The sequence below is a fragment of the Erpetoichthys calabaricus genome, chromosome 10, assembly GCF_900747795.2.
Source record: "Erpetoichthys calabaricus chromosome 10, fErpCal1.3, whole genome shotgun sequence".
NCBI lineage: Eukaryota > Metazoa > Chordata > Cladistia > Polypteriformes > Polypteridae > Erpetoichthys > Erpetoichthys calabaricus.
The window spans coordinates 32,462,953-32,976,512 of NC_041403.2; the positions used below are offsets into that span (position 1 = coordinate 32,462,953).

The 513,560-nt window shown below is 37.6% G+C and overlaps 5 protein-coding genes across 11 annotated transcripts in view; 3 read left to right on the plus strand and 2 right to left on the minus strand.

Annotated features, from left to right (window-relative positions):
• dennd1b (DENN/MADD domain containing 1B) overlaps positions 1–69,421 on the minus strand; it is a 385,932-nt gene extending 316,511 nt beyond the window's left edge. The window contains exons 1-2 of one of the 2 annotated variants that reach the window (XM_028811040.2): positions 69,083–69,421; positions 33,617–33,681 (exon numbers count right to left, since the gene is read on the minus strand). In XM_028811040.2, coding sequence (XP_028666873.1) covers positions 33,617–33,681; positions 69,083–69,099 — 82 coding nt within the window. In that variant the 5' untranslated portion in view covers positions 69,100–69,421. The remainder of the gene's footprint in view (positions 1–33,616; positions 33,682–69,082) is intronic. The other variant, XM_028811041.2, reaches the window with a different exon arrangement.
• Positions 69,422–93,395: 23,974 nt separating this feature from the next.
• c10h1orf53 (chromosome 10 C1orf53 homolog) lies at positions 93,396–111,179 on the plus strand. Its single transcript, XM_028810575.2, has 3 exons — positions 93,396–93,684; positions 109,436–109,537; positions 110,442–111,179. Exons 1-3 carry the CDS (start codon positions 93,451–93,453, stop codon positions 110,511–110,513), a joined length of 408 nt encoding a protein of 135 aa, XP_028666408.1. The 5' UTR covers positions 93,396–93,450; the 3' UTR covers positions 110,514–111,179.
• Positions 111,180–152,134: 40,955 nt separating this feature from the next.
• lhx9 (LIM homeobox 9) lies at positions 152,135–176,811 on the plus strand. 5 transcript variants are annotated; one of them, XM_051932898.1, is made up of 6 exons: positions 152,135–152,385; positions 162,110–162,317; positions 163,878–164,080; positions 165,420–165,775; positions 172,613–172,815; positions 173,454–174,189. In XM_051932898.1, the coding sequence occupies exons 2-6, from the start codon at positions 162,144–162,146 to the stop codon at positions 173,709–173,711; spliced, it is 1,194 nt and encodes a 397-aa protein (XP_051788858.1). In that variant the 5' UTR covers positions 152,135–152,385; positions 162,110–162,143; the 3' UTR covers positions 173,712–174,189. The 5 variants fall into 5 exon arrangements, with proteins under 5 accessions (XP_051788858.1, XP_028666877.1, XP_051788859.1 ...); XM_028811044.2 differs by lacking the exon at positions 152,135–152,385 and adding an exon at positions 156,927–157,028; XM_051932899.1 differs by lacking the exon at positions 152,135–152,385 and having other exon boundaries at positions 161,609–162,317; positions 165,423–165,775; positions 173,454–174,194.
• A 69,329-nt stretch (positions 176,812–246,140) lies between these two features.
• Positions 246,141–485,754, plus strand: nek7 (NIMA-related kinase 7). 2 transcript variants are annotated; one of them, XM_028811046.2, is made up of 10 exons: positions 246,141–246,438; positions 342,228–342,315; positions 359,237–359,377; positions 376,899–376,961; positions 403,640–403,750; positions 408,975–409,083; positions 443,826–443,933; positions 456,522–456,616; positions 479,483–479,596; positions 484,380–485,754. In XM_028811046.2, exons 2-10 carry the CDS (start codon positions 342,259–342,261, stop codon positions 484,488–484,490), a joined length of 909 nt encoding a protein of 302 aa, XP_028666879.1. In that variant the 5' UTR covers positions 246,141–246,438; positions 342,228–342,258; the 3' UTR covers positions 484,491–485,754. The 2 variants fall into 2 exon arrangements, with proteins under 2 accessions (XP_028666879.1, XP_028666880.1); XM_028811047.2 differs by having other exon boundaries at positions 342,231–342,315.
• Positions 439,366–441,606, minus strand: LOC127529424 (E3 SUMO-protein ligase ZBED1-like). The gene is made up of 2 exons (XM_051932901.1): positions 441,206–441,606; positions 439,366–440,001 (listed from the first exon to the last, which is right to left on the minus strand). The coding sequence occupies exons 1-2, from the start codon at positions 441,594–441,596 to the stop codon at positions 439,748–439,750; spliced, it is 645 nt and encodes a 214-aa protein (XP_051788861.1). The 5' UTR covers positions 441,597–441,606; the 3' UTR covers positions 439,366–439,747.
• Positions 485,755–513,560: the final 27,806 nt, after the last annotated feature.

Genomic DNA, 513,560 nt, shown 5'->3' on the forward strand with positions numbered 1-513,560 from the left:
ATCCTAATGAATATAGTAAATGTAAACAATTCTAATCTCAGAAACAGAGCATTTCAAAAATGTGTATCCTCTAATTCAAACACAGGATTTGCCAACTTTACAAATTCTTGTTTTCTAAGCTTTATAAGCATGTTTTGCCATATACAGATGTGGTCAAAAGTATTGGTACACTCCACTATTTCAAAATGAATCATAATTTTCTGTGAAATAACTTGCAACTCACAAAAGTAATTGGTATTTTCCATTTTTGATCCCATACAGCAGACACTTCTCTTTTGATTTAGAACTCTAACAATATTAAATCAAATGAAAATGGCATGGACAAATTTATTGGAATGTCAACTTAATATTTTGTAGTACAACCTTTTTAGTAAATGACTGCTTGCTGTAGCCCTGAATAAATCTTCTACACCACTCAACTGACAATTATTTCCTGTTGTTATTGAGCACACTGCTACAGTTCTCATGGGTTTGATGTTTTTTTGCTGTGAGTTTCAGCTCTCTCCACAGATGTGCAATTGGATTAACATCACAACTCATAACAGGCCACTTCAAAACACAGCAATGCTTTCTTTTCAGCCATGAGCAGGCGCTATTAGATGCATGTTTTGGCTCGTCGTCCTGCTGGAGGACTCATGACTTGCAACTGAGACAGAGCTTCCTGAAAACGGCTAGTATGTTTTGCTCCAGAATGCTTTGATAATTTTCTAATTTCCTTGTACATTACACAGATTCAAGGCTCCCAATGTCAGAAATCAGCACAGTAAACCCATAACATTAATGAGCCTCCTCCATGTTTCATAGTAGAGGTGGTGGGTTTTTTTTGTTTGTAAGCATTGTTTTATCTTCTGTGTCTTACCAAAAAAGCTCTAACTTAGATCCATCTGTGCAAAGGACATTCTTCCAGAAGGAAGGACTGTCTAACTGAAGTCTGATTTCATGGAACCAATTTCAATTCAGACAGTGACGAATGTGTGAAACTAAATTATTGTACCTTGATCTTGGAGCCTGAATGTGTCTTAATGATTTATTTGGTTCTTTCTCCATCTCTTTCTTCTATTCTGACAGACTCAAAACCTGTTTAGTCTCGAGCAAAGGAAACTGCTTGGGGACTTAATCCAGGTATTTATAAACCACAAATGCTTTGATAAAGTAAATCCAGTAACTTTCTTTCAGCTTAAAGGTGAATTGTGTACTCAAGGTCATCTGTGGAAATTAAAGGGAAATTCATTTAAAACTGAAGTCAGGAAGCACTTGTTTATGCAAAGAATTCTGGGACCCTGGAACAAACTACCAAGACATGTAATAGAAGCAGAAATCTTGACAGTCTTTAAGAAGAACCTGGATGAGGTACTAGGACAGCTTGACATACTGGCTTGACGGAGCGAATGGTCTCCTCTTGTTTGTTAAATTTCTTATGTTCTATATATTGCTCTGTTCAATCTGGGGTGAAATTTTCTTTTTGCAATTACATCCAGGTAAGTTGGCTATGGTCTCATGGACCTTAAAATTCTTCATAATATTAGCTACTGTGGTTACAGCAACATGAAACTCTACTCACTTGTAACATTTACCTTGACCATGATTGACTGTTCCTGGTTCCTTTCCTCCTCAGACAACCCTCTGCTTTTCCCTCTCTTGGTCATATTTAATGAGATGAAAACAATGATAAAACACAGCTAACAGAGGACTTTGCTCCATTCGAATAAGCTGAGTGACTAATTATAAGATTGAAGACACCTGTGATACTATTTAGAGTAATTAGTCTGCTTGAGATATCAATACACTCCAATTATGTCTTTTAGGTTTTAAGGGGTCCCAATAATTGTGTGCATGCCCCTTTCAATTGTGTGATTTTTAAAAACATGTTAAGTCCTAAATCAGCCGGAAGAAAAAGAAGTCCTAAATCAAAAGAAAAGTGTTGTTTTATGGAATACTGAATAAAGAATGGTGGACTGTGATTACTTTTGCCAGCTTCAACCTACTTCTGTGAAAAAGACAATTCTTTTTTAAATAGTGAAAGGGTATCAATACTTTTGGACACATCTGTACATCTTAATTAGGGGGGTAGTGAATAAAATAAAGCTTTCCAAATGAATGTAGAATAAATCACTAAATTACGCTTGCGATTGGAAAGGGTCTTCATGGCAGGCCTCCTCACCAAGAGACAACAAACAGGACTAAATGTTAACAAAAATGGTGTCTTTATTGACAAAATAAGATATACACAAGGAATGCCCAAAAAGGAGTCAATCAGAGTAAAAATAAAATTAACACTACAAATGTGCTACCCCTCCGAGTATGCTTAATCAAGAGTTGAACCCCTGTTTACCACAAGAGGTGGCTCATGCACATATTCCCTACAGTACCTTTTCTCATAAACTTCTTCCTAGTGCTGGGCGGTATACCGGTTCATACTAAAAACCTTTTTTTATTTTTGTTATGATATGAATTTTTCTTATACCGGAACACCGGTTTAAATAGCCTAAACAACATTCAGAACGTGGCGCAGCGGGAAACTGTTTAAGGGGGACCTTTTTCACTGGTGCACTGCAAAATACGCATCCAACTGAGCACATGTGTTAGTGGAGGTATTGAGCGGTGAAAATGGACAGGGAACATTCTGAAACTGAAGCTGTAGCAGACGATAAAGTTGAATATGATAACACAGAAGAACTTTTGACGAAAAAAGAAGCTGTATCTGTTATCTGTAGATACTTTGGTTTTAAAAGGTCGGATGTGGAGCATTATGTTCAAATGTATGAATACTGTTTCTATACTACTGGATAATACTGCAAGCCAAGTTGTACTTGTTGTATTTTTTTTCTCAATACTGTGTAATGTATCTGGTTACTGCGTAATACTGTGATGGTGCCGGTCCCCTACAGACTCCCTCTTCCCACATGGGAGTCTATTGAACCAACACCGTCGATAGTTATGACCGAGATGAGCTGAGAAATCTCATTGAAGCCAGGGGATGTTGGAAAGTGCTTTTGTTAAAAATAGTCAAAGTAAAACCAAAAGTGTCCGTTGGACAGTGTTGTGAAAAATACAGTACCCAAATAAATAGCAAATCCATAAAGCCAGTGAAATGTGGGGATAAAATCCATAACATACCGCTTAGAATTAAGGCCAAAAAGTTCTATCTTGGTCTCATCAGACCAGAGAATCTTATTTCTCACCATCTCAGAGTCCTTCAGGTGTGTCTTAGCAAACTCCATGCGGGCTGTCGTGTCTTGCACTGAGGTATGTGTGGAGACAACCAGGCACTGCTCATCACTTGTCCAATACAGTCCCCACAGTGAAGCATAGCGGTGGCAGCATCATGCTGTGGGGGTGTTTTTCAGCTGCAGGGACAGGACGACTGGTTGCAATCGAGGGAAAGATGAATGCGGCCAAGTACGGGGATATCCTGGACAAAAACCTTCTCCAGAGTGCTAAGGACCTCAGACTGGGCCGAAGGTTTACCTTCCAACAAGACAATGACCCTAAGCACACAGCTAAAATAACGAAGGAGTGGCTTCACAACAACTCTGTGACTGTTCTTGAATGGCCCAGCCAGAACCCTGACTTAAACCCAATTGAGCATCTCTGGAGAGACCTAAAAATGGCTGTCCACCAACGTTTACCATCCAACCTGACAGAACTGGAGAGGATCTGCAAGGAGGAATGGCAGAGGATCCCCAAATCCAGGTGTGAAAAACTTGTTGCATCTTTCCCAAGAAGACTCATGGCTGTATTAGCTCAAAAGGGTGCTTCTACTAAATACTGAGCAAAGGGTCTGAATACTTAGGACCATGTGATATTTCAGTTTTTCTTTTTTAATAAATCTGCAACAATTTCAAAAATTCTTTTTTTTGTCTGTCAATATGGGGTGCTGTGTGTACATTAATGAGGAAAAAAATTAATTTAAATGATTTTAGGAAATGGCTGCAATATGACAAAGAGTGAAAAATTGAAGGGGGTCTGAATACTTTCCGTACCCACTGTATATATCTATAATAATAAAAGGCAAAGCCCTCACTGACTGACTGACTCACTCACTCACTCACTGACTGACTCACTCATCACTAATTCTCCAACTTCCCGTGTAGGTGGAAGGCTGAAATTTGGCAGGCTCATTCCTTACAGCTTACTTACAAAAGTTAGGTAGGTTTCATTTCGAAATTCAAAGCGTAATGGTCATAACTGGAACATATTTTTTGTCCATACACTGTAATGGAGGAGGCGGAGTCACGTATCGCGTCATCAAGCCTCCTACGTAATCACGTGAACTAAAAACAAGGAAGACATTTACAGCACGAGTCACACGCGGGAACGAAGGTAAATGACGTTAATTTTTGACTGTCTTTTAATACTGTGTAAGCATACATATTAACACATGTGCAATTAAACGTGTGCATTTACGGGGTGATTTCTCAGGCTTAAAAGCTCACCTTTTATCAAACGCGGGAACAAAGGTAACTGACGTTGTTCACTGTCTTTTAATACTGTGTAACCATACATATTAACACATGTCCAATTAAACGTGTACATTTACGGGGTGATTTCTCAGGCTTAAAAGCTCGCCTTTTACTAAAAAGGTAAATGCAAAACTATTTTCAATCAGTTTATTGAAACGCTCCCGTTAAGGATTGCAATAACATATTCGCGAGATAAAAGAACGAAGTAGGGGGAAATGGAGGAACAGCCGCAAACAGCGAAGAGCAAAAAATTAATTAAACAATTGAGAACGGAGCGAGTTAAGCATACAAGCATGTTCATAAGGGAAACAAAGCACGGTGTAAAACGTAAGTTTAAATTAAGTTTATAGAAACGCTCCCGCTGCGGATTGCAATAACATATTCGCGAGATAAAAGTTTAATGAGAAGACACGAGGTATAAACGAACCACACGCCGTGGCGCAACGTTAGGGGCAACAGTTTCAACCATTCTATGATCTGCTTCTCGCAACTGAAAGACGGCACATGGCGGATGTTAGCCGACTTGCTGACCGCAACGTTAGGGGCTTCAACTATGGCGCTGACGCCACATCTCAGTGCCAACACTTTGCAGACTGTACTTAAAAGACACGCCCTCCTCACTGGACAGTTAAAAACACCAATCAAACTAACGATGATATCAAGTATTACCCAATCAAAACTAGGAAAGGAGGCATCTTCATAAAATGCGTGTGGGATGATTTGCATGAGACGCTGCTTTAAAAAAAAAATGATAAAAAAAATATGGGATAAATCCCGTCCAGTATTGATTCAAAACGGGACGCGCAATTTCATTCTCAAACGCGGCACGATTCCGTATTTTAAAGGACGGGTGGCAACCCTACAGTGCCAGGTAACCACCCATACAATCACATTGTGATTCAGACTAGGAATGCAATGAATGTAATTACCCCCGATCTACATACAAGGCGAAAGTCTTGCAACATTCAAAGATGATGGTTTGGGATAAGTACACCATACAACATAAAAGAGCTTATGAAGCCTTGAACCGAAAAAAAGCAAGATCTCAGAGATCGTAAAAAAAAAAAATAGGAGGTAATGTCGTTTTACTCGCTGTAGATTTTAGTCAAACATTACCAGTTATTCCACGAGGGAGACCAGCACATGAACTCAACGCGTGTTTAAAATCCATGCTTCTCCCACGCTCTGTTATATGTCACGTGTTCTCGGGTAGGTGCACCAAAAAATTTATACATTTAAGCATGTAATGGGCAAACAAAAAATGAGGTATACCCGAAGGCACTGCAGTAGTACTTAATGTAACTTTACTTCTTAAATGTTAATGTTTTACTGTTTAATAATTTATACGCTTCTTATATGTTGTTCAAATTCTTTTATCAAAATACCACAGACAGCGCAATGCACGATAACATGGAGTGAATACACCATACGCATCCACCCACGGCTGCCCTGCTGTGCGCAGATAGGAGTTGATTCTACAATAAAATAAAATAAAGATAAAAACAGTAAAACAATCATCAGCCATAAAGCGTGTGTGTGTGTATATATGTGTATATATATATGTTGATATGTGGATGTGTATATGTATATATATATATATATATATATATATATATATATATATATGTAGATATGTATATATATGTGTATATGTATATGTATATATATATATGTTTATATGTGTGTGTGTGTATTTTATATATATAAAACACAGCAACACTCATAACAATGACAACACAATTACATTGACAATCATGTTACGTTATTTTTAAAATGTTTCCTTTTTTTTTCATAACCTCTTTAACACACTACTTCTCCGCTGCGAAGCGCGGGTATTTTGCTAGTATATATATATATATATATATATATATATATATATATATATATAGCTTAGCTTGAAGCAAGGTCTATATTAATGCAATTTGCCTTAATGACGGTTCAGTTGGTAAAGATGTCATCTCCAAGTTGCACTTGTTTTACTTTAGTTTGGTGAATACTGTGTAATGTACCTGGGCTTGAAGTTTTGATGTAATAGTATTATTACTAGAAGTTGCACTATTATTTATTTTATTGTTATTATTTATTAGTTTATATATTATGCAGTTTAATGATGGTAAAGCTGTTTAAAAAGTCACTTTAACATGTCAGTGGACAGAGATTGTTAACATTAACAAAGTGTAGTTGGTTTACAAAAAATATTTGCCATTTATTCCTTTTCTAAGACATGTTCAGTGCAATGCAACTAAATGCCTCTTTGGATGGTTGACAATTTGTTGTCAAAGTTTTAGTTTAAGCGGTTTGCAAAATTTGTTCAATAAAAAGGTTCTATATTTTGACAGCAACTGTCATGCAGTGTGATTCCTTCTCTTCATTAGTGTCCCCCCACCTTTGAAAACTATGGAGCCATGCAAACCTGTATTAATACTTGTGTGCACATTAAAATGTTTTTTTTGTACAATGTAAAATTCTCATGACAGTGGAATAGGTTATTCTTAGCCAGTCTACTGCAGTAATTGCAGTGGAAAATGTGATTAACTCATGCATGGGAAAAAAATACCGTCGAATACCGTGAAACCGGTACAATCTTGAAAAATACCGTGATATAGAATTTTGGTCATACCGCCCAGCACTACTTCTTCCCTCCTCTGAGCTCAAATTCCAACCTTTCCTGGGTTCACTTTATTTTAGGGACAGTGTGGCCTCTGTTACAACCTTTGTTTCTTTCTTGTCTTACACTTTATATAATGTGAGGGTCAGGCATTATTGAGAGTAATTGGGTCACCTTCCCTTTTGCATGGTGGAAGATCATTAAATATTTGCTACCAGACAGTAATTCTCTCAGTCTCTCGTGCTAGTGCTCCTGCAACATAGATATTTTAAGTGGTCCCTGTGTTTCTACACTAGCATTTACCAAGTCCTCTCTGATTACCAGTATTGCCCACTGTCTTGCCTTGATGCTATCCACAGGACTTACTCCAGCTCTGTCCAATATTAAAGGTACCCTTGCCTCTGCAACCCTTTTCCGGCTAGACACCCCCCACAAGCTATTTCAACTTGTGAAAGAAACAGCCAAAGTCTCCCTTATCTACTCCTGTTCTACAATAAATACACAGATTCAAGGCTCATGTCATGCTGGGTAGAAGGTGTCTTTGCTCTGTCACAACTATACTAAAACTCAAAACTCAGTTCTACTTAGAACTATATTGTGCACTTTAACTCATCACCACACTGTCTTGGAATTTTTTTTTTCTGTACTGTTGAAATATACAATTCAATTAGAAGCTTAAAGGGATCCACTCCCACTAAAGCTCTGAAGACACGTATTCATTCAATATTATGGCTTATAAAGTCAAAAAGAATTAATTTCCCCGTAAAACTGCATGAAACATTCACATCAGTCTCCAACAAGAAGGATTCATATTCCAATTACTATTCATTCTACAGGTCAACTGCAAAGTTAAACACTAACAAATAACTACTGCATGTCCTTCGTAACAGAACTGCACAGGTTTCTAATCACATCCTAAGCTCAGATCAGATTATCTGTCTCTAAATACTTTGGAATATTCAGTCAGATTGTTCTGGTGTTACATATATTATATATAAATATAAATAATATATAGCTATCAGATCAGATGAAAACGCCATCAACAGACACTTGGACATAAATCCAGCATATGCCAACTTAAGGAGGACATGTACACAATAATTAAACTATACAACCCCCCCACCCCCACCCCCCTTGATCATACTGACTTAGTCACCTCCACCCACCCCCCACCACTGAATGTGTTGCTATATATTGCCTTTGATTCTTGTAAGTCTAAGCATTATCCTCTGATGAAGACCCCTGATAGGGGTTGAAAGCTCAGGAATAAAAAACTATTTTATGATACGTGATTCGTTTTTTCTCCCTTCGTGGATCTCCAGCTGCAAATATGCAAACCGTATCACAGACCTTCTCTTCCATATATACTATATATATGGGGCATTTCTTGAATGATGTCACAATGGTTGCAAACCTGTTCCCTTCATGTCACATGTAATTTATCAATAATAGCTCTTGTGCCTATACCAGTCTGCTTTTAAAGCAAACAGATTAATGGAAGACATGATGTCACTACTGTTGGAAGATATAATTGGTCATAGAGGACACAGGTTCACTGGCATCCTGGTCAGGAAGCCATTAAAATTGAAGGATGGAGAGAAACTGCCTCTCAGGACAATATGCCTTCCAAAACAATAGGAGGCAGCATTCCTCTGGAGGATCTCCCATGTGCACACCCAGAGGGCTGCATGGAAACTATAGTCCCAATGGGCAGCCCTGCTGGGTTCCTTGGGTGCCACAAGTGGAAGGATGGTAGCAGAGGACTTCAATTCTGGGGTGTAATGCTGTGGGACCGGATGTACTCACGGGTCTGGCATAAAAGGAATTGGTGAGGAGAGGACAAACACAATGCTCTCCTGGGGAGATCAGAAGGAAGAAAGAAAAGAATTGTGATAGTAGACTTTGGAAGACACCTTTTTAAGGTACATCCTTTAAAATAAACTGTGTTCAACCCTGGGACAGTTATCTAAGTGTTTCAATCTAAGTCTCAATTTTTTGATAATATAATTCTAATGTTTATTATTAAAATGAATTTCTGACCTGTTACGTAGCAGGCCATGAAGCTATTGGACATTTCTATGAATCTCACCCCATGAACAGCTGCCAAACATTGGCATTTGACACAAGGATCTTTCTGAAATGATCAAGTTTGCAGATGCCACCACTCTTAGAGGATGTATCTAGAGTCACAGTTTTTAAAAATCAAATTCAATGCTTTTCATGTCTTTTTAAAAACCCATCATCAACAAAAACAAAATAAATAAATTCATACACTTAATATTTTTAAATAAAGAAAAATATTTCACAGGTAGTGTATACTTGTTAACAATGTTCCATGTTTTGTTAACTAAATCCAAAATAAACAAATAATGTTCTATTACGGTACAAGTCTTTGGCTGTAGGGTTGCCAATGAATTGAGACTCATAATGGTGGCAGTGCACACAGGTAATTGTTTGGTTGGCATCTTATATGGAGGTGTACTTGCTCCTTTTCATTCACTTATTTAAGGTTTCATCAAACATTATGAAGAACAAATTATTTCTTGCTTTCAAAATGAGATATATTTTAAAAGTATTCAGTTTTATCTCTTACTGAGATGAATGACCATGTGTACTCCAAACAAGGGAGCACCTGTTTAAGTGACTGGAGTTGACTTATTGTGGGGAATGCCACAATACTTCAGCCTTGAAGTTGGCATTTGATAGTTTTTCCACTGACAGCAAATGTGGCTGAGCAGTTGTGACAGCACTTTATCTTTAGGCCTAATCTGATGGTAAGCAGTAGACGAAGTGGCAGCTGACAATCCAACACAACTGTCCACTGGTGTTATACTCCTTCAAGAGCTAGAACAATGTTTGAGCTTTTCAGATTTCATGTGGGAATCAAGTGCCCATTGTACCTACTTTGAATGTCTGATCATTCAAACTACCTGCAGCTTTGAATTAAGAGTTGTTGGAACTTTCAATATTACAATCGTCTAGAAAAATTGTTCTTCCCAACTTAAGGGCAAATTGTCACAGGATTAAAGCAGCTAATTCATATATAAATTACCCACTATATTTATTGATATGCTGGTGACAGGGGCATCATCTACTGTAACAATGAAAATAATGTTATCTTAAACTGCATGTGCAAAAAGTTGTTTCCCCAAACATTTCCACTGTTATCACAAAAATTAAGACTTTTTTGATTTAAAGAGCAAAATGCAGCATGCCAGTTAAAAAGTAATTATTCAATTAAACTCATTTCATACTTTACCTTGTACCTAAAATAAAACATTGCTTATAAATGCTGCTGTTTTCATTTAATTATACAAGTAGCATTTTTTTAGGGAAAGTCAATTAGCATACCAGGGAATGCATAACATAACATCCACTCATACATGCATTTCTGAACTCTGTTCTTTTGCATGAAAAATGCCAATGATAAAATTATCTTTCATTATATCATGTATTAGAAGAACTTCACAAGAAAAAGGAATTAAGCTTGCATCATGAAACTAAATGTTTATCAGCTGTTGATAAGATAATTAGAATTACAGACATTACAGTGTGAATGTTGCTATCCTCTGATTGATTTATTTTGCTCTCTTATTTTATTATAGGTTACAAACAGTAAGGGTGTACTCAGATAAGGCATGTTTGTTCTACCCAAGTGCGATTGTTCCCCCTCTCTATTCCCCCGCTGGCCTGCACTTACACTGTGCTAAATGTCCCGGGCACACTTTCATCATTACCATGCAACTTCATGTAAGCCAAAACAAGATCTGAACACGGAGTGACAGCATACATGTCAAAATGATTTTAATTATTTTGTGATTGTTTTGGAGATGTGCAAGGCAGATAGCGCTCTACCCTCTTAGAGATTTACTGACTATGCAGCACAGCATTTTGCTGTTAATCATGCTGCACATACAAGATGATTTTAACGGAGACAAATGATGTTAAGGGAGGAATTTGCAGCTTTTCTTGCAAACTACAAGTCACGTTCATGTGTAAGGTGAGAATAAGAACTTGTTTTTAACTCAAATGGTAATAAATGAAAAGGGAACTGCACCATCTCACTTGTTGCATCATTGACGTCAGGTCTGTTTTCCATGCTCAGGCACGTTTAGTGATCCCACTGTTCCTAAATGCTACTGAACCGTGCTCAGTCTCACCTCTTCCAAGCAGTCCAGGGCATGTTATGGTTGGCCCAGCACAGAGCGATTACACTAGTCAAACGCACTAGGATTTGCGGGGTTATGTGCTCGGGCACAGAACGAATTGCCAGTGTGAATACCCCCTAAGATAACTGTCTTATAGAGCTTATTTGTTGGGCAATCAGTCTATTAGAGAAATATTGACAACATTCCCAAATTGGCCAGATTAATCTACTGACTCTTATTTGTTAACAAGCCCATAAAATTACCAGGTCACACACAAATAAATTTCGTAACAGATTTATGTAATAATAACATTTATGTGAGTGACATAATCATAGGTGACTCAGAAGATAATGTTTAGGCATTTTTGACTCATCTAATAGTACAAATACGTTGAGGAGCTCCCTCGGTAATGCAACAATAGCCTTTTCCAAAATAAAAAAAAACAGGGACACACACTTTTAAAATTTTTACACAACCCTAGTTTTAAAAAAAAAAAAAACGTAGCATATATGAAAATAACAAAGGCCTAGAATGAGCATAGTATACAGTGGTGTGAAAAACTATTTGCCCCCTTCCTGATTTCTTATTCTTTTGCATGTTTGTCACACAAAATGTTTCTGATCATCAAACACATTTAACCATTAGTCAAATACAACACAAGTAAACACAAAATGCAGTTTTTAAATGATGGTGTTTATTATTTAGGGAGAAAAAAAATCCAAACCTACATGGCCCTGTGTGAAAAAGTAATTGCCCCCTTGTTAAAAAATAACCTAACTGTGGTGTATCACACCTGAGTTCAATTTCCGTAGCCACCCCCAGGCCTGATTACTGCCACACCTGTTTCAATCAAGAAATCACTTAAATAGGAGCTGCCTGACACAGAGAAGTAGACCAAAAGCACCTCAAAAGCTAGACATCATGCCAAGATCCAAAGAAATTCAGGAACAAATGAGAACAGAAGTAATTGAGATCTATCAGTCTGGTAAAGGTTATAAAGCCATTTCTAAAGCTTTGGGACTCCAGCGAACCACAGTGAGAGCCATTATCCACAAATGGCAAAAACATGGAACAGTGGTGAACCTTCCCAGGATTGGCCGGCCGACCAAAATTACCCCAAGAGCGCAGAGACGACTCATCCGAGAGGTCACAAAAGACCCAGGACAACGTCTAAAGAACTGCAGGCCTCACTTGCCTCAATTAAGGTCAGTGTTCACGACTCCACCATAAGAAAGAGACTGGGCAAAAACGGCCTGCATGGCAGATTTCCAAGACGCAAACCACTGTTAAGCAAAAAGAACATTAGGGCTCGTCTCAATTTTGCTAAGAAACATCTCAATGATTGCCAAGACTTTTGGAAAATACCTTGTGGACTGATGAGTCAAAAGTTCAACTTTTGGAAGGCAAATGTCCCGTTACATCTGGCGAAAAAGGAACACAGCATTTCAGAAAAAGAACATCATACCAACAGTAAAATATGGTGGTGGTAGTGTGATGGTCTGGGGTTGTTTTGCTGCTTCAGGACCTGGAAGGCTTGCTGTGATAGATGGAACCATGAATTCTACTGTCTACCAAAAAATCCTGAAGGAGAATGTCCGGCCATCTGTTCGTCAACTCAAGCTGAAGCGATCTTGGGTGCTGCAACAGGACAATGACCCAAAACACACCAGCAAATCCACCTCTGAATGGCTGAAGAAAAACAAAATGAAGACTTTGGAGTGGCCTAGTCAAAGTCCTGACCTGAATCCAATTGAGATGCTATGGCATGACCTTAAAAAGGCGGTTCATGCTAGAAAACCCTCAAATAAAGCTGAATTACAACAATTTTGCAAAGATGAGTGGGCCAAAATTCCTCCAGAGCGCTGTAAAAGACTCATTGCAAGTTATCGCAAACGCTTGATTGCAGTTATTGCTGCTAAGGGTGGCCCAACCAGTTATTAGGTTCAGGGGGCAATTACTTTTTCACACAGGGCCGTGTAGGTTTGGATTTTTTTTTCTCCCTAAATAATAAAATCCACCATTTACAAACTGCATTTTGTGTTTACTTGTGTTATATTTGACTAATGGTTAAATGTGTTTGATGATCAGAAACATTTTGTGTGACAAACATGCAAAAGAATAAGAAATCAGGAAGGGGGCAAATAGTTTTTCACACCACTGTATATTAAGAGAAAGGCCTCAAGTTTCTTTAATGTATTTATACAGTTGTGGTATGGACATTTCATCAAATGCTCCATGAAACCCTCCCACCTGTTTTTATCCCTCAGTTTCAGACTTTCATGTATTACAAATACTGACTGACAAATGTAAGGGTCATCCTAAGATGTTTATAAATGCCGTAATGTTCTGTTTTTTTCTGTGTTTATTTGTTCACTGCATTAACACCTAAGCTTGATAAAATGAACTATCGAATTTATGAGTCAAATAAGACCCCACAAATGCAGCAAAGTAAATGATGGAATTTAATAAAAGTAAAAAGGTGAACTCCACTGTGTGCCTCAAATCACCTACTTAAATTCCATTAAAAACCAATGGACATACTACACTGTGTGCACAATTATTAGGCAAATGAGTATTTTGACCTTATCATAATTTTCATGCATACAGTATATTCCATCTCCAAGCTGTATAAACTTGAATGCTTATTTGATTTAAGCATATCAGGTGATATGTATTTGTGTAATGAGGGAGGGTGTGGCCTAAGAAGACCAACACCCTATATCAAGGTGTGCATAATTGTTAGGCAGCTGCTTTTCCCTAGGCAAAATGGGCCAAAAAAGAGATTTAACTGACTCTGAAAAGTCAAAAATTATAAAAAGTCTTTCAGAAGGATGCAGCACTCTCCAAATTGCTAAGATATTGGGGCGTGATCATAGAACCATCAAGTGTTTTGTTGCAAATAGTCAACAGGGTCGCAAGAAACATGTTGAGAGAAAAAAAGACGCAAATTAACTGCCACAGATTTGAGAAGAATCAAACGTGAAGCAACCAGGAACCCGTTATCCTCTAGTACTGTCATATTCCAGAATCACAACCTACCTGTAGTGCCTAGAAGTACAATGTGTTCAGTGCTCAGAGACATGGCCAAGGTAAGGAAAGCTGAAACTCGGCCACCACTGAACAAGACACATAAACTGAAACGTCAAGACTGGGCCAAGGAGTATCTGAGGACAGCTTTTTCAAAGGTTTTATGGACTGATGAGATGAGAGTGACACTTGATGGACCAGATGGATGGCCCCATGTCTGGATCAGTAACGGACACAGAGCTCCACTTCGACTCAGACGCCAGCAAGGTGGAGGTGGTTTGGACTAGTATTATTAAAGATGATCTAGTTGTACCTTTTTGGGTTGAAGATGGACTCAAATTCAACTCCCAAACCTGCTGCCAGTTTTTAGAAGACACTTTCTTCAAGCAGTGGTACAGGAAAAAGTCAGTATCTTTCTTCAGGACAATGCTCCATCACATGCATCAAAGTACTCCACTGCGTGGCTAGCCAGTAAAGGCCTTAAAGATGACAGAATAATGACATGGCCCCCCTCCTCACCTGACCTAAACCCTTTTGAGAACTTGTGGGCCCTTCTTAAACAGGAGATTTACAGGGTAGGAAAACAGTATACCTCTCTGAACAGTGTCTGGGAGGCTGTGGTTGTTGCTGCACAAAAAGTTGATCAGCAACAGATCAAGAAATTAACATGTTCCATGAATGGAAGGCTAATTACTGTTATTGAAAAGAAGGGTGGCTATATTGGTCACTGATTTTTTTTTTCATGCCAGAAATGTTTATTTGGAATTTATGTGTTTTGTTTATTATTCTCACTTTAACAGATGAAAATAAACAAGGGAGATTGGTAAAATGTAAGTTTTTGATTTAGCTGCATAATAATTCTGCACACTAATAGTTTCCTAATAATTGTGCACACACGTGTATTCCCCTGATAATGTTCACACTCACATTTCCTTTCCATAACATTCAGATTTCATGTTTATTAACATTTTGGATTGACTGATGGCACTATATTTGTTTCATATTAAAATTAATCTCAAAAATACAACTTGCCTAATAATTGTGCACACAGTGTAAACTTGTGCTTACTTCCTTATGCCATTCAAATTTAGTGCACAACAGCAAAAATGAAAGCAACAGGAAAAATTTGCAAGCTTCAGAGTTGAAACCCTGATATAGCCATGCATGAAGGCTTAAAGCTTCTTTGGACCCCTTATCCAGTTAACTCCGAAATCTTAAACTAACGTCTTGGAGAGTCACACTTCTTCAAAAGACTTTCTACACATCAGACTGTCTCAAAACTCCTCATTTTCTTTTTGCCAAGAACACCATTAAAACTTTTGTGAAAAAGAACAAATATTTCTCAGATCTTCACTATTTTGTTTTCAAATACTTTAACAAATATTGTATAATGGACAAAAAGACACAAATGGGTTCAAGCTAACCAGTTACCTACTGATTTACAGTGGACCTTATTACTGAAATGAAATCATTAAAAATAATTAAAAATGAAGGCAAAAAAGTATGTTCCAGAAACTGTTTACTAATGAACTCTTTTAGGGTGGATGTCGACTTTTGTCGACAGCTGGGATTGATGGGTAGAGAGCGATAATCAGCTGTAAACGGCAACAAAACTCATGGGTAGACCCACTTTGCTAGAAGGACTGTTAAGATTCATAGACTTAATGTTGAATGTTTGTGTGTACATGAGTAGCGTAGAGTAAACAACATCTAGAATAGCAAGAAAGCAAAGTGAATGTGCAAAGGAAAATACTCTGTGTGCACTATTGATTCATTTTTTTTTTTGTTTTTTGTGTGTTATTGTTATTGTGTGTTATTTGTGATTTATGTGTGAAACCATTGCTTTTTAGAAAACTGAGTTTTTTGGAAAAAATATGCAGCCCTGGGAGAAAGGGAAAAAAGAAAAATAATTATCCCTTAAAGAGTTAAGTGGCTGGAACACAAACGTTCAGAAATTTGACACCTTTCCTAAAAATTCATATTTTTTTGCATAAGTACAGTCCCAATATCAACAACTATATTAAATGTTGTTTAACAGTTTAAAAAAAATTGGGCCTTTATAAAGATGAGCAAGACATAGAAAAATAACAAACACATTTAAATTTTATTAACATAACCAAATTAACAAATGTTCAAGTGGTGCATACTATTTATGCATTTTTCTGCTAACAACATACTTTCATTGGGTAAATAGACAGGATTACTAAGGAAAATGGCATTTTAAAACTAAATATACTATTGAGTGCTAAGATCATTTTAGAGACCCTGAAAATGGTAATTTTTATTTTCTTTTTTTTTTTACACATGGAGTTAAGAAACTGATCAGCTGTGTTAGGCTAAAGGGAAGTTAACAAAAAAAACGCCTTTCATACGTACATATGTATATTAGAAGCTACAAGGAAAGGGCCTCTTAATTGTATCAATTCAGGTCAGGCTAGGGAGCATACACTGGACAAAGCTCAGGATCCTGGTTGACAACCCGCCAGGCAGACACGCAGTTCAGTCCCACCCTCCGCAAATGACTGTTATGCATGATCATATACAGTCTGTTATTATGAAAAATGCGCCAACCATATCTAAGTACCGGGAAACATAATCATGCACAGTCCATTATGCTGGCCTGTCAGGTGCTCTCCTGAATACTTCACCATATCCAGAAGAAAAGGAAAACAATTCTTACTGAAATGAACCCAGGTTCACCTAACTTTTTCCAGTGAGCAGAGTAGCTTTCCGCTGGAATTACAAATCCAGCCATTCTATCCTTATCGGGACCAGGTGCAGGTATAAACTGCCAATGACACCATAAACATACACATGACAACTGTTATTGACAACACTGGCCTCAACTGTAAACTGCAAAATTCAAAGATCAAAAATGTTCATTTTGCTTTGATTATAATTCATATTTGGACAGCATATATAACATAGCAATTGCATGCCACCGCCGCCGCCCCCAACCCCCCCCCAAAAAAATGATGAAAACCATGGGAGAAATGTAGAAGAGAGCAGTCAGATAAATTACCCTGCTAAATTATCGTTGTAAATACTACTGTTTCTGTTAAAATCTGGGATTACCAAAAATTTGTCCTTGAGATTCATACATATATACAACCAGAGTTAGTACCTTACAAATGTTTGCTGTTGACAATGGCAAATACAAACATAAAAAAACAATTTTTATCTTTGCATGTTTTAATTATCTGCCCGATATGAAAACAAATGAGGACAATATGATGTGCAATCCTTCTGAGATTACATGTTTTAAATTACTAATATGTCACTTTACTCAATTTAGAGAATTTTTATAATGGTTATTTTAAGTGCCACAGAAATTCAGGATGCTGTTTGCAACCATCAGCATTTTCTTTAATTTTTGACTGTTCTATTTACAAAGAAGTGATCTGCTGTACTGAACATCTCAAAATCATTTTTACAACAAAAGCAAAAACTGCTGTGAAATCTGCTGACTCTGTTCTAAATTCAAACATAAAATTAAATTTTATAATGTTAAAAGGATGAGAAATATACCTCTGTAAAGAAAAGAAAATAGCGAAACAATGTTATATTTTGGATTGTAAAGTATGATATCATGTTTAAACACTCCGAGCAAAAGAAGAGTACTTAAGAATAAATAAAAAAAAAAAAAAACATAGCGAAATGCAAGACGTAGTTTCCACACATCTGAAAACATCACAAGTGGTTCACATTGTTGGAGATTGACAATGCTTTATCCTTTCACGAGTCTAATGTATTAGTTCGGCATTACTGGTTGGTGAATGATTAATAATTAAGACTTAATTTTCAAAAGGCGCCATTTACTATAAAAAGTGGATCTTAAAAGACATAAAAATCAATGAACGAAAGGTGTTTTTTTTTGGTGTACTGTACTGGTAAAGTGTATGAAGTTTATTTATATGGCTACCTGGAAAGCGTAGTAAGGTAATGGGGAACAAAATAAAATACAGACATGAGAGGACAATGGACCATCATAACAGTCTCTTGGTTTTTATTATAATTACAAATGAAGTACTCATTTCACATTAAAGCAATGATTAAGAAAATGTGAGCCATTTCAAATGTCGACTCATCAACACTGCCAGAAAATATGCTGGTAAATAGTACCACTTTAGACTACAGTGATTCCATCTTTACATGTGAACTGCTGAAACAGTATACATTTCCATGGTACATTCTATACTGACTCACTGCAATAGTAAATAAGCACATGAACTACAGCCTCATGGACTACGCAAATGGAAAGTTAAACATAAAGACTGAAATACCTTGGAAATATTAGGTTTTTAAAAGGGATGTAAACGAATCACCTAGTAATCAACAGTCAGTAATAAATCAAGTAATCAGGCTTCTAAGTGTTTTTGACAATTAATGACAGTTAGCAAACAAACTACAATGCACACCTATCTGTGAAATAATAATATCTTTATGACTCACAGGAGAAACAAATTAGGAAAGCCCCTTGTATGCAGTTATCTAGGCTGTACCATCTGACCTGTTTGGCTACCATATTCCTGTACAGTACATAGACTCATTAACCTATGTGATGAGTATTAACAGGACTATCTGTGTTTGAAGCAGAATTGTAGTCAATAAGGATGATCTATATACATATATACACACACATATATACACATACATATACATATATACACACATACATATTATGTACTGCTCAAAAAAATTAAAGGAACACTTTTTAATCACAGTATAGCATCAAGATTCAAACCGGTAACCTTTTTGCCAGGTGCTTCTGTAAATGACTCTACAAGCTGTAGAACTCCAAGAGATCCAAAACACTCTCAAAACAGTGAATGCTCTCCCTAAATTAAATGATAATGTCAACATTTCCAGAGTGTTAGAAGTGATCAGCATAGACAAATTCAGCAAATAAACACATCCCTTAACATAGTAACAAAAATGAATTTATCATGCAGTATTACTGTGTACATGCAAAATGAAATGACATTTTTCACTCCATATCAGCTCTGCAGAATTTCAGATTTGAGATATTAACAATTACATGATTAAATCACATTAGAGTTTAAGCCAATTAATTAAACCACTTATATGCATGTCTAAAATTTACAAGGGCAAATGCAATTGCCTTGAGACACATTGTTCATTTAGACAGACGAACAGTGGAAGTATTTATGTTACAAGTCCTATTGTTTTACATCTGGAGAAAGGCAAGACTCCTTCAGCAAAAATGATACATGCTTAATTCATCTTGGTTTGGGAGCAAGCATAGTAAAACTATGACATTGTTTTCCAAACTGCTGTTTTGAGGAAGGGTAACACATTTCATCTAGATGCACGGTCACTAGCCACATAGAAAAACATTTTACCAGGAAAGCACAAGAGCCATAAACCCAAGTTACCAAAAGCCATTAAAGCTACCGTTTGAGTGTACTTTCCATTTCATCATGGTCAAGTGGATTTTGAGTCATTGATTTGCTACTTAATCAATACAAAAATCAATTAAGAATTCAATCTAACTTTTTAATGGAAATAAAAAGCAAACTAACAATACAGAGAACACAAAAATGCTTATACAAGTTGACCAGTTTTTTTTTATGATGAGCGATTACTTTTACATGAAATTTCCCAAAGGGATGCTTGTACTTCCTGTCCATCACATTGCACATGAAGACAATAAAAGCTTCCACTCGCAAATGACTTTGACTGCAAAAATCTTCGTATATCACAATAGCATGATAATAACACTAACAGATGAAACTGGTAATTCTATAGGCACAACTTTTCAGCCAGACAAATAAGTGACAGCCTTTTTCTGAGAAGTTAAATGCTTCCATGTAAACATGAAGACTCGCAGGAAAAGTCGTTGTGGATGCTCAAAATAACATGCAAAACACATTGTCCACTAATTCATTTACATCTAGGGCTGTCATGATCATATTTTAATTGACAATTACAGTAATCCCTCGCTATATCGCGCTTCGCCTTTCGCGGCTTCACTCCATTGCGGATTTTATATGTAAGCATATTTAAATATATATCGCGGATTTTTTGCTGGTTCGCGGATTTCTGCGGACAATGGGTCTTTTAATTTCTGGTACATGCTTCCTCAGTTGGTTTGCCCAGTTGATTTCATACAAGGGACGCTATTGGCAGATGGCTGAGAAGCTACCCAACTTACTTTTCTCTCTCTCTCGCGCTGACTTTCTCTGATCCTGACGTAGGGGGATTGAGCAGGGGGGCTGTTCGCACACCTAGATGATACGGACGCTCGTCTAAAAATGCTTAAAGATTATCTTCACGTTGCTACCTTCTGTGCAGCTGCTTCCTGAAGCGACATGCTGCACGGTGCTTCGCATACTTAAAAGCTCGAAGGGCACGTATTGATTTTTGATTGAAAAACAAACTCTGTCTCTCTCTCTCTTTGTCTGCTCCTGACGGAGGGGGGTGTGAGCTGCCGCCTTCAACAGCTTTGTGCCGCGGTGCTTCGCATACTTAAAAGCCAAACAGCCCTATTGATTTGTTTGCTTTTCTCTATCTCTCTGACATGCTCTGCTCCTGACGCGCACTCCTTTGAAGAGGTAGATATGTTTGCATTCTTTTAATTGTGAGACGGAACTGTCATCTCTGTCTTGTCATGGAGCACAGTTTAAACTTTTGAAAAAGAGACAAATGTTTGTTTGCAGTGTTTGAATAACGTTCCTGTCTCTCTACGACCTCCTGTGTTTCTGCGCAAATCTGTGACCCAAGCATGACAATATAAAAATAACCATATAAACATATGGTTTCTACTTCGCGGATTTTCTTATTTCGCGGGTGGCTCTGGAATGCAACTCCCGCGATGGAGGAGGGATTACTGTAATTGTAATACAAATAATTGATTAACAGTTTCTCTTTTTCTGTTCCCTTTATACCACTATTATACTGTAGAGTAAGCCAAATAATTTTTATATAATACACATAGATCTTAAGGCGAAGAATTGCCATTTATTGGCATTGAGTATTAGAACATATAAATAAAAATTACATTTCTGTTTGCCTTTTTGGCTTTGTAAACAAAAATTTTATAAGGCAGACACAACAGAAATAACAATGAATAACCAAGGTACCATAATCAAAATATACAATACTAGCAGACGCCCGTCATAGCATATGGCGGTGTAAGAATAGGAACGGAAAGCGGTGAGAAAGGAATTCAGAAATAAAGAAGAAATAAATACTTATTGAAAGACGCAGTGTGCATATAGAATTTCCGGCCAAGCAGGATTACATGTGAAAGTGATAAATAAATCAGGCTTTCTGAATTTACACGGCCATAGCATCCTGATAGTTTTGTTGTGGACGGTAATATGATCATTTTGCCTACACGAACGTTGTTATTTTCAGCGTTTGCTTGCAGTGTGTCTGATAGTTCGACGCATAGATCTTGTTGATGTAATCTGAGATAGTTGAGACGCGCGCCCTCTGGTTTAACATACGCATCTACGACGTACTGTTGGAATAGTTTGCCGCTGGAGTGCAAAATACTAAATGTATTCCTCATTGCTAATCTGTACACGTAAAATTGGCATTGAGTAAGCCTTATTCGCTTGGCGGTTCTTTTATCGGGAAAATGTTGTAAATCTTTGTGCCAGCCAATGTCTCCGTAAGGGAATAAAAGTGGGTACACCATAGGACTGCAATTCATATTGAGCGTGGAAATCTGTTTACAAGAGTTACCTATGGGATAGATGCAAATGTCCCTTTTGGCAGGCGTTTCGCCATCTTCTCCGACGAAAATCGCTGCAACATCGGTGTGACATGTCGGGGCATTGTATCGTCGTAAATCCTGCCTAGGGGTTTCCTTGAAAACCATTCATACAGATGCTGTTGGATTGGACTGAGCGATTTCATGCATGTGTTTGTATGATTTAGCGAAGGGGTTGATGTTCTGAGCATGGAATCTGCCCATGTATTTTAAAACAGTATGGTCCATGGCCAGGAGGTTGAGTTATCTGTGCACCCATGGAAGCAAACGCTAGAGAAGGGTTGCATTCTCGAATGTGTTCACGATCATTTTTAGCTTCTGATGTTTGCTGTGTAAAGACACAGGTGGCTCCCTCAAGGGTGGTAAAGCTACTTTAACGTTGTTGCAGCACCTCAAGTACTTGTTGGATGTATTACGTTCAGCAGGCCAGTATAGAGCATGACATGGAAGACCACGAATAGGAATCGAGAAATGCCGTGTCAGCTGCGTGTGGGCATGACCGGTTTTGAAGTGGAAGCAGGACGAACCAGAAGAGAAATATATACAAGAGATACAATGGCCAAAACAGTCCATATCTCTGTCATCAATAACCACAGTCGATCATGCTCTTCACTGGCTAGATAGATTCCAGGCAAGGAACACAAACACATTTACCTTATCTGGCTTAAGGCAACATCTCACTAAGGTCACAATATTGCCGGCCATACCTCACATTTTCCCAGGCACCAATGCACATGCATTTTCTTGCTAATTTCGCCATAAAAGAGAACCTTGCTTACTTTTTAAAGTAACGTAATGCAATACTTATTTACTTTTAAGTACAAACATCTGCACTTTTAATGACCTGCTACATCATATTCAGCCCTTTGTTCATCATTCTGACACCCACGTAACCAGTCTCTCCTCAGAATTTACCACTTCAGAAAACCCAGCATGTGAGCAGCAAGGCATTGCTATGTCTGGCATCAGTACTGATTATGAAATCTGGTTAAAATTTGCATCCCTATTGCAGATCATGATTAAAAAAAGAGAACAAAACCTGCAAGACTGAGCTACAGTTCTGTAAATCAACTAATTATTGTTAGCTGGCATCATCAGATATTTCATGGATATCAGATACTGTATTTGTGAGTCATTATAAGAAAGTAGGTCTATAATGACAGTTTCACAGCTCAGATCTTATTTAACAATATCTTAATACATAATGTAGTTTACGATGAAATATAAATTGTCTTTTCATAAAAGTTAAACACCAATTTAAAAAGTTACACATTTCAAAGCCTCAGAATTGTTTTACGTTTTTTTTTTCTTGATATGGTCCCTAGTATTTCTTTAAATGGCTGGCCTCACATAAAGAAGAAAAGCAGTGCCAGCCCCATGAGGACACACTCACCAACACAGAACTCTTAACACCTTCCCTCTTTCCAGTATACCACCACACTTTTTTTCTTGATACCATGCAGCACAATCAACACCTTCACTGAAGATAAAATGTAGAAAAAGGTAAAATTATACAATCAAGTAGAAGTATACCCTTCAAAGTAATTTTCATGTTTTTAGATTTCCATCCAATTAGATTTTTACACTTTAAACTGATTATTTCACATTCAAACATACAATTTAATAATTAAAACATCAAATGCACATTAAAATTTTGTGCCTCAATTTCATTTCTTATTGGGAAAACGATACTGCTAGGTGACCTACTTTTGTTTATTTTTTTCCCAATGTCTGCTTCATAAATTCTCATTTTCTCTTGAAATGGAACTAGATGAGTACAAAGCACACAGTTGGCTACAGGATGCACATAATGCATGATCTGGGAAGTGGGTCAAACTTCACAAAGAGCATCTGAATGGCCAAGTGCTTTTGTTTCTGTAACAAGTTACCTAAGTATTTCATAGAAATAACATAGCAAAAACATGAAGGCTGTTCTATAGAGTAACTAGATAAAATACTTTGCTTTGTAAGTGCAGCAACTTACTATATTTGCTTTCAATATATGTGGCAATTTGCTTAACCACTGTATCCTCATGATCAAGTTCTCTGTTACAGTTAAATGGCATGAGAAATTACAGGTCACCCCTTTAAATTTGCAAGGCAGAGGCAGAAAATTTGCAAATAATACTTGGACCCCCTTAACTGTGATGAGGCATGTCACAGCCAGCTGTTCTTTTGGTTGATTTTTTATTTTTTTTTTAAACTTGCCCATCAAGTTAATCGGGGTCAGCACACACATATACTCGCTTTTAGGAACTGATTGCCATTTAGGAACAAGAGGAATGTGGGTTGGAAACATGGACGTGGTGGTGGTGGGGGGGGGGGGGGGGGGGGGTATGGAATTACCCTAATTGATTAACCTTTCGCATTAATGATTAGAATGTATTAGTACTGGATGAGCTGCTTGTATAGAAAATTTTAATTTATGCATCAACCCATTATAAGTTAAAGCAAAATGTGTTTTATTAGCTAGCTTTATGTTAAAGTTAAATATGAAAAGCTTGTGCCTATTTCTTTCAAGTAGCTAAAAAATTACGTGTGCTTATCAGTTGAAGGCTAATTTTAATTTTACTTGGACAGCATCATTAGGTGATGACAAGCCAAGGATAGCGCATTCTATTACAAAACTAAGCGCCATTGTCTTAGGGATACAGCAGGTTAAGACTTTAGCCTTGGGGGATTCTTGTGCAACAAACAACTATACACTTAAGCCTCTCAGTATTTTATGTGCGGGTCCTCCTCATTCTAATTTAAATGGGGGTAAATCTTTTGATAAATAAGTCTCAGGCAACCGGAACACAGTATGGAGTAATGTTTCGGTCAGATTATGGACATACGGTCAGGTGATGGGCATTATATAATGGTAGAAATAACCAAAAGGAGGAGAGTATTTTGCATAGATGATAAGAAATGTAATATAAGCTGATGCACTTCCTAGTTTAAAACACTTGCTCCATGGTCAAGTCTCCTTGTTACACTGCTATGTAATAAAGATTATGGTATGTGATTTACAGTTACTCCTGCAGGTCAATGGTCAACACTATCACAAGGGGCAAGTAAGAAAGAAGAAAACGAATTTCAGAGAAAGGAAATCGAGAATTGAGTGATTGAGAACGACCTCGAGAAAGATGGCTAGTACGCTACACATAGATTTCCATTAGAAGAGAGGATGAGAGCGAGAGTGATTGCAAGCTTGGGAGGAGATGTCCAGAGCTGCTGAATAACTAAGGAAGCAGTGAAGGCAGAAGGTAGCTGCCACAGATTCCACAGTACTTTTTATGACTAAAAAAACTATTAATATTAATGCTATAGTAAGCACTTACAGTAACAAATATCAAATGATTATTAAATATCATATGATTTTATGGGATACAAATCTTTTTCAGTATTATTTATATATTTTTGGCTTATGCATTATCAGCAAGTTTCTGCATTCTTTTGCCAATTTCCAAAAATATTCCCATTTAATTGTTCACAGCAAACTCACAAATAACAGAAACTGCAAATGTCAAATTTGTAAATTTGGAGGGGCAACTGTACTGGGAATTGGCAACTTTAAATAGACTAAAATTATTTCCCAACAAACCCTTAGCAATTATAAAAAGAATCAAAAACATTAACAGTTACAATTATTTATGACACATTTTGTGACAATGTGATATGCACATGCCACAAAAATTAATATATTATACTTAAAATACAATTTATCTTAATCTGTTTTATTAAGCTTTTCTATTTTTAACTGAATTATTTGAAAACAGTCAAATAAACATTCAACAGACAAAGGTACAACCAATATTGACCTGGAGCTTACTTTTCTTAACAAGATATTAAGTATCCTTAACAACAAACTTTTTTAAGCAAGTATTCTGGTGATTGTGATAGACAGCTACAAGCTGAATATAAACACATCAGGTTGACTGTATCAAGTAGGAATTTGGTGAAACTTGAAATGAACTTTTATTGAATTTAGTGTGTTTAAATCGCTTAATGATGCTGATACAATTGAGCTAAAATGTTTTGCTGCTTATTTTAATTAGTAATCAGCATCTGATGCTTTTCACTTCAGAATTCAACAACATTCAGCCAGCCCTGATGGATTCTGCTTTCCCTGATGCTGCTTTTCCGTCACTGCAATGTATTGGTAAGCTTCCACCATGTTCATTACTGACCTCGTCAAGACTAGCAGGAAAGAAGTCCACGTGTGAATGAAGAAAATGAATCTTTACAATATGTTGCACTTTAATGTTTTATATGCTTGAAGCATATTGTCATCAAACTGGATGTATTCTGATAATTTTTAGTTGCCCAGAAAATTTTCAACACCCACCTTGAATTCCTTCCACGCAATTTCATCTGGCCCCATTAGTAGATCTTCTAACATCTTGTCATTGATGACATTCCTTAATCTTGGCATCAGTAATTCATGTAAATATACTGTTTGCCTCAAATATTGAAATGCTTCACCTTCCTTTTCCATGGCAAAATGTTTAAACAGTCAAAGTCTTATATGAAGACTAGTGATGAGCGAACACCATGGCATTTGCTTCACCTCGAGTTCAGAGAAATCACGGAAGTGCTCACGAATATCGCTGAACTTGGCAAAATGCACTGAAGTCAATAGGGAAGGACTAACTAAACTAGATGTGACTGGATTATATTGGTGCAATCATCAGTAAAGCGGATAGCGCTTTGAGTACTGAGAAAAGCGCTATATAAATGTAATGAATTATTATTATTATTAAAGTGTCCCAGAGGTAGAGGGAATAGTCTGTCGACTATACTGGACAGATTATTGTGGCCAAAAAGGTGACGTGAGCTGTGCGGCAGAAGTGCCATCCACTACACCACCATGCCTCTGTGAGATCAAAGAAGAACTCACTCAGAGACGCACAATCATATATCTTGTCAAAACGAAGCAGAAATGCTGAAATCGTAGTCAAAAATCAGAAAAAATATGTAGTCTTTTAAAGGCGGAAAATTCAAAGTGATATGTCATGATTGAAGCTGCTGGCTTGTTCTGTTTTTGAAGTTGTGCTGAAGGCTCACCAAACTGTCTTTGCTGGTGCTTTGCACTTTTTCTTCTATCAAAAAGAAAGAAACCCCTTGAAAATAGTAATAAATCATTCATTACTATTATTACCCTAAGTTCTTGTCAATAAGCCGCGGCTTATCTAAGGAAAAAAGTTGTGAAAATGAAAAAATAGAATATCGGCTTATACATAAGTCCGGCTTATACATCCATCGCGGGGGTTGCGTTCCAGAGCCACCCGCGAAATAAGAATATCCGCGAAGTAGAAACCATATGTTTATATGGTTATTTTTATATTGTCATGCTTGGGTCACAGATTTGCGCAGAAACACAGGAGGTTGTAGAGAGACAGGAACGTTATTCAAACACTGCAAACAAACATTTGTCTCTTTTTCAAAAGTTTAAACTGTGCTCAATGACAAGACAGAGATGACAGTTCAGTCTCACAATTAAAAGAATGCAAACATATCTTCCTCTTCAAAGGAGTGAAGCAAACAAATCAATATGTCTGTTTGGCTTTTAAGTATGCGAAGCACCGCGGCACAAAGCTGTTGAAGGCGGCAGCTCACACCCCCTCCGTCAGGAGCAGACAAAGAGAGAGAGAGGGAGAGTTTGTTTTTCAGTCAAAAATCAATACGTGCCCTTCGAGCTTTTAAGTATGCGAAGCACTGTGCAGCATGTCTTTTCAGGAATCAGCTTTACAAAAGATAGCAACGTGAAGATAATCTTTCAGCATTTTTAGACGAGCGTCCGTATCGTCTAGGTGTGCAAACAGCTCAATCCCCATACGTCAGGATCACAGATAGTCAGCGCAAGAGAGAGAGAACAGTAAGCCGGGTAGCTTCTCAGCCATCTGCCAATAGCGTCCCTTGTATGAAATCAACTGGGCAAACCAACTGAGGAAGCATGTACCAGAAATTAAAAGACCCATTGTCCGCAGAAATCCGCGATATATATTTAAATATGCTTACATATAAAATCACAATTTAAATGACCGCTACGCGCTCGTGTTGACTCGGCGACGCCCAGAGCAGAAAGAACGCGCTCCGGCCGCTCCAACCGCGCCATGCGGGGAGTGAGAGAGACGGCAATATCTCACACTCTCTCCCCCCTTAAAGAAATTAAATGGGCGCGAGTGAGACCACTGACCTCCCTCCCTTCTATTAGTTATAGGTTATAGTACGTTCGGCTTATCCATGAGTCCGGCTTATCTATGATACGATTTTATTTTAAAAATTCGTATGATTTTTGGTCTCCGGCTAATACATGAGTCCGGCTTATAGACAAGAACTTAGGGTATATAATAGAGCCTCCTGTGTGGGTTGGGCGGTGCATCAGGCTCCTACAAGGTACGTTTTTTATCTCTACGTGACTAATTATGTATGCACACAGCACGTGCCTCCTTCTCCGCATCCTCTTATACTGATGTGGAATCAAGAAAGAAACACAAGTCAGCACTGGGTGAAAAATGTAAATTCCACACTGAATGAATCAAACATTAAAAACACTCAACAGTTTAGCTGAATTTTACAAAAGTATTTGTTTTACCATCTGTGATTTTAAAAGGGATAGCCCAAGTTTCAGCCTATGTGACATGCTGTTTCCTAATATACATAAGTATGAGGATCCACTGGTTTAAGCAAACTTTTTTCTCACCCCTTCTAAATTTTTTTAAATAGTTAGCTAATTTAAAAATGATCACATCAGACAGAGTAGTTCAACTAATATTATGACAATACTGACTACCTCAAATATGATTAAAATGAACTACCCAAATTCAATAAAACACATTCTACTCGAAAATCGACCTGTACATTTGGCAACAAGCACAGATAACTCGTTAGTTAGGCTGCATGTGTTTTCTAAATATAATATTTTGAGAACTTGCTTTATTTCCGTACCTGTTCTGCCACTACTAACTAAGTCCCAAAGAGTCTGTAATGCAAATGATCAGCATTATACACCCAGGGGCCTCACAAAGCATTATGGAATGCTGGGTAAAAAGTTCTCCTAAACCAGCCAAATTATCAGTAAATAATTCAACGAACAAGGGCAAACACAAACGCAGCAAATTCGCTGTGAATAACACTTTGGCGAAATTCACTGATCAACAAATGCAGAAAGAGGTAAAACTATCTTTGTTGGGTCGACAAGTGGGTTATTTATCACAGTTTTCTGCCCTGGAACAAAACTGAGAAGAAGACAGTTTTTTTTAAGAGAGTCTTTGGGAAGGCTGTCCCGTTGACAAATGAAACAATAGCTTTTAGGATATCCGAGCTGCAGTCCTAGTAGCAGTGCCACTACTTTTAGATCACCACAAATGTTCCAGTAGCTGTTATTGTATTTGCTGTACATGTATACTTATGATATGAGAGGAAATTTAATTGTTAATAAGCCAAAATGCATGATACAACCCAAAAGTGCTTAGGAAGCAAAATCTTGGTTATCCAGTGTTACTATCACTGCAGCACATCTCACAGGTTAACATTCAAGGTATAAAAGACAACCAAAAAAGGTTATGGAAGTGACTTTTAACTTAGTATTGGCTTCTCAGTTGTACATTGCTTGATGAATTAAACATTGGATAAAATATGAAGGCAAAAAATAAACGTAATACTAATAACCAAATGTTTAATTCAAGGACAAGTGATATTTACAGCGCATTTCTCTGTCATATTATGCAACAGACCATTTACACAACAAATTCTCTGGAAACTGTCTTACAAAACGTTTTTGAAAATCCTGTTGCAATATATATTTAAAAATATTCACCTTGATTTACACTTCTTTACATCTAGGTGTTAAGCAAAGTAATTCAATTGTGACACCCTGAATCTGCAGCCATGGGCATTACCTTCAATTCTGGGGCATTGATACTCATGAACTGAGGATGGATCATGGAGAGTGAGCAGACAGGAGAGACTTTCATATCAGAAGGATGGCAATCTTTATTTGAAACAGTGCAATAAATAAATCAATAAATAGTTCAAATAAATAAATCATTAAGATAACCGGTGCCTTCAGGGTGTTCCAAAAGTAAAAAAATTTAAAAGGTGAAAAATCCCAAAGTGGAGAGGTAAAACCTTTTCTTGTGCTCCTTTTATTCCTCTTTCTTTGTGGGGACTGGGGACTATAGTAATCTGCAACACTGCAGTCTGCCCGATACTGAGACACCATGCAGATCCAAACTACAGTGCTATAGCTGCAAACTGTCTTACCCATCTACCAGTGCAGTTACATCTTCAGCATTTTTTCTCCAACACAACTCCACTGCTCAGCCAATGAGACCGCAGCCACTTCAAGGAGACTTCACAACACTCAGTCTGGATCTTTAACAAACAGTCTGCCAAGCCAATGCTGCCCTTTATTTCTTCCTACTTTCAATCCCAGTAATCACTCATTCTCCATTTGTCCTTCCAAAACAAAACACAACTTCTCTCCTGTGCTAATCCATTCTCTTTGTATATTCAACTCAACCACTCACTGATTATTGTCACCTTTTGACTGGTAGTTATCTAATTAGACCAGTACACCTTGCAATGGCATAAGACAGGTCGTGCTAAAAATCAATAAAACTATTAAACAATTTAACAATAAATTAATCCATTAAAATACCAGAAACTCATCCAACCTCACCAATAAACCACCCATTTTATCTCACACCAGGATTGTGTAAAATATACCTAAGTAAATTTAATTGTGTATGTATTAATAATGAGAACCAAGAAAGAAACACAAGTCAGCACTGGGTGAAAAATGTAAATTCCACACTGAATGAATCAGACATAAAAAACACTCAATAGTTTAGCTGAATTTTACAAAAGTATTTTTTTTTTTACCATCTGTGATTTTAAAAAGGATACCCCAAGTTTCAGCCTATGTGACATGCTGTTTCCTAATACACATACACATAAGAATCCACTGGTTTAAGCACACTTTATTCTCACCCCTTCTAACATTTTTTTAAATAATTAGCTAATTTAAAAATGATCACATCAGATAGAGTAGTTCAACTAATATTATGACAATACTGACTACCTCAAATATGATTAAAATGAACTACCCAAATTCAATAAAACACATTCTACTGGTTTTTACAAGCTATCCTGTTTCCGTCATGGGAGGATATGGTTTTAAGAGTGAAATTAAATAAATGGAGAAGGATGCTGAAATACAGTAAAATAAAACTAAAAAAAAACTAAAATTCCATATTAGTCACATGCTTATATAAAAATTTTATTTGTAGGATGAGAATAAATCATTAAAGTAAAATCTATGAAAGATATTCAGCACTATGCACCAGCAAATATTCAACTTGTGCAAATTTCAAACATTTTTCTTGCATACAAAAAATGTTTAACTGGGTTTAAAAATGTCATTGTTTGTTGATATTGTATCTCAAAAGCAAAACATTTTTTAGATTTATCTGCACTCATGAATAATAAGGTTAAATATCAATGGGTATATTTTTTACGGGTGCCTTGAATAAAATTAATGTCTAGCTTTTTGTGTAAATTTATTCTTTACAAGTTAGAATGCACATTTTGCCATTTTGCTACTTGAAATAAAACAAAATGAGCTTCTAAGCCTCACCCAAATTAAGCTCATCTGACCATTTTAACTGACTACCATTAGTGTGCAAGATCCACTAATCATGATAACAACTGAAAGAGGAAAACACTTCTGAGCTGTTATCATGCAACACCCACAAACCCACAGCAGCACACAGCTCAAGAGCTATTAAGGAACAGAAAACAAACTACATGAATCATACGTTGCATTTCTCTAAAAGAGAAAATGTTGACATACACAGAAAATTGCTTGACAAAGCTTGTAAACCAGCAAGGAATATATAAATAAAGGCATTTAAAATGTTAAGATAATTTTAAGTTTGTGCTTCTGTGTACTGAGCACAGAAGCTATAACATCTCTTTAATCTATCTACCCGGAGATATACAAGATATATACAGATATATATATATACACATATCCACAAACATACATGATTGTACATACCAATTAGAAAGAGTGTGAGCTACACTGTTAACCGGTGCTGTGTAAGTGCAAACCATTTTCCACAGATTTTTTAAACACAACAGTTAACATATAATAATGGATAATGGAGAGGCAACACTCATTAACATCTCTGAAAGTTCTCATTTCTCAGACCAAACTTCTATTAGTAGTAACCATTCAAGTGCAAACATCTCCAAAATGATTCCTGGATAATCTAAGCCAATGTTATTAAACCCAACATGTCACTTCAATGATTAGCTTACTAAGCATGTACTCCACTTTATCACTAAAGCTTATCAAAACAGTGGTTTGGAATTTGGATATGACTAAGCTCAAGTACAAAGGTGAGCTAGTAAAACTGACAATGATCGAACCTATCATGGAAAGTGTTCACAGATCTGACAACAGCAAAACTGCAGAAAAAATAACAGATGCTACATGAAGTGAAAAATTTTTGCATATACTTTTAAAAAATACATGAAGGAGTATTTAACTTAAACACATAACTTGCATGTATGAGTTTTATTTTTGTAACACAGATACTAATAACATGATATATATATATAAACATATAGTAGTTCTTACATGTTACAGGACTGTGCCATGGTCTATAGTCACATTTATATATTGGCTACATAGTAGTCACCTTAAAATGAGTAACTCACTCATTATTGAACAATAAACTTTCAGCATGTGTGAGTAATGAAATCATAAAACTGGTTGCAGAATAATCAGTTGAGGAATTAGTATTATCTAGCATTTAAAGCTTACTAACTTATGTGTAAGACAAAAACAAACATATGCACCATTTCAGCATAAGTGAAAAGTGTTATGCTTAGCAAAACTCTACACAGAGCAACAACGACGCCTCTGCTGCATAGAATGACTGTGGCACTGTCACAAATAGTGTTAGTCTTCAGTGAACACTTGGGTATTTTTCAGGCCAGAAGAGGAAATGAATAAAACTTGTTGCTCTCTGTAACAAAGTTGAAACTGGTGAAGGTTTTCAGTGTTCACCTTGGCTACGACCTGAATTACAAAGTCAAAGTTACAATGCAGCAGCTGACAAAAGCATGTCCTTAAATAAACTACTCAGAAACACAGCCTGCAATTCGGCCATAGAATGGAGATATGAATGTTGTTCATCAGCTCCCCCAAAGAATACTGAGAAACTGTTATGGGTTTTGTAAATAAAAGTCAAATATCATAACATCTAGAAATGCACGAGTGGCAAAAACATTTACCAAAGGAGTGTCTGGTGTCTTTGCTGTGGAAGCTAGTATTGTGTTAATCGGGTTTAACAATAATCACCTAAAAATAATTTATCTAGTTCATATCAAAGTTATAAAAAATAATTCCAGCAAAATAATAATAAAATTTTTAGGCGAACAATATGAAACAAAGATTCATAATGAATTCAGCTACAATTTGCTGAATACTGAGATGTACCTCAAAGTGTCTGAGAATTTTTTGACAGCAATTTTTTAATCCACAATATAAAGTTTATTATATTAACTGAACTTCTATAACATTACAAAATTGTACTTTATCATTATAGGACTACAGTGAAAGGGAACTTGCCTTCATTTTCAGATGATGGACACCCCACCTGCAGCAGAAGATCAAAGGTTCTTTCTGGATTCTCCCTAATTAACAAGAGAGGTAAATGAGCAGTCTTAAAATATGTTCCACTACCTCTCTCTCTGAGTTACACATCTATATAAAATGAAGTTTTAATTCAACAAGCAAAGGATTATAATGAACAAACAAAAAGTTAGCAGTAATGCAGTACAACATTTGAAGTTAATTAGTAGTTAATATATAAACATGCAGGCCAACACTTAAAATAGTATTCAAGGGTTCTAGTATTTACAAATTAAACTGAAATGTATTCACTACTTGTGTCTTTACATAATCCAAACTATTGAAATTAGATTAAAAAAACAAAATCACTGATAGCTGCCTAGCCACATACTTATGGAATGCAAGCCTTTTTTCAAAACAAATGTAACAGCAAGTAAGTAACTTTCAAGTTCCTCAATACTGCTACCTTTTTGCCAATTTGTCACACATTTTAATATAACAAACCAGCAGAGGCAGAACTAAGAAAATTCTTGCACCCAATGAGAACCATATATACACATATTAAATCAACTTTATGTATCAGAAATAAACAATTTTACAAAATACATCTTGATTCAAGTTAGTTCTCATATAAAGATTTTCAAGGAATGCTCCACCTCAAAAATTATTTTTTATATTATTTGCCCTGTGTTGTTTGCGTTGATGGACAAGAAAAATATGTAATCTCGGGGTGGTTATTGCCTTCAGAATCAAGGTCATGAGAAAAAAGTTGGGAAATGTTCAAATCTTTATTAAGGAATTCACAAAATAATGAATACAATAAGGAGACCATCTTGGTGTACCCAGGTACAATTGAGAGCTAAAAACACACAAAAAAGCAATTGACAGGTAAGAAAGAGCTAATCTGGACAGCAGGGGCCTTATGTATAAACGGTGCGTACACACACAAAATGTTGCGTACGCCCATTTCCACGCTCACATTGCGATGTAAAAAAAACTAAACTTGGTGTAAAGCCACGCACATTCTCACACCAGCCTTAACCTGTGGGTACACAAGTTTTCTGCTTGGTTTTGCACCCAACGTCAAAGCAGTGCTACTGTTCCTGTGTGGTTTCCCTTTATTTTTTAGATTCACATCCTTGACGCGGCTTTATCAAATACACTGAAATTAACTGCATATCATTCATTAGTTTAAGGCAGGCATGCGCAACCTTTCCGCTATTGACGGCCGCACTACAGACTTTTTACTTTAATAACGGCCGCACTACAGACTTTTTACTTTAATAACGGCCGCCAGTAAGTCCAAGTAAACTTAATAATGTTTTATGATTTATGTAAAAATTTACAGATTACACATTAAAACAGAGTATGATATATCTGACAATATTCAATTTACTGGTCTACATATGTAAAAAAATGTCTACGAAACGTCATATAGGACAAAAAACCTTTACAGCAATTGTTTCTCCCAGGAAATGCGGAGTAAGCTCGAGAGTCCCTAGGCCTCGATGAATATATAAAGGGCAACATTTTGGTCAACATACCGACCCGGCTAAGGAAGGTTCTGCAGTGTTTGAGATTCTACACTTGCAGGAGTCTAGAGACCCCAGAGTCCAAATCGGCTTTCAGCGTCACCATACCGACCCGGCCGACAAAGATTCCGCGGCGTTGAGACCCCTTACTCGCTGGAGTCCAGAGACCCTACACCTGCACGGCCGCCATTACGTACACTTTAATATACACGTCCACGGCCGCCAAAGTCCTTGCCCACGGCCGCATGCGGCCGTACGGCCGCAGGTTGCGCACAGCTGGTTTAAGGCATCTGATTGTAATCAACCTGTAACAATATAATGGTGCAGAGAATTGCCAAACTATTCCAAATACTTTAAATGCTTTAGCGTTGTTAATCTCGGTGCACCACTCAGAGTATTGTAACCCACTGTATCGGAGTTTGGAATCACAGCTCTACAGCAGCTGACTGGAAAAAGGATTATCAGGATACAGCACCTAATACACACTGCCTCGGCCATGCGCACAGCCTTTCCTCTTGAGACCCGGCGGTTCAGAAACTGCTTCATCGAGCTCTAAACGCACTCAATCAGCCCATCAAGTGCTCCCGGTAGAACTGTTTGTATTTATAAGTACAATTACCTCACTTGAAACTTGTACTACAGTTGTATTATTGTACAACCTGAGCCACTTATGCTTACATATTGCATATTTTTCATTGTTTTTTTTATCATATTATTATTCTTATTGTTGTTAGTTATTTTATCATTTTATAGGAAAATACGTTTATGGAGGATCTGCATATTGAATCTCATTGTAACATACAATAACAATAAAGGAATTCCATTCAATTCAATAGAAGAGAGTGTGTATTCACAGATGATGACGGCTGGCTTCTAAATCGATTTAGATTTCCAAGCGCTATCTTCTTGGAGCTCTTGATATCATTTTCAAGATGAAATGCAGTGAAGTATGTATATTATATTATACAGATACATTTTTACCTTCATTGCGGTAGCAATGAGCTGGTGCCCCCCGTGCAGGGATTGTTCCTGCCTCGCGCTGTATGCTTGCTAGGACTGGTGCATCCTTGGATGGATAGATGGATGGAATAATTAAACATGTACTATGAAGATATTTCAATGTTCCATACAAGTTTTGAAGAATCAGCGTTCTAAGCTTAGATATGGTTTTACATTTAAAGAACTTACTGTGTGGCGATTGGTTACTTGGAGAAAGAAAAGGAAGGACAGGAACTGGAGGTTAGTACGTTTGACAGTACTGCTGCAAGAAATTATTTAATCGAGGGTCACGCACGTCACTACCACTGTACCACCAGGCACTCATGTTTAATACATACTTTTAATTCCTATCATCCTCAAAATGATATCAAGTACACATCTTAGTATTTACATAAATGATATTACAGCTCCCTGAACAATTTAATGTATTCTGTGTCCTGTTGGCATAAGAGAAAGCCTGTTTAAGAAGCACGTAGTGATTCATACACAGAGTACATAGAAGAACACATACAGTAGAATACGAAGCATTTAACGTGCTATTTTAGTTACAATGGGATTTGAGAAACTAGTAAATTAAACGATTTTAAAATTAGGTTTACAATGTTCTACTTTAATGACAAAATAAACTACCAGATTGAAGTGGACATTTTGACCTTATTTTCCAACTGTGCCCGTTTTATTTTTTTTTTCTTTGCTCTGTACCCTAAAACACTTCCATATGACACTCAAGACGGTAGGCAACGACTCGCCTTTTTACGGCAACTCTGATATCTGACCACTTTTTTATTTTGGGCAGTGTGCGACTTTCTGAACTTGAACTTTCAAGTTTCTCCATCACTCTGTCACTCAAACAACTTCCTTTTGTTGTTTATACCACCACTTAAACCAATAAATAGTATGTTTTTCCTTGCCTCCACTTGGTATTCGCTGAAATTCTTCTATTTTCCCATTGTCTTTTCAAAGAACACTAAGCTTAAAAGGCTATTTATATTGATTTGCATATTAAAATATGCAAAATTATGGGAGGAGTCGGGGTGGGGCGGCAGGCACATGCACGAGCGTTACTTTTCATGCTGACCGGGATTTACTTAGCAGAAGTGTGTGGAAGTTGGCGTACAGATGGTTTTGTGCATCTGAATTTTTTTGTGCGTACTCACATTTCCACTTTTGTCCATTCATCATGTTTTAGTGTGAATTCTATGCACGGCGTTATGCATGAGGCTCCAGGTGTTCTTGAAACACATTGTAAATGAAAAAAAAATGGATGAGGAAGTAATGTTACATGAACACATGCACAACTCAGCATCATCTTCAAAAAGGACACCCAGCTTAGTGATCCCGCGATTTATCCAACTGGTTCAGCTGCATGGTTGAGAAATTGAACAAGATAAATAAGCCTTAAACTTTCTTTAAACAAGAACTTTTCCTTTCTTTCCTTCAATTTTTTCTCTATTTTTTTGTGTGAACTTTTTTGCTTTGAATTTTTAGTAAAACATTTAAAATGAAGATATTTGGTTTGTGGAATTATTGGAACATACAGTACATCACACTATGGCCAGAACTGTCCTATGAAGCGAACTATAAGCTGCGGGTATTTGGTAATTTGTGATAAATGTAGCTACATATAGTATTTTTGTCAGCGGATCTGAGGAAACATGCAAGTAAGAATTTCATTGTATCATATAAACAAGATAATAAATGTGACTTGAGAAAATACATCATAATGCCCACTCGGTACAGTCTCCGCAAACTGTTGCAAAGAAAACAAAGTATGTAAGTCTTTGGAGACCATGATGGGCATTTGCATGATAAATTCTGACCTAGTTTCTTCTACACTCGCATTTGAAGAGAAGGGTTTTCACATTTCTCATGATTGAAATTTCTAATTTAGCAGCTACAGTACAGCTTTCTTTGGTTCCAAAATAGTGACCTAAGTAAAAAGATTAATGGAATCAGCTGGGAACTGTTTGTCAATTATATCCGTCTTAAGCAGTTCATATATCTAATTTTCATGTTGTCAAAGGCAGGGTTTCTTGAAAGTTGTAATCAAATAACATAGCTCCTTTAAACTAGTTGACATTAAGGGAACTGAAAAACTCCTGTTCAGATAGTCCAGGATGATCTATTATATTATATTTCTCAAGACGTCCTTTGTATCCTGAATTATGAGTCAAACCATTTTGCCTTTGGAATTACTTAGAAATATGGACAACATACATCAGTACATCATTAATTAGGAGACAAACTATCATAAAGTTAAACTTTCTGACAGTGTTAAAGGAGAAGTTTGGTAGTTTGGTATTTTTCAAGCTGAAGTTATGTATTCACAAACATGGCAATCATTGTATATATGCATTTGCAAGACAAAATTATGTTCGAAAGTCCTGTAACTAAAATAAAAATCTTGAATTCCCTGGGGCTTTAAAAAGGATGTCTAGCAGCATAGGGCATGACTGGAACACAAAAGCATAAAAAGTTACTGAATATTTCCACTAATATTTCAACTAAGGTTGAAAGTTTTGATTTAAGGCAACATGCCTTTCATATTTTTGAGGCATGTATGTAACAACAAAATAAGATCTTGAAATTATCTTTTAAACAGCATATTCCTGGTACTATTTCTGTTGAGGTAAGCATATGCTTTCTTTTCGCTTAGGGTAGTTGAGTCTAGTAGCAATGGTCTTCATGGCAGGAGCTCTCATGTAAATAGAGAAGTAAATCAACATGATGTCACGCACACAGCAAAAAAAGCTTAGTACGATTCTGTCTTTTGAGAAAAATGTACATTTTCAGGGTGTGAAAATCAAATGACAAACAAAAGCATTTACAGTTCACAATGACTTTCGTTAAGATAATCAAGATATCTTAAAATTATGGCTTGTAGTGCTTAGATTGGCAGGCAGGGTGAGGCATAATGTAACCAACTGTATCTCTAATGTTGCAAGTCATACTGGATAAAGGCATCAGTCAAATAAATACATAAATGAAAACCCAAGCAGAAGACCTACCAAAAGCAGACCTACAAGTTTGTAGTGCTTCTTTTTCCATGGAAGATTTCCTACAGTCAAAGAGGAAAGCAAAAATCTACCTGGTTGTTCATTGGGGAAGCCTCCTGCAGTTCCTTAAGTTTTCCAGGCAAGTAACTACACTGCAGCGGCAAGTGAAGCACAGCAAAAAACTTAAGCCGTAGTGTATTAGCAATAGAAATGTTATTCACTAGCAAGCTAAATACCGAATAGATGAGTAATTCTTATGTTTGGCGGCAGGTAGGCACCATCGCTAGGGTGCTGGGTTTGAATCTCATGCCTGTTTATTGTCCATGGTAAATTTACACATCCTCCCCGATTTAAGAGTTGTGTTTTCTCCCACTTTCACAAAGCCATGTGGCTAAAGTGAAGGAGTGTTCAAGTGTCAATAAGCAGGCTAGAGGAAACCATGCCATGTTCTTGATGTGAAAGGTTCCTGCCATTGAAGACAATCCCTGAGGTAGACAGTCTTCTTTTAAAACAGCAGCATTTCATAATATTTTTTTCAAGTTTGAAAGCAACATGTATAAGCTATTTTACAACATGTGTGTAATTCTAATATGTGGATCAATGCTTTCATGGCTTGCAAAATTCAGTACATTTTTAGGTCTTCAACCAGTCTTGCCCTGTGCCCCTAGATTTTTATTTATAAAGCACTAGGGTAGGGCAAGATATTTTTTAATATATGTTACTTGACTTTAGAACACAACTTTGCATTAAAAATGCATATATACCACGTTTCTGAAGAAATAATTTGAATATTTCCAAACCTATCCTTTAAGAACAGCTTAAGCTTTACCAGTATTGTGAATGTTAGTGGCAGCCATTTGTTCTACCACATCTCTCATGGCATTCAATAATTGGTATACAACATGTCACTACACTTCAAATTGATCACCATCATATTGTATGTGGCATAGTGAGGTTTAGAGCTATTTATTTGTGGTACACTTTTAGCCTCATCACTTATACAAAACGGCAAGTTAGCGAGTTATATACTATATATTCTAATTAGTCCTGGACTAAATAATTCCAAGTTTTAGAACAATTCCTTAACAGCAGCCTGTAATAACAGCAGCTATATCTATACTAACTGCTACTAGTTTAATTACACTTAAGTTTATTCACTAAGTGTTTCACATCTTAAGCAATAGTCTATAGTTATGGTCAAAGGTTTTGAGAATGACGTAAGTATTGGTTTTCACCAACTTTGTTGCTTAAGTGTTTTTAGATCTTTTTGTCAGATGTTTCTATACTATACTGAAGTATAATTACAAGCATTTTGTAAGTTTCAAAGGCTTATATTGACAATTACATTAACTTTATGCAAAGAGTCAGTATTTGCACTGTTGGCCCTAATTTTTCCAAAACCTCTGCAATTCACCCTGGCATGCTGTCAATCAACTTCTGGGCAAAATCCTGAGTGATGGCAGCCCATTCTTGCGTAATCAATGCTTGGAGATGGTCAGAATTCATGGGTTTTTGTTTATCCACCTGCCTCTTGAGGAGTGACCACAAGTTCCAAGTGGGATTTAGGTCTTAGGCGCAATCAAATGGCTGAAAAGCAACCACACACATGAATGGTCTCAGGATGCTTTACTGTTGGCATGACACAGGACTGATGGTAGCGCTCACCATTTCTTCTCTGGATAATGTTTTTTTCTGGATGCCCCAAACAGTCGGAAAGTTTATTCATCAGAGAAAATTACTTTGCCCCAGTCCTCAGCAGTCTAAACTCTGTACCGTTTGCAGAATATCAGTCTGTCCTGACGTTTTTTTTTTTTTTTGGAGAGAAGTGGCTTCTTTGCTGCCCTTCTTGACACCAGACCATCCTCCAAAAATCTTTGCCTCACTGTGCGTGCAGATACACTCACACCTGTCTGCTGCCATTCCTGAGCAAGCTCTGCACTATTGGTGCCCCGATCCCACAGCTGAAATAGTCTTGGCGCTTGCTGGACTTTCTTGGGAGCCCTGTAACCTTCTTCATGACAAGTGAATCTCTCTGTTCTAACTCCAGTCTCGTCCTTGTCAGCACTCTCACCTGTGTTAACGAGAGGATCACTGAAATGATGTCAGCAGGTGCTTTTGTGGCAGGGCTGAAATGCAGTGGAAATGGGTTTTTTGGGATTAAGCTCATTTTCTCATTTCTCAATTAGTTTGTAATTAATTGAAATTCATCTGATCACTCTTCATAACATTCTGGGGTACAGTAATCTCTCGCTGTATCGCACTTCGACTTTCGCGGCTTCACTCTATCGCGGATTTCATATGTAAGCATATCTAAATATGTAACGTGGATTTTTTGCTGCTTCGCAGGTTTCTGCGGACAGTGGGTCTTTTTACTTCTGGTACACGCTTCCTCAGTTGGTTTGCCCAGTTGATTTCATACAAGGGACGCTATTGGGAGATGGCTGAGAAGCTACCCAATCAGAGCACGCAGTTAAGTTCCTGTGTGCTGATTGGCTCAGTGACGGAGTGCCGAATTCGATTCCACTGCGTTAACCAGGAAGTCTCGTCTCGCTCATTCAGCATCAACTTGTTTCGCTGTGTAAAGAGTTAACTTTTGTGCTCTTTTTTGTGCATAGTCAAGCCCTTCGTTACGGCTCCAAAACGATCTGCTCCTGCTACTGCTTCAGGGGCCGTACCCAAGCGCAAACGGAAGATGCTAACGATTGCCGAAAAGATACAAGTTTTGGATATGTTGAAAGCAGGGAACAGCTACACTGCTGTAGGACGCCATTACGGCATCAATGAGTCCACAATTCTTTTTATTTAAAAAGGAGGAAAAGCATATAAGATCTACGGCCACAGTGTCCTTTAACCAGGGCGCAAAACGAGTTGTAAGTGGATGTAATAAGGCGGTAGTCCGGATGGAATCTGCTTTAGGGATTTGGATTGAACACTTCTGGAAGAAGAACAACAGCGGTGCTACACAATCGCCTGAAGAGGCTCCTTTAGAAGAGATGTGACGCTCTCCTTTTTTGTGCAGTAAAATTAATCTCATCGTTATCGGACAAGTCGTCGTGTCATTGTTGGTGAGTAACCATAATTAATTTTCTACGTACAGTACTTATTACATGGACATAGTTTAGTGTCACTATACACACATTTTACTGTATACAATTTTTCTTGCATTGTACGTATTTATTGTTGGTGGCTGGTCTGTTGTAATGGCTGTAACATATGTGATATAGGAGACACTCGATATCTTTAAAATAATATTTAGGTTTTACTGTATATAAACAGTGTGTTTACATATGTACATAATTTCAACGAATCTTACCTAATATCTAAGAGAATACAAAGGGTTTATACTGTATAATTGTGCGGGAAATGTTTCTAATAGTGTGGGAGAGTTTATAAGGGCTTAAAATATATAAAAATAACCATATGACCATATGGTTTTTACTTCACGGATTTTCACCTTTCGCGGGGGGTTCTGGAATGCAACCCTCGCGATCGAGGAGGGATTACTGTAAAAACTAAGGCAGCAAACTTTGTGAAAATTAATATTTGTGTCATTCTCAAAACGTTTGGCCACAACTAGTGCTGGGAGGTATACCGTTATATACTAAAAAACGTTTTTTATTTTTGTTATGATATGAATTTTTCTTATACCGCAACATCAGTTTAAAAAGCCTAAACAACGTTCGGAATGTGGTGCACCTGGAAGCTGTTTAAGGGGGAACCTTTTCACTGCTACACCGCTAAACACGAATGCAATGGAGTACATGCATTAGTGGAGGTACTGAACGGTGAAAATGGACAGAGAACATTCCGAAACTGAAGCTGTAGCAGACGATAAAGTTGAACATGATGACACAGAAGAACTTTTGCCGAAAAAAGGAGCCGTGTCTGTTGTCTGGAGATATTTTGGTTTTAAAAGGTCAGATGTGGACCAAACAACTATTTACTGCAAATGCTGTCGTGCTAAAGTTGTCAACATGAGCAATTTGCTGCACAACCTTAGCCGCAAACATGCTTTGGAGTGCCATGAATATATGGAATAAAGATTGGCACCCTCCATGTCCTCGGATAAAACTGAAAAAGCTAGAGGACCCTCGAGTCAGACATCACTTGTAGACAAGTTTGCTGGAGGTACTGCCTACGAAAAAAAAAGCAAGCGGTGGATCGAGATAACCAACGCCATTACATTCCATATAGCTAACGTGTTAGTAGACAGAGATTGTTAATATCAACAGAAAGTGTAGTTGGTCTACAAAAAATATTTACCATTTATTCCTTTTCTAAGACATGTTTGGTGCAATACAACTTTTGAAAAGCACCTCTGGATATTTTACTAAGTCTAAATGCCTTTTTGGATGGTTGAAAATTGTTGTCAAAATTATAGTTTAAGTTGTTTGCAAAATTTGTTCAATAAAAAGGTTCTATATTTTGACTGCAACTGTCATGCAATGCGATTAGTGCCACCCCCTTGAAAACTATCACTTTATGAGGCCATGCAAACCCTAATACTTGTGTACACATTAAAATGATTTTTTGTACAATGTACAATTCTCATGACAGTGGAATGGGTTATTCTTAGCCAGTCAATTGCAGTGGAAAATGTGGTTAACTCATGCATGGGAAAAAAAATACAGTGAAATCGGTATAATTTTGAAAAATACCATGATATAGAATTTTGGTCATACCGCCCAGCACTAGCCACAACTGTACTCGTCCATCCACAATCTCAAAGCTCCTAAAAAAACCCTTTGGTATAATCAAGATGCTTGTTTTTGCTAATTTCTGTTGAATGTTCAAGTATTAAATTAAAGGCAAATGTTGTCCTTAAACCAATTTTTAACTTCTGTGAGTGTCTTGGCAATGGGTTGGTGAATTTCTGGCAAACCGTTGTCATTCAGAATGTATTCATAGGTTGGTTTATCAATTTTAAGTTGTTTTAAACAAAAATATTATATTTCCTTCAAAAATCTGAGAAATTCAATAAAATTTGAACCTGAAATTTCCTTCTGTGCACAAAACATAGTTTCAAGTAGCCATTAATCTTTTCATCACCTTGTGTGTGAGCAGCTTTAACAGTTGTAGCCCTTGCAATCTTAACCTGTTCTGCTTCTCACTTTCTTTAAAGTGTGGCATTATGTGTGGTAGTATTCAATGCCTAATTAATGTGGATGTTTTAGCACACCAACTGCTAAATCTCAAACTACTAAACATGTTGCAAACTGAAAAACACATTTCTCTATTTCTCATTTCAAGCCATGGATATATACTTAGACAATTTTCTTGAAAGTTATCATCTGCACTTTTTTAATGTTATGCATTTTGTGTCTGCATTATCCTGGTTCTTTTCTACTTTTCAAAATCAAGTGTTTTCTTCTGTACAGGTCTGTCTATTTCTTCATTTGATTTTCATTTCAATCATTGGTCCAATTTTGCGTTCATTTATTTAAAAGTAATAAATTCACCATAAATCTTCCTTAACAAAGCAAATGATTGTGTTAGGTTTTTAAAATATATTTTTCAAATTACTGTATACACAGTGTATGACACTGAAATTATAGAGAAGTGGGACTGGTACTGAGTAGTGACTACTTGAAAGTGTACAAACAGTAAAGCTTAATCCAAGTGTGGCATAGCAGGTCTGCAGCTTCCGAAAAAAAAGGTCGGTTTTTAAATCAGTAGAGCCATGCCGTTCTCCGTGGTCGTGAATGCACGACCGCGGGGAGTTAATGAGGTGATCGCAGCGAGTCGCACCTGCACGTGTGGGTGCAGTCATTCTTGTTTGCCTCATTGGCTTCCTGCGGCGTGTAATTAAGGCGCTGCGCCCACGGAGGCACCCATGGGTGTGTGTATATATATATATATATAGACGGATGTATACGAGAGTGGGGAAGATAAATTGGAGAGAAAAATCATGGAGGATGGAAGGGAAGGAGAAAGGTTGATGGAGAGTGACAAAGCGGATATGGTAAAAGGTCGGAAAACAGCAGTCAGGTGGTGGCGATCCGGCCACCTGGAAGGTGGAGACATCATGAGCTGGGGCCCTGCGTAGGAGCGTTATGCTGATGCGCTCTGGGGGCTAGTTCGCCCCACTGAATGTGTGAGTGGGGTGAATAGGAGAGGTGCCCTCCCGAAGGATCTGAGGAGCGACTGCGGGTGAGCGAAGGATCGAGGGAGGAGAGTTGACCTTGGCGGTCTGGCAGTGACATCCTGATGGAGGCCAAGACAGAGGTTAACTGAAGGAGCTCGTGGTTGTTGGTTCTCCGCCGGCAGAAGGTGCAATGGGAGGAGGGCTGGAGAGTAAGGAGAGACTGCGTTTTAATTACTGCATATACACTGCCTGGCCAAAAAAAAAGTCGCCACCAAAAAAAAAGGTCACACACTCTAATATTTCGTTGGACCGCCTTTAGCTTTGATTACGGCACGCATTCACTGTGGCATTGTTTCGATAAGCTTCTGCAATGTCACAAGATTTAGTTCCATCCAGTGTTGCATTAATTTTTCACCAAGATCTTGCATTGATGATGGTGCACTAGGCATGATGGGTGCATCACTTCATCTGTCTCTCTTCTTACCCTGATGCGTCCATCACTCTGGAACAGGGTAAATCTGGACTCATCAGACCACATGACCTTCTTCCATTGTTCCAGAGTCCAATCTTTATGCTCCCTAGCAAATTGAAGCCTTTTTTTTCCGGTTTACCTCACTGATTAGTGGTTTTCTTACGGCTACACAGCTGTTCAGTCCCAATCCCTTGAGTTTCCTTCGCATTGTGCGTGTGGAAATGCTCTTACTTTCACTATTAAACATAGACCCGAGTTCTACTGTTGTTTTTCTTCAGTTTGATTTCACCAAATGTTTAAATGATCGCCTATCACGATCATTCAGGATTTTTTTCCGGCCACATTTCTTCCTCGAAGACGATGGGTCCCCACTATCCTTCCAGTTTTTAATAATGCATTGGACAGTTCTTAACCCTATTTTAGTAGTTTCTGCAATTTCCTTAGATGTTTTCTCTGCTTGATGCATGCCAATGATTTGACCCTTCTCAAACAGACTAACATCTTTTCCACGACCAAGAGATGTGTCTTTCGACATGGTTGTTTTTAAGAAATGAGAAGCACCAGTTGGGGTTAAATAACTTGTTGCCAGCTGAAAGATAATCGCCCATGCAGTAATTATCCAATAGGAGGCTCGTACCTATTTGCTTAGTTAAATCCAGGTGGCGACTTTTTTTTTGGCCAGGCAGTGTAGTAACCTTGTGTTTTATGGATTTATTTATTGTTGGTTTTTATCCTCACTGCACCCTTGTTTTATGGATTTATTTATGGAACTTTGGACACTGCACTTTTGCACTTTGTTTTGATTGTTTTAATAAAAGCACTTTTTCACCTTTGAATATATCCCCTGGCTTCATGTGAGATTTGTCCCCATTTGTCAGCTCATCTCGGTGACATTAATGACAGTGTTGGGTTCAGGGCTCCCATAAGGATGTTGGGAGCCTGAAGAGAACACGCATCGTCAAACCAAGAAAACTGATCTAACATGCCTTTAAGCAGTCAAAGAACAGCAATTACTGTTTAAGGGAAATTCAGGAAACGGTGTGAAGCCACGTAGCAATTATTGCGCAAAACTAAATATGAATTTACTAATCAGTTCTAATCTGCCTTCCTGAAATGTTATATTTGTGGAAAGGAAATATTTTTGCACTTTATGTAACCTTTCTTTTTAGCAAAAAATAAGACAAGTTCCTAGAGTGGAAGTCGCTGAAAAAACTGACACCTAGCAATTGCAACTGCATTTTACTAAACAGATGATAAAAACGGACTACATCCTTAATGCACAATAAAAACAAAACCGCAATAATGAAAGTATAAAATAATTTCTCAGCAACAAATTACCCACAATTAAAAATTATAGTTCAACAAAGACATTAAATCCACTGAGAACATGATCGAGAGAATAAATTGAAATGTGTGAGAAATTGTCGCATTACAAATACTGGGCTTGCGGGAATAATTTTGGCTGCATTCACATTACCAGAGTGAAGTGACTCAAATCTGATTTTTTGCTCTAATGTGGCACAAATTTGATGTTTTAAGGCTATATGGACACAGAAATATGATCTTTTCAAATCAGACTTGAGTCACTGTCATATGTGGTCCTAGATCAGACACATAGCAGATTTGTGGCCATGCAACATGAATGAGAACAGTCAGATTGGTTTCTTTTTAGCTTATACATGTGGCCTGAGCGCTGTGGTCATCAGCAAGCATCAACAGTGTGGCAAAACAACAATGGAAGGGAGCTACAGCTGTGGCAATAGTCACGATCCCACCACTGCTGGCACCTTTCTTGTACCCACACATCTCTTGGTGCCACAGTGCCAGCAACAACTGCAAAAACAGCAGAAGTTCGCTGTCTGGATTTTTTTTTTTTTTGTTTTTGCCTTCTTGACCTAGTCATGTATGGCTAACAAACTGTTTGCCATCCTCCACAGCAAACTGTGATGCAAACACTAGGTACTAGCGTCTTCATTTTGTCAGTTTTGATATCACAAGTTGTCTCACAAACATGAATTTTGTTGTTGTTGGTTACGCCGATGACTCATGCACATATGCATTCACATTATAGATACATACAGGCCTCTCGTAATTATGAATGTGAACTGTTAAGATAGGCAAATCTGATCGAAGCAAAATATTGGAATTGAGCGATGAGTATTGTAATGTGAACGTATCCTAAAAGTGCATGAGATGCCCTCAATCCCAGGCTGAATTTCAAGCACAGACTTGGTAAGTTAAGAAAGAACACTTTAAAGAGGAACACAGTAAAGTTAGCCCATAATTCCAATTATCAGAATAACTGCAGAATAATGAAAATGAGAAAAGTAAACCACACTGGGGAAAGCACAACAAGAAAGAAATGACTTAAGTACTACCACATGCCCACAATTTCCTGCTCTCTCATTTATACATTACCTGTAACAAAAACAAAACTAATCAAGAGCGGTGTGACTGCCTCAAAAGGAACATGCTCCAGAAAGAGACATGAGACTTTCTTATTGCTCAAGTCCTGGCAAGTCAATTTTATTTATAGAGCACATTTAAAACAACAGAAGTTGACCAAAGTGCTGTACAGTTTCCACAAATACACCAATATATATAAATACACCAAAAATAAATACTCCACACAAGTTGAAAAAGCTAATGCAAAAAACTGGCACTGACCTAATATAAAAAGGAAGACAATTCCAAACCTTAGGGGCAGTTACTGAAAAACCATGGTGACATCTAAGCTTAAGTGTAGAACTTGGCACGGCCAATAACTTCACGTCAGAGGACCTCAGTGACCATGAAGAAGAATAAGGGTGAAAGAGGTTAGTAAGATAACAACTCAAAACAACCCTAAAACTAACATAACCATGAAAAAACATCCCAATATATTCATCAAAAGTCCCAACTGATAATCAATGGCTAAACATCATCGCCTCACAAAGAAGCAATAACTTATACTCTAGCAGTATTAAGAAACACTGTCTATACCATTGTTGTAAAAATAGTCTCTATGCAGGTTATTACTGCCTCAGGTGATTCACATAATAGCCCAAAGTGATTTTTAGCAGAGTAGAGAACAGGAAAAAAAAGTCTGCAATCCAGATGCTTTAGCCTTTTTTGTAATCGGATTTAATGATTTCCACTTCTGAACTATACCTGTACTCAATTCTGTGAAGAACCTTATACTGGACAAATCAAGTGACATATCCATTCAGTAGTAATGTTGCCTTCAGTAAACACTGCTCACTATAAACCTCTAGAAACAAGGTATTAGAGTGCCAAGTCAGGAAGAGACAATGAGAAAATATGATGAGTCTGCATGACTTTAAGCCTTTCAGTAGCGAGCTCAGGAAACCAATTTTGAAAGTCTCACTCCAGGAAGTCGAAAGGATTATCATCTTCTGAACACTCCTTTAAGCCAACTGTTCTAGTGTTACTTTTACTTAAACACTCTTCATCTAAAACCGCATCCTGAACTTTAGCTTAGTTTAATTTTATGTTTGCCACTTCAACATGAAACTCAGTAGCCATTGTATTATAAAGCATTGAAGTGTGATTTATCCATGTAAGCTTTCCATAGTGTCAGTGTCTACCCCAATATTCAGGATATCTGCAGCTATGATTTTGTCAGAGATTCAAATGCCATGGAGTGAATTCTATGTGAAGAAAGCACAACACACTGACCAGTCAAACATAAATACAAGTATGATATAGACTGTGTAGCCAAGAAATGGCTGGAAAGGTAGCATGTTAGCCGATTAACTTTTGAAAGGGAGAAGCACCATTACTACACAGCCATTTTTTTCCAAAGTCTCAATAGAATTATACAAAATTAATTCTCGATTCATTTGTTATAAATAAACCTACTAATAAAAAAGTTCTCTACAGTTGCACTGTATGGTTAAATATATCCTCAAAAATTGGAACTGATTCAACAACAGCAACCAATGTTCTGGACTGTATGCTATTAAATCCAACACTCCTGACCTTTTTCCGGAAAACCCTCTTTAATAATGTGTTAAATTTCCTGTTTGACAGTAAACATGAAGCCAGTATGGCAACACAATTCCACTTACTTCCTCAATATCAGAAGGAGTAATGATTCCAATAATACACATCAGTTTGTCACCTGTGACGTATGGAAATATTTTATTACTACGGTATGGAAATATTTTATTACTACATTTTATCATCCTGCATTAGCTGCGAGAAGATATAAAAGCACCAATGCATACTAGCACTTACACAGGGGTAAATTAGGTTGTATTCTCCTGAACCCAGTTTGTGTCATGAAGTTTTTATTTTTTTAAAGCAGAGGTACAAATATGGACAAGTTCTCTGCTGCAAGGATGCTTATTTAGTCGTTAGGTACTGTCGAAACAGCACAGTGTATCTGCATTGCTGGACAGGGAAAGTAATGTGGCAACAGAATAGCATTTTGTGAAAGATTAGTCTATTTTCTTCAGAATATCCCAGTAATCATGGGTATTTAATGACATATTAAGCTCTGGCTCAAGCAGGTATTGTTCCTCAATATTGATATGATAAGGATTGCATCTGTGCGGTCACGCTGAACTACTTTGTGACAGGCGGATCTGCTAGGAGGCAACCGAATGGAGTCAGATAAACTCTGGAAACTTGAATATTCTTTTTCTTCTTCTTTCAGCTACTCCCGTTTGGGGTTGCCACAGCACATCATCTTCTTCCATATCTTTGTCCTCTGCATCTTGTTCCGTCACACCCATCATCTGCATGTCCTCTCTCACCACATCCATAAACCTTTTAGGCCTATCTCTTTCCTTAGCATCCTTCTCCCAATATACCCAGCATCTCTCCTCTGCACATGTCCAACACAATCTTGCCTCTCTGACTTTGCCTCCCAAACGTCCAACTTGAGCTGACCCTCTAATATACTAATTTCTAATCCTATCCATCCTCGTCACGCCCAGCGCAAATCTTAGCATCTTTAACTCTGCTACCTCCAGCTCTGTCTCCTGCTTTCTGGTCAGTGCCACTGTCTCCAACCCATATAACAAAGCTGGTCTCACTACCATCCTGTAGACCTTCCCTTTCACTCCTGCTGATACCCGTCTGTCACAAATTACTCCTGACACTTTTTCTCCACCCATTCCACACTGCCTGCACTCTCTTTTTCACCTCTCTTCAACAATCCCCATTACTATGTATAACTCTGGAGCCTTGCAGCCATCTACTGACCTAAAGAATACATCGACTATGAACTGCCTAATGTGATGCAACAACATATTCAATTCAGATTCACACAGCAATCCGGTGTGAAAGGGCAACCCATAACAACAGGTAATGAACCTTTGAACAATACACACTACACAATTCAAACACAGCACTCTGAGGGCTGTGCAAAATGCTGCAACAGCCACAGTTTTTCTGAATAGCATGAGATTGACAAACGATTAAAACGTTTCTCCACAAACCTTTTCTTTTTTGCATTATGACTCTCCACAAGGGGCATCATACCAAGTCACCTTCTGGGAAGGGTTGCTCATCTGTGGGCTTGATTTTCATGAAGCATAAAGAGCACACATGACTTTTTCAAATTAAGTGCCTTTAGCCTGAGATGGCAGCACTCCTCAAAAGCAGGTGCACAGCAAAAGGTACTTGGCACAATGTTCTAATCAGCTTGAAACACTCCTGGTTCAACATCTCTTTTCATCAATCAATCAGTAAATAAGTATATATATCAGGGAGTCTCTAATGGACAAAACAGTGTTGGATTTTTATTATCTTGATAATGTATGCACCATATACTCTTAACTGGGAAAGCTCACATCAGATGTATGCAAACATTATCCAAAAAAATGACAGGGCCCAACTTGTTGCAAAGAATAAACTGGAGAGCAGAAACATTCAAGAATGCCATCAGAGTAAAAACACACTTCAAAAAAGAAAATGTACACCTCAGCTGCCCTATCCTGCATTTTAATGAAAGCACCTGGGCAATTCACATGCCTGCCTGCAGGTAGTACATTCTTTTACACTGACTGTGCCTAATTCTGAATGCTCTTTACAGTTTTTGATTGAAAGTACATCTCTACTAGCTTTATAGTTCTAGAACTCAATTTGTAAAAATGTTAAAAAGACCCAAAACCTACTGATTTCACTGATAAAAACTGGTAACTAACGGCAAGAAAAATCAGTTAAAAATTACATTGATTTTCAAATTTTGGGTTGCAATCCTAATGCATACACTAACTAAACTTTTTCACTGCTTTCAAATAATGTCATTTTGATCCTTAATCCACAAAACCCAATTTTCTAACTCTCATTACAGTTTCAAATATTGAGCATGAGGTGCTTAGAGGAAACAGAAAAAAATGCAACTGGTGCCTATGTGGATTTTGCATGTCCTCCTCCCGACATCTGCATGGATTTTCCTCCCAAATCTAAAAGACAGGCAAGTTTTGTTGAATGGCAACTCTAAAACTAGATTGGTACAAGTTTGCATGAGTGTGGATGTGTGTGTGTACCCAGTGATGGTCTTGGGCCTAGCCCAGTTGGTTCCTGATGTGCACCCAGTTCTGTCAGGATAGGCAACAGCTCTCCATCAATCTGAACTGGATAAGATAACATCATGTTTGCATTGTATACATCTAAAATATATAACATATAAAAAATATAATATTTATATAAAATATATAAATTGGAAAGGTGACTCATTCATAAAAAAATACTATTTCTCATTTAATTTAAAAACTGAAATAGCTGTGTTTTTGTATTTGTGAAATGGCGGAGTGGTGGCTCTGAGGCTAGGGATCTGCACTGGCAATCGGAAGGTTGCCGGTTCGAATCCCGTAAATGCCAAAAGGGACTCTGCTCTGTTGGGCCCTTAAGCAAGGCCCTTAACCTGCAATTGCTGAGCGCTTTGAGTAGTGAGAAAAGCGCTATATAAATGCAAAGAATTATTATTATTAAAAAGAATATGTTTAAGTTGAAAAAAGTTGAAAAACATTGTAAATATAGCCTGTGAATTTCACTGCCCTTTATAATAAATCGGTCTAATAACTTTATTGTGTGTATGTGGCTTTCTTTGCTAAAGCCAAATTAATAGAGTGAAAAAGAATTTAAAAAAATTTGAAAGTTGAACATACAAATGATGAAAAATACGAAAACTAATGCTCAAGTGAACAATGTAAACAAATGAAAATCATAAGCATCTAAAAATTATCAATACTACTGTGTTACCGCAACCCCATCCCTCTCCCAACCTCAGAGAACAAACCACTGGAAATAAACTCGCTAACAAATGCCTGAGTGAATGAAGTGAAATCACATCTCGACCTAAGTTTAGTTCAGTTCAGTTACTAGCGTTATGTGACCCTTATGTAGTTTGAATTTCAAGGTTAGATTTGTGGTTTTGGTTTTATTTTGACTTTCCATCATTTTTCATTTTACAGCTTTATTTGGGATTATTTACATTCCTATTGATTGGAATTCTTAGTTCTCACTTTGTGTGAAGTAAACTGTTGTTTCCAGACACGAGGACTACTTGTATATTGCTTTGATCAATTAAAGTGGAATCACTTTGATTGATAATAGACCGATTCCACACATTTAATACTGTATGTGTAAAGGCCAATGGAAGTTGTTCATTTTATTGTCTATCACTGTGTGAACATGGTACTGATTAAGTTTCACAATTCAGCATCAAATTGGGCAATCTGAAGTGATATACTGGGAAGTGTATGAAGCTTTATCATATAACAGAAATTGCACCAATTATGAGGATTTTATAATGTATGTGAACAATAATAATCCTTCAACAAACAGTACTAACAGTGAATTGACAGACGCAGCAGAAATTTTAAAAACTGCATCTAAAACTTTACAGAAACCGTGTGTTATTTGCTAAATAGGAGTGGGGCGGGTTAAAACATTGCCTAGCAAAGGAGCTTTATGCAGAGGTCATTTTGATGTTTACTAACCTATTAGCACTAATGACCTTGCTCAAACTTAAAATTTGTTACACCAAACATCACAATCAACTACACTGTCATCTATAGCTGCTGTGAGAAAATAAACTCAAAATGTTAGTAATAAAACAAAAACAATAGCAAAGTACAAGATATACAGACAATAACAGACAAAATCAATTTTAAAAATCTAGAGATAAATATGTACAAAAAATTCAGAGATCAACAGAGTTGCGGTTACTAAATATTCACCTGGAAAAATTGTTACTTTCAACAAATAAGAGAATAAAACTGAAATCCAGTTATTAAGCTAAATAATTTTCCGAGTTGTTACTTAAAATAGGAGAGGGCCGCATTGCAGAGAATGAACAAAAAAATTGACATTCCAATTAATTAGGGAACAGCGGTAAAATCTGTAGAAGAATTACCCTAAGTTCTTGTCTATAAGCCGGACTCATGTATTAGCCGGAGACCAAAAATCATACGAATTTTTAAAATAAAATCGTATCATAGATAAGCCGGACTCATGGATAAGCCGAACGTACTATAACCTATAACTAATAGAAGGGAGGGAGGTCAGTGGTCTCACTCGCGCCCATTTAATTTCTTTAAGGGGGGAGAGAGTGTGAGATATTGCCGTCTCTCTCACTCCCCGCATGGCGCGGTTGGAGCGGCCGGAGCGCGTTCTTTCTGCTCTGGGCGTCGCCGAGTCAACACGAGCGCGTAGCGGTCATTTAAATTGTGATTTTATATGTAAGCATATTTAAATATATATCGCGGATTTCTGCGGACAATGGGTCTTTTAATTTCTGGTACATGCTTCCTCAGTTGGTTTGCCCAGTTGATTTCATACAAGGGACGCTATTGGCAGATGGCTGAGAAGCTACCCGGCTTACTGTTCTCTCTCTCTTGCGCTGACTATCTGTGATCCTGACGTATGGGGATTGAGCTGTTTGCACACCTAGACGATACGGACGCTCGTCTAAAAATGCTGAAAGATTATCTTCACGTTGCTATCTTTTGTAAAGCTGATTCCTGAAAAGACATGCTGCACAGTGCTTCGCATACTTAAAAGCTCGAAGGGCACGTATTGATTTTTGACTGAAAAACAAACTCTCCCTCTCTCTCTCTTTGTCTGCTCCTGACGGAGGGGGTGTGAGCTGCCGCCTTCAACAGCTTTGTGCCGCGGTGCTTCGCATACTTAAAAGCCAAACAGACATATTGATTTGTTTGCTTCACTCCTTTGAAGAGGAAGATATGTTTGCATTCTTTTAATTGTGAGACTGAACTGTCATCTCTGTCTTGTCATTGAGCACAGTTTAAACTTTTGAAAAAGAGACAAATGTTTGTTTGCAGTGTTTGAATAACGTTCCTGTCTCTCTACAACCTCCTGTGTTTCTGCGCAAATCTGTGACCCAAGCATGACAATATAAAAATAACCATATAAACATATGGTTTCTACTTCGCGGATATTCTTATTTCGCGGGTGGCTCTGGAACGCAACCCCCGCGATGGATGTATAAGCCGGACTTATGTATAAGCCGATATTCTATTTTTTCATTTTCACAACTTTTTTCCTTAGATAAGCCGCGGCTTATTGACAAGAACTTAGGGTAGTACTAAATATCTATATAGATTCTCAATTAAATTAAAACCCACTTTTATGGCTTAGTGAAAGAGCACTGTTAACACCAAAAAAGAAGCAGCTGAATTAAACATATACCTGTTAAAATACTTAAATACTGTACACCACAAGCAGTTTACAAATCGACTAATTCTGTGGTAGACAATGATGAGGCAGGAAATTATCCTGAAAAATATTTGAACACTCGTAGTCCTTCAGCAATGCCTCCTCATCATCTTGTTCTTGAAACCGGGCCTTCTATAATTGTTTAGAGAAATGTAAACCGTCCTAAAGTTTATATAATGCATGAAGCACCTACTGCAATAGCCATGTATGTCTGACTGTCTGTATGCTTGAAACAACTCGGCACCCATAGACCAATTTTTTTGAAATATGGAACATTTATTTTTCAAGAAAATTTGTTGAGAGAGTATAATTATCACCGAGATACAGTATTCTGAACAGATTAAGTTCTACAGAGTTTTAAAATTTCAAAATCTTATATTGAAAAGCAATTAAACCCACAGGTTCCTTTCTTCATCAATGAATGAGTAGGAGGGAGAGATCTTCAATTCAAACACACAGCATTGGGAGGGGGGATGATGTCTTACCAATTTACATTTAAAGTAGGGTTTCAGGAAGTAACTGTCAATAATATTTTAGCAAAAAATACATACAATCTGCAAGTTTCTAATATAAAAATAGATGTAAGACATGTTCAATTAAGCAACAAGAGTTATATTAGAATTATTTTTCTTTTTTCCCCATGGATGTTTTTCACATCATTTGGTACTGCCCAGCACTGGCTACCAAACAACTCATTTAAGTTTGAATATTAAATATCTCCTTGAAAACATGAGATTTAAAGTTTTTTTCTGCCACAGCTACAAACTACATGAGGTAAGTAACACTTAAAAAAATATCATTTTTGGCTGGAGTATTTCATAACTACCAAAAATTCACATTATTCCTACTGATTAATGAATTTCCCCTTGGGATTAATAAAGTATCTATCTATCTATCTATCTATCTGATTAACCATTTCAATTCAAAGGAAAACAGTTTTCTGTAAAATTGTCTTTTGCAATCACCACCAACAAAACTCAACGTCAGCAAACACAGGAAATGAACAACGGCACAAATGTTTTAGTAATTGGTATTTATGTGTAGCATATTCAAGAGGAAGCTGCTGTTGTGACCTAATAATACAAGCCCCCAGTTAAAATAAAAATCACATGCAGATATTGTATACCAAGAAGAACATGGTACAGTACTTCCGATACACTGGATTAATAAACGACACTATAACTGAGGCAAATAACACAACTAGTTATGAAATATTTTTATAAAAGAAATGTTTTCCATTTCTGCTCCTTTTGCTGAATGCACATCTACCAATGTGTGTTTAATGACATTTACTATCATGGCAACCTTATTTTAATTGATTTTTTTGCTTTAATAATGTATTTCTAAAAGCACTCTGCTCATTATAAGTATGTAGTACAGTAGCCGATTTCAACATGTAGGCCACCCCACAAATTCACTAGTAAGAGTATATAATTAACACAATGTGTAAACAAAACCATAAATCAAAATTAAAATAAACTGGACAATTTCTCATTTAAACACATAGCATGATCAATGGAATTACATGTCAAGGAAACCATAAAATGACTGGTTCACATATTTGGATTAAATATCATTAAACAAACAAATATGAAACTTATTTTTGTATTGCACTCTTTAATGAGTGCAGTCAAAGAGTGCTGTGAGCAATTCTCATTTAAAATACAAGTACAGAAGATACTACTTATTAAATACAGATCTGGTACACATATAAATGCAGGTCTGTTAAAACACACAGAGAGCAAGGTAGAAATTAATCACAACAGACCTAAGCATCGACATACCTGCTGCAAGTCAGGAACTAGAAAATAAAGCTTAGATGATATTAAGCCTGATTTCTATCAGATGAAGCACTTCCATGTGAAGATCTGTTTCTTTTTCCATACTAGTAAGAGAAGTAATGCACTGAAGCAAAACCTACTGTTGCAAGAAAAAGCTTCTATTCAACAATATGGAAAGGACACTAAGGCAGCAGTTAAACCAACAAAGCACAGAGCTCATCTGAAGGAAAAGAGGTTTAATGAAACTTTCAGGTATTGCTCACAAATGAATGATATTTGGAACAACTATTTTTCACTTTCTCAAACAACATAATTCTGCTATAGATTTTTGTGATTTGAGTACAAGGATGTGTTCAATAGATTACCTAAAACTTTTTAGCCAAAAAAAAAGACTGAGATTAAGGTTGCATATTTTTGTACAGTTTCCAAGATTCCCTCCCTTGCTTAAGGCTATAATCAATCTACCCTCTCACCTCTCAACAATATTAAGGGGTCATCATGAAACACATCAGTGACTGAATCCCAATAAATATCTGGAATGGTTAACCACATAATCATACTTCACACAAGGATTCCAATGCATTAAGATTGCTAGAATGATAAAGGTATTTTAAAGCATATATAATGAGTCTTTTTTTCATTCATTGTATAGTCGCTTCCAAAAATAATGTTTGAGAAAAGAATCAGGGATTTGATATTTGACATGCTCTGCATATTCATCAAACTGGAAATAAATGACATCCAAGTTAAAATAAAAACATTTTTTTGCACTCTCTACAAGCACTGGCTACAAACCTAGCTAAAGACTGTGGTACAATACTTGACTTCTAGTCAGATGGAATGTCAGTCTTGACAAATGGAGTTGCAGACCTTGTCATCTGAGGATGTCCGATTATATGACTGGAAATCACAGGACATGACAAATAACACAACATCGTGACGATTTTTCGAGATGGTTTCAAATTTCCAAAGTATCGTGAGTTTGCCCCTTTTTCTGACAGCTATTATCTATCTATCTATCTATCTATTAACATGCTGCCTAGCAGAGTCGGTGCTGGAAAAATGCTTTAAAAGTAAGGCCATTTCGGCTACAATCTCTGCAATTTTTGTTTCTTTTTATCACTTTTGTTGTGGTACATTAAAAATTAGACACCAGACAGTTACGCCTCTCTTCTGTTTGTGAGGTTCAAAACACTCACACTCCTTATTCCTTGTAGATGCATTATATAAACTATACTTCCAGGTGAACGCTCTTTGGTTATCAGCTCTCACATGCCTATGAGCCCAACCCTACAATTTAACATAAAATCTTGTTTTCTTTATTGGAGTGAATAACAGATTGATCAGACTGAGTCACTGGGTATGTCAGACCAGACAAATGTGGTCACAATTGCACATTGCAATTGCTTCCAATTATGTAAATGAAATCCACAACTGAAAAGGGCTGTAAAAATCGTGTAACATTATATGTCATTTACACAACAAATAAAACCCAACGCTAAAAAGAAGAATTGGACCCATAAATCATAATTTAGTGCAGTTACAGGACTTTCAAGTTAACAAATTCGCAATAGCTAGTCTTAAAAATAATCACAAGTATGTAAATAGAAAACAGTTGATTGCAGTATCTCTCAGTGTCAGGTTTGGTAAACATATTCACAAAAGTATGTTTTTACTAAGGATGTAATCTTTCTTTAAATCAAGTTACACCAAGTTAAAAAAACTGACATTACTTAAAAAATGAGCTGCTGGAATAAATATCTCAAAACAATGCAGTCATCAAGAATAAGAGAAGAGAAATCCTTTCAGTATTCATTTCCATTGCTCAAGGGCCTAACAGTCTTCTGCTTTTCATTCCAGCTTAACATTGCTAATGGTTTCATTTCATTAAAGTGCACATCTTTCCACTCCCCACACATTTCTGGAAAATTAATTAACTCTGTAATTAAATCATTAAAGAAAGTCTTTTTTTCCAAGTTGATTTTAATAGCTTTATACTGATCTCGTTCTCTGTTTAGGCATTACCTGTTGATTTGAAGGTAAGGAGGTGAACTGATAACAACAAGGTGAGAGCTTAAAAGAGCACTTCTGACTCGCTACATCACCCCTGAGCAACTAATTTAATTAGCTTGTGCTTTACCATACATCAAACTTAATTTGCTGTATTAAACATGTCATGTAAGGCATTTTAGGATATTAATTTCTTATCAATCTCATTACATGTACTAACAAATTAAAGAAGTGTAAAGTGCTATGAGATAGTGCTCTCAGTCAAGGTTGCCATTAATCAACCTATTAGCATTAGCGAAAAGGAACCACAAATCCTGGAAGGGATACCAATATGCTGAAGGGCTCTGAAAGCTGAGTTATGTACAGTTGGGTAACCATTTGGCGTGCCAGTACTCATATACTAAAATCACTATTCAGTGATTTTATTGCATTGCAGGAAGTTGGGAATGAAAAAAAAAATTCAGGTCCGCTAATATTTTGGCACAAAGGACAACATTGGTATTGTGTGCATTTTTGTTCAAAAATGGCATGTATAAGCTATTTTACAATGTATGTAGAATCATAAAATGCTGATCAATACTTGACAACTGTCTTGCCTTGAAAAATTAACATATTTAGTAATATTTTAGGTTTTTCTTTTCTGTCTGTACCCATGGCCTGTTAGTTCCAATGCACAGTGCAACTGCTCTTGATTATGTAAATGAAGTCCACAACTGAAAAGGGCTGTAAACATTGTGTAATGTTACACATCATTTACACAACCCACTAAAACCCAACGCTACAAAGAATTGGACCTATAAATTGGACTCACATGACAAGGCCAAGTGGAATTTCAAACTTCCAGAAGTAAACAGAGTTTAAAACTTCCAAAGCAAATACCCGGCTGGACAGCACGTTTTATAGTGAATTCCAAAGAATTACAGGTACACAGCTATTGCCCAAATTACGGCTGAATCCAGCTTCCACCTAAAGCTGAACAGATAGGCTTTGGCTCACCACAATCCAGAATCAGATTAAGCCTGTTCAAATCTCAGCCCAAGAAATGTCTGTGTGCAGTTTGTTCATTCTTTCCTTGTCTGAGACAGTTATGTTTTGGTTTTCCTCATACATTTCAAATATGAGGAATTTTTGTCCAACTGGTGATTCTAAACTGTTAGGGCCTATTAACACTTCACACTTAGAACATGTATGCACACAAATCATGGCTGCCACGCATTCATTTGACACATCCTTGGAGCACATTCTCAGAAATGAACGCGAGTTGCAGTACCAGTAAAATGTCGGGGGACGCAGTGTGATAAAGTCGGAATGTGATGTCAGAGTCTCTGCTTACTATCTACATGTGACAGAAAGCTGCTTTGCGGATCCTACAGGATCGATGTGATGCTTCAACACTTGATGAATGGTTTGATGTGGTGAAGCAAAATGACGACATACAAATGCATTCGTGGTGCTTTTATATTCAAGCGTCGCATATTCCATATTTGCACATACCATCTTCTGTGCCATCTTTTTTTTTTTTTTTTTTGAACCTTCACAACAGCATCAGAATGTACCTCGGTATATTTGAGTCAAAGAGAAAAAAAGTTAGGGACACAGTGAAAAGGTGTATTTAGTGATTAAAGTGGAAATATTGGCTTAAATCTCGAAACGTCCACCTTGATCTCGTATTGCTATTACAAAGACTGTGCTAGAATGTATTCAACTTCATGATTATTTCACTAGAATCAGCAATAATTTCTTGCAGGTCGTCTAACGTGATTTTTTTTTCTCAGACTTCAATGCACTTCGGAATATACTTTGTTTTTAGTGCTAGATGTTTATCGGACAAATGCTTCAAAACTTCATTCCCAGGCAAACCTAGTGTCTCTGGAGGTAAACAGAGCAGTGGGCTGGGCAGAACACAGAGTTGATGCATGATGATTGGAAGAACTGTCAAAGTGGCTGGACCTCTTTTTGATTATAAGCGTTTTGGCATCAAAGCCTTTCAAGTTGAGTCCCATGTGGATTTTTGAAAAGTGAAGTTGTGAGACAAGCTAATGCTCGTAGTGTGTTATTTGCTAGCAATATAACCCATTATTTTGCTTTGTACATATCCTACTGTAAATAAAAAATAAATATGACATTCTTGAGTTTGCTCCTAGTTTCAGTTTAGTAAAGTTCATTTGTTCAGTACAAACAAAAATAGCGTTTGGGGATTCTGGCGAGCCCACTACCCAGCTGTGCATAATGGCAGACAGTGCTAATATTGTTGACTTGATTTTGGCAAAGCCATTTGATAGTCTTCCTTAGCTAGTCTTTTCAACTCTCTTGGAATAAAAAGGTGAGCTGGCTGACTGAAAGTGCCTTAACAAAGAGAATGCACTTTTGGCCATGCCACTTAATGAAACCATCTCAGGTTGTTTGGTGAAATCCTGGTTTTGGGGATCTGGCTAACTTTAACAGGGCATACAAAAGACAAGAAAAACGCAATGAACATGTGAGTTCATGTGCACGGTTAGTTTGTCTTGGCAGGGCAAGAGCATAACATGCAATTAATGATGATGCTCGCATTCAGGTGGCAAAACACAATGAAACAGGGCCTTTCTTAACCGCCTAACTGATGTCACTTCACTGCTTGGGCGTCAAGAGTTGGCATTCAAAAGACATGATGAGGGTAGTGAATCTGCTAACAAGGGGAATTACCAAGAATTCACTGAAACATCATCTGAATATGATTGTGTCTTGGCCACACACTTCAGTTGTCTTCTGTGTTTTCTGGTATGTCCCATTGCATTCAACATGATTTGATTCCTACTATTGCAACCACTGTTGTTGATGAAATCAGCGGTCAAGTTCAAACTGCTCCCTCTTTTGCATGGCAAGTGGATGAGACAACTAACATTTCATGTCATGAAAAACTGTCACAGATATATCAATACTGCAAGTTAAGTTCAGGAGAAATTTGTTAAATTTTGATTTTTTTGATGTTTCATGGGGTGAGATGCCCAATCTGCCTTTGATATTTTAAATGAAAACACACAGGGCTACAATTACAAAGACAAACTTGTAGCTCAAACCTATGATGGGGCTGCTGTCATAGTTCCCTCTCTGAATGGACTTCAGGATAAAGTTAAAACAATACCTCTCAATGCAATGTTTGTACACTGCTATGCATGCACACAGACTGAACCTGGTGTTGTCTTGGGGGCAAAATGCTTGTCTCAATCCAGGATGTTGTTTTATATCTCTCTACATTTTTTTCTTAATCTACCAAGAGGATGTCTTTCAAGTCTGGAGGGTGTTCAATGTTGTGAAGAAATGCTCCTACTCAGTGGAACTTTACATCACGAATAGTGATGGAGAACAAAGTTGTGGCGAACAACTATGATGGACTCCTGCAGACTTTTGAAAAGATTATCAAGGATGACACCATAGTAGATGAGATCACACTCAATGTTGACATTGTGCAGCAGAGGGCTATGGGTGTTCTTTACGGGAAACAAAGAACTGAGAGTAGTATTGCTTTTGCAAAGGAAAAGAGGTCAAAGGAGGCTTTCAAAGCTGTTTATGCAAATGCGGCAAGTCTCATGTCAGACCCTCAAAATGAGCCTAGGCAAAAGCGTCAGTGTCTGTCACAACTGCTGGAACCCCAGGAGCACTACAGAAATCTGTACATGGCCATCCTAGACAATCTTATGGAGCAGAGTAATAATTTGGAAAGTATGTGATTCCTAGAACTAATCAATCCATGGAAATTTGATGGGATGTGAAAGGTGTTTCCTGAAGAGGCATTACAAAGTGTCCTGAAAAGTTATGGACATTTCTTTGATTTAGGGAGACTGAGATCTGAACTCCAAGTCTTTTATTCAAATCCTGACTTGCAGGACAAGACACAGCCATGGAGTTGGATAGTGGAATGCCTCAGCTCTACAAGCTACTGTCTTTTGTGCCAACAAATGGAGCTACATCAGCAGATGCAGAAATGAACTTCTCCTGCTTAAAAATGAGTAAGTCATACAGCCACAACACATTGGGCCAAAACCATTTAAGCGACCTTGCTCTGCTGGTCATTGAGATGAAACTGGTCAAGCCTTTGGAAAAAACTCCCAGTTTGGAATGACAGGGTCACAGATCATTTTCTAAAAAAACAAAAGGAGGGCAAAATTAAACATATAAATAATATGATGCAATAATTGACTCATTTTATGATGTAGCCCTAAAATATGCTTCCCCTGTTTGAAAGACCATCAGCCGCCACTGCTTTGCTCTCCCCATACTTGCCAGTGCTTTCTTCCTAAAATAAAAACTGAGAGTGACGGGAAGATTTGCTACCATGAAAGAAATCCAGGAAAAAGAATCTAGACTTGGTAACAAAAGATCAATACAGGAAATTTTTCCAGAAATGGGAGACGCACTGGGCCAAGTGTATTACATCTAAAGCATGGCCAGATGTACCATGAGGATGATTTGTGTGTACCTTGGGGCTCTTGTTGCAAAGGGCCTTAGCATTTGCCAGAAAAAAAAGCCTACAATAACAAGACAAATTTCACACCCCACTCTGATACTCACAATTATAAACCTAACAGACTAAAACAAAATAAAAAGCTTTGAAATGAAAAATATGACTTGGTAAGGCATGATCAGAGCAGGTGTTTCAAATGTAACATTTGAGGTATTACTGCGCAGTAGGAGAAAAAGTCACAACGGATGGTCATTCAAAATGAGAGAACAGTGGTGCAATGAAATGAAAATTAAAAAAAGACAGACAATAAAAAGATGCCATTTTACTAAAAACTATACCTGACATTAAAAAAAATACACTAAAATGACAATTTGAACAAGCATACATACTACAGATGAGACCAATGATGCAGACCTAGCAGACAGTCAGGAAAAGGCTAATATCACCATTTCCAGCAACAAGACATGAACAACAATAAAGGACTGATGGAGAAGGTAAAACACACCAAACAATGCCAGGCCCCAACCATTGAGTCCCTATATTGTACAGTCTTTCATTTTATTTGTTGCAAATAAGTCAACACAAACTTCTCAATTACAGATTACAATTTTGCCACAAAGTGACACTGGAATTTAAAAATGTTTAATTGATGTTCCTGAACTGCACTATCAGATGAAAGTTGATTCCCCACAGATGTGATGTTGCATGTATCAATTAGTCTGTTACATTCATTGTAAACCACTAAATAACAAAAAGGTGAAGCAAAACGTACAAGAGTCTGAAGTTTTCATTTTCTACTTTAATGCCCATACTTGATTTATTGTTCACATATCTCATCTTCATAACATAAGAATATGGCAGAGGGGTGTAGTAGGGGGGGTACTTTTTTAGTATCAAAACTCTGGAGCCAGTCATTTATACTGGTCTGTATCTGAAGGAGTATTTTGAAGGTGTTTAAAAAAGTATTATAATAAAGGATGCATTTTAATTTTTGGCCCCTCCCTCATTTGAGACTGAATATACAATGGGAGGTTTTAAACACACAAAGGGAGGTATGAAACTTGAAAGTACACCTTGTGAGAAGGACTGATAGCTTATATACCACGATGTGTTATGCTCAAGCTTTATAACACACTGTTGAGACCTCACCTAGTGTATAAAAACTCCAGAGAATCGACTAGGCCGATTCCAGGACTGCAGAGGATGAGGAAAGATTGAAACAGCCGAGTCTTTTCAGTTTACAGTGAGGAACATAAGTATTTAAACACCCTGCGATTTTGCAAGTTCTCCCACTTAGAAATCATGGAGGGGTCTGAAATTCACATTGTAGGTGCATTCCCACTGTGAGAGAAAGAATGTAAAAAAAAAAAATCAGGAAATCACATTGTATGATTTGTACAGAATTTATTTGTATTGCACTGCTGCACATAAGTATTTGAACACCTGGCAATCAGCAAGAATTCTGGCTCTCAAAGACCTGTTACTCTGCCTTTAAGAAGTCCACCTCTACTCCACTTAGTAATCTTAATTAGTAGCACCTGTCTGAGCTCTTTAAAGACACCTGTCCACCCCACAGTCAGTCAGACTCCAACTACTACCATGGGCAAGACCACAGAGCTGTCAAAAGACACCAGCGACAAAATTGTGGACCTCCACAAGGCTGGAAAGGGCTACGGGGCAATTGCCAAGCAGCTTGGTGAAAATAGATCAACTGTTGGAGCAATTGTCAGAAAATGGAAGAGGCTAAAGACGACTGTCAGTCTCCCTTGGACTGGGGCTCCATGCAAGATCTCACCTCGTGGGGTATCACAGATGATAAGAAAGGTGAGGAATCAGCCCAGAAATACACGGGAGGAGCTGGTCAATGACATGAAGAGAGCTGGGACCACAGTTTCAAAGGTCACTGTCGGTAGAACACTATGCCATCATGGTTTCAAATCACGCATTGCACGGAAGGTTCCCCTGCTCAAGTCATCACATGTCCAGGCCCGTCTGAAATTTGCCAATGACCATCTGAATGATCCAGAGGAGGCATGGGAGAAAGTCATGTGGTCAGATGAGACCAAAATAGAACTTTTTGGTCTAAACTTCACTCGCCGTGTTTAGAGGAAAAAGAAGGAGGAGTTGCATCCCAAGAACACCATCCCTACTGTGAAGCATGGGGGTGGAAACATCATGCTTTGAGGGTGCTTTTCTGCGAAGGGGACAGGACAACTGCACTATATTAAGGAGAGGAAGAATGGGGCCATGTATTGTGAGATTTTGAGCAACAACCTCCTTCCCTCAGTCAGAGCACTGAAGATTGGTCGTGGCTGGGTCTTCCAACATGACAATGACCCGAAGCACACAGCCAGGATAACCAAGAAATGGCTCCGTAAGAAGCATATCAAGTTTCTGGAGTGGCCTAGCCAGTCTCCAGACCTAAATCCAATCGAAAATCTTTGGAGGGAGCTGAAACTCTGTGTTGCTCAGCGCCAGCCCCGGAACCTGACAGATCTAGAGGAGATCTGTGTGGAGGAGTGGGCCAAAATCCCTGTTGCAGTGTGTGCAAACTTGGTCAAGAACTACGGGAAACGTTTGACCTCTGTAATTACAAACAAAGGCTTCTGTACTAAATACAGTATTAACACTGATTTTCTCAGGTGTTCAAATACTTATGTGCAGCTGTGCAATACAAATAAATTCTGTACAAATCATACAATGTGATTTCCTGAATTTTTTTTTTTTACATTCTGTCTCTCACAGTGGGAATGCACCTACAATGTGAATTTCAGACCCCTCCATGATTTCTAAGTGGGAGAACTTGCAAAATCACAGGGTGTTCAAATACTTATGTTCCTCACTGTACTTAAGGAGATTAAGACGTGACATGACTTAAGTGCTTAAAATTATGAAGGGAGTACACTGGGACACAGTCAGAAACTTGTTAAAGGTAAATTCCACACAAACCTTACAAGTTTTTAACATAAACAACCACAGACACATGGAATTAAGTTTCCAAGTATTGTTATAAACAGCGAGGCACGAATGCCTCATAAACGTGGAAGGAATATTTTCTTAACTTGAAATCTCTTGTCATTTCAAAATGGTCATATCTAGTAAGTTTGAAGGCTTTTTCTATCACCTATTAACCTTGGTACCCTAGACCTTCATTGAAAACTGTTAGAACAAACAAGGTATTTTTAAAATGTATAAAAAATGCTTAATATCAGAGCACAGTTTCACGCAGTAAATTAATATATATAGGACTGTGAAAAAGAACCTTCAACTTGAAAAACACAGAAAGTAAAGTATCTATCTATCTATCTATCTATCTTTACATGGATACAGTTACATAGATAGGATTGGTGGGCATTGTTGTGCTAAATGGCCTGTTCTCATCAAACTTCTTCTAATGTTCTATTGCTAGCATGTCCTCATCAAACTTCTTCTAATGTTCTATTGCTAGCATGTCCTGAAATGCAGTGGCTCTTCCTGTGCAGGATTCCTGCGACCATTAACTTGATTAAACAGCTTTGATGGAGATGTGTAAATAATTATAATGGAAGCAGTGACATATTAACTACATGAAATGGATGGGAAATCCCTCAAGTCCCCTAGACTGGGGAGCCCCCTAAGTGCCTGTCTTTTTTTTTGTTGCTGTTTGTTTTTTAAACATTCCCACCGTTTTACAAGCAGCAAGCAAATGTGATCAAGATTGCAACCTGTGATTTGAAAGAGTATGGTTTCAAATTGCTAGACCAATGACAGTTCCTGTTATAAATTTTAACAGCATTTGGCATTGGTCTTATGATTTAAAAACATATTCTTCAAATTGGCAGTCGTAATCCTGCCCTTGAAATTAGGGAGGGTAGCTGGATAAAAGCATATGCAACAGGGCGGTGAGCCGAGAAGCAACAGACTGTGATGTAATACGAAAGTTTGTTTAACCAGTGAGATGCAAGCATTAAGTAGAATATAAAACAACAGTGAATTTCCCTTCCACTGGGGCCAGTTGTATTATTATTGTATTTGTTACCCAACACGTGAAAATGTGTTATGGGGAGTGCTTTCATGGAAGACAAAAGTAGTGTTGGATGGCAGCAATTAATAGTTCTGAACAAAGTGGATCCATGTGTATTGTTGACAGAAGGCAGCAAAGCTCTGATTGAGGTGGATCTATGAGTAAGTACATATGAATGTATTGTTTCTAGTACTTGAAACTGTACATACAAGGTATGATAAATTTATGTTCCTGAAATAGTGATAGCGCTGCTGCTTGGCAGTAAGGAGATGGTGGGTTTGCTTCCTGGGTTCTACCTGCGCAGTCAGTGCTTTGAGTAGTGAGAAAAGCACTATATAAATGTAAAGAATTATCATTATAGTGTATTTACTGTGTCCTCCTCTTGGAGAAAACTTAAATATCTGACTATAAAAACTTACTTCAAAGAAGCTCTGTACTTAAAAAATACCTCCATTTTATTAAACTTTTAAGTTTTTATATTTTTCCTTAAAATACAGTATATGGGGGGGCATCCCTCAATATTTTTCCCACAGGCTCCTGATGTATTAGCTACGCCACTAAATGGAGACTACATTGATGGGAAAGACGTTGTTATGGATAACACAGTTGGGTCAGTGGTACAATTTTATCTTTCAGTCTTATGGTCTCCAGTTCCCAAGCTCGACTGGTAGGTCATCCATCAAGTATTAAAGAGGCGAAACTGATAAAACGTACATAATACAAAATCTCACAGGTCCATGTGAAGCGGACATTAAAAAAAAACTTTTTCAAACTGCACCTGGGCCAGTAAGTTCACACAAACGTATCTATAAAAGTTCACCTACCTGACACGCGTCTAAAGGGTCAACACATGGGCTTCAAAGTGGCTGAAAGCCAGCAGTGACAGCTTCTCGAGGCTCTTCAGCACTGTTTGAAGTTGTCTGCTATTTTAGCTGCCGCGGGCTCTTTCTGCGAGAGAGCTGTAGTTTATTTTTAACCCTTGTTTCTCCGCTCGTTAACCTACTGACTATAGTTTTTGTACGTGCCCCATCTGTTCGCCCACTTTTACTATTTTAAATGAGAGCGGCAGGTGCTTTTGGAATCTGGTTACAAACGACATAATTATTGACGATCTTAATTCATGCTGATACTAAGAAAAGTAAAAGGCACGTAAAGTGCCCGCATGCAGCGCACTGATGCGCGGCTCAGTCGGGTGAATAGGCATCAGCGACAGAGGATGGAGGATATTACTGCACACTCCTTTACTGAGTGAACTGGCTCGGCTCGTGGACAAGGCAGCAACGTGGGCCTGCCGCGGCACAGCGATCGACACCAATGCCAGTCCCTACTTCAGAGGCCACCGTTTCCTTGTGGCAACCTCAAAATTTCATCAGCTGGAGCAAATACAACGAGTTTCCACTGCCTTCGCACTCTTCCCTCACGTTATGACCATCTTGGACCACACTTACTTGATTCTGCTGTCCATGTTTTCGCTGTTTTTTTTTTTTTTTACAACATCTCCCCTCTTCTTCACCGGTTTCGGCTTGGGCTCGTGCTGTCGGAATCCGCAAAGAGCGACTGCAATTGTGTCGCCTGCTTCCGAAAGTGGCTCATTAATTTCAGACTCGCTACTTAGTTGCACATCACATTTTCTTTCCCATACACTTCGTCTACTATTTCCATTTATTCTTCTGGTCAGCACTCTGTGTTTCAGTTCCCCTCCTCACTCGTACACACGGCTCCTCGGAGCAGAGAGAAAAAAACCAGGAAGTGCAGCAGGAGTCGGTGTGACGTCACACCTTTGATCAGCACCTGATAGTCGTCGGCGCGCGCAGCCCACATACAGCAACACGTCTGTCGTTCAGGTAAAGAGGACGGCAAGGGGGTCGCATAGGATTAGGATTGTGATTAAAATTGTAAATCTATACTCATTACGTGAATATGCATTCAGAAAATGGCAGGAGCGGGCCGACGTGAATTCATTTCCTTATACAGCGTCCTCCATTCCTAATGCTCTACAACCTCCTAGTTACTGTGATCAATCGATTCGTATACTGGCCTACGTCTACATCAATATCAGGATCACTTAATGTACATAAATTTATTTTGGTAGCTTTGGAGCTGCTTATAACATGACACAACATCACATACAAATAACATCAATTAACATAAATTATAAACTTTTGCACAATAGTGCAATTATAAAGTAGATGAGCAAGTGAAAGCGTGTGTGTGTACATATACGAGGGGGATTTTCATGAATAAAAAAGTTAAGTTTTTAATCTTTAATAAATTTGCTAACCTTTCTGAAAACATGTTTTCACTGTCATAATGGGTTATTGAGTAGACTGATGGTTAAAAATGGGAAATTTATCCATTTAAAATAAATTTAAAATGCAGTTAAGTTTGCAGAAAGTGAAGGGACTTGAATACTTTCTGAATTCACAGTATCTGAATACCAAAAAATCTACAGTTTAATGGCCTTTCTGCCTGCTTACATATTCTAACTCTCAAAGTGCTTCTCACTCCTCTCTTTTGTGATCTTTATCAGTACTATACATGCTTTACCACTGACTGTAGATGATTTTAAAGTCCACTAGTAGGATCTGAACCCAGTCTGGGCCATCTGTTGAAGAACAAGCCACCACATTGAACATCTATCTGAGTCACACTATCGGTTTCAGCATAACGCTATGCACAGGCAAACCAATTGTCAGTGATGCATGCCCTGGCTTTTAAATATACTTGCACTAAAAACATACTACTTTTTTTTAAATGGCACCTTTCACAATAACACTGGTTGTTGATTTTTTCAGAAGTACAGTTACATGCCAGTCTTGCCATTCAAATGAATGCTGTAACCAATTTATAAGTGAGATTTGAAGCCAAGCTGTGCCAAATCTGTGTAAGAGCAAGAAGCTTGTCTAATTCAACTAAATGAATGTTGCTTTCATTGGAATTGCTGCTAATTCCAAAGACATTGTCAAACAGACAAGTGTTCACACTAACACCACAACCTGAAGAGTCCCCCCATCCCACCTGGATTTATAATACTCTGCTGGTTTGTAATATTCTTTTTGAAATAACTAACAACCTACAGTGTACTGTGTTAATTCTTTGGACCCTATACTGTCTTCTAGTTCATGGCCATCATCAAGAGATGCTGTAAAAGTTACAGGTATGTGTGTCCATCCCTGAATGCTTCACCCATCTGACGAGAGTCCTTCATCTGTACATATAGTACTTCAGTCTTCTCATTAAATGTCTTGGCCTACAGCGTGCCGTCTTCCATCCATGAAGGCCTCTCAATCTCCTGGACAGTGATCTTCATGCATAAGTGCTTTCAGCCCTGCAGGCTGATGTCCTTCATCTCTGAATGCTACAGTCTCCTTGTTACCAGCTTTCATAGCCAGATGTTTTTTAGTCTACATTGTGGCATCCATTCATTCATCCATCCCTAAATGCTCTAACCTCTTAGTTGGCTGTCTTCATTATTAATTACTTTCCTTCCTAATGTATTTTGACAGTACAAAATAAGCAGATTTAAAAGCTCTGAGCTATTTTCAGCTATTTCATGTAAATATTTGTTTATTTTGCCAGAAAGGCAATGAAGTTTGGTGGCTTAGGGGGTGAATTCAATGAAAGCTAAAATGTTTACATTTCCATTCCCACTACTGATTCACCGTGCGGCCCTTTCTGAATCACTTCTGCTGCCAATTCCCCAACTGTAGTTACTCAAAATTTATGAATTATTTAATATAATGTGCCTGTAACATATTTCCAATTGACAACCATTATATAATTTTGCACTATTGGACTTAATGTAGAATTTGAAATGCAAATGGTACAATTAAAGTAGAGGTCTTACTTTTACCACTGTGGAATATTGTAGACACAGTCACCTGAAAGATTCTGGTGAAAAATATTTCAAATTTATTCATCTCATTTTCTAATTCAGGACACACTGCATATACAGTACAACACAAAACAGAGCCTGAATAGGACATCCTTATATTATGGGACACATTCTCAAACATATGTATACACACAGTTTAAAGTTGACAATGGATCTGACATGCACACACCCTTAAAAATAAAGGTTCTTTAATGCCCTTTTATGATTCTTTACTGGGTTATGTGGTTCCTCGTAGAACTATGGCTTGACCAAGCAGCATTTCATTTTTGGAAAGGTTCTTTGCAAATGAAGTTTGTTCTTTGTGCTTTGAAAAACTTTCTAATACATAGGAAAACTTGAAATCTTTATTGTTTGGTAGGCAACCTAGCAGGACACTAACAGATTAAAACCTGCTTGTGTTATTGTATGCAGTGAGAGTCCTTTAAAACTAATGAGCTGTTGGTATTTCCAAATATGTAACCATCTAGTTATGGTTAACTATTGTTTGGAGCTTGTTTTGGATCTAAATAAATAAAGGCTCTTTCTGGAACCTTCACATGAATGGGTCTTTTGGGGACCAAAAATAGTTCCTTTACGGCATTGCTCTGAAGAACTACTTTGGCACTTTTATTTTTAAGAGTACAAGTTTCAAATATGAAAAAGAAAAAAAAAAGGAGAAAAACTCATGCAGACAGGAAGAAAACATATAAACTCCACACAGGATTTGACTAGACTAGGATTCAAGCCTAGAAATGTGAAATGCATCCGAATGTGAGTCTGGGTGTATACTGTACATTAGCATACCCTCAAATAATCTGGCATTGCCATCCAGGGCTGAACCTGACCTTGCACACCCGTTGTAGCCAACATGGGTAACAGTTCCCTGCAGTCTTAAACTGGATATATAATGTGGTGAGTGGCTGGGGGTGGAACCCAGCCAGGACGCCCAGGAGGACAGGAGGAGGGCTTACGCCTCCTCCAGACCACAAGGGGGCGATCACCCTGGTGGCTTTGGGGACCACGGGAATTAAGCTTGGAAGCTCAACCCTATAGGGGCCCGTGGTCACCGCCAGGGGGCACCCCAATGCCTACGGAACCCTGGCCCTCAGCACTTCCACCACACCCGAAAGTGCTGGGGGGAAGAAGTCCAGAGACACCCGGAGTGCTTCCAGGTGCACAGCCGGTACTTCCGCCACACTGGGGAGTGCCGGCGGAAGAGTATCGGGAGGCACCTGGAGCACATCCGGGTGATTATAAAAGGGGCCGCCTCCCTCCATTCGATGGCTGGAGTCAGGTGGAAGTGGACAGAGCTCGGAGGAGAGGGGTGGAGGCGGTCAGAAGACAGAGAAAGTTTTGGGGTTGTGTGCACTTGTAAATATGGAGTTTGTAAATAAACGTGTGTTGGGTGATGAACCATCGCTGTCCTCTGTCAGTAAATTTTAAATGTTTGAGAAAATGTATGCTGTATACATAACAAGTGGAAAAATAAGAGTTTAAGAGTACAATTGATATCACACACATAAAATCTTCACATTTATAAATATAAACAATATATTATAATAAATGTAGTAATGACCACATTCCAAATTATTGAAAATATTCCTTTTTTGTAACCATAATATATATACATGTGTATATATATATATCAAAAGGTTATGAACACCAGAATAAAAAGAGACATCAAGAATATCTGTAAAATAATATCTGTAAAGCTGAAAGAAAATCATTAAGGGCAGGGTACAATGTATTAAGAATTGTGCATTGAAACAACAGAATAACTCAGAAATAGCAAATGCAGTAAAAGCCAATAACTGACATCATCCACATTCGAGAAGACTGTAACTACAGAAGTTATTGCAGTTACAAAATTTGTATCACATACTTAAAAGTATAAAATATCAAAAAGATTTGGTAAACATATATGGGTGGTACTTAAACCACTTCATGCCTGTCATTTTCCCCCTGGAAGCCCATTGTCACTGTACACATGCACCTTCTGTTGGTCGTGTGTCTTCACAACACTCCAGCTGGTTGATTGCCAAATTCCTACAGGCAGACAGAGGGGTAATTAAGTGTCTGTGAGCTGAGGCATGCTGTTGCGAGTTTTTACATGAACCTGGAATGCTTAGTGACAGCCCTTCCTAAATAAAAGATAGTTAAATTTGCCGGCAGTGCTCTTAGTGATGACTATACTGAACGTAAAAATGGCATTATATTACACACATATGCTTAACATTTTTGTATAATTACCTTAGTATCATACTTGTTTAATTTACACTTTCAAATTTCTGTATTTTTTGAAGAAGCTGGTAGGAATGTGGTTTTGAAAGAATAATGTTGTTTGAAGTCTATATAGCCACAGATGTCAAGAGAATTGTCATCATTATCGCTTTATGTCCCGTCACACAAGAAGGATGATTGTAGGCTGACCTGAGCATGGTGCATTCACCCTCCAACCCCATTGTAAGCAAAGGCAGTCATCCTTAGGGAGCCCCCATACTGATCACAACCTCTCCGGCTATCTATTTTGATGCCTCCCTCAACCTCAAGAATAAAACTTCTCTCAGACCTGTTCTTATTCTTCCTGTCCTCCTGTGGCAGGGGAGGGAGGTAGTTAAGTGTGCATATGTGCAGTCATCCATTTTTCCACTGAATGCTTACTTACGTGTGCGTGCTGGTCGAGGCCAGCGAGTGAAACAATATCGCCTCAGGCAAGTCAGATTTTTGCTGCCCTATATATCCTTACTAGGCCGCGACTATGCACTTAATCCATATACAATTCAGTCATACAACTGACAAAATAATAAGTAAAATTAAAAAGAAATAAATATTATTGGGAAAATGTGAAAAAATAAAAGATTAGTTTTAAAACAGTGCAGAAAATTGACATTAAAAAAATGTATGTAAAAGAAACAAAACTGTGCTGTTCTCCTCATCCCACAGGCTTCTCAAAATTCCTTGGCAGCTTTGTTGCAAGTACTCAGCTGACTTAAACTGACTTTACTCAAAATCAGTAGGTTTTAAGGCTTTATGTATTCACTTCTAGTACAAATGAGTTAAATTTCTTGGGTGTCACATTAACAGGTATGATTTACATAATAACGCCATGAATGGATCTCATTGCTTTAATTAGTACCATCATTTAAAGACATCATTTCTGGGTATATTGCCATTACTTAATTAATTTAGGTTGACTTTACTCAGAATGAATATGTTTTTCAGATATTAAAAGTTATTTTTAGAAAAATGTGTCATTATGCAGCTTAGGAGACTGTGTTCCTTTAATGTGGGAATTGACATCCTTCACAACTTCTGTAATGTGATGGCTGGTGAACATGAATGCACTGGGCTATCCAGTGAACCATGGCAATCCATTTGCTCAGAATGGCTGAATAACATGAGGTTACATGAAAAAGTAATGATTATGCAGAATTAAGTTTTACAGTATAGTGAAGGTGTTCTACAAATAATGACAAGTAAGTAGTAAGACATGGGTGAGACAATGATATAATGCCTAGCACTGATGTGTTATGGTTCTAGCATCCTGATTCTGTAGTTGTCTATGTGGAGTCTGTAGGAAGCTTTCCACACACTTGAAAGAAGTTCACCATCAATTTTACAGTAAATTATTGGCAGCAGAGTTGCCAGTAAGCACTATAAACAATACAGTAAGAAATTGTAAAATAAAATAACAGTTATTTTCTGAAATCATGCAACATTACACTAATGTATAGTTCAAGTAAACTACTGTAAACACCAGTACAGGACCAGTAATTTACTGTGAATTAAAACCCTTAAGAATAACACCCAGTGTTAAACAGATTGTAGTAATTTAGCAGCTATAATTCCAGAAAAAAACTAATGCAATAAATATTAAATGCTTATCATTATTAATATTAGATTCATTTGTTATAAACATACAACTATATATATATATATATATATATATATATATATATATATATATATATATATATATATATATATATATATATATATATATATATATCAATGAAAAGTGTTAATATCAAATTAAAAACAAAATACAAACTTGTTTTGTTAACAGGAGCAGAGTACACAGTCTTCTATCATTCAGACAATGAAAAAAATTCCATTGCTGATCTTTTGTTTGCTGACGTGAGGAGACTGAGACTTTTGTGATGTAAGGTGTGCGTCAGGATTTCCAGTTTATTGAAAACAGCCCACGATAAGTCATCTACAACCACAAGGGACCAGGGATGAAAACCATTTACCAACTATCTTTAAGTTTCTTTTCCACTGACCAAAGTAGTGGAGATGACTGGGGTCCATTTGTACCTTTAACCCAAAGGGGACATTTCCATGTAAGTCTTTCATCTTTAGGCAAATGTAGAGTGCTCAGCCAAGAAAAACACACCAAAAATGTAGAAAAAGTCACAAAAAGTGAATAATAATGAATATGGCAATCATGCAAACGTATTTTTCTTCAATGGAAGATTATTCATGCCAGAATTAAATGCAATTTAAAATGTTAACTACATTGCAATACAATGCATAAGCACGTGGCATATTTTATTTTGGCTCAGTTTTATTGTGTCATAATTAAAAACATAATAACCAGCTGATCTGTTGTTTTTCACTATGGCACATAATTTTCATGTCTATTTAAAATGTAATACAAAGACATATTGCTTTTAATTTCAGGTCCATAGATTGTGTTTCATAGCTTAAAGCAAAGCAAACACATTGCATTTGACTTAGTGGCTGCTCCAAATGTACAGCGTTTCAATTCAAGACCACACATTTCATTAATTTTGGCACAATTAATCAAATTACCAATCAGCGTCAAACGATGAGTCAGGGGGCATCAACAGCTGAACAAGGGGCCTGAGTTGCCTTGAAAGCCTGCATGTTGTAATTTTTTAGTTAGCCAATAAAAGGTGTCATTTTTCTTGACTTTTCACCATGTTCTGGCAGCAAGTATACATTTCATCAATGTGGAGTGCTTGACCAAAATGGTGAGAAGTATATTTTAGGTCTCGGTGAAAAAGTTTATTCTTACGTTAAGTTCTGTTATCCTTGCTTTATATCACATTGTTCAAATCCTGTTCCGATGATCCTGACCGATATGTCAAGATGTTTAGCAATGGCTGGTATTGTCATTACCATCTGCAGGTGTTTACAAACCACATTAGGGGAATATGGGATAACAGACACCCCAGATGATGATCTACGTAATCATATCCTGCAGCTCTTGCATGCGTTCTAAGGATGTTACTGTAGTAGTTGGAAATTTTCCTCCTGTGGCTGGTTTTATTATTCTGGCCCTTTCCAACAACCAGCCAACACAAAATAGAATGAAGTCGTCATTTACACCTCTGGCTTCCTCCTGTTCATTGACTTCAGGGATCCCCTGCCTTATCAACTTCCCGTTTGCCATGTTTAAAGCTGAGTTAAAACACTTATGATTAGAACTTCTCTTACCACAACTGTTGACGCCCCTTTTCCTACCTTTTGACACCGATTGAGCATTTGATTACATTCAGTTTTGGCGCTATTAATGAATGTTCTTCAGTCAAAATGCAATACACCTAGAGCAGCCACTAAACAGATCGTAATATGTTTTTCTTTGCTTTTAGTTATGACACATGGACAAAATTTAAAAGGCAGTATGCTTTTGTATTGTATTTTAAACTGACATGAAAATTGTGTGCCGTAGTGAAACAACAATTAATCATTTGATTGATATGTTTTTAATTATGACACAATAAAACCATTTCAGAATTAAATGTGCCATGTGCTTAGTTCACACAGGTTGCATTTAATTCTGTCATGAATAATCTTCCATAAAAAATAATCATTCTGGGGTGAAAAGCTATTCATTTTAAGTTATACCAACATAATACAACTGTGCTTTGGCAAAATAGTCAAACTAAATTTAGTGGTAAAAAAGCAAGAAACGTAAGCCATGTTGTCTTGAGGAGAAGGTAAGCTTGCCTTTGTGGTGTTGATTGTTCAACAGGTTTCATTCTAAAGTTGTTTATTTTCAGAAAAGAGGTAGACTTCCCAGGATGCACTGCATTTTTTGCCCCTATAAGCATGCTTAGTTCTTAGGTTATTTCATAGAATGTGTTGCATTTAACAGTGGCATATTTAATCTAATAAAACAGTACTTTTAATGTGGAAAATGCCTATAAAGTTCCATGAGTTTTTTTTTTTACAGGGCAGGTACTTTGGTTCCCCTTCAGCAAGTTAACTGGTATCTCAAATTAGTCCTGTATGAGGTGTGTGAGTGGGCCTTCCAGTGGACTAGCACCCCCATTCAAGGACTAAATCCTGCTTTGGCCCCCTGAAAATCTCCGGCACATTGAAGAGGTTTGAGAATGTTGTATTCTGTACAGTCTGATACAGTGGGTTTTCAGGCAGTTTAGTAATGGTTGTGACTGCATTGCTGAAGATGATTATTACTCTTACCATTCTGAATGCTTTTCATTCAATGACTGTTTTTTATATTTGACTATAATTCCATGCTATGTAATACTACTTCTTCTGCAGTGTCATTTACAATTCACATGTAAACCTCATATTAAATCTGTTGAAATATTTTCCACATTCTGATTTTCATAATTTGCTACTGTAGTTATGCCACCAACGTATTTTGCAGATCCTTGGCAAGTTTACAGGCTCTTGAGGGTAGAATTTAGTTTCACATTTAGTGAGGAGCTTCACTTAGCAGGCTAATGATATAAACAATTAGCACAGCACTGGGAAGTTTTAGCACAAGGAAAGATTCATCACAGTTTACACTAGAATCACCACTGAGGGTCTGTTCATCAGCTGTAACAAAATTACAATTAAAATTCTGTAAACAGCATAAAGCATTTATATGGTGTTAAAAAGAGTAAATAATGCCATTAGGCTGCTGCTTCTAATAGAAGTAAAGTGTGTAGCATTGAATGAAATGATCCTGAAGTGTTCAAATAATGTAAGGTTAAATACTTTCAATCTGACAGTCTTGCTAAAGGTAAAGTGGGTTTGCTAACAAACTTATCATTGAATGTCCATCTTCAAAGTTTTTCTTGATTCCCAGAAGGATATTCATAACAGAAATATTTCAAAAACAGCCAGTGAATGAAGTTTTAAACCTTTTCTCGAAACTCGTTTAAATGCTACACCATAACACATTTTTCATACTGAACAGTGCAATATCTTTTCATTTTTTCCTCCATCACTATCCTGTCCAGCCTTTGGATGTCTTTTCCCCTAGCCAGGTCACCTAGATGGAGACAAATAGTTAAGGACTTGGCAGTGGACAAGACACTTGCCTATGTTCCGGTTTTCACTGTTGGATGAATTTACGATGGAAGAAGGGAACGTGTCAGAATTGTATGCGGTTTACGCTGTTATTTTGTCCATCCAAAAATGAATAAATATGTCTGCTAAATTTTGAGGGGAGTGTAGCAAGCATTTGTGTTTGTGTGACATTAATTAGTGTTCTTTTTCTTGCATTTAAGATTCTGCTCTTTTTTACAGTATGTCCTGGTCACTTAACCCTTTTATTTTTAATTACAGTAGATCACAAGTGAATTTTCTACTGACGTAGCTGCTTCCTTTAGTATTCAGTGTCATTTGCACCCTTCTCTGCACTGCTCATCATCAATCATCAGTATTTGGGTAGAATTAAGGGAGTGAACGCTGCATAAAAAGGTGAATTAAAAAGAAAAAGGTATAACAAAATTAAAATTTAAAGATATGGCAAATACTGCAAATTTCTAACTTTTTTACAAGTAGATATACTGGCACATATTTCTGAATGCAAAATAAGAGAAGAAAAAAGGCTGATTAAACAATTAGACCATTTAGAAGTAAGACTAAGCCATTTATTTGTGAAATTGTTTGGAATAAAAACCCACAGCTACCATGGTACCCCAGGATTGAACTTGGGGTCCCCTACTCTAATGGAACATATAAAGAGATGGGCTAAACCAAAATGAAGTAGCAGGCTGTTAAAGTTTTACTGAGTGTTTAATTGGCTCTATGGCTGGTACCTGACCTGCACTCACATTATAGTGTAGTGTAGTGGTTCATGCTGCTTTCTACAGATCCAGTATCCTAGTTTCAAATTTTTAATGTCTGTGTGGAGTTTCCATGTTCTCCCCAAATACATGTGGATCTTTCTCATCTCATACTAAGGTTTTTCATGATAAGTTAATTGGAAGTTCTACATTAGCTCAACGAATTGCCTTACGACTGTGCTATCTCAAATGAAGAGGCATTGTGTTTGAAAGTGGAAGACCAGAAAATGAAACATAGTCAGAGATATACACAGCAATCAAAACCAAACATCAAACTGCACTTTCAACAAGCCATCCATCCATTATCCAACCAGCTATATCCTAAATGCAGGGTCACGGGGGTCTGCAGGAGCCAAACCCAGCCAACACAGGACACAAGGCAGGAATCAAACCCCGGGCAGGGCGCCAGCCCACCGCAGGGCGCACACACACACACATACACACACCCACACACTAGGGACAATTTAGAATCGCCAATGCACCTAACCTGCATGTCTTTGGACTGTGGGAGGAAACCAAGCCAAAAAATGAAAATCATTGTCAATGAAACATTGCCAAAAAAGTTATCTGAAATTTCAGATAGAAAATGTCCCCCAGTGTCGACCTTTTAACCCGTCAGTAACTGATGACAGGTCAAAACCTTGGAGACCATTGCCACCAGCTGTTAACTTTAAACATTTATTACTTTTAAAATACAAATTTCTAAGCAAAGTTATTGATGAGAACATTGATTTCTATTACTCTTGAAAATTTCTGCAAGGTTACTTTGCATTACACTGTTTCTAGAACATAGTGATTATTTATTTTGCAGTGCCATGACATTACTTTGTTTTGCATATGGGCGCTGCTATGTTATAATTCCTGTAGTGGGATGATCCCCCTTTTCACAGAAATCATGGTTTCAGATGTCATCGTGTCTTCTGTCAGCTGCCTGATGCCATAATTTCATTCTATGATTTGGATTAAACACAATTTAACGCAGTTGCAAATATCTGTCTTCAGTTTCTGGTTTTTGGTTTCCCATTGACTTTAACCACTTGTTAGCAGTTAGGCATTGGTGCAAAAGTTGAATCTTTTTGATTTTGAAATGTTTCTGGTCCTGTTCCAGCCTTTGAGCGCAGCCCAGGCAACCAGGAAGCCACATTTTGACAATGACCTCACAAATAATTTAACAAAATGGTGTTAGAGTGGCACAAAATGTTTTCAACAATGTAAAATACATTTTTAATGCAAAAAAACAACCAAATATTTAGAATCCTTATAGTCCATACTCTAATAAGGGATGATTAAAGAGCAGAACAGTTTTAGGAGGAGGCTAAAAAAACAAAAAATCATAACAGTGATGAAATGTCATCCCTTCCAGAGTTGGTTTTGGCTTTGCACGCAGTATTGCTGGGTGTAGGCTCTCACAACTCTAAATGTTATATTACTGTACATTTAATAATGTCTCCCCATTTCCAGTTTGTAGCCTTAACCAACACTCATCAATATCTGCAGAAATAGATGCAGGATGAATTGTATTCATTTTATCACCTACATTCCTAAACTCAATTTAATGTTTGAGCAGTTTCTACTTTTTTTAGATATCCCTAAGACAGAAGTACTGTACCTGTGCAGTGGACATCTTCTGGGACACCTGGGCGGTCAGTCCTATGGAGGAAACTAGCTTTGCCACTTGTACATCTTGACACCGTAACTGCCTTTCAACACAGGAATAATGAATGTAGTACAATAAGCTGAAGTATTTTGTGCTAAAGAATAAAACAAGGTCAGGCTGTGTTGGAATGCTGACTTTAAAGGTTCCCTCGTAGCTTTTCTTTTCCCTTCTAAGATTCACTTGGGTGTTTATTTGATAGTATCTTGCCTAGCTATTCATTTCCTGTAATAATGGCTTGATGTAGTACAGCCATGTGAACTTTATTATAGCATTTGTTGTCAGCTGTCGTATGGCAAACACTATTTGATAAAGCTGAAACAAATGCATATGCATACACATGAGTGTGTATGTGTGCATATCTCTTTCTCTCTTTGTGAGTGTATGCATGTTTGCATACCCTGAGAAATCTTTTATGTAGGGGAGAATCAAATATGACTGCTGCCACTGCTGCTCCTGTATATTAGCATTTTCTTTGAGTAGTACCACCATAAAGATACTAAAAGAAATGAGGAAAGTAGAAAATCCTGTTTTCATGTTGGTGGGGAGAGAATGAAAAAAAAATCATTGTGGATTTTTTTTTTGTTATTTGATAGGTACAGAATTACCTTTGGTATTGTTTTTCCCTTAAGTTATTTGTTTTCAGCAAATGGTTTTCTGCCTGCAAGCACCATATTTAGTCAGCTGTTTTCCTAATGTTTTAGTCAGACTTTTCATACTGTAACATTTAAAGGTCAAAACTGTGTTCTGGTAGTACGTTTTGGTATATCGTATATACCAAAAACTGTCAACTTGCATTCATCATTACATGATTAATAAAGATTGCTCTCGGCAATAGTTACCCTTGTTATGGTAGTGACTTTGTAATCTGCTCCTGTTATATTATATGGCAAATGGCAGAAACAGAAACAATGCAAGCTGGTAATTGGTTAAAATAGAAAACAATATGTATATCCAGCAAAATACAATCATTGTTTCAAAGTGTATCTTGTGAAATAAAGCTTAAAAATGCAACCTGTACATTATTTTGTAAGAATTATCAGTCTTCATTGGCCTTTATTTTTTATTAGCAGTCTTCTTATTCTGTTTCTTTTTTAACCTTTAGAGTAGGCATGTTGTGATTAGAAGTCTCAAACATAACAGAAATGGTTCTTAAAAGGACCACAAAGGCAGGGTCATAACTGTCACAATCTGGGCTGAATTTTAGGGTTGTCACATGCGTACACATAAGGGACAGCTAAAGAGCTGTGGGGATTGTAATTCCCAGCTGCTCCAGGGGCTGGTGCTGTGTCCTAATGCCTTTTCTTTTCCTCCCTCTGCAGACTGAAAGATTGATAGCTGTAACACCTCTGACATCACTTCTGATGTATGTCTGCCTGGACCTGTCACTTCTTGCTGGATTGACTTAAGACCAGAAGATCTGCCATCTTGAAACAGTTCAAGTGGGAACTCGTGTCTGGAAAGATGTTTTTGTATTTATTGCATGTTTCTTTTGTGTTTGTTGCACTTCAATTATATGGGATCACCAGGGTGGTGCCCCTGCTCTTTATTGTGGTCTGTCTGTTCTCTTACAGGATCCTATTGACATTTTGCAAACCTGTCATTAGGTTTGCATTGCATTTCTAGGGGTGTGATCTCTGGGGTCGTGACCTTGAGTTCATTGGTATGATAGGATAAAAGGTCAGCATTTGCATCAAGCTTTATCTGATCTGTGGATAAGTCCTTTAAACACACAAAAAACTCTCTTTTTACTAATTGATCTTCATGTATTGCCTGATTGCCTCATTTTTGACTTTGATTCTTGCCACTCTGGGTGCTGGTTGCTACACTTACATTTTATTTGTTTTGTTTTTCATTTTGCACACATCTCCTGGTTTCTCTCAAAAATTAGTTATTTATTTCCTCCTGAGCAAGGACAATAATCTAACTAGCCTGCTCAAGGAGACTCACCCCAAATCCAGCCAGTCACACAACTTCTAAATTTAAGATCACAGCCTACTGCATTAGACTCTTCAACAAGGCAAGCTGTCAAAAAAATTAGAAATGTCCTAAAATATAAGAAACGCTTATAAAGGATGACTGTAAACCTCTGGCTTATGTACAAAATAGCAATTAATAAAAAAATTATTTATTAACAAAAAATAGGAAAATGCAACGAAAAGGCAGAGAAGAGCAAAAATAGTCAAAAGGAGTTGCCTAAAAGGTAATCTGAGTGAAAACAAATCCAAACCACATTCCAGAAGAAGTAATCCTTAAATAGAAAAAAAGAAAGTCACACAAATCAGTAAATACAACAAAAACAGCAATACTTACAAATACTAACGTCCTGAATTACTCAGTTCTGGCCTCAAAGAGAGTGATGTCTGGGCTACCTCATTTGGTCCTATGTTAGTGCTTTACAGGGCTAAAAGCTGAGGCATTGACATCGTTCTCTGTGTTTTTGGCCCACCTTTCACTCTCATTTTTTCAGGTTGTTTTTACTGTACAGTAATCCCTCCTCCATCGCGGGGGTTGCGTTCCAGAGCCACCCGCGAAATAAGAAAATCCGTGAAGTAGAAATCATATGTTTATATGGTTATTTTTATATTGTCATGCTTGGGTCACAGATTTGCGCAGAAACACAGGAGGTTGTAGAGAGACAGGAACGTTATTCAAACACTGCAAACAAACATTTGTCTCTTTTTCAAAAGTTTAAACTGTGCTCCATGACAAGACAGAGATGACAGTTCTGTCTCACAATTAAAAGAATGCAAACATATCTTCCTCTTCAAAGGAGTGCGTGTCAGGAGCACAGAATGTCACATAGATAGAGAAAACAATCTCTAGCAAACAAATCAATAGGGCTGTTTGGCTTAAGTATGCGAAGCACCGCGGCACAAAGCTGTTGAAGGCGGCAGCTCACACCCCCTCTGTCAGGAGCAGGGGGAGAGAGAGAGAGAGAGACAGAGTTTGTTTTTCAGTCAAAAATCAATACGTGCCCTTCGAGCTTTTAAGTATGCGAAGCACTGTGCAGCATGTCGTTTCAGGAAGCAGCTGCACAAAAGATAGCAAAGTGAAGATAATCTTTCAGCATTTTTAGATGAGCGTCCGTATCGTCTAGGTGTGCGAACAGCCCCCCTGCTCAATCCCCATACGTCAGGATCACAGATAGTCAGCGCAAGAGAGAGAGAAAAGTAAGTTGGGTAGCTTCTCAGCCATCTGCCAATAGCGTCCCTTGTATGAAATCAACTGGGCAATGTACCAGAAATTAAAAGACCCATTGTCCGCAGAAATCCGCGAACCAGCAAAAAATCCGCGATATATATTTAATTATGCTTACATATAAAATCCGTGATGGAGTGAAGCCGCGAAAGGCGAAGCGCGATATAGCGAGGGATCACTGTATTTGTATGTTGTATTTTTGTTTTTTTCTGCCTGGCCTTATTTTTTTTTAACTTTTTGCATGCAAGTATTTTTTGCCTTTTGATTTTTGGCCTTAATAGTATAATTGTCAGTTTACATTTGGTTTAGATTTCTGGTGCTCCCAAGGTTCCGCCATTTGTGTCACTGTTTTCATGATGCACTGATGGTTTCTATGGAATGCAGCCCTGGAAGTTACATATTTGGCATCAGCAGCACACTGATTCTTAAAGTGTCAGATACATCACTATCTGGGTTTGTGGATATTCAAAAGCCAAGCAAAATGACACCTTTTATTGGCTAACTAGAAAGATTACAATATGCAAGCTTTCGAGGCAACTCAGGCCCCTTCTTCAGGCAAGATGTAATCAAAGAAAAACAATGTTTGTGTGCGCATTAGATTTAGACTCCCTGGTGCTTGACTATTGCTTTCATCTTCCTTACTACATTTCTTGAGTTTAGATATTCATATTGACAAAAGATAGGACTGAATTTTAACTTTGACTCTTTGCTGTCGCTTCTCTTGGTCATCCTTTTTAAAATCAGTAGTGCGGAATGAAATTCTGAAAAAATGTTAACACACTCTTCAAGCTTAATAACAGTGTATGTCTCTTTACTTCATTAAAGATCCAAGGAGAAAGAGAAACAAGCCACAAATTCAGCCTGACCATATTGCTAATATTACAAAGATGATACCAAAAGTAATGAGTATATTGGAATTGCAAAGAATACCTGACATTGAAATATATGGCACTAAAACGTATGTTGCCTCTCTCTGTTCCTGATTCACAGCTCAATGCAAGAAAATAAAAAATGCTACATATCTCTGGATTACTTGTGAATGTGGGCATCCAGGTGTAGGACAGATTGGAATTACCCATTTTGCTATGTTTTGGCACCCAAGAACTTTGCTAAAAAGCAAACTGCCAGACAGTCTTAATTCCAACAAGAGTGAGTTTTCTCTCCACATGTTGCCTTTGGAATGCAGCCTTTGGACTTTATCTGATAAAAGTGATACCCCTGGGATGTCTTCTTGTGGTCCATTCTGGTCAAATAAACTATAACTCAAAGATTGATGATGGACAATACTCTGCACCAATAATCAGTCAAAAAGGATCTGATTTTATGAACCCAAGGAACAAATGACAAGATGTCTACTCTTTCCTTTATAAGCCAGTGCACACTCCATATCTACAAGTATGCTCTCATTACTAAACTTGCTGCCTGGCCTGGCCTTAAATTTTCCTCTCTATAGAAGGGACCCCATTGCCTATAGGGTGTGGCCATATCAAAGGCTGGAGTGATCTGTTTTACTGTAAAGGGCAACCTGGTAATGAATGGGAAGAGTGGAAGAAATGTCTATTGTCGGAGTAAGATGAGGGGGCCTCAAGTCCAAACTTTGCTAAGGAAGAGCAAGTCCACAAGCAAGAGAAGAACTATTGTAAAAGCCATGTGTTCCTCGTGCTAAAGACAGAAGTTGACTGATCACCAGCTGCCCAAAAGACACAAAACTTCCATCATCCATCCATCCATTGTCTCCCGCTTATCCGAGGTCGGGTCACGGGGGCAGCAGCTTGAGCACAGATGCCCAGACTTCCCTCTCCCCGGCCACTTCTTCTAGCTCTTCCGGGAGAATCCCAAGGCGTTCCCAGGCCAGTCGAGAGACATAGTCCCTCCAGCGTGTCCTGGGTCTTCCCCGGGGCCTCCTCCCGGTTGGACGTGCCTGGAACACCTCACCAGGGAGGCGTCCAGGAGGCATCCTGATCAGATGCCCGAGCCACCTCATCTGACTCCTCTCGATGCGGAGGAGCAGCGGCTCTACTCTGAGCCCCTCCCGGATGACTGAGCTTCTCACCCTATCTTTAAGGGAAAGCCCAGACACCCTGCGGAGGAAACTCATTTCAGCCGCTTGTATTCGCGATCTCGTTCTTTCGGTCACTACCCATAGCTCATGACCGTAGGTGAGGGTAGGAACATAGATCGACTGGTAAATTGAGAGCTTCGCCTTGCGGCTCAGCTCCTTTTTCACCACGACAGACCGATGCAGAGCCCGCATTACTGCGGATGTCGCACCGATCCGCCTGTCGATCTCGCGCTCCATTCTTCCCTCACTCGTGAACAAGACCCCGAGATACTTGAACTCCTCCACTTGGGGCAGGATCTCGCTACCAACCCTGAGAGGGCACTCCACCCTTTTCCGGCTGAGGACCATGGTCTCGGATTTGGAGGTGCTGATTCTCATCCCAGCCGCTTACGCTAGCCAAAAGTGGACACTGTCTGTTAAAATCTTGAAGAGAAAAACTGCAGTATTGCCTGCAACCAGAAGGTGTGGTCAAGGCAAAGAAGGAGGAGAGCTCCTGAACAACAAAAGAAAAGCATGCTGAACATCCTTCCAAATGTGCCATGGAAAGCAGACCCAGCAGGACTGAAACTGCTGAAATCGGCTCCAGCCATCCAGTCATCTGTGACCCTGAATTGCATTAAGCAGATTTCTGAATGTTATGCTATTCTTTCATTATAATAATTCTTTGTGTACACTGCTTTTGCAATGTGATGACTTGTGACAACACTGATCCTATAAACAAGTACTGTAAGCATGACGACAGAGCAGAAAATCCTGTTACTATTTGTTAATTAAACTAGACACCTGTCCCAATCAAATTAGTAAAAAATTCAATTACTGTTCTTGCAGCAGCCATTCATAATATCATTTATACATCTTTATTGACAGGCTTAAGTAAAAATGAACTCAATAACGTTAGGCCAGTTGCTTCCTAAAATCATTCAGAAAACTGTGGTCCAAAAGCATTGTCATTGCCTTCCACACTACAGTCCATTTTCAGAGGTTCAATATGGCTTTGTCTTGAGACTTATTTATCAACAGCACTTTAAATAACTTTAGACAGCAGAAACGTTACACTTATTACAATGTTAGCTTTAAGACTCACGCTACTGATCACAGGGCTGTCAGACTTGGGTCTAACGTGGCTCACATCCTACTGATCCTGGTAGATCAAACTGGTTTTAGTGTATACAGATTCCAGTTCTAAAGTTAAATATGATGTCCTGCAGGACTCGGTATTGGGGCTGTTACTACAGTATTTCCTTTGTATCCACTTGTATGGTTTGAAAATAATCACTTTCACTCCAATGTGAATGAGAGGCAGCTGGACTCACCAATCTAATCTAATGCATACCTGTAAACTGTAGAGTAAAATTCATTGATCTCTTTTTCTATCACAATTAATTTAATTACTGTGGAAATGTATGATATTGAATCGAAGATAGATACAAATATTTAACCATGAAAAAGGAAGCTGTACAGGTGCTTACATATTGTGCAGATATACGCAATATCATCAGAAAGACTGAATATCTACATGTGATATTGCTGTTATCTATAACACTGGCATATATCTAAGCCATCCCATCACTGCACTTTCCTAGGCTGCTCTTTCTAGCTAAGCAATAACAGATGTTTAAGGTTAATTTCTCACTCTGTAGGATACAGAAAAATGTAATTATGTACGGCAAATAGTTTTCACCAATGGAAAGTAACATTCACAGACTGTAAAAAACATATGATTTCTAGAGTGTAGATCAATAAAAACCCTGCAGCAAGAATCAATAGGAGAACTAGAAAATGTAATCATAGACATCCAGCTCTTCAATCCATACATTGGTTTTCTTTTAACTTTAGGGACAGTTTCTAAATTCATCTTCTTGTAGATAAAGTTATAAGTACCTTTGGCTCAATTTACTAATCTTATTAAAGCGTACATTATTCAGTTTTATAATTACTTTTTTAAATTTCAAGAATAAATACAACTTCTAGAGGAGATAAATCTTTCAGTCACACTACCCCCAGATGTGGAAATGATAACATCAGTTCTTATTTTTTGTATAATGTTTTTCACTGAGTGCAGGCACAGAACACTATGAACAATTCTTAGTTAAAATACAAGTGTAGATTATAATAATTATTAAATACAGAAATGGTACACATATAAATGGATTTGTTAAAACACATAGAGAACAAGGTATAGACTGATTAAACATCAATGGAAATCAACAATATCTGTCCATTAATTAATTGTTGAACTATGGCCAGTTGACAATGGAGGAGATTATTAACATTATAAAAGAGAAAGTCAAAAACAAAGTCCCACTCCTGGAAATCTTGGGCAATTGGCCACCTGCCTCCTCCTCAGTTTTCTAGAGTAGATTCTGTGTTTTTATCCAATCTGAATAATCTGTCTGCTAGTTTAATAATAGTAAAATAATTATAATGAATTACATTTATATAAATAGCACTTTTCTAACCTACTCAAAGCACTTTACATAGATAATGGGTAACCACGTCAATGACCAATGTGCAACACAAACCTGGACAATGTAACAGCTGCCATTTTGTGCCAGTACGCACACCATGCATTACCTATATTACGTGGAGAAAGGGTTAGAGAGAACCAAGTAGAAACAATGAATGATTAGGGGGCCAGAATGAACAAGGTCATGGTGGGTAATATACCTGGGACTTCAGGGTGCATCCTACTCTTTTCAAAGGATGCCCAGTAATATTTTATCACCATAGAGGGTCAGGACCTCTGGTTTACATCTCATCTGAAGAATGACTCCATTTTTCAGCATAGTAACCCTGTCACTGCACTGGGGCATTGGGATCCACACACAAGGTAGGTGCCCTGATATAAAGACATCTGTGTATCCTCCTATGACATATATCTATTTATTTAGTAGTACAATCTATTCTTCTAATTTGCCTTGAGAATTGTTGCAGTGCCGTAAGTCTGCACTTGGTGAGGAGCGAAGCACAATAACAAAGTAGTTTGTAATGTTGTATTTCTGAGACATCCATGACAGATTGGCCATCCGGCTCTGTAAAGACAATGACTTGTGTTCTGTTTTGTGTGTTGTATTTACCCCATTTTTTGACACCCATTACACGCCCAACCTAACTGGAAGGGAATCTCTCTTTGAATTGTCCTTCCCAAGATTTTTTCCATATTTTCTGCAAGATTTTACAGATTTTTTTCTTGTCTTCTTAGAGAGTCAAAGTTGTGGGATTCAGGTCACTGGACCATTCTTTGTATGATTTTGCCTATACAAAAATAAATAAACAGTTAAGTACTGTATAGTACACGTATGCATATTGTATTCTAGCACTGCATCGGCGAGTCAATGGATTCTGGCTCTTTACATCACTCTGGTAGCTGGCTGTCTTTAGTAGGACTGCTCACTGTTGCCTTGTTGCCTCACTACTTAGAATTAGGTATGCGATGTTGGGAGGCTAACTGGTCTTCTAACATATTTTGGTACCCATCAAATAATGCTGTACTTCTATTTTCACCGGTTTATTAATGGATAGCACAGCACGTTTATACGCATCTGAATTGTACTTTTTACTTTCGTTTTTAGCTTCAGCAGCACCTTCAGTGAGTCAAATTCGAGAAATTTATATACAGTAGTGTTTGCTGTGCATTTGTTTGAAGATTGCTATTTTGAGTATTTTAAATTTTAACTTATTCAATTTACTGTATTTATTGCATTTTATTTTCCTATGCTTTGCTCCTTTTCATTAGATAGATAGATAGATAGATAGATAGATAGATAGATAGATAGATAGATAGATAGATAGATAGATAGATAGATAGATAGATAGATAGAAACTATAAATTCCAAAATCTATATACAGGTACTCGTCGACATACGACCTATGCAAGTTACGACTGTTCGACTTTACGACGCGTTTGACTGTTTCCCCCGCCAGCTGTTGGCAGCGCCAGTTTCCCGCACTCTCAAGTCTCGCTATGCAGCAGTAAAAATATACGCAGCAGTGTTGCCCCACGTGTGTTTGTGTCTTGTTGTTTTGGCAATTTTCGATAATAATATAACCCTAACATATAACCCTATAATATTAACACTAATAGCAGCTTTCTACTCAAAACGGCAAACTTGAGAAGCTGCCAGCATCAAACCCAGAAGCTCTTGATTGGGCAGTTCTTAGGATTGCACTACGCAAGCAGTCGCATCAACTGCTTACCGCAACCTGCTTTCTTTTTTCTTCTTGAATAAAAGCGCACTTGTTCTGTTATACTTGTACTTGTGAAAGTGTTTATTTGATATTTGGACTTCAGGCTTCACACCAGTCATTCTCAGTCACACACACCACTCACATCCACATCCACAGTTATCCCAGTCTCGTTCGTGCACAAGTTTTATATACAATCATCACATTCAAATGTTAACAGTTCCCACACACAACTGCTGACTCCCAATCAAGAGCTTCTGGGTTCGATGCTAGCAGCTTCTCGAGTTTACCGCTTTGAGTAGAGAGCTGCTGTTATTGTTAATATTATACAATAAAAACATACAGTTGATTTACGTCTGTAACAACCTTATAGTGCTTGTCAAAGTTAGCGTTCACGCTCGCCCCGATCTGACACTGCTCTTTTCAAATAAAGACGCGCTATAACAGAGGTGAACTCAGATCAGAGAAAACAGAAGCCCTCCCCGCAAGAAATGTCGACTCACAGTGTATGAATGGCGTATGGAAGAAGTGTGTTAAGCGTTATGTAAATACTTTTGCTGGATTTAACAGTGAACAAGAACTTGATGAGATTCGTGAAGAAATAGTGAAACTGTCAAAAGACCTTTCATTGGAATGTGAAATGGAAGATGTCGAGGAGTTGCTAGACCGGGAATCAGGTGAACTTATGAATGAAGAGCTGATAGAATTGGAAGAAGAAAGAGTGGCGGAAGAAGAAACAAGAGAATTGGAGTAAGACGAAGAGGAGGAGGTGCCACAAAGAATGTTCACCACAAAGGGATTGTCAGAAGATTTATCTCTACTGAATAAACTCCTCGCTCATTTTGAAAAAATGGACCCCAAATATTAAACGATTTGCGAGGATTGAACGGATGGCACGCAACACATTTCGTACTTATTGCGAAATTTATGGAGAGAAAAAAAAACCAAACAATTCAGACGAAGCTCACTATGTTTATGAAAAGAGCAACTCCTCCCATCACCCCGTCCGCAGCCTCGCCTGATCTGATGAAGGCGATATCGACAACCCGCAGCCAAGCACCAGTGGTGCCAGGAATTAAATGTACAGTACAGTATTTCTTGTTTTGTACGTTTTCCACATATTAAACAAATTGTACTGTAGTATGCTGTGTTTGTCTTAGAAAGTAAGAAAATGTTGATAAAATATTACTTTAAGATGATTACAATATTATTACCCAGTCTAATATTCTTACCTTAAATTAACATAGGCCGACTTACGTCCAGATCAACTTACAACCAGTCAGTCGGAACCAATCGCGGTCGTAAGTCGACAAGTACCTGTATATAAAATTCCTATGTGCGTCCAGGTGTCCGTGTGCGGGTGTCTTCTGGTGAAGTGCGCATGCGCGGGGCACGGTGCGATCCGCGATATTACTGTCAGAGAAAGTTAGAGGCGTTTTACGGAAATACAAACCAGTATTACTGCGAGAGGAAATTAAAGGTACACAATACAGTGACGCATATTACAGCCACATACAAGCCAATATTACTGTCAGAGGAGATTAAAGGCATATTACCGACGCGCACGCCTGTATTACCGCCAGAGAAAATTAAAGGTATATTACAGACGTACAAGCCAGCGGACGTACAAGACAGTATCGTTCAATAAGGGCGCGCACAAAAAGGCGAGCCTCAAAAGGACGACCTCAATTGGGCGCAGCGAATAAAGGCGCGCGTAAATAAAGATCTGCACCTGTTGCTCTTCACATATTCCTGAGCCATTTGAACTAAATTATCTACGCGTCCTTATTGAATAGAGCCATACAAGACAGTATTACTGTCACAGAAAATTAAAGACACACAATACATGGCGGCAGCCCACGAAGAACGGTCAGCTCAGCAAGTAAACATCAACAAAAGAAAGGCTGAAAGAAAGAAAAATACGACCAACAAAAAGAATGAGGTCAAAATCCCTTGCCATTTAATATAGACTGTTCCTACTAACGTTTATGCACTACTGTTCTAGCGCCCGTTATTGTAACGGGCTAAATGACTAATATATTAATAAATGCCCTTTCAGGGAGCGGGTAACTTTAACCTTCTATAATAAAGGGGAGACAAAAAATCGTTCTAAAAAAGAAAAGATGTATTTTATAAAAATCTCTGTAATTCTAAAATGCTCAACAACAGCAACTCGCGCCTCACCCAGTGGCTAAGAAACAGTAGCATAGAGGTTCAACACATGGAACAGTACTTTCTGTTATTCTTTTGTATTTAAAAATCTGTAAGCTAAATGAGAACGTTTAAACAAAACGTAAAACCACTCTTTCCGAGTAAGACATGTTTATCCCAAAATTAAGGAATGCCAGCGTATTCTTTTATTAACGGACCATTTGCCAAGCACATATTTAATTTTCGCGGAGGTTCAGAGCTGGTTCCTCCCTTTTTTCCAGTGCTAGCAGAATTATGTTCAGCACCACACCCGATCCTAAATTTGGATTAAGAAAATGGATAGGTGGATGGTTTATGTAATCATCTTATAAGTAAACGTAATTCAGTATGTTCTATACAAGACTTCAAGTGTTCCGAAGAGTTCGGACGGCTTGTCACACTTTTACCGGCGAGCGCAAAGTGAAGTTTACTCAAGTCTACCTTAATACGCTAATAAAAGCGCAAGTCTGTTTTCAGGCCTGACTTCGAGGCTGCATACCGTACTGCACAGTTGAATTGGACACGCACAACTAAAACTTAACACGTGACAAACGTCAGTCTTTTGCTTCCTGACGTGATGTTTCAGAACTGCACCAATGACGGCTACTGGCAGCAGCGCATTAGCATTTTTAAAGTCTGCACGGCTCGTCATACACGACGCGGGGGCTGCATCCACTTTACCAAAAGGGTCGTGTGGCATTCCAGTGTGGCCGCTGCGACGCCACGCTTGTTGGAGGGGGACGCGAGACAAGCTGGCTGAAGGGGCCGATGAGACGAAGTTATCGCCAACCGATCGCGACATCGCGCGAATCCACCGACTGGCCTGTGAGGTAAGGAGCGCGCCGCGCGGGCACGGCTGCCTGGGCTTGGCATTTTGAAGAACCTGAAGCAGCAAGATATAAAAGACTTTAACAAGCGGACCTGTCTTCTAATTGGGATTGACAAAAACAGTCACCAGATTTTTTCACAATATTTGCCTTAAAACAGACATGATGGGGATATTACAATTTCGTTGTTTTGTCACTCATACAAATTCAAACATGTAGAACTATATAAAGTTAGCGTCCACGTTTAAGTAAACTTTATGTATAGTTGTACGGAATCAGTACAAGGACTCATGGAACAATGTCAAAACACCATCGTATGTCAATTTATTCTCTCATCTCTCACTCTTTATTTTCCAACAAATTAAATTTATAATAGCTAATAGGGTTATAGCGCACTTAAAGTGTCACGTGGGTGTTAAACCTAAAATGATTGGATAAATGGGTTTGCCTAAACTTGACACATGCTTTATTGTTAGACCATGAGGGTGCATTCAAGAAAATTAAAGGATGACTATCTCTTTTTAATTGGGCTTACGTCTGTTAATGGGCTGTCTGAGCTTTTTGATTAATGTATTTCATTTTAAAGCAGGTTAGATGACCAGTTCACTTCGTTCCACTGTCTCACTGCTTCCCCAGACTAATCCATTTTTTGTGCCTGCACTCCTCATGCTTTTATTTTGTACAAAAGGGCAATAATGAAAAAGCAGAAAAAAGGAATGAGTAATTAAGTGGATGGTTGAATGATTGAAAGGAGGTATTTCGGTACTAGTGGAATGATTATATTTGCATTTATGTAAATGAATACCCCATTTTCAAGTTATGCCAGAATCATAAGATGCAACATAAGATCATAGTGTATGTCTTTCAACAAAAATGGTCATAGACGGATCCATTTGGAGTGGAGAGGTTTGTGACACAACCTCCTAGAGCAGGGGTAGGCAACGTCGGTCCTGGAGTGCCACAGTATGTGCAGGTTTTCGTTCCAACCCAGTTCCTTAACGAGAACTCAATTATTGCTGATGAAGCACATATTGCTTAAGTGACATTTTAATGCTTCATTTTAGTGGTCTCGCTTGTTAAGGTTCTCCAACCTTAATTGCTTATTTCAATCTTAAACTGCTGCATTCAGTGTTTTAATTGCTCCTTATTAGCAATAAGATGTAAAAGACAAAGCAGCCAGCAGTTCTCCAGCTAGCTTTTTTCTAATTACATCTCTGTGTGTTCATCATGCACGGTTTGATTTAATAAAACACTTAATAGAAAAATGTGACAGACTGAAAATGATCTGTTTTAGGCTTCAAATCATTTGGATGATATCCTTGAAAAGGAAAAAAATCTACGATATAAGAGCCTTACATTGCACAGACTAACAAGCCATAAAATTAAATAAGGTCTGAGATTGGCAATGATTGGTTTCTAATTAAGCAATTGGGTTGAATGAAAACCTGTAGCCACTGCGGCTCACCAGGACCGACATTGCCTACCCCTGTTTTACATCTTATTGCTAATAAGGAGCAATTAAAACACTGAATGCAGCAGTTTAAGATTGAAATAAGCAATTAAGGTTGGAGAACCTTAACAAGCGAGACCACTAAAATGAAGCATTAAAATGTCACTTAAGCAATATGTGCTTCATCAGCAATAATTGAGTTCTCGTTAAGGAACTGGGTTGGAACAAAAACCTGCACATACTGTGGCACTCCAGGACCGACGTTGCCTACCCCTGTCCTAGAGCCAGCTCAAGCTGTAAGCCAGTGGTCTCAAACTCCAGCCTTGGAGGGCCACAGTGGCTGCAGGTTTTCATTCTAACCCTTAATTACTAATTAACTTCTTTTGCATTCACTTTAATTGCTTTGCTCTTGCAGACTCAGACTCCTCATTTCTTTTTCCTTAATTAGCAGCCAAACAATAATGAGATTCAAAATAAGCCAAAATATGACCAGCAAACTGCATCCATCATACAATATCTGAAAATAAAGAAAGATGAGGATCTCAGGAATGTTGCCGTGCTCAGGTCCCCAAAACATTTTAACAGTGCTCTTAGAAAAGAGAAAATGAACAATTACGGAAATGTCTGCTATTGTACAATCAGAGCAGCAACAAGCCATGGAATTAAAGAACGAGTTTAATTAACAACAAGAATCGGCGCCTAAGTAAGCAACTTGTTGGAGTGAAATTGGTTGGTGTTTGAGGCACTGACTTAGGTGGTCTTCTGCTGGTTCACTCACTTCACATTTCATTTCTGTTTGGGTGCCAATTAAGGAAAGAAACAAAGCAATTCAGAAGAAGAAATCTTAAAAATCAAGTCAAATAAAATGAAAGGAAAAAAGAGTTAAGTAGCAGCAAAAAACAGGTCACTAATTAAGAAAAGGGTTAGAATGAAAACCTACAGCCACTGTGGCCCTCCAGGACTGGAGTTTGAGATCCCTGGCATAAGTGAACTAAGTGGCTACATAGGGTGGCCCCATGCAGCTCAGCCAGTCGCAGAAAATGTGAAAGAAAGGTCTGGAGTGAGTTCAGTTTAAGAAAAGATTCATTGATGCTTACCCTGGGAAAAAAATCAACCAGATTATTGGTTTAGATTAGATAAACTTTATTAATCCCAAGGGGAAATTTACAATTTATTATATAAAGTACTGTATATTATATTAAATTATAATGAGTACAATTAAACATAAATTATATAAGATTAATACAGTGTAACAAATATCAAAAATACAAAATAAATTTAGAAATTCATCATACATGATTTCTGTCTATAAAATATCGAATAATCAATGTTTTGCAACAAAGGAGATTTGGGGAGCAGCAACCACACAAAAAACAATTTCAAAATATACTTTAAGCCTGGCATCCAATGGAAAAGCAACTTTATTTTTTTTATTGATTTTAATTAGAAGCAGATAACATTCCATACAATCAAGTTAAACTTAAAGCAAAGCAAAATTCAACCCCCACCCAAGAGAAAGAAAGGACAGCCAGCAACCAAAGGTACTCTATAAAAGGAACAAGAAAGGAAGTGTATCCTGTTCCCTGAAATGGAAGATTATTCTAAAATGTTATTGATTAGATCCTACCATATTTAAAAAAGGGCAGTACGGTGGCGCAGTGGGTAGCGCTGCTGCCTCGCAGTTAGGAGACCTGGGTTTGCTTCCTGGGTCCTCCCAGTGTGCAGTTTGCATGTTCTCCCCGTGTCTGCGTGGGTTTCCTCCGGGTGCTCCAGTTTCCTCCCACAGTCCAAAGACATGCAGGTTAGGTGCATTGGCGATCCTAAATTGTCCCTAGTGTGTGCTTGGTGTGTGTGTGTGCCCTGTGGTGGGCTGGCACCCTGCCCGGGGTTTGTTTCCTGCCTTGTGCCCTGTGTTGGCTGGGATTGGCTCCAGCAGGTGCCTGTGACCCTGTAGTTAGGATATAGCGGGTAGGACAATGGATGGATGGATGGATATTTTAAAAAAGTTTTGAACAGATCCTCTAAGTGAGAAATTGATTTTTTTTTTTCCAGTTTTAAGTATTATTTAACATCAGTTATCCACTGACTTAAAAGTGGTGGGGTGGGATTTTTCCACTTGAGCAAGATAAGTCTAGTGCTAGTCGTGTAGTAAAGGCAATTACAGTTTGATTGTCCTTCTCCACTTTAAGCATGTCTGGGAGTCCACCAAACACAGCTGTTAATGGGTTTGGAGTGGTTGTGACATCAAGGCTGTCTGATAGGCATGTAAAGATTTTTGTTCAAAATGTTGTTAATGTGGTGCACGCGCAGAAGAAAAGAAGCTCTTTGTAAGGACAACATTTACAGGCTACTTTAACAACACACTTTAGCCTGACAGAAGTATCTCACCACCTAAAAATTCACAATTAAGAGTAAGAAAAATGTGGGAGTTAAACAAAAAAGTGTATACTAATAATTTATTTCTATAAATTAAGACATCTCAGGTAAGCAAAATATTTTTGAAACTAAAGTATCTGGTTAATTTGAATCTTTAGTCCACATAAATGTGTAAGGAAAAATTAAGCCTTCCTAAGCAATGATCTGATTTGCTTTACTCACATGGGTATTGCTGTCACTAAGGGCAGGGAACCTGCGGGTAACTGCACCAGTTTATACAAACTTTGAAATCACGCAGACCTGTCTAGTATCCTGAAAATTTAAAAGACATTGACAAAAAAAAAAAGTTATTATTGCATTGATACAGTGTTTTTTAGGTTGAATCTTTGAACATTTTATGTGTAACAGTTTGGCTAAGGTCTGTTCTAAATTTGCAGTCCTTTATCAGAAGAGGCATTCGTTCAGGTGTGACTTCTAGAGTCCTAGTGACATCTGTTTTAAAGAACTGATCTGTTGTGCAGCATCAGTTTTTAAATTTAGGGCAGTGGCTTTAATATTGACATTATTATCTGAAATGGAAGGTGAAATTTTTTTCAATCAAGAGCATTACAGTAGCCTGCCAAGTTTAGCAGATACATTAATGAGAATCAGCAAAAATCACTTGATTTAATTTCAATTTTAGCACATTGCAGTGACATGAAATTTCAGTCAGCACAAACAGTACAGAATCTGAGAGTCAGATTTTTTGAATTAGCAGCCAGCATCCTGGAGTTGGGTGTAGTGATTTTAAAGCATTGCCAGACCAGAGGAAGAAACATCCTGCAGCAGCAATTTATTTAGCAGCATTGTGGTCACAGAAGGCTTACAGACTCAGTATCTTGTTATTATGATTTTTATGTCTGGCGTCTGGTAAATTCCAAAATAAAAGTCTAATTTGTTTCATGCTTCCGCAGGCCTTGCATTTGTTATGGGTGTCTCCTGCTGACATTACAAACAGTTGTGTACAACAAAATGCCTAGCTAATTTAGAGTTGGTGGGAAAGGTATGAAAAATAGATATTTTCGGATCCCATACACTCTCATTTTTTTTAGATCATTTGGGAATTTCTAATTTGATGCTTGGTCTTTTAATGGGTAAGTGACCAAAATTATCATCAGCACCACTCTAACCACACATTATATTAGCTGTTGTTATGTGGGGGTATAATATGTCATGTCTCGTCTTTGAGACACTAGTTTGGATACAGAATCAACACTCTTTAGCCATCTGTTGATGCTACTGGAGATTCCCTAATTCATTACAGTAATCCCTCACCTATCGCGGGGGTACGTTCCAGAGCCCCCCGCGATAGGTGAAAATCCACGAAGTAGCGACCTATATTTATTTTTATTATTTTATACATATTTTAAGGCTTTATAAACCCTTCCCACACTCTTATAAACCTTTCTCACTCTCTTGTTAACCTTTCCCACGCTCTTATAAACACTTCCTATGCTCTTAAACACTTTCTACATTCTTAAACACCTCAGACCAACACTGCACACTGCACGCAGTGATCAGACGTCAATGTGTCTGCACTCGCTTTGTGAAGGGGGGCAGCTGAACTCACGCTGAGCAGAAATGGACTTTGTGCTGCTTCTGCCAAAATGCCTGCTTGTCGCTCTGCGCGTTCGGAAGGAGGAGGAGGAGTGTGTGTGTGTGGGTGTGTGAGGGCTAAACGCACTTTCGCTCAAACACCCCCTCCCCGGAAGCGCAGTACGTTCCTGCCACTTCGCATTGTCAAGGGGGTGGGGAGCTGAATGAACGCTAAGGAGAAGTGGACTTTGTGCTGGCTTTGTGCTGCTTGTCGCTCTGCGTGTCAATAATTTAAAAGCCTGTACATCACCAATTTTCCTGTCTCACTGTCTTGTCTTGCGTGAAGTTAAAATGTTTTATAATAGTGAGATGTTACTCATATCCTTAGCCCGACATCCACATATCATATGTGTTAACAAAGTGTGTTTTATAAGTTTACATGTGTTTAAAGCATGTGGGATGGGTATTTTAAGGCTTAAACTATAAAAATGTTTATTATATGGTCTTTCTATATCGCGGATTTTCTCCTGTTGCTGATGGGTCTGGAACATAACTTCCGCGATAGGCGGGCAATCACTTGTATTTAAAAACCCGCGAAGTCGTGAATCCGCGAAAAATGAACCGCGAAGTAGCGAGGGATTACTGTATGTCAAAAAACTTAGTTATGAAAACTAAACAGAGCAACTTCAATTATTTTTCGGGTGCCATAGTGTATGAAATTGGAGCATAAATTGACCAAACTACCATTGGTTTTCAGCAGTCAGAGGAATGAAGCAGGAGCATTATTTTAATGTGCATAGAAGCAAAAATAAAATATCACAAATTTATGCTTGCCTCCTGAGTAATGTGGGAAGACATGAAATTATTGTGTATTTTATCATTTTTTTTGTTGTTGTTGTTAATTGAGTGCTATAGGATTGGGCTATATTAGCAACTGATTTCATGTCTAACTCACAAGCTGACATAATGCAATTTTCAATTCGCAAAAGCTGTGATATTAATTATTCTGTGCAATATACATAAGTTCAGCATTCTTTGTTCATTTCATGAAGGCTTACATTCCCCATTCTTCCTCCCAACTCCCAGAAATCTTCTTGTAAGAGAGCAAATGTCTTGTATTGGGAAGTAAAGCCCAATAATGATGAATACATGGACTGTGTACAGATAAGTTCATCTAATAGTGCCGAAAACTCATACCAGTGTATAGTTAAAACACAAGTAGATACTGGTATAATACTTTTGTTTGTATGTTTCAGAAAGAAACATTTTTTAAACAAATACCAAACATATTAATGATTAATTCTACACAATAACTGCACTACACAGACTTAGAAATATAAGTTAACCCTCTTGCTGATGTTCACCCCTGATACAGGACAATAAACATAACCACATTACTAACACACAACTGTTAATGATAAATTAAAAAAAAAGGAATTGTGAAGTTTATCAGTTATTAATATTGTGTGAGCTGCAGAAGATGAGTAATTACCAGGTCCCGTAAGCAGCTGAATTGTTTAGTTGTACCACTGAAATGAATTAAAGTGCTTTCTCACTCATGACATCACTACCAACAATACACAGGACAGATTGCAGCAGTTTGTAATCCTCTGTTGCTGTTTCAGAATGCCAACTTTAACAAGTACAGTTATAGGGACACGCCACCACCCAAGCGCCACTCCAAAATATCAAACCAACATATCACATATAACATGCATTGTGGCGGATTGAGTAGCATTGTCCTTCATCTCAATATGCATCTATACCAATAAAAGGCAAAGCCCTCACTGACTCACTCATCACTAACTCTCCACTTCCCGTGGTAGGTAGAAGGCTGAAATTTGGCAGGCTCATTCCTTACAGCTTACTTACAAAAGTTAAGCAGGTTTCATTTCGAAATTCTACACGTAACCGTCCTAACGGTCAACAACGTCCGCCATGTTAAACTTTCCTATTTATGGCCCCATCTTCACAAAATTTGGTAGGCGGCTTCCCTGCGCTAACCGACACCGATGTACGTACTTATTTCGGTGGTATGACACCACTGTCGGCCGCCATATTGAACTTTCCAACGTCTTTGTTACTTAATGGGCCCATCTTCAAGAAATTTGGTACGCGTGTTCCCAACGCTAAACTGAATCCTACTTACGTACATATATACGTCCATAGCCTGCAGCTCGGTCCACACTCTGAATCCTCCAGCACTCCAGAGTATAATCTCATTTTGAAGGTTGGGGCACAATAGGTGTTACTGAGAAACTTACAGCCACCGAAACTTTGTAACGGCATGAGACTTCAGGTCACATGCCTGCAAACGAACCTAATTGAGGCAACTATTTTTACTGGCGGATCTCATGGGAGAGAGATCCCCGTTATAACCCTCTGATCTCCCATTTCAATTGCAAATGCCTACAATTTCCAGTAAGGCTCTGCTTCGCAATGACAACTTAATAAGTCTCAGAGACAGACCCTACAAAAGGGTTTGGCATTTATTTGAGGCAAGATTGCTTTTCACATGGCCAAGAGTAAGCTCAGAGCACAGCTTGGTCATATTACAACCAGAGGGGCGAACTGACAACATGGTATACAAAGAGATCCTTAACAAATAATTATTGGTACTGTATATTTTCCCTCAGTTTATTATCTATCTATCTATCTATCTATCTATCTATCTATCTATCTATCTATCTATCTATCTATCTATCTATCTATCTATCTATCTATCTATCTATCTATCTATCTATTTAAAATTTTAAAGCAGTACTTCGCCGCTGCGAAGCGCGGATATTTTGCTAGTATTTAATAAATGTCTTAAATAAAAGTTCATGGCCGTACTTGATAATAGTCTCCATAACCTGTAATGTAGCCTGTTGTGTAGTGGTCAACATTGCCATATACTGCTGTCAATGAAGAGCTGTACAGTATAACGTGACTTCCACCAATGTTAATTTTGTTTTTGGCAGCCTCTCCTCAATAATTCAGTTCAGTTTGCAATTATATGGCAAAGCCATTTGGTATTACTTATCTAAACATTACGAATCTTTGTTTTTTTTTCTTCTTTATTTTCGAATATTTTTTGTATGCCTTGCTGAGGCATGGTAACAGTAAGAGGTCTGTGGGCTTAAGGTCTGGTAATTACTCCTTTCAAGGCAAGATTTGTGGTTGCTCTCTAAGTTTTATTGCTCTTTGGTGACAAAAGCTACAGTATAACAGTCTAAAAATAGATTGTCTGAATACATACATGTAGCAGTTGTGTCCTTAAATTTGATTCTTTACATGTAGGAACAGTAGTACTAGGGTGTTGTACCGTGTTAGCCATTGTGAATGTAGAGAAAAGCCAAGCAAAATGACACCTTTTATTGGCTAACTAAAAAGATTACAATATGCAAGCTTTCGAGGCAACTCAGGCCTCTTCTTCAGGCAAGATGTAAAATGTACAGGCAAGATGTAAAATGTACATCTTGCCTGAAGAAGGGGCCTGAGTTGCCTCGAAAGCTTGCATATTGTAATCTTTTTAGTTAGCCAATAAAACGTGTCATTTTGCTTGGCTTTTCTCTACATGTAGGAACAGTTAAGTTACAAATTGAAAGTAATCACAATTTAAATCACAATATTGGTGAAAAATGTCATAATTAGATATTTTTCTGAGATTATGCAGACCTACTATAGCCTGAGGAAGCAAACTAGGGGGGTGGTCTGCAATAAGTGAAATGCAGGTTTAGAAAAGTACCCAGATCTAGGAAATGAAGGCAAAAATTGTAAAATAAAAGACAAACAAAAGTCAAAGCTGAAAAAGAAAAACCCAGAGCCCAAATAATTAACACTAACCAAAAATCAAAGTCAAAATAAATAGGAAAAGAAACCTAGAAGTGTGAACTACTTTATCTGACAATCGTTTGATATTTACCCAGAAAACTAAACAATTTGGATAGTTGTTGTTAATATTAAACTGCTAGCAATATTTAATTGTATTATAAAGTGTCCAATAGCATTTCTCCAGAAAAGATAGGAAATTAAAAAAACATCTTTTTTTACAGTAAAGTGCTTTGGAATCAGAGTGGTGAGATGTGAATGAATGGGAGACATCAACACATCCCCAGAATAGTCCCGTACCTTCATACTTTAAACAACCAGTGCTCAGAAAGATGTACTGTATATAAAAACAGACATAGCACTTGAGCCCCAGAAAAATAATACAGGATTAAAAAGAGTAGTAAATGTGTATCAATACATTATCATATAAAATACATCACCCACTGTATTTTGCCATCCTTGCACTGTGTATATTTTTCTGTTTCCAAATCAAAACAAATCTTAATGAAGCTTTACAGATATTATAACTGTCAATGAGAATGCACACTCTGAATATGAACAAGTCACAGATGTGGATTCTCGAAACTGACTCTAAGGCTCCAGGGAGTTAGGAAAAATGGTTGTTAACTATTAGGGATCTATGCATAACATAATAATCGTAAACCTGCTTAATCCAATTCAGCAAACAGCATAGAAAAATATAATTTATATGATATTCAAAAAGTTTGAATGTATGGCTTAGACCTTGGGGGATGAAAAAAGCACAGTGTATTAAAAGTTCATTCTGAAGCCACAAAGTGGTGTTCAGATAAACCATGAGACATTTCAGAATTGCAAGATATTTTAATATGCAGCAATGGCAAAACAGTTTGAAGCAATGTTGGTGCATAGCTGCTCAGTTAATTCTGTTCTACAAAACTGAGCTAGAGGCAGTCTTTCCTGTCCGGTAGTTGGAAATCTAAGCATCTTGTAACCATACTGTATCTTTTGTACACTGTGCATATTGGGTATTTTTAACAAGCATTTCCCAAGTTAAGGTGAAAAAGGAATTAAAATAAATAAAGAAGTTTAATTTCGAGCGAAACAGGCTTCCAGCCATATTGGCTGTTAGGTCTAACTAAATCTGTTTACAGTAGATCTGATTATCCATTCACTTGATCTTTCCTGTTAGCTGCTGTGTCCAAAATATAAAAAGATGAGCATGTGAAAAACTCTTTCTTTCTCTTGCTTGCTTGTTGGTGAGATACAGTACAAAGAGTGTGACAAATGCTTTCAATAATGTGAGAGAACAGAGAATTATTTCAAACTGACCATCAATTTTCCACTGCAGTGACTAATCTTGTTAGAACCAAATTTCAGTTTTATATCAAGTCTTGTTTAAGATTTCAGAAAAACAGTGTAACACAGTGGGGAAAATGAAACAATACATAGGCAGGAAAGTCTGGATGCCATTCGAAATGACAAGACATGCCACTAAAAAGGCCCAAGGCCATTCTTGCGTTGAATTTTATTCAGGCACCAATAGAAATTGTGTTTTTGAAGCCACCATACTTTACAGTTTATGTGAATACACTTGATCAAGTTCTGACTTGGAATGTGGCTTGCCCTCTAAATGTGTACCATATTAGGTGACAAGAACAACCTCAGAATGCCACATACAAAGTATAAGGATTGTTTCTTTTCCATCTTGGGAGTTTTAACAAAGTGGAGCATAAAGGTTATTTGTGGGGTCAGGAGTTATCCTAATAGGGCCTCTAGCCTTTTGGAAGCTTCAAAATGTATTATAACCATGATCCTCAGATACAGCTCTACCCTGCTGCCCTCAGATACTTATGTTACTCATTGTAGCATGACTTCTGCCAGTTTGAATAATGGTCTGCAACTTCTTTGTGTCCAATAGGGGAACACTGACCATCAGTGCTGCACTAAATCATTATAACAGGGCACAGCCTTAAAGCCATACATTTATAGAATTGTAGTTCACAAACTGAACTTCCCTTAATGCTCTTTGTTGCCATGTATTTGCATTTCTTTGTGAGGGGAATCAGCTTTGCTTGGTGGTGCTGTGTACCTGAGGTCAAGTAGCTGTGTTTTGTTTTTGTTTTTGCATTAACCTAGGATAATCTGTTATTGTTATCCTGTACACAGGGCTATTCGATCTGTGCTCATATGGTGTGCTGTGATGTATCTGTGTACCTGTACATAGGTTATATTCATTCAAATGAACTGCCCATCCATTTTTGTCCCAAAGCCTAACTATTTGCTAATTACCATTAGTGTTCTACCATCTCCCAAAGCACCTTCATGCACATAATGGTTACAATACTGCTAGTCCTATTCACAGTTTAAAGTCAAAATGTTTCCAAGTAAAATTGAAAAAAAAAAGAGAGAAATTGCATTGTAACTGTTAAGCTGTGCCTGGTTTTTGCTTTGATATCAGCTCCAGCAACACATTGCCTATCGCTCACATGTGTGCAGCTGCATAGAGTAGCACTAAATGCCACACAACTTCTTAAAGATAATGTACTATTTACTTTATATTAAAAACTGGCTTCATTAAAATATATTGTATAGTGTGCATGATACTAGAAACCTGCTTTGAATCACACATACGGAAAAAGTTAGAAACTGTTGAACAAACTGATTTTGTGGAGTTAATAGAATCAGTAAAATTTTCTTAAGAGTTTTCCATGTATCATAGAGTAAAGGAAAAGTGGAGAAGGATTATAGACTCCTTTATACATGAGCACTTTTTAAAACAATTTTGTAATAGAAAAAATAATAAAAGGTACAGCATCCTGAAATTGACTACAAAAATTGGCTCAGGATCACAGCATTTGTGTATAAATAAACAAAATGGAAAGTATATTATGTTAATGCTTAACAACAGAAATTAAACCACACACTGAAAACATGGACATAACTAGGGCTTATTGCAATAGTTAAGATGCGCCGCATGAGTGATTCTTTCTCTCTAATTAAGTATTTATTGAATTTAATATTCTTAATTGATAGCAGCAAGCAAAATTCAGTGATCCTGCCTATAAAATAGTTTGTTTCAGTCATTAGGGAATCCTGTCTGTGGAAATTGTTTTTGTTTAGTGATATGGGGAAAATCCAAATCTTTAAAGGACTCTTTGATAATGAGTTCTTCAAATCATTATAGCTATTATTGCATTACAAGACTTTTTATTGAGAATACTGAATCTAAATGGTTCTACTATTCTCACATGTATTTCATCGTTCTGATTGTTTTCATTTTATGTCAAATGTGTGCCTTTAATAACTGTACATAAATGTTCCAGAAGAAAGAAAAAAATACATATCGTTAAGATTGGTCTTGGAAATTGGCATATTGTTTATGGTTTGGTGCCAGTTAGGCTACAAACCACATTAATGATGGAATGGTGGGGACCAACACAAAACATTTTGCATCACTCAAAAATGGCAATGTATTCTTTGACAGAATTTTGTATTTACATTGTTGTTCATGCAATTTAAAACATCATATATTTACAGTGGGGGATCATGACGGTAGGACCAACACCACTAAAACCAGTGCTTACTCCAGAACAGTTGAGTAGATGTTCATGTTCAAGTTTGCATGTATATTAGTTTTAACACAACTTAACATATAAGATTTCCAGAGTTTTAAAAGTTTCACCTTGAATAAGGGTTCAATAGAGGGAAGAACACATAAACCTATAGTTTTGCAAGCTTACATGCAGTGTCAAAATTATTCAACAATCGATCTAGTTTATTAATATGGGATTAAGCATCTACTGCATTTGTAAAATCACAATAAACCAGTAAAATGCATTCATAGTTCCAACCAAGCAATTAGTGACCACAAATAAATGGATTCCAGTCACAAACTAAAATAACAAATTCTTAACTTGAAGAAGTTAAGAGAAGTTGATAGAGAAGTACAGTAATCCCTCGCTACTTCGCGGTTCACTTTTCGCGGATTCACAACTTCGCGGATTTTATATGTAAGCATATCTAAATATATAACGCGGATTTTTCGCTGCTTCGCGGGTTTCTGCGGACAATGGGTCTTTTTACTTCTGGTATTTGCTTCCTCAGTTGGTTTGCCCAGTTCATTTCATACAAGAGGTGCTATTGGCGGATGGCTGAGAAGCTACCCAATCAGAGCACGCAGTTAAGTTCCTGTGTGCTGCTGATTGGCTCAGTGACGGAGTGCTGCATTAACCAGGAAGTCTCATCTCACTTATTCAGCATTAACGTGCTCTTGCTACTGCATTCAGGGGAGTATCACCTTCATCGTCATCATTTTTACTGCACAGCATATTCATCACCATCATCGCTTCATATATAGCTACGTGTACTTCGCTATACAGTAAGTGTAAACTTATCTACCGATTTCATATTGCTTAGCAGTTGTCCCTGTTATTAATAGAGTAAAGGGTGGGTTGTAAACAATACAGGGAGGGTTTAAAAACGTCCAAATACACGTTAAATAATTAAATAAATATGGTGTCCCTACTTCGCGGAAATTCAGTTATTGCGGTCGGCCTTGGAACCTATCTCCCGCGATAAGTGAGGGATTACTGTAGTGTATGTGATAGATGGATCAGCCAACAATGACAAAAGGGTCAGCATTTAAAAATCACATACAAATTTGCTTTCTTACCTTACCCCATTCTACAGATATACCCAGGCAATGCGAGAATTTCAGCTAGTTTAAATAGTAATTTAAATTTTTATGGCTTGCCTAACTGAAACTGAGATGTCAGAGGGTTTAAGGAGCAGGAAAGTGGCATTGGACAGAGGATGATCCTGATAAAGGCTATTCTTAAACTGAAATGAATGCAGATGAGCACAAGTGATCTTTTTCAACTAGACATGGGTTGCCACAGGCTGTCTACTATACCTTCAGCATAGAAGGTGACAAGGAAGTTGATCCCACAAAGGTTCAAGCAAGCAATAGCATACATAGTATAACTCCCGGAGTGATTTTATTAAATGTCAGGAAGTAAACTCTGCCAGTATTATATTGAAAGGGCAGATGGAGAGTTTGCAAGAAAGACATTAAACTATGCATATCTGTATGCTGACACACACAAGGGTTCAAAACATGCCAGCAATTGCATTTTTTGAAATTTGTTTTGGATTTTCTTTACCTTTGTATCATTTTGATTCCTTGTTCTTCTCTGATTAATCATGGTTTTCTTTGTAATTTTTATTATTATTATTTTAACAGGAAACCTCCATTTTGGATACATTTGTTTTAGTAGGCTGTTTATTCTGTTTTAGGTTCGCAAACAGAGGCATCCTACCACTCAATATACACACAAAACAGCATCTTTAAGGAGCATTCTAGAAGCCAATCAATCTGTCTACTCATCAGCAGTACTGCTGTGCAAAAGCAGAAGAAGCCAACTCCTTTGTTTTTCTCACTTCTATTCACTGTTAACAAAAAAGGGAAAAAAATATTTGCATTTGCATAATGTTACATCATTATTCACGTGGAAGACATATAACATAATGCGATATTTAAATATCAGTTTTTATATTGTTAGCAAATTAATGAATAATACTGTGAGTTGCTTATTTGTATTGTCTTTTTATTTATGTTTTGTAATTTATTATTGTAACTCTTTCTATTTGTAAAGCATTTTGAGCTACATTTTTGTATGAAAATGTGCAATATAAATAAATATTTTTATTGTTGTGTAACCTGAAAATCTGTTGTGATCGGAAATTTGAAGATACGATATTATTGTTCTGTCTGTTTCAAGCAAACAAAGGAGGTCCAGTGGCAATTTGTTTTTTTTTTTTTTATAACATCTTTTTCCTCTCCAGATCTGTTTGTAGTAAATCACATCTAAGTAAACATGTCGCCTTTAATGTCACTTTAAGTCCCTGCCAGGTGTACAGAGAGCACTGCAATTCTAAACATTTCTTATTGTTTTCAGTGATGGGTGGGAAAAGCCTGTAATGGTTGACATTGTTGCACATCCCCTTTTTTCATTAGTTTTGTTTGGGCACATAATGGAAATGCACATCCACTACTTTGCCAAGAAATGTATGACTGGGATATGCACTTATGACACTAAAATACTGGGACATCTTACTTTATGTGTTAGCTAACACAATGAGATAGATGAACTGAAATGTCCACATCTCCTTTGTTGAGTTTTTTTTTTTTTAATGGCAAGACATGCTTACAAGCCTATAATAACAGCGAGCTTTTAGAGCTCTGTCTAAAGGTGAATTGATTAATAATGTACATTTTTTACATAATATAAAACCATTTATTCCCTAAGTTGTCAATGACAGCATTACAAACAGTATAGAGAAACTCAGAATATCTATGTGCAGTAATAAATGCTTGAAGTGTGATTTATGGGAAAATGCATTTTCATAAAACAAGATATAGAATATTATATTAAATTCCCTTTTTAAAATAATTTCTGCATATGGCATTGAGTTTTATGTTACAAAGTTATGTTTCACTTTGGCTGCTATAAATGTAAATGAGGTATAAGCTGCTAAAAATATTTATTTTGTTTACAGAATGGACAGCAGACATATAAAGATCCCGTGACTGGATACCTGGTCTTCACCGAGTATGCCCATCTTCAGAGGGGAAGGTGCTGTGGTTCTGCATGCAGACATGTAGGTATCTTTTATGAATTATACAACTATATAAAACAAAGATGTGTTTAACATGTTAACATTGTTTTCTTGACAATAAAGAATTATGGTGTATTAATGTGTCATTTTTTAACCATGCTACTGAGACTTTCCTGACCATGCTCTGAGATGTTGTAGTGTAGCTGTTCTGATCTACAGAATACATTTCTTGTTCTCCTTTCAGTGTTTTTATTATGTTACAGTGTATATTTAAAGCTATGGGAAATTCTAAATGCATCTCAAAACAAAACCTATTTTAAATTTGTATTGAGAGCCTAATTAAAGTCTAGCACTATACACGAAGATGAACTTAAAGGTGAAATACATAATGAATGAAGCAGAAGGCGCATCTGGCCATTTCAATGATCTGATATTTCATAAAACCAATTACAAGCATTCTTATTTTTGTTTCCTGTTTTTGACTTTGTTTTATATTGGAGGATTGAAAAACATTGGTAATTAATACAATTTCCATGATGGATGGGTATATTTCTGCGTATTGCTTATCACAGCAAAGTATTGTTAGTTGTTCTTCACCTGCATAACAAAAATGGGCTTCTGAATATTTTGAGAAGAAAAGTTCACTTTGGTTGTTCTCTGGGCAACCCTGCCAGTTACCTGACTAAGTAAAATCCAATCGGCCAAATCAGCATAAACCAACCTAACTTAATGTAACAAATAGAGAAGGGCAGGACCAAATGGTTTTATGCTAATAAAAAGTTAATTTTTAAAATGACTTAAGTAGACTGAGTTAAGAGAAAAATCTAACAAATATATTTGATTAAAGAAAAATGCAGCATGGCTTAATTCTGGAGGCGGATATATTACACATAAAATGCTTTCTGGTTCTATATCATATTATTTTTCTTATTTAATTTCTTTACAGTGTCCATATGGTCAAGAAAATGTCCAAGACCCTGCGAAAAAGAAAATTTTCAATTCACTTTTTTATACCTAAACATGGACATTTCAGTGGCATTTTATGAAGAAAATAAAAAAGAAATAGGATGATAGCTAGCATCCTGTAACTCACTGAATTATTGTTATGTGCCCTATAGCATGGTCATATTTTGTTATATAGTTTTAATTTATGTCACAAGCATTAAAATATAATATGAAACAATCTAGCAGACTTTAATGGATTCATTGTTAAGGTGTTTTACTTGAATTAAGTATTTATTAAACTGAACAATGTTGAAACTTACATTAGTTTGCAATTGTGCAGTATTTTCTCTCTTTTAAAGAGTAACAGAGGAATTCTGCTATTTTTTGGAAAGAATGTATTTCTGCTCCCAATGATGATGTTATACGAGAAGGATAACTTCTGCAGTAACAAATATTAAGTTGTTGTAGCAGCCACTGATATTTTATTTATTTTAAAGAAGCAGGTATACAAGAATACAGTGGACACTATAAATGCAGAGGTTGTGCCCTGTCAGCATTTTTGGTTTGATGATGTCCTCTCCTAATTATCTTCAGTATCTCCTTTGTGTTATGCCTAAGTGTCAGTAAGTTAACAATTAGTACCTCCATTAATCTGATGTGTGGTTGGAATACAACAAAGTCAACAAAGTCAAGTTGGATTATATTAAAAAAGAATAAATCAGAAAAGAAGTAAAACTGATGAGAATGTCACACTTTGCCTTCTTTGGGGTGTTTAATAACCTGCAGGACTCCAGAGATTAAACATTTGTCAGTTTGACCTTGTTTCTCTTTCTAACCTTGTCTCCTTTAGCGTTACCCAAGAGCTACACATTTTGCAGCCTGTTCTGGATATATTTAGCTATAACATTTTAATGTTCAGGGTAGAATATTGTTTATTTTGAAATCTAACCACCAAATATAAAATAAACTGTAAAAATAGCACAGATGAACAATTTACACCTGAGATATCACTAGAAAATATTTATATGAAAATTATATAAGTATTCATTTTTAATATATTTTATTGATATTAAGGATTGTGTTCATTGAATAAATGTCATGTCACTAAGGTATAGTATGCTATCTTACTAAGAATAGTAATTTACATATTCAGAGACCGGTCAGTTAATCTTTCTTATTCAAAAAAAGCAGAATCATTATAATTTTATTCAAATTATTATTTGGGCAGTGTGATGCTGCATTTGTTAGTACTGCTACCTTGCACCTGGTCATTATGTACGTGGAGTCTGGATGTTCTGCCAGGATTTCCTCTATGTGTTTTGATTTCCTGTGTCCCAAAGATGTTACTGTTTGGATGATTGGTGATTAAAAATTGGCCACTTATGTGTGTATGCATGAGTTGGTTCAGTAATGAACTATCAGTCATCAAGGTGATGATTTGATCATGAATCACACCACATGCTTCTGGGATAGTCTGTGGCTTTCCACCACTCTGAAAGAAAGAGTCTGTTCATTGAATAAATGTACACTTATTTTTTTTTGGACTAACAGTGTAAACAAATCCGATACAGGGTTGCAGCAGTCTTGAGTCTTGAAATAGAATCAGTAGAAGTTTCAAAGTTTACGTAACAAGCAAAAAATCATGACTGGAGAGACAAGAATCAAAAATGTAACATGTAACATGGACATGTAAAGAAAAATACAGCCTGGAAACAGTGAATGGAATTCTAAAGCAATAAATGAACATGTAACCAGAAAATCGTCGTCAGTGTAATGGGGGTAAATTTCATAACCAGAAGAGTCAAAACACAACAAAAGAACAAACTCTAATTGGTTGCGGTGAATCCACAACCTTGGACGACATTCCCTAGCACATAGTGGGTTTAAAGATGGCCATGTTGATGATGTCATATGAGGTGACTTCTGGAACATGCCCCCTAACTACCGGCTTCTGTGTCATGGCAACAGGACCAAGAAATGTTGTTGCTGGAAAAACACAATTCATTTTGTATATAGTCAAAAGCATGTTGAAACAAAATTAATAGGACCAGTAGATAACTTGCTCTTTAAAACTCCAAACACAGTGTCAAAAGAAAATAAGAAGATGAATAAAAAGACAGGAAAAGTTTTAATTGTAAGTCAGATCATGACACTTGTAAGGTGATAAAATAGCTCCCACACTCAGATTTAAAAATTGATGGTTGCCACTTGATAGCCATGATCTGCTCAGATGAATCCATTTGAATTTTTTTGGAAGCAAGAGAGCTGGGAAAGCCTAAGGAGCCAGTATTGAAAAATGTATTCTTAAAATTGGTAATCTCTACGTATTAGAAAAGTATTATAAGCGCATGAGAAAAGTAAAGTACTATATTTTGCTAAGCATTAAGATGCAAGAGTTAAGATTATAAAGACATATGCATACATATTTTTTTTATTATTCTGTATGAGCTAGAAATCAAAAATAGTTCATTAAGCCAAAGGTTAGACGTATAGGAGAGCTGAAGAAAGATGGACCCCTCGCATAGAGAGGGAATGTGAACTCTTTGATTGTAAACAATAATAGCAAGCGCCGAGCTAGTAAGGAGTAAGGATAGGTCTTGTCAAGCAAAAATGATGGACAGAGAGGGGTTTTGACACCCCCTCAGTTAAGAAATATTGGTAGAATTAATTAGAGGCAAGATTAGAACAGTGAAATGATAGGAGTCAGATGAGGATGAATAATGGCTTGTATGATAAGAATTGTAATAAGTGTAAGAGGTGCCTATGGCTCCTACTCATTCCTATCTTAAGTGAGTCTGTATGTGCATTATACAATAAGTTCTGATACTGCTGCCTGTCCTGAGACTCCAAGTGTCTTCTTTGGGGCTGAGGGTGCCTGTGCTGCCTAATCTGCTTCAGTACCAGCAGGCCAAGAGGAATGAGTCTGATTTGTCATGTCTTCACTAAGATGAACTAAAGATTTATTGTAATGTGTGGCCTTTTCTGCCTCAAGAAAATTTTTTTTACGAAATTAACTGACAGTAAAGCTAAGGTACACTTTGTGTTTGTGTTCCGTCCTTCTTTTTCTGCTTTGGGTGAGAGTGAAAAAATTTACTTCTTAGTTTCAAGTTTTGTTACACAGGGAAGATGTACCCCTCTAGAATACAAAGACCTTCAAGTCGTGTCCTTTGAAAGGAAAGGTCATGGAAAAAGCTTTTGTGCTGGGAAAGCTTACTGAGTGTTTTAACTCATGGAAGAGCAACTGTTTACCTGTCTGCAGAGCAGACACTTGTAGAGAGGTCTGACTTTAGAGAAAGGACAAATGAATATGTCAGAAGTAAGCTTATTGAGACCACTGAACGTGAGGACAGACTTCACCCTGGAGACATCAGTACAGATGATATGGCAGTCAGAAGACATCACAGAACGAATTACACATTGGGCTCTGGGTTGGATGAAACAGAAATGTAAGCCTGAATGTCAGGTTTTCGCTATGGCTGCAATCCTGGCTTTAGTTTTGTGACTTTTTTTGTTTTGTTTTTTTCTTTTTCTTTGAATTTCTTTGTGGCTTTGGTCTTCTCACGTCTGAACTACTGCAAGTTTCTGCTGGCAGGAGCACCGCCATGCGTCACCAAGCCACTGCAGATAATAAAATTAAAAATTGCTAAAAAGATTCTAACATCTTTTAAGATTTGAATAGAATCAAGCTGTGCACATCCAATGATCTTGATAGTTGTAACCTTTAAACATAGTAGAAGAAGAAACATCAGACCAACCCAGCAGAATCAAACATTGGACTGGGAAACAAACTACAAAGTAAATCCTAACCTAATACCATCTTAATTTTCCCTTCAAGAAATAACTTAATTTTTTATGCCTAATTTGATCCCTACTGCCACATTCAGTTGTCTGCAGCACCGCATGCTTCATCCTCCTTTGTTTTGGTGTATTATATAAGAAGGACTTTTAAATGAGTTAATGTCTATAAGGCATGTGGTCTGGATGGAATTTCTGGGCTTGTTTTAAAACTCCATAGCACCCAATCACTTGATGCCTTCAGTGACATCTTTAATACTTCACTGAGACAATCTGTGGTCTGCTTCTAAAGGACAACAGTTATCTCTGTGGCTAAGAAACCAAGAGTGGACTGTTTGGATGACCATTGTACTGACTCACAATGAGACATTGATAACCTTTATTGAAGAGGGTCAGGAAAGGAAATGTCACTTAAAAATCAACTTGAAGTCATAACCAGAAGTCCAAACGATCTGTTATCAGGAGTGAAGATGCTAACCAAAAATCAGAAACCTAAATGCAATAAGTAAGTTCATTAACCAGGAAAAAGTTTTATTGCAAGCATCACACACCCACACCATTTGCATCCAATCTCAGACACCAGGAAGTGTATAGAGCTGAACTTTATACCCTTCACCCCCTAATAACACACTCAGCGTAACCCTGGACGTTGTCCATAACAAAGCCATAGCAACTGTTACAACAAAACTGCAAAAAATGGAGTTGAAACAAAATGATAAATATTTTGTACTTTTTCTAAAAAACTGTTTAAAATGTTATTTTTGGATCAATTGATGTTCAGAACACCAAAAATAAATGTATACATTGTGAAAAAGGGATCATAAATGCCACAAAAAATAAAATACCAAATCATCACAACTACAGAAGAGTGACTTTAACACCTATTATGATGAAGTGCTCTGAGAGACTGGTGCCAGGATACATTAAACAAAATATTTCCGATACTCTTGATCTGCTCCAGTTTGCATATTTCCACGGCCAGTCCACAGAGAATACCATATCACTTGCATGTCACACCATCCTGCTAATGCAAACCATTATGCAGAGTTCTGTTTATGGACTACAGCTGAGCATTTAACACTGCTTTACCAGTGAAGGTGACCACCGCACTCCTCAGTTTAGGGCTCAGTGTTACCCCCTGTAACTGGATTTTGGATTTCCTAACCAAAAGACTTCAACATGTAAAGATTGGCAGCACTGTATCCTACACACTGACCATCAACACAGGCACTCCATGGAGCAGTGTGCGCAGCCCGTTTTGTACTCCTTACTCACCTCTGACTGTGTGTTCAGACACAATTCCAATTCCATCTTAGGCCATATCACCTACAATGATGAAACAGGTTACAGAGAAGACTCAATGGTGCCTTGGATACCATGGCTTGGATAATGAAGAAATGATGCTGTCATATATAACAGATTTGTAAGTGGCAGTAAGGTGGTGAGACCTGTCCAGATTTACAGCACACTTACATTAAAGGCATTAACATTTGAATACAGCAGGTCCAGCTAGCTGTGTCCACAAAAGGAGCATGCCATTAGAAGCCTGTTTCATCCAAAGCTGCCTAATTCAAGACACCAGCATCCAGAATGACTCTTCTTTACAGTAGAGTGTCACACAATGGAGTGAATCATTTCTATTGCCAAGTTTCAAAATAAGCGTCAACAGGAAGGGGCAAAACCCTAGTCAGCAACGTGGGTGAACTCAGACTGCATTTCAAAGCCAGTCATCTGTCAGCCATTTTCCAACCCACTATATCCTAACACAGGGTCACAGGGGTCTGCTGGAGCCAATCCCATCCAGCACAGGGCACAACGCAGGAACAAATCCCGGACAGGGCACCAGCCCACCGCAAGATAAACACACACACACCAAGCACAATTTCGGATCGCCAATACACCTAACCTGCATGTCTTTGCACTGTGAGAGGAAACCCACACAGACACGGGGAGAACATGCAAACTCCAGACAGGAGGACCTGGGAAGTGAACCCAGGTTTCCTTACTGCGAGGCAGCTGCGCTACCACTGCGCCACCGTGCCTTCATCACAAATTTCAGTATATCTTATTCACCCAAGTCTTCGGACCCCCCCCCCCCCCCCCCCCCCCCCCCCCGCTTTTTCAATTCCATCAGATCGTATCAGAATTAACTCGTCCAGCTTTAAATAGCATTTAAAATAGGAAGTTTAAGCTGGTTCTTGTAAAATGCCACAATATCTGAACTTGCCATGAGATGTGATGATTCTTTTAACTTTTTGTTTTGAATCATTTTCATCTTTTATCCTTGCTTCAGATCATTGTCCTTGCCATCATCGGACGATTAAGTCACCTCTGTAGCAATCTGTCTGTCTAAGCTGCTTGTTTACGTCATTCAACCCGAAGTATTTAGTTTCAAATTAAATAATATTGAAGTATTATTTAATACTAATACTAATATTATTAATCAAAATACTAAATTAAGACATCTTGATAGCAATGCTAATTTAAACGTGTTATTTGTTACTTTGTGTAACTTTGTATCTTTTATTCACACAGGTTACTGTCTAATGTGATGCTTGTCCGTTTCTAGTTACATCATGGTGTGAACAGATGCTTGGTGTCATAAGGACATGGCAGAATTTCTTATGCTAAATTGACCTGTTGGTAAGATGCATCTGTTACTTAGCACTGTTTTCATAAACATTTTTCTCTTCTTTTTATAAGAGCTGCCTATTGTAATTATTATACAGCATATTTCAAAGACAAGCAGCATGGCTGTACAATGGCTAGTGCTGTTTCCTCTCCAGAGTTCCGGGCTTGAATCCCGGCCTGATGATATTCTGTCTTCGGTTTTGCAGATTCTGTGTCTGTGTGCATTTTTCCTGTACGGTGCTGTATGACCGAATGTGTCCTGTGATGGCATGTTTCCTAATCACAGTCCGTTTCCTTCCTTGTGCCCATGATAACTAGCTCTGTGTCCTACAGTGCAAAGTTTGTATGAGGTGGGCTGAAAAGTGGATGGCATTGTTATTCATACAATTAATAATATACACACCTTGAAGAATGTTACATTTTACATTTTATAGATATTCCAGTACTGCAGGTTTCCCTTGTTATTATACAACACCATGAGCTGTGTACTTAAACTGAAAATGTATAAATAGATTGACTTCTAATACCTGCTTCATTTTTGAACTAACAGGCAGGTTATAAAGTAATAAATAACTGTAATGCCATAATACAGTATATGGCATCACCCACCAACAGCAGGCTCGGCTCACTGACAGGAGATAAATGCATGCCTGGTTGCATCACAAAGCAAGTAGCTGTAGGCTGAAAGCCTTGAGGCACCCAGACACTGAACTGTACTTTCTGAACTGTGACATTTTGCTTCAAAAATTACTCACATTTTAATACAGCCCCTCAAGTGTTTTTATTTTTCCTTTTGAAGCACACTCATTTGATGGATAGAGGGAATAAAACACAAAGAGAATTTACTCGGAATGCATGTCTGGTGTAATAAAGAAGATTTCTGAATGAGTTACTCTGCATCAGATCATTTGGAATGACGGACTCAAAAGAAACACTAAGCTGGTGATCATAAAAACTTAACATTAGTTTAATATGTCCCATAATTAATTTGCTGTCACTAGTATTGTCATTAGTACTCCTCATGTGTCATTTTAGTCATCACTATTGACTTTGCAATTCCGTAACTTTCTCAGCATTGCAGTACATCTGTGTGATGGTTGGCTTTCATTTCACTAGAAGCAGAGAAATAAAAAAAAATGAAACCCTTCTATATATTAGTACTGTGAAATCGAGGACCTCACATTTACCTCTTGCATTTGTCATCATCTCCAGGAGGAGCTAGCAAGTATTATTTTTAACTAACAAATCTCAGTTTATGTAGTCTTTGTCAGGAATTGGTTAGGATCATTTTTGGATCATGTTTGTTAGATGTGTGTTTTTCCCAGTTGATTCTGGGGTTTGTCAGGGGTGTGTTCTGCTCCTACTCTGTTCAATGCTTGTATGGACTGGGTGTTGGGCAAGGTTATGGGGTCCAGCGGCTGTGGGGCATCTGTTGGTGAAGAAAGATTCATGGATCTTGACTTTGCTGACGATGCTGTGATCTCCGCGGAGTCAATGGAGGCTCTGATCGAAGCTGTCGAGAGACTGAGTGAGGAGTCTGTCTGTCTTGGGCACAGCCATCAGCAGTGCGTCTGTCTGCGGAGAGAGTGTCGACATTGTCGAGAGCTTTACTTACCTTGGCAGCGACATTCATGTCTCTGGTGACCCTATGAAGTCAGTAGACGGATTGGGAGAGCATGGGGGGTCATGAGGTTGCTGGAAAGGGATGTGTGGCACTCCCGATATCTATGCCAAAGGACGAAGGTCCAAGTCTTTAGTGTCCTGGTGCTTCCTGTCTTGCTATATGGTTGCAAGACATGGATGCTATCCAGTGACCTGAGATGAAGACTGGACTCCTTTGGTACTGTGTCTCTCCGGAAAATCCTTTGGTACCATTGGTTTGACTTTGTGTTGAATGAGCGGTTGCTCATGGAGTCCTGAATGAGGCACATTACCTGCATTGTGAGGGAGCATCAGTTACGGCACTATGGCCATGTGGCATGTTTCACCGAGGGTGATCCAGCTCGTAAGATCCTCATTGTTGGGGACCCGAGTGGCTGGACCAGGCCAAGAGGTCACCCACGTAACACCTGGCTGTGGCAGATAGAGGGTCATTTCCGGAGGGTGGGACTGGACTGCGTGTCTGCGTGGAGGGTTGCCAACTGGAATCCCGAGTTGTTTTGTCATGTAATGGGTGTGGCAACGCACTGTACCAGTGCATGCTCCCCAAGACTTGACTTGACTTAGATGTGTGACAATGCTGTGCAGAAAAGGTGGGAGCCTAGTGAAGAGCACAGCTGAGGTTACCAGGAAGCCCTCCACTTGCAGTGCTTAGAAACAATCTTCACACAGCCTAGACTAGGAGTTCTCCTTTAGTACACGCTGTAAGAAGCTGCTTCTGAGGGTCAGACATTGCAGATTTGTGGTTGATCACTGGCAGTTCCCACAGTGCAAATGTGTGAACTGGATTGGATCATGGTATAGTTCTATGGCAAATCATGTGTCGCAGTCAGCAGGATTTGTATATTGGAGGAGTGGAGTGTGCTGCGGTATTGTGCAGAAATGATGGGGCTGAGCGGAGAGCTCAGATGATGTCACCAGGAAGTGCTTCGCTGGCAGTGCATAAAAGCAGTCTCTTTCCACCAGTGACTAGGAGTTTTCCTTTAGCTCATGCTGCACTGTGCACTGTGTCTGTGGGCCAGACATTGGAGGTTCATGGCAGTTAGCACAGTGCACAGCAAAACATTAAATAAATTTTTTGAGTCAATTGTATTGTTATTAGTATGTTTTGTTTACTTTAACGGTATTTATGTGAAATCACTGCAAACTTCAGCGCATGCAGCCAGGCTAAAGGGGGGGGGGGGGGGGGGGGGGTGGTTGGTGCTGCTGCACAGGGAAGCCATGTCACAAGTTAAGCAGCCATATTTGCTGTTGGCTGATGGAGGATTTAAAAGAACTGGACACTAGTAGTTGTGCTCTTGCTTACTGTACATCTGCTACTGATGCCATTCTGAATGAGGATTTTTCAAATGTTTTAGCCAGTGGGGTGGAGTCATGGAGCTGCACGGCTCTTCCACACTGCTACGTGGGAGGGGAGTGAGTGGTGTGATAACAGTTGTGCGCCAATTCAGAAGGGAACATAGCGCAGCTTAGAGGAAACTTAGCTGACTACCCATTTCAAGTTAAATTAATTCATGTTCCTGTAAATTTTTGTTTTGCAATGACCATCAACAAAAGCAAAGACACTATAAAAAGCAGGAGTGTTTTACTAATGGAGAATTGTGTGTAGCATGTTCAAGAGTAAGCAGCTACAGTGACTTAATAATATGATTATTATTTAACACACACCTTTATTCTAGGTGACTTGAAGCATATTGAGATACAATTGGTTGCATTTATTTTGTTTTTCTGGTCAGAGCTCAGGCAGGTGAAGTGACTCGCTTATGGTCACTCAATGTCAGTAGCAGGATTTGAACCCACAATCTCAGGCTCTGAAGTCCTAGCTCCAACGGCTTAAGCCACTACATTACACTGTATTCCAATAATTAGACCCCTTTGTATAACTGTTGCCTCATTATCTTATGAAATTTCCCAGACTAGGTCAGGCAACACGCCCAGTAAACCAGTAAATTGCACCACTGTGTGAGTGTAGAGTCATAAGGATATCCGTAAGGGTTAAATACAATGGTTAAATACAACTAGAATTAGGTAAGTATGTACCCATGTGTGGCCCTCAGCCATTTTTGATGCTGGTAAAATGTCTCACTAATGATTGCACAACATGAGCCACACAACATTAAAAAAGGGAGAGAAGACAAAGACAACCACAATGATCCAACTGCATCACTGGTTCTGCTGTCTTTTAATGAAATCCCACTATGGTCAATGAGTCGACTTATATCACATTACTGTTCCTTTTCCAAAGTGCATAATAAACAAGCAAACCTCAAAGTGTTAATCCCCCAATAGTTATAATTTTATAAGGCTTTTGTCAACTCTGCCCTATTCCCAGCCACCTCCCCTTTGCCTCATGCAACCATTTGAGAGCAAAGTCATTCGTCAAGACAGAGGGCTAAGCGGTACTTAAAGGAGTGAAGTGCCGAAGGTCTGACATATCATTATGATTCTTACATGTTGCTGGATTGGGGGCCAGTGGTCACTGACTGAATAAGGTCAGTAGCCAGATCTGAAATAGGAAATACTTGAAGGAGTAGACAAGGGCATAATCAGAAAAAAGAGATGGTCAAACTCTATGACAAAATCCTTAGGCAAAAAGTAGTCAAAAATGAAGTTAACGCCAGAAATGGAAATACAAGAGCATAAACAGAACAAAGTGGAAAGTAGAAGCATTAATGACAAAGCATTGAATATGTGATTGCTCTGTAACTGTTGAGAAGCTTGGCCAAAGTTGTATGTGATGGGCTTAGCTAAAGACAAACTTTAAAAATATAAGAAAAGCATTGGAAATGGCCTTAGTATAAATCATGGCATGATATATAAGGTGCTGGGAAAATTACTGCTTTGGGCATATTTCTCACAATTCCATTTTACATTCCTGAGATATTGAATTGGGTAAGAGGGCCTGAATTTGGATGTAATGCTGGTCAAGTAATATCATGGTTCACTAATGAATAATGTTTTCTTTTCACTATGTAATGGACTGCTAGTTATACTGAAGTAACAGAGAGACTTTCTAGTGACTGCACACCTGCTAATGGTTCCAAACTTTAACACTATCCTCGCACTTAATTACTGATGCTAGGAGCATTCTTCTTCCGTGTTATTTAATGACTTGCTAACTGTGGGGTCACATTTTTCTTCACCTACTGTGGAGGGGGAGTTGCCTAAAGCCAATGTCACTTTACACATCTTCTAGTTGGACTGGATGTCAGACTTGAAGAATGCAGTTGCTATGACTACATGACAACCTTTCCAGCACAGTTTCACGTTTCACGAGTATCATGAGCTCAGCCTTTTTTTAACAGCCAATAAAGTGCTGCTTAACAGAACCAATGCCATTGTGAAGGCTTTACAGGTATGGCAAATTCAGCCACAATCTCTGCCTTCCCCTCCGGCAAAAGTATTTGTGCAGTGAAAGCTAAAACAGCCCATCACTTAAACTGTTTTTTTTCCCATGTGCAGTTATTCTTACTAATCAGGTCTGCGTTTCTACTCAGCATCTACATATACCTGCACACTAGACTGCCTGGACATTTTAGTCCTACTAGCTCTTTATTTTAGCTTTTTATATTTTATCTTCTCATATTTATCTTTTGTATTCTGCATGGTCCTTGTATATTGCACTAACACTGTCAAGATAAATTCCAAGTACACATTAGTGTACCCGGCCAAATAAATGATTTCTGATTCTGATTTTTTCCATTTTGTCGTGTTGTGTGAAACTGGCAACATCAGACAAACGAGTGTCTTTTTTGTTTGTCAGGTTAAGAATGCCCAAATTCATCCTTTTATCAGGACTATGTTACTTACTCATTGGTTGTCAACCCTCACAAGCACACAAGTCCACCTTTACATTTAGGGATATTCACTCAGGATGATTGTTTTCCCTCAGAATTTAAAGGATTACAATCTTATCACCAATCTATATAAAAGCTTCTCTTCTCAATGTGTATTATTTCTTTTTTTATTCAATAATTTAAACTTACATAAAGTATTTTTGTGTGTAAGAAGGAATTAAGTTGACATAATGTATTATTAAGAAGAAGGATGCCTCACGCCTGGACAAACTGGTGAGGAAGGCAGGCTCTATTGTTGGCATAGAGCTGGACGGTCTGACATCCGTAGCAGAGCAACGGGCACTCAGCAGGCTCCTATCAATTATGGAGAATCCACTACATCCATTAAACAGTGTCATCTCCAGACAGAGGAGCAGTTTCAGTGACAGACTGCTGTCACTGTCCTGCTCCACTGACAGACTGAGAAGATCATTCCTCCCCCAAACTATGCGACTCTTCAATTCCACCAGAGGGGGTAAACGTTGAACATTATTCAAGTTATTGTCTGTTTTTTTATCTGCATTTTTTATTACTCTTTAATTTAATATTTTTGCTGCTGGAATATGTGAATTTCCCCCTGGGATTAATAAAGTATCTATCTATCTATCTATCTATCTATCTATCTATCTATCTATCTATCTATCTATCTATCTATCTATCTATCTATCTATCTATCTATCTATCTATTATCATTTAATCATATTCTTTTAAATACAGGATGGTAATGTTAACTAACATCTTCAAACATCAGGTGCAAACTCAAAACTATTGTCAACCTTTTTTCTGTTTTTTTGGTTTTAACTATGCACCCAGTACTGTTCAGATGCATGTGATGACCAAGAAGTTGGTGAAGTTAAATGTTAACAGCAATCTAGCTCTTGAAGAATTGCAGCGTCTTTGCCAGTCAAGCAAAAGGTGAATCCCATTGGCTCAAGTACTGACTCGGGCCTCAGACTTTTTGGGGGTCTCTTTTTTTACAGTTGACTTCTTTCATATTAGCTCTGCTACAGTGGATTCAAAAAGTGTTCAGACCCCTTCATTTTTTTCTGATTTTATTATGTTGTAGCCTTGCGCTAAAAGCATTTAAAGTAATTTTTCCCACATCAAACGATATTCAACAATTCACAACTACAAAGTGAAAACAGGATATCAGAAATTTTTGCAAATTTACTGATAATCAATAACTGAAATACCACAATGACACAAGACATTAGACCCTTTACTATTACACTTCAGTCAGTGCCTTAATGTGGTGGAGTGGTTTGCGTGATCAATGATCCCCTGAGTGATTCCATTGTGAATCATATACTCCTGGTAGGGCCACCCATGGCAGCAAGGTCAGAGGTGAGGTCCTGACTAAGACTGACTCAGCTACCCACACTCCATCCCACCAAGGGTCCATCCATAGTAGTGCAACTTCCTCCTATACCTGGTTGTCTTGCTCATGGCTTGCCAAGTGGACACGCACGTGGATGAAAGGATGTGAAGCTGTGTGATTGAGAATTGCGCACCCTCACTACCACCGATATCAACAACTCCTTTGCGTACGCTCTTCCTTCCATCTATCTTCCTTTCCTTTCTCTTGCATCAAAGTCCTACAGTGATGGGCAACAGACAAAGTGAACTACCATTGGGTGTTGTTGTCTATTCTTAGTATGGAATCTGCACCAATGGCAGCATTGTTGTGATGGCCTTTCAGAGGCACACCCGGGACAAGTGCCATTTGAAATAATGCGATTGGGAAACATGGAACTGGAAATATGAACACCAATGTGCTCCATCTCTTATCATTCTGTGCAGAGCACCAACTATTTATTACCAACACAATATTTCAGCTCCCCAACAAACACAAGACAATATGGATGCATCTTTCATCAAAGAACTGGCACTCCCTGGACTATATAATTGTCCATGATCTCAAGGATGTCTTGATTACACAAGCTATGCAAGGAACAGAATGCTGGACAGACCATAGACTTGTCCAATCTACCTACTAGAAGACAATCCCCCAAGCCATGCCTCAATGTTGCATCCCTTGCAGTCATTGATATTAGAAATGCATTGACAAGTCATCATCATACCCAGCTTGAACACATCCAGATCACAACCACGGATGGTGACATTATAACTACCAATCCTGATGCTGATGAACTGTGGACCTCGCTGCTCACTGCCCTGCAGTCCTCCTCTAAGAAAGCCCTTGGATTGTCCAAGAGGAAGAATCCAGACTGTTTTGAGGAGGCCATTGACAAGATTCTCTCCCTCCTCAAGGCCAACAACGCAGCATTCCAAACTCATCTTGAAAATCCATCATCAGCTCCCCTAGAAAACACTAACACTAGATCAGTTATACAACACAGACTCCGTGAAATCCAGAGCAACTGGTGGGTTAATAAGGCCACTGAAATCCAATTCTACACGGATGAAAACAAGACCTATGGGTTCTACAATGCCGTCACAGGAATTTATGGTCCTTCTCAATGTAATCTAGCTCCAGTCTGGACCACAGATGATGCGACACTGCTCAAAGACAAGCAACAGATCTTGGATCATTGGGCAGAGCACTTTCAAGAACTGTTGATCCAAATGAACCTAGTGAATTCTTTAGTCCTTGACAGAATCCCCACACTCCCCCAGTTCCCCGAAATAGATGAGTGTTCAACTCTCCACAAAGTCCAAACTGCTGTCCAAGTCCTTAAAAACAAGAAGGCTACTGGTGAAGACACTATACCTGCCAATATACATAAATACAGGAGACTTAATGTTCTTGTCAAATTGACTGAGTTCTTCACTCTGTGCTGGAAGCTCATGGAAATATGCCACCATTGTCACCATCTACAAAAAAAAGGGGGATCGATCGGACTGTAGCAACAGTCGTGGTCTCTCACTCTTGGATGTTGCTGGGAAAATCCTTGGCCATGTCATGCTTCTTCAGGTACTTTGTCATGTTGCAGACAGTGTACTTCTGGAATCACAAGCTGGCTTTCATCCCAAACACAGCACAATTGACATGATCTTTGTCATCCACCAACTCCTAGAGAAGGCTCATAAATACCAGCGAGACATCAGCTTTGCCTTCATTGACCTGCAGAAAGCATTTGACACCATTCACCGTGAGATACTTTGGGAAGTACTCCATAAGTTTGGATGTCCCACAAAATTCCTCACTATGGTCCGTCTCTTCCATGATGGAATAAGGGCGAAGGTCTTTGCTGGTGGGAAAACACCTGCTCCCTTTGAAATTACTGTTGGTGTTAAGCAAGACTGTGTTCTGGCTCCGGTGCTTTTTAATATTTACCTTGTCGCTGTCACTTTTTTCTGCAGAAGTGCATTGGACACCACTGATGGAGTGAGGATCTGGTACCAACTGGATGCCAATATGTTCAATCTCTGAAGATTATCAGTGCACTCAAAAACCACCTCAACAATCATTTATGAGCTCCAGTATGCAGACAATGTTGCCAGCTTAGATCTTCACCCAGAAAGCCTTGAGAAGACCAATGAGTCTTTACATACAGCCTATTCTTGGATGGGACAGGAAACCATAACCTTCAAGACACTGACATTTCAGACTGCCTTCCAGCACACAGATTCTCCAATGGACATCAAGATTGGCAACAAGACACTGGGTAATACACAATCCTTCCCCTACCTTGGAAGTATAATATCTAGTGATGACTCTGTAACTGAAGGAATTAGGAACTGCCTCTGAATAACCTCATCTGCATTCATCCACCTATGCAAGCGTGTCTTCTGTAACCAGAATCTCTGCATGGCAACCAAGGTTGTGGTATATCACATGGTATGTACTGTATATCAACACTCCTTTATGGATGCGAATCCTGGACTCCCTACCACAAGCAAATCTGCACACTAGAAGCATTCCACATCCTCTGAAGGATACCGAACTCAAGGTGGACCAAAGAAACGGTGGAAGGACTGCTTGAAACATTCTGTCAAGGCCTGCTCCATTCCATATATGCAGCTTGAGAAATTTGCTGAGGGCCGCACGTTTTGAACACATACAATAAATGAAGGAGTCCATCACTTTGAACAACAAAGGATACATTAACAAGAAGAGAAGAGAATGGCAAGAGATCACCAATGAAACCAACCCAGTGCACCTGAGGGGCAATTCCCTTGCCCATCGTGCCCTCAGTTCTGCCTTTCCCGAATTGGCCTGATCTCCCACCAGTGCACACACATAGGAGGATGAGTGACAGGGATGGACAAATGGATGGAAAGTGTCATTGTTGGATTTTGACTGACTGACTGACACTTAAAATATTTCTTAGGAGCATCCCATTCTTTTGATCATTATTTAGATGTTTCTACACCTTTTTGAAGTCCAGCTGTGGTCAATTCAATAGATCAGACAGGATTAGGAAAGGCACACACCTGTCTATAGAAGGTCCCACAGTTGAACAAAAAACAACCCATGAGGCCAGAGCTTAGTGACAGGATTGTGTTGACGCACTGCTAAAACATTTCTGTAGCATTGACGTTTCCCAAGAGCACAGATGCCTTCATAATTCTTAATTATAGTATAAGGGTGTTGTACTATGTTAGCCATTATGGATGCAGTGAAAAAGTCCAGCAAAATGACATGTTTTATTGGCTAACAAAAAGATTACAATATGCAAGCTTTCGAGGCTTGCATATTGTAATCTTTTCGGTTAGTCAATAAAAGTTGTCATTTTGCTTGACTTCTCACTAATTCTTAATTGAAAGAAGTCTGGAATAACCACGACTTTTTCTAGAGCTGGCCACCTGCCAAAATTGAGCAGTCGTGGATTAAGGGCCTTGGTAAAAGAGGTGATCAAGAACTTGATGGTCTCTCTGACTGAGCCCCAGAGAACTGGTGTGGAAGTGGGAGAAATTTCATGAAGGACAACCACACTCCACTAATCTGGGCTTTATGGTAGAGTGGCCAGTCAGAAGCCTCCTTTCGATAAAAGACAAATAGAAACCCACTTGGAATTTACAAAAAGGCACCTAAAAGACTCTCAAACTGTGAGAAACAAGATTCTCTGGTCTGATGAAACCAATATTAGCGTCATGTCTGAAGAAAACCAGGCACTACTCATCACCTGTGGTAAAGCAGTAGTGAAGCATTGTGGTGACAGCATCATGCTGTGGGGGTGTTTTTCAGTGACAGGTACTGAGAAAGTAGACGGGGTTGAGAGAAAGCTGAATGGAGCAAAGTACAGAGATATCATGAATGGTAACCTACTTCAGAACACTCTGAACCTCAGACTGGACCAAAGGTTTACCCTTCAGCAGGATAATGACCTTAGGCACAAAGCAAAGAAAACACTGGAGTGGCCTGAACAATTCTGAGACTGTCCCTGATTGGTCCAGCCAGAGCCTGAACGTGAACTTAATTGAACATCTCTGGAGAGACCAGAAATTAGCCGTAGACGGATTGTCTTCATCCAGCCCGACACAGCTTGAGAGGATTTGCAGAGAAGAATGGCTGAAAATCCCCAAATCCAGCTGTGTGACATTTGTTGCGTCAAACCCAAGAAGATTCTAGTCTGGAATCATTGCCAGATGTGTTTCTATACAGTACCAAGTAAAGTGTCTAAATAATGTGCCAATGGGATAATGCAGTTTCTTATTTTTAATTAATTTCTAATAATTTCTGCAGTCCTGTTTTTGTTATGTTACTCTGGGATATTGAGTGTTGCATGATGTGGTGAATAATTAATTTAAATGTTTGTAGAATTTTAAAATAAAATCTTACATGCATCTTACATGAATGTAACTTTTGTGGCTTCAGATTTACGTGGCCAGTAGTTCCAAAATTGTTTGGGAGAAATGATAAGCAAAATCATAATTTTTACACTTAAACCTACCAACCTAGTAAGCCTCTCATGCTTTCTTAGTACTCACATGTTCGCTCATCGATAACTTGTGTTTTTTAAACAGTGCAAATGCTTGCATTTCTCTTCTGTGTATGTGAAGTATTATCACAGTTTTCTAATATTCCAAGTTGCATTGATTTGTTTCCACATTAAGTGAAAAGTAGGTGATTTTGTACGTCTTAAAAAGCACCATGACATTTATGGAGACACTGCAACCTTATAATCTGGTGGAGTGTGTGGACCTCTCAGTGTAACTCCTACATTATCGATTTTTTCCTACTTCTTTTTGAAGAATGATAAGCTCAACAACACATGCAGAACCCATGGTGAGTATGAATTTATTAAATCATTTCTTTCTTTTTTAGCATTTTACTTTTTGTAAGAGAGGTGATGTAGGTATGGAGAAAAAGTGTAATGAGTGGAAAAGGACAAGTGTATATTAGTGCCTTTAGGATTTATTTTTAGCTATATGTGAAAGGCATGATACATGATTTTGGCTTCAAACACTTTGTCAATTTCTCAATCGCCTTGAAGACTGTGACTTGCCAGCATTCTGAAATCTTGCAACTGTAGAGTCACATTTTACTAAATGGTGTTCTAATACCTTTCTATAGGTAGAGAAGTTGAAATATGGATGTTTGCAAATTTCAGAAAGATGCAAACAGTAGCCCCACATCCTTCAAATATTTTGGAATCCAGATGGATGATCAATTGAGATTTTCAGCAAGTGCCCTTATTGTGATTAAATTTGAACAGTAGCTGTTTTTCATAAATGGAAATACTTTTAATGTAATAGTGTAATAGTTTTGTAGAGCGTTTTGTTCTTTGGTGTTACCGTGTTTTTAGAAGCATGCTTTCTCAAAATAAAGGTAATCTAAAATGTATTACTTTAGTAGTGACTAGAGATACCGGAATTGGTCAAATATCTCTAAAATTGCCATATCTGAACATAGCCCAAACAAAGCTTCCTTAAATGTTTAATGATCCTATTAATCCTTTCCACTGTAAATTCTGTTTTAGCAGTATGACAGGTGGTATAATCTGGCAATGCAGAATAAAACAATGTTGTACAAGTGATTATTTATAATTTCACAAATAAGACTGTTTACTGACAAAGAATAGCTTATTTATCTAGAGCAGCAATATATAGTACTGTATATTGAATTTAAATGAACATTTTTCTTTTTAATCTTTGTGGGTAGTGACAATCTGTATCTAAATGTGTTTTTGTGCTTTGGACATTTGTTTTCATATCACTTTGTTTAACTGACATGTTTTACGATGTCTCCACAATGTCAGGAACCCAGCACTGAAATGCAACATCATTTACAATTTTTCTTTTTTTTGTTTTAAACACATTCATGAGCATTAGTATCATTTTAGAGTATTATCAACCTTCCTGATTTTGTAGACTGGCAGACACAGTCTTATTTAAATTGTTGTAGTTGTTGCCTTTTGAAAATCTTTTTTGTACATTGATTTCTTAGTATTAATTATTAATTTTTTATGTGTGTTTTCTAATTTCCTTGTTTATTTTGGCACTCTGTAATTTTGAATTACTCTTTAGTAGCTAGTATATTATAAGCACACACCTGCATCTGACTTCATAGCAAGACTGGCTGAAGGAAGTTATTGTGAGTTCTCAGTTCCAAAAAGGTCATGCACAGCACTAGCTTTCTTATTTCTGGTCAGTGCCAGAGACTGACAGAAGTTTGTCATGGTTACTTCTTGTCACTTCTTCTTATCACTTCTTAAGTAAATAGTCTCAGTGACATGTCAGAGCCTACTGCAAATCATTTTGATGCTTAAAAAATCTTGACAATCATACAGAACTGTTCTGACACCATAAGGCAGGTGACATAAAAGTTTAATTTTTCACAAGGTTGGGGAGATTTGAGACTAAGAAAGTTAAAATAACAAAGCAAAGGTCAAAAATCCAGTAAGACAAAAGAATACCAATTGCCAAAGCCCAATACGTACATCTGAAACCAAAGTCAAAAAGAAGCATACAAAAAATCCTGACTCCTTAAAAAGATTTTGAAATAACTAAATCACAACTTTGGTCTAGCATATCCTGAACAGAGCTTCTGATTAACTGTGCGTACTGAATTTCTGTTTGTTAGTCATTTGTACAGAAATGTAAATATAATATTTTTTTATTAAAATTGTGTTTCTTTTCTTGGTATCCAGATATGGGAATTGGTACCACTGCTCTACTGCCAGGCTGCTATCCTGCATATAGAAAAGTCCTCTTGGATTAAGGAGCACTGGACTCATCGAATGGAAAGATGGGTAGGTGGCCAGTAGGCTGTGGCCTCCAGAACTGTGAGTTTGTTATTGACTTTTTCTTTTACAGTTGTAACATTCTCTATTGTCAACTGGCGCTAGTTCATCAGTTAATTAATGGACAGACATTGTTGGTTTACATTTATGTATAATTAGTTCTATCTTGTTATTGTGTGTTTTAACAAATATATATTTATATGTGATTGTGATGTTCTGTATTGTATTGTGTTGTACTAAGGCAAAATATTTGTTTTAGAATATTTATAAACTTGAATACTGTATGCTACATGCTACCATCTTTATGACTGGAATGGAATGACATAATCCCTCACATTACCACCTTGTCAAATGACCAGAAAATGACAAAAAGATTTATTAAATATACTAAATGCTGCATTGTAATGATCTCTAAATATTCCCTCTTAATTTTTATTTTTTATTAGGCAATAACTGTCATTAACACCAAAAATTCTTTTACTAAGTAAAAAACAAATAATACACAGCAAAGTTTTAAAACGGATCACAAGGAGCGTAGCTAATAATTTTAAAAAACAGCTTGTGAAAGGTAGATCAAGCATGCAGAGTAAGATGCTGGTAATCAGAGAATAACATACTGAATTAAACAGAATGGGATTCTTTTCCCCTTTACAAATTCAATAAAAACATAACACATCACCTAATTTTTTATTTCGCCTTTGTATGTGTCAAGTTAGTAGCTTCCAAAGACACGTCTGGATTGAGGTAGCTAAGTATGCATTCCTGACACTGAAAATGTTGTTTAAACTGGCGATTATAAAGCCATTATAATAATAAAAGTAAAATCAGAAATATGCCAGTTATTTCCCATTATGTTATATGAGAAAGGAAACCTGCTTATGTTTTCTACAGTTAATGCACAAAACAAATGCAAAATAAAAATGTATTGCAGCATTGTGTGTCTGGAATAAAACAAAGGTGAAATTAGTGTGAGGTTAAAAAAAACACTGTTCTTTTTCAAACGAATGTCAACATTTGCTTTAGAATGAGAATTGATTTTTTAGATATTGGAATTACATTGTAAAAAATGGGCAAATGAAGGATTTTTATAAATGAAGATCTATTAACAATAGCAAAAGAACAAAGAAAGGCACAAAAGAGGCACAATGGAGTTACGTAAAAGGCAATCTACACCAAACCAGTCTCAATATTATAACCAGAAATCAGAATCCTTAAAGCAAAGCAAGATATAATGAAGAATGTAGAAACTCACCAAGAAACAGTGATTTTTACAGAAATCTTCAACAACGACCATGATTCCCAAGTTCTGTGCCTTCTCAGTTGATTTAAATAGCCAGACAGAGGGATCAGGAGTGCAGGACGTCAGGGTGGCCCCACCTCCTAGTGCTCCACCCACAAAGAACAAGGAACATGTCTACACTTAAAGTGACAATACCCCAATTATAAAATCACATATGAAATCAACAAAAATAACATTTAGACTTGAAAAATAATAACTAAAAATTAACAAAAACCACAAGAAAAGCTAAAATACACTCAAGTTTCAACAGATACATAAAAGGGAAAACCAGAAACGGTGGTGTCTTATCCGAGGCAAGTGGCATGTGTGTGTTTGTGCCCAAGCTCCAAAGCCTCAAAATGGAAAACAAAAACATGACCTAATGCTGCCCAGTGGCGCACTATTAGAGGGAGCCCTGCACCAAACAAAGATGATTTACAACCAACACTTACAGCTTCTCTACAGCAAGAGGGAACTCAGAATTTCTATGATATTGCCAGTGATCCCTAAGAAGAATCTAATGGCTGCCGGCAGTCCATTTAAGAGCATCTCTCATTTCCTTAATCCCGGAAAAAAACTGGAGAGCCCTTCTGGGTCCCTTCTGTTCTTATTTTTTTTTTTGGAGATTCATTTACACTGCTTTTTTTGGTTGAATTACCTATAGGAATAACCTAATGCAATAGAAATGTTTCCAATATTGCAGCCTGTAAAACTGCACCGAAAAGGGCAGTGAAAACCAAGGTCTTCCCATTACATTCCCAAAGGGAAGTTAGTACTCATTTTAAATTTGGCTTGAATTGACCGAATTGTCCTGAAGCTAAAACAACAATCCATCAACACAGTTTACTCCTTGCCATGCCTCCTTAGAAACCTTTTATGTTGAAAAATTATTTTCTACTGCTAGTTGCTCGCGGCTCCTTTCATCTTCCTGCCTCTGCTACCCTTAATACTCTCTTGCAGTTTACTTTCTTCCACAACAAGCCATGTCACTTGTTGATATAATATGTGATTATTTAATATGATTTACTAAAACATGAACATCATTTGGGTCCTAGATTTGATTAATAGCCTTGTGCATGGAACGCATTTGTCATTGGTGGATTTATAAAAAGTTATTTCCATAAAGTCTGAGTCCATAGTCCCAAAACACAATGTTGAATGACATCAATAAACTACCCCATAAGCATTTGAATGTTTCCGTTATGCGATCAACTAATGCTTTGGCACTCTGTGACACATTAAGAAAATATCTTGAAGAAAAAGTATACAGAGCCCAAACCCTTAAATCTGTTTAATTCTTGATATTGTTTAATATAGCAGCTTATATATTGTTGGTTTTCCTATCATAAATGTATGTGTAATTTCAGCAGATAGTGTATACTACAATGTTCCCGTTTCAGTAGATGCCAATGAGCCACTTACCATGCCACTGTTCACCTAGAAATGTAGCACCAACTATATTATCCATTTTCAGGCTAATTATTATTTGAATCAGCTCATTGGCATAATTCAGAAATATATTCTACCTTACAATATATTGATGGCCTATAGAAAAGGTTACTTTTTTATGAACAGCTTTTAGTGAGAGTACAAAATGAACATTTCATCTTTAAAATTTCATAAGAAATTGTTTTGTGATAGCGGGAGGAAAGTTGTTCAGCACATTCCAATATATTTTAACAAATTTTTCTTAAAAATTGGATGCAATTGTGACTTTATTCATTTGAAATTTGATACAGATACGAAATTAATTTTTTGGGATCTAATGCAGAGGTGGGCATGACACTACCTACGCGCTTGCCCAGAATCAGAAGGAAATAAACGTGTTCTGGCCTGGTTAACCATAGAGAGGAAATCCTTTCCTAATCCTTCTCTGTATGCTTTGCTTTGTGCACCAGTTACTCTAAATTTCAAGCAACTAATGCCAGACTCAACCTGCATTATTTTAGCCTCAATTTCCTAGTCACAGAAATATATATTTGAGATTGGAGATAAAAATCTCCAGATCACAGCCAAATGACTGAGTGCGCCTGTCATTGACGCTTATTAAGTATGACGAGTTCAGCAGCTCCTCTGAGCACAGATGTCACAGTTTGAAATTATCAACATAAACAGATTTACAGAAAGTAGGGAGCAATAGCCAATGACAGCATGACAAGAAATGAGGTGGAAACCAGCAACAACTTCAGAATAACGTGGACTGAAGAAATGGAAAAGAAAGATGGTAGAACTTTAGCAAGATCCAGGCTGCACCTCTCCACTCATTCTTGACTCCATAATTCCTGTTTTTTTTCTTTCAGAATAAATGAAAGCATGGATAATTTGTGCTGCAAGCAATTCTTCCAGCTCCATGAAAAGGAACAGTCATGTATTGTTTATATTTTCATAAGATAATGGAGTTTCCTGAATTGGATTCTTTCTGTTGGGAGAAAGATCTTATAATTTGTGAACCTTTGTTCGAGCTAGGTTGTGTAGTGTGTGTATCACATGGACAACAAGATGTCTAATAACAAAAAGTAATGTTTTGTAGTATAAATGGTTCAAAAAGCCATTGAAAATTATTTAGTGTGGGCCCTGCATATTTAAAAATCTACTGGTTCAATTATCACGTGGTATCAGTGCAGAGGACTCTTGAAGGCTGAGATGTCACATTCAACTGCAACCTTACAAGATATGTCCTCCGTCCATAAAAGTGTTGAGACCATTAGAAATTCATATATCAGAGATATATTTGCATGTTTTGAATAACTACACTTCAAATATATTCTTTCATCAAAACATTTTCTTTCCTACTTGCAGTTTGTAGACTTTGTAGACCTAACCAGCTGCACTTTCTGGCTATGATAAAAGGATACTGTAGGTAATATCTCCTATCTACACCAATGCTTACAAAACATTGGCTATCTAGAAAATCTCAAAGATCACTGGCAATGAGGCCTTTTTGTTAGATTTTCAGATAATTAAAGAAAGTCAACCTTTGAGAAAATACACTCATCAATCGGTGTGAAACAGTCTGATCCAACTCATAAATGTACTTGACACACAACTTTGTTGGCTCATACCACCCAAATGTTCATAAGTCAAGGTTCCAATTATGAGTGATGTTGTCAGACACCCAATTCATGGGGTCTTGAGAGTGTCCTCTACAAAGAACGTATTTGAACATGTATTTTTATCAGAAACTCACAATAATCTCTAACTGTCTAACAGCTCTATGTGGAATATGTATGATGAGACATTACTGCTTAGTGAACAACGTATAATGGTAACTTACAATAAGCTGTAACTGCAACATTTGTAATCCACTTACCACACAATTTGAAAAGATATCCATGATTATTTAAATTTAAAAAAATAAATTCACAATACTGTGGTGGGTTGGTACCCTGCCCGGGATTGGTTCCTGCCTTGCACCCTGTGTTGGCTGGGATTGGCTCCAGCAGACCCCCGTGACACTGTAGTTAGGATATAGCAGGTTGGATAATGGATGGATGGATGGAATTCACAATATGTGATTCAAAAAACTCTGTAGCATCCAGTGAGCATGATTTAATGGAATGCTTTATCCAAAAATTATATTTTTGTATCTGTTACTTTTTAATAATCTCATGTCAAAATGTTTTTTAATTTCATGTTTTCATTGAAAATAGAGATGACAAAATTCCTGATACGACTGGATTCAGTGGGGACCAAAATGAAACAACAGCAAACAATATTGAAACATCTTTGGAAAAAAAAGTCAAATTACTCTTGTCGCACAATCCAAATATCAGATGTTCAGTTATATGCTCAAAACATTCCAAACATGTTTTTTTTTTTTACTAAAATATTGTTAAACAAGCAATATGCGGAAAATCCTCTCATTAACAATGGTGTTATGATTTTGTTCTGTTAGTGAACTAGCAGATAAACTTTTGAGCAAAAACCAGGAGATGCATGTAAAAAAAACAAAATACAACAAAAAAATTACATAAAGTGAAACCAAACCCAAACCAGATAGATAGATAGATAGATAGATAGATAGATAGATAGATAGATAGATAGATAGATAGATAGATAGATAGATAGATAGATAGATAGATAGATAGATAGATAGGCAGCACCTTACTGATACAAAAAACAATATTAAATTAAAGATTGATAATAATGCAGGTAAAAAAACAGATAAAATGTTTCTTTCTGAAACATACAAACAAAAGCATTATACCAGTATCTACTTGTGTTTTAACTATACACTGGTATGATTTTTGGGCACTACTAGATGAACTTATCTGTACACAGTCCATGTATTCATCGTTATTGGGCTTTACTTCCCAATACAAGACATTTGCTCTCTTACAAGAAGATTTCTGAGAGTTGGGAGGAAGAATGGGAAATGTAAGCCTTCATGAAATGAACAAAGAATGCTGAACTTATGTATAATGTACAGAATAATTAATATCACAGCTTTTGCGAATTGAAAATTGCATTATGTCAGCTTGTGAGTTAGACATGAAATCAGTTGCTAATATAGCCCAATCCTATAGCACTCAATTAACAACAACAACAAAAAAAATGATAAAATACACAATAATTTCATGTCTTCCCCACATTACTCAGGAGGCCAAGTATAAATTGTGATATTTTATTTTTGCTTCTATGCACATTCTTGTTCTGTTAGTGAACTAGCAGATAAACTTTTGAGCAAAAACCAGGAGATGCATGTAAAAAAAACAAAATACAACAAAAAAATTTTATAAAGTGAAACCAAACCCAAACCAGATAGATAGACAGATAGATAGATAGATAGATAGATAGATAGATAGATAGATAGATAGATAGATAGATAGATAGATAGATAGATAGATAGAATCATGAGAGACGATAATCATGGCGCAGAGTACAAGAGGGTCAAAACCCAAAGTACAAGTGAGAAAAGACCACAAAGAAAAACTTTGAGCACTTTGGTATCCACAGATCAGATAAGCATTTGCTCTCACAGTTGTCCTTTTATTTCGGGGTGTCCATTACGCATGGGTCATAAATATTTATGTTTGTTTTAAATGAATTACTCCTATCTTGGAGCTGGGGTTATTACATTATATATTGGAATTAAAATTTTTGAGGTTGCAAAACTCAAATTTGCCATCGGTTTTTGGATTAGACATCATTTGCTAATTTATTTATTTATTTATCTTCTTCTGACACCACCGTTATTTTCCAGCACATCACCATGTTGTGATGTTTATATATTTTGTTGTTTCTGAGTTATGTGCTTGATTTTTGTGTATTTTCTATTTTGTTTATATTTACATGCTGTCACTTTAAATGTACAGTATTATGTTCCATGTTTTTTTGTAGATGGAACCCTAAAATATGCGCCCACCCTGACATCACCACGTCTGAGCCCTCCTTTTGAAATTTCTAGAAATGTGATGACAATGAAATCAACTAATATCTTACATGTTGTGATTTTTTTATCCTATTGTAATACTAATAATACCATGAAATTATAAGTTTAAAAAATGAAATGTATATGCAAGATTTAATTTAAAAGATCCACTAATGAATCCAAATCTGTCTTATCTTTTAGACACTGCAACAGTCAGCTCACTTCCAGTCCTGAAAGGTACGACAACTACATGTTTTTCCCAGCCACTTGCTACATTTAATGTCAGCTTTTCTGTTAACTGAACCTCTTGTTTGATCATCCATCTTCCTGACTAATGTGACTTTTACTGCTGCTTAGGATTTATAAAGACACTAACAGCCGATGTGATAATAGTGGCCAGGTGTCTCTTCATTCCCTGCCTTTTTTTTCTTTTCTTTTATTTCACTGGCTTATCAAGAATTTGAACCTCTTTGTTTCTTTTCATCATCCAGAAGGCAATTAACTGTGAGTCACAGATATCAAGGGAGAAAACAAGTAATCATTTCCACAGGTGCTCTCCTCATTTGTGTGTGTGTGCTTAATTAAGGAGCTGCTTTTAATAAAATACTTAAAAAAAGAAAAAACTGGGAGGAATATGTCATTTTTCTGCTGAAATTAAAATAAAGTCTGAATTTCTGACACAATGGAATGATTACAGGTACAAGGCACAGAATGTCAAATGTAATGGCAGGTAAAATGAACTAAAGAACTGTTAGCTAATTATGAAATGGACTGCAACCAAAGCCTGTGGTGACTGTGGTCTTCTAGGACTGGAGCTGAACACCCCAGTCTAGACAAAGTTTACAGCAAAGGAAACAGACTATGCTAATACAAAGCAGATTATATTTAATTGCCTAAATTCTTGAAAAACAAATTGGCAAGCAAATGAAAGGTTTACACCAATGGGATTTTAAAATGCTGACACTGTGGCTAAGGGAGAGTAGGTTTGACTCCCAGCCCATTCACTGTTGGTGTGGAGTCTGCAAGTTCTCCTTGTGCCCCTGTGGGTTTTTCTCCACCTTAAGATAGTTGATGACTCTATGACTACGACGGAATGGATGATGGGTGTTATTGCTGTGATGATGCCGGCAGTGTCAAATGTTCTCTGACTTTTCATTAAACATTACTTAAATATTAATTAATAAATGTATTATACATAAGTACTGTAGAATGCCAGGGGAAGCTGTTTGTCCTCGGAATCCCCAAGGATTTATTTTTTCCAACCTCCATGCCGGTTGGAGTTTTGTTTTCCTGTCCTCCCTGGCCATCTGACCATAGCATATGTTATCATTTCAGACATTCGTCTTTTACCATTGGAGACTTTAAAACTCACTGAATTCAATGTACAGCTGAACCCCGAAATTCGCACCCGCGAATTGTGAAAAACCGGAAATTTTTGATGTGGTCAAAAAATGCCTATAAATGCCTATTTTTATAGTTTAAACCCTAAATATGCCCCCAAAACACTTAATTTAATTTCAAACTCAGCTTAATACATTACACTAACAATAAAAATGTAAAGGTAAACCCTTATACTGTGCAGTGCTGTACTGTTTTGTCTCCCACAGTGCTAGAATGTAAAATACCGATGTTACCTCTATATGTACTGTAATTCATGCAAGCACGTTTTCTTTGGTATGCGCAGTCATGTTCTTTAGTATAAGTAGGGTAAATACATTAAAAATTTAATTTAAATTAATTTAATAAAAATTTAATTTAATAAAAATACTATTATTATGGGTACTCACCAGTAGTGAATGATATTGATTGAAGATGATAATGATGATGAATTAGCTATATAGTATGATGAAGGTATGTAATGAAGACAATGACTGCACAACAAAGCAGAGGATTTACAGCTGCTCAGGTGGCGCCTCTTCTTCAGGTGCTTGGGTGGCATCTTAGAGCTTTAAGAAGAACAAAATGAAAAACACGAGAACACTCAGTGAAACACTCGAGATAGCTACATGCGTTAAACTGTTATGATGTGGGAATGCTGGGCTGCATCTGCCAGAGATGCATCACAGGGCAGCAGCCAATCAGCAGCAAGGAGAAATGAATAACGCTCTCAGATTGGCTACTTTCAAACCTCCCGTCTCTGAGTACAGGGGTATTTCACCATCCCAAACCATGTTTTCCTCTACAGTTGCTTTGTATTCTCTCTTCAGTACAGTATTACCATGAAAAAAGCCATAAAAAAATTGCAGAGGATATTTGCGGTTTCCGCAAACAATTATTAGTAAGGTTCTAAGAAAAAATCCACAAACGACTGGGGCTGCGAACTCTGAACCGTGACTTTGCGGGGGTCGACTGTAATTTAATTTACATTCACCTCTGTTAGATATTCTATGTTTTTTATTTCTTTATTTATTATTTGTAATTTTTCTTTTATTGTTTTGCCTGTTGAGTTACAATCTTGTATAGAAGTCTGCCATATAAATAAATGTTGTTGATGAGCGCATGTAAGTGTATATGTGCACACTCATGGGTGCACTGGTGCCTCATCCATGTATGGTTTCTGCTGTCTTGCACACCTGGTGCCAGATGTAGAGGGCAAAATCGCAGATATGCACAAATGTACCTGGTGAACGGTGTACAACCCTAAACCAAAGCCTAACCCTAAGGGGCACAACTAAGGACTGAGCGCTGAGGAACAGCCATTGTCCTCAGCTAAATGTACCCAACCCAAACCTGGACCAAAACCAGACAGCTCAACTATGCAGTGATGTGGATGGAGCTCATGGAAACCCTGACCTTTTCCCTAAATCTAACTTAGCTCTTCAGTTTAGAATTTTTATGGTCTTGTTAAAAGTGTTTTGTGATTTTGCATGTAAACTCATCACAAACCAAATATTTGATCCCAAAAAGTTTAATAAAATCCATGCAACCAAAAAAATGTCATCTCCCTGTTTTTAACCTGCCATTTGTCTAATTTTTTTTTTATTTAAGGGTCACAAATAAACAGAGAGCCAGGCGCAAAGAGAATTTGCCTTGATTGAGACGCAAAGTATATACTCATTTACAGTTTATACCATATATGAGACCAATAAACTATGTTTAATATTCAGAAGGAATCGACCATCAGCATTTTTGTCTGAAATATGACAACTACCAAATTCAAAGCACATCAGGATATGTAAAGAGGCCAACAAAAGCGTACTGCAGGTGAATTCTGAACAAAATGATCTGACAACTTCATTAGCCCACCACCACTTGTAATTAACTACTCTATTTGAAAACTGTAAGTTTACATGTATTAATGGAGGAAACATAAAAGACAATAGAAAATAAAAATAAAATCTTTACAGAATGAATATGATGTTTGCACCTCTAAATAAAGTGTTAAGTTTTGGCCTGTTTACGTTGGATGGTCACTGAGGATGCTTGTCCTTCTTGTGCTGAATGCAAGAGGTGGCAGCAGCTTCTAAGTGGAGATGGAATCAAAAAAAAAAACCAAACCAAAATAGTAAGCAAAGGGTCAAACCAGCAAGGTCTGAGCAAACTGGCTCAGGATGTGAACATAAGAACTAGGAACAGAAGAAATTTGATGAACGAGAGGAGACCATTGAGTCCAATAAAGCTTGTTTGCACCTGTACCAATATCTCATCCTGATACTTCTTAAAGGTTGCCAAGTATTCTGCTTCAACTGTAACTTATCTGCATGTAAAACAAGAATTGTAGTCAGAAAATAGTGCAGGACCTCGAAAAATTGATGAAAAGCCAAATCATTTAAAAGCCAGGGATTGGGAAACAAAAATGAATGCAAGTAAAGGCCTTTGGAAGAATCCAATCATGGACAAACGGGCAGTGTACAACTCTGGCCTTCATAGCTATGACAGCATAATGTCATGAAGCACACACCTTTGCTTGACCCTGCATAGAAATGGCTTTCAACCAACCAACAAAAATGCTTAAAATTGCAGCACCACTGTGAAAAACAAAGTGGCATTGTGTTAATCATTTTCAACATCCCGAAAAACACATCAGGCACATAAATGACCATAAGGTTCCTTGACCTTCAAACTCCTTACAAGAAGTCTTGCTAGTCAAGTAAAAAAGATAAAAAATAAGAAACACAATAATAATCATGACACTTTTCCTAAATTATTTCTCAGCGGAACGTTGCCATTTATTTGTGGTAGGAAGATGTAGGAGGTGATGCAGAAACTGATTAAGGTGCTACTGTCTCTTTTCAGCATATTTCTTCTTGGTGCATCTGAATCCTTAATACACTCCGTCTGTTTGGTGGTAAGTAGCAGACCCTTTTGTTCCTTGGGTAGCCATCATTGTTTATACTGAATGAACTTGGGCAGATCTGTCTTAATCACATATATTCTGCCTGTCTGTATTCTTTATTTAGCATCAGGATGGACCCTAAACCAGTGAACTGATATGCATCATTTCTAGTACCATGATTGTTTATATCATATGTCTTAATTTACTGCTTAGCATTATTGTCTGGATCTAGTTTAGGTTAAAGAAGTATAATAGAATGCTTTCTTACCAGCTAACTGTGGAGACATTTTACAAGGTCCACTTCATGACATATTTAGGCACTGGAGATAATACACAATACATTTTGGTTTTCCTCTTACATCACAAAGATGTGCAGGTCTGTTTAATTGGTAACTTTAAAGTGGGCCCATACAAGTGGTCGTGCCTTGCAATAGACTGGTGCTGCTGGGTTAGGCTCCAGCCTGCCTGACTCTGAAAGCAATTAAATGAATTTGGTCACAAAGGGCCCACTTACTGTTTGTATGAATATGAGACTTTCTTTGAGTTTTAAAATGTTTCTTTGCTTTTCCAATTACTGTAGATACTTGCCTATTTTACAATAACTTCACCCCATTGCTCACTTCCTACTCAGCCAGGGACTGTTTGATGATATCCTACTTGTTTATCCAAATTCCATGTGTTTGCTGTAGTTGAGTGAAGCAGGTCATCCACATCATTGAGCAAATTTCTTGTTCTAGTGGACTCCAGGAAACTTTTACCGATCCATCCTGCCCATATCAACTCAGGAATGAACCTTGATGTGCCTTTCTGAGAAAGAACTGGAACCATCACCAATTGGAAGTCAAAAACAGACAAGCAATTAGAAAACCAACACCGTGACTGTACAGCTAATTTATGAATACCAAGTATAGAATCAAGCTGCACTCCTGGGCCAAGCCCTAGACTGAAGAATTTATCTTCTTGGTTGTTAATTCGTAGACCACACTAGTTTGAAAATAGTAATGAAATGATATACAGTTTATACCCCATGCTGATAATAGTATATAATATACTTTCATGACAAACTGATATTCCGGCTTGTAGGAAGCGAAAAGAGGCTGTAGACATATTTCGCTTGAGAATCAGACCTTCTGTAGTTGCTTGGACTGGCGTCCCATCCAAGGTTGCTTCCTGCCTTAGAATATGCTTCAGGCACAAAACTCTGAATTTGATTTAACAGGTGTAGAAGATCAGCCTTGGCACAGACAGACAGACACCGTTGGTTCGAACACCACACACGTTTTATTTACACTATTTACGATTGGTATTGTCCCGCACACAACCCAGCGTCTCAACACCAAACACCCTCAAGTCCGGGCCTCTTAAAAGTCCTGCCTTCACCGCCTCCACTCCTCTCCTCCGAGCTTCGTCCTCTTCCACCCGACTCCGGCTGATGACTGGAGGGAGGTGGCCCCTTTTATTCCCACCCGGATGTACTCCAGGTGCCTCCTGATGAGCTTCCTGTGGCACTTCCTGGTGTGGTGGAAGTGCCGCATGAGCACCCGGAAGCACTCCAGGTGTCCCTGGTAATACTTCCGCCGGCACCTCTGGGTGTGGTGGAAGTGCTGACGTCCAGGGCACCTCAGTTATCTGGGCACCTCCTGGCGGTGGCCACGGGCCTCTATAGGGTTGAGCTTCTATGCTCCATTCCCATGGCCCCCATGCCAACCAGGGCGTCTGCCCTCTTGTGGTCCGGGGGAGGAATAGTCCCTCACTCTGTCCTTCTCAGCTTCCCGGCTGGGCACAACCCCCAGCCGCCCGCCACACAGGTTTCATGAGAGATGAATGGCAATCTGACTCGTACATGCATACTGTAAGAGTACTACACCTCACACTTTACCCTACTGCCTGATCTGCATCATGTATGCGTGAATAATTTATGACCTGCTTTAAAAAAAAGAAAAAACCTTGCAGTTTTTTTCATTAGAGGAGTACATAAACAAACCATAATGAGAATATTCTGAAAATATAGTACTTTGTTGTTCAGCATGATTCAATGTATGTTGTGTGTCTTCACTGCAAGGATTAAGCACGTTAATGCTCCTCGCTGTGAAGCACAGATCAGGTAGTGACAGTAACAACCATCCGAGTTTATAACGCAGATCCAGAGTGGTGGCTGTCAGGCTAGGAATCTGCGCAGGCAATTGGAATGCTGGAGGTTCAAATCCCGTAAACGCCAGAAGTGACTCTACTCTTTTGGGCCCTTGAGCAACGCCCTTAACCTGCAATTGACTCATCCTGGGCATGACGTTAATCTGCATCCAGTCATGCAAGCAGTTCCTCCAACTTACAGGGAAAACTTGGGAGTTGATGGCAGGATTGGCAGTCCATCCACTGTAAAAAATCTCAAACTGTTCAAGTGTGGTGCGGAGGTGTCACCCACTGCACTCGTCTCCCAATCCAGGTGGTTCATTGTGTGGTGGGTGCGGTAACACGCTATCAGCGCATGCTGCCAACCTATCTCTCTGCATGACAGGCTCTGTGACCATTAGTCGTAGTGATAGGAGCTCAGGAGATGAACAGAGAGACAGAAGTTCAAGAGTACAATTTAATCTCATCGCACTGCTCATTCATGCCTCAGGTAATATTATTGGCCATGATAATCCATCCAGTATAGTTAGCAGATGCTTCCCTAGCCATCAGACACACTAAAAAGACTGTTGTATCATTATAATCTGCTCAAAATTAGTTCAGTTTCTTCTTACCCATCAACTTTAATGCATTTCACTGAGCAATTCCTGAACACTTTTGAATTTTTGACAAACTTGAGGCAAAATGAATGAAATGGGATTTGCTCAGAACTACTCCTGACACAAAAGGGAAGGCCAAACATGTTTTTAGCTTCTACTCACACACTGTCTTGAATCTCAACTTCCTAAGTCACACTCTTATTCAGTCTGTATTAGAAGTTCACCACCCTGACGTAAGCTCGTCCTGTCCTTGCTCATCTTATGTCCTGTTCATTTTAATTTTGTATTGCTTACTACGAGGGACGTTCAAAAGTTTCCACACTTTTTTAAACTCTATTTATTAAGAATTTCAAAAACAAATGACATCACTTTCTACATAGTCACCTTCATTTGTGATGCAATGTTCCCAGTGTCGTACCAACTTTTTAATGCCCGATTACTACTCTTCCCACCTTCACCATTTCCAACGAAAATATAAAAGTGCGGAAGCCTTTTGAACATCCCTGGTACTTTAGTATCTGTTGTGTAGTATTAACCTGTATTTCCATTTAGATAGATAGATAGATAGATAGATAGATAGATAGATAGATAGATAGATAGATAGATACTTTATTAATCCCCAAGGGGAAATTCACATACTCCAGCAGCAGCATACTGATAAAAAACAATATTAAATTAAAGAGTAATAAAAATGCAGGTAAAAACAGACAATAACTTTGTATAATGTTAACATTTAAAGGTAGAATTGAAGAGTTGCACAGTTTGGGGGAGGAACGATCTCCTCAGTCTGTCAGTGGAGCAGGACAGTGACAGCAGTCTGTTGCTGAAGCTGCTCTTCTGTCTGGAGATGACACTGTTTAGTGAATGCAGTGGATTCTCCATGATTGACAGGAGCCTGCTGAGCGCCCGTCGCTCTGCCACAAATGTCAAACTGTCCAGCTCCATGCCTACAATAGAGCCTGCCTTCCTCACCAGTTTGTCCAGGTGTGAGGCGTCCTTCTTCTTAATGCTGCCTCCCCAGCACACCACTGCGTAGAAGAGGGCGCTCACCACAACCGTCTGATAGAACATCTGCAGCATCTTATTGCAGATGTTGAAGGACGCCAGCCTTCTAAGGAAGTATAGCCGGCTCTGTCCTCTCTTGCACAGAGCATCAATATTGACAGTCATTTACTGCATTGTTTGCCATTCATAATGGCTGAGATGATTAACCATTGAGCAAAATAAACACATGCTAAGGGCATTAAGGGAAGTCGGCACCACAAAAATTTTCCATTTCTGGATTTACGATGGACCATATGGTGCAAAACTGCAAATGGTGCAGCTGAACCAGGATCCACAAAAAGGGGCTCCCATTTTAAATGAAAAAATTACATACATATATATACAGTAATAAAAATAATAATAAAATAGTAATAATAGAAGTTAATGGTATATATTACTCTAGGGAATACAACAAAATTAGAATGTGATAACTGCCATACGGTTCACCGAGGCTCACGTGATCATTCTTCTCTTGGTCTTGTCAGCTGTCTTGTTCAGTCATCCACTAAGCGTGAGTGCAGCTCACATATATGGGGACATTCAAAAAACTTTGAAGTGTTTAGGGCCTCTAAAGGTCTTGATCTGGCCGTGCATATAGTATATTAATATTGAACACAGATAGTGGCAAATGTGTTGCATGCTGATTAGCATATGCAGGTAAGAATTTCACTGCACTCTGTGCACCTGACAGTACTGATCCTATGAACCTCATTGTGCCCACCTTGATTTGCATTACATGAAATAAAGAGATGCTTGTTTGATTTGTGACATAAAGTACTAATTGGGTAAGGCATTGCCTTTGTGGCATTGGTGATTACCAAATTACTTATCTGTCAAAAAGGTATGCTAATATGGGAGGTAATATCTGAAATATAAAAGTAATGATCATGTGATTCTCATTTTTCTAACTGCTCCTTCATTAGAGCGTCATAGCAGTAACAGACTTGGCAGGGTAGCTCGTATTTCTCTGACCCCGGCTCCTTCCTAGAAATTCCTTTGTACTATTAGTCAAGGTGTTTTTAAAATCCCTTCAGCATTCCTGGGTCCAGTTCTGAAACTCTTTAAACTGGGCTATGCCCAATAGAAATCCTAACCAAAAAGCCTAACCATTTCAACTGCCTCCTCTCCATTCAGAGCTCTAAACAGAGAGGGGACCCTGCAGGCCTACAGAGAAACCGCACTCCAGCTGCTTGTATCTATGGTCTCATTCTTTCAGTGACTCACAGGAAAATATGAGGAAGGAAAACTCTTGATATAATTATTTCAGATGTGTGGCTGAACTAGGACTACTGGAATCTGGACCTTATAAATATATGAATGAAAACACATAAGAGAAGTAAAAAAGGGTTTGGCACCCCGGAAGGTGAGCACTGTTAATTGATTGTTGAGCTGGTTAAAGGACACCACTGGCATTGCCACTGTGCATGTTGGATGAGGATCAAGGTCTCTCTTCCAGATGGTCATAAAACACATCTGCCGATCGCAATGATGATGAGTTTAAAAAGCCCCTAGGTGGTAGTAGCTACCCGGGAAGTGAGTTTGGCTGGTGCAAAGTCAAAAGGCTTCATCCAAGTTTGCTTGTGTACTGCTGAAACGAAAACATAAGGACTCCTGGCCTCTCCACCATTTTCAACAACCCTTACCTGTAGTCCAGTTCAGCCAGTCTTGTTGGATTCAGCCAGGTACTCAAGCTCATGACATTATGCATATATAGATATAGACATAGATACAGATATACAGTAGATATAGATATAAATGTGTGTCTTTCAGCTAAATTTAATTTGTAAATGCTGTGTAGCACATCAGTACTCTTTACTGGAAATCAAAATGAAAAACTGGCCTAAAATAAAACATTAGACCGTAACCAAAACATTTGACTATTCAGTCCTCACCTGTAGCCCACCGAGTGAACCCTAGCAAGTCATCTCAAAAAATACAAACAATCAGTCTTTAGCTTTGCACTTCTATCTATCTATCTATCTATCTATCTATCTATCTATCTATCTATCTATCTATCTATCTATCTATCTATCTATCTATCTATCTATCTGTAAAGCATCTTGACATCACTTTTACCACAAAATAAAGGCCTTTAAGCGACATCTGTCTCTTCTGTCCATCTCAGTTTTTGCAGCTTCAAGAGCGTGTGACTTTATTGCTAAACTGTAGGGTGGTCTGCCTGCTACTATAAGAGATGCCCCTTCGGTCTCAGCTTTCAGATCCCGGCTGAAGACTCCCTACTTCAGTTTAGCATATCCTGACTAGAGCTGCTGATTAACTGTACAGACTGCATCTCTGTTGTTAGTCATTAGCACTAAAACATAAGTAATATGATAGTTAGAATTGGATACTAACCCTCACCTATTCTGTTTCTCTTCTCGGTACTCAAATGTGGCACTTGGTGCCACGACCCACCTGCCAAGTTGTTTTGCCTGCCTAAGGTAAAGTCATCCCTGATGGAGGATCGCAGGAATCATGGAGTAGAGGGGTCCTTTCATCGGATTGGCTGACCAAGTCCTGTCTCTGTGGAATGGCCAAATAGGGTAGGCAGCTTGATGGCTGAGGTCTCCAGGACTCTGAACAAATCCAAATCGTATTATGTGATATCATCTACCGTTAAATTCTGCTCTGTACTTATAATATTTCTATTGTATTAAGGATTACTTCTGTTCTGTTCTGTGTATTGTATTGTATTGACCCCCTTATTTTTGACACATATTGCATGCCCAACCTACCAGGAAAGAGGTCTCTCTTTGAACTACCTTTCCCAAGGTTTCTTCCATTTTTTCCCTATTGGAGTTTTTCCTTGTCTTCTTAGAGAGTCAAGGCTGAGGGGGCTGTCAAAAGGCAGGGCCTGTTAAAGCCCACTGCAGCACTTCTTGTGTGATTTTGGGCTATACAAAAATAAATTGTATTGTATTGTATTGATGAAAGCAGCCCTCCACAATGTATGCATTCATCAGTCTTCTTTTTGGCCTAAAACTCTTGAATGTATCTTTTCTTTTGAGCATTGTCTTCTGTCTTTCCAGTCCAGCTGTCGACCACATCACAACATTTTTATCTAAATTGTAAATGATCTCCTCTCTTTATGATGACAACGGTTATCCCTGCTGGGTTTGATGCTGTTGACGATGGCTTTTCAAACTACCTCTTTAGCTACCTGCTGTCTGTTGCTTTTCATGGTAACCAGGCGTGAATGTCCTGTACTGTAGTTCACTTATGTTGCACAGCTTTGCAGCCTCACACCATTTCTTAACTTCATCTTCCATTTTTATGCTCATGGCCTCCACCTCATCTGTCTGCCTCAGCGATTGTGTTGCCTCAATGTCTGCCAAACTTCCTCCAACTCTATTCACACAGCACTGGATAACTTCGGGTAGGTTCTCTTGGACAAATCAAGAAACTCGGCTCATCTAATTAAACTCTGATTCTTAAAAACTTTTCACATCTTCCTGTACGAGCGGTATGTGACAGAAGCCTGGCCTTAAAATCTCACAGAACTACTTAATTGAAAACGCCATTTTATTTGCTATGAAACATCACCAGAGTCCTTTTATCCCTCTTAGTTGGACTACAAGTCTTGTGCTTTTCATTATCTTCCCATAGTGTGTGAAGTATGGTTGATTGAAGTGTTAAAAATTATGAAGGGAATTAGTCCAGTGGATCGAGACTGTGACTTTAAAATGAGTTCATCAAGAACACGGGGACACGGTTGGAAACTTGTGAAGGGGAAATTTCACACAAACATTAGGAAGTTTTTCTTTACACAAAGAACGATAGACACTTGGAATAAGTTACCAAGTAGTGTGGTAGACAGTAAGAAGTTAGGGACTTTCAAAACTCGACTTGATGTTTTTTTGGAAGAAGTAAGTGGATAGGACTGGCGAGCTTTGTTGGGCTGAATGGCCTGTTCTCGTCTACAGTGTTCTAATGTTCTAAAGTATCAGCGTGTTTCAAGAGGTTCAAAAAGAAGATGCCTGAATCTTCACTTCGACAAATCTGTGACTTCACCTAGCAGGCCTTTCTACAATGGCTTCCTGTTTGACACTGAATCATCTTGAACAATCTGTTACTCACTTATAAGCCCTTATAATTAGTGAGGACATCCCCTGCATACATTTGTTAGACATTGCTGATCTTCCAATGCTGGTGTTCTTAACTGTTCCAAACTGTAAAACTTGCTCCGTTAGCTTTGTAGCTCCTGCTTTCTAGGCCTGGATTTGTGTTCTTGATGTTCGCACTCACAGAGAAGGCCCAGCTGTTCTCTTTGACTTTTTAATCGCCGCCCCTTCATTTATGAGTTTCACCAACCCCTCCTGTTCACTTTGGTAATAATGACACAGAGGTAATTAAACGCTTTGAAAGCCAAACCCAAGATACATCAGTCGATCCTGCACTATAACTTAGTCTCACAGTTCATACCATGAACCCCCTGTGTGGCTACGCAGTGAACCTACTATATATGTGGATAGAAAATAAAGAAGAAGAAAACATCCATCCATCCATTTTCCAACCCGCTGAATCCGAACACAGGGTCACGGGGGTCTGCTGGAGCCAATCCCAGCCAACACAGCGCACAAGGCAGGAAACAATCCAGGGCAGGGTGCCAACCCACCGCAGGACACACACAAACACACCCACACACCAAGCACACACTAGGGCCAATTTAGAATCGCCAATCCACCTAACCTGCATGTCTTTGGACTGTGGGAGGAAACCAGAGCGCCCCGAGGAAACCCACGCAGACACGGGGAGAACATGCAAACTCCACGCAGGGAGGACCCAGGAAGCGAACCCGGGTCCCCAGATCTCCCAACTGTGAGGCAGCAGCGCTACCCACTGTGCCACCGTGCCGCCCAGAAGAAAACATTTTAGTGGTAATTATTAAAACTGGAAAAGTATACTCCATAGTCCCTCATGTTATCGCTATATGTGCATTTAAAAAAAAAAAGATACAGTTTTGTAATTTTGTTTATTCAGTCATGATTATTTGCATGTTATTTTGTGTGTTATATGAAGTTAAGATTTATTGATTAAGTGATTGACTCATTGATTCATTCATTGATGCAAGGGTGTGGAGACTATAAACCTTCAGCAGTTCACATCCTTATAGAAATTAAAACTTTAAAACTTTGATCATCCTAAACTGACTTCCAGAAAGTACAAGCTGTCAATAAATCAGTTTTCTTCATCACCATAAGCCTAATAATAATAATAATAATAATAATAATAATAATGACTACACTCTAAAATATAAAGGAGCCAAAGGCGATTCTTCAGAATGATGCCGTAGGAGAAGTGTATTTGGTTCCAAAAAGAACCTTTGCTGATTTGTAACCTTAACAGATTGCATAAATGACTATGAACTGCTGATAACAGATTTGTGAAACACCAATGGGTTCCTAATTTTAAAAGGAGTCCGGCTGCATAAAATCACACAGGCTAAGTTTGGGTTTCTTGATCCATTTCTATACTGTTTGGTACCCTCCTATGCACTAAAGATTTCTGTCTTGTCCACATATAAATAACCTTTTTAAAGCCTAAGTGACTGATTTCATATGCCGAGAGACCTTCCCAGAATAAAATGGTTAATTGTCAAGCAGTGTGTGAACTGGGAACCACACATCCCAGTAAAATGCCATTAGAGTACCACTCTTTTTAAGGATGTACTGTTATTAGTACCACTAATACTACTACTACTAGGATAATTTAGTATTATTATTATTATTATTATTATTATTATTGTTATTATTAGTAGCTGTAAGAAAGTTTAATGAGGTCACGCCCTCGACCAGAAGTGGTTGCCTGTTCACGACAGACTTTTCTTTCCGCCATATTGGTTTATCTACAGCATGTTTGTTTGTTTATTGTTTCAGTTATTTTTTTAACGTTAAATAAATATAAAATACTGGAATTGAACAGTCTCATATCGCCTGTCATCTGACCGTGACTCCTGCGCTCGGCTTTCTGGTAGTTAAACCCCGCGAATTAGCGCATTTCCAGAGGTCCCTGACAGCCCCCTTTTACAGTAGTTGTAATATTTGTACTAGTAATATTATTAGTTGCAGCTATTAGTTTAGACAGCTGGTTATAATCAATAGAGTTAAATAATGTGATAACTTGCACAAAGTTACAAAATTAAACTTGTAGACAGTAAGGTTCACTTCCAAGTCCTCCTGTGGCAAATTCATCTCCTATAAGTATGCCAGTTATACGAAGTGTATACGTTTAATTCGATAATTTGTTCGTTTTCTTAACATGCATCCTGTCCATTAACAATCTACATAATTCATTGTTAAACGTACTGTATATTATAACTTTAATCCGGTTTATATAAAACGATTACATACAATTACTCGACTACTCGGTTTGCAACCCACAATGAAAATATATCATAAATATATGTAAAAAAGGCAGAGTGAGACAAATCCCTTTCAAAAGTTAATATTTATGAGTATTTGAAAATGTAAAGAAAAAGGCTTCACTTGAAAAAAGAGGAGAATGTCATCACCTCGCGAAACTAAAAATCCTGTAGCTTACGGGACCGAAGCGTCACTTGTGGACTGACACCAGTCAGTCGGTAGCGGTGTGCTCCGTGTGCGGCCGCTGCTGTCTCACAAGGCATCATGCGCGAGGCGGAATGAAAGATGAAACATATACTCGAACATCTCGAAATTAATAATATGAACACGTTGTATTTATATAGCGCCTTCCCCATACTCAAGATTAAACTGTCTGTGGAGTTACAGCAAGGAAGAATTTCACTGTGCCCTGTACACGTGACAGTAATTACCCTATAAAGCTATATGGACGGACACCCCAGTATACGTTATGGGATGTTCAGCACATATTAAGAATTGGCTTCCATTTATACATCAATTTTGTGAATCCGAAAGCCTTATTTTTTTTTTGTTGCAAGTGAATGCGTGTTGATGCCATCTGCCCTTGCAATCTATTTACTGTATGTATGTATTTATTTCGAGCAGTCAGTCTCGGGTAAGAATAGAAGCAAAGCAACAAGTCAGCAGCTAAAATAAAAACTCTGAAGGAACACCGGCGCCTCTTCCAGAAAGCGCTTTGACACCCAAAATCTCGGGACTCCGCCAGGAAATCCTCAGCGCCGCACCGCTCACCTCGACTCCCAGTTCAGCTTCAGGCATCGCTAAAGAAAACCCGTAAGTTCGAGGCAATTATATCATCAGTGTTTAAATGTCAGATATTTGCTGTCTGAGACGACTTTGACAGGCGTTAGCTTTTAAAATACCGTCCTTTGTTTTTTCATTTTTAACCCATTTTATTGATACAAAGCGTAATGCCTGTAGATCTGATGTTGCTCTGGAATACAAAACTTGCGCACTAAGGCATAAATGAAAAAAAAAAGTATGCGACTCCCGACTATTGCTTTCAATATCACTCAACATTATTAAAGATGCATCTGCTAATTGTATTTTATAGGTATGCGGAGCGAAAATGTTTTATTAAGGCCAGGAAACGCTGACCTTTCCCTCTAAATTTCCTTAAAACTCGTACAGAAAGGTGCTAATAAAACATGCGCCACTTATAACTGTGATTTATACGTAACATAAAAAGAATTAAACGAATTACGTACGTAATTTAAGCAATAAAAATAGACAGGCCACTTTAAAAATACTGTACGTGGAATTTGGGGTTGCATATCAGGTAGTGGGATTATCAGCACCGATTACAAATATGAACAAGCGCTCATTTGTGATAAGTCTGTCCCACTAACGGAGCCTACACGGGCGCTGTGTGCGTCAATGGCGCCCAGTCCGGGCTTTGGCTCTTGTCTGTAATCTCGCCCACGACGATACGACCCTCACCATTTTTAACGAGATTAAGCCTTTTGGAAAAATGACCGGATTTCTAAATACCACTAATAATGTATTCCTATAGCTCTGCGGCCCTAGTAAATAGGACTGACCTTCCATTAAATAACAGCACCTGAGCTGTCTACAAAAGAGAAGTCCTCAGTCTAAGAAATATGGAGACATGTAGATGTAGACACTGAAAGGTTTAGATGACTGCGATGAAAAGTTTAAGCAAAAATGACGCAGACTATGTCACTCCTCAAATGAAATATATAGTCTGTAGTGAACTATGTTAAGGAACGAATAGAGATATTATGTATAGTATAGAAAGAAAGAATGAAAGAATATAACTGGAATAATCATAGTATACAACAGCATATAATTCACAGAAAATAAAATAAATATAAGGTATGTTTTGAGGTACTGTAATATAAATCAAAGCAAAAAAGAAAAATGAAAAGTTGCATAAATAAATAAATAATCGATTTTTCACATAAGCAAAACTGTCAAATGGCCAAACAGTTGTGTAGCCCAGCACTTAAAAATGAAGATGCCAGGGTGCTTCTCCGGGGCGATGACATAGGGAACCATTGTTGGCTCTCAACCGAGCCATCCACATTAATGCTCCAGAAACTGCATTTATTTATGTATTTATTTATTTATTTGTTTGTTTGTTATTCGTAACAGCTTCCATAAACAGATTAAAACAAATTTGTGAAACACCAATGCGTCCCTGATTTTATAAGGAATCCTGCTGTATACAATAACACGGAATAAGGCTGATCTTATAATATACATTAAAGGTCTGTACACATAAGAATCTTTTTAAAACCCAATTTTTATATGCAAAGAACTCTTCACGTAATAAAATGACATTTAGTCAAGCAATGGTTCTACAAGAAATCGCACAACTCAATAAAGCGCCATTAAAGAATTCAACATTTTTGTGAGTGGACACACAAAAAGAATGGAATTAAAATTATGTTTCTAATGGTCACCACATCATTCAATCATCGGTTAAAATCGTGCCACTTTATTACAAATCCACTTTCATAAGGGGATCGGCGCCTACACCAGCAGCATCGGGCGCAAGGCAGGATTCGGCCCTGGACTGAGCGCCACTGCAATTTAAAAACATTAAAAGTTGGCCGGTAAGGAACCTGACTACAACAGTCGATTAACCAGATTTATTTATTTAACCCGAAATGACACATTGCGGTAACACGTATAAAAATCAAACTCTTGACATTTGAATCCTTCTTCTTCTTGAGGTGGATGACTCGTTCATCTGCTAAACGAATTACCGTTCCAGTAGAGTCTAACCCGAAAGCACTGGTGGCAAAGCAGAGTCGAGTCCCGGCCGGGACGCCAGTGCACCCCTGATGCCCGTCCATACTCGCCGCTCCTTGGTCGGCCTTGTCTCTCCACCAGGTCAGTGCGCAGTCACCGTGAAGTGCCATCAGATAAAATACAAACACACTTCTTGGCTAACACAGAATAGATAAATCACGTTTAATGTTTCATAGACTGTGTTATTTGATTGGTTGAAGACTGAATTTGGGTTGTGTTACCGAAACATTTGTTACATTATTTTCAAGCAGTATGAAATTGAAAGCGTATTTGAATAACAGCACAACAGAAAATGCCAATTAGAATGCATGTTACACGTATACGATACTGCAGTGTAATCTCACTTTACACTTTAGTGTACCTTGGCTTTCATGTGCTGTACCACTTAAAAACCAGACAAGCACAAATTCAGTACAATAAAGCATTAATCTGAAATGACACATTAGAACGCCTACATACAGGTACAGAATTTCAACCTTTCACACATATTTGTCCAGCATTTAGGTTCCTTAGAATGATATGTCGGAGTCCCTAGGAGTGTTATGTTTCTTTTGGAAAATCTCACTCTTTCTAATACATGCATACACCTTATTGACGGGTTTATGTAAAGTAAAAATGAGTTTTGCACCCGATAGCTTTGTTGTCAGTCCATTGAATGGACGTTTTTTTTTTACGTACATCAGTCCCATAGGGAAAGGCCGGTAAATCCTTAATGAGCCCACTGGAAGGTCTGGGAGGTTTGGTATGCGATTTAATGAATGATAAGAGCGCGGCAGCACATTAACATCAAGGCCGTCGATAGTCCTGAGGTCCACGCGCTGGAGATGTCCATTCAGAGCACAAATGAATGGCACTGATACAACAATCAAAGAGACATGGCCAAACCACGCTTTTATATACTAGCCGCGTCTACAAAAAGAACTTATTTTCGGCCCTGCGTTTGCGTTACTCCATAAAATCATATATATTTAATTACGAGTTACATTCCAAGCGCAATGTTGAAAAGCGTTGCGCTGTATACTGTCATTTTTTATTTAATTCGATCAACTTGTATTCCATAGTGCTGTTCTTTACGTTTATTTGACATTTGTAACACTGGCAGATTAAGCGATTTGCTTTGGATCACCGGCTAGGGTCGAACACGAGTCGTTATCGTTTAAGGTTTTGAAAACTTTACTATACAAATACACTTTTCTTAAATATTCGCATTTCAAATGAAAAAAAGGGTAGGGTTAGACTTTACGTAAAGGTATCCTTTTCCACAATGCGCCTCATTCTTGCAATAAGCAAACTTAATAGCGCTCTGTAGTACACTTCCGTAAATACTTAATTGCTCTTAATGCGCATGAGCATTTTTTTTTTCAATCATTAAGTCGCTGATAATGACCCTCCTAAATCTTCTAGTAGCCTCAGTGGTGAACGGTGCCGCGCTCCTTTGGGACTGGTAAGGACTGATAACGAACCCATCGGAGGCAGCTTGGCGCAATTATTATCTTCAATTCATTCCAAACTCTTATCTATCTATCTATCTATCTATCTATCTATCTATCTATCTATCTATCTATCTATCTATCTATCTATCTATCTATCTATCTATAGTGCCGTTTTATCTATCTATCTATCTATCTATCTATCTATCTATCTATCTATCTATAGTGCCGTTTTATCTATCTATCTATCTATCTATCTATCTATCTATCTATCTATCTATAGTGCCGTTTTATCTATCTATCTATCTATCTATCTATCTATCTATCTATCTATCTATCTATCTATCTATCTATCTATCTATCTATCTATCCTTCTCATCGACAGACAGCTGCCTGGTATATCAATACATCCTTTGACTTCGTGTTTTCCTGTTTTCTAAACTAACAGAAATTCAAATAGAAAAATGCCATCGTCTAATTCCCTACCCCCGCCTCTCCCTTCCCCAAACCAAGCATGGCGTTTGTTTTAGGAATGTACCGAAAGACTTCATTCCTTTTTGCCAATATATATATATATATATATATATATATATATATATATATATATATATATATATATATATATATATATATATATATATATATATACTTTTTATTCATAAAATTGTTTCCGATCGAGGTCATTTTTTTTCTTTGTGTTCATTCAAAACCAATGCTCCACTAATCGTATTTGGGGGGCATACAAAAAAAAATAGACATTAATGAAGTTTCATTTGCTCTTACGAACACTATATATTAAACAATTATTTCTTCTTAAAGCATTACTTTTAGAAGAGAGGGGAGGGAGAAGATGGGAAAGAAATATTTTGCGTTTCGAATTTGTGCGTTATTTTGAGGGATATGATTACAATTGAAATTCACACCTCGGTATGTGGTGATAAAACGGCGAAAGCCAGGTAAAAGCTGTCTTAGAAAGCAGGTCTGGAGGTCAGGCCTTTAAGTCTGTTGTGTAGCGGATGATGTGGAGTCTGAAGGAAAGCCTCTCTTCACTAAGCAGCTGGTCTGTTTTAATTAACACGGGTTTCTCTATAAGAAACAAGGAACAGCCCCCATCTACTGGCAGGATCGCTGCCATCTCCAGTCCATCACATCCTTCTCCTCAGTCACTTGGACTCATTTTCACATTGGCAAGCTTCTGAAAACCTGAAGGTAAGATAGCATTACGCATTTTGCTTATATCAACGGACTTAGAATGATAGTTATGACGAATAAAACAGTATAGCTCTCTGTTGAGGCGTTCCATATCGATCAAATACACTTAGCACTTTAAAAATCATTATCGCCATACCATTTGCAGACTCTTGTGATACGAATCTGATTAATGGCAGGTAGAGAAGCAAACGGCAGCGGTGCAATTCACCTGTCCCAGAACATTACGTCTCCTCTATTGTGCCAGCATCGTTGCGATCTGGGTCTTCATCTTTAAATGGGCAGTGAAGAAATACGCGATACGGATTTTTATTCGAAGTTGGATGTTTGAGGTTTCTGATCGAATAATATTATATTGGGCGATTATAGTATTTACTTAATGCAACAGCGATATTTTAGATTTTTAATGTGTTGAATAATGGTGCATGCACCGTAATATATGTAGCTAAAGGCCCTGATGTTCTCCGCCAAGATAATAAAAAGTAAAAGATACGCAAAACGCATACATTTATCACAGATCAAGAGCTCATGAAATTCAAACATTCGTTTAATATTACAGTACTAACATGACTGCAAATCATTACATCATTCGATTTTAGACACATATACGAGGCTATGTAAATTAATTACGGAATCTATCAAGAATAAATCGATTCTCGCCTGTAGGCAGACTGGTGCTGCTCCGCATTTCAGGCAGTTCGTGGCTTCTCAGTATGTCAGTCACAGGTTTTTAAATAGAAAGCCAAGACGTGTCATCTAAAGTGTGGGGCATGTGTTAATATGGACATTTCTGTAGTATTTCAGCCCAACTGAAAAGTATAAAGATGTTAAAAACTCGTTTTGGGTAAATCTGTACTCACGTCTCGCGAAAAGCAATCGTGCAGAATTATTTGCTTTATTATTCTGCGCATTGTCACGTTACACTTGAGTGATATTTCCTGTAAGTCGAATAAAATGCGCATAGACTAGCTGAGCTCTCCAAGGGTCGTTCAGATTGCACCCGGAAACCTTAATTACAGGTTTGTATCTCACGCAGTGTTCAATAATGATGTTAAGTCATCGGAGCCCAAGTTGTTTCTATTGTTGAGTAAGTCAAATGGTTTTTAGTTAAACAAAACTGCCTGACTGGCGTAATTCTGTGTTTTTCTTACGCTTTAGAAAGTGAAACCTCTTCTCAGCGGGACAGAAGACAAGTCGACTCAAGAGGAATCCTATTAATTAAATACGAAAATCATTCACGGTTTAATAGTCCCCTGCATTTTAAGAGCTTAGTCAATAATTATTAGGTCAATACCAGGAGAACGTCATCCGGACAATGCGCTTAAATCAGTCTAACCAAAAAGGAACATATTAGCAAAAGCTCACGACTGTCATTTTTTGTCTGTCATGGTCAGATTACTGTGGATGTGTATCTGACATCACAATCCAAAGTATCCCCGTTTAAAGAACGCATCGTGTCAGAATAATGGTCCATTGTATTGGCAAAAGTAATTGGTTTAATTGGTAAGCAAGAATGTTCGTTTCTGCCTGCTTTGTCTTAAATATTACGTGCTTGAAATCTAATTGGAGTACGAAGCAGACTCATTTTATTTGAGAGTCGGCGCTATAAACACAAGGCATGACCATGTTTCAGGTTGAATTTGTATCAATTACTTTACAGTAAAAATGATTATTTTGATCTCCGAAAAATAATCAAAGTGACGAATGCTGTCATATGGAAAAAAAAAAAGTATTTACTTAAAAGCGCATTTACGAGATGGAGATACTCAGAAAAGGCCACCGCCAAGTGTATCCGTATATTGGAAGCCAAACGTTTCACCGTTGAGCTCGTCTCACTACGCTGGTATCAATCCGAGTTCATCAAGAAGCATACGTGAAGCAATCACAATGGGCTTTACAAGGGAACGGACATTGGGACGGTTGGTTGTTTTGCAGTTCTGTCTTTTGGAGCTGCCCAACTACATCTAATAGAGAGGCCGTGATGCTGAGATGGAAATGTAAGAATTGTTCAGATGATCGGTCTCAACAGGAATTAACAATTCACCTGCACCTTCGGAGCGAGCGGGATGAAGGTCCTGACTAGTCAAAGAGTGCAGAAAGGAAAGCACTTGGATATTAAACATGCAGTGAAATAAAATAAATAAATAACTAAAAAAAATGATTCGATTCATTGGGCTGTGACAGTAAGACATATCTGAACACGTATTAACACAAACGCAAAACTAAAATAAAATATCAACACGAACATTTCTGAACCCGATATCAAGTCGGCCATGTCAACGACTGATGCCTGAAAAGTAAAACCAGAGCTCACTGTTTTCCTAATAAACGCACTTTAAGGTCACGACGTAAGTCACGTAAAGGCATCCAAAATACAGAAAGTGTAGAATGTGTCACGCAGTTGGGGGACTTTATTGTCACCCACTCGACTTAACCCCACGTAGAGGGTGTAGCTCTGTCGGCGAAATCGCAAAAAAACAACACGCCGGCCACTTTTTAAATGTGTTTTATCACAGAGGAGGTGAACAATTAAAAACTGGCATATTCCGAAGCGTTTAATGCTGGCGAAAATGTAATTTTTTTTTTTTGTAAACGACGCTGTGACATCATAATAGCGTCACGAACCTCGCTAAATGTCTCAAAATGCCATTTCAGTTTGAAATGTAGCCTATAGTGTGATAAGTTTTGAAATGCAGGGCCTTAAGGTAGAAAAAAGACAACATCTTATTCGGCTGGGATCATTTGAGCTGCCGATTCTAATCGTTACAGAGCTAGAATTAGCCATTAAGCACTGAACACGCCACGTATTACTGGTTGCTTTGATGAAAACCATGTTGTTGTTTACATCAGAGCCACTAATTACATTACTTACATGAAGTAGCAGCCCTCCTGTCAGACGCATAAACCTGATTAGGATAATTACACATGAAAACTGTATCCTATACAGAAAGGGTGCTGCCTTGTTGTTAACGTGTTAAGCATTTTCCAAATTTTGAGGACAAAATAGTTTACTTTTATGAAAAATAAAGCCGGGCAAAATCACGTGATGACGGATGTCTTTTACTTTAATCTCTGATGATGCTGTAAATGACATTTTATGAACACGTACACGTACAGATTAACTGGTTGTTTTAACACGCAATTTTTGGGGGATCGTAGGGGGCGGGGTGTGGAGAGATCCCAAAGGAGAAGTGGAGAGATGTCTCACATTCAGGAAGTTCTTAGAGAAAAGGGCTGATCCGTAATCCACCCTGCAGTTAGCAGGCGCAGTTGTCGAAAGGAAGATGACACGCTGGTGCCCAGACAAAGGCTTTGCCTTTCTCGGTCAAATTGGCTTCCTGATGGAGAAGAAATTTTGAGAATGGTTGACTGAACATATGTTATATTTACACAGGCCACATTATTTCTTCGTTGAAACTGAAACGGAAAAAAACGCATACAGTCATTGTATCATCCGTAGAAGTTTGTGTGCCTCACCTGCGTGTACAAGCATAATTAAAGCAATAACGATTGACAAAAACACAATGCTAATGAATATTAGACATATGTTCTTAGTTAAAATTTAGATTGCAGGTGATTTGTTATGAAAATCTGCCTAAGCATTTCGTTACAATTCTAACTACATAAATAGATGCTTAAAAAATAGTAAGTTTTGGCCGCGGTAAGTGAGCCACGCTCTTGATGGCATGCAAGTGTGCATTGTGTACCACCTAAGAGAATATATATATTATATATATTATATATATCTATATATATATATATATATATATATATATATATAGAGAGAGAGAGAGAGAGAGAGAGAGAGAGAGAGAGAGAGAGAGAGAGAGAGAGAGAGAGAGAGAGAGAGAGAGAGTTTTACGTATAAAAGATATGCGCCCACCAGACTGTAAATTCTGAAATACCTCCCATATAAAGGCATCTGTTAGTTTGGGAGTTCCAGTAAAATAATCAGAAAAGAGTCAAAAATCAAGAAATAAGTAATGACCTCTCCCTTAATAAATCCTGTACAAATTACGTTTAAAGAAGTGCTCTGTACATTTAAGATTTGAAAGCAATCAGAAAACTTGAGAAGTATATGGGATATACAATATGGAGACATCCACACAAATACCCACCAAAACACACACAAATATATATATATATATATATATATATATATATATATATATATATATATATATATATATATATATATATATATAAATCATTATATATATAATGCTTTAAAATTAAATAAAAATATTTTCTTCATTTAAATGTTCGGTCATCATATCACAAATTTTACGCCAACGTGTCTCATTTTGTCTATTTTTATCGTTTGATCTAGTCTTTGTCAGCTTTGTCTTTGTTTTGCTTTTGTTTGTTCTCCTAAAAGAGGACTTACATTTTCAGTCTAATAAAGTTGAATGAGCACATACAATAACATTATAATATTACCAAAGGCGTTGCTCTCTCTCTCTCTTTCACACATTCCCTCTCTCTCTCTCTCTCTCTCTCTCTCTCTCTCTCTCTCTCTCTCTCTCTCTCTCTCTCTCTCTCTCTCATGCCAGCGCTACCCATCACCGACTGTTTGAGGAGAATCTGACAGGTCTTTGTTGCTGAACTGAAATTCAGGGAAGCCGAACTCCTCCTACCAAATTATCGAAACTGGGCAGGCTTTTGCTCCGTTCTCAAATAGGACACAGCTCCGAAATCCAGGCAGTCCCAATCTGACCTTCAAGCATTTGGAACCCCTGAAGGAAACCAGGGACCGGACACATAAAAGAAAAAGAATAAAAAAGAAAGACAACAAAGAAAGAAAAAGACCAAATAACCAAATAAGTTAAAAAATGCTTAAGATAGAAAGCCAATTAACTATCATTAGCGCATGATCCACAGTTAGTTTGGCAGCATTATTATTTGGACTATACTTCGGCTCTACTTGCTAAACAAGAGTGGGCTGCAGCTCAGCGGCGCGTCTCATTTTCTACATTTGTTTTCAGAACACCTTTCAGAGAAAGAGAATCGGCGACACATCGTATGAGTACTTTTTACGTTCGAAAGGCAGTAAATCTTTCAATTCGTGTGTCTTTCTGTAGATATTTTGGATGAACTAAGACTGTGGGCTCGTATATGGAAGTTGTAGGGTGCAGGGCAGAAGAGAACGCTTGCACATTCCGTCCATCAGCCATGCTTTTCCACGGCATCTCCGGGGATCACATCCATGGAATCATGGAGGAGATGGAGCGGAGGTCTAAATCGGAGTCTCGACTGGCCAAAAGCGTGCAGATGAACGGACGAGAAACGGTAAGTGTGCAGTTCTTAAGGAATTAAAGAAATTAAATATGGGAAAAGGTGATCGTTTTATTCGCGGAAAAGTTTCTGGTGAGCTTGTATAATGTGCGTTACTTTATTCAACGAATTCATCAGTAATCCTCCCCAAGTTTCTGAAGCTTTTTCTGCTAGTACTGCTAGTTCTGCAGTAACTTTTATAACGTTGGCAACATTTTCCAAGTTCTATGTGGTTTAAAACACATCGTGAATCATTAAAAAATAACTGAAAATTTTGGGTGAAACAAAATAATTAACTTTTGTTGTTGTTATTATTATTATTATTATTATTATTATTAACAATCACATTGTTTCTACTTAGTTAAGTAATACGATGAAAACAAAACTACAATTGCTGATATTTACCAAATTCTGCAGTTTCTGATTTCAGGCCCTATGGAACTTTTTAATTTAGTAAACATTACCATTGCCTTCGTCATTACGTACTTAATGATCTACATGTATATTTCTTGTATTATGGGAATTTAAACAAGTGTGTTACTTCTACAATGACAAAAAAAAATGTAAACAATACTGCAGTCTGTGAAATAATTTTAACGCTACACGTGACCGTACATTTACCAATAAAAAGATACTATCTATAATTTATTTGTATCCCGAATTTCTGAGGTAAGATGTTATTAAATATTAATTCATCGCCCTTTATAACAATTTCTCCCTAAACATTTTTTTTGGTTAAATCATAAAATAACAGGCTAAAAATATACCGTGCAAGTACATATTTCGTATTTAACTATTATTTGTTTTCAAAACTATGCACGTTCATTTTCATTTTCTCTGTTATAAGTACGCGCCTGAGATTAAACTGCCATTTTTCTTACAGATCGTTGAAATAAAAATCTGGCTGGTCGTTTAGCCTGCACAGTATTTGCCTCCAAGTATGAATGAATTTTACAGGGAAACGAAATGCTCTAAATTCGTTATGCCCCGGAACACAGCAAAATACGTTAGTGATAAATAAATTAGACGAGTATTGACAAAAGGGACGAAAAAAACGGAACGGTCCAATTTAACACAACTGCGACTCGCACGATCTAAGGAAGAAGAAAATAAAAAAACTTTAATTTAAAAATAAATAAGAGCCTGGGGTTTAAAAAATCTTGTTGTTAATGAGTTATACTCGGGAGTAAAGAGGAGACATGCTAGATGTTTAGCGTTTACAGTTTTAATATGTTTACTGTATTTGGGTATAGGCCTGTTACAGAGAGACGATAGATAGATAGATAGATAGATAGATAGATAGATAGATAGATAGATAGATAGATAGATAGATAGATAGATATGATTTGACATGATCTGATCTGATACATAAAAGTTACATTAATTTAAAAGTTTCCTTCCAGTATTTTCTTCCACTTGCTTGAGTTATTTTAATTCCTTTTAAATGTGTTTTACTATCAGGAAACCCTCAAATCTGTACAGTGTATATCCGTATACTTTATCATACAGAGAGTTTCGCTGGTGGGCTTTAACCTCGAATGTTAACTGCCTTTTCCTGACGACGCTTGTTTACAGACTATGCCCTCGATGAGCCCGGAGAAGCCGGCCCTATGCGCTGGCTGTGGTGGTAAAATCTCGGACAGATATTATTTACTGGCTGTGGATAAGCAGTGGCACCTCAGGTGTCTCAAGTGCTGTGAATGTAAACTCGCCCTCGAATCAGAACTCACATGTTTCGCAAAGGATGGTAGCATTTACTGCAAAGAGGATTACTACAGGTAAGAGTCTCTTTGACAAACTTAACCTCGAAACATAGATAAATATATTTTTTACTTCTAAACCATGCAGATTTTGTTCTCATTTTGTGCTTTATTTTGTATGATGTAAAACTAAGGACGTTCATAAATAAAAAGGGCCTGTTTTCCGAGCTGAAACTTGTTATGCCCAAATCATAATTAAGTTGTTATTTTCTAATGAGCGCAAGTCTAGCTTGTCCCAAAGAAATGCTTTCTTCCTTTAAAGCAGCGCAGTTGCGTAGTCAGTTAATTCCATGGATTACTAGGCTCCTGTCAAACTAATTTACTCTTCTCAGTGTAGGCCCGGCCTGTGTAGAAACCCCTAATGCTTCGCTTACAAAGCAATTTGGAAGTACTTCATGCAGCTTGCTTTAAAATACCAGTAGCTGGCACAAAAACAAATACCTGGTGCGCAAAGAGTTACGTTTGCCTTCTTTTTTATAAAGATGCATTGGATGGAGAACGGAATAAATAAATCAATCAATCAATTAATAAAGGTTTCAATGTATAAAATTACATTGCAGAATGAAGTAAATGTATGTAATCGCACGTCCAGATGAACTTCTTCTTTAAATTCTGAGGCCTATTGTGGACGTAGTTAAGTACACAATTATAAAGATAAACAAGTAATAGATCAAAAATCTAAATGAAATACTTACACTTATGTAAAAACAAAAGAGCAAATCTTTGTAACGTGAAGGTATTTCAGCTTTTCCAACCAATTCTGCACTGGTGCTGTGTACTGATATTTCCTGGGATGATTCACAATGTATGCCACATATATTATATAACGATAGTAATGTTACTCTTTCATTTACTAAATATGCCCAATAATGTGTTGCAACAGGCGTGTTTTCTGTTTTTTTTATAGTTACTGTTTGATATATCAATCCATTGGAAGAACAAACCATTCCGTAGGTGTCATCTTCAAAATATTCGTCAGAACGCTTTCATGGTGACGTCTCATTCCATAGACTTTCTAGATGTTCGCCTAAAATGTTTTAAGTGTTGCGACACAATTAATTAAGAGCATGTAACTTACAAACTAGCTGGTTATTGATGATTAATATTTCTCTTTGTTCTGAGACCCTGAGAGTGAAGGCTTCACTCTTTCAGACCGTTGCCGTAGTCCATAACTGGAGTGATCGCACTCTGATTATTTTACTAAATTCATTTTTCGATAGTTGCCTAGAAAGTTTAATAGCAGCACAGGGTAATTATTATTATTATTATTATATAGCATCACAGATGTCATTTGGTGATTGTTAGTAACAGCCATCTTCCAAATGGCCCATGACGTGACTTGTGTTTGTTGTTTCAGAAGGTTCTCAGTGCAGAGATGTGCCCGCTGCCACCTTGGGATTTCAGCCTCGGAAATGGTAATGCGCGCCAGGGACTTGGTTTACCACTTGAGCTGCTTTACTTGCACCACTTGCAACAAGACACTGACCACGGGAGATCACTTTGGCATGAAAGACAACCTGGTTTATTGCAGGGCCCACTTCGAGACGTTATTACAGGGAGAATACCATCCCCAACTAAACTACTCTGAAATCGCTGCCAAAGGAGGTGGGTTGGCACTGCCTTACTTCAATGGCACCGGTGCAGTCCAGAAAGGGAGGCCAAGGAAGAGAAAAAGTCCGGCGATGGGAGTGGACATAAACAGTTACAATTCAGGTGGGCATCACTGGTTTTTAATTGCTATCCATGATAGAATTGTTAAGGAGAGGCACAAAAATTCACTACAATACTGAAAGCATGACATTGTTCTCCCGCTGTAATATAAGGGAGAATTTCACTCCAAGCAAAACCACCAATTAAATTAAATTGGCTTACAGTGTTAAATGAATCCTTTAAAATGTATCTATGCAAAGACAGGACCAATGCATACACTTATAGTGTCAAGTTAACACTAGTGATTTTACTGAGATTCTGTGCACGTGACCATAATATACAGTATATACTGAGTCAGCAACAAATAATTCACTTACAGGACACAAGAGACGGAGGTTCGAGGGAGAGCAGCAATCGATGTCGGCAAGTGGCGCTGCACACGTTCTTGTCAAATCCTTATAATAGTTTACAAAACAATGACGCAATTATGCGTATGATAACAAGAGAAAAACACAAGAATGATAGAAGTGTTTACTGACAAAACACGTAACGGTGTAATTTGTGTCAGTCCTCAGGTAAAGCTATCAGAAGTGACAGTTAAAGGGAAAGCGTTATAAAATGCCCAGGGGGATGTAATACGATTGAGACTCGGAGACCTAATTATTACTAAGCGAACTGTGGTGTGTTGTCGGATATCTCTTTAAAAGGGCTAACTGAAATGTATAAAGGTGAATCAGGAAACAGAATACATTTCTACGTACATTTTTAAGAAAAACACGGAAATTATTAGTCCAGTTGTCATTTCATCTAAATTACAAACATGCTAGTAAAGAACCTGCATATTTACGAAAAGGCCGCTCGTGGTTAAATGCAGTCAGTCCACACCAAGGAGAGACGGGTTTGTTTTGAGATAATAATAATAATAATAATAATAATAATAATAATAATAATAATAATAATAATACATTTCATGTATAAAGCATCTTTCACGTGTTTAAAGCGATTAATACGACAACATGAATCTAAAGTGAAGCGTGCGCTATAGGCCAACGGTTTGAAAATCCTAGAAGTTTACAGCTAGAATATATTAATATTAATTAAAACATTGCATGATATTTCAGAAAATGTTACATGTTTGATGGTGTATAAGGTAACAAGATAAACAAGTCGACGAGGATTCCCAACTTTCCCATTACATAAATTGCAGAAACATCACCTAAATGGAAAGCTACAAATGAGAAATTTCATTGTGATGTCACTTACACTGAAGAGCTCTCCCATTAAACAAGAGAATAATAAATAAATGCAATAATTCAATATATGTCCGAACAGTTAGCAAAACGGACAACTTCAACGTTTTAACATACTTCTAACATTTTTTAACACAATTTGTTTAATGTCAAAATATTTTACTAGTCTTTAATTTAAGATTTTGACACATTAATACATTAAGAAACGTGGTACAGTATATGTAAAGAAACGTCAATTTATTAAAATCTATCTATTATATAGTGCCTTTCACTATCTATCTATCTATCTATCTATCTATCTATCTATCTATCTATCTATCTATCTATTGTATTATATAGTACTATTTTATCTATCTATTATATAATGCCTTTCACTATCTATCTATCTATCTATTTACTGTATTATATAGTACCATTTTATCTATCTATTATATAATGCCTTTCACTATCTATCTATCTATCTATCTATCTATCTATCTATCTATCTATCTATCTATCTATCTATCTATCTATCTATCTACTGTATTATATAGTACTATTTTATCTATCTATTATATAATGCCTTCCCGCCTATCTATCAATTTATCTAAACAGAGCCCAAACTTATAACGCAGCATACATAAATTAACAAACGAACTTTTTAAGCTTATACAAAAAAAGTACAAGTAAAAAGTGTTTACCCCAAGGAAGAACTTGATCCATATACACCACTCGTGCTACGCAGAATAAACTATCGTCTTTTATATTTAGAATTGCGGCACAATTTCGACAGTAAAAGTTGAATGCGATGTATTAGCTTAACAAATCATTTAAGCACACATAGTAACATCAATAGAGTTAAATTAATATTGTAAAAGGTCCATATTTTTACTTTTTCCATATACTTTTAATGTTGTTTTTTGCACTTTGTTTGACGCCCACTGCACGCCCACCCTTCCTTTAAAGGGGTCTCTCTGCCTTTCCCAAGGCTTCTCCCATTTTTTTCCCGTCAAGTTTTTTTTGGGAGTTTTTCCTTCTCTTCTTAGAGAGTCGATGCTGGTGGGTCGTCAAAAGGCAGGGTCTGTTAACTCCTTGTGTGATTTTGGGCTATGCAAAAATAAATTGAATTGTACTGTATATGAATTCGTTCAATATTGGCAATTTTACTGAGTAGCAGACCGCAGAATGACAAATCCTTAACTGTTCACATGTGATATCAGACGTCGTTCGCATAACTCATATTTGAAACAGTTTAATATATAGCTTTTTGTTCTAAGTTTAATATATAATAGAATTGCAAATTTCTATCAAGTGGGCCGTTTAAAAGATAAACAAATCACGTTATCCCGGCTGTGCGCACTCTCAACACAGCAATTAAAAGTAAACGTTGTAGTAATGAAGAGATCTTCCACCCCTCTGTCCTCAAGAGCACACATTTCTCGTATCCGACATTTTAAACTTTTCTTTTTAACTCCTCGACTCTGTGTTAATCCAGCGCCTTCCTTTGTCTTCACTTTTGTGGTGCCTGCCAGGTTTCTGCCGTTCCTCTTGAATGGAGTAATCTCCGTGTTTATTGTTTTGAATTAATTGAAGCTGACGCTGGGATCCCGGGATTCCAACGAGTTCCAAATCGTCCTGCGAAGCCCGCAGTTGCTGACAAGAATAACTTTATACTTTCAGTCCTGAAATAGCACGTGGGAAAAAGAATTCTGCAAGGCTGGCGCGCGGTCTTTTGGACCCATCGCCAGAAAGACATACAGACAGACATGTTTGGCTTTATTTTTTAAAGCAGTTTGCTGTATTTACTTTAAATTGGTATTCTGTTCCAGTCACCTGCACTTTGTACCAGAATAACATGCCTCTCTTAATAATATAATGAAATAGGCAGGTTTTGAGAATGTTATGTACTAAACTATTTTTTATTACTTTAAAATCCGCATTATAAAATATATATTACGAAAATAAATATATCATTTAGAGTCTTCTTATCCAAAGCGAGGAAAAATACTGGAAGATGCAGAAAATACGTTTAGGATTTATAAGAATGCGTGAAGTTGTAATTGTTTTCCGGAGAAGACATTCAACATTTTACAGCTAGAACATATTACATTCATTATACACCATTACATGATGTTCGCCTTATATTCGTCAAGATACTATTAAAATATTATTTTCGAAGATATTCTTCTTATTTATGCTGTATTATGATGGATGCACAAGAAGATGTTCTAATTTTCATTCGGAGATTTGACAGTTTTCAAACGTTCACTCAAACCAAAAGACTGTGAAATCCGACAAATGTCCTATTAAACAGTTTCTTATTAAAATCGGTTACATTCATTTGTTCAAATTTTATTTTGCTAAGGACCCAAGAAATAATACCTGTGAAGCGCGTGCTTCAGGAAGTCCCGAGTCCGTGTACTAAACGCGCTCTCGCTTAACGCCAGATAAACAATTTAAAAAATGGTAGATTACCGACACCTGGTGGTCACTGACTGGAATTAAACGGAAACTTCACAAAACGCCAACGACTCGATTCATTTAAAGCAGCTGCGTCTGCGTGTACTTGGGCCCAGCAGGAAATAACGAATGCAAGAGGGATTCGTGAAATTATTTCGTTTTAATTTAAACAACTAAATTATTGTAAAATTCTGAAACACGACGTGACTCAATAATGATCTTCATTAAACTGAAATCTGCATACGTGCTAATGGAAAAATTAACTACTTCCTAAAGTAAATTAGTTAGTATATATAATCGAAACACACGCAGCAACTAATTAACACTTTGTCTGGCACTCGCAAGCTATATTGAAGTAAACATCAAATTATTCGTAAAGTTTTGTTTCTTTGCACTAAGTAGCTAGAGATTTAAAATGCATATGCATATTTGTCATGTGGTTATATACAGTATTTACGTATTGATTCAATGCCGACCAAGTCTGTAGTTAAAAAATATGAGTGACACAGCTATTTATTTTTAATGAAACTGGAAATTAAAGGTAAACATATTTTAGAACAATAAAGTAATGTTAACTTTAAGCTGCCGACTCAGAAACAAGTTAAACAAGTTGATATATTTTGAAGTATTTGCTTGATAGATTGTATCTTGCATGGTACTTTACAGATTATGATTTGTCAGTTATACTCCGATTGTAACATATTATTTTTAGGAGTATATTTTACACAAGCAAAATATCTAACGTTATTTATAGTCATCAGTTAGTCAGTCATTTTCCAACCTAATATATCCTAAGTACAGGGTCACGGGGTCTGCTGGAGCCAATCCCAGACAACACAGGGCACAAGGCAGGAACAAATCCCGGGCAGGGCACCAGCCCACCGCAGTCACTGTTCATATATATATATATATATATATATATATATATGTATATATATATATTCACAGCCAGAACTTTCCTGACAAGACTTGTAACGTCTTCTTATGGCAATTATTTTCTAAACAAAAACTGATGGCATCCATCCATTTACCTAACCCACTTCAGGGTTGTAGGTCCTGGAGCCAATTCTAGCAGCACTGGGGTCAAAGGCGCAATCAGTCACATGCAGGGTCACTCATGTGGGGCCAAATCAGAGTCCAAAATAAACAGAATGCAAACATCTGTGAGGTGTGGGAGGAGAACAACCACTAGGGGAACATGAACTTTGAAGGAGCCAGAACTTAAAGGCAGGACTCTGGAGTTCTGAGCCTTCGTGACTGATTCATGATACCACCCAACTGAAAAGATAAAGAAGCTGAACAATTTAAGTATAAATGCAAATCTCCAATTATAACACTGGATTCCTAGTATTTTAAAACTTCAGAATTCACCCTAAATGTCTTCCAGAATATTTCATGATTTAGTTAATTTAGAGTTAATATCGGTCAATGAAATGAAATGAAACAAATGGGTTCAGGAAATGGATGGCTGAGTGTAATAATCAATAATAGTCAGTAATAGTCAGCAAACTAACTAGAATTTTTTTGAATCAATAGAATTATGCAGTAGATATATTCTCACCAAGACAATCACCAGGATAAGTGGTTTCGGAAGATGAGATGAGATATTTTCTTCTTCTTCTTCTTCTTCTTCTTCTTCTTCTTCTTCTTCTTCTTCTTCTTCTTCTTCTTCTTCTTTCAGCTGCTCCTGTTAGGGGTCACCACAGTGGATCATCTCCTTCCATATCTTTCTGTCCTCTGCATCTTGCTCTGTCACACTCATCACCTGCCTGTCCTCTCTCACCACATCCATAAACCTCCTCTTAGGCCTTCCAAGATGAGATGAGATATATTCTGTTAAAAAAACATGGAAATGAACGACAATTTTAGACATTAATAATTTCCTGCAGATGCAACCGTCTGCTAAAGAAGTACATTTTAATGGCCTTGCAATACAGATGGACAATTCTCAGTGCATATATTAATTACCACAGTTTTAATATGAAATTTTGTAAAGGGCAGTGCAATACCTGATTTACCAAATTTTTGGACAACTGTTGATAAATTTAAGAAATTGAAATGGAAATAAAGAAAAGAAGCGAAGCTGGCATAAACATTTGAAGTTAACTTGTAATTAAGTGGTGCAAATCCACTAGTGTTAAATTAAGTTGCATAGCGTTAAACTAAACCTTTAAAGCGCGGATTTATGTATGTATGTATGTATATATAGAGAGAGAGACAGACTAACACACACACACGTACATATGTATATATTGAGCAAGTGTTTCCAGATATATACTTCAAGTGTGAATGTAACCCTGGCAATTGTGCAGCGAGTGTCGTGAAATCAGAAAGCTCATGAAAATCCTCGTGGCTGATAAAACACTTGAGCTGCTCAGTCAGAGTAATGTAGTTAAGAAGGGAGTCATCTCTGTTTGAAACCAAAACATTTTTAAACACTGTCACTGACCAAAATGTGTTTTCTTTCTTTCTTTCTTTCTTTCTTTCTTTCTTTCTTTCTTTCTTTCTTTCTTTCTTTCTTTCTTTCTTTGATGTGACAGGAGGTAAAGCCTTACATTTTGTAAACCGCACTATGAAACATATCACTTAATAGGTACCTTTTACCAAGTATTTTCCTGACAGTTTGTCTCCTATCATTTAAAGTATATAAATTATTTTCTCAGTATTTAATAGGGAACATTTCCAAAGCTACGTTTGGTAGGGACCAAGAATAAAATCCATGTAGTCTTTAGTGTTAAGCTTCTCAGTTGTATCTTTATATATTTTAGATGTCATATTTAATGATTTTGTCTACTACATCCTTCTAACTGTTTTTGCCTGAACTGAGCACCAGCTCTTTAGGTCAGTAAATGATTGTTAAGACCACTAGCGGGGCGTCTCACTGATGTGTTTCAAACCACCTGAGCAGCACATTTCCCAAATGAAGGTCAGGACTGAAGATCGGTCCAACTCATTTTGTATGCTTCCTGAACAAATCTGCACTGCAGACGTGAGCCACTGGAACAAGTGGAAAAATACCTTATAAGAAACCCACCCCATTGTTACTTTCAAATTCTATATTATCAATTTAGACAAATCTTTTTCTCAGCACCCAAAGATGGTATGAAAGAAAAAATAATATCTGTGTATATATGTATATGAATATATGGCATATTGCTAGTGCATTATTATTTTTTTTTTACACTGTGTGCCCCTTTTTTACTTTGACTAGGTTGTAATGAAAATGAGGCTGACCACCTGGACCGTGACCAGCAGCCATATCCTCCCTCCCAGAAAACAAAGCGTATGCGCACCTCTTTCAAGCACCACCAGCTCCGCACCATGAAGTCATACTTTGCCATTAACCACAATCCCGATGCTAAAGATTTAAAACAACTGGCCCAGAAAACAGGGCTAACCAAAAGAGTTCTTCAGGTAAGCCTCTCTTCAGCTATGTCTATTAATGTTGTCCTTTAGGAGTGTGTGTACCTTCTAACTGCTTCATTTGCCCACCATTGTATGTGCCAGGTCTTATCTCAATGGTTGCTAGGTTACAGTTTAAAAAAAAAAAGAGAGAGAAAGACCGTAAAGGTCCTTGTATTTCTAGATCTTTCATTTACTGATTGTCTCTTAACAGTGTCAGTAGCTGAATAGAAACAATTCAACTGAAAGGCTGTGACCATCTGAAAAAGTAATAACTGCAGAACCATAAAGGCACACATTTGTCCTGGAAATCTGTTAAGTTAAAATGAAATATTTGAAAATGGCTAAGTCTGTACAGTTGAAAATGTGCTCTAAGTTGTACCTGTTTGGTGTAAGTAGCATTATCTCTTGCCGTGTCAGTCTCTAGGTGGTCCTGACCTAGGTATCATAAAGGCAGCACCCCAGTTCTGTATCTAGCAAACAGTACATGTCATCTAGTCTTGTAACTGTAGTGTAACTTGTAGCAGTGAAACTGTGATGTTAATTACATGCAAATCATTTTGGAAATGATTCTAATACAAGTACAATAAAAAAAAAAAAAAAAAGGAAATGAAATCAAAGTAAAGAAATCAATTGGGATTGGTTTGCAGGTTTGGTTCCAAAACGCAAGAGCCAAATTCAGAAGAAACGTTTTGCGACAGGAGAATGGGGGTGTTGATAAAGCAGATGGCACCACACTCCCGCCTGCCCCCTCGTCAGACAGCGGCGCTTTAACTCCACCCAGCACTGCGACCACTTTAACAGACCTGACCAATCCCACTATCACTGTAGTGACTTCAGTGACCTCTAGTTTGGACAGCCACGAATCTGGGAGTCCCTCACAAACTACCTTAACAAATCTTTTCTAACAGTTTATCACAAGATATTTTAATGACCAGAGACAGATCTTGGGAAATCGAACAAGCAAACGAATGAACAAATCAACAAACGAACAAACTTAACAGAATCAAACTTGGTGTGTAGCATTCGCAACCACTTGGCAGCTGAGTTTTGAACTAATCTCTTTTTTTTTTTTTTTTTTTTTTTTTAATTTTACAGCTCTTCTTTAACAATAACTATGTAATGGAATAACGGATTCGTTATTTTGATTTTTCTCTTTTCAAAGAAAACACCCATTGCAGCTCAGTATAGGAGTTTTGCATAGCCTTTAAATACGGAGGTGATATCCAGGTTTTGCACAAAATATTTTTAATGATAAAGCATAGTTTGCAATTTGGATATGTACAATTGTTCTTTTTTGAAATTTTGTTCATAGTTATATAATAATTATTATTATTATTTTTTTTTTTTTGCATTTTATTATTTTTTTAAGCTAGGATGTCCATAAAGAAAAAAAAAATACTCTTTGTAATGTTTAAATAATTCCATTAAGGTAAAAAACATTCAATATTTATTTGTGAAATGTATGGTAAAGATTTTTTTTATTTATTTATTTCCTTTCTTTCTTTCTTTTTTTCTTTCTGCTTCATTTAAAAAAAAATTTTATTGGATTGTAAGAAACCATTTGCCTATCAACAGCAAAGGACCTTTACATTTGTTGTATGAAAATTCCTTACTAAATATTTATGTACAATAATACATTTTTTTGTAAAGGGTAGCAATAGAACATTTGTGGTCAGATACAGTATTCTTATTTCCTTAAATATGCATTACACAAAGAAATCAAAATTCTAATTAAGTTGTTTCTGTACTCGAATGCCAGGTGGATGCTAAGCCTAACAAATGGTTTGTTTTGGTCAGCTGAATTTTACTGTAGCATGAAGCCAACGGGACTATAGAGATCTGTACAGTGGTAATTGTTCATTTAATATGTTGATTAAGATGTGTCCAAATTAGTACAAACATTGTAATTGGATTGAAATCTATTTTTCTAAAACTGAGTGAGTAGGCCTAAACCTCACTGTACACGCTGTTAATTATCCAGATGCTAGTGTTCAAACAAAATGATAATGTAGAACGACAGAAACACACACACAGGCTTCGGCGAACAATAATCCCAGTCCTGAAACGCAAAGAAAGTGCATTATTATTGAACATTGCTCAGGGTGTTAGACATATATATATATAAATATATATATATATATATCCTAGATAAAATAGACTGAGTCGAGGAATGATATCGATGTAACGCCACGGCCATGCCCGTCAGTTAAACTTTTGAGGCATTCAGTTCTCATCCCATTATGGACTTTTGCCACTGAACAGACCCAGATATTCAAGTTTCTTCAGGCTGAAGGTTAAGAAAATCTCTTGTTGGCTTTTCAGAACATTTCATTGTAAGTGTCAACATTTGTTCTTTGACAGAACACAAATGGTACTCTAGATCTGCTTTCCAAAGTAGACATCTAACTCAGTTTTACAAATGTGCCTTACACTATAACTTGGAAGAAAGTTTGTGAAATTCAGGCTAAATGTGTTGTTTGTTAACTGATTCACATCCTTTTGACACCTCACTAGTTTTGTACTGTTTTACATCAAATTTCTGAAGATCTTTTTATGGTGTATCCTGCTCAAAGGGGACAGACATGGCGTGTCATAGAAAGCAGCTGTGCACTCTTTCAGATATAGTTGATAAATCTTATATATTGATCTTCGTGTTTATAGTACAGTAAGTGGTCTGACAAGATTGTCCATGTTTCTTTGTTTCTTGATAAAAGATGGTGTATAGAAACTATTTCCCCTTAAATATTTATGGACCAAACGGTTGTGATATATCTTATTAAATTTGTGTGAATAAAATACTTTGCTTTTAATGAGTTTTATTTTATTATATTTTAATTAAAAACAAAAACTTGTGTTTGTGCATTTCATTCATAAAAGGTGTGCTATTTCTTTACGGTGTTTCGTTTTTTCAGTGACATCAGCAGACTAAATATCATTCAGTGTTGAGTGCTCAATGCAAATCTTTTTGTTTTTTTATTTTTTTTGTTTGCTTTTTTGTTTTATTTATTTCTTTCTTACCAAGTAATGCCCCACTGATTTGCCAATTAAACCCTGTAAGCAAACCAATTCAAACAAATAATTCTGGTAATTGTTAATGCATGACAAGCTGCTACAAGTAATCAGTGAAATCCATCAATGCCGGAAAGCCTATTTTTTTTTTTTTTACAGTGAATAACATTTTAGAAGTAAAATAAATGCAGACCCCTAAAACCCAGGTTGCTCTGTAGTTAATAAATTCTTACTATGATTTCTTTCAGGGAGAACAAATCTTGGGGCATTACAGCCACAGTTCCCGACGTTTGAAAATTCCCTAAAGTATAAAAAGAAGGGGAAAACTTTGATCGGAATTCTTCAGCATTGAAGACAAAGACAATATTAGGTTACAATAATTGCATATTTAAATTCTTTGAGCCAAAAATGTAAAAGAGACTTTAAAATACAATTTCCTGAATGTTTGATCTCATGAAGGCAAACTAAAAAAAAAAAAAACCAACAACCACCACCACTGTACTTTGAGCTGTTCTTACTGTAAAAAAACATAATATCATCTATTCTTTGTAATGGAATAAACTTCATAACATAGACAAAGTTGTATATAAAAGAAACAGAGCAACCTGGTAATAACCAGCTGGGGGGTAACTGCCCTTTTTGAATTTAGCACATGTCCACTGAAAATAGAGCCATCATCTGACACAAGTACTTGTACAAATTCATAAGCATTTATTCCATCAGCTTGCTAAAAAGTATTTGTCATGGATGTCATCTTTGTAATGCATAGCCTCCGTAAAACCAAGTGACAGAATGTCCTTCAAATAAAAGCCGGTCAAGATGACTGCAGTGATACAGTTGCTCATTATTGACTGACTGCATTGAAAGGCAAACCTAAAATGAATAGCGATTCATAATCTGCATGCACTTTTACATCTTGTTAACATTTCCTGAGATGTGTACATTTCTTGTATGATGCATTCTTTTTTGATGTCAGTTGTTCAAATAAATATTCATCTGAAACTGCTAGCTTCCTTACTGCCGCAGAGACATCACCTGTACAATGGTTTTGGCCAAAGAGGTATCCACCATTGACTGATTGGTTTCATTTTTTAATTGTGAGCTCATTATTAACAAAGTGCACACTGCCTTCACAAGACAGGCAGACCATGTTAAGATGGATGGATGTTCTGGGGATGTTCTTGCATTATAATTGTATATTTGGCTGATGCCTTTGACTCACAAGATCGTGATATGTTACAACTGTGTACATGTATTCTTATACAGACAGGGTAAGCAACTTGGTTTGGGTCACGGAATGAGGCACAGGCCGAAAAAAAAGAAAGAAATGGCAGCCCTATGGTGTAAGAGTTCCATGTTTTAACATACTGATGGGGCTTCAACATGCTAGAAAGCCATAGATCAGCTGAAATGGAAGCAAGAGTTATAACTAAACAGGAACCTGAACAGCATCTTTACAAGTTCAGTTTTGTAAGGTTCATCCTCAAACATAAAATGTCGCTGGAGGTCTTTGTGCTCAACATTCATTCACACTGCCGTTCTGAAGTAAACTTAAAACTTAAATTCAGTTGCATACCTGAGTGCCATATTAAATAAAAGATAACAGAACGGGGGTGTGGGGGGGGGGTATATAAATATAACAAACCATGGAGAATCTATGAAAGGAACCGTAACAGATGTTCCAAATGATGCACTATTGATGACTCTATAGGTGAAAACCAGTTTTGAGGGAAAGCTGAAAGATTTGGTGCTGAAGTAACACAGAGATTTCAAATAATGGCCACTTTAACTATAGGGTGGTCCAGATCTTATTACGCAATTTTCATTACGCTATAACTTATTAAGTTTATTACATAGGGAATTCACAGCACCTGCCCTGCACATAGAGATTTCACTTAAAATTCTTTTTGTTGCCCATAGATGGCAGCACCTGCCCTGCATTCCAAAATGGCGGGGAGACGGTTGTCAGTCGAACAGTTGCATAATTAGATAAGACTGGATGCTGATTGGTAATAAGCATATCTAGATTTACATTTTAAAGGCCTGATGAGTAGTCTCTAAGGGTGTTAAAAATCAATTAGCTTTGTCATAAGAAGTATGGTTTGGCCTACCAGTATGCTAAATAACTGCTGTACTGGAAATGCAGATGTTCCAAATGATGCACTATTGATGACTCTATAGGTGAAAACCAGTTTTGAGGGAAAGCTGACAGGCAGTCAAGACCTGAAGTGATACGAGTTTACTGGATGGTGCGTTTCCTTACTTTTTTTCCTTGAGTAAATTAAAGGCATGATGGCGCAAGGGTAGCACTGCTGTCTCGCAGTTAGGAGACCCGGGTTCGCTTCCCGGGTCCTCCCTGCGTGGAGTTTGCATGTTCTCACCGTGTCTGCGTGGGTTTTCACCCACAGTCCACAGACATGCAGGTTAGGTGCATTGGCGATCCTAAATTGTCCCGTGTTGGCTGGGATTGGCTCCAGCAGACCCCCGTGACCCTGTGTTAGGATATAGCGGGTTGGAGAATGACTGACTGACTGCTAGCACACATAGAATGCCTTAATATACACATGCAGTATTAACACAGAGACATAGTGTACACGTTACTTTTTAATTTTGAAATCAAAACTGATCCACGGTTTTAAAACTGCATGTAATATTATATTATGAGATATGCATTCTTTCACATGAAACTGCACACAGTAAAGGCTAACCTGACTCCGCAGGACAGAGTCGCGACACCGACTGTACAGTACATCCTGGCTTGGTGATCCTTAGTGGTGTCAGGGCAGATTCTTGTTCTCTGTAACGCTGTAATGGAAGAAGCAGGTTCAAAAACAGATGAACGCATATACAGTACGTGTGTGTGTGTGTGTTTGGGAGCTTCTTGTATATGCATACATTGTACACAGCATTTATTATAGTATAATGTACACCCACACTTGAAAGCATAAAATTGGTGTGGAATGTGGAGCAGAGTGTAATGATCACCTTTTAAACTATCTGTTAAATATATCATCTGGGCAAACAGGTAAAACAAGGTAATTATTGAGGTGAAAATGTGGATTCACTTCTTAACTGGAGGTGATCAAAGAATATTTTGAACCTAAAGAATGAATTCAATATGGAGTGCCTTGAATACAGAGGATGAGATGATGATTACATAATTTCCTACACTATGTAACGCATTCATTTAAAGAAATCTGAAAAGGCTGTTTTAAAATAGTAATATGATTATTGATAGTGTATACATTGTTCAACTTTCCTGGGGCAATGGCCTGCCAAATACATAAGCATATTTATAGGTGGCATGGTAGAGCAGCGGTTAGTGCTGCTAACCTGACGCCAGTTGCTGTCTGTGTGGAGTCTGCATGCTCTTCACGTGTCTGCACGGGGGTTTCTTCTGAATGATATCCCCCATGTGAAACTGGCCATATGTGAGTGCCCTAATGGACTAGCGCCCTGTCCAGAGTTGTTTCCTGCAATGTTCCTAATGCTCCAGGACCTTGAAAATGATCAAAACGGTTGGAAAATGCTATGTAATATCATTAAATAGAAAGTTGAAGAATGCTAGTATGAACATTTTGTTTAATGTAGACAATTACCAGTGTATTATTGAAATAAAATGCATGGCAGATATTTGATACCTTTGAAACAATCTGCTACCTTAAATCAAACATTCCTATAAAGGAAGCATTGGCAGGAGATTTTCTACAACTGAGGATTTCCATTATGAATAAATCTCCCTTCGATGGTACTGTCCCACTCGAGCACATTTTTACTGATTGTGTGCCAGTGCCTGTCAGTGCTGTCTGTTCTTTCTTCCTTATTTGTCACAATACCCTCCAGATGGTTTTATAGGATGGGCGTGCGATATATTGGTAGAGTTGGCCCCAGATGTTCCTCGAAGTGCTTGAGATGTTGTCTGTCTGCCAGCCATGCTTAATAAGCCAAGTGTCAGCAAAAGGTGCAGATAGAAAGCGGTGAGAACCTAAAATCTTTGCCAGTGGAGACAGAGCAGTACTGAATTGCAGAAAACATTTGATGGTGTTAAACCTCACCAGCTGTTATACGGCACCTTCCTCTGAGTTTAGCTGTCGAGCTTTGACACTGTATTGTCCATTCTTAAACTAAGCATTTGAAACTTGGTGCTGCTTATCAATATAAAGGTAATTCACATCTTATGTACAAATTTGATTTCTGTTGTCTTTCATGAAAAAAAAATTTGCAGGATGCAATGGGTGATGCACTTAACATTTCAGAATTGTAAATCTTTAACAACTGCGGTGGGCTGGCGCCCTGCCCTGGTTTGTTTCTGCCTTGCGCCCTGTACTGGCTGGGATTGGCTCTAGCAGACCCCCGAGACCCTGTGTTAGGATATAGCGGGTTGGACACTGACTGACTGATTCTTTAACAACATTAATATTTTTAACGTATTGTTGTCAACATTTTTGCAAGGACGTGCTGATAATCCTGATGTAAAATAATGCAACAGCGATATTAATAATATTAATGATTACATTGCGGACAGTAAAATGATGAACGAGAAGACGAAAATGAAAAATACACAAATTGTATAGGCTAATAAAAATCATAATATTACACTGCCTGGCCAAAAAAAAAGTCGCCACCAAAAAAAAAGGTCACACACTCTAATATTTCGTTGGACCGCCTTTAGCTTTGATTACGGGACACATTCGCTGTGGCATTGTTTCGATAAGCTTCTGCAATGTCACAAGATTTAGTTCCATCCAGTGTTGCATTAATTTTTCACCAAGATCTTGCATTGATGATGGTAGAGTCTGACCGCTGCGCAAAGCCTTCTCCAGCACATTCCAAAGATTCTCAATGGAGTTAAGGTCTGGACTCTGTGGTGACCAATCCATGACCTTCTTCCATTGCTCCAGAGTCCAATCTTTATGCTCCCTAGCAAATTGAAGCCTTTTTTTCCGGTTTGCCTCACTGATTAGTGGTTTTCTTACGGCTACACAGCTGTTCAGTCCCAATCCCTTGAGTTTCCTTCGCATTGTGCGTGCGGAAATGCTCTTACTTTCACTATTAAACATAGACCTGAGTTCTACTGTTGTTTTTCTTCAATTTGATTTCACCAAACGTTTAAGTGATCGCCGATCACGATCATTCATGATTTTTTTCTGGCCACATTTCTTCCTCGAAGACGATGGGTCCCCACTATCCTTCCAGTTTTTAATAATGCGTTGGACAGTTCTTAACCCAATTTTAGTAGTTACTGCAATCTCCTTAGATGTTTTCTCTGCTTGATGCATGCCAATGATTTGACCCTTCTCAAACAGACTAACATCTTTTCCACGACCACAAGATGTGTCTTTCGACATGGTTGTTTAAGAAATGAGAAGCAACTCATTGCACCAGTTGGGGTTAAATAACTTGTTGCCAGCTGAAAGATAATCGCCCATGTAGTAATTATCCAATAGGAGGCTCGTACATATTTGCTTAATTAAATCCAGGTGGCGAGTTTTTTTTTTGTCCAGGCAGTGTAATAAGGCACAGATAAAACATTAAAGACTACCTCTAGTAATGACAGACACTCATTACAAACACCTCACGTGTTAGAAGACAGTTGCACTTGTCTGACGGCTAATTCAAGTTGTCCAGTGACATTGACTATCAGTGCTGTCTCACGACTCAGCAGTCCAGGGTTTGAATCAGGCATTTCCTCTCTTACCTTTGTGGGTTTGGGTTTCCCCCAAAAAGAGACGCATCTTATGTTATTTGTCGTCTCTCTGTATGAGTTAATGCAGTTGTGGACTGGTGATGGACTGGTCCTACCTTCTGTCATTACTCCATACCCCGCAGCCATAGGTTGGAGTAAGTGCCTTAAAAATGGATGGAAGGATGACAGCAGGTACTGTGGATGCATTTTGGTTTTCATTTGGTACAGCATGGCAGTCTCAGTACAGGTAAACATGTAAAATAAAACTGACGGCAATAAAGAAAGTTACAGGACTTTGAAGGCAAAAATATAAGAAACAAAGCATTAAAGCAAAATGAAAAGAACTTTCCTACCTCCCCCTGTCTATACCGTCTACCTTTCTCCCTTCTGGCACCTCTCTTCTCCTTCCTCCTGCCAAGCAAACTCCCATTCATCCTCCACCCAATGCAGCGTTCAGCAGAGTAATCTCCATCGCCTTTTTATGCCAAATCCCTGGACTACTTCTGAGGCTGCTTCTGGTCTCCTCTGAAATACATCTGGGTCAGGCACAGGCCTAACAAACCTCAGGGGTAGTCTGCCTAGAGCCTCACCTGGTAGCCTTAGATATCTCTGCCAGACAGCTAGATGATATTTAACCAAAGGGCCAGAAAACTCTGCCAGGCCCTCCTGCTGGCATCAATAACAGGGTTGAGGAATGGGCAGTCTGTTCTTGTGCATTCCCCACTGTCCTTCCGTTATGTGTGCATTCCTTGGATAATTCAAGGATTTCTTTCTCCCGTATCTCTATCTGGCCTCCCTTCTGGAGCAGGGTCACGATTGGCCTCCAGTGTGGGATGTTTTCCAGCACCTGTTGGGCCCTCGCCCCAATCATCTTTACAATATATTTATACAAATGAATAATATATGCACCACATTTGATGTCCAAATTGAAATAAATTTTAAAAAGACATAAATCTGAAAAAAATAATTCCTCACAAAGGTTCCTTTCTATCCATTAGTGTATATAAATTAACAAACTGATTCTTTGAGCTGCAAGCTAGCACAGGTAGTCTTACACCGAACATCAACATATTAATTAAAGAAAAAGAATGCTAATCTGCTATGAGTTGTGCCCAGAGAGAATTGAAGAGTGCAATTTTTTCACAGTTTAAGAGGTAGCATTAGCTGTGTACCAGCTGTCTTTACGGCACTGAAACTGAACTTACCTAATTTTGTCTTATGGTTTCATATTGATAATGTTAAATTAGCCCGAGTCTGTGTGTGTGTGTGTGTTTCTTTGTGTTCACCCCGTGATGAACTGGCACCCTGCCCAAGAACCGTTCCTGCCTTGCACCCTACACTTGCTGGGCTAGGCTCCAGCTTCCCTAAGGATAAAGTGGGTTTACAAAATGGATGGATAGTTTCATATTGAGCTTACCTGTTGATTACATTTTCTTTTCATTTTAGCTACCTGCTCCAGAAGCACAGACCTTCACAAAATTAACACATTTATGTTGTATAAAGGTGACTTAAAATTCAACTCTGAGGTCCCCTGTCTGATGAAATAATACACCATTTTGGGGACTAGGCCTCCAGACCAGTTAATTTACATGGTGTGCAATTTTAGTAAATTGATTAACATGGCATTCATAAATATTTCAAAATTATAGTCATTTATCAGAAATACGTTTGTATTATGTGTGGAAAATCTTCACATGAATGGATTGTAAAACTGAGTTACTAGAATCAGAAACGTATTAAGAAAAGAGATGTAATATTATATCTTTCGGCATTTTTAACTAAATTAAATTAATATTAATTTTACTTAATTTCTTGCCAGTGGCAGGTCAGTGTGCTAAAATCAGACACGAAAACTGGGTTACAGCATTCACAGTTAAAGAAAAACATTCATAAGCATTCTATGTGAATATGTGCAAAGTAACTGCTACAAAAGAGCAATCTGATCATGAATAGGCATTCCCTACAGCACAAATATACCTTTAAATTATTTTTAACGTTTCACTTTCAATTTTGGAATTTTATTTCTGTCATTTTTATTTTTATTGCAAGTCATCTTGTTTTAACCTATAATATGTTATGCATGACAACATTGTTGTGCAGCAGTTAATGGTGCCACCTCATGGATCCAGTTCCCTGGGTACAAATCCAGTACTCGGTTATTGCTTATGTGGTGTTTGCATGTTCTGCCCATGTCTGCAGGGTTTCACCTCAGGTACTCAGAGTTTTCTTTTACATCACCAAATATGGATTAACAGGTAACTGTAAACTGTCCCTTTATGGGTGCATGCATGAGTGGGTCATATGATGGACCTAATATCAGGGTCCTCAAGACCCCTAGTCGGATTAAGTGGACTCGGCAGTAAATGCTTGTTTTTCTTTAAAGCAAATTCACATTTGCAAAATATAAACTCACGTTTGAACTGCAATATAATGGCAGATGTAGTCCATGTAAATCTATAAAAATGATATTAAACCCCAGCATGACAGGGCCTGTTTGAATATTTACAGCAATATTAATTTGTTACTTACATTGAAATAGTAACTAAATTAAGAAGAATTCTAATTGATGTTTAACTAATTTTAACGTCTTACAGAAAATGGTTATGGTGGCATAATAACTGCTTCACAGCTCCAGAATCCAAGGTTTGATTTTTGGCTTGGACATTGCCTGGGGGAAGTTTGCATGTTCTATGCATGTCTTTCTGGGTTTCTCATATTCAAGTTCAACTTCAAGTTTATTGTCAGGAATAGAGCTCTGGGTACTCCTTCCATATCCACAAGTCCTGTGTGATAGATTACTTGCCAACTCTAAACCTCCCCAGTGCAACACACAATGAAGCGTACCCTTCACTGAACTCATGCTACGTTTAGGGAGGGTTCCTGTCTTTCATCCATTGCTGACAGGACAGGAATCAGCTCACCAAGGCCTCAGTCAATAGGTTAGAAAATGTAAAGATGGATAGAATTGTTAGTTTTAAGGTGCTGAACATTAAACCAAAAAGTTGTCGTTTGAATGACCACAATTGAGTAAGAGTGTGATCTTTCTGTGCTTATCCAGGGCCACTTTTTAACACCATTCCCTGGGTTTACTATCTTACTATCTCAAGACTGTTGAAGGTTATATTTTATGCTTATATTATTTGAACTGTATTGGCAATAGATATCTCAATATTATCCCTCATATGCCACTGCTGAGGGGCTTGTTTTGTTTTGGATGTGCTCTGTCTCCAGGTATGTCAGAGGACTGGGACTTTGTGAAGTTTGGTCCAGCCTCACGTGGGGAGGCAAAATGGGGGAGCCGGGGGACTAAGGGGGGAGAGAACGAGAGCAAGCTATCTCTAATCTATCCTGTTAGTCCTTATAATAATAAGTGCCAATGTAACAATAGGCTTCATGGCAATAACTCCTGGGAAAATTGGAAATTAAGGTCAAAGCTGTCTTATTTTCAGTTAAGACTACAAAATGGCAACAAAAGTTCAGAAACAATGTCTCCAAGTCCAGACAGTTAACTTTGTGAGCTGGAATGTTAAAGGCCGGAATCACAAATTAAAGAGAAAGAAAATATTCTCTCACCTAACAGGTCTAAACACTAAAATAAAATTTTTACAGGAGACCCACTTAATAAGCAAGGATCAGTTTTGGCTGCACAAAGACTGGACTGGCCAAATGTTCCATTCCAGCTTTACAAAGAATACTAGAGGTGTGGGAATTCTAATACATAGAACAGTCTCATTTGTAGTATCAGATGTAGTAGATATGTGATTGTCATGTGTAATTTATTTAATTGTAAAGTGATTCTGATAAATATTTATGCACCCAATGTCGATGATAGGGACTTCATCAAAAATGTATTTACATCCATTCCCAATGTGAACATTCATAATATTATAATGGCTGGGGACTTTAATTGTGTTTCAAATCCAGACCTAGATAGGTCCCCTGCCACAGGGGCGATGACATCCAACACCGCAAAGACAATTACACAGTTTGTAACTGATCACAACTGGACCCTTGGAGATTTCTAAACCCAAACTCAAGAGCATATTCCTTCTACTCACCAGTACATCATTGCTACTAAAGAATTGATTATTTCTTTGTAAATAACAACTTCTTGCCTATGATTAAATCTTGTAAGTATGACGCTATTGTTATTTCTGACCACACTCCTCTGATCATGGTGCTAAAATCATTATGCCCCACATACTCATCTCACAGATGGCATCTTAATCCACTTTTATTAGCAGATGAGAACTGTACAGAATTTATATCCAAACAAATCAAATTTTTTTTAGAGACAAATACATCCTCAGAGGTTTCTGCAGGAATACTCTGGAAAACCCTGAAGGCCTTCTTAAGAGGACAGACTATTTCATATCTTTCCCACAGAAATAAACTGGAAACCAAGAAGGTATCAGAACTAATCAGCAAAATTACTAGAATAGATCGAGAACATGCCAGGTGTCCAAGTGAGGCACTTCATAGGAAAAGGCAGGCTCTGCATTCAGAGCTCAACCTCTTAACAACTAAAGAAACTGAACAACTCACTTTTAAATCAAGACGTCATTACTAAGAACACAAAGAGAAAGCTAATAATAGCTCAACAAATCCACAAGCAAGAAGTTCGCAATGCAATTCCAGCAATCACCAACACAAACGGAGACAAAATCATTGACCATACAAATATAATGCACACATTTAGAGACTACTGTAAATCCTTATAGTCTACTGAGTTTAAAGAAGACAACACACAATCTAATGCATTTCTGGATGCATTAAAGATACCACAAATAGATACTCTCAGTGCAGAGGAATTAGATAAGCCTTTGGCACTATCAGAATTACTAGATGCTATAAACTCACTTCAGAGTTGGAAAGCAGCAGGCTCTAATGGCTACCCTGTCAAATTTTGTAAGAAATTCTCAATTTAGCTAGCTCATCTTTTATTAGCATCATTTACAGAAGCTAGAGACAATAAAATTCTACCTCAAACTTTTCGTCAATCATTAATTACCATCTTTCCTAAACAAAATAAGGACTTATTACAATGTGTATCATACAGACCAGTTTCACTTCTGAACAATGATGTTAAGATACTCTCCAAAGTCCTAGCTAGAAGGATGGATAAAGTGCTGCCTTCAGTAATATCACGAGGCCAAACTGGATTTATTAAAGGCAGACACTTAGCTTCCAGTCTTCAGCGCCTGTTTAATGTAATATACTCACCTGCAAAGTCAAACACCCCAGAGATATTATTATTGTTGGATACAGAAAAAGCATTTGATATGATTGAATGGAACTACCTTTTCACTACATAGGAGAAATTTGGATTTGGCCCAAATATTTATGCATGGATCAAACTACTGTATACCAATCCTGAAGCTTCAGTTTGTATTAACAACATTTGTTCAAACTACTTTAAACTAGAACGTGATACCAGACAAGGATGCCCCTTGCCACCACTGCTTTTTGCAATCGCCATTGAGCCACTGGCAGTTCACTATCGAAATGCTTATGAGATAAAGGGGATTGTCAGAGAAGGACTGGAACAGAAATTTTCTCTATATGCAGATGATATGGTACTGTATATATCAGACCCACAAAATACTGTGCCTGCAGTCCTAACAGCACTTACAGAATTTCAAAAGATTTCTGATCTCAGAATTAATTTGAATAAAAGTGTGCTCTTCCTAGTGAATTCTCAAGCACACAATATTAGATTGGACACCTTCCCTTTTATCATTGCAGATCAGTTTAAATACCTAGGGGTAAACATCACAAGTAAAGATCTTTATCAACAAAATTCTGCTGTCTGTATGGAAAAAATTAAGCAAGACTTGCATAGATGGTCTACACTTCATCTCACTTTAGCTAGAAGAGTCAACATTGTTAGCATGAATATCCTTTTTAAGCTTCTGTTTAATTTCAAAACATTCCAATATACATCAATAACTCATTTTTTAAGAAATTAGATTCAACCATAACGTCATTTATTTGAAATTCAAAACATCCATGTATCCAAAGGGCGACCCTAAAAGACCTAAAGCGGAAGGCGGCATGGCTCTACTTAACTTTCAATTTTATTACTGGGCAGCAAATATACAAACTATAAAAACCTGGCCATGGACACAAATAGATGAACATACACAGGCTTGGTCCGCAATAGAAATACAATCCTGCAGTACTTCTTTATATTCCTTGCTTTGTACCCCAATAAATACAAGTTATCGCCAATATACTAACAACCCAATTGTGCTTCACTCACTCAGAATATGGAACCAATGTAGGAAGCATTTTAAGATGGAGAAACTTTTATCTGTGGCACCTCTGCACAAGAACCACCTTTTTCCATCCTCTCAAATGTACGCAGGTTTCAATGTCCGGAAAACATTCAGGATTAAATCATTTAGAGATCTGTACATAGACAACGTCTTTGCATCCTATGAATAATTACACTACAAAATTATCTTTTCAGCAACACATTTCTTTCACTACCTTCAAATTACAAACTTTGTTAAACAGAACCTGCCCGATTTTCCTCACCTCCCACCTACCTCTATGCTGGAAAAAATATTGATCAGTCTTGAGGACTCGGACAGCATTTCCGTAATACATAAAACCATTTTACAGACCCTCCCTTTCAAAGATCCAAGAGTACAGTGGGAAAAGGATCTCTTACTCAATATTTCAGAAAAGGAGTAGAAAGTTGCAATGCACAGAATTCACTCGAGCTCCATATGTGCAAAGCATACAATTATTCAATTCAAAATTATATATATCGAGTGCATCTGTCTCATTTAAAATTGTCCAAAATGTTTCCAGGGCAAGATCCAACCTGCAAACGCTGCAATCAAGTTCCAGCCTCACTGGGTCACATGTTTTGGGCCTGTACCAAACTAACATCATTCTGGACCAAAATCTTTAAATGCCCTTCAGACAACCTTGGTGTCCCAATCCCTCCTAATCCACTAACAGCTGTGTTTGGTGTTCTTCCAGATGGGCTTAAAGTGGAGAAGGACAAACAAACTGTGATTGCCTTCACTACACTATTGGCACACAGACTTATCTTGCTCAACTGGAAGAATCCTAACTCTCCTCTTTTAAGTCAGTGGGTAACTGATGTTTTATACTATTTGAAACTGGAAAAAATCAAATTCGCATTTAGAGGATCTGTACAAAACCTTTTCAAAACCTGGCAGGATCTGATCAATAACATTTTAGAATAAGCATTTAAATTGAGGAAGCTGGTTCTCTCCCCCTTTTTACTCCATTTATCTTTATTCATTTATTAATTTATCTATTTACTTATTTCTACTAGCTTAAAGTTTTACTCTGCTGGCCTAGCTCTCTTTCTCAGGGATGGGGGTTGATTCGTTTCGAACCTGTGTTTGTAAAACTTCACTTATTTGTATGGAATGTTATTTGATTTTAATAAAATCAATAAAATAAAAAATCTTAGGCAAGTTAATTACTATGTTATGGAACCAATAAAACATAAACAAATGAATGTAAAATGTGACATAATGCTATATAAAATTTTAAACACCTTGTAAAGAGGCATTCCATGAAAGGCAACATATAAAATACAGATTGGATATTTACACCTAATGCATTACAAACATGGATCATCATGATGGCTGGGACGGTATATATAATCTGTAAATAAAACGTTAATGTATAGCATTTTTCATAAATGATGAAACATGTTACTTTGTCAGCAAACTAGTTTGTCATTAATATGTGTTTAATTAAATTCATAATCTTATGTTGATCATTCAAACCCTTTAAGTTGTTCTGCATGCATTTTTTGAACTGAGTTTCCAACATTTGGGAAATAGTTGATAGAAATGAGCTTAAACATCTGTGCCCCCCTGAACCTGCCATTAGCATACATTTTACATGTGAATTCTATCTAGAAATAATTTTGCCCAATTTCATGTATGCCTGCTACAGATCTAATGTCACACCCCCAGCATAAACTTCCAATCAGTTCTATTTACATGGTTGCTTTATGCCAATGAAAGACTGGAAGTTGTGTCAAATGTGGTCATTAACCATCTCTGATTACCTCCAAATATCATCTGAGTGGCCCAATCAAAAGTTCTTTTACAACTGGTTTTTAAGGGAAAAGACCTTGTATTGCATTGGGTGAATGAGACAATGGAAGAGTATCAGCATCAAGAACCTGTGAACTTTGATACTGCTCTTTTAGCAAAAATGTTTATTTTTCCTAATCAGTTCTCTTTAGTTTCTGTTGGCATCCCCAAGTATTTGTTTCACTGTTAAACTGACTGAAGTCTTTGTCAAAACTTCTGAGAACCCAACTGCAAAAGTATTTTTCTTTTTTTTTCACATTATGAACATGAGAGTGGTAGAGGGGGAGGTACTGTAGGTGGGTATTGTAAAGAGATATTTGCTGGCTCTACCTGAGGACCTCCAGCATTTCTGAATGTTCTTGACTGTTTACCCTATTAAATGAAGGTATGAATATGTATTCAGTATTCTCCCTGGAATCTTTTAGCAAGGTGCTCTGTCTAGCTGGTTTTATAAGCCACCTTGCTGCTATGGCAGGTGACAGCTCCGCATTTTCATTCACCTCGGACTAAGAAGAAATAATGGGCGGCTCTGGCATATCTTTCTCCATGATCCCCTCCTCCTGACGACTCTGTTAGGCTTCACTTTCCATGGGGATTTTATCCAGAAGGAACTGGGAGATGTACCATGTGTAACGTCATCGGAGGAACCATTTATTTAATTATTGAAGTTCTGAATATTTAGAGTGATCAGTGTGTTATTTCTGCTGCTATTTTTCTGGTGGAAAAATTGATTTTGGGATTGTCTTTACAATTCATTTAAAAGATCATTTTGACTTCCTGGTTACAAATTTGCCATTTTTTTAACAATGTCTTTTATTCTGGTTGTTATCATTAAAATTCCTTCTGTCACCTGCAGACAGAACTAATGTGTGGAATATAAGTCAAGGGAGGTTATCCTTATCTTATATATAAATGTCTATGCGTGGAAGTGTGTCTGTCTGTCCAGCCCAGAAGTGAGAGGTATAGTCGGTGTAAGGGCTCCACCTCCGAGGATACACAAGTGAGGCGAGCACATCAGCAAAATGAAACATCCGAAGAAAGAGTCACTCACTTAACTGCTAATACAGAAGCAAGGGGAGCAAATCAGCAAAATGGTATCCCTTTTACTTTTCCTCTCGCCGCTAATACACAAGCGAGGCGAACACGCCGGCAAAAGGAAAGCTTGAAAGAAAGACAGTCGCTTAGCCGCTAATACACAAGCAAGGGGAGCACATCGGCAACACGAAACCTCCTTGGAGAGAAACATCCAGAGTAGTTCCATTCAATTACCTGACATCTCTACATTTCAATTTTTTTTCTGACAATTTCAATAGTTGCTAGGACCCCGGGCTTTTTACACCACGGGCTTACACAGCTAGTGTTATATAATGAATTAGTGAGACCTACACATTTTTAGGAAGGAAAGACAGAACAGAAAAGGAGGTGGGGTTGCTGCTTATGTCAAACAATTTAAATGTAAGTCCTCTTCAGTTGGATGATGAGACCCATCTTAGTGAGGACATCTGGCTTAATCTGGAAAGTATTAGGGAAAGAGGCCTTATTTTAAGAGTGTGTTATAGACTACCCAATGCAGACAATAATGTCAATGGACATCTTTTTGGTAATATTAAAAATGGAAGTTTACAGGGGGATATTACATTCATGGGGGACTTTAACTACTTGAATAATAACTGAGATAACCTTGCAAATAACGGGGCAAAACAGCAGGACTTTTTAGACATAATCCATGACTATTTTTTCACACTGTATATTAAGGCACCAGTGCAGTGGGGAAACCTGTCTAGATTTAGTATCTTATATATAAACGTCTACATGTGGAAATGTGTGTGTCCGTCCGGCCCGGAAGTGAGAGGTGGAGTCGGGGTAAGGGCTCTGCCTCGGAGGAAACAGAAACATGCTTAAGGAAATACACAAGCGAGGTCAGCATGTCGGAAAAACAAAACCTTGGAAGGATCAGACACTTGCTTAGCCACTTAATACAGAAGCGAGGTGAGCACATCGGCAAAATGGTATCCCTTTTACTTTTCCTCCAACCGCTAATACACAAGTGAGACGTGAACGTCTGCAAAACAAAATCTCCTTGGAGAGAGGCGCCCAGAGTAGTTCCTTTCAATTACCTGACATCTCTACATTTCAATTTTTTTTCTGACAATTTCAATAGTTTCTAGGACCCCGGGCTTTTTACACCACGGGCTTACACAGCTAGTGTTATATAATGAACTAGTGAGGCCTCATCTGGAGTACTGTGTTCAGTCTGGTCTTCATGTTACAAAAAAGACAGCAGTGCTAGAAAATGTCCAGAGAACAGCAACTAGGCTGACTCCAGCAATAAATTAGGATTAGAGATTAAAAGAACTGAAACTTTCAATTTAAGCAAACAGAGATTAAGAGGGTACATAAATGAAGTGTTAAAAAATCTGAAAGGAACTAGTAGAGTAGATCCCAGTTGAAATTTCAAAATGAATTCTGCACCAGGAACACAGGAAAATGGTTCAAACCTTGTTAAAGGCAAATTTTGAAAAACTGTTTGAAAGTTTTTCTTCACACAAAGAATCATAGACACACTGAATAAATTACCAAGTAATGTGATGGAGAATAGGACTTAAGGGACCTTCAGATCTCAACTTTATGTTATATTGGATAATCCAGCTGAAAAGGATGGCCGAGCTGAATTGTCTGTTCTAATCACATTTTTTGTAATGTTCGAATGTTCTAACTCTTGTAACATCCTATTGGAGTTGCTCCATCAATCTAAACAATTTCAAGCACATTTAGTGCATTTGTTTGGCCACTTACTTTGTGACTCTAAGGGGTGTGCATATTATGTTTTGTTCTGTATTTCCATATGGAAGTTCCATTTCATTTAGAGATTGCTTATTGGTTTATTTAATAATGAAAGTAGAATATATTGTATCTTACAAATATTTTCAAGATGAATACAGAGGACTCAGAGAAAGCAGAAAGATAAAGCAAGGGTGGATGATAGTAGTCTGCCAGCTAAACATCCAGTTAAAGCTCATCAAAAAGGCTTGGGAATCAAATTCTGTCTTTAGAAGATGGCTGAGACATGTTTCTGGGTGTGAGACACAAGGAGCATGCTGCAAATCAGAAATGACTCTACTCAAGAATGGTGATTATAAGGTGATTATAATTACAGAGAAGCTAATATTCCTGCCTCCAACTCAAAAGCTCTTATTGGACTGTATAATAATTCTTTGTATTTATATAGAGCTTTTCTCACTACTCAAGGCGCTTAGCAATTGCAGGTTAAGGGCCTTGCTCAAGGGCCCAACAGAGCACAGTCCCTTTTGGCATCTTACAGGATTCGAACCAGCAACCTTCCGATTGCTAGTGCAGATCCCTAGCCTCAGAGCCACCACTCTGCCTTGTTACCCTGTATGCAGGTAACTCCTACAAAGGAAACATTTACAGTATTTATGAAGGTAAGCTAATATTTTTTCACTCATTAAATGAAATGTTACTTGTGTCTTGTCCATTTGGGGCAGACACTGGCCCTGACCTGGTTTTAAAAAGTTACAAAAAGAATAGACGTAGCATCTCATTGGGCATGCTGTGTGTTGAAAGGTTTTTATTTTTTAATTTTGTTGTTTTTAGCATTTTCAAAACTATCATCTATCTTCCAGTGAATTTCAATTAGGCCATATAGCAGCCTACTGGCAATGCCAGTCAGCTATAGTTGAGGCAGAGTAGATAAAGAATGACATCTAGTTATAAGTACTTGAGCAACACCAAGTTATAAGGAAGAGGTCACAAGATGAGTCCAGGGGGGAGAGTGGGGTGTTTAAGCATTTACGACTCTACAAGTTAAAAATGTAAAGAGTATAGAGAGATTTGTATTCAAGATCTAAGATAATTACAGTATACCATATTACAGGTTTTATGTTTTCAAGTTCAGATTGACTATTAATGGTGTTGCATGTGTGAATACTTCAAATAAAATTTAAAAGGTATACTTGGGGAAAAAACATATTATTTGATAGTATGATTTATATAATTTTGAAGTGTAAGATTTATGGAATTTTATAAGATGCATCCTTGTAGATCCTGGTCTCGCAGGGCCAGACATGATTCTTGAAATGAGAAGATACATCTACAGACAACTTGCTAAACTGTTGCTAGTAAATAGCAGTGAAATCCACTGCCAAAAAGGCTACGCCTACAGGCTGTCTTTCTAAAAACCTGCTCCTGATTTCCTCCATTCTGTGCATTTCAAACGTTCATATGTATTAAGGCAGATCTAATGATTACATTCCAAAATAGACCTGCTGTCAGACATGGGATGCTATGTAGCCTCGTTCATTCATAAGTTGTTTTGCTGGAGTGGTATCAGTGTCGTTAAGTTAATCCTTTTGCACTCCAGCACGCTCTTTAAATCAAGTTAAATTTCTTCAGTGATATGGATCTACCCAAACTACATAGAATTATTTCTCAACTGAAACCCTCCACTTGTATCCTTGACCCAGTACCAGCATGCTTTTTAAAGAAGTCTCAGATGTCCTAATGGATAGTGTACTTGACATAATGAACTCATCATTAGATAAGGAGTCTTCTCTGACTGTCTAAAGACCTCTCTGGCACTGTCTTAAATTGGTTTCAGTCTTACTTAACAAATAGAAAATTCTTTGCTAGTTGTAGCGATTGATTTTGGATATCCATGATATTCTATATTATGTTCCACAAGGATCTAGTCTGCATCCTCTACTTTTTTCAATCTGCATGCTTCCATTAAGTCAGATTATCTCAAAACACAGGGTGAGTTACCACAGCTATGCAGATGCCACACAGCTGTATTTATCTATAGCTCCTGATGACCCTGATAATAATAATAATAATATAATAATCCATTACATTTTTATAGCACTTTTCTCAGTACTCAAAGCGCTATCCACACAGGGAGGAACCGGGAAGTGAACCCACACTCTTCCACAGTCTCCTTACTGCAAAGAAGCAGGACTAACTCTGTGCCACCTGATCCAATGTCTTAGCAGTATATCTGAATGGATGACTTGTAAATTTCTCAAAACAAAACCCAGAAATCTCAGTGATTGGCAAATATAGAAATAGTGAGGGTGTTAGAAATAAACTCGATCCCTTAGGTTTAAAAGTTAAGGCAGAGGTAAATAATTTAAGGGTAATCATTGACTCTGACTTAAACTTTAAATCTCATACCAGATTACTAGGACTGCATTTTTTCACTTGACAAATACAGCAAGAGTTAGACCACTTATAACATTACAAGACACTGAAAAATTAGTTTACGCTTTTGTTGTCAGTTTACTCAATAACTCTAATGCACCCCTAACAGGACTACCTAAGAAAGACACCAATCGATTGCAATTAGTGCAGAATACAGCAGCCAAATCTTAATTAGAAAAAGAAAATCTGAGTACATCTCACCACTTTTAGCATCATAACATTGGTTACCTGTGTCATTCAGAATTGGCTTTAAAATATCATTCATGTTTTATAAAGTCTTGAATAATTTTTCTCCATCCGCTATTTTGGAATGGCTCTCAGCCTACACTCCAAATCATAACCTTAGATCTTCGAATGTTTAAAAGAAGTGGTGAGGTGGCCTTTTGCTGTCAAGCACCTAAAATCTGGAATACTTTACCAATAGAAATTCAGCAGGTTACGACTGTGGAACATTTTGAAAAACTGCTACAAACCCATTATTTTAATTTGACTGTTTTGTAGCTACATTTTAATTGTACTCCTAATAGGCTATAATGCTATAAAATGATCTTATTCTTTAGATATCCGCAATCTTTACTAATCTCTACTATTCTCTGCTGTCTTTTCCGGTTCTTCTGTGGTGGCGATCTGTGCCACCACCACCTGATCAAGGCGCCCTGCAGCCACCTGTGATGACGGAATTAAGCCGGTGCCCCAGCTGTCCACAAGACCCAACTCATCGAATCTTCTCATATGAAGCATGGAAACAAAGATGAGTGATATAAGAACATTTATGTTAGGTAGAATGCCCAGTGAGGGCTGGATGGTCTTTTTGCCTTAGAACTCTTGCAAATTTTGTTTTTTCTTCAGCCTAACTGGAGTTTTTTTTTGTTTTTTCTGTCCTCTGGCCATCTAACCTTGCCTTTTTTGTTATTTAGTCTCTAATATTATTGCCTAATCTTAATTGTTTATTTTTTCTTGTGTCTTTTTCTTTGACGTATTGTAAAAGCACTTTGAGCTACATTGTTGTATGAAAATGTGCTATAGAAATAAATGCTGTTGTTGTTGAAGTGCATCAGAAATAGTAAAGGAGAATTCAAAAATAGCAGAGGCTCAAAACTTGCATTTTTCTGAGGCCTTCACATGTGATGAAATGGATAACCTCCCACAGATAAAAGGGCACTACTATGGGGGTATTGAGTGATTTGGAAATTGTAGAGGGAGAAATACTGCTCAGATTAAATAAACTGAAATTAAACAAATCCCCAGGAGCAGATAATATTTTCTCTTGAGTTCTTAAAGTGGTTAGCTAGTACATATGTAAACCTTTGACGCATATTTTTAGGAAGTCACTGCACACTTTGGAAATTCCGAAGGAATGGACAATGGCAAATATTATCCCATTATATAAAAAGTGTGGCAGTTCCAAGCAATTATAGTCAAGTAAGCTTAACATGCATCACAGGTTAATTAATGGAAAGAATTATTAAGGATAAGATTGAGGAACACATGGCAAGAAGAGGAGTTTTAATGACCAGTCAACATGGATTCAGAAGAGGGAGGTCATGTTTTACCAACATGCTGGAATTCTATGATCAAAGTGGAGCAGATGATATTATTTATCTGGACTTACAGAAAAGCATTTGATAAGGTGCCACATGAGAGGTTGGGCATCAAACTAAAAAAGTGGGAGTTCTGGGTCTGGTTTGACTGATGTTAAGAGTGGTGTCCATCCGGGGTCAATGTGAGGGCTGCTGATATTTTTAATATATATACAGTAAATGATTTGGATAGGAATATAAGTAACAAGATGGTCAAATTTGCAGATGATACCAAGCTAGGTGGACTGGCAGATAATCCATTGAATCATTACAGAGGAACTTGGACAGCAGGCTTGGGCAGAACTTTAATGTCAGAAAATGTAAAGTATTACATGTAGGAAATAAAAATGTTAGGTTTGAATACACAATGAGAAGGCTGAAAATCAAAAGTACATTTTATGAGACATAGGAGTCAGAGTGAACTCTACACTATCAACTGCCAGACAGTGTTCAGAAGCCATTAAGAAGGCTAACAATGTGAGGTTATATAGCGCCTTGATGTGTGGAGTACAAGTCCAAGGAGGTTCTGCTCAACCTTTATAACACACTGGTGAGGCCTCATGTGGAGTACTGTGTGCAGTTTTGGTCTCCAGGCTACAAAAAGGACACAGCAGCACTAGAAAAGGTCCAGAGAAGAGCAACGAGGCTGATTCCAGGGCTACAAGGGATGAGTTATGAGGAAAGATTAAAAGAGCTGATCCTTTACAGCTTAAACAAAAGAAGATTAAGAGGAGGCATGATTGTAGTGCTTGCAGTTGTGAAGGAATTAGTCAAGTGGATCGAGACTGTGACTTTAAAATGAGTTCAGTAATAACACAGGGACACAGTTGGAAACTTGTTAAGGGTAAATTTTGCACAAACATTAGGAAGTTTTTCTTCACACACGGAGAACCATTGACACTTGGAATAAGTTACCAAGTAGTGTGGTAGACAGTAGGACTTTAAGGACTTTCATAACTCGACTTGATGTTATTTTAGAAGATTTAAGAGGATAGGAGCTTTGTTGAGCTGAATGCCCTTTTCTTGTTTAGAATGTTCTAATGTTCTAAAGCTATAATAAAAAAAAGAGTTTAAATTAAATGAATGGCAGTGATGCTGATGCACTACTCAGTGAAGCACTAGACTGAAGAGAATGTTGTTCATAGCAAGGGTTCAAAGACACTATGAACAGATATCTTACACTCCAGCACGCAAATTAACACCAACAGAATAGAACCAGAGCCAAATCAGAGTTGACAAAAAACGAGATTAAATACAAGGCACCAAAACAAAAAAGAAACCAGCTAAAACACAGTAAAGGATTTGAGCATCATGATGGATGTGACAGATCAAATATTGTATAAATTAAATTAAAATGTATGTTCATTAAGCAATATAAATGTCCCAATGGGTGTAGAACACAGACATACACAGCAATACAATGGGAAAGAGGTGGACAAACTAATTCACAATTAATAATAATTCAGTAAAGCTGAATAAACCATTGCTTTTTTGAGTTAAAGGATAAGTGTTATACTTCTTCACAAAAATGGTACATATGCATTTACCACACAAAACTGTGTTCTAAAGTCAAGCGTTTCCTATAAATTAAAAAAAAATAAACAATGACCTGTACAATGGAGGCCATTGGGTATGGGGCACCATTGGAAAAAAAAGCCTAAAACTGTTCCAAATATTTCCACTTCAAGGGGGCAAAAGTTCTGATATAATTCAACATGCCTTCCATTTTTTGACAACAAAAGGCATCTGAAAATTATCGTTTTATCATATACTAGTCATTTAGCCCGTTACAATAACGGGTGCTAGAACAGTAGTGCATAAACATTAGTAGGAACAGTCTATATTAAATGGCAAGGGACTTTAACCTCATTCTTTTTGTCGGTCGTATTTTTCTTTCTTGCAGCCTTTCTTTTGTTGATGTTTATTTGCTGAGCAGACCGTTCTTCGTGGGCTGCCGCCGTGTATCGTGTGTCTTTAATTTCCTGTGACAGTAATACTGTCTTGTATGGCTCTATTCAATAAGGGCACGCACAAAAAGGAGAGCTTCAAAAGTGTGACCTCAATTGAGCGTGGCGAATAAAGGCGTTCGTAGATAATTTAGTTCAAATGGCTCTGGAATATGTGAAGAGCAACAGGTGCAGATCTTTATTTACGCACGCCTTTATTTGCTGCGCCCAATTGAGGTCGCCATTTTGAGGCTCGCCTTTTTGTGCGCGCCCTTATTGAAGGATACCGTCTTGTACGTCCGCTGGCTTGTACGTCCATAATATACCTTTAATTTTCTCTGGCAGTAATACAGGCGTGCGCGTCGGTAATATGCCTTTAATCTCCTCTGACAGTAATACTGGCTTGTATGTGGCTGTAATATAAGTCACTGTATTGTGTACCTTTTAATTTCCTCTCGCAGTAATACTGGTTTGTATTTCCGTAAAACGTCTCTAACTTTCTCTGACAGTAATATCGCGCATCGCACCGTGCCCCGCGCATGCGCACTTCATCAGAAGACACCCACACACGGACACCTGGACGCACATAGGGATTTTATATATATAGATTCTCAGTACTATTTTTCTTGATGTAAGGATATGTTTTGTATTTGCTTGTGTGATTACAATGGCATTTGTGGGAGGAATTCTCACATAAATACAGAAGTAATTCAACACGATGCCAGGCATGTGGCAGGAACAGCTTAGTGTGAGTTCATCTTTCATGATTAAACCAAGCCCATGGAACCGAAAAGGTTGCTGCAGAGAAAAACAAGCACTGAGGTAGCATGCACAGCTGATCTTCTATTAAAATGGCCAATTCCAATAATACTGGTGATTTGTGATTGAAAATAACATGTATAAACTATTTTACAATGCATGTGTAACCTCAAGATGCTGAATAATGCTCAATAAGTTTGTTGGCTTTTTAAGCCTTTGTTTTCTGGTGCTGCTCCATGTCCGAAGATTTCTGTTTTAGATTTCTAAAATGCCAGGGCAAGCTATGTATTTTTTTAAACATCTATAGAAAATGGATTACTTTAGAAGACAATTTTGTGTGGCAATTGCATATATACCATGTTAGTGAAGAAATAACTTTGACTTAACAATATCAAACATATCCTTTAAATCTTATCATCAAAACATCCTTCAATAACGTCTTGCCACAGATTAGCTGCATTCTGCCACCGCCAGTGGGGATTTCCTCCACTGCAATATCACACTGACGGTCATTTTCTAATATCCATATTGTAATGTTTTCTAAAATGATGCTGTCTGATTCCGTTCACTGTTAATCAGCAATCGATAGAGACTTAGAGAGTCAAGGCTGGGGGGCCGTCAAGAGGCAGGGCCTGTTAAAGCCCATTGTGGCACTTCTTGTATGATTTTGGGCTATACAAAAATAAATTGTATTGTATTGTATTGTAATCGATAGTACAGCTTTCAGACATATTCACAAGCTCCATCCTTGGTAATGTTGAGTTACTGGCAGTGCTGATCACCCAATCTGGGTGTAAAATGCTATCATACTTTCTGGAGGGGCACCAGACAATCAAAATAATCATCCATATAATTCCTTGCGCATTTATGTACAAGTATATAATTTTTTTGTATCACTCATTAGTTATGTGCAATAAGATGCTGCAGATGTTCTATCAGACAGTTGTGGCGAGCACCCTCTTCTACGTGGTGGTGTGCTGGGGAGGCAGCATTAAGAAGGAAGACGCCTCACGCCTGGACAAACTGGTGAGGAAGGCAGGCTCTATTGTTGACATGGAGCTGGACAGTTTAACATCTGAGGCAGAGCGAAGGGCACACAGCAGGCTCCTATCAATTATGGAGAATCCACTGCATCCACTGAACAGGATCATCTCCAGACAGAGGATCAGCTTCAGCGACAGACTGCTGTCACTGTCCTGCTCCACTGACAGACTGAGGAGATCGTTCCTCCCTCACACTATGTGACTCTTCAATTCCACCCGGGGGGGGTAAACATTAACATTATACAAAGATATTGTCTGTTTTTACCTGCATTATTATCAATCTTTTATTTAATATTGTTTTTTGTATCAGTATGCTGCTGCTGGAGTATGTGAATTTCCCCTTGGGATTAATAAAATATCTATCTATCTATCTATCTATCTATCTATCTATCTATCTATCTATCTATCTATCTATCTATCTATCTATCTATCTATCTATCTATCTATCTATCTATCTATCTATCTATCTATCTATCTATCTAGTAAGTTATTAATGACTTGGCCTAGCAGTCTGCACTACCAAGTTCAAGACTGCAATTTATGAAACATACATAGTCACAATTACTGTATTATACACCTCGATGTTAGATTTCCTGATAAGCAAATGATTTCCTGCTTTTGAAGACTTTTCTATGCAGAAAGCCAAGATCAAAGTGAGACTGGTGAGACTCTTTTTGATTATTACATTAAAAATGTCAGTCCTGCAGTTTTAAACTAAGAGTGTACTAAACAGGAATTGGCAGTTATGTCAGAAATTATTAAAGGACAGTTATACAAAAATCTAGATTCTAAACAAATACTGTTAAAATTAGCAATAACATCTGAGAGAAACATCTAGTTGCTGCTGGACTGGTAATGCTTGTGAGCCAGGCAATGTGAAAGAGGATTTTTCTGCATTAAAATTAATTTAAAAACCTGCTCTAGGAGTCACATAAATCAGAACATGAAATAACCTGAAGCTGATTTCTGTGGAGTTCCATGTAACGTTGAACATGTAAAAGCTGCAGAGTAGACAACTGGGCTTAGAAGAAGAACAAGAAGACAGCAGTGTGTATATAAAACACAAAGCTTTGTAATCACTATGAGTACTGCAAGATGTTAATTAATTAATGATTTTGTAATACCCTCCAGTTTTTGTTTTTTCACTACCTGGCTACCCTTTCACCTCACCTGGCTAAAAATCAATTTCTGGAGAGAGCACAGTGCTTTCAGTTGTGTCAATGTCACATTCCAGGTTATTCATTTTTAATAAATTTGAAAAAAAATAATCCTGTTTTCACTTTTGTATTTCATGAGTATTGAGTGTTGTTTGATAAATGATTTTAGCCCAAGGCTGTAACATAACAAAATGTGTAAAAGGGATCTGAATACTTTCTGAAGGCAATGCAAGTTCATCATCCGAAGCACACAATCCCTTTATGCTGACAAACTGAAAACAACAGCTTAAACCAGCCTGAGAGTACTAGCAGTCTGCTGTCTTCCCATTTGAAGATATTGAACCCAGTAATTAATCGCTTGTGTGCTTCCAGTGATTTTTAAATTTTAAACTTACACGTAATGTATACACCGAGTCTGAAAATGAGGTAGGTAATGATGTCAATGTAGGTGACCGGAGTTAGTTTGTCGGGGTGCTTTGTCCACTACTTCGCTGGCACCACGAAAGAATGTGCATTGTTAAGTAAGCTCAACTTGTTTAAATAGCGCTGTTTGCACTCCAATTCCAGTTTCCCAAGTAAAATTGTTTCTCCTTCTCCTTACTCTTGTCCATTTGCTTCTGCTTTTGGAAAATCGTTGCAGTTCCTCAAGGTACATAACTACTACTTACTCCTCATTGTATAAAGATCTAGTATAATCCTCTATAGATGTCACCCATGCCCCACACATACTGTATCTCTCATTCCCATTACATACATGGCCTTCTCATAACTTCACTTTAATTTAATCCTGATACTCTGTACAGTAATCCCTCCTCCATCGCGGGGGTTGCGTTCCAGAGCTACCCGCGAAATAAGAAAATCCGCGAAGTAGAAACCATATGTTTATATGGTTATTTTTATATTGTCATGCTTGGGTCACAGATTTGCTCAGAAACACAGGAGGTTGTAGAGAGACAGGAACGTTATTCAAACACTGCAAACAAACATTTGTCTCTTTTTCAAAAGTTTAAACTGTGCTCCATGACAAGACAGAGATGACAGTTCTGTCTCACAATTAAAAGAATGCGAACATATCTTCCTCTTCAAAGGAAACAGAGAGTAAAGCAAACAAATCAATAGGGCTGTTTGGCTTTTAAGTATGCGAAGCACCGCCGGTACAAAGCTGTTGAAGGAGGCAGCTCACACCCCCTCCGTCAGGAGCAGGAAGAGAGAGAGAGAGAGAGAGAGACAGAGAAAAATCAATACGTGCCCTTTGAGCTTTTAAGTATGCGAAGCACCGTGCAGCATACTTAAAAGCTGCACACAGAAGGTAGCAACGTGAAGATAATCTTTCAGCATTTTTAGACGAGCGTCCGTATCGTCTAGGTGTGCGAACAGCCCCCCTGCTCACACCCCCTAAGTCAGGATCAGAGAAAGTGCAAAAGAGAGAAAGAGAAAAGTAAGTTGGGTAGCTTCTCAGCCATCTGCCAATAGCGTCCCTTGTATGAAATCAACTGTGCAAACCAACTGAGGAAGCATGTACCAGAAATTAAAAGACCCATTGTCCTCAGAAATCCGCGAACCAGCAAAAAATCTGCGATATATATTTAAATATGCTTACATATAAAATCCGCGATAGAGTGAAGCCGCGAAAGGCGAAGCGCGATATAGCGAGGGATCACTGTATATCCAATTCATTATAATAACTATTCATGGTGACTCTAAAATCCGTACTAACCCCTACTCTCTCTTCTGTTTCCTTTTCCGGTTTCTTTGTGGTGGCGACCTGCGCCACCACCATCTACTCAAAGCACCTTGATGTTCCAACAGTGATGGATTAAAAGCCAGAAGTCTGCATAACCACCATCATCAAGTCCTTCCGTGAGAACCCTAAATACAAAGAGGACTATTTAATTTATGTTAGGTAGAATGCCCAGAGGGGACTGGGTGGTCTCATAGTCTGGAACCCCTGCAGATTTAATTTTTTTCTCCAGCCGTCTGGAGTTTTTTTTTTGTTTTTTCTGTCCCCCCTGGCCATCGGACCTTACTCTTTTCTATGTTAATTAATGTTGTCTTATTTTAATTTCTTATTTTGTCTTTTATTTTTCTTTTCTTCATTATGTAAAGCACTTTGAGCTACTTTTTTGTATGAAAATGTGCTATATAAATAAATGCTGTTGTTGTTGTTGTTTAGAACAGGAGGAGCTGTTTGAATGGGTCATCCAAAACCAGCACAGGGACGTGATGGAAACAGCATTATTTGGCTGAATACGGAATGTGACACGTTTTGCAATTTTTCGTCAAATATTAGCAATGGCCAAAAATATGATGCATCGATACTCAGCATGGTTACTGAGAAGAGTACTTTTTGATACCATTTGGATATTACAATAACAGCAGGCTATGTTTGCCTTGGATCCAGGCTTTGGCCATAACTTGAGGGCAGGATTTGATTCTCAGATTTTCTAAGAAGCTTTTACTAAATGTTTTGCAAGTGGCTATCCAACCTTTCCCTTTCTCTCTTTTGAGAGTTTCCACTTTTTCTTGGTTCCTTTATATTCATCGTCATTGTCATAGCTCATTAAAATGCATGTCCTTGATTTTCACAAGTTAGCTCCTTGCCTCCCAAATATGTTTTTTCCATTCCATCTTGGCATCCTTTGTGGTGAAACTCATTCTTTTATATCATCTGAAAACACCTCCAATTTCATCTTCTTCAGCCTCAACCTCACCATCTTGGTACACCTCTCCTTTTCACCCAGTCTTTCTCTCCACCTGTCCAAACCACATTAACCTCTTCGTCCTCAGGACAAACCTATTGCCTACACACCAGCTCTTTTGGCTCTTTCTCTTTATTCAAAATTCGTGTTCCTCTCAATTCATGACACTCCACACACCCCACTGCTCATTCTCAGTTCTTTCCAGCTTTGTTTCATGTTTCATCTCACTTCCATGGAGCGTGCCACTCCTCACAGTTTTTAGAAACCTATCTCTTAAATGCGAGTAGCTCAGAATGTGCTACTGTTTCCCGAATTTCTTCTATGCCCCTCTCACTTATGATATCCCTGCCGTGCCCACATCTCCATTTGCACTACACATGACCTAAATGGCAAAACTTCACTACAATCTTCAAAACTGCCAATATTTACTGTACATTTACACTTTCTGCATTAGCATTCTGCACCCCTGTCACACACTTTCCACAAAGAAATGTCACATTTGTCATCTTCAGACTACTCTTCACCCCTCTGCATATTGTAAACAGACACATCCTAATAACTGTGCATTGAATGAGTTCCTTCCATCTCTTTTACTACACACAATACACGGCGATGTAGCTCATAACAGCACCTCATACTGCTCCCACACCTGAAACCAACCAATTAGTCTTCCTACATTTACTTTTAGGCCTTTTGCTTTGAAAGTAGCTTTCTTTTTCAGTATCTTCTGAATGTATGGTTCGGTATGGTTCTCTTTCTGCCATTAATATAAGTTCATTGGAATATCGGAGCTCCCAGCTCCAATCCTTCACGTGCATCCCTGGTCACCACCTCCACCCCTACTATATAAAGCAATGGATTTGGAATGAATCTCTGGAATGGCTCACCTCTAAACTTTCACTGTCCTAACCACTGCTCGTGTTTTCTTATAAATTCAAATTCACTGTGGGCACTAACCATTGTACCACACCTAAATTTCACAATGCTTATCTCACCACCTTTTCAAATGCCTTCTCCAACTACAAATGCGTAATGTAGCAACTTTATCTTTGCATGATGCTTTTCCTGTGTTGGCCTACCAATAAGGAATGCATCTGCTGTTCCCTTTCCAGGCCTGAAACCAAACTGCATTTTAACTTCCACCTGATCCAGGAGTCTTGTTTCTAGCGTTATCTCAACCACCTTCATTACCTGCTCCAAAAGCTTGATATGACTCACACTCCAATGGATCACCCTTTGTTTATGAAAGAACAAATGTCTTTTCCAGTCTTCAGGAATCCTCTCTTCACACACAATCACATTGCACAACTCTGTCAACTATTCAATTCTTGGAACTATTGCTACCTTAAACATTTCTAGTAGGGACTGCTGCTTTACCTTTCTCAGCTATTTTCAGTGCTTTAGTGACCTCCTCTTTCAAAAACCTTCAGCTCTCTCACAATAAACATAATTATTCTATTTGTTATTCTCCTTTTACTATCAATCACAATGTTCCTTTCAGCAGTTTTCAAACAATTCACATCTAATACATCTGACTTTCTTTTTTGTCTACTTTGCTATCCTGAAAACATTTCTCTATCCTTCCTAATTCTGCAATTCACTTACAGACTTCCATCTCTGGGCAGCACGGTGGCGCAGTGGTAGCGCTGCTGCCTCACAGTAAGGAGACCTGAGTTTGCTTCCCGGGTCCTCCCTGCGTGGAGTTTGCATGTTCTCCCCGTGTCTGCGTGGGTTTCCTCCGGGTGCTCCAGTTTTCCCCCACAGTCCACAGACATGCAGGTTAGGTGCATTGGCGATCCTAAATTGTCCCTAGTGTGTGCTTGGTGTGTGTGCCTTGCGGTGGGCTGGTGCCCTGACCGAGGATTCTTCCTGCCTTGCACCCTGCGCTGGCTGGGATTGGCTCCAGCAGACCCCTGTGACCCTGTGTTAGGATATAGCGGGTTGGAAAATGACTGACTGATGACTTCCATTTCTTGGCATTTTGCAGGTCCTCTGTAATCATTTTGAAAACATTGTAACGGCCAAGGTGTGAGACCAGGAGAAAGGATTCAATGCCACACTAGTGATAGGTGGCCCATGTAGGGAATGTTGTCTCTTCCATGGCTAAAACTACCATCTCCTCCTCTGCCACAGCATTATATGACTAAATCCTTGTGGCTTTCATCTACCTTATGCCACTGGCTCCACCTTACACCACTCACTTAGAGTCACCATCTGTCTCATATTCACCAATTTTAAGAACCGACCAAAGCCAGGATACTTCCTAAGACTCACTAGAAGCCACCCACCCAGACCAATAAAGTAAGTAATGGAAAAATGCCTGCAGGTAAGTGCCCTCTATCCAGGTACCACCAAATAATACAGGATAGGAACTGTAAACCTGCAGGAAAAAGCACCTGGTTAACAAAGTGGACAAAAACAGAAAGATGTGTTACAGCAATCATGAATGTTTTTGATGATACAACAGGTTAACTGAAATATTTATCATTTATTATGATCTCCCCTGGGAGATCAAGAAAAAGAGAAAGCACAAGGAAGTACAGGTATAATATGATACAGCAGAGGTGTGCTGAGAAAACATTGAGAGGACATAGCCGTAGTTCTCACTTTCTTTACACTCCATTGTGTAACACAATAAAAAATAGTTCTGATATACTGTAGTCTCCCAACATTTCTTCCATTAGAATATGAAATATGAAGTGATTGTTGGCATGGCAGATAAAATTAAAATCGTGTTGGTTATAAATAAGTCTCAGTTGGATTATCTTATATTAATGATTGATGGTAGCTTCTAGATTGGCTACTGTAATGACTTACTGGGCTTCTGAAGTCAGTACTAAATAAACCACATTAGGGGCAAATTCTGCTGCTTTACTTTTGACTCACAAGAAGTCTTGGGAACACATTACACCTGTGCGGAAAGAACTGTACTGGTACTCGTTCCTAAAAATACACCTTCTGACTTATCTGGCCTTGCATGATCAAGCTCCCTCCTAATCTCTCTGATCTACTGCAGTAATATATTCCTGCCTGTAGAATTTGCTCTTCTGATGATGTTCTTCAATTTTTAATATGTCTAAGATGTTTGCTGTTTTTTACAAGGCCTTCCCATTCTATACTCCAAACACAAGGAATACTGTATCTGCCATAAAACGAAATCATAACTGTGGCTGCAGGAGGTTTAGATTGACCCTGGATGACGTTCTTGTAATGGCTTTTAAATTGACCACTAGAAAGAATATTCTGTAAATGAGCTTTGCTCTCTGCCAGGAAAGGTCATATCTCACCTTTCATTTTCTGTCATATGTATAGTATGATGAGATTCCTAAGTTGCATTCAGCGACCCGATCTGACATTCTACAATCATCCAGCAGAGCTTTTATAGATGGACTGACAGTAAAGAAGTATCAGTGGCAGGTGGCAGAAAGATGCTGCAGGGACTCTAAAAGTCTATAACTTAGGCCCAGATGTGTTTTAACTAAGCAAAAGTCCATGAGGGAATAAAAACCCAAAAATGTGATACATAACTAATTATTTATTTAATACATTACACAGTATTGCCTGTACAAATCTATTGCCCCCTTATACATAGTTACAACTGCTTAAAGTTATGAATTGGTCTCTTCTCTTATAATTATGATTTAGGTGTAATAGGACGGTTTGTTTTCCTCTGTGATCCTTAGAGCTACAATATGTTGCCTGACCATATGGACCTCCAATACGGTTATCCATCCCAAACTGGACTATGGAGAGGACCACAGATAGAACAATCCATATATACTGTAACTCTCATGACACTTCCTGTCAAACACAAGGATGTTTTCACCCAATACTCGGCCTGCTTTTTGGGAGTAGTGTAGGATCCCTGTTTCTCGATCCAGCTGGGATATCAAAACTATGAAGACACCTGTTTAATTTATGAACGGAGTTGGCAAAAGTCTACACAAAACATCTTTCACTTTCTCTGCTTGTGGTTTGGATTTAGCCAAATATGTTTCAACAAATAGCTCAAACAATCTTGCTTTAATAAAAAAAAAAGGTTTAATTATAACACAGGAATAATAGAAGGTGGATATACTGTATGTAAGTATATTCAAATAAAAAACAACAACAAACAACACAAAACAAAAATCTATCATGGCTTGGCTTGATTTTTTTTTCTCTTCTATAGAAGAAGGTATAAAATGTGTGAATTCTATTTCCTTAATTCTTATATAAAGGTTCAGGATTAGGTTTTAAATGTTCATGTAGGAGTTCTGGTCTTTTCAGTCCATTAGCTGGATAAGTCTTTATCATTAGATATTTTTCAAGCACCTGCACTGTCATTTTCTTTACAAGTCACCTGCGTTCGCTTACTCCTTCTTCAGACACCTCCTTCATGAGGATATGCGAGCCACACACTGTTTGTAAGTGCTGTGCTACTTGGGCTGCTCAGAGTTAGGTAAGGTTACTTTAGTTTTCATACTGAATTTACAAGGAGATGCTTATAACGGCTGAAGACCTGTCCTTAACAAAGATCATTACTTTCAGCTAAGTCAACACCAATGACTACAAATATATACAGTAGGTTTATATATTCACTAGCTTTACCCCAACTATAAAGTTATAAACAATATTCTATAAATCAAAGCATAAAGTGTACTCATTCAATTCCTGTTGTTTCTCAGTGAAAAAGATGTTTTGTCACAATTCCTATCGAGTCAGCTTTCTCTGGTCGATACAGAAGGCCATGAATTGCCCTTTTGTCTTACTTTGTTTGCTTTTCTCTCCATTTGCTTTGGTTATACTTGGTGGTTACAGGCTTTATTCCAATTAGTCTGAACTTTAACACACACGGTGCTCCTCTTTTGCTAGCATAAAAATTGCATTTGCTAGGCAGCTAGCGATTAGCCAGCTCCCTTCTTCAGTATGACGAAGGTCTTGCTTTACATCGTTTCGTTTGCTTGGGAACCTTACTGTCTTTTAGCAAGGCCAGACTCGATTCTGCATGTCTGTAATATATTTTTGTGCTATTTAATTTTGTTTTACCTAAATAATCTTATTTTAATGTTGATTTTGCATTTTGATGAAACTATCAAAGTTGTATTTTATTATTGTCTTGATGTTTATTATTTACACAATGTTCTCTTGTAGTGATCACCATCACAATTGTGATGTTATGGGACATGGAATCATTTCTGCTTTCAAGTTGTCCCTCTGTAGGTGAATAAACTCTTTCTCCTTAGTGCCAGGTAGCTTAATTTTTACCACGCTTCTTATTATTACCACGCTTCTTTTAATTTTACCTGTTTGATGTCCGGTACAAATCTTGTAATTGATATTTAACCCTCTTCCTATTGTTCAAATGACTTGAAATTTTGCACACTTACTCACTTCCGATGACAATACATGAATCAATAATCAGTTTCACTAATTGTTAATTAAGAAATTAAATTTTCATATGAAGAATACAGTAATCTCTCCTCCATCGCGGGGGTTGCGTTCCAGAGCCACCCGCGAAATAAGAAAATCCGCGAAGTAGAAACCATATGTTTATATGGTTATTTTTATATTGTCATGCTTGGGTCACAGATTTGCGCAGAAACACAGGAGGTTGTAGAGAGACAGGAACGTTATTCAAACACTGCAAACAAACATTTGCCTCTTTTTCAAAAGTTTAAACTGTGCTCCATGACAAGACAGAGATGACAGTTCTGTCTCACAATTAAAAGAATGCAAACATATCTTCCTCTTCAAAGGAGTGCACGTCAGGAGAGAGAGAGAGAGAGAGAACAAAGCAAGCAGTCAAAAATCAATAGGGCTGTTTGGCTTTTAAGTATGCAAAGCACCGCCGGTACAAAGCTGTTGAAGGCGGCAGCTCACACCCCCTCCGTCAGGAGCAGGGAGAGAGAGAGAGAGAGAGAGAGAGAGAGAGAGAGAGAGAGAGAGAGAGAGAGAGAGAGAGAGAGAGAGAGAGAGACAGAGAAAAACAAACTGAAAAATCAATACGTGCCCTTTGAGCTTTTAAGTATGCGAAGCACCGTGCAGCATGTCGCTTCACGAAGCAGCTGCACACAGAAGGTAGCAACGTGAAGATAATCTTTCAGCATTTTTAGACGAGCGTCCGTATCGTCTAGGTGTGCGAACAGCCCCCCTGCTCACACCCCCTACGTCAGGATCAGAGAAAGTCAGCGCAAGAGAGAGAGAAAAGTAAGTTGGGTAGCTTCTCAGCCATCTGCCAATAGCGTCCCTTGTATGAAATCAACTGGGCAAACCAACTAAGGAAGCATGTACCAGAAATTAAAAGACCCATTGTCCGCAGAAATCCGCGAACCAGCAAAAAATCCGCGATATATATTTAAATATGCTTACATATAAAATCCGCGATAGAGTGAAGCCGCGAAAGGCGAAGCGCGATATAGCGAGGGATCACTGTAGTTCAAAATTTCACCAATAGATGGTGCTAGTAATGGATAGAAATATTAAAGGAAGTGTTAAAATATTGATTACAAATTATACTAAAACAAACCCAAGACTAAAAAGTTGAAAATAATATACTTTATATATAAAAAAATACTTTTTTAAAACCACGCTTATGTTAGGTAAAAAAGTAAAAAATAAGTCTCTTATACATCACTTGTAAAACAAAAGCGTGGGCACTTTTGCTAAGATTTTATTGATTGATGAAAAGCGCCCACGCTTTTGTTTTACAAGTGATGTATAAGAGACTTATTTTTTACTTTTTAGTACACTTTTTAACTTAATATAAGCGTGGTTTTTAAAAAGTATTTTATTATATATCTATTATTAAGTAGGCCATAGTGCTTTAACCTCTTTTCAGTATTTCTGACTTCATCTTTGTTTAGCCCTTTTTTAATACTATTTTGACTTCCTGGTATTTTGAGCTTCACTAGCCTTTTGACTATAATTTTTCACATCCTAAACATTTCCTGGTCATAACAACGTCCAGCTCTATTACAACGGGTCTTCTAGCACTCTCTTACTTAAAGGAGTAGAAGGATTGCTTTAAGCCTTTGTGGAATCTGCATCCTAGACAGAAGGTGTCCTGCTACAGAGCCGGTGTTAAGGCCAGGCAAAATGTGAGCAGAGAGCTGGGATCTAGTGCTTGCAATGGTTTGTAAATAAAGGAGTGGACATTGTGTCATTTATTTCAAAGATGCACATGAGCTCAACCTTTTGCTTAATAAATGGTGCAAAGTTTTGTTCATCGAGGGTCATAATGGATGAGTTTACTGACCAGTTGGAGTACACAGTACCTTTCTGAGACATCTCTGGATGTCAGATGTCCGTGATGGATTTGTCTTATCAGACCTAGACACGTTATTCCTAATAGATGCCCTTTGTGGACAACTTAAACTTTAGCAGAAAGAGTTTCCTGCAGCTGAATCTTAAATAGAAGACTTGTGTGCAAAAGCAAAGCAAAGCAAAGTAGTCCCAGTCTTCTAAACAGTGGTGTTTACCAGTGAACATTTGGCGGTCAGATGACTCACAAACCCTAGTTGAACTAATAAAAAAATACTATATGGAGTCACTGTCAAGGCTCACCTCCCAGAAGATGAAGGATAATCAATAGGTGCAATTCTGATTAAGTGACAGAGAAAAATTTGATGGATCCATACTTGAAACATCTATGGCAGAAGCAGCTGCAAGAAACTGTACCCAAAAGACTGGTGGAACCTGGCATGGCATATATAGAGGCTGTCCATTTAATGAAAACAGAAGCTTCTGCAGATGTCACCCACCCATCAGATGCTGCACCTTCAAAAAATGTACTTCTTATCCCCTCTGATGTGGCAAGACATCGCCTCCATCTTTTATGGTGTAATTAACCCTATTTTCTTCTCTATTTTTTCTCCCCGATTCTCTTAAAAGCTGACCTATCTTATTGCTCCATTGGCTTCTTCCTTAATTGTTCATATCTTCTGGTCTGTTTCTATATTTGATGCATCTGACCTTCTCTCTTGTTCCAGATCTTCAACCTTTTCTTTAGATCTTCCACCCATTGTCTAAAGTCATGTACGTCTGACATTCCTCCATTTATCATACATTTCATCAGCCTGTTGTTTCAGCTTGGATCTGCCCTTGTTTCACGGAAGCTTGCAAAGGTTCTTTTGCTCTGAAGATACTAACTTAACTCTTCGAATTTAGCCAACTTCTTTCCAAATTCTAAAATTCCATAACTCTCTAAATCCATCCATCCATCCATTTTCCAACCCGCTGAATCCGAACACAGGGTCACGGGGGTCTGCTGGAGTCAATCCCAGCCAACACAGGGCACAAGGCAGGAACCAATCCCAGGCAGGGTGCCAACCCACCGCAGAACTCTCTAAATCCTCTGGATGTAATGTCTACACTCATGTTAGAAATTTTCAGAAATCATTTATTTATATGTTTCCAGTTAGGTTTTTGATCTTCCATAGCACTGAAAGAGCTTTGATATGTATTGTTGTGATCTTTAATCTTTATAAATTTGTGTATTCTTTTCTGATTAAATGTTGTCATGATGTAAATATTTACATGTAAACTGGAGTTTCATGAGCAAGGATTTCGAATATTTGGTCAGTAACGGTAAGAAGTTTATCATTTGTTTACATTTTGCTGCATCGCTATTTCAGAGCCGTTTGCATTTACTGTTTCCTTGGTAACGGTCCTCAGATTTTGCTGCAATCCACTCATTTGAGATGTAATCAGAGCGATGGTGTCTAGGGGTATCCGATTTTGATGGATAAACCCTCAATTCGGTGTGAAAACAAAAATAACATTTTTGCTCTTCTTTGTCACTGATTCTCTGCTCTTGTTTTTTCACTCCAATTTTTGGTTTTTGTTACAGTTTTGACACTCAATCGTTTTAACTTCTGGTTTTGACATTTTGTCTGTTCACCAACTAAAATCGTTTGTTTATTTCTGATGCTGAATCTCACTGTTGATCATCTTATTCTACTCTAGTGCCTATCCTAAACACACTTGGACATGCAACTCTTGTGTGTTCTCCCATCTCTCTGAACACATGAAGAATGCCAAGTTTGGCAATAAAACAAGCTCTGCAGCATCTCTCTGCTTCATTTTTCAATGTTCAGTGCACTTCATTTCAATATCGGTATGTTGCCTCTCTACTACCTAATTCACCAGCACAACCTCATATTTTACTTCTATGCCCAATATACATCTCTAATTATGAACATCTCCTCTGGATACACAAAACACTTAGACAAGCTCACTGCCTGCTGAAACGAAATGTATGCAAGGATGTCCAGTAACTTTTAATACCTGAAAACAAGCAAAAAGGAAATGCTTCTTTTAGGATTTCCATCTCAACATAAAATGCTTGATAACTTCGCATTCGAATTCAGCTCCTGAAAACGCCTGCCTACAGCCTCAATCACTTGTCTTGAAGTACTTCTTGACAGCTCTCCAAGTTTTGAAAAACACATCAATGCCGTCATCAAGACATCCTTTTACCATTTTCATAAGACTAAGCCAGACACTTCCTCTACTCCACTAAGGCAGAAATGGACTTTTCATGCCTTCATCACGTTTCAGTTGAACCACCACAGTTCTCTTTTTAATGGACTTTCTGCTTGAAGCATCATCTGACAGCTACAAGTTCAAAATACCAGAGTTTTGATGTGGATGAGATGCAACAACCACATCTTGTCTCAACTGGCTCAACTACACTGGCTGCCTGTATACATTGGATTTTGTACAAAACTCCCCTTCTGATTTATAAAGATGTTAAATTCAACACCACAGATTACTTGCCACAGCTTCTTCTATCTTACCAGCTTGCCAGATATCTGAAGTTGCCTGATGCCAGCTTTTTGAAAAATCCAAAAACTCTTTTTTAGAACTTTTTGTCGAGTGCTCATGCAGCTTTGTGGCTCCTACACTATGGAGCTCTCTGCTTTGGTCTGTTATTGAAACTCCACTAGTGTGTTCTTTCAGATTTTGCTTAGAAATCCACCTCTTGTGTCTTGCATTTCAATCATTTACACTGTAAATATATTCTTATTTCATTCATCTGTGACAACTTTCCTAACCCTGATTCTACCATACTGTCTCACAGACTTTTCACCTACTCCAACAAATCAAAAGGACCAGATAACATTTATCCTCGAGTGCTTTAGGAGATTAGGGAGTACATATATAAACCTTTGATGCTTATGTTTAGGAAGAAACTGCACAGTGGGAAAATTCCTAAGGACTGGAAAATGGCAAATTTTATCCTCTTAAATAAAAGGGTGATCGGGCAGATCCAAGTAACTATACCACAGTGGGCTTAACATGCATCACAGGTAAATTAATGGAAGAAATTAGTAAGGAGAAGTCTGAGCGACACATGGCAAGAACAGGAGTTTTAGTGAACAGTCAGCATTGATTCGGAAGAGAGAAGTCGTGTTTTACTAACATGCTTAAATTCTATGAGGGAGCAACAAAAGAAGTATTGCATATGATATTATTTGTTGACTTTCAGAAGGCATTTGACAAGGTGCCACACATGAGCTTGGGCATCAAACTAAAAGAAGTGGGGGTCCAGGATGTGGTGTGTAGATAGGTGTAGAATTGGCTAAAGCACCTTATCAGAATTGGCTGATATTAAGAGTGGTGTCCCTCTTGGATCACTGATAAGGCAGCTGCTTTTTTTATTATATACAGTACTAGCCATCCCCTGCGCATATACCCGCGTATTAGTGAAACAGGACAGTGAGGACGTCACTCTTCCCCCCTCCCCTCGGCCTGCAGCCTCTGTCTCGGATTAGTGCAAATATATCGCTCCTGCAAGCGAACTATGATTCTTAGCGTGATGAGAAAAGTCGTAAAATCAACCAGAATGTTCAAGCAAATTATAGAAAAAAAAGATATAAATCCGTTAAGTCAGTGGTTCCCAAACTTGTTCCTGGGGACCCACTGTGGCTGCAGGTTTTTGTTCCAACCAGATTCATAATCGGTGATAACAATCAATAACAACTGATCTAATTTAATTAGCTGGTCTTTTTTCTCTTCTTTTATTCTGCATTCAGTAAAACAACAGTATGGTTTTTACATTTATAAGGCATTTAGAAATATTTCTATTTTTTTCTAAAGCTATAAATGCTTAACTCTCTTTTGTTGTTTTCCTATTATTTTCTCCTTTTCCTGTGTATTTGTTCCCTTCATTTAACCCTAATAGTGACAATTAACAACCAGCATAGCAGATGCCTGGGATGATGAAAGCAGCAACGACTTCAGTGTCAAACCCACTAATTAGTGAATAATCAATTAAATAACTAGAACACCTGGAAAAGCAGAATGAAAATTAGGTTGAAAATAATGTTAACGACTTAAAAAAATGACAGTCCCCATATAACTGCTTATTAAATTTTCATAAAAATCTACCAAACTTAGTTTGTAATTTCTATATTGACATAATAATATTGAAATAATGATTCTCTTAATTAGACTAAGAGTCCAATGAAAAACAGAGGTTGGTTGGAACAAAAACCTGCAGCCACAGTGGGTCCCCAGGAACGAGTTTGGGAACCACTGCGTTAAGTAGTTCTTTCGTTTGCTAACTAAACGGAGTTAAGGTTACGCCCCGAAGCAGATGCATGAGTGAGGAGGAACCGCCCCATTCCCGCAGCCCGATGAGTCCCTCTCGGATTCGCGCTAATAAATTGGTGAATATGATATTTAGCACGATGAGAAAGTCACAAAATCAATGTTCAAGCAAATTATAGAAAAAAACTGTTAAGTAGTTCTCTCATGAAAAGTGGACAGACATACAAACGGGTCAAAAAACTATAAGAAGTTTTGCGCTTGGACCACAAAATTTTTAAAACTGTTTCTCAGCGAGCACCTATGGGCCAAGGGTAACCTACATTCCAAATTTCAAGTCTCAAGTGATGAGTGAATCAGTGGCTTTTATATATATAGATAAATGACTTGGGTAGGAGTAAAAACAACAGGCTGGTTAAGTTTACAGATGATACCAAGCTAGGTAGACTGTCAGATCTGGAGTAAACTGAACCATTACAGAGGGGCTTGAACAGCATACTAGCAGATTTGTGGTAGATGAAATTTAATTTAAGTAAAAGTAAAGCATCAGATGTGGGAAGTAAAAATGTTAGATTTTAAAACACAATGGGATGTCGGAAAATTGAAATTATGAGAAGGATTTTTGAGTCATAGTGAACTCGTCACTATCAATTTCCAGACAGTGTTCAGAACCCATTAAAGGCTGATTCCATTACTATTGTTTTTATTTATTTGTGAATCAGTTTGTGATAGTGTATTATCCTATGAATATTTGCATTTGAATGCTTTGCTCATTAAATATAAAGTGACCTATTAACAATTGTGATGGGCGGCCACAGCCATTACCTGGCCGAGATACCAACTGCTTGGAAGGACCTGGGGGAGAGAGCATTGGCAGGGCATTACCTTCCCTACCTTCACTAGAGGGCAGCTCTCCTGGGCACCTTGGATTCGCACAGGGTATGCTGGAGGTTGGGGTTTGGCACAGCCCTGTTGGGTTCCATGGGGGCCGCCAGGGGGAGCTGCAGAGACCTACATTGGGCTCTCACCACACCTGGGAGTGATTCCAGGTCCGATTAATGAGTCACCTAAAACACTACCAGGGCCAGATTCAGGAGGAGGTGGACAAAGCTTGCTGGAAGAGGAGTGGAGGCAAAGAGAAAGGAAGAAAAACTAAAGTGTGTTTTGTATTTGTGACTGTGCTGTATACGTGGGAAACTGGGGAAGGCGTTTCCCACGAGAAAAAGAAGAAAATAAAAAGCGTGTGTGCTGAACTTGTGTCCAGCGTCTGTCTGTGTCGGTGTTGGGGCAGCTGGTCTGCCCCCTGGTGGTCCACACAGTCTAATGTGCCAGTTGTCACAATAAAACCAAGATAAAAGTTATACATTAGTCAAGAATAATTTAACTGAAATTCAAAACCAGCTCTAGAGAAAAGGTCCTTGTAAAAATATAATTAATTCAAAAATACAAAAATAGATCCCAGTAAGATTATAACAAGTCAATTCAAATGACATGAAATTGTGATATACTGCTTTAACTAACAATAAAAATTGGAAAAACACCATGCTGAACACAACAACAAAAAAGAATAGATACAATATACATTGAGATATACACTGATGTGTTATCCAGCTGTCAAATGGATACTTACCAGGGAGATAAAGAAGGCACAGGTTTAAAGAGAGAGAATAAAAAACTTCGCTGACAATCAGTTATGCCAGTGTCACATGAAGGGTACTGCTACGGTGCACTAAAAGCAACATATTGACACAAGAAAGAAAGAAAGAAAGAAAGAAAGAAAGAAAGAAAGAAAGAAAGAAAGAAAGAAAGAAAGAAAGAAAGAAAGAAAGAAAGAAAGAAAGAAAGATTGATTGTTGGACAAATTATCATTTGATGTTACAGAGCCAACCTTTTATGTTTTTTATTTGTGCTTCATGTTATCCCTTAGAGGACCATGTTGTGTTTGTTTCTTGTTTTCCCGGTGCGTGAGTACGAGATATTATGAGAAGAGCCCAGCCAGTCATTGAGAAGCACAAGGATAGGGTTGTTGGGACCAATGTACTGCATGCAGGTGTAAATTACATTCTTTGTCGACAGTCTGGGGTTCTGAAGACAGACTTAGCATACCTAATTCAAGCCACGAAGGAGAGGACTGCGGCTGTGAGGATCAGCATTTCAGGTCATTTGCTTTTGGTTAGAAGGCCAGATGAAGCCTACAGTTGACTGCTGGCCTTGAACATTTGGATCAGAGGTTCTTGCAAGACACAAAACATTGGTTTCATGGACGACTGGATTCTTTGTTTTCTGAAAATATTGCTAAGGTAATTAATTAATTATGTTAGTCGTAAACGCGTATTAAGATATGACCGGTAATGGCACACTGCACGATAACATTGCAGTGAATACACTTGACTTGAGCATTCATAGTTTTCATCCTCTTTCTCTGTACATTTAGCATTTGTTTGCTCAGAGGTTGACGTGCTTGCTGCTTCGTGAGCAGCTCTTCTTTTCTCCATCCTAAAGGGCCTCTTCTTCTCTTCTTTTGTCCGCATCTTTTTGTGTTAAAACTGATTAAGTCAGTGTTTGTGTTACAATTACTTAGTATGTTTTCCTTCATTTTTCACTTAAGCTTGCACTTAAGTTCTCAATCTTCCTCAAGAATGATTTAAGATATGAAGAGGTAGGGGAAGTGACGGCAAAGATGGTAGGGATGAGAACGGCGCCCATACACATGCGCCGCACAGCTGCCCTGCTGGCTGCTGCCGAGTGGTGATTCTACAATAAAATAAAATAAAAATAAAAAGAGTAATAATCTTGGAGGTCAATCATCGCCCCGAAAGCGGATAGTAGACATCACATAGTATATGTAAACTAAATTTCAGGTCAATAGGTCAAATGGTTTGCATCCTAAAGGTGATTTAAAATCCTGGACAGACAAATGAACAGTCACGGTAGTGTATTATATATAAAGATTATGTTGCAGTGGGTTTACATGTGGATGTGTAATATGTTAGCACTATAGTTACTGACCGTAATTTAGAAAAAAGATCAGGACAAACTGGTATAAATATGGATAACTTAATTGCTCTCTCAAACTGCACCAAAACTTCGATGCAGCTGTGCTCTTCTGAGACCCTCAGTATAACACTGCTTAATGGGACAGCATTAACAAACAAAACAGTCTACATTAACGATCTTATTAGTGATAGGAATATAGACTTTCTAATATATAGTGAAATTACTGCTAATGGTCTATAAAGCTCTGAATAATCTTGCTCCCTCGTATATTTTGGAGTGCCTGTCTCCTTACATTCTCAGTTGTAGCCTCAGATCGTCTAACACTGGTTTGCTTATTATACTGAGAGCTAAGCTAAGCATAAAAGAAGTGGCGAGGCGGCCTTTTCCTGTTATACACCAAACATTTGGAATACTTTATCGATAGAGATACACCAGGCTAAATGATCAATTTAAAAAACTATTAAAAACAAAGTTTTCATTTCAGCCTTTTCTTAATTCATTTCTCTTCTGCTCCTTAAAGATTATATTTACATTGTTATATAATGTATAACATTCATGGATTATTAATCCCCACTTTTCTCTTTTTTCTTTTCTGGTTCCACTGTGATGGCATTTTACCACCACCACCTGATCACAGTACTATGCAGCCATATGTGATGATGGAATGAATGTAGATACTCTGTCTACAAGACCATCTGCATCAAATGGACTAATATAAAGAATTAAAAAAATAATAAGATTAACTTTACCATAGAATACAATGCAATTTATTTTTGTATAGCCCAAAATCACACAAGGAGTGCCACAAAAGTCTTTAACAGGCCCCCAGCCTTGACTCTCTAAGAAGACAAGGAAAAACTGCCCAAAAAAAACCATAGTAGGGAAAAAATGGAAAAAACCTTGGGAAGTGCAATTTAAAGAGAGACCCCTTTCCAGGTAGGTTGGGCATGCAATGGGTGTCAAAAAAGGGGGGTACATACAATACAATATACAGAACAGAACAAAAGTAATCCTCAACACAATATAATAATGCATTAGAAATATTACAAATACAGAGCAGAATTCAACAGTCGGTGATCTCACATAATACGATTTTAATTTGTTTAGAGTCCTGGAGACCTTGGCCATCAATCTGTCTCCCCCCATTGGCCATTCCACAGCTGAGACAGCACTGGGCCAGCCAATCCGATGAAAGGACCCCTCTACCCCACGATTCCTGCGCTCCTCCATCAGAGATGACATTTCCTTAGGCAGGCAAGACAACTTGGCAGTGGCACCAAGTGCCACATTTGAGTACCAAGAGGAGAAACAGAACAGGTGAGGGTTAGTAACAAATTAGAACAATCATATCATTTATGTTTTAGTGTTAATGACTAACAACAGAGATGTGGTATGTACAATTAATCAGCAACTTTAGCACCTTTATGTTACGTAGAATGCCTAGTGGGGGCTGGGGGTCTTTTGGCCTGGAACCCTTGCAGATTTTGTTTTTTTTTTCTCCAGTATCTTTTCTGTCCTCTCTGACCATCTGACCATACTGTACTGTAGATCAGATTAATCTTAATACACTTATCTTCAAATTAGGATTTTACTGCTAGTATATATGTGTTATTTATGTACATATTGATTCTCTTTATATATTATTTATACAGTTATATATAATTACCTATTTTTAACTTGTTTTTTTTGTTTTGTAATTCTTCTTTTATATTTTGTAAAGCACTTTCGGCTACATTCCTTGTATGAAAATATGCTATAGAAATAAATGTTGTTTTTTTGTTGTTGAATACTGAGCTAAATATAAACTTACCAGTAACGGCGTACCACACGATAACGTGCACTGAATACACTTGACTTGATCATTCCTAGTTTTCATCCTCTTTCTCTGTCTCTGTTAAGCATTTGTTTGCTCAGAGGTTGACGCGCTTGCTGCTTCCTGGGCAGCTCTTCTTTTCTCCACCCTAGCGGCCTGCTGCTTCTCTTCTTTTGTCGGCATCTTTTCGCGTTAAAACTGATTAAGTTAGTTTTTGTATTGCAATTACTTAGTATGTTTTTCTTAATTTTTCACTTAAGCTGGCACTTAAGTGTTCAATCTGCTTCAAGAATGATTAAAGATATGAGGAGGTAGTGACCGTGAAGGTGGTAGGGAATGAGAATGATGCACGTACGCATGCACTGCACAGCCGCCCTGCTGCGTGCTGCCGAGAGTTGATTCTACAATAAAATAAAATAAAAATAAAAGAGTAATAAAAATCATCACCCCAAAAGCAGATAGAGGACATCACGTAGTATATGTGTACCGAATTTCAGGTCAATCGGTCAAACGGTTTGTGAGCTACAGGCGATTTAAAATCCTGGACAGACAAACGAACAGCCACGGTACCGCATTATATATAAAGATAGTATATATTGGGTTTTACTGCCTGCAACCAATTACATTATTAAACATTGTTTACAGGATACATATTACTTCTCAGTGAAAAATGTAACAGACATAAGCAAGTATATGTTTCCTCCCACTGCCCAAAGACATGCAGGTTAAGTAAAATGGCAATACTAAATTGGCCCAGTGTGTGTTTGCCCTCTGATGCATGGGCGCCCTGTCAAAGGTTTGTTCCTGCCTTGCACCCTGTGCTAGCTGGGATAAGCTCAAGGCCTCCCAGTGACCCTTGTCTGGATTAAACAGGTTAGAAAATTAGATGACATGACAAGCAAACTTAATCATGTTGTTAATGAAAATATTTATTTATGAAAATAACACAAAAAAGTTGTGGCAAAAATAATTTGTTGCATTACAAGGAAAGGATGCAGTGAAAGACAGGCAAGGGGGTAAACCGGAAGACAACTAGGACCTAGGCAAAACTTAAAGTTTTAACTTAAGTGTAAGTTGATTTCCTGAAATTCTTTTTTGTGAAAATAAAAGAAAGAATAATTCTGCTTTACATTGAAAAATTTCCCTGAAATTAGTTAGTTAAGAACTTCAAACATCTCTTTTCCTTACTGTATATAAGAATGATCTGTCTGATATCACATAGAGGCTGGACAATGGCAGACAGTTAGAAACAGCCAGAAAAAAACTCACAGGTGCTAACTGCAAGGAAGGTAAAGATTAATTGGAAAAATATAAGCGAAAAAGAATAAAATACATTTCTTAGAAACAAATGAGCAAAATGCATTAAAATTATAAGAAAGTAACGCTAAAGGCATCTACAGTAGAAGCTGACAAAGCTAATTTGTAAAATGATGATCGAAAAATTGTTTTACAGACATTCTTCCTAAAATGGACCAAATATGAAGTTAGGAATGTAAAAAAAATCAGTAATGTGTGTATTCTGTCAAATAATCCATGATTAACATTTCTTCCCACACATAGTATGAGCAAATCTCTTTGTGCTTTCAGGCGTTATACATCTATATACAGTATGTGCATATATGCCTGTGTTAACAAATTGATAGTTGAAATTTGATAAGCATGATAATAGTTATTTTTATTTGATAGGAAGGTTTAGTATAATCAAATAATAAATAGCATACCAAAATTTAATTAACAGCATACTCCTGATTCACTCTTTTCTTGTCATCACATTTTTATTTATCCTTAATAAAAAAACAACAATCATAAAGAAGGATCGAGAGTTATTGATACCTACGTAGACTAGTTAGAGAGGCCTGGCAAACACATCAAGCCCAAAAGCACAGAGAAGAATCGGAAAGGGGAAGAATTAGGGATTAAGGCTCAACAAAATAATTAATGGGTAGATATTGCTCGGCTCAATTTATATTAACCAGTTTCAAATTACTCTGTTTTTCTGTTTGTTTAAAGTAGTACTAGGGTGTTGTACCGTGTTAGCCATTATGAATGTAGAGAAAAGCCCAGCAAAATGACACCTTTTATTGGCTAACTAGAAAGATTACAATATGCAAGCTTTCGAGGCAACTCAGGCCCCTTCTTCAGGCAAGAAGATGTAATCAATGTTTGTTTAAACAAATCTGTGTTTTATGTGTACTTGTTATGTAATTAGTAATTTGTGAAGTTTGTGTCTGTGTCTGTGTCTACCTTTTATCTAGACAGAGTGCTCAGCGCTCGCACTCAGTGAAAAGTGCTATGCAAAACAAATTAAATTGAAACTAAAACTGAAGGTTAGTAGTACAATGCAGACCAATGGCCAAGCAGCTCTCCACGTAATGCACAGCAGCTTACCACTTCTCTATACTGGAGCCAGATGATCCTTTAATCTGCACTGTCAGAAAATTCAAGCAATACTAGACTAAAGAGAGAGGATTTCCAGAAGTTTACAGAAAGAGAGACAGGAAATTTCCCCACGAGAGGCTAAGATTAATTTTGCAGTGATGGAACCCAGACAGACTAACCTCTGGATAAAACTCCTGCGCCACGCTGATAAAGTCATTATGGCTGAACAGTTGTAGTGAAAAAGGCCAACAAGTAGGAAACACAGCTGGAAATACCAAACATCATTTTAAAATACAAAAATTTGCAACAAATAAACTGCGCTAAAACAAGTAAGAAACCTGAGGAAAGCTAGTTATACTCCATACTTAGAACAATCATGACCCTGTGAACATCTCCCTGTACTATCTCTTCTTTTGCTTATATGGAATTATTTGACTACCAGACTCAGTTCAGTTCTGAGCTAACAGAAAATCAATAAACTCCTTTGTGTGTCAGATTTCTATATTTCACATATGCAATACACACAAGTCACTGTTAAATTTAAATAATGTGCACTTTATCTTGATGCTTGTTCAGGTCTACCTTGAAATGTGAATAAGTACAATGGTGACTGCTTACTGTACTGAGCTAAAGAGCACAGATATACAGTGACTTTTTAAACATTACTGTAATTTTTCATCTAATGACATGCATATTGTGCAGTTTATTCTTATCTATACAACCCTACTTGCAGTTGTACAGTAGTATTCGGATTCTGATTGTGCTTAATTACTATTATGTATTTCAGTGCTCAGTCGCTGAGTCTTTCGCATCCCTATTTTGTATGAAAAGTGGTATGTTGGCACCGTGGTTCTTCCTCTAGGGCTTTCAGCTTCAGTACACATCACTCATTGTCTTTTTGCAGTTTGCACATTTCTTTGTAAGAGTATCGGGATCTGTTTTTTCTTTCCCAACTCAAAGAAAAATTATTAATTCATTAATGATGAACAAAATGATTATTTTTTGTATTTATAGGTTGGTCTTTGCTTACTGTCCACCAGTTATGTGACCACATTTGTTGTTTATTTTTATATTTAACTGTTTTATGTAGTTATGTTGATGGTAGTTTCTGAAGATATTACTGTGAAAATTGCCATGTTGAAGGATTCTGCATGCCTGTGAAAAGCAGAGCCAATGGCATTGTGTGCCCATGGACATGTGAATGTCACAGTGACCTGTTTATAATCTGTTTTGCTTCATTGTTGTTAGCTGTAGGATTCTTTTGTCAGTTTAATTTGTGTACTGTTGTTTTGTACCTTTGAACATGGGTTTTTGTACTTTGCAAAACTGCTTTTTTTTCAGCACTGTGGTGTTCTTGTAAAAGTCATGAACTCCTCAAGGACTTGGCTTTGTTTCCTTGCCTAGCCACTGTGTTAGTGTAGTATGCAGCGTCCCGATATCAGGCAGTTCCAAAGAGTTTAAGATGTCAGTTATAACAAAATATAGCCTGCTGTCTATTAATGACAGGGTCAGTGGACTTCTGTGTTGTTACATTTCCAGGCAGCCGATTCTGTATTTGATGACTAATATTACCAACAATCTCATTTTATGTACCAGTATTACTTGTTTGCAAAGCCATTCATAGTTTCTTAAGTTGTTCCAAATGTTTGGAAAAACTTTCTTCATAATTCTAGAACACACCAACCCAAGAAAGAAATTAAATCAGGTAGTTTGTAGCAGCCAAAGGAAGTTAGGCTTCTAAGACGTGTAATGTGCATCATCTACTTGTCTTTGTCTCTCTCTGTCTCTCTCTCCTGGTTCAATAGCTATTTACTGTATATACTGTACTGTATTTGTATCAGACAAACAAATCAATATATAAGGCGTGGATGTCTTATCCTTAGTAAAGCATACTTACCTTCTAATTTCAGCAAATACCTAACAGATTAATGTGCTTAATGTATGCCACTTAAAAATAAAGAGGCCTCTGTCACTTCCTGGCAATCCACTACACTGTATGTCAAAATCTCTGTATATGTGTTAAATGGTTTCGGGTTTCAATTGTTGTATAACTTGTACAGTTATAGTAAGTAAATTTGCTAAGGTTGGCCCCAGCAGTTCATATATTTATATATATATATATATATACAGCTCAAAAAAATGGAACACTCAATCATCATAGTCTTAACACCAAGTCGATTAAGCTTCTGGGATATCAGTCTGTCCAGTTAAGAAGCATAGGTGATGGTGAATGAACTTCACCTACTTGGGTGCAAATGAAAGTAACAACTGGAGAGGCAACAGCAAGACAACCCCTAAAAAGGGAATGGTTTTGCAGGTTTTGCATTTTGCTAATGTCCTTAGGCCTCACGTATAAACGGTGCATACACACAAAAATGTTGTGTACGGCCGTTTCCACGCACACTTCGAGATATATAAAAACTAAATTTTGCGTAAAGCCATGCACATTTTCACGGCAGGCTCACATCGTGCATACACACTTTTCTGCTTGGTTTTGCAAACTGGTGGCACCCAGTTTCAATGCTGACGGCATTCAGTTGCTCTGCTCCCCAGCTTTGGAACTCACTACCATCTGAGCTTAGAAATATTGAATCGTTCTCACTTTTCAAATCTAAACTTAAACACTCATTTGTTTATGACTGCTTTTTCTCTTTGATTACAATTGCTCTGTCTGATTTTAACTTTTGAATTTTACTTTGTTTATAATCTGTGTTATTTCTATTGTTTGGTGTCTCTGAGTGTTTAGAAAGGCGCCTACAAATAAATAAAATGAATTATTATTATTATTATTATTATTATTATTATTATTATAAAGGTGGCTTGCATACACGATCCTGCTCATTTGGTTAATATAGATAGTCAGTGTGTATGTATACTATCAGTATAGTAAAGTATAGTATATGTAGCAATATGACAGTAAGTAAGCTTGATGCTATAGATGTTTTGGTGTTGGGCGATATGTCTCGTCAATGTCGTAACAGCCGCGATTCATTCTGCTATATCTGTGACGAATATACACTTGCGCCTCAGAGACGTTGGATGACTGCTCTTGTGTAGAAAGCTTATCGTCTGTATTTCGGCTGCAAAATTGGTGATCAAGACAAGGAATGGACGCCTCACATTTGCTGTGCGACATGTGCTGTCAGTCTGAGAGCCTGGCTCAGAGGCACTCAAAAGACGATGCCGTTTGCTGCTCTGATGATATGGCGAGAACAGAAAGACCATGTGAGTAACATGACTGTTACTTCTGTTTGACTAATGTGTCTGGTTTCTCCGCCAAAAACAAGAAGTCAATTGAACATGATGACAGTCTTCCAATTCCGAAACCACCAGAGGATTGGACCTTAGATGAACCAGATGAAGAAACTGCAATGCAGGGTACTGACAGTGACATTGACCTGCATTTTGAACCGTGCTCATCAGGCGATCTACATCTGATAACACAGTCCGAATTTGGACAGAGATTTGGGTCTGTCAAAAGCAAAAGCCGAGCTGCTGGGTTCGAGACTGCAGGAATGGTGTTTGCTATCACCAGGTACGAAAATTTCTGTGTTTTGAGGCCGACATCATAATATAACCAATTTTTTTGCACAAGTCGACAGTCTCTGTTTCTGTCGTGACATTGAAGGATTGTTCTCGGCCTTGGGTTGTGATCACAACCCGAGTGTGGCGTCTCTTCATTGATTCGTTAATGTTAAGCCTGAAAACTGTTCTGCTACACAATGGCAAGGTTTATCCTTCAGTACCTGTTGGCTATGCAGCACACATGAAAGAAACGTATGAGAATATGGAACTGCTGCTGAAGCACGTCCAGTATAGCAGGTACAAATGGAATATTTGTGGCGATCTTAAAGTCGTTGCTTTGTTACTAGGACTGCAGCTCGGCTATGCAAAGTACTGTTGTTTCATCTGTAAATGGGACAGCTGTGCCAAAGAGTCGCACTATTCTTGACAGAACTGGCCACTCTGTAAAAAGTTAGTTCCAGGACAGAAAAATGTGGCACATGAATCGCTTGTTGACCCGGCAAAGATATTTTTGCCTCCTCTTCACATAAAACTGGGACTCATGAAGAATTTTGTGAAAGCACTGAACAAGGAAGGCAAAGGTTTTCATTATTTAAGACAGATGTTCCCAAGAATAACTGACGCCAAGATCAAAGAGGGCATTTTTGTTGGCCCCCAGATCAGACATGTTATGAGTGACAAGCAGTTTGAAGATCTGTTAGTTGGGCTGGAAAAAATTGCCTGGAAAGCCTTCAAAGACGTTGTTGACAATTTTCTGGGCAATTACAGATCACCAAACTACATTCAGCTGGTAGACAAACTCCTCAAAGCATACAAGACAATGAAGTGCAACATGTCACTCAAGATTCATTTCCTCCACTCACACTTGGACTTCTTCCCCGCAAATCTCGGTCAGTGACGAAAAGGTTTCACCAGGACATTGCTACGATGGAGAAATGATACCAGGGCAACTGGAATCCGTCAATGCTTCCTGACTACTGGTGGACACTGCAATGTGATGCACCAGACATTGAATACAAAAGAAAATCAGGAGCAAAACACTTTTAATTCTGTTGAATTTAATAGCTTATGCGAAACATAAACGTGACTAAATACGTTATTGTCAGTAAACATATAAATGTCAGTTTCTCAGAGTTCCTACGTGATGCAGTAAAACCAAAACTATATTTATGCATACCCAGTAGGTACCTATCACAATCAGCAAAAACTTTTCAGGAAGCAAGACTTTTCAAAAAAATTGTTATGTAGTGGTGAGGAATTCACGTGATGACTGAGGAAAATTTGCTATCATTATTAACTGAAAAATAGCATAGACAAAAACCTCAAAGTAGGTGCACAGGTAAAATGAAACAGAACTTAGCATCTGAAAAAGTTATTTTTATTTTTTTAATTGCAATTTACTTTCATATATTTTTGTATTACTTTACTATTCCATTATGTCTGATATCAGCCTAACACACCTGTTCAACATTAAAAGCAAGAATCAAGTTATCTGTGAAAAGCAACACAGCATCTTACACTTAAAGCCATCCAGTAATACCTTGCGTTTTCACTCTGAATTATACATAAAAACTAAATGACTATCCAAGAGAAAGAAAAAGATTAATTTGGTAGATTATTATAAAAAGGCCTGTGTTCGGATATAGTGGGTTGGATAATGGATGGATGGATGTATGTGTGTGCATGTGTGTAGAGGATAAGAAAGCTTAAAGATCAAATAGAACAAAGCAGTCATGGAAGATAGTACTAATCACATATGAACAGCAAAAGTACATGGGAATGACTAAATTTGGCTAAGCTCTCAACTCTGTACCAGCTTCCTGCCAAAGCGCTGTTGTTATTTTCTGGGACTCCATCGTACAACACCTGGACTCTGCACCTTCTAGCCAAAGACTTTTGTGTCCTGCTTTCTTGAATTGCATTTTCAGGACATTGTTAAAAAAGCTCTGTAAGTCTCTGAGAAGCAAAAAGATGTCAGACTATGGTTTTCCACGTGGGAACTAATGATATTTGTAGTCACCAGTCAGATGTGCTGCAGGAGGACCGAGAATTAAGTTGTGCAGATTGTCATCTCTGGACTACTCCAGGTGATTTGATTTGATGTTCAGATGAAGCCTTTAACTGGTTGTTTTTCCTCAACGACTGGTTGAAGACCTTCTGCGCTGAGCATGGCCTTGCCTTCGTTGACAATTTTGATTTGTTATTAGAGAAACAGCAGCTATTTAGAAGAGATTAGCTACTTCAAAACAGGAAAGGAGTCCAAATCCTCTCAGATAACATAAATAAGGTAATCAAACAGCTTTGACTAGTGAAAATCAGTCTCAATACTAATGTACATTGTATTTCGAAAATTGGCAAGCTGGTAGCCGAATTGTCTAAAAATGCATGTTACAGTATATTAAGCTGCATATAACCAGTAAAAAACAAATTAACAGCAGTATACCTTGAGGGATTAATGTCCGCAGTTCAATTGACATCCCAGTTATTAATTGCTTGCTGAAATCATGCCAACCCGTAACTTGTAAAATTAGCTTACGTAGCACCAGTGCTTTAACTAGCTAATCATTTTATGTAAAAAATCTAGATAATAGTGATGCAGATCTAAACCATTTACATAGTTTTGATCTTGTTAACTATAAACCTGCACTAGGATATGATCATTTTTGTAGTGGCTTCACCGATAGATGTGCACTATATCAGCATTATAGTAACGGACAATTGTCTTTCTAAAAGGTCCAGACAAAGCGGGGTAAACTCAAATAACTTAATGGTAATTGAAAATGCCCCAACATTAAAATACAGTTGTGCTCTTCCTAGAAATTAAATATGGCTTTGCTAAATATCAGAGCATTAACCAGTAAGACTTTTTACATCAACAGTCTTTATACTGATAGAAAAATAGACTTTCTTGCATCGAGTGAAATGTGGCCCGGTTTTGATGGTACGGCAGTGTTAACTGAAGCATCACCTCTCAATTACAACTGTGTTCATTTGTTTCGCCAAGGTAAAAAAGACAATGGTTTAGCAAGTATTTTCTCAAGCCAATTCAACTTCAAAGATACCAGTTTTGGTACTTTCACATCTTTTATGTACCTTGCTATAGGAGTGTTGCAAACTCTCATATTGACTGTTTATAGACCCCCTAAATATAATGAATTTCTCAGATTTAGTATCCATAATAATAATTAACTACAACAGGTTCCTAATTGTAGGAGATTTCAGTTTTCAAGTGGATATTCAGTGTGACCTTAAAGCAAGAGAATATATTAACTTGTTGCACTCCTTTGATCTTAGCCAGCATATCAGTCAGCCTACACATAAGCGGAAACACACTGGATTTAGATCATTTTACAGGGATTACCCGGGTCCTCCCTGCGTGGAGTTTGTATGATCTCCCCGTGTCTGTGTGGGTTTCCTCCGGGTGCTCTGGTTTCCTCCCATAGTCCAAAGACATGCAGGTTAGGTGCATTGGCAATCCAAAATTGTCCCTAGTGTGTGGGGGTGTGTGCCCTGCCTGGGATTTATTCCTGCCTTGTGCCCTATGCTGGCTGGGATTGGCTCCGGAAGACCCCCGTGCACCCTGTGTTAGGATATAGCGGGTCGGACGATAACTGACTGACTGACTAACTAAAAGTTAACATGAGACAGGGCATTGATATTGCTATATGTGACCATTTTTGAATTGTATTTTACACAGAAATGCCAGTGACTAGAATTAAAGAGCAGCTTATTGTTAAAAAAAACATGCTATTTTGATCCACTGGGTCTAGATTGGCTAATATTCCCAGTAAACAATCCCAGTGTAGTGCCCATTTTAGTAAAGTCAATAATGTAACTAGAAAGGTGGAATATCTATTTTCAAAGGTGAAAGCTACAGAGTTGACACAGTGGCCCCTGAAAAATTGTTAAGAAATCCTCCAGCACTAAACTCAAGAGTGTCAGATCTTAAGAAAAAATATCATAGGGCTGAGTGTAAATAGAGAAAAACTGAAGTAACAATCCAATAAGAAATATTAAAGGCACATATAGCTGAATACAATAGAGTAGTCCATCGTGAGGGGCAGTCCTGTCCTTCAAAAATTAAAAATGACCATGCAGGAAACCCAAGAGTTTTATTTTCTACTATTGATCATCTTCTAAACTCAGGTCAGCCAATGAAATGTCTCCTGAATACTTTGAAACGTCTGAGGCTTTTGCAACATTTTTTAAAAACAAAATAAATGAATTTAGAAGTAACAAAAGATAGCCCTCCAATGGAATTCTGTTGAACCTCAGTATTCTCTTTTTAGAGAATTAAATTCATTTCATGGAATAGGTTTGCCTGAACTCCATTGATGAATTTCTCAATGTACACCTTCTACTTTTGTCCTTGACCCAGTCCCAACAGTGTTTTTAAAGAAGTCTCAAATGTGCTTATTGATAGTGTACTTAACATAGGTAACTCGTCAAAAAATACCAGGGTCTTCCCAAATTGTCTAAAGACTTAGTCAAACCCTTGCTGAAGAAAAATAAATTTGACTCCTCTGTGCTTGACAGCTTTAGGCTTGACTGTCTTTTTTGAGTAAAATTCTACCAAAAGTAGTTTTTCAACAGTTAATGACTATTTAAACAAAGAGTGACATGTTTCAGTCAGATTTTATAACAAATTATAGTAGAAATGCTATCCTAGTTAAAGTAGCAAATGACTTATGGGTTAATGCTGACAGCGGCCATGTGTCTGTTGATGTTCTATTAGACCATAGTGGAGAGAATATGACACCACAGATCACAGTATTCTTATAGATTGTCTTAGCCAATGGGCAGGCCTCACTGGCAGTGTTTTAAATTTGTTTCAGTCTTATTTAACAGGTAGAAAATCTTTGTTGGTTGTAGTGATTGTAGTTCAGGGATCCATGACATTGTTTACGCCATACCACAAGTATCTATTCTGGGCCTGCTGTTATTTTCAACCTATACTGTCCCATTAGGCCAGATTACCTCAAAACACAGGTGAACTACCACAGCTACGCAGATATCACACAACTTTATTTATGTATAGCATCTGATGACTCTGATGCTCTGGTCTCTCTGATCCAATGTCTAACTTGTATTGCGGAATAGATGAGTAGTAATTTCCTCAAGCCAAATAATGAAAAAAGTAAAATTTAAGATGTTAAAAAAATGGAAATAGTGAGTGTATTAAAAATAAACTTGACCCCTTTGCATTAAAAGTCATGGTGGAAATAAATAATTTTAGATATATCACACATTAACCATATTATTAACTTGGCATTTTTCTATTTAAGGAATATTACAAAATTTAGACCTCTTGTAAAACTGCAAAGTGACGAGAAATTAATTCATGCTTTTGTTTTTAGTTGGCTAGATTACTGTAATGCACTCTGTGGAAGTATAAACCCCCCCACCCCACCCCGAGGGAGACAGGACAAGTTTAACCAATTAAATAGTTATTCAGTCACAGATGAGTACGTGGATTCTACATTGCAAGGCAGAAGAGCAGTTACATTTTCTTCTATTGGCTTTTGATAATTTCTTCTTCCTCCCCCTTCCCCTTATTATTCGAAAATAAACATAATATCGTTTACTTAAGCATTTTGTTTTAGTACACTAATGGGTGATCTGTTCTTATTTTTTCACTGATCAGATAGACCCTAAAGAAGGAAAGGTTAGCTCTCTTGTGTCAAATAGATGTGTTTCGAAGAAATTGTCTTTGGTCAGCTTACTGCACCTTGTCTTATGACAGACACCTGTGTGAATAACCTGCCGTTATAGCAAAACGGCTTTGTCAGCTATCAACCGTTAGTAGCTTGCAAGCAGTTCATTTTTCTTTCACATCTCCTAACTGGTCTAAGAAAGACATCAATCAGTTGCAGTTAGTTCAGAATGTAGTAGCAAGAATCATAACCTAATGAGGACATCTCATTAGGTTTGGCATTGTTAGCTATCCTTTATAATTTACCGTATATACTAATGTATAAGTCGGGTATTGAAACCCAAAAAATCGATCATAAAATCAGACCCTGACTTATGTGACATTTAATTTTTTTTTTTTACATCTACACATTACAGTTTTTCAGATGCATAGAATTTTGTTGCAGCAGCGGTTACCAATTTCTTTCGCTACTTCAACGATGTTTAATTTAAAACCAGCTTCATATTTTCTTCTGATTGAATGCTCCATTGTAGATAAGGGATGCTCTTACGATAAAGGTGTATGAGGGTGTGAGATACAAAAAACACAAATCAGTGCAAATGTTGCTTCGGAATAGTTTGGGTATTACCGTGTGGTCACGTAGGCACAATACATAGAAGAAAAAGGCAGTGTGCTCCGTGGTTGCTCTCTCAGGTGGGCGTTAGCATATCATAATCTCTTGGATCAATAGCGTGAGTTTTCCCCATTCAACTTATACGACTGACATTATAAAATACCAGAAATTACACAGTAAAATCAAGTCCTGACTTATCCACGGGAGAACTTATATGGTATTTTAAAATACTACTAATATTGTATAAAGCCTTAAGTAATCTTGCCCCTTTCTATATCTTGGAATGCCTGTTCCTCTACCTTCCAAGTTGTAACATTTGATCTTCTAATAAAAGTTTACAAAAGCAGTGAGGCAGCCTTTTGCTGTTATGCAGGAAAAATCTGGAATACTTTACCAACACTGTAGAACTTTTAAAGAAATTTCTAAAATCACACTTTTTTGATTTTGCTTTGTCATAGCTTCAACTCTTAATATCTTAGACATGCACATAATTATCATTCTAGTCAATGAATCTGCAATCATTATTACTCTTTACTTTTCTCTGTATTCTTTTCCAGGTCTTCCACCACCTGATCAAAGTCCTGTACGGCTGCCTGTGATGTATGAATGAATGCGGTACCCCAATTTGTCACAAGACCCACTACCTCAAATCCTGTAAGACAAAGCCTAAAAAACAAAAATGAAGTAATTAAGAACTTTTATGTTTGGCAGAATGCCTGGTGGGGGCTGGGTGGTCTTTTGGCCTGGAACTCTTGCAGATTTTGTTTTTTTCTCTCCACCCTAGCCATCTGACCTTATCATTGGAGTGTCGTTTAGAAACTCTCTTTTAAGGACTCAGTTTCTCTTAACTAAATATCTTTCTTGTGTAAGTGTAAATTATTCATTTATCTTTTGTACACAATTCATTACTATTTTTATCTAAATTTAATTGGTTTTTCTTTAGCATGTAACTACTACTAACATCTTGTAAAGCACTTTGAGCTACCTCCTTTGTATGCAAATGGGCTAAAGAAATAAATGTTGTTGTTGTATTAATAGCAAATTGTTTCCCTGAACTGAAGAGTTCTAAGAATTTGGAAACGTTCTCCAGACCAATTGGTTGGAAAGAGTTCACAAAGTGGCAAGGGTGAAAAATGAAGGTTTAGGCTGAAACAGTGAATTGGCATATCTGTGTCAGGCAGAAAGAACGGACACAAGTAAGTTATAGTTCAAGCAGAGAGATCATGATTGTGTTTAAGATGCCAAGTTGGGAAGGTTGGAGAAGAAACTGGTTATATGGCAGAAATGACAAAACATGTTCATTGTAACAAAACTGGATTTGAAGTAGGGAAGGACAATGTGTTAATTTTTATTTAGGTATTGATGACTTATTTAACTACTGACTAAAACTTTATATAATAAAAAATTAAATAATCTATAGGGATTTGAATTAAGAACTAGAATTATACTGTAAGATATTGCTTATGTACTGTATATAGTATGTGAATTGTTCACGTAAAGATTATTAAGTAGATCTGAAATAAAATATTGTTGGGTAGCATAATGTATGTGTTTGTCAAGTATAAGATTCACAGAACTGTGAAGGCTGCCTTTATTTCTCTCCTCATGCAGAGGCAGACAGTTGCTACTTTTTTATAGCATTCAACCTTCAATGTTTACTACTGTATCTTCATGGGATATGTTTCTCCATCCATCCATCCATTATCCAACGCGCTATATCCTAACTACAGGGTCACGGGGGTCTGCTGGAGCCAATCCCAGCCAACACAGGGCGCAAGGCGGGAAACAAACCCTGGGCAGGACGCCAGCCCACCGCAATGTTTCTCTACATTTATATTATTATTTTCAATTAGGCAGAAATCCACTGTTGTTTATTCTGATAATTTGTCACTTTCTCTTTTCTTAATAATAAATGTGTGCAGCTTTTGGGCAGTTCTTAAATCATCAGATTAGTCCATTTGATGGAATTAACATTTTATTGTTGCAATTACATGTTGGATGTAGTTCGTGAAAATGAAACCTGCTCAGGACTCAACTGCTAAGATAAACAACAGGACTCTGTAACAATGTAATGCTTTACATTGGTTCAGAAAAAAAGATGGATTCATGAACCAGATAGATATAACATCAATGTAAATTAAGCAATAAACTTAATTAGATAGTAAGATTAAATGTAAATACTACAAACAAATAGAGATAGCCTGCTTAACAAGTTCAATGTAAATGAGTGCCCATTCCTATCCTGGAAGTATTGTGCGCAGTGTGGGAACCAACCCCATTTAGTGTGATGTTTCCAGTTGGGGCACAAGTAAGTTAAGTGATTTTCTTAGGTTTAAATCAGAAAGGAAGAACTAATGTCTGAACGCACAACCTACCTATTTAAAGTCCAGTGTCCAAACCACTTTGCTACAAGGCCTTCATTATCCATCCATCCATCCATTTTCCAACCCGCTGAATCCGAACACAGGGTCACGGGGGGTCTGCTGGAGCCAATCCCAGCCAACACAGGGCACAAGGCAGGAACCAATCCCGGGCAGGGTGCCAACCCACCGCAGGACACACACAAACACACCCACACAACAAGCACACACTAGGGCCAATTTAGAAACGCCAATCCACCTAACCTGCATGTCTTTGGACTGTGGGAGGAAACCGGAGCGCCCGGAGGAAACCCACGCAGAGGCCTTCATTATACACAATCTAAAACATAAATTAAGCAATGAAGATATAAATATTTAAAAACATGGCAACTTTTTAAACATCATGACAAAAATACTCTTTGTATAATGAAATTCAAAGACAAAATGAGTGTATTTACTATTTAAATAAGCAGTACAACAATCCTGGTATGAGCATGTATAGGTAAATTGATTCTTACAATTAAATAAATAACATATTAATAATCTAACTTGGACTGAACCAAAAGTGTATTAGTCAATAAAACTGATAAAAATATTCAATGAAAAACATTGAAAAGAAAGTTAAGAGACACAACCTTTAAGCATAATGTTTTTTCAGGTTGAGATCAGTAACAATACGTTATAATAAAATTTGCCAATAAGCTAACATTGTGCAAATATATAATTTGACTGGTGCTCAAACATTCAACAACAGGCACTTTTTAAAATTTATAGGAAATGCTGCACTTAATGCTGGTGTATTAATGAAAAATACAGAACTTATCTTTCATGGGGCTGGGGTGATTTTAAATATGAGACAATCTGAAAGATATGGAAACATTTTAAACCAAAACTAACTGAGTGTAGGACACTCTAAAAATATGAACTAGTGAAGTGAGCGTCTGCACATTTAAGACAATTTGTGCACATTATCCTGGCTTCTGTCTCCACCCAACATCTGTGTATGTATGTTTGCAGGCCAGTAATGGAATAGAAAGCTTGGTAGTGCCATGTCACTTTTTTCTTTAGATCTCTCTACAGTAGTCTTTTAAAGGTTCAGTTATTTTTTTACAAATGAGTCTAACTTTAGAAAACAACAGATTTGTTTACAGATATTCTTTGCATGAAGAAATACTTCTAATGTTTGTGCGAAATCTACTCTTATGAAGTTTCTGTCTTTTTATTCTTGTTGATGAATTTGTTTTAAAATAAAACCTGAAATCCACTGTTATAATTTTAAATAATTTATTCTGTCATCTGTTAATCTCTGATTGCATAAACTAAAAAGGTTCAGCATCCTCAATCTTTCCTCACAGCCAGGGCCTTTTCCTTGTAGAAGTGGGCTAAGTGTCACTTAGAGCCCCATGACCAGTAGAGGTGGCCCCCCTCTCATACCAACCAGAGGGGAAAAAAGAGTAAAGGTCTCAAAATAGGTATATCTGCTGAGGGCCCCAAAGAGGGTAGAAATGGTCCTGCTTATAACTTTTATCTTGCAGAGCTAGAATCAGTTTATGCTAAGTTTTATGTGAACATTAAGAACAATCTCAGGAATATGTCTCTCCATCCAGAGCTAATTATGAGTGAAATATGAGAATTCCCAGAAAGAAGACAGATTCCTTTAGGTTGACCACAAACTTTTATTTTCAGGTTAAATATCAACTAAGAGTGACATTATGGTTAGTGTATGACATTTAAACTACCATAGTGTTTAAACTTTATAAACTCAAAAGGGTGGATTTTTTTCCATGTTTTATATTCTGAATGCACAGTATACTGACTTAACTTGCTAATGGTTAACTTGCATTGAAACATAAATACAAAGCAGAACCTCATGGATAATATAACATTACTTATATGCTGAACAGTTTAGAAAGGTAATGAATTTTCTAAGAATCAGTTTTCTAAATATGAAACAGAATTGCTTTAAAAGTGATACCATTAAAAGAATGACCCTAAAAATTTCCAGGAGTATGTCTGAAGAATACCTTAAATTACCTGTGACAATGTCTTTTGGGATGCCTGTTTATACACAGCCTGGCAAATGTGATGACAATCAGTCAAAACTGAAAAAAAATGTGGCAAGCTTCTTAAAGGCTAATAATCACTTGTCAGAAAGAGCATATACTGTTGGCACTTGCAATACTTGGCAAAATCTGAGTACAAAAGCAATTAAGGAAAATGTGGAATACATTCTGATAATATGATATCAAAAGCAGAAATTTTTAGCTTTCTATGTCAGTTTGGGTCCTCAGCATTTTCTACAAAACAGTGAGACTTGAACAAGATAATCCCCTCAGGCATTCTCAATTCACCTTTGGGAAGCTTGCAAGAGTATTCCTGCCTTAGGCTTGTGACAATGTAATTTTGCAAATGTAAAACAATAATTTAATATTTTTGTTTCCCCATGCTTATATTAATGCTTGTAAACTGAAATAATTTTAAAATTAGATTTTAATTTATTTGCCTAATAAAGCATTCAAGTACTGTATACTTTAAATCAATAAATAAATTTAATAGAAGTGATGATTTTGGCTTTACTCTGAAAGTAAACACCCAAATCAAAGGTTTTACTTTCTAACTCAGAAACTACTGCATACAATTAAAAAACATATCTTCCTTGATAGTAATATTACTTTTGTGTTTGGCATATTAAAAATACACACCTTTCAGAGTGTAAGACATACTTCTATAAATTAAACTTGACAAACATGTTTGAAAGTTCTCTTGCAAATCTGTAAAATATAACAGGTAACTCACATAAATACACTGAAAATGTGTACCAATTTGATTATAAATACTTAGTCAATAATATGCAGAATTGTGGTTGGGATTGTGACCTTTGTTGGGCAGGACTTGTTGGGGTGGAAACTTCACAAAAGAGATAAATGTTACAGTAATTGCATAGGAAACAACACTCTTCTACTGCCCTTTATTACACAAGGGACACTGCTGAAATGAAGGCAATGCAAAATTGAAAAACAAACTTTACAGCCCTTCTGGCTTTTATTAAACCCAGTCTGAAATCAGTATTAACACTGTGAAAAGCACTTACTGCAGTTGCCATGTCTGTCTGTCTGAAACAACTAAACTCCCACGGAACCCATTTTATTGAAATTTGGCACACTTACTCTTTAAGAACATTAACCTGGAAAGTTCAGCTTTTGTTTTGAAATTTTAAAATCTCTCACTGAACAGCTTTGGTGAATTTTCAATTCTGAAGATTCTATCTTTCTACCTTTAAGAGAGAAACATTCCATGCAAATTCAATTATGGATTAGTTTACCATTTTAATTTTACTTTGAGAGCAGTCACTTCAACTTAAATATTTTGAATATTTTTCTCTTTACCTCAGCCAACAACTGTTCTTAATAACTACACAGATCCCCAATACAAGTTAGTCAAACACCAGAAGAGGCGCATGTGCATAAGTGGCTTGTATACCAGCTCTGTTCCCCTGCTGATTTAGGTAAGATAATCAAAAAAAATGAAAAAAGAAGGAAAGAAAAAAATCACTTATCTAGAAATGAATGTGAGAGGAAAGGAATTATGTTAGGTGTTCCTTTGTAAGTACAGAGTGAACAAATATGTTGCCTGTATTCACCTTACACTAAAAACAACCTCAAGGCTGTATTACCTGCACATTCTGATGAATCACCGTTTAACATAATCATTCATCAACAAAGCGCCACAATGATTGCAATACATCATGATCCACTGCAGCCAAAAACTTTAGCTTGAGACTTCAGAGATTTTTACCTTCATTGGGTAATTCTTTCAAAACTGTTATGTTTAAAAAATCTGAGGTATTATTAGCTACAGACCCTCTACAACCAACAACTAACAACAGGACTTCCATAAATGCCATTTCTACATCACGTCTATTGCAATCTGTTGTCTGTGTAAGCAATTGAGAAAAAAGGCCTATTTGGGCTGTATATTTCACTAAATGATATTGCAAAGTGCTGTTAAAAAGCATTTAATATAGTTTACTAACACATGTAATTACAGTACATTCTGTCATCACTTATTTTTGTATATGGCTCACTGTTACAACAATATTTAATAAAGAATAATGTTGTAGCTAACACTTTGATAAAGAAATTTTAAAAATGACCAATCTTTCAAATCAGTTAACTAAGTCCCAAAAACTACCTAAATGTTACACCATGTGTACATTTTGGAATTTGTTTAGTCTTGTTTTTTGCCATTTCAGAGTCACACAGGTTTTGTTTGATGCTGGGGATATACTGTAGCTTCCTTTGGAAGTGGAGCTCATTGTAATACTGCAGGTTTCACATAATTATCAATGAAATATTGAAGTAGAAAATAATCTTAAAACTAACAAAAGGTAAGCTAGTTACAAACATTACAAACAAACAAATCCTAGAAAAGTGTCAAAGAAACTTGATCTATGAGAGGGGAAAAAAAATGAACTTACTGTCAAAGGATTAATGAAGTATGCTATTAACCACAGAGAGACCATTAGGGTCCATATTAGGACACACAGGAGCTGTATTATTTTATTTCTAACATTACAAAATAACTACACAGTATTTCTGTACTCATAGTGGACAGTTCTAGAACAAAGATATAATTGGATAAAAAAAAAATACAAAAAAACTCCCAAACCTTATGTGAACAAAAGTTGACAAAACTTTTAGATAGATAGATAGATAGATAGATAGATAGATAGATAGATAGATAGATAGATACTTTATTTAATCGAATTATCTTAATTTTTTGGTGTCACGGTCTTTATTAATAAAGTGCAAGAACTTTATCATACTGAGGTCAGGTTTTAAAGACGAAAAGACCTTATGTACAAGGAACCAAAGTTTAACATATGCCTTAATTGTCAAAATAACAATACAACAGACCTAATTAATATCCTCTGTGAATTGCTGTACTTGTTTCTGATAGATGATAAGCTCATAATGAACTACTTAGAGTGGATGCATGTAACATAAACTTCTCATTTCCTTCTGGGGATACCAATAGGTTCTGGCCAAGTGACCCCTGTTCTTTGACCCTGTCTTATTTCTAAAGTTAATGACAATCCTACTTTCCTTACTTGCAGTGTTTAAACATGAGAAAGACTGTTTATCTTAGAAACTTAAAACAGATATGATTAATATCAGCAGGTGCTCTTAAAGTATGGGGTTGCTAGATAAGTCAATTTTAAAATGGTTTACTGAAAATCACAAACTTTCTTTACTTTTCATTTGTCATTAAATATTACTTTTGTCTGCAGTCTGCACTAACTACTAGTACTGGTTACCCTTTTATCTCTTCACTGGGGTTAATCTGAGAGTGGTTATAATTTCTTAATGTAACTTTTCTCTGAATACTCACTTTCTGCTATTTAAAGGATTAACTAATGTATGATCAGAAACAGTGACCTCAACTTGATAAATAAAACAAAGAGAGAAATTTGTAAGATAATGTCAGGGCAAAGCTCAGTTCAAAAACAGAGAAGAAAGTTACAAAAGTAAAGGTAACTACTAAAAAACTCAGACAAATTTATATTTTATTTATGATTCTGCTCTGTTTATTAACAGTTTATATATAAAAAAAGCAGGCAACCAATACTGCAGCATGACAGTTTTTGTAGGAAGTCGTATCTCACTTGAATAAAAATATTTACAATAATAAAAGACTAAACAAGTGAAATTAACACGTTTGTGACCTGTGAAGAGGATTTTTAGGACCATAATTATCTCAATTGACCAAATACTGGACAAGGCCATAAAATCAGATGAAAAATAAAACGTTTTTAACTTCTTATGTATTCTTTTCATTATTTAAAAATAAATGTGAGAAACTAGTGTGACAAACATTACACTTGTTGGGCACACTCTATAAAAAGAGAAATGAAATAGTGCAAGCCTTAACAATCAGTTCTTATTCCATAGGATCCAGTAAATTTATGAGCATACTAACTAGAAAGTAATTTTAAATCCACGTTTTTCATAAATAAACAGTTTTTCTGATAATTCTGATAAACAAAATTGCAAAAGATGTCACAAACATTTTTAGTAATAAAATGGTGCATCACAAACATTAACTTTCCTTTATGAATCCAATATAAAATGACATATAACAAGAGACACGTGAATTGCATGGCACACTGTAAATGCTGATGCTGAGGTCTACGTGGATTACTTAGATTTCAACCTGTCTTAGAAGGGTAGAACAGATAGTTCATTAAATAATTTGGTAAGGATCTCACTTTATTTTTCTTTCCTTTCTCTGTAGGAGAATTTGCAATTGCTCCGTCCTGGGTATGATGTTAATCTGCATCCAGTCCTGCATGTAGGTCCTCCAACCTGCAGGGAAAAACTTGGAGGTTGGTGGCAGAATTGGCACTCCAGCCACCATAAAAAAACTCACACTGTTCCACTACATCTGAACTAGTGTGGTGCTGAGGTGTCACCCATTGAATGGCTGCACTCAGGTCCTAATCTGGATCCTGAATTGGTTTGTCGTGTGGTGGTTGCGGCATGTGCTGTATCAGTGCGTGCTCCTAACCTCTCTCTCACTTTCTCTGTAGGAGGGAGTCTCTGGCCATTATATAACTTGATAACTGAAGCAGACTCATTTTAAGAAACAGAATAATATATTTAATTGATAAACACTGTAGCAGTTGATGCTCGTGTCCACCTCTCGAACCCTTAGGTACCACTCTGATGACCAGGTGAATATATAATAATATTTCTTTTTATTACTATAAGGTGCACCAAGCACTCCTTCCACCACACTCATATACAATACACAATACTCTTCTCTATAATACTCCTCCTCTCCCAGACACGTCGCCACCCTACCTCCCAGCTCAGTTCAAATGTCTGGGCTCACCCAGAGTCCTTTTAAAGCCCCTGACCCGGAAGTGGCTCCAAGCCAAACCCACAAGTCCGTTTTCCTTCCGGGTCAGGGCAAAGTCCTTTTCTTCATCCCGGGAGCACATCACTTCTTCCAGTCACGTGACTGGGATGCACTCCCGGGTTATAGGGCATAAAAGAGTCCATGAGGCCCTTCGCAGCGACTCCTGGCGGCCCCCAAGGTATCCAGCAGGGCTGTGTATAAAAACTACAGAGTCCATGAGGCCCTGCTGGAACTCGGGGCACCCATATGCTGTCCGGAGGGCTCCTCCTAGCGGCCTGGGGGTGAGGGCTGGACTGGAAAGCCGGCAATCCTCCAAACACAAGGATTTAAGAAACTTAATAACTGTACATATACTGACACATATGACAGGATGCAAGACATTTGAAACAGAAAAACATATAACACAGAACAGCCTGACTGTTTATTAGTTATTTAGAGTTTTAATTGGCAGTGTAAAATAGTTTTACAATACCATGTTTTTGCTCAAAACATGCAAAACAAACACATTTTGTTCCTAAATTATTTTTACCCAGTGCACAGCATACACAAGAAACTAAAGCCTCATGGAATTCACTTTCTGAACTTAAGACAGGTCTCCTGACCACTGAATGAGGGGAAGAGGCAAGTCTTCAATTCACAAAGTCAAAACCATCAAGGTATGCATTTAACAATATTTTATCAAAAAACATGCTCCTGCATGTTTTGTCAATACAACGGGATAACTGATGTGTGAAATATGCAACACAAATAACATGAGGTTTTTTTTTTCCCCTTGGATGTTTTTCATATCATTTGCTGTTATACAACATTGCCCACTATTGGCTTGTGGTAAAGTATATCATAAACTTTTCCCCTGTATTCTGCAAGGAAACATGAGATTGAAAGGTTTTCTCAGTCATCACTACAATGAACGTGGGGCAGGTAACATAAAAAATATCATTAAAGCTGATACATGTGCAAAAGTTTTAGGCAGGTGTGAAAAAATGCTGTAAACAAAGAATGCTTTCAAAAATGGAAGTGTTAATCATTTATTTTCATCAATCAACAAAATGCAGTGAATGAACAAAAGAGAAATCTAGATCAAATCAATATTTGGTGTGACCACCCATTGCCTTCAAAACAGCATCAATTCTTCTAGGTACACTTGCACACAGTTTTGAAGGAACTCGGCTGGTAGGTTGTTCCAAACATCTTGGAGAACTAACCACAGATCTTCTGTGGATGTAGGCTTCCTCACACCCTTCTGTCTCTTCATGTAATCCCAGACACACTCGATGATGTTGAGATCAGGGCTCTGTGGGGGCCATACCATCACTTCCAGGACTTCTTGTTCTTCTTTACGTTGAAGATAGTTCTTAATGACTTTGGCTGTATGTTTGGGGTCGTTGTCCTGCTGCAGAATAAATTTGGGGCCAATCATACGCCTCCCTGATGGTATTGCATGATGGATAAGTATCTGCCTGTATTTCTCAGCATTGAGAACACCATTAATCCTGACCAAATCTCCAACTCCATTTGCAGAAATGCAGCCCCAAAATTTTCAAGGAACCTCCACCATGCTTCACTGTTGCCTGCAGACACTCATTATTGTACAGCTCTCCTGCCCTTCGACAAACAAACTGCCTTCTGCTACAGCCAAATATTTCAAATTTTGACTCATAAGTCCAGAGCACCTGCTGCCATTTTTCTGCACCCCAGTTCCTATGTTTTTGTGCATACTTGAGTCGCTTGGCCTTGTTTCCACGTCAGAGGTATGGCTTTTTGGCTGCAACTCTTTCATGAAGACCAGTTCTGGCCAGACTTCTCCGGACAGTAGATGGGTGTACCTGGGTCCCACTGGTTTCTACCAGTTCTGAGCTGATGGCACTGCTGGACATCTTCTGATTTCGAAGGGTAATAAGCTTGATGTGTCTTTCATCTGCTGCACTAAGTTTCCTTGGCCGACCACTGCGTCTACGATCCTCAACGTTGCCCGTTTCTTTGTGCTTCTACAAAAGAGCTTGAACAGCACATCTTGAAACCCCAGTCTGCTTTGAAATCTTTGTCTGGGAGAGACCTTGCTGATGCAGTATAACTACCTTGTGTCTTGTTGCTGTGCTCAATCTTGCCATGACATGAAACTGTCTTCCACGACCTCACCTTGGTAGCAGAGTTTGGCTGTTCCTCACCCAGTTTTAAGCCTCCTACACAGCTGTTTCTGTTCAGTTAATGACTGTGTTTCAACCTACATGTGACATTGATGATCATTAGCACCTGTTTGGTATAATTGGTTGATCATACACCTGACTATAATCCTACAAAATCCCTGACTTTGTGCAAGTGTACCTATAAGAATTGATGCTGGTTTGAAGGCAAAAGGTAGTAACACCAAATATTGATTTGATTTAGATTTTTCTTTTGTTTGCTCACTTTGCATTTTGTAAATTGATAACACTAAACAATCATTATTTATATTTCTGAAAGCATTCTTTGTTTACAGCATCTTTTCACATCTGCCTAAAGCTTTTGCACAGTACTGTATATAAACATATATATGCACACACACACATATATACTGTAAATATATATATCCTGAAATAATCCTCATTCTGCAGATACAAAACAATAGACTGACATGTTTTTTGAGAAAGCTGCTTCATTTTGGCCATTTTTGAACCATTAACTGGGCGTTAGGAATGCCAAAATCTTGCAACCCAAGTGAACAGGACAATAGATTTCAGTGTTGCTAATGCAGTTAGAAAGATTTCTCCAATAATCAAATAGAATGTAAATATGACTAATTAAGGATAAGCTAAGAGAGTTTGCCATTAGGACACTGATGGATTACTGTTGAAAAAGGGGCTTTGCAGCCATATATGAATATATAATAAAATAAAAATCTGTCATTTGAAGCAGTAATAGTCATTATGCACATTAGTAATGTCTTGGATATATTTTAAACCATTTAATTGTATTTGAATAAAAAGGGGTCAATCTGCAGTGATGCCATTGTTGCTTTTTCACATTATTTATTAAAGTTACAAAAGTTGAGTTACATTAAACAAAAGACAAACTTACAAAATTAAAAAACTGGTTATATTTTTATCAAAAGGCTAGAAGAAAAAAGATTATTTGAATCAGTGTATGTGAAACTGGAAATTTTAACACATTACATTTTTTAACCCTAAATTACATTTAGTTGGACTCTGACTCTAGTAATCCAATAACTGCTTCGGACGAGTCCACAGCCCTGGATCAGGTGGAAAGCCCTTCAAGTTAGGACAGTCAACACCTGGAGCTCCCCCTGGCATCATCCATTGAACCCAGCAGGGCTGTCCAATGGGATTCCATTGCCCAGTATGCCCAGAGGTTGTAAATATGGGTGCACTGGTCTAGGAAAACTGCCATCTAGCATAATCGGGATCATACAGTCTTGAACGGCTATCTCCCTTGGTCCATCCATTATATTTGTTTCCTGGCCAGGAAAGAGTCTTCTATCCAACCCTGCCACAATGTCAGTCAATCTATTTCTTCTAGCTGAGACAGGGAATGCCCTTTTTCTGACCACCCACTACGTTGGCCACCTGGCATTCATCACTATATAATATATATTGTAAAGTAAAACACAGTAAAATATGCAAGTTACAAAAAATAATATTGCATCTGACAATGCTGTACCAGACAATATACACATTTTAATTAAAAGCCGAGACTGAAGGTGCATTGATCACTTTTGCTGGCTGACTGCTTAGTGTGATAAATTTGTTGCAGAGAAAACTTTGAAATCAAGGTAGTTTCTATATACTCAGTCACCTTTCTCGTCTTTCTCCAATGATCATTATTTTCAATTTATGAAATGAATATTTGCATCAAGCTGCCAAAAGTAATACGTGCCCCTCCAAAAATAAAAAGAAATGTCTTAAATGACGAAAACAATATGGTGTGCTGAAGTGGAATAATCAAATCCACATTTAAATTATTAAGTACAAACCTAACAGTTAATAATTCAGTACATATATATTAATAAAAGAATAGGTCTTTAAATGAACCCTTGTACAATTTCAACAGTGCTATCAGCATTTTTTATATACATTAAAGTATATGTTCATACATAGGCTACACACAAATTACAATAAAAAACGCTTGAAAATATAAAAGAAGTTGGCCCAAGTCAAATCGGAGTTCAATGGTAACTTTGACTTGTTCAATTACTCTTCTCTGTACTATGACTTGAAAGGATAAAATATCTCTGCTGTCACGACCTTTTTTGTCTTTACCTCTGAGTCCTAGTTTGCTGATCCTGCTCCCCAGTTGAGCCCGAGTCTCAGAGTCTCGCACGCTGCGCCGTATTGAGCCCCGCCCCTTTCCTCCGGGAATGCTGGGATGTTTACACTACTGGCACTGAGTCGGAATGGAGAGCTGCTGAAGTGTAGAGTTGCACTGATCAACCTTAAAAGTTTCCTACTAACTTTTTTGAACCTCGAACGGTAACGGCGGTTTAAAACTTGTTTTCCGGCGTCCTTTGTGCTTGTTTTTTCGAGGTCAGGAAGAGAGGGGTTGAGAGAATTCGCATGAGAGCCTGCCAACCAGAGTCGGCCCACGAACTGGGCAGCACTGTGAAAAAGTGAGAGACTGCGAGCCGCCATCAGTGAAAACACTAGACACTTCCTGGTAAGACATCGTCAAGATTGTCAAGACCCTGAGAGTTTAAAGAAACTCATTAAAAACTGTCAATACAGAGTGGTTTATTGCATTGCCTGCACGATTTGTTTTATATTTGTTTGTTTGATTACGTTAAAATGCTAAGGTTTTAAAGTTTGATGTCATGCTTTCCGGACTGTATCCATGCGATACATGGCAACACAGGTAGCGACAGCGTTGCGGACTAAATAAGTAAGGCAAAAATGGAGTTTCGCCTGCAGGTCGGTTGAGTGTAATGTTTAGCTGTTTTTGGTTGTGTAGATCTGTAATTTTTATCGGTCAATCGTTTTGTGGGCCTTGACATGAATGCTGTCATCATAGTGTTTGCCCCTTTATGTTTGGTCACTTGGGTTTTGCTAACTTTTCAATATTGTTTTCAATATAACTAGAGTATAGTGAAGCCAGACTTTTCCATTTGGTAGTTGCACGCTTGATATTATAAAGTGTTTAAGGGTTCTGGATAGCTACTTGTTAATAATAACAAATAAATCATCAGTTCTCTTTTTTTGTAGCAAATATACAATTTCTCTTATAGGTTTAAATTGCTTTTTTAAATTTTTGATTAATCTTCACCAAACATAGTTCCAGAAACTTGATGATAGACCCCAACGAGACGCTAGGTGGACAAAGCGAACTTTAATAATAGAATAACTTCTTATCTTTCTAATGCTTGTATGCATTATGTGTATTTATCTTAAAGGAATACAGTACCCAAAAATCAGATATTTTTTATATTGTACGTACCCTCATGTAGGCTGTAGTGGCTTCCAAATTTTTATGCAGAACTAGAGAAAACATTTGATGAAGTAATGGAACGTAATGGTAACCCGTTCTGTCCAAAGGGAAATGATGTAAAAAACGTCCATTCTCCTGTAACGCGATTTGCATAAACAACGTGTCCGTGGCCCACATGTATTCTTAAAACGTGCCAAATGAGTGTATTTGTTTGGAAAATATTAACTAGCCATTTTATTGTTAAAAGACAGGTAATATAATACATTTTAAATTATTTGCTATCTCTTGTCCTATGTGAACCTTCCGCGCCTCTCTTCAATATGCCTGTGCGTCTCTTGACCGGCGCTCCCCTTCTGGAGGGTATCATTTCTAGGTACTGTACCTTGCTTGCCTCCAGTTCGCTTTTATACTTTCTGTCTTTGAAGGCGACTCTCAGTCTGGCTCCTAAGCCTGTGCTTTTAGTTGTTTTGAAAGATTTTTTTTCTCAGTTTAAAACAGGCATTTTTTTAAGACTTTTGAAACAAAACTTTGGGATTCAGTCAAGCTGTATGGCAGAATTTCAGATTCAGTGACTTTCTCACCTTAGTTGCAAAAAAGAATTTCACTCAATTCTGTACATGTCCTTGGAAAAACTAGTTTTGATTATGGTCAGGTGGTGTTACATTTCCTCAACTCTCCTCTGCCACAATTAAATAATGAAGTAAGCTGTTCCCTGCATTTGTAATGTTGCAGTTTACATCCATCCATTATCCAACCCGCTATATCCTAACTACAGGGTCACGGGGGTCTGCTGGAGCCAATCCCAGCCAACACAGGGCGCAAGGATTTCCCAAATTATTATAATGTATAGTTTCACATAGAAGACTTTTCTTAAATGTACAGCATGTTTCAATTTCTCTTAATCCACAGACCGTGTTAAAGCTAAGTATATGAATAGAAAGTTTTCTATTACATATTCTCAAGTTATTTCTAAATGCAAGTTTTAGTCATTTCACAGGTAATTTAATATTTCAAAATAAATGCCATCATAAAAAAAAATTATAAAAAATTACATTTCATTTTCACATCTTGCTTTTGACATGTGAAGTTATAAGTGACTTAGCAACTTCTTACCATGCAGAACTTGTTTTTTTATTGTGTGCAGTGTTTTCGTGGTGTTCTCATGATGCAGGCTTACCTTAAAGTCTAATTGAACAAGTGTAGGAAGCAAAACGTTTAGTTCTAGGTCCAATGAAACTTGTGAATGACCAAGTAGTATTAGAGATTTCTTTAATTTTATAGTAACATAATTTATGCGCTTTTCCAATTACTTTTTAAATGATGGTAATTGATCAGAATGATTTCCTCTGGAACTCTTCAGTTGGAGTCATTAATTTGCAGTTATGTACTATGGTGTTAATGCGTTGTCATCAATGATGGATCCAATGAAAGAGCTTTGTGTTATTCTGCTCAATTTGTCATTTTTTTAAATAAAAAGAATTTTATTTTTTGTTAAATGTTTTTGTTTTATAATGCTAATATGTTGTGTTGAGCAGAAAAGTATAAGCGTGCTTTTTAAAGATAAGTTGAGATGGTATCTTTGTAAGACATATATATATGCAGCTACACTGAGCATCATTTAGGCAAGCAGTTACAAAGACAGATCAAATAATTTCAGACTAATCTAATTCTTATTCAGAAAGCCTCAGAAGCAGGCAGAGTCAGTTTATGCATGAACTTTTTCAATATATCACATTATTCAAACAATCATAATTTAAGCAATGAATATCTACGCAAAACAAAAATGGAACAGCAAGCCATACAACCCTTGACAAACACACACCAATCCTCAGCCAAAACCTGGAAAGTAACTTGATGAATGTCAGTAAAAGGTTGCCTTAGCCCACAGATGAGGCGGTAATGGATGAATAAATTGGCAGTGACAGTCACATGTAATTTTGCTTGGAAAATTTACCCCTCCCCCCACCATAAACCAAATTTTAGCAATTACACAACTTGTGACTTGAAATACTACTCCAGTTTCACTGGAGTCATGTCAGCTTGTGTTCACCACCTTTTGTTTGTCCTTCACACCTGTCCTCCTCCAAACATTATACTGGTCACTTTGTCCCCAAAGGAATACAGCAGATCCAGATGGTCTTGTTTCTCTCCACTTTTTCTAATGTTCAGCTTCAATCAGCCACAACTCATTCTCATGCATCATGTATCTTATTACACTGTACAGTTAAACATTTCCTGTTATTGTTGGATCTTCTTCCTTTAGAAATCAGAATGGTATTCATCACATGGAACTTTTTCTGGGGACATTCCGCTGTTGCCCTCAATTACCAAGTTTGCACCTTCATCTGCCTTTAGCATGTTTTAAATCAGCTAGATTTTTTCACTCCTTTTGAAACAATTATTTTACTTGTTAATGTTCTTCTCCCAGGTCTGGTTTTACATGCTCCCCCAGATTTACAATATAAAAATGGCAGAAACGTTCAAAACCACACAACATAAATACACAACAGAAGTTTTACTTTACTTTTACTTTAACACCCATAATGTAAAAAGATGAATTTGTAGGATGCAGATTAAAACATAACATGGTTGTGTACATTTTAGCACAAATTTAACAGATTAAAAAGTAAGATGAATGAATAAATATGCAATAATTTGTACACCCTGTCAAACAGTAGTTGGTAGTAACAGCTTTGTCAGAACGTAGTTTCCAGAAAGTTTTTGTAAACAACTATAGTTTTGTCTTCTTGCTTCTGTAATTTTGCTGAGTTAAAATACAATTAAATGGTCAGTGCATTTCCATTCACACACATAATCAGGTTAAGGTGAATAATAAGGCAGAAACCTGTACTTAAAAATTCACGTTCACCTGTGCGAGAAATCTTCTGGAGTTCTCCTTCATCAAAAATCTATGACATTATTAAACTGTGAATTGTGATAAGCTGCCCGGACACAGACAGATGGACACCGTATTATAGTCCACCACACGTTTATTATACATTATAAATCCAATAAGTGCACAAAACCCAGTGCACAAAGCACCAATCACCCCTTCAAGTCCTGGTCACAATATAAAGCCTTTCACAGTCTCTGGTCCGCCTCCACTCCTCTCCAACACGCTTCGTCTTCTTCCTCCCGACTCTCGCTCCTGACTGGAGTGAGGCGGCCCCTTTTATGTGCCCCGGATGGGCTCCAGGTGCATCCTCAGGACCTCCGTAGCCACACCCCTGTGTGGCGGAAGCTCCCAAGGTGAAGCCGGAAGTCCACCGGGTGCCCTCAAGTCTCTTCCCCCCTGTACTTCCCGGTGTGGCGGAAGTACTGAGGGCCAATGCTCCCAAGGCATCGGGGCGCCCCCTGGCGGTGACCACGGGCCCCTACAGGGTTGAGCTTCCAAGCTCCGTACCCGTGGTCCCCAAAACCACCAGGGAGGACGCCCCCTCGTGTCCTGGAGGAGGCACAAGCCCTCCTCCACTCCTCCTAGGCGTCCCGGCCGGGTATGGGTGCCCGCCGGGCACCACAGAATCTAAAAATAAGTATGATGTTTATGATAATTCTCTTGTTTTTAATAAATACATTTATTTAAATTGATGCTTTATTTATAGGTTTCTGCTACCAGATTGCACACAGGCCCCTCATGGACCCCATGCTTCTTGGCTGTGCAGTTGAGCATTACAAAGTACTCGAATATGTGTGCTTCTTGCCTTACATCCAGTGCTACTGGAATAATAATAACACAGGGGTTTTTACTTCAGTAAGATGAGATGAATATTATGTTTGGCTTCTCTGTACTTTAAAGACAGCCATACTCACTTATACTGGGCTGATTTAAAGTTGACACTCGACTTCACATGAATGTGTTTTGTGATGTGGGAGGACAACCACAATTTTGTTATACGTGCATACAAAATCATCATATACTGTAAAACACACTTAATACCCTATCCAGAAAATTAATTTTATTTCTGACACATGACAACTCTTTTAACAAGCCATAGAGATTTGTGAATCTGGCTGTTTTATATAATAGGTCAAACAATTACCGCAGACCTATGTATTTCTTTGTTTTTCTTTCTTGATATGTAAATGCATTATAAAGCAATCTGTTTGTAATTTGTTTTTATCTCCATTCAGAAATAACTTTATTTCAAGGTGGTTTAAAAACCAAACAATTTCATAATTACAAATGGTCCTCAACTTATGATGGTTCGACTTATGATTTTTCGAAGTTACAATGGCAGTATGAGAATTTATCTAAAATTGTGTAAAATATAAATTTTCCAGATGGCAAAGCAAGTGAACGTTTCTGTGGGTCAAGCGGTGTAGTACGATATGTTGAGACCTTGCCAGGATGCTGGGAACTCAGCCTTGAGAGATGCATCAGTCTCGCTAGCGATCAATAGAGATCAGTGGTCTTGTTGTTACAGTGTGCATTTATTTTCTGTAATTTTTTTTCAAAGCCCATTGAACAGTGTTGAAATATGTTTTCCAAATGCTCAAGTGCCTCACCTGCTGGTAATGAAACGAAGAAGAGGAAAGCCATTAGTTTGGAAGAGAAATTAAAGATAATAAGCCAGTCATGGCCATTGCACGTGATCTTCAGCTATCCCAATCAATGATATCTGTGATCATCAAAGACAAGAAAAGGATAATAGAGGCTAACAAGGCATCTGCTTCGGTGCATTTAACGATTATCATTAAGACGAGAGCAGGACCTTTAGAGGATATGGAATGACTATTCGTAACATGGATGGAAGATCAGGTACAAAAGTGTATACCGCTTAGCCTGCTCACGATGCAGGATAAGGCGCGTACACCTTTTGATACGTTTAAGGAATGCTATGACATCCCTACCTACACTCAAACTTTTATAGCAAGTCATGGATGGCTTGAGCATTTCAAGAATCGTCATAGTTTTCATAATGTGAAAATTAGCTGTGAAGCACCAAGCGCCGATACTGAAGCAACTGAAAAATTCAAGGAAGAAGTTCATAAGATTATTGTTGACAAGAAATACTTGCCTGAACAAATCTTCAGTGTTGATGAAACTGGATTGTATTGGAAGCGAATGCTTGAGCAAACGTACAATATGATAGTATGCCTAGCCTTCGATGTCTTTGCATTGCATGTACTAGATAGTATTATTTAGTGTATTATTTATAACTTACCACCAATTAACATTAGCCAAGTGTGTATTTTACAATGAACTTGACTCCATTGGTAACTACAGTGCAAAAGGATGCCCTTTTACAGTGCATGTAGGCAAAGAATTTGCTTTTTTAACTTTGTAATAATTAATAAAACATCCTTGGTTTAGTAATTATTGTAAATTGCTGTAGACTACATTGTGTTTTGTTAAAATATTACCAATTTTATCAACAAATTAGTGCATTTTTGATATGTTTCCATGGAATTTGGGTAGGCTAGGCTTAGGTTAAGTAGGCTATGAGAACAGTACCTTAGGCTAGGTTATGCAACTTACGATCGATTTGACTTGTGATCTGATTTTTGGAACATAACCCCATCGTAAGTAGAGGACTACCTGTGTAGTAAAATGGAATATATGTATTATAAATTAAGAAACTGTTAATAAAGTTAGATGTCTAAGAAGTAAATGAGGGTTTAGAAAATTGTTAGATAAATGTAATGGTAAAAAATGATAAACTGTATTTATTTAACTTATTGAAGTATATTAGAAATTTGAATGTGTATGGTAAACCTATTAAAGTGTCAGAGTATAATTTTTATTGTTTTAATTTGAACATTTTTACAGCTCTAGACCATTTTTCATTCCACGCATATACTGAGGTCTGTGTGTAAGATAGTCCACGATCAATGCCAACCGGTATGAATCTACTCCCATCTCTGTCAGCTTGTCCCTAAGGAGCATAGGTTGGATGGTGTTGAAGGCGCTAGAGAAGTCCAGAAACATAATTCTTACAGCACCACTGCCTCTATCCAAGTGGGAGAGGAATCGGTGTAGCACGTAGATGATGGCATCCTCCGCTCCCACCTTCTCCTGGTATGCTAACTGCAAAGGGTTGAGGGCATGGCGGACCTGTGGCCTTAGGTGGCGAAGCAGCAGCCGCTCCATGGTCTTCATCACATGTGACGTCAGAGCAACGAGCCGGAAGTTGTTCAGCTCACTAGGACGTGATATCTTTGGGACGGGGGTGATGCAAGATGTTTTCCAAAGCCTCGGGACTCTCCCCTGTTCCAGGCTCAGGTTGAAGATGCGCTGTAGATGACTCGCCAGCTCCAGCGCACAGGCCTTCTGCAGTTGTGGCGATACTCCAACTGGACCCACTGCTTTGTCTGGACCCACTGCTTTTCTGGCACAAAGTCTCCTCAGCTCTCTGCTCACCTGCACTGCTGTAATTGTGGGTGGGGGGAAACTCTGTCCTATGCTGGAATCAGCAGAAGGATGGTTGGAGGGTGCAGTACTCTGAGGTGAGAGTGGGTTAGGGTGGTCAAACCTGTTAAAAAAGTTGTTCATCTGGTTTGCTCTCTGCAAAGCTCTCTTCAGCTTTCCCTTAACTCAGATTAGACTTCCAGTCACTGGCGCTGAAAATCCACCTGACCGTGTGATGTTGCCATTGCCATCACTTTTGGAATGATATTGCACAGGTTATGAGTGGTGCCTGATTTCCTCCAGATATGATTATTTTGCTTTCATCAGACCAGAGAACCTTGTTCCTCACAGTCTGATAGTCGTCTAGGTGCATTTTTACAAACTTCTAACTGGCTTCCATGTGTCCTTTACTGAGGAAATGTTTCTGTCTGGCCACTCTGCCGTAAAGCCCAGAGTGTAGATTGAAGGAGTGTTCCAGTGATGGTTGTCCTTCTGGAAGTTTCTCCCTTCTTCACACATGTTCTGTGGGGCTCAGCAATAGCGGCCATGTTGTTTTTGGTCAAGTTTTTCACTGTGGCCTATCTTCTGTGAATACTCAGTTTAGCTGGATGGCCAGCTGTATGTGGTTGTGGTTGTTCCACATTTCCATTTCAGAATATGGAGGCCACTGTACTCTTGAGAACCTTCAGTTCTGTAAGAATTTTTTATTAGATTTCCCCACATCTGTGCCTCAACACAATCCTGTCTATAAGCTCTGAAGGCAGTTCCTATGACCTCATGGCTTGGTTTTTGCCTTATGCACATTGCCAACTGTTGGAACTTCTGTACACAGTAATGAACCTTTCCTAATTTTGTCCAATCAATTGAAATGATCACAGGTGCACTCCATTCAAAGTGTATAAACATCAGAGTGATAATCAATAGAATGAACTATAAAAAGGGTCTGAATACCGTGTGCCATTTCATTTATTTATTTTTTTGAATTTGCAAAAAATTCTGAAATCCTGTTTTCCCTTTGTCATTCTGGGGTATTGAATATGGCATGATGTGGGAAGAAAATCAATTTAAATTACTTTAACACAAGGCTGCGTCATAGCAAAATGTGAGGAAGAGGTAGGGTCTTAATACTTCCTGAATCTAAAGTAAATATATACATTTAATATTTCAGTCCTCATGTCTGAACACCAGAGTATGTGTATTACTTGCATTTTTGCTCCTTAGTTTTAGAAGAAAATTTATTACTTTTCATTGATCATTGCTGTCCTTCATTCTTTATATACCAGGTACTCGGTGCTAAAAGCTCATTAGACCTTTTAAGTTCAGCTCTTTTTAAAGCAAACACGCACACTCACACACACATTATGCTTCTGAAGCCAAAGAAACATGGTTTATTTTGAATCTTGGAGCAGTTTACTGTGAAGGTCTCAGGAGAAATGAATTTCACAGCATATCACTGTACTGCCTAAATTGACACAAATTGATGCTATGGTCTACTCTTGTTTGAGGAAGCTTACGGTGGGTAGTAAAGCTGAACAGATTGATGGCTGAGGAGTGAGTCTGGGATGAAACAATTTGGCAGGAGAGTTTGTAGTTATGTTTTTGGACTCTTGGCCTTTTTAACTTATTTTTTTGGCCTACATGTCTCTATCCATGAAATGACTTTCACCTTCGAAGGCTTTTGAAACAGGTTCTCTAACGTTGGGTTTTTGTTGTTTATGTAAATTTTTGGGTAGTGTTTTAAAATTAGTTATGAACTTCTGATTCAGTTTTATGCAAAATAATATAAAAAGTAATGTACTTTTGATTATTTCTACTCAATACATTTTCAACTTCTTTGGTGTACAAGATTTTTAAAATTAGATGTCCTTGTCGATTTTCCACATAACATCACATATTTATAGAATTACTTGCCATGTACAGTCTTTAGGTACCGTACTTATGACTTCCCAGGTACTTCCATGTTTCATAAGAGATAAAACCCCTACATCGATATATTTTTTTTTTTTGATAATATTCCTGGATATTCTTCAAGACAGCCAGGCCTGGCACACCACCTGTGTAATGTCCCCCAACCCAAATCCCTATGACTAGGAAATCCCATACAGTGCATAGTCAAACTAATACCAATCACTGTACATACACTACCCAGTTACAAGGCTTTCCCAGTCAAGAGCAGGATGCAAATTTGTGTTCTGTATTTTACATGGAGACCAGATTACCACTGCCAAAACACACTTTTCACACTTACTTTTTTCTTCCAGATGGTATAGTGAAGGGGTAGGCATTCTTTGGTTTTCCAAAACCATGGCAGATTAGAGGTACAAGAACTTCAATAATCTCCGTCTCTACTAAAATCATAACCAGAAACTACCTTACCCAAATTACCTCGGCACCCCTATTGATGAAACACGGAAGAAAAAATTGATCCATGCCTTCAAAAAAAAAAAAAGAGAAACCAATTTTCTTATGTGTCATGTCAGCTTGTATATTTGTAGCTGGCACTTTGTACATGAAGTATACATAATGTCTTAAGATTAATGCTTTTTAAGCCTTTTAAGCTGGAACAATTTTGGTGTTATACCAAAATGGGAATCGGCTTTTGAAAGAGCAAAGTTGTTATGTAATCGTTTTAGAGTTAATGTGTAAGTGTCTGCACTGATCGAAAATAGAACAGCAGGTTCATTCTCGGTGAAACACAAGTATGCGAGGTCACCTGCTCCTGGTTAGTATACTAATCTTAACATAACTCAAAAGTGATTAAATGATATTTTTTTCTGGCTGTCCATATATACTGTAAGATTGAAACCAGATTTTGTTCTGTATTTTGAGATGTTTCATGACAGGATCCCAATAATTCATGTACAATACACATGAATTTTTTTTTTAAAACAATAGAGATAACATGTCACTAAGTAAATATAGATCAAATACAGCCATATTTATATGATTGCAGAGACAGTAATTTGTCTTATTTCAAAATACTGAAAAACGTCAAAATCCCTTTTTCTGTTCAACAAAGGGCTTATCTCCACTACTGAATACAATTTTTAGAAGTGAAAGGAGAGACATTGAATATACATGATCCATTTGTGACGGAGCATGGGATAGGTGCTATATAAATTAAATTATTATTTGATATTTTTAACATTTGCTATTGTAAGATTTATATTTGCATCATTATTTGGTTAAAACTAGCATACAAGTAATATTTAATGGATTAAAATTAATTTATTTTCACATTTCACAAACTCCTGGTGCATTAATTTTCCATATCTGACCCTCCTTTTCACATTTGTTCAAAGTTTAAGGCATATTGAGTGAAATCAGTCTTGTCAGTTTTACATTAATCCATTATTTCAAAGCTCTTGTAAACACACTTTTGTTAGGTTGTTTTCAGAGTGTCATATATGAGTAATCAGACTGTGTTATTGCTTAGCCTATGTACAAGTCTAGAATTTGAAAATTAACTGGAATGACATTAGTAATAGTGAATTTTAACAATTCAGATATGGGTCCCGTGTGCTTTTATTACCTTTGTCACTTTTAATGGGTTATACTCATAAACATTAGTCTGCCTAAAAAAACAAAAGAGTGACACAAATTTAGATTTTGCATATTCATATTCAGCAATGAAATATACTGTTTTGTCTTCTCAGTACTACTGTGATTGTAACCTCCTTCAGTTTTCACTTGCTACAGCTGTTGCTGGTACTGCCAGAGTGCACTTTGATCACACATCACACAGTACTATATGCGTAATTGTGGATGCATAGTAGGCTTCCCCATGAACCAGAACTGTATGTGCTACTTAGAAAATGAATGGATACTTGGACTGCCATCTGTAGAGGTGCTTATTGCAATCAGAGAATGAATGCGAAGTCTCAGTTCCTTTGTTGGGACTGTGTAGGACACTGTGTTAGACAGCAATAATCTTGCCATCATTTCATCTCCTCTTAACCAGTTTGTGACACTACAAGTTAAATAGTTACATCTCACATCTGATCAGTCACATTGCATGAGTCTATTTCTGAACTAACTCCATAATGAGATAAAGTGGCAGTATCAAAAGCCTGTGTGTAGCTGTGTTTTGGCATTTTGTTTAAACAGTTCTCATATTTGCAATTTTCCTGCCTCAAACACAAAAGGATTTCCAGACATGACTTCTTTTTGACTTGTGGTAATGTGTTGCTGTATCACAACTACTTTGAGCCAATTTTGTGTGTAGTATTTACTCATACATTATTGTGCCTTCAAAGGTAATCTGTCTATTTCCATTCGCACACAAGTGCAGTAATGACTTTTATTCAGTACTACGGATATTGTAAAAAAACACTAGTACCATTAGGTTTTTGGAATTGTGATATTGACTGTTTACCAAAGTATTGTTTCTTGTGTAATCCCTAGAAGTAATTAAGACCTCTATTAGGATATTGTGTTACATTAGAGTTTTTTTATTTGTGTACAGACATGGACAAATTAGCTGGTACCCTTATAGCTCATTTAAAAAGATCTGTATGTCTCCTGAAACATTCTTAAATGAAAAGCAGTTGTCCCATATAAAACTTCATATCATTGAGTAAAGCAAAGCTAGTATGAAAAGAGATAAAAGTATTCCTTATGCTTCAGAGATTCTAAAATGGCCTGGATACATTTGTTGGTTTTCCTAGAAAAAATCCTAAATAATTGGATTATTGTTTTTTCAAACTAGCTCTTTTCTTTAATTCGTATCACGCATGTCTCTAACTGGCAATCAGTCACTTAGCCTATTTAAATGGAGAAAAAGTAGTCACTCTGCTGTTTGGTATCATTGTGTGTCACACACTAAACATGGACCAGAGATTGCAAAGGAAAGAGTTGTCTGAGGAGATTAGAAAGAAAATTATAGACAAGCATGTTAAAGGCAAAGGCTACAAGTCCATCTCCAAGCAGCTTGACGTTCCTGTGACAAACGTTGATTATTATTAAGACATTTAAGCCCAAATTACTGTAGCCAACCTTCCAGGGTGCAACTGCAAGAGGAAAACCAACCCCAGAATGGGCAGGAGGATGGTGAGAATAGTTGACAAAAAGCCAAGTACAACTTCCAAAGAGAACTCCAAGGTAAAAGTTCATCATTGTCTGATTGCACAATCGGTTGCTTTTTTGGTGATAGTGGGCTGCTTCTTTGGAAGAAAGAAAAACCTAAAAATGCCAGACTGCTATTTTCTAAAATGCATATTCACAAGCTATAATGCCTCCTGGGAGAATGACCTTTGGACAGATGAGAGAAAACTGGAGCTCATTGCAAGTCACGTCAACTGTATGTCCAGAGATGGAAAAATTAAGCTTTCGAAGAAAAGAACACCATATCTACTATGAAACATTGAGAAGGCTCTGTTATGTTTGGGGCTGTTTTGCTGCATCAGACACAGGGTATGAAGGGTCTATGCAGAGAAAAATAAGATCTCAAGAATATCAAGATGTTCTGGATCAAAACATAGAATGCTCAGAAAACTTGTCAAATGAATGCTGGAAGTACAACAAAACAAGTCTTTATTGTTAAGTGTTTGTATTTTTCTGTTTATGATTAGTCATTCAGTCTTGTACAATTAACTGATGGACGGACATTGTTATTTTTCATTTAGTTTCTACTTTGGTTTTGATGTTTTTGAACAAATCTGTATCCTTATATATGACAGATATGTATTTAGTGAGTGGTATACAGTAATCCCTCGCTATATCGCGCTTCGCCTTTCGCGGCTTCACTCCATCGCGGATTTTATATGTAAGCATATTTAAATATATATCGCGGATTTTTTGCTGGTTCGCGGATTTCTTGCGGACAATGGGTCTTTTAATTTCTGGTACATGCTTCCTCAGTTGGTTTGCCCAGTTGATTTCATACAAGGGACGCTATTGGCGGATGGCTGAGAAGCTACCCAACTTACTTTTCTCTCTCTCTCTTGCGCTGACTCTCTCTGATCCTGACGTGGGGGGTGTGAGCAGGGGGGCTGTTCGCACACCTAGACTATACGGACGCTCGTCTAAAAATGCTGAAAGATTATCTTCACGTTGCTACCTTCTGTGTGCAGCTGCTTCGTGAAGCGACATGCTGCAAGGTGCTTCGCATACTTAAAAGCTCAAAGGGCACGTATTGATTTTTTTATCTGTCTCTCTCTCTCTCTCTCTCTCTCTCTCTCTGCTCTGCTCCTGATGGAGGGGGTGTGAGCTGCCGCCTTCAACAGCTTTGTGCCGCGGTGCTTCGCATACTTAAAAGCCAAACAGCCCTATTGATTTGTTTGCTTCACTACTTTGAAGAGGAAGATATGTTCGCATTCTTTTAATTGTGAGACGGAACTGTCATCTCTGTCTTGTCATGGAGCACAGTTTAAACTTTTGAAAAAGAGACAAATGTTTGTTTGCAGTGTTTGAATAACGTTCCTGTCTCTCTACAACCTCCTGTGTTTCTGTGCAAATCTGTGACCCAAGCATGACAATATAAAAATAACCATATAAACATATGGTTTCTACTTCGCGGATTTTCTTATTTCGCGGGTGGCTCTGGAACGCAACCCCCGCGATGGAGGAGGGATTACTGTAATCTATTGTTCTGTTTTGCCTTGAGAATTGTCATGGTACCCTACTTCTGCACTTGGTGAGGAACGCTGTGCAAGAACAAACTATTTTGCACTGTTGTATTTCTGAGGTGGCAATGATAGGCCGTATAGCTCTTTGTAGAGAATTACTTGTATTCTGTTGTGTGTATTATGTTTACCCCATTTTTTAAACCCACTGCATGCCCAATTTACCTGGTAGGAGGTCCCTATCTGAATTGCCTTTCCCAAGATTTCCTCCATTTTTTTCACTACAAAGGTTTATTTATTTTTTTTTTTCTTGTCTTCTCGGGGAGTCAAAGCTGGGAGAGGCTGCAAAAAACAGCGCCTGTTAAAGCCTGTTGAGACATTCTTTGCATGATTTTGGGCTATACAGGTAGTCCCCAGGTTACAGACATCCGACCTACGACTTATCTTCAGCCTGAGGATGCTGCAAGCGGTGGCTGGAGGGGGGCAATTTTGCTGCTTACGCAATGTAGTGACCCTCGGGTGGCTCCCGGCAGCAAATGGTGACCCGTGGTCCATAGTCACCGGAGCCACAGCTATCGCTTGTGTTCAGGACGATGGTTCGCTGCCCGCCCACTATGCCGCTACTGCTCCTGCCTGGACGCAGGCTGGATGGACCGGAGGGGGCGTTTCACTGCCCGCCCAGCACACACGGCTGGTAATGCTGCAAACGCTGACCTGGTTGTGGCTGAACGGAGGCCATTGAGGGTGAACGGGGCGGCGAGGGTAGCATCGTAGTGTGCCTCGGATGGCTGCCTGTTGAATTGGGGTTGGGCGATTCATTACCCACCTGTGGCTGCACCGTGTTCGTTCTCGGTGGGCGGACACTGCAGGCAGCATACTGTAGTGCAGGTGACTGTGTGGTGGGCGAGTGATGAACCCCCCTCGCCGCCCCAAGTCATTCTCAATAGCAAGCCTACTTGTACTGTTATGCACATAGCAGGAAATTGTCTCTTGTCAGTACATCAGACGTGTTGATGGGTGCCTTCCTGCTATGATAGCGTGGACAGTGCTGTGCAGAAGAGCTCATCTTAACCTTTTGTCTTCACCCTTCAACAATGTCTCTGAAACACAAATCTGATGCAAGTGCTGGTGATACAGTAAAGAAGAGAAAAACCATCACCATTGAAAATAAAGTAGAAATAATAAAAAGGTCAGAGAGGGGTGAAACTCCATCATTCATTGGCAGAGCACTTGGCTGCAGTCGGTCAACAATAGCATTTATTAAAATAATGTACCTGTTCCGACTTACATACAAATTCAACTTAAGTACAAACCTACAGTCCCTATCTCGTATGTAACCCAGGGAATGCCTGTACAATAATTAAATTCTTCTTGTTGTTCAATGCATCTAATAAACAAAACATTGTAGTGGCGAGGGCATTGTCAAATATTGCTTTGAAAAATTACTTTAAGATTCAAATAGTAATTTTGCCTGACTTTAGTTTTTATTACTGGTATATCATATTTATACATACAAGTCCTAATCATTGTTTTATTTTTCTGTACTTAAGGTGTTAAGAAAAACAATTTTTAGCGTATTTGTTTCCTTCCGACTGCTAATTTCATTATCTTTTTTTCATTTCCTTATTTTAACAGTCCTCAATGAACTTACCCATACATCTCTTCAGTGTAAGGTTACCTGTCTGGTTCAAAGTTAACCTATCCCAGTAGTAAAGCTTCCATTTGTCCCAAAATAATCCCCAGCATTTCATAAATCTTTGTCCTTTAGATCAGGGGTCCCCAACCCCCGGTCCACGGCCCACTACCGGGCCGCAGCCGTCTGACAGCCGGGCCGCGAGAGAACTGCCAGCAACGGAGACTCACTCAGACTTTTCAGAACGCTTGGTGGACGGGGCTTTGCAGCGGCACAGAGAGAGGAGAGAGACTGAGGTGAGAGAGTATTACAACAAAGTATTTTTATGGTCCCGACAGTTTCCCCATATGACATGAGTCTATAGAAATTGTGTTACTACGAAGTACATTCAGCAGATGCTTTCATTACAACGAAGTGACCTTGAAATGCTTGAATGAATCATCCACAGAGCAGTTAGATCTGTGGTCGCAGCTCAGTTGTGCGCATTTGCACAACGACCCCCAAACAGAAACATTGTAAAAAAATCTCTTTCTTCGAACTTTCCTCGTACTGTTTTTGTTTTCTGTGGTTTTCGGTGATACCTTTTACTTATTGCTTGTCAACATTTGAAAAACATCCATTGGAATTTAACTCATTGTCACCCTCCTATAGAACAGCAGACACGAAAAAAAGATAGCAGTGTTAATGTTTGTGATGTGCAATCTGTTGGAATGGCAAATGCAAAGCATATGTCTTTGTTATATGCAAAAAAAGAAGAAAAATCTCGGGTTGCAAACGTATGCGAACTGCTTAATAACTGAAAAATAATAGAAATGTTATGTAAATTGTGTATAAAACTGACCCCCAACCCCCCCATGACCGCCCCTCCCCCCTGACCGGTCCATGGAAAAATTTGCATCTAATAAAGTGGTCCTTGCTGTCAAAAAGGTTGGGACCACTGCTTTAGACCAACATCAACAAATGAGACTTGTGATCTCCTCAGTCATACTTGGACAGAAAGGAGTGGTACAATTAGAGCAGGGTTAAGCGTGTCATGATACAAACAGTCAGGTGCACATTTGTAATTGGTTTTTAAGCAACAGTCCAAAGTTTTATAACATTATTACCTTATCACTAAATATAAAAACTATTGATTATTCCAGCATGTGTTGCCAGTTAGAGGTATTTTTCTTTGCCTTCAGCTCATTATAACGCTAACAGATGTGACAAATGGTGAAACTCGCAGAAACAGACATTTCTGAGTCCAACTAGAATAAATTAACTTTTTTAGGGGCAAAATCCAAAAAGCACAAATGGACCTGAAAAAAGTAGATGATTGGGGAAATACAGAAAAGAAATGAAATTATAAACTGAAATGTATGGGTGTTGCCTAGTATACACCGCGTTCCAAATTATTATGCAAATTGTATTTAAGTGTCATAAAGATTAAATATTTTGTTTTCAATTAAACTCGTGGATGGTATTGTGTCTCAGGGCTCTTTTGATCACTGAAATCAATATCTGACTCCTGTGATAATTAGTTTGCCAGGTGAGCCCAATTAAAGGAAAAACTACTAAAGAAGGATGTTCCACATTATTAAGCAGACCACCATTTTCAAGCAATATGGGAAAGAAAGTATCTCTTTGCTGCCAAAAAGCGTGAAATAGTTGAATGCCTTGGTCAAGGTATGAAAACCTTATATACTGTATTTCACAAAAACTTAAGCGTGATCATCGTACTGTTAAAAGATTTGTGGCTGACTCAGAGCACACACAGGTTTATGCAGATAAAGGCTAAAAAAGGGGAAGGTTTCTGCCAGACAAATACATGAGATTAAGAGAGCAGCTGCTAAAATGCCATTACAAAGCAGCAAACAGGTATTTGAAGCTGCTGGTGCCTCTGGAGTCCCGCGAACATCAAGGAGCAGGATCCTCCAGAGGATTGCAGTTATGCATAAACCTTCTATTCGGCCACCCCTAACCAGTGCTCACAAGCAGAAACGGCTGCAGTGGGCCCAGAACTACATGAAGACTAATTTTCAAACAGTCTTGTTTACAGATGAGTGCCGTGCAATCCTGGATGGTCCAGATGGATGGAGTGGTGGATGGTTGGTGGATGGCCACCATGTCCCAACAAGGCTGCGATGTCAGCAAGGAGGTGGTGGAGTCATGTTTTGGGCCGGAATCATGGGGAGAGAGCTGGTCAGCTCCTTTAGGGTCCCTGAAGGTGTGAAAATTACCTCTGAAAAGTATGTGGAGTTTCTGACTGACCACTTTCTTCCATGGTACAAAAAGAAGAACCGTGCTTTCCGTAACAAAATCATCTTCATGCATGACAATGCACCATCTAATTCTGCAAGGAATACCTCTGCATCATTGGCTGCTATTGGCATAAAAGGAGAGAAACTCATGATGTGGCCCCCATCCTCCCCTGACCTCAATCCTATTGAGAACCTTTGGAGCATCCTCAAGCAAAAGATCTATGAGAGTGGGAGGCAGTTTACATCCAAACAGCAGCTCTGGGAAGCTATTCTGACATCCTGCAAAGAAATTCAATCAGAAACTCTCCAAAAACTCACAAGTTCAATGGATGCAAGAATTGTGAAGCTGCTATCAAATAAGGGGGTCCTATGTTAATATGTAACTTGACCTGTTAAGATGTTTTTGATTGAAATAGCTTTTGATTTCAGTAAATATGACCTCCTAATGCTGCAAATTCAACAAATGACCATTTTCAGTTCTTTACAACCTATAAAATGTTTTAAACTCTGTTGTGCGTAATAATTTGGAACAGTGCATTTTAAGTTTTTTATTTTTGAAAAACATACCGTTATCATTAGGAGGTTTGTTCAGTAACATTCGAATATTACTCTAATGGTTGATGACTCAAAAATTATGCTGACTGCCACTTGCATCGACTATTTAGGAAAATCAGAGAAAAATATTATTTGCATAATTTGGAACGCGGTATACTTTTTTACTTTTAAATTATAGTAGTTTTTTTTTCAATTTTGTTAGAGCTGCATGTTAGGGCTAAGTATTTTGATATATGTTATGATAAATTTGTCTTAGTGAAATACAGTTGCATCTCAATAAATTAGAATATCACTGAAAAGTTAATTTATTTCAGTAATTCAATTCAAAAAGTAAAACTCATATACAGTCATCCCTCACCTATCGCGGGGGTTACGTTCCAGAGCCCCCCCCGCGATATGTGAAAATCCGCGAAGTAGCGACCTTATATTTATTTTATTATTTGTATATATTTTAAGGCTTTATAAACCCTTCCCACACTCTTATAAACCTTACCGCCTTATTACGTCCACTTACAACTCGTTTTGTGCCCAGGTTAAAAGACACTGCGGCCGTAGATCTTATATTCTTTTCCTCCTTTATAAATAAAACATATCCAAACCTTTTACCTTTTCGGCAATTGTTAGCATCTTCCGTTGGCGCTTGGGCATGGCCCCTGAAGCAGTAGCAGGAGCAGATCATTTTGGAGCCATAACAAAAGGCTTGACTATGCACAAAGATAAACACAAAAGAGCACAAAAGTTAACTCTTTACACAGCGAAACACCATGATGCTTAATGAGCGAGACAAGACTTCCTGGTTAACGCAGCGGAATTGAATTCGGCGCACCATCACTGAGCCAATCTGCACACAGGAACTTAACTGCGTGCTCTGATTGGGCAGCTTCTCAGCCATCTGCCAATAGCGTCCCTTGTATGAAATCAACTGGGCAAGCCAACTGAGGAATCATGTACCAGAAGTAAAAAGACCTATTGTCCGCAGAAACCCGCATTATATATTTAGATATGCTTACATATAAAATCTGCGATAGAGTGAAGCCGCGAAAGTCGAAGCGCGATATAGCGTGGGATCACTGTATTATATACATTCATTAGACACAGGGTGATATATTTCAAGCATATATTTCTTTTCATTTTGCTGACTTGTCCAATACAGTCCCCACAGTGAAGCATGGCGGTGTCAGCATCATGCTGTGGGGGTGTTTTTCAGCTGCAGGGACAGGATGACTGGTTGCAATCGAGGAAAAGATGAATGCGGTCAAGTACAGGGATATCCTGGACAAAAACCTTCTCCAGAGTGCTAAGGACCTCAGACTGGACCGAAGGTTTACCTTCCAACAAGACAGTGACCCTAAGCACACAGCTGAAATAACGAAGGAGTGGCTTCACAACAACTCTGTGACTGTTCTTGAATGGCCCAGCCAGAGCCCTGACTTAAACCCAATTGAGCATCTCTGGAGAAACCTAAAAATGGCTGTCCACCAATGTTTACCATCCAACCTGACAGAACTGGAGAGGATCTGCAAGGAGGAATGGCATAGGATCCCCAAATCCAGGTGTGAAAAACTTGTTGCATCTTTCCCAAGAAGACTCATGGCTGTATTAGCTCAAAAGGGTGCTTCTACTAAATACTGAGCAAAGGGTCTGAATACTTAGGACCATGTGATATTTCAGTTTTTCTTTTTTAATAAATCTGCAACAATTTCAAAAATTCTTTTTTTTGTCTGTCAATATGGGGTGCTGTGTGTACATTAATGAGGGAAAAAAATAATTTAAATGATTTTAGCAAATGGCTGCAATATGACAGAGCGAAAAATTGAAGGGGGTCTGAATACTTTCCATCTATCTATCTATCTATCTATCTATCTATCTATCTATCTATCTATCTATCCATCCATCCATCCATCCATCCATCCATCCATCCATCCATCCATCCATCCATCCATCCATCCATCCATCCATCCATCCATCCATCCATCCATCCATCCATCCATCCATCCATCCATCCATCCATCCATCCATCCCTCACTGTATTGCGCTTCAACTTTCGTGGCTTCACTCTATCGTGGACTTTATATGTAAGCATATTTAAATATATATCGTAGATTTTTCGCTGGTTTGTAGGTTTCATTGGCAATAGGTCTTTTAATTTCTGGTACATGGTTCCTCAGTTGGTTTGCCCAGTTGATTTCATACAAGGGACGCTATTGGCAGATGGCTGAAAAGCTACCCAATCAGAGCACGTATTATGTATTAAATAAAACTCCTCAAATATATTGTGAACAAGGGGGCTGTTTACACACCTAGAGGATACGGAGGCTCATACTTAAAAGCCCAAACAGCACCTATTGATTTTTGATTGTTTGCTTCTCTCTCTCTCTCTCTCGCTCTGACATTCTCTGCTCCTGAAGATATGTTTGCATTCTTTGAATTGTGAGATGGAAATGTCATCTCTGTCTTGTCATGGAGCAAGTTTAAACTTTTGAAAAAGAGACAAATGTTTGTTTGCAGTGTTTGAATAAAGTTCCTGTCTTTCTACAACCTCCTGTGTTTCTGTGCAAATCTGTGACCCAAGTGTGACAATATAAAAATAACCATATAAACATATGGTTTTTACTTTGCGGAATTTCACTTATCGCGGTGGGCTCTGGAACATAACCCTTGGGATAGGTGAGGGATGACTGTACTAGTATTTTAAAGCTGCTGTTTCTACTGTGGTAGTGTGGCATAGTTTTTGGCAAGTATTGTGGTATAGTGGATAAGGTTTTGGAATTCAATCCCTGAAGTTGGGGGCTTAAATCTTGCTGCTCATGCTGTTTGACCACAAGCATGTCACTTTACCTGTCTTTGCTCCAATTGGAAAAGCAAAAGAAATGAATCCAGTTGTAACTCAAATTGATCACTGCGTCAGTCAAACAAATAAATGTCTTAGTGTTTATATATTTTATGTTATTACAGAAAGGCAAATATTATTTATTTTAATAATGGAGGTACTTTAAATATAAAAGCAGTTGAATGGGATTTCTGTTTTTGCTGTGGTATTGATAAATATTAAGTATCATGAAATTTCATTGGTATTGGTATCAAATAGTAAAATCCTGGTATCGTGACAACCCAAGTTATAAATGTGTTTAGTCATCAGGTTCTTCTCTCATCTGGAGTAACATTTGAATTATGTTTCTTAAAGGTTTATGAATAATGTCTTTCATTTCTTTGCGTAGAAGAGGTTGAATTACATCAGGTCAAGGAGTTTTGTTAGTCCTTAACATATTTAAGAGGCAGAGAACAGTCATCCCATTGGTTTCTTCTTTTTTCAAATATTTGGGTAAAATATTAATTTGTTCATTTGTTATTTTCTTCTCATTTCCAACTCTTTCTTCATGTGGTCCCTGAGGTTTCTTAAACTCTCATTTAGTTTTTTTCCTTTTGTAGTAGTATTCAAAAAAAATTTGTTTCTCTTTTGACTTGGTATAGTACCTGCATTTCAGGATTTTCCCTGTCAGAAGTAAACGTTAGTGTTCCCTGGGTTAATGTTATTGCAGTTGTGTAAAACTGTCCCATTTTGTAGACTTCACAAAACAAAAGTGCAGACTTTGACGCGATAGGGATGAGGTCTGGAGCTATCCATCATCTTTGAAGCCTTGCATGCAACACATTTTAGCCACAAACATTATAAAAGTTTATATTCAACAGTTATATATTGTTAGATTTTTGGGTTCATAGCAATTACTTGTAATAGTTTTATATTTATGGATAAGAATAAATCCAGCCATTTTCAACCACCTACTTAGGATTGTATGATGAAAAAGTGATGCTTCATATCAAGTTAGATAATAGATAGATAGATAGATAATAAATATGTTAAAAATTGAATGTTATAGACATACAGGTTCAAACTTGAAAAGTATAAATAGATCCATTAGTTCATTTTTTGATGATATCATCTAAGTTAAAGGTGATAAAGCTCAGGCTTGAATGTAGCCATGACCTGTAATTAGAATTAAGGAAAGTACGGTAAAATCATGTGTATAATGTACATGATGATTTAGCCCAAAAGTTTCACGTTAAAAAACAAATTTTTATTTAAATTAGATAAATAGGTATATTAAATTTTTTAACAATACTTGCAACAAGTAAATAAGTACCTATTAGGGTTTAATATGCAAGATTTTATTTTAAATGGCATACATTTTTTTTACAAAATATACCTAGGTAATAACAGTTATTACCCAATCAAAATTTTATAACTAAATATAGGTATACCTAACTAGAAGAACAGTCGTCATCGCTGTTACTACTAAGAAGCTCATCTAGTGCTGTCAAGTCAATGCTATTGTCAGTGATACCATCGTAATAAATATCGCCATCATAATCTTCATCTGATGATGCTTGTTTATCCACCCACAAAACTTCGTTCTCGCTACTATCAATATTATTAGAAATAGAAAGGTAAACTCTCTTTGCTTGCGGGAATGTGAGACTTGTTGATGTCTAATCCCTGCATGTGCATGAGTAGCGATGAGCAAACAACTGCAAAATGCCATCGACTTCCGGCTAGAGAGCAAAGTGAATGCACAAAGCAAATTACTTGGTAGACAATGTTTTGTGTATATTTTATTGTTTTTAATTGGATTGTAACTTATCTGGAATCTGATTTTGGTGCAAATGGTCTGGACATCGAGATATAAAATCAGCTGATATGCATTTCAGTAGCTGATGCACCTATGGCAACATTCACCTTGGAGGACCACCACATACGATGACAAGAGGTGCAAACCAGATTGCTTTGCACGGAAACCACCACCCCCTCACAGCTGCTGCCGCATCCACCAGAGACAACAGTGGCCACAGAACCAGCAACAGATTGTTTATGTTGATTTATGGGTTTCATTGCTTTGTGTACTTTTCAGAGAACAGCCTGGCAGCCGCTCGTTGCCACAGCAGCCAGAGATGACTAACATGTGCACTGCACGCAGCAGACATTTTATGTTGATTTATGTGAGAAACTATTGCTTTGTGTGCTTTTCAGAAAACTCAGTGTTTTGGAAAAAATATTCAACCCTGGGAGAAAAGGAAAAAAAAGTCGACCCTAAAAGTGTTAGAATTATTACCACCTGAAGGAACACAACGACCACCTACCTACTACTATCAAGTCCGCTGACGTCTGAAGTGAGAGGGGATAACTTTAACACAGTTCTAACTTACAGCAAAGCAGTACAGCAGATGGAACCAAGTGCTTTATACTCATAATGAATTTGAGAACCTTCATTACTACCATGCAGGCTTATTGAAAATACCTAATTAAAATAATGTCTTGTGTATAATGTGGACCCCAATTTTTAGCAAACTAAAATGACTGAAAATTAAATGCATTATACGTGAGATTTTATTGTACATAGAACCCTAACTTGCATCAAGCTCTTCTTTAAACAAGACGTGTATGGTCTAAATTTCCTTTTATAATGTGCTTAACATGGTTTGCAAATAATTAAGAAAATTTTAAAGACTCAGCTTAAATAGTAAGTCAAAAAACATTTTTTTTTATAAACACAGGGTATTCTTGTTAGTTTTTATTGTGTCACTGTTTATTTTATTTTAATGCGTTCACTGACAAATAAACACTAATTAGAAATGTAGTTTAGTTTAACTTTATCTGCAGGTAGTGCAAATCTAACCTAACAGGTGTAACACTTGAAGATTTCATTTAACAAAAAAAATATATCCTGAATAACAAAGACTTGTGTGAATGTGTTTTTAATATATAATATAGTCTGTTTTGTAGGCATTTGTATTTCTTGTGTTTATATTTCACTTTCTTATAATGACCTGGAGGAGTTTTTGCCCACGCATAATTGCTTCAATTGTGTTATATTTGAGAGCTTTTTTACATGTACATGTAACAGAAGTCCCCTATGGCAATCCAGTTAAATTTAGGGTTGGCCTTTGATTCCACTATTCTAAAATTATTTTTCCTCCTTCTTCAGTGTCATTGTAAAAGATTTGCGTAAGAGTTTTGAATTGCTGAACTTTTGGCAAGATCCATTTTCCTTTTAGCTGTAGTTTTTGTCAGAATGCTTTGTGTTCTTCCTGTTTTCTCTGTAGTACTAGGGTGTTGTACCGTGTTAGCCATTATGAATGTAGAGAAAAGCCAAGCAAAATGACACCTTTTATTGGCTAACTAGAAAGATTACAATATGCAAGCTTTCGAGGCAACTCAGGCCCCTTCTTCAGGCAAGATGTAATCAAAAACCTCGAAAGCTTGCATATTGTAATCTTTCTAGTTAGCCAATAAAAGGTGTCATTTTGCTTGGCTCTGTTTTCTCTGGTAAGACTTGAAACTAGTGACAGGAAGGCTAAAGAGGAGAAAGGCAGACTTAAAACATAATACTCTATCATTTTATATCTGTCATTGCTAGAGATGCTTCGATCAGGTTTTTTAAGGCCAATACAGATGTCCGATTTTCATGTTACTTGATTGGCCAGGTCTGAAACTGATTCCATTTTTTTTCTTTGTCCCTTTAAAAAAAATTTTTTTACACTAGGCAAAATAAGATGCATAAAAGTACTATATCCTATATTAAAGCAGGTATTACCTGTTCTTTTTTAGTAACAAAATTAAATTCCGTAGGCTTATGGCTCAGTGACCACAGCAATACTAAAATTGATAAAATTTCCTTGCAATACATACTTTTAACTAACAAATGTACAAAAATATTTACACATGATATATGTGGTATAAAAGAAAATAAAATGCTTCTTATAATTACAGGATGTTGTATTGTTTTAATTTTTCTGTAAATATAAATATACATGCACTTCTAGATTTTAATCATTTTAAATTATTAATTGCACTTACAGTAATCCCTCCTCCATCGCGGGGGTTGCGTTCCAGAGCCACCCGCGAAATAAGAAAATCCGCGAAGTAGAAACCATATGTTTATATGGTTATTTTTATATTGTCATGCTTGGGTCACAGATTTGCGCAGAAACACAGGAGGTTGTAGAGAGACAGGAACGTTATTCAAACACTGCAAACAAACATTTGTCTCTTTTTCAAAAGTTTAAACTGTGCTCCATGACAAGACAGAGATGACAGTTCCGTCTCACAATTAAAAGAATGCAAACATATCTTCCTCTTCAAAGGAGTCAGGAGCAGAGACTGTCATAAAGGCAGAGGAAAATCAATAGGGCTGTTTGGCTTTTAAGTATGTGAAGCACCGCGGCACAAAGCTGTTGAAGGCGGCAGCTCACACCCCCTCCGTCAAGAGCATAGAAAGAGAGAGAGAGACAGAGAAAAACAAGCAAGCAAAAATCAATACGTGCCCTTCGAGCTTTTAAGTATGCGAAGCACCGTGCAGCATGTCGTTTCAGGAAGCAGCTGCACAAAAGATAGCAACGTGAAGATAATCTTTCAGCATTTTTAGACTAGCGTCCGTATCGTCTAGGTGTGCGAACAGCCCCCCTGCTCAATCCCCCTACATCAGAGAAAGTCAGCGCAAGAGAAAGAGAAATGTAAGCTGGGTAGCTTCTCAGCCATCTGCCAATAGCGTCCCTTGTATGAAATCAACTGGGCAAACCAACTGAGGAAGCATGTACCAGAAATTAAAAGACCCATTGTCCGCAGAAACCCGCGAAGCAGCGAAAAATCCGCGATATATATTTAAATATGCTTACATATAAAATCCGTGATGGAGTGAAACCGCGAAAGGCGAAGTGCGATATAGCGAGGGATTACTGTACTGTTTTTTGCTGTTAAAATATGCATTTAGTACATGTATTAAAGTCAGTATTTTTTTTTCAGTGCATCAGCTAGACATTCATAATTCTTTGTGTAATTATAAATATTGGTTACCATTTTAATTATGTAGTGCTTGTTTCTTACCGAAGGTTATGCTGTATGACATACAGCAACAAATAATACTGAACATATCTTTAAAATGCCTATTACTGTATTTACTAAGCAGCAATCTCGAATTTGTCAGTGTTAAAAATGTGAGCTGTTGGACTTAAAACAAGCTTGCTGTCCACACTCGAACAATGTGTATTTTAATTTAAAGGACAAACTAAAAGGGTCTGAATTAATTAAAATAGCTTCTCCTGCTGTTAGTCTAATTGCATGTGATGACTTATCTGATTTCTTTTTCTCAGTTTATTACTCCAATTTCTTTAATGTAAAGTTTAATATTCCTCCACTCGCTGCTCTTTGTTTACACTGCAGGCAGTATGCTGCAGAAACTACTGGAATACCTTGTGAAAAGGAGCACTACAACTAAATTAATGTAAAGCTTAGAAAAGCAGGGACTGAAAATATTGTATTTTGTGATCTGCCAATTTACCGATCACAGATCAAATCTTTTTTTAATTGAAATCGGCTGATTTAGATAGGCAGCTGACCAAGTAACTCTAAGTCTTGCACAAAGCACGTTTTTCTTACAAAAAGTCTTGTAAGACTTGTAATACATTTATTTACTTTTGTTTTGAACAAAGGTTTCTTCCTTTTTGACCTTGCAGCTAGATTAGCTATCAATCAATTGACACATCTTGACATTGGTTGTTTCAAGGAGTGGATCTAAATTATTTTGATATTAACCTGGTGTGTAGATAGCCTGCTTGTGGTAGTTGCCACTTATCTTAAAAAAATATTAATTTGAGGTTAATCTAACATATAAAGCACAGTCGATGTATGTTTATTTGTCCACCATACAAATCTGCACCAGGCATCCGATCCCCACCAAACTGGGGATGGGGCTCCTTTGTGATCAGGAGGAGGTCATGGGGTATGTTTATTTGGGAAAAATGTTCGTGGTGAAGCGCAGAGCACCTTTTCACCGACATAACGTTCGGCACACGTCCCCGTACTTATCGACATAATGGCTGCACGTTGCAACAGATGTTAATGCCGGCGCCATCTAGCTGCACGTTTGGTCCCTGTGCATCGCTCTTTACCAAAGTTTCTTTAAATTGGCAGCACATGGTGGACGTGTCCAAGTTATGAGAAGGCCGACTGCTTTCATCGGGTGAGGGGGAACTGCCATATGGATGTAAAACGTGAACGACCCAGTGCGCCTGACTAGCTTTCCGTATTTGTGGTCCTATTTGATCGCTTTCCGACTCAAAGTACGATTTCAGTCTTGGTCTTTCTGACTGACTGGTGCTATTTGTTCGCTTTCAGACGTAAATAACGTACATTCATCTCACTGTGGTGCTTATTCCATACTTAATACCATGTAACACATTATAATTGTCCTGCTTTTCGCGAAAATACCCATGCCACCGAAAAAAAGACGTAGAATTAGAAAGTCCACTTCCAATGCCAGAAAAAAGTCTATTTCAAGGGCGTCTGTATTATTTCCGTAAGACGTGAAGATGTTTTAATACCAAGAATTCCACTGATTCTGAATGATTTACCCTTTGATTTCAAACGGCTACAATTTCATGTTTGTTTGCCTTTTCCTATGCCAATTAATAAGGCTCAAGGACAATCACTGCAAGTTAAACGCATCAATTTAGAAAATCCATGCTTTTCACACGGACAACTCTAAGTAGCATGTTCTACAGTGGGCAATCCTCACAATTTGTTCATTTTTGCACCACAAGGCAAAACAAAAAATATAGTGTATCCAAAGGTTCTGGAATGACCACTTATATTACCTATTACAATAAAATGTCAATCAGAAAACTGTTTGTTCTATTTCTATGTACAGTGATCCCTCGCTATATCGCGCTTCACCTTTCGCGGCCTCACTCTATCGCGTATTTTATATGTAAGGATATTTAAATATATATCGCGTATTTTTTGCTGGTTCGCGGATTTCTGAGGACAATGGGTTTTTTAATTTCTTGTACATGCTTCCTCAGTTGGTTTGCCCAGTTGATTTCATACAAGGGACGCTATTGGCAGATGGCTGAGAAGCTACCCAACTTACTTTTCTCTCTCTCTTGCGCTGACTTTCTCTGATCCTGACTTAGGGGGTGTGAGCAGGGGGGCTGTTCGCACACCTAGATGATACGGACGCTCGTCTAAAAATGCTGAAAGATTATCTTCACGTTGCTACCTTCTGTGCAGCTGCTTCGTGAAGCGACATGCTTCACGGTGCTTCGCATACTTAAAAGCTCGAAGGGCACGTATTGATTTTTGACTGTTTGTTTTTCTCTGTCTCTCTCTCCCTGCTCCTGACGGAGGGGGTGTGAGCTGCCGCCTTCAACAGCTTTGTACCGGCGGTGCTTCGCATACTTAAAAGCCAAACAGCCCTATTGATTTGTTTGCTTTCCTCTCTCTTTCTGACAGTCTGTGCTCCTGACGCGCACTCCTTTGAAGAGGAAGATATGTTTGCATTCTTTTAATTGTGAGACGGAACTGTCATCTCTGTCTTGTCATGGAGCACAGTTTAAACTTTTGAAAAAGAGACAAATGTTTGTTTGCAGTGTTTGAATAATGTTCCTGTCTCTCTACAACCTCCTGTGTTTCTGCGCAAATCTGTGACCCAAGCATGACAATATAAAAATAACCATATAAACATATGGTTTCTACTTTGCGGATTTTCTTATTTCGCGGGTGGCTCTGGAACGCAACCCCCGCGATGGAGGAGGGATTACTGTACTGTTTCTTTCATTTAGGAAATTCACCGGTTATAGATTCCCGGGCAATGCCGGGTACTCCTGCTAGTTTATTATATTGTCAAATTGCAATGACCATGTATACCTCTCCACAGTTTTTGTTTTGAGAATTTTATTGAATTAATTTTTTTAGAACAATTGTGATGAGCACAGGTCAATCAGCCTAAGAATCTCCTATTTACCTTGATTCTACAAAATCAAATTGAGTTAAGATTGAAGGTCATTATACTTTCTATCACACTATCTGGTAATAATCCCAGTGTCAATGGCTCTGTTTAAAATAAATAAATAAATTAAAATTCAAACCTTTGTGTGAAATTTGCCGTTAGCAGATTTCCTACTGTATGCCCATGTTCTTGTTGAAGAATTTATTTTATAGTAACAGTTGGAATCCACTGTTCTAATTCAATGTATACTAATCCATCCCATCCATCCATTGTCAAACCCGCTGAATCCGAACAAAGGGTCACAGGGGTCTGCTGGAGCCAATCCCAGCCAACACAGGGCACAAGACAGGAACCAATCCCAGGCAGGGTGCCAACCCACCGCAGATGTATACTAATTCAATGTATAATTTTAAACATTTAAATTATGTCACCTTTTAGCCTGCTTAGATTTATTTCTTCTCATATCACATATGTTTACATCCTAGAATCACCCTAGTTACTCATCTCTGGATTTTTTTATCACTTTTTTTATTTATTAAAAGTAATAGGAGGACCAAAACTTTACACTGTATTCCAGGTAAAACTGCTCTAGTATGTACTGTATTTTAAGCATAACATCCCTTTGTTTCTACTCTGCACATTCTGATATATAACATCCAATTAGTGTTCTTGTTTCTGTACACTGCCTTGATCTAGTCCTTGATGAGTGTTTTGGCTCCTACGTCCTAATCTTAAGGTGTACTTTCGTGTTTCAAACCTCCCATTGTTTATTCAAATCTAACGTTTCTACTTACTACGTGTAGTAGGTTATACTGTTTAATCTGCCACAAATCTGCCCAAGTTGACATGCTGTCTAGATCAATTTTAGCTGATACAACATTATCTGCCCTTCTGTCTAGTTTAGTATTATCTGTAGACTTCACCCATTTGTTGATTATATTGTTATATCCAGATTGTTTACCAGAAAGAGCAGCATCCTTAGCACTGATCCCTGAGTATCACCAATTTTAACATCACCTAAATCAGAAAGAAGAAAAAAAAAAAAAAAGTTGCTAACAGTTACTCTTTACTCCTTTTGTTTGAAGTAATTTTGTGCCCACCTACACACTATGCCCTGAATTACCACTTCTTTTAGTTTGATCATTAAGATAGGACTCAATATGTTCTTTGTGTCCCTGGAAACTATATTTGTATTAATTTTGTTCATTGATGAGCTGCAGGATATGGTATGTTAGTGTTTATTTTATGTCATATAATATTAATACCATTGAAATAATGCTTACATTTCCATATGATTGTATTTTTGTGTCACTCTGCTATTTATTTACTTTTTTGCAAAACTCTATTTTCAGGTAAAATAAAGCAAGTGTTTAATGAATAGTATGTTAATGTAATCTGGGTTTCACTTATTTTTTACTGCACTAAATAAAGTACATTTGTGAAATTTGGCTGCCTGTAGTAGAGGTAAATGTTTTAATATCAGCAAAACATACTTTTTTTAAAAGAACCCATAAGGTGTAACTGATTCATGATTTTTTTTTTATATGTGTAAAACATTTTTGAATTCTGTCTTAGTGTACATTGTAAAAATGCTTGAATGTGATGCCTTAAACTTTCTGCTGTAGGGTTCACCTTTTGGAATTCATTAGGACTGGTTGCATTTTAAGCATAAAGTACACAAAGCATTGCCTTTTTGGTTTTTAAAACCCAAACAAGTGAATAGTTTGTCAGTTATTAATGCACAATATGATATAATAAATGTTAAATTATTTTCATACTTTTGTAAGTATACCAAAAATCCAGTAGTTCAGAACTTGGTGTTCTGATTTGTTATATTTAAAGGCAACAGCAAATCATGTGTTTCTCCGACTTAGGTATTCAGCCTTTGGTGTGAATATGCAATCGAAACCCATAAGAAATTACGCTAAGAGAAAGAGAAAAAAAAAGCCCTGTAGGCATCACAAAACTGAGGTTCAGGTTGGAGAATCACCAGAGTGTGGTAAGAAATTATATAAATGAGTATCGTTTTGTTTGAAGAGCAATAGTGGGTAGCATATCTGGCATATTTCACTGATGTGCTCACCAAACTGAATGAAGTAAGTTAATCACTACAAGGTAAAGATCCACAAAACATTAGCATGTATTAAAAGCTTGCTGGAAGTAATGTTGTACTTAGGTTGAATAAGTGTGAGCTGTGCTTGGTATCTATAGTATCTTACTACTCCTGACACAGACAGAGCTCTTGAAGTGTAAAGGGTGCAAGCATTTCCAGTCTCAACAGTGAGCTGAATTGATACTTTACTGACTTTGAAACCAGGTCTGATATACTGGGCATGGTGTAAAATTATTTCATTGTGACTGAGAACAGCACCAAAAAGCCTACTTGTCAGACTGCAGGAAGAGAGAATGGAAGATGAAACATACAGAAAAGACACTGGCTTAGTTCTGGTGTGGAAAAGGAATACTCTGATCCGAGCAAATGTGCACATAAACTTTACAGTTCAGATCTACCTGCCTATGTAAAGTGACTTTCTCAGCTTTCGCCTAAATCAAAACCAAGCAAAGAAAGAGACTCATTGTGACAATAACATTGCAGCAAGGGGAAAGTGAGTTCACTTCCTGGGTCCTCCATGCTTGGAGAGCACTTTGAGTAGTGAGAAAAGCGCTATTTAAATGTAAAGAATTATTATACAGTAATCCCTCCTCCATCGTGGGGGTTGCGTTCCAGAGCCACCCGCGAAATAAGAAAATCCGCGAAGTAGAAACCATATGTTTATATGGTTATTTTTATATTGTCATGCTTGGGTCACAGATTTGCGCAGAAACACGGGAGGTTGTAGAGAGACAGGAACGTTATTCAAACACTGCAAACAAACATTTGTCTCTTTTTCAAAAGTTTAAACTGTGCTCCATGACAAGACAGAGATGACAGTTCTGTCTAACAATTAAAAGAATGCAAACATATCTTCCTCTTCAAAGGAAACAGAGAGGAAAGCAAACAAATCAATAGGGCTGTTTGTTTTTAAGTATGCGAAGCACCGCAGGTACAAAGCTGTTGAAGGCGGCAGCTCACACCCCCTCCGTCAGGAGCAGGGAGAGAGAGAGAGAGAGAGAGACAGAGAAAAACAAACTGAAAAATCAATACGTGCCCTTTGAGCTTTTAAGTATGCGAAGCACCGTGCAGCATGGCGCTTCAGGAAGCAGCTGCACACAGAAGGTAGCAACGTGAAGATAATCTTTCAGCATTTTTAGACGAGCGTCCGTATAGTCTAGGTCTGCGAACAGCCCCCCTGCTCACAACCCCTACGTCAGGATCACAGAAAGTCAGCGCAAGAGAGAGAAGAAAAGTAAGTTGGGTAGCTTCTCAGCCATCTGCCAATAGCGTCCCTTGTATGAAATCAACTGGGCAAACCAACTGAGGAAGCATGTACCAGAAATTAAAAGACCCATTGTCCTCAGAAATCCGCGAACCAGCAAAAAATCTGCGATATATATTTAAATATGCTTACATATAAAATTCGCGATAGAGTGAAGCCGCGAAAGGTGAAGCGCGATATAGCGAGGGATCACTGTATTATTAATAGCCTTATTACCATTGTGGTGACATTGCTCCCAGAACTATCAAAACTTGTCAAAAGCAAACAAACTCAAGTATCTCTTTAAAGGGAGCTGTATTGGCTTGGTGAGTTTTTTTCACCCACAGTTAATAATCCACTTTTGGTTGATATGAAACTTTACATTATTATAATAATTGACTAATATTGTTCATTTTTAATAAAAGTGATTTAAAAATGAGTTTAAAGGAACAAATTTAAAATCATGCTAATTGATGTGAATGAAGGGGGTTCTTGAGACTTATTGAAGGGTGAAAAGAATTGTGAATCACAGCTCTATAGAAGGCATATATCACGAAGAACCAGGGTCACCAGGTCTTTATTAGATACATAAATGACCATCACTCATTCTAATGCAGAATCTGCTTCCATCACTCAAAGTAACAGACAACTGTTCCTACTTTCAGTTAGTCCATTCAAACTGCTAGGCATGTGTGTTAGTGACAAGTAAATGATAGTCATCCCAGGGGAATGTGTTACGACAGTCCTGCTTCAAGAAGGCTTTTGAATATGTTTTGAGTGCATGCTATCATAACCATTTAGTCTGCCACAGCCTCTCTTTTGATGCCCTGATCTTATTGTGTAAGTGTTTGCCTCAGCTGTCCAGGCCCACACCTTTGACTATTAGTACTCTCATCTTCCTTTTGTCACCAACAATACAGGCATCCTCCTATCCAGTTCATTATGCAGTATAAAGAAAAGAACATCCTGCTTCATACAGATCCTGCTTCAATTCTGTTAATTGCGTGAGTAGTGCATGGTAGTCTTTGTTCATGCAGTCATCTGCTGTTGTTGTTTACTATATTAACGGTTCACGAACGTCTCGGTACACGTACAAATCGGTTTACGACCAAAAAGTTTGCCAAACTTTTGCCTCGGTTCATGACCACACACTCGGTATACGAACAAGCCAGTTTCCCTTTCGGTTTGTGCACGCCAATGATTTCCGCACATGTTGCATTGTTCTCGGTCAGATGTGCGTGCTTTCGCTGTGAACTCTGCTCCATTTCATTTCCCTCACGCTGATTACTGTATTTAAGCACGTGTTCAGCCTCTCCCTGTTCATTGTTCTCAGTCAGACATGTGTGCTTTACCTGTGAACTCTTTGTGCCCTACAGTATTTCGTGTGCTTTTGCAGTTAACCATGGCTTCTAAGCAAGTGAAGAGTGGTGAGACGAAAGTTTTGCAGAAAATTGAAATCGAAGTAAAGAAAGAAATTATTGAAAAGTATGAGTGTGGCGTTTGTGTTACTGATCTTGCCGCCGAGTACAAGAAGTCAAAATCTACGATTTCGACTATTCTAAAGCAGAAAGAATCTATTAAAGCAGCTGATGTTGCAAAAGGAGTTAAAGCTTTAACCAGGCAGAGGCCTCAAGTGCTGGAAGAGGTGGAAAAACTGTTGCTAGTGTGGCTGAACAATAAGCAACTTGCAGGGGATAGCGTAAGTGAGGCGATGTTATGCGAGAAAGCCAGGAAGATTCATGGCGATTTGCTGCAAAACTATCCTTCTACGAGTGGCTAAAGTGAGGAATTTAAAGCCAGTAGAGGATGGTTTGAAAAGTTTCGCAAGAGAAGTGGCATTCATAGTGTGGTAAGGCATGGAGAGGCTGCTAGTTCCGATGCTAAAGCTGTGAAAGAATTCGTGAAAAATTTCACAAAATTACTGAAGGACGAAGGCTACATCCTGCAACAAGTCTTCAACTGTGACGAGACCGGATTGTTCTCCACCCAGTTCCTCCTCACTTCATGCCAGAACTCGACTCATGCAAGGTTAGTTTTCTTGGTTGTTTATGGTTAGTTTTTGTATTACGGATTTTTCAAATGTTCATTTTTCAGTTCGTAGCGTGAATTGTTGCAATATTACTTTTCTCTTTTTTCAAATGTTTATTTTTTTTCCCTGTGCTTAAAACTCGTTAAAAAAAAGTGTTTACAACGAGTGGTTCGTAGCGTGATTTGTTGCAATGTTACTTTTCGTGGTGGTTTATTAAATTAAAGATTTTTCAAATGTTCATTTTTTTCCCTGTGCTTAAAACTCATTAAAAAAAGTTTACACAGCGATCGGGTTGTAAGGCTATTAGCGTGAACTCCTGCAATGTTACTTTCTTGGTTGCTTATGGTGGGCTTTTAAATAAAGTTCGGATTTGTTCAAATGTTCCTTTTTTTCCCTGTGCTAAAAAAAAAAAAAAAAAAAAAAGTGTTTACAGCGATCGGGTCATAAGGCCTTCAGTGTAGCGCGAACTCTTGCATTGTTAGTTTTCTCTGTTGTTCAAGGTTTTCTCAGTGTTATTCAATGTTTTTACATTTAGTTTACTATTACGCTGTGCATTCTATGGTTTAATTAACTATATTTGTGCTTAAAAACTTAAAAAAAATATATTTACATACAGTTCGTATGGTCTGGAACGGATTAATTGTATTTACATACAATCCTATGGGGGAAATTGCTTCGGTTCACGACCAAATCGGTTTACGACTTGAGTTTTGGAGCGAATTATGGTTGTGAACTGAGGTTCCACTGTATTACATTATTACAATCAGGGTTAGTTGTGGATGTTCTTTGTAACTTTTCACTAGTGTATATGTAGGGGACAGTTTCGTGCCACTAGTTCTGTGAGTGATGCACCTTGCCACAGAGTTAACACTGATTGTCTTTTACAATTTTTATCTTTGTTGAACTTGCAGCTGTCACTTTCATATATACTTGGAGTCAATTTAAATCCATTACCAAGAAGAGTTTGTGCCATCAAATGTTTATGCTCCAAATTTATTTACAAAACTTCAAATTGCCCAAAATTTAATGCTTCCTCCTGACTTATAAAAAAAATTGAATAAATATTTCTTAGAAAAGTTTCTGCTTGTTAACATTCTTCAGTTTTAGAGAAAGCTGACATTGGTAGTGGAGAATTATTTGAAGTAATTTTCTTCCTCGGTAGATGTTGCAGTTACTGAAATTAAACCATTCTGTGTTGTCTCTGATGCCCTTAAAACACATTCAGCTATTGCTTATGTGTGTTATACATTTCCTCATAGCCTGCTGGAAGTTCTCCCAGCTTCTGATAATTGTCCTGATTGACAGAGACTTCCAGCATTCTTTCAAAATATTAAATCTTGCTCACCAAAAGACATGATTGTTATCCCCAAACTTTGCATTTACTTTGTGTAGCTATTTGTTGCCTTAATCCTTTATCAGGCATATCACATAATTGAAGCAAGGTTTTTCTTTTAAGCTTTGAGTCATTCACTTGCAGTTGAAGAGGCGTTTTTTCTCTCATTTTGTCATTTGAAGATTGTCCAATTTTTATATCATTAAATTCCAACCTTTCTCACATCCTGGCCATCACAGGAAGAAAGTACCACCAGTAGTATAACTAATTAGTCACGTTACCACTTTTTAATAATTCTGGTATCATCCATCATGAAAACCTCTCAGCTTCTCCTCATTTTACATAATTTTGATGGCTGAGGTCTTCTTTATTGTTTAATGTAATTTTTAAATGTTGATCCAGCATATCAAAAAAAGTTTTTTTTAATCTCTATATCATTTGGATATTATTTCACATAACTTGCCAGATTAAAGTAGTGTGTTAAAATCAAGTATGTTGGTGAGAAGCTAGCCATTCTTCCCCCTGCTTAAAAATACTCAATTTGTTATTTGTTATATGTTTTAAATGAAGTGAATTCTACAACATTTCTAGACTGAAACTGGAGGGATAAAAAGAAACCAAAATGAAATGTTTTTAAAAATGTTTCTAATACCATTTGGGAAATGCTTTATGAAATGCTGCTCTTATGATATGTATTGTCATAAGAGTTTAGTTGATGCAAGCTAGATTTTATGCATGTTAATTGTACTTTCATAGTTATGACTGATTGGAGATGCCTTTTCAAAAACAAAGATTCAAATGTCCAACATATCAGCAAGTGTGCTTAAAGGAGCAGTTGGGGAAATTTTTCTCTCTTCATGTCCTTCCTTAAATCCCTGTATTGTGACAATGGTAGGTGTTAATCATTTAAACAACTAGGGGGCTTCGCTCGCCAACCCCTGTATTTGGTTTTCCGGATACATACTTTTAAGAATTTTTTTTCTTTGAATTTCTATTTCATTAGTTTCACTTTTATTTCAGAACTTCTGTAAAAACAATATTAGTAATGTTGCGAGTCCCAGTATGCTGAATCTTTTTAATGAGGTCAGGATAGGTTTCTCTGTTTGGAATTTCAGCATAGACAAAACGATCAACATCATCAGCAGTTAATAATTTTTTTTATACAAAGTAAAAAAGTAAGTAGAGTTCTGCATTGGACTCCTGTCTGTAAAGTCATGCTATTTTCCTCTCACAGTTCCAAAAGTACATGGGGTTAACAAGGTGATACCCCAGCTTTTGTCTAGGTTTTTGTACAAGGGCTAGACAGAACGTTTTTGACTCCTGTGGTAAATTTAGGTTTTTAAATAAGCAGACATAAATATATATACATTAACAAAGTAACCAATAAATGCATGTGCGGTAAACTCCGTTTTTGAAATTCTCAAGATTCTTTATTTGTCGCATGCATAGTTATACAGGACAACACGCAGTGAAATGCATCCTGATCCGCTTATCAAAATCTGTGCAAAGTTAGAAGAATATCAGTTAGATTAACAAAAAGTCATAGATTAAAAGATAACAGTATAGTAGAACATAATAAATAACTAAAAGTATGTGAATAAAGTAGAATTAAGTGTTAAGGTGCAATAGTGTAGTAATTATTGTGCAAAACCAGTTAGACTGGTGCATAGTTAAATGAGGCAGTTTGTTTGTTTGCGCCACTGCGATCTTTACTTTTTTATATTTTGTAATTTTCCTGTATACTGTATATCTAATTTTCCATATCCTTTAACTTTCTCCACATGTGTGTAGCGCCAAGGTTTTTTTTTTTTTGAGCCTTTCTAATTTCACTGGTTTCACAGTCTCTAACCTGCTCTGCATGTGTTTAGCGCCAACGTTTGTAAACGTCTTTATGAAGTTCTACTTTGTCTTTTACTCTTTGTCATTTAATTCTGAGCAGGATTGGACATGCTTTTTTTTTTCAATTCCACTTGTTCCGGGCTGATAATTACTTTCCTTATTTTCTGAATTTGCACCTCGATTATTCTTTTTTGCTCTTTTTTCTGTCCAATGCATTTGAGTGTCTTTTCTCTGTGCTGCTTTCTTTTTCGCTTAGATGTTGACATTTAATTTATAACATACTGTCCTTATACGCTTTATATGCGCTGAGAGCCCTGGATCTGTGTGTGCTCAAATCCTTCACAAGACTGAATGTTTTGCTGCCTATTGTCCTATTTGATAGATTGTAAGTAGGGTGTGTCTTTGGTCTCGCGGGTCTTTAAAATGTCTCCCGAGAAGATCACGTATCGTAGACTTGCTTTTTGCTTTCCAGGACAGGATTTCCTTTTATAATAGATAGATAATTTTTAGAAGTCGATTCATTGTTACTCTCTGCATTCAATAAGTTAACAAACCAAGCTTCTTCCTTAAATGTTTTTTTTTGCATGCCCATTCATTGGATAGTATAATATTTAGTTTAGTTTCAAGGATATTATAATTTTTCATTTAATTTTTTTTTATTTTTTCCCCTTATTTAAATGCTGTACTCACCATAATTCCTCACATTCAATAACAGTTGGCACAATGCAAAATATGTGTACAAATGAATTATACATAGTCAGTAAAGTCTACTGGCTTTATTGTTTGCAAAAAACAGAGCCTTGAGTTTTTTTGTTAAAAAAATAACGTTAACCTTACGTGTTGAAATGTATTGTCATGTTCACTTTAAAGTAGAGGTACAAAAACACTTTTGTGAGGAGTGACATTCCAAAGAGAAGTATCTTTATTAGGAAATATATAAATCATTTTGATGGTAAACTAATTTGCTATTATGGCTGAAAACTATTGGAGTGATTATTAAAATAATAACAAGTAACTGCTCCAGGGCACAAAAGAGAGTCAGAAAGTAATTAAGAAATGTTCCTACAAAAGCGATAAATGACTTGAAGATGTGTGCAGAGGGCAGATAAGAATTAAGGGAAGTCTCTGTTTATTGTTTTAATTTCTTTGGTTTCTAAACAAATAATAAACATAACAAAACAGTATATGAATTCATTTTTTTCATATCTCATTTACATGATTATGTCTTATTTATTCATTTTATTCTGTATTCAGCAGCCTGCTTTGTGTCAACGGTCCAGGCTGGTGATGGTGGGTAATGGTGTGGGGGATATTTTCTTCACACACTTTGGGCCCCTTAGTACCAACTGAGTATTTAAATACCACAGCCTACTTCAGTATTGTTGCTGACAATGTCCATCCCTTTATGATCGCAGTGTAGCCATCTTCTGATGGCTACTTCCAGCAGGATAATGCACCATGTCACAAAGTTCGAATCGAAACTTGAAACGAGTGTGAGTGTATGTATATATATATATATATATATATATATATATATATATATATATATATATATATATATATATATATATATATATATATATATATATATATAAACACAGTGGGGCAAAAAAGTTTAAAATTCTTTAAAATCAGACAATGTGATTTTCTGGATTTTTTTTTTCTCATTTTATCTCTCATAGTTGAGGTATACCTATGATGAAAATTATAGGCCTCTCTCATCTTTTTAAGTGGGAGAACTTGCACAAGACCAGACTAGACTAGACAAAGAGCCCGTTTCGACAACGTAAGATGAAACGGGCATGAGTTTGTGTCAGCAGTATATGAAGAACAAATGATAAGTAATGAAGAAGTTGTTTTGTAATGATTGTAGTCTGCTTTACTCATTACTGTACAGGCTTGTACTGTTAGTTGATGAATTTTCCAGGCCTATAGTATAATATTGAATGATGAATGTTCCAGTACAATATGGAATAGTAATAAGTATAAGCACCACAAACCTGATATAGGTGTATTGAATGAATGCGTAATTGAATCAGAATGCGTAATTAGGCCTCGAGCTGTGGTCGAAATTGCCTTTTAGGCCTCTAGAGCTTTAATCGAAGTCGCCTTTCTGGTTGAATTTTTGCGGCCATAAATCCGCCACCTGCCGCGATGTTGGGGTTGGATGTCGGTCCTGTAAGGTTTTTCAGGCAGCTGCGCAGAAGGCGACTGCGCATTCGGCTTCGGACGTGCGCAGAAAGCGACTGCGCATTCGGCTTCGGACAGACGTGAGTGAGGACGCAGGCGAATTATGTATTAAGATATATATGTATGTATACAGTAATCCCTCCTCCATCGCGGGGGTTGCGTTCCAGAGCCACCCGCGAAATAAGAAAATCCGCGAAGTAGAAACCATATGTTTATATGGTTATTTTTATATTGTCATGCTTGGGTCACAGATTTGCGCAGAAACACAGGAGGTTGTAGAGAGACAGGAACGTTATTCAAATACTGCAAACAAACATTTGTCTCTTTTTCAAAAGTTTAAACTGTGCTCCATGACAAGACAGAGATGACAGTTCTGTCTCACAATTAAAAGAATGCAAACATATCTTCCTCTTCAAAGGAGTGCGCCTCAGGAGCACAGGCTGTCAGAAACAGAGAGGAAAGCAAACAAATCAATAGGGCTGTTTGGCTTTTAAGTATGCGAAGCACACGGTACAAAGCTGTTGAAGGCGGCAGCTCACACCCCCTCCGTCAGGAGCAGGGTGAGAGAGAGAGAGAGAGAGAGACAGAGAAAAACAAAACAGTGAAAAATCAATAGGTGCCCTTTGAGCTTTTAAGTATGTGAAGCACCGTGCGGCATGTCGCTTCATGAAGTAGCTGCACACAGAAGGTAGCAACGTGAAGATAATCTTTCAGCATTTTTAGACGAGCGTCCGTATCATCTAGGTGTGCGAACAGCCCCCCTGCTCACACCCCCTACGTCAGGATCAGAGAAAGTCAGCGCAAGAGAGACAGAGAAAAGTAAGTTGGGTAGCTTCTCAGCCATCTGCCAATAGCGTCCCTTGTATGAAATCAGCTGGGCAAACCAACTGAGGAAGCATGTACCAGAAATTAAAAGACCCATTGTCCTCAGAATATATATATATATATATATATATATATATATATATATATATATATATAGTACTGTGCAAAAGTTTTAGGCAGGTGTGAAAAAATGCTGTAAACAAAGAATGCTTTCAAAAATGGAAGTGTTAATCATTTATTTTCATCAATCAACAAAATGCAGTGAATGAACAAAAGAGAAATCTAAATCAAATCAATATTTGGTGTGACCACCCTTTGCCTTCAAAACAGCATCAGTTCTTCTAGGTGCACTTGCACACAGTTTTTGAAGGAACTCGGCTGGTAGGTTGTTCCAAACATCTTGGAGAACTAACCACAGATCTTCTGTGGATGTAGGCTTCCTCACATCCTTCTGTCTCTTCATGTAATCCCAGACACACTCGATGATGTTGAGATCAGGGCTCTGTGGGGGCCATACCATCACTTCCAGGACTTCTTGTTCTTCTTTACGGTGAAGATAGTTCTTAATGACTTTGGCTGTATGTTTGGGGTCGTTGTCCTGCTGCTTAATAAATTTGGGGCCAATTATATGTCTCCCTGATGGTATTGGATGATGGATAAGTATCTGCCTGTATTTCTCAGCATTGAGAACACATTAATCCTGACCAAATCTCCAACTCCAGTTGCAGAAATGCAGCCCCAAACGTTCAAGGAACCTCCACCATGCTTCACTGTTGCCTGCAGACACTCATTATTGTACCGCTCTCCAGCCCTTCGACGAACAAACTGCCTTCTGCTACAGCCAAATGTTTCAAATTTTGACTCATCAGTCCAGAGCACCTGCTGCCTTTTTTCTGCACCCCAGTTCCTATGTTTTCGTGCATACTTGAGTCGTTTGGCCTTGTTTCCACGTCGGAGGTATGGCTTTTTGGCTGCAACTCACTCTTCCATGAAGACCACTTCAGGCCAGACTTCTCCGGACAGTAGATGGGTGTACCTGGGTCCCACTGGTTTCTGCCAGTTCTGAGCTGATGGCACTGCTGGACATCTTCCGATTTCGAAGGGTAATAAGCTTGATGTGTCTTTCATCTGCTGCACTAAGTTTCCTTGGCCGACCACTGCGTCTACGATCCTCAGTGTTGCCCGTTTCTTTGTGCTTCTTCAAAAGAGCTTGAACAGCACATCTTGAGACCCCAGTCTGCTTTGAAATCTTTGTCTGGGAGAGACCTTGCTGATGCAGTATAACTACCTTGTGTCTTGTTGCTGTGCTCAATCTTGCCATGACATGAAACTGTCTTCCACAACCTCACCCTGGTAGCAGAGTTTGGCTGTTCCTCACCTAGTTTTAAGCTTCCTACATAGGCTGTTTCTATTTCAACCTACATGTGACATTGATGATCATTAGCACCTGTTTGGTATAATTGGTTGATCATACACCTGACTATAATCCTACAAAATCCCTGACTTTGTGCAAGTGTACCTATAAGAATTGATGCTGGTTTGAAGGCAAAAGGTAGTAACACCAAATATTGATTTGATTTAGATTTTTCTTTTGTTCGCTCATCTTTGCATTTTGCAAATTGATAACCATAAACAATCATCATTATTTATATTTCTGAAAGCATTCTTTGTTTACAGCTTTTTTTCCACACCTGCCTAAAGCTTTTGCACAGTACTGTATATATGTGTATATATGTGTGTATATATATGTATATATGTGTGTGTGTGTGTGTGTATATATTTTATATATATATATATATATATATATATATATATATATATATATATATATATATATATATATACATATATATATATATATATATATATATATATACATATATATATATACATATATACAGTGGAACCTCTAGATACGAGTTTAATTCGTTCCAGCACTGAGCTTGTATAGCGAATTTCTCGTATCTAGAACAAACTTCCCCATTGAAAATAATGGAAATCCAGTTAATCCGTTCCGCACCCCATATATATTAACATAAAAATCCATTTTCCTAACAAATAACACTGATAAATTATATATACTGTAGTCTACCTTTAATAAATAACACTGGTAAATAATAACTGATTATTAAAAGAATCAAAACAGGTGTCCAAAGTGCAGTAGAGCATTCAATAAATCTTTAAATAAATAATCCTTAAAACAGTTGTGAAGTGGAGGTTTAAAATACACAAGAATAACAATCCTTTAACACGAGGTTAAAACGTGAAAAGGATGCAGTCTTTAAAAAACAGATGACAATCCCCGGTGCTTCTTCTCTGTTAGCGTCTCACCTGCGGGCTCTGCAACAGGCGAGACACTCTTAATGCAGCTGACCTTCTCTACACCGTCCTGCTTCAGCTGTTTGGCTCGCCTGTTCAGCTACACGCGAGCCTGCGCCGGCTCGCTCTCCCGCACCGACTTCCTGCCTGCCTGCCCGCCCGCCCTCTCTCTCTCTCTCTCTCTCTCTCTCCCTCCCTCCTTTTACTTCTTCTCCCCCTTAACCGGCTCGCGCTTCTCTATACAGTGGTGTGAAAAACTATTTGCCCCCTTCCTGATTTCTTATTCTTTTGCATGTTTGTCACACAAAATGTTTCTGATCATCAAACACATTTAACCATTAGTCAAATATAACACAAGTAAACACAAAATGCAGTTTGTAAATGGTGGTTTTTATTATTTAGGGAGAAAAAAAAATCCAAACCTACATGGCCCTGTGTGAAAAAGTAATTGCCCCCTGAACCTAATAACTGGTTGGGCCACCCTTAGCAGCAATAACTGCAATCAAGCGTTTGCGATAACTTGCAATGAGTCTATTACAGCGCTCTGGAGGAATTTTGGCCCACTCATCTTTGCAAAATTGTTGTAATTCAGCTTTATTTGAGGGTTTTCTAGCATGAACCGCCTTTTTAAGGTCATGCCATAGCATCTCAATTGGATTCAGGTCAGGACTTTGACTAGGCCACTCCAAAGTCTTCATTTTGTTTTTCTTCAGCCATTCAGAGGTGGATTTGCTGGTGTGTTTTGGGTCATTGTCCTGTTGCAGCACCCAAGATCGCTTCAGCTTGAGTTGACGAACAGATGGCCGGACATTCTCCTTCAGGATTTTTTGGTAGACAGTAGAATTCATGGTTCCATCTATCACAGCAAGCCTTCCAGGTCCTGAAGCAGCAAAACAACCCCAGACCATCACACTACCACCACCATATTTTACTGTTGGTATGATGTTCTTTTTCTGAAATGCTGTGTTCCTTTTACGCCAGATGTAACGGGACATTTGCCTTCCAAAAAGTTCAACTTTTGTCTCATCAGTCCACAAGGTATTTTCCCAAAAGTCTTGGCAATCATTGAGATGTTTCTTAGCAAAATTGAGACGAGCCCTAATGTTCTTTTTGCTTAACAGTGGTTTGCGTCTTGGAAATCTGCCATGCAGGCCGTTTTTGCCCAGTCTCTTTCTTATGGTGGAGTCGTGAACACTGACCTTAATTGAGGCAAGTGAGGCCTGCAGTTCTTTAGACGTTGTCCTGGGGTCTTTTGTGACTTCTCGGATGAGTCGTCTCTGCGCTCTTGGGGTAATTTTGGTCGGCCGGCCACTCCTGGGAAGGTTCACCACTGTTCCATGTTTTTGCCATTTGTGGATAATGGCTCTCACTGTGGTTCGCTGGAGTCCCAAAGCTTTAGAAATGGCTTTATAACCTTTACCAGACTGATAGATCTCAATTACTTCTGTTCTCATTTGTTCCTGAATTTCTTTGGATCTTGGCATGATGTCTAGCTTTTGAGGTGCTTTTGGTCTACTTCTCTGTGTCAGGCAGCTGCTATTTAAGTGATTTCTTGATTGAAACAGGTGTGGCAGTAATCAGGCCTGGGGGTGGCTACGGAAATTGAACTCAGGTGTGATACACCACAGTTAGGTTATTTTTTAACAAGGGGGCAATTACTTTTTCACACAGGGCCATGTAGGTTTGGATTTTTTTTCTCCCTAAATAATAAAAACCATCATTTAAAAACTGCATTTTCTGTTTACTTGTGTTATATTTGACTAATGGTTAAATGTGTTTGATGATCAGAAACATTTTGTGTGACAAACATGCAAAAGAATAAGAAATCAGGAAGGGGGCAAATAGTTTTTCACACCACTGTATATGCGGGGAGGACATGGCAGCTGCAGCCCATCAGCCACAGGAACAATCATGGATGTGGGCAGTTTCCCACCTGTGCACTTAAGTGAGAAACGCAGACACCGCAGATTGCGGCTCGCAACTGCTACCACGCCCCCTCGCTAAGCCGCGAGCTATACCCACAGCCTGGCTCGTGGCTCGTTACGCGAGCCAATGCTCGCATTTAGATCTGAATTTTTTGCTCATACTTTCCTCGTATTTTGAATTTCTCGTATACAGAGGTGATCGTATCTCGAGGTTCCACTGTATATATATACACACACACACACACGTGTGTTTGTATATATGTATATGGAACCAAAGGTCTATGATATAGTTTGCATATCAGTAAACCCCCGATTCTCTAACGAATCGCAAATAAACGTATGGCAATCACTCTGTGTGTCATATAATCGTTGGAGGGATGACAGATGATGGAAGGTGGGAGTGTTGTGGGAGGCTATGGATGTAATTAAATACATATATATGTATGTATATGAAGGCACGGCAATCAGTCTGTGTTTCATACAATCGTTGGAGGGATGACATACGATGGAGGGTGGGATCGTTTTGGGAGGTTATGGATTTAATGAAATACATATATATGTACGTACATTAATAAATATATTGTAATCACAATAGAAGTGTAATTGTTATTAATGTTGTTGAGTTGTCGCACATATATGTATGAAATATATTTCAGTGTAGAAGCGTGTTGTAGGCGCCTGCGTTCATTGTGTCTATCCATGCGGGATCGTGCGTGTATTTTCGTTAGTTCAGCTGTTTCTTTTTGGAGCCGTGACTCCGTTAGCTATACGTCGTTTACTGTTATGAATTATAATGGCACTTACGTTTAATGCGGAGCGTTCGTTTATTGTGTTTATCCATCTGCTCTTGTCTTGGTGTTTTCTGTGGCTTATTATTACTGTATAGGCGCTTGCGTTGTAGGTGCCAGCGTACATATGCTGTGTAGTGTGGACGTCTGGGGTTTCCGTACTGTAATACTGGAATGCGATTGAAATATGCGTTGAATATTGTCGTTTCTGTTGTTAGTTCGAGCCGCGCGCGTTGTCACAGCATGGACCTTTGGGGATTCCGTACATCCGGTGAGCCCCGTGCCCCACGGTTTGAGACGTGAATCATTTCGTTTTTGAGCCATGACTCCTTTTGCAAGCGTGTTGTAGGCACACGCGTTGTTACAGCATGGACCTTTGGTTTGAGCCCGTGAATCCTTTCGTTTTTGAGCCATGACTCTTGGTTTGTCACAGCATGGACCTTTGGGGATTCTGTACATCCGGGGATGCCGTACATCCGGTGAGCCATGTGATTGAAATATGCGCTGAATATTGTTGTTTCTGTTGTTAGTTGGTGAGCCCCACGGTTTGAGACGTGAATCCTTTCGTTTTTGAGACGTGACTCCTTTCGCAAACGCGTTGTAAGCGCGCGCGTTGTCACAGCATGGACCTATGCGGTGGTGTGGGCGGTCGCGTCCGGGCGGCCGTACAACCTGGCGTGCACGCTTTACCTTAGGTGTAGTTCACGGGTCGTAGTCTCATTTCTGTGTTTTCTTTGGTTTGAGCCGCGACTCCTTTCGCAAGTGCGTTGTCGCATCATGGACCTTTGGGGTTTCCGTACATCCGGTGAGCCCTGCACCCATCCGGTTTACAACCTTCGGTTAGTAATATGGATTTATAGCTAGAGATCCAAAAAGGGAGAAAATGCATCACATATCTTAAAACAGATTTTTTATTCCTAATCTTTCGATAACCTACCTTGTGTCATCATTGGAGGAAAATGATTAAACATGCAGGAATCAAGGGCAATATACAGCAGGTGAAGGGTGGGGGTGGAGGCAGAGGTTGTAAGGGGGTGATGAATTAATAAGGTGGGGTTCGGGAGGTGTTGGTCATAAAAGCTTTTTATTATTTGGATGTTCTTTTTAAGCCTGCATATGTGGGGTTCAAGTTCAAGTGTCTGTTAATGCCGTTTTCATTAGAGAGGCATGGTCCAGCCAGCTCTCTGGCACTCTTAGTATTGGCCCTGAATTTTACTTTCACAGTGTCCCAGTTAAACGTGTGTCTGGTGAAACTTGTATGTGTGTAAATCAGAGACTGTTGGTCTTTCCTTCTGACAGCATTGTGATGTTCCTGTATATGTGTTGGAAGTCTTTTAGATGTTTGTCCCACTTATACTGCTGGGCACACATTGCATGGAATGCTGTAAACTGCATTTCTTGTTTCTGTGGTCACTGTTTTGCTGTTGGCATTGAAAAAGACAGTATGTGAAGTATTTGCTGGTTTGTGTGATCTCTTGATCCCAGATCTGGGCATGATGTGTGCTGTACTTTTTGACATGCCACAATGATAAGGGAGGGTGTGATAAGTGCGGTGAGGGACCATTTGGAGTTGACTGTTTGCTGAGGTCTGGGGAGTCTCCTATGTAAGCATAGTTACAGGAACATTGCAACACCGCAATGCTATCAGAAGGGGAAACCCACAGTCTGATTTTCACATATACAAGTTCCACTCGACACATGTCCAACCGCAAGAGGGTGAAAGCACTGAGTGAAATAAAAAGGCAGGTAAGCAGCAGAGAGGTCAAAGGCAAATTTGTTTATTATTTTGATGGAGTCCATTGGGTAGCTGCAGGGTAACATTTATATCATGGCATTCAGAATAAAGTTAGGTCCATAAATATTTGTACAGTGACATGATTTTCTTACTTTTAGCTGTATATGCCACTACAGTGGATTTGCAATGAAGAAATAATTACATGATTGAAGTGTAGGCTTTCAGCATTAATTAATTTGACTGACAGGCTGTTCCATAGCCAGGTATGAGCAGGTCCGTCAATTATTTTATTAACTATTAAGCAGGTAGAATGTCTTTAATTGATTCCAGGTGTGGAATTTGCATTTGGAAGCTGTCACTGTTAATTCTAACTCTCAGTATGAGGTCCAAAGAGCTGTCCGTGTAAGTATAAATAGTCCATCATTAGGCAGAGAACACAAAACAAACCCATCTGAGAGATAGCAGAAACACCAGGGGCCTCATGTATAAACGGTGCGTGCGCACAGAAGTGTTGCATAAGAACGTTTCCACATTCAAATCGCGATGTATAAAACCTAAACTTGGCGTAAAGCCATGCACATTTCCACGGTAGCTCATACCCTGTCGTACGCAAGTTCTGTGCTTGGTTTTGCAGACTAGCGGCACCCAGTGTCAAAGCAGTGCTACTGTTCCTGTGTGGTTTCCCTTTCTTTTTCAGATCCACATCCCTGACGCGGCTTTATAAATACACTGAAATTAACCGCATATTGTTTATTAGTTTAAGGCATCTGATTATAATTAACCTGTAACAATATAATGGTCCACAGAATTGTCAAACTATTCTAAATACAATAGCTGCTTTAGCGTTGTTACTCTCACTGCACTTTCTTCTTCTTTCAGCTGCTCCCGTTAGGGGTTGCCACATCGGATCATCTTTTTCCATATTCCTCTCACTGCACCACTTGGGAGTATTTATATCACTGTATCAGACTTTGACTTGTGACAACTTCTTTTTTTATTTTGGGCACTGTGCAACTTTGTGAACTTGAGCTTTTGTGTTTCTCTGACACTATGTCACTCGATCAACTTCCTTTTGTTGTTTATACCACTGTTTAAACCAACAAATAGTACGTTTTTCTTTGCCTCCACTTGGTATTGGCTGTAATTCTTCTATTTTTCCTTGTACTTTTGCCATTGCCTTTTCACAGAACACTTTGCTTAAGGGCTATTTATATTGATTTGCATATTCAAAGAGGTGTAATTCTGGGAGGAGTTGGGGTGGGGCAGCAGGCGTGTGCACGTGCGTTACTTTTAACGCTGACCAGGATTTATGTAGCGGAAGAACGTGGATGTTGGCGAACACACAGATTTATGCATCTGGATTTTTTTGTGCGTAAATACATTTTTGCTTTTGACATTGTCATGTTATAGTGCAAATTCTACGCACGGCGTTATGCATGAGGCCCCAGGAGTGGTCATATCAACCATTTGGTACATTCTTAAAAGGAACGAGTGCAATGGTGAGATCAGGAACACAAGAAGGTCTTGACAACCATGGAAAAAACAACTGTGCTGGCTGTATGAACGCAGAGTTCTTTACTTGGTGGGAAAAAAAAGCAATTCATGACATTTAGCCAAACCAAGGACACTCTTTGGAATGTAGTCATATCATTGCCAAAGTCTAAGACTTCATCAAAGTAAATTCAGATGGTTTACCACAAGGTGCAAAAGCACTGGTAATCCTTAAGCATAGGAAGGACAGATTAGACTTTCACAGAAAATATTTTTAAAAAACCAGTCCAGTTGTGGAACAGTTTTCTTTGGACAAATAATTTTAAGATCAGTATGTACCAGAATGATGGACAGAGAAGACTATTAAGAAGAGTAGGAATGGCTTATGATCTGTAGCATACCACATCATCTTTGAAATATGGCAGAGGCAGTGTTATGGCAGGTGCATCTGTGACTGCCTGTGGAAGTGGGTCAATGGTGGTTATTGATGATATGATTGCTGAAAAAATTTTGCAGGATGATTTCTGAAATGTATAGGGCTATACTGTCTACTCCGATGCTGACAAATGCTGCAAAACTGATAGGACTTTGCTACATAGTACATATGGACAATGAGCCAAAACATTCTGTGACAACAAACCAAGTGATTTTCTAGGGAAGGAATTGGAGAATATTTTTCAATGACCAAGTCAAACAACTGACCTTAACCCAATTGATAGATAGATAATTGGACATGCATTTCACTTGCTGATGACAAAACTGAAGGCAAAAATTCCAGTGAGCAAGCAGCACCTGAAGACAACTGCACTAAAAGCCTGGGAAAGCATCATTAGGGTGGTAACATGGCATCTGGAGAAGACCATGGGTTCCAGACTTCAGGCAGTCATTGACTGCAAAGGATTTTTAACTAAGCATTGAAAATTATAGTTATATTCATGATTATGTTAGTTTGTCCGAATACTTTTTAGCCCCTGAAAACGGGGAGGCCGTGTATAGAATTGGCCTACTTTTCTAAAAGACTTGTGCATTGTTCCTGTTAAAAACTCTTTAAGCCTGCACTTAACTCACATTTTGATTGCTTATTTTCAGATCTATTGTGGTGATGCATATAGACAAAATTATGAAAATTTTATCACTGTCCAAATATGGACGAAACTGTAAATAGCCTGTCTGTACCTGTGGACTTGCTTGGAAAATTGGCTCCTTTGTGGGCTAAATATTTTTAAATACACCTTATTATTTTAGACATTCAAATCGGCAGACATTTTAAGATGAAACCTTATGGTAGGAGATGAAAGGTAAATTTGATGGGATTGATTGTGGCATGAGCCATTCTATGGACTGAAGAGGCTATTGGCTTGGAAACTGCAGTGCAATTCTGAACTTTCTTGATCAAGCTGAATGCAGCACTTAGCCAGCATTCTTCAGAGAATGGAAACACTTGAGTTTGAAATAAACATCTCTAATATTATTTCTTGTCCAAACTCAGGAAAAAGACACTTGGCAAAAGGCACAACTAAAAGGTTAGGTGCTCCAACATCTTATGTCGCACTTTAAAGTAATGTTACATTTTATATGAATAATTTCAAGTATTTTCATTCAGACAAGTGATTACAGTGTCATCTAGGCACCACATGTTTTTTTGAAAAAAATAATATTCATCAAACAGTGAAATGAAAAATGCTAAATATTTAATATGTAGCTATAAAAAAACACACACAAAGTGAATATATTCCAGTTTCTTGTTGAAATTAAAAATCTGCAGTTTTAATCAATGTTCTTACAAGTAATATATATGAAGTAAGCAAGCTTTTGGATAATCCCTAAATATTTTTATTAATATGAAATTAATAAAAATCAGTAAGTCTTTTTTGCCATATGCTGTAATTTGCTGAGAAATCTGCAGTAAGGTCATTAATTAAATTCTAACCTGCTGTTGTAAGGAATAAAATTCTAGGGTTCATTCACTTGTGCTGGGTATAGAGAGAGGAGAGAGAGAGGTTAGGAGCACACACTGATACAGCGCATTGCCGCACCCACCACATGACAAACCAACTCAGGATCCAGATTAGGAACTGAGTGTGCAGGGTATAGTTTGAAAAAAAAATTAATATGAACATTTCATATTTTTTTACCATCTCTGTCATCTGGGATGTTTCCTGTATGATATATAAATTAAGGATTAACTTTGCATAGAAGACTTATTAAACTGATCTCTATGCTGACATTTGTGTATTTGAATAGTCCATCAATGTGAGTCAGAATGTAATCAGTCTTTTTCACTTGTAAGAATCAGTCATCTATGGGAGGCTCCACCATATGTAGAAAAAGCTGGAAGCGATTTGCTTAGTGAAAACCTTAAAAGTTGTAGATGAAATAAAAGTTTAAGAAAATCACCCTTAATGAACCCCATAAAGAATTATTCTGTGTCAAGCTAAAGCTTCATCAGAATCGCCTCAGCATAGGTAAGAAATAGTGATTGTGATTACTGTAGTATTTTATTCCCTTTGGATTCATATCTTGTTTACATTAAGGGTGTCTGTTTAAAATGTGCTCAATATAAAGGTTTTGTTGGTCTTAGTGCAATTTTTTTGTGTAAGGCACTGTTTGATCTCTGTAATACTTTGACTGGTAGTTTTAATGTTTTTGTGTTATTTTACTTCAGTTTTAAGTAAGTAAATAAGAACTGTTTCCTTAACTGATGTTTTCATTTATCTCAGTAAGCTACAATGAATATCCTATTAACAAGACCAAGCTAGATCAATAAGACCTTTACAAACATGTTTTTAAAGGAAGCAGAATACTGTCTTAATTATCATTATTGTCCAAGTCCCAGAAAATATTGAGATAAACTTTTTTGCTTATATCGCACACCCCTACCTAAACTTCTAATATTTAAAAATATAAATACCAGGTATGCAACGATAGCAGTACTGGTATTGAGGTTTAGTTTGATACAGTGCTCACGTACTTGTACTCATACTTGTAAAGATGCACCAGTGCCTATAACTGATACTTAATAACATGCACAAGTGACTGTGTGTACATTAAGGAGCAAAAAAAAAAAAAAAGTTGAACACAAAATGTCTGCGGTGTGCAAGTTCTTTAAAATTAACAATGACAACCAAAGCCTAGTGGACTATAAACTGTGCTCTTCTCAAGTATCAAGGAGTGGTATGAAAACAAGCTAATGGACACAAGTAACCTAATTAAATATCTCAAAAGTAAACATAAGAATGAGCACCGCATAATTGCCTCTGGTGGTGTGCAGCATCAACTAACTTTGAGGCAGACCCTAGCAAGGAGTGTTGAATGGTAACTTGCAGGCAGGTAAAATAATAGAAGTTTTTCCCCAGTATATTGTTCTTGATGATCGATCAGTATTGGTTGTTGACAACTTGGGGTTTCGGTGCCTCCTGAATGTGTTGGAACTCAAGTACAACATTCCAAGTCATATGAAGATGCACAAGAAGCATGTTGGCAGCTTATTGCATGACATAACACCTGTCAGCATGACACTGATATTTGGAGCAGAGATGTTTGTCCACTGTCTATCATCAGCTTAACTGCACAATGGATAGATGAGAATTTCGCTCTCCCATGCAGGCCAACCAATAGCAGGTGCATTTCAGGAAATGCTTGGCACTTGGCTCATTCCGAAAAGTTATGTGTATGTTGTGGTCCGTGACAGTCCCAAAATTATAACAATCATTGATGATGTTGAAATCCCATGTTTTTCCTGTGTTGCTCATACACTCTGATTGGCAGTAGCAAAGGGTGTTTTTACACAGCTAAGAGATGCAGTTGCTGTGACAGTCAAGTGTAAAATAGTTGGGCATTTTAAGCAAAAGCAGCATATGTGGACGTGCCACTGTTTGCATTTACTTCGTCAAATACTCTGTTTTTAATGGGGAAATGAAATGGTATGTGCTAAGGTGACTTGCTTAAAAATCATAAATAAAAATTACTTTTTTTTAAACTATACTACATCTTTTTCATGCATTTTATTAACTTGGAAATGTTTTGTTATCTTCTAAGCTTTCTGTAATTGAAAAGTTTGCTTCAGACACAATAAATGCCTGGTTGTCACTTTGTGTTTTAATCAGTGAAACGAAATGCTAAAGGGTCACTTAATATACAGTACATACTAATTTTGGCGTAGATCATATTACCAGTGGTGGCTAATACAAAACATTATCGAGGGAATGCAGTTTTTGGGGGGACAAACTGAAGCAGCACTTATAATAGTACCTTTTTACATTTATCTGTGTGTTAGTGCCTTTCACATCTATTTATTATATAGTTCCTTTCATATCTTTCTATCATATAGTGCCCTATTTGTCTGTCTGTCTAGTCATTTCATATCCTCTCATGGTCCTCATCATAGTGTCAATGCACATCATAGCTTGTTCATTACCAGACCCATAGGACAAATCCAGGCTAAAATGTATTACACCCTTTCCATATTCCACATGCTGCCCAGTTTGATGCCAACATTCCCATTTCTACTGTGCTGCAAAACTTGAGTTTGTGACAGCTGCAGTCCCCTTGTTCTTTCCATAACTTGTCCTATAGTGTGGAAAGGAACAGGTGCACTTGCCACCCAAATTTTATACTACACTTGTCCTTAAATTGCTCAGTCTTCCACTAACTTGCCTAGTTTCTCATTCTGCCAATCTTTTTTTTTCTTTCTTTCTAAAATGCTTTATTCGCGCTGCAAAAACCGTACTAAAAGTGTTAATCAGGAGTGTTACTCTGGCGACTGCACAGATGCGTCTTGCATAAGCGTTAGAACCGAGAATCATTCGTGCTGTAAAAGTGCTGTCAGCTCAAGTCCTGACCATTATTCTGGCAACGTTATAGGTCAAGCATCACACGGGCAAAGGTGTCAGTGTGGCTTCTCCTCTCATGTGTAAGTGTGATCAGTAACCACCTCTGTAATAATGGTGTCTTGTAAGAAACGTTTTTCAGCAGCCCAGGTGTTGCACGCACTTGCTAGTGATACAAGCAATGATGAGGACGTGAATCTGTCCTCAGGTGGTGAACGTGATTCTGATGAATCCAAAAGTGACCCTCATGTCTGGCTGACTGTTGACCATGCTTCAAATTAACCAGCACCACCTAATTTTGATTTTGTGGGGCAGCCATCATGGATGATGACGTTATTGACAGAATTGTTGTTGAGACGAATCATTATTCTGAACAATGTCAGGCAAATAACCATACACCAAAGCAGCTTTCCTGGGAACTAGTAACTGCTAATGATATCTGGGCCTTTTTAGGCTTACTGATATTGCAAGGACTTGCAGTAAAACCTGAGCAGCGATTGTATTGGTCCAAGATGAGTATAGGTTTTCACTATTTATGAAATATCTGCACTTTACTAAAAATTAAGACTTTGATGAGAATACCCATCCAGCTCCCAAACTGAAGAAAATTTGGGGAGTTATACCAGGCCATTGCAGCAAAATTTCTGAATGTCTATATTACGGACTGTAAGGGCTTATAAGGGAAGACTCTCATGGATACTGTACACTGCATCAAAAAGAGTAAGATTTGACAAAGTTTTACGAGCTTTGTGAATCTAAAATGGGAAACATTTGGAATTCAGTTCTGTACACAGGGAAAGGGAAAATGTTTGACCCAAAATACAATCAGCACAGCGTTGCTATGTCATCAATGATGACTTTGATGCTCTGCTGGATCAAGGTTACTGTGTAACCATGGACAATTTATATACTTCACCAGAGCTATTTGACATCTTGCTGCAAAGAAAGACTGACGCATATGGAACAGTACATCCCAACCCTTGTGGCATGCCTGAAGACTTTGGCAGAGCTAAATTATAGTGAGCTGCGCTAGTAGCTTGGCAAAAGGGTAAAGTGCTTGTGCTGAAATGGAGACAAGAAAGATGTTTGTCTTCTTAGCAGTGTGCATAATGCAACTACAGTCACTGACTACAATAGAATGATGTAGATTGTGCGGATCAAGAATTGAAATTCTGTCCTGTTATGCAGAGACGACATAAAAAATACTACAAAAAGATATTTGGTCATCTGTACATTTGGAATTAATTCATCTTATGAAAACAAAAATCTGGCTAAACTGTATCTCATGCAGACTTTACATGCAAGCTTGTAGAACAAATCATTGCCACATATCTACTGTCCACACTATCTTTAAAGAGACATGGTCGAACCAGCACATCATGGATCAATCCAGAGCGTCTTTCTTGTAGACATTTTATTGATTATATATATCCAACAGAAAAAAACAGAATCCAACTCGTACCTGTACAGTGTGCTGCTCAAAAACTGATAAATCTGGAAAGAAAATACGAAAAGAAACACACCATGCTTATATTGAGATTATATACTGTTTTGGCATCATTAATAGTATTGTTATTACTGTTATTATTATTATTTTTGTTATTATTTCATATTATGTTTATTCATCATAACTATTATTATTTGTATCATTATATTTTGAGATTTAATAAAAATGTAGTTTTTCATGCCAAAAAAGAAATGCTGCGCTTTTTACATTTTTTTGGAATAAATAATATTTACTGTGAATATTGCAAGTCCCTAAATGAAAAACCAGTTCAAATTTTTAGAACACTTCAGTTTTTATGGAAATGCATGCAGTTTAATGTCTTAAATTTTTCATGAATTCAAGGCATGCAACAAATAAATAAGCAATGGCAAATTAAAAAGTAAGAAAAAGTATCATTAAGTGTACCAGATTTTATTCAAATTATTGATTTATCAAAGTAGCCATCTTTTGCTGATACAACAGCCAAACTGTGGTAACCTTTTTAATTCAGAATGCTCCAGCAAAAGAACTCCAGACTATCACACTTCCTCCTCCTTGTTTGATAGGTGGTGTCACACATTGAGGAACTATCCTTTCACCAACTCAGTGCTATACAGACACCCTGTGTGATGAACCCAAGATTTCAAATTTTGATTCATATGTCCATAAGACTTTCTTCCAGTCTGCAGTAGTCCACAGTTGGTATTTTAAGGCCCTCTTTTGTCCTTTAAGGAACAGCTTTATTTCTGCCACACACCCTGTCATTTCTGTAGCACAAGTCTTCTCTTCACAGTTTTCTACCACTATCAAGCTATGCTTGAAGCTTTTGTGCTGTGAGGCACCTATCACACAAGTTGTTTGACCTTCAGAAACTTTTGATTGGGTTGTGACTTTGGGTCCTGCCAGATCTCTTCCTATCAGAGTTTCTTCTGGTTACCAGTTGTCTTTGGATTGTGTAGGACACTGTTCTCATTGACACTTTAATTTTCTTTGCAATTTCTCTCAATGAAAGGCCTACACTCATAGAGTGTTTAATTTTATTTGTTAACTGATATTTTCATTGGAATTTTACAAGTTTCTATAGTGTAATATTATCCAGGTAGTATCTTCAGAGGATGTAGTAACACAGTCTGTTCCAACTCTGCTTTAAGACAGAGAGTTGGGACACTTGTGCAAATTGTTTGCTTCAATTTGCAAGTCTACAACATCAGTAGGTTGTAACCTATTAGTTGTTCCCTGAAGAAGGCCCATTTGTAATATTCTGAAAGTTTTTTTCAGTTTTTGTCAACCTAAACTTTATATTTAAACCTAAGGCAGTATACTGCTTACCTTTTCACCATTTTAGGTCATTCAGTGCATTTCAGCTAATTAAATTTGATGAAAAAGTGGGAAAACTGTGGTGTTCTAAAACTTTTGTCCAGTAGTGTATATACACAATAATTTGGTAGTCTTCCTAAATAAAAGTGCAGACAGGAAGATGCTACATAAGACGAAAGTCCTTTCAATTTTTCAATCCACAAAAAAATATTTACAAAGATAAAATCAGTGTATATACAAAAAGACAAAGTGTACCACAAACCCAAATCATATAAATACCTCCACCAAAACTATACTATAACTAAGAGATATATACAAAAAAGAATACAGTGTATCCGGAAAGTATTCACAGCGCTTAACTTTTTCCACATTTTGTTATGTTACAGCCTTATTCCAAAATGGATTAAATTCATTTTTTTTCTCAGAATTCTACACACAACACCACATAATGACAATGTGAAAAAAGTTTACTTGAGGTTTTTGCAAATTTATTAAAAATAAAAAAACTGAGAAATCACATGTACATAAGTATTCATAGCTTTTGGTCAATACTTTGTCGATGCACCTTTGGCAGCAATTACAGCCTGAAGTCTTTTTGAATATGATGCCACAAGCTTGGCAAACCTGTCCTTGGCCAGTTTCACCCATTCCTCTTTGCAGCACCTCTCAAGCTCCATCAGGTTGGATGGGAAGCGTCGGTGCACAGCCATTTTAAGATCTCTCCAGAGATGTTCAATCGGATTCAAGTCTGGGCTCTGGCTGGGCCACTCAAGGACATTCACAGAGTTGTCCTGAAGCCACTCCTTTGATATCTTGGCTGTGTGCTTAGGGTCGTTGTCCTGCTGAAAGATGAACCGTCGCCCCAGTCTGAGGTCAAGAGCGCTGTGGAGCAGGTTTTCATCCAGGATGTCTGTGTACATTGCTGCAGTCATCTTTCCCTTTATCCTGACTAGTCTCCCAGTTCCTGCCGCTGAAAAACATCCCCACAGCATGATGCTGCCACCACCATGCTTCACTGTAGGGATGGTATTGGCCTGGTGATGAGCAGTGCCTGGTTTCCTCCAAACATGACGCCTGGCATTCACACCAAAGAGTTCACTCTTTGTCTCATCACACCAGAGAATTTTCTTTCTCATGGTCTGAGAGTCCTTCAGGTGCCTTTTGGCAAACTCTAGGCGGGCTGCCATGTGCCTTTTACTAAGGAGTTGCTTCCGTCTGGCCACTCTACCACACAGGCCTGATTGGTGCATTGCTGCAGAGATGGTTGTCCTTCTGGAAGGTTTTCCTCTCTCCACAGAGGACCTCTGGAGCTCTGACAGAGTGACCATTGGGTTCTTGGTCACCTCCCTGACTAAGGCCCTTCTCCCCCGATCGCTCAGTTTAGGTGGCCGGCCAGCTCTAGGAAGAGTCCTGGTAGTTTTTGAACTTCATCCACTTACTGATGATGGCGGCCACTGTGCTCATTGGGACCTTCAAAGCAGCAGAAATTTTTCTGTAACCTTCCCCAGATTTGTGCCTCGAGACAATCCTGTCTCGGAAGTCTACAGACAATTCTTTTGACTTCATGCTTGGTTTGTGCTCTGACATGAACTGTCAACTGTGGGACCTTATACAGACAGGTGTGTGCCTTTCCAAATCCTGTCCAATCAACTGAATTTACCACAGGTGGACTCCAATTAAGCTGCAGAAACATCTCAAGGATGATCAGGGGAAACAGGATGCACCTGAGCTCAATTTTGAGCTTCATGGCAAATGCTGTGAATACTTATGTACATGTAATTTCTCAGTTTTTTTATTTTTAATAAATTTGCAAAAACCTCAAGTAAACTTTTTTCACGTTGTCATTATGGGGTGTTGTGTGTAGAATTCTGAGAAAAAGAATGAATTTAATCCATTTTGGAATAAGGCTGTAACATAACAAAATGTGGAAAAAGTGATGCGCTGTGAATATTTTCCAGATGCACTGTATGTGTGTGTGTGTGTGTGTATATATATATATATATATATATATATATATATATATATATATATATACAGTAATCCCTCCTCCATCGCGGGGGTTGCGTTCCAGAGCCACCCGCGAAGTAGAAACCATATGTTTATATGGTTATTTTTATATTGTCATGCTTGGGTCACAGATTTGCACAGAAACACAGGAGGTTGTAGAGAGACAGGAACGTTATTCAAACACTGCAAACAAACATTTGTCTCTTTTTCAAAAGTTTAAACTGTGCTCCATGACAAGACAGAGATGACAGTTCTGTCTCACAATTAAAAGAATGCAAACATATCTTCCTCTTCAAAGGAGTGCGCGTCAGGAGCACTGAATGTCAGAAAGTGAGAGAAAACCAAACAAATCAATAGGGCTGTTTGGCTTTTAAGTATGCGAAGCACCGCCGGTACAAAGGCGGCAGGCAGCTCACACCCCCTCCGTCAGGAGCAGGGAGAGAGAGAGAGAGAGACAGAGGAAAACAAACAGTGAAAAATCAATACGTGCCCTTTGAGCTTTTAAGTATGCGAAGCACCATGCAGCATGTCGCTTCACGAAGCAGCTGCACACAGAAGGTAGCAACGTGAAGATAATCTTTCAGCACTTTTAGACGAGCGTCCGTGTGGTCTAGGTGTGCGAACAGCCCCCCTGCTCACACCCCCTACGTCAGGATCAGAGAAAGTCAGCGCAAGAGAGAGAGAGAGAAACAAAAGTAAGTTGGGTAGCTTCTCAGCCATCTGCCAATAGCGTCCCTTGTATGAAATCAACTGGGCAAACCAACTGAGGAAGCATGTACCAGAAATTAAAAGACCCATTGCCCTCAGAAATCCGCGAACCAGCAAAAAATCCGCGATATATATTTAAATATGCTTACATATAAAATCCGCGATAGAGTGAAGCCGCGAAAGGCGAAGCGCGATATAGCGAGGGATCACTGTATGTATGTATATATATATATATATATATATATATATATATATATATATATATATATATATATATATATATATATATATATATATATATATATACATACATACATACATACATACATACATACAAAGTAAGGCACAAGCTACTATGCTTGATGTACTTACAGGTGCTGGTCATAAAATTAGAATATCATGACAAAGTTGATTTATTTCAGTAATTCCATTCAAAAAGTGAAACTTGTATATTAGATTCATTCATTACACACACACTGATGTATTTCAGATATTTATTTCTTTTAATGTTGATGATTATAACTGACAACTAATGAAAGTCCCAAATTCAGTATCTCAGAAAATTAGAATATTGTGAAAAGGTTCAATATTGAAGACACCTGGTGCCACACTCTAATCAGCTAATTAACTCAAAACACTTGCAAAAGCCTTTAAATGGTCTCTCAGTCTAGTTCTGTAGGCTGCACAATCATGGGGAAGACTGCTGACTTGACAGTTGTCCAAAAGACGACCTTGAGACCTTGCACAAGGAGGGCAAGACACAAAAGGTCATTGCTAAAGAGGATGGCTGTTCACAGAGCTCTGTGTCCAAGCACATTAATAGAGAGGCGAAGGGAAGGACAAGATGTGGTAGAAAAAAGTGTACAAGCAATAGGGATAACCGCACCCTGGAGAGGATTGTGAAACAAAACCCATTCAAAAATGTGGGGGAGATTCACAAAGAGTGGACTGCAGCTGGAGTCAGTGCTTCAAGAACCACCACGCACAGACAAATGCAAGACATGGGTTTCAGCAGTCGCATTCTTTGTGTCAAGCCACTCTTGAACAAGAGACAGCGTCAGAAGTGTCTTGCCTGGGCTAAAGACAAGAAGGACTGGACTGCTGCTGAGTGGTCCAAAGTTATGTTCTCTGATGAAAGTAAATTTTGCATTTCCTTTGGAAATCAAGGTCCCCCCAGAGTCTGGAGGAAGAGAGGAGAGGCACAGAATCCACATTGCGTGAGGTCCAGTGTAAAGTTTCCACAGTCAGTGATGGTTTGGGGTGCCATGTCATCTGCTGGTGTTGGTCCATTGTGTTTTCTGAGGTCCAAGGTCAACGCAGCCGTCTACCAGGAAGTTTTAGAGCACTTCATGCTTCCTGCTGCTGACGAAATTTATGGAGATGCAGATTTCATTTTCCAACAGGACCTGGCACCTGCACACAGTGCCAAAGCTAACAGTACCTGGTTTAAGGACCATGATATCCCTGTTCTTGATTGGCCAGCAAACTCGCCTGACCTTAACCCCATAGAAAATCTATGGGGTATTGTGAAGAGGAAGATGCAATACGCCAGACCCAACAATTCAGAAGAGCTGAAGGCCACTATCAGAGCAACATGGGCTCTCATAACACCTGAGCAGTGCCACAGACTGATCGACTCCATGCCACGCCGCATTGCTGCAGTAATCCAGGCCAAAGGAGCCCCAACTAAATATTGAGTGCTGTACATGCTCATACTTTTCATGTTCATACCTTTCAGTTGGCCAACAGTTCTAAAAATCCATTTTTTGCATTGGTCTTAATTGATATTCTAATTTTCCGAGATACTGAATTTGGGACTTTCATTAGTTGTCAGTTATAATCATCAACATTAAAAGAAATAAACATTTGAAATACATCAGTCTGTGTGTAATGAATGAATCTAGTATATACAAGTTTCACTTTTTGAATGGAATTACTGAAATAAATCAACTTTGTCATGATATTCTAATTTTATCACCAGCACCTGTATAAGGAATAAACTACACCAAACTCTTACCACCAAGACTGAGTCAAAAGACGACCCCTACAAGCAGGAAGTGCCTTTTACACTGGGGAGTGTAACTTCAGCCAATCCTGCGTCTTGCTGCTCATTTCCTTCAGTTACTGCTGACGCAGGTGCATTCCAATTTAATATTACGCTGTTCCTTTACAAGACCTGTATTAAACTGCATGGCATTCTCACGTGCACAAGTGCACCCATGATGTGTTTCAGGTGGTCAAGCCAATCTATTCTCTGGACTTATTATGGAAAGTTATGATAAGCTGTTTTTTTTTTTCTTTGTAACTTTATCTCCGGATCCCCTTCGTTGAAATAAATGCATGCATGCATGAAACTAATGCTCCACGCTGCTTATTCCGCAACGACAAGTGGTTATGCCCTACCGTCAACTTCACACAACGCTGTCCTACTGGAGCAAAATTGAAATGTTCACTGAAGCGCACATTCACACGTCAACTGTTTAAAAAGGCAAGTCCCTTTATTTTACTAAGTGTAAATTGTTTTACACTATTCTAAAAAAAAATTTTTTTCTTTAAACTGGTTAGGTGGATTGGCGATTCTAAATTGGGCCTAGTGTGTGCTTGGTGTTCCTGCCTTGTGCCCTGTGTTGGCTGGGATTGGCTCCAGCAGACCCCCGTGACCCTGTGTTCGGATTCAGCGGGTTGGAAAATGGATGGATGGATGGTAATGTGTATCAGGCACATTACTCCTTGTACATATTTTCAAAGATTGTGTCTTTTTAATGGTTTATGCAATATGCAGATGCATGCAAAAGTTTTAGCACCCTTGCTTAAAATGTTTTTTACTGTGAATAATTAAGTGAGCAGAGTATGAACGGATCACCAAAAGGTATAAAGTTAAGGATGACAGATTTCTTTAATATTTTAATTACATTTTTATTTCCATCATTCACAGGTAAAAAATTCCAAATAAATAAAAAGGTCCTGAAGCAAATGTTTAGGCATCTGACAAAGTCAATACTTGGAAACACCGCCTTTGGCAAGTATCACAGCTTGTAAACTTTTTTGTAGCCAGACTAGAGTCCTGCAGTTCTTATTTAGGGTGTTTTCACCCATACTTTTGTGAAATTCCCCTTGGGGATTAATAAAGCATCTATCTATCAATCTTACAATCTTTCAGTGCCCTGTCTGTCTTTCTAAGATTTCTAATTCTGCAAGATTCTTGGGCCTTCTTGTATTCACTTCCTTTTGAGATCTATGTTTAGGTTGCGAGACTGTGAGGTTCATGGCAAAGCTGTTAGCTTTACACCCCTTGAGGTATTCCATTGTAGATTTTGAGGTTTGTTTTAGATCACTATCTTATTGTAGGACCCATCCTCTTTTTAACTTCAACTTTTTTTTTTTTTTTTTTAGCAGAAGATGTGATTTTTGCTTCCAGTATTTGCTGGTATTTATTTGAATCAATTCTTCCTTCTACCAATGACATGTTCCCTGTGCCAATGGTTGCAACACAAGCCCAAAGCATGATCAATCTTCCCCCATGCTTAGTAGTTATAGAGGTGTTCTTTTCCTGGAATTCAGAACCGTTTTTTTCTCCAAGCGTACCTTTGCACACTATTGCCAGAAAGTTGTATTTTGACTTTATCTGTCCACAGAACTTGTTTCCAAAATGCATCAAGCCTGTTTGATATTCAGTTGCAAACTTCGGGCGCTGAATTTTGTGGCTAGGTTGCAGGAATTTTTCTTCTTCTGACTCTACCATAAAGGTCATATTTGTTCATGTGTCACTTCACAGTAGAACAGTACACCATCACTCCCGACTCTGCTAAAACTTCCTGAAGGTCTTTTGTTGTCAAATGGGTTTTTATTTGCCTGTCTAGCAATCCAATGAAGCAGTTCTTTCAGCAAGTTTTTTTCGCCTTCCAGACCTCAACTTTACCACCACTATTCCTGTTAACTGCCATTTATTAATAACATTATGAATGGAGGATACAGCTACCTGAGATTGTTTTGATTTCTTCTTGTAGCATTCTCCTGCATTTTGAGCTTCAGTTATTTTATTTTTCAGAGTGCTAGGAAGCTGCTTAGAGAGGAGTCCATGGCTGCTGATTGTTGGGGAAAGGTTTGAGGAGTCAGATAAATTATACAGCTTTGCAATTTGCATCACCTGGGATTTTCTAGTGATGACTTTGAACAAGCTAATGAAGGTCTGAGACCTTGGTAAAAGTTATTTGTACGATTGTATTGTATGATGTGTACAATAGTACAAAACAAAAACAATATACTAATCTTGCATAAAATGCTGAAAAGAAATGTCATCTTTAACATTATACCTTTTGGTGATCAGTTCATCTTCTGCTCTCTTAACTATTCACAGTACAGATATTTAAAGCAAGGGAGTCCAAACTTTTGCATGCCACTGTATGTTTCTTTATTCTTAAGTTCATATTTATGATTTTACACAACAAAGATATTTTGAATATTGCTTAATTAAATCAGCTGACTCAAATCATTCTTTTAAAAACAATTTAAAACAAATACTCTTTGACCCTTTGTTTCAGTTTTTCACTCTGTTTAGGTGCCCTGGGTGATTTGCATTTGTATCACAAATTGTTATTTGTTTAGGGTTTTCTTTTAGTATTTGTACTTTTGTATTTTATTGTGTTTTATTGTCTGTCATTGTAATTCAAAAATGTGTTTCCTTTATTTTTATTTAGTGTTTTATGCTGATATTTTGTATGCAGTGTTGTTATATTTGATCTTCTTTCTGCTTTTTTCCTGTTGTGCATGCTGAAATTCTGTGAAGCACCTTGAGTATGAGAAAGGTGCTATATAAATAAAATTTATTAATATCATTACTTTGGTTGTTTAGAATGGTCCATATTTAAAGAAACATCATAGTAAAACTACCAACTGTTAACCTATAAAATCTGAATTCAGTTTGAAAACAATATGCACATAGATTATACCATGATATGTAATCGTGGTAATTTTTAATTATATCATGATATAAGTTTTTCACCATTATGTATTTTAAGGCCGAAGAAATTTTCAGTGTTATAATCATTGCTTAAAATACTATTTTAGCATTGCTTTATTGATTCAAATTTCCCATATGACATATGTATAGAGTATTACCTAGTTCAGTGGTTCCCAAACTTTTCAAGGCTTGTTACCCATTTTCAGCTCTGCAGACTCTCGGCATACTGCCTTAAGTGTGCTTTGTTTATACCGTTGCCAATTATTGGTATTCAGATTTTGCTGAATATTTTTTAAATATTTGTCTGTTACATTCATTTCTACTTTAAACACTTCAGAGAAGTTTGCTCAGTCTCTGACTCTTTTATAACCTACCTGAGTTGGACGCAAGCACCTTTTCATAAGGTGTACTTTTATAATGAATCATGTGCTTGAGCTTTACAACTGCCTGCCATGGTCACTCACTTGACGAGGGATAGGTTTCCTATTTTCCTTTTTATAATTTTTTTTTTTCTTTTGAACTTTTCATGGAAGATCTCTTTGTTGTGCAGAGTGTGCTCTGTGTAATTTGAGACCACATGGCTATACAGCAACACCACACTTTTTGGTAATTTTTGCATAATTCAATTGAAGCTTGGTTAGTTTTGGAGTCTGCCAAGGATAATTAAGCTCTTATTATTTTAAGACCTTCCTGTAATCTGTCATTCTTTTTTTGTAACTGAGATTTTTCATTAATCACAATTGTTAACTTGTCTTTCAAGCATGTTAGATTATGGTTAATCGTATCTTGGTCCTTTGTATTTATGTATTTACTTTTAAACTCTTGTTCTGTCTCTCTAGAATACTAAACTTTTCTTTTTCCAACAGCTGCTTTTCTGCTGTTGATCTGTGCAAGTTATTTTCAAGCTGGTTTTTGCTATCTATTGTAGTGATCGGTTCAGATTTTAAATCATCCAAAATTTCACGATTTACCCTAATTGTCAATCTTGCCAATGCCAGTAATTAAGTAAATAATTTGTTAAGGCTTCTACTTTATTTACCTTACATTTTTCTGCAGTAGCAGACTTAGCTGTTAGACTTACTGTACATCAGGGCAACTGAATCACACTCATTTTAAAACAGTGATACAATCCATATTACTAACCGAGAATGGTAAACCGGATATGGACGCAGGTACATGCCCATGGACGCAGGAGACGTAGTGCGCAGGTGCCACAAAAAAATGAGGAATCAGCCCCCCGCCCCAGTGTGAAACGGGAGAGACTACGAACGACACAGCCACACAAACAAGAGGAGTCAGCCCCCCGCCCCAGAGTGAAACGGGACAGACTATGGAGTCCACAAAGGTTCACAAATCAAACCCGAGATACTGTAGTATGGAAAGCGGTAACTACACAGCCACACAAAAAAGAGGATACAGCCCCCCGCCCCAGAGTAAAACGGGACAGACTATAGAGTCCACAAAAGTCCACAACACACAGCATAATCAAACCCGAGATGGTACGGAAAGCACAGGCGCCTACATCGCGCTATACACCGCCAACAACGAAAGAGCTCAACTAACAGAAATAAGAAATAAAGCAAAAAGCCCAGAGAATACGGAACCCTAAACGTCCACACCACACAGCAGAGGCAAACCCGACATAGTACGGAAGGTGCAGGCGCCTACATCGCGTGTCGGAAGGCGCGGGAAAGTACGAAAGGCAAAGGCGCCTACACAGCATAGTGAAACTCAACATAGTACAGAAGGCGCAGGCGTCACCGCCATATTGTGAGTGGCACTACTGTGGAGTGAAGGCGCAGGCGTCACCGCCATATTGTGAGTGGCACTACTGCGGAGTGAAGTTAGGAATAATGTGCTGCTTGGGATTGTACAAACCGCTGAACGTTTTACGCCAAATTCAAACACAATACAGCTCAACGATACAAACACGAGCCCATCTGGATAAGATCAATGAACGCAGGCGCCTACAACGCGCGTCTGAAACTGCAGAAGCAAAGCAGGCACGGCTCCAAAACGAACGAGCTCGACTAATGTATTTCAGGATACCCAACGCCGGGGGTAGGCGAGCGAAGCGAGCAGGGGGCAGAGCCCCCTTGTTTATTGATAAACGTACCTATTATAGAAGTATAACTGCATATATATTTGTGTATGTATTATAAGTTGCTTGTTCATCATTAGAAACATTCATGGAACTAAACCTGCTTCTTTATTTTATTTAATTAGGCTTACGACATTGGTATACTTTAAATTGATCCAGGTTACAGATTAATTTCTTACAATTAACATGTTCCTATATTGTAACTCTTGAATGAGAAATTCTAATAGAGCTATGACAGTCTATTTCAGATAGCAATGAATTGTCTTTGTGACGCTTGTCAGGTTGCCAGGAACCTTCAGATTTGCCAAGACACATTGAACTGATGAAGTCTAAGAGAGCCTCAGGTTCCTGTTGAAAGAGCTTGTAAGCTGATTATTAACAGATTAAGAGATTCTGCCAGACAGTTTTTAATAGGATAGTAGACTGGGGATGATGAAAATATTTTGAAGCATTCTCAGCTAGTGTCTTGCTAGATTGCATCAGTTAGCCCTTTAAGTAGTTTTCTTTTGTTGCTATTAAAATAAGTTTCATTTGGAAAAATAGAACATTACAAACAACTTTAACCAACTGCAATGTTGATTGTGAATAACTGAATATACAATTTATAAAATAATTAAATAATTATGCATTCAATAAATATTTAAAGCTAATTTCTAATTTCTACACTCCTGGACAACTACAATTTCTTCACATTTTATCTTGTTTGAATTTAACAAGTGAATTTCAGCTACCCCTGCAGTGTGTACTTTGAACAATCCCCTAGCTCAAAATAAACTGAAAATAATTTGTGTGAGCTGACTGGTGAATCTAAATGTGTTTTCACACATAGTTCATTTGGAGCTGTTGATTCAAACTCTTGACAGATTTTCCTTTATAGTTAGGTTTGGTTTGGTAAATGTGAACATGCTATTTGAACTGGAAAAACAACCATCCTGAGATCCTTTAGAAACCAGTAAACCCCCGATTCTCTAAAGAATCGTAAATGCAAGAATGGCAATCAGTTTCTATTCCCTCCTATCTGTGGAGGAATGAAAAATGATGGAGGGTGGGAGCGTCCTGGTAAAGTTTTCATTTAATTAAATAAACATATTTGTACTAAAGGGGTTTCTGTTTGGAGCTGTGACTCATCTGGTTCTGGTGTTTCAGAAGCGCGTTGTAGGCGCCTTCGTTTATTGTTTTTATCCATGCAGTCTCACTTTTGGCAACGGTGGTAGTGTGTACGGCTTGCCTGTTGCCTCTGGCATCGATGCATATATACTGTACAACCTGGCGTGCACGCTTTACCTCAGATTTAGTTTACAGGTCGTAGCCATACGGGCTCGTTTTTGTATTTCTAATCTTTGAGCTCTTTCTTTTTGGAGCCGTGACTCCTTTGCCTGTGCTGTTTCAGAAGCGCGTTGTGGGTGCCTTCGTTCATTGTTTTTATCCATACGGGCTCGTTTTTGTATTTCCGTTAGTTGAGCTCTTTCATTTTGGAGCCATGACGTCTTTGCTTCTGGTGTTGCTGAAGCGCGTTTATTGTTTTTATCTATGCAGTCTCGTTTTTGTTTTTCTGTGGCTGTGTCGTTAGGTAGACGTCGTTTCCTGTTAGGAATCATAATTCAATGTACTTTTAATACTGAATTACCGTTATGTGATTCAAATATGCCACACTGACTGCTGGCACAGTGGATTAGAGCAAGTTTAGTTTATAGGTTGTGTTGTTTGGGCGCCACCTACTGACTCTGGGAAGCCGCTGGGTTTGACTCGGGGCGCTGAGGCGCTGTGCGCATGCACCTCGGTGTGTCCGGCGTCTGTGCATATAATTATACAACTGTCGTTTAGTAATATAGATGGTGGTCTTGGCGTGGTACCAAGCAAACCCTGCAGCGTTTTACATGAGCTGTGAATGTGATCTGACACCTAACAAATCTAACAACAGGAAATACTATGCATTGTGGTTAAATTTTGTAGATATGTGGTAGTCATGCTGCATCATTGTTTCCAATAACTAGGCAGTTTTAGCATAAAAATAAAGACATGTATACAAATCTAACACAATGCACATTAAACCAGGTATGCTACTAATGATTATTTTAATAATCGATTAATCTGGCAATTATTTTGTTGATTTATTGATTTGTTAAATTGTTAAAAAAAAAAAAAAAAAAAAGGTAGTTGGTCTCGTCCATTGTGAGAGATGGACGTCTAGGACGTAGCTCCGCTAGCAGCTTTATTTTACTTTTTTTTACTCTCATTCTGAGGTAGCCAGTATTTAGTTGACTCGAGAGGATTACAAGTATATTGTGGAACGAGCCCCGGACACGGACAGGTAGACATGTTTTTAAACACCACCACGCGTTTATTTTACAAGTTCTATTTACAATAAAGTGCCACACAACCCACAGACTACCCCAAAGTCCAGGCCTCTCTCTCTCTGCCTCACTCTTTTTAGGCTGCCTCCACTCCTCTCCTTCAAGCTCTGTCCTTCTCCTCACCCGACTCCAGCCTTGAATGAAGGGAAGTGGCCCCTTTTATAATCACCCGGATGTGCTCCAGGTGCTTCCTGGCAATCTTCCAACGGCACTCCCCAGTGTGGCAGAAGTGCCGGCTGCGTACCCGGAGGAACTCCGGGTATCCCCAATCCTCTTCCCCCCAGCACTTCCGGGTGTGGCAGAAGTGCTGAGGTCCAGGTCTCCAAAGGCATTGGGGCGAAGTACCGGCTGCATACCCGGAAGCACTCCGAAGTGCTGAGGTCCAGGGCTCCAAAGGCATTGGGGCGAAGTGCCGGCTGCGTACCTGGAAGCACTCCAGGTGTCCCCGATCCTCTTCCCCCCCACCACTTCCGGGTGTGGCGGAAGTGCTGAGGTCCAGGGCTCCAAAGGCATTGGGGCGAAGTGCCGGCTGCGTACCCGGAAGCACTCCGGGTGTCCCCGATCCTCTTCCCCCCCCAGCACTTCCGGGTGTGGCGGAAGTGCTGAGGTCCAGGGCTTCAAAGGCATTGGGATGCCCCCTGACGGTGACCACGGGCCCCAACAGGGTTGAGCTTCACAGCTCTGTACCCGTGGTCCCCAAAGCAACCAGGGCGGTCGCCCCCTCGTGGTCTGGAGGAGGTGCAAGCCCTCCTCCGGTCCTCTTGGGCGTCCCGGCTGGGTACCACCCCCAGCCGCATGCCACAATATACAAGTATATTTAAAGCATGAGCTACAGACCAAGGGTCCAGAAAGAGAATTAAAAGGCAGCTAAAGCTTCATCAAAGTATGAATGTTCTCAAGTTCACAATATGGCCTGCCAGCCACCGACTTGGAAGAGACAGATGAAGGAATGGATCTGTGGGGACCTCACGCTGCAGCACCGGCTGCAGTCGAGAGCATAAGTGGGAGCAAAATTGTGAGTGAGGCAGACAAATTATTGGAATGAAGCATGACCTTTCTATCCCTGCTGTCAACTACTACCAATACCACCAGTATCAATTGCCAGTACCCCCAGTGAGTCAACAATATCAACTCCTATCTGCACTTGCATTTCCGCTTCCACACAGAGAAGATGGAAACGATGCACTTTTTTTTTTGGCCTAAGGGGACTGTTTAACATCATACCCTACGTTTATTGCATCTGGACTGTAATATCATAAGTTATATCAATGTCCAAGGGGAATACTTAACATTATACCCTAGGTTTATTGCATCTGGATTGTATTATCATAAAATATTTCAATTTTAATCTTTACTACACAGCTCCTGGGGATTTGTTTTGTTTTGGACCTGCTCTGTCAGTTGGCATGTCAGAGGACTGTGACTTTGCAAAGTGTGGTCTAGCCTCACTTGAGGAGCCAAAATGGGGGAGGGCTGGGGGTTAGAAAGAGAGCAAGTTATTTCTTATTTAGCCTTTCTTACCTGACATCTGTAAGAGCCAGCATGATAAGTTCCGTAGCCACAATACTCTGCAACAATATGAAATCAAGGTTAAACCAAATGTATGAAACAATGTACTACTTTTTCTTACGTTTACAAAATGTCCTCAAAAATTCAGAAGCAGTGTATCTCTGACCAAACAGTGAAGTTTCTGAGCTGGAATGTCAAAGGTCTCAATCACAATCTAAAGAGAAAAAATGTATTTTCTCACCTAACAGATCTAAATGCTAATATAGTATTTTTACAGGAGACTTACTTAATATGTAAGGACTAGTTTTAGTTGCAAAGACATTGGATTGTCCAAATCATTCACTTCAGTTATATAAAATAAAACTAGAGGTGTGGGCATCTTAATTCACAAAACAATCTCATTTATAGTATCAGACATAGTATCTGATTCTGAAAGGTGATATGTCATGGTAATACAATGGAACCTCGGTTCACGACCATAATTTGTTCCAAAACTCTGGTCATAACCAGATTTGGTCATGACCCGAAGTAATTTCGCCCATAGGATTGTATGTAAACACAATTAATCCGTTCCAGACTGTACGACCTGTATGTAAATATATTTTCTTTAAAGATTTTTAAGCACAAAAATAGTTAATTATACCATAGAATGCACAGTGTAATAGTAAACTAATGTAAAAACATTGAATAACACTGAGACAAACACCCAGGCTCCCTGCTCAGCTGCAGGCGCAGTCTCTCTCTCTCTCTCTCTGCAGCACGTGAGCCTGCACTGTCTGTCTCTCAGCTGCACACGAGCCTGCACCTACTTTATTTATTTAGTTATTTATTAAAACTGGCCTTTTTGATGGGAGCTGCGGACCTGCTATACCATAGGAGGAAGCTGGGTTGAGAGGAGGTTACAGTTTTGAGGGAGAGTCCCTCTGTGTGATGCACCGAGAACAGTGTACAGTACAGGGAGAGACTGAACACGTGTGGAAATCATTGGTGCACACAAACCGAAAGGGAAACTGGTTTGTTTGTATACCGAGTGTGTGGCCATGAACAGATGCAAAAGTTTGGCGAACTTTTTGGTTGTAACCCGATTCGAACGTGTTCCGAGACGTTCGTGAACCGAGGTTCCACTGTACATACAAGTCTAGTTTAACAAAACTGGTTTGAAACAAACTCAAACGCATACCTTCTTGCAGTTGAACAGCATCAGATCGGGTGTAAATTTATGGAACTTGTAATCTTTTTTTTCCAGTTTTTTTCTCTCAGTCACATTCAGTTTGCATATGCAAATCAAATGTAATATTAACAATAAGAGCAGCTCACTACTCAAAATGGGAAATTTGGGATGCAGCCAGGATTGAGTCGGCGACCTCTTGATTACAGTTCAGCAGTTCTTACTGCTGCACCACAGAAGCTGTCGTATTAAAATTGTACCTTTTTGTGAAAGTGTTTATTTGATATTTGGACTTAAGGCTTCACACATTATACAGTACATGTCCACATTTTGTCATTTATTGCGAAAAAATTAAAAACGTTTGTTTTAATGATGTGTTTACATAGATTGTTGTAGACATGGAATATTATTATTATTATTTATTTACCCTCTACAACTCCAGGCAATTCACTCCAAGATGAACACGTAGCACTGAGACCCTTCTTTGTGAACTGAGCTGCGGTGATAGGTGGGGGTAATGGGATATCAGGCTGCTTGCTGCTTGTGTTGTTCGACACATTTACAAAAGACGCAGATGGAGAAGTGTGAAGGGATATAAGGTGGGCTGTGATTATGTGTTTTTTTGTAGGCTTTGGTAATTCTAGTGTTAATCCTGAATGTTTTTGAGACAATAAAAACTGAGTACATTTTGAGAGGGTGGAAAAAGGTGGTTCTCTTGAAGAGGTGCCACAAATAAAAGCTTCTCTATCTTAAAATACTTCCTACATTCGTTCCATATTCTGAGTGAGTGAAGCACTATTGTGTTGTTAGTATATTGGTGATGACTTGTACTTATTTGGGGTACAAAGCAAGGAATATAAAGAAGTGCTGCAGGATTTTATTTCTATTGCGGACCATGCCTGTGCCTGCTCACCTGTTTGTGTCAATGTCCAGGTTTTTATAGCTTGTATATTCACCACCCAGTAATAAAATTGAAAGTTAGGTAAAGCCTAACACTTAGTTAGACTTAATGAGGTTATGGTTGAATCTAAGTTCTTAAAAAATGATTTATTGATGTATATTGGAATTTTTTGAAATAGAAAAGGAAGCTTAGGAAGGATATTCATCTTGACAATGTTAATTCTTCCAGCTAAAGTTAAATGAAAGGTAGACCATCTATGTGAGTCTTGCTTAATTTGTTCCATGCAGAAAGTGAAATTTTGTTAATAGAGAGCTTCATGTTTACTCATGATGTTTACCCCATGGTATTTAAACTGATCTGTGATGATGAAAGGGAAGGTGTCCAGTCTAGTATTGTGTACTTGAGAATTCACTGGAAAGAGCACACTTTTGTTCAAATTAATTCTGAGACCAGAAATCTTTTGAAATTCTGCAAGTGCTGTTAGGACTGTAGGCACAGTGTTTTATGGATCAGATATATACAGTACCATATCATTTGCACGTAGAGAAATTTTCTGTTCAAGTCCTTCTCTGATAATTCCCTTTATCTCATAAGCATTTTGAGAGCAAGCAGCCAGTGGCTCAATGGCGATTGCAAACAGAAGTGGTGACAAGGGACAACCTTGTCTTGTACCCCATTCTAGTTTAAAGTAGTCTGAATTAATGTTGTTAATACAAACTGAAGCTTCTGGACAGGTATACAGTAGTTTGATCCATGCACAGATGTTCGGGCCTAACCCAAATTTCTTCAATATGGTAAAAAGGTAGTTCCATTCAACCATATCAAATGCTTTTTCTGCATCCAACGGTAATAATATCTCCAGGATGTTTGACTTTGGGTGAATATATCACATTAAAAAGGTGTTGAAGATCGGAAGCTAAGTGTCTACCTGTAGTAAATCCAGTTTGGTCTTGTGATATTACCAAAGGAAGCACTTTTCTCAATCCTTCTAGCTAGGACTTTTAAAGTATCTTTACATCGTTATTCAAAAGTGAGATTGGTCTGTACGATGTATATTGTAATAAGTCCTTATTTTGCTTAGGGAAGACAGTAATTAGAACTTGACGAAAAGTTTGAGGTAGAATTTTATTGTCTCTAGCTTCTGTAAATGTTGCTAATAAAAGCTAAATTATGGCAGAGTAACCATCAAGACCTGCTGCTTTCCCACTCTGAAGTGAGTTTATAGCATGTAGTAATTCTGATAGTGCCAGATGTTTATCCAATTCCTCTGCACTGAGAATATCTAGTTGTGGTATCTGCAATGCATTTCAGTTGTGTCTTGTCTTCTTTAAGCACAGTAGAATATAAGGACTTATAGTAGTCTCTGAATGTGTGCATTTATTTTTTGATAATTTTACTGGGACTGCATTGCAAGCTTCCTTCTTGTGGATTTGTTGAACTAAAACCTTATTGGGTTCCTCGCCGTGTTCATAGTAATGATGTCTTTATTTTAAAATGAGTTGTTAAGTGGTTGTGTTCTGAGTGCAGAGCCTGTCTTTTCCTATGAAGTGCTTCATTTGGACACCTGGCATGTTCTTGATCTATTATGGAAATTTCAATGATTATCTTGGTTTCCAATTTATTTTGTGGGTTAAGATAATCTATCCTCTTAAGAAAGCCTTCAGAGTTTCAGAGAGTATTCCTGTAGAAACCTCCGAGGATGTATTTGTCTCTAAAAAAAAAAAAAATTGATTTGCTTGGATATAAATTCTGTAGAGTTCTCGTCTGCTAATGAAAGTGGGTTAAGATGCCAACTGCGAGGTAAGTGTGTGGGGCATAGTGATTTTAGCTCCATTATCAGTGGACCGTTGTCGGAGGTAACAATAGCATCATACTTACAAGATTTAATCAAAGGCAAGAAATTATTATCTTTAAAATATTCAATTCTTGTGTAGAAGTGATGCACTGGTGAGTAGAAGGAATATGCTGTTGAGTTTCGGTTTAAAAATCTCCAGGGCTCTGATAAGTTGTGATCTGTTACAAATCTGCGTAATTGTTTTTGAGGTGTTAGACTCCTCGTCCCTGTGACAGGAAGCCCTATCTAGGTTCTTGATGTAAAACACAACAAAAGTCTTCAGCCATTATAATTCTATGTGTGTTCACATTGGGAATGGATGCAAATAGTTTTGCATGAAGTCCCTATCATCTACATTGGTTGCATAGATATTTATCAAAATCACTTTACAGTTAAATAATTTACCAATGACAATCACATATCTCCCTTCAGGATCAGATACTACATCTGTTAGTACAAATGTCATTGTTCTATGTATAAGAATTCCCACTAGTTTTCTTTGTAAAGCTGGAATGGAATATTTGGCCAATCCAGTCTCTGTGCAGCCAAAACTGATGCTTGCTTAATAAGTGGGCTTCCTTTAAAAATACTATTTTGGTTTAGACCTGTTAGGTGAGAGAATACTTTCTTTCTCTTTAATTCGTGATTCAGCCCTTTAAAAATCTAGCAGCACAAAGTTAACTGTTTGATCATGAAGATCTTGCTTCTGAGCTTTTGTTGTCTTTTTGTAGTCTTAACTTGAAATAAGAGAGCTTTGACCTTACGTAATTTCCAGTTTTCCCAGGAGTTATTGTTATGAAGCCTTATGTTGCATTGGCACTTATAAGGTTTAAAAGAATATATTAGAAATAGCTTGCTCTCTCTCTCCTCCCAGTCCCCCTGCCAGCCCATTTTGCCTCCCATACTTCACAAAGTCCCAGTCCTCTGACATACCTTGGGACAGAGCACGTCCAAAACAAAACAAGCCCCCCAGCAGAGGTGTATAAAGATCAAAATAGATATCTATTATATAAAAAAATCTTGGGACGAGACAAGATGTTTTCAGAGAGACATATCGAGACATTTTCAGAGAGATAATTTCATGTCCCGCGATACGAGACTTTGTGCCAAGAGATGAATTAAAAATCTAACAGGCCAAGAGATGAATTAAAAATCTAACAGGTCCATGCAGGGGCGGAAATAAATGACTAACAGTAGAAGACAAAGTAGAACGTTGTAAAGATGATCAAAAACGTTGGCGCAATACACATGCAGAGCAGGTTAGAGATTATTAAAGTACTAAAATTACAAATTCTCAAAAAACTGATAGTAAAGATCGAATTAGCGCTAACAAACAGAAATTATTACTCGGTGAAACAATGGAACAGCGAAAAGAGATTGAATACAGTATATGGACATAGGTGATATGACAGAAGTATGTAGATACTGGTTGGCTTTCAAGTTTAAGTTGGAGACTTGTGGATCGTCTAATTCGTGTTGCCGAAAAGTAAAAAGTAGTGTTTCTTCCCAATGAAGAGGCATATCTGTGAGAAGTAAAAGATTTGTTATTTGTTCAAAGAGAAATCTGTAAACACTACAGGCAAAATATCCGAATGTACAATAATCTGTTCGAGTTTGCAACGTACAATGTTCAAAAATGTAGATTTACACGATTCAGGACCATACACTATGAGAATCTGTGGTCCTGCAACAATTGAAGCTACTACAAGTTTAATTTCAAAGAAACCACATTTCAGTCAGGTTTATATTTATAATTACGGAGAAGCGATGCAACATAGAATCGAAAGAGTTAAACTATCGGACGTATTGGAAATTCTACACCCAATAATGGATACAAAGCCATATGTCCAAAAGTATCGCACTTTACATGAAATTTATCTGACAAACACGAACAAAGAGGTTTTCTTGGATTTCTATATGAATCCAAAAGATTACGCTTGCATATATAATAAACCAACATGTGACGAATTGTCAATGATAACAGTTTAGAAAGACGGAAATATCAAAGACAGTGTTGATATTCGTGTTAATCCAAAAGCACAGCATGGTTAGTCGCAAGCAGCAGATCCGGGAAATGATTAGCACATAGGGCCTGCACGGGGATTGGTGAGTGAAATGAACAGGTTGCAGAGCCTCCTAGTCTATTGTCAATACAGTCCAAATACTATAAGCATAACATATAATCTTAAACAGTCTTGAGAGAGTAAACCCAGGGAATGATGTTAAACAGTAGTCCTGGATAAATATAGTAAGCCCTAATGGAATAAACCAAGTGTGATGTTAAACAGCCTAAAAACAGTAAAAAAATAAAAAATAAAATAAAAAAAGTACATATTCATACATATACATACATATGTGCCTGTAATTGTAATTAAAACGTAAAACAAAAAGTGACCGAGATGTAAACAGGATGTATACAGTAATCCCTCCTCCATCGCGGGGGTTGCGTTCCAGAGCCACCAGTGAAATAAGAAAATCCGCAAAGTAGAAACCATATGTTTATATGGTTATTTTTATATTGTCATGCTTGGGTCACAGATTTGCGCAGAAACACAGGAGGTTGTAGAGAGACAGGAACGTTATTCAAACACTGCAAACAAACATTTGTCTCTTTTTCAAAAGTTTAAACTGTGCTCCATGACAAGACAGAGATGACAGTTCTGTCTCACAATTAAAAGAATGCAAACATATTTTCCTCTTCAAAGGAGTGCGCGTCAGGAGCAGAGTCTGTCGGAAAGACATAGGAAAGCAAACAAATCAATAGGGCTGTTTGCTTTTAAGTATGCGAAGCACTGCGGCACAAAGCTGTTGAAGGCAGCAGCTCACACCCCCTCCATCAGGAGCAGGGAGAGAGAGAGAGAGCCAGAGAAAAACAAAACAGTGAAAAATCAATGCGTGCCCTTCGAGCTTTTAAGTAGCGCAAAAGATAGCAACGTGAAGATAATCTTTCAGCATTTTTAGACGAGCGTCCGTATTGTCTAGGTGTGCGAACAGCCCCCCTGCTCAATCCCCCTACGTCAGGATCAGAGAAAGTCAGCGCAAGAGAAAGAAAAAAGTAAGCTGGGTAGCTTCTCAGCCATCTGCCAATAGCGTCCCTTGTATGAAATCAACTGGGCAAACCAACTGAGGAAGCATGTACCAGAAATTAAAAGACCCGCGAAGCAGCAAAAAATCTGTGATATATATTTAAATATGCTTACATATAAAATCCGCGATGGAGTGAAGCCGCGAAAGGCGAAGCGCGATATAGCGAGGGATTACTGTAATGTAATTATGGTACCAGTATCTTTGCAGGCGGATCAAACAGCCAGTAAGATCTTTGTCATGCCTGAATAGGATGTAACCAATGATCATATTTAAAAAAAGTGTCGGGATCAGTTTTTTTTTTAGCTCTCTTTCTACTTCCTTCGTAGAATGAAAAATGTATAGCTTGCCTTGAATGTCCTCTTTCAGTTTGGCAGGATACAAGAGGCTGTATCGTGGATCTCGGCTTTCCATAAGTGCTGTTTAATGTTGTAAAATGCGGCACGTTTAGCTGCTGTTGATCGTGAGAAATCCAGGAAAATACGAATATGGTTATTTTCAAATATAATCTCTTGTTTCTATCTGAGAAGTACAATGTAACATTATATGAAGTTTAAATTGTGATTTTTCAAAACGCACGATTTCTAAGTTTAGAAGGATTTGATCCCTGTGATCCCCATATGCGGTAAGCTGCTGCTATCTCGTTGTTTGATTTGAAGTCCTCTCCAATTATTTTAGAGAATAGTTCAGCTACGAATTTCGCTGGGTTTGGACTTACATAATTCTCAGGGAGACCATCGATTCTAATATTATTCCTTTTGCATCCATCTTTCAGTGCAGAAAGTCTGTCTCTGAGTGCTTTGTATTCGAAATTTGCAGCAGTTGCTTTTGTGTCAGCGGTAGATGCCAGTTGTTCAGCTGTTTCAGTACGAGTCATGAGTGTTTGCTTAACACCTTCCAACTGAGTGCCAAGTGCTGTAAGTTTACTCCCAAACTTAGATGAATTTTCCTGTATTTGTTCCTCAATTTTTTCTAGCATACCTTTAAAGGCAACCTCAAAGCGATTGTTTAAATGTTTTTCTTGGTCTTTAATATCCTGAAGCAGTTTTTCATTTGTCTTGTGTATGTCCTTTATTTCTTTCCTTATTTCATTTATTTCTTTCTTTGTATCTTTCTTTAAATCATTCTTGAGCTCTTTTATGTCTTGAGTGGTGGCCATTGCGGTGATCATTACCTTCAGCTTGGACAGCTCATTTCAGTCTTCCCCGTGTGCCGCGGATGAAGTGGTAAGCTCAGTTGAAGTTAATGATTCCGGCTCGTGAGGAGTAGTTGACAACAGTTTCAATTAATCTTCTGCAATCGATGAGCCGTCCTGGCCTGATCTCTTGAACAATCACTGCCACTTTCGCTCACAACTGGAGACGATGCAGTAGCATCTGGTCCCAGGAAATCTGTGCTTTCGCCCATCTGTTACAGGTTAGTTTTTGAAAGGCCGTATATTGACCTTGAATTTGGGCTTGATGCCTGTCTAGTCTTAGATGGAGCTTTAGCTGTCTTTTCTGTATTTTTCTGAACCCTATTTCTGCCGGCCATGTTAATATATCAAAATCAAATAATAATGTATTTATAAAGCACAATTTTAAAACACCATAAGTGTAAACCAATGTGCTGTACAATAAAATCAAAAAATACCAATAATACATCTGTACACAAAGTACAAAAATTACATATATACTAAAACAAATAAGTTAAAAGAACCGATTAGAAGATAAACAATTTACATAAAAGCAATGGATATGAAAAAAATTAATAAATTATTAATAAAATTGATACTAGAATTACTCATATACAGTTAAAAGAAATCGAAAACATGTTTGTTTTAAGTCTAGATTTAAACATTTGAGCTGAAGAAACTAACTTAATTTCAATTGGCAGAGCATTCCATAACTTTGGTGCTAGAACTGCAAAGGCACGATCACCCCTTGTCTTCATCTTAGACTTTGGCATAACCAACAATTGCTGTTGAGAGGAACGTAAAGAGAGGACTGGTGTATATGGAACCAGCAACTCGGCCAGATAGGATGGGGCAACACCATTTAGCGACTTATAAACCAAAAGTAAAATTTTAAAATGAATCCTAAATTCAACTGGGAGCCAATGAAGCAAGGCCAGAATTGGAATAATGGACACAACTTTCTGAGACCCAGTAAGAAAACGAGCAGCATCATTCTGAACCATCTGCAGCCGAGAAATATGAAATTTACTAATTCCGGAATAAAGTGAATTACAATAATCGAGACGCGATATAATAAAAGCATGGCATACCTTCTTCAAATCAGAGTGCCCCAGAAACGGTTTGACTCTAATAAACAGTCTAAGCTGAAAAAAGCAGCTCTTAACAATGGACGAAATCTGTTTATTAAAATAAAGATTGTAATCAAGGATAACCCCAAGATTTTTGACGTGGGGTTTGCAAAACCCAGCTAAATGAGCAGAGCTGATCCCTGACAGCCCCATCAGAAGCCATTGGTCCAAATACAATAACCTCAATCTTACTCTGATTGAGATTCAAAAAAATGCTTGTATATACTGTAATTGAGCCTCCTCGGGTTAAGTAAATACAGGATACCTCAGGATGGAAAAAAAAGAGAAAAAATAACACTGCTGCTAACAAAGTTTTGCTTCAGACGTACAGTAATTTTGATAAATATCTATGCACCTAATGTGAAAGATAGAGATTTTATCCAAATTGTATTTGTATCTATTCATAGTATGAACACTCGTACAATTTTAAAGGCCTGAGAGTTTAGTTGTGTTTTTAATCCAGGCATGGATAGGTCTTCAATTACAGTGGCAGTAACATCTAACACTGCAAAAATAATCACACACTTTGAAATGGATCATAACTTATCAGATCCACGAGCTTCTTAAATCCAAACTCAAGAACATATTCTTTATTCCCACCACTACATCACAGTTACTCAATAATTGAACCATTTCTTTATAGATAGCAATTTTTTGCCCACGATCAAATCTTGCGAGTACAATTATATTGTTATCTCTGATGAAGCCCCCCTGATAATTGAGGTTAAATTACTGTGCTCTACAAACTCCTTTTGTAGCTGACGTCTTAACCCCCCGTCATTAGCTGATGAGAACTGTACAGAATTAATCTTTGAGCAAACTGACTATTTTTTAGAGACACATGCATCCTCAGAGGTCTCTGCATGAGTACTATGTGAAACTCTCAAGACTTTTTAAGAGGACAGATTATTTCATATCTATCTCCAAAAATTAAATTGGAAACCTAGAAGGAACCAATGCTAATCAGTGAAATTACCAGAATATGTCAGGTCTCCAAATGAGGCACTTTACAGTCAGACAGGTTTAGCAATCAGAATTTAACCTGTTGACAACAAAAGAAACATAACATCTCATCTTTAAATTGCAACTTCAATACTATGAACATAGAAAGAAGGCTAGTAAAATCTTAGTTCAATAAATCCACAAGCAGGAAGTTCATAGCGCAATAGCAGAAATTACCAATACAGATGGAGATAAAATCATTGACCATAAAAATATAATTCTTATTTTCCACCCGGATGCTCTTAGTACAGAGGACCTGGGTAAACCTCTGACACTCTCAGAATTACTAGACGTTATAAACTCATTCCAGAGTGGGAAAGTAGCAGGCCATGATGGATACCCAGTGGAATTTTGTTAAATATTTTTAAATAAGTTAGTTCCCTTACTGTTAGCAATGTTAATAGATGCTAGAGAAAACAAAATTCTACCTCAAACTTTTTGCCATGCATTAATTACCATCTTTCCAAAGAAAAATAAGGACTTGTTATAATGTACATCATACATGCCAGTTTCACTTCTGAATAATGATGTTAAGATATTCTCCAAAGTTGTAGCTGGAAGGATCAAGAAAGTGCTTCCCTTTGTAATATCACAAAACCAAACTAGATTTCTAAAAGGCAGACTCTTAGCTTCTAATCTTCAACATTTGTTTAATGTAATAAACACACCCATAAAATCTAATGCACCAGATTATCTTTGGATGCAGAAAAAGCATTTGACATGGTTGAGTATGACTACCCATTTACCACACTGCACAAATTTAGGTTTGGCCCAAACATATGTGCATGGATTAAACTACTCTATACCAATCTAGAAGCCTTTGTTTGTCTTAACAACATTATTGTAAACTACTTCTTCAATTTTATTACTGGGCGGCGGATATACAACATATAAAGACCTGTACATCTACACAAATTAACAAATATACAGAAACCTGCAATTCCTTATATGTGCTACTTTGTGCCCCAGTAAATACAAATTATCATCAATATACTGGTAATCCAATTGTCTATGAATCACTCAGAATATGGAACATGAAAAGCTTTTATCTGTTGCTTCTCTACATAATTCCCTTTTTCCATCCTCTCAAACCTACACAGTATTTAATGTTTGGAGAAATCTGAGATTAAAACACTTAAGAGATGTATATATAGATAATGTCTTTGCAGCTTATGAACAATTATGCTTCAAATTTAACTTCCCATCAGCACAATTTTTCCACTACTTTCAAATCAGAAACTTCACTAAAAGGAACCTGTCCAATTTTCCTCACATCATTTCTTTTCCAGAGGCATTACAGATCAGTCTTGAACACTCAGACAGCATCTCAACAGTATATTAAAACATTGTAAAGTCTCTTTGTTTTAAAGATCCTAGGGTATTTCTAAGAAAGGACCTTTCACTTAGTATCTCCGAAAAGGAGTGGAAGGCACCCATGCATGGAATACACTCCAGCTCCATATGTGCAAAGCATAAGTTTAAGTGTAAATAGGATGAGATCAGATGTAAGCTATCAGTTTTTGAAACAGCCAAAACGTTTGCAGTATACAAACAATCGTATTACCTTGTAACAAGTCAGTAGATGCACCTTCTTCTTTGTGTTAGTCAAACTTTACTATGAAGCATTACTAGGCAGACTAGACTAGTTTGGAGGGCAACCCAGAGATGTGTGAAAATCTGAATTAGTACATACAGTGTGTCTCTTTAATAATGAAAAGAAATATGTTTCAGAATCTTGGGAATTGTGCAATGATTATTACTTTTGAAATAAATGTAATTTGACTAGTTGAGGGGTTTTAAAGATATGATTTAGTATTTGTCAAGGCTCTGGCAGGACAAAAACTCTTAACTCCATAAATCAACATTTTCATGGCCACGATTGCAACTTTTGTTATTTTTTTGTTACAAAGACACAGTTGGACTCCTGCCTTATGAATGTCTTCTCTCCACCCCACTATAACATGGTTAGACAGGTTTTGAGCCGCCAGTCAGCCTTTCTTAAGGATACAAAAGTTATAATACTTTGGGAAGTAATTAAGCTGTGTTCTTGTACTGTGGGTAGTGGTGAGTGGTACAACAGCAGAAACAAGATACAAACAGAAATTGTTAAACCTGTAGAAATTTTTATTTATCACTTTTAACCACGGTTCAGCTCATCTGTTTGTTGCATATGCCAGTGCAACTGTGGAAATGAAAAAGAAAAGAAAAAAACAAAGACACAGCAGCTGAGGCTGTGTTTCATACATACATACATATATACATACACACACACACACACACGCACACACACACACACACATATATATATATATATATATATATATATATATATATATATATATATATATATATATATATATATATATATAATATATGACAAACAAAATGAAGAGCTGATTAAAGAAAAGGTGCTTGCTGTAGCTATATTTAATTATTCACATGCAGTTAATTAAATTAGTGTATCGCCTACATGTTCTAAAACTGATGGTGTTTGTTTCAGGAATTGAATTTGTATTACAGAAAGTACATGCAGTTTAATGATTGTTCATAGTGGTATTAGTGGGTTGCAGGCAGGCGAAACTCCGTGGGTGTTGGGGCAGAACTATATGCACTGAAGGAGCTTAAAAGAAAGGACAGACCCAGAAAGGAAAAAGTTGTCTGGCATTTACATGAGGGCTTTTGAAGACCGCATTCATGCTTGAAGAAGAAGAGTGACTTCTCTTGAGGGTAACAGTGGGAGTTGATCAGGGTCCTTTCTTAAAAGGATGGTAAAAATCCTTACAAAAACTATTAAGCAGGTGCTTGAGTCTGTGGGCTAGTCTTTCCTTTCTTGTACCTACTTAAATTAAAGAGTCGGGTCCATGAGTATTTGGACAGTGACACAATTTTCATAATTTTGGCTCTGTACACCACCACAATGAATTTGATACAAAGCAATCACGATGTGATTGAAGTATGGACTTTCAGCTTTAATTCAAGGGGTTTAACAAAAATATTGTATAAGTTGTTTAGAAAGACAGACATTTTTATACATGGTCCTCCTATTTTCAGGTCCTCAGAAGTATTTGGACAAACTTGCATAATCATAAATATAATGTTCATTTTCAATATTTTGTTGAAAATCCTTTACAGTAAATACCTACCTGAAATCTGGAACCAAGACCATCTCCAAGTGCTAGGTTTCCACTCTAGTGATGGTTTGCCAGTCCTTTACTGTAGCTGTCTTTGGTTGTTACTTGTTCATTGGATCTTTTGCAATCAGTTTTGTCTTCAGCAAATAAAATACATGTCCAATTGAGTAGAGGTCAATTGATTGACTTGATCATTGAAGAATATTTCACTTATTTGCTTTGAAAAGTACTTGATTTGCTTTTACAGTGTGTTTTGGCTCATTGTCCAGCTGTACTGTGAAACCTTGTCCTATCAGTTTTATAGTGTTTGGCTGAATTTGAACAGATAGTATAGCCCTATACACTTCAGAATTCTTCCTGCTACTTCTGCCAGCAGTCATATCATTAGGAAACGTTAATAAATTACTTCCATTCTTAGCCATGCATGATCATGCCATCAAAATGCCTCCACCATGTTTCAGAGATTATGTATTATTCATCAGATCATGAGGCGTTACTTCTCTTTTCCATACTCTTCTCTTTCGAACGTTTTGGTATATATTAATCTTGTCCAAAGGAAATTCTTCCAGAACTGGACAGGCTTTTAAAAATTTTTTTCTGGCAAAATCTAATCTATTCTTGAGGTTTACCAATGGTTTGCACCTTGTGGTAAACCCTCTTTCTTTACTTTCATAAAGTCTTCTCTTGATTGTAAACTTAGGTAATGATAGGTCTACCTGCCGGGGAATGTTCTTGGTTTGGCTAAATGTTGTGAAGCTTTTCTTCTTCACCAAAGACAGAATTTAGCAATCATCCAGCCCCGTTGACCCCTATTGTTATAAAGTGTTTGGGTATGACCTGTCCTCAAACACTTTAAGAGCAACGCCAACTTTTGCAAGTACTATAAATTTACAGCGGCTGTTACAGACACAAATCAAATGTATGTTTTTATTGTATAATATTAACAATAAGAGTAGCTCATTACTCAAAATGGTAAATTTGCGGGGGAGCTGGTTTTGAACTCACGACCTCTGGATTATAAGTCGGCCGTTCTAACCACAACACCACGGAAGCTGTCGTATTTTACTTGCACCTTTTGTGAAAGTGTTTATTTAATATTTGGCCATCAGCCTTCACACATTATACAGTTCATGTTTAAATTTTGTCATTTATTGTCAGCACCTCCAAATCCGAGACCATGGTCCTCAGCCGGAAAAGGGTGGAGTGCCCTCTCAGGGTTGGTAGTGAGATCCTGCCCCAAGTGGAGGAGTTCAAGTATCTCGGGGTCTTGTTCACAAGTGAGGGAAGAATGGAGCATGAGATCGACAGGCGGATCGGTGCGGCATCCGCAGTAATGCGGGCTCTGCATTGGTCTGTCGTGGTCAAAAAGGAGCTGAGCCGCAAGGCGAAGCTCTCAATTTACCAGTCGATCTATGTTCTTACCCTCACCTATGGTCATGAGCTATGGGTATTGACCGAAAGAACGAGATCGCGAATACAAGCAGCTGAAATGAGTTTCCTCCGCAGGGTGTCTGGGCTTTCCCTTAAAGTTAGGGTGAGAAGCTAAGTCATCCGGGAGGAGCTCAGAGTAGAGCCGCTGCTCCTCCGCATTAAGAGAGGAGTCAGATGAGGTGGCTTGGGCATCTGATCAGGATGCCTCCTGGACGCCTCCCTGGTGAGGTGTTCCGGGCACGTCCAACCGGGAGGAGGCCCCGGGGAAGACCCAGGACACGCTGGAGGGACTATGTCTCTCGGCTGGCCTGGGAATGCCTTGGGATTCTCCTGGAAGAGGTAGAAGTGGTGGCCGGGGAGAGGGAAGTCTTGGCATCTCTGCTCAAGCTGCTGCCCCCGCGACCCGACCTCGGATAAGCGGAAGAGGATGGATGGATGGATTACTAAAACATGAAAAATGTTTGTTTTAATGATGTGTTTACATAGATTGTTGTAGACACAAAACACACATCAAAGTATTTCCCCTTACAATTCTGGGTAGGTCACTCCCAGATAATCAATCAAGGCAGGGACTGGGAGAACTTCTTGCCCGTTCTGAGGCGGTGGGGGGGATGGTATAGCAGGCTGCTTGAACTTATCGACATATTTAGAAGACAAAAGACGCTGACAGAGAGGTGCGAAGGGATTTAAGGTGGGCCGGATTTACGAGTTTTTTCGTTGGCTCTGGTAATTCTAGTGTCAAGCAGTGTTTAATTGCCAATATTTAATTGATTGTGTGAGTCTATGTAGGTATGCTTGTATGTAGGTATATATGTATGTATATATTAGAGAAATGGTGAAAACTTCTTTTTCAATTAAACTTTATTTCAGGTAAGTACATTATAGAAGAAATTAAACCACATGACAAATTGTAATTAGAAGCATTTTGTTTTCTTTCATGCTACATGTATTATGTACAGGTCAAATTCCGTTACAACAAAGTGCCAGGGACCTAAAAAATATTTTGTTGTAATAAAAATTTTGTAGTAACGAGATTCTGTATCTGTCGCTATAGTGCTTTCTTTAACTTACGTCCAGGCATTTGCAATCATTTTAATAGGTTGTTTCACGTTAATTTTCATCTCCTCCTGTCTGCAAGTTATGCTGACGAGAATTTTTCTCAGCATTTCCTTTGTGATAATACATTTTCAGGGTGCAAATGATGCCCAAATCCAATGGCTGAAGCACTGTCCTTTAATTGGGTGGGGGGAACTCAACTCGAACATTATCTAAATGTAGAAACATGCTGTGAGCAGCACAGTTGTCAATCAGAAGCAGAAACTTCCTGTTCTTCTTTTTCATATTGTGAGGCTTCCTGAAGTGCGATTGCCATGTCTGTGGGAGATTGCTTGTCACAATGTCGCAATGGAGCGCTGGAGAAGCAAATCCAGGCTGATCGCGGTTGAGCGCCTGTCGTCGACTTGTGATGCAAGGAACATTATAATGCAGGGAACAGTATTACTTGGCCACTAACCTGGCCATGACCCTGCCTGACTGCTGTCTGTGTATAGGAGAGTGGTAGATCCCACTACAATAAATATCCGTGCTGTTCCTGTTTCAAGCTGAATAAAGCTGTTTTTGCTAAAGTACTGAGACTCTGCCTCATGTTTTGGGGTGCAAGACAGTGACTCACGCATCACAATATCCTTGTTAAGTTGTCGCAGCCAGTTTCCCAAAATGTCTTGAGTCATCCAAGCTTGCTGGTTTGGTTTATACTCGTAGGGAAGGAATGTAACACGCTTAAAACAACAAGGACTGGTCGACTTGCCAATGATGAGAGGAATAACTGCTTTTTCGATATCTTCAAATGCAGCAGTTCACTTACATTTGCGCTGAGGCCCAAGGTTTGTATTCTATTTTTGCTTGGTCTTTTAAGAAAGTTGGCAATGATGATGGTGAAATTTAGAATTCACTGGCAACGTCTTTTTTCTTTTTGCTGGAATCGAGAGCTGCAAAAATTTCAAGTTTTTTTTTCTAATGTGAACTGTTTTCATTTTTCCGTGTATGCCATTTCTATAGGAGGGTGACAATGAGTTAAATTCCAATGGATGTTTTTCAAATGCTGACAAGCAATAAGCAAAAGGTATCACTGAATACCACAGAAAACAAACACAGCAAAATACAGTACGAGGAAAGTTTGAAGAAAGAGAAAAATTTGCAATGTTTCTGTTTGAAGATCGTTGTGCACAACTGAGCTGCAACCACAGAACTAACTGCTCTGTGGATGATTTATTCCCTTGACTGCTCTGTGGATGATTCATTCAGGCATTTCAAGGTCTTTTGGGCACTTCGTTGTAATGAACGTATCTGCTGAAATGTATTTTGTAGTAACAAGATTTTTATAGACTCTGTCTTATGGGGAAACTGTTGGGACCGTAAAACAGTTCATTGTAATAAAAATTCTGTTATAAAGATATTCGTTGTAACGGAATTTGACATGTATACATATTTTGTACATTTTTTATTTCTTTTAAAGAGATAAAGGAAAAAAAATCTTTATCGGCCGATCCAGTAACATAGTCAATGCTTGATATTAGCCTTAACAAAAATCTGATCAGCGGATCCTTAGTTAATACACAGGATTGTTTTCGTGGATGGTTGTTTCATTTTGTTTACTTTGTCCACTTATGTTCATTTCAGGTTTAATTTTGAACATGTAAAGAAACAAGACATAGTTACATGTTTGTGAAGTATTAAATACTCTGGTAGTGCATATGTAACCTAAAAAGGTGAATAAGTGATAGTGACAGGACTGTTTCACACTCAGAGTAGCGGTAGTATATAGATAGTTCAAGGGGTGATCAAAATGTTTTCACTTTGACCCATTCAGTAAAAGCAAACAAGTAATTTGTTTACTTTAATATACTTGCTATAATGTTCACAAACATCATGTTATGTTACCCTAATAACACATTTTGTTTTGTTCATGCCAACAGTCTGTTGCAGCTGATTTGATGTCTGCATCATTTGCATAGCACACCTAATAGAGGTTTGGTACTTGGTGATGGTCATAATGGGCCAAGCCTGGAGAATAGGGTAGTTGTGATGTCTCTTTAAATACAGTTTCATAGAGCAGGTCTTCCAGCTCATGTTAGGTGAGCAGGGGCATTGTGTTGAAGCACATAATGTTTGATTTACAATTATTCCCAGTCATTTAATACAATTATGTGGAGTAACAACAGATGGAACAGCATTATGCAATGAAAAATTTGTTGTGATAGTTTAAACTGCAAAGATGAAACAATGACTTTTCGTAGAGTTCTAATGAATTGGGTAGGGATGGGGTGCTGCTCTGTTTGACTAGGCTCATATTTAAACATAAATGTTTGCTAATTGTATAAAATGTTTTACTTGTAATTTGATTTATAAATTAAAAAAAATAAATCTCAATCCTGTTTAACCTGTCTAATCCCATTTAGTCTCTTTGGGGACTAGAGTCTATCCCTGGACCAATGGGCACATGATGGAAACCAGGTCTGGTCAATGGGAAGACCAAGGTACATATGTATTAAAATGTGTTTATATAACAAAACAGAATCTGATCAGTGTTACAAAGCCAAAGTATAATAATAAAGGGTGAGCCTTGAACCTGTTGATATTTGAATATGCACAAAAAAAGCACAATGTGAACATTTGGCTTTGGGGGGAAGGTTTGAGTCCATATGCTAAACATGTGAACTCTTGTGTATCTTATATATAATTTGCCTGTCTCCTCACTCACTCACTCACGTCCGTCCGAAGCCGAATGCGCAGTCGCCTTCTGCGCACGTCGCCTTCTGCGCATGTCTGAAGCCGAATGCGCAATCGCCTTCTGCGCAGCTGCCCGAAAAACCTTACGAGACCGACATCGCGGCAGGCGGCAGATTTATGGCCGCGAAAATTCAAAGAGAAAGGTGACTTCGACCAACATCGCGGCAGGGTCCATCCGAAGCCGAATGCGCAGTCGCCTTCTGCGCAGCTGCCCGAAAAACCTTACGAGACCGACATTGCGGCAGGCGGCGGATTTACGGCCGCGAAAATTCAAAGAGAAAGGCGACTTCGACCATCATTGCGGCAGGCGGCGGATTTACGGCCGCGAAAATGCAAAGAGAAAGGCGACTTCGATTAAAGCTCTAGAGGCCTGAAAGGCGATTTCGACTACAGTTCCAGGCCTAATTACGCATTCATTCAATACACCTATATCAGGTTTGTTGTGCTTATACTTATTACTTACTATTCCACTCGTGCCCGTTTCATTTTACGTTGTCGAAATGGGCTCTTTGTCTAGTTATTTAATAAAATCCTTTGAAACAATGAGTTGGAAAAGTGGCAACTACTATGTCTACAGAAAAGTTCACAGTTACATCTTTCAATAGATACCATCTTGTACTGTTCTTGATGTGAATTAAACATGTCTAGAAAACCTTAAAAAGGAAACTGAAATATATTTCTGCAAACTATAGTATATGCAGTTCAGTTTTAGCTTGTCAGATTTTATTTTATATTTAACTCTTGAATGTGTAGCCCAGTCATTCTAATTTATTTAAAGAATATTTTAAATACTTTAATATGTTAGTCATTTTCATTTTGTCTTTACTTGGAGTAAATGAAAGAAAACAAATTAAATTAAATTCATTATTTATTTGCATAAAAATTTAAATAGCATCTTTCCTTATGTTACATGGGAATAGGTCTTTGAGAATAGCTGTAAAAGAGAATTTTTGATGCAGACTTCACTAAATGAATTCCCCAGTTGTTTTCATGAAAAAAGTTTGAGTGATCCTAGCTAATTTAATTATTATTTATATATTATTACATTTACACACTAGGTGAGATCTGACAAAGAAAAATATACTGTATGTTTTACAAAAAGATAATATTTATTTGCATAATATAAATATCTGAATTTTGAACATATATACAAAGTACTCGATTAGGTCCCAATATTATCACAACTGTGAGCTACATAAATCTTAACACTGTGTACATTTAAAATGCTGCAATTATTGGATTGCTAATAATTTATTGAATTTGATAATAAAGACCATGAGAGTGATAAAATAAGGATTAAAAGCTTTTTCAAATAGAATAGTTGTCAGCTACATATAGATATTTGAAAGTACATCCATGTATCATGTTATGGCTGTCTCAGCTTAGAGCACTCCCACAGATGTAATCGAGCACATAACATCTAAAAAATATTCTTTTCAATAGAGTTTATAATAATTTTTCATCCAGTGACATCCATTTTTAGGTGCATTCTCATATAATGTGCAAAGCACGTATTGTAAATGCCCATGTTTGTCTGTCTGTCAAAATTAAACAACTCAGCCTTCTGTGTACCAGTTTTGTTGAGATGTGGCACACTTATTCTTCAAATACTTTTGTCAAATAGTTCAATCTTTTGTTCAGACATCTCAAACAGGTAGTGTTGTACAAAATACTAAAATTTCAATATCCATCCATCCATTTTCCAACCCGCTGAATCCGAACACTGGGTCACGGGGGTCTGCTGGAGCCAATCCCAGCCAACACAGGGCGCAAGGCAGGGAACCAATCCTAGGCAGGGCGCCAACCCACCGCAGGACACACACACAAACACCAACACACCAAGCACACACTAGGGCCAATTTAGAATCGCCAATCCACCTAACCTGCATGTCTTCAATATCTCCCTTCAAAATGCATTGGTGAATTTGCAAACTCGTCCACCTTCAAATGGAGAAATGTTTACTATTAATTCAACAAGGAATGAGTTTACTGTTTAAATTTTACCTTGAGAGTGGTTGTTTGAACTGGTATATTTTCCTCTTTTACTTGTCCGACAGCAGTGCCCATCTCATGCTTCTTTAGGTAAGTTTACTAACAGAGCAAATAAAAAGTCACTTCACTTTAAATAAATGGAAGAGGAAAGCAATTATGTAAGCACATGTAAGACTAAATTGTTTGAACAATTTTATCTGCAAGTTATTATTGTAAAGAAGTGATGCTATCAGCCTGCAGCTAAATGGTGTTTGAACTAATTAATAACATGGGAAGGGTACAGTGGATCTAAAAAGTCTACTCAACCCTGACAAAATTGCAGATTTTGTGTTATAAAAAATGAAACCAAGAGAAACCCTGTTGCTGTAGGCCTCTTAGTGGTTTCCCTGACCAGTTTTCTTCTTGATCAGTCCTTCATCAGTCTTGAAGGGATGTCCTGATCTTGGCAGTTACTGTTGAGCCATATTTCCCCTACTTGATGATGACTGTCTTCACCTTGCTCCATGGGATGTTTAATGCTTTGGATACGTTTTTGTACTCCTGTCCTGACTGATATCTTTCAATTATGAGATTGTATTTTAAAATCTCTTTGCCGACCATGGCTTTTGAAGTATGTTGCAACCAAGAGGATATCAGAATAATCTGGTAATAATCAGGAGCAGTCAAATTTTATCCTGAGCTCAGTCAGAGCCCCTTAATTGATGTCGGGTGTATACTATTATTAAGGATAAGACTTATTGTGATTGCTTTATTCTGAGCGCAGCCACATCCTTGATTATTAAAGGGTGTGCATACTAATGCAACCAAGTTTTTTTTTTTTCTTTTTATCACTAAACAGTTTGTTGTTTTTTCACCTTCTTTGTCTTCTTCTTTTGGCTGCTCCCGTTAGGGGTTGTCACAGCATATCATCTTGTTCCATATCTTCCTGTCCTTTACATCTTGCTCTGTCACACACATCACCTACATGTCCTCTCTCGCCACATCCATAAACCTTCTCTTAGGCCTTCCTCTTTTCCTCTTGCCTGGCAGCTCTGTCTTTAACATACTTTTCCCAATATACCCAGCATCTTTCCTCTGCACATGTCCAAACAAACGCAATCTTGCCTCTCTGACTTTGTCTCCCAACCGTACAACCTGAGCTGACCCTCTAATGTACTCATTTCTAATCCTGTCCATCCTCATCACACCCAGTGCAAATCTTAGCATCTTTAACTCTGCCACCTCCAGCTCTGCCTCCTGCTTTCTGGTCAGTGCTGCTGTCTCCAACCCATATAACATAGCTGGTCTCAAAACTGACCTGAGATCTTCCTTTCACTCTTGCTGATAACCGTCTGTCACAAATTACTTCTGACACTCTTCTCCACCCATTTCACCCTGTATGCATTCTCTTTTTCACCTCTTTTCCACAATCCCTGTTACTCTGTACTGTTTATCCCAAGTATTTAAACTCATCCACCTTCTCCCAACTCTACTCCCTGCATCCTCGCTATTATCTGACCTCTCTCTCATTCACACATATGTATTCTGTTTTGTTCCTACTGACCTTCATTCCTCTCCTCTCCACATATCTCCACCTCTCCAGGTTCTCCTCAACCTGCTCCCTACTCTTGCTACATTTCTCCACATATCTCCACCTCTCCAGGTTCTCCTCAGCCTGCTCCGTACTCTTGCTACAGATCACAATGTCATCAGCAAACATCATTGTCCACAGGGACTCCTGTCTAATGTCATCTGTCAACCTGTCCATCACCATTGCAAATAAGAACAGGCTCAGAGTCAATCCCTGATGTAATCCCACCTCAACCTTGAATGCATCATCACTCCTAACACAGACCTCACCGATGTTGCACTTACCTCGATCTTGCATACTTCTCTGCCACTCCCGACTTCCACATACATTACGACAGCTCCTCTCGAGGCACCCTGTCATATGCTTTATCCAGGTCCACAAAGACACAATGCAACTCCTCCTTTCACCTTCTTTGTATAGATTGCAATTATGTAATAAAAATGGAATAAGTTCTGACATGATTTATCTTTTCATTTTTAATTATACAAAATCTGTGATTTTAGCTGTGGTTTTAGACTTTTTATATCCACATTATAAACATTGGACAGGTTTAAAAATGGGTGGTGGCATCACAGGGTTGGACGCTGATCTCTGTTGCCCAGCCTCGATCTTTCAGTCCCAGGTATACATGAACAATTACAACAAGTCCCCAATTTTCTTGTCCATATATCATTAATATTCCCATTATACAAAAAATAATTTCCTTTCCAAGTTCTTACTTATTGATATAATTTCATTGAATTACTGTGTTTTAACTAATATTATTAGCTAGATCAGGAACTTGTTTCAGTTCCTTTTCTCCTTTCATAAGGTAATACTGATAATGATTTTAAGCTAGTATTGGTCATTTTGTATTAATATATATTTTTCATTTTCCAATTACAGTGGAACCTCGGTTCACGAATGTCTCGGTACACGTACAACTCGGTTTACGACCAAAAAGTTCGCCAAACTTTTGCCTCGGTTCACGACCACACACTCGGTATACGAACAAGCCAGGTTCCCTTTCGGTTTGTACATGTTCAGTCTCTCCCTGTGCATTTCCTGTGCAGCGAGCGAGAGAGCGTGACACACGCGCGCACACACACACACACACACACAGCGGGAGAGACAGAGGCACACATACAGGCAGCGCGAGACAGACAGAGCCGCGCACACACACAGGGGCATGCGCGAGAGAGGCAGCGCGAGAGACAGAGGCACACACACAGGCAGCGTGAGACAGAGAAAGGCACGCACGCACACACACACACACACACACACAGGAGCGCTCTAGGGAGACACACGCACGCACACACACACAGGCATGGGAGAGAGAGGCGCGCACACACACAGGCGTACACTAGAGAGACACACACACAGGCGCTCCAGGCTTGCAAAAGGGAGACACACACACACACACACACACACACACACACACACAGGAGCACGCTAGAGAGACACACACACAGGCGCTCCAGGCTCGCAAAAGAGAGACGCACGTACACACACACAGGCGCGGGAGAGAGAGGCGCGCACACACACAGGAGCGCTAGAGAGACACACACACAGGTGCTCCAGGCTCGCAAAAGAGAGACGCACGCACACACACACACAGGCGAGAGAGAGCGAGGGACGCATAAGGTAGAGAAGGCTTGTTTTTGTTTTCAGTTCTATTTACAGTGATCGGTTCATAGCCTGCATTGTTGCAATGTTACTTTTCTTGGTGGTTTATTAAATTACGGATTTTTCAAATGTTCATTTTTTCCCCTGTGCTTAAAACTCATTTAAAAAAAAGTGTTTTTAGCGAGCGGTTCCTAGCACTATAGCACGAACTATTGCAGTTTTAGTTTTCTCTGTTGTTCAAGGTTTTCTTAGTGTTATTCAATGTTTTTACATTTAGTTTACCATTACGCTGTGCATTCTATGGTGTAATTAACTATATTTGTGCTTAAAAACTAAAAAATATATATATTTACATACAGTTCGTACGGTCTGGAACGGATTAATTGTATTTACATAAAAAACCTATGGGAGAAATTGCTTCGGTTCACGACCAACTCGGTTTACGACCAGAGTTTTGGAACGAATTGTGGTCGTGAACCGAGGTTCCACTGAATTGGCTATTACTATATTGGGTACACTTTCAAAAATGTTATGTTTAAGAAAATTGAATAAAAATTAGTCACTGAACTCCCCCAAACACAGATCAGTCGATGCCATTTTCACATCCCTTGAATTGCACTGTACTGTGTATGAAAGCTGTTGAGCTAACTCAAGCCTATTTGTGCTCCTTTTTTAACTCCTTTTTAATCTGCTGTTTAAAAGCATGCATTTAATGTAGTCTAACATGTTTAATTGCACTTTATCGCTATTATTTTTGAATTCGAGTCATTGTTACAAAACTATTTAAAAAAACAAAAATGTATCCACTTGCTGTTAGATGATATAAGTAAAAATATGAAATGCTCCAACCTTCATATTAGTTAACTTAGTTGCTGAATGCACCTGAATGTTATGCCATGTGTATATTGTCTAACTTATTTACTTTGAGTAACTGTTTTGGATGCAGCTGAATGCATAGCAGTCATCACTAAAACCAATGTATACTAGTATAGATTGTACTTCATCACAATTTTCAGTCATTTTGTGGTTTTGTTCACATGTGTCACCAAATTAATATAGTGGTGTGTGCATCTGGACAATAAGCTATATCACAGGTAAGCAGCTATGTCATGTCCTGACTGTTTAGCTGAGCAATATAATCTGCTATTAAGTTACCACTGTCCTAAGCACATGTTCCTGTGATCCCATCTCAAGAAATATAGCTGCTGGGATGGAGAAGTGTTTCCTCAGAAGAGACTATACGTCTCACATTCATCAGTGGTGAATTTTTGCGCTATCGGTTATTACTATTATTTTCTGCTCTGTGAGTTAATGGATCATTATCAAAACCAGTAGGTTGTTTAAGTGTAAGGCTGAGTTACAGTACATACCTGTTGTTAAGTTTGGTCCAAATCAGTTTCATATGTGTATTGTGATTCAAAGTACTGTCATACTTCTTTACTCTCTCTTTAATAATAAATATATACCACTTAATGTATGATTTTTACCTTAAACCTATAATCTGCCAACCACCAGTTATGTGGTTTTGGAAGTGAATACATGGATTGACTCTAGTTATTAATAGAAAAATTAAGATTCCTAATTCTTTTTTATTTACAGGAAACTTTCTTCAGTTTTTACTGACAATATATTGCCTTGTTATTAGACCCAAGCATGGTGTATATTAAAATGTACAATATTATTTAAGTAAAGTTAAATAAAACATTTACTGCCTAGTTTAAACAAAGTTATTCAAATCGTATAGTAAGATGTACATTATATTTGTGACTGTTATCTGACCTGTCAGCAGCCTGCTTAGTCACGCATTCTATTATTAGAGTACAAAGCATAAATTAGTAATAATTTATGAAGTACAGTAATATGAACTTCAGAATCCATGATGACATTAAGCTATGAATAAGCTTTATACACTGTACAGTAGTTCTGTATTTACATTTTCTACCATAGTATCGTAGTATTTTTTGATCAATAATATACTCTTCTTATTTTAGCAGAGCTTGAGACGGCCAAGTTTTTGCTATCATGGATGAGCATTCTCAGCAAGGCCAGCATTTACCACATTCCCAGTTTCATTCACAGGTATGATCTCAAACAGTGTTCATGTTCAGTGGCATTTGAAATTACTAATTAACTTGGCAAGCAGAAACACGTTTTATTATTTATTTGTTTGTTTGTCTAATTATTTAAATTTTAACTTACCTTCTGGGGTTATGATTAGTTTGTTAAAAATTAAATGAATAATTCCACAATTTAGAATTTACTTTTTATATTCTCTCTTTTTACAGTTGCAGTAATAAAGTAATGTCTGTCACTAAAATATGTACAATTGCATAATACATGATACCTGTTTACAGAAGATTGCTGCCATAATGTATGTTTTAATTCTTCCTTTATGTCACCATGCATTTGTTTGTTGTAATTCTTACTATTTATCACAAGTAAGCACACAAAACTGCAATCATTCAAAAAATAGAACTGAGTATTCTAGTTACGCAGATAGATATACTGTAGATATTTTATGATCTTAAAACAACATTTTAGTCATTCCATCCTAGCCTTAGTGCTTCAAAGAAGTTTTTCCCTTTATTGTTATAATGATTACCTTAGAATGCAAAGTATATTTACCATGCATCCAAAAGCCCTGTAATTATCTTGACTTGATGGATTGTCCTGGGATTGTTCCTGCATTGCAATTTATGCTTGCTGGTTTAGACTCTAGTCTTCCTAACTCTGTTTAGGATAAAGCATTTTTTCTTTTAAAAATATGCTTCAATAATAGTCACTTTAAGTGCATTATGTTATCTTTATTTTACATCTTTCTAATTTCTAAGAACAGAGTAACCCATTTACATGATAACTTAGTTTAAAGAGTAGTAGTAAAAACAGGAATTAAATAATCTGAATTATATGATAAATTATTAGCAGGATTAAAAACCCCAAACAACTGTGACAATAAGGGCATATTTGGTTCAATATCCACTTGCATATATCTGCTTGCATAGAGCACTGTTGGCCATATAATTGCATTGTAGACTAATAAGATTAATGAAGAAAAATTGTAATATTGTATGACAAACAATAGTATGAAGTTACACATTTTAATTTTAAAGAACATCTATTTTCAAAAAGATTAAAAAAAAAAAGTAAAAGTACTACAACTGAGCCACAGCCCCTAAAGAAAATATATTTGTTTCTCAGATCACATAGCTTTCTATAGACTGGGTATGGAAGATTTACTATATTGAGGTTGATGTGAACTGTAAAAATAGATGGTGTTTTGTATGTATTCTATCATTTTTTGATCAGTGTCTTGTTTCCTGCAACGTGGTTTATACGATTAATAAAATGAAAAGGAAAAACAACAAAGAAAATCAGTAAAGAGAAATTAATGTAAGAAGAAAATTACTTCAGATATATAATTTCTTTAGGAATACAAGAACCCTCACTTAAAGCTAGATACAGAATCACCAATATAAAAAAATATAATATATCACCAATATAATATATCTGAGGAACAGTCTTGTTTGAAAAAAGGGACAGTAATGTGGTTCTGTTACTTATCCATTTAAATTCACTTCTGATATTCCAATTTAGAGAGAATTTCACAGATCTGATCAAGTGATGTTTTTGGACTCTTTTTTTTTTTTTCTTTTTTCCATGCCCCACAAAATTGATATTATTCAGGTGTGAACTCCACAACTAAAAATCCTGTAGTTTTGAGAAAGACATTTAAAAATAAGTTTGAAGAAATTTTACACAATTAAAGCATTATTGTTTTACATCACTGAGCTTTGAAACTGAAAGATCTTAACTCCTTAGTAACCATAAAAGTGAAAAAATCATGTGCTGTTTCCATTATAGAATAATTCACGTTTAGCAATTTGTGCTGATACAGCATATTATGTTTTGGAAGAGGTTATTTCTCCATTCACTTTCTAATGTAATATTTCATTCTGTGTTTTAAGATAAACTCTTAACAACTTGAAGCACGAGAATCCTCTTTGGTAGTGCAGTTAATATACTCTTGTCAATTTTGTTTACTATGAGTTAAACGATTCACTTTTACTTTTTAGCAGTTTTAAGTAAATGCACAGAAGATGATGGTAATCTTTATTTCCATTTTCCTGTTTACATGACAATGTACATTTCTGATTTGAGCAAAAGAAAAGTCACTAAAAATAATTTTGTATAATATATTGTACGGTATGCATCTGTTGAGAATTGGCTTACATAATTCTGACTAACTTTAAAGATTTTAAAAGTATTTCTATACAGTTATGTTATTGTTACTTAGGGAAAAGTGAAATGATTTATTATTCTTACAAATCATGAGGTATTCACAGGAATAAGATATTTCACATGGCTTATGATTAAACTAGAGGGGGCAGATCGCTTTTGTGAGAGTGTGGAGGCGTGTGTGAGAGTGCTTTGTTAAGTACATTGTTATGGTATGTGCTGAGAAAGACCCTAGCTACATAGAACAAAGTTTAACTGATTAATTATGTGCAGGGTTACTGTATGCAATTACAGGTCCTTTCAGTTTAATAAGGAGCAGTGCAAACAGTTGGAGTAAGAAATTAGTTCTGTTAAATTTATTCTTTTACAGTGCTTTCCAGGAGGTGAAGAATGAACAATAAGTGAGAAATTTCCTTTCCTTCATTCTACTGTAGTCCATGCCTTTCTTAGAAACAGTGGTGTTTCTGCTTTTAAGAGTCATTGTGGCACATCTCAACCAGATATTCTGCAAAATAAGTAATAAACTTCCCTCATAAATTTATCTTGGTATATTAAAATGTGTATAGCACCCCACAACTTTTTCTTCTTAAGTGTGTAAGTTTATGTGCAGAAAAATGCTGCTTTTTGTAGTTACTGAAATTGTCTTATTGCTGTTTGATGCAAGCTTGTTTTCTTTTGGTGAGGGCTGGCTCTATTGGCCCTGCTGTGGTCTAGATTATCTAGATTATCCTTTGGGTGTGAGAATATATGTGCAACTGTAACTTCACAGTTTATTAATTTGGCATGAAGGCTGGAGCCCCTTACTCTAGACATTAAAATCACCACTGCTGTTTTCTTTTTTAAAATCTGGCATTCGTACCTCATGTTCAGGCTTTTCCCAGTGAAGATGATGCAGTACATCCCAGCGAGAAGGTACAAAAAAGACCTTTTGCTTCCTTAAACTAGCCATAGTAATTTCAAACAAAAAAAAAAAAAGAAAACAGTTGCATCAATCACAAAACATTCTGTTCATCAGAAATGTGGCTGATGAAGCGACATGTTGATCATCCCCCATCAATGAGGAAGACTATGTAATGGCTGGGCTGAACATTTTGACAGAATATCTAATTGCAATTTTTCGAACAGATACTGAGGTTTGATTTCTGATATAATTTTTCAAAGTCAACCTTCAGTTCAATATAATAATAATAATACATTTTATTTAAGAAGCACCTTTCTTAGCACTCAAGGTCACCTTATAATAAAATTAAACAACATTAGTAAAATGAAAACAAAGAGAATGATAAATCAAAAAGCAATAATTAGCAAACAAAGAAAGATAACAGGCAGTAACAGTGCAAAATTCACAATTGGTATGCCAGTTTGAAAAGATAAGTTTTGATGGCAGTTTTAAAATATGTTATTGAATTGAGCTGATGTATATGAGAGGGAAGAGAATTCCAGAGTTGAGCAGCACTATGAGAGACACTCGAACTCCCATAGAACAAGTAGAGCTGCAGATGAGGATCTGGGTAAGTGAGAGGGAGTGTAAGTCTGTAGGAGATCAGTGAGGTAGGGGGGAGCAAGGTTGTGGAGAGCTTTAAATGTTAAGAGCAGTATTTTATATTGTGTTCTGTAGTTAACAGGGAGCCAGTGAAGATGAGAGAGAATAAGTGTAATATGTTCAGTGGATTTAGAACAGCAGGTTATTATCCTGGCAGCAGAATTTTGAAGAAGTTGTAAGCGATGGATAAGTTTTTGTGAGATGCCAGATAGAATAGCATTACAGTAATCTATACGTGAGGTGACTAGGGCATTAACCAATATTTCAGTACTGTTTTGCGTAAGAACGGGACGAAATCTAGAAATGTTTCGGAGATGGAAGAAGGCACGCAGTCCGAGAAATGTTACTTATATGGGAAGAAAAAGAGAGAGTACTGTCTAGAATGATGCCCAGGCTCTTAATTTGAGAAGATATGTTTTTGTTAATATTGTTAATTTATACAGAAGAATAGTTAACCTTAACAAGTGTAGATTTAGAGCCAATGAGGAGCACCTCAGTTTTATTGCGGTTTAGTTGGAGAAAATTGTGAGACATTCATGTCTTTATGTCTTGGAGACATGCCATAAGAGCATCTGGAGGGAAAACAGAAGTGGATTTATTGGACAGATATAGCTGTGTATCATCAGCGTAACAATGAAATTTAATACTATGGTGCCGGAAGATATTACCTGTTGGGAAGATATAAATGAGAAAAAGAAGCGGCCCCAAAACAGAACCCTGCAGAACTCCCTGAGTAACGACTGCATTCTCAGGGATAAAGCCCTTTATTTGAACAAATTGCTTCCTATCAGTGTGGTAGGAAGAAAACCACTGAAGGACAAGGCCACAGACTCCAAAACTAGCTAGTCGTTTCAAAAGTATCTGATGGGATTTGGTGTCAATTGCGGAGCTGAGGTCAAGAAGCACAAGAATTGATAAAAGTCCCATGTCATTTGCCCGGAGAAGAACATTTGTGATTTTGACCAGGGCAGTTTCTGTGCTGTGTTTAGGACGAAACCCAGATTGAAACTGTTCAAAAGGTTATTTTTTGAAAAATGGGACTGGAGTTGGGAGGCAACTGTCTTTTCGAGAACTTTAGATATGAAAGGAACATTTGAGATAATTGTTAAGGATATTTTGGTCTGAACCAGATTTTTTCAGAATTGGAGTAATTGAGGCTGTTTTTAGTGAGAGGGGGCCAATGCCTGTAGTAAGGGAAGAGTTAACTATAGCAGTTTTCATGGGGGAAATATGTGACATACAGGACTTAACAAAGCTTGTAGGTATTGGATCTAATTGGCATGTGAAAGAATTAGATTTTGTTATAAGCTCCGAGATATTATTTTCAGCTAGTAAACTGAAATCTGCAAATAGGGTGGTTGGTAAGGGAATAAGGGTGATAATGGAGAGTATGTCATTTTCTGCAGAAATAGAGGAAGCAAGTTGTGGTGGATTTTTAAAATTTTTGAGTTGAAGAAATCCAAAAAAGTGCAGCAGTATTTAACAGAGAGGTTATGGTAAGCGACATTTTCCGGTGGTGTAATTAGCCTTTTCATTGTAGAAAAAAGAGCTCTAGTATTTTTCCTCTTGTATTGATAATGTTAGAATAGTATACAGTTTTGGCAGCAGAGGGAGCATTTATGTATTTTAACATATGATTTGAGTACATTTCCTTGTGTACAACAAGAGCCGTCTTTTTAGCCAGGCACTCCAACTGTCGGCCCGTGGCGTTGAGCTGACGGAGTTCAGATGTAAACCAGGGAGCAGTGTGAATAAATGAAATAGTCCGTGTTTTTAAGGGAGCTAGTGTATCAAAGGCAAAAGACAGAGCAGCATTGTAATGGTCTACTAATTCTGATGGTGTGGTAGCAGAAGGAGAAACAGGCTGGGATTGCAATAAATGTACAAGGGTCTCTGGGTTTACATGCTTGACATTACAAAATGAAATTACATGCTGAACCTTTGATTTACTGAGAAGTAAGCTTATATCTAATGTGATCATTTTGTGATCTGAGATAGGTAATTCAGTAGGAATAAGATTGTGAGGTGTGATACCAGAGCAGCAAACAAAGTCTAAAATATGACCCTTGTTATGAGTTGAGAAGTTGACATATTGAATTAAATTAAAACAGTCAAGGATTTCATTTAAATATTCATGATTTAAAACATGATGGAGCATTACCACATGAGATACCATCAAGATAGTAACTGCTTTATATTCTAATGCAAGGATTACGTAGTTATTAATTTTTTTAATTGGCAAAGGGTATAGAACAATTATCACAAAAGCTGTGACTTGTGGCTCAAGAGTAGCTTTCTAAGTATTGCACAATCTGTAATCAATAGGTTGTTATTGACTATCCAGCATTTAGTTTATAAATTGACAAACCATAGAATAATTATCTAAAAAAGTGATTACTAAGTTTAATAACAGAAATAGAATACAATTGGTACATAAAACATCTAAATATTATACATTCAAATAAAACACTTATTTGTAGATAAACAGCATTTAACTTTTTTTCCACAAAGGCCACTATAGGATTTAGTGTAGAACAGATAAAATCCTTGTGATTTTTATAGATTTTTTTTTGTCAAGAAAACCAGCTTGTCAGACTTTGCTGGTTATGGATATGAACACTGACACATTACTACATTGCCCCCAGCACTAAACAAGTCTCTCAGATGGTGAACTTATGGCTGGTATGCACAAGAATTTGCAAGCCAGTTTGCTCAGCATTGTAAAGTTAACATGGTGTACCTTCTACCAGGCCAGGGGATCTTCCTGTCTGTCCATTCATAGTAGGAATCATCAGGTACCTATTCAGCTCAGTTTCTTTGGCATCCTCCAACTAGATAGCAGAGGCCATTTTTCTACACCACCAATTTATTGACGGACGGGTATGTAGTTGATTATTAATCTTCTGATTGGTGAGCATGGCCATCACAGGAGGACGACGGCATGAATTTGTAAAACCATCAAGGTTGATAGTTTAAACTCTTGGTCAGACATGGTGTAAAACATATCCCAAATCACAGCTATTGCAATTTGCTAATTACATTGTTTCAAATCATAATTTCGATTTTTAATCAATTAATTTTTCAACCCCACCTGATGGTTCTATGAAAATGCCTGCATAAATCCCTACCTGTGTTCCATCCATTTCTTGAGAAAGAAGTCAGCAAGTATAATATTCCTTTTTCAAAAAAGTGCAGAGTACTGCTATGGAAATAAAAGATATATATATATATATTTTTAACTGTTTTCTGCAAACACCTGACCTATGTTCAAATCTTGTGTAATCTGTGTGTTCTTTCAGTGTTACTGTGGCTTGTCCTTTTTCACCTCCATGATGCTTGATTCTAAATTTGACATTTACTTGGCTGACACCTTTATCTAAGGTGGCTTATAACATTTGAAATTCAATTTGTTTAATTCCTTTTGTTTTTCCAGTTGGAGCACAGGCAGGTGAAGTGACTTGCTTATGTTCACACAGTGTCAGTAGAAGGATTTGAACCCACAACCTCAGGGTTCGAAGTCTAAAGCCTTAACCACTTTGTCAGACTGCCTACTTATTGCTTCCTATTTAATATTCCCTCAAATGTAAGGTACACCCCTGTTAACTTGAGGTGCCACCAACTACAGCCTTTCTCACTATCACTGAAAAAGGTTTGTGTCTAAACCTATAAGCCTAAACCAAGCTATTGGCCCATGCTTGTGAATCATGAGACCAGATAACAGTCTGCCCGTCACTTTGATAAGAACAAAGATGTTCAGATAAGGACAAACTAAAAAGCTCTTCTGCAAATACACAAAGTGAAAGTTCTGTTTTAATCAAAATTCATTCAAAAGTCTGTGTTTTTTTTTTTTTAAATTTTTTTAACTAGATAATCATGTGACCTTTGAAGTAATAACGATCTTAGTTATTGAATAGAAACTATGAATTTGTGTGGGAAGTTGTGAATTTCCCCTTGGGATTAATAAAGTGTCTGTCTGTCTATCCATCCATCCATCTGTCCATTCATCCATCCATCCATCCAGAAACATCTTGTACACCCCCCTACCCCACTTGAATTCTGCTGAAAGGCCTTGAAAAGGTTACCTTTGATACCAAAATTTCAAAAACTCGACTAGTTTCTTTTTTGTTATTACAATATTGGTAGAACCGCATTTGAAAATCAGTACTGTACTCATGCATCATTGCAACAAGAGTAATTACTTAAGAGTGTTCAGTAATATGTGAGAAAAACCGTATATAAAAATAGCTCACAGTGGCATTAAGACATGTTGAAAGCAAAAACAGCAGAAGTCACGCCTTGAAATGCTTTGCATTTTAGGCAGGAGAATTTCACACTGTGATTTGTGAGATTAGGCTTATTATTAAAAAAAAAATACACAATCCTAGAGGGTGTTGTTATTACCACTTTCATTCCATTATTTAAAAAATTTGGATTTGTGTGTGCTTTAAGAACGCAGTGATGTGAGCTGTAATTGGGGTATGTGATATTGGCAAAACATGATGTTGATATTTTCTAGGACTTTGACGATAATGATAAGTAGACGATATTTTGCATTCTTTAAAAACATGTTTGTGAAAGTCTTATTGATCTAGTATGGTTTTGTTAATGGGATATTCATTTTAGCTTACTAATGAGATTATGGAAACAACGCTTAATAAAAACAGGTTTTATTTATTTACTTATAAACTGAAGTAAAATGGTACAAAAATATTAAAATCACCAGAGATCAAAGAGTGCAAGTATGAATAAACCTTTTCAAAGTGGCCTACAGGATTTACACAAAAGACCAACAAAACTATTAAAATTGAGAGCACTTTAAACAGGCACATTCCCAATGTAAACAAGATATGAGTTCAAAAGGAGTAAAACACTAATCATAATTGAACTACAGGGCCTGAACGTTACAGTTTGGGTAAACATAAACTGCTCTGCTGTAAGGTGAATTCTGCAGCATATAAACAAGAACAAAAATATAACATACTCTACAAAGTGTAAAAATCCAAAGTTCTGTCAAATACTGCAGAGGAGAAAAAAACTAGCATTTGTAACAAGCCTTGTCATATTCCATAAAGATACAAAAAAAACCTATTTTTAAACAAATTACTACCTTCAGATTCTGTCCAACAATGCACACACATGTCAGAAAAAATTAAACAATTGTAAAATTCTACTGAGGAAACACAAGTCTATCCATAGCATCTGGCTACAGAGCAACACAGCTACATGTTCCATCATTTTCTCCAATGCTGAATGCCCTCTCAAGAAGGGCTGCTTGAGGCAGGGATGCACAGGTACTTTCTTCAAGTTTCCCCAATTTAGGGAAGTATACTTCTTGTGTCTTCCACAACTTAAGTGGATTTACATTACTGTCCATCTTAAGTATCATCAAGTAGCTTTTTCAATGGCAGTGAGTAGAGACTTGCTGTCACTGAATTCCTGTGGTTTTTTCTTTTAAATAACTGCGATAAGACTTTTTTTTTCTCCCTCCCTCGTTGCTCATCACCTGTTCCAACTTTTGGAGCCATATAGGCTGGTTGGAGCCTGGTAAGGATGTGGTGATCTGTGTGAGTGTTTTAAATAATGTAAGAAAAAAAAAAATACTTTGGAAACGAGGCTCCCCAACTGAGACAACTTGAGAAATAAAATGTGCCCAATAGGAATATGCATCTTACAGAGATAAAAATAATTTGTTGTAACTGATTTATTTTTTTATTCTTGGCATGTTTGGGCTCTGTACTAGATCAGTTTCACTTGAATTGCATTTTACAGAGGAACCCAAACTACTCATCAATGGCAATATGAAGAATATGTCCAAAACAAGGAAGTCTCTGTACTGCATTGGCAACGTTAGCCCCGCTGTCTATTGTCATGCAAATCATGCGGTTTTCTCTCAGCCTTGTCATGCCAGCTGTTGCTTTTCTTGTTTTTTGAGAATGATTCTGCTAAAGTTTGCTGAGTGTATTTTTATGCTTGTACCTTGGATGATTTAGACCTGTCGTGGACAACTGACTCCTGAAGCGCTTCGTATTCTTCATATTTTGTGTAGTGGTTAGTTGGCAGATGGGGAAACAAGTTAGTTGTTGAGCTGTCTCTAACAGCAACAGATCTCTGATATAGTTTGCAGATTGCTGTCTTTTGACCAACATCAGTCTTTTCAAAGCCAAACCACCTCCATGCAAATGATGATGATCTATGTCTTGCAATTAAATGTACAACTTAGTTTGTGAGGCTGTTTTAACCCCAGCACTGTCTGTTCACTCATTTTTAAGCAGCTATGCACTGACCATGTACACCTATGCGCTCGCTTTGTATACACACAGCAGTCTGTCCCATTAGGTTACATGAGACAGTGAATGCATAAACTCTCAAGGCATGTTTTTGATTGTTTTTTGTAACGTGACCTGAATACTTGATAATTTCAGCTCGAAACATTGTTAACAATTAACATATTAAGATATTATCATAGATGATACATATCACACACTCCTTGTTGTAATAGATTAACTTGTTGTGTCAAGCACTTGAATGATTAATATGAAATCAAAGCAAGATTAATTGCCTCTTAATACAGTGTTGTACACAGTTTCAATTAAGGAACGGGTGCTTTACATTCATTCTCAGATTGTAATGAGTGTATCTACAGATGTCTGTCCAAGCATCTTTTTAACCACCTTACATAGTTCGTGGCATGGCAGAAACCTTCCATGCATTCACAATTATACATATAGGACTAATTCAGTAACATCAGGTCAGATTATCTGCGTGTGTTTGGGATGTGTGAGGAAACACAATGGCAGTGCCAAAAACAGTTGTAGCACATAAAAAATGAGCCAAGTTTCAGATGAAGAGGCTATCTCTGCACCTTTGGCTTGTCTATACCAATGATTAAATTAGTTGCTACTTTTGTTAATATGAAAATAAAATTTGTTTAGTGTTTCAGTGCTTTAACACTAGAATTACCAGACCCTATGAAAAAACTTGTAGATCCGGCCCACCTTAAATCCATTCGCACCTCTCCGTCAGCATCTTTTGTCCTGTAAATGTGCCGATAAAGACAAGCAGCAAGCAGCCTGTTATTCCATCCCCCCACAGCTGCAGAACGTGCACAAGGTTCTCCCAGCTCATGCCTTTTGTGGGGCCAACGCCCACGCTGCTGGATGGCTCGTCTTTCCCCATGATGCTATTCTCGCGTCTTACTATTCATACTTTCATTCTTCTGTCCCATGCAGGCTGCTTTATCTTCTGTTGCCTAATTGGATATGGGTGCAAGGAGCTGCTCGATTTGCGGCATGACTTATCTGCCTGCCTCCGTATGTTTATCAGCCAGTTCCCCAGTTAACTGTGGAGTAAAAAACACTTGCACACACCCACACCCAGTTGGAGCCTGCACCTTCTCTGGACACAATAATTTATTTAAAATTGGCCACAAATTTCTTAGCCGCTGGCCTGTTTTACCACAACCCCTTTGGGTTGGAAGTCACAGGACATTGTTCCGTGGTCATACCAGTGGGTCAGGGACCTTTGAGCCTATTTCATGTGTTGACTTAGTTTGGGACATATATTAAATTGGTCCCATAATTGAGCAGTGTGTTCAAGTGTGTTACGTGGGGAACTGCATTACAATTCCCAGCCTTCCTTGACTACATCTAATAGAAGCCGGGGCTGTTGCTGCTATAGGAGCTCAAAGTGTGAGAATCCCTTGGATTCTTGCAGTACCTCCCAGTAGCCAAAGAGCACCAAGAAGAATGGCTGTACCTAGTCACGTCCGAAAGGCCTCTCCTTGAGGTGGGTGACATGTAGGAGTTTCTAAATACCTTTGCCATAAAGGGGCTCTACTGATCCATAAGAATTCTTTAGTTTTTGCCATGTGAGAAAAGACCCCCAGTAATTCCTTGGCAATGTTTTTAGATGTAGCTAGTCATAAAGGAATGGGTTTGGGATAGTGGTTGGCATAGGCACCCACAACCCTAAAATATTTATACCCTCGGAGAGAGGGTTTGAGAGGCCCAAAAATGTGGTGTTCCATATATTCAAAAGGTACAGTATATCAATAATGAATACTGCACAAACTCAATGCCTTTGGTGACTCTGGTGCAACTGGCACTGTGGACATGATGTGTAAAATCTGGCCACCTCTTCATATATCCCCAGTCAATAGAAATCAGCCATTATCTGTTCTAAGATCTTTGTGGATAACCAGGTGTCCACTCAGGACTGCACTTCATTGCCCCACACACTCAAGGATACACACACTGGATTTGTTTACACTTTCTAAATTTGGTTTAAAATACATGCAGATCAAGGTGTTCCAGTACATAGAGTTCATGGTAATGTTTAAATAGGACAGGTTCCCACTGCATACTCGCCAGCAATGTTCTAATCATTGGCATCTAATCTGGAACACCTGATTCTTATTTTATGAATTTGAATTGGGGATAAATGTAGGGTGTGCTTACATTTTCCACATGATGGATCAGTATCTTTGTTAATTTAAATTATGAGAGAATGAAGAATGAATATGCCATTTCAGTGTTGTGTGTTATTTGTTCAAGTATCCATCCATCCATTATTCAACCAGCTATATTCTAACTACAGGGTCACGGGGATCTGCTGGAGCCAATCCTAGTCAACACAGGGTGCAAGGCAGGAAACAAACCCTGGGCAGGGTGCCAGCCCACCGCAGCTGTTCAAGTATATCACCTTTATCTGTAGGCACTGTTTGCGTTTGCTTGAAGATCTAATGTTTGTCTGTTCAAATATGTTGAAAATGTCAACAATTTCCATGGTACTTACTTTTTCACATGACTGTAGCTGTGAAGTTTGTTGACTGCTTTTGTTGCACAGAAGGAGTAAATATATTTTTTATGTGTGGTTTAATCTCCCTGTAGCCGTACACTGCTCTAGAACTATTTGAAATTTTTTCTGTGTAATAATCACGTAACAGTTCTGTAGAAAAAGTGTTCCTTTCAGTAATATGTAATTAAACTGGATTTATTTAAGGTAGATGACATCTGTTGTTACACCTTTGACAATATTTTGATATAGTTTATACTTCCAGAGATCTTGCTGTCTTTAGATGCAGAAAAAGCTTTCAACAGAGTGGACTTGGGATATCACTTTACTATGCAATTCTTGGTGGATCAAGTTACTGTATTCTAGCCCAAATAAGTCAGCTCATGTAACCAGTATACTGAAAAATTTTAAGTAAATAATAAAGGAGACCTGGGTTCGTTTCCCGGGTCCTCCCTGCATGGAGTTTGCATGTTCTCCCCGTGTCTGCTTGGGTTTCCTCTGTGTGCTCCGGTTTCCTCCCACAGTCCAAAGACATGCAGGTTAGGTGCATTGGTGATCCTAAATTGTCCCTAGTGTGTGCTTGGTGTGTTTGTGTGTGCCCTGCGGTGGGCTGGCTCCCTACCCGGGATTTGTTCCTGCCTTGCACCCTGTGTTGGCGGGGATTGGCTCCAGCAGACCCCTGTGACGCTGTGTTAGGATATAGCAGGTTGGATAATGGATGGATGGACAATATACCGAAAATTTGTATTATTTCATAATGGAACACCAAACCAGACATTCATTATTGCCAATGCTTTTTGCAATTGCTATAAAATGGATATGTTGGGTCATTCCTTTTTAATTCAACAAATGGTCTTTGCATCACCATTTTTTTTCTGATGAAACTTGGTGTTTGAATTACACTGTCCTTATTTTATTTAACATTTTAATAAAAATGATTTTTTAGTTTGATTTTTTTTTAACTTCATTTGTCGGCAAAATATGTGTTTGTGTATATGTATATACACAAACACATAGCTAGGTAAATGGAAGCATTCAAAATATGTTCCTTTAGCATTCTGTGGCTTTTTTCAGTATTGTTGTGTGTCTCAGTCTGTGTTGACCGGTGCTTCCTCTTTCGATTGTGTTCTCATAAAGTCTGCTTCTTATATTCTGTCATTTTGAGACCAATTACATCACTATGAGAGGCTGGAAACACGTACACAGGCATTTATTTTTTTGTTTTGCTGTGTGTATGTGTATATGGTGTACAAATTATGTTAGAGGTTCACTGATAGTGTGTTTTTTTTTTTCGTTTGTGTATTTTTTTTTAATTTGTGATCCTGAGCACTATTTACAAGAAAATCCCACGAATTCTGAATCTGCTTGACAGTTTCAAGATGCTCTGCCCTCTGCAGTGTAATATTGACAGTTTGGATCAATAAATCATTGGTAAAATTTGGTATTGTTTGCAGTAATAACTGCCCTATCCTACAATATCATACTGTAAACAAGAATTTTCTATACATCCATCATCTTACATGTTTTCTCCTGTTCATCAGTGTAGGCAGTATTGCAGTAAGGCAAAAGACCTTTGCAGAAAATCTACATAAACTTTGCATTCAGGACAAATTTTATTTTGTTTAACTTCAGTTTTTTTGCACACACCCAGTATTTGAAACTGCTTTGTCTAATACAAGGTTAAGGTGTTAACTTTGCTGCATTTACCTCCAACTCTGATTGGAAAACTTTGCTGCACTTATATCCAACTCTGATTGGAATCTTGTTTGTGTATTTTCAAATGATGAGCTGAAAGGACTACAGTGGACCACTTCCTTCAACATGGTGGGTGCCAAGTTATATAATCAGTTAAACAGCAGTTAAATTAATAATATTAATACGTATTATTTATATAGTGCCTTTCCCGTGCTTCTGCTATGTAAACAATGTAACTGTATTCTGATATTGTATGACATGATGCTGTTTTGCAGTAAGCAAGCCACTACGAGTGTTACTGCACAAGTTAACCTCATTATCATAAAGCAAGGATTTAAAATAGAGTATTTCCACTTGCATATGTAAGACAAATAGGATGTTTTTTTTTTAAATGGTTTATTAAATGGATTTTGGACTTTGTTAATGTGACTTTTGCATGTTTGGCCCACGAAAGACACTGCAGTGAGCAAAATGAGTTAAGATTGTTTCTCCAAAAGCAAAAAAAAAAATAAGTAAATAATTGGACCAAGCTCAGGTTTTTATATTTCCATATGAGTTAACTTTTATGCTATGTGTGCATCTTCTTAATTCTTTTTTTAAACAAGTATGTGCTTTACATATTTTCAAATATTTCTTGCTGGTGTTCTGTACCCTTTTTTGCTTTTTGCTCAAGTCATAAGTACCTTGCGAATCCTTACCTTTTTATTTTTTTTCCCCCGCATCCTTGTTGTGGTTATTCTTTCCAAAGCATGTCTGTTCTAAATTAAACCTTTTTATTTTTTAACCTATGTGATTCACCGTCATGTTTTAGTCTCAAAGTAACTTTTAAGTTTATGAAATGAAGAAAATGTACTGTGCATTAATTTTCCATGCATCACTTGCTTCACCAGTTAATTTTTATCTTTTTTTTGTTTTTCTTCACCTCTTGTCAAGCAAAACAAACCTTGTGTTTTCCACAAGCTGTAATCTGTACAAATGGTGTTCTTTATTCGACTGACCTAATGGTTGAGATGTGCAGCAATGCTTCTTTTCTTGTCAGCTCTCTACTCTAAATTGTATGACAGGACAAAGAAGAGGATAAGACAGGCTGTCACTCAGCCATGCTGCCCTTTGAAGGGAGGCCATAGGGCGAAAAGGTGCCGCAAATGGGCTGTGAAGTTTACATACACTGCCCACTGTTAAACAGATTACCTCTAATGAAGTGTCTAATGCTCAGGACGCATCAGTCTAATCCTTGCTGGCAGTCCATCCCTCGGCTGCCAAAAAAAAACCACCACCCTCTGGCCTTCTCTCGCCACTGAGGCCGCCAAGCTCAGGGAGGTGCCCAGCGTTAATAAAGCAAGACAGTGTGCGATCTGACATGCAAATGTAGGTCATTGCATATGTAAATGTGTGATTACAAATCTGCATGCCAGAACACATTAGTGAGACTTTGCTCTCAGCATGCGGTTGTCACACTGCTTTAGAGGCTCATGCTAACATTTGTCAACTTACCATGCACTGAGTGAAAGTAATTCCCTGTCCTAATCCTTGGCCCCACATCTATAGTTCCTATACATGTAACCCCCACCTTTTCACTACATTAACTACACATTGTTTCTACTAATTGGGAAGCAACACTTGAATTCATATTTTGCATAAGAAGCCAGCCTTTAAGAAGTAAATTCAAACTGTAGTTCACTTGCATTTTCATCTTCAAGATTGTATTTTATTATTACTACTGTTGAATAATTCTAAGGAAGCTCAAAATGCAGTAATCCAGCAATTGTTTATAATTATGATTACCTGTTTTGTGTTGTTAAAATGATTGTATTGGAAGAAGGCAATTTAAACTATTTATAAATGATGTGCTTCTTTTTAGTTTCTCTGAATAACTTTCAAAATTTAATCACAAATAATTGGTGTTGTATTTGCTTGGATTGTTGAGTTTTCTCATAAAATTGCCCTGCCCTATGGTCTTTCCTTTAGGTATATTTTTAGTGTCACTTGTGACATGTTGGTTTGTGATATATGTCAGTTTTTGTTGCCGCATTTTGTGCAATTAAAGGTTGCACAGAAAACACTAAAGGTCATTAGTAACAAATCAGTAACCAAAAGGCTTATCTCAGTTATTGCTTTGTTAGTAATTGTTGATGGAAACTGTTGGTATTATGCATTTATTTTTGGGAACTGCTGACCAACTGGCAAACTTTAGAAAATAAGGGCTTTGCTAAGAATGCTGCTGATTTTAGTGATATTTGTTTTTGCATAGGTGGGGAACAGTTTTGTTTCCTGGAAGAATCGTAAACAGCTTACTAAATTTCAGTGATAACACAGAGTATTGTATTGCTTATAATTAGAAAACAATTAATTCATGGAACCGGCATCTGCTCAGGAACTTTTTGTGTATGGCAGCTCTTTATCAACATCATCCTCAACCAGTATTCATTAAGATAAACACTGGTTTATTCTGTACGTATAAAATGTTAAGCTTCATTCTTGATTTCCAGCCTTTTCTTTTACTACTATACTTTGTTTTGTGTCAAGAAAAAGAATCTGAATAGGACCCCTTAAATTGTGTAGAAATACTTTGGAACATTGAAGAGCATACTTTATCTGAACTGTAATATATTTTTACAGGATATTATTTTCTGAAACACCATGCATTGGCACAGTCAAATTAATCAAATTAAAGCTGCACATTTGCTTTTAGAGTAAAATGATTCTAATTCCATACTTGTTGCTTATTTTTAGAAACCTTTGAGACCGGATATGGGTTACAACTCTTTAGCAAATTTTCAGATTGAGAAGAAGATTGGAAGAGGACAATTTAGTGAAGTTTATAGAGCTAAATGTTTATTAGATGGAGTTCCAGTAGCTTTGAAAAAAGTTCAGGTAAGTGGGATATCTGTTCTTCATTTTTATGTACTATTTTCATATATGTAGAGTAAACTTTTAGTGCACATCTTGCAGTATGTTGTGTAACTGGTTATCAATCCTGAATTGTCTCTCCTTTCAAGATATATATCATCATATATATCATCAAAAATAATTGTATTTTGTGGAGACTGGCCCGGACACAGACAGGCAGACACCGATGGTTCAAGCACCAACACACGTTTATTATACATAATTACAGTAATCCCTCACCTATCGCGGGGGTTACGTTCCAGAGCCCCCCGCGATAGGTGAAAATCCGCGAAGTAGCGACCTATATTTATTTTATTATTTATACATATTTTAAGGCTTTATAAACCCTTCCCACACTCTTATAAACCTTTCTCACTCTCTTGTTAACCTTTCCCACGCGCTTATAAACACTTCCTATGCTCTTAAACACTTTCTACATTCTTAAACACCTCAGACCAACACTGCACGCAGCGATCAGACGTCAATGTGTCTGCACTCGCTTTGTGAAGGGGGGCAGCTGAACTCACTCTGAGCAGAAATGGACTTTGTGCTGCTTCTGCCAAAATGCCTGGTTGTCGCTCTGCGCCTTCGGAAGGAGGAGTGTGTGCGTGTGGGTGTGGGTGTGTGAGAGCTGAACGCACCTTCGCTCAAACCCCCCCTCCCCGGAAGCGCAGTACGCTCTTGCCACTTCGCATTGTCAAGGGGGTGGGGAGCTGAATGAACGCTAAGGAGAAGTGGACTTTGTGCTGGCTTTGTGCTGCTTGTCGCTCTGCGTGTCAGTAATTTTAAGCCTGTACATCACCAATTTTCCTGTCTCACTGTCTTGTCTTGCGTGAAGTTAAAATGTTTTATAATAGTGAGATGTTACTCATATCCTTAGCCCGACATCCACATATCATATGTGTTAACAAAGTGTGTTTTATAAGTTTACATGTGTTTAAAGCATGTGGGATGGGTATTTTAAGGCTTAAACTATAAAAATGTTTATTTATATGGTCTTTCTATATCGCGGATTTTCTCCTGTTGCTGATGGGTCTGGAACATAACTTCCGCGATAGGCGGGCAATCACTTGTATTTAAAAACCCGCGAAGTCGTGAATCCGCGAAAAGTGAACCGCGAAGTAGCGAGGGATTACTGTATTTACAAAGTGCGCACACACAACCCGGTGCCCCTGCACCAATCACCTGTCAAGTCCTGGCCTCTCAAAATGCCTTTACTCTGTGACTGCCTCCACTCCTCTCCTCCGAGCTCCGTCCTCTTCCACCCGACTCCAGCCGTCGAATGGAGGGAGGCAGCCCCTTTTATATTCACCCGGACATGCTCCAGGTGTCTCCCAGTGAGCTTCTCCAGGCACTCCGTGGTGTGGCGGAAGTTCCGGCTGTGCACCCGGAAACACTCCGGGTGTCCCTGGTCTTCATCCCCCCAGCACTTCCGGGTGTGGCGGAAGTGCTGAGGACCAGGGCTCTCCAGGCATCTGGGCGCCTCCGGGCGGTCACCACGTGCCCCTATAGGGTTGAGCTTCCATGCTTCTTTCCCGTGGTCCCCATAGCCACCAGGGCGGTCACCCCCTCGTGGTCCGGAGGAGGTGTAATCCCTCCTTCGGTCCTTTTGGGCGTCCCGGCTGGGTACCGCCCTCATCCACTCGCCTCAATTGATGCTGATAAATGGAAAATCACAGTTTAAAGAAAAGGGTTTTTATCCGCTTAGAATTACCTGGATTTCTACATTAATTATTTATAACAATATGGTGTGATCTCAGTCAGTCCACAGTTATCACACACAAACAATTGTAGTTCATTGTGTGAATTGGCAATAGATTGTTTAAATATTCACAGTCTTAACTATGGGAATGTCTGTACTGATGTCTTCTCCAAAGGCTAATTGGCATCAGGATTTCCAATGAATGAGAAGTTTACTGGTGTGGATTGGGGTTGCCCTGCCCTTTAAAAATGAGATGCAGATTTTGTTACTGACAGAGTCTGCTTTTCTCAAGACAAATATGTGGATGTCAGACATATAAGTGGACTGAAGAATTGTGGTGATACTTAAATCTAACAAAAGCATTTTTGAAGGTCTGGGTGTTCATTATTCCACAGTAAGACAAAATGTGCACAAATAAAGGCAGTTCACTACTATTGCCAGACTCCACAAGAGAAGGTATCCTGCAAAGCTCACTGCAAGAACACAGTATGTAGTGTTGAAGTAGATGGAAAAAGTACCCTAAGGTAACAACAAAGCATCTGCAGACATCTGTCCAGTATACAAATATACAAACAAGATTAGTATTCATGGAAGAGCACCACTGAGAAAAAGCACCATTCTCTATAAACACTGCTACACATCCTAAGCTTGCAAAAGACCATCTGGCTGTTTCACAGTACTTCCCAAGACAATGCTCTATGAATGGATGAGAAAACAGTTGAATTTTTTGGTAGAAATGAGTAATGCTGTATTTCTAGAACAATAGTACTACACACACCAAAATTTCATTTCAACATAGGTCCATGGAGGGAGCATTACAGTTTGGGCAGCTTTGTGACTTCCTAGCCTGAACAGTGTTGTGAATTGGGACACATTTCTTTGAGTGAAATAACTTTTTCAACTTCTCTGTTTATATAGATCATTTCAGAGTTCTAACCTCAAGGAATGTTTCTACTCGTGTTTTGTTTTAATAATTTAGTTTGAGATAAATATAAATAGTTATGTTTCATTTTTAATGTTTTGTCGCCATTTTGTAACTTTAGCATTTTGTTACTGGAATGCTAGGAACTGCCTTTCAAAAGGCTCTATGACCAATGTCATAATGCTTTGCTTTGTAAAATTACAAAGCACATGGTATAGTGCCTGAGTTTATGGTTTAAAATCTTATAAAGCTACAAAGGAGACACCAGAGAACCCAGCAAGCAATTGACTCGAATCAGACCCCCATCTCACCTGGTACACACCTCCTTATCATCACGGAGTGTCACGGCACCCATCCTGTCCAAGTCAGGTATCAGAATAGCACACAAGCCTTCGAACAATCTGCGCACAGCCCTTTTCAATGCCAAAAACAATAAATCGACAGCAGAAACATGAAACACAGTTTATAGCATTCCATGCAGTTCTTGCCCAGCGGTATACATAGGACAAACATCAAAAAGATTTGCAACACGTATACAGGAACATTGCAACGCCATCAGAAGGAAGGACTCACGATCACTGATCTATACGCATACAAAATCAGCTGGACATACATTCAACTGGGACAATGCACAAGTAAGATTTAAGGCCAGTACTAAAAGTGCCAGAGAGCTGGATGAATCTTGGCTATCAAACGAAAACGCCATTAACAGACATTTGGACATAAACCCAGCATGTACAAACGTAATAAAAACATGTTCATAATAAAAATAAATTTACGACCAATACTCTTCCCAACCCCGACCTCATTATCCCCCCCCCCCCCACCACACTGACCTAAGACCACCACCCCCATATATATATATATATAAAAAATGAAAAGTTGACTCACTCACTCATCAACAAAAACACTATTTCCCATTTAATTAAAAAGCTGAAATTTGGTGGAATGGTACATCTAGGGCACTAGTTGTCGAGTTAATAGGACATTTCGATAAATTACTATTTAAAGGTAAAAATCCCCCTATAATAGAAAAACTAAATGCCCCAAAAATCTCAAAAACTTTGATTGAAATTTTATAACGTAATAGAAAAAAGAAAATTATCCAACACTTTTTATTATTATTATTACTTGATCTATGTCAATAACAATGCTTCAGCGAGTGGGCTATTTTAAGGCATCCCGTCTTTTTACGTCTTATGTAGCATGACCTCTGAAGTAGCTGAAAGGTGCACCAAAGCTGAAGAAAGATGTGGTTACATACTTGATGTGCACTGTACATCTCCAAGTCTAGCTGCCAGGGTGGAGAGAAAAATACAGGGTGAGTTGGATTCCCTGCACCCTAAACAAGCTGTGACCAATGGCCCTATTGCAGCTCAGAAGAGAGAGGGGATGAATACTGTACAAAGTGCACGCATTTAACACCAAGGGAGCCCCATGTTAACCCCAAAACACAACTTAGATTGTGTTATAGAATAAACTGCATACATGGATCCCACATATTCTTGCAAATGAGGAATATTGCTGTTATATCTTCTATGCCTACGCTTACTGTACATGTATTTTGTGATATTATTTATTAGTTCTGTATATTGCCAATTAGCAACTTGTTCCGTGTAGTACATACACCCAATATTGGAAATGCTTGCACTGTGAATTGAAACGAATACACGATCTGTTGTGTTAATAAACTGTTATTCAATTGGAAAAAACTGCACACCCCAGAACATTAAGTAACTTTAGATTAGTCAGTCTCATATCATGAAATCCTTTGAGAAGTTAAACAACTGCTTAACAAAACTGAGGCTCTTCTGGACCCTAACCAATTTGTTTACTGAGCAAAGTGGGGTGTTGAGGATGCCACAGCATCACTTTTGAATTTATTTTATGAGCACCTGGAAGGATCAAAAAACCATGCAAGATTGCTGATTATAGACTTTTCATCAGCTTTTAACTGATCCAGTCAGTTGAGAAACTGAATGATCAAATCTGTTTGCACCCTAACTTGGTGGGGTGGATTCTGGACTTTTTAATAAACAGAACACAAAGAGTGAGTGTTAATGGCTGTTTCTCTGATAGTGTTAAGTACATCTGTGTGCAATCAGCAAGGTGGTTGTTTATGCTGTATACACATGACTGCAGAAGTTTATACAAGGCTTGACATATCCTGAAATCCTGAGAGAACTCTGTCATTGTGAGTCTTCTACAAGATAGGGATGACATCCATGGACCTATTGTTAATGAGTTTGTATAATTGTGTGATCACTTTAACTTATGACTTAATATTTCTTAGATGATGTTGTAGATTTCAGGTGCTCTCCACCATCCACTTTCTTAACCTTAATTGGAGATTGTAGAGCAATACAAAATCTGGAAACAATCATTGATAACAAACTAAACTTTGACCTTAACACAGCACAATTCTGTAAAAAAGGGCAGTCACAACTTTTCTTATATTAAGAAACTCAACTGTTTTAAAGTGGACAAAACCATAAATACACTTTTTTATGAATCTTTTATTGAATCCATTGTTACATTTGCTTTTATCTGTTTGGCAACCTCGGCAATAAATCATCTTAACAACATTATAAAACTTTGCAGTAAAATTATTGGTTCACAGCAAACCTCTATTACTGACGTGTATTACAAACAGGTTAGAAAGAAAGCCAACTCAGTTCTGTTAGACAGTAGCCATCCTCTTTGGTCTAAATTCTAGCTGTTGCCACCAGGCTACAGATTTAGGTTTCCTAAGGTAAAGAGCAACACGTTTAAGAACTCTTTTATTCTTTGAGCTTTATTAAAATTCTGTTACTTGTAGGGATGCTTCTAAATGTTAAATTCTGCCTTGTTATTTTGTGTACTGTTGAAAGTAATTATTGATATTGAGTGTGTGTTTATGCGGTAACATTGGTTGTCAAATGTTGTGTCTTTGCTTATGTAGTGGATCTCTGTAACAGTGTCTTCTGTTTCTATACTTTCCTGCTGCAAACTAATTTCCTTCTGGGATAATAAAGTCTACCTAACCTAAACAGTCAAAGAACTTTATTCACTTTGCTAGTGTTTTTTTCCACAGATCGCAACAATACCTACAATGTATATTGATATATTTTGTCTCATAGACTATATATGAACATTTAGTGACTTCACTGTAACAGACATGTAATGACTAAAAAAAAATCGAGGTGGTTGTGAATTTATGTTTTATGCTGTGAGCTTCCTGCCGAATAGCACCTAGGCATGACTTACATTTTGGTGTAATGATTAACTGAAAATTTCTTGACACATTATTCATCTCATAACACAGAAAAGTCTGTTCATTTGTTGCATTTTTTTGTAATTCTTCCTCAAAACTTTCCTTGACTCCTCGATCTATTCATTGCATGAACTGCCTAAATGTGTAGCCTATAAACATTGTTCAGTGGTAAAACTTTGTCTGGCTATGAAATAAAGTTGTAGTTTGAACATATAACAGACAACAAACATAAAAAGTAATGTTTGAGTGAACAATGTAAAGAAATGAAAATTATTAACATATGTCATGGCTCTCTGTTAATCTGTCGATGATGCTGTCCATCCGTTTGTCCATCTCTGATAGTCCCTATCTTTTGTGTATGCTGGTTGCAGAACAGCCCAATTCAGGAAAGGCAGACCCGGGGTCATAATGGGCAGGGCAATTGCCCTCCAGGCACAGAAAGTTGGAATCGATAGAGATGCTTGCCACTCTCTTCTCCTCTTGATGATGGGTACATTGATGTTAGAAGTGATTGAATCCTTCGATGACAATCCATTTTCAAAGCACACAATCCACAGCAAGTGTCTCATGCTGCCTATCTGGAATGGAGCAGGACTTGAGAGAACGCTTCAAATGGTCCTTCTAGCAATTCTTCAGGCTATCCCAAGGTTGGGTTCCTTTGGTGAGTTGAAACTCAGCCTACCAGAGAAGCCGAGACTCATACATGCGAATAACATGTCCAGTTCTGTAGAAAATACAGCTGAATACCATGGTGTCAATGCTGGTTGATGAGCAGTGTTCCAGAAATTTTGTGTGTGGTATCCTGTCCTACCAAGTGATGCCCAGGATCTTCTGGAGACTGCAGAAGTGTAATGCTTCTAGGATGCAGATTTGTTTATCATAGGGAGTTCAGGACTTGCATTCATAGAGGAGAGCTGTATGCACACCGTGGCCTGATAGAGCACACATTTTTGTGGTGTCTTCAAAATGCAGAGACTTGTTGGAAGAGGTTTAAAAATCTCCACAGTGGCAGAGGCAATACTAGAGATTATGCGTCCAAGTTAGGGAAAGTATTGTGTGTTCCACAGTGTTGTGCTGCTAATCTTGATGTCTGTTAGAGGATCTGTAGTCTCAAGGATCAGCGTCTTGGAGGTGCTGATTTCCTGGTCCTTCCAGGAATAGGCCAAGTGTAAGGACTCCATGCTCCTCAGAAGGCTTTCAGGGTGAAGATCTGAAGATCTATGCCTGTAACATAGCATACTGGAGCTCATAGATGATGGTCAAAGAAGGTTTCAAAGGAGGCTGACAATCTTTGAAGTTTGAAAATATCCACTCTGTACCAAATCCCCACTCCATCAGTGGCATTCAGCGCATTTCTGGAGAGAAGAGTGCCAAATCTCAGAAGATTGTAGACTCTAATTGCTGCCAGAATGCTTCAATAAAGTACTGAGGAAATGATCTGAATACCTGTGTCATTATCAGAGGTGGGTAGAGTAGCCAAAAATTGTACTCAAGTAAGAGTAGCTTTACTTCAAAATAATATTACTCAAGTAGAAGTAAAAAGTAGTCATCCAAAAAATTACTCAAGTAAGAGTAAAAAAGTATTTGGTGAAAAGACTACTCAAGTACTGAGTAACTGTTTAAACATAATAAATGATTTATTTTTTAGACATGTCGTAATAAGACAGACAAAAATATAAAATAATGTGCAAATTCTGCTATTTCCAAATAATAAAATAAAAAATAAGTACAAATAATTAGCATCTTTACAAAATAAAGATGCACAAATAACACAAAGTTCCAAATCTGTTTTTCATAACAAAGCTTTTTAAGCCAATACCTACAGTAGGCAACATGTATGTTTGAACAGTCCAAACTACTTAAGTGACAAGATATACTGTACACTGACAGTATAATACTGTATATTCACTTTGTGGTGTAGTGGGTCCGCAGCTTCAAAAAAAAAAAAAAAAAAAAAAAAAGGGGGCCAATTTCAAATCCGTAAAGCCGTGTCACACTCCGTAGGCGCAATTGCACGACCGTGGGGAGTTAATGAGGTAGTTGGAGTGAGTCACACCTGCACGTGTGGGTGTGATCGTTCTCAGTTGCTTCATTGGCTTTCTGCGGAGTGTGATTAAGGCCCACAGAGACGGAACTGTATATATACGGGTTGGCACAAAAAAAAAAAGAAGGGGGAATCAAAGAAAAGGAGAAAAGAAAAGAGTCTGTAGGGGACCGTCATCGTCACACACTTGCCCTCCAAATAGCACAGCTGATAGAAAATAACATTAGAACAAGGCTGCTTGTGCACGTACAAGAAGTCTCACTTTACCATGACTGTCTGTGTCTGTGCATGTTTGGTTAAAACCTGCCTGTTCTTCACTCAGTGAAGTGATGGTTAGGCTTCAGCAGGAGTTCGCTCTCAAGGTTCTTACAGTGAAGCTGTGACCGTTCAGCAGTGAACAAGAGCCCTGCATGACTAAAAGTCTCTCACAGGCTGCAGATGCAGGACGTTTGTGTGTGGTCACGTGACAGCATGGCTAGCATTGGTGAAACGGAGTCATGTGATTATTGTTGCTACGTCTGATTGGTGAAACGTAGTCGTGATTATTGTTGCTAAGTCTGATTGGTGAAACAGTCATGCAGTAGATCCACTGGCGACTTCTCTCTGGAAAAAAATGTAGTGTATATAATGGAAAAAAAGATTCGAGTGTTGACCAATGTAGCGGAGTAAGAGTAGCGTTTCTTCTTCACAAATGTACTCAAGTAAAAGTAAAAAGTATGGTAAAGTAAAACTACTCTTAGAAGTACAATTTATTAAAAAAGTTACTCAAGTAAATGTAACTCGTTACTACCCACCTCTGGTCATTATGATAGTGCAGATTTTTGTGTTTAAACAGATTTGCAAAAATTTCTACAATCTTGTTTTCAGTTTGACATTCTGGGGAATTGAATGTAGCTTGATGAGGTAAAAGTGAATTTAATTGATTTTAGTATAAGGCTACAAAATAACAAAATTCATGAAAAATAGAAGGTTCTGAAGACACTATTTCCAATCACAAGTTTTGGGTGCTTTGCGAACTGATTTGGGAATGAAGCAGGACCTTTGGGACCCCTTTTACTTATGAATCATATTCCAGTTTTTGTTTGACTGGAATGTGAAGCTCCAAAATATATTTGTACAAATATAGAACACTTTATATAATGTATGAGAGCAATTTTCAATAAGTAAACGCTTCAAGTTGTGATTTAAAATAGATGAGTGAGAGTCATCATTGAATCATTATTTCAGACATGCAGTATAAAGATACAAGCTTCACAAGGATTAAATATTATGTGTAGTATAACAAAAACAGTTTGTATTTACAAAAGACAGACATGCTAAAAATCACAACAGGTGGCACCGCACTTGTTATGGTTTTAAAGCTCTTGCTTTAATTTCAGGTTATGTTGTGTGTTCGTGGTTGGTGGTGCAGAGGTTAATACTGCTGCCTTCTGTAGTCCAGTGCCCTGGGTTTCAGTCTCTTTGTATATGATTTATACATTCTCTCCTTTACAAATTTGAGTTGTGACTGTATACTGGTCTTGTGTTGGGATGTGTGTTAAGAGGCGGTTTCAATGAACCAGTGTGTCATCTGGATTAGATTCCTGCTTTTAGGCCAGTGCTGCTGGGAGAAGCAGCATAGACTCGTAATTGAATTAAGTAGTTAACAGATTATTATTTTCCTCAGAATGTATATGTGTTTATATTCCAGGACTCCACTTTTACTGGAGGGAGAGAGAGACTATGGTGGGAGTCTTGCAGAGAGTATGTAGGAGGCATTTCTGTGCAGTGGTGCATGATATATGTCAGGTTTCTTTGTCACTTCTGTTTACTGAACATTAATTGATGAAATAGTACAACAACTGTCACAGTAGAGTTTATAAAATTTCAAAAGAGATCTTTGTAGAATATATGTACTTTAACTTACACACACTAACTTAAGTTAAATGAATCCTTTAAAAGGCATTTGTATTTTTCTACACCTGTCCACTTGTCATCTTAGCACTGCCTCCCTCTCACTCAGTATTTCTCTGTGGAGTTTGTACTACTTCCCCCTGTGTTTGTAAAAAAATGTGTTTTGTAATTTTAATGTGTAAACTGACAGATATCCTGTCCACAGAATGTTTCTACCTCGAATACAATGTGTGTGAACAACTGCACCAGATGCCTTAACGTTACACAAAGGCTCTGTTAATTCAACTTTTTGTCTTGCATATATTAAGCAGCACTTTGCCTCTATTTGACACACATGTATTATTAGGTTGAGAACTGAACAGATTCATTTCGGTGTTTTTTTTTCCTTAGTATTTGAGTCGTCCTTCCAGAACACTTTTTAGATAAAAGATTCTTATGTTTCCTGTACTTCCAGGAAGCTGTATATTATAACGTTCTGCTCCTTTTCTCTGATCAAATTTTATTTGGAATAGTGCAGTACAAGATTAAGGATTTTTGTTTTTTATTTTCACAATAATAATAAGCCAATCTTTAATTATTTTTGTGCAGATCGAATAGCAAATCAACAATTAACTTGCTTTTCTTCCATACACCTCCCCACTCTTCCCCCAAAAAGTGACAGCAGAATGGAGTTGACTTAGTGCTATCAACTAGCTAGCTTGCTTCTGCCATCTCCTAGCAGACATACTTTCTGCAATGATGGCAGAAACTCTCTCTTGCTTTTTTTCCTTATATAATTAATCAGATTTGGCCTCTGGCTTATTACTGTTAATCTTAAATTAATTTTTAAGTGAAAGGCAGTTGTCATTGCAGACACAGACCTGAGCGGTTGGCCCATGTGAAAGGGCAGGTCCACTGATTAAGATGCAGGGTCCCATTTTTGAATAAATAAAGAATGGACTTGTCTTGCTGGCACATGCAGGCAGTCTAATTGTCTTATTGTCAGACCAGGATCACAACCAGGCGATCGCACCTGCAACCGCTCCCCAGCATATAAAAGGTGAGCGCAGGATCAGAAAGGGGAGAGACAAGAAAATGAATTGAGGTTAAAAGGAAGGGAGAGAAGCAGGCAGGGAGGCAGAAAGAACTGGGGCAGGAGCGAACAAGTGAGAGTGGAGGCAGGCAGCTGTGAGGAGAGCTCCTGAAGGGAGTTGGTGGCCAGTTGAGCGATTTATGGAGCTAGAGTGACCAGGTGGTGAAGGAGTCTCTCCTCGGAAGTCCGGGAAAGCAGTGTGAGACGGCGAGGCTTGATTTTAAAATTTGGATTTCCACCTGGAAATTTTTCCTTGCTTTTAATGGATTTATCTGATTGCTTTTAACCTTCACTTTAACTTAATTGATTGGATTATTTGTTGAACTTTTTTTGATGGACTGCACTGAAAATTAAACATTGTTGATTTGATTTTGATGGTTTTTAATCAAGCACTAGATCACTTTTGCACCTTTCCCTTGTTTTTTGAGTGTCCTCATTTGCCTGGCTCATCCGGTCATGACTATCAATGGTGTTTGGCTCAAGAGGCTCCTGGTGGGAGCTGGTAGCGTGGAGCCAACCCACACCATCATAGCCCATATTAGCTGCCTTTTCAACAATCGGGGATCTTGAAAGTTGTCACAGAATAAGCATAGAGGATCAGAAGAATCTGATGACTATGTACGCCTACAACACCTGAGAATGTAAGAGACTCTGAGAACATAAAGTGGGATATATTAAATATTCCTGTACTAATCATTTAGCACTATGATCACCACTGCCTGTTACTTATCAAAGGAACAGTTCGTCTGAAGATGGAAAAATAAGAGCAAAGATAAAAATTAAGTTGAAAGTACTCAGAACTGGCCTGTCTCCTAAATAAGTTGGGTGCACTTTTACATGTCATGGTGAGTTCAGGTTCTGTGGCAATTATTTATTGTAGAGAACCAACTTAAACTTATTTCAGAAGCTATTTTATTACTGGAGAGTTTCAACTTGATATGGTGTGGAAAAGGCAGGAAGAAGACTGGAAATTAATGAATTAGAAATGGTAAAAAAAAAAAAAAAAGCAGGCATATTGAAATTTGAGCAAAAATGTTTTATCCAGTCATTGAAATACTGACTGATTTTGGCTCTGTTACTGCTTTAGGAGATTTATTCGCTCGGGAACAGAAATTATTCACTCTGTACTAATATTCTAGTAAATGAATCTTTCCGACTGTAGAATGCTGGCATTGGAATGAACAAACTTTGATTAGCATGTTTTGTTTTCTGGATAAAACAAGCTGAAATTGCTATATACAAATGTCAGTACTCTTTAATGTGAACCTGCAGTACAACTGGACAGATCTCACCATGTCTAACTGCCACCTACAAGCCTGTGATTGACAGCAGCAGCTCTCTTATTCAGTTAATTTACTTTTATCACAGTACTGCATTCAGAGCAGATATATCTCAGTCAAAAGAACTGTAATAAAAGTAAATTATTGATCATTGATTTTAGGTGGAAACTTGAAACATGTAGTAATATATTACAATCACATAGACTTCCTGTACAGTGTGAATATGAAATTATTACATTTAACTGTAATGTCAAAAAAAAAAACGGTTACCCTAAGTAGTGCATTAATTCCTCTTTTAAGAGTTTTTCATAGCAATAGAGATTTATGATTGGCTCCTAAAACTAAAACACTTACTCGTATTGGTTGCGCTTACTTATTCTGCCCACAGTAACCATATACGATGCATAATAATCAATCACTTTGCCCCATGTTTTCTCAACTTCCAATATTTGCATTTTCATGCAGGTCAGGGAGCGTGCACTGGTACAGTGTGCTGCCACACCCATCAAATAATGAAACAGTTCGGGATCCTGGTTGGCAACCCCCCCAGGCAAACACGCAGTCCAGTTCCACATTCCGGAAATGAACTTCTGTCTTCCTCGGCTAGGTGTTAAATGGATGTCCCCCTGGCCTGGTTTATCTACTCGGGTCCTCAACAATGAGGATCCTGCGAGTCAGATCACCCACAGGGAATAGCGCCGCATGGCTCTAGTGCCTTAATTTACGCTCCCTCACAATATAGATAATGTGCCTCATTCGGGATTCTGTGAGCAACTGCTTATTCAACACAAAGTGGATGGGGCTCCCGAGGGCTTCCCCCATCCCCTTCATAATGTGACCAGCCTTCCTATGGGCAGCTGCATCAGATCTACTCCTGCGGAAAGCAGAAAGGAGTCCTGTCTGTTGTCTCGGAGCAGTGTGAAGGTTTTTTATTTTCATGCAATCATAACTTAAAAAATCTATTGATAAATCTGCTTCATACTTCTTTTTCTTTACAACTTTTTCATGTTTTTGTACAAACTACCCTTGGTCAACCATGTTCTAAAAGGCAGTACAATTAACACATTACACTAAGACACCATTGTCATTGTAGTACTAAAGGGATAGTGTATTTATTGGTATTTCCTTGAAAATTATTTAACATTGGTAAAACTGTATGGTCCATCAGACACAGAACTGATGAACATAAATATCAGAACTGGGTCATTAAAACAACCCAATTTTAGACATTTTATCACTTCAAAACATGTTATGACTGATTGTTTTAAAGTATAAAGTTTTGTAGATTGTCAAACCACATCCCAGACAAGGAGATTTTAATAAACAATTGTTGTGGAGAGAAGCATTTTGGATTTCTAAATTATCTTCTCTAAATCTGTTGGGTCTAAATGAGGCCTTTAACCTCACTTGTTTTCTGTGATAAGTCAGTCCCATTTGCTTCTAATTTCACTTAATGGAGTTGAGGTAATCATTTTTCTCTCAGTCTCAATACACTGCCGAGTTCAGTTGAGTTTTTACAATTTGGTGATTCTCTTTCGTGGTGTTTTTGTTGAACTCTGTGTCATTTTATTTTCTTTATACTGTATATGCTCACGTTTAAGTTGGGTCTTGAAACCCGAAAAATCGATCATAAAATCATACCCCGACTTATACGCCCGTCCGTTCAAAAATGTGACAATTTTTTTTTTTTTTTTTTTTTAACATTTTCTTGCCTCCTCCAATCTCGCATCAGTTTCTCAGACACATCAAATTTTGTTGCAGCAGCGCAGTTACCAATTACTTTCGCTACTTCAACGATGTTCAATTTAAAATCAGCTTCATATTTTCTTCTGATCGAATGCTCCATCATAGATAAGGGATGCTCTTACGATAAAGGTGTATGAGGGTGTGAGATACAAACAACACAAATTAGTGCAAACATTGCTTCAGAATAGTTTGGGTATTACCATGTGGTCACGTAGGCACAATAGAGAGAGTGAGTGAGAGAGAGAGAGGTTAGGAGCACGCGCTGATAAAGCGCATTGCCGCACCCACATAGAAAAAAGGCAGTGTGCTCTGTGGTAACTCTTTCAGGTGGGCGTTAGCATATCATAATCCCTTGTACCAATAGCGTGAGTTTTCCGCATTTGACTTATACGCCCAACATTATAAAATTTCAGAAATTATACTATAAAATCATCCATCCATCCATCCATTATCCAACCCGCTATGTCCTAACTACAAGGTCACAGGGGTCTGCTGGAGCCAATCCCAGCCAACATAGGGCGCAAGGCAGGAAACAAATCCCGGGCAGCACCACAGTACTGTAAAATCAAGTCCCAACTTATCTGTGAGTATATATGGTATCTGTTTTTCTAATATTGTTACAAACAAACCCTTTTTCATCATTATTTTATCATCATACTATGGTAGCAATTCTTGTTGTTATTTTTCAATTATTGGTCAACACAATTTCCCCTTTATTCAGTTTTTGTTTTCCTTTTTTATATTTTAGTATTCAGGTACTGTAAATGGGCGGCACGGTGGTGCAGTGGGTAGCGCTGCTGCCTTGCAGTTGGGACACCTGGGGACCTGGGTTCACTTCCCGGGTCCTCCCTGCGTGGAGTTTGCATGTTCTCCCCGTGTCTGTGTGGGTTTCCTCCCACAGTCCAAAGACATGCAGGTTAGGTGGATTGGCGATTCTAAATTGGCCCTAGTGTGTGCTTGGTGTGTGGGTGTGTTTGTGTGTGTCCTGCGGTGGGTTGGCACCCTGCCCGGGATTGGTTCCTGCCTTGTGCCCTGTGTTGGCTGGGATTGGCTCCAGCAGACCCCAGTGACCCTGTGTTCGGATTCAGCTGGTTGGAAAATGGATGGATGGAGGTACTGTAAATTTTGTCTAATCCCCTTGGTCACCCTTTGTGATTTAACTCTTTACGTTCACATTTAAGAGGTATGGCACCATACGTGTGCTTATTTTGTTAGCACCAAATTACACACTTATATTTTATTTAGCCAGTTTCCTTCTTGATGGAGGATTATTCACAATATAGTCTACCACAAGACTTTACTTTCATGTACTGTACAGTGTGGCCCAAGTGTTGCATCCTCATCAATTCTCCAGCACTTTTTTTCCTTTTTTCATACATTTCAGTTTTTCCATACTGTTGAATTTCTGTTTTATTGTTCACTATATTTGTATGTGATTTTTGGATCTGTTTCATATTATTTTATTTGTTGATAGCTTTCTGCTATTTCTTTTTTTGTTTCATTTTTATTGCAATTTGTTTTCTTCATTTATGCTTGTATTTCTGTTTTTCCAAAAATTTTTAAAGTGTATTTTGTTTCATATATTATTGTATTTTTTGTATTATTTCATATTATCTCTTGGTGTTCTTATCTATAGTTTGCTTTTCTTCATTAGTCTGTTGTTCAGTTTATTTGTACTCTACTGTGAATATTCTCTTTATATTGTCTTTGAATTTGTTTATTAAATAATCTTATTGTTTATAACATTTAGTTCTGTTTATTGCTTCTCATTTCTTTTTTTATTAGAACATATGTAAATAGTGAATAGCCTTGTGTGTGTTGGATGTTAGGATATTACTTTAGTTTAAGTCCATGAAAAAAACGTTTAGAATTCTATTACATTTTATGAAATGTTGAATTTTGAAGTTCACATGTGATTGTGCATCACATTCCCTACAAAAAAAAAAATATATTCTTTTGAAAGGTGTGCTTATTGCTACTTTTAGATGCTGATAGTGCCAAAAGTCCTGGAAGGTCTGAAACATGGTTTCCTGCTTTTACTAACATGCCTTAAAGTTTTTAGGATAAAACCACAGATACTTATGTACTGATAATTGTGTAATTAAAATAATTTGTTGTAAACATGATATAAAACATTTAGTCTGTATCTTTAAAATATACTGGCTCGTTGTTTTGATGCAGATATCAGCTTTGGCACATTACCAAGCTGGGACATATAAAGCTCGAATTTTGTAGGTACCTTATTGTTGTACGTTTCATTTGTAAGTCCACCTCACTGCTTTTGATTTTCAGATTACTTTGCTAAGGTATTTTACTAGGTTAATGAGAGAATGGCATGAAACATGTTTTTTTTTTTACGTTTAATACTTGTGTTGTTATAAACCTAGTTAATAATTGAAACTTGTTGGGTTGGTTTCTGTTTAGAGAAGCGTTTTTAAAAAAAATAATGACAATTGACACATTATCCCCCCCCACCTTAGTTTTAGTGACTTTTAATCAGGGAAGAAAATGGTGTTTGTCGATAATGACTGTTACAAAACGATGAATGCACATTAATATTTTTAACATGTGAAATATGTTATTTCATTATTTAGCATAGTTTTCCTGATATGGATTACTTTTCTGACATTTTGTAGATTATGATATAAATGTATGTCCTAGAATTTGGGTTTGTCATGTTATATTCTAGGCTGGGTCGCAGCACTTGCAATGACTCTTTGTGATGAACTATCATGCAGAACAATACATTTTACAAACGCCCTTTGTGATTGTTCATGTTCACTTGGTAATGAGCAGGCTTATTCCTCCCTTTATACCTCTGTATTCTAAAGTCCAGTAGTGTTAAATGTTACATGTAAAATATAATATATAGTTATGCATTTAAGTTGATTTCACCTTTTCCTACTAATTATTTAAAAATACTTTTATTTCTTCTTAATTGTGATATGAAAAAGGTCAAACTGAATGTTTAATTCTGAACATCATTGATAATCATGTTACTGTTGAACTGATTAATCAGTGAGTTGGACTCATTCCCAGATGTTGCATGAGGGAATAATGGATAGCACTGTTGGCACATTATACCTGTGTTATTTTTTTATCTTATTTTTCATAATTTCTGTTTGTTTAATTGGGTAATAATTTACTCTCACAGTCCACAAATTGACTGGTTGGTGTTTTGATTGAGTTAGTTTAGATGCATTTTCAGTCCTGAATCTTTCTTACTATAGAGACCCTTATCAGCATGACTTGAATTGGTGGTTTGCATTGTGTGTATGTATGCACATATATGTATTTTATATATGTTTTATTTGTTAGGACCTTGCAATATTAATCTTCACTTGTCATTGAAATGAAAAATTCTGGGAGGATTAAAAAATTGTAAAATAATCTGAAATTTTTGAAGTTGTTAATTGTTTTTATGTTATTATTTTTATTATAGGAAAATCTGCAATGTAATAATTATTTTGGTGAATTATATACTTTTTAAATTTGTGCAGCTTGTGAAGGTATTTACTGCTTTTCATTATACTTTGTATGCATTCCCATGTTCAGATGTGCTGTAATATTATTTTTCTTTTGATGTTTTGATAGATATTTGACTTGATGGATGCCAAAGCTCGTGCAGATTGCATCAAAGAAATAGATCTCCTTAAGGTAAAAAACTAGAGGAAAGAAAAAGCTGCTTCATGTGTTGTATTATGTTTTCTAAAGGTGCCTCAACAGAGACCTAATACTAGAGAAAAACAATTGATCTGTACCAGACATGCAGTTTCTTGTGAGGCGAATGTAGATCACTAGCTTCCATGTGTCATTCCTTGAGGCTGGGATTGACTTTTTCTTTCTTTTTTTTCTTTTCTTTAAGCAAAAAATATATAGTATTCAGTTTTTATCTTTTTCAGTGATTTTTGTGAAATGGGCATTGTGCATTATAATGGAAATTATTTCTGTGATTTTTAAGCTTCAATTTTTTGTTAGTTTGAAATGGGAAATGTGTAATTACTCTTGCTATTTTTTTTAAATCATTTTAATTTATTGTACATTTGTTTATTGTTTTTAATAAATGAGTTTCAGTGAAGTTCTTAACAACTTTAATATTAGAAGTTCACTGTAGCAAACTGTTTTCTCTGTTGATTCACATTTTAATTTAAGCATTATACTGTCACAAAAATATATTATATAGTCAGTAGCAAATGTTTTGGTTTAGGTCCTAAAATTTATTTGTACAAAGGATTAAATAATGTTTAAGTCAGTTTTTAGGAATGTTACGTAATAGTATTTTTCTTTTATGCATATATCTGGTTTGAATTTGATATTTTCTCCATTTCATGCAAGTCAGAAATTGTGTTAAATATTTGTCAAAATTCCATAATCTTCCTTAATATTAGGTGTAGAAACTATACTATCTTGAAATATGCAGTGTTTCTACTTTCGGCCATTCTCTTTCAAAAAGTTCACCTTTAGATGACTTGAAGCAGCATTGGCAAAGGGACCTTTCAATCAGAATTTCAGATAAAGAATGGAAATCAGCCTTTGACAAGATACACTACTTGCTGGACAGTGCAAATCATGTTGTATTTCAACTAAAAATTGTATGCTGCATGTTATGCAAGAAGCTCTAAGGCCAGTATCCTATTTTTGAGTGATGTGGTCAAGCATGCCCTTACTTAGGTGTGCATTTTGAGAAAGTCCCACACTCGGATCATGCTGGGGAAATATTTTTGCCTGTCAAAACATTAGTGTAACCAGTGCTATTCTAGATCCATTTACATAAGTGTTTGGAGTAGTATCATCCAGTATTATATGGTGTAGTCAAAAATCTATTGTTATGTTTCGTACTACATGGAGCTCTCATCATCCTATGTTGTTCATGTCATTTGAAGCAATCCTAATCAACTCAACATCAACTGGTCTGTTTAAAATTTGAAAAAATGTTTTTCTTTCTGATAGATTGGTCAGAGCTTCTATAGAATTTTCTGAAAATTTATTAATGTTGTCTTATGTAGGCACACTGGGCTATCGTATTGTCTTTAAGTAAGCGTGTTGAGCATCTTCTGTTTGTGTGTGTGTTTAATGCTTCATAATCTTTGAATAGAACATAATGGATTTTCTACTTTACTTTAATGACTCTTCTGATGGGTCAGAGATGAAGATGAAGTAGAGTTCAACATAACATTCTCAATCCAGGGGCAAGGTCTTTGCTGCCAGCACTGTGAACAAAGCAGAAGCAGCTTTAGACAGGGTACTAGCAGGGCACACTCAAGCACACAAACTCACTTGTTACTGTTGTGGAAAAAACATTCCTCTGTTTTCAAAGAAGTAATTCACGGAATCCAGAAGAGAATGCAGAACAATTCTTTATTTGCACAAAGATATGCACAAATGTCTCGGACCATGGAGTGAGCAATGAATAATATAATTCATTTGCTTTTATGCTTTTCCACTATGATTACCTCATCTAATATATCACGTCACCTGACTCTTAATATGCATAGCTTTATTATTTCATCCAATCAACTAGTTCCACTAGTATTTTCTTACTCCCTTTGACTTTCCCCATTTACCTCGTAAATAGGGGTGATTTGCAGACTCTTCTAATGATCTTAGCACCGCTTCATAGGAGGGGTGTTTGGGCTTTCCCATTAGTTTATTCTCACTTTCTTAAAGGGGGGTTCGCTGCTCATTTACCTGAAGCTAACCTTAGAAATTCAAATTGCTGGTTTGTCTAAGGTGAAGCAGACCTCACCTGCTCAAGCTTTAAGAAATGTTTAGTTGACCCTTTAGTTACCTACACTCCTTTTCCTTGTGTTTTAATAATTCATTATTACAACTTCATTTAAGTATATATTGTAATAAACTGTATAAATTATATATTAACTTCAATTCCATTTTACTTACACAAACCTAGGTTTGCCAGGTAGTCAGACCTTCAAGTCATTGTCCTTCCACATCCACAAAAACTTAGAGACCTAGAGAAAAAGAGAAAAAAATCCAAGCAAGTATAGGAGGAGAATATGTAAACTCCACATGGGCAACAATCAGATTTTTTTTTTTTAGAACCCTGGACTTCTTTTCACCATATGAAATCCTATTTATTTATTTATTGGCTGGTTAACATACTTTACGTACTGTAATCTATTCTTGCTAAAATAAAATTGAATGTGGCTAAAAAACCTAAAGTACAAAAACAAAGAAATGTTCTAACTACCTTAACCAAATTTTGCTTTTTCACCAAATTAGTTTTCTGAAATATAAAGCATGTGTGGCATGCTTTGGTTCTGATGTCTTAGATTTTGCCAATGTTCTGCGTCTGGATTATGTACCTCATACTGTTTAAACACATGTTGAAACATTTCTGTATATGTATTCACATATTACAGTACAGTACTCAAACATAGCATCACCAGAAAATATTATGAGCTTATACTGTATATGCAGGATTTTGATCCAGAGCTAGAATCAAATCTGGAAGATGCAGCAGTCTGTTGCTATACAAATGAATTCATTCATGAATAGCACAATCATGATAAGGTGAGTAAATAAATGTGTTGGGTGTAAGCTTCTGTAGTATCAAAAACAAAGAACTACTTAAGAAAAAAGTGGCAAATGTGTTGGCAATAAGCCTGTGCATTTATCATATTGGGCTTTTATTGGAAGCACTTGACTGTTTGATGATTGTCTTTGGAGCTGCAAATACCACATAAAGAACAACTATGAAATAAGATGCCCAGGTTGGAGTTATATGACTTTAAGACAAGATGTGGCAATGAGCAATTTGAAAGCTGTCGAAAATTCATGAGTTCTGTGGTAATTTTTTTGTGCACTGTGCATCAGTAAATCATGAAGAGCTTATGACTTGTGCACCATTACTTAAAAGAATCAGGTAAAAACTAAAGCTTTTAAATAATGTGACACTTGAGGAAACAACCCTTAACAAAAATGGGATACTCTGCACAAGCAAAGTAATGGAATAAAATAGATGAATGGTGCACAATTCACACTGCTTATTTGTATTTGTAATGCACATAAAAAGCTCAGACAAGTCTCTGTTCTTTGTTCAAATGTATTAAATTAATTTTTATTTTTCATAGCTATGTTTCATGTCATGCAGAGTCATTAGCTCCCTTTCTTTTGCAGTATATAAACTGAGGCACTGTGAGACTTTATACGTGTTACACATAACATTTCTGAATGAATTAAATGTTGTTATATCATAATGCTTTAAATCTTTCTTCCTCATTATTGTGTATTTAGGAGATGCCTTTATTCAATGTAACTTTCAAAAGTTTGAAAAAATTATTTGGAGGGTTTTTTGAGGATACTGCTAAGTTGATAAAAAACTACTGAACAAAGCATAAGAAGCTTAGGCTATTGTTATTTCCTTGGCTGAATGAAAATGTGGCTGCCGGAAAATAAACAGAACAGGTGGAATGCCCATTGAGTGCTGCTGGTTTGAACAGACAGTCAAGCAATTACATGCAGAATTAAACTCCATTTCTTGTTTTCCATCTTTGTAGTTTCAATAAAAGTGTAATACATGTGACCTTAATTTTTTTTATTATGTCCTGTTGTCATGGGAAGTATGTGTCAAGTCACCAACCCAAAACAGACTGCATATAACAGTGCATATGGGGCAAAGCTCTCAAATGAGCACTAACACTGAAAAAACTCTTTTATATGTGTGATTTTAAACCTGTTATAATAACAAATGGGAAATCAGAAATGTGACAGTTATTTTCATTTACCTTTACTCTGAAAGAGAAATTGTTTTTGTATGCTGCAATGAATGATTTAAAGTAATAACATAAAAAAGGGATAAGTCAGGGATTATCATATTTAGGAACAAGATCTGGAGCAGAATGATACTAAGGTGCCAGAGATTTATTTAAATCTTTGTTGTTACTTTGGCTGCTATGGCATAGTAAGTAAGGTAGACAAGTCTGTCCCAAAATGCATTGTGAACTGTTTCAGAAGCAGATGCCTGTACATTTTACTAATGACAGCATAAGCTAACTATTAAAAAAATATGAAGAAACTTATTCAGAAAGTGATTTGCAAAAACAGATCTGTAAAACACTTTAATAATACATAACATGTCTGGAATAATATGATGCAACATAAATGGGATTTATTAGAAAATGGAACTAACCTTAACAAAACTGATAATGTCATTTTGATTCTTGTTATGTATGGTTAGTGCTATTTCGTACAATATATAGCTGTTTTAAACAAAAGAAATGAAAAGTATTTTTTTGCCATTCTGGGGTAGAGGGGTCACAATACCATAATTTTTGTTTTACATACCAGTATCAGTGAAAATTTACAGTACCACAGCAAAAAACAAAAATCCCATTCAATGGCTTTTTAAAGTGACTTGGTTTATTGAAGTGAACAATTTAGGTGCTGGTCATAAAATTAGAATATCATGACAAAGTTGATTTATTTCAGTAATTCCATTCAAAATGTGAAACTTGTATATTAGACTCATTCATTACACACAGACTGATGTATTTCAAATGTTTATTTCTTTTAATGTTGATGATTATAACTGACAACTAATGAAAGTCCCAAATTCAGTATCTCGGAAAATTAGAATATCAATTAAGACCAATGCAAAAAAAGGATTTTTAGAAATGTTGGCCAACTGAAAGGTATGAACATGAAAAGTATGAGCATGTACAGCACTCAGTATTTAGTTGGGGCTCCTTTGGCCTGGATTACTGCAGCAATGCGGCATGGCATGGAGTCGATCAGTCTGTGGCACTGCTCAGGTGTTATGAGAGCCCATGTTGCTCTGACAGTGGCCTTCAGCTCTTCTGAATTGTTGTGTCTTGCGTATTGCATCTTCCTCTTCACAATACCCCATAGATTTTCTATGGGGTTAAGGTCAGGCGAGTTTGCTGGCCAATCAAGAACAGGGATATCATGGTCCTTAAACCAGGTACTGTTAGCTTTGGCACTGTGTGCAGGTGCCAGGTCCTGTTGGAAAATGAAATCTGCATCTCCATAAAGTTCGTCAGCAGCAGGAAGCATGAAGTGCTCTAAAACTTCCTGGTAGACGACTGCGTTGACCTTGGACCTCAGAAAACACAATGGACCAACACCAGCAGATGACATGGCACCCCAAACCATCACTTACTGTGGAAACTTTACACTGGACCTCACGCAACGTGGATTCTGTGCCTCTCCTCTCTTCCTCCAGACTCTGGGGGCCTTGATTTCCAAAGGAAATGCAAAAGTTACTTTCATCAGAGAACATAACTTTGGACCACTCAGCAGCAGTCCAGTCATTTTTGTCTTTAGCCCAGGCGAGACGCTTCTGACGCTGTCTCTTGTTCAAGAGTGGCTTGACACAAGGAATGCGACAGCTGAAACCCATGTCTTGCATACGTCTGTGCGTGGTGGCTCTTGAAGCACTGACTCCAGCTGCAGTCCACTCTTTGTGAATCTCCCCCACATTTTTGAAAGGGTTTTGTTTCACAATCCTCTCCAGGGTGCGGTTATCCCTATTGCTTGTACACTTTTTTCTACCACATCTTGTCCTTTCCTTCGCCTCTCTATTAATGTGCTTGGACACAGAGCTCTGTGAACAGCCTCTTTAGCAATGACCTTTTGTGTCTTGCCCTCCTTGTGCAAGGTGTCAATGGTCGTCTTTTGGACAACTGTCAAGTCAGCAGTCTTCCCCATGATTGTGTAACCTACAGAACTAGACTGAGAGACCATTTAAAGGCTTTTGCAAATGTTTTGAGTTAATTAGCTGATTAGAGTGTGGTACCAGGTGTCTTCAATATTGAACCTTTTCACAATATTCTAATTTTCCGAGATACTGAATTTGGGACTTTCATTAGTTGTCAGTTATAATCATCAACATTAAAAGAAATAAATATTTGAAATACATCAGTCTGTGTGTAATGAATGAATCTAATATACATGTTTCACTTTTTGAATGGAATTACTGAAATAAATCAACTTTGTCATGATATTCTAATTTTATGACCAGCACCTGTATTGTACCCGTTTCTGTATAACAATATAAAATATATGAATACAAATAATAACAACAGCTTTAACGTACATGTATAGCCATCAATTAGTTACCCATCTATCACTTAAGTAAACTAGTATTTGCATTCATAAACATCAAAACACAATGCAAAGCTTGAATTTTAACGTGTGGCAGAAATGGTGATTGCCACAGTGCAACAACTGTCCAGTAATCCATACTAAATATAAAAATTCAAACATTATTATATATGTACTGTTGAATCAGTGAATTTCAAGATAATTCCAGATATTTATATTTAAACCAAGTTTTTAAAGCTATTTTTGTAACAAAATGCTTTTAAAGTGTGGTTTGTCAGTAAATCAATCAGTTGGGTTTGTAATATTTTCTGTTGTAAGATTTGTATTTGAAGAATTAGCTAATTAAAATATTACCAAAGAGTAATGTTTAATGGATTTGTCAAATGTATTTAAATTTCAAATATCAGAAATGTTTTAATTTCTCAGATGTTTTAATTTCCAAATCTGTCCATCTTTGTCAGTTTTACATTAATCCTTTATTTCAGAATTCCTTTTAAATAGCATTTGTATTTCAACAACAGTGATCAGATTTCTTATGTCTGTGAACAAATCAAAAACTTGAAAATTAATTGAGCTTTCATTCATTACCTGTGCGCAATAAAGTTACAACAGTGAGGCAGCATCACATTCCTTAATGTACCATTCAAATATATGATGTATGTTTTTGCTTATGGTTTATACTAATGATCGATAGTTTGCCTTCAAAATCAAAAGAATGACATAAATTTTGTGTTTGCAGATTTTTATTTAGCAGTGCTGTTTTAGTTGTCTACTTTGTTTAGTTAGTTACACGTCTGCTGTTAAAATAGTATACATCGTATTAATAGGGACCTGTGCCTTGTCCAATTAAGCACTAAATACATTTTTTTTTGGTAATAACACATGCAACCGCTCATGTCATTGCTGGAGCCAAATAGCCACTTCGTTTGAATCTTGCATCTAAGGTTCTTGCCTCAACTGTTGTTAGTACATGCGGCCCTTCTACATCTCACAGTCCTATATACGTAACTACGATGCTGTAAGTCGCACACCAGCACAACCCTGAACTGAATACACTAGTTAGGAAAACAAATAAGTGCTTTGACTGATGAATGTTTATAGAAGAGCTCAATAACAATCATAGGAAAAGCGGTTAATCTTATTATCTTTTCATTTCCTCTTAAAAATGTATAACAATACAAGTTAAATGATTGCACCTCATTTGTTCGGTGTCATTCTTTTCAGAAGAAAAGCACGGATAAATCTGTTTCTGAATTAATACCATAATGGAATAAAATTAGCAATAACTTGAGCCTGTGTTTGTATTTTTCTTTTATATATTTATTTTAAATAATGTATGATTCCTGCATTATCATACTGAAATTTTCCTGCATGAACAGAAAAGCATTTGCAGACTTGATATTTGCTGTTTTTCTGTTGTACCTGCTATATCATTACCTCAGGGAGACAATTTTGTATGTAATTTTTGGTCTATTTTTCTCATACATTATTGTGCCTTCTGAAGTAATTCATCTATGCACAGTCTCGCATGACCGTAGTACCAACTTTCTTGGTAGTAACAATACTAAAAAAAAAAAAAAAGTTCTCTTACATCTTCATAACTGTAATACTGGATTAGTACTGAAGCATTGGTTTTTGTGACATCCCTACTTTAGGGTCAGAAGTGCTTTATTAAACTGTCATTTTCTGGCTTGAATCTTTTTACTATTTTCTGTTTACTCTATTCAGCCATTCATCATTACATGTTCAAAATCTAGTTAATCTAGTTTAAGCATTGCATTGCTTGGAATAATTTCCATTTTGACATAAGTAGAGATTCCTATTTATCAAGGGTTTTTTTTTTTTTTAACATACATATGATTTTCTTTTACAAATTTTGAAATAATTAAATATGCAGATCTGCCCAGATTGCTGCTGCATGTTACAAATGTTGAAGTTTAGAAACACCAGTCCGAGGGTATAGCTGGATCATACAGAGCAAACTGAACATTTCTGCTTTGGCCACGATTTGTTTTGTTTCCAGTCTGAAAAAGTACTGCCCCATATTAAGCACATCGCCTGTGTAACCCGTGTGTATGAGTGTGCAGTTTTGGCAAAACATTAAATCTTTATATTTTTTGGGACTTTTAACGATAACAATAATTAGACAATATTTTCCATTCTTTAAAAATATGCTTGTAAAATTGTTATGGATCTAGCTTGGTCTTATAAATAGGATATTCATTGTAGCTTACTAATGAGATTAATGGAAACAACAGTTAAGGAAAACGGGTCTTATTTATTTACTTGAAATTGAAGTAAAATAGCACAAAAACGTTAAAATCACCAGTCAAAGTATTACTGAGGTCAAACAGTGCAATTATGAATAAGTCATTTCAAATTGGCCTTACTGGAGTTACACAAAAAATTGCACTAATGATGCATGACAATACTCATAGAATGAGAGCATTTGAAACAGACAATTATAATGTAAACAAGATATGAATCCAAAGGGAATAAGATGCTAATCGTAATTGAACTACAGGGTCTCAACATTGCAGTCTGGATAAATATAAACTGCTCTGCTATAAGGTGAATTGTGCAACATACAAGCAAGAACAAAAATCAAACATACTGTGTTATAGTGTAAAAATCCAAAGTTCAGTTGTATACTGCACATGGAAAAAAACTATAGCATTTGTAAACAAGTGCTGTCATATATTGCACAAAGATACAAAAACCCCAAGTCTATAACATTTTTAAGCAAATTACTAACTAATTGAATAAAATAATTGTAAAATTCTACTGAAGAAACTTAAAGTTGTGTGACAGAAACAACAGTCTGTCCACATTATGTTACTTTAGAGCAGCATAGTTGCATGTTACAATTCCTTCAGTGCTGAAAGCCCTCTCAGAATGGCTGCTTGAGGCAGGGATGCACAGGTTCATTTTTGCAAGTTTCCCCAGTTTGTGGAAATGTACTTCTTGCGTTGTCGACCACTCAACTGAATTTATATCACTTCCCACCCCAGGCATCATCAAGTAGCTCTTTTTTCTCTGGCAGTGTGAAGAGACTCTGTTTCTCTGAATTCCTATGTTTTTTTCAAATAGCTGCCAAATTATTATTTTTTTTGTTCCCTCCCTCGTGTTGTCACCTGCTCCAACTTCTGTAGCCATAGGTGCAGGATATAGAGCAGGGTGAGGAGGCAGGGATCTGTGAGAGTGTTTTAAATAATGAAAAAAAAAAAGTTCTTTGGAATCGATTAATCCCAACCAAGATAACTTGCGAAATAAAACGCTCCTGATAGGTATATGTTTGTTACGGAAATAAAAATAATCCATCCGAACGAATTAATAATTCATTCAAGCATTTTTTGCCTCACACTTATGGGACTCAGTACTAGATCAGTTTCACTAAAATTGCATTTTATATAGGGACCCAAATTACTCACTAATGGCAACTTGAAGCCTATATTCAATACAAGGAACCCTCTCCCAGTTACACATTGACAGTTTTAGCCCCACTGTCAGTTCTCATGCAAACCATGCAGTCTTCTTGCAGTGACCATGATGCCAGAACATCTTTCAGAACTTGGACAATGATGTTGCCTTTGTGGTCTTCAGGGAACTAGGACGTTTGCAAACAGTACCTTTGCAGTTGCCATATTTTGTTGATGAAATGCACTGTCAAGGAGAGTTGTGGCTCGTATGTTTGGCTTGACCATAAATCCGTTGTCATGGCAACAGTCTTTTCAAAGCCAAACCATGGCCATGTGAGTGAGGATAATCCACGTCTTGCAATTAAATCTTAAAGACGTAGATTGCGAGGCTGTTGTATCCCGTTTGCGCACTCATTTTTAAGCAGCTATGTAAGCTTAACTTGTGGTGCGCTGACTGCACGCCTATGTGCTCGCTTTCTGCATTTGCAGTAGTCTGTCCTGTTAGACAGTGAATGCATGGACTGTCAAGGTGTGTTTTTAATTGTTTTTATAAAGTGATTGAAATACCCAATTTTAGCTTGCACATCGTTAAAACAACAATTAAGATATTATTGTAGACGATACATGTCACATACTATTACCTGTTAATGTAGTACTCTTCAGTAAAGCAATGATGTAAAGATGTAAAAGCAATGTTTGCATATGGATGTAACATGTTATGGTGTGAAGTTCAGGATATGTCACCACTGGATTTCTTTTTTGGCACCATCACATTGGTTTAATCTCAAAATATTGTGCAACACAATCAGTTTGTTGTGAGGACAGGACCATAGGTCAGTTTGCAGAGGCATTAGTCTGTCCTGGTCTTGCATGGATTCCGTTTCTTGTACCTGATGCTCAGCACTGTCACTCTCTTGAGCACTCACTCATAAAGTAAGATGTGAACCCGGATAATGGGTCTTTTCACTTCCCCCGTTAGTTACTTCATTAGTGTTTATTACATCATAAGCTTTCAATTAAGACCAAGATCATGGTTCGATCCCCAGTGGGTTGCAAGTAATTGCATGGTTGTCAGTGAAACTCCTCTTATGTCTGGCTGGACTGTCTGTAAGGGTTGTGGTCTTTGTTCTTGTTCGTGCCATTATAATGTGTGACAGTGTCTTTTGCTATTGTATGGATTACACACCTGTGAACACTCACCGACAGCTTACTTTGTGCAGCCATGTGTCTGCGAACCCTGAAAAGTTTATGGGAGTTGCTGCCATCTACATTTAGAAGATGCACTAGCTGCCATTACTCTTCTTCTTGTTAAATAAGCGGCTTCTGCAATTTGTTTCATGGCCAGCAGATGTCGCTGTCCTTCTTTTTCTGTGTGCTATGTAATCTTTTCCATTAGTTTGCCAGATTATCACCAGTGATATTTAAGTTCTGATATTAATTTTAGTTTTAGATTTTATTTTATGAAATTAATTTTTATTTTTATTTCTTTCTAGTTTTCTGTGGAGTCAACAATTTTTATTTACAGTGGGGCAGAAAGGTATTTAGTCAGCCACCAATTGTGCAAGTTCTCCCACTTAAAAAGATGAGAGACGCCTGTAATTTTTATCATAGGTATACCTCAACTATGAGAGACAAAATGAGAAAAAAAATCCAGAAAATCACATTGTTTGATTTTTAAAATTTTTTTTTTACAAATTATGGTGGAAAATAAGTATTTGGTCACCTACAAACAAGCAAGATTTCTGGCTGTCACAGACCTGTAACTTCTTCTGTAAGAGGCTCCTCTGTCCTCCACTCGTTACCTGTATTAATGGCACCTGTTTGAACTCGTTATCAATATAAAAGACACCTGTCCACAACCTCAAACAGTCACACTCCAAACTCCACTATGGCCAAGACCAAAGAGCTGTCAATGACACCAGAAACAAAATTGTAGACCTGCACCAGGCTGGGAAGACTGAATCTGCAATAGGTAAGCAGCTTGGTGTGAAGAAATCAACTGTGGGAGCAATTATTAGAAAATGGAAGACATACAAGACCACTGATAATCTCCCTCGATCTGGGGCTCCACGCAAGATCTCACCCCATGGGGTGAAAATGATCACAAAAATCCCAGAACCACACGGGGAGACCTAGTGAATGACCTGCAGAGAGCTGGGACCAAAGTAACAAAGGCTACCATCAGTAACACACTACGCAGCCAGGGACTCAAATCCTGCAGTGCCAGACGTGTCCCCCTGCTTAAGCCAGTACATGTGCAGGCCTGTCTGAAGTTTACTAGAGAGCATTTGGATGATCCAGAAGAGGATTGGGAGAATGTCATATGGTCAGATGAAAAACTCTACTCATCGTGTTTGGAGGAGAAAGAATGCTGAGTTGCATCCAAAGAACACCATACCTACTGTAAAGCATGGGGGTGGAAGCATCATGCTTTGGGGCTGTTTTTCTGCAAAGGGACCAGGACGACTGATCCGTGTAAAGGAAAGAATGAATGGGGCCATGTATCGTCAGATTTTGAGTGAAAACCTCCTTCCATCAGCCACGGCATTGAAGATGAAACATGGCTGGGTCTTTCAGCATGACAATGATCATAAACACACCGCCCGGGTAACGAAGGAGTGGCTTCGTAAGAAGCATTTCAAGGTCCTGGAGTGGCCTAGCCAGTGTCCAGATCTCAACCCCATAGAAAATCTTTGGAGGGAGTTGAAAGTCCGTGTTGCCCAGCGACAGCCCCAAAACATCACAGCTCTAGAGGAGATCTTCATGGAGGAATGGGCCAAAATACCAGCAACAGTGTGTGAAAACCTTGTGAAGACTTACAGAAAACATTTGACCTCTGTCATTGCCAACAAAGGGTATATAACAAAGTATTGAGATGAACTTTTGTTATTGACCAAATACTTTTTTTCCATCATAATTTGCTTCTTCAAAAATTCTTCAAAAATCAGACAATGTGATTTTCTGGATTTTTTTTTCTCATTTTGTCTCTCATAGTTGAGGTATACCTATGATGAAAATTACAGGCCTCTCTCATCTTTTTAAGTGGGAGAACTTGCACAATTGGTGGCTGACTAAATACTTTTTTGCCCCACTGTTGCTCTGTGTTTAAAGTTTTAGTTTTTATTTTATTTAGTTCTGGCTTTTTTACATAATATTAGTACAAATTTAGTTATTTTTTCTGTTGCAGGACCACAAATGTTGGCCTACACATATTTCAATGCAAGTTATGTTTCAGTCAACAAAATTCACAGTTCATAATGCTGTTAAACACAGCTTGACTATCAATGATCAAACAGATTAAGTGGCCTAATAAGTATAGTCAGCAAGATCAAATGTTTCAACCCAAGAAACCAGTCTGTGCAAGCACATTGCTGTTAAGCTTTAAACAATCACGTATTTTGAGAGATTTTTTAATGCTGCAACGACGTCCATTGCACAGATAGCCACATGGTGAAAATATTCACTTGACGACAAGGTCCTCGGCCACTGGCGCCAGCAGGCTCTATGTTGACGATTTCTGGTGGCAGTACTGAAGCAGCGACGCGCAGTGAGGTTCATGGCTGGTGAGGCACTGACTCCTTCTGAGTCAGAGTTACAAATATATGAACACAAAAGAGTGGCTTATTCACTATTCAGTTGGCAGCATGCATATTTACTACTGGTTATGTTTCATATCATCAGCTTAAACACAGATAGGTAAGGCACATATTTGGCTAAGAAAGACTATTACATTTATAGCGGGGTGAGAGAGAGCGGAAAGAGCACATTTGCTCTGCACTCTCCATGTATTGTAAATTTCCTGTTGCAATACAATTCATACTCATTTAATACAAATGAAAGTATAGAGTAGTGTACAAGACAAAAAGGATTTCAATTTTGACCTTAATTGCAATATTTAATTGTTTTTAAAAGCTTTAAATTGTGATGCTTTAATCAATTTTAATACAGACTGTTCAACAAAAGAATAAAAAGAAAAACAAAACAGTATTTTATTTAAGGTCAAAATTTAGTTTTTTAAATATTGGATATTGATCCCATTTTTTATTAAATTGAAAACCGTTTATTGTTTTACCTTTATATGTAAATGAAGTCCATGCGCCTATCCTTCTCCATGAAAATCTCACTTTCTTGTAAAAGGCCCCCTTCTTTTCCTTTAGTTTTAAAAGTCTTAATCTTCCATTTTGTCAGTCAGTCAGAACAAAATATAAAAATAAACAGGCCACTGCAGTGCACTTGACTTTATTGTATCGCTAACTTATTGGCGCCTAGAGCCTCTGCGTAGAAGAACAGCAGCAACGAGCACCTATTGGGTTCACATGCACCCCCTTCAGTGCGACATGGTACTGTCTGCCTCACCTTGTGCCTTTTTTACTACGGTTTTATGTCTGATCAGCAAGACTTTATATGTCACACACATCATTAAAGATATTAACTAGACTGTGGAAAGTCAGGGTGCATAATAATTGCGTGTGCAAACATTATATTGGTGACATACAGAGAGACAGGAACAGGCACATGCCAATTGCATGCATCAACCTGGTGTGTGAGGGATAGCGCAGTTCAAGATGAGGCTTGGCTCGTCTCATCACTGTTGCACCTCGCGTTTCTCCCCTATATTTGATCAGGAATTATATAGAAAACAAATTTATAGCACAGACCAGTAGACTAATTTATTTTATGTTATCATTATTAGGGATTTTTTATATATATATATATATATATATATATATATATATATATATTTTTTTTTTTACTTTTCATGATGACAGGTGAGACCGCATGTCCCTATATGAAGTGCAGTCATGGTGCCAGAGAGTTGCTGGACTTCCACTAAGTACTGATCCAGCTGGTCCTGCACAGAAACTCTGAGACTCTCTTCTTTTTCTCGCACGCTACATTTGCTTTTATTTTCATCTGCACTGTAATTAAAGTATTTCCACACGTTACTTTCTCGCTTTCTACCCACAAAACATCTATGCAAAACTCGCCATCGTCAACCACAAGTGCTTACTGCTTCAACCCAGCGAGCCAAATGTGCTCAACAAACAAACTTTATGGAAGTTGCACCACGTGACAATTGTAAGCCCAAGTTTAAGATTACTGCATAGTGAATAGCGCAACATAACTGAATGCTCAGGGCAACCTACAAACAACCCCTCTGCATGACTGAACTGGATTGAATGAAAATGCTGTTGCTGTTTATTTTGTTTTTACTCAATTTTCATTTTCGTTTTAGTTCATTCACATATCACTAATTTTTATTTTTATTTAGTTTACTCAGAGAAAAGACTTGCAACTGTTACCTTTTTTGCTTCTTCCCTCTCCATTAAACACACCTGAATGAGCTTGTTGGTACCAACACAGCTTCCATGTTGTCTTTGTTCTTAATAAAATTATTAGTTTTATTTTAAATAATTTTTTTTCATGACACTTCAGTTACCAAGTAAAAGAACAACCTGTTTCTAGTAAAAAGCTGCACTTGAGTATGTTTTGGAAAAATCTCTGAACAAAACATAACCACCGTTTCCTGACAAAGAACTACTTTACATATGTACAGTACTGTGCAAAAGTTTTAGGCAGGTGTGAAAAAATGCTGTAAACAAGAATGCTTTCAGAAATATAAATGATTTGTTTATTGTTATCAATTTACAAAATGCAAAGTGAGCGAACAAAAGAAAAATCTAAATCAAATCAATATTTGGTGTTACTACCTTTTGCCTTCAAACCAGCATCAATTCTTATAGGTACACTTGCACAAAGTCAGGGATTTTGTAGGATTATAGTCAGGTGTATGATCAACCAATTCTACCAAACAGGTGCGAATGATCAATGTCGCACGTAGGTTGAAACACAGTCATTAACTGAAACAGAAACAGTTGTGTAGGAGGCTTAAAACTGGGTGAGGAACAGCCAAACTCTGCTACCAAGATGAGGTTGTGGAAGACAGTTTCATGTCATGGCAAGATTGAGCACAGCAACAAGACATAAGGTAGTTATACTGCATCAGCAAGGTCTCTCCCAGACAAAGATTTCAAAGCAGACTGGAGTTTCAAGATGTGCTTTTCAAGCTCTTTTGAAGAAGCACAAAGAAACGGGCAACGTTGAGGATCGTAGACGCAGTGGTCAGCCAAGGAAACTTAGTGCAGCAGATGAAAGACACATCAAGCTTATTACCCTTCGAAATCGGAAGATGTCCAGCAATGCCATCAGCTCAGAACTGGCAGAAACCAGTGGGACCCGGGTACACCCATCTACTGTCCGGAGAAGTCTGGCCAGAAGTGGTCTTCATGGAAGAGTTGCAGCCAAAAAGCCATACCTCCAACGTGGAAACAAGGCCAAGCAACTCAAGTATGCACGAAAACATAGGAACTGGGGTGCAGAAAAATGGCAGCAGGTGCTCTGGACTGATGAGTCAAAATTTGAAATATTTGGCTGTAGCAGCAGGCAGTTTGTTCGTCGAAGGGCTGGAGAGCGGTACAATAATGAGTGTCTGCAGGCAACTGCGAAGTATGGTGGAGGTTCCTTGAACGTGTGGGGCTGCATTTCTGCAAATGGAGTTGGAGATTTGGTCAGGATTGATGGTGCTCTCAATGCTGAGAAATACAGGCAGATACTTATCCATCATGCATTACCATCAGGGAGGTGTATGATTGGCCCCAAATTTATTCTGCAGCAGGACCACGACCCCAAACATACAGCCAAAGTCATTAAGAACTATCTTCAGCGTAAAGAAGAACAAGAAGTCCTGGAAATGATGGTATGGCCCCCACAGAGCCCTGATCTCAACATCATCGAGTGTGTCTGGGATTACATGAAGAGACAGAAGGATGTGAGGAAGCTTACATCCACAGAAGATCTGTGGTTAGTTCTCCAAGATGTTTGGAACAACCTACCAGCCAAGTTCCTTTAAAAACTGTGTGCAAGTGTACCTAGAAGAATTGATGCTGTTTTGAAGGCAAAGGGTGGTCACACCAAATATTGATTTGATTTACATTTCTCTTTTGTTCATTCACTGCATTTTGTTGATTGATGAAAATAAATGATTAACACTTCCATTTTTTAAAGCATTCTTTGTTTATAGCATTTTTTCACACCTGCCTAAAACTTTTGCACAGTACTGTACATATTTATCTTCCTTTATTTATTATAGATCAGTTGTAAGGTACTTACATTTTCATGTGAAAATGGGCAATCTGCACTTTCCAAAGGCGTTTAGAACTTGTATAAGTGTCATTACACAGACAGGAGTATCTGTATTGATGTCTCTTTCCCTTGTACTGTCCTCTGAGCCGGCATGATTATAATATGCACTGCCATCCTAGAGCAGCAGCAAAAAGCAAGAGCGAAAAAAAAATTTCAAAAAATGATCCAGGGTGTGAGAGAATAACACTACTTCCCTATTACACCACCACAAGTACCAAAATGCACCAGAGAAGGCAGAGTTGAGTTATTAAAAGTGATTATTATAAGAAATTGGACACAACTAACAAAACCTTTTATATACATACAATTGCGCTACAGCGAGTCCCACCCACACAAAACACTCAGCCACATACGCCATTAATACATAGATATCCATATTACTAAACGAGAATGGTAAACCGGATGGACGCAGGGACATCCGGCCATGGGCCGTGGACGCAAAAGACGTACTGCGCAGGCGCCCCCACAAAATCCCCCCTTCCAAGCAACGGAAACCGGATGGAAAGCAACGTAAAATAAGAAATGAGGCACCGCGCCCATAGCACACAGAAAAAAGGAGTCAGACGCCAGCGCCGCACACAGCGCCGCACGAAGCCCATGACACACAAAACGGAACACACACAAAGAAGAGGATTGAGACCCACGACACACAAAGCCCCCCTCCAGTAACTGAAATAAGAAATGAGGCGACGCGCCCCTAGAACACCAAAAACAAAGAAGTTAGACGCGAGCGCCACACAAACCCATTGCACACGAAACGGGACAGACTACGGACATAGCACACGAAACATACACAAAAAGGAGGATTCAGACCCACGACCACACTAACATAAATAAGAAATGAGACACAAAGCCCCATTACTGAACGAACCGTCCGTATTAAACATACGTTATCTGAACATGTTCAAATTATGCAGCATAGATCGATCTCATTACACTGATGCACTATTAACCGTTCAACCACAGAAAAGGCTCCATATTAAACATACAAAAACGGGCAAGGCTCAATACAAACAATGAACGCCGTAAACTGCAACGGGCGTCTCACACACCACAGGCAAATCGATTACAGCTCCAGAATAGCACGCCCCAAATCCTGCACATACAACAACGCGCCTCTCAAACGGCACAAGCAAAAGATACACGTCAAGGACATCAACGACAGACACCTGCTAAACGATTGCGCCAGTTAGCTGACAACGCGTTCAATAATAAGTCCACTATTCATGAAAATTCATTGGGATTAATGAATGTCATTTGCAATCATTGTCATTCACTTAACTTCCCTGAAGAAACAAATGGCAATACAAGTAATGAATTTACACGTTGTTCTCAAAAGGGTCAAATTAGACTGCCTCCTTTACATTCATATCCTGCATATCTACAGAAGCTTCTAACTAACGAAGTACCTGAAAGTAAAAACTTTATGAACTGCATTAGATCCTACAATAGTTCATTTGCTTTTGCATCTACCGGAGTAAATATCAGGTCACCAAAAGGCAATGGCCCATACTGCTTTCGCGTATGTGGACAAATATTACATTGCATTGGAACAGTGCACCCTGAAACAAATCAAGAACGCAAATATGCACAAATCACGTCGGCACCTACAACGCGCTTCTGAAACCGCAGAAGAAAAAATGTCTCGGCTCCAAAAAACACATGTCACTCCTTATTCAAAATACCGGTCCCAATCACAGAAACATCGGTATCCACTATGAAAATGAACAGTAACAATGCACGTGACATCCGTCTTGCCACACTATTAATTATAGATGAATGTACAATGGCATCCAGTCCCTTACTCAACACCATTGATAAACTTCTACAAACGTTGATGAATAATAATATTCCCTTTGGAGGAGATTTTAGACAGTGCTTAACTATTGCTCCACATGCAATGCGCTCAGCTATTATTCAGTCCACCTTAAAATACGTGGACAATTGGCATTGCGTTGATGAATAATAATATTCCCTTTGGAGGAAAGGTACTTTTATTAGGAGTGCATTTTAGACAGTGCTTAGCTATTGCTCCACATGCCATGCGCTCAGCTATTGTTCAGTCCACCTTAAAATACGCAATGACGTCATACATAAACAACAAGAGACCGAACTACAATACATATACAGGCGTGAGACCTGATTGCTGATAATACGAAGAAACGAACAGTCCGCATATTAACAGTGAGTGCGATCCTCCTTATTACTTATCCATATTCCTAACGATAAAGATCAAACAAGTCATCAACTCACGATCACGGGTACAAAACTAGATGGCTCGAGTAACGGGACCACAAACACGAACCTGCATCAAAAAAAAAAATTCACGTCGGCGCCTACAACGCGCTTCTAAAACCGCGGAACAAAAAATGTTACACGGACAATTGGCATTGCTTTCAAAAGATACACTTGGTACAAAACATGCGATGTTCAGATCCCGAATATAACAATTGGTTATTACAACTAGGACATGGTACACTCACCAATACAGATGGACTTCACCCAGATATTATTACATTTCCTCAACCCTTTATCTGCGACGACTTACTTACGGAGATATTTGGAACAGCGTTCTCATTAGACCAAATACCCCTTTTAACACAACGAACTATATTATGTCCAAAAAATATTAATGTTGATCACATTAATAACCAGGTCATTTCATTACTTCCTGGAGAGGCACACCTCTTTCTAAGCTCTGACAAAGTTGACTCTGATTACGACAATGACCATCTTAATTTCCCCTTAGAATATTTGAACACTATTAACCCAGCCGGATTACCACAACACAGTCTTAGCCTTAAAAACGGAACAATAATCATGCTATTAAGAAACCTTAACACTAAACAGAATTTATGCAATGGTACACGTTTAGTCGTCTACACCATGACACACAATGTTATTCAAGCAACAGTTCTTACAGGATCACATGCTAACAATACTGTTCTAATTCCTAGAATTTACCTTACAAGTTCTGACCTGGAACTACCTTTTACACTTAAACGGAAACAATTCCCCATTAAACCTGCCTTTGCCATGACCATCAACAAATCACAAGTACAAACCATGGACAAGGTTGGCATCTACCTATCTGAGCCCGTTATTGGACATGGACAACTTTATGTGGCCTTCTCACAAGTTCGACATTTATCTGACGTTAAAGTTAAGGTCATAAATGCTCCATGCCAAGGAAAACTCATTCAAGGACAAGACACCATCTTTACTACTAATGTTATTTACAAAGAAATTTTCCAATAAACCTTTACACTGTGCCAAACACTTTATTGTTTGCTTCCTATCTGCGTCATCTACACCTTCACACTATGCTATATCTCATTCATACATCACGCTCTTTGTATTTCCCAACACCAGGGGTTGGCGAGCGAAGCGAGCAGGGGGCAGAGCCCCCTAGTGGGAAAGAGAAAAGAAAAAAAAATAATGCAATCATCCATCCATCCATCCATTTTCCAACCCGCTGAATCCAAACACAGGGTCACGGGGGTCTGCTGGAGCCAATCCCAGCCAACACAGGGCACAAGGCAGGGAACCAATCCTGGGCAGGGTGCCAACCCACCGCAGATAATGCAATCAAAGTCCTTTAAATATTCACTGTTAGAGATGAACATCTATAGTCTATTGTGGGGGAGGGATGCATCGAACCATACCTTCTGTTCAGGGAAACGTACTACTAAACAGTCCCTTGTGCTGGTCCGTCAGGTCCTCTCCTTTATTCACAAGAAAATGAAAATGATTTGTCCAGAAATGAACACAGGTTCACCTGACTTTTTCCATGTGGGTTGAATAGCTTTCCCTCTTGCCTTTTTCTTTTATGTCATCTGCTTCTCCTTTTGGTCTGGCGCTCTCTTCTCTTCCTCCACATTTCTCCCACCACACATTTACATAAGGTTGGCTCCTCCTCGTACAGTTTGTGTGGCCCTCAGAGTTATGTGCTCCTCTCCCCTTGTGCCATTGGTCGGCCTTACACATTCAGCCCTTCCACCCTTAACAGAAATGAGGAAAGGTGCAAACCCCAGTGACACCCACACATATCCAAGACAACCGTTACACCTTTTTGTCTGGCACTGGATTGCTTAAGATTTGTTTATCTAAGATTGGTTTGATATAGAAAGAAGTTTCAAATTCTGCACAAAAAAACAATCTATACTATTCAACAATATATAGTCCTTGTCTGTGTGTTCATGAACACTGGCAGAACACTGGCACATTGTTGGTATGGCTCTGTTGTCCAAAGGAAAGCTACATATGTTGATTGATGGTATTATCCACCATTCAAATAGGTGTCTTGACGTTTTTTAATCAGTCATAAGATGAAAGTACAGTGGGGCAAAAAAGTATTTAGTCAGCCACCAATTGTGCAAGTTCTCCCACTTAAAAAGATGAGAGAGGCCTGTAATTTTCATCATAGGTATACCTCAACTATGAGACAAAATGAGAAAAAAAAATCCAGAAAATCACATTGTCTGATTTTTAAAGAATTTATTTGCAAATTATGGTGGAAGATAAGTATTTGGTCACCTACAAACAAGCAAGATTTCTGGCTGTCACAGACCTATAACTTCTTCTTTAAGAGGCTCCTCTGTCCTCCACTCGTTACCTGTATTAATGGCACCTGTTTGAACTCGTTATCAATATAAAAGACACCTGTCCACAACCTCAAACAGTCACACTCCAAACTCCACTATGGCCAAGACCAAAGAGCTGTCAAAGGACACCAAAAACAAAATTGTAGACCTGCACCAGGCTGGGAAGACTGAATCTGCAATAGGTAAGCAACTTGGTGTGAAGAAATCAACTGTGGGAGCAATTATTAGAAAATGGAAGACATACAAGACCACTGATAATCTCCCTCGATCTGGGGCTCCACGCAAGATCTCACCCCGTGGGGGTGAAAATGATCACAAAAATCCCAGAACCACACGGGGGGACCTAGTGAATGACCTGCAGAGAGCTGGGACCAAAGTAACAAAGGCTACCATCAATAACACACTACGCTGCCAGGGACTCAAATCCTGCAGTGCCAGACGTGTCCCCCTGCTTAAGCCAGTACATGTGCAGGCCTGTCTGAAGTTTACTAGAGAGCATTTGGATGATCCAGAAGAGGATTGGGAGAATGTCATATGGTCAGATGAAAAACTGTACTTGTTGTGTTTGGAGGAGAAAGAATGCTGAGTTGCATCCAAAGAACACATACCTACTGTAAAGCATGGGGGTGGAAGCATCATGCTTTGGGGCTGTTTTTCTGCAAAGGGACCAGGAGGACTGATCCGTGTAAAGGAAAGAATGAATGGGGCCATGTATCGTCGGATTTTGAGTGAAAACCTCCTTCCATCAGCAAGGGCGTTGAAGATGAAACGTGGCTGGGTCTTTCAGCATGACAGTGATCCCAAACACACCACCTGGGTAACGAAGGAGTGGCTTCTTAAGAAGCATTTCAAGGTCATGGAGTGGCCTAGTCAGTCTCCACATCTCAACCCCATAGAAAATCTTTGGAGGGAGTTCAAAGTCCGTGTTGCCCAGCGACAGCCCCAAAACATCACTGCTCTAGAGGAGATCTGCATGGAGGAATGGGCCAAAATACCAGCAACAGTGTGTGAAAACCTTGTGAAGACTTACAGAAAACGTTTGACCTCTGTCATTGCCAACAAAGGGTATATAACAAAGTATTGAGATGAACTTTTGTTATTGACCAAATACTTTTTTTCCCACCATAATTTGCAAATAAATTCTTCAAAAATCAGACAATGTGATTTTCTGGATTTTTTTTCCTCATTTTGTCTCTCATAGTTGAGGTATACCTATGATGAAAATTACAGGCCTCTCTCATCTTTTTGAGTGGGAGAACTTGCACAATTGGTGGCTGACTAAATACTTTTTTGCCCCACTATATATAGCCATTTCAAATGCAAGTAAATTATATAGAACTAAGCATTTATTTTGTGCCTTTATCAGCACTTTGTTTTTTCAGAGAGATTTATTGTTAGAAATTTCAATTTATTTTGTGTGAAAGATGGAGGATCTTTTGGCTGTGAAAGGATTGTTGACCCAGCAGGGATGGGTGGTTTTTCATTTCCCAGTCAGGAAGCTGCTGGAGAAAGGCCACCTTCCGGGGCCACATGTTCTCCAAAAACGCTGAGTGTCGCCATTCCTCTGGTGAAACTCAAATTTGTATGCCTTTGGGGCAGCATGAGAAAAGATTATTGTAGGATGCTGGTCTTAGAGGCAGTTTCAAATAAAAAGCCATGTCTGAAACTGGAAAATAAAAAGAAAAGTTTAAAATGGGTCAAAGAATACAGAAATTGAATGGAAGATGACTGGCAAAATGCAATATGGCCAGCATCCTGGAGTCATCTTTTCTCTGTTGCAGATGACACTGGTATTTAGTGAAGAAGCCAGCTGAGAACCTTTAAGGCAGGGGTCCCTAACTCCAGTCCTGGAGGGCCCCAGTGGCTGCAGGTTTTCATTCGAACCCTTTTTTTTAATTAGTGACCTGTTTTTGCTCCTATTTAACTTATTTTGAATTAATTTTATTTGACTTGCTAATGAAGACTCAGACCTCTTAATTGTTTCTTTTTCCTTAATTAGCAGCTAAACAATAATGAGATACAAAACATGGCCAGCAAACAATATCTGAAAATAAAGAAAGGTGATGGTCTCAGGAATGCTGATCTGCTCAGTTCCCCAGAACAGTTTAACAGTGCTTATAGAAAGAGAAAATCAACAATTTTGGAAATATATGCTATTGCACAATAAGAGCAGAAGCAAACCATGGAATTAAAGAATGAGTTTAATTACCAACAGGAATTAGCACCTAATTAACCAATTTCACTCCAACCATTTGCTTAGAGTTTGAGGCCCTGATTTAGTTGGTCTTCTGTTGGCTCACTCACTTCACATTTCATTTCTGTGCCATTTAAGGAACAAAATATAGCAATTCAGTAGAACAATGGATGAAATTTGTTGGAACAAATCTTAAAAAACAAGTCAATTAAATTTAATTCGAGAGGTTAATTAGCAGCAAAAACAGTGCACTCATTAAGAAAAGGGTTAGAATGAAAACCTGCAACCATTGGGGCCCTCCAGGACTGGAGTTGGGGACCCCTGCTTTAAGGCATTTAATTTTGAAATTGCAGACTCTGATGTATTTAGTAGTTGTGTAACCTTGTTTTTTCTTATCTGGTTAAATCCAGTCTGCCTTCTCTCAAGACAGTAATAGCCACATTTTTACAAAATCTTCATTTTGTTGGCAACTAGTCAAATGGAATAACCTCCATTTTGTAAAAAAAAAAAAACAAAAGTACTAATTTTTTTATTAAGAAAGCTATTTTGTTTTGGTAATTTTTGAACCCAGAACTAAAGTTTAGGAATGCCAGTATCTTGTATCCCAAATGAACAGAATAACAGGTTTCAGCATTGCTAATCCAATTGGAAGATTTTCTCTAATAACCAATTAGCATTTAAACGTGATTAATTAAGGATAAGCTAAGGGAGTTTACTATTATGACGCGGAAGGAATGGCTGCTGAAATAAGGGCTTTGCAGTCAAATGTGAATAATAAATTTAAAATCACTCATTTTAAGCAGTGATAGCCATTAGCAACAGTAGTAGTGTTTTGGCTGTATTTTAAATCAGTTTAAAGGTATCTTAACAGCTTTGAAATTTTTCACATTTATTGGGACTAGAAGAGGTGGTTGTTGAACAAGTGTGGCGGAAGTGCTGTCCTCCAGGGCTCAGGAACCATCCAGGCCCTTGATGGAAATTAGGGAGGCAGCCCTCTTGGGCCTAGGGGAAACATTGCCCCTTTCCCGGTCCTTCCCTGATCCAGGCGTCCTGGTAGGGCAAGGTCCCTGATCGTCTACCACAAGTGAAAGAATATTGTTGCAGTCTGCATCGTTCCCACTAATAAGTAACATCTCGGTTTTTCTCAATATTCAGAAATGGCAGTTCTCATCTATCCACTCTGACATAATTTAGGACACTATCAGAGAAACCTCTGTTTAGCTTGAAAGAAAGGTATACTTGGGTATCATCTGCATATTAGTCAGAAAGAATGTTATATTTCCTAATGATAATTCACAGCAGAAGCATGTAAAGCTAAACAGAAAAAGTCAGAGTACTGCAGGGCAACATATGTGATTATAACATTATTGTTGAATTTCCTTAATCAGAGGACATTAGAATGTTGTTTAATTGTTTTAATGCACTAAGTTTAAGTTGTTTTTTTATACACTGATTTTTAGGCTAGTGATTATCAGTCAAGTTGATTTCTTACAATTTGGTTTTCTTCAGTTTTGCAGCCCAAATGAAAATTTGTTTGAAGCTTGTGATGGTCCGGGTTGGCTGTACACTCCCTGATTACTTCTGGAAGTCTCTTGAACCTGGAACCATCAATAATCATGAACTCAGATGAGCTGGGCAAATTAGAACACATGCAGTCAGCAAGTGGTTGTTCCAAAAGTGTTTCATTAAAACCAGAGAAGTGTTCAAAAATTACAGTACATAAAAATATTCCATAATAATCTAATAAAATCAGGTGCCTAAAAGTGAAGGTTAAAAACAATAAATAAATGCAATACAACACAGTTAAAATCTCAGGCCGGTTTCTTCCTTTAAAACAGACATGAGCTCCGATGCCTTAATCAAAAATCTGGCGTCTCCTCAATTTATCTCCTCAGGACTTTGCAGCATGATGAGATACCCGCCAACATGGCATCATCCACTAAATCCCAGGTTTGGATTCCTACTGCAATCCATCGGTGCCTTTATGACACTCCTTGGAACCCCACGTATGTCTCCCTCAGCCAGTCAGAAGTGAGATGCCGCACAACGGGGTCACTCCTGCACCTCATCATTGCTCAGTAGGAGCACCCCTTCTCCAGCCCCACACTCAAGTGCAGGCCTGCCATTCACTTCGTTAGGTGCATAATCCTGACCACCTGCTTCCATTTTAATTGACATGGGCTACTCACTGTCCTTACTCTATCTCTCTTTCTCTCTCTCTCTCTAACCAAAATCCCCCCACCAAGGGCACCTCGATTCTGTTATCTGCTCTTTTCTTTAATCCTCTCAATCATTTTCTCCTATAATCTCTATAATGCAGGCACCCTTTGGGTCATTTGTGTTCATTTGGGTGCAGATGCAGTCCTCTGCGTAACTCCGAGGTGTGAATGAAACACCTGACAGATACGCTTGCATTTGCACGTGAATACGCGATCAGCCAAGCACCCCAATTAACTCCAGAGCTCCAGAAACCGATCATTTATTTAAAACTGCACTTCACTACAGACTTCTTATTGCAAAGCTACAGTTGTATTTGTTGTTATTTTAGTCTCAATTTCTCCAGTTAATTCAAAGAAAATTAAATTCCTCAAGATGTGCTGCTATTTACTTATAGTGCTTATATTACTTATGAAAGTAGCTTACTTAAAATCTACATTTAGCTTTTAAGCATTTACAACAACTTGCAAATCTGTTTTAAGTCTTGTGCAAGATGCAATGCAAAAACCCATTTATGTGAAAAATGTACATTGCCTGTCAATTTTTGCTTAAATAGAATAACAATTTTGTTTCCATTTGTATTTTTCAAATATTATTCTTTCTTTTTTATTTCAGCAACTTAACCATCCCAATGTAATTAAATATTATGCTTCATTTATTGAAGAAAATGAACTAAATATAGTGTTGGAGTTGGCAGATGCTGGAGATCTTTCACGAATGATAAAGGTGGGTCAGTATTCTTCTTTATACCCTTGCTTGGGTTGTTTTGTTTTTGGCAAGGGAATCTTTTCCTATTGTATATAAATTAGGCTCTGTTTAATTTTTTGTTTGTCTTTTACCCCCACAAGGTCATAAAACATTATATTGTTCTTCATAAATTGTCATAATTGTTTTCTGGTTTTGATAGTTCAGTTTAGTTAAATTTGATGGCTGCCGAGCATGGGCAGCCTGCTTCAAATCATCCTATAGATTTTCGATGATATTCTCGTCAGGGGACTGTGATGGCCATTCCAGAACATTGTACTTCTCCCCTTTATAAATTTCGAACTGTGTTTTGGGTCGTTGTCTTGTTGGAATATCCAACCCCTGCGTAACTTCAGCTTTGTGACTGATGCTTGAACATTATCCTGAAGAATTTGTTGATACTGGGTTGGATTCACCCGACCCTCAACTTTAACAAGGGCCCCAGTCCCTGAACTAGCCACACAGCCCCACAGCATGATGGAACCTCCACCAAATTTGGCAGTAGGTAGCAGGATTTTTTCTTGGAATGCGGTGTTCTTCTTTCGCCATGCAAAGCGCTTTTTGTTATGACCAAATAACTAAATTTCTGTCTCATCAGTCCAAAGCACTTTGTTCCAAAATGAATCTGACTTGTCTAAATGAGCATTTGCATAAAACACAAGGTTATTATAGTTTTGCCTTTTTATATTAGTTTTTATTTCTATATTTTTTCTGACCTTACTTGGAAATTCAGTTTAGTTTTAGTTTTCCTTCATCGTGTATTTTTAGTTTTAGTTTAGTTTTTATTTCACAAAGACATTTCTATTTTCTTTTTATATATATTAGTTTCAGTTTTAGTTTTAATTATGGCATGGAGCTCCTACGGAGTTTAGTTTTGTGTCACAATCAGACAGAACTGTACACTTAACAGATTTGGATATAAGTTTAACGTTAGTGGAAGCTAACTACACTACATGGTTTACTATCTGGTTTTGTTTTTGTCTGATAAAAACAAGCATAATCAAAACTAGATACTGAATATGAACAATTTTACACAATTCTATAATTTTTTAAATATTTTCTCATGAAAATCACGGGGGCTTAGGAAGAACAGGGCTCTTAGACTTGAATCAGTGTGCAGACCCCACCTAGCTGTATTGAGGGAAACAAAGAAAAACAAGCATGTAGCAATAGCAGGTGTTTTGAGTTGTGAATATGAACTAAAAAAAGATAAATTAATAAATATAGAAGAAATAGAAAAACCCATTAGTATGTTTAGTTTTTCATCACTTGGCAGACTCTCTTCGCCTACCTACCTTTGTTTGTGTTGCTTCATTGTAAAACATTTTTTGAAGCAAAAGTGACTGGTCAGCAACAATATGCTGATCTTGTATGATGACCTAGTCAGTCTCTCGATCAGTGCTGTTTTATTTTCAAAAAGCAGAAGTGGTCTCCCCTAGACTTTCTTGTATACTGAGATATGGGGATGGATATTTGAGGAGTAAACCACAAGACAATGATTATATTATGTACATTAAGGAACCATCAAATCGAATTAATAATATGTTGAACAATTATTATAAAAGTAAAGTTGAATAAATCGGATTCTGCAACTGCATGAATAAAAAAAAAAAAATTGAGTATGTGTTCAGGTAAAGTACCACTTCCGGGTGATGGATTTGGCCCAAAAGTTAATACAGATCTACAATTGTGGTGTAACAACCACATGCCAAATTTCATCCATCTATCTAGTTGCATTTTTGAGTTATCGTGTTTACAGACACACACAATTCCAAAAAACAGTATTTTTGGACTCTGGGAGGTCTATGACGTCAAGATTCATCAAAATATCGAGGTCAAATTTTTTCATGATTACTATACTTTCTCTATACTTCGTATAAGGAGAAAGTAAAACCAATTTCTCCTGTGCAAAGTGGCAGTTGAGTTGCTGTCAACAAAAAGCAGTCACCTGAGAAATAAACTCATGATTTTTCTGTCCATATGGTAAACTTTTTGTTGACCAGCACTTTTTGATTTCAGCCGTTTGAATTGCATCTTGATATACAACAAGCACAAAGAAAGGCAGCACGTAAATCGCTTTCTATTTTACACACTTTACGCACTCGCATTCAGCTTGCTCTGTCACCGCAAATGCTGTGGGAACACCCGTCCTCCGTCACCAGCCGCCGTTCACTGGATGAATATGTGCAGGCGGCTCGTGATGGATGACTTTCTGTTTTACAATTAAAACTTACAAGGGTTAAAGACTAACGGCAAGAGTATTCATTCAAAAACTAAAAATATTTTAGTAAATTATTATTTTATTTCAGTCTTTCCAGCTACTTTAATAGTTTCATTTAGTTTTAGTTTTTCATTTTGGTTTTGTTAATTATTTTATTTCAGTTTACGAAAATGTTTTTTTAATAATAGTTTCAGTTTTGATTTTAGTTTTCGTTAACTATAATAACCTCGATACAACAAACGAATTGTAGAACGATGTACAGATACACCATCTGCAGCAAGATGTTCTTGCAGATCTTTGGAGGTGATCTGTGGGTTGTCTGTAAACATTTTCAAAATCCCATGCATATGCAGCTCCTGTATTTTTCTTGACCTGCCAGACCTGGGTTTAACAGCAACTGTGCCTGTGGCCTTCCATTTCCTGATTAAATTCCTTACAGTTGAAACTGACTGTTTAAACCTCTGAGATAGCTTTTTGTAGCCTTCCCCTAAACCATGATACTGAACAATCTTTGTTTTCAGATATTTAGAGATATTTTGAGTTGCTTTGAGGATCCCATGCTGTCACTCTTCAGAGGAGAGTCAAAGGGAAGCACAACTTGCAATTGACCACCTTAAATACCCTTTCTCATGATCGGACACACCTGTCTATGAAGTTCAAGGCTTAACGAGCTAATCCAACCAGTTTGGTGTTGCAAGTACTCAGCATTGAGCAGTTATATGCATTCAAATCAGCAAAATTCCAAGGGTACCCAAATATTTTCACAGCCAGTTTTTCACATTTGATTTAATTTCATACAACTAAATACCGTTTCATTAAAAATCTTTGTTCAGAAAACACCCCAGTACTCAGATGTTCCTAGGAAATGAAAGACATACCATTGTTATCTTTTTTTGTTGAGAGTAAATTATTATGCAGGCTGAGAGGGGTTCCCAAACTTTTTCATATGATTGTATGTGTGTATATATATATATATATATATATATATAAATATATATATATATATATATATATATATATATATATAATATATATATATATATATAAAATATATATATATATATATATATATATATATATATATATATATATATATATATATATATAAATATATATATATATATATATATATATATATATATATATATATATATTATAGTACTGTGCAAAAGTTTTTGGCAGGTGTGAAAACATTCTGTAAACAGAATGCTTTCAAAAATGGAAGTGTTAATCATTTATTTTCATCAATCAACAAAATGCAGTGAATGAACAAAAGAGAAATCTAAATCAAATCAACATTTGGTGTGACCACCCTTTGCCTTCAAAACAGCATCAATTGTTCCTCAGTTGGTCACTACAGATCTGAACTGCTACCTGTGTTGGCACGTGCATTTCACGGAGCTGCCAGCTCTGCCTGTTACTGCAGCTCCTTGGGTGCCACTCGCTTCCCTGGATGTTGTTGCATCTTGCCACCCTACTTCTGCTTGTTCCCATGGTCTCTCTCTGTCTCTCCCTCTTTCTCTCTCGCTCTCTCTCTCTCTCTCTCTCTATCCCATCTGCTCAGTGAACAGGATGATGGCCATAACCCAGAACCTTCTCGCAGCCCTCTGACATTCTCCTGCTATAGTTCATCAGCACAGCCAATGCTGCCCTTCCCATCATCACACTGTCTGGCACTTCTCCATCAAGCACTTGTGTTCTTCCATTCAGTCTCTATCTAACAAAGACCTTTCTCAAGATAAACTTTTTTCTCCCAACGACCTCCAAGTGCCAACCCACTCCCCTTGTTCAAGCCAACTCTTTAGCCAGAGCCTGCTGATAATTTCATTAAGGTGGTGCATGCACAAGCTAAAAAACAGTAACTGCAAAAATCATTAAAAAAATCTGTCAATTAATACAGATATTCTTCCCCCACACCCCTATATCCATTCTGGAAAATGAGAATTTTTTAAATAAAGTGATATTGTTCATCTGAGTCAAGAACAAAATGGTTAGGTTTAGTTTTCTAGTTTCCAAAGGGCATTTGGTGATGTGCTCAGGTGATACTAAAATGAGATTTGTACTTTGCTCATCTCATCTGGTCAAAAATGAAGAACAATAAAACTGTAGCAGTGTTTGTCTTTGAAAGTTTGCTGGTTCATATTTAGCTCTAGTAATTTTCAGTGTCTCTATTATATTTGTTTTGTTTTTAGTATCTTTTTTTATGGTCAATTTACATTATGCAATCAGATACAGCAATACATGTATACAATAATAAATGATGCTTTTGACTGTTTGCTTCTCACTAGTGTGAGTTCTTTTACATAAAAAATATCCACCCCCTTACCTAGGACTGTTAAGTGTAAAATATATATACAGTACTTGGGAAATTGCTTGTTATTTCTGATAAGAGTAAATGTATCAAATCACAGTTAATTGCTTAGATGGTTGAATAAAGTGCCAAAGTGATATTAAATAAATTCCCTAGGGGGATAAACCAAACCAAATTTTTAATACCTGTACCAAGTCATAATAATGCCCCCTTGGGACACTTCCCTAAAAAAAGGACTGGTGCAGTCACTAAATAGACTTCCCTAAGGAGAAAATATTCTGAACAAAACATATCTTATTGTCCTCCCCTGGACAAATGGGGAGTGTCTGCAAAATTTGGCACAGATAGGTTGGATGGTGTAGAATTTGCCACAGATGCCGTCTGCTGTGCTTAGATTAACATATCTATTAAAATGTGTTAAAGGCATATTGTGGTAGATGGAAATCTTTTAACTTTCACAGCAATACATTATCATCATTTTGATAAAGACAATAAAATATTGTATATAGACAACAATTTAGTAGTGTGAAATGGATACATGTAAATGCTGGTCTGTAGTCTGTGTTGCATTTTGTTTATTTCATTTTTTGTTTAAGACTTCATTATAAAAAATCATGCATAATGTTGTATATGCAACACGTTATGACAATAATATTGTTGTTTTCTTTGAACAGCATTTTAAGAAACAGAAGAGGTTGATTCCTGAAAGGACAGTATGGAAATACTTTGTTCAGCTTTGTAGTGCCTTGGATCATATGCACTCACGGCGTGTCATGCACAGAGGTATTTCACTTAAGAAAATATCCCAGAGTTGCATCAGATGTTGTAATCAACAAAAGTGCAGCAAAATCAAGGAGTCGATTTACAGTTTCATGCCAGTAACTGCCTCTATCTCGGTTTCCTCTATCATTGAAGTTTAATTTCTCTTCTGTCTTATATGCTGTCTAGCCTCTCTGGTTGGGAAATGAGCTCAAAATTAGATGGTTAGGTACACACATAGTAACATGGAACATACAACTTACAGTTACAGATGTGGCTCAAAGGCTCAGTGTCAGGGCAGCAGTGCAGACACCATAAGAACTTGTCAGGTCTCCCTTTCTTTTCATGCTCTACACATGTCAATTTGAAGGTCAGCTGCAAGTTTTGTGTCCTGTGAAAGTTCTCAACTAACTTCCACATTTCAGTAATGAAGACAAAAAATGTGAAGTTGTTTCAGGATTCTATTTTGTGGTGATAGGTAGACCTGGGTAAAAATATTGATTTTCTGATTAACCATTATTTTTTGTTTAAACAATTTGATATTTGGCGGTGCAGTGGTAGCGCTGCTGCCTAGCAGTAAGGAGACCTGGGTTCGCTTCCTGGGTCCTCCCTGCGTGGAGTTTGCATGTTCTCCCCATGTCTGCGTGGGTTTCCTCCGGGTGCTCCGGTTTCCTCCCACAGTCCAAAGACATGCAGGTTAGGTGCATTGGCAATCCTAAATTGTCCTTAGTGTGTGTTTGGTGTGTGTGTGTATGTGTGTGCCCTTCGGTGGGCTGGCACCCTGCCCGGGGATTTGTTCCTGCCTTGCACCCTGTGTTGGCTGGGATTGGCTCCAGCAGACCCCCGTGACCCTGTAGTTAGGATATAGCGGGTTGGATAATGACTGACTGACTGTCTAACTGACTGACAATTTGATATTGATTCTCAAAAATCTCAAAATCGATCTTGTGAATCTCCATTCTGCTCAATTACTATATATATATTTTTGCATCCAGTAGATGTCACTAATGGCCCTGTTAAGGCTTTCTACAGAAAAAGCACTTTACTAACTAATCAGTGCCTTCAAAACTTAAATCCAATATGTGGACTTCCTATGGATGCAAACAGTATGTTGGTAAAGAAAAACGGAATAAAAGTAAAGCCATGTATAAGCTGTACAGCTCAGAAGTAAAGTATTGTTATAGCACAACAAATTGGAGAAATCATGTAACCCGATGTGACCCATAAATGTAATCTAAGTCAACAGCGAAACAAGTAGAGCCTAAACAATTGCACTACAGACTGGGGGTAGCTGTAAGTTTCTGTTTAATTCACCTTATGCTCAAAAAATGAGAATCTATAGCAGTTTTTATCAGTAAAGATATGAGTCCTACACCATTGTTGAAAACGAATGCTTTCTACAAATGATACAGGTTTTTGAACTGTGGTATGCTATACCAACCAGGAAACAAACAAGTGAAGTTATTGTACCAAGGCATTATGAAGATCTTAAGCAAATCATCACCACATCTCTCAGGTCAACGGAGAGAGTATCCCTAACTTGAGACAGCTGAATGTCCATGGCAGCAGGTTCCTGCGTGACAATCACATTTCATTACATTAAAAATGACAATGTTTCAGACAAGTGTGCTGCATGCCAGTTATACAGTATGCAGAGCTGTTGAGGTGACTGGCTGTTGTTCCATAAAGCTTTCTAGCCTTTCCAGTGCATATTTCATCATGTGACCGCATCATTCAGAAGTTTGTGTGTTGGAAAATCCAATAAACGTTGCTTCTCTTTAAGCATGTGGCTAGCTGTATTGCTATGGTGGTAAAAGTTTGCAGTGTGCCTCACCCGGCCAAGCAAGTGGGCTATTGTTGGAAATTTCAGAACAGTCTGCGATATGAAAGCGAGTATGTGCACAAAACAGCTGACGTGAATATGTCCATATGCTACACTGTACGAATTATATTAGTGGTGTTGTCAGTTACAATGGCCGGTTCTTTTTCTTTTATGTTCCATTTATTCAATTCTGCTGTCAAGAAGCATCCGCTGTAGATCCTCATTTTAGCAGGCTTCTTGTTTGTCTGAGGAGGAAGTGTAAAGATACATTTCTGTAAACTGATTAATACAAGTCTTACACATGAGCAACCGAAGACATGTGTAACTTGTAGAGTTATAGAAATATCAGTCTTCCCACTGTATCCTTAATTTCAAATACTTCAAGATTATTTTAAATGTCTAATAGGGGAATATATTTGGCTAACAGTTCAGTTGAAGGATGCTTACATTGAGATTTGTAACACACAAATTGGTTAATGAATAACATACTTGTTATTTAAGAAGCGGTATTTGATTATTTTATAATATTATTTGAAAGATGATATACAGTAGATCTTTTAAATAATATTATAAAATAAAGTATATGCCATTGCATTGTATTAAAGTATGGAGCCCCACATAATATGTGTGGACTCTGATGTGGCGATATACATGTTAGTTAAATTATGGTGAATTTTGAATGAGTGCAGTACTGTGAATTTTTTTTTTTTTTTTTTTTTTTGGAGCAATAACATTTCGTTCCACATCTTACAAATACTGATATTAACTGTTCATTATTATCAAGTATTCCTTATTAAATTTTATTCCATGCGTATGTATATGTTATGAAGTTACTATGTAGACACACTTCAAATAAAGTGTTGCTGAAATTTTTCATATTATATTAATGTTCTCTGCATGGTTAAGTAATCTCTAATAAAAGCTACCACTTCAAATATATATATATGATTGCTAATTCAGTCAAGATAAAATCAATATCGAATCGGGACATTGTGAATCGAAATCACATCAGGACATCAATGCCAATACCCATCACTAGTGCAAGACCAACATTGTCAGTGGTGGATTTTAAATATGACAGTGTATTCCTGAGCTCAGTTACTGAGGAAGAGGATATGGAGGTGATACAATCTTAAAATATCTAGTTGTCCTGCAGAACACTCTGGATTTCAGAGGCAACATAGATTTCCTATGCATATAGGGCCAGTTTAGCTTTTCTTTCTGAGGCTCAGGACTTTAAATGCATATAATAAGCTGCTAGGAATGTTCTACCAGTCTGTAAGTAGCTAGTGTACTGTTCTACACTGTGGTGTACTGGGGACTAACACCAACTGATGGAATGTCAGGTCCTTAAATAAACTCACAAGAAAGGTCAGCTGTATTATTGGACTGATAGTGAACTCGGTTACAAATGTAGAGGTCTTCTTGACTAACTTTGCCACTCTTCTCCATGATGTATTTCCATTTATTACCGGATTACTGTTAGCCAGTAGCTCATTCCACCTCAGTGTGTGAAAGCTACTATGGAACTTCTTTGCCTACATATATCAGACACTTTGACATAGCAGCAGTATTTCTTTAGGGAAAATATAAATTAAGTGTACACTGTGCATATGTTCTATTCAAAGTCTTGCATTTGTGTATTAGTTTGTTATAGATTTGAACTACCTCTGTGTACACTCAGTGTTCCTCATTATACCTTGAACATATTTTGCATATCTTCTCAAAATAGTGACAACAGTAATTACTAACAAATAAACATACACTTAAATTAAAAATCATACAAGACTGATCAGTAACAATCCCTGGGAATGGTACCAGCTCATTGTAGGGTGAAAACACATATAAACACACACACAAACACACCAAGGTCAATTTAGCATCACCAGTCCACTTTCATGTCTTTGGACTGTGTGAGGAAACATGAGCACCCAGAGGAAACTCATGAAGACTTGTTGAAGACATTCAAACTCCATGCAGGGGGATCCCAGACGTGAATCATTATCTCCTATCTGTGAGGCAGCAGCGCTACCACTGCACTACAGTGCCGCCCAACTCTTGAACATGCTACATACAATTGCACATGAGTAAAACATTCCTGACGTACTGTTGATCAGTTCTTGCTTTTCCTTGTGACTTGCCTTGATACTCATTGCAAAACACATTTTCAGGGAAACTTTATTCTTTTGAATTCAAATAGGTAATTAATAGTAATAAAAGGAATTTTGTGTATAAATATTTAATCCTGTAACATATCTTGTAAAAGTGGTCTCTTCAGTTAGATTTCAGTGGAACACTTTGATCTGTAATCTTGTACCATTACAAAGTTTAAGGAGGGTTTACTGTAGATCAAAAGCAGAGTACTGTACACTGAATTGTGATTTCCTTTAATATGCTACATACGGTACAGCACTGATGTTTACAGGCTTCACATTTGTGTGTCCCATGGAATGAACTCAATGTTTTAAGCACTGTACTGATAAGAGCAGCTCAAAACAAATAATACTGTGAAATGTGTACAATGTCCACGTCCTCTATGTACTATATGTGGGGGACAACTTTAAAGAACTGTGCAAGCATTTAAACTGATAATGACAAGCTGATGCTCCTGGCTTGTGTTGCACATAGGGCTTGAAGGTATCTGGTGTACTGCATTGACAGGTCTCTGTTTTTTTGCTTTGTGAATTGGAGCATAGCGGCATATCATGGTCTGGCATCACAATTTTCTGCAATTTTCATGTATTTTAACACCAAGCCACACCCCCACCCAGCTTTTTGAAGTGGAAGTACATAAGAGCCCACTAAATATTGATAAATGGAAATGTCCTGTCTTAGTGGGTACCTACTGACTTAATTGTACCATCCTGCCAAAATTCAGGTTTTTAATTAAATAGGAAATAGTGTTTTTATTGATGAATAAGTGGGTAAGTCAGTCATCTTTGTATTATTATATTATATATTATTATTGTTATAATATTATAATATGTGTTTGTTAGTCCTAGGGATGTTGAATGTGCTCGATGGTTAGTACATAGAATTGTTTAGCATGTACTCGGTTTGTTTACAGGCTTTGTGTATATTAGTCAAGAGGAGTGGATTTTCAAACAGAGGTATTTTTGAAAAATAACATATTAAACGGGCTTTATGTCAGAGTTTGTGCATCATAATATTGATGCCAGTTCCAACCAATACTGATGCAAATGTAAAAAACAAATATTTGCCCGATATAGCAGCGATCAGTATGACCAGTCAAGCCCTGGTAGAATGCACTCTTAATACACCATGTGCATGTTTAAGCAAAAGGTGGAAAATAAATCTGGGGTGACAGAATTTGGTAAAACACTTGTTATGTTAGATTAGTTTTGGTAGAACACTAATTATGTCAGACTACATAAAAACATGCGTAATCACAATGTTAAGATTTATAGTACATATTTGTTTTAAAAGTAATTGTTTTTTGCCATCCTAAAATATATTCCTACTTTTTTGGTTTACTTTTATTAAGACACTCTGTGTTTTATGGTTCAGTTAAAATTATTATATTTTTAATGTATTTTTTGATTGTCAAATATTTGTATAGTTGTATTCAAATGTGGTTAATATCTAATTTTCTCACCTGTGCTAGAAGATGGCATATAAAGGAAAAATCACTGAGCAAGGCATTTAAACAATTTAATTATAGTCAAAGGAAATTAACTTAAGCATAATTTTGTTTGCTTTTAAATATAGAAAGAAATAGCCCTGTAGATTTATGCCTTTGGCAGATTTTGTGTAAAGAAAAAATGTATATTGCTAGTCTTATTCAGGCTGTGAAGATTTTTTTCACAATTGTGAGTTATAAATTTATAATCATCTCTGAGATTTGTCCTATTATGTGAAATATTATGCAGCATTAAAAAGTTTTTAACCTTCAAATTTAACATTAGTGGATGTTGTATAAAATAGATTTTGTCATTTTATTTTCTAAAAAGGTTTAGTTTTGATTGATTTTAAGTTTTGCTAACAAAAAAGTGTATGTTTTTTTCTTAAGTTGTTTTCACATTCATCTGTATTTAACATCTATATCTTAATGTGATTAAAACATTTTAACAAGGCCTAGAAGCTATGTTACTAAATGTCTTGTTAGATTGGGCAGAAAGTTTGTATTGAAATGTACATTAATGACAGACTAATTTAGTATTGGAATTACACCTTAGCTCAACCATATCCTAGACAGATTACACTTTACTCATGGGTGCTGTGAATTACTTAATGTCCATAGATTTTAACGGAGCTAAAACCTGGAAGGAATAATCATCATTTCATATAGAAATGTAATGCAATGTATACTTGCATAGAGATATTAAAGAAAGCAAAAACTATTTTCTTTTCATACAGCTTATATATATTATATTTACACTGCTAAAAAAAATAAGGGAACACTTAAGTATCACAGTCTAACACCAAATCAGTTAAACTTCAGGGATATCAATCTATCCAGTTAGGAAGCATCAGTGATGCTTTGATGCAAATGAAAGTGACAGTAGGTTCTACTGGAGAGGCAACAGCAAAACAACTGCCAAAAACAAATGGTTTTGCAGGTGGTAGACACAGACAATTGCCCTCTCCTTATCCTTCCTGACTGATTCTTCTCTAGTTGTGTGTTTTGCTAGTGTCCTTGTCACTATGGTAGCATGAGCTGGTAGCTGCAGCCAATTCTGGTTGCACATTAGTCGAGCTCCTCCAGGATAGCATATTCGTATGTGCCGACACAAGAAGTTTTGCTGTGTCTACCAGCATAGTCTCAACAGCATGGATGAGATACCAGGAGATGGGCTGTTATACGAGGAGAGTTGCACAGGACCATATAAAGACATCAACCCATCAGCGGTTGCTCCTTTTTGTGAGGAAGAACAGAGGGAGCACACCATATTGTCAGAAACGGACTCCATGAGGGTGGCATAAAGTCCCAACGTCCTCTAGTGGGACCTTTGCTCACAGCCCACCTTGCAGCTCGATTGTCATTTGCCAGAGAATACCACAATTGGCCGCCCCATCACTAGCGCCCCATTCTCCTCACAGATGAGAGTAGGTTCATACTGAGCATGTGTGACAGACGTGTAAAAGTCTGGAGACATCATGTTAAATGTTAGTCAGCCCGAAACATCATCCAGCATGACTGGTTTGGTGGTGGGTCAGTGATGGTTTGGGGAGGCGTATCTTTGGACGGTTCCACAGATTTCTATGTGCTAAGCAGTGCTACCCTGACTGCAGTTACAGTAGGTAACGAAATTAATCCCTCAGATCTACTTCACTGTAGCTATGGTAGTTTTTTGAGGTGTTAGCATTTACACCGCACCCCACAAACTCTCTGAACTTTGGCCAGAAGGCTGTTTCTCACATGATAGAAGGGTGACTCTTGTGTTTTTTGGTGAAGTCCACACAATCTTCTACATTTTTTTTGGTGTAATGGCTTCCTGTGTGTCACTCCCATACTGGCCAGAACTCCCTGTATAACAGACTGGTGCTCTTTTACACAGGTTTCACCTACTGTCCTCTGTAGCTCTTTCATAGTCTTTGCTGGCCTAGTTTTCTAGGCAGAGCCTTCCATATTCAGACATTTGGATAATGTTAATCCCCTTTTCCTAATTAATGCATTTTTTTGTGTATATGTGAAGCATTCAAACTTTATAAAATGCAGTTTAAATGCATGCTACATACCAGTAAGTAACACAGACACAGTGAAAAGCAGCAACTCTCTGTTTATTCCAGGTGGCCAATCAGGAAATGAGATGCCGCAATGAAATTAGGACTCATTCAGGACAACTTCAGAATAGTTCAATGATTTGTCCTTAGCCATTCTTGGGTGTAGCTGTATGTTTTGGGTCATTGTCCTTTTGGACTGAGACAGAGCTTTCTGACTCTGGGCAGAACATTTCACTTTGTAATGTCTTGATCGTCTTGAGATTTCATTGTTTCCTGCACAGACTCAAGGCACCCTGTGCCGGACACAGCAAAGCAGTGCCAAACCATAACCAAACCCCCTCCACATTTCACATCAGAATGGTGTTCTTTTCTTTAAAAGCTTCATTTTTCTGTCAGTGGACATGGTGCTGATGTGACTTGCCAAAAAGCTCCAGTTTTTTCTCATCTCTCCAAAGGGCATTCTAACAGAAGCATTGTGTTTTGTCATTGTGCATTTTAGAAAATTCCAGTCTGGCTTTGTTTTTTTTTTTTTGTTTTTTTTTTTTTACAGAGGTGTCCTCTTGGGTCGTCTTCCATTGTGAGCCCACTGTCACTCAAAAAGTGACAGCACCATCTGCCACCAGATACTGATGGACTTTGACCTGGGGCTTCAGCTTGTATCTCTTTGGATGTTGTTCTTCTCTTTTTGTCCACTAATCACACTATCCTTCTGCCCATACTGGAGTCAGTTGCGACCGTGTCCATGGAGGTTGGCTTTCCTGCCATGGACTTTAAACCTCTTAATATTTTAAACTGTTCTCACAGAAACATTAAGCCTCTTGGATATGATTGTGTAGCCTTTGCCTTTAACATGCTTGTCTATAATTTTCTTTCTAATCTCCTCAGACAACTTAGTCCATGCTCAGTGTGGGACATACAGTAATGCCAAACAGCAGAGTGACTATACTTTTCTCCATTTAAATAGGCTGAATGATCGATGACACGATAGGAGACACGTGTGATACTAATGGAAGAAATCAGTTAGTTTGATTTGTAATCTTTTATGAGGTTACCAACAAATGTGTCCAGGACATTTTAGAATATCTATGCAGAATCTGTTTCCAGACTTACTTTATATTATTTGATAACATATCAAAAGGCATGCAGGTATGCATGGAGCAATTGCTTTTCATTTAATCACTTTCAAGGAGGTATACAGCAATTCTTCAATGTAAAAAATAATATACATTGAAATTTAGATTTTTTTCTGAATTTATTCAAAATAATATGTTTATAAATACTTTAAAACACAATTACTTGGCTGAAAGCCATATTTTAAGTAGAATGACATAGAATAGGAAGATTTCCATTTTGGAGACTATTGTCAACTCACATAGTATATAAACTTAAATGTTATTTTAGTAACGTACATTATTTCAATGTTTTTTTTAGTAATATACATTATTTCAATGTCACCCCCAACATATAATTCAAATATTCCTCAAAATATATGTAAACATTACTTACCATTTATCTAATAAATATCATTCCTATATATTCCTATAGAATATTTTATTTTGAGAAAAATTTATTCTCTCAAGAACATAGAGAAGAACACATTTATTGTCGCCCCTCAAGAGTACTTTAAATAAAACAAGTGGTTTTATGAGCAGTGGTTATTATAAGATGCTCATAGAAAGCTAAAAATATTGCCAAGTCTATGATGAATAGTATTCTTGCTGGAAAGAGAACTCATTAGTAAAGCGTCCCATGCCCAGTGATGAGGATGTTAAGAGAGGCAAAGAAAAACTCAAAGATAAGTTTCTCCACTGCTCTATTTGGTGGAACCTTGGGGTTATAATATTTCAAAATCAACTGTTAGATGCCACCTCCATAGCAAGAAGCTTCTTGGAAAAAGTTCCATGAAAGAAACTGTTAAGAACAAGCCACAAATTGCTGCACCTGATATCAAATCTCATGTTGTGGTCAGATAAGATGAAAGTTGAACCTTTTGGCCATACACGCGCTTATCATGTTTGGTGTAAAAGGTGACTGCATGCAAAGAAAGCACCTGATATCCCTGTAAATATGGTGGTGGATTGTAAATGCATGGGAGATATTTTTTCTCTTAAGTGGTCTATGTTCTGTTACAGAATAAGTTCCACTACATATCAAGAAATGTTAACCCAAGAACTTGCTGCTACTACCAAAAGAGGACAGTCCACAAACTCAAAAGTGCTAAAGAACTTTTAATTTTTTTCCTGGAGAGGCAGTCCAAGATCCTTGTGCAAGTTTTCTTCAACCCAGTTAAACAGTACAGAAGAGGACTCAGTGGTTTTTTTTTTACTAGGGGAGGCTTCACTAAACATTTATCATGGGAATGCCAGTACTTTTGAACCCATGTTTTCAATTAAAAATGTATAGTACTAAAGAAGGATTTTTGTCTGAAAAAAGAAACATAAGGCTTACACATTTGTTCAACTCTTTTCCCTTATGGGTACCAGTAATTCTAGACTTGCATGCAGATGAAATAAATCAAAATAAGCACACAAAGAATTATTTTGTTTCCATGCAGAATTGTTTTCTTCAGAAATGTATTAATATTATGAGCTTTTTATAGAACAGAATGCTGTGTACTGTAGTACTTGGAAGGATATGTGTGAGTGTATTTACGTGTGCAAAAGAACTAAGTACAACTACTTTGTTGCTTTGCTTGAGTACATTTTTCAGCTGTTTGTATTTTACTTGAGTAAATTTCATTTAGGGAAACTTTTACCCCATTACATTTTAGGTCAAATACAACATCAGTCATTGAATCCGCCTAGTCGCTCTCCTCTGGACTTTTTCTAGTGATTCTGTGTGTTTTTGTAGCCCTGAAACCAAAACTGTACACAGTACTCCAGAAGAGGTCTTACCAGTTCATTATAAAGCTTTAGCGTAACCTCCTTTGACTGTACCCTACACATCGTGCTATATAACCTTACATTCTGTTGAAATTCTTTTTTTAAGAATATTATTAAAATCAAATAACATTCCATACGAGCAAGTCAAGTTTAACACAACTAGGTTTGAAACAAATTAACCCCCACCCAACGGGAAGATAGCTAGGCAAACAGAGTAAAACTTTAAACTATTAAAAATAAGTAAATAGATAAATTAATTAATAGAAGAAAAAAGAGAGGACAGAATATGCTTCCTCAGTTTAAATGCTTATTCTAAAATGTTATTGATTAGATCCTGCCAGGTTTTGAAAAAGTTTTGTACAGATCATCCAAGTGAGAATTTGATTTTTTTCAGGTAATATATAACATCAGTTACTGGTGATTTAGGATGCTTCCAGTTGAGCAAGATAAGTCTATGTGCCAATAGTGTAGTGAAGGCAATTACAATTTGTTTGTACATCTCCACTTTAAGCACATCTGGAAGTAGACCAAACATAGCTGTTAATGGATTAGGAGGGATTTTGACACCAAGGCTGTCTCAAAGGCATTTAAAGATTTTGCATGCAGATGGAAAGATTTTGTTGATAAAGAACTTTATGTTTACTTGTGATGTTTACCCCTAGGTATTTAAACTGATCTGCGATGATAAAAGGGAAGGTTTATCCAATTCCTCTGCACTGAGTATGTATTTGTGGTATCTGTAATGCATCCAAAAATGCATTACATTGTGTCTTGTCTTTAAACTCAGTAGAATATAAGGACTTATAGTAGTCTCTTAATGTGTGCATTATATTTTTATGGTCAATGATTTTGCAAACATCCTGCTTGTGGATTTGTTGAGGTAAAATCTTTTTATCTTCCTCTCCATGTTCATAGTAATGATGTCTTGATTTAAAAAGGAGTTGTTCTGTTTCTTTAGTTGTCAAGAGGTTGAGTTCTGAATGCAGAGCCTGTCTTTTTCCTATGAAGTAATTCATTTGGACACCTGGCATATTTTTGATATATTTTGGTAATTTCATTGATTAGCTCTGATACCTTCTTGGTTTCCAATTTACATCTGTGGGAAAGATATGAGATAATCTGGCCTCTTAAGAAATCCTTCAGAGTTTTCCTGCAGAAACCTCTGACGATGTATTTGTCTCTTAAAAAAAAAAAAAAAAGATATACTTGGATATATAGTGCATCCAGAAAGTATTCACAGCACATCACTTTTTCCACATTTTGTTATGTTACAGCCTTATTCCAAAATGGATTCAATTAATTTTTTTACTCAGAATTCTGCACACAACACCCCATAATGACAATGTGAAAAAAGTTTACTTGAGGTTTTTGCAAATTTATTAAAAATAAAAAAACTGAGAAATCACATGTACATAACTATTCACAGCCTTTGCTCAATACTTTGTCGATGCACCTTTGGCAGCAATTACAGCCTCAAGTCTTGTTGGATATGATGCCACAAGCTTGGCACACCAATCCTTGGCCAGTTTCACCCATTCCTCTTTGCAGCACCTCTCAAGCTCCATCAGGTTAGATGGGAAGCGTCGGTGCACAGCCATTTTAAGATCTCTCCAGAGATGTTCAATCGGATTCAAGTCTAGGCTCTGGCTGGGCCACTCAAGGACATTCACAGAGTTGTCCTAAAGCCACTCCTTTGATATCTTGGATGTGTGCTTAGGGTCGTTGTCCTGCTGAAAGATGAACCGTCGCCCCAGTCTGAGGTCAAGAGCGCTTTGGAGCAGGTTTTCATCCAGGATGTCTCTGTACATTGCTGCAGTCATCTTTCCCTTTATCCTGACTAGTCTCCCAGTTCCTGCCGCTTGACAACATTCCCACAGCATGATGCTGCCACCACCATGCTTCGCTGTAGGGATGGTGCCAGGTTTCCTCCAAACGTGACGCCTGGCATTCACACCAGAGAGTTCAATCTTTGTCTCATCAGACCAGAGAATTTTCTTTCTCATGGTCTGAGAGTCTTTCAGGTGCCTTTTGGCAAACTCCAGGCAGGCTGCCATGTGCCTTTTACTAAGGAGTGGCTTCCGTCTGGCCACTCTACCATACAGGCCTGATTGGTGGATTGCTGCAGAGATGGTTGTCCTTCTGGAAGGTTCTTCTCTCTCCACAGAGGACCTCTGGAGCTCTGACAGAGTGACCATCGGATTTTTGATCACCTCCCTGACTAAGGCCCTTCTCCCCCGATCGCTCAGTTTAGATGGCCGGCCAGCTCTAGGAAGAGTCCTGGTGGTTTCGAACTTCTTCCACTTACGGATGATGGAGGCCACTGTGTTCATTGGGACCTTCAAAGCAGCAGAAATTTTTCTGTAACCTTCCCCAGATATGTGCCTCGAGACAATCCTGTCTTGGAGGTCTACAGACAATTCCTTTGACTTCATGCTTGGTTTGTGCTCTGACATGAACTGTCAACTGTGGGACCTTATATAGACAGGTGTGTGCCTTTCCAAATCATGTCCAATCAACTGAATTTACCACAGGTGGACTCCCAATTCAAAAGACCTTCTATGATGAATAAAAAATTTGGACGGCGTTTTCTCTCGCCCGGACGCGGGTCACCGGGGCCCCCCTCTGGAGCCAGGTCTGGAGGTGGAGCTCGATTGCGAGCGCCTGGTGGCTGGGCTTGCACCCATGGGGCTCGGCCAGGCACAGCCCGAAGAGGCAACGTGGATCCCCCTTCCCATGAGCTCACCACCTATGGGAGGGGCCAAGGAGGTCGGGTGCAGTGTGAGTTGGGTGGTGGCCGAAGGTGGGGACCTTGGCGGTCCGATCCTCGGCTACAGAAGCTGGCTCTTGGGACGTGGAATGTCACCTCTCTGAAGGGGAAGGAGCCTGAGCTAGTGCGCGAGGTTGAGAGGTTCCGGTTAGATATAGTCAGGATCACCTTGATCCACAGCTTGGACTCTGAAACCAATCTCCTTGAGAGGGGCTGGACTCTCTACCACTCTGAAGTTGCCCCCGGTGAGAGGCTCCGAGCGGGTGAGGGTATACTTATTGCTCCCCGACTTGGAGCCTGTACATTGGAGTTTACCCCGGTGGACGAGAGGGTAGCCTCCCTCCGCCTTTGGGTGGGGGGACGGGTCCTAACTGTTGTTTGTGTGTATGCACCGAACAGCAGTTCGGAGTACCCACCCTTTTTGGAGTCCCTGGAGGGGGTGCTAGAGGGCATACCTTCTGGGGACTCCCTCGTACTGCTGGGAGACTTCAATGCTCACGTTGGCAATGACAGTGAGACCTGGAAGGTCGTGATTGGGATGAATAGCCCCCCCGATCTGAACCCGAGTGGTGTTTTGTTATTGGACTTTTGTGCTTATCACGGATTGTCCATAACGAACACCATGTTCAAGCATAGGGGTGTTCATATGTGCACTTGGCACCAGGACACCCTAGGCCTCAGTTCGATGATCGACTTTGTGGTCGTGTCGTCGGACTTGCGGCCACATGTCATGGACACTCGGGTGAAGAGAGGGGCGGAGCTGTCAACTGATCACCTCCTGGTGGTGAATTGGCTTCGATGGTGGGGGAGGATGCCGGTCAGGCCTGGTAGGCCCAAACGTGTTGTGAGGGTCTGCTGAGAACGTCTGGCAGAGCCCCCTGTCAGAAGTAGCTTCAACTCCCACCTCCGGCAGAACTTCGACCACGTCCCGAGGGAGGTGGGGGACATTGAGTCCAAATAGGCCATGTTCCGTGCCTCTATTGTTGAGGCGGCTGACCGGAGCTGTGGTCGTAAGGTGGTCGGTGCCTGTCGTGGCGGCAATCCCCGAACCTGTTGGTGGACACCGGCGGTGAAGGATGCTGTCAAGCTGAAGAAGGAGTCCTACCAGTCCCTTTTGTCCTGTGGGACTCTGGAGGCAGCTGATAGGTACCGGCAGGCCAAGCGGAATGCGGCTTTGGTGGTTGCTGAGGCAAAAACTCAAGCATGGGAGGAGTTTGGGGAGGCCATGGAGAACGACTTTCGGACGGCTTCGAGGAGATTCTGGTCCACCGTCTGGCGTCTCAGGAGGGGGAAGCAGTTTAGTGTCAACACTGTATATGGTGGGGATGGTGCACTGCTGACCTCGACTCGGGACATTGTGGGTCAGTGGGGGGAGTACTTCGAAGACCTCCTCAATCCCACTAATATGCCTTCCAATGAGGAAGCAGAGCCTGGGGACTCGGAGGTGGGCTCCCCCATCTCTGGGACTGAGGTCACCGAGGTGGTCAAAAAACTCCTTGGTGGCAGGGCCCCGGGGGTGGATGAGATACGCCCGGAGTTCCTCAAGGCTCTGGATGTTGTAGGGCTGTCTTGGTTGACACTTCTCTGCAACATCAGGGACAGTACCTCTGGATTGGCAGACCGGGGTGGTGGTCCCCCTCTTTAAGAAGGGGGACCGGAGGGTGTGTTCCAACTACAGAGGGATCACACTCCTCAGCCTCCCTGGAAAAGTCTATTCGGGGATTCTGGAGAGGAGGGTCCGTCGGATAGTCGAACCTCGGATACAGGAGGAACAGTGTGGTTTTCGTCCTGGTCGTGGAGCAGTGGACCAGCTCTACACCCTTAGCAGAGTCCTAGAGGGTGCATGGGAGTTTGCCCAACAAGTCTACATGTGTTTTGTGGACTTGGAAAAGGCATTTGACCGTGTCCCTCGGGGACTCCTGTGGGGGGTGCTCCGAGAGTATGGAGTACTGGACCACCTGATAAGGGCTGTTCGGTCCCTGTACAACCAGTGTCAGAGCTTGGTCCGCATTGCTGGCAGTAAGTCGAACCCGTTTCCAGTGAGAGTTGGACTGTGCCAGGGCTGCCCTTTGTCACCGATTCTGTCCATAACTTTTATGGACAGAATTTCTAGGCGCAGCCAGGGTGTTGAGGGGGTCCGGTTTGGTGGACTCAGGATTGGGTCACTGCTTTTTGCAGATGATGTTGTCCTGTTTGCTTCATCAGGCCGTGATCTTCAGCTCTCTCTGGATCGGTTCGCAGCTGAGTGTGAAGCGGCTGGGATGGGAATCATCACCTCCAAATCCGAGACCATGGTCCTCAGCCGGAAAAGGGTGGAGTGCCCTCTCAGGGTTGGGAGCGAGATCCTGCTTCAAGTGGAGGAGTTCAAGTATCTCGGGGTCTTGTTCACGAGTGAGGGAAGAATGGAGCGTGAGATCGGCAGGCGGATCAGTGCGGCGTTCGCAGTAATGCGGGCTCTGCATCGGTCTGTCGTGTGAAAAAGGAGCTGAGCCGTAAGGCAAAGCTCTCAATTTACCAGTCGATCTATGTTCCTACCCTCACCTATGGTCATGAGCTCTGGGTTGTGACCGAAAGAACGAGATCGTGAATACAAGTGGCTGAAATGAGTTTCCTCCGCAGGGTGTCTGGGCTTTCTCTTAAAGATAGGGTGAGAAGCTCAGTCATCCGGGAGGGGCTCAGAATAAAGCCACTGCTCCTCCACATCGAGAGGAGTCAGATGAGGTGGCTCGGGCATCTGATCAGGATGCCTCCTGGACGCCTCCCTGGTGAGGTGTTCTGGGCACATCCATCCGGGAGGAGGCCCCGGGGAAGACCCAGGACACGCTGAAAGGACTATGTCTCCCGGCTGTCCTGGCAATGCCTTGGGATTCTCCCGGAAGAGCTAGAAGAAGTGGCCGGAGAGAGGGAAGTCTGGGCATCTCTGCTCAAGCTGCTGCCCCCGCAACCCGACCTCGGATAAGCGAAAGATGATGGATGGATGGATAGACTCCAATTAAGCTGCAGAAACATCTCAAGGATGATCAGGGGAAACAGGATGCACTTGAGCTCAATTTCGAGCTTCATGGCAAAGGTTGTGAATACTTATGTACATGTGCTTTCTCAATTTTTTTATTTTTAATAAATTTGCAAGAACCTCAAGTAAACTTTTTTCATTTTGTCATTATGGGGTGTTGTGTGTAGAATTCTGAGGCAAAAAATGAATTTAATCCATTTTGGAATAAGGCTGTAACATAACAAAATGTTGAAAAAGTGATGCGCTGTGAATACTTTCCGGATGCACTGTAAATTCTTTATAGTTCTCGTCTGCTAATAAAGCTGGGTTAAGACGCCACCTGCGAGATGAGTATGTGCGGCATAATGATTTTAGCTCTATGATCAGAGGAGCGTCATACTTACAAGATTTAATCGTAGGCAAAAAATTGTTATCTATAAACAAATAATCAATTCTTGAGTAGCAGTAATGCACTGGTGAGTAGAAGGAATATGCTCTTGCGTTTAGGTTTAGAAATCTGTAGGGGTCTGATAAGTTGTGATCAATTACCAACTGTGTAATTGTCTTTGCAGTGTTAGATGTCATCACCCTTGTGGCAGGAGAGCTGTCTAGGTTTGGATTTAAAATACAATTAAAGTCCCCCAGCCATTATAATTTTATGAGTGTTCACATTGGGAATGGGTGCAGATACGTTTTGGATGAAGTCTTTTATCATTCACATTGGGTGTGTAGATTTTTATCAAAATCACTTTACAGTTAAATAAATTACCCATGGCGATCACATCTCTCCCTTCAGGATTAGATGCTACATCTGATACTACAAATTAGATTGTTCTATGTATAAGAATTCCCACACCTCCATGACCGAACAGTTAACTTTGTACAGCTGGAATGGAATATTTGGCCAGTCCAGTCTCTGTGCAGCTGAAACTGGTCCTTGCTTAATAAGTGGGTCTCCTGTAAAGATACTGTTTTAGCATTTAGACTTGTTAGGCGAGAGAATACTTTCTTTGTCTTTAATTCGTGATTCAGACCTTTAACATTCCAGTTCACAAAGTTAACTGTTCGGTCATGGAGACATTGCTTCTGAACTTTTGTTGTCATTTTTTAGTCTTAAGTTAAGACAGCTTTGACCTTAATTTACAATTTTCCCAGGAGTTATTGCCATGAAGCCTATTGTTACATTGGCACTTATAATGATTAAAAGGATAGATTAGAGATAGCTTGCTCTCCACCTCCCCCCGCACCCCCATTTTGAGGCTAGACCACACTTCACAAAGTCCTAGTCCTCTGACATACCTAGATACAGAGCACGTCCAAAAACAAGCCCCCAAGAGTGGCATATAAAGATTAAAATAGAGATATCTACTGACAAAACATTCCAAATACTATAAGCATAAAATATAATCTTAAAAATTCTTGAGAGAGTAAACCCAGGAAATGATATTAAACAGTAGCCCTGGATAAGCATGGTAAGTCCTAATACAATAAACCAAGGGTATGAATTTAACCAGTCTCCTTAAAAAAAATAAAAAATAAACACAAAGTGGCCGAGAAGGAAATGGGATATATAATTATGGTACCAGTATCATCACGAACAGATCAAACAGATGGTAAGATCTTTTTTGCCATGCCAGGACAGGCTGCGTCTTACAATTGTATTTCAAAAAAGGGTTGGGATCAGTTTTCTTAGCTCTTTTTCTGCTTCCTTCATAGAAATAAAAATGTAGAGCATTCCTTGACTGTCCACTTTCAGTTTGGCAGGATACATGAGGCTGTTTTTGATCTTGGCTTTCCGTAACCACTGTTTAATATTGTCAAATGTTGCATGTTTAGCAGCTGTTGAGGGTGAGAAATCAGTGAAAATAATGAATGTGGTTATTTTCAAATATAATCTCTTGTTTCTGTCTCAGAAGTAACATTATATGTAATTTAAATTGTAATTTTTCAAAACGCACGAAAAGAGTCCTAGGTTTAGAGGTCTTTGATCCCTAAGTCTCAAACTTAGATGCATTTTCCTGTATATGTTCCTCAATTTTTTTCTAATATACCTTTAAAGGTTGCCTCAAAGCAATTATTTAAATGTTTTTCCTGGTCTTTAATATCCTGTAAGCAGCTTCTCATTTGTCTTGTGTATGTCCTTTATTTCTTTCCTTATATCATTTACTTCTTTCTTTATATCTTTCTTTAAATCATTCTTGAGCTCCTTTATGTCTTGAGCGGTGGCAATTGTGGCAATCATGACCTTCAGTTTGGGCAAATCATTTCGGTCTTTTCCATGCTCCGCGGGCGAAGTGGCAAGCCCAGTTAAAGTCAATGTTCCTGGCTCGCGAGGAGTAGTTGATAACGCGGAAGGTAAGGCCATTTTCAGTTTCAGTGATTCTTCTGGAATCAACAAGCTATCCCTGGATTGATGGAAGTAATCATTAAACATCCTCTTCAGTGATATTGTGGCAAGGAGTCCTCAGAATTCAATGGATATTTCAGGCACACACATTGCATCGTGTGAAGTATAAACCTGGCCTTAGGTGCCTTACTTTTCAGCTGACGATCTTGACTAGGGCTTATTTTTGAGGTAGGGCTTATATTACATAGCAGCCTGAAAATCATGCTTGGGCTTATTTTTGGAGTAGGTCTTATTTTCAGAGAAATATGGTAGAATAGTTAAGAATGTAGACAAGTGCCTTGAAATAAGGTAGACTGAAGTTACATTCATATTGTGGCTACTGGAGAATACATGCAGCATAATACTCTTGCGATGCAGAAAACACAGACGGAATCACGTAATTAACGCATAATAACTGAATTTAGATTTAAAAACAGAAATGTGCAGAATTTAGAGACTGAAGGGGTGACTGTTACAAAACTTCCCAATAAATTAAACGATTGAGTAATCTGTAGTTCTATCATTCAGATACTATTTTCTAATTTATTGTTTTTCAATCAAACACAATTCTACGTAGAAATTCATTTCCTGCATGTTTTCTCGTTAAACGCACATGAAGTAGCTAGATACACAAGACATAAATGTCGAAGCGAGCAGTATTAGATACCCTAACTGCGAATATATAGATGCTGTTCTTTGAAAGATTCGTGGCAATAAAATTTACATTCTAGTTGATGAAACCACTGATAGCCGAGAGCACATAGTTCTCAAAATTGTGATAGGTGAGTAAACATTTGGCTGTACGATAATTCTTTTATGTAGGCAATTCTAAATGTACATGAAATTATATTTAACCAGTATTAACAGTCTTTCCCATAGAAAAATGTTATTATTGAATTGCACTGGCTGTTAATGGGTTTCCTTTTAAAAATTAACAACGAAGTTTTTGAATTTAATAAATGTTTTGCCTTGCGGTGACGAGGCACTCATGGTCCACATTTGACTCCTCTGTTATAAACTTGGCACCCACAAACCTGGGCAGAACAGCATGCTTCTTCTCAGATGCAACGAGGCCTTAAAAGTGGGTCTCTCTTTCTTTTTTTCTGTTTACTGTATTTTTTGCACCATAAGACGCACCTGACCATTAGACGACTTTAAGGTTCAAGCACTCTTCTAGTTTTATGGAAACCCCAAAAACTCCTCATCGCTAGTGTCAGAATTTATTAAGCTCAGTTGCTCACAATCACTTTGCAGGAGCAGGTACCTATCATCACGCGGCATAACCTGTCCAAAGCCACCAGGGGACAAAGCATGTTTGGACCAATGCTCCCTGAAGTTATATCACCAGTCTAGTCCCATCTATATTTGTAATGCCACAAAGCCCTTCATCTCGTGTTTTGTTGTGGGTTTCCAGTTTGAAAAACAAGAATGCGGTGCAAGCACAGTCCTCGATTCAAAAAATTGCTCTGCATACCTGTTTGTCTCGTCTGACAGTAGCTGAAAGGCAGCTTCAGGAAAGAAAAGCCTGAAATAGTCCAGTGGCTGGTATTTTGTCGAGTCCAGAGTCCGACTCAGTGATAATGCGCAAAACGTTGTCTGCTGAGTATTTTGTTTTCTGCACTCGCTTCGCTCCCTCATGAGATGTAGATGCTATCTTGCCTTTGTTTATATTTGTTTACATTTCTCAACTCACGCACACACAAGGATTAGATGCCGAGTCAACATTCCTCCAAGAACAGAGGGAATGCCTGTAACGTAACAGTGAGTTTTGTCACCCTCTACCCCTGGATGTCGACTTTTGTCAGGTAATACACATCGTGGTCTGTGACGCAATATTCGCTCCATAAGACGCACAGACATTCCCAACCTTCTTTTGGGGAAAAAAAAGTGCGTCTTATGGTGCGAAAAATACGGTAATTCCAGGATTTAGCGTCTTGCAGATTAATTAACTACAAAGCAGACTATTTTAAGATATGCCGTAGATGAAGCTACAGATGTAGTGATACAATTTTCAAACTATAAACATTTAAGGTTTAAGAATCATTAGAAATAATTTGCATAATTACAGGTACTGGAGACCAGTACTTTTTGGCAGATGTTATCTTTATGGAGAGCTGCAACTTTTCCACCTTTTCGCAGCAGCACTTCAGTACCTTTACAACAACCAGCTGAATCTTAATGACATTTTAGCAGCATACAGCATCACGGAGGATCTGGGCTCCTACCTGATGAATGGAACTGCAAAATAAGGTGCTAGTGTGCTGTTTCATTGAAAGGAATGTAAAGTGCCATTTCATTGTTGTTTGTTTTGTTGTAGCTGTTGCTACTTACAGTAAAAAAAAAAAAACCTTAAAAACCCAAAAATCAGAATCAAGGAAAAATAAAACAGTGAAAACCGAAAATAATAATAAAAAAAAGTAATTTGTGAAAAAATAAAACTGATTCCATAGGGCCCTACATCCTCACTAAGATTTGACTTGTCTTCCAACTTTTCATTTAAGTTCTGCTTTACATAAATGGCAACCCCCTCCTTTTCTGTTCTTTTTATCCTTCCTAAAACATGTGTACCCATCTATGTTATGCTTATTCCTGTCTTTGCTATTTAGACAGTTATCTATTATTGTTGTAATATTTTAATTATGCTCAGCTACATACAACTCCAACTAACTTATTTTATTTTTTATACTTGTAGCAATAAGGCAGTCTATTTTTAATTTGTGACTCATCTTACTTTTGCACTTAACTTTGCGTTAGAATTTGTGTTACGATACATATTTGATTTTACATCGTTACTCTCCTCATTTTCAGTTCTAAACCTGGCCTGTCCTAAACTCCCTGCTCCTCCATTCCCTAGTTTAAGCAATCTTCGACAAACCTGCTCATACGCCTCCTCAACACAGTGGTGCCCCTCCTGTTCAAATTTAATCAGTTGTGGCAGAACAGGTCCCTTTGTTCCAAAAGGAGTATTGATGCCACATAAACCTATACCTTTCTATCCCTCACCAAGATTTGAAACACAATTTAAGCCTTTTAATCTCAGTCTTTCCTGGTCTGGTGGATGGCACAGGTAGGACTTCCAAGAAGACTACCCTGTCAGTTCTGCTCCTCGGCTTGGCACCTAATTCTTTAAATTGGGACCACGGGACTGACTGGCTGCCCTTTTGTATGTCATTTGTTCCAACTTGAACAATGATAACTGCATCCAACCCTACTTTGGCCAAGAGCCTTTCAACCCTTCCAGAGAGGTTGTGTCCCACCTGTGCTCCCGAAAGGCAACACACTGTGCAAGACCTTGGAGCAACCCTGTGTTTCAACCCCCCCTAATGACTGAGTCTCCCACTATTGCAAACTCACTTTTTCTGAAAACTGGTTTTGATGTGGCCTGTTGGGGCTCCTCATGCCTGCCTGCCTACCTACCTCAGAGTCTTCAGAGACAGCTTCACAAGGAAACAGGAAAACAGTTTGACACTTCCATTTCTGGGATTGAATTTCCTGGAAAGTGTGCACCCTTTGCCATGTGACTGTGACCTACCTGTATCTGTCAGTCTGTCTGATTCAGGAGGTCCGCACCACTTTATGGGTATACACTATCTCTCTACAGGAAACCTGAGCCAGTTCTCTACTACAGCGCAGGCCAGCCAACTCCTCCTCCAGTACAGTGACTGAGCTTGAGGTACGGGATCAGCTGGCATCTCCTGCAAATGTAGTCTTCAAGGTGGACTGATTTCGCCATCCTCCAAATAATCAATTATGTAGCAAGACTTTCATTGCACAGTTTTGAGATTTCTCTTTGAATTACTGAACGGCCCAGCTCACGTTTTATTAAATTTAAATGATGTAAATTATTAAAATTAATAATATGGTAGCTAGCTAAAAAACCCAGCTAAGATTCACACTGTCAATAGGACGGCGGTTTATTTATTTTTGTTCGGTGGGGATCCCAAGAACGCACCCAGCCTTGGCCCGACTCACACACACTCCCTCACAGAGACAAAAAAGCTACAGATAATAAAACAGAATGTGTTAAACAATAATAATAAACATAATATAACTCTACAAACTAAAATGATCCCACCGCAGTTCCCTTTACGGCGATATACAATAAACACGAATTCAACAATAACAAAAACCACATACGATGAAGTCCATGAAAAATGGCAACTGATGAAATGAAATGATGGAAGTAGATAGTCCAGCGATCAGCATGCTGTATGTGAATGTAAAGATCAGTCCTACCGGTATTTCCTGATGAGATGATGATGTGTGAATGGGATCAGGAGCTCTCCTTTCTTTGTAGGGCGACAACAAATTTTCACACAGTCCTCATGCAGCAGGAAGACACCAGATAGTCCATACACCCAAAACAGGAGATGATCCAGGACAAAACAAGAATCCACTGGTATTAAAAGGTAAGGCAAACAGACAGGCAACTCGGAACTTTCTCTGTGGAACTGGCATCCTTTTAAATCTCGCACTAGCCTCCTTGTCCCCAGCAGCCCCTGCACCCTCTAGTCCTCTACAGGGACTGCTGGGAGTTGGTTTCATTACCTAGTAGCACCACTACAATACAATAAAGAACTACTGCAGTTATTTAACACCTTCTGGCCCCTTAAGCTTCTGTAATACTCTCCCCCTTGAAAGCCATCTGAATGTCTTTCTTCAAAGTTATTAAAATTTCTCTGTCTGTTTTCTTAACTTTACGTTCCACTTATTACTTTCTTAGTTTAAAGTTCTCCATTTAAACCATTTACATTCCTTTCTATTAATGAACCCTTATGCTGTTACCCTCTTAACTGTTCTAGCTTTCTGACTATTAAGAACTGTTTTACCAAGTACATTTTGTTACATTGAGAAAACTACTCACTAGTTTTTTCCTTATTCACTTGACAGGGAAGTGTTCTTGTTCTTGGACAAGGGTATCAGCTTTCCAACAAGCAGAGATTAGTATTTTTTTTTTTTGCTACCTTATGAAATTTGAGCTCAGTTTAAGCTAACAGAGCACTTCATTGCTGACCATGACCTACTGTAGAGCCACAATGACTAAAAGCATTTAAATTTAACAGAATGTCCAGAGCATTCCTTAGTTACAGCAGTGACTCTTAGATTTGTATTTGCAATTTTATTATGTTGTACTGCAGTTGAATTGTTGTAGTGTAATATTAATGTAAGTTGATTGTATGTGTGGGAAATTTTTAAGCTGTCTATTGGAGTGCATTAAAAATATGAATAACGTTTATGAGACAACTGGTATACATTTAGTTAGTTGGTAGGGTTAATGACATGCCTTGAGTTTAATTGTGGTTAATTTCATTTTTTACATAAGCCCTCGAGAGGTTAATTTAAGGGTAAAACTAGGTGCAAAACTAAGTAAAAGAAATCACACCTTTCTTAAGAGAATTCTTGTTAAAGATCAACTGCATTTCTGAAATTTAATGTAATGATTATAATAATTGTGCTTCTAAAATCTGTGTTTATTTCAGTGAAATATAATAAACCCAATCTGTGTTGATTTTAAATCATTTTTTATATTGTGTATGTACTCAAGTAATGAGGTTGTGACATGTGCATTATATTTTATTTTCTCTCTGTTCTTAGAGTAATTGTGCCTCATCTACTGCTGTCAGGTATCACAGTAGGGAAGGTACTGTGTAAGTATCCACACTCACAAGTACCACACCTCAGGTCATCAGCATTACAGTAATCAAATACGTAAACCAAGCTGTGTAATAGTACACTATGTATGTGAAGGTTGGATATGAGGCAAATTGGTTAGGGTACAGGGATCCAGACCCTTTTGTGTTCCTGGGCTTTCGGAGAGATTGGGTAATTTATACCCCAACTAAGAGGTCACAGTGCTGCCCTATACATTAAAACATAATAAAAATTATATTTAAGTAGTTTTTTAATGGGGTTGTAGAATTAAATGAATTGACAAAACAGTGATTAAATCCTAACATATTTCAGTAATTATGTTTATTGTGAACAATAGCTCTATATTTCAGTTTACTGCATTTATATAAAGTAGTACAGTGTGATATAATACAAAGAATGTCTCTGTAAATCAAGCCAGTAACTTTATCAGTTATTCACCAATGCTCAAGACTTGCAAAGCTGCCAAAACCAATTATGCACATGTGAGGCTTACTATACTTGTCTTTGATGGAACAAAAAACTAATTTTGTGGGCACGATATTATTTTATATATAAAGCATAATTATTCTATTTCCAAAAGATAATAACTTGTGCATGTAATATACATATTTGTTTGCATAATATATCTTGTGACCACTGCGCAAGACCTTACAAACCCCAGTAGTACCACACAGAAAATAAAAATTTTTGCGTTGAAATGAGACAATATTGCATTTAAATTCAAGAGCAAAGCAATGAACAAAAAGCTGTATCATTGTCTGCTTCATGTCACCTAATTTTTATGCACCCAAATACAGTGTATAGCTTTAAACTAAATACTATGTAGGACACATTTCGTAAATTTCATGTCTAGTACCAATTAACTCTGTCAGTTTAGAAATCCTAAACTTGCTTTTAAGTTACATTTGAACTGTATCCTCTTTGGTATCTAAAGGATTTTCACATCAAGAAAAGAAGAAATTTTTGCCGACTCTTTACTGGTTTTTATTACTAATAGGGTTCAGCCAGTGACTACTGTTGTTTGAAAATGAAATGTCCAGCACTGCAGGAATTTTATTTAACCCTAGAAAAGCAAGGCTGGACAGCTGGAATTTTTAAATCAGCTGCTGCTTAAGCTAAACATAAGGTTTGTACAGTTTATGACGTTTAATATATATTGGAGGAAAATTTGAAGCTGCTCTGACTTCAGTTATGTACTGATCAAAGACATGACTTTTATTATTATTATTATTATTATTATTATTATATAATGTGGTTTTACTTTTTATACTTGAGTACTTTAAAAAAAAAAAAAAAAAAAAGTAACTTTTTACATAAGTATTTTTAACTGGAATACTTGCTTCAGGGAAAATAAAAATTTGATGTAGTATTTCTGCTTTTACTCAAGGATCATTTCTAAGCAAAGTATGATCTACCTGTAATGCCTCCGCTTTTTACATTCTGATATGTAATAAGACATTAACAGAGACTTCTTTCAGTCTTAACAATTTCAAAGTAAAGTATCTGTCAAGTGCTTATTCATATTTGTGCACTGAGGCATTTTAAGAGCTTATGGCATGCTGGTAAAATTGTGAGTATGAGATCTTTTTATCAAGCAGTATTTAAACACTCACAAGTTGTATATTGCAGTAACTAATATTGAGAGACATATGATCCCTCACTTAAGCCACCAAAGTGAGTATTTTTAATATGCCACATTGCATAGAGATAAATAACTAGAAGTCTTTAGGGGATTCACTCTGGAAGTAACTGGTGGCTTGGGCTTCCAACCAATCCTCCAGTGATCTTAGGGTCAGGACTTAAACAGAGTAGGGGTTCCAGCTCTCTGGAGGAAGAGAAGCTAGGGGTTGGAGAGTAAAATAGAGAAGGTAATGCTGAATTGCTTTACTTTGATACAAAAATCTCCATATAAACGGGGAACAATGCATGTTTCTAAGAACACACAGAGAATTTAATTGTTTTCTGTTGATTTTTGTTTTTTAATTTTTATCAGTCTTTATTATAACATTTGCAGGCAACTCATTTAACTGAGTATATTTCAGAATCACAACATGGATGTCACTTATGATTTTATGATTAGGGAAATGTATGTTGTTGTGCAAGTCACTCTTTGAAGTGCCCCCTACATACTTCTGAGTTTTAAAGGCAGGAACACACAAAATGCTTTCTCAAAAAGACTGCAGCATTTATCACATGCTACCACTGCAGACCACTGGGTCAGAGCATCTCCAAAACTGTAGCAGGTAGCCCTCCTATGTGGCTGTGGCACCACAGATTTTCGCAGGGCATGCTGGGAGCTGGAGTTTGGTGCAGCCCTGTTGGGTTTCATGGGGTCCGCCAGGGGGAGCTGCAGAGCCATTCAATCGATTTCCACCATACCTGGGAGTGATTCCAGGTAGTCCTGATGAACCACCAGGAACACTCCCAGGTGCTGAATAAAAGGAGCTGCCTCACTCCATTCGAACAGCCAGAGTCGGGAGGTGGAGGACAAAGCTTGCTGGGACAGGAGTGGAGCCGGCAGAAAGAGAGAAAGAAGAAAGAAGGGACTTCTGGTGCTTTGGTACTGTGCTCTGTAGTGGGGAGCGGGGGAAAAGCGCTGCCTAACAAGAAATAAACAAGTGTTGCCTTGGACTTGTGTCTCTGTGCCTGTCAGTGTCCGGGTTTGGGGAGATGTACACCCCCAGTATTCCACACTGGAGATCCCAATTGATAGATAGATAGATAGATAGATAGATAGATAGATAGATAGATAGATAGATAGATAGATAGATAGATAGATAGATAGATAGATACTTTATTAATCCCAATTCTCAACGTATAGGACCTGGAGAATCTTCTGCTATCCTCTTGGTGCCAGAAACCAGACAACACCTTCAGAGATCTTGTGGATTACATGCTTCTATGGGTCAGAGCTATTTTGGCAGCATGAGGGGGAACTGTTCCCTTGCTTTACCTGGCACCGTCTTTCATATTTTCTGGCACTGCTCTCTTGTCTTCAGCTTGTGGTTACAGATAAGCCCATTTCTCCCTTTTTTTCTGTCTGTAAACATCATTCCTTTTCCTCAAACCCTACTTTCGTTGGATCTTTCAAAGCCAGTGCTTACCAGTGTGAATTACCAGCATGACTTGGTTAACAACATCATTTAATGACAACTTCTATAGAGATACAATAAATTAACTCAAACAGTGTTGAAACACCATCACAAGCAGTTATATTACTATATTAATATTGCTATCAATGTATTATTATTACAGTTTTTCAATAATTATTAATTTATGTAATGCATTTATTATGCTAATGTTAGGTTTAGTTTCTTGAGGTTAGTTCAACTTAGGGTAGGTTATGTCAGGTCAGGTGTATACATGGTGCTTCATTGGTGAAAATGACACAAAGGCACGTCCTTGGATGTTGCTGGCGCTTGGCTAGGTTTTCACTGCACTATGGAAATTGAATTCAGTAATGCAGACGCACCACCTTGTGTTCAAAGTCAGAGCAGCAAAAATTACTTCAAACACAAAGGCATGCCCAAGCTCCCTTAATATACCTCAGTGCACTTAACGATGTAATCGACTAGCGATGCACTGGTTGGAACCATATGTCACCATTAATCAAGACAAACTGTACTCTGTCTTTGCATTATAGCGACTGAATTACTTCTTGCCTATCATTGGAAACTTTCCAAACTTCTTTCTTTTGACAGTTGACAATCTTCCTTTTATTAATCTATTTTTTTTGGATCTGTCTATCTCTCAGACCAATGGAACAACCTTACAATCCATTGAGAATTGGTCTACAGTGAAAACTTTATTATGTGGTATCACAATCACAGCACATTTGGGTTCAGTTGGTGGTGTTCATAATGCTTTTGTTAAATAATTAGTTTCCTCTTCTTCATCCATGCATTTTGTTGATTTTTGACTCTGCTGCTAGACTCTATATAGGGGTAGGGGCTGTCTTTTTTGTTGTGCTATCTCCACCATGAAGCATGTTGGTGGAAGCTTCATGCTGTGGGAATACTTATCTATTGCTGCAGGCATTGGAAAGCTTTTAAGGGTAGGGGGTAAAATGCAGTAAAACAGAGAGAAATCCTGGAGGAAAAATTGGTGCAGTTCTTCACTAACTCCATTTACCGTTGCATTTATGGCAATTTCTCAATAATTTGTTTTTATGGGGTCAACCCTTCTCCACCTCTGAATATGACTCACAAGATCTTACCCTGAGCCGTAAGGGACATTGAGGATCAATTTGCCAGCTTTGAATTTTGTGTCCCGTGGACAAAGACATATATTTTTAAAAAATTCATAATTATTAGTTCTGTCAAAGGAAACATAACATGTACAGTAGTTTGCCTTGACACAGAATGTATTTCTTACTTTGTAATGTCTAAATTGTTTGCCATGTCATTTTTAAATTTGAAACTGAGGGAATCGAAATTACAGTAAAATTAAACTGACTTCGAAACCTATCAAAACAGGTTTTCATCTAGCTCTTGACTAGTCAGTTTTTGATATTAAGGTCAGATAATCCTGTTTATGATTTGTGCAGAAAGTTGAAGCAAAACAAAAGAAAAAGGTTTTCCAGAAGTTAAAAAAGGGAGATTGCTTAGTAAGTTTAATAGCAATCATGTACTGTGGAGAATAACCTCCATCAGACAGATATGAAGAAAAAGTAGAGAGGTCAAGGAGAAAAAAGTATACTAATAAAGACAGAGATAACAAAACAGAGTCAAAGATCACAAATCAGAAACTGCAAGAAAACCCAGTGAACTTTGGTGACAGCATACGATGTTTTAGCACACTTTGACTGAAGAGTTTTTGTAGGATTTCAATGTCCATATGCATTTAATGCCCTCAGTTCTTGAAAGCCACTATGTCATTGTGCTTGCTGTCAGTGAATTTGTTTTCTGGACCTGCTTTATTCAGCCCATAGTGTTAAGAGGTTGGAGCATAATTGGAAGTACTAAATACAAGGCAGGAACCAATTCAGGACTGCATACTGTCCATCCTTTGCATCATCTATACTAATAAAAGGCAAAGCCCTCACTGACTCACTCACTCACTCACTCACTGACTGACTGACTGACTGACTCACTCATCACTAATTGTCCAACTTCACGTGTAGGTGGAAGGCTGAAATTTAGCAGGCTCATTCCTTACAGCTTACTTACAAAAGTTAGGCAGGTTTCATTTCGAAATTCTACGCGTAACGGTCATAACTGGAACCTCTTTTTTGTCCATATACTGTAATAGACTGCAGCTCGATGGCCGTGGGAGGCGGAGTTGCATATCACGTCATCACGACTCCCACGTAATCACGTGAAATGACTGTGAACGCAGTATGTAGAAAACAAGGAAGAGCCCCAAAGAGCGCTGAAGAAAACATTCATTACACAATTGAGAAGGCAGCGAAACAATAAGAAGCGAGCGAGTGACGAATACAAGCATATTCATAAGTGCAGCTACTGTGGAAACAAAGTACGGTGTAAACCGTAAGTTTAAATTAAGTTTATAGAAACGCTGCCGTTTGCAATACCATATTCGCGACATTCAAGTTTAATGAGAAGACACGAGGTATAAACGAGACTTTGGATCACTTTGTAACGGAGTTAAAATTGCTGTAGCGAGAAACTTTTAAGTGCCGGGTCTTAGCTAACATTAAAAAAAGTCGTGGACATTGCAACATCACACAAGAGAGCGGCTCACGTGAACTGACTGAACGCAGCACGAGTGATCACTTCGATGAATCAAACCTGTTCAAAAAACACATTACACAATTTATAGAAACGCTCCTGCTGCCGTTTGCAATACCATATTCGCGACATACAAGTTTAATGAGAAGACACGAGGTATAAACGAGACTATATGTATATATATGTATATGTAGATATGTATATATGTATTAGGGCTGGGCGATTTGGCCTAAAATCAAAATCTCGATTAATTGAACATTTTAACTCGATTACGATTAATGAACGATTATTTTCTTTCTTTTTTTTTTTTTGCCCTCATAGTTCACTGACAAGTTTTGTACAGTAAATATGCTCACATATTACAAATGAGAGATTTTTGAATGAAGGGTGCATTACTTGATTTTAAAATAATTGAAGGAAAGACACTATCTACTATCTGTGATTATTTATTGAACATCAATGTTGAACAACTGAAATTAAAGCACACATTGCCTAAAACGAACAGTCACTTTGTTCTTATAAAAAAAGTAAAAATAAATAACTTGCACTTTTGGAAACAAAATAAATTATTTTCAATGTTTTTCTTATTAAAAGTAGAAAATAAGCAGTATCTCTTCTAAATAAAATAACTCTTATATATCCTGTAAATAATATTTTAAACAGTGCATTTCTTGCATCTTCTGTAAACAAATATTTTAATGTGCAATGTATCAATGTAAACAACAGATTGTTGTAATGAAAATAGAACTCTCTAAACACTGTTGCATGAGGTGATCTTAGCGATCTTGTCATGTCACTATATGAACATGAATTTACTCTAAGTTCTTACTAAGAAACACGAGCATGTTAACCTTTTCAGGTTTCAGGCAGGACCTGAGGCATGTAACAATATTTCCGCCCGAACTGAAAACCCGCTCTGATGGGGAGCTAGCAGCTGGTATGCAGAGATACTTTTTTGCCACCTTACTTAGAGTGGGAAAGTGTACATGATGCTTCCTCCACCAGTCGAGTGGATTTGCCTCACTATCCAGCATGGGGGACACCAAATAGCTGCTCATCTCTGCTTCTAGCGATTGCTGAAGTGACAGAGTGGGTGTAGCTGAACTTGCTGAAGGTGTTGCCTCACTCCCCTTTAAAAAAGCTTCCTAATGACCTCTTTTGCTTTTTTGCTACTGCTGATGAAGTTGTTGGTTCTGCAGTCTCTGAAATCTGACTTTCTCTGCAGACTTCAGCTTCTGACATCTTCTCCATCTCTGTTTTCACTTTCTCCTGAATGGTAGGGACATTGTGAGCAGAAATGTAGGTAGCTTTAAATCTGAGATCAACAAAACTGGCTGTGTCCAGTAGCTCTTCTGTGATAGGATCTGAGTACTTCTCCTTAAGGTACCTGAGGATGCTGGTTTTGATAGTTTTAGTCAGCTCCACATCATCTTCCTCCTCAGCAAGCACTCGTGAATTGAGGATGTGCAGTACAGGCTTTACAAATGAAATGGTCACATACTCTTCCCCTGATAGGGCGTCTGTGAACTCCATCAAGGGGGAAAGAGCTTTGCTGACAGCCTCTAAGACATCCAGGTCAGCCCACGATGGAACAAGGTGCCTGGATTTTTTGTCTTCAGAAAGGGCCTGTGTAATAGCTTTCCTCTGTTCAAGGACTCTTGCAATCGTCATTTGCATCGATCCCCATCTGGTAATGCATGCTGTTTTTAGCTTGTGTTGTGGCAGGTTCAGTTCTTGTTGCACCTTCATTAATGCCTTCTTTTTTTCCCCAGCTATAGGAAAAAGCACTGACTATGTTTTTGCACACCCCCACTGCACGTGTCACACGTTGATCTTTCAATCCATTTTCAGAAACACACAAAATTAATCATTTTTTTATTATTATTGACAATATTTTATTTATACCTGAAGCTTTAACAGTACCAAAATTAATGAGCCTCTTATATTTCTTAATATCAGATTAACAACACATTTTTACAACACAATGATTTTTACTTTAATGATGTAGTGTTCTGTTACATTGTAATGTGAACTTAACATTGTAACACTGTAATATCAAGCATATTGTAACATTTATAAAGGTGCTTTATGAACAAATTTAGCGTAGCCAGAATATAGTAAACGCCAGATATGCCCAATTTGATAACATCCCAATGCTAATATATTTAATTAAGCTGACGTGTACTTACCAATTGCAAGGTGTAGTCGGTGTCCAAAACACTGCTGCCGTGACCATCCATTAAGCGCAGCAGCTTTGACAACATTAGCACCGTTGTCTGTCGTAATGGCTGAAAGTTTTTCTTCCGCGAGGTCCCATTCAGAAAGCATATCTTTCAGACCTTGCGCAATCATATCTGCCGTGTGATCGGCTGGAAAATATGCCGTCTCAAGGCATCTCTGGCGCAGCTTCCAATCGTCGTCAATGTAGTGCAAAGTAAGGCTCAAGAATGGGTCCATCGTCCTACTTGACCAGAGATCAGATGTGGCTGCAAAGTGTTGAACATTTTTCAGTTCAGCAGCTACATTTTTACAACATGTCTTGTACATGTTTGGCAGTGCAGTTTTAGAAAAATGTGATCGCGATGGCACAGTGTATCTTCTGTCGAGAGTTTTAACGAGGTGTTTAAACCCGCTTCGCTCCACTGTAGCCAAGGGAGTCATATCCTTTGCGATGTAATTACAAATAGCGTCAGTTATTTCTTTCCATCTTCTTGAACTCTTCTCATACTGTGTGGCATTTGTGAACGCTTGTGTTATCGACATCTGCTTTGCGGAGGCACTTGTTGCTGGGCGCTTGTCAGTCTCTTTTTGTTTTTTTTGAGCCATGCACTGTTCATATTCAGTAACGTGATTGTGCTTCAAGTGTTGAAACAAATTGGTGGTGTTACCTTTGGGCGTCAACTGTTTTTCTACAGTGTCTACATCTGACTTCATTTTGTTCGATGTCATCCTTACTGAAGCCAAAATGTGTCCAAATGACGGAGACTGCGTTTTCTTTGGCGAACTTTTTGGTCGTAAACCGATTTGTACGTGTTCAGAGACGTTCGTGAACTGAGATTCCACTGTATATGACAGCATGAACTGTTTGTAGTTAAGGTTAGTCTTTTATTGGTGTCAACGTATTGCAGTAGCTTTATTAAAAATAAGTGTTGGTTGTTCTAAAACCGTTCACATGTGAAATGCCCGTGCACTGTGTCATTCCCGGGAATGACATGTGGGATTCCCGAACCCCGGGAATAGATAAACCCATCTGGGAATGGATTCCCTAGGTACAACTGTATCTCAGGAAGTTAAATCATCATGGGCTACCTGCCGAATCATCTGTTTTGAGGTTTTATTAACACTAGAATTACCAAAGCCTACGAAAAAAACTCGTAAATCCGGCCCACCTTAAATCCCTTTGCACTTCTCAGTCAGCGTCTTTTACAAGACATTTACAGGACAAAAGAAACTGACTGAGAGGTGTGAAGGGATTTAATGTGGGCCAGATTTAAGAGTTTTTTCATAAGCTTTGGTAATTCTAGTGTTAAATTGTTCAGTCAGTCCATTCATCTGCGGAGTGTAACTGCTTAATTCTGAAACTTTTGCATAACTGCTTCATAATGACAGACATAAAGGATGTGCCCTGATCAGTGAGAATCTCGTGAGGGATACCAATATGTGTGAACCTATCAGAGAGTGCTTTTGCAATAGTTCGGGCTTCCGCCCATTTGCAGCACTGCTACTTCTGGGTATCTTGTGGCATAGTCGATGAAAACGAGCATATACTGAAAGCCACTTTTACTCCTGGGAAGCGGGCCAACAATCTGAACGTCTGAAAGGGGACGTCTAAAAGAAGCATCAGTACAAGGGGTGTTGTGGCAGGTCTGTGAGCAGAAACTATTTAACAGTCGGGACAGGCCTTACAAAATTGCTCCACATCCTGGCCCACATTCACCCAATAAAAGTGTTTCAAAATGTGTTCCCTCTTTTCCGGGCCGAGGTGACCGCCCAAAACGTGACTGTGTTCAATTTTTGAAACCACCTCCATATGCTCACGTGGTACTACCAACTGCTCAGTACATCCATCACCATGCAATCAGAAATCACCTGATACAGAAAACCATCCTTAAGTAAAAATGTGGCATTATAAAATTTGGGTTCTCTCTCTCTAGATAGTAAGAGTCATTTGCAACGTTTGCTTATATTATATTTTTGAAAATTGTATTAGAACCCCTCTGACTTTAAAGTATTTGCCAGTTTTGTAGGTGATTCCTTAATGGAGTTATTTCAAATAGGGGCATAAACAAAGAAATAGTAGTCCTAAAAATACTATAGATTTTATCCGTTTCATGCATGCACATTTAAATAGAAATGGTTAAATATTACTGTTAATGATATTGCATACATTTGTTTTCATTTCATATTTTAAGTTGATTGTCATTGTAGTTGTAATACTTCAAGCAGGTAACATTATTAAACCTTTTCTAGTTTAATTCCTCAAAAATAAGAATTCACTTTTTCTATTTCCTTCAGAATCATTTATTACTTACAATCCTAGATAATAAGAAGCAAGTAAAATGTTAAATATGTATTTTTTGTTAATATAGTCACAAATAATTCTCTGTTCATGGTTTATGGCTATGACTGAATTTAAATAAAAAAAATATACAGTTTTACAGGGCATACAGTTTTACTTTTATCCTTATGTTCTCTTAAGTTATATTCTTTAAGGAACATTGTGCCAGTATGGGAGTTTTTTCATTACTAGGTGAAAATGTACAGTCTGTATTGTTTTTCATAAAATGAAAATTTTAGTGTTATATGTGATAGTTTAATTATTTACTGTTTAGCAATTTGTCTCTTGCATGGTCTTTTTTCATAATTTTTCTAATCTTTCTTTTTTTGTAGATATTAAACCTGCAAATGTTTTCATCACCGCCACTGGGGTTGTAAAATTAGGAGACCTGGGTCTTGGAAGATTTTTTAGCTCTAAAACTACAGCAGCACATTCTTTAGGTAAGAAAAAAAAAATTTGATTATAACTGTATGTTCAAATAGAAACCCAACATTGAAAAATAAATACAAGGTTATGTGTTTATTTGTAATATACTGTACATTAACATTTAATTGGTAGTTAGGGGTTTTCATGTTATCTTAATCTTGTCTTTTTTCGCAAGTGTTTAATGTAATATATGAAGTATATGAAGGGTGTGAAGTGGTTCAGCAGCATTGACACAAAACAATGGTACAATAAAATGAAGCAGACACACATAAATGGACTGCATGAAGATCATTTTCAGTGCTGACTTGATAATCCTTAAGGGTTTAAAATTGACTTTTATATTTGTCTTTAATAATACAATTTATTCAGTAAAATATACATTATATTAAATTTCAAGCAGTGTTTGTTTTGTGTTAATCATGGATATTTCACACATCAAAATAATCCACTGTACATTTTATTCATGCATGAGAATGTTCTGATTTCTGCCATAGTTGAATATATTTCTCTCTCTTGGCCAGTTAAATAGTATCTGTAGCATTTTTATTTGGGTTAAATGTGATAATTCCATTAAATTTATATTGGTGAATGTTATATAATTGCATTAAAAAAATGTGTACGTTTAGATAATAAAACATTTCTGTTTTTGCATGGCCTTTTCTTTTCAATGTTTAGTACTAAATAAGGGGAAATACTTTATTGTATGCAGCCAGTTTAATAAACATAATTCACATCTTTTTTTCACATTAGTTTGTATTAGCATTTTATGTTTAAGGGATAGCTTCTGCTGATCGATTTGAAGTGCGGAGCTCCCTCTGTGGGTGGCTTCTTGTTAGGTGCCATTTTTAATACCACATAGCAACCCATAAAAGAAAAAGGTAATGTAAAAAATAAAATAAAAAGGTGATATTGCAAAATCATTTTGATATATCGTTATAGCTGACAGGAATAAAGAATGACACATTTGCAGTTATGTTACCTTCCTTCAAGTGTTGAGAAAATCTACTTATAACTTCTAAGTATGTGCAATTATCTGATAGGATGTTACTCAAATTCCTGTTTAAAATAAGTTAATGTATTTAGTGAGAACTGCAAATCATGGCGTTGTTTATATTAGGTTAATTTGACATCGGGCATGAAAAGTCTGGATTTGTGCTCCTCTAGGCATCTAGACTAAGCCTTTTCTCTATGGGAATATTGGCAGTTTTGGCTGTAATGAGACAGACCTGCACAGGAATATGTGCATAGAAGTCTAGGATACTGTTGTATATGCCTGTCAATATTTAGGTTGTGAAGCCCTGTTTTATCCTTTTAACTGTATTTCCAGTGTTTAAGTAGCCTGCAGACACAAACTGAACAGCATTACTGTCTCAAGTCAGGGTATGTTCACATTTAAATTATAAAAAGGAAGAAAAGGACAACAATTAAAAATGATTTGGTCACAGATGCTCAAAACAGAAAAGAAACAGTGTCACTGCAATCACAGTAATGTTTTTTTATATCATATATCATTTTTTTATATAATTTTCTAAAAATTATGTGTGTGTGTGTGTGTGTGTATATATATATATATATATATATATATATATACTGTATGTATATTAACACTATTGAATAAGATAACCTCAATACATACACATCTATTAGTTTATACATAAGGAACTATCTTTGTTGCTATTCAGTGTGTTTAGTTATCCTAAAAGCTGATATTACAGTAAAACCATCATAACTGCATACCGTATAATTTAATAATACTTGTGAGCCTGCAGTTTGTTTCTTTTTTTTTTTTTTTGTTTTGTTTTGTTTTTGCTTCGTTGGCCACGGGAGAGTTAATTCAGTAGTGCATTTAAGGTGTTGTGTGGAGGGCTAAACTTTGTAAACTGCCAGCATTTGTCTGTATTTTTCCTATCATCAATCTTTCACACTCTTATCTTCCCCCAAATGTATCAGAAGCTTTCCTTGAGCTGCTGGTAGGAATTACTTTTGCTTTCGGTAAACTATGAACCTTCAAACTTCAGTGTTTTACCTGCCCCCTGTGGATTTTCTTCAGCTGCCTGCCTGCACATTACTCACTGCCAATTACTTGCTTTCTCTGTTTTGGTAATAAAAAGTATACTACTTGAACTCTGTCTCTGCTAGAATTCAAGTCTTTATGTTATTAATACTTTCTTTAAAGTCTTTATGAATTACCACATTAACTGATTGACCACACATTATATATTACTGTAAAAAATACAGATTTTTTTTAAAACAATTTTTCTTTTTTCTTTTTTTTTTGTAGTTTAGCTCTGTCTTATCCATTACCTTCTCATAGAAATGCATCAAATATGCTTTCCATTAGTTAGCTGAGATATAACCTTGCTGTCGTTGAGTCTGTCAATTACCTGATTTCAACTTAATTATTATTATATTTTTTTTCACCCTACACTGGTCAGAACAAATGAATGTATAATAGGTTTATAGTCATGAAAGGAAATTCTTAGTTTAATAAACTGACAGTTTGCAACTGGAACCATTGCCACAATTATCTTTACAGGTTATACATGCATAGAAGTCCTAATGTGCATTGAGGCTGCTAAAAGCCATATTAGTCACATAAGATGAAGGAATTTTGCTTCAGTTTCATTAATTTGGTGATTGTTTTTTTTTTGCTCTCTGTCTAGAGGATGAGTTACAGGTTTGAATCCACAAATGCCAAGTGAAAGTTCCATTGCTGGATGCACAATCATACTATAACTGGAACTGAATTGTAAAATCAAAAGTACCATAAAAACCTTTAAAACAAGTGTTTTTATGATGAATAAATAAATGCATTGTGTTTCAAAATTATTTTCACTGGATTTTTATTATTTTATTTAGGTTGAGATTTACATTTCATTGTAAATCTTCCTATAAAATGTTTTCTGACCTCCCATGCTCTTTCCTGGTACAAGTCAGCATGGGTGTATGTGCAAATGGTCCCTATGATGTATTATATTACGCTACCCTTACAAAAAAATTTTTTTTTTTTTTTTTCCTGCACGCGCTCCTTTTCCTTTAGTTTTCTTTGTCTCTTTGTATCTGTGCGACCATTTTTTGGGTTACAGTATATCACAAAGTCCAAAGACACATTCAGACAAAGTCACAGTTCTAGAGACTTTGACCAACTGGCTACACACCCATTTCTGGGCTTTCTGCACTATAATGTAAGTCTGAGCTGGGCATTTAATAAGATGACAGAATATGTTTTATCCTTGCATTCCAATGTTCCTGGAATCTGTGATGTGTTTTCAATGGGCAGGTTAACAACATTTAAAGGGTTGGTAACAGTTCTTAATTATTGCGATACTTAATATATTTTATGCAAATGACTAACAACAGAGATAATAATATGCAATATTCACAAGTACTAGAAAAAAGTAATGAGTCTTCAGCCTGTATTTAAAGGAAGGAGACAAAGATGCATCTGTTATACAAACAGGTAAATGGTTCCACAGCTATGGGGTCCTGTAGCTAAATGCTGACTCTCCCATTTTATTTGTCCTTGGAAATTATTATAGATGCATAATGCGCCAGTGCCCACAGCTATGGGCACCATCCTCTGTTCCAGGACTTCATGACCAGAATGGAACATGGGGAATGAGGAGCCAGACAAGACTTTCATTCAAAAGTATAACAAAGTTTATTACAAATAAAGAAAGTGACGCAGAAATCTTGCATTTGAAGATCAGTGTCTTCAGGTGTAGCAAAAATTTCCAAAAATAAATAAATAAATACATTTAAAATCCAAACAAACCTTTTGGAGGTATTTTTATATGTTGCCAGGATTTTTTTTTTTTGCGTAGCCTTCTGCATTCCTGAACCGCCACTTCAGTCGGTCACTGCAGACCCAAACTGTCACCTCTCCCTGGTCTCTTGCCCTCAAATGGATGTTCCCACTCTTTGGATCCTTCTGTCTTGGTATTGTTCCAGTGGCTTCTCAACATACTCATTGTCTCTCTTTTGGAAGTCAGTAGACCCAAATACAGCTGCTTCCAGGGACCTACACTACAGCCATCGGTCTTGGTCTTGATCAACACAGGCGATGACATGCACTTATTCAGTTTTTGGGTAGTGTTGTAACCTGTGTTGCAAACATGTTAGTGTCAAAGATAACGCCTAACTTGCTTGCCGATTCAGTGCAATTAATGTTTAAACCTGTTGAGTTAAGAAATTATAGGATATTGTTGTTGTCTGCCTCATTCAAAAAGCAAGTAGTTATTATCCAGCTAATCTAGTAAATCTACTGACTTAATTAATAACAGTATTGAAGGAATATCATTTAATCTGGGAAAAAAATGTCATCAAGTGTCATTTGCATCTGAATGAAAGTAAAATCTTATGATTTCTATTGATAATGATAAGCATGTAAAGTGAAAACAGTAAAGGTCTGAGCCCTGAGACTGCTGAATATAATGACTAACTAGTATCAACATAGTTCTGTATGTGCTGATATCAATCTGATAAATATGAACTAAATCTTCCAGAAGAGTGCATGACGGCCCACAGCAAACCTCCAGCTTATGCAACAGAATAGAATAGTCAGTGGTGTTGAACGCTGCACTTAAATCGAACAACATTTATATCTATAGCATTTTCTTTTTCAGAACGTATTATTTACAATACACGATAATGCCGTTTCTGAACTGTTAACTTGTACAAAATTCGTAGTGGAAATTCTCTGTAGGTTGTAATGTATGCGCGGAGACTAAAGTTTCATTGTGACTACTTTAGTAAAGAAGTTAACATTAAAATAGATCTATAGTTACGAAGCTCAACAATCCTGATCTCGTAACAGTTGAAACTGTTTCAGAGCTGCTTCTGTTTCATAAGTGTAAAGTACGTCATGAAATGTCTTTTCCCTGCTTAATCCTTTGACATGCTTGCTGGATACTTTCTTCCTTATTATTATTATTTTTTTTATTTTACTCTTATAAAAGGGCTTATTTTCATTTTTTCCTATTTCCACCCAAGACATGTATACACTGTTCTTACTGATGTTAGACTCAAGTTTACATAAAGGTCAGCCTACAACTGTCCTTGAACTTGAGCTGCTGACAGTGCATCATTTTCTTTTGTCATTTTGTTATTGGCTTGCATGTAGGACTTGGAGAAAAATGAGATCAACTTTTAATTTACAGTACAATTAAGATAATTTTTTGTCTTTTCATATAATAAGGATTTTTTACAAATATTTTTAACTTGTTTTTCTTAGTTTCAATTCTTTTCCTCCTCATCTCCTTGCTATGCAGTTTCACTGTAGTTTCAAACACAAAAATATATATGAATGCCAAAAGCTATAGAATGTCTTTTACTCACCAGTCTATTTAGAAAAACTGTAATACAATAAGGGTACAGGTAATTGTACATACCGTGCAACTGAAAGCAAATGTTTTGATAAATACTGTTAATTTGCTGCACCTGTAGTACTTATTATACAAGGTGAGCAAATGTACAAAGTTATTAATTATAAAAGGGTGATCAAGTTTACAGGCTAGGCATGGATATACAGTAAAGTAGTCCTGCTGTTCAACATTTTACTGCTGATCCATATCTCCAGATAATAATTCATTGTGTCCAAATAATTTTTGTATTTACAAAATAAAAAATTGCTCTCAAGGCAGCAAAATAATAAATTGTTACAAACACATAACTGACAGCTCCGAAATATTGAATATATCTTGTGAATATATTCACTATCTTTGTATTTTTTGTGAACATATCTGAGGTAAATGTTTTTTTGTAAAAAGTCTTCAGTACACATTACAAGTTGTTTACTGTTGACCAGTAAATAAGCACTAGAGGCAGATCTTCAATTCAAAAACTCAATTCCAGGCAGATTGCTTTTCCTATTTATGCTCAGCTATGATTTTTTCCAGAAGCATTTATTTAGCAAAAAATGTATTTGTTTTGTATATTGTCAGCATATGACTGGATAATTGATGTGAATTATGCAACAAAAAAAAAAAAAAAACGAAAAAAGATTTTTTTTCCTTGGGTGTTTTTGATACTGTTTGCAATAATCCAGCTTTGGTTACCATAGAGTGCCATTCTGTCTAACTTTTTTTCTATCTCCGTTCTCCATGAAAACATGAGATTTTTTTTTTTTTCTTGGTAATCATCTCAAAACAAGTAATATTTAAAAATATAAATTTTGGGGTGGAGTATTTCTTTAAGCAGAAGATAGACAGTTTGTGTTCTCAAAGATTGTTTGGACAGAAGTTGTACGTGGGTCACATTCACTTATGAATGTCAGGAAAAACACTTCACAGACATGTCACTTCTTTTTACTGAACATTCAATCGTTTAACAGTGCAGCTGTTGGCATAGTGTATTTAAGAGTTTAAAGGCATTGCCGTGCAGTAAAAGTTCAATAAAATGGAATGCTTAACTATTAAAATTATCAACTATAGAAAAAGTCAGTGCTATACTCTCAAATATCAAAGAAAAGATCACCTATAGAGAAATGTACATAGTTTCACTAACTCATAATAATTTAAAGTAAACGTTTATTACAGCCTTTGCAGTTTGTTACAACTGTCCACTTGTTGTGTGTGGAGCGGTTCTTGCAAAGAAAAAAAATATATTCCCCCCTTAAATCGGGAATCCGTCATTTCACTGTGCTAATTGACAGTTTCCCTGTCTAGAGATGTTTCCTACCTTATGTCCAGTGCTGCTTCTTCATTTGTGTACTTAATTTATGCTGTTGTAATAATTATAGAATATTGCAATATTTTTTTACTGAGAATAATTTGACTTGTGCTGCAATGTAATTTGCAGCTATTTAAGTAAGTTTTCTAATGTATATTTTGTTATTTTCACGTACAGTAATCCCTCGCTATATCGCACTTCGCCTTTCGCGGCTTCACTCCATCGCGGATTTTATATGTAAGCATATTTAAATATATATCGCGGATTTTTTGCTGGTTCGCGGATTTCTGCGGACAATGGGTCTTTTAATTTCTGGTACATGCTTCCTCAGTTGGTTTGCACAGTTGATTTCATACAAGGGACACTATTGGCAGATGGCTGAGAAGCTACCCAGCTTACTTCTCTCTCTCTCTCTTGCGCTGACTTTCTCTGATCCTGATGTAGGGGGATTGAGCAGGGGGGCTGTTCGCACACCTAGATGATACAGACGCTCGTCTAAAAATGCTGAAAGATTATCTTCACGTTGCTATCTTTTGTGCAGCTGCTTCCTGAAACGACATGCTGCACGGTGCTTCGCATACTTAAAAGCTCGAAGGGCACGTATTGATTTTTGATTGAAAAGCAAACTCTGTCTCTCTCTATCTCTCTCTCTCTCTGCTCCTGACGGAGGGGGTGTGAGCTGCCGCCTTCAACAGCTTTGTGCCGCGGTGCCTCGCATACTTAAAAGCCAAACAGCCCTATTGATTTGTTTGCTTTTCTCTATCTCTGTGACATGATCTGCTCCTGACGCACACTCCTTTGAAGAGGAAGATATGTTTGCATTCTTTTAATTGTGAGACGGAACTGTCATCTCTGTCTTGTCATGGAGCACAGTTTAAACTTTTGAAAAAGAGACAAATGTTTGTTTGCAGTGTTTGAATAATGTTCCTGTCTCTCTATAACCTCCTGTGTTTCTGCGCAAATCTGTGACCCAAGCATGACAATATAAAAATAACCATATAAACATATGGTTTCTACTTCGCGGATTTTCTTATTTCGCGGGTGGCTCTGGAACGCAACCCCCGCGATGGAGGAGGGATTACTGTATAAGCATCTTAATATATAAGCAGTTCCTTCTCTCTTGGTTTTCAAAGAATTTGTCTTGGTAGTGTAGCAGATGAATGGTAAATGTTCTTGTTTTTCCACTTTGCAGTTGCATTAATGCAACAGGTGTTTTTATCTTGCCCCTTGAAATTCCAGTGATATGCAATTCATGTCATTTGAATAATTTTCATATTATTTTTGAAAAATTTGATTTTAAATCTAAATATAGATATTGTTTACTCAGACATCTGTGTAAGATGTAACAGGTTCAAGTTTCATTTTAAAATTTTTAATTTCCCTTAATTTTTGATTCTACCTACAGAAGCATTTTTTCTGTGATGTAAATTTATAAGTACAATAGGGTATTTTTACACTAGCGTGTCATAAGTTCCATGCAAAAGATTGGACATTCCCGATCAAATTACATATTTTGTTGACATTTGAAGTAAAAACAGTAAATATAACTTTAACAGAAGACAAACTAGTAAGGAGTTATGATCTATTTGATCAGCTGAAATATTTTAAATGAATAAGAATAAATGTGGTATTTGTAAAACTTTGGGCACTCTACTAAATCAGTACTTAGTAACACTCCCTTCAGGATAACTCACAGCTGGCAAACATTTTTTGTAGCCAGCTATGAGTATTTAAACTCTTGTTTTTGAAATGTTTCCCAATCTTCTTTGCAGATCGTTTCCAGATATGAGTTGTTCATGGGCTGTCTTATATCCACAGCATGTTTAAGATCTATCCACGCATTGTCATTGATGTTTGAGTCAGTGTACTGCGATGGCCATTCCAAACCTTTATCTTGTGTTTCTTGATTCACAGTAGATTTTGAAATATATTTTGTATTGTTGTCTTGTAGAAACCATCCAATCCTTCAGATTCAGTTTCATAACTGTATGACATTCTCATCAAGGATTTGGTTATATTTAGTGTAATCAATTCTTCCCTGTACACACACAATATTTCTGGGGTCACTAGCTACCATACTGCCACAAAGCATAATAGATCCATCCCTGTTGTTAACAGTTGGCAAGATGTTATTTTCTTCAAATGTTTTTTTGTCTCCTCCTAATAAACCTTTTGTGGCTATAGCCCAAGATTCCAGTTTTAGCTTCATCTCTCCCCAGGACTTGGTTACAAAATGCCTCTCTCTTATGCAGACATTATTTTGAATTTTTAATATTTTTTGTGATGAGATCACAGGTAAGGTTTCCTTCTGATAGCCCTTCATGAAGGCCATGTCAGTGAAAGCAACAATGCACAGTAGAGCAGTGCTCCACCACTCCATTCTAAGCTAAACCTGCCTGTAGGCCCCTTGCAGTCATATGGGTGTTTTGCTTTGCCTTCCTACGCAGTGTACAAGTTAACAGTTTTCTTGCTCTTCTAGTAGGGATGCTGCAATCAGGTTTTTTAGGGCCGATTTTGATAAAGATTTTTGTCTTTTAAAACCCCTTAAAAACTTTTTATACTAAGCTCCCACTTAACAAGACACATAAAAGTCTAATGTCCTATATTAAAGTGTTAACTTTCTTATTTTTATAATTAAATCATAGACCACAGGTGTTATGTGTTCACATTTTATTGAGGAAATTAAATTCGTCAGACTTATTGAAAAAGCCATCCTTTTTACATTTTTTACTTTGTCAAATAAATCATAAATGTGCATTAACATATTAAAAACACCCCTGTATTAGTTTGTTTGCTGTTGAAATTAAATTCACTATTATACTTTAAATGTCAACAAAATATGTAATTTGGCTGGGGTGTAAATAAACTCACTTATTTTTTGAATAATTAATGCAAATGTAAGGAACAGCAATAAAATTGTTTAAGTTGGATTTTTATATACTTTGCTGATTTCTGCAAGCTGTAAATTAATTTTAAGCAACATCAGTTATATTGAAAGAATTTTGAAATTAGATTTTGGGAAATCTGCAGATGTAATAATTTTGTGTCCATTCTGTCTCCTTAAAGTTTGAAATATAATCTGCAATAAAAGTGCAGTGAAGTATTTAGTGTGAGTTTAGTATGTTTGTTTAATTTCTCTAAATAAACAAGTATCAAAACACCTTGGCCACTTTTGTACTTGTTAATGAGATGGGTGAAAGCTAATGAGGATTGTTTGGAAAATTAAAAAATAAATATAAAACTGACCTTTAATACCTTTAAATTTCATTCACTTACGTTACACCATTGTTTGAGCAGAACCTTCCTATCCTACATTTTTAACTTTGACGAAGTTGCTTGGGGAAAGGAAAAAAAACAACTTTTTTTTTTAAGATGAACATTATTAATTAAGCATTTCATCCTTGAGGCTTCTCTAGTTTCTCCTGGCATTTGAATTGAGTGAAAGTGTTTTTGGCAGTATTTACTTTGTATATTTATTTATTTCGAAAAACATGCACAGTGAAGTGGTTGTTGTGACTTTTATGTGTAAAAGAGTAAGTATACTTCCTTTCAGTTCTTCTCCATTGTTAGTTATGTCTTAACATATAATCTTTAACTATATTTTATATATTAGGATATAACTAAGAAGCCGTGCTCTTGTTTGATTATGTCCTGATTCTAGCATCTAATGTCCAGCACAGCTAAAATATTACTAGTGTTACCACTGTGTTGCTGTTTAATAGGCTAATAGCTTAAAGGGCTATTTTTCATCTCCCAGTCCTCATTTTATAGCAAAGCATGAAACTTAGAATGTACATTAAAACTCTTTCCCTCACCTCAGACTATCTCTGAAGCCAAATAGACAAACAACTTTGTTGTTTCTTTGACAACTAAATTCATACCTTAAAGAATTCAAGCTTTTGTGGATCAAGTTCCCTACCCAGTACTAGATAGGTATTCCTAATAGTTAAGGCAGAGTGCATTATACATGCTATTGTTATGAAAGGCAAGTAAAGTGTATACTTACTATGTAGGGAGTAAATGGTACAAAATTTTATTAAGTGTACTTCTAATAAGTGTACTATATGTGTAGACAAAGCGCAACATTTATCAAAATAAACTGACACACATTTATTTTTATTTTAGTTTATGTGCAACCTTATTTCACAGAAAGGTGGTGCTATTTGCCTTATAAAGCTATAAAATGAATAATGTGTCTATTTTATTAGTTACTAAATTAGATCAGTTAAAGCATGATGTATGCTTTGTAGCTGTACCTGCTATTCTACATCTTCGTCTCAGTTCAGATAATTCAGTTTAGAGCAAACATGTCCCATTCAGCACCCCTTGCACCTAGAAATGTGCAAGAAAAGTACACTGCAAAGAATATTTTTTCTGATTTTTGACAAAAAAAAGTTAAGTTTAAAAATGTTGACTTCAAGTATGTGCCTTTCATTATTGATACTTTAAAAACTATTAAGTTTGTTAGCAGTCCCATAGACTTGTAGTAGCAGCAGCAAACATTAAAGTGAGCCTAAATTGGTCCATCCACCCCAACAGAGTTTCACAATACATGTTTGAGGCCAGGATCACCTTTCATGCATACAGAACTTTTTTTATATATTATAAAAATGGGATCCACTAGTTTACCCCTTAATTTGAACTCTTAAATTCCCTGTAGTGGAAGCAACTGAAATACACTTAACTTTTAATTCTCAATTCCTGTGTGTTGCCAGGAGATCATAGTTGTGTTATGTGGGCAGCAGTTTTAATTGCAGAAAGTGAAAATAAATAAATAAATAATAAAAAACACTGTCCCTTCCACCACTGATTTTTTTCTGCATACATAATGGTACTTGAATAACATTTGTCAAAACTGTGACCTCCTATTGGACTAAGTCATACAGAACATCATCATTGGTTTAATTTCCAGTTTCCTGGTTTAACTTAGCTGGATAGTTGTGCCCAAATTTTTTCCATCCATACTCTTTGGCCCTGGACATATTTATGGATGAGACCCATTATCCTCATGTCAACTGCCACCACTTCCAACTACATCTTTTAAAACTGTTTTAAGTCTTTCACTTGATATTTAGAGATGGGTCATGCCCTGACGTTAGTAAACAGAGATTAGCTGATGTTATGATGGTGCAATTTTTAATCAGCAATTAAAATCCCCATTTGTCCTAAAGAGAAGCCCTTACAAACTTGTTTTTATACCTAGAAGATGTTTGAAAAAGTCTATTTCATGCTATGTCTAACAACTCTCACATTTATTTTTCCAAAGAAAAATTATTTAAAGGTCAACAGCATAAAAGTACTATATGCTAGTATTCACACAGTACCTTGATCTGTTTTTTATGTTTTAAGGGTCCAGAAAAACCAGCATCTTTTAGTATTGGTCTTTAGAACAAGAATTGAGAAGTAAATTACAAGACCTGAATAGCATACAAATGCATGGGGAAATAGCGAATCTGTTTTGTTTTTTTTTTCCTTTCTACATTCAAAAATGTAGGCATCAGAAAATATTATATATATTTTTTTGTGCTGTAATATTTTGATGACACACAATGTCAAGGCAATTGTAGTAACAGAAAGAAGTAGATGGTGTTTATATAAAATATATAAAGACACATTTTATGATTGGATTGTTTACTGTGAGGGGTGAACCTGCAAGCAACTTTTATAGAAACAGTGTGGGGTATTTTCCTCACGCCCCTTCTCCAACCAAATACTTTCCTTTTTTGGAAGAACTTCTCTTTTACTTCTGGTAAATGTCTGTTTAAGAAGAAGAACAGCTTTTAATTAAATAATACTCATTTGCTATTACTATATTTTTGTTTATATAATGTTTTTTGATTTAGAAGCATATAATTTTAATGACACCAAACATGTTTAATCTTTGCAACATTTCAAAGATAATGTTTTTTTTATTTTACTTTTATATGTTTTAGTTGGTACCCCTTATTATATGTCCCCTGAGAGAATACATGAAAACGGATACAACTTCAAATCTGACATCTGGTCACTAGGCTGTTTGCTCTATGAGGTAAGCTTTAAAACTTTATTAAATCAAGTGTTAGATTTTTTTTTTTTTGCCACAGATGTAGTATGAATTTTTAAGACAAGCTATTCATTGTACAAATACACTTCTTAAAGCAATTAACAATATTTATTGTGTATTGCTGTGCTTTACACAATTAATACATTTTCTATTTTATTTACTGTAAATTAGGACTGCCTTGATTATTCAGCATAATTGACACCAGTTTTTGCTGCTAATTAACTATTTCCCTTTATTTTAATTGTCTTTTCGTGAGACTCTGACCGCTGAATTGATTCTTTTTTCCTTAAACGGTACCTAAACATAAATTTGATGTGAAGTGAGCTAACAGATGACAAACTAAGTTGGGGCCTCAAACTCCAACCTTCAATCAGTTTCTTAACTTGAAACCAATTCTCATTGCTAATTAAAATAGTTACTTAATTCCATGGTGCTCATTCTGCCATGGCAGACATTTCCAAAACTGTTCATTTTTTTTTTAAAGCACTGTCAAAATGTTTTGTGGACCTGAGCAGATCAACATTACTGAGGACTTCACCTTTCTTTATTTTCAGTTATTGTGTGATGGACGCAGGTTGTTGTTTATGTGCTGATTTATTTTGTGTCTTAGTATTGTTTGGTTGCTAATTAAGGCAAAGGTTAATTAGCAGCAAAATCTGGTCACTAATTAAGAAAAGGGTTAGAATGAAAACTTGCAGCCACAGTAGCTCTCCAGGACTGGAGTTGGAGACCCCTGCTCTAGAACAACTGACAAGATGGTTGTTTGTTCATTATGTAAAACACAAATGGTATTCTGAAGCAGCACTTGTTACATGCAATAAAACCTGAAGAGGAAACACTCTAACTATAGCTCACGAATAAGGGTTAAATAGTAACTTAAATAACCCACTTATACTCACTTAGACGTACAGTAAATTATTTTAGCAGTGTGAACCTGATTGACATGGAAAATTCATTCTATTGAAAATTTCTGGATCAAAACTTCCTATTTCTTTGAATAGGATTGATAAGTATATTTGGATAATCTGCTGTATGCACTTGTAACTTACCACCTTTATCTCTTGCAAGCACGGTGAATTAAAATTATATTTCAATACACAGGCTAACTATGGTAATACAATGAGTATGTGTTACCTTGTGTTCAGGTAGAGTTACATTTTCATCCTTTGCTAGATATTTATGCTAGGGCCAGCAACTTGTGACTGTCTGTCAATCTTGTGGATCCAAAAGAAAACTGCATATCAGCTATAAAATTCTTTATAAACATAGTATCTTTATTAAGTTGTTTTAGGTGTTTTCTCTTGTAATTAAATTTTAAATAAGTGACTTTCAATAAATGATTAGGCTGACTCAGAAAGGTGATTTTTTTTTAAAATATAGGGATGTAAGAAAGTTTGCTGAAGAGCAACAAACTTTGAAAGAAACACATATTCTAATGCAATTTAGTTTTTACCAACTGTACAGAATGCATGGTTCAATGAAACCCTGGTTCTCACATTTTGAAAATATAAAAGTAAACAGTTGCTGAAGTAAAATGGTTCTGGGCTCCTTTCAGTGTTCTGTCTTAAGTTGGCATAGAAGAGGCTAAAAAGTGTCTAGCTGCCTCCCTTACACTACAGATGAGTACACTGGAAGAGCAACATGTGCGGTCATACTGGCTGCCATCTATCAGATGCTCTGCAATGAAAACTTTTCTTCCGTTTCATTCCTTTCTCTCCTAAGTCTGAAGCAGAGGGTCATTTTTTTAGCTGAAAAACTGTTCTGAGTGAAGTCATTTGTGTGTTGTACAGGCTACTTACTAAGATGTGTAGTAGGTTGCTTTCCAAAAAGGAAACATTGCTGAAAAACGTTAAGAATTTAAAGACGAATTAACTGATTTAGACATTTATTGTCAGCCCTGCTCATGTCTGTTTTTATATTAAATATGTAATAAGAAATGGTGTTAACAGTAAGAAATCAAATATCGCAAACATCTCTTCAAAAATCAATGCATAGGAATTGCCGGAAGTAATTGGCTAAATAAAGAAATAAATATTTTAAATGTGATGTTGGCAACAACAAATACCAGGAATTTAAAAAAATGTTTACTGTGCAGACACTGCCCCTTCGGAACAAAGTGCAAAGCTATACTGCATGTACAGTGGGAAGTGCCAAAATTAACTATTAAAGAAAACTTTAATTTATATTATTGTTTAATACTAATGCTACAAAAGTATAGTACATTGGTTCCAGAAGACATGAGTTGCCATCTTATGCATTATGCATTCAGTTGGGTTAATTTATATGCAAATATCCATAGCTGAGCTAGCCATCTTAGATTTAGAAAAAACAAACTTTATGACAGTTATAAACAAGCATCTATGTATATCTGACTTTTTAAAGTACATATAATGAGACTTGGAGTAAAAATGGACACAATTTTTTTAAAAATGTATTTTATTCAAGCTAAGACAGAAATTACATTTGTTTTTGTGATTTCATGCAAAATCCCAAATATACCGTTCTCATGCATTATCTCCCCACTTCATTTAAAGAGCTAAAAAGCCATTCGTAAAACTTCATGTCTTTTTCTTTCAAATTTCATATATAAATTATTTCATAAACGTAAAATACATCAAGCAGTATTTTGTTTGCTTGAATTATTTGTACAAATTTAACTTTAGATTAACAAAGTAGTTGACAAATGGTTTGCAAAATCATTATTGCTAAATGTCTTTGCACAGATTTGTTAAAGATATTTTGATATATACATTTTGAGTTATATAATCGTAAAAATTACTGTGTTGTGTGTGTGTGCAACAGGTAGCATTTATTGCTTTTTTATCAAGAATCCTCATGCTCATTTGGGCTTCCTTTGGAGACACTGGTTTCTTCCCACAGTCTGAGAACATCATGTTAAATTGCTTACCCTTTATTCGTGTCAGTGTGTCTTTGTTTGCATATTTTGGACCTTGCATCTAGGTGATAAGAACTTTGCCTTACAGATATTTAAGCAAGATTTTTTATAAAGCAAAACAAATTACTGTTTGGTAGCCATTGCCTGATTATTTTAAACTATATGGTCTGTATGAGAAGAATGTTTCTTTTAATCATAGTAGGCCACATTTTTCAGAGAAAGTCATCTAAAGCTGCTGTATGAAGAAGATGGCAGTTCTAGCTTAATTCTTTCAATATATATGTAATTACAGTTATATTACAATTCTTTTAAAAAGATAGGCATTTTTATTTGATACACATAAACAGTCTCACCTTTACCTTTCCAAAAGAAAAATTAATTTAAGGTCAGTAGAGTAAAAATACTACATGCTGGTATTCACACATTACTTTGATCTGTTTTTTATGTTTTAAGGGTCCATACAAACCATCATCTTTTACTATTGGTCTTTAGGACAAGAATTGAGAAGTAAGTCACAAGACCCAAATAACACACAAATGCCTAGGGAAAGAGCAAATCTATTTTTTCCTTTCTACACTGAAAAAATGAAGGCATCAGAAAATATTAACTTTTTTCTGCTGTAATATTTTGATAAAACGCAACGTCAAGACAATTGCAGTAACTGAAATAAGTAGACAGTGTTTATATTAAATATATATAGACACATTTTATGATTGGATTGTTTACTTTGAGGAGTGAATCTTAGGCTTACTTTTAAGCAAGCAGCATTTTTAGAAACAGGGTTCATGTAAAATCCCAAATATACCGTTTTCACACATTGTCTCCCCTCTTCTTTTAAAGAGCTAAAAAGCTGTTCGTGAAAAAAAATTGTATTCATTATAAAGCACTGATAGCCAAATGTTTTATTCTGCTGTGGAGACTAGTTTGTAGGTTTGAATCACAAGAATGCTAAATTGGAGCCTAAGAGAGTCATGAGTATGTACCAACAGATATCTATATATATAAAATTCTTTTCGCGTTTGAAACAGAAATTACATATGACCACACGATATGGAAATTATGTATGAAATGGAAATTACAGATGACCACGCGATACGGAAATTGCGGATGACCACAGAACATATTATAATACAGGAAACTTCAGTTCGTTTGTGGACGCAATTTTCATACCGTCTTTACGAATTGTTATTATTTGTGTGAGAGTTATTTTACTGATATTGAAAAGAAGTAAACACAAACACTCCGATCTATCCCATAGAAGTGCACCCCGCATCTCCCTCTCCCATCCCTCTGGACTACAGCGCTGAGCTGTCCGCCACCAGGTGCGTTCTGACAGAGCAGTTTTATTTATTCGTCCATGTGACTGTCGCGGAAACTGCCACATTGTAACTTTTTTTTAGTTGGCAGTACTTGATAGTAGAAGAGATGAGGAAAACAGCTTTGCGTCTTTCTACTTTTTAACTGCAGTGAGCTGAAAACAATGTACGTGAGAACAAAGTGGACGCTGGGAGGCGCGGAATGTCGGGCTGCTCCACAGGGTCGAGAGCTTCGCAGTTTCGGGCAGCGTCCTCTCTTCTCGCACTGGGAGAGTGGAAATCTTTGCAAATGAGTGTAATCGGCGCCATCGAAGCAGGACTCTGTTTGTAAATTACCCTGCACTACTACTTACTGTCCCTTAAGGTGAGTTCAGGTCAATAAAACCCCGCAACATTCAAGGTTCCTTTTGTGATGAATTATTTTAAGAAGTAAATCACAGGCACGTAGTGCAAGGTTGTCAGGCAGAAATTAAGACGATCACATAGAAAATGTAATTTCTATACCACAGCAGTTGTGTAGCGCCTTTCACAAGGGATCTACTACCGAGAGATAATCCAAATACATTTTATTTGCTGTTAGTACTACTTACCTGTTGTGTTATAGCGCCTTTAAAATGTAGTTTACCCCAAACCACTCCAGTAGTACTCAATATATATTTACTTCTTAAATGTTAATGTTTTTCTGTTTAATAACTTAGACTACATTTTATTTTTTTCCCTTGCACTCAGTGAGCAAAGCCACTGGGTAATCAACTAGTATACAATATATTTTTTGAAGTGCTCATTATTGAGCAGAAATGGAGAAACTACAGACTCTCTAATAGATGTAAATGATAAAATCAGGTTATTTAAAGTCCCTTCTCTTCATCATGTGAAGCCTCCTTCTGCAGCATCTACTCAAAATCTAGGGTGTATCTGGTACCCACTTTGAGTTAGCAGATCCATCATAATTTAGGCTCCTCCTACATCCAGTCTTTCCTTACCACATCTTCCTATTGCCACATAACTTTCTACTGTCCCATTTGTGAGCTTCAGCTAAACTGCACACCCCTAATCCTTTTATTCCTGAACCCTACTAAATTAGCAGTAGAGATAAATTGATGAAATTAAAGCCATGTACATGTCAAGATAAATGTCTGCAAACAATTTCAGACTAATTGCTCAAAATTGGTTTGCAGTAAGCAGTCATGGAATAAAACTAGAATTTCCAGTATTTTTGGTGGGGAAAATTACAATGCACTGCTGAGAATAAATTCTTTCCAAAATAATGAACATTTTTAAATTCCACTTTCCATTATTTTTTTTGAGATTCCTAGTTTTTGTTTAGCTGTGGAAGTAAGTGTAGCCTCTTATTTTGCTTTACTTAAAAATGTAGTTCTTTATTATTTATTAACAGTACTGTAGTTTCCTCATATAAGAAGTCAACTCATTTTGCTGATTTTTTTGTAATTAACTATAAATAAAGTGTACTGCTAAATAAACAATTGTAATGAGAATGAAATATTTAAAGACCATTGCAATACTACATTTTATTTATTCAGCTGCTTTATTTGTAAAACACATGAAGACTTGCAGTGAATCCATTTGAATACAGCAAAATGGGTTGGAGCATTATCTGTTCTGGTCTCTAGGAGGGAAAAAAAAGCATAGCTGAGAACAGAAGAAATTGATTAATTACTGTGTGTAACATATTTGAGTAATCATAAGCAATTTTGTCTGAGCTTCTTATATGCTACATGTAGAAAATGGGAGTATGAAGCGTGTCTGGCTCCACGTGCTCTACATGACTTTGCATTTTTTGAAGGGACGGGATTTCAAGTGTTGCATTTATTTGAAAGCTGCAATTTCCACATGTATCTTTTAAGAATCGGTTCATGACTCACAAGTGCTTCATGCTTTGCAGACTCGCCCTAAGCAAAATAAAAACAATTGAACATTTAAACATTCACATACAGTATAAATGTATGTGTAGTATCCAGAATATTTTTTTTTAATAATAATACTTAGATATACATTTATGGCTAAAGTCATCTGAATCGACTTGATTCCTACATAAAAGGAGGTTTTGAAGTATTGTCTTTAAAAAAACACGAGGAATGATAAACTGAGAACAAGCCGTACAGCCCAGCTCCTCACTTCATTATCACCTAATGTTTTAGGATATAACTTGTCCCCAAGCAGCTGCTTTCAGCTGTATTACTTGCTTGCTTCCCTGTGCATAGTTATCATCACAATTTCTCAGTGTACTTTTTGAAGAGCCAATATTAAAGTTACAGTTGTTTTCCATTTTAAACTGTTAAAATACTTTTTAATCGCTGTTTAAATGAAATAAATTTGATTTCTTTAATCATTGCATGGTGTGACAGAAATGGTTTTTCAGAAAAAAAGAAAAAAAAAAGCATCCAGGTCAGTTTAGCAAAAAGATGCATTCATTATCCTAGATTTATGTAAGAAAATTGTGTTATGTTCTAATAAGCCCAGGCACAACTATTTAGCCTTAATTTTAAAGATATTTTGGTACACAGCTGAAGCAGATTATCTAACAAACAACGCAGCACCTACTGTCAAACATGGTGGTAACAGGATAATGTTATAAGACTGCTTCTGTTCAGCCAGGAAAAGGAGTCTGGTAGGGGGAAATGAATAACTCTAAATATCAAGATATGTTTGCTTAAAAAGTGATAACTTCTTTATTAAATTTGGCAGCCCTTTACATGTATTACTATTTACTATCCACTTCAGAAATGGTTGCAACTATGTCAACCATATTTTGTTCATTGCTTTCTATTATTGTTTCATTTGGGGCTGGGAGAAGAATCAGAGACAAAAAGAAATTGTCCAAAAATAATTGATAAGAATTGCATTAGAATATGCTTTAAAGCATATCAGTTCCAGTTGCATTGTGATACGTAACTTTATACAGTATGAAATAAATGGCAAATAAAAGAAAAGCATGTCATTTTGGCTTTGCGACAACAAACTACTTATCTTGAAAAAAAGAAGTGTTGTTATTCACATTTGTGACATGGACCAAAATTCTGTGCAAAGGTGAACTTTTTACAGTAATGTAATGAAGTAATAACTGTTTAAATTTACTTTTGAAGTACAGTGGACATTTTTGCCTATTTGGAAGAATTGAAAAACTGAAATCAAAGTTACTTTGTATGCTTGACAGATTAATTCTTGAATACATATTTAGAAATGTAATACTTCATAGTATTGTATTACAACATGCATTGTTAATTTGATTTAATTGCTTGTTCTGATTACTATACCTAAGCTTTTGATTTATAAGGTGTCAAAGGAGACTGAAGTGTTTTAATGCACCAGCCAGGTTAGGCTTTTGCATCCTCCCTGTTACTTCCAGGTTGGTCTCTAGCTTCCCAAAACCTGTCTGAAACTCGTTATATTTTAAAATTGATCATCTGGAGTATGTAATCGATAACTCTTTCCAAGATTAGTTATTTTATTGGTTCAACAGAATAGACTTAAAATTAAGTTTATCTATAACTAGCTTTGACTTTAATTCAGTGAATTGTATTTTCCTACTGAAATTTACTAAATGATGCAAGCCTTTCACATTTTTTTCTTTTGTTTGTATCTTTTCCATATTTTTATTTAAACCGTCAGTGATGTGATACTGTGTGATATAGAGTGGTTTTTAACAAATATTGAAGTGCTTACTTTAATACCTATTTGAAATAAACCACTCATATTACAGTAGTTTAGTATAATTTCATTATCAATAAAAGCAGCATATCAGTTTTTTTAGATTATAGTAATTTGTTGTCTGAAATAAGTATTTATGTATAATTTAAATTAACATTAGACTTGGCAGGTTTTCTATACTTTAGGCCATTTAGTGTAAATGCATGAAGTTTTAATGTAATTTTATAATATAGCATTACATGTGTTAAAATGCAGTATTTTTAATGACAGTCATACAAATCTTTTCTTAACATTTGTTCTGTGTCAAGTTAGGTTTTGTGTTGATTTGGTAGCCATTGCCTTCATTGTCCGATTATTTTAAACTATACAGTCTCTGTGTGAAGAATGTTTCTTTTAATCATAGTAGGCCACATTTTTCAGAGGTAGTCATCTAAAGCTGCTGTTTGAAGAAGATGGTAGTTCTATCATAATTCTTTCAATATATATTTAATTACAGTTATACTACAATTCTCTTAAAAAGATAGACATTTTTATTTGATAAATATATTATGAAAGTTAACATAAGGGATGGTAGATAAAATAATTATGACTATCTTAGAACTGTTTAAATTTTAGCACTTAGTTTATGCCCTCTGCGCACAGGGAAACAATATTAATTGGCATGATCCGAAAATGAAAAAGAATCAGTATTAATTAAGCTAATGGCATTTTTTTTCCTTTTACATGGGACCTTAACATGGGGAAGAGGGTTTTTACACATTTGCTTTAGTGTTCTGAGCAGTGGATGCCTCCTCACGAGGTTGTAGGTTGGTGGCATACGGAAAATAAGAGAGAGTGCCGCCACCAGCCCTGAAGACAGACAGCAGGTTCTTGTACCTTGAACAGCCCCAGAATACTAATCAGGAAAAGTCGGGCCCTGGAGGTCAGGGAGCAAGTCAATCATTTCAGCGATCGTCTCAGTGTGGAGGATCAAATTAGCCTGAAAAATTCAGCTGCTGGGAGGAGAGGGCGAGCAGCTGTCAGGGGCAGCAGCGAGATGCACTAATGAACCAGATGAATAGTGCAAAAACTTGAAAATAAAAACAGGACAGTTGACATTTTTCATCTGTCAAAGCAGGAGATCATGAAAATATTGTAGTCCTTGTTTAACCCTTTATTGGATTTCCTGATATTTTTGCTATACAACATTTTTACTGGTTTATAATTTTTTCAATAATTTATAAAAATAATGAAATGGTATTGTGTATCTATATGTGAACTGTGCATAAGCAAATAAATATTAGACATCCAACTTAGTGATTCATAAATAAAGTTTAATGTTGGAGTAAACACATTATAACACTTCTGTTATTTTAGCTGTAGGTATTATTATGTGGTGGTATATTCTGTTAGAAGCAGATTTTAAAGTATTTACACTCTCGTTCAAAATAATGCACCTGATTTCTAGGCACTTATAACTTTATGAAATTAATTTGTATTGAGCATTATTGTCATTTGAGATCATCTGTTAGAATGTTTATGAGGTCATGCAAGTTTTTTGTTATCTTTTTTTTATATATATTTATCATATGATGATTAAACATAAAGGCAACAAGGTACTGTAAAATCAGTCATTTTTGGTGCTGTGTATTTAACAGAATCATGATATACTGCAGACTAGTACAGTATCAAAGATTAACATTATTTTTATTACACATGAAAAATTAATCTGTTTTAGAGGTTTCCTTTTCTTTCCCATAACAGAAAATGGAGTTCAGTATTTTCATCATTTTCCTTTGGTGAGGTAAGAGTTAATGTTATTGCAGAGAGCAGTAGACAGATGAGAGCCATTTTCAGCTTGTCCTGTCCCTGTTGAAGCTCACCAAGTAGCACAGGATGGGCTAGCGTGTTTCACACAATCTCTGCCTGTCTGGGGAATGTACACATTGTCCTTTCAAAATCAGTCTTATTAGCACATGCAGAAAAGGGTGACTGACTCTGGAGCAGGGATCCTTATTGTGGTGTTCATGCTGTTGTGCTTGAGAGGTTTAGCAGCTCTTGGACAGGATTCTTAAAATGAAACTGCTTTTAGTCCCATAAAGAAAAGGAAAAAATATCTGAAAAGGGACAGATTTTCTAATTTTTTTTTCTTTTGTCATACACACTGTCTAAATACATTTGCCTATGTTCCCACTGAATATAAATTATAAAGTTAAATATTATATTATTAAAGTGTCCTTAACATGCATTGGTTTGTTACAACCTGAATCCATGACTACTTGAGTAATTATAATTTTTCAAATGCTATATGTATTAACAACAAAATATAACATTTCCAATTAAATCTATTTTTTCCTCACTAATTGTTTTTCTTTAAACACAAAGTTTTTTTATATGCTTAAAGTGGCACAACAGCTTAATGTTTATTAATTAGTAAAAATCACTTGTGAACTTTTTTAAATAAAGTGTCTTAATGCATCCATATAATTGTTAACCCATTTAAGAAAGCTGATAAATATGAATGAAACCAAATGTTAATGTTTAGAGGTACCTAATTAGTTAGGATTACAGAGTATTCTCTAAGTAAAATGATATACCATCATATATATTTGTTTTATTTATTTATTTATTTTTCAGAAAATTTTTACCAATGTTGATTGACATTTACAACTACTGGTGAATCTTTAAATATGTATGAATTTTTATTTTTAATAGTGTGTTATTTGTTGGAGAAAGGTTACAGTTTTCTATGTGCAGTCTAGCAGAACTTTGCTTCTAAGTATTTGTGTGTTTTTATTTACCTTGATCATGAAAAATTAGGCAGTTCATAGCTCACTATTGATAGACCTGCCTAGTGCTTTTAAGATATATTTAAATAAAAGTTGTGTTTGTGCTGCTTGGATGGATTACATCTATAAACATTCTCTATGAATGTGTCCTTTTTTGTATTATCAGCAAAAGAAACCACAGTTATGATAAGCAGGTTCAGCCAGATGCTAACTGCTAATTGGATGCCATATTCTATTATCCCCAAGAAGAGCTTTGTAAGCTGTAATTAAATGAATACCTTGTTTACACGAACTTCATCAACTTGACATTGAGAAGTTACATACATTTTAATGACAGTGATGTTCTTAGCATCTACTTCCACCTGTGCTCCATTTAGAATTATTTTGCAGTATGTTTCCATTCATGTATTGTAAAATATTGTGCAAGATATATTACTTACTTGATTCTATATTAATATTTAAAAAAATTTTGCCGATAATTACTAATAACATTTTTTTGCTTCCTCTGCCATACTCTTTACATTCTTTCAATAAACATATTCATCTTTCAGCCTTCCAGAAACAAGACCGACAGATGGTCTGTGCTTTTCAAATTACTTAAATATATTAAGTTGTGCAACCATTTTCATAATTCATTTTTGAGTGAACACTTCATTGAATGTCTCTGGGTATGAACTAATGTATGTTAAAAGCTTGTTCTTGTCATGTACCCATTGCTGTTTGCATAGATTACAGCTCTACTCAACTCTCACCTGGAAAAAAAGCTCCAAATATAGTACTAAATTAATGTTGTTTATTAAAATGAAAACACCCCATGTTATTTATTTCATTATTTACTAATAGTAAATCTAATCTATTCTATAGTAAAAGATGACAAATTACACCTTAGTTTTGCATGGCTCAACGAAAATTACTAAATTAGTCAGTCACATGCAGTACAAGTACCCTGTTCAGTCATAGTGATGCCATTGTGCCATAAAGTTATTTTATTGTATATTATATATGAATATATAAAATTTTAGAAGGATTGTAGTCTAACTACAATTAAACATTTTTCAAAGATGTTAATATTTAGATTTAAGCAGATTTAAACATTTATATTTAGCAGTTCTGTCCCACTTAACTCTTAACTCTTAGTTCTTTTAAATGAACACTTTAAGGTATGCTTCAAAGAATAAAACCCATTGTCATTGATGAAAAAATGTTTAAGACAATGCTAACATATGTATTATTATTTACATCCTTACTTAGAACAGAATGTGAATGACAGAACTGAGGGCTAAATGGCTAAAAACTTTTATCTACTGCAGGAGTATCTGAATAAAGTTAGGAAATTAATGATTTTTTTTTTGGTCACTGAATGTCATTAAAGTGATATTGTTAATCTAGAAATAATGCAATCAGAATAAGGACTAATTTGTGAAGTGTTTCTTTTCAGTCTTGTAATGCTTATTATTAATTTGCTTAGCTTTTAGAACAACAATGACTCCCTTATATTTTACAGATATTGATGTTTACCTTTGGGGAACGTTCACTAATATAGTGTATGTTTAGAAGACCAAAATTGCTCTTGTTTCCATAGTGCTGCATTAGAAATATTTTATTAATTCAGTGAGTCTTTTATTGTGCCTTTTATAGTGAGCTCCCTGACAAGATGAGTTATAAAATAGTAACAAGACAGTGCAGTCTTCAGCTCACCACGTTTATGTTAAACTGTTACTGTACATAAGCTATTTATAATGCTAAATAATCATTTTGGTTTTTAGTTAAAAGATTAAATGTTTTGTGAAATAAATAACTGTCAAAGTAAGTAATATTACAGAATAACGCTAACCTTCATCTGAATGTTCTTGGAGATGTTTTTTTTTAACAGCATCTTAATTTTTTGTACATATTAAAGAACATAGATAAATGATATGTTGTAATCCTTAGTGTCACAGGTTGCTTTTTAAAAGCAACAATAAGTATTTTCTCTAATAGTGTAACACAGATAGTCTTTGTACTCTTGTATAAAATATATAAAACTTGTACCATCAGGTATTAAATTGGAAAGAGAATAAATAAATGAGTATGCAACATTTATAACACAATTTAACTGCCACTTCTGTCTTTCTTCTTCAATTATTAATTAAATGCTTTTTCTACATGTGAAATCATTACTTTGGAGATATTGTCACTATTGAAGCATTAAAAATTATTTTTTATGTTCATTAAAGTGTGTTGTCTTTTTCTGTATTCTGAAATGTGTAGTAGAATTGTCATGACAAGGACAAAGACGTAAACAGCTACATAAGAATTAAACCGAGTTTAGTGTAAAACTCCCAGTATTACCTTTATAAAGCAAAACAAACAAAAATTATACACACTCATTATTTGCTGCAATATTTGTTTTTATGTTATAATTAGGCCAGGAGTATATAACTTTGTTCTCTAGTAGTATGAAATGCTTTGTTTTGGCTTTCATTGTTTTTGCATCTTTCTTTTTTTTGTTATACTGAACAAATACATTTTTGCACTGAATAAATGAGCAAGATTTTATTTTTTATTTGTTAGAATAATTCCCAGTTTGAAAGCAAGGTTAATTTTTAGGTACTTTGTAGCTGTGTATTCAGTTGAAACTGTGTAATGCAGTCTTAGAAGATTCCATTAATTATGTATCTCTTTGTAACATTTAACTTTTGTAAATTAATAGAAAGGTGGCATAAGTTTTATAAATTTATTGAAAACTTCATTTGTTTTTTAATCCTTAGCAAATAAAGACAGCATGACCTATCACCTTATAGAAAAGTTCATGAAGCACACTGTAGTGACTATAAGTATTTGTTTCAACCAATTTCTTAGTTGTATGTCAGTTCTTGATATTATTGGAACATGTAATTTGACAAGGTTGCTAATTCCAGCATCATTTTTTTAATTGAATATAGTTTTTCTGGAGTAAATTACAACCCCTCTTCTTAACATTTTTTCATTCATTTTGCCGTAGTGGCTGTACAGTAAAATCATATGCTGCTAGTTTACTGTTCAACTTTGACTAGTTGGTGACTCTGAACAATTAATTTAACTGGTTTATCATCCAACTGTAATAAATATATGTAAAGCTTTCTGCTATGGATGGGTAATTTTAAAGCATAAGATTGGTGTTCACTATAAAAATTCACAACAATTTTCTATCTGAGTATTTAATTCAGACAACCACTTTCATGATTAACACACTAATTCAAATGTTTTAACAATTTTAATTTAACATTTCCTTCAAGAGTGGACATTGCAATTTTTAAAATGTGTAGAAAATGGGGGTGGGGGGAATACAGTTAAGGGCTTAAAATCTTACCCAGTAAAACTAAGCAAAAATATGAAAACTAATTTGCATCCACTGCACCAAAATGTTTGACTGAAATAGTCATCTTTCTGAGTAACAGTAAAATAATGGACTGGGGAAAATGAATCCTAAATTTGTATAAATAGTTGCTAGTGGGAAAAGTTTATAATCAGAAGTACAGAATACAAGGAAATTAATACAAGTTTATTCACTAGAAACACTTAGACCCAGCCTATTGAAATTGCAGCCCAAAAGTAACCTCTAAGTGACCCAGCCAGTGGTCCCAGCAGAAACGCAGAGGAAAACTGAGGAAAAACACTTTTTGCAAGTCTTCAGAAATTTCTACATAAATTACTACAGTAGTAGAGACCATGAATGCAACACTCTTTGTAGCCTAACAACATTCAATCCACACAGGTAGTGCAGTGGTAGCACTGCTGTCTCACAGTAAGGAGTTTATCAGTTCACATCCTGGGTCCTCCCAGTGTGGAGGCACTTTGAGTAGTGAGAAAAGTGTTATATAAATGTGTCAAGAAGTGGTGGTAGTAGTCTTTAATACTGTGACAACATGTTGAATAAGACGCACATTAGTCACTTCACTGGTGGAATCTTCAAAAATGCCAACTGGCTTTTTATTTGGCGTGCCACAATATAAACAGTGCCCTACCGCTCCTTGTCTAGTAGCTTTCTGCTTTTCTGCTTCTTTCTAATCTTTTACCATTAGCTTCCCTCTCACCCTGATCCTATCATTCAGCTTTGTCTAGGGACATGCCCTGAGCCCTCACAATGTGCTTTCCCCCAAGACTCCACAACTCACAGCCCATGTAGTAGCGAGAGACGCATCACAATATCAACATAATATGGGAAATGTAACAAAACCATGTCTAATCACCCCATGTGGTGATTTAAAATGAACCTATGTTCCCTAAGTATGCAGTAGAGTAGACATATTCATGTGAGTTGGTTACTGTTACCACATGTTATAAGTTTGTGCACTAGTAGATTTGACACCATCGATAGTTCTTTTTTTTTATTTTATTAAATGCACTTTGTGATGTGCCTGGGTTATATATGACCAAAATGTTTATTTTTCTATTTCAAAAGTGAAAAAAAGTATTGCTTCTACCTCGGATTATGATCAGTTTTTTTTTTATGCACTTTTTAATGTGCCCATTTCAGATGTGACCAAATTTAAAAGGGAACCCATGCATAAACATGTGTTTTTCAATACATTTATTTGTGTTGGTTTAAAATTGGTCATTACCTTTTGCTTACCAACCACTTAAAATATCTGGCCCAGCTAAATTTCTTGGTTTGAAAATCTGGCCTAATGGAATTTGTAATTGAATAGCCCTGCCTTAGACTAAACAAGTATGTATTCTGTACATGTGTCTGGGTTCCACATGGAGTGCAAAGGCTGGCTTTAAGGTTTCAGCATTGATATGTTGTTTTTGATGTCCCTTATTAACTGATCAGTGTCCCATTAAGGAAGTTTCTTTTTCTTCTTTCACCTGTTGCTGCGCCTTTATACTTTGACTCCTGTTAACCTCATTTAGAATAAATTGACTTTATGTTTCTGCATTATTGTTTTCAAAATAAAAAAAGGAATATGGCAAGAGTTTTTTAATGCCAGCAAGTTCATTTTTGAAAGAAGTATTTTTTTTCAGCCCCATCTTTTTCAACAGCTAAAGCCAAGCTAATTTAATCCAGTGCTGCAGGTATTTTTTATACATGGGCTACTGAAGCCTAGTTATGTACAATTTCTTTAGAGTAATGAAATAATTTATTCCTAAAGCTTAGCAAATAGTTATGCAGTGACTAAATGTGCAACTATATGCTTTTTTAAATCTATACTTCATTTTTTCAATCATTCTTTTTGAATTATGTACTACTACTTAAGTATTGATCAAGTATTAGTGTTATTAAATTCATAATTGAAAGCATTATGTTTCATTAGTAAATACTAACATACATTAACTTTTTTCTTGATTTCAACAATTAAACTTTAAGTGATCATTTCCATATACATTTCCTTTTTGATTCTTTAGTCACCACTTTCCCTTACCGTTGCATGCAAATATTGTTTGCTTAAGCTTTGTAATATTTATAAGTTTCATATTAGGTGTTTTTAGGACTGAAGTAACCTTTTTAGATGTGTGGATATAGCCTATTCTGTGTAGCTTTTTTTATATGCAGTATCTTACAAAAAATACTAATTCCTGTGACAGTTTTATAATTTTGCTGAATAATAAACCTTAACAGTGGAATTTTTATGTCTGTGATATTTTTATTTCAAAGTACTAAAACTCAAAATTACTTTTATGTCATAATGTTTTATTCCACATAATATTCTGCAGTGCCACACTTTGCAGTAAAGAGCCGCTTGTAAGTGTTTTGAAGTATACATTTGAATACCATTCTGGTTTGATTTTAGCTTATTCTGATCAGTTGTACTCTGCATTGTCTAACTTATTCGGGTGATGCTTGGGAACTAGTATTTTCACATAGTGCCCCAAGTTCTCAGTAAGGCATGGATCATTTTGTCAGGGTAATATAAGACATTAACCTTTTTGTCCTTAAGCCACCGCTCCAAGGTCACTTTGGCCTTGTGTGTGGGAACACTGTCCTGCTGAAAGATGAACTTTGCACAAGCTTCATTTTTGAGCAGATTGAAACAGGTTCTCTTGCAGCATTCACTTATATTTTATTTAACATCCCGTTTTACCACAAAGTTTGACAGTTAACTTTATTTTGTTATTAATTTTATTACAGAATAAGTTGATGTGCAGCATGGTTATTAATTACATTTGTGGTATTCACAGGTGCATATTTTATTGGGCTATTGATTTGTGTGTGCTTAAGTTTACATTTGCTTTAACAATTTGCACATACAATATCACTTTATGGAAATGTTGATATGGTAAGCTGCACATTTTCATTGTTAATTTGTGTTCATTACATAGTTGCACCAATTGTTTGCAAACATTGGTGGACTATTCAGTTGAAGAATGTATTTCTTCATTAGCAAATGCTTGAATTCCATTTACCTCATTTATGCTGCTTCAATATTTGGCAAGTACATTAAAATATGTAAATTGTAGGTTCTTATTTTATTAAGAGACAAACTGTACTTTTGCTTTTTATTGTTTCCTGTGTAGTTTTAAGAAGATGGGAAAACAGTTTCAGGGTCTCAAAACTGAAAAGCTCAAAAGTAGAAATTTTTGTAATGTGGCACAAACTGTGACACATAAGAATTACAGCTAACTCAGTCTCCATGATGTTTCTAAATCTATATTATAGAGAGATCCAGTATAACAAGCAGTTAGTGTACATAATCTTATAATCTTATTAACCTACAAACCACTGACTCTTTTATTCAAAACAATTTATAAATTACAAGTACATAAAATATTTTTATATATTTAGCTGATTGAGATTAAGCAATCCAAGCTGTGTTTAGCTTGTCTGTTCCATAAAATGTTCCTTTAAAGGACTTTGATTGCTTTGTGTACAATATAAAAAAGAAATGCAAAAAATATATTGTGTAGCTTTTGAGATGTATTACAGCAGCTATTTATTTTTGTAATTTGTTTACTTTATTGTATTTTTTGTTGTTGCTGTATTGCATAGAAAACTCAAATTAGTTTATATGTATTGTCAAAGTCCAGAGTGAGCAAGATACTAGCAGTGTTTGCAGCAAACTGTGATTGTTAATGGCTGAAGCTAAACATTTAGCACTAATAAGGTTAGACATCTGTGCAATATTTAAAAAACTGTCTTAAAACAACTGCAAAGTTTTCTATTCAAATTACTGGTTAGAAGTAACTGATTCGCACAACTGTTAGCTTTACTGTATTGATGGATTTGTTACTTGGATGTCTACAGAAAATTAAATATCACTATGTCTTGAATAATCCAAAAATAATCTTTTTATTTGGTTGAGTTAAATGCTGTTGTATGGCATGCAGTACAGATTATGGCATCCCTTTCTTTGCTGATTCCTACCTTGTTCCCGAACCTGCCATTGTAGGCTTTGGTTCTCTGTGATCCAACTGAATTTCACTTCTCTGAGTGAAAAATAAAGGCTAACTGCAATGGATGAAGTAAAAAAAATATTTGAAAAACCTAGCTTGATGTGATGTTTCTTGTATCCTCCCAATTCACTCTGATGAGAAGACAAGGATATGGAAAAAAAAACAAGTCCATGAGGTACAAACTATATAGGCAAATGGTTGCAGTGTAATGAGTGGGGAGTGCTTTTGTGGTCCTGGGCCCATTGATGTAACTAAATGAACATTTGAATTCCTTTGGTTACATGAGTATTGGTATTAAGAAGATACATCCTTCCATGACAGCTATAATGGCACCAGCAAAATCGCCTCTCCTTCAGCATAGCATGTCATACTTTGTCGATAGGAAAGCACTTACAGTAGATAATTATTATTTCATATTTGACAGATGTGGCTTATAAGATCCAGATATAACTCCACATTGGTTAAAGTCCAATGCTGTAGTACCTATGCCACACTGTTTTCCTAGTTCTAGGAATGGCACTGCAAATTCAGCTTAATGTATTGGCTTTTATATTTACAATATTTGGGTGCATTTTCATTATCTATGGGATGAAATGGAACTGACTTCTGTGAGCAAACATCCATTCACTGTTAATGTTGCTTTATCCATTTTTTAAGACAATCGGCCCTCAAAACAAGGCAGGAACCAACACTGAATGTATTGGCATTTAGCACACATACCTTTTTCCACTTGCAAGGAAATTCCATGCAGAAAAGACTGGAATATGACCCCAGTCTCTTAGACCATCACTGCTTTGCTGTACATCTCGGAGAGAATGGAGTCACATTAGAGTGAACATGGGTTCCGTAGCTGATTCTTGCACGCTTTGCCCATTAATGAGTCTATGCAGCAACAGATTTAGTTTGTTCTTAGAAGAAATGTAGGAGCAAAATACCTGTTTAGTATGTGTTCTTAACAAAGTGCCAACTTGTTGTATTAATGTGAGTATAGGTTGCTTTTGTAGACTACAAAGCACATTTCTTTTTATGCTGGTTTTGTAGAAGTGATACTTTCAAAGCATTATCACTTTTTCAATGTCAGTTTTTATTAATGCAAGTAATACAATAGTATATTTGTTGGCATTAAAGTGTAATACATAAGTAACTGTTAATAAAACTTAATAGTTTGTTTTAGTTCTAATAATAGGGCTTTTCAATAGTCTAGCCTCTATTAGCTACATAGATACCCACATAAAATTGTTTAGTTATTCTACCAGCAACTCAAATATGTGATTATTTAAGTGGTGACACCTTAAAGCATTTATGTTTATACACACAGCTGTGTTCTCTCCTAGAATCCTAGCTGAACACCAGACTATATTAACAAACCTGTAATAAATGTCTTTTTATTTTTAAGAGTGGCAATGAATTCAGCCAGAAACCCTTGAGCTGGGTTACTTCTGTTGTTCAGACTCCCACCCACCTCACCCCCATTTCAGGATTAAGAGAAGGTTTGGAGGATTAAGAGAAGGTTTGGAGGGTAACCTTGTCCGTGTAAATATGGTGTCAGGTGGAGAAAACTCCTGCTATTTTATATTGCTGGAGATTGTCCATTCATAACAGCACATTCAGTGAAAAGAAAGTAACTATAGTGAGGGTCACAAAGGCACCCGTTCACTGTTAGCTAATGTTGTATTGGACACTTATAATAAGCATAATTACTCCAAATGGCCTATAGTGTGCACTAGTGATGGTGATTTTTTTTTTTTCAGTACAACTATGGATGCAGGTCTAAGTTGGCTCTTCAGTGCTGCTATGGTAGTGTTATTGTGAGATTGGTGCACAAATTGAAGAACATAGTACATTTCCAGCCCCTAGTGTGGATAGTTTGACATTTATTATGTTTTGTCAGGATTTGGAATCAAATCTTGTAAGGTCTTTTTCACTCATTTTTGTGAATTAGCTGCTCTTCCCAACCCCCAGTCACCAAAATAATTATAACCTTTAAATTAGTCTTATCAGGAATTTTGCCTCATACCATTAATAAAAGAAAATTCAATTTATTTTTACTGTATTGTTACCCTGCCTTAGAAAAAATATGGAACTTGAGTTTATGTGGCTTTCTGAAAACATTACGTAGCAAGTGGTTATATAGTATTTTTATTGTGTTCTTTGACATACAAAAGAGGAGTTTGTCTCTTGTTTTCTGCTTTTTACATTTCATTAAATGTTTTCGTTTTTGGATATTTTTTTTGGAATGCAAGTTATGTTTTCATGTTTTGTTATACAGTGCATCTGTAGAATCTTTGATTTTCGTCAAAGCTTTAAAAATTGAACAAGATGTGGTTGATAGGCTTACAGCACTAGAATGAAGGCTTGGTGTGCCATTACAGCTGTAAAGTGTTTTAGCAACAATTTTTATATGTTTTTAAAGAAAAAAGTGAATCAACCAAATGAACCAAAGAAGTAAAGTCCCAATAGAGTAGTATCTATGCAGATATCTGTTCCAGGTACAAAGAGCTGAACAAGACCTTTTTTTAACATAAAAAGAACTTTATTTCCTTCCTTTGCTCAATTCCCAACTCAGCACCACTTACAATGACTTTTTTGCTGAAAGGATGCTAACATTGAAATCATGCTTTACAGAATACTAGACATTGAAGCAGCTGAATTTGTCGTACCCAGTGTCGGACCTTGTGAAATGAGGTGATATTCATGCCACTCTTGAAAGTTGGAAAATGTCTGTTTTACATTTAATTCAAAGAGTATTCAGACCCCTATACTTTCACCATACTTTATTGTGTTGTCAATTTAATTTTAACATTTAATTCAAAGAGTATTCAGACCCCTTTACTTTCACCATACTTTGTGTTGTCAATTTAATTTTAAATGGACAAATTTGCCATGTTTGCTCATCAATCTGCACTTAGTAACTCATAATGACAAAGAGAAAACATGTTAAGAAAAGTTTGCAATTTATTACAAATCAAAGACTGAAATCTCTCATTCATAATAGTATTCAGACCATTAATTCAGTACTTTGTAGAAGCCCTTTTAGCAACTGTTACAGCTTAAGATCATCTTGGGCAAGTTTCTACAAGCTTTGTACACCTGGATTTGGGTAGATCATCTCAAGATTCCTTAGATTGCACTCTGGAGCAGGTTTTCTTCAAAATTCTATTTGTATTTGGCTACATTCATCCTACAAACTCAATTCTGAACAGTCTCCCTGTCCCTGTCACTGAGAAATTATCCCTACGAAATTATGCTCCTATCACCATGCTTCCCCATAGAGAGATGGTATTAGGCAGGTAATGAGCAGTGTCTGGTCTTCATTTTAGTCTCCTCACACCAGAGAATCTTTTTCCTCTGGCTCTCAGAGTCCTTTAAATTTCTTTTGGAAAACTCCAGACAGGAGTTAGCCACTCTATCATAAATATCTGATCAGCGTCATTTTAACATGTTCTTCCATCTAAGCAGAGGACTTCTCAAGAAGTTATCATTGTGTTCTTGGCCACCTCCTTGACCAAGGCCGTTAGTGCCTGGTTTAGCTGGTGGTTCCAAACCTTTTCTGTTTCACAAAAAGTAAAGCCATGGATATTATACACTTGCTCTGATCTGTGCCTCACCACAGTTTGAACACAGATATCTACAGAGAGTTCCTTAGATTTCATGATTTTGTTTTTGTCCTGACATGCAGTGTGAATTGTGGGACCCTATAGGCACAGGTGCATGCTTTTCTAAACAATGTCCAATCGGTTAAATTTGCCGCATAAGTCAACTCCAGTCAAGTCCTTCAGACATCTCACAGATAATTAATGCCTACACTATGCATTTGTCCAAAATATGGAGTGCTGCAGCAAAGATTCTGAATACTTAGATACAGGAGAGATAGATTTCTGTTTTTGAGTTTTAATAAATTTGCCAACCTTCCTGAAAACATGTTTTAACTTTATCACTCTGGTTTACAGAGTGTAGATTGATAGGCAAAGATATTGGTTTATTGTATCCAACTTTGTTAAAAGTGTTTTTGCTTGACGTTGATACTTAAAACATGTTTTTTTTTCTAATCTAATTGAATTATAAGAATACAGTTAGAGAAAGTGTTTTATATTGTTTGACTACCTTGTGCAAGTGAATCACTTCTTCAAGTGTTCCTTATGTGAGATCTGACTTATCACCTGAACATAATCTTTTTTAATCCTTTAGCTACACTGAAGTTGTATCTTTAGCTGAGGTTTCCTCATAATAGGTTTGAAGTTAAGCTTTACGGGTTACTGGCTGACTTTTTTGTACCAAAGGTCTGTACTTTGTTGTTGCTGCTTTTCTCTTGTTGGTGAGATATGAATTCTTTTGAGATCTGTTCTTCATTTAGCTCTCCACTTTATCATAGTAACCCTTGGCTCTGACATGCAGAGTTGTCCCTTTAGTATTCTATAAATTTTAGCCTTAATAAAAACTCGAACTGCCTTTGTTTGAGTATTTTATATTAAGTCAGTAGACTATATTTTTATGCACAATAAGCATAAGGAACATTATATTTCACTGATTATGTGTCTGTCTTCCACTTACAATTTAATGGCCACACAGGACATATGTTAGTTTTGGTCTTAATCTCTTTTTGCTTTAGCTGAACATAAATGTCTTTCTGTGTCTGGACCTTTTAAAGTAACCGGGAAACATTTAATTTCTGAATATACTTATTATTCATTTGATTTATTAATAGTGCTTCAAGCTCTCAATAAATGATCAGGAAAAATGTTAACAGATAGCAAGTAACATAGTGTTTAAAACCTAAAACTAATAATTGCTTAAGCTAATTAATGTTACAGTCTAGTTTATTAGAAATAATTTTTCTCTAAATTCTCAGATGGCTGCCCTACAAAGTCCATTCTATGGTGATAAAATGAACCTCTTTTCTTTGTGCAAGAAAATTGAGCAGTGTGACTACCCTCCTCTTCCATCTGATCATTATTCAGATGAGGTAAGAAATATGAGTTCCAAGTTGCTTCTTTTTTCTCTCAGCAGAGGCAAATAAGTTTAGTTTGTTAATATTGTATGCTTGTTAGTGTTTTATTGGTATGCATTTAATATTCTCCAGTATTTAATATTTCATGTTTATAAATATTATGAGTATGTACTTTTTGCAGCCAGTGTTTGTCTATTTGAATTTACTTTTTCCTGCTTTTATGTGTTGTGTTTGATAAAGAAATGTCACATGATACAGGATTTTCTAATGATTCAGTGACTGACTTACTGCATGACCTTCAGTATACTGCTGAACTTACCCGCATTTTATTATCTAAATTGAATGTGACAAAGAAGGTCATTATATATGTGGCTAAGAACTAATTTATAATCCTTCTTACTGTTAAAGAAAAAAATCTCTAATGATGTTAATCCATACCACCAATATTTTATAAATGAAAATAGTTTTAAATTAAAACAAGTTTTTTTTTTCTTTTCATAGTCACTGGTTAGTTAGAAATAGAAAAACAAGCTTATATTTAAAAATCATTCACTCATTTTATGTCCACTCTTTCGTGTACAATACTGTAGTAACAAACTGATTTGCTAATACCAGTATTAACTAACCTCATCACTGATTTCCAGGAGGAGTTTGGTTGTGTTCTCAGACAAACTTGAGATATGTAATTAGTCTAAAGTATCTTGATTAATAACCCAGTAGGTTACGTTTTATGCCCTTTCTATAGTAGTTACCCAAGGAGCATCTTTATTAGTTATGCAAGCCACCCTGATGGGTCCTTCTAGTGAGGAAGAATCGTATGGCTGGTTTTGAGGTCCTTTCAGATTGCGTAATCTGAGGCCCTACTCAGTGAGCTGATTTGATGTTTTTTTACCAGCAAACTTTTTTTTAACTGCCATCCCACCAAACTGTAGGTCAGTATGTAAGATTGCCTTTTCAGCAACACATAGAGAAAACACCTAAGTAAATATACATCAGGGCTTGAATTTCAGTATGGAACTCTAGCACTTGTGCATTTTATTTAAAAATCCTACTTGGATTACTTTAATAAAGTTGGGAAATCAAAATAATTCATAAATAAGAGACTGCTGTTATTTTTAATTTTATTCTATTATACTATAAGAGTTAAAAAGTACAAACGTGTTTAGAGAGCACAATAACGTGACCACTCAGCTGTCAGTTTCAAATTTTTTTTAACTTAGTGTCCCAAAGTTTGATGGGGGGATTAGTAATGATAGACCTCTGGGTTGCTGACTTATTAAAACATTCTACAAAACCCAGTATAGAAATTCATTTTTCTCCTCTTAATAAAATGGGTATAACTACTGTTTCTCCTCCAAATATCCCTTCATTTTTTGTAGGGTATACTTCTTCATACAGGGACAGTTTAAAGCCACCACTTAATCTGCATTACTTTGTAATATGGGAGGGAAAGCCGTAAATATGAGGGGGAATAGTGCCTAAGCACCACATTGGCAGTGGTAGCTACAGAATCAACAAATGTTTCAAATCAAGTGGCTAGTCTACAATGGCACTTGAAGGAAGTTGTTCTGTGTGTTCATTCCAAATTAAAGTTTATAAAACATTGATTGAATCAATATAATGTATCAAACCAAGGACATAGTATCCTCCTTGCTGCTTCTCAGTATATATTTCAACCATTAGACAAAATCTCTGTTTCAGTACCCCATGCACAAGTTTAACTGGAAGGATAAGAAATGTGTGGTTGGTTGACTACAGCAACACGCAATCTTGCGCATTCTTTTAGAAACCTGTCATTTTCTAAATACTTTTTACATTTACCATATATAGTTAAAGATGTTTCTTAACTAAGAGAGACATTTTTTCTGGCCAGATCTCCTCCACACTTAGTCTTGCCACTCTGTCTACCACATCATCTTTTACATCTTTGTCCGCTGGTACCTCTCAGTTAAAACTAGATACCCTTTTGCTAACATTGCTCAAAACTTTTCCTTTCTTAATTTGAAATTGTCCACCTTTCTGACATAAATTTTGGCACCAGGTACTTTTTCTGAAGGCTTGAAATGTATCCCTCATACTTTATTGTCTTCCTCACTTTCCCATTTGCATTTTCTTTGTCAATCCAATTGAGGGTCAAACCACCTCAGCCACATCAGTCCCCTTAGGTGATCAATTCAGAATTCAGCACCTCTCATTATTAGAGTATTTAGAAATTACAGCCTTAGAAGGCCCAGCAATAAAGTGGATAATCTTTGGTCCAATAAACTTTTGTACTAGGTGTAATCACGATTGCCTTCATTTTTGAACTAAATATTTTTTACAGCATATTCCAGCAATATTACACAACAACAGACTTGCATGTGATATTGATACCGCCAATACACAGACCCTTACTCATCAGCAATAACTGCACTTAGAGCCACTAATGAACATAACATACACTTCTTTGGTACAAGGGTGAGACTAACTACACAAAGTAGTGACCAGGCCTGATATAAAGCCTAGGTGCTTGTAACTGTCAGGCTTCAGTGCTAACTACTGCTGCATGATGCTGCTGCTAACATTTAAGAAGTACTTTCATAATAATTGTTTTTAAAAATACTAACCAAGGTCAGTGACATTCATTTCCATAGTGACAAGTAATGTAGATGCGTGTGTGAATAACAATTTATTTGAAATATTTTAATGATTAGTTGGATCAAAGTATTTCAAGCATTGTTATTGTTAGTCTTTAAAAGAAAATTAAAAATAGATTAATGTGGAGAATAAAGCTGATTGTCTTTGCAGAAAACACTCTGACAAGACAAATTGTGTATATACTTCTTAATTACCTTCGATTGTTTTTGCAGTAATAACCTTTTGTTTGTGTGCACATACGCATGATTTAGTCAGAGTTGGGGTTAAAAAAAAAATCTGAAAAAAATTATATTTTAAAAGTCAGACATTCTTTGTTGTGTCATTTTCCCTGTCTGTCCATCTTTATTTCAGCATGAAACACATGAATATTTCACATATCCCCTATTTTTCTTGACTAATTTTCAGACTGTCTAAATTTGCATTTCACATGCTCCCTGATTAGGAGATGCCGAGCGCAACGGAGGAGACTTTGCAGGCGGTTGCTATGGTGACCTTGCACAGAATTTTAATGATGATGCTACTGCTAGCTGGTTGAAGTAAGCCTGCCTGCAGGGCTGCTTTGCTCAGCCTCTTACTGCATTTAAGTGTGAAGTTGGGTGGGGGGATGCAAATCTTCATATCCAAAGGGCAATTACAAAGGATATAGCCCAGATGGAGGATTACATAGCTAGTAAAGTAAGAAATCATAGCTTTAAATATTCTGCATAAGTATTAATGCTATTACTTTTGAAATAACTTTCTTTGCTACTAACAACTCCATAGTGAGGCATTCTTGTACATATTATGCGTATATATGTGGTTTTGTATATTGTGTTGTATCTGTGCAACACATTCATTATATGTGGAAGTAGAGCAATTTAGTAGTAATTATCATTTTACCCATTTGTATTCATACATGTCACCATCCCATGTAATTATGAAAGAAATATATGCTTGAATTTTCTGGTCTATTACTGTCAATAGTCCTCCTTTGCATCATAATTATGCAAGTTCATCTGTCCATGTTTACTCCTATATATGTTTAAAGTGCCCCTTTTTGTTTATGCATACTAAGAATATACAAGTTCACAGTGTGGTATCAAGCAATGTGTTTGAAACAAATACTGTTTATCTTGCTTGCTTAAATTAGTGAATTTGATTACTCATGATTTGTTTATGTAAAACAACAATTGCCATCTTTTTATGTTTGTGTTCATTTTTGATTGTTGTAGTAATTCTTAGACTTTTTAATGAAAATAATTATGATCAATTTATACACAAAAAGTGTGACCTTAAACTATTGTTTAGTTACTGTACCATCAAAGTTTCCAGACATACCTAAGCATTTCTCTCTGTAATCTAACTTCAGAAGTAATATTACTGTTCATGACTTGCATAAAGTGTATACATTTTATTTGAATAGACTGTAAATCATAACTTGTTTAAAGTGATACCTCTCTGGAGCTTAAAGTGAGCAGAGAAAAAAGTTACAATCATTTAAGTAAAATTGTTCTTAAATAGTTGGTGCTCAAAGTTTCAGTTTCTTTAGAGTGTAAGACCATAACATAACATTCTCAAACCCACTTAATCCAATCCAAAGTTATGGGTGGGAGAGCCAATCTCAGCAGTCCCAGACAGGTTGCCAGATCATCACAGGGTGATGTAAGAGGAAACCCATCATGTGAAGAAGAAAATCCAATGATGTCAATTGGATTAGGGATTCAGTTCTATGATGCTGGATCCATAACACAGCTGCACTAACTCCTGTGTTGCCATGTTTATTGAAATCTAGAATTGTAAAATTACTTTACATAAAACTGATACAAAAAACTCAAAGCCAGTATTTTTTCTTAAAAAATACTTAACACTTTTCGTAAGTAGCTTTGATTGTCTTTTGCACCTGGTTCCAGTACTTATTGCCCACTTTAAACTGGTCAGACCTCCATTAAGATCTTTGTTATTTGCTATGCAATTTTATATTTATAAATATTAATAATTGTATAACACAATGACTGGGAAAAAACTAGTTCATGAAAAGGAATACAATTCAACTTTAAAAAAAGAAAACATTTTGTGACTTTGAAGCATAGTTTTCATATAGTTCATAAAGTGTATTAATTTATGTTCCCTAGTTAAACAACACTTTGTTTCAATAACATTATTTTCTTGTTCTTTCTTCAAGCTGAGAAAATTAGTAGACATGTGTATAAACCCGGATCCTGAAAAGAGGCCCGATATTGCTTATGTATATGATATAGCAAAACGGATGCAGGCATTCACCTTGGGCAGCTAAATCTGTCTTCAAGAATGAAGAAAAGGAGCAGGTGATTTCCCAGTGTCCTCTGCAATTCTTTCAATATCTGAAGACGTTGTAACACATGAAATGGAAAACATTTCCAGTAATTCAGCTCTTTTTTGCTTATAACTTTTATTTAGAAGTATATTTTTTTATGAAGCCCAGCTGGGATTTATTACTGGATTCTTCAGCCATCTGGGTCTTCAGTTTTTTTTTTTATATATATATATATATATATATATATATATATATATATATATATATATAAATAATATAATATTAAATAAACAAAAACATGAAATTGAAAAGGGGTTGGGGGGATCGTGTTACAACAGAAGTATAAATTATGAGTGACAACCATGGAATGAATCATTTCTAATCTGACTTGCCCAGTTACACATTATGATGTCAGACTGATTTCTGTTTTGTTTTTTGAATCCAAGTAGTGTTTTCCACTTGAAAAGTGTTTTGTGTCATGTATACGTATCTAGGTTACTTTTTTTTTAATCTTCACACAATTGTTTATAAAATATTGTACCATTTTAATTGTGTTTTATGTACGCCATTAAAATTCAAAGATGTGCAAGAAGGCAAGAGTGGTTTGCATAGCATTCTAAAACATACTGGAATATAAGGTTTTGAAAATCCTTTAATGTAAAGTGACAAGTATTGTCTCTTTTACAAATACATCGAATTTTAAACTCTATTTTAAATATAAGCACAGTCATATATAATTAAGATCTTTCTTTATGATCTTGTTGTACACTTGTCACAGAAAATTGCTTTAATACAAATTTATCCCAGTGTTTCTATTATTCTAATTTCGGCTTTGAGAAATGTTAATGTTTAAAATTTTGTTTTTGTTCTTGTATTCAAACCTATACTGGTTTTAAATTAAAGAAATTTACATTTAAAAAAAATTCTGGCTGGGTAAGAAATATTTTATGTATATATTTTTTTATATAACAGGGGCTCATGGTAATTAAGGACTGTGAACTCCAGGTTCCTTCAATATACTATTTAAATTAGGTTGATTAGTGATTCTGAGTTTTCCTTGCGTGAATATTTGTAAATGTTTGCGGGAGTGTGTACTGCGAACAACATGCACCCATTCTGCTTAATGCTGCATGGAGAGCATCACCCACCCCAAATTTATATTTTAAAGCCGAGACAGATCGTACAAAGTTATTTAATTTGAAAGTATACAGATATTGTAGATCATTTATTTTGGAGGACTCAAAATAAAATGGTTAATGGCAAATATTCTAGTGTTTTAAAACTTTAAAGGTAACTTTTTTGTATCAATTTTGCAAAACACATGAAATTTTTGTTTGCTTATTTCCATTTTATTCACTTGTCTCATCTATTTTTCAGATTTAGAAAATTATTTAAAATATATATTTATAGTACAGAGATGTATAGTATGACAGAGTTAATGCAAGTACATATGTTGGGTGATGATCTTTCAAATTTACTAAAAATAAGATCACTGTATGAATTTTTATGACTTTCAGTTTGGCAAGTTAGAAAATGTTATTTGTTGTATTATGTTCCCCAGTCAATTTTTAGTACTTATGGATGATTGTTAAGCAATTATGGGAATGTCTGTGTCATATTGTAAATTTAAATAATTTCAAACTGCATGAAGGTTGTCATTGTTATAACAAAATCCAAAAACAGTTATAATGTATTTTCAAAATTTCAGTCTGAAAGAATGTAAAATGTCTTATTTTGTGTCCAGAGTAACTTGTGTTTTGCACTAATTGTATTGAATATTTATTGACAAATTTAAGATTTGTAATCATTTTATGAAATCAATAATACTATGTCTCACACAAATCTGAATTGTAAAATATCTTATCCTTTGAAATTAGTGAATAATGACAACTAACATATTGAACAGCTTATGTTAACGATATAACATTATGATAAGTACTTGAAGTAATTGTTTTCATGTGTTGTATATCAGTATGAGTAGAATTTGTGCAGTTTTATTTAGGCAACCCAGGGCTTTATAAATACTACAAAACCATATGGCAAAAAAGACAAATGCTTGTCTTCAAAAAGAACAACATTTCCAAAAATTACGTGATTCATTTAAACTCCAGCAGATATTGAAATAATCTTGTGATATTTAAATTGTGCAGGTATGCACATCACACAACAATGCAATGTGTTGTTCTTTAAGTAGCATTTAAACATAATTAATGCTTATATTTTATCTGTTGTCTAGTTGCACAGTATTTATAGTTCAGGATGTCCTATAATTTTTTAAATGATTTAAAGTAATAAAAGATTATCTTAACTTTTGGATAGGTTTGAAATATGTATGAAGTGATAAACCAGATTTATTTTTCATCTGAAATGTAATTTATTCAGACTGATTTTTTAGAAATACTGTAGGATTAAAATTAGAACATTGTGTAGTTTCCTTTCCATTGGCCAATTGAAAACAATATTCATATAGAGTGCTTACTTTTAATTATTTTACTTTTTCATATGATTATTATATATATTGTTCATATGATAGTGTATTATGTTGGAACTACTACTTTTTATGAATGTTTTGGATTTCTAGACCTTGACTAGGTGTAAATAGTTTTTGTTCTCCTATAAAGCATCTGTATGCAATATTTTGTCATTCCTTAATCACATCTATGATTTAGCTTAACAAAACAATGAAAGGAAGTGCTTTTTTAATGAAACAAAAAGAGCATGTTGCACTATACCTAGTACAGCATGTGAATTGTTTGTACTCCTTGAGTACTGAATTGGCATTAAGTTCTGTTTAACAATTCTTTGACATGTAAATAATGTATTCTGTAATGCATAGAAACTGAAAACAAGCAGCTAGTAGATTTCACTTTCTGCAAGAGCTGTTGTTTAATGGATACATTATAAAATACTTTATGGTCACCTCACTTCCCTTACTTTGTGACAGTGGGCTACAACTTTATTGTAATTGTCTTAGCAACATTGAGGCAAAGTTTATTTCATTTCTATATAGGACAGCAAGCAGTGATAGCTGATATAGTTGTTTAACTGCTTAACATTCGTACTGCATTTGACTTGTTGCGGAGCCAGGACATTTCCTGCCTTAACCTGCTCAGCATTAAGTTTATTCCTGGTAAAACATTGAATTTTTTTCATCAAGAAAAATGTGTTATTAGGTGTAACAGAATCACGTAAATATCAAAAATATTAGGAAATGTATGTCTGCTGTCCACCATTGTACTGATGCACACTTAATGCACGTCCTTCGTTTGACATGTTTTGAAACCAACTCACAACCCAATGTTGCAACTGGGACCGTAGAAGCATGTTTCTTTGCACATTTTTCTTATAATAATTTTTTTTCTTTTGCTTGAACATGAGAGGGTAGAATCACAATGCCCGATCCACAAAATTGACGTGCCCCTTTTGTTATTGTATGTTAGTACAGTGCAAGGCTTTGTGACTTACACATTTCCTGTGACACATTAACAGTTTCTGCATTGTGACCATTGCTTAGGGTACTAGCATCTTTCTTGACTTTCTGCTTGATTGCATTCGTTTTGTCTGTGGGCCATGCATCTACTTTTGCACCATGGTAAACCTTCAGGCAATCGAGTTCACAAAGCATATCATGGCAGTAAAACTGTATAGTCCATATGTGTCAGTTTTACTATCAGTGTCAATATCTGATGGATCACATTGTCATCACTGTCTCTTCGTTCAACTAATGGTTCAGTTTCAGCTTTTTGTTAAACTTGACTTCACAGCTTCTTATTTACACTTCCATTATGTTTTGGTTCAAGGCTCTGCCCTCTTATGTATATTGATGAGTTACCTTAAAGTGGAAAAACACAGAAATATTCATGATTATGATTTGTTTTGTTTTTTTTGGCACCATAATGTTATTTTATCCATTAGATTGCAGAATACTCACCCGAGAGTTATTTGAGCTTTTCACCTTATAGCAGATCAGTACACATTACACAGTCTGACTCGAGCTCAACCATAATTGTATAGAATTACAAACACTAATCATGCTCAAGATTAATACTAAAGTGGTTAAAGTTACATAAACTCATTTAAAGCTTAGACATTTTAAAAAATTGTAATTAACTGAAGAGTATATTATATGGTCTCTTACAATATACAGTATTTTGATTACCAATATGTCTGTTGATTAAAAGGAAATTACTATACACTTTCTTTCTACTAATTTCTGACAATGCATTTTTGCATTAAGTGTCCAAAAGTGTTCTTTAACAACCTTCATCTACATTTGTGTTTAAATTCGCCCTGTGCTTGACTAGCAATATTTTGGAATTTCCATACCTGCCTCCTTCCTAAAGCTGCCAAATACTTCAGCTCTTCCTGATGCTGTACTACAGAATGTTTTTTTTTTTTTTTTTTAAAATGGGCTTACTATACTGTATACTAATAGCCTGCAGGGCAGGGTTGTGTCAGAATTTCAACTGTTTATTGAAGGTTCATATCACAGCCTGAGAACAGTAATTTTTATTATGTTTGTTTAATGGAGGCATAGTTAGTGGGCAAAAACAAAAAAAAAAGCCACCTTGGAAGTTCACATGGTGAGACACAAAACTGGTGGCATTGCAGATGATAGTTTTGCACAGACCTCTAAGTTCAGGAACAATTTTTAAAGTGGGTTCTAGTATCAACTGGAAAGCAAATCTAAAATGAAAAGAGAAAAGTGTATTGTATATGAAAATACAAACAGACCTCACAAGTCCCGTGGGGCGTTCTGGATTAGTTGGAGAGTCTGGATTGCAGATACCTTGAGAATTAACAAAAGTAAGATTCACCATGGGCGGCACGGTGGCACAGTGGGTAGCGCTGCTGCCTCACAGTTAGGAGACCTGGGTTCGCTTCCTGGGTCCTCCCTGCGTGGAGTTTGCATGTTCTCCCCGTGTCTGCTTGAGTTTCCTCCGGGCGCTCCGGTTTCCTCCCACAGTCCAAAGACATGCAGGTTAGGTGGATTGGTGATTCTAAATTGGCCCTAGTGTGTGCTTGGTTTGTGGGTGTGTTTGTGTGTGTCCAGCACCCTGCCCGGAACAGCTTCCTGCCTTGTGCCCTGTGTTGGCTGGGATTGGCTCCAGCAGACCCCCGTGACCCTGTGTTCGGATTCAGGTGGTTGGATAATGGATGGATGGATGGAAGATTCACCACCTAGCCTGGAGAGACCAAAAGCCTGAAGGAGAGTGTGTAGTTATTATTTGTTGTTTGGATGTTGTGAAACAAAAAGGTGACAAGACTGAACTAGTAAATCCATGGTCACACAAAGTTTCTTGATAGTATTTTAGTAGTGAGAAGGTGATGTTGTCATGAATATGATTAGAGTAAGATTTGTTAATTGAAAAACGCATGTACAAGGTGTCACAAGAGTGACTAAGTAAGATGATGTCCTTTCATCTGTATTGAGATGGTAGAGAAGCAGTTCAGACTGGACTGAAACAGAGTAAATGAAAAAGATGTAGGCATCATCAACCTAGTGGCAATAAAAGAAGTTTCCGTATATAACAAAATTTGAAGACACCCCTGGTCATTATCAGTACAATTTTGTTTATTTACAAACCGTGTCCATATAATGCATGTGATTTTATTTGTAGCCAAAGCCCAAGAAGAATGAAGCCAGTCAGTTTGAATAACAGTAATTTCTGACTAATTAAACACTGATGAAAGGTTCATATGTATCACAACTGCAACAAAAGTCATTACACAGTTTATTAATGAGATTTGTCTTGTATTTTTATTTTTTTTATACATTTTATATCTGGCCTTATTTTCTGATGACAGATTCAATCCTTCCAGGTATAGATGATGCTGGTCTTGCATAAATCTTCGGAGAGATTTTCTGCCATTCTTCAAGGATGATTTTTGTAAGTTTTACTTTGCTTGAAGGATGGTGTTACACTACCTTCCGCTTTAAAATGCCTAAAGGTGTTCTTTTGGATTCAAATCATAAGGCATACTTGCCAAGGTCATAGTATTCACTTTTTTCTTCTTTAAAAACTTTTGTATGATTTCTGAATTGTGTCTGGGATCAGTGTCATGTTGGATAATTCTCCTCCTGCCAAGCCAGCTGTGACTGGGAGACATCTTTTCATTCAGTATTTGGTGATAAAAACTTGAATTCAGAGCGCCATGTAAAAATATCATCTCTCCTATGCCATATCAGCACACTCCCATTTCAGTATTTCATGGCAGGACCCTATCAGTTCCAGACAAATTTATTTTAGTTTAATCTATCCAACGAGTGTCCTGCCAGGCTTCATCAGGCTAGTTTTTGTGTGTTTTTTGGCAAAGTTTAATCTTCAGGGTGTTTTTTTGTTTTTTTTAAGTAAAGGTTTTTTCTTCCAGACATCACCAATTTCCACAGACAATCTGTGTGCCAAGTCAGAAGCAATTGCCTATCTGTTTTTTAATATAGCCATTGCACTTTCTGTTGTTGGTAGTATGCTGCTTCCTATACCATATAACCACTGCTGCAACTGTGTTTTGGCTCATGTTCAGAAACCTGCTGATGTACCCACTACCATCATTATGAAGTCTTACAAACTGGCTTCTTTATATCCATCCATCCATTATCCACCGCTTATCCTAGGTCGGGTCGCGGCGGCAGCAGCCTAAGCAGGGAAGCCCAGACCTTCCTATCCCCGGCCACCACCTCCAGCTCCTCTGGGAGGACCCCGAGGTGTTCCCAGGCCAGCTGGGAGATATAATCCCTCCAGTATGTCCTAGGTCTGCCCTGTGGCCTTCTCCCAGTGGGACATGCCTGGAACACCTCCTCAGGGAGGCGTCCAGGGGGCCATCCTGACCAGATGCTCGAACCACCTCAACTGACTCCTCTCAATGCGCAGGAGCAATGACTCTACTCCGAGTCTCTCCCGGAAAACTGAACTCCTCACCCTATCTCTAAGGAAAAGCCCAGCCACTCTGCGGAGAACTCTCATTTCGGCTGCTTGTATCCGCAATCTTGCTCTTTCAGTCACTACCCAAAGCTCGTGGCCATAGGTGAGGGTAGGAACATAGGTCGACTGGTAAATCGACAGCCTCACCTTTTGGCTCAGCTCTCTCTTCACCACGACGGACCGTTGTAGAGCCCGCATTACTGCGGATGCTGCACCGATCCGTCTGTCGACCTCCTGCTCCATTCTTCCCTTACTTGTGAGTGAACAAGACCCTAAGATACTTGAACTCCTCCACTTGAGGCAGTCATGTGTTCCCAACCTGGAGAGAGCATTCCACCCTTTTCCGGCTGAGAACCATGGCCTCAGATTTAGAGGTGCTGACTCTCATCCCCGCTGCTTCACACTCAGCTGCGAACCACTCCAGTGAGCTGGAGGTTACTGTCCAATGAAGCCAACAGAACCACGTCATCCACAAATAGCAGAGACGAGATTCTGAGGTCAACAAACCAGACCCCCTCCGCTCCTTGGCTGCGCCTAGAAACTCTGTCCATAAAACTTATGAACAGAATTGGAGACAAAGGGAAGCCCTGGCAGAGTCCAACCTCAACAGGAAGCGAGTTCGACTTATTACTGGCAATGCGGACCAAGCTCCTGCTCCTCCTGTACCGGGACTGAATGGCTCGTAACAACGACCCTTGTACCCCGTACTCTCAGAGCACACCCCACAGGATGCTTTGAGGGACATGGTCGAATGCCTTCTCCAAATCCATAAAACACATGTGGACTGGTTGGGCAAACTCCCATGCCCCCTCCAGGATCCTGGCCAGGGTGTAGAGCTGGTCCAGTGTTCCACAGCCGGGATGGAATCCGCATTGTTCCTCTTGAATCCAAGATTCGACCATCGACCGAACTCTCTTCTCCAGCACCCCTGAATAGACCTTACCGGGGAGGCTGAAGAGTGTGATCCCCCTATAGTTGTAGACATCCTCCGGTCACCATTCTTAAAAAGGGGGACCACCACCCCGGTTTGCCAATTGAGAGGCACTGCCCCCGATGTCCATACAATGTTGCAGAGACATGTCAACCAGGACAGAACCTTGAGGAACCCAGGGTGAACCTCGTCCACCCCAGGGGCCCAGCCACCTCTGAGCTTTTTAACTACCTCTGCAACCTCGGCCCCTAATATGGACGCCCCCCCAGAGTCCTCCAGCTCTGCCGCCTCTAAGGAAGACGTGCTGGTGGGATTGAGAAGATCCTCAAAGTATTCCTTCCACCGGTCAATAAAGTCTGCAGTTCAAGTCAGCAGAGCCCCATCCCCACTGTACACAGTGTTGGTGGAGCACCACTTTCCCCTCCTGAGGCGCCTGACGGTTTGCCAGAACCTCCTCGGTGCCGACCGAAAGCATCACATACTGTACCTTAGTCATTAACATTTTGACGTAATAAACAGTTCAATATGAATTGAAAACAAGGAACACTGAGGATGCAAGACTGAAGATATCAATAAAGCAAAAACGAGACTGAAAGGAAGATTTGTTACTGTGGAAGAAATCCAGGAAAAAAGGCTTTAGACTTGTCTCAAGGAATGGAAAAAAAGCTGGGACGAGCATATTGCATCTTAGGGAGAATATATTTTGAAAGTGACTAAAATGGAGTTGCTGTAAGTTTTATAATTTTTTTTGTTATAACATTTCTAGGATTTTTGCTCCAGACCTATATTGGCAAATATATGTTTTTACACACTGTTTGTAATGTTGCAATACTTGAATTCTTACAACAGACTGTTCATCAATCTTACAACATGTGGGTAGAAACTGAAAATGTGCTTTGAGTGCCCATGATCATGTACCACTTGTCAAATGGTAGGAGTGAGAAAAGCATCTGTGCAGAATGGCTGAAATCTTTATTTCTATTGTTTTCCTTTCTAGAACAGTGAATGTCTTGAAGAGAAGGCATTATGACATTATTTTTAGATTCCATCAAAATTCTTAAAATAAGGGTTACTTGTTTAAACCAAGCAAGACGTTCCGTCATTCGGTCCATTACCTTTTTTGGTTAGTTAAGCTGTCCAAATATCTCATCCTGATACATTTTAAAAGTTGGCAATATTTTTGCCTCAACTGCACATTTTGGTAGTTTGTTTTCAGATTCCTAAGACTCTTTGTGTAAATAAGTGCTTCCTTTCTACAATTTTAAATGTTTTTCAATGGTGTCCTCAGGTATTTGAGTCACTGTTTAACGTTTATTAATGTTTGTGAGAATTAGGGGGGTTAGGTCCCTACACAGTTTTCCCAGCTAAAAAACTAAACGTTTAAATCCACAATCTTCTCAGAGTAGGACACTCCCATTAGTCCAGAGGTGCACTTGATTGCTGCACTTTTTTTTTTCCTGAGCTTATCTATTTTTTTTTTTTTTTGGTAGTGTGGTGACCAGGGATGCACACAGGACACCAGATGCAGTCTCAGTATAGGATTATAAGCTTAATATATCTTTATTTATTTTGACATTTCTTCAATATAATCTAAATTGTTTCCTTTTTTAAATGACTCTGCACGTCGCCTGTTTGAAGAAAATGTTGTTTCCGCTGGGACAGAGGTATATCTATCTTGTAGATATTCTTAATGTTTTTTGTACTTACATGTACCACTTGGCACTTTTGTTCATTGAATTGCATTTTCCAAGTATTGTTTGAGTTTTTAAGATGGTCCAGGTCTTTTTGCTGCTTTCTGAGTATTAGCTGTCCTTCCAGTTTTAATGTCATCTGTAATATTCATATCTTTGCTAACGATATTAGGGTCAGTATAACTAATATAAATCAGATCGTGTTAACAGTCCAAGCAGAGATCATTGCTTTTTTCTTTCTATTTAAGTGTCCAGAAAAAAAACAAATTGTTGTGTGAAGTCTTTCTCTAATCAAACTCATTTTCTCTGTTGTTTAGTATATTATTTTCAATATGAAGTATTTCTATTATTTTTTTTGGAACAGAAGGCTTATTGGTCTATAAATACTAGGATCCAGTTTTTCCTCACTTGTGAATTGTAGTTACAATGTCACTGTTCTAGTCATTAGTTACTTCCTATAACTGAAATGATTGTCAGGATTTCCTTATTAAAGGCTTATAAATTATGTATTTAGTTTGGTTTGATGCCACTGATTAAAAAATATGCCCAGGGTTTTATTAGTGTTCAATTAGGAACTAAAGCATCTGTAATACGGGGTGGCTAATGCTGATCCCTGAGCACCACAGTGGCTATAGGTTTTCATTCTAACCATTTTCTTAATTAGTGTCTAGTTTTTGCTAATAATTAACTTCATTTTGTTTATTTCCTATTGACCAGTGTCAGTCCTGGAGGGCTGCAGTGGCTTCAGGTTTTTGTTCCAAAACATTTGCTTCTTGAGAAATCATTTATTGCTCAAATGACATATTTTTTTTGCTTCATTTTAGTTGTCTCGCTTGTTGAGATTTCGAACCCTTAATTGCTTATTTTAGTCTTAAACAGCTGTATTCATTGTTTTAATAACTGCTCTTTTATTAGCAATAAGATGCAACTGACAAAGGAACCAACAGTTCTACATGTAGGTTGTCTCCATTTCTACCCGTGTGTATTCATGGTTCACTATTTGGTTTAATTGAGTACTCAGAAGGAAACTGAAGAGAAAGTGAAGAACTGAAAATTACTCATTCGTTTTAGGCTTTAGATCACTTGGATGATACAGTATATGCATCACTAGAAAAGAAAAACAAATCTATGATTTAAGAATGAACTGACGTGGTAGAGTTAAAACACTAACAAGCCATGAAAGTAAATAAGATCTGTTATTGGTGAGGATTTGCTTCTAATTAAGCAACAGGTTTGGAACAAACACCTGCAGCCTTTGTGGCCCTCCAGGGTCAGAGTTGGCCACCCCTGACCTGTATTCTCTGATGTGTTTTTTTTCCTCCTGGTGGCTGGAAAAATCACAGAGAAAAGCAAGAATAAAGGATTTGGCTTTAACTTTTAGTTTATTACAATCCCCATGCTACCCTGGAATTACATGGGTGATGAGCAATGCCTAATCTTTGCCAGACATGGTGCTTGGAGTTACGCCCAAAGAGTTCAATGTTTGTCTAGTCAGGTGATTGAATCATTTTCCTTATGGTCTCAAGAGTCTTTTAAATGTTGTTTGGTATACCTTAAGTCTGAGTTAAACACTGTAAATGAGTGATTGGTGCACTGCTACTGAGATTATTGTTTTCACAACAGGTTCTCCTATTTCAACAGAGGACTCCTGAAGCTCTATTAGAGAGACAGTTGGGTCCTTGGTGACCTCCCTGACTAAGGACCTTCTTCCATGGTTAAAAAGTTTAGCTGAATGGCCAATGCTAGGAAGAAGTCTGGTAATTCCAGACTTCTTCAATTTCAGATAGATCTTTATTGTCATTGTCACTTTTACAAAGGAACAACGAAACTGAAGGTGCAGTGGACTTAGTGTGAGACTTATATAAGAGTTAAAAAGACAAGAAGAGAGAAAACAACAATGTATTAAGGCAACTGTGTTCCTGGGATTGCTAAATTTAAAAACTGTTGTATACCGCTGCCTTGATATTGCCTCACCAATTTGTATTGGTATTGTGGAGCGTCTCCAGAGCGTTCTTTGGACATCAGACTTTTGTCCTGACATTCAGTATGAATTGTGGTACCTTATAAATATATCAGTCGGCCACTAACCAAGTAACATTGATCTTGTTATAAATATAACATGTAAAGGCGTGGCATATACAGTACAAGTATTAAGGAGCAAGGGAACTGTCAGTAATTGTTGGCATCAGGAACAATGAGCAAATGTAAGGATCTGAGCAACACTGACAGGTCAGATTGTGATGGTTAGATGACTGGGTCAGAGCATCTCCAAAACAGCAGATCCTGTGGGGGTGTTTGCAGTATGTAGTGGTTAGTAACTACCAAATATGATCCAAAGAAGTGCAACCGGTGAACTGGTGGTAGGATCTACGGAGCCCAAGGATCATTGATACATGTGGGGAGTGCAGGCTAGCTCGTCTGGTCCAGTACCACAGAAGAGCATCTGAAGCACAAATTGATGAAAAATGGAATGCTGGCTATGAGAGACAGGAGTCTGAACACACAGTAAATCAGAGCTTACTGTATATGGGGGCATTGTTGCTGCAACCCAGTCAGAGTGCTCATGTCTACCACTGAAAGCATTTATGGTGGGCATGTGAGCATCAGAACTGGCCCATGGAGCAATAGAAGAAGGTGGCCTGGTCTGGTGACATGTTTTCTTTTAGATCATGCATAAAGCTGGGTGCATGTGTGTTTACCTAGTGAAGATGGCAGCAGCGTGCAATTTGGAAAGGAGGCAAGCCGATAGAGACAGTGTGGTGTTCTGGTCGATGTTCTGCTGAGAAACCTTGTGTCCTGCTATTCATGTGAATGTTACTTTAACATGTGTGATCTGCTAAAAAGAACGTTGCAGACCACATAAACTCCTTTATGACAACAGTATTCCCTAAAGGTAGTGGCCTCTTTCAGCAGAATAGTGTACTCTGCTACACTGCAAAAATTTTCAGGAATTGTTAAAGGAACATACCAAAGAGTTCACGTTGTTGACACGGCCACCAAATTCTCCAGATCTCAATCTGATCGAGCAACTATGGAATATGCTGGAAAAACAAATCTAATTCATGCAGGCTCCACCTCGCAACTTACAAGACTTAAAGGATCTACTGCTGATGTCATGGTGCAAGGTACTACAGGACACCTTCCGATGTGATGGGTCAGATTTTTTTTGACAGCACGAGGGGGTATCTGCAGAGTTTTAGGTAGGTGTTTTTTGATGTTGTGGCCGATAGGTCTAAATAAATGTGTGTCTTTCTAAATTGTCCAGTTCAGTTTACCACAGTTGCACTTTATTCAAGTTCTGGACACATCTCTGGGAGAAATAAAGCAAATGGCATGCATTGCTTATTCTACAAAGATATTCTAAAATATCCTGAACATATGTGTTGGTATGCCTAGAAAATATTACAAATCATTGGATTAGAGTGATTTTTCAAAGCAACTATTTTCTTTGATTAGTATCACACATGTCTCCTATCGTGCAATCAGTCATTCAGCCTATTTAAGTAGAGAAACTGTAGTCACACTCTGCTGTTTGGTATCATTGTATGTCCCACACTGAGCTTGGAATGGAGAAAGCTAATAGAAGAGTTGTCATAGGAGATTAGAAAGAAAATTACAGACAAGCATGTTAAAGGCAAAGGCTACAAAATCATCTCCAAGTGCCATGATGTTCCTGTGACAACAGTTTAAAATGTTAAGAGGTTTAAAGTCCATGGGAGGGAAGCCAACCTCCATGGATCCCAGAATCTGCAGAAGAATAGTGTGAATAGTGGACAAAAAGACAAGGACAGCATCCAGAGAAATACAAGCTCAAGGCCAAGGTCCATCAGTGTTTGATTGCACCCTCTGGCTAACAATGGATGATGACCCAGGAGGACACCTCTTTTAAAAGAAAAACAAAAAAGGCAGACTGGAATTTTCTAAAATGCACATTGACGAGACAAAATGCTTCCTTATGAATGCCCTTTGGACAGATGCAACAAAACTGGAGCTTTTTGGCAAGTCACATCAGCACTATGTTCTCAGTCAGAAAAATTAAGCTTTTAAAGAAATGAACACCACACTTCTGTGAATTGTGGAGGAGGCTTGCTTATGGTCTGGCACAGGGTGCCTTGAGTCTGTGCAGGGAACAATGAAATCTCAAAACCATCAAGACATTACAAAGCAAAATGCTCTGCCCAGTGTCAGAAAGTTATGTCTCAGTCCAACAGGACAATGACCAAAATATACAGCTAAAAGCACCCAAGAACGGCAAATCATTGGACTATTCTGAAGTAGTCTTCTTTGAGCCTTAATTTAATTGCAACATGTCATTCCTGATTAGTCACCTGGAATAAAACTGTATTCCAACATAGTGGACAGAGAGTTGCTGCTTTCTACTATGCTTGTGTTGTTTACCAGTATGCATTTAAACTGCATTTTATATAGTTTGAATGCTTCATACATGCACAAAAATGCATTAATTAGGAAAAGGGGGGACAACATTATCCAAATGTCTGAATATGGAAGACTTTGCCTAGAAAACATTGTCTCTCAACTCTTTTTCCACAAGCAAGAAAGATCCTTGTGAGAGAAGCCGCATGGAGACTTTGAAAGAGCTACAGAGGATAGGAGGTGAAACCTGTGTAAAAGAGCACCAGTCTGTTATACAGGGAGTTCTGGCCAATATGGGAGTGGCACACAGGAAGCCATTATACAAAAAAAAAAAAAAAAAGAACATGAATGATTGTGTGGAGTCCGTCAAAAAGCACAAAGAGTTCTCCTGCTGCCATGTGAAATAAGATTCTGTGCTGTGACCAAGAAACAGCCTTCCAGCCAAAGTTCAGAGAGATATGTGTGGGGTGTGATGTTAAAGCTAACACCTCAAAAAACTACCATAGCTACAGTGAAGTTTGGTAGCGGTAGCATTAGCTGTGGACTGCTTTTCATCGACAGGGACTAGGAAGTACAGTTAAACTAGAAGGGAGAAAGAATGGTGGAAAATAGAAGCAAATACTGTAAGAGGATCATTTTAACTGAAAACCTGAAACCTGCAGTTTTACAAAACATCAAAATGTTTCTGCTTATTTTCCTTTTGTATTTTAAAGTTTTTTTTTTCCAACATTGCAAACAATATTTCATAAGAATAATCATAAACTTCAGTTCTTTGAAATACAAAATGTCACAGAGGACAAAATGTAATTGTAGAACATTATTCAGTAAAAGTACAGAACTTCTCTAGGGATGGAGTAGCATTAGGAGGATCATTGTAATCAAAATGAATACCCAACCAAAGTTCAAATACTCTTTTCAGTATAACTTTATTTACAGTGGATTCAGAACCAGACGTGGACAAATTTGTTGGTACCCCTGCATGAAAAAAAAAAGAACCCACAATTATCTCTGCAATAACTTGAATCTGACTCAAGTAATTGGCATCCATCATTGTTTATTCTGTATTTTACAAAAATCAGACTTTGTTTTTAGAGTTTTGATTCAACAGAATATATCTACTCTCTATATATGAAATCCTAAGCCTAAAAGTGCAACGATTTTATGTCACGCTTTAAATTGGCTTATTTTAAAACTTACATATACAGGCAGTCCCCAGGTTACGTACAAGGTAGGGACTGTAGGTTTGTACTTAAGTTGAATTTGTATGTAAGTCAGAACAGGTACATTATTTTAATAAATGCTATTGTTGACTGACTGTAACCAAGTGCTCTGCCAATGAATGATGGAGTTTCACCTCTCTCTGACCTTTTTATTATTTCTACTTTATTTTCAATGGTGATGGTTTTTTCTCTTCTTTACTGTATCACCAGCACTTGCATCAGATTTGTGTTTCAGAGACATTCTTGAAGGGTGAAGACAAAAGGTTAAGATGAGCTCTGTCCACGCTATCACAGCAGGCAGGCACCCGTCAACAAGACAAGAGACAACTTCCTGCTATGTGCGTAACAGTACAAGCAGGCTTGTTATTGAGAATGACTGGGGGCGGCGAGGGGGGGGGGTTCATCACTCACCCACCACACAGTCACCTCCACTACAGTATGCTGCCTGCAGTGTCCGCCCACCGAGAACGAACACGGTGCGGCCACAGGCAGGTAGTGAATCGGCCAACCCCAATTCAACAGGCAGCCATCCGAGGCACACTACAATGCTACCTCCGCCGCCCCATTCACCCTCAATGGCCTCCTTTCAGCCACAACCGGGTCAGCGTTTGCAGCATTACCAGCCATGTGTGCTGGGCAGGCAGTGAAACGCCCCCCTCCGCTCCATCCAGCCTGTGTCCAGTCAGGAGCAGTAGCAGCGGCGGCATAGTGGGAGGGCAGCAAACCATCGTCCTGAACACAAGCGATATCTGTGGCCCCGGGACACTACACTGCATGAGCAGCGAAATCGCCCCCCTCCAGCCACCGCTTGCAGCATCCCCAGGCCGAAGATGACGGAGTGGCAGTTACTGAGGCACATGTGTCACAGCCTCTGCCTCGTTTGTAAGTCGTAGGTCGGATGTCCATAACCTGGGGACTACCTGTATATGTTTGGTATGATTCTTTTCAGAATTTATCGAACTTTAATGTGATGTTAGATTTTCAGATTCTTATTCCGTTTTTAAATTATAAACTAAAAAATATCAAGAACTTGTGTCCTGTGAGACGAGACTTAACCAAGAGATTTAACCACGCCCGGGGCTGAAAATAAAAGAAAGAGTAGGACAGCTGCTGTACAGGCTTTTAAATGTTCGAGATGCAGATCAAGTGGCACGGCAGCAGCAGCAAGCTGATCGAGTGAAGATAAATAAATAAATAAATTGCATTTGTTTCCTCCCATTGCATCTCCATTTAAGAGGAGATTTCGTAGGAGCGACCGTGTCTGCTTGGGGGGTATGTTCAGCCCCCCTCTTCACAACACGAGTGGCAGAGACGCGAAGTGGCTGGTGCATAGTGCAGTCCAGGGGGGTTGGCAAGTGAAGCGAGCAAAGGGTGAACCCCCTAGTTTCAAATAATAACACAAATGAAAATGGCATGGACAGAAATAATGGGACCCATAACCTAATATTTTGGTTCACAACCTTTAGAGGCCATCACTGTAATATGTAAGGATCTCTACTCCTGTCCAAAGGTAGTTTGGCCCGCTGTTCCTGAGCAAACTGCCCCAGCTGCGTCGGGTTTGAAGGGGGCCTCCTCCAGACTGCATGTTTCAGTTCTTTCCATAGATATTCGATAAATATTTGTATTCCGTTAATGCCTTAACTAAAGAAGCTATTATTGGATGCCATACTATTGTTTGACATCCTCAGGAGTGTTTGCTTGGTGTTGTGACTGATTGGTTATTGATGAAGGAAAAAAAGCAAAAAACAAATTACTTTGAAAGCGTATAAAATCCTTCATGGAAATACATTTTATTAATCTTGTTTTTTCCATTTTTTTTTTCCTCTGTGTTATGGACACAAGAATCTTTTGCTGCAACAGAAGGCACAATTCAGGAACCAACCTTGAATGGAGAGCCAGTCCAGCGCACCACCAACTCTTACTTCCATACCTGCACAGTTGGTCGAGCCGATGTCTCATCACATGACTTTTAGTCATTGAGTATGTCAGACTTGCCAACCGCAGTTGCTCATCTCGTCACATGACCACGTCAAGTCACACAGCTGAAAATCTCTGGGCATGTCGCAATTACCGACGGCATGCTGACTTTCCAGTTCCAGACAGAGACCCTGTTTTAGCTGCTTGTTTTTAAATGTTTTTTTAATTTTATCCTCCACATTGGACACTGGCTTATGACGTTTTTTATTGTTATTTATGGAATTGCACCGTACTGTTTGGACACTGTTTTGATTGGTAATATAAGTGATCCATACCTTGCACGTTCTCTTGCTGTGTGTGTGTGTGTGTGGGTGTCGTCATTGCTCAGTCCATTGCAGTTCCATTATCAGTGGTCCCGGGTTCAAGCTACCAAAGGACGTAGAGCTAACCTGGACCACCACGCCTGACCGTTTTAAATGAAAGTTGTGCTTCATACTATGCTTGGAGGAATATTACTGATAAAATTAAATAAATAAGCAACAAAAAAACATTCAGTGATGCAGAATTTATTAAACTCACATTATGTTCCCTTTTTCTTTATCTTTTGTTACATTTCACACTACTTTTGTTTATTTGCGTTTGTATTACATTTGGTCTGAAGTTTTCCTCCATAGGAAGCAGACCTTCTAGCGAACACTAGTCAAAATAAAGAAGATCAGCTGCCTTCGCACCACTGCGCAAGTCTGATATCTCACAGTAATAAAAACCTTTACACAGGATGGAGTGCCATCTAAAGTGTCTGCCTTCTGACATGTAACAGACCACCTCGCCCCTCTGCTCGGCAAACAACCCCCAACAGCAGGCCTTTGAATTCTTTCAACATCAGGAAGTTACCAACAAACTTCTGATGTTTGACTTTGGTTTCTACAACTTCAAGAATAAAGAGTGCATTTTTGTAGTTTTATCAATGCAACTCTGATCCCGATACGTGACATCTACCTCCACCCTATTGATTCACCCCTCACAACACCCCAATAATTGTTACATTCTCGCGCATCAGCCGTCACTTTTGTTTCAGCAGTTCAAACTAGCGTGATGGTCCTTTCACCACATGAGCCCCTCTGCTATCCCCTCCTTGTGATGTCTGGGTTGCCTGCAGCTGCCATGAGTTCTCCTTGAACCAGGACACTGCTAGCCATGGACAAGGCTGGTGCTTCAAAAGTGCTTAATACAGTTGATTAAACATGTCCAGTGCAGGAGAGTCTCATCAATAAATAAGTCAGTAAGTAATCAAAAAACAGTAAAGTGTAGAAGATAAAAACAGCATTAAATAAGCCATCCATATAGTTAAAATCAGGAATAAAACCTCAAACCGTGACATCCCAGTGCTCCATCACTTGTCTCACCCGCACAGGTCTGCTCAGCAGGGCCGAGACTCCCACCAACTGCAGTCAACTTTCATGTGGCTTCTGTCCCAATCACCATCCTTCAGCGTCCTTTGGGACCAACACCGAGCCCGACTTCCTTCAGCATCCAGGAGCCCACGATCTCCCGTGGTCCAACTGCTCAGCACGGTTGATTGTCCCAGGATCAACTCACTGTGCTGCCTCTTCACCACAGCACTGGGGCAACCACCTGATCCGGCTCTGTTTCCCTCGGTTTCTCTTCTTTCCTTTTTCCCCAGTCTCTCACTCAGACCCCTTTTATCCCCCAGTGAGTGCCGGTGTGCTAAACGACCCTCGGATCCTCAATGATTGCACCTTCACATGCAAACGCGCTTAGCCAACTTTCTCACATTAAGCACTTCAGGGCAGCAGGCACCTTCACCCACAGAGCCTGAGCTGCACTGCCACGGACCCCTTACACGCCTCGCCATGCACACTCCTGCCTCCCTCTTTACAGTTCATGTCTGTGCTGTCGGTCGTTCTCAATTTGATTGGCAGGTTGTGAGAAAGCTGGTGGTATCATGGGGAATGTTTAGGATTTCTTTGTGTTATAGAAACAAAAAATTCTCTGTGATACCTCAACAACGTTTGTAGGCTGCGTCTCGGATTGCTTACAATACAGGGCGCAGTATATCACTTGCCACCGAATCTGCACTTGGATGAACTCGATTAACTTTACAACACAGTCACATGGTGAGCCAACACAAACAAAGTTACAAGGGACACAGTAGTTTAAGAAACGTTCCTCTGTGTGGACAAGACAGGCACTTGATGTGAAGGGAAAGCGTCACACAAAACGTAATACGCTGTGTTCAACAGGGAGCACGTGCTTCCCAATAAGGCCCCCATGTACAGGGTATATATGGCATATTTTGATTAATAAAAATGTATGGTCAGTGAAGAGGAGTGAATGCAGTCCTTTAATCCTTTTATTGGAAAACGAAAAATAATTAACCTTATGTAATACCCTTGGAGGACAGATTCTAAACAGCAGTGTGTACCGCTAGTCCCACATTTGGCCTTCTCTTTAATTACCACGCTTGATGTTTTTTAGTGCCTCTGTTTGTTGTTATGTTCATTAAACAGGTTTTTCTGGCTAATCTTTGAATTTTTTTTTTTTGTAAGTGTAAGATTTTGGTAACACTTTTTAAAACAAATGCCCTTTGTGGTTGTTCTGTCATGAAAATAAATGAAAAAGGAAATATGTGTTCTGAAATCATACAAATACAAAATTTCTTATGAGTCATTTTGCACCAGAAACTTGCACAGTGCATTCAGAAAGTGTTTAAACCACTTAACTTATCTCTGCATTTCATTACATAACAACCATACTCTAAAATGTATTAAATTAATTATAGAAATTATCAATATGCAAAAAAATGTGCCATAATCATCGTAATTAAAGCAGGTTTTTACACATTTTTCACAATGCATTGTGTTTGGTAACATTCTGATCGGTCAGGGTGCTTTTAGTAATTTACATTTGGTTGTGCTTTGTGGGTTAAAATCCTCTGCTGAGTTTTTCCTGCATTTCCATGAAGTCTGAGGCTCTGTCCACTTTGTACATTTTTGTTAAAAAAACAAAGTCTTTGTTTTAGAGTTTTGATTCAAAAGAATATATCTACTCTACATATATACTGTAAAATCCTAAGCCTAAAAGTGCAACGATTTTGTGCAAAGATTTTGTGTGAAGTTTTTAATGTCACGTTTTTGTCACGCTTTAAATCGGGCTTACAGTATTTTAAAACCTACATATATATGTTTGGTATCATTCTTTTCAGAATTTATCAAACTTTAATGTGATGTTGTAAGATTTTCAGATTCTTATTCCATTTTTAAATTATAAACTAAAAAATATCAAGAACTCACATCCCATGAGACGAGACTTTGTGCAAAGAGATTTAACCACGCCCGGGGCCGGAAATAAAAGACAAAGAGTAGGACAGCTGTTGTACAGGCTTTTAAATGTTCAAAGCGCCACACAAGATGCAGATCGACCAAAAAAAAAAAAAAAAAAAAAAAACATTTTTTGTTAAAAAAAAAACACTAACATTGGTCCCCATTTTTATGTTTCATCCACAATACTCGGCCATTTTTAACATCCAAAAACAGGGACTTTGTAAAAACGCTTTTCAAAGACTGTATTATTGTGGGTTTCTGTTGGACTTGCCAAGTCCATTACTAAGTTGGTCTACTCTCGCATTTTAAGATTATCACACATACAGTACAGACACACAGACTAAGTCTCAGGTGAAAGCCTAATTGTTGGTCACCCCGTAATATTCTACTTGGAATCCCCTCACATTCACCCACAGATTTCCTTAAGTAGACAATGGAGAAGACGTCTCACAATATTCTACACGAGTTTTTACTTACGTAAATATCCTTAAACAGACAATGGAGCCTTAATATTTCTCACGATATTCTATAGGAGTCTCTACTTAAAAACTTACTACCACTGGCACTAACAAACATGTGGGTGTCATCGCGACATGATTAAAAGCGCATCTCTTTTGGTTACGCCACATGCCATCAAAATAATATGCCTGCTTTTTCTGCGGCTGAACTCTTCCTTTGAGGAGTGACCTCTTAGCCTTGATGAACTCTATGGGCAGGTAATGTGGCAGCCCCCCCATTGACGGTGTCTTAATCTTCAATTTATTATTTCAATCACTCTAGATATACTGTAAAGACAAAGTATGGAAAATTAAAAGCAACTTGGTATGTATTAAAGAGCAATGATACTAGTATAGGAAAGTATGAAAGAAAATGCAGATAGCAAAGTCTGGATATATATTCTGTGGAACCTCAGTTCACGAACGTCTCGGTACACGTACAAATCAGTTTACAACCAAAAAGTTTGCCAGACTTTTGCCTCGGTTCACGACCACACACTCGGTATGCGAACAAGCCAGTTTCCCTTTCGGTTTGTACATGTTCAGTCTCTCCCTGTGCATTTGCTGTGCAGCGAGCAAGAGAGAGAGCGCGACACACACACACACACACACACAGGCAGTGCGAGAAACAGCTGGACGCATAAGGTAGGAAGGCAGTTAAAGAATGCACTGGGCTTGTTTTTGTTTTCACTTTTGTTTACAGCGATCGGTCCGTAGTGTGCATTGTTGCAATGTTACTTTTCTTGGTGGTTTATTAAATTACGGATTTTTTCAAATGTTCATTTTTTTCCCTGTGCTTTAAAGTCATTAAAAAAAAAAAGTGTTTTTAGCCAGCGGTTGGTAGCGCAAACTATTGCAGTGTTAGTTTTCTCTGTTGTTCAAGGTTTTCTAGGTGTTATTCAATGTTTTTACATTCAGTTTACTATTACGCTGTGCATTCCATGGTTTAATTAACTATATTTGTGCTTAAAAACTTAAAAAATATATATATTTACATACAGTTCGTATGGTCTGGAACGGATTAATTGTATTTACATACAATCCTATGGGGGAAATTGCTTCGGTTCACGACCAAATCAGTTTACAACCAGAGTTTTGGAACGAATTATGGCCGTGAACCGAGGTTCCACTGTGTATATATATATATATATATATATATATATATATATATATATAGTCTAGAAAAAGCTTACAAAAAAGTTTCAAAGATGAATGTCCTTAGGTTGCTTTAGATCTAGCAATCAATATTGTTCATGAGATGCTTCCACTGATGATCAGATGAAAATGATCTCACGTCTCTGGTTTTCGCTGTTTCTAATGTTGATTCTTTTTGGTTCCTCAGACAAGCCATATTTATTTTAAAATTCCACATGGGATTCCAGAACATGTGATGTTACACACATTTGATTGGCTGACTGTCAATATGATGGATGATTTCGTCTATAGTTTTTGATCCGTTTAGTACCTTCTGGCATTTCTTCTTCTCTCAAGCTGTAAACCAATTTAGTAATTCCTAGTCCCATGGTATCCATCTGTTTGCAGGTTATGAAGTAATCAATATGGCCGAGGCATCTTGGCCATTTCCTGCTCATCATTTAAACAGATACTATTGTGACTGATTACTCGTAAATTCAGGAAAGCAGGATACTTTTATGTCCTGTCTCCTTCAGTGTTAAGTTCATCTTTGTTTATGTGGGCAAATAAAAAAACTAAAATGTAAAATTCATGACACTACAGAGACAAATATTTGTGAAAACACCTGCTCGGCACTGCAGTGTGAATGGGCGAAAATGGACAACTTTGGAAATGATTGGCACTGATTGGCTTGTACTGTCACAAAAAGCAGACACAAGAGTCATAAAAAGGTTTGGGGCAGCCCCCCATATAATATTCCCTGCCTGCAAATGGTTAAATTGCTAGCACTGATGTGCTCAGAACAGAATCCAAAACGGAACTGACTAGGTTAGTCAAAATGGCGGCTTTAAAGGCCAGAAAAGGAAGTGAAGTCATTGAGGGCAGAAGGGTCCTCTTCCCTAGGTTCAGCCCCGGACGTGACGTCATCAAAAGGGCTGGAACAGGAAGTCTCTTCGGTCATGGGTTCTTCACCAGAAGTGAAAGTGACGTCACTAGGGCCAGGCGGAATTTCTCGTGAACGGGTCTGCAGGAAAGTGAGAAAGAAGGTCAGTGCACTCCACCACCCCCTGGTCTGGCCTGGAATTCCTCTCCTTTAGACCCTTTAGGTGCCTCCCTTGCGCACATGTGTGACAATATGTACTACATGACCCTTCTCTGATTGGATCCTGCTCATTATATTTTCTCGTGCGCTTTGCTCACCTTATACTTGTTCATTAGTCTCAATAAAATTGCACCTCATGAGTCCAAACCAAACACTCTGCTTTTTGTGTTTGTCATTGCTGTTCTCTGAGTGTAAACGCAAGCTACAAATGAATGTCTAGCATGGAGGACACTTGCTAACCCTGTTTCTGCAGATCCACACACTCCCAGTGTAGGCAAACATCTACTCCATATGTGTTTTTGGTCATTTTAGTGTAGGTGGAGATCGTTTTCATTTTGAAATACAATTTTTATATGAAAACTTAGTAGTGTGGATGTAGCTAGAAAAACAGAAAAGGTGTCTTGGCCTGCAAGGAATAAAAACTTTGCTGTGAGAAGCTCGCGTTTCCTATTGGGGCGTTTTACGTGAACTGTCTTCAGGTGCTGTCAATCTAACAGAGACTTCACAGATAGCTTGTTACGTAGTTTCATTGAATTGAGACGTTACACTGGCATTTTATCTAATGTTTGATGTTGCATTTCCACATTACATTAGATTGTTAGATTGTTTCCAGAAATCTTTCATTACACCGCAGAGTTTGGAAGTTACATGAGGTTTTGTGACAGGTACCACAATGTGATACTGCTTGACGTCAATAGTTTGTACACTGTGGTAATAAAAATGAAGGAACTCTAGTGTGCATGTGTAACGGGCAGTTCCACTGTGTGACCCCATTTCCCCCAGCCTGTGGCACCTCCCTTAAACGTCAGATAGTCATAAACCGAGATGGACTGGGGTAAGTGAGGAGGCAGACAGACTTTCTGTTCAGAAGTGTATTAAAAAGAAAGAATTAAAGTGTCCAAAAGTGCAACAGTGCATTCACAGTTTCAATAAATGAGTCTTCTTAAAATATTGTCTTCGGTGCAAAATAAACAAATCCAAAAAATGCATTTAAAATCCCAAATAACTCTTTGTGATGTATTCTTCTTCTTTGCCAGGACATCATAATGAATCTCTTTTTGGGTAGCCTACTCCGCATCCCCAACCTGCCATCTCAATTGGTGCCCTGCAGACCTGAAGTGCCACCTCATTCGGTGCCCCAGAGCTCACTAGGCTTCTTGCCCATTACTTGGACGCTGCTATGGATTCCTGTGGCCTCTCTCCATTCTCATCTGATCACTAGATGTTAGCAGACTTGAATATCAGCTCACCCCAGAACTTGCACAGCAGCCATCAGTCCTGCTCTCTTTTCAAATCTCAGCACAGCCGATGCTGCCAGTCCCATCCTCTCGCCACACCGATCTTCCCATGAGTGATCTCTCTTTCATTCTTGTTGTTCTCATTCCCACAAGCACTAACCTGCTTCTCACAGTCAGACATGGTGAGGACTTACCAAGAGTCATCCAAGGAAGGAGAAACCACAAACTGCCAACAGAGTGTTGGGTGGCCAAGACTCATTAACGTGAGCGGTCAATAAAAGCTGTGAATCGACAGACGGGCTACGGTGGCACAAATCTTAGGTGATTTTATTGATGGTTATGGGAGTGATGTGGCATGACACACTGTGCATGAAGCCCTGCCATGTATGCTATTGCATAGCCACAGGCCAGTCAGAATGCCCATGCTCACCCCTGTTCACCATTGAAAGTGGCTTCACTGAGGTCTTGAGCATCAGAATAGGACCTTGGATCAATGGAAGGTGGTCGTCTGGTCCGATAAATCCTACTTAGGGCTTGTTTGTACTTCACACTCAGAACGTGTATGCGCCCGTATCATGGCTGCCACCCGTTCCCAGCGTTCATTTGACGCGTCCACTGAGCAGATCCTCAGAAAATAATGCGACATGTGCGTGAGTTGTAGTATCAATAAAAAGTCGGGGGGCGCAGTGTACTAAAAGTTGGAACATGACGTCAGAGTCTCTGTTCCCTATCTACATGTGACAGAAAGCTTTGCGGATCCTACGTGATTGATGTGCGTGCTTCGATGTTTAATGAATGGTTCGATGTGGTGAAGCAAAATGCTGACATACAGATGCATTCGCGGTGCTTTTATATTCAAGCGTCGCATATTCTGATCATAAAGACACGATACACTTTAAAAGTCTCACATGCCATCTTTTATGCCGTCTTTTTTTTTTTTTTTTGCAACTTCACAACAGCAACATAATGTACATCACTGTATTTGAGCCACTGAGAAAAAAATTAAGGACATGGTGAAAACGTGTATCTTGTGATTAAAGTGGAAATTTCAGCTTTAATCTCGAAATGTCCACTTTAACCTCATAGTTTACTTTATCATTAAAGCAGAGCGTCGTAAACGTCATCCCAGTTTTTAATCGCTACGGCAAGCAGTGATAGATCACCACACAGAACACACTAAATGTATGATATTCCAACTCTCTGCAAATTTAGAATCCTAAGATTTATACTTGATATCACTTTCATGTTGAAATGCATTTAAGTATGTATGTTACATTTTACAGATAAATCGTTAATTTTGTTTAAATAATGAATACTGTTAATAATTACACACATGGGGGTGACACGGTAGCAGAGCAGTAGCACTGCTGTCTCGCAGGGAGTCACGTCGCTGGTGTTCCCTGCTTGGATTCCACACTGTGTTCCGGTTTCATTCCAAAGATATGCAGATTTGGGGATTTGGTGCCGCTAAATTGACTCCAGTGTATATGTGTGTGCTTGTATTCACCTTGTGATGAGCTGATGCCTCGTCCAGGGATTGTTTCTGCCTCGTGCCCAATGCTTGCTGGAATGGACACATCCCTGGATTAATGGATTTAATCATTAAACATCCTTTTCAGGATATTGCGGTAAGGTGTCATCGGAATTTAATGGGTGTTCCAGGCAATTCACAACACAGAGAAGCCGAACTTGTTCTCACTGTGATAATATCTCACACTGTCACCTGCTGGATTCCTCCAGATTTACATAAAGTACATGCACATTTATAAACAGTAAAATGCTTTCGTAGCAGGATCGTCCACTGGAGCATGTGTCACATCGCGTGAAATATAAACCCAGCCTTACTGTAGCATCATGTGGACAGCAGGGTGTACTGTATGTACATTGTGTACTTGCAGAAGAGATGGAATCAGGATATAATGGGTGAAGACAACAAGCTGGTGGAGGTAGTGTGATGCTCTGGGCAATGTTCTGCAGGTAAACCCTGGGTTGAGGCTTTCATGTGGATGTTAATTTCACACATACCACCTACCAAAACATTGCTGCACACCAGACACACCTGATATGGCAGCACTTTTGCACAATGGAAGTGGCGTCCTTCAGCAACATAATGTGACATGCCAAACTGCTTGAACTGTTAAGGAATGGTTTGAAGAACATAATGAAATGTTCAAGGTGTTGCCCTGGCCTCCACATTCCTCCTGATTTCAATCCAATCAAGCATGTTTGGGATGTGTTAGAACAACTGAATTTCCCCTTGGGATTAATAAAGTATCTATCTATCTATCTATCTATCTATCTATCTATCTATCTATCTATCTATCTATCTATCTATCTATCTATCTATCTATCTATCTATCTATCTATCTATCTATCTGTCCCAACCTGTGGAAGCTCCATCTCGCAACTTACAGGAGTCAGATGATCTGATCTTAGTATCCTGGTGTGGGATACCACAGGACATCTTCAGAAGTCTTGTAGAGCCCATGCCTTAGTGGCACATGGAAGAGCAACAGCATATTAGGCAGGTGGTCATGATGTTTTGGATCACACATTGTTCATACACAATGTGTGTTATATACAGTACAGTGTACATTGTTACGTTACAGTAATTGTTCTTATGAGTGACCGTGGGGTTGAAAATGTCCCTGAATTGTCAGGGGTGAGGGTCAGTGGTCTTGTACTGAGATCTGCAGGATTGTGGAAGTCTTTAATGATTCTGTTTCCCTTTCTAAGACAACAGGGGTTGTTTATGCCCTTAGCAGAAGACAGCATATGGTCAATGAAGATGGGACTCCAGCATGCACATGTAGAAGGCCATGAGAACAGATGGAGAAACGAAGTTGCCCTCAGATATCTGACATAGTTGAGGCTCTGGTGAGCCTTTTAAACGAGCCAAAACACGTTGGGTCCACCTCAGCTCTTCAATGGTACCAACTCCAAGAAATGTAAAGCTACCTGATGTACGAGGGGGGAGTCAAGCTAAAGTTAGAAAATGGGATTTATTAGAACATGAAATGAACCTTCACAAAACTGATCCTGTCATTTCTCAATGGAGTCTCCACTCTTCTCAATGCACTTGTGCCACCTGCCTGGAAGTGCCAGTGGATTCCAGCAGAATAAAAGGTTTATTTTTGTCCTCACAACCACTTGTGCACCCGAGTTACTGTCGAACACTACATGCCGAGGGGTACTACGGTCACTAGTGCAAGTTACTGTGACTTGCTGGAGACCAATGTGAAGCCTGCTACTCAATCCAAGTGGTGGGGCCTGCTGTCTCAAGGAGTCCTTTTGCTGCAAGACAATGCCCACACACTGCTAGGAACACCAAGTCTTGTTTGGAGAAACTGAAGTTTCAAGTATTGCCACATCCTCCTTATTCGCCAGATTTGGCACTGTGTGATTTCCACCTTTTTGGATCGCTAAAAGAACATCTGGGTGGTCGTTGATTCAAGACAGTTGACGACATAAAGAAAGTGGTGCACGAGTGGTTGCGATGACAAGACAAAACTTTTATTCTGCTGGAATCCACTGGCACTTGGCATAAGTGCATTGAGAAGGTCGGAGACAACATTGAGAAATGACATGATCAGTTTTGTGAAGGCTTGTTCCATATTCTGATAAATCCATTTTTCTAACTTTACCTTGACTCCCCCTCGTAGATGTCCAAGTGGTCTATAACCAGTTCCTTAGTTTTGCTGACATTAAAGGTGAGATTGTTTTCCTGGCTCCACTGAGTCAGCAGATGGATCTCCTATCTGTAACCCATCTATCTCCTCATTGTAGGTGATATGGTGGTGGTGTCATCAGTAATTTTAGTGGAGCTGGAGTTTCATCTGGGTCTGCATCAGAGATGGACAAGGAGTACAGACAAGTGCTCAGCACACTACCCTGTGGAGTGCCAGTGCTGGGGGTGTGTGTGGAGGATGTGATGCTGACGGTCTTCACATGTTAAGGTCAGTTAGAGGGTATGGCACAAAGTCCTAAACTGAGGAGTTTGGTGGTCAGCTTTGATGGTACAACAGAGCTAAATGTTGACCTGTAGTCTACAAACTGGATTCACATGTAACAGTTTTTGTTAGCCAGATGTTCCAGGATGGTTTGACGTGCATGGGATATGGCATCCTCTATGGGTCAGTTGTGATGATATGCAAACCGGAGGTGGTGTGGACCGTCTGGAGTATTCTGTTCAATGTGTCCCAGCACCAGACTCTCAAAGCACTTGGTGGGTACTCATTCAGACAGTCCATTTTGGTTTCTGTATAATTGTTGTCCTTTTGAAGCAGATGGGGACCACAGATTTGCTCAGTGTAATATAAAAGATATTCAGTGAAGATGTCCGCTAATGCCAATGTCACATTTTGTGACTTCAGGTCGTAGGGTATGTCAGACTTGTTGACCGCAGTTTCTGATCTTTTCACTGGATATTCACACAACTGAGATTCAGCGACTGCATGACAATTTTCCAGCACAGTTGTGTTCGTCCCTTTTTCTGACAGCCAATAATGTGCTGCCATGTAGCGACTGGGGGGAATAAACATCCCTGGCCAGGGAAGGTACAACAAATATGTCCCGTCGGCATACCTGTGCATGTGCCTGGGGCTTCCCACCCGGGTAAAGAATCCTTTTTCCTGGTCGGGATGTCCATCCATCCTCCCACGAAGTCCTTTTTGGGGTTTGGCACCTTTGTCTCCCTTAG

Excerpts from the sequence above, each read along its gene's own strand:
- c10h1orf53 (XM_028810575.2), top strand. The coding sequence starts at position 93,451 with ATGACGGCTACTGGCAGCAGCGCATTAGCATTTTTAAAGTCTGCACGG. Across the intron at positions 93,685-109,435 it reads TCCACCGACTGGCCTGTGAG|AATGGACAGCAGACATATAA; the intron begins GTAAGGAGCGCG and ends TTTTGTTTACAG. Across the intron at positions 109,538-110,441 it reads GTGGTTCTGCATGCAGACAT|TGTCCATATGGTCAAGAAAA; the intron begins GTAGGTATCTTT and ends ATTTCTTTACAG.
- lhx9 (XM_051932898.1), top strand. The coding sequence starts at position 162,144 with ATGGAAGTTGTAGGGTGCAGGGCAGAAGAGAACGCTTGCACATTCCGT. Across the intron at positions 162,318-163,877 it reads AGATGAACGGACGAGAAACG|ACTATGCCCTCGATGAGCCC; the intron begins GTAAGTGTGCAG and ends GCTTGTTTACAG. Across the intron at positions 164,081-165,419 it reads TGCAAAGAGGATTACTACAG|AAGGTTCTCAGTGCAGAGAT; the intron begins GTAAGAGTCTCT and ends TTGTTGTTTCAG.
- nek7 (XM_028811046.2), top strand. The coding sequence starts at position 342,259 with ATGGATGAGCATTCTCAGCAAGGCCAGCATTTACCACATTCCCAGTTT. Across the intron at positions 409,084-443,825 it reads ACGGCGTGTCATGCACAGAG|ATATTAAACCTGCAAATGTT; the intron begins GTATTTCACTTA and ends CTTTTTTTGTAG. Across the intron at positions 479,597-484,379 it reads CTGATCATTATTCAGATGAG|CTGAGAAAATTAGTAGACAT; the intron begins GTAAGAAATATG and ends TCTTTCTTCAAG.
- LOC127529424 (XM_051932901.1), bottom strand. The coding sequence starts at position 441,596 with ATGACTCCCTTGGCTACAGTGGAGCGAAGCGGGTTTAAACACCTCGTT. Across the intron at positions 440,002-441,205 it reads AGCCATTACGACAGACAACG|AAGCAGAGATGAGCAGCTAT; the intron begins GTGCTAATGTTG and ends AGCAATCGCTAG.